Here is a 500,661-nt window from a genome sequence, read left to right on the forward strand (position 1 = left end):
GGAACAGGTGTGGGCCATAAGGTCCCTCGAAACTGCTCCATCTTCAAAAAGATCATGGCTGATCTGGTCTTTTATCTCAATTGCATTTTCCTGCATGATCCCTGTAACTATTGATTCTCCTATAGCCTAACACTATTAATCTTGTTTTTAATTATGTTAAATCTTTTAGCTTCCATATTTCTATGGAGCCAATGATTCCAAGATTTACAGTGATGGACAGGGCTGTGTCCACTGCCTTTTGCAGGTTTTTCTGTTCAAGAGCATTGGTATTTCCATACCAGGCCAAGATGCAACCAGTCAGTATACTCTCCCCCATTCATCTAGAAGTTTGTCGAAGTTTTAGATGACATGTTGAATCTTTGCGAACATCTAAGAAAGTGGAAGTGCTTCTTTATTAAGGAAGAGGAGGTGTCAGAGCTGCTTTCTGACCCTCCCAAGGTAAATGCTAGTCCATCAGACCACAATGGCACTTGCCTTGTCTGTGGATGTATCTGGAGGACTTTGAGCAGATGGTGGAAAGAGATTCGGTGGTATCTTTACAAACCATATTGGATAAAGAGTGAAAAATCTGTTGGGTTTTTGGTGCAGAGCTTAGGCTAATTGTTAACTCCTTTGAAAGACCTTGCTCAGTCACAAGAGGTATAGGGTGCTGTTTCATTCCAAGATGCTCAGAAATTGGTTGGAGATTGAAATTTCAGTTTCCCAGAAGTGAGCCTGCAGAGAGGCCAAATAATTCATCAGACTTTGCTTGTAATCCTCTCAGTGGCTTAAAGTCAAGGATTAGCTTTCTGTATGATCCATTAAAATAATTACCAGAGCTGTCATTTAACAAAAATAGTAGATGTTCCCACAACAACATGCAGCTTCTGCTCAGTATGAGTTAACATAAAGATTTTTCAGTTGGAGACTTTTGGTTAATAGTGAGTTAACTTGGTGCCCATACTATTGCCTTAGACCTTTTCAACTAAAGAAGAAATATTGAGTGACATGACTGGTTATTTAGTTGATCACCCAATTAAACTGAAAGCAGGGAGATTAGTGGATTAGCATCATGTCGGTTGGATTTCATGAAGGAACACCAATTAGAACTTAGAGAAACTTTTATGCAGTAGTTTAAGCATCTCCGGTAGTGAACACTCCATGAACATAAACATCCAGGTTAAAATGATTGTATTTGAAAGCTTCATTTAACCCGTATGATAAAGGCGACTGTGATGAACTGTGCAAATGCTTTGAATTCTTTGACATCCCACAGCTCTTTAATAATAATTGCCAGAAATCAATCATATAACATGTTTTAGCATGACACAATTGAAAGTTGATTTTTTTTTCTAGTGTGACAGACCATTTCAAAGGAGGGGTCTTTCTATAGATCCCCTTTCAAAGACCCCCCCCCCCCCCCCCCACCATTGATGCTACACTAAGCTCTGACCTTGTGATATCCCAAAGCACAGAACCTGATCTCTCAGTTTTTTCCTGATTTCCTCCACCTCTGATCTCCTTCTCCCTGTCCTGTTAAGAAATTTCGGTGTGAAGAACAGTGCTGGAAGCATTGGGGTTATTTCATTTGTTTGGCTGAGTTCTGGATCCTGAGAAGATCTAGGGCGGACAGTATTTCCTACACAGAAATGATAAAAAAAAAACATTAAGCATTAAGACTTTTAAACTTATAGTCAAATATAAAATATTACAGATGAAGAAAACAATTTATTCATGTTAAATCAGCAAGACCTAACATCATCAGCACCTGAGACTATCTTCAAAGGTAAAAAAGTTCATTTATTATCAAAGTATACAACTCTGAAATTCACACACAAAAATGAGAAAGATTGAGCAAAAAACACAGAATATAAAAAACTGTAAGACTGAAAAAAGTCTATAGTCCAAGTCCATATTCAAAACGCAGAAAGTCTGGGTAACATTCTCCGGTCACAGTGGCTGGCCTTTCCCTCTCCAGTAGCAAAGTGATCCCACCAATGATCAAAAGGCAAGCAGCCAGCGCTCACCTTCTGCATTTGCCTCAATGTTTCAATATCCCTCTTTGCTTTAATCAGCGAACAATGGAAGCTTTAATCGGCAAAATGGAGTTGAACATCGGTTTGCATCCTGCAGTCTTCTCAGCACAAGGTTCGCGCACGCTGCCTCTGTCTCTTGGAGTCCTCTTCAAGACTGCGGAATGCTGAAACAACTAAATGATCTCCAAATTGCAAATCACAGGTTCTAGCAGCTTTCAGAATCACATTCAAGACAAAAGACAAACATAAAAGACATAAAAGAAGTGAAATATATGGTTTCATGATCTATCCAGAAGATGTCGACCGAAAGAGTGTGTACTCAGGTGCCACCTGGACCAGAAGAACCTTCCAGAAATTGTCTTTGATAATTTTACAGCATCTCCTTTTCATGTAGAAGTTCAAACATTGAACCTTCTCCTGATTCAGGTGTATGCCAATGAACCCATGGCAAAATTTGGTAAACAATAGTTACCCCAATTCTATTAACCAAAATGGATCAGACGCGCCAATAAGAACACATATGCAAATGAGTTTATTATAAAGATAAATGGATCATGTATATTGTTTTGAAAACAAAATGCAAAGAGAGGTATCACTAACTGGAACTCCAAGAAATTAAACACAATGAACTCCTCCTATACTTTTACCCTGAAGCACTGGGAAAAACAGCAGGGGTATTTCATTGTATTGTTGAGCAAGTAAATGAAAGAATTTCCTGGGCACCTGAAGGTTAATGGGATATCCTAATACTCAGCATACTATGGAATGTCAGAATCTATAGCTCTTCATGGGGGTTAGGGACATAGTCTTTCACACATACTGTACATGGAGGTTACTGAAAATGCACTGATTATATTTTGAAAATCAAAAAAGAGTGACAGATGCTGGAAATCTGAAGTAAAAATTCAGTAGATCATGTGGCATTGGGGGAAAGAGAAACAGTAATAATGTTTCAGTTGAAGATGAAGGAGCTTTGACTTAAAATATTAACTCTGTTTCTCTTTCCACAAATTATGTCTGACCAACTGAGTGTTTCCAGCATTTCCTTTTATGATCTGAAGATACTTTAGCCTGGGTCTGCAGAAAGTAAACTGATAATGAAAATAAAGTGACCTAAGAGGGTCAGCATAATCCAGAATGCTATAGACAAATGGTCTTTTCGCCTTGCTACAATTAATTGACTATCTATATTTCTTTTTGTTTTTGATTTATAAAGGGTGGTAAAGGTGCAGCTGGTTCTATTGGTCCACCTGGCCCACCAGGTCCACGAGTAAGTACCTTTTTTCAGCATCCTGGATACCCCTTTAGGGTGCACATTTTACCAACATACATTTGATCCTAGACATTTGATTGTATCAAATGACCTCATATTGTTTTGTGCAACTGTAATGACAAACATGTTGAGAAGTTTGCATGCAAATTCTATAACACCGCATTATTAAAACATGTTGATATATTTAAAATAAGCTGATATGTGCTGCTGATAGTGGAAAATGAGTTCTAAATCGATGTGTTAAAGTTAACACATTGTATAATATCAATTATTGTAGTCCTTTATTTGTAGGTAATGATTGTGCATTGGGGGTATTTGTGAACAATATTGGAAATTTGAAGTTAGTGAAGATAACTAAAATCAAAGTTTTGATCTTCAACATTATCATTGTTCCATACCAGGTATGGGCAAATGTGATTTAGACCTTTAGCTCATAGTTATATTCCATGCTGGTGCAAAAGAGTTGTGTCGACCGACAAATGATTGGAACTTCACTTAAAGCTTCGGAAGAGAAATGCTAGAGCACTGTATTAGAGAGGTACAAGGTTTAAGATAATACACATCAGGTTTATACCTGTCCTTTATTACCTGTCCAAATTTGTGACACTGTCCTGAAAGGAGAATTCAGCCACATGTGTGCATGTTCACATTTTTCTATGAGGAAGCTTACTGTACAGAGGTTGGCCATGCTATTCCCCTCTGTACAACTATGGCTACACTTGAAACATACTTCATCAATTGTTCTTGGCCCAAGAGAGGCACTATTGAAATAATTTTTTTTCATTTATTTTGCTGACATTTAAAACAAGTTGGATATTTCCAGTTCGTTGCCCAGTAGTTTATAAATTTGATTTGCCATCTGATGGCACATAATATGAAAGGCAGCCCTGGGGCACCATCTGCTGTATTTGAATTTGCACCTCTGGTTTAGAATGCATAGGGTGACATTGCACATAGATGTCAATACAGAGGCCCTGCCCATAAAGGAAGAATTGCTTTGCTGTTGATCTAAACTTCCAATTTCATGAAACTTTGAACCCACTGTCTTAAAAGAAAGGAAGATATATACTGCATACTGCTGCTGGAAGTAAAGGGCGTCCCATCAATGCCTCTATTTAATCCGCACTAACACTGTTTACACAGGAACATAGACTGGCAGCACAGGAGAATGAGCTGAAAGAGTTCACTGTTACGAGGAATTCAAACCATAAAAACAAATTTGTCATGTTAACGTGGACTAAAGAATACAGGAGTCAGAAAGATTGCTTTTCTGCAGAATATTCCTGAAGTATATTCAAACACATTTCAAATTATTTCACCATTGATAACTTAATAAAGTTTTTAAAGCAGGATGAAATTGTTGCAGTAGTTTTATTAATTTGAAGCAACCTAACTGGGAATAAATGAGAATTATTAAGTTCTGCATTCGAGATATCCCTTATTGTGAATGTTAGGTGGTATGTACAGTTCAAATATTTTACTTCATGGCTTCTTTTCCTCACCTTAAATGTGACAGGGTGCCATTGGTGATATTGGTTATCCTGGTCTTCCAGGTCCTGCTGGTCTACGTGGTGCTAAAGGTAACAGGGTAAGAAAGATTTTTTTGTACCAGAGTTGTGTAACAGGTAAAAAAAAACAGAAGCTGCTGCTCGCCATGCAGTAAATTTTGTTTTACCATTGTGAATCATAACTGGACATGGTGAGACACTGATGGAAAAGCTGGCTTAATATATTATTCATCATACAATGCTAAATTTTCACTAGAGGATACTTCGCTTAAAGATGTTTGCAATTGATTTTATGTTCTAAAATTAAGATCTGGTGAAAGTCAATGTGAAGCAATATAGATTAAGAGGCACTTAGACAGGAACATGAACAGACAGGCAATCGAGGGACAGGGATGGTGAGCAGGGAGATGAGATTGGATAGACTAACATCATGGTGGGCCAAAGACCCTGTTCCTGTGCTTGAATGTTCAATGTTCAAAGACCTAATACGGGGCTGAAATTCTTTTTTGTTTTGTTGGTCAGAAGTGAAGAATTTCTGATTTTTTCCCCATAAACTACAAAGTTGAACAAATAGATACTTAAAAATGAAATCACTTGATGTATATCAAATAATCGACGAGCAAATTGCATAAGCAGTAAGGATTCTTATATTTTTCATCACAAGCTTCAAGTCACAATTTAAACTATGGACATCTGAAGCAAAAAAGGGGCTCATTCGGCCTGTTGGATCTTTGCCAGAACAACTAATCCCACACTCTTTTTGTTTTTGCCTTTGCCCTGTATCTTTATCTGTTACAAGTGTCTATCTTCTGTTGCTTGAAAAGGTGCAATTTTCTGTGCAATACTCTAAGGCTGAATGCTCCATGCTAACCAATATCAGAATAAAAAGCTCTTCTAACTTTATATCTTATTCTCAAGTTTAAACTGATACTTTCCTTAAGTATCTAGTCAGACCTTTAATAATATTTTATCAGTTCCTTTGTTTTCTTTACTCCATTAAGAGATTTTGTTTAGGCATTGTGTTTGGCACGGGCATTGTTGGCAACACTGCCTATTTCTGTCCTGTTCAATACTGTGTTTTATATTGGACAAATTATTCTATGTTCTTATGTTCTATTGAAAATAATCTCTTTAAGTATCTCTGAACAACGTTGGTTGGTAACCCCCATTTGATTATAATAAAATTATACCATGCTCCCCTTGCATTCATTACTGCCTTATTGGTGGAGTGTCCAAAACCCTGCGAGATTCCATGGATGATTCTTATCTCATACTAATTGACCAAAATATCTTAGTTCCTTTATGCCCATGATTTTAAAGACAAATTGCTGTTGCCTTTCTTTTAAATGGCTTTAGCTGCTTATATATGTATTTTTACTAAAATATGTCCCAGTTTTTTTTCCTGAGTGCAGATGATTTCCTGTACTAATTGCTCACAGTCCCTATATTTTAAATTAAAGATGATATCCAAATGGAGGAAAATTGATATCTGAGATTGTCCAAAATTTCTCCTTTAAAGTGCCTTATAATACCAAGTAAGATCTCTGGTTAGTTCCTGTTTTAGTACACCTACAGGATTATGCATTGTAGCACTACGCCCAACTAATGTTAAACAAGTAATATATGGTCTTTGATGTTTCAGCACATAACTAACAATGCTTTTCTGTTAGTAAATTATCATGCAGGACCTGCCAGTAACAACTTCAATCTATGGTCTTCTGTTCTCAACTTTTATGAGGGCACCTCTCATTCTCCTCCATTCCAGGGAATTAAGACCATAAGATATAGGAACAGAATTAGGCCATTTGGCCCATCGAGTCTGCTCCGCCATATCATTAAGGCTGATCCAATTTTCCTTTCAGCCCCAATCTCTGCCCTTCTTCCCGGATCCCTTCATGCCCTAACCAATCATGAATCTATCAACCTCTGCCTTAAATATACATAAAGACTTGGCTTCCATAGCTGCTTGTGGCGAAGAATTCCACAGATTCACCACTCTGTGGCTAAAGAAATTTCTCCTCATCTCCATTCTAATTCCTCCCCTCTATTCTGAGGCTGTCTTCTCCTGGTCTTAGACTATCCCACCAAATGAAACATCCTCTCCACATCACTCTATCAAGGCCTTTCACCATTTGATAGATTTCAATGAGGTCACCCCTCATTCTTCCAAATTCAAGTGAATACAGACCAAGACCCATCAAATGCTCTTCATATGACAAGCCATTCAACTCTGGAATAATTTTCATGAGCCTCCATTGAACTCTCTCCAGTTTCAGCACATCCTTTCTAAGATAAGGGGCCAAAACTGCCCACAGTACTCCAAGTGAGGCCTCACCAGTGCTTTATAAAGTCTCAGTATTACACCTTTGTTTTTGTATTCTAGTCCTCTTGAAATGAATGCTAACAATGCATTTGCCTTCCTCAGCATAGACACATCCTGCAAATTAACCTTTAGGGAATCCTGCACAAGGACGACCAAGTCCCTTTGTACTTCAGTTTTTTGTATTTTCTTTCCATTTAGAAAATAGTCAACCTTTTCATTTCTCCTACCAAAGTGCATGACCATCCACTTCCCAACACTGTATTCCATCTGCCATTTCTTTGCCCATTCTTCTAATCTATGTCCTTCTGTAGCCTTTCTACTTCCTCAAAACTACCTGTCTCACCACCTGTCTTCATTTTGTCAGCAGACTTTGCAACAAAGTCATCAATTCCATCATCCAAATCACTGACATATGATGTAGAAAGAATCGATCCCAACATGGACCCCTGTGGAACACCACTAGTCACTGGCAGCCAACCAGAAAAAGGTTCTCTTTATTCCCACTCTTTGCCTCCTGCCAATCAGCCACTGCTTTATCCATGCTAGAATATTTCCTGTAACACCATGGGCTTATAGCTTGTTAAGTAGTCTCATCTGTGGCACCTTGTCAAAGGCCTTTGGAAAATCGAAGTACACAACGTCAACCGATTCTGCTTTGTCTACCCTGCTTGACATTTCTTCAAAGAATTCCAACAGGTTTGTCAGGCAAGATTTTTCCTTGAGGAAATCATGCTGAGTGTGGCCTATATATGTGCCTTCTGAATTGCTTCCAGAAATTCCAGCCATTGCCGCTCGGCTGTCATCCCTGCCAGTGTTCTTTTCCAATCAATTCTGACCAACTCCTCTCACGTCTCTGTAATTACCCTTTACTCCACTGTAATACTGATAGTGGCAGCTTCTTTAGCTTCTCCTTCTCAATTTTCAGAGTGAATTTGATTATATAATAATCAGTTTCCCTTGAGGGTTCTTTTACCTTCAGCTCCCTAATCAATTCTGTTTTATTGTACAACACCCAATCCAGAATGGCCGATCCTTTAGTGGGCTCAAGCATGAGCTGCTCTAAAAAGCCATCTTGTAGGCACTCTAGGAATTCCCCCTCTTGGAATCCGGCATCAACCAGATTTTCCCAATCTACCTTCATATTGAAATTCCCCATGACTATTGTAACGTTGACCTTTTGGCATGCAATTTTTTATTTCCCATTCTAATTTGTAGATCACATCCTTAACTGTTTTGAGGTCTGTTTACAACTCCCATTAGGGTCTTTTCACCCTAGCAGTTCCTTAGCTCTGTCCACGATGATTCCACGCTTTCTGACCCTATGTCACCTCTTTCTAATGATTTCATTTCATTACTTACCAACACAGCAACACCGCCCCCTCTGCCAATCTGCAACTGTCCTACAAGTTCATCTACCTTACATCTTCAGTCCTTTTTGATTTTGTCTACCTTTTTCATTGCAACTCATCCTGAAGACTGCAATTTTGCCCATCAATAGCCACTCCTCACTACACATTACCTCTGTTTGTAAACTAACTACCTCATCTTCAGTATTATCTGCCTTTCTTATGACATTTCTTGCATTGAAATACAGTATATGCAGCTTATGACACTAGTCGCACTATGCTCAACCTTTTCATTCTTAACTTTGTCTGAGGTCTTACCAACCTTTGCCTCCACAACCTTTCCATTAAATGTTCTGGCACTCTGGTTCCCATCCCCCACAACTCTAGTTTATACCCCACCATGCTGCATTAACAAACCTTCCCGCTAGGATATTAGTCCCCCTCCAGTTCAGGTGCAAATCGTCCCTTCTGTACTGGTCCACCTTTCCTCGAAGGGAACCCAATGTTTTAAAAATCTTCTGTCTTCCCTCCTACACCAACTCCTTAGTCACATTATAAACTGTATAATCTTCCTAGTTCTGACCTCACTAGCATGTGGCATGGGTAGCAATTCTGAGATCACAACCCTGGAGGTCCTGCCCTTTAACTTAGCACCTAACTCTCTGAACTCTCTATGCAGGACCTCGTTACTCATCCTACCCATGTCATTGGCACCTATGTGGATCATGGCTTCTGGCTGTTTGCCCTCCCACTTAAGAATAGTGAGGACTCAATCTGAGATATCCTGTACGCTGGCACCTGGGATGCAAAATACCAACTGGGAATCTCATTCTCGCCCACAGAACCTCCTGTCCGTTCCCAACTAACAAAGCCTCTATCACCGCAGTGCCCCTTCTCTGGCCTTTCCCTTCTAAGCCCAGATACCTGACCACTCACTGTGACTTTCCTCTGTTTGGTCTTACGCACCCCCCCACCACCCCAACCCCGACAGTTTTTAAAGTGACATATCTGTTGTTGAGGAGGATGGCCACAGCTGTACTCTGCACTGGCTCCTTAATCCTTATCAGATTCCAAGCTTAACACCAAGTACATAATCATTCTCCCTTTATGAAATCCAGACTGGTAGACAGTTAATTTTCCACTACCTTTCACAAAATAAGAAAGCCTTGCTATCACCATTTTCCGTTACCTTACATACATGTGAAATTAGCAAAATAGGTCTATAGCTGGATTGATATCTGATTGATCCTTACCAGATTTCAACTGAGGGATAACAACTGCAAATTTCCAGGAAGCTGGCAGTTACCCTTCAACCCATATTATATTAATGAATTTCAAAATCAACATAAGTTTCAAACCAATAACCATGTAAACATACTATAACAAGCGTCATCTTTCTTGGGTGATGTCTGACCAGCGTCATTAATAGCCCCTTTAAGTTCAGAGAATGTAGATTTGACATCCAAGCAAGGGCTATAACGTTCTCTTTTTCTCTCAGCAATCGAAGTATTGCTTGCCAAAATTGTTTCTGTATCAGTTCTCTCTTCTTTACTTAAATTGGCTGAACTCTGTACACTGATAAATGCTTTGCTAATAACTCTGTTTTTTTCAGATTAACTACAACTTTTTCCCCACCATACAAAACTGGTAATGTAATAAATTTTCTAACTCCACCCGCTTTCTGTATCATATTCTAAACTTCCCTGACCTGGATCTCTTTCCCAATACTATCACAGTATGTTCTCCAATACATTATTTTTTTGTCCTTCTCACTACTTTTCTAACTAGAGCTCTTTTATATTGTATGAAAGATGAATAGGAGTAACACTGCCTAAGTTCCTAAAAGCTTTATTCCGCTCCTTTCCAGCTCTTTTACATTCATCCATCTATCAGTGAACAATTTTCCTTTTATTATCTCCCAACAATCTGGGAATTGATTCCTTAGTTATTGAGCTGAGTACAGAACACAAGGTTTTATTACTCAACTTGATGTCTTTCAAATCCAAATGATCAGGAAATCTTCTTTCATATAACTCATCAGATACATCCCACTTTGCCTTTTTAAAATTCAATCTGGGAATATGAGAATTTTCCTCTGATGCACATCTATATTCATTTTATAGATAATGGGGAAATGATCACTCCTCTCTTATATACTTACCAGTTACACACCCTTGCTATATCCTCAGATACCACTGTAAGATCTGTAGCAGAAAGAGTGTTGTTAAATAGATTTATCCCTGTACTCCTACCATCATTTAAGCACAGAAATCACTCTCCTTCCAGAAAGTCATCCACCTCCATCCCATTCATACTTCTGTCACTACAACCATACATAGTACTATCATTAAAATCCCCACATCACGTAACCTTATTTTTCCCATTTCCACCCACACTTTCCAATATATCAGGTATTAACCTTTCACAAGGGTTATAAAAATTATTATCCATTCTTTCCCCATATTTCAACCATAATAGATCATAAACAATCCCAATCTCCAAAACTCTATCCCATTTTTGACAAAGGTAGCTACTCCTCCATTACCCATTTTTCAATTACCTCTTACGTCAATATAACCTTGTATCTTAAAACTTAGACAAAATTTTAACCGGGTTTCCTGTGCACGTATAACATCAGGTTTATTTGATAGATATTCAAGAAATTAGCTAATAGGTTTCGAGCATCCCATTGTAAGATTAGAAAGAACATTAACGACCCTACTTTGAAGTCTGAACGTTATTAACTCCACCTTGTAAAACATCATTAATATCCTCTAGAGTTAAGTCTTTTATATATAGATGTTTTTCTGCAGCTTTTAATATCATTTTATTTTTTCTGTTTTACTTTTAGTTCCTGCTGTTCAGTTTACCACATCTGCCATGAAAGTGACAAACTTTAGTTTATCAACAATTGGAGAATCCTTTGTTATACAATCATGTACTTTACACACTCTAAACTATCTCTGTTCTGAATATTAATAGATCCCAATGACACTGTCTTCTGTACTTTCTGCAGAGCCCCTGCATGTGATATGCCAATTTCCACCCGAACACACTGCACTTCCTCAGCTTTCTTGTATACAGGACACACTGCATAAGCAGAGCTATGCTCGCCTCCACAGTTGCCACAATTTAGCCTAACACCTTCTCCACAATTGCCATAATCACGTTCTCCACATCGACCAAACTGCTTTTTACCCTTATACAGGATTTCGACATGACCAAATTTCTGGCACTGAAAACATCACATTGACTTGAGCCATAAAACTCATATAATCTAAATTAACCATATCCAGCAACTTTTTTCCATCAAATTTAATCAACACCAATAAGCTACCTGTTCTACCTTTACCACAAAACTCCTTTAAACGTTTACTGTCCATAACTTATCCCCTGACTAAATTATTTTAACTTGGTTCATGGATACATCTAGAGGCACTCCAGAGGTCGCACCCCAAAGCCACTGTTGTTCAATATAAACCCTTGGTGTTACTTTCCTTCCTCTCACAGCTTTTAACCCCAAAGCTTTCTCACATTGCTTACTATCTTTACAAAATACTAAGAATGCCCCATCTGTTAAAGGTTTTGTGTTTACTGTATCTCTTTTTCAAAACCTTAGTTAGTCTAATTAGATTGATATCAGAAACAGGTCCACTTTCAACACAACATAATCTTAAAGTCTTTCTTCCTTCTTTTATTTAAATCCTACTGCCTTCAACACTGGATGATAAGCCACTACATTCCTTAATCAGCCACTTACTTTTCCGTTTCCCAGAAACCTGCCATTCGCCTTCCTCCATACAACTCCTACCACCCAATACCACCTCCTGTTCACTACTTCCATCTTCTCTGCTGCTTCCTGCCATCTCTACCCCACTTTTCAGTTAGGAAGTAAGCCTGCAGAATCTATATGAAATCTATCTGGCCAAATAGATGAATAAATAGATTTAGTAGATTTGGCCAAATAGATTTCAAATTAGATTCTTGTAAATATGATAGGCTTACTTCAAATAATTGGAGTTATGGCATAATAAAAAAATGAAGGATGTAGGTGAAGATGATAAGGAAACAAATGCTTTGGATTTACGTTATGTTCCTCTGCTCTCTTTGGACATATTGACCTTGTTTAAGCATTCCCCTAAACTATCCTGATTCTGTTTGCTTCCCTTTAAACTCACAGCAACCCCTTACCAACACTCCCTTTAAATTCACTGGGTCCTATTCCCCTTACTACTTTGAAATTCACAGGGGCTCTGGAAAGTTACCAGAGTCCCATATCCTCAACTCCCTTGAAACTCACTGGGGCCCTGTTTCTCAAGCCCTCTTGAAATTCACTACAGCTCCATTTCCACTGTTCTCTTGAAACTAGATCTGGTAATTTTCCCATGATTCATTGAAACTCAGCAGGGCCCTGTCTTAAGTTTACCATGTCCATTTTAAAATTCATTATAATAATGTGTAACATCTGAAAAAAGTGAATTGAAATTCTGTTGGAGTAATAACATTTAATAGTCCAGGAAATCTGCCAGTCTGTCAAAATCTTCAGTGTGCTCTATTAACCTAGTATAGTTCTAATCCACTCTGTGCCAGGTTGATATTTTTAGTGAAACCGGGGGTGACACTTGCTGTGAGCTGATGTTCTTCTGAGTTCAATATGACTTGTTTTTCCTCCTCCTCTCATTGGTCTTGAAGAGTAAGCAAAAGGACTTCTAGTATGAGATGTGCAGGGCACATTAACTACATTATGTGTAATCAATATGAATCTCAAATTTTGACAATGATTCTATCATCCTATAGAATATAGAACAATACAACACAGGAGCAGGACCTTGGCCCGTGATTTTGTCCCAAACTAATTAAGATTAAAGATCAAAAGATTAATTTTATTTGTCACATGTATATCAAAAACTCAAAACATGCAGTGAAATACATAATTTTCGTCAACGACCAGCACAATCCAAGGATGTTCTGGGGACAGCCTGCACATGTTGTGCCAATTTAGAAAGCCCACACTTACTAACCTTAACCTGTACATTCTTGTAGGAGGAATGTAGGAGGAAACTGGAGGAAGCATATGCAGTCATGGGGAGAACATACAAACTCCGACAGATGGTGGCAGGAATTGAACCCAGGTCGCTGGTGCTATAAAGCGTTATGCTAACCACGCCACCATGCTCATGGCATCTAATCCCTTCTGCCCACACGTGGTTCATATCCCTGCAGTCCCTGCGTATTCACATGCTTATCTAGGACCCCTTAAATGGTTCTATCATAACTGCTTCCATTGCCAACCCCGACTGCACAATCCAGACACCCAGCACGCTCATACATCTCCTTTGAACTTTCACCCTCTCACCTTAAATACTTGTCTCTCGTATTAGATATTTTGACCTTGAGAAAACAATACTGACTATCTATTCGAAGAGGTACAGTCGACATTTCGGCCCGAAACATCGACTGTACCTCTTCCTACAGATGCTGCCTGGCCTGCTGCGTTCACCAGCAACTTTGATGTGCGTTGCTTGAATTTCCAGCATCTGCAGAATTCCTCATGTTTACTGACTATCTATTCTATACCTCTCATAATTTTTGTAAACTTCTATCAGGTCTCTCTTCAGCCTCTGCTGCTCGAGAGAAAACAAACCAAGTTTGTCCAATCTCACCTTCTAGAGCATGCATTCTAACTCCATCAATACCCTGGTAAGCCTCTTCTGAATCCTCTCCATAGCCTCAACATTCTTCCTATTGTTGGGTGACCAGAAATATATGTAATACTCTAGATTTGGCTGAACCAGAATTTTATAAAACTTCAACATAACTTTATTACTCTCAAACTTAATGCCTTGACGAATAAAGGCAAGTATGCTAAACAGCCTCTTTATCATCCTCGCAAACACGAGGAATTCTGCAGATGTTGGAAATTCAAGCAACACACATCAAAGTTGCTGGTGACCGCAGCAGGCCAGGCAGCATCTCTAGGAAGAGGTACCGTCGACGTTTCAGGCCAAGACCCTTCGTCAGGACGGAGGGTCTCGGCCCGAAATGTCAACTGTACCTCTTCCTAGAGATGCTGCCTGGCCTGCTGCATTCACCAGCAACTTTGATCTTTATCGTCCTATCGACTTGTATGGCTACCTTCAGACTCATCTTTTGATGAAATAAAGGCATTACATTTTACTTGGTGTTGAAATACTGGATGAAGATGAATAGCAAGATTCTTTTTAAGGATCTATGGCAGCTAACTTCATTGGATGATCCAACAACAGCAGAAGACTATGTAGTGTTCGAAGCTTAAGCATCTGGTGCTCTCTCATGGCTTAACTGTCTGAGAGTTTCCTTTAATTCCTCTTTGCATGTAGGTCTAAAAATTGCCTATTTCAGTTCTATCTATTCATAGGTTTGATTAAATTTTCTCTATCTATTCAATTATTTCTTTATCTTTATCATGTGAGGCTGCCCTAAGCTGAACATTCTCTAAGATGTTCATGTCTTATGTGTTTGTTTTCAGGGGTCTGTCGGCTTACCAGGACCTAAAGGTCAACAAGTAAGTCTTTAATTTACTAGTGCTCTAAAATGAGAATGCATTATGTTTACATTAAGATATATTAAACTGTTATTCTGGTTTTAAAGATGTTTTAAAACAATCCTCTTTCAGGGTGCTCCTGGTGGAGACGGTATTGATGGTCAGAAGGGCATGATGGTAAGAGATGATAGTAATACTTATGATTAAACATATCTGAATAACTTACTATATCTGCTGCAGTCTACTCTTTGTAATGGAACTGTGTGGATCCTCAGAAGGTATAACTTGATGATGTACTTTCTTACTAAGAGCTGCATAGTTCATGTATCTGTATTGCAAGAGCTACTCTGGTTCTGCCTGAAATTAGGATAAAGGTTTGGCAAGTGTAAAGACCTTTCGCTTTAGTGCTGCGCCGCTGTTGTGTGTGGTTTCAAGCTCAACAGCTCCTCTGATGGGTAGAGCTGTGTCTCAATTGGTACATTTAATGTCAGAGATATGTATACATTCTGAGATTCTTTTTCTTCACAAACATACACGAAAACAGAGGAGTGACCCAAAGAATGAATGACCGTTAAGACATTAGAACCCCAAAGCCCCCCCCAGCTCCCCTCAACGCAAAGCCCCCCCAGCTCCCCCATGCAAAGCCCCCCAGACCCCCTTACAAAGCACCCCCAGCTCCTCCACGCAAAGCCCCCCAGCTCCTCCCCCACGCAAAGACCCCAGCTCCCCCCAACACAAAGCCCCCCAGCTCCCCCCCACACAAAGCCCCTCCCTGCTCCCTCCCCACGCAAAGCAGCAGCAAGGCAATGACCTTCCCCCCACCCTCACCAGCACCCTTCACCTAGCACTCAAGCATGCAGCAAAGCATCAATAAAGACAAAGAGTTGCAGTGCCCCAAGACTTGCAGTACCTTCACCTGGTAATTTGACATACCACAGAATGAGTGAGTGAGTGAGTCTCTTTCACTCTGTCTCTTTTTCTCTCTCTCTCGTGTCCCCGTTTCACAGAGAGGGGGGAAACATAATAAGCACCTCGCTGATTTACAATGTTAACCGTCTGTTTTCCAAGCTCGATGCTCAGAGAGTCGGCACCAGAAAGGCGCAGACACTCAAACCACAGCAGCTAAGCCGCTACTCCTGATGTTCCGTGTTCTCCCACGATGCTTCAGTCAGGGGCACCGGCCTAGAATCAACCCATTCCCAGAGCCATGAAAATCTGGAACCCTGAAGGCGTGCTAACATTCCAGGCCATGTCCTTGTGATATCAAAAAGCGGCTGGTCATGAGGCCCTGAGAGCAGATCGCATTCCCACAAAGAACTGAAGTCAGAGTGTAACTCCAGGTCAGGATCTCAAAAGAACCTTGAAAAGGGAAAAAAGAGCTAACAACAATAGAAACTGAGCTGTTTTCAGAGATGTAAGCAAAGGAGTCATAGTTAAGCGCCATCTTGACTTCGCTCCACCTCCAAGGTCTGTCAAAGTGTCTTTCATGAAGCTAAATCATTCCCTGGAGACTCATCTATGGAGTTACATTCATATATTGAAGCCAGGTAGTTTTACCAGAGGTCATAGAGTCATAGTCACAGAGGTACGGCACAAACACAGGACCTTAGGCCCATCTAGTCCATGCCAAAACCATTGAAACTGTTTACTCCCTTTGAGCTGCACCAGGACCATATCCCAACTATCCATGTACCTATTCAAACTTCTCTTAAACATTGAAATCGAGGTTGCATGCACCACTTGTGCTGGCAGCTCATTCCGCACTCTTATGACCTCTGACTGAAAAATTTTCCCCTCATGTTCCCCTTAAACTTCTCACATTTTATCCTTAACTCATAACCTCTGGTTGTCGACCTCCCCAACGTCATTGGAAAAAGCCTGCTTCTATTTACCCTGTCTATATCCCTCATAATTATGTATTCCTCTATCAAATCTCCTCTCAATCTTCTACATTTTGAAGTATACAGTCCCAACCTAGCCAATCTTTCCTTATAACTCAGGTCCTCCAGACCCGGCAACATCCTTGTAAATTTTCTCTGTACTCTTTCGACCTTGTTTACATCTTTCCTGTAGTTGACAGAGTATATTCTGTGTAATTTCATATTGGGTTGTTCTATGTTCCATACTCTGTTCCTGATAACTGCAGTCAGATAATGGTGAGGTTATTAGTTTCAAAAACAGAAAATGCTAGAAAAACTCAGCAAATCAGTCAGCATCTGTGGAAGCAGAAATAATTAACGTTCCTTTGACAGAAATGGGACAGAGTGAAATATGAGTTAATATTTAGTTGGAAAGGAAGTGGGTGAAGGCAGTGTAGAACAGTGGTCCCCAACCTCCGGGCCGCGGACTGATACTGGGCCGCGAAACGTGCAGGGATGCAGCGGTAGCCGGAGCGCACCCAGTACATCTTTAAGAAAAAACTGAAATGAACAAGCTAATTAATTAGGCGCTGCTAAGAAGCCAGTCTTCATTAGAGGAACTGAGGTGGAGAGGGTCAATAACTTTAAATTCTTCAGCATTAAGGTTCGACGTTTCTCTCTCTGAAAAGTGTCAGAGGATCTGTTCTGGGACCAGCACGTAACTGTCATTACAAAGAAAGCACGGCAGCACCTGTACTTTTTTAGAAGTTTGTGTAGATTCAACATGTCACCTCAATCCTGACAGCCCTGTCTTTTCAGCCTGTCTGGGCTGGCGTTTAAATTGACCAAACAATGGAACAGCTAAAGGCTCCAGCGCCCTGGAAAGAGGAGTGAACATTGCAAAGAGCAAGCGAAATCGGCAATCGCCTCTGATCTGGGCCGATATTTACGTGCTGGGTGGCACCTAATTAATTAGCTTGTTTATTTCGGCTTTTTTCTTAAAGATGTGCTGGGTGCGCTCCGGCTACCGCTGCACCGCTGCATGCTTCACGGCCTGGTATCGGTCCACGGTCCGCAGGTTGGGGACCACTGGTGTAGAACATCAAGCTCTCATAGGATGTGTCCAAATGCCTTAAAAAGAGGAATTATCAACATCTTTTTCTGCAGTGTATTTTAATGACATGGCTTGACCACACAACAGAATAAAAAAAAACTGATCCAACGTATTTGGATACAGACAGAAAGAAAGAGTAAGCTGTCTATATTTGGAGATTCAATACTGAGTCTAGAGCTTGAAGTTGTGCAGACAGAGGATGACCAGGATTGGTTGGTGCCAAAGTGCTTGCATGCATGTTGTATTACTTGATGACTCAATGTCTCTATCAGGTATTGTTCCTGAAGCTTGCAGTGGGCCTCAATAAAACATTGTGGTAGGCAGAAAGTTCAAAGTGGGAATGGGTTGGTGTATGAAGCAGCAGACAACCAGAAGCTCAGAATTACTCCTGTGGACAGAATGTAGATAAAAATCTTAAAAAAGAACTTCGGATATTGGATATCTCAATTAAACCATAAGGTGTGAGAAACACTCTGCAGATCAGTCCACATTTCTAGGAAGAGAAACAGAGCTGATATTTCAGGTTGAATACCCTTCATCAGAACTAGGAAGGAAACAAAAGTAACCTGTTAAATTGCGAGGAAGGTGGGGGAATGAGGGGTCTTCTTCTTCTTCTTCTTCTTCTTCTTCTTCTCCTCTGTCTTGTTTTACGGCGGTTGGCACCCAGCTTTGTGGTGCATTACTGCCACAATGAGATGTCTCTGATGGGGTATAGGCATCCGTTAGTCTCATGAGACCATGGATTTGCGCCTTGGAAGGTTTCCGGGGTGCAGGCCTGGGCAAGGTTGTGTGGAAGACCAGCAGTTGCCCATGCTGCAAGTCTCCCCTCTCCACGCCACCGATTTTGTCCAAGGGAAGGGCATTAGGCCCCATACAGCTTGGCACCAGTGTCGTCGCAGAGCAATGTGTGGTTAAGTGCCTTACTCAAGCACACACATGCTGCCTCAGCCAAGGCTCGAACTAGCAACCTTCAAATCACTAGATGAACGCCTTAGCCACTTGGCCATGCGCCAGCACACTCTGATGGGGTAAAACCGAAGTAATCATGGGATAAGCTATAAAAACAAGGTTATCTGGCCAGTGAGTGAATGGGAGCAGTTAGAGGGTGAGAACATAATCTAGGAGTTGTGAAATAAGGGCAGGAAGATTAAGTCCAGCAGGTGAGGCTGAGCATGTACTCCACTCCCACGGTAGACAAAAATGGAGGGGAGAAACTAACTGAGCCAATACCACAAATCAATGACTGATACAGATGCAGAAGTTATTTTGCTTCAAGTTGGAACATTCAATTTTGAGTCCAAAGGTTGCAACATACATAGACCGAAGATGAGGTGCTTTTCGTCAAGTTTGGGTCTCATTGTAATAACAAATGAATTCACTGATTAATGGATTGGAGTGGGAGTGGAGTGGAGAATTAAAGTGGCAGACAACGGGAAGCTCAGAGTCACCGCTGTAGACTCAATGCAGGTGTTGAAATGTGATCATCCAATCTGCATTTTGTTTCTCCAACGTAGAGGAGATCACATCATGAACGTTGACTGCAGAACACTAAATTGGAAGCACTGCAAGTGAATTGCTGCTTCATCTGGAGAAACTAGGTCCCTGGATGGTGGGAACGGAAAAATGAAAGTACAAATGCTGTTTTGCCTGCAGTTGCTAGTGGAAGTGTCATAAGATGGGGATGGTTGGTGGAAATGGAAGAGTGAGCTGGAGGATTATGAAAGGAACGGTCCTTATGAAATGCTGAAAGAGGGAAAGAGGATGAAAATATTTGGGAGGTAGGATCACTGCAGGTGGTGGAAACTGCAAGGAATGATCTTTTGAATGCAGAAGTTGGTGGCTGCAAGGTTAGGACCAGGGGAACTTTATTTTTGTTCTGTTCTGGAAGATGGGACAAGAGCAGAAGCATGGGTTTAAGGGTTTATTTAAAAATGGTTTAGGAGAAACCATAGGGAGAAAGGAGACATTTCAGTAGCCCCTAGATGGAAAATCTCATCATTGGATCAAAAAGGATAGAGATAGAGGAACTGAGAGTATGCAATAAAGTCCTTGCAAAAGGCAGGGTCAAATGAGGAATAATTCCGGATTCAGTGGGGCAAGAGCAGGCTGAAACAATGTGTTTGACTGTTCTAACACAGATCATTGAATTTAAAAGAGCAGTAGAAATAAAGAACAGCTTCAATACCTGAGTGTGGCAATCAAAAACAAACTGTTTTATTCTTCTTCCTACTGTAAATATGTTGTATTAGTTTCTTATGATGTGCTCAAAAATTCAGAAAAAATACTTTAATCCAGGATATAGAATATGTTACAAAAAAGAGTGAGGCAAATGCATTTTGAGGAAAATGTACAAGAATAAAGAATAGGGATATGCAATAGTGTTAGATGAAAAGAGCTCAAAGATAGGAGGTGACGATGTAGAGAAAAACCATTGGCCTTACGAAGCCTGTTCCATAATGTAAACTGCATATAAAATGGTCAAAAGAGTTGTGATGTACTATTTGAATCCAGTATTTAACTTCCCCCTTTAAACTGGTTTTCCGAGGCATTTTTCTACATATTAATGTGTATGTTTTGTAATTATAGCTTTTAGCATATTCAATTGTAAATGAGAATTATGTTTTATTATTTTACTGTATATTTTTATGATTTTCACAGGAAGAAGTATTTTAATGCCATTATGTTGTGTTTTGATTCATTGCCGTGGTGTGGTCTGAGGTTTGTATTTATATAGAGATACAGAGTCTATAAAACGTATTCACCCTCCCTCTTGGAAGTTTTCATGTTTTATTGCTTTACAACATTGAATCACAGTGGATTTAATTTGGCTTTTTTGACACTGATCAACAGAAAAAGACTCTTTTGTGTCAAAGTGAAAACAAATTTCTACAAATTGGAGCATAATTTATTACAATTAGAAACATAGAAACATAAAAAACCTACAGCATAATACAGGCCCTTTGGCCCACAAATCTGTGCCAAACATGTCCTTAACTTAGAAATTACCTGGGGTTACCAATACTCCTCTATTTTTCTAAGCTCCATGTACCTGTCCAGGAGTCTGTTAAAAGACCCTATTGTATTCACCTCCACTACTGTTGCCAGCAGCTCATTCTACACACTCACCACTCTCTGCGTAAAAATCTTCAGACATCTCAGCTCTCCCAGAAGTTCTGGGAGTCTCCCGCATATTAATAGTGGCTCCCTGATGCCCGCAAATTATATACAATATCCTGGAAATTAATTTTTTTGAGAGCGAGCAAGTGAGAGAGCGTGAGAGAGAGCAAGCGCAAGAGCGAGAGTGACCACGAGAGAGAGCGAGCGCGCACGTGAGAGAGAGAGAGAGTGCGCCATGGCAGAGTGTTCCAAAAAAAGAAAATATAAAATTTACATCACTCCAGACTACACTAAAGTGTACCCCTACCTAATAGGGGTCAAAAATAATGACAGTGTTGCTCGCTGCACTGTTTGCAACAGTGACTTTTCTATTGCTCATGGTGGGTTACGACCGTAAAAAAACATGTAGAGGTGAGTTTAACAGGCGTCATTCATTCATTAGCATAGCTAACGTTATTTAAACTAGCTGGTTAGCTGCTAAGGAGCTACTCTATTGCAGACATCCCACCTCTCCCGGAAGTTCTGGGAGTCTCCTGCAAATTGATGGTGCTACCTCCCTGAAAAGAGTTTTTGCAGGGTGGGATGTCTGAAACTTACTCCTGATATCTCCTTTGTACCTACTTCCAAGCACCTTGAAACTGTGCCTTCTTGTGCTGGCCACTTCAGCCCTGGGAAAAAAGCCTCTGACTATCCACACGATCAATGCCTCTCATCATCTTATACACCTCTATCTGATCACTTCTCATCCTCCGTCGCTCCAAGGAGAAAAGGCCGAGTTCACTCAACCTATTCTGATAAGGCATGCTCCCCAATCCAGGGAACATCATTGTAAATCTCCTCTGCACCCTTTCTATGGTTTCCACATCCCTCCTATAGTGAGGCCACCGGAAATGAGCACAGTACTCCAAGTGGGGTCTGACTAGGGTCCTATATAGCTGCAACACTACCTCTCCTAATTTTATTCTTAAGCTCCTTCCTGCTAGCCTTATAATCTTCTAGATCTCTATCATTACCTAGTTTTTTGAACCTTTCATAAGCTCTTCTTTTCTTCTCAACTAGATTTACAACAGCCTTTGTACACCGCGGTTCCTGTACGCTACTATCCTTTCCCTGTCTCATTGGAACATACCTATGCAGAACTCCATGCAAATATCCCCTGAACATTTGCCAGGTTTCTTCTGTATGTTTCTCTGAGAAAATCTGTTTCCAATTTATGCTTCCTAGTTCCTGCCTGATAGCCTCATATTTCCCCTTACTCCAATTAAACACTTTCCTAACTTGTCTGTTCCTATCCCTCTCCAAAGCTATGGTAAAGGAGATAGAATAGCGATCACTATATCCAAAATTCTCTCCCACTGAGAAATCTGACACCTGAGCAAGTTCATTTCCCAATACCAGATCAAGTACAACCTTTCCTCTTGTAGGCTTATCGACATATTATGTCATGAAACCTTCCTGAACCCTGTTATTTCTTCAGTGGTTTGATTGGGGCAAGACTGTGCAAGCGTGTGGATGTCAGCCAGTTTGAACAGCGAGAAGAGTTTAAAAGGAGACAGCTTTATAGAGCGGGCATCAGAGGAGTGGGCGACACAGTAGAAAGAGACAGAGTAGGAAGGCTTTGACTCAACGAGGCTTTGGCAATAATGGGTTGAGACAGGGTAGGTTGTCTGGGTAGAATACAGACAGAGATTATGTGTGTGAGGCCAGTGTTCTGTGCTCAGTGTCATTTGTGGGATGTCCTGGAGACTCCCAGCCTCCTGAACGCCGCATCTGCACCAGATGCATCGAGCTGCAGCTCCTTAGGGACTGCGTTAGGGAATTGGAGACACAGCTCGATGACCTTCATCTGGTCAGGGAGAGTGAGGAGGTGATAGGGAGTAGCTATAGGCAGGTAGTCACACCAGGGCCTGGGAAGACAGTTAAGTGGGTAACAGTCAGGAGAGGGAAGGGCAAGAGCAGATGCTAAAGAGTACTCCAATGGCTGTCCCCCTTAACAATAAGTACTCCTGTTTGAGTACTGTTGGGGGAGACAGCCTACCTGGGGGAAGCAACAGCAGTTGTGCCTCTGGCACAGAGTCTGGCTCTGTGGCTCAGAAGGGTAGGGAAAGGAAGAGGATGGCAGCAGTGATAGGGGACTCTATAGTTAGGGATTCAAACAGGTGATTCTGAGGACACAGGAAAGAAGCATGGATTGTAGTTTGCCTCCCAGCTGCCAGGATCTGGGATGTTTCTGATCGCGTCCACGATATCCTGAAGTGGGAAGGGGAACAGCCAGAGGCTGTGGTACGTATTGGTACCAATGACATAGGTAGGAAAAGGGAGGAGGTCCTGAAAACAGATTACAGGGAGTTAGAAGAAAGGAAGTTGAGAAGCAGGACCACAAAGGTAGTAATTTCGGGATTAATGCCTGTAGCATGTGACAGTGAGTATAGCAGTAGAATGAGGTGGAGGATAAACACCTGGCTGGGGGATTGGGGCAGGGGGCAGGGATTCAGATTTCTGGATCATTGGGATCTCTTTTGGGGCAGGCGCGACCTGTACAAAAAGGACGGGTTGCACTTGAATGAGAGGGGGACCAATATCCTGGAGGAGAAGTTTGCAAAGGCTATTGGGGAGAGTTTAAACTAGAAGTGCTGGGGGTTGGGAACCGAACTGAAGAGACGGAGGAAGAGGTGGTTGGTTCACAAATAGAGAAAGCTTGGAGACAGTGTGAGAGGGAGGATAGACAGGTGATAGAGAAGGGATGTGCTCAGACCGATGGTTTGAGATGTGTCTATTTTAATACAAGGAGTATTATGAACAAAGTGGATGAGCTTAGAGCGTGGATCAGTTACTTGGAATTATGATGTTGTGGCCATTACAGAGACCTGGATAGCTCAGGGGCAGGAATGGTTACTTCAAGTGCCAGGCTTTATATGTTTCAGAAAGGACAGGGAGGGAGGCAAAAGATGTGGGGGCGTGGCACTGTTGTTCTGAGATAGTGTGACGGCCATGGAAAAGGAGGAAGTCATGGAGCGATTGTCTACGGAGTCTCTATGGGTGGAAGTTAGGAACAGGAAGGGGTCAATAACTCTACTGGGTATTTTTTTATAGACCACTCAATAGTAGCAGGGACACCGAGAAGCAGATAGGAAGACAGATTCTGGAAAGGTGTAATAATAACAGGGTTATTGTGGTGGGAGATTTTAATTTCCCAGATATCGATTGGCATGTCCCTAGAGCGAGGGGTTTAGATGGGGTGGAGTTTGTTAGGTGTGTTCAGGAAGGTTATTATTAAACACAAAATAGTCGATTGCATAATTACTCACCCCCTTCAGGTCAGTATTTAGGACATGTACCTTTGGCAGCAATTACAACCTTGAGTCTATGGATAGTTCTCTATCAGCTTTGCACATCTGGATACTGCAATTTTCCCCCATTCTTCTTTACAAAACTGCTCAACCTCTGTCAAATTGCATGGGGATCATGAGTGAACAGCCCTTTTCAAGACCAGCTACAAATCCTCAATTGGATTGAGGTCTGGATTCTGACTTGGCCACTCCAGGACATTAACTTTGTTATTGTTAAGCCATTCCTATGTAGCTTTAGCTTTATGCTTGGGGTCTTTGTCCTGTTGGAAAACAAATCTTCTCCCAAGTTGCAGTTCTCTTACAGACTGCATCAAGTTTTCCTCCAGGATTTTCCTGTATTTTGCTGCATTCACTTTACCCTCCACCTTCACAAGCCTTCCAAAGTCTGCTGTAGTGAAGTATTCCCACAACATGATGCAACCACCACATTGCTTCACGGTAAGGATGGTGTGATTTTGATTACTTGCGGTGTTTGGCTTACACCAAACATAGCGTTTAGTCTAATGGCCAAAAAGCTCAATTTTGGTTTCATCAGACCATGGAACCTTCTTCCAGCTGACTTCAGAGTCTTCCACATGTCTTCTAGCAAACTCTAGCTGAGATTTCGTGAGTTTTTTTAACAGTAGATTTCTCTTTGCCACTCTCCCATAAAGTAATTAATTTAGATCACTTTGTAGAGATCTGTTTTCACTTTGACAAAAAAAAGTCTTTTTCGGTTGATCAGTGTCAAAAAAAGCCAAATTAAATCCACTGTGATTCAGTGTCGTAAAATGATAAAATATGAAAGCTTCCAAGGTGGGGTGAATACTTTTTTTGGTACTGTATAGCATGGAATATGTCCTTCTGGCTGTTCAAGCCACACCACCCAGCACCCTCCAACAATCCTGCATTTAACCCCATCCTGATCATGGGACAATTAACTCTGATCAATAAACTTAATCACCAGAACATCTTTGGACTGTTAACATACTGCGCATTGCTTTTGGAGAAAATGTAACTCATTTGATTCTTCTTTTCTCTCCCTTTCCCTTCCCCGCCCCCCCCCCCAACCTGTCCTTATGATTTACATTTAGGGTGACAGGGGACCACCAGGCCCCAAGGGCTCAGTAAGTATTTTGAGTACTTCTGTTCAATATTATCATTTTGTGAACTTATTTCTAATGTTATAGAAGAATAGACTTTGGGGACATTCGAATGAGGAATTTAAACTGAATAAAGGATTGTATTCAATTTAGATGTAAAATAAAAGCTACTTAAGTAGTTTAAAATGGCTAATAGTTGGGCAGTGGGTGCACTGGAGTTTAAGTTGTACCATAATTGAATGATATTGTTTTGAATATTATTTCTGCTGTTCTGTTATTGTTATTTTTGTATCTTCTCTATCCAGAGTTTGCATGGCACAGTGATGAACGTATGGCTGTGATAGAATAGATTACAGATAAACAAGTGGGGGAATGATATCCATCTAGGTAATGAGAAACTAATCTTTGGAAAATATATGGAAGGAATTCTTAGGGATACTAGGAGTTGTCATTTAATAAGTTGTAGATGAATCAAGAATAGCTAGCATAGTTTTGTGAAGGGAAGTTTGTGAGCATGATTGAATTTTTTGAAACGGTAAAAAGGTTAGAGTAACATGTTGGACATTGCATACATATATTGTCAATCAAAAAATGAAAAAGTTTGTGGTATTTGGAGGAAAGTGACAAGTTGGATCAATTAATAAGCTTAGTTAATTAAAATAAATAATTAAATATTAAATAATTTAAAAACAAATTAGTAATAAGGTTGATTTAGAGACTAGCTCCAAATAGGTTCTAGTAGCTCTGTACCAAGACAGTCTCTCGCTGTGATTTGGTGGACCTGAGGATAGAGAGCCTGAGTGAGAAGCCTGCAGATGCCCAAATAGATACGTAGTTGAGAGAGACGAAGGTAAATTGCAAAAAGAATTCATTTCATGTATTCAACTGCATTTATGTCTTTCTTTCTTTTACACTTGACTAAAGTAAACCTATGCTAGCTTCTGTTCTATGCTACATACATGCTGTGGCCATCCGGAATGGCACTGCCTGTGCCCTGGCTCAGAGTGAACACTCCTGTTCATTCATCACTCCTTATGGAGCATTTACATTATCACTCTTATTTTCAGATCCGGTCCAAAATACTTTTCTGATACCTCAATTCCTCTGCTTTTATCCTATTCACTTCCCTAAATTTTCTCAGTTTTAATTGCTCCCTATTGGCAACTGAGATGTAGGTATTCTAAGTATCTTAAACCTTTTTGACTTTCCACCTGTTTTCAGGAAGATACTACTGAAAATCTATCTCTTTGATCAACATTTTAGATTGCATGTGATCCAAGAAGAGGTAATAAATTAGATACATAATGTTTAGATGGCAGGAAGAAGAGGGTGATGATGAAAGGTGTTTTTTTCTTGAGCTGGAGGCCTGTGACTAATGATGTGCCTTGGGTCAGTCCTGGGTCTATTGTTAATTGTCAACTATATCAATTATTTAGATGAGAATGTACAAGGTATTAAGTTGGCAGGTAACTTTAAAATAGGTGGTGTTTTAGACAGTGAAGATGGTTATCAAAAACTACAGTGGGATTTTGATCATCTGGGTAAGTGGGGTGGGGAATGGTAATGGAGCTTAATTCAGACTAGTGTGAAGTATTTCATTTTGGGAAGACAAATCAGGGTAGGGCTTTAACAGTGACTGGCAGTGGCCTGGGGAGTGTTGTGGGACAGGGAGGCATAGGAGTTCAAGTATATCCTTCCCAGAAAGTGATGTAACAAGTGGAGGGGTTAATGAAGAAGGCCTCTGGCAACTTGCATTCATCAGTCAGGGGACTGAGTATAGGAGTTGGGACATAATGTTGCAGTTGATCAGTTGTGGGTGAGGATGCATTTGGACTATTGTGTCCTATCAGGGAGGAGGCTACTTAGCATCCATTCTAGGATCAATAGACTCAAAAACAGTTATTTTCTCCAAGCACTAAGGCTGACCAACACCTCTACCTACTAACCCACATCTCCACATCTCCCACCACCACTACTTTACCATTTCCTGTCAGTGTCATCTTATGTACAGACACTTCTGTGCCTAGCACCACTTTATGGTCATACAATCAATCAATGTATGTAGCTATCTTATGCATTTACATTTATTGTGGTTTTTTATTATTGTGTTCTTTATGTTATTGTGTTTCTTTTTCTGCTGCATCAAATCTGGATTAACAACTATTATGTGCTTCTTTATACTTATGTACTGAGGATGACATTAAACAATCTTGATCGATTTGGTTACCCTGATATAGGAAAGAGTATGCAGAGAAGGTTTATGGGGATGTTGCCAGGACTCAAAAGGCAGAGTTATAGAGGAAGGTTGAGCAGGCTAGGACTTAATTTTTTGGAGAATTGGTGGAGTTACACAGGAGTCTGTGTTGGAACTGAAAACATTTACTTTATACACTAATGATGTGGGTGAAGAAACTGATGTCATTGTGGTCAAGTTTGCAGATGATATCGAGATAGGTGGTGGAACAGGTAGTGTCACAAAGGCAGGGAGTCTGCCGAGGAATTTAGACAGCTTGAGAGAATAGTTAAAGAAGTGGCAGGTGGAATACAGCAGAGGTAACTGTGGGGTTATGCATTACTGTAGGAAGAATAATAGGTAGATTATTTTCTACATGGGGAGAAAAATTCAGAGCTCAGAGGTACAGAGGGACTTGGGAATACTAGTTCAGGATTCCCTCAAGATTAACTTACAGGTTCAGAAAGCACTGAAGAAGTTGAATGCAGTGTTAGAATTCGTTTTGAGAAGGCTAGAATATAAAAGCAAGGGTGCACTGCTGAGGCTTTATAAAGTGTTGGTCAGACCGCATTTGGAAAATTGTGTGCCATTTTGGGCCACATATCTAATGAAGGAGTTTCTGGTCCAAGAGATGACCTTGAAGAGATTCACATGAATGATCTCAAGAATAAAAGATTTAAAATATGAGTCACATTTGATGTCTCTGGGCCTGTTCTTGATGGAGTTCAGGAGAATGTTGAGGAATTTCATTGAAACCTATTGGATACTGAAAGGCATGAATAGAGTGGATGGGGAAAGGATGTTTCCATAAGTAGGAAAGTCTAGGATATGAAGGTACAGCCTCAGAATAAAGGGACGTCCCTTTAAAACTGAGATGATGAGAAATTTCTTCAGCTGGATGGTGGTGATTCAATGGAGTTTGTTGCCACAAAGGGCTTTGCATGTATTTAAGGCAGAAATTGATATGTTCTCGATTCGTAAAAGGGTTAAGGTTACAGGGTAAAGACAGGAGAGCAGTGTTGAAAAAAAGCATGATTAAATACTGTAGTACATTGTGTACATACATCTACTGATGCTTTTGGACACATCTTCAGTGATGTTTCTGGAATCATCGGGTGTTTCGGGTCTTTCAACATCATACAACCTCCTCCAGGTGACCCAGCCGGGGCTGATCAGACCCCAGCTTGTGTCCAGATGGCTAGCTACTTATAACTCCATGGCTCCCCTCTATTGAGCCACAGCCATCTTGAGGCCCTCTCTGTCACATCGGTGGTACTGCAGATGGCTCTCCTCTTCCTCTTTCCCTCGATGCCCAAAATGCTGAAGACTCTAAACTAAAGAACGGGCTATGAATCCCCTACAACCAACCTCCACTGGGAGACACCTCGCTCTCCATCCAGCCTGCTGACAGATGCTGACCAGTCCTGAGTATTTGGAGAGCTTCCTTTCAAAGGCCTCTTGCAAGTGACCTTCCCATGGGACTGTCAGCTCCAGCAGCACCACTTGCTTAGTAGACTCAGACACTAGGACAATGTCTGGTCGCAGGGTGGTGGCTGCGACATGGCTGGGGAACTTCAGCTGCCGTTCGAGGTCCACCAACAGCTGCCAGTCTCTTGCAGAGGTCAGGATGCCTGCAGATGTTCTTTTGGCGGGTATTGGCTGCTCCCCAGCTCTGACAAAGGCAGTGGTCTGCTTGGAGGGTAGGGACCGCTTCGCCCACTCAACCCCTGCGCTGATGGCTTCAGCGATCGTCTTCGGGACTTGATCGTGCCTCCATTGATACCATCCCTCACCAAGTGCCCTTGCGCAGCCACTGAGGATGTGCTCCAGGGTTCCTCACTTGGAGCACAGCTGAATGAGCTGAATGGCCTAATTCTGGTCCTATATCTTATGATCTTATAGAGTTGTGTATAGCTCAACTAATAAATCCCATCACTGTTGTACCTGCAGCCAGATTAGTTAAATTGGCAATAATTTCTCAGGATTTCCAAAAGATTATATTAACATTATGCAAAAGTGCATTGTAGATTTTTAAAAATCTTTCTAAAGGGATAGATCAGGATGTTGTGCCAACTGCATTTTTTAAAAGTATAAAGGTTGTAGTTGGAAGGAAGTAAACTCTAAGAACCATTAATAGCTCCAAACTTGATTTTCCAGGAATTATTAGAGGCTCTACAGTAAGACTTAATTTCAACACTATGAAGACACACAGGGAAGGTACTAGAGATTTTGGGTAAGGGTGAAACTTGTGTAGCTCTAATCTCTGTTTATTCTGTGATTCTGTTTTTAATTTTCCAGCTTGGTAAAGTTGGTCAGGCTGGGTCCCGTGGCAAAGAAGGTTTCCTTGGATTGCCTGGTACAGAAGGTCCCCAGGGACCAATTGGAGCACAAGGGTTACAAGGAGATCGTGGACCTACGGGATTACCTGGAAAACAGGGTCCTCCTGTATGAGTACACATATGCCTACAACTTTCTATTTTTTCTTGCTCATGATCTCAATTTACCTGTCAACTTCTGAGTTTGATTTTGTAATATTTTTTAATCTTCCTTTTTTAATTAACATTCCTAGGGTAAAGAGCCTACTGACCAGCACATAAGAACTGTGTGTATGAGAGTAATGCAAGGTAACTATTTTGTTATTGTTGCAACTTTACAGTGCAGTTTTTCGAAGTCCATTTCAACCAAAACTTATGGGTGATTTAAAGTCAATGTTTCTTGGGTGAGTGGTTGTGCTTTGGAGAGCGGGGAGTACAATGGAGATAAGAGGAATAAGAAGTGATCTCCTAGAATCATAGAATTATTAAAGCATGGGAGGAGACAATTTGGCCCATCAAATCTTTGCTGGCTACTAGCAAAGCAATTCCATCATAACAACCTAGAAACACATGAGCACAAGAAAGAAGAAAGGAGTAAGCCTGACCCATCATTTAATATGATCATGGCTGATCTACGCTGTGTCATTTCCTCTTCTGTGCCATTTCTCCATATCCCACTGTTCCTTGATGTATTAAGTACTTAACCACCTCCACTTTAAATACTTATAATAATCCAGTTTCCATTATGCCTCTGCCTCCTCTCTCTGCCTTCAGATGTTTCTATGTACCTCAGTTTTAAATAATCAGCTCCGTTTCTAGACTCCCCCAGAAGTGAAAACATCCCCATGTCTACACACTCAAGCCTCCTAGGATCTAATATGTTTGAGTAAGGTCATCCTGATTTTTCTAAGTTCTAAAGAGTACAGATCAAAACTATTTACTCTTTCTTGGTAAGACATATCCCAGGACTTATGCTGGTGTCACTATACCATTTTTTTTTACGTAACGGCGCCTAAGTTGAACAAACTTGCATTGTTTTCTCTGAAGTGGCAAGGACTGCAGTGAACTTCATAGACGTTTATAAAATTGTGAGAGGCATAGATAAGATAGGCAGCCAATATCTTTTTTTTTATCCCTGGGTCGGAGTATCAGAGAGTATGAACCATAGAACCATAGAACCATAGAAACTACAGCACAGAAACAGGCCTTTTGGCCCTTCTTGGCTGTGCCAAACCATTTTCTGCCTAGTCCCACTGACCTGTAAAACGGACCATATCCCTCCATACACCTCCCATCCATGTATCTGTCCAATTTATTCTTAAATGTTAAAAAAGAACCCGCATTTACCACCTCGTCTGGCAGCTCATTCCATATTCCCACCACTCTCTGTGTGAAGAAGCCCCCTGCTAATGTTCCCTTTAAACTTTTCCCCCCTCACCCTTAACCCATGTCCTCTGGTTTTTTTCTCCCCTTGCCTCAGTGGAAAAAGCCTGCTTGCATTCACTCTATCTATACCCATCATAATTTTATATACCTCTATCAAATCTCCCCTCATTCTTCTACGCTCCAGGGAATAAAGTCCTAACCTATTCAACCTTTCTCTGTAACTGAGTTTCTCAAGTCCCGGCAACATCCTTGTAAACCTTCTCTGCACTCTTTCAACCTTATTTATATCCTTCCTGTAATTTGGTGACCAAAACTGAACACAATACTCCAGATTCAGCCTCACCAATGCCTTATACAACCTCATCATAACATTCCAGCTCTTATACTCAATACTTCGATTAATAAAGGCCAATGTACCAAAAGCTCTCTTTACGACCCTATCTACCTGTGATGCTACTTTTAGGGAATTTTATATCTGTATTCCCAGATCCCTCTGTTCTACTGCACTCCTCAGTGCCTTACCATTAACCCTGTATGTTCTACCTTGGTTTGTCCTTCCAACGTGCAATACCTCACACTTGTCAGTATTAAACTCCATCTGCCATTTTTCAGCCCATTTTTTCAGCTGGTCCAAGTCCCTCTGCAGGCTCTGAAACCTTCCTCACTGTCTACTACACCTCCAATCTTTGTATGCCTGGGATAAGATGAAAGAGGGAAAGTTCAAAGATGATGAGTGAGGCAAGTTTTTTTATACAGAGTGGTAGGTATCTGTAATGTGCTGCCAGGTGTGGTGGTAGAAGGAAATACAACAGAAGCATTTAAGATGCTCTTTGATAGGAATATGAAAAAGCAGAGAATAGAGAAATATGGACGTTATGTAGGCAGCTGGGTTAGATGTCATTGGTTTAATTAGCCTGACACAGCATTGTAGGCTGAAGGGCCTGTTCCTGTGCTATGCTATTCTGTTCTGTGTATGCAGTATTCCAGCAGAGGTCTCAGGAACACCATGTACAATTGCAACAAAAATCTCTCCATTTTTAAACTCCAACCCCTTTGCAAAAAAGGCCAAAATGTCATTTGCCTTCTTTACTTGGTGACCTGCCTGCGGGCTTTTTGGACTCGAATGCCTGGATCTCTGTATACTTCACTCACGTGCATTCTCTCTTCATTTAGATAATAATCTGTCTTGATTTTTCGTACCAAAATGCAAAACCTCAAACTTCTCCACACTAAACTCCATTTGCCAGTCGTTTGTCCCCTTAAACTTTCTAGGTCAGATTGCAGGATCACAATATGCCTTTCCACTGATTTTTGTGTCATTGACCAATTTGGGAAGCTTCCGTATTATTCCTTACTCCAGGTGATTAATGGATTAATTGTGGGCAAAGTACTAATACCTGTGGTACTCCATTGTTACGTCTTTCCTGTCCAAAAAGGATCTATTTATTCCAACTCTCTGTTTTCTATAAAATAGCCAGTTGTTAATCCTTTCTAATACACTTCCTCTGATACCATGGCTTTATAATGTATGCACTAGCCACCTTGACACCTTCTCAAAAGCCTTTAAGAAATGTACAACTACATTGTCACGTCTACCAACTCTCCCTGCAACATCCTCAAAGAATTTGATCAAATTTGTCAAAGATGATTTATTTGCCTTTTATAAAAACATGTTGACAACGTTAATTACGTTCAGCTTTCTGAAATGATTAGCTGTAACATTTATATACTATATCATAGCAAGTTTGTGTTGGCAGTAATGAAGGCAAATATGAACATAGAACATAGAATAGTACAGCGCAGTACAGGCCCTTCGGCCCACCATGTTGTGCCGACCCTCAAGCCCTGCCTCCCATATAACCCCCCACCTTAAATTCCTCCATATACCTGTCTAGTAGTCTCTTAAACTTCACTAGTGTATCTGCCTCCACCACTGACTCAGGCAGTGCATTCCACGCACCAACCACTCTCTGAGTAAAAAACCTTCCTCTAATATCCCCCTTGAACTTCCCACCCCTTAACTTAAAGCCATGTCCTCTTGTATTGAGCAGTGGTGCCCTGGGGAAGAGGCGCTGGCTATCCGTTCTATCTATTCCTCTTATTATCTTGTACACCTCTATCATGTCTCCTCTCATCCTCCTTCTCTACAAAGAGTAAAGCCCTAGCTCCCTTAATCTCTGATCATAATGCATACATTCTAAACCAGGCAGCATCCTGGTAAATCTCCTCTGTACCCTTTCCAATGCTTCCACATCTTTCCTATAGTGAGGTGACCAGAACTGGACACAGTACTCCAAGTGAGGCCTAACCGGAGTTTTACAGAGCTGCAACATTACATCGTGACTCTTAAACTCTATCCCTCGACTTATGAAAGCTAACACCCCATAAGCTTTCTTAACTACCCTATCCACCTGTGAGGCAACTTTCAGGGAGCTGTGGACATATACCCCGAGATCCCTCTGCTCCTCCACACTACCAAGTATCCTGCCACTTACTTTGTACTCTGCCTTGGAGTTTGTCCTTCCAAAGTGTACCACCTCACACTTCTCCAGGTTGAACTCCATCTGCCACTTCTCAGCCCACTCCTGCATCCTATCAATGCCTCTCTGCAACCTTTGACAATCCTCTACACTATCTACAACACCACCAACCTTTGTGTCATCTGCAAACTTGCCAACCCCCCCTTCTACCCCCACATTCAGGTCGTTAATAACAATCATGAAAAGTAGAGGTCCCAGAACAGATCCTTGTGGGACACCACTAGTCACAATCCTCCAATCTGAATGTACTCCCTCCACCATCACCCTCTGCCTTCTGCAAGCAGCCAATTCTGAATCCACCTGGCCAAACTTCCCTGGATCCCATGCCTTCTGACTTTCTGAATAAGCCTACCATGTGGAACCTTGTCAAAGGCTTTACTAAAATCCACGTAGATCACATCCACTGCACTACCCTCATCTATATGCCTGGTCACCTCCTCAAAGAACTCTATCAGGCTTGTTAGACATGATCTGCCCTTCACAAAGCCATGCTGACTGTCCCTGATCAGACCATGATTCTCTAAATGCCCATAGATCCTATCTCTAAGAATCTTTTCCAACAGCTTTCCCACCACTCACGTAAGGCACGCTGGTCTGTAATTACCCGAACTATCCCTACGACCTTTTTTGAACAAAGGGACAACATTCGCCTCCCTCCAATCCTCCTGTACCATTCCCATGGACAACGAGGACATAAAGATCCTAGCCAGAGGCTCAGCAATCTCTTCTCTCGCCTTGTGGAGCAGCCTGGGGAATATTCCGTCAGGCCCCGAGGACTTATCTGTCCTAATGTATTTTAACAACTCCGACACCTCCTCTCCCTTAATATCAACATGCTCCAGAACATCAACCTCACTCATATTGTCTTCACCATCATCAAGTTCCCTCTCCTTGGTGAATACTGAAGAGAAGTATTCATTGAGCAGTAATTTCCAGAAGACTAGAATATAAAAGTAGGAATGTAATGCTGAAGCTCTATAAGCTATTGTTCAGACCCCATTTGTATTATTGTTAAGTTTTCAGCCCCATAATCCAAAAAAGCATGTGCTGATATTGCAGTGGGTCCTGAGATGGCTTACAAGAATGATCCTGGGAATGAAAGGGTTAACATATGAAGGACATTTGATGTCAGTCAGACTGTACTCACTGGAGTTTAGAAGAATGAGAGGGATTTCATTGAAAGACCCACTGCAGATAGAGTGGATGTGAAAAGAATGCTTCCATTAGTGGGAGAGTCTAGGACCAGAGGGCACAGCTTCAGTATATAAGGACATCCCTTTAAGAACAGATGAGAAAGAATTTCTTTTGTGAGAGGGAGGTGATTCTCAAGAATTCATTGCCACAAACAGCTGTGGAAGCCAAGTCATTAGATATATTTAAAATGAAGGTTGATAGGTTATTGATTAATAAGGTTGTCAAAGATTATGGGGAGGAGGAAGGAGAATAGGATTGAGGGAAAATAAATCAGCAATGATCAAATGGTGGAGCAGACTCAATGGGCCGAATAGTTTAAATTCTGCAGTTACGTCTTATGGTCTTATATCCTCTTTGACTCAAGCATCTTGCGAATAATAACTGTTATAGGAACTGGCTTTTTGTTCCCTGCCTTCTGCCTTTCTCTTTTTTTCAAACTGGAGTCAGATTGGCAGTCTTTCCTCTGAGAATCTGGTGAGCTGTGAAAAGTTTCAGCCAATGCATCCAATGTCTCTGCAGCAACTTCACAGAACATAGAACGGTTCAGCTCTGGAGAGGCCATTTGGCTTTTGAGTTTGAGCCAAACCTGATGCCAATTTAAATTAAATGTCCTGTTCCTGTATATTATTCATATCCTCCATTCCCTTCATATTCATGTGTGTATCTACAAGCCTCATAAACTCCACCAAATACCTACTTAAACTACAGCCTCTGGTATCCCATTCTAGGCACCAACCACCCTCTGCTAAAAAAAAATCCCCCTCACCTATTTGACAGTTCCAGCCTGGAAAAAAGATTCTGACTGTCTACCTAATCAGTGTTTCTCATGATTTAAAAAATCTTTGTCAGGTCTTCCCTTTATCAGGTGTCCAACCTTTCCTTATAGTGCATACCCTCTAATCCAGGCAGCATATTGGTAAACCTCTTCTGTACCCTTTCCACAATCTTCACACCCTTTCTGTAATGGGACAAACAAAACTGCACAATTAATCCAAATATGATTTGACTAACTTTTTAATTTTATAGTTTCAGCAGGACATCTTACTTTTATACTCAATGTCCTGATGAATGAAAGTAAACATGATACACACCTTTTTCACCACCCTGTCTACTTGCTTGGCCATTTTCAGGGAACTATGGACTTGGATCCCTCTGTGCAACAATGTTGTTAAAGATTTGTGCTATCAATTGTATTCAAATTTCCCCACTCGTCCATATATTTGTTTATTTAGTTTATTCATTGATGTATGTAGTCCAGAGTGCAGACATCCCACCCTGCAAAAACTCATTTCAGGGAGGTAGCACCATCAATTTGCGGGAGAATTCTGGGAGAGGTGGGATGTCTGTAATAGAGTAGCTCCTTAGCAGTTAGCCAGCTAGTTTAAATAACGTTAGCTATGTTAATGAACGAACGACACCTGTTAAACTCACCTCAACATGTCTTTTACAGTCTTAACCCACCATGGGCAATAGAAAAGTCACTGTTGCAAACAGTGCAGCGAGCAACACTGTCACTATTTTTGATCCATATTAGGCAGGGGTACACTTTAGGGTAGTCTGGGGTGACATACTTCTTATATTTTCTTTTTTTGGAACACTCTGCCACTTTGACTTTTATTGGAACTCTCTCGCTCTTGCTCTTGCTCGCGCTGTCTCCCTATCGCGCGCTGTCTCTCTATCGCGCGCTGTCTCGCTCGTGGTCGCTCTCACTCGTGCTTGCTTTCTCGCTCTCTTGTGCTTGCTTTCTTGCTCTTGCTCTCGCTGCTCGCGCTTGCTTTCTCTCTCTCATGCGTGCTCTCTCTCTCGTGGTCGCTCTCACTCGCGCTTGCTCTCTCACACTTGATTTCTCGCTCTCTCGCTCTCTCTCTTGTGGTCGCTCTCTTGCTCTCACTTTCTCTCGTGCTTGCTTTCTCGCTCTCTCTCTCGTGGTCGCTCTCACTCGCGCTTGCTCTCTCACACTTGCTTTCTTGCTCTCTCACTCTCTCTCTCGTGGTCGCTCTCACTCGCGCTTGCTCTCTCACACTTGCTTTCTTGCTTTTTCGCTCTCTCTCGTGCTCTCTCTCTCTCATGGTCGCTCTCACTCGCGCTTGCTCTCTCACACTTGCTTTCTTGCTCTCTCACTCTCTCTCTCGTGGTCGCTCTCACTCGCGCTTGCTCTCTCACACTTGCTTTCTTGCTTTTTCGCTCTCTCTCGCGCGTTCTCTCACGCTCGCTCTCAAAAAATTCAATTTCCGGGACATTGTATATAATTTGCGGGCATCAGGGAGCCACTATTAATATACGGGAGACTCCCGGAACTTCCGGGAGAGGTGGGATGTCTGAGAGTGGGCCCTCCCAGCTCTTCGAGTCATGCCCACCCAGCAATCCCCGACAGCCCCAAACCTAATCATGAGGCAATTTACAATGACCAACTCATCTAACTGGTACCTCTTTGAATAGTGGGAGGAAACCGGAGCACCCGGAGAAAACCCATGCATTCTCTGGGGAGGACGTACAGAGGATGCCGGAAATGAACTCCAAACTGAAATGAATGGAAGGGAATTCTACATTTCTACAACATTTATGTCCTCTAACTGTTTTGCGTTCACCCTCCTGAATGATCTAGTTCTAGAATTGCAAATATCCCTCACAAGAAATTCTCTCTTTACTTTTTCTAGCACATTGTTTTAATATGTTCAACACCTTGATTTAATATGTGTTGCACTTCTGACTGTTGACAAAAACAACATAGAATAGTACAGCACATTACAGGCCCTTCGGCCCACAATGTTGTGCCGACCCTCAAACCTTGCCTCCCATATAACACCCCACCTTAAATTCCTCCATATACCTGTCTAGTCTTGACCCTACATAAGTCTTCGGGAAAGATCTAAGAATCTTACTTTAGAATCTACCCAGCATCCATGCTTCTCTTTAGCTTGTATAATAAGTCAGCAGTCACCAAAAATACAGTTCTATGATGTTAAGCCATATGAATCTCCTGATTTTCCCCACCCTCCATTCTTGAGATGGGGATGCTCACTTCCAGTTTCACCTAAAACTGAGTAACTTGATAGGTGAGCCAGACTCTGTAAGGTTGGGGGATTGTCTTCCTTGGAAAGTTACTAATCATACAAAACCTCATGCATCCTCTTTCAGTAACATGTCTACCATTACTCAAAACGTCTTTTAATTTCAGATTCATTTAATCAAAATGAATTTCCCAGCAGACACAGTGTGCTTTCAGAATTATAACTTGTATCTGTAATGTAAGTGCTGGATTTTTGTGCGGTGATTTAACCACAGTACTATTCTACATGTCATGCAAACAGGGCTAAATCTTTGAGTAGGATTTACATACATTTACTGTTACTATTGGGCATATTGTAGATAGGGATTTTGAAGTGCAAAGGAAATTTATTACAACTATTACAGCCATCAGCATCAAATATGTACTGTACATATCAAGCCCAATCTAGAATCATGATCTCTGTAATGTGCTCTGAACATTTCTATTCTTTTTTTATTCATAGAATATGCAGTTATACAGCAGAAAAGGAAGCCAATTTGTCCGTACCATACATTTTCACCATACTTTGTAGCTTTTTCCTCTTAGCAAATTCCTTTTGAAAGTACCTTTTCATTTGCTTTCTCAATCCTTTCAGATTCTAGATCTCAGCAAAAAAATGTTTGCACCAAATATGTAAAGTTGTGCATCAAGAATGCATAACAAATTAAGTGAAATGCTTCATCTAGTGTAATCAGGTGAACATTTCCATGAGTATGTGACTATCTTTGCAAAGCCTAAAATGGTCTGACCTGGCCTGTTGGGCTCTGGTTGAGCTGAGGTGTGCTGGCCTGCTCAGTACTTTGTCCAGTTCATGAAAATTATATGAGTGTTATTGTATGTATCCTCTGGCTTTACTCCATGTTTGGGCTGTGTAAAAAACCTATTGTTTTCCATTGTTCTACGTGTCTTGGGGTCAAGTCAGGTCAGAATCAGAGTCAGATTTAACTTTCAAACTCAAGCAGACCTCTAATTCTCACTGTATATAAGACCATCAGACATAGAGCAAAATTAGGTCACCTAGCTCATCGAGTCTGCTCTGCCATTCCATCATGGCTGACTTATTATCCCACCGAGCCCCGTTCTCCTGCCCTTCCCCCTGTTACGTTTGACACCCTTAAATATACCTAATGACTTGGCCTCCACAGCTGTCTGTGGCAATCAATTTCACAGGTTCACTGCACTTTGCTCCAACCAGCTTTATAGTGTTGGACTGAAATAAAGGATATTTTGGCAAATGGATCTGCATTTGATAATTACCTAATTAATTTCATTTGAACTCAGAGCTCACAGAGACGTTCATCTATTAGTTTGAATAACACAAGTAAAACTATGGCAATAAAATGACATCTTCAATCAGGCTGAATGCCGCAAGGTGCTCTACAGAGAATGATTGGTCATTGAAGTAACGTAAATTTTAGGATTAAAGTCAGTTATGAGGTTAATTAAATGAACAATAGGTCAATATTTATCCTTTTTCCTGAACAGAATGTTTACAATAGAATTATAAAATTTGTTGTACAACAGGAGCTGGCCAGCCCATTGCATCCAGGCAAGCCGAAATGAACTGAAGCTTTATTCCATTTTTCATAGTCCATTGCCCTGCAGGTTATTGTTCTTCAAGTTACTCACTGCACTATTGAATTTAACTTTTAAATCAATGTTTCTTCTGTGTTCTCTGCTGATGGATGCTGCCTCACTATGTTTATAGCTAACACACTAGTCATCACAATATTTCAGTATTTGAAAATTGTCAATACTTTCACAGTTATTACGTAAATACACTGAGAATTTCAAATGACTCCGAAAGGAATTGCAAATATTTGTTTGAACAGAATGTGAAATTTGCACCTGCAAAGTATAGTCAAGGTGTTGCAGATCAAGGGACATTAGATGAACATTGAAAAAAATAGAGTGTGTGGCTGAGAGTGTTTAAATAAAGAGGGTGGGAAGGAAATTGAATGGGGGAGCAAACACTGACATGATCAATTTATCTGACTGGCTTTCACCAGAGCTTTATGTTCTACATTTCTATCACAGAAAAGGGTTGCACTACTGTAACAAGTATGCAGAGCAAAAATGCATCTTACCTTGTTTTATTGGCATTGTGTAATTTGCTGACCTGCTTTAACCCAACAGAACACTTGGCTCATTTGGCCGCCAGCCTTAGGCGACCTGAATCTGGAATCATGGGTATGCCGGGACGTCCTGGACCACCTGGCCCCCCAGGTCCACCTGGAGACAGTGGCTTCCCTGGACAACCAGGAGCCCGTGGACTCACTGGCCTCAAAGGACCACCTGGCATAATTGGTTATAAAGGACAAAAAGGTAATGGTCAAGCAAAACAGTGTTTCTGCCAAATACTTCCTTTTAAAATACATGGATGATAATAGTTATTTGCACATAAACCATATTGTCAGAAGGTTGTGGATTCAGAAAGGCTGAAAGAGTAATGGAAATTTCAGATCAACTCGTTTAATATTATTGTATACTTATACAGTCCATGTCTTGGTGAATTGCCAGACCTTTCTTATGCAACTGTTTAACAGATACATTGCATGCTTTGTCAGTCAAGTTTGTTCTTAATGTAACCACAGATTTTTGAAGTTTGAATTAACTCGTCTTTATTATGCATTACTTCTCCAAACTTGATAACATCGCCTAAATTTGTTCATTAAAAAAGTTGAATGGTGGCAATAGGGCTGCAACAACAAAATATTATTTTACTTATTCAACTTTAACATTTTTGTTCTGGTAATTTCCCTTCTTGTTCTCTGTCAATGTATAACATGAATTTCTGTGCAGGTGAACAAGGTGATAGGGGTGATAGGGGACTGCCAGGAAGAGGACCCATGGGTTTGCCCGGGCCACAAGGTCTACCAGGTATGAGCAAACAAGGCTAAAATCAGCTGGCCTAATCTTTTTTATTGTTTGCAAACTTTTAAGGATGACTTTTTGTGATTATTATTATTTTGTGTTGTTGCTTAAGCTTGTAAGAATGTATTCATTCCTTACGTAGGAAATGGTCTGTATTACAGTTTTACTGCCATGTTAATTACAACAGATTTATCAAGCTGACCATAAAATATGTATCTGTTTCCTTTGCACATAGTAAATGGTTCATCCAACTTAATCAAATGAACATTCCAGTGGTTGGTTATCTGAGCGAGGCCCAATGAGATCTGACTCTGTCAGGTTTGGGTCAGGTCGGATGTGTATTTGTGTTCAGATCAGGTTGAAAACTACAATAGTGATCCAGCCTATTACTTTATCCAAGTTAGGAAGATTTGCTTAGTATTACTGCATGTGTTCTCTGTCCTTAGCTAATAGCAATATCCTGAAATAGAATTATCTTTGAGCGATAGATATTCAGTACCATTGAGCACACAATTGGTGTGTATTGAAACAACAGATCCTGTTCCTAGAATTTCTTTGGATGTGAACTCCAGATCAGTCCAGAAGATGTTAATAGTGCTCTGCTTGAGGAGGAGGAAGAAGAGAGGGAAAATGTTTGGGGACAGTAATGAGAGCCCCTTCTAATTCCAGTAAGGTAGTTGGATCAAACGGGATATGGATATGGAACCACCCTATTTGTGCATGCAGCAATTCTTGGACAACTTTGAGGCCATATAGGTGTAAGGGCCTACTTTCCCTTGCTGAACATGAGGCAACACAAGTGAAATTCCTTACAACCATGTCTAAGATGTTACAATCCCCTTCTCACACAACTGAAAACTTGACTTCTTTTCTTGTCATCTGCAGACTCCAATTTTCTATAGATTTATAGTTGTTCTTCTGAGACCTCTACTCTAATGCTAGTCCTGCTCAACTGTCCATGAAGACCTGCAGTTCCTGTAATGATCCTCCGAATCTGGGAATATCTTCATCCTCATCAACATATCCATTTGTGCCCTTGTCTCAATTCATCTCCATTCTCTGTTGATTCTTGCCTCCCTTCACTTCACCTTTGGAAGCTGAATTTTTAGCTCAGCCCCATCTCTGTCTACACACAAATTAAAATCTCTACCAACCACCTCTTATGCAAGCAACACTTCCAGTGATTTCCTTAACAATTCCTGCCTGTTTAGACTGCTTTTTCCAATGGCTGTGCCATCTCTTTGAAAGAACTATCTAAATTAGTCCTAGTTCTCTCCATTCATCCAGACTTGGCAAATTTTCCTCAAACAAGTATTTAACCAATTCCTTTTTGAAAGTTGCCATCAGATTTACTCACACCACATTTTTCAGGTAGTGGGTACAAACTAATAACAGTGAACGAAGTGTTTTTTCTACTCATATTGTTTCTGTTCTTTTTTTGATGGTTACAAAAATAATGCTATGTTTAAATTCTGTAGTTAATACTCATCAATCAGATGAGTTACAGTATGGTCTAAATAAATATGCAAAGTTTACACACGTACATACCCTAAAACAGGAATGAGTGACAATACACTACTTATCGGATCACCCTTGAGGCCAGACTCACCCAGAAGGCCTCGTGGCCCTTTGTCTCCCTGAAGAAAAAAAAAACTGTCAAACCTATCCTCAAAATATTGCAATGAAAAGCATCTGTATTTATCATTACAATATGTGTTCGTTCAAATGATCAAAATTCAAAGGTTCATTTATTATCAAAGTATATAACTTGAAATTCATCTTCTCCAGGTAGCCATGAAACCAAGAAAGAAAAGAAAGGCAGCACGATCACTGATCCCCAAAACCCCTGTTACAGCACAAAATACAACCAAAAATGGAGCGGGCGCATCGACCCCCAAATCCCTCCTCCCGCACCAAAAAATGAACAAAACAGAACAGGCACATCAACCCTGAAATCCCTCCTTCCACTCAAAAAAACAAACAAAAACAGAACAGGCACATTGACCCCCCCCCCCAAGTCTCCTTCCCTGCACAAAAATAACAAGAAAGATCGGGTGAAAAGCACAGAATATAAAAACTGTAAGACTGAGAAAAACCTATAGTCCAAGTCCACATCAAAAATGCAGGAAACCTGGGGTAAAGTTCTCTGGGCCCAGCAGTAGACCTTCCCCCCGCCCCACCCCATAGCAGGTCGATCTAAAGACACGCAGCCGGCATCACCCACCGCACTCGCTTGATGCTTCATTTCCCTCCTCACTTTAATTGGCAAACAATAGAAGTTTCAATCAGTGAAATGGAGTCAAACAACAGTCTGCACCTTGTCCTGCAGCCTCCTCGCCACATGTTGCCTCTGTCTCCTGGAATCCTCTTGGGGACTGGAGAGTGCTAAAGCACCCAAATGATCTCCAAGCTTTTGAATGCGCCTTGATGTTTCAATCCCCCTTGTTGCTTTAATCAGCAAACAATAGAATCTTTAATTGGCAAAATGGAGTTGAACATTGAACATCAAAGTTCAAAGTAAACTTATTACCAAAGTACATATATGGCATCATGTACAACCCTGAGATTCATTTTCCTGTGGGTATTCACAGTAATACAAGAAATGAAAGAACTCACCCAACAGAATGGACATATAATCAGCGTGCAAAAAGGAGCCAACAGTGCAAATACAAAAAGAAAAAATATAATAAATAAGCAATAATTATGAAGAACCCGAGATGAATACCCCTTGAGAATTAAGTCCGTAGATTGTGGGAACAGTTCAGTGATTGGGCAGGTGAAGTTGAGTGAAGTTATCCCCTCTGGTTGAAGAGCCTGATGGTTGAAAGGTAATAGCTTTTCCTAAACCTGGTGGTGTGGGTTCTGAGGCTCCTGTACCTCCTTCCTGGAAACAGCAGTGAGAAGAGTGCATGGCCTGGATAGCGGTGGTCCACATACAGTGAAATGCATCGTTTGCGACAAATCAATTCAGCGAGGATTGTGCTGGCACCCACAGTAATTAAATGTACATTGATAGCCTAACCTACCTACCTACACTAATACTCGGCCAATTTCTGACTTGAATCTCTAATTGCCCCCAAATCCACAGCCTTTATGGGAAAGAAATCCAATATTTTTTTTCAGAAATGGTTGAGAAATACTGTAGTTCTGCTTCCATCTCTCTTTAGTTTGCTTTTTCAATCAGTGGGAATAGTTCAGTAGTACTTGGGAAGAAAACATGCTCAAATGGGGTAACAGTATTTAATAAAGATGGATAGTGATAGTCTATTTGTACTTCATATGAGCCACAGGTACTAATAACACCATTGTTTTTCTTCGGTATAGGGGAGCCTGGCAAGAATAGCTTTGGTAGGGGTGGCCGTGATGGTATGAGAGGGCCACCTGGAAAGGCTGGACAGCCTGGTATTCCTGGTCCACCTGGGCGTGCAGGACCTCCTGGCTACTGTGAGTCTTCTGCCTGCACACAAGCTTTGCGAGCACCACCACCAGAAAATGTAAAAGGACCATGAACTATTAAAACTTAACTGTTAAAATGTGGAGAAGGTTACAGAGAAAAAGAGGAGAACTGAAACCTACGTAAGTTTTAATCTGGGAAATGGACTTCAATGTTTCATTTTATAACACTGTTTTATTTTGAAAAATAAATTGTACTTGATAATGTAATTCCAACTGATGGTGCTCCATAAGTAACTAAACCACAATTCTCCATTGGATGAACATTAAAATTAAAAGATGACCAAAAGAAATTGTACTTTTGATAATTTCCTGATACTTCCCTTCCCTGGTGTGTTACGGAGTCCCCATTACTTTCCTATAAATAACTTAAAAGAGAAGATTGTGTTAATTATTACCTCAGAAATAATATTTTCCATTTCACCTTGTAAAATTAAAAAAATACTAAACTTGGAAAGCCAATTGATGAAGTTTTGCCGATGTGTTTGTACTATATTGTATACTAAAGCTATTAACAGGAAATAATAAAGATTTCATTTTGTACAGAAATTGTCAGAGACCATTCATGTTAAAACATGCCACATGGAATCCCTGTGTGCTGTAAATCTCTGTACATGTCTGATTCTGGGATTATTCAAGGAGAATCACTTTTTTTCTTCTTGGGTAACATTATTTAATAGATTGAGTGATGGATATTTCATCCCAGCCACTTTGCTCTAGTGTGCACAAAATTCTTTGATTCCAACTTGTACCTCTGTGCTTTTAGAATCCTTGGTTAAATTGGCATTTTCATGTTGTCAAAAATTATTTCATTTATGGAAACTAGAAAATTAATGCATTTGGAAAAAAGTATGTTATTTATTTTATCACTCTATAGTGATATTGCTTATTATTGTAGAAGAATGTAATAAATGCAAATTTTTTCAGAAAGTGCATGTTTTTCTATGAATGGTCAATTCAATTAGCTAGCAGCCTAATCAGTCAGTACATCCAGACCATTGTTGAGTTTTATTTTCAGACTTTTTTTCTAGAGCAGAGATTTGTAGTGTACACGTCTTTCTGTTCTTTGCAAAAAAAGGAAATTATGAATTAAAAGTATCACACCATTTATTTGCAATAAGTGACTAATTTAAATAGTTATTTGTTGAATGTTTACCTTTATTGTATTTTTATTTGTTATGATGCTCATTTATTAACTGGAAAGGAAGTAATTTTGGACAAATTTGCCTAGAAAGTCATCTGCTCCGTCATGGATTGCTAATACAAATTTGCAAATGTCACCCATGTGAATTCGTGGTGGCACAATCACATAAATGTTTAGAGTGCCTTCTCCTGAAAGAAATAGTACCAGTCCTAAATAAATAACTTTGCATTTAGCATAGGTGTCAGTATTTAGTTGCAGAGGAATGGCCAGGATTGCAAGCTGTCAAGAGACTTCTCCTGCAATGACAGAGACCGAGGCATTCCCCAAACCCAATTTTATTGACCATCACGTTGTGATCTAGAGGACCAGGACAACATCAGAATGGAGGTGTGTGCCATAAAGACCAGGAGGTCATCTGAAATATAATGAGAGGGAGTGGGGAAAAGATAATGGCGGAACTAACTGCAAGGAGTGATAATTCCCAAAATATGCGGCAGTGTTGTGAGAACCAACATGTTCTGATAGATATATCCAAGTAAGAACTTTATCACTGTTCATAGGATCTTAGCCAATTCTGTTCTTACCATAACTAGCTGGTACTATTATAACCAGCTAGTTATGGGAACTACAGTGATAGGGCTGAGGATGACCTAGTTGGTTTACAAACAAAGGAAGTATGCAGTGAGATTGCTAGCAAAGACAGGCTGATTTGCAATAAGTGACTAATTTAAATAGTTATTTGTTGAATGTTTAGGGCAAAATTGCAATCAACGGTATTAGCTGCAATGCCGAAGGAGGACAAAATTGAAAAGAGCGATGAATGCAGGACTGAAGGTGTTATACTTGAATGCATAAATAAGGCAGATGAACTGGTAGCACAGTTACAGATTGGCATGTATGAGGTTCTGGGTGTCACCCAGTTGTGGCTGAAAGAAGATTATAGCTGGGAGCTAATGTCCAAGGATACACATCGTATGGAAAGGACAGGCAGGGAAGCAAAGGGTTTGGGGTGGCTCTGTTGGTAAAAAATGAAATCAAATCCTTAATAAGAGGTGACACAGGATCGGAAGGTATAGAATCGTTATGGATCGAGCTCAGAAACTGCAAAGGTAAAAAAATCCTGATGGGAGTTACATACAGACCTCCGAACAGTAGCAAAAATGTGGGTTACAAATTCCAGCAGGAGATAGAAAATGCACATCAAAAGGCAATGTTACAATTGTCATGGGAACTTTAACATGTAGGTAGATTTGGAAAATCTGGTTGGTGCTGGATCCCAAGAGGGAGAATTTGTAGAATGCTTATGAGATGACTTGTTAGAGCAGCCTGTGGTCGAGCCCACTAGGGGTTCAGTTATCAAAGTTGCTGGTGAACGCAGCAGGCCAGGCAGCATGTCTAGGAAGAGGCACAGTCGACATTTCGGGCTGAGACCCTTCGCCAGGACTAACTGAAAGAAGAGCTGGTAAGAGATTTGAAAGTGGGAGGGGGAGGGGGAGATCCAAAATGATAGGAGAAGACAGGAGGGGGAGGGATGGAGCCAAGAGCTGGACAGTTGATTGGCAAAAGGGATATGAGAGGATCATGGGACAGGAGGCCTAGGGAGAAAGAAAAGGGGGAGGGTGGGGGAAAACCCAGAGGATGGGCAAGGGGTATAGTGAGAGTGACAGAGATAGTCTTCTCCTATCATTTTGGATCTCCCCCTCCCCCTCCCACTTTCAAATCTCTTACCAGCTCTTCTTTCAGTTAGTCCTGGCGAAGGGTCTCAGCCCGAATTGTCGACTGTACCTCTTCCTAGAGATGCTGTCTGGCCTGCTGCATTCATCAGCAAATTTGATGTGTGTGGCTTGAATCTCCAGCATCTACAGATTTCCTCGTGTAGGGGTTCAGTTATTCTTGGATTGGGTGTTTTGCAGTGAACCAGAATTGATTTAGAATGTAAGATAAAGGAACCCTGAAAGACATGTGATCATAATTTGATAGAATTCACCCTGCAATTTGAGAAGGAGAACCTAAGGTCAGATATAGCAGTATTACAGTGGAGTAAAGGGAATTACAGAGGCATGAGAGAGGAGCTGGCCATAATTGATCGGAAGAGAACACTAGCAGGGATGACAGCAGAGTACCAATCGCTGGAATTTCTGGGAGCAATTCGGAAGATGCACAATCGATGTATCTCAAAGAAAAAGTAGCTTCTAAAGGTAGGATGATGAAACTGTGACTGACAGGAAGTCAAAGCCAACATAAAAGCCAAAGAGAGGATGTATAATAGAGCAAAAATGAGGGAAATCAGAGGATTGAGAAGCTTTTAAAAACCAATAGAAGGCCACTAAGTCCTAAAGAAGGAAAAGATGGAATACGAAGGTAAGCCAGCCAATAACATTAAAGAGGATACCAAAAGTTTCTTCAGATACATAAAAAGTAAAAGGGAGGCAAGAGTAGATATTGGACTGCTGGAAAATGATGCTGGAGAGGTAGTAATGAGAGACAAAGAAATAGTGGACAAACTGAATAAGTATTTTGCATCAGTCTTCACTGTGGAAGTCACTAGCAGTATACCAAAAGTTCAAGATGACAGCAGTGGGGTCAGAAGTGCGTGAAGCTGCCATTACTAGGGAGAAGGTGCTTGAGAATCTGAAAGGTCTGAAGAAATTACCTGGACCAGATGGTCTATACCCCAGGATTCTGAAAGAGACAGGCTGATTGCAGAGGCATTAGTAATGATCTCAAAAATCAATGGATTCTGGAATAGTTTCAGAGGACTGGAAAATTGCAAATGTCACTCCACTTTTCAAGAAAGGAGAGTGGCAGAAGCAATGAGATTACAGGCCAATCAGTCTGACCTCAGTGGCTGGGAAGATGTTGGAGTCAATTGTTAAGGATGTAGTTTCGGGGTTCTTGGGGGCACATAATAAAACAGGCCAAAGTCAGCATGGTTTCCTTAAAAGAAAATCTTGCCTGACATATCTCTTGGAATTCTTTGAAGAAATAACAAGCAGGATAGACAAAGGAGGAACAGTGCATGTTGGATTTTCTGATGGTCTTTGACAAAGCGCCACACATGAGGCTGTTTTACAAGTTAAGAGCCCATGGTATTGCAGGAAAGATACTAGCAAGGATAGAGCATTGGCTGATTGGCAGAAGGTGAAGAGTGGGAATAAAGGGAGTCTTTTCTGGTTGGCTGCTGGTGCCTAGTGATTTCCACAGTGGTCTGTGTTGGGACCTCTTCTTGTTATATTATATATCAATGATTTGGATGAAGGAATTGATGGCTTCATGAACAAATCTGCAGGCAATCCAAAGATAGGTGGAGGGGCAGGAAGTACAGAAGAAGCAGAAAGGCTACAGTAGGACTTGGACAGATTGGGAGAATGGGCAAAGAAATGGCAGATAGAATACAGAGTCAGGAAGTATATGGTCATGCACTTTGGTAAAGAAATAAAAGGGTAGACTATTTTCTAAGTGGAGAGAACATTTAAAAATCTGAGGTGAAAGGGATATGGGAGTTCTTATGCAGGATTCCCTAAATGTTAATTAGCAGGTTGAGTCAGTGGTGAGGAAGGCAAATGCAACATTAGCATTCTTTCTGAGAGGGTTAGAATATAAAAACAAGGATCTATTGTTAAAGCTTTCTAAGGTACCAGTGAGGCCCCATTTAGAGTATTCTGAGCAACTTTAGGCCCCTTATCTAAGAAAGGGTGGGCTTTCATTGGAGAAGGTTCAAAGGAGGTTTATGAAAATGATTCTGGGATTGAAAGGTTTATCATATGAGTGTTTGATGGCTTTGGGCCTGTACTCACTGGATCTCACTGAAACCTATTGAATGTTGAAAGGCCTTGACAGTGTAGATTTGGAGAGGATGTTTCCTATGGTGGGGAGTCTAAGACCAGAAAACACAGCTCAGAATAGAGGGACATCCATTTAGAGTGGAGTTGAGGAGGAATTTCTTTAGTCAGAGAGTGGTGAATCTGTGGAATTTGTTGCCACATGGCAGCTGTGGAAGCCAAATCATTGGGTATATTTAAGGCAGAGGTTGATCGATTCTTGATTAGTCAAGGAATGAAAGGATATGAGGAGAAGGCAAGAGATTGGGGCTGAGAGAGAACTGGATCAACCATGATGAAATGGCAGAGCAAATTTGATGGGCTAAGTGGCCTAATGCTGCTCATATATCCTATGGTCTTATAGTCTTATAACATGGTTGCTTTTATTCCTTTCTAGAAATTTATAATTTGAGCTTGAATATGAGTGTCTAGAGCAAATTCAGTCCTCAACTCAGTGGGCTTAATATGCTGATGAAGGGTCTCGGCCTGAAATGTTGACTGTTTACTCTCCTCCATTTATGGCACCCTGACTTGCTGAGCTCCTTCAACTTTTTGTATGCATTGCTAATGGGCAGAATACAAGAGATGATTTGAAGGAGGGAAATCTGAGGAGAACAATGGGAAACTTATCAAGTGCAGAGGGTTTGCAGGAGGATAAAGAAATGTTGGACAGGACAAAAACTGGGAAAGGCAGAAGGTTGAGAATGTTGTGTGGCTGTATTGAATCCATGGCACTATCTCCACTTGGTTAAACAATGTGAATATGAACTACTTCCTTAAAAAAAGCTCAAGCAAAGGTAGGAAACTCTTTTAGTCACTTGGAACTGGAACTCAATGATGGGACTAGATATTGCAATTGGGGAAAAAGGTCAAGTGACATGGTAAGGGATGGCTTAAGACCTTTGACGTTAAATCTGGAGGTAAGAATTCCTATGTGCAAACTGTCGTATGGATGAAGACTGATGAGTAGCTAAAACCTTCAAAGAGAGGCAATCCATTTTCAGTGAGGAAGTATATTGTGTACTATTGACGCCTAAAGCTAGAATGACTAAGAGTTTCACTGCAATAGTGCAAGATCTTTTGTGGCTTCCTGTTTCAGCTTCATCTGGTGTCCTTGTAGTCTTTTTCAGATAACTGATGGTGAAATGATTGTACGATCCAGTAATAACCTGTCAATATACTTAAAATTGCTCAGAAAAATGTTTGGTTGTTCAGTATTTATTCACTTTTAGGGATCAGGGGCTGGCAATTACCAGTAATCAAAATTCTCCTTGACAAAGTGGCATGGAACCACCACAGTCCTTCTTGGTGAGGCTGTATCAAAATCAATACTGGGTAAGAAATTTGAAGAGTTGGTCTCAGCAACAGTGAGAGATTACTGACATATTTCCAAATCAGGATAGACTACAACTTGGAGGGGAACCTGAGGTATTCCCACGGAAATGGTGCCATTGTCCCTCTTGGTATGGAGGTGACGCATTTGGGAGATGCTTTCAGATTAGCAGTGGTGAGTAATTCAAAGGTTTCAAAGTTTCAAAGGTACATTTAATGTCTGAGAAATGTATACAAGAGACATCCTAAAATCCTTTTTCTTTGCAACCATCCACAAAAACAGAGGAATGCCCCCAAAGAGTGAATGTCTATTAAATATTAGAACCCCACAATCCCCCAGCTCCCCCCACCACGTGTAAGCAGCAGCAAAGCAACGATTCTCCCCTCCCCCACCAGCAAAAAAAAAACAACGGCACCCACCACTGAGCACTCAAGCGTGCAGCAAAGACACAGACTCGCAGTTCCCCAAAGACTACTCATTCAACCGATTTCCACATATCACAGGCTCTCTCTTTCCCTAATAAGGGAGAAAGAGGTGTCTCTGTTTCACCAAATTATGGTGAATTTGGCTGAAAATATAGAGTGCCATCAGTGTACGCTCGTGCTGGAGGGAACGGATGTTTAGGTAATGGATGAGAGGTGAAAGGTGGAAAAGGTAAGAGGCTGAAGAAAAAGGAATTTGATAGTCGAGGAAAGTGGACTATGGGAGAAAGGGAAGGAAGAAAATAACCAGGATAGACAGATGACGAGAAGAGAAGAGTTAACAGGGGAGCCTCAGTGGGAAATGGAAGAAGAAGGAAGTGAGAGGAGAAAAATATTACTGGAAGTTAAAGAAATCAATGTTCATGCCATCAGGTTGGCAGCTACTCAGACAAAATATGAGGTGTTGCTCCTCCAACCTGAGAGTGGCCTCATCGTGTCAGTACAGGTGGCAATGGATCGACATGTCAGACTTGGAATGGGGATTGGAATTAAAATGGTTGGCCACCAGGAAATCCTACTTGTAATGGAGGAAGGGTGCTCCACAAAGCGGTTCCCGAGTCTACGTCGGGTCACATCAATGTAGAGGAGGCCGCATCAGGAGCACTGGATACAGTAGACGATCCCAACAGATTCACAGGTGAAGTCGTACCTCATCTGGAAGAACTGTTTGAGGCCCTGAATGGAGCTGAGGGAGGAGGTGAACAGTCAAGTGTAGCATTCTTCTGCTTACAGGGATAAGGGCCAGGAAGGAAATTAGTGGAGGGGGATGAATGGACAAGGGGATAAACAGTGATCCCCGTGGAAAGTGGAAGGGAAGGTAAAGATGTGTCTGGTTGTTGTCACACCTCGCTATCAGGTGTGGGTAAGTATGCCCAACGAGGTTGAAAAAACACAGATGGTAAGCTGCAACAGCACATTAGTGCAAGGAATTTGTTTAGTGCCAGGTTAAAAAAAAGAGCAAAAGCTGCCCAAAAGTTGTGAAGAAAAGAAGTATTTCCAAAGAGACAAATGAAAACAAATATGTACAAAAATTTACAAATATACAGAGGCTTTCTCCATGATACACTTCATTGTTAATGTTGGGAAATGTATGATAATGTATTTTGTTAAAATATTGCAGATATTATCCAAATGGGGAGAAAATTCAAACATCAGAGGTACAGAGGGACTCGGGAGTCCTCGTGCAAGACTTCCAGAAGGTTAAGTCACAGGTTGAGTCAATGGTAAAGGCGGCAAATGCAATGTTGGCATTTATTTCAAGAGGAATAGAATATAAAAACTGAGTATAAAAACATGAAGCTTTATAAGACACTAGTTAAGCCGTATTTGAAGTAGCATCATGGGTTTTAGGCCCCTTATCTCGGAAAGGATGGTTGTCATTGCAGAGAGTCCAGAGGAAGTTCCCAAGGATGATTCTTGAAATGAAAGGGTTAACATAGGAGTGTCTGGCAGCTTTGGGACTGTAGTCACTGGAATTTAGAAGAATGCATAAGGATCTCATTGAAACCTACCGAATGTTGAAAGGACGAGATCAGGTGGCTGTGGAGTGGATGTTTCCGCTGCCGGGGGTATCCTGAACTAGAGGGCACAGCCTCAAAATTGAGGGGTGACCTTTTAGAACAGAAGTAAGGAGGAATTTTTTTTGAGTTAAAGAGTAGTGAATTTGTGGAATGTTCTGCCACAGACTGTGGTGGAGGCCAAGTCTGTGGGTATATTTAGAGCAGAAGTTGATAGATTCCTGATTGGTTGGGGCCTCAGGGAATACGGTGAGAGAACAGGTGTATGGTGTTGAATGGGACCTGGGATCAGCTACGATGAAATGACAGAGTGGATTTAGAAACATAGAAGCGTAGAAAACCTACAGCACAATACAGGCCCTTCGGCCCACAAAGTTGTGCCGAACATGTCCCTACCTTAGAAATTACTCGGCTTACGCATAGCCCTCTATTTTTCTAAGCTCCATGTACCTATCCAAAAGTCTCTTAAAAGACCCATCATATCTGCCTCCACCACCGTTGCAGGCAGCCCATTCCATGTACTCACCACTCTCTGAGTAAAAAACTTACCCCTGACATCTCCTCTGTACCTACTCTCCAGCACCTTAAACCTGTGTCCTCTTGTGGCAACCATTTCAGCCCTGGGAAAAAGCCTCTGACTATCCACATAATCAATGCCTCTCATCATCTTATACACCTCTATCAGGTCACCTCTCATGCTTTGTCACTCCAAGGAGAAAAGGCCGAGCCTACTCAACCTATTCTCATAAGGCATGCTTCCCAATCCAGGCAACATCCTTGTAAGTCTCCTCTGCACCCTTTCTTTCTTTTTCTTTTACCAATCTTTTTATTGATTTTTTAAAAAAAAGTGTGTATACAAACAGAAGGAGAATACCTCTGGTATATATGTCAATAACAGAAGGTAAAATAAACAATATCAGAATCACACATGATGTTGGTCTACAAAGTATAAATTTGATATAGAATGTATAATACAGAAAAGAAAGAATGTAATTCATTCTCCTCTTATCAATTTATGAAGCAAGGAAGAACTACTAGAAATTTTTATTATTTAAGAAAAGAAAAAAAATCACTATTCTAAACAGAAGGGAGAAAAAGGACTGGGCAGTCCATCTTGAGAGAAAAACCAAGAAAAAAAAGAGACTCTCTGATCAAATCCAAGGTTCTGAAAAAATAGCTGGAAGGGAATCAGGACAAAAATCAGATCATATGAAAATATTGAATAAAAGGTCTCCAGATTTCTTCAAATTTAAAGGATGTATCCAGTATCCGACTTCTTATTTTCTCTAGACTTAAACAGGGACATGCTAGAATAAAGCCAATGAAAGGTTGTAGGAGGGTTAGAGTCCTTCCATTTAAGTAAAGTGGCTTTTCTAGCCAATAAGGTTGAAATGGCTATCATCTGCTGAGTGGAAGCAGGAGTATATCCTGCTTCTGATTAAATAATCCCAAATATAGCTGTAAATAAGTTTGGTTGCAAATCCAGATCCAGCACTTTTGAAAAGGTTTTAAAAACATCTTTCCAAAAGTTCTCCAACTTTATGTAAGACCAAAACATGCGAGTTAAAGTGGCCACCTGAGTATCACACCTATCACAAATAGGATTAATATTGGGAAAAATACGGGCTAATTTATCCTTTGACGTATGTGCCCAACGCACTACCCTGAGCTGTATCAAGTAATGACGGGCACAGATAGATGAAGTACTTACCAGATGAAAAATTTTACTCCATTTATTATCTGAAGGTAACTCTTGAAATTCCAATTCCCATGCAGCTTTAATTTTATCGTTAGGTATCATTCGTAAATTCAATAGCCATTTATAAGTTGTAGCTATTAATCCTTTTTGGAGTGGTTTAACCTGGAAGAGGGTATCTACTATATTAGATGGATAAGTGGAGGGATAATTTGGAAGCAAAGTACGTAAAAAAAAAATTCCTAATTTGTAAATATCTAAAAAAATGTACATTGGATAAATCAAATTTATCCACTAGCTGAGTAAAAGGCATTAAACAATCCCCTATAAACATATTTTAAAAAGTTATTATTCCTTTGGTTTTCCAAATTTAAAAAGCCTGATCTAAAATTGATGGTTTAAAAAAAGTTACGATATATTTCACTAGAAAGGACAAAATTATTTAGTACAAAAAATCTGCAAAACTGAAACAAAATTCTTAATGTATGTTTAATAATAGGATTAAGGTCTTGTCTACCAATCTTAGAGAGCAGAAAAGGAAGAGGAGCTCCCAGTAAAGAGGCCAAGGAATACCCCTTCACCGAGTTTTTCTCCAAATCCACCCAGAAAGGACAGTCATATGTCTGAATAATGAATCCAACAGGTAATATATCAAATATTAATTGCCCAGTAGTACAGTCTAAGATTTGGCAAGGCCACACCACCATCCTTTTTTAATTTCTGCAATAAAGGTTTACTCAATCTAGGATTTTTATTGTTCCAAATATAGGATAAAATTTTAGAGTCTGTTCTTTCAAAAAACCATTTAGGAACAAGTGAAGGAACTGCTTGAAATATACAGTATATAAGAATTTCGGTAGAACTACCATCTTAATAGCATTAATTTGACCAATTAATGATAGCATCAAAGGAGCCATTTAGAAAGTATTTGTTGGGTATAATCAAATAATGGAAGAAAATTATATTTATACAGATCTTTAAAATTCTTGGTAACTTGAATACCAAGATAAGCAAATTGATTTTTAGCAATACTAAAAGGTAATTGCTCATACTGATCCAAATGATTATTAATGGGAAATAACTCACTTTTGTATACATTTTTGTATAAATTTAACTTATATCCAGAAGAACTACTGAATTCAGAGAATATGGATAACATAGAAGGAATAGATTTCTTAGGATCTGAAATGTTGACTAACAAGTCGTCTGCATACATCGAAACCTTACGCCTTTTATCCCCTCTCTCGATACCCTGAATACCCTGAATTCCGAACAGCAATAGCAAAGAGGTTCTAGAGCCAAGTTAAATAGCAAAGGACTAAGAGGACAGCCCTGCCGGGTGCCTCTGTATAGTCTAAAATAGGGAGATTTTTGATTGCTAGTTATAACTGCAGCCATAGGAGCTTGACAGATCAATTTGAAGCAGGAAATGAAATCCGGACCAAAATGAAATCTTTCTAAAATTTCAAATAAATAAAACCATTCCACCCTATCAAAGGCTTTCTCTGCGTCAAGGGAAACGACACATTCAGGTTCTTTGGATGGAGAGAAATAAATAATGTTCAATAGTCTCTGAATATTAAAATGTGAATATCTATTCTTGATAAATCCAGTTTGATCATTAGAGATATCTTTAGGTAAAATATTCTCAATCCTATTAGCCAAAATTTTAGAAAGAATTTTAGAATCCACATTTATTGAAGAAATTGGTCTATAAGAGGCACATTCAGATAATTTTTTTCCTTCTTTAGGAATTAGTGTAATTAATGCCTCATAAAAAGTTTTCGGTAGAGTCCCAGAGGATATAGAATCAGTGAAAACTTGACATAAATGAAGTGTAAGTAAAAGTCTTAAAAAATTCCACTGTATATCCATCTGGTCCCAGAGCCTTACCTGACTGAAGAGAGGATACAGCCCTTGTTATTTCCTCGTTTAATAGGCGCATCTAATGTATTATCTTGAGTAGAAATTTTAGGTATATTCAGCTTTTGCAAAAATCTATTCATAGAAGTAGTATTGTCTGAAAAGTCAGATTTATAAAGGTTAGAGTAGAAATCCAGAAATTCCTTATTAATTTCCTGACCATCTGACGTTTCAGTTCTATCAGCTCTTCATATTTTCAAAATCTGTCTTCTAGCCATATCTGCTTTTAATTGACCAGCCAACAATTTGCCTGATTTATCCCCATGCATGTAAAATTGACTTTTAGATTTGAGAAGTTGCTGCTCAATGGGATAGGTCAAAAGCAAATCATGCTGTGTTTGAAGTTCCACCCTTTCCTTATAAAGATCTTCATTAGGTGTTACTGAATAAACTTTATCTATTTCTTTAATCCCGTTAGTAATCACTTTCTTTTTCAATCTTTTTATTAATTTCAAAATATAGAAACAAAACATAGCAATAATACAGATAATATGAGATGTATTGTTACATTTAAAAAAAGAGTAATTGCAAAACCAAATAGTGGAAATTACCAAAACTCCCATACATGTAGAACTGATCACAGATAATATAAAGCAAAAAAAAAGGAAAAAGACAAAAAAAAGAAAAAAAAACCCATCCCAAAAGAAAAAAAAACTAAACTAAACTAAAAGACTTGGGCAAAACTAACAACTTAAAAATGGAAAAGAAGAAAACCTCAGCGTCGACGCCTCCACTCCCCTCCAACAACAGTACAGAGAAATAAAACCAGTTTGGGAATGATCAAATTACATCAAATGAAAATGCTGAATAAATGGCCTCCAAATTTTTTCAAACTCAATAGAAGGGTCATAAACTGCACTTCTAATTTTCTCCAAATTCAGACACACCATAGTTTGTGAAAACCAATGAAATACTATAGGAGGGTTGATCTCTTTCCAATTCAACAAGATGGACCTTCTAGCTATTAAAGTAAGAAATGCAATCATCCTTCGTGATGAAGAGGTTAAATTATTTGAGTCACTATTTGAGCCGTTAGTAATCACTAAAAGTTCCACTTTGGTTTTCCTCCTTAAACCTACTGAGTATGAAATTATCTGTCCCCTGAGAAAAGATTTCATTGTATACCAAATAACGAAATTTGACATTCCCTCAGTTGTATTTAATTCAAAAAATAAAGAAATTTGTTCTTTAATAAAACATACGAAAGCTAAGTCCTGTAATAATGTACTATTAAATCTCCACGGAGAAGATTTAAAAATGTAATCAGGAAATCTAAATGTTACTTTCATAGGTACGTGGTCTGACAATGTGATGACATCATATGTGCAGTCGGCAACAAAAGGCACAATTGTGTGTCCAACAAAAAATAATCAATTCTTGAGTATTTATGATATACATGTGAAAAGAAAGAAAAATCCCTATCTTTAGGATATATAAATCTCCAGATATCAACCAAACCATATTCCAGTAAAAAAGAGTTACTACAAGTCACAGCCTTATTAGGAAGCAACGGATTGGTTGATGACCTATGAATCGAAGGATTTAAATAACAATTGAAATCACCACCCATAATCAACTTGTAGTCATTTAAATTTGGCAGCACAGAAAATAGTTTCTGAAAAAATTCAGGACTATCTATATTAGGTGCATAAATACACACTAGAGCCACCTTTTGACTACATAACAGACCAGTAACAATTAAATATTTTCCAATTGAATCAGTAACAGTATTAAAATGTGTGAAAGGGATTTTAGATTTAATAAAAATAGATACCCCTCTAATTTTAGTGACTGCTAAAGAATGAAATTGATAACCCCTCCAAAATTTAAAAAAGCGATTTTCATCTTCCCTACAAACATGGGTCTCCCGCACAAAAATAGTATCAGCCTGAAGTGTTTCTAATTTCTTAAAGATCTTTTTCCACTTAATAGGTTGGTTCATACTGTTCAAATTCCAAGATATTATATTAATTTTATTAACATCCATATTTAAACTTTAATATAAGATTTTGTAAAGTAAGTTATTGCAGCATAAATCAAATCTACCAGGAAAAACAAAGCATGAACTCAATCAAAGATAAAAAAAATGCAACAATTGACAGAAAAACCTCTCAGGATTGCCCAGTCGGAAAACACCTAATCTAATAACCCCACTCCCTTCCCCCAAGGCCCATTCCACGCACCACTACTCTCTGCGTTAAACACTTACCCCAAACATCTCCTCTGTACCTTCTCCCCAGCACCTTAAACCTGTGTCCTCTTGTGGCAACCATTTTAGCCCTGAGAAAAAGCCTCTGACTACCCACACAATCAATGCCTCTCATCATCTGAGACACCTCTATCAGGTCACCTCTCATCCTCCATCGCTCCAGGAGAAAAGGCAAAGTTCACTCAACCTGTTATAAGGCATGGTCCCCAATCCTGGCAACATCCTTGTAAATCTCCTCTATACCCTTTCTATGGCTTTCACATCCTTCCTGTAGTGAGGCGACCAGAATTGAGCACAGTACTTCAAGTGGGGTCTGACCAGGGTCCTATGTAGCTGCAACATTACCTCTCAGCTCCCAAGCTCAATTCCACAATCAATGAAGGCCAATACACCGTATGCCTTCTTAACCACAGAGTCAACCTGCGCAGCTGCTTTGAGCGTCCTATGGACTCGGACCCCCAGATCCCTCTGATCCTCCACACTGCCAAGAGTCTTACCATTAATACCATATTCTGCCATCATATTTGACTGACCAAAATGAACCACTTCACACTTATTTGGGTTGAGCTCCATCTGCCACTTCTCAGCCCAGTTTTGCATCTTATCAATGTCCCACTGTAACCTCCACACTATCCACAACACCTCCAACCTTTGTGTCATCGACAAACTTACTAACCCATCCCTCCACTTCCTCATCCAGGTCATTTATAAAAATCACAAAGAGTAAGGGTCCCAGAACAGATCCCTGAGGCACACCACTGGTGACTAACCTACATGCAGAATATGACCTGTCTAAAACCACTCTTTGCCTTCTGTGGGCAAGCCAGTTGTGGATCCACAAAGCAATGTCCCCTTGGATCTCATGCCTCCCTACTTTCTCAATAAGCCTTGCATGGGGTACCTTATCAAATGCCTTGCTGAAATTCATATACACTACATCTACAGTTCTTCCTTCATCAATGTGTTTAGTCACATCCTCAAAAAATTCAGTCAGGCTCATAAGGCACGACCTGCCCTTGACAAAGCCATGCTGACTATTCCTAATCATATTATACCTCTCCAAATGTTCACAAATCCTGCCTCTCAGGATCTTCTCCATCAACTTACCAACCGCTGAAGTAAGACTCACTGGTCTATAATTTCCTGGGCTATCTCTACTCTCTTTCTTGAAAGGGAACAACATCCGCAACCCTCCAATCCTCTGGAACCTCTCCTGTCCCCACTGATGATTCAAAGATCATCGCCAGAGGCTCAGCAATCTCCTGCCTCACCTCCCACAGTAGTCTGGGGTACATCTCATCCAGTCCTGGTGACTTATCCAATTTGAATTTGATGGGCTGGATGGCCTATTTTGGTTCCTGTCAAATCCAACCCTCCACACCTCCCAGAAAGGCCAAACTGAGGATTTAAATCTGCCTGTGTAGGGTATGGTGCACCACTCCCATTAACCCAGGCATTATTTCAGGACACCCCAAACTGTCCCTCGGGTCTTTTGGGGCTTTTCACTGTCTACAAACTTATGTAACAGTGTGGGTAAAATTAAATGAAACTGTTTGGAATGCCTTTCTCTAGAATCCTTAATTTTATGAGTTATAAACCAGTAGAACCGATTAACAGAAGGGATTGTTTTGATTCGCCAAGCAAGGAATTGTTTTACTGTTGGGGTGTGTAAGTGGTAAACTCCCAAGAACTGTAGAATGGGAGAGCAAAGTGTGTGAACTACTGGGGACAGAACGAACAGGAGTGGCTAATTGGGCAAAGGGGCAAGGATAGCTGGAGAATTAGCTATTCCAACCTGTTCTGTCATATCAATCCCCCCCAACACTCTTGACCACTAAATGGAAGAAATGTCACAGAGTAATACAGCACAGAAAGAGCCTTTCAGCTCAACTGGTGCATGCTGATCACAACATTCTCCCAACTAGATGGAGTTGCCTGTATTTGGACCATAACCCTCCAAGTTCCTCCTTTCCACATATCTATCCAAATACCATTGGCAAAGATGGTTATGGTTGTTAGGAGTCTGTCATCTCTGCTCTGAGATATCAATGCAGAGATCCACAGGCAGGTGCCAAATTGTAACCATCTTAACCATTTCCTTTGGCAGCTCATTCAAGCTATCCTCTACTCTCTCTGTATTAGTAAGTTAACAAGCAGAACTGCCAGTAACAATTCATAACCTCCTTGGAAAATATAAAGTTACATGATAGCATAACATGATGTGTGGTAGGAAATAGCTTAGACACTCATATAGGTATGTTTGGTTGACTAGCCTGCTTTTCAATTGAAAGTAGATGTGATGTCATATATTAGACCAGGACACAGACTCTAAAGCAATAGACAATTTATTTAAATGGACAGTACACAATTTAATCATGAATTGCATACATAATAAAGTAATAAGAATATAATTTTCTTTCCCTCTGTATATAAGCCAACATTAGTTCACATCATATATCACAAGATCAATTTAAATCCTTTTTTTTCAGATTGGTACAAATGTGAACAGAGAACCTTTTGCTGGCCATAATTCATCTGCACCTGACAAGAGTCTCCAGCAGCATACAATCAGAACAGGGTATATTATTAAAATATTGTGAGGATCTATTGAAAGATAAATCTGGTATTCCCTTTCCAATTACACACAGGCAGGCTAATGCCACACAAAAGGGTATGAAGCATCTTAAATAGATTAATAATTTCAGTGTTTAAACATTTGATTTCAAAAAATTATCACACTTTGCCACAATCCTTTTTTCACTCTATATGCTCTCCTATTCTCTCAGTGGTAATACAGCAGGTAATACAGAAATTCTTTACTAAGGAATGAGCACAAAGCAATTTAATACTTTATTATAATGTGGTACAGAACAAAATAATTCAAATAAAATATTAAAAATTAGAAGATATATAATCATTGAAAATGTCTGTCAAATTACAATAAAATTTAAATAACATTAATTAATTAAAGTGAAGAAATAAGTCAGTAACTAGTTTGCATCAGAGGATCAATTAATATAGTTTTTGGATATAAAATTCCACCTGAGAAGATCCCCATTAGTTCAACTATGTTCTCCACTGTTGCACTGTCTGATATACTGGGGGTCCCGGCACAATCTCCAGTTTTATCCCATGTCACATTCTGAGCATTCTGATAACATCTCAGGCTTCACTTCCCCAGGGATATACTGGTCAAAATCAGTCTGGGTTCTTCATATCTTATTGTTTTCCAATGACCCTTAATCAAGCAACGCCAAGCAAAGAATGATTTTGGGTGAGGTCTGAGGCAGGCTTATTGCTCCACCCTTGTTGAACAGCATCAGGGTCAGATATGAAAAACAACACTCAGGCCAGATATTGGATATTCCTCAACTACCTGTTCTAGTTCCTAGCATCTTCACCAAAGAATGGAGAACTTAGGAAAGAAGACAAAAAAAGGTGCTGAGCAATAAATGAATTAAACAAAACAAGGAGTTATTTGGAGAATTTCCTGTGAAAATGAAGAATTATCAAAATCAGAAAATAAGTCATTTGAATCAACTACTTAATGCTACCAATAATTAATTCAATATACATACATAGATTAAAAACCATTCCTCAAATGAGGTAGGACACTGTGTTTAAAACAGTATATCTATCTGCCATCAACGTGTTCGCTTATACAATCATCTGATGTCATATTGACAAAATCAATTACAAACAAATAATCCAAACAAACAGACCAATATTCTTGTTATAAAGTATTTCAAATATCATCAACCGATACAAAAATGCTTCATATCGTAAGTGTTAAATGCTTTTTTCTCATTGCAATTATAATGCATTGAAACTGAGTTCTAAATATTTTTGAAATGAAATGCATCCAAAAATTTGTATCTTTGTTTCTCAGCAGATGTATAGCATCACAATTTATTCTGCTTTTATGACCAATGACTGAGATGTTGTCATGTTCATAATTGCAGGAAAAAATTATAATTAAAAATTAACAGCAACTATTTTATAGTATTTTCACAAGCGTTTACAAAAGCATTTAACAACCTCAATCTAAAATCACTGTCTTTCAGCAATTAATGTCTGATGAAAGGACATTTTAAAATGACATTATTTTTGCCTTTTATCGAGTAATCTTGTGAAAGGTGCTCTTGATAACACCCAATTAACTGGCAGGAAATTAGCACTGTTTATTTAAACAATACTGAGGAAGTATTGTATTGGATCCACACGCTCGCCACCCAGGAATGGGAGGGAGGAAGAAGGGGATGTTGAATACTATATTCATGGTTCCAATTCAGCCATCAAACTTCAGCAGAAAACCAAAAAATTTATTAAAAAGAAAAACATGAAAGCTGTAAATTGGAACTAAATGTTGTAGAATTTATACATTTATATTCTACTACTTTCTTCTTTATTTTAGAGTAATGTATCAATAATATTTATTTTTCTAACTGTAGAACCTTTCAGTCCCTCCTGCCTATAATATTTCTCTGATAGAGCTTTCCCAATCCCTAACCTTTATATGTATGTCAAAATGCAGTTGTATTGCATAGGTGACTCCACTTTTAACATATTTATGTTTTTGACTTAATTTGTGTATTCTTTCCACATTAGGCTTGCTCCACAATCATGGTGAATTTTATTTTATACAAACGTTTGACCTGTTGTGTACCATGTTTATTTGCAAAAGAAAAAGAAAAATTATGCTTAGAATCCAAGCCAGGTTGGAATGCTCTTCTGATGAGGTACTTCTACTAATAATATACATTAAGTATACTGCTGTACCATTAGTTAAAATACTGGCACCTGTGCACAGCAGCAGATGAAGGTAATTTCTTAACTAACATAGAAGATTTTTTTTCTAAATTACAACATATACATTTCATCAATGAAATTGTTGATATAAAAGAAACAGAAAGTTCAAAGTGTCAAAATATCTAGCATAAATAAATTTGAAGCAATAATCGCAGTAGTGTACATCGTGCATGCAGAACACCAACCAGTCCAGCACTCTAACAGAAAGTAACACTTCCCATGTGTATGAAAATAAAATAGCACTTTTACAATGTATAAAAAATAAGATCTGCCAATTTTAATCACAATTGAATTAAATCAACACATGTATTTAAAAGCTGGCAGTACAAGTTGCTCACAATTAAATTTTGCCATGATTAAATTAAAAATTCAAAATATACACATAGCACCGTTTGGAATAGTATTCGTTCCACACAGTTCATTCGAAAGGTGGCCTTTGCTTCCTGGCCCTAACTGTGCCAGTACATTACATGTTTAATGAGTTGGTTACCAATAATGTTAAAATAAGGACTTCTTGCTATTTTGCCATTTGAAGTATACGCTATTAAAATATAAAGGAAGAATCACAACTACTCACATTGCCACACAGTTTCATTATTATTCTTTTGAGGCTCTTCATTAAAGCCAATCATTCCAAATAAAGGTTGTGAGGTGGCGCTATTCAATAGCCATGCAAAGTATCCAATCAGCAGTAAAATCACATCACTGTGTCATGTGTATTCATAACAACATCAGTAAATTATTTGACTAAATCACATAAAAATTAGAAATTGTTATTCAAGCAGATTAATGAAATAAAACCACACAGGACATTTAGTCCGTAATGCAGTAAACGTAAACATCATGTCTGATGTTTTCATAAAATGGGTTCATCAGTTTAAACTGCCAATTGGAGCCTTTAAGTGGAAGTTATTCATATGTTTTAACAATAATGAAAATTGATCTTTCAGATGATGTGAGCAAATTAATAGAAATTAACAAATTGGTAATAAATTAGCCTTTTTTTCAGAACGTGGGGAAAGAGATGTGTTGTGAGATGAATAGAATGAGTATTTTAAACTACGGGGACTGGAACAATGAACCTAAGGTCTCCTACACAAAGAATCCAAGGAAGCACACAAGATGGGATAGGGATGGATGCTTATCACAGTCATCACATATTTCATAACATTTATTCCTTACTGAAATCCTTACTTGAAAAGAGCTAAAAATCTCCTTATCAATCAAATCGCCACATTATGTGGGAAATATGTATTCAATGTGTTCAAAGACTATTTATGAAATAGAATTGGAGAACAATTCTATCAGCAGATTTGTAAATGTAGAAGACCTACAGCAGCTGGTGTGTCTCATACCCAGCACAACACCTTTTCAACTGAGTTATAAATTCAACTTCGCTTATCAAGCTGTGAATGCATGACTCCATAACTGAATGTGGATCCAGTTGCACAATTTACAGACAGGTGACTACCCATGCAGTTTTTGCAAATAGCAAAAATTGGAACTGGATTCCTCTACTAAATTTTAAAGTGTGTTAACTAACAGTTCAAAACTGCCACACTTGAAATAATTTCTGGTTTAATGCCAGACTTCTATCATGCAGATGGTTATGTAAAACTTGCAGGAAAGAAGCAATCCGTGGCATCACATCTTCCATCACTTCCCGGAGGGCCTCTGATGCCTTGTGGACCTGGTGGGCCTGGAGGACCTGGGATTCCCAATCCTGGCAGACCTGAAACACACAATGCTCACATAATTCTCAGGTGTCTGCACATCAAGCTATTCAAACTGAAACAGCAACTTGAGCAACACACACAAAAAGCTGGAGGAACTCATCAGGCCAGGTATCATCTATGGAAATGAATAAACAGTCGACACTTTGGGTTGAGAATCTTCATCAGAGTTGGAAGGAAAGGGGGAAGAAGCCAGGGGAGGATAAGAAGGTGGGGGTAGAGAAAAGAGTCCAAATTGGCAGGTGACAGGTGAAACCAGGTGAGGGGGAAGGTAGGTGGGTTGGTCGGGGGTGGGGGGGAGATGAAGTGAGAAGCTATGAGGTGACAGGGAGAAAAGGTAAAGGGCTAAAATAGAGAGTTGACCATGGGAGAAAGGACATCAGAGAGAGGTGATAGGCAGGTGAGGGGAATGGATAAGAATGGAGCCAGAATGGGAAATGGAAAAAGAGAGAAGTGGGAAGGGGGAGAAATGACCAGAAGTTAGAGAAGGTGCTCAACAAAACAACTTAGTAACTTGAGTCAAGACTTCAACAGATACAGTTGTGGATCAGTTTGCTGATCACCTAGGAAGTATGAGAGACTATATGGGGTTAGGTTTTGCAATAAAATTAACAATGTTGCCATGATAACACCTGGCACCACTCATGCACAGTTAAGTGGGGGTATCAGGTGGCTGTTGTCTGAGCTGCTTTAGAAGTACTAGGATGATAACTTTGGAGAAGTGACCGCGTGCTGAAAGATGGCATTAAACTGTGTATGTTTTACCTCAACAGGCACGGACATAATGGCTGCATGTAAGATCTCACACTTATATCATATACAAAAATGATAAGGAGGAAGAAGAAAACATGGCAGCCATGGGCAATTGGAAGTCTCTTGAGGAATACTGAGTGTGTAGGAAAGAATTTAGGGAATAAATTAGGAAGACAAAAAGGAGCAATGAAATATCCTTAGCAAGTAAAATTAAGGAGAATCCAAACACATTCTATCAGTAAATCCCGAGCAAGAGCATAACCATGGTAAACATGGATTCCCTTCAGACTAAAGGGGTAATCTGTGGAGACAGGCAATATGACCGAGGTGCTATTTGAGTATTTCTCTTCACTAAGGAGGACATGGAAGTTGGTCAGTTTAGGGAGGGGAACATGGATAATCTGCAGCAGGTCAGTTTTGATAAGAGGAGGTGTTAGGTAATTAAGGCTCCATAAATCCCCACAACCAGTCACAATCTATCCTTGATTGCTATGGGAGGCAAAGTTAACTGTGGCCCTCAAGAGATTTTTGCATTTTTGTTTACTACTGATGAGATTTCAGAAGAGTGGAGAATAACTAATGTTCTTTTATTGAAGAAGGGTAGCAGAGATATACTGTTCCAAACCAATGAGCATTATGTCAATGGTAGGGAAATATAAAATTCTAAGAGGCAAAGTCTAGTACACCACTGTGCCATCACCACCTCCTTCTCCACTCCATTGTGGCAACTTCATGGCCGTATGCTGCTCCCACAGCCTCTCCACTGTTGCACCTGCTCATCTGTCTCTACATAAGGCTGGTTATTATCCCGTGGACTATGCTAGTGTGAAAGGCTCAGATGTTCACTTTTTGATGGTCTGAGTGCAATGAATTGACCTTCTTCAGCAAATCTCTGGACATCTTCTCCATGTTCTCTGTCTTCAATGGTATGATGTGGTCCTGTGCTCAAACTGCCAGATCTTTTGAGAACCTCACTAAGGTGCCTGCTGGGGCTGTCTCCTCCAGGTCTTTGAGACCTTGCTCATGAGCATTCAACCAGAACTACTACTTGTTCTCCTTGGTTAAATAAGACCATAAGACAAAATAGCAGAATTAGGCTAATCAGTCCACCGTGTCTGCTCTGTCATTTGATCATGGTAATTTATGTTTCTTCTCAAGCCCATTTTCCTGCCTTCTCCCTCTAGCCTTTGATGGCCTTACTGATCAGCAACCTGTCAACTTTCATTTTAAATATACTCAGTGATTTGCCCTCCACAGCCACCTGAATTGCACAGATTCACTAGCGTCCATCTAAAGAAATTCCTCCTCATCTTTGTTCTAAAGGGACTTTCCTGTATTCTTAAGCTGTGTCCTCTGGTCCTAGACTCTTCCACTAATGGAAATATCCTCTCTCCATTTACTCTTTCAATACTGGATAGGTTCCAGTGAAATTCCCCCTCATTTGTCTAAAGTCTAGCAAGTACAGGCCCAAAGCTATCAAACACTTCCTCATCTTTCGTCTGAGCAGTCCACACATATAACCCAGACAGGGAAGGAACTTGATCAGATAGTCAATAACCACAAGAAAACTGTACCAATTATAAGAGAAGCAGGACATGATGCCTTCTAACCTCAGTCAAAGGATTTTTTCCAGGGCTGAAATGGCTAACATGAGAGGGCACAGTTTTAAGGTCTTTGGAAGGAGATGTCAGGGGTAAGTTTTTTTACACAGAGAGTGGTGAGTGCATGGAATGGGCTGCCAGCAATGGTGGTGGAGGTGGATACAATAGGGCCTATCGAGACTCTTGATAGGTACATGGAGCTTAGTAAAATAGAGGGCTATGGGTAACCCTAGGTAATTTCTAAAGTAAATACATGTTTGGCACAGCATTGTAGGCTGAAGGGCCTGTATTGTGCTGTGGGTGTTCTATGTTCTAAAGCATATTTCAAGAACCACACACAAAATGCTGGAGGAACTCAGCTGGCCAGGCAGAATCTATGGAAAAGAATACACAGTCAATGTTTCGGGCTGAGACCCTTCATCAGTTTACTTTTTTTCATAGTTGCTGCCTAGCCTGCTGAGTTCATCTAGCATTTTGTGTGTGTTGCTTGGATTTCCAGCATCTGCAGATTTTCTCGTTTGTGATATTTCAAGTACATTTGGCAGGCTGCTGTAGAATATAAAAAAATGCCATTTCATTGCCCTGAAACATTAACTCTGGTCTTTCTTTCCATAGATGCTGCCTGATCTGCTGAGTGTTTGCACCATTTCTCCTTTATTTCAGATTGCAGTACTTTCGGATTGTTCTTTGAAATTATGATTTGCCTTAGACTGGGACTGACCCAGAATAAGAAATTATTATTTCTCTGGGAGTGGGGAAGAGGTGACACCAGTTTGTCCATTTAAACCAGACAGTGAATACGTGGAGAATATGTGACTGCATGGATGTATGTATGGAAGCATTGTTCAGAAATGCCATTCAAATACGTGTCCTCCCTAAATGTCAACAATTTCAGGAGTAGAGAGGTACAGACAACAAAGGTTTAAGGTGCTATTCTGTACCTGGGGGGCCCCGTGGACCGATCTCACCAGGAAGTTCGATGCCAGGTTCGCCTCTTTCACCTTTTTGACCTCTGTAACCTGTCCAGAATAAACACAGAATTTAAGATCAATAGATTGTGTGTATTCCAATGTACATTAAGCACATGTGACTAGGCAACCTTGCTACCCTTGGAGGTTAGGAATAGGTGATCCTTAACTTCTCTTTATACTGCATTTATCTTTGGTTAGAATCTCAGAATCATAGAAAAGCACAGCACTGAAACAGACTTTTTCAGCTGACCTCATCGTATCCTGACTATGCTAATCCTATTTGCTTGCATTAGGCTCATATCCTCTATGCACTTCCTACTGTATGTAAGTGCCTGTCCAAATACCTGTTAAATGTTGTAAAAGGTGTTTAAACATATTTAAATTGTGTTCCTCTTTAGATCAATAAAATACTTTTGCATTTATCCTCTAATAAATAAGAACTTTGCAAATCTATTTGAGGCTCACTGCAGCTTGCTGAATGTGAAGATTGCATTTTTGGTTGGGATCCCATGCAACAGGTCAAGTGTTGGATGACCATTGGAACTGCCTGGGCTCAATTTTTTTTTATTTTAAACAGTTCATTTGTTCCGATTAACCCCTAATCTCTTAAAGAGAAGAGGTGGCTGTATGAATAGTTAAAACAAACCGAAGTTTAGAACAATCATACATGGCTATTAATCATCCAGTGATGTTTAGGACTGATAACTCCTGTCTGATATTGAAGCAACACTTGGTAGGCTGATTGACTCCATAAGAAACTGACGGAAAGACAAAGCTGAAGAGACTTGAATACTGTTAGATTGTTTTGAGATGAGTTCTGTCTCGTTTCTTATGGCACAAGTGTCACTTGATTTGTGATCCTTTCCTCAGTATTGGGCTCTGAGTTCTCCCTCAGTCAGAATCAGAAGAAGATTTAATATCACTAGCATAAGTTGTGAAATCTGTCATTTTGCAGGAGCAGTACATTGCAATGCATAATAAAAAAAATGTAAGTTACAGTAAGTAAATCTATAAAACAAAAGACGTGCAAAAAGAGGGGAAGAAGTGAGGTGATGTATGTGGATTCATTGTCCATTCAGAAATCTGATGGCAGAGGGGAAGCAGCTATGCCTGAAATGTTGACTGTGTCCTCAGGCTCCTATATCTCCTCTTTGATGGTAGGGATGAGAAGAGGGCATGCCCTGGGTGATGGGGGTCCTTAACGATAGATGTCACCTTCTTGAGGCATTGCCTTTTGAGGTGTCCTCAGTGCTGGGGAAGCTAGTGTCTGTGCTGAAGTTAGCTGAGATTACAATTTTATGCAGCTCTTTCCAATCTTGTGCAGTGGGCCCTCCATATCAGTCACAACATGTCTTGCTTTTTTGCATTATTTTTTGTGAGAATTGCTCTAACCATTGCTAATTGGATCTCTTTTATAAATATCCTGCTCTAAAATTTGTTAATCTTTACCGAGTCTTTGATAATTAAACTTTCTTGGCATTTTTTTTTCTCCTGCAGACCTCAGGCTTTGTAAGCCTGTGATAAATCACTGCTGAGCTACAATGGGGAAGAATAAACAGCAGATCAAACTTCTATTTTTTTCCTGCTCCTTTGATCCAGCGACAAAACTGAATGACTTGCAGTTCAATTGACATCAAAATGGTTTACAAGATGTGTACAGATGGCACTTCAGTGGCCACTTCATTAGGTACACATTAATGCAAGTATCTAAACAGCTGATCATGAGGCAGCAACTCAATGCATAAAAGCATGTAGACATGGTCAAGAGGTTCAGTTGTTCAGACCAAACAACAGAACGGAGAAGAAATGTAATCTAAGTGACTTTGACTGTGGAATGATTGTCGGTGCCAGATAGGGTGGTTTGAGTGTTTCAGAAACAGCTAATTTCCTGGGATTTTCATGCATTTCATTCTCTAGAGTTTACAGCTAATAATACAAAGATAAATACAACACCCGGTGAGCATCAGTTCTGTGAGCAGAAACTCCTTGTTAATGAGAGAGGTCAGAGGAGAATGGCTAGATTGGTTCAAGCTGACATGAAGGAGACAGTAACTCAAATAACCATATGTTTCAACAGGGGTGAGCAGAAGAGTATCTCTGAATGCACATCCTTAAGTAGATGGGCTACAGCAGCAGAAGACCATGAACATACACTCAGTGGCCACTCTATTAGGTACGGGATGTACCTTTGTTAGATACATCCTCTACCTAATAAAGTGACCACTCAGTGTCGTGAGCTGAAGGGCCCTGATTCCATGTGGAGTACAGTATGTCTCTATGGCTCTACCTAAGAGGACTGAACAGATTTTCTGCACAGTATTTATGAAATATTGTCTAATTAAAATAATGAGATGCATGTATTCCTTGTTCTGCTGAATTTCCAATTTTATTACATGAGAAATAAGTTCTGCAATACTTAAAATAGAAAACCTTGTCTATAGTCAACATAATTAGGTTTTGCACTGGAATATATCAGTAAGTTCATCATCCAGTTATGCTGAAGGATTGGTGACTCCTTACTGATCTTCAAACAACACTTGTTGCAGAGATTGTGGACTGAATCACTTCATAAGAAACTGACAAGGAGGCAAAGTTGAAAAATTCATTCCATTTACTACAAAAAATCAAAATATGTACAGCAAAGTTTCTGAAGATATGAAAAAATGACCACCTTGAGATATCCAGAATATTCATGATAATTTTTAGAATTTCTTCTTCAGATAAAAATAAATTCTGGTGTCACAAACAGGTAGTATGAATGCTAAAGATCTGGCAAGGATCCCCAACTAGGGGGAAAACAAGTTCTTTTAATAAATGGGACAAACAAATCCCAAGAGGTAGAAATGTAATTCAGGCATCAACACAGCATGCAGTCAGTTATCAAGAGTCTTGAACACTGCTCTTCAGTCTTGGGTTGTCCAGGTGGTGGAGAACAAATGTATTTTCAGTAGTACTGAATTGGAAGATTTGGAGGCCCCATGTGCCACCTAGGCACTAAGGGTTCAGATGACGACGGTGAATTGGAAGATTGGCTTTGTACTAGAGCACTTCCCTGATATAATATTAAAAATGTATCAAGGACTCCTTTCATCATTCTTCCTTTTCATTTTGCCCTTCTTTCCTGAAATTGAAATAGAAATGATTTTTCATGCACAGAGGAGTAGACAGAAAGCGATCATCATTGCAAAATTTAATTTAACATATCATGAAGAAGGGCACAATGTAGAGAAATTGTATTGCATATTTCAAAAATTACTGATGGGGGACTTCTTTTGTATAATTTTAATGCTTGTGGGACATGAGCAGATCAAAGTTCAGATGAGAAATAACCATTGTAGCTTTCATAATATAAACAATTCTTGATGGTTAGAGATTAGAAATTGGAAATCACAACACAAATGGGAATGGTCAGCTTTTCTTATACTGTTGCCTGTAATCCACTCCATAATGTGGAGGAAATATTTTGTTTTGAATAGAGTCACAGAATCAAAGAGTATTACAGCATGAATACAGGCCCTTCAGGCCATCACCCCCATGCTGACCACATTGTCCATCTAGCTAGTCCCAATTTCCTGCATTCTATTCATACCCTCCATGCTCCTCCATTTCATGTCTCTAACTAAGTGCTTCTCAAATGATACAATTGTACCTGCCTCAGCCACTTCCTTTGGCAGCTCATTCCATGTACTCACCACCCTCTGTATGAAACAGCTGTCACTCAGGTTCCTTTTAAATCTTTCTCCTCTCACCCTAGAAATATATTCCCTAGTTTTGACTCCCTTACCCTGGGGAATAGACTGTTATCATCCATCTTATCTATGCGGCTCATAATTTTAAACACTTCTATAAGGTCACCCCTCATTTTCCTTTGTTCCAAGGAGAGAAAGACTTAGCCTGGCCAATAATAACACATGCCCTCTAGTCCTGACAGCATCCTTTTAAACCTTCTCTTCACTGTTTGCAGCTTAACCATGTTTTTTTATATATATAACAGGATGACCAGTACTGTACACAGTACAACTGCACCATAATTCCTGTACTAAATGCCCTGAGTAATTCAGGCCAGCACACTTTATGCCTTTTTTTACCACCCTATCTAAATGTGATGCTGCTTTCAATGAACTATGCACTTGTATTCCTAGTTCCCTCTTTTCCATTGCACTCTCTTGTGCCCTACCATTCAAAATTGAAAGTTCAAAGAACTTTTATTATCTAAGTATCTATACCAGGGGTCCCCAACCTTTTCTGCACCGCGGACCGGTTTAATATTGACAATATTCTTGCAGACCAGCTGACCCGGGGGGGGGGTATGTTCAAGTAGGGTTAAACTCACTTCAACATGTCTTTTACAGTTAGGGTTGCCAACTTTCTCACTCCCAAATAAGGGACAAGAATAGCAGTCAAATCCCGGGACACTTTACCCCTGGAAAGACTACCATGACCATGAAGCCTTGCGCGGGCACCTGTGTGCGCATGCGCGTACGTGCCGAATTTTTTCCCACAAATCGGTTTTGTCTTCATCTTCCCGACTATACCATACATACATTATTTTTACTTTATATAGGCTGTGTATTTATCATATCATTCCTGCTTTTACAATATGTTAGTGTTATTTATTTTCGGTTATATGTGTTATTTGGTATGATTTATTAGGTTATTTTCTGGGTCTGGGAACGCTCAAAAATTTTTCCCATATAAATAATGGTAATTGCTTCTCTGCTTCACACCATTTCGGCACGAACAGTTTCATAGGAACGCTGTACCTTAGCGGGGTAAATACGGGACAAACCAATTTAGCCCAATATACGAGATGTCCCGGCATATACGGGACAGTTGGCAATCCTATGTTCAAGTTCAACAGTGCGTGTCAGGGAATGAGGAAAGGTGCAGCTGACTCATATTGTTTCCTCACAGCCTGGTAGCACATGCTTTGCAGCCCGGTAACGGTCCGCGGCCCAGTGGTTGGGGACCGCTGATCTATATATTATACGACCTTAAGATTTGTCTTCTTACAGGCAGCCACAGAACAAAGAAACCCCAAAAGGACCCATTAAAAAAAAGCATCAAACACCCAATGCACAGAGAGAAAATCATGCCAACAATAAAAGAAGGCAAATAGCATTCAGAAAGACACAAAGCCAGGCATCACTGCAGCTGGAACAGGCCACAGGCCATTGCAGAGCAGAATAAACATCACAGAACAGTAAGCAGAACTGGCTTGCCCATCACCTCTGGTCCTGACACCCTGACTTTTTCAATCTGACCCTGTGCTTAAATCATCCAAACATCAGGTTGTTCCTCACTCTTGGACTTGAACCTCCCACCACAATTCGACCCGTACTCGACCTTTCCAATTCAGCCTGGTGCTTAAACCGATAAGGCATTGAGACTTTCCCCATTTCCGCCTCTACTATGCCTCGCCTTCGCCTCTGCATCCTCCCACCTCCACCTCAACTCACCTAGCCTCATCTGTTAGCAGTGATCATTATTAAAAAATGTTATGAATAAGGTGTTAAGTAGTTTTCTTTGATTTGTATTTTGCTGTTCACAAGTAGTCACTGGCCATTGCCAGCACCATCTTAAATCATACAAGTCCTACTCTGGTTTGACTTTCCAAAATGTATCACCCTACACTTATTTGTATTAAATTCTATTGCCACTCCTCAGTCCACTCCCTAGCTGATCAAGAGCTACAGTAACAGCTCTTAATAGTGTGCCATATGCAAATTTGCTGATCAAGCTGAGAACATTTAGATACAACACACAAAAAATGCTGGAGGAACTCAGCAGGCCAGGCAGCATCTTTGGAAAAAATCACAATTGAAGTTTTGGGCTGTGACCCTTTGGCAGAACTGTACTTTTTTTCCCACAGATGCTGCCTGGCCTGCTGAGTTCCTCCAGCATTTTGTGTGTGCGCTTGGATATCCAGCATCCGCAGGTTTTCTCTTGTTTGTGATTGGGCACATTTACATACAAATATCACTTATATAAATGACAAATAACAAAGGTCCAAACACCAACCCCTGTGGCACACCAGTCACTAGTTTCCAATCTGAGAACCAAACTTCAACCACTTCCATCTGCCTTGTAACTCTGAGCCAATTTTCAATTCACCCTTACCAGTTCTCCTTGGATTCTATGGGATCTAACCTTCCAATCCAGCCTGCCATGCAAGACCTTTTTCAAAAGTCTTGCCAAAGTCCAAATAGACAACATTCACTGTGCTACTGCAATCTACTCTTTTGATTACCTCTTCAAATAACTCTGAAAGATTCCTCAAGCATGACATCCCCCCCACAAAGCCATGCTGACTCCTCTGAATCAGACTCTGTTTACCCAAGTGCCCTCCTGTCGATCCAAGTAGCTTGGGGCAAGAACTGCAAATGACTTTCAACTCAAATAAGTGAGAGGTTTTGCAAATTTGGAAATCAAACCATGGTAGGGCATACAGTGAATAGTCGAACTGTGGAAAATGTTGCAGAACAGAGAGACCCAGTTCACTGTAAATGGTGTCACAAGTAGACAGGGTGGTCAAGAAGGTATTTGCTATCTTGGCTTTCATCAGGCAGAGCATTGAATATATAAGTTGATTAGAGTTTTTTGACAGGGGTTGTTGATTGGAGTACTATGCAGATGCAACAGAAGCATTCCTGCGCAGGTCCAGCGAAGAGCTTTAGAAACCTAGGCTCTATAAAATGAGGTACCATCTAGTGGAGTGGTCATTATGGGAGTGGTGGTTGTTGGAGTAGTCTGAGTCAGAGTAGTAAGGCCCAACAGGGCTTCAGTGAGAACAGGCGGAGGCAAGGAAAGTAGGTAAATTCATTCCTTATTAGTTATTTCTTATTTGTTTTAATAAACGCAAGAGAATAGGGGGGAATGTCTACAGAGCCAGTATTCTGTTCTGGGTGTCAGAGGTGGGATTTCCAGGAGGTTTTCCGTCTCCCCGATGGCCACAACTGCATCGAGATGCAGCTCTTTAGAGAACAAGTTAGGGAACTGGAGCTGTAGCTTGATGACCTTCAACTTGTTAGGAAAAGTGAATCAGTGATACAGGAGCCACAGGAAGGTAGTCACCCCAAAGCTAAAAGAGACAGATACATGGGTGATTGTCAGGAGAGGGAAGGGAGAACATCAGATAGTGGAGAGCACCCCTCTGGCCATCTCCCTCAACAACGAGTACTCCATTTTGAGTATTGTGGGAGGGGGTTGACCTACTGGAGAAAGCAACAGCAGCTGTGCCCCTTGCACTGAGTCTGGCCCTGTGGCTCAAAAGGGTAGGGAACTGAAGAGGATGACAGCAGTGACAGCAGACTCTATAGTCAGTGAGACAGACAGGCAAATCTGTGGACACAAAAAAAGGAAACATGGATGGTAGTTTGCCTCCCAGGTCCAGGGTCGATGATGTTTCTGAAGGCATCCACAATATCCTTTAAAGGGAGGGTGAGCAGCCAGAGGTCACGGTACATATTGCTACCAATGACATAGGTAGAAAAAGGGAGGAGGTCCTGAAAAAAGAATACAGGGAGTTAGGAAGGAAATTGTGAAGCAGGACCTAAAGGGTAGTTATGTCAGGATTACTGTTCATGCCACTTGAGAGTGAGGATCAGAATAGAAATAGAATCAGGTGGCAGATAAATGCGTGGCTGAAAAATTGCAGCAGGGGTCAGAGATTCAGATTTCTGGATAATTGGGACCCCTTCTGGGGCTGTACAAAGGGACAGGTTGCACTTGAATCTGAGTGGGACCAATATTCCCGCGGGCAGATTTACTGGAGCTGTTGGGAGTGGTTTAACCTAATATGGCAGGGGAATAGGAACCAGTATGATAGAGCTGAGGATGAGCCAGCAGGTTTACAAGTAGATGAAGGATGTAGTCATAGTCATAGTCATGCTTTATTAATCCCGGGGGAAATTGGTTTTTGTTACAGTTGCTCCATAAATAATAAATAGTAATAGAACCATAAATCGTTAAATAGTAATATGTAATTATGCCAGTAAATTATGAGATAAATCCAGGACCAGCCTATCGGCTCAGGGTGTCTGACCCTTCAAGGGAGGAGTTGTAAAGTTTGATGGCCGCAGGTAGGAATGACCTCCTATGACGCTCAGTGTTGCATCTTGGTGAAATGAGTCTCCGCTGAATGTACTGCTGTACCCACCCAGTACATTATGTAATGGATGGGAGACATTGTCCAAGATGGCATGCAACTGAGACAGCATCCTCTTTTCAGGCACCACCATGAGAGAGTCCAGTTCTATCCCCACAACATCACTGGCCTTACGAATGAGTTTATTGATTCTGTTGATGTCTGCTACCCTCAGCCTGCTGCCCCAGCACACAATAGCAAACATGATAGCACTGGCCACCACAGACTCGTAGAACATCCTCAGCATCGTCTGGCAGATGTTAAAGGACCTCAGTCTCCTCGGGAAATAGAGAGGGCTCTGACCCTTCTTGTAGCCAGCCTCAGTGTTCTTTGACCAGTCCAGTTTATTGTCAATTCGTATCCCCAGGTATTTGTAATCCTCCACCACATCCACACTGACCCCCTGGATGGAAACAGGGGTCACCGGTACCGTAGCTCTCCTCAGATCTACCACCAGCTCCTTAGTCTTTTTCACATTAAGCTGCAGATAATTCTGCTCACACCATGTGACAAGGTTTCCTACCGTAGCCCTGTACTCAGCCTTTTCTCCCTTGCTGATGCATCCAACTGTGGCAGAGTCATCCGAAAACTTCTGAAGATGACAAGACTCTGTGCAGTAGTTGAAGTCCGAGGTGTAAATGGTGAAGAGAAAGGGAGTCAAGACAGTTCCTTCTGGAGCCCCAGTGCTGCTGATTACTCTGTCAGACACACAGCGTTGCAAGCACACGTACTGTGGTCTGCCAGTCAGGTAATCAAGAATCCATGATACCAGGGAAGCATCCACCTGCATCGCTGTCAGCTTCTCCCTCAGCACAGCAGGGCGGATGGTGTTGAACACACTGGAGAAGTCAAAAAACATGACCCTCACAGTGCTCGCTGGCTTGTCTAGGTGGGCGTAGACAGGGTTCAGCAGAAAGACGATGGCATCCTCAACTCCTAGTTGGGGCTGGTAGGCAAAATGGAGGGGATCTAAGTGTGGCCTGACCATAGGCCGGAGCAGCTCCAGAACAAGTCTCTCCAGGGTCTTCATGATGTGGGAGGTCAATGCCACCGGTCTGTAGTCATTGAGGCCGCTGGGGCGTGGCGTCTTTGGCACAGGGACAAGGCAGGACGTCTTCCACAGTACAGGAACCCCTGGAGCCTCAGGCTCAGGTTGAATACATGGCAAAGTACTCCACATAGCTGAGGGGCACAGGTTTTGAGCACCCTGGTACTGACACCATCCAGTCCTGCAGCCTTGCTTGGGTTGAGACATTTCAGCTGTCTTCTCACCTGTAGAGCTGTGAAGCCCACCGTGGTGGTTTCGTGTGGGGAAGGGGTATAGTCATGAAAGCAGGGTGGGGGACTGTGAGGAGGGGTAGGAGGGGCGAGTGGAATATGTGTTCGTTGGGGGCCGACAACAGATGGCTCATGTGTGGGATGGGCAGGGGCCACAATGTCAAATCTGTTAAAGAACAGGTTAAGTTCATGGGCCCTGTCCACACTGCCTTCCGCTCCTCTGTTGCTAGTTTGCCGGAACCCAGTGATGGTCCTCATCCCCCTCCAGACCTCTCTCATGTTGTTCTGCTGGAGTTTCCACTCAAGCTTCCTCCTGTACCTGTCTTTAGCCTCCCTGATCCTGGCTTTCAGGTCACTCTGTATTGCCCTCAGCTCCTCCCTATTTCCATCTCTAAGCACCCTCTTTTTAGCGTTCTGGATGTCCTTATTGTCCTTTGTCACCCATGGCTTGTTATTTGAATAACAAAGGACAGATCTTGTTGGAATATTGCAGTCCACACAGAATTTGATGTAATCAGTGATGCATTCTGTGAGCCCATCAATATCCTCTCCATGTGGCTCACAGAGTGCCTGCCAGTCTGTCACCTCAAAACAACCCTGTAACATGAATGTAAGGAAAAACAAGCCAATGATAGGGTACGAATGCAGACAGAGCATTGTACCTGTTACGTACCCCGTAACTGGGTTGCCAAACCAGCAGAAATGGACCACTTAGTTGGAGTCTGGATTACTGGAACTAAGAAAGTTTTATTAAAGAAATAAGTAACACAGTACTCTAATAGTAAGGAGATAAATGCAACAGGTTAGCAATGATAAAACACACATGTACACAGAACTAGGATAATAGGATCAATCAAGCTCTATCGCAGTCTAGGGGTAAAATGATCAGTCTCAAGTGACGCAGAGTTCAGTTCAGTTCGCAGTAATCGCTGTTGTGTCGTTAGAGAGAGAGAGAGAGAGAGAGAGAGAGAGAGCGAGCGCGAATGATGATATTCAAATCGGATTCAAACAGACTTTTGATATTCCTCGCAGTTAGCTTTCGGGCGAGCCCTTTGTAATGTCTTCTGAGGTCACCGACTGTGACCCCTCAGTTCCGGATACGCTCATTCTTCTGCGGTGAACCTGGCACCCAGGCAAGGGCAGACACACACACCAGGTTCCCGCCGATTGTACCTTTTCACCCTGTGTGTCTATGGTCGGTCCTGTGACCAGACCTCCAAAACTCCCACCAACTTGTGGGGGGGCACACCGCACTTCCAGGGTCTCGTTATCTCGTGGTGTCGTGGTGTGTTGCTTGCCTTAGCGAACCTGTTCCTTTTATCCCCCTGCTGGGGTACCGCCTGTCCATCAAACTTCAAACAGTTCAGGTTCAAAGCAACCGGTCTGACAATACTCGGAACTGTGTCTCTTTTCGTTAATCTCTCTTGTCTCTCATATTAGCATTTTGAATGTTTCCCCATTGTCTCTCTTATTGGCATCAATCTTCTGATAACTTGGTCTTTTGTCACATACCACAGAGCAAAAATTGAAAAGGGCAAAGAATGCAGAAGAAGCCCTCCTCACCATTGAGCACATCTACAAGGAACGTCGCCACAGGAAAGCAGCATCCATCCATCATCAAGGTCCCCACCATTCTGGCCATGCTTTCTTCTCACAGCTGTCATCAGGAAGGAGGCACAGGAGCCTCAGGACCCACAGCATCAGGTTTGGAACAGTTATTACTCCTCAACCATCAAGCTCTTGAACGCGAGGGAGCAACTTCATTCACCCTAATACTCAACTGTTCCCATAACCTATGGATGGACTCACTTTCAAGGACTCTTCATTTCATGTTCTTGATATTTATTGCTTGTTTACTATTATTATTATTATTATTATTTTCTTTCTGCACTTCCAGTTTGTTACCTTTTTCATATTGGTTGCTTGTCCATCTTCTTGTGTGCAGTTTTTCATTGGTTCTATAAAGAGTCAATGTTTTGGGCCAAGCCCTTCCATCAGGACATCCTAATAAAGGGTCTCCCCCAGAAACTCTTTCTTCCTCTCCATGGATGGTGCCTGACCTGCTCAGTTCCTTCAGCTCTTTCTGTGTGTTACTCTGGATTTCCTGCATCTGCAGAATCTCTTGTGTTTATCTTCTTCCCTTTCCCCTTTCCAGATTTCAGTGCTTGTTCCACAATTCGGATATTGTCTTCCAGAATTTGAATGCATTGATGTTCCTGCACCATTTCTTCTTGCCACTTCTTGAATGTAGGAAAGGTGCTTGAGTTGCCACTGGGTGTTACTTTGAATTTGTTTCTGATTAGCTTAACTTTGAGATTAGTCAGTCTGTCACTTTCAGCTCCAGCCTCACAGATATGGCAATGAGCCTGCTAAAATGCTCATTCTTGGAAAAAAAAAGATTTACTGACTGTTTCTCCTTTACTTCTTGTTTGTCTTCAGTGTTCCAGGTTCATCTCTCTGAAGTACAGAGTTACAGCCTGTTCCTATCCCATTTCATCTTACCATACAACTCTGCAAGGGTCTCTGCAGCCTGAATGTGTACTCTGGTATCATTCCTAGACACCTTTTATAAATGTATGAGCATCATCACCCCAATTCCTACTTACATTCTGTCGGCTTCTCTGTTTACGCATTTAGTATCCATGTGCATAACACTGTGTGCTTGGCATCCCAAGGAGGTACTGCACTTTTATTAGGGTAAAAGATCGAATAATTTGATCAAACATTTTAAGAAGCATCTTAAGAGAGAAAGGAGATGAAAAGTCTGAGAGTCTTTGGAAGGGTGATTACACTAATTGCCTTAACAGCTGAGGGTAAAGACCAAATGCTGAATTCATCACTTATTTCATTCAGTATTCTGAGTATTCTGTCCCTTGTAACTTCTGAACTCTTTCATCTCTATGCCCTTTTGATACCATTTCCATATTACTATTTATCTTAACAACCTGAAGACTCATGGAATAAACTGTACAATCTTTTGTCCCTTATCTGTGTAGTTGATTACTTTCATGGTTAATTTGTGATTTGAAAATTACAAATTTAAAATTATGAATAAATTATGTGTCTAAACTATATACAGTAGTTCTACTAAATTTAGAATATCAAAATACAACTTTCTTGTGTTTAAATTAGATTCTCCATATAAAGCAAGAATTCTCCATGATCAATTTGTTCACAATAATCCCAAGACCTTCATTGCATTCCTCACAACTCTACACTGGAGCTTTGAGAAATGATTTTGCCTTTTGTTGGTCACACACTGTATGCATAACGTGACTTTACTAAATGGAACAGTTTGAAGCAATGAAACTTCATGTAATTATATTAAGTAGTTTTCCATTAATTTGCTTCTGCATTTTTTTCTATCTTTTCTCATTTCTGCCACCAGAGACCTCTGTGCCTTCTGATGGTGGCTTGTAAAATTGTAAAATGAATTTCAAATTATCTGTGATGCAAGTTTTTGCAAGCCAAGGATTACTTTTACTATAAAATATTACAATTCAGAAAGGAATAAGGCCCATGTGTGAATGAAATCATCCTTATTATTTTAGGTAAATCTTGCCTCTGGGTCCTTGTGCTCCAGTCTCTCCTCGAGGACCTGGTAGTCCAGGTAGCCCATCTTTTCCTGGTGGCCCTTGAAAGATTGACTTGGCTTCAGCAGCCAACATTGCAGCAGGGAACTTCAGTTCATAGTGCGCCATTTTCTCTGGAAAGAAAAGTGGAAGAGGACAAAAAATGTGTTATTTAATACTTATCAAAGGTTTCAATTGTAGGTTGACCCTGGCCTGTCATTTAGATTGTGGTTGAACAGTTCCTTAAGTACATCTATCCTTCAAGGTTTTGTAAGCTTTTCTATCAAAATTCATGACCTCACTTTAGGAAAGGTTTTGAGATTTCTACCATTTGTCTTGTGAAGATTACAGAAAATTGCAGGACAATCTTTGAAGGAAAGGCAACTTATTTGGTAATATGGCAAATAGACTGAGAAAAGGACATCGGGCCATTCTGAGAAATTTAGGGGAGGTGGGAAGTTTGACTGAAATGATGGTGGTTGAATATTTTATTTAGATGAACCATGTGGATTTATTCTTGGTGAAGTTAGAGTGCTTATGTTACTATTATTAATCTTCCACCATCCTTCAGGAAGCAAGAAACTCAAATTTTGCTGATGTAGTTTACGAATGCACTTTCTGAATTGGAAAAGCATCTTTGAATCATTTTGAGTTGTCCAATACAAACACTGAAATCACCTGAATAGATTATTGCCTTGTAATCTCTCTGGAGACACACTGTTCTTCAGAAACCTTCCAAAGTCCTTGATTAGATTATTGTTTTCAATCATTGCATGTGTAAGGGGTTCTTCTTTCATGTTACTTGCTAAGGCTAATAAACTGGCTTCTCTGTAGTGTTATAATAAAATGGCTTCTCCATAATGTTAACTGTGGATGTAAGGGGTTCTCTGTAGCAGCATGTTTGGGTTATAATTAGTGATAACGGGACTTATATTCATTTGCTAACCAATTGGGACATATGTTATTCTTTCTTGTGTATCTGAAAACTGTTGTTTGCACAGGATTTGGTCAGAACGCTCCATGGGGAAGAAGAGAGTAGACGCACCCAAAGAGATGCTGTGACCCGGTGAGCAGGGGCTCGGGACCCGACGGAGTTCAGAGGAGATCGAATGGTGGAAAGTGGATATTGCGCGAGCTCCAGTGGCTTATTTGTGCACAGAACTGATAAATTTACTGACTTGGTGCCTTTATTTTATTTTATATTTCGGTTTTCTATTAACCCCATAGTTCAAGTAAGAATTATAAAATCTTAATTATTTAACCGCATCCTGTGTACGGCTTGTCATTATGGGGAACTGATTTGAAACGGGACACATTGCACAGCATTCACACAAATGAGAGTTCTAAGGCTTGGCTGGGCAGGGAGTTATCATGCCACTAGGTAAAGCAAGGGTTACACATGCATGCATTTTTATAGCATTGGCAATGAGATTTGTTTAGCATGCAAACTAGAATCATGAACGTTTACTGAGATGAACTGAACCACAATCAAATTGACAACCATCCTCAAAGTTTAATCAATATTCATTGAGAGACTGCAAGAAACTGGTGCTGCAGTAGAATGTTTTGTTTCAATCACAGTGAATTTCTACAATCAAGCAGAATTAAAGCATCAGAGAAATTTAAAAAATGTTGATAACTGTAAAAGAGTACTGAAAATCTGAAAACTGGAGGAGGGATAACTTTGACAGATAAGCTCCTAACAATCAATGAGAATACTTCTCCATATGGTTGGACTCAAAGCGCTTCCAGTCCCAAGAGGGGAAGAGCAAATTTGAGTAAATCTTCTCTCAAAAGTTTGATCTAAAACAGAAATGGTGAGGAAAATGCTTAATAAAATCATTTACTGAAATCTCTAAGATCGTAGGTACCTGAATTCTACTTATCAAGACAGAATGTTTAAGAGCAACCCAGTCTTAACAACCTTTGTCAAAGTTCAAAGTACATTTATTACCAAAGTATGTGTACTATATACAACCTTGAGATTTGTTTCCTTACAGGCAGCCACCAAACAAAGAAACCAAGTTCAAAAAAAAACCATCAAACACTCAATGTACAAAAAAAAACATCGTTCTAATAATAAAAAGTAAGCAAATAACATTCAGAACTAAAGTTCACAAAAGTGAGTTTACAACCACATAGCTAGTTATCACTGCAGCCAGCCCAGGAGCCTATTAGATGCAGGCCTCAGCGTAGAGATGAGTAAATCTCACCAAGCAGCACGCTGAATACTGAACTGTCACTTGCCTCTGGCCCTGATACCCTGACATTTTCAGGCCCAGCGCTTAAATTGGCCAAACCTTGGTTCATTGTTCATTCTCAGCCCTGCCGCTTCAATACACCTTTGAACCGAGACCCCACCGTCCCAGTTCAGCATGTACCCAACCTTTCCAATCTGGCCTGGTGCTTTAGTCAGTCAAACATCATCTCGTTCCTTGCTCTTGGACATGTGTCCCGATGCCTCAACTCTGCCTCCTCTCACTTCGGATCCGCTGCTTTGAATTGGTTCCAAGTCCACTTCAGCTTGTTTCTAGCTCTCAGGCCTGAGCCCACACACACCATGCCACAGCCATCCTGCACCTTTGAGACTTCAGTTCACAGTGCAAACAAAGAAACACCTTCAAAGTTCAAGAAAATTTATTTGTCAAAGTATATAGTCATCACCATACATTACCCCAAGATTCATTTTCTTGTGGGTATTCACAGCAAACACAAACATAAGAGAATCATTGAAAAACTGCACACAAAGATGGACAATTAATGTGCATAAAACAGCAAATTGTACAAATGCAAAATGAGATGAAACAAAATAATGATAAATAAATAACAAATATTGAGTTGTAAAATCCTTAGAAGTGATTCTATAGGTTGTGGAATTAGTTCAGTGGTGTGGTGAGTGAAAACTAAAATTGCTCGAAGCCTGAATGTTATCTCATGTAGTATGGAAGATTCCAGCTCCAACTGTGCACAGGACTTTACACAGAACTTGGGAGCTCACCCTCAGAGCACTGAAATGAAGACATAGCCCATTTCCACTCATTGTGGATAAGTCTACCATTTAGGATCTATTGGTCATGGATTTTGCTCCTGGTGCTGTACAAACCACTTGATGTCTGGGTGCTGATGTCAAAATGTTGCTGTCCTGATTCTGGAACCACAGATCGGTGGGACTGAGATAGTCACACCCTTCCATGAAGCTTCACATCACTTACCAGTCCAACTTTATAGACAGACTTGGGTAGAAAACATTACAATACAACCTTATGCTGGCATTCAGAAGGTACTCAAAGAAAACATCACTAACAAAAAGATCCTTTAAGGTTCATTGAAGAGGGATCTTGTCACATTGTTTCTATATTGTACTCCTTAGCAATGTTTGTAAGGTTTCATGTAACTGTTGTGTCTTACATTAATAAAATTATTTAGAGTGTATTAATGTGCCCCAGACTCAGATCACTCTGACCTACAAGAGCACAGAACACAAATGTGGGCAGTAGAGTGCTGCAGCCAGTGGGGCTGTGTCAGAGACCATGCTTTAATCCTGACTCTCAGGTTCTCCCTGTCACTGGTTGGCTTCCACCCGATGTTCAAGGTCATGCAGCTTTGTAGTTAATTAGCCATTGTAAATTTTCTCTGGTGTGTAGATGAGTGGTAGAATCTGTGGGTGGTGGGGGAGTTAGTGAGGAGGTGGGGAGGATAAAAAATTGAATAAATGTAGGATTAGTGTAAATGGGTGGCTGTGGAATTGATGGTCCAAACAGCCTGGGTCTATGCTGTGTTTCTCTATGAAGAAAATTATCAAAGCAGAAAGACTTCCAGGCATGATACTAAACTACAATTTTAAAATCATAAATCACCTAAAAAAGGCTGATTAAAATCAAAAATGGGACAAAAAGTACTGTATAAATAGTGAGGAAAATGAAGTTTGGGATAGAATACCTTTCATTTTCTAATGCTTGAAATTCTGGCAGATTATGTGGGTACAATGAGTACCTGTCCTCTTCCACCCTGATATCTTCTTCAGTTGTCCATCGAAATCCAATGATGATGTCCACTCCTTTAATGGTGAGATCTTTGATGACTATACAGCCCTATCCTGGACCCACAAACTCTGTCGTAGGTGGGACATGTACATGTGGTAGTGGTGGTGGTAGTGGTAGCAACCATGGCTGCATTTCTCTTGGTTCTCTTCTGCTGTCTTCTGGTTGTTCTATCCATCTCCAGAATACAAACCCCGCTTCTACACAGCTGTCACCAAGTGGTACGGTCAGCAGCAACATCCTCCAGGTCCTCGGGTCTGATCTTGCACTTCTTTAAAGCATTCTTCATCTGATCCTTATAGCGATTCTTCGGCCCTCCAGCTGGCCGTATAACACTCTGTGGGGCAGCCGACATGGGGGCATCCTTATCACGTGCCCCAGCCACTGCAGCTGGCACTGGGTGATCATGGCCTCAATACTCCTGCAGTTGGTCTTTACAAGTATTTCAGTGTGAGGCACCTGCTCACACCAGGTAATTTCCAGGATGTGCTGGAATGGGAGTATTTGCTCACAGGGTGCGTGTGAGGTGTCTAGTGCAGTAGTGTAGTGGTGCTTGTAGTTAGTGTATGCTGCATGCCGCATAGTGCTCTCTGCTTGCTACTCTCTGCTTACAGCTATTGCCCCTAGCTTGCCTTCTTAATAGAGGGTGAAAAGAGGAGTTGAGTGTGTAAACCTCCTCTTGCCAGTACAGAGCCTCTCCACCACCAAGACTCCTGCAGTGCCTCCTCAGGGCCACACATGGAAACTGGGTATCTTACGGTCCCAGGCTAAACTACAGAGGATCTCGAAGCAGCAGTGGGCCCCAGAGACGTGGCGTGCAGGCCCACCACTGTGTGGACATGCCCTGGCACCCGTCAACCACTGCTCATCCTGATATAAGGCAAGGAGCGAGGACTGGGCATATCAGACTCCAGAAGTACGACTGACTCACCTTTACCCGACATGTATCTTATGGTATTGCATTGTGAATTACAATGGAAATAAACCCACTTGGCTAACTTCCCAATGGAAATCAGTCTCAAGACATCAGAACTAAAATAGGAAAGCAGAAAGTTGCAACTTGCTTGCAAAGTATTTGAGACCAGTAATGGCCATTGTTAGCTACACTCTCAATGAAAATTTGGTGCTCATTGTGTGAGCATTACATACAAAATGCTGGAGGAACTCAACATTTCAGGCAGCACCTATGAAGAGGAATAAAGAGTCAATGTTTCAGGCTGAGACCCTTCATCAGGACAGGAAAGGAAGGGGTAAGAAGCCAGAATAAGAAGGTAGCTGGAAGGAGGTACGTGAAGCCAAGTGAAGGGAAAGGTAGGGGAGGGAGGATGAAGTGAGAAGCTGGGAGGTGATCGGTGTTGAAGATAAAGGGCTAAAGAAAAGGAATCTGATAGGAGAGGAGAGTGGACCATGGGAGAAAGGAAAGGAGAAAGGATACATCCTGTTATCTATCTTCTTCCAGTTTGTACTCCTCCCCCCACTTCCAACCTTCTTTTTCTGGCTTCTCCCCCCTGCTTTCCAGTCCCGGTAAAAGGTCTCAGCCCGAAACTTTAACTCTTCCCATAGAGTCTGCCTGACCTGCCAAGTTCCTGGAGCATTTTGTGTGTTACCTTGGATGTTTAGCATCTGCAGTCTCTTGCACTTAGATCTGCAGAATCTCTTGTGTTTAAGAGTTCTCATGTACTGTTTCTAGTTTTCTCATGAGATAAATCTCATGAGATTTATTGGCCTGTGAAGGGATTCAGCAGAATGATACCAGATCTTGAGGGTTGAAGAATGTCTTGTTGCATGTCATAATCTTGGTTTTTAATTGCCTGCCCTCTAGAAAGATATTGTAAGAAGTCTGAAAATTAATGAAGAATTTAAGAAAGAATAAATATACACATGCAGAGAAACTATTTACCTGAATAGGATTTAGGTAGAAGGATGAATGGAATTTAGATCAAGGAAACACATTTTTACAATCAATCCAACATGGAGAGTAATTTATGTGTATCACTTGATATAAGTATAGATAATCCCTGAGTTATCTAAGCTTCATGTTCCTGAAAACTGTACATCAGCTAATCCCTCCATAAGTCAATAGTATCTACTTTTTACAGTTACTATATCACATCACTCAATGTATATTTTCGTTTTGTGATCTTTTTTCTTTCTTTTCTTTGAATATTCACCTTAGCACTACCCATACTTTTAACTTTTGGAATATCTTCTGCAGCCTATCCTTCGTTTTTTGGATGACTTCCATTTCCTCGATGTGTAGCCACCTGGCTCAGCTTTTGATGTACGTAAGCCGAAGTCTTCCTCTAGGTTTACTCCCCTCAAACTTTCCAGAGAGTATGAGTTTTTCTAGTTCATCTTTCCGCATGATGTGTCCTAGGAATCTGAGTTGTCAAGTTCCTTTTCATAGCATGTAAATAATTGGAGGGCATAGCTTTAAGAAAACTGGATAAAGTTTAAAGGAAAATAGGGCAAGTTTTTTTAAACTTGTTAGGTACCTGGGGAAGTGGTCAAAGCAGACATAACAGCAACACTTAAGAGGCATGTAGTCAGCCACATGAACAGGCAGAGAATTGAGTGATACAGAGCCTGTACAAATAGGATAAGTTAGATTGGCATCACAGTCCATACAGATGTGGTGACCTGAAAGGCCTTTTTCCTGAGCTGTACTATTCGGTGTTTTATATTGTTACATTTGTCTGGCTTGCACTGGAGTTCTTCACAACAAGGATGTGATCTTAATGAGAAGATGGATGGGTGAAAGAGACCTAACTATGGAGGTCACGACTGAGAAGTAATATGCTTTTCATTAAAGGTACCCTATTCCTGTCCAGCCTAGAGCACAGACCTATCCAAGCCACAGAAGTATGCAAATTACCTTTCCAACAATGTCTGTTGTGGTCAGCTCTCTGACTTTGTTCCAACAGCAGTCAGATCCTGACATTATAAATCAAGCTCATGAGAGACAGCCAGCGATCAAGAGAACTTGAAGATTTATGGCAGATGAAATGAGAAACAAACATAAATGATCCACTACGACAGGAACAGAGAATGCTGTAAGTACACTGTTTGTGGAGAGAGAAACATACTGAACATGTCAGGTTGATGATCTTCTATCTAGACTAAGGTAGACAGCAAGATTGTTTTATATTGCAGAGAAGGGGAGGAATGGAGAAAACAGTGTGGGAAACAAAAGAGACTTAAGATGGCGATAACAGGACTGTGAACCTTTCAGACCCATACGAAGGATGTGTGAATAGGAATACGTCCAAGTGGCACCATCGCAAACTTATCCTCATAATTTATTTCAGCCTGTATTGTTCTTAGAATGTAGAACAGGAATAGGAATGGGCCTACAATTTCTATGTCAAACATGATGCCACATTAAGGTAATCCCTTCTGCCTGCAAGTGATCCATATCCCTCTATTCCACTGTATTTATGTGCCTAAAAAGTTTCTTCAACACCGGTATCGTATTAGCTTCACCGACCACATCCAGTGACATGTTCCAGGCACCACCCACACATCCCCATTAAACTTTTCCTCTTTCACCTTAGAGCTATGCTCCCTAGAGTGCAAGATTTCACCCATACATATATATCTTATAATCTTATAAGTATCTTTCACGTCACCTCTCAGCCTCCTACACTCCACAGAAACAAGCTTTTGCAAATTTTGAAGCCTACGACTGCCACATCTGCTCTCAGGGTGAGGATTTTCATTCCAGAATGAAGGCGATGTCCTCCTTTTTCAAAGAAAGGGATTCCCCTTCCTCCATCATCAACTCTGCCCTCAACCACATCTCTTCCATTTCATGCATGTCTGTTCTCACCCTATCCTACCCGGGATAGGGTTCCTCTTGTCCCTACCTACCACCCCACCAGGCATCCAGTAATTCTTCATAACTTCTGCCATCTCCAACGGGATCCCACCACCAAGCACATCTTTCCTTGCCCCCAACTTCCTGCTTTCCACAGAGATCACTCGCTATGCGACTCCCTTATCCATTCATCCCTCCTGCTACTTATCCTTGCAAGCAGAACAAGTACTACACCTGCCCCTACACCACCTCCCTCACTACCATTCAGGGCCCTAAACAGTCCTTCCAGGTGAGGCGACACTCCACCTGTGAGTCTGTTGAGGCCATATACTGTGTCCAGTGCTCCCAGTGTGGTCTCCTGTATATGGGTGAGACCCGATGAAGATTGGAAGACCACTTCACCAAGCTCCTATGCTCTGTCCGCCAGGAAAAGCAGGATCTCCCAGTGGCCCCCCATTGTAATTCCACTTCCCATTCTAATATGTCTATCAATGGCCTCCTTTACTGTTGTGATGAGGCCACACTCAAGTTGGAGGAACAACACCTTATATTCTATCTGGGTAGCCTCCAACCTGATGGCATGAAAATCAATTTCCCAAATTTCCAGTAATGCACCCCCTTCACCATTCCCCATCCCCTTTTCCCTCTCTCACCTTATCTCCTTGCCTACCCATCTCTCGTTCTCCTTCCCCTTCCCTTCTACTGTCTTCCAGGGCATTCTGTCCCCTCTGATTAGATTCCCCTTCCTTTCTCCAGCCCTGTATCCCTTTCAATCAACTTCCCAGCACCTTACTTCAACCCTCCCCCTCCTGGTTTCACCTATCCCCTTGTGTTTCTTCCTCCCCTCCTTTTAACTCTACTCCTTATCTTTTTTTCTCCAGTCCTGCCGAAGGGTCTCAGCCTGAACTGTCAACTGTACTCTTTTCCATAGATGCTGCCTGACCTGCTGAGTTCCTCCAGCATTTTGTGTGTGTTGTTCACAATGGTCTTCATTGAGATTGGCACTGTTGTAGACCTTTTAGTTATCCATCAAAAGATTAACTTTATTTGTCACATGTACATCTAAACACTGAAACGTACAGTGAAATGCATCATTTTGTGCCAATGACCGACAGTCTGAGGACTGTGCAGGGGGGAAGCCTGCAAATGTTGCCATGCTTTTGTCACCAACATGGGATGAGCACAATTCACTAACCCTGGAACATGGGAGTACTCTGGTGAAATGCACACGGTCACAGGAAAAACGTATAAACTCCAGCAGTAGGAATAGTATCATTACTATGATATTATTTGCATCAGAGACACTCTTGGCCTCCACCATAAAGGGAATAAACTTCCCCTTTGTTCTCTCTATCCCTCCTCCACCCACTTCTCTGCAATTTAGAACTTGATTGTTTTGCCTGGTTCTGTTATAAAGCCATTAAAAGGAAATGTTAATACTATTTCGATCCAGTATCATTCTTTTCAATTTCAATCTACTTCTTCCTTACCTTCAAAAATTCTGTGTATCTCCTGTCTTATAAATTTTGATAAATCTTCAAATGAAACTTTGGTGCCCTAATGAAGTAAAGAGAGAATTTAATGAATAAGGTAAATGACAATTAACATAAGTAAATAAAACAAGGTGGAAATAGTGAGATTAAATGACAGCCAGGTAATTAATGAGCTGATTATGAAGATTCGCAATGAGAGTAAAAGACATTTTGATTACACTTTAATCTGAATAAGTGCAAAATGTCGGAACTCTCAAACACAAACCAAAGGATGCAACCACCAAAGTCAATAAGTTAGCTCCATTGTTTTATTGGGTGACAGTGGGTATGAATGTGCCATGTTGGCGCCATTTTCAGATGGCTACTTACATATTTTCTATTGCATTATATGGATCCTGGTGTGAATGATCCTTAGCTTCGTACATGACTTAAATTTTAACTCATCCATTATTGATGCATTTAAATATATTTGAATATATTTGTATTATTCACCAGCTACAGTATATTGACACTTACACAACAAAGTATTGCATTTATAGCATATTTATTTATACATCTTGCATTAATTCCCAGAATACTTAACAGCTTATGAAATGTTTTTGAAGGAAAATTACTGCTATGCGGTAGGAGATGGGACAGCTAATCTGCATACAGCAAGACCCCACAAATACCAATTTGATGGTGATTGTATATGGATTAAATAATTTTGGGTGATTGATGATAAACTTAATGATTTACATTTGGTATCAATAAATCTTTAACATCCAGGTGAGAAAAGAGGACATCACCTCTGCTATCGCATTCAGTGTGTTGCTGGAAATGTCTACTGTATGAAAGTTTCTAGAGTGCAACCTGAACCTGGTAATATAATTAATTTGTAACTTTGGCTTTTCCATATTTATACCATGTTGTTGTACCAGCACTTCACAGAATGACCAGATGTAAAATTAGTCTCTGGAGGTCCTAATTATGAGCGTTGTGCTTGTGGGTGGTTTCCAATGGAGAACCCTTTGACTCCTCTATTGACACCAATCTTGTAACCAGAAGTTGCTACTGGAGCAGCTTCCATAACTATTGCCACCATTATTGTTCAACCTTGCAGTTAATCTCTCTTCAAGAACTTCTGGTGCAAACTAAAAGCTGTTACTACCAAGGACTGATAGAAGTTTGAGATGCTGATTGTTTGAAATCTACATTATGTTAAATGCTGCATTGTGATCTTTTTGCCACAGTATGTGCCATATCTTTCATCTTTAATCATAGAGATTCAATCAAAACAGATGATGCTGAGCCAAAGGAGGATCTAGTATGAGAGCTGATGAAGTTCTTGATCAAAGATATGCCTTTCAGGAGTGTCTGAATGGAGTGGAAGAAAGGAGAGAAAGAAATGTATGATCTGTTTTGTAGCTTCCAACCCAAGTCATTTGCCATCACTCAGCTTAAAAAGAAGGCACTGAGATTCTCACTGTCTCAAAACCTTTCTTTGATTTGCTATTTTAGAATATATTGTGAATGAGGCCAGATTTTCACTCTAAAAGTTGCATAGATATACTCTCAGAAATGAACTTTTGAACTAGGCAACAACACAAAAACATTATGTATAACACTGACAAGACTACTATTGATTATGAAAATATGGTGGTGTCCTCTTTTCCCTACCAGCTCCTGTTGTTAGTTTCATTCAAGCACATAAACACAAATGAAACGACACTGATTTTCAATAATTTGCTTCTTTTCCCAAAAGTTTGGTTATCCTATTATTGCATTCAGTTAAATTCCCAACCACAGAAACATGTACGAGGTTCAACTATTTATCGAACTAGAAGGGCTGAGATGGCCTGTTTCCATGCTGTAATTGTTATATGGTTATTTATCTCTCTTGGTTGAATTCTATAATAATGAATTAACTCCTATATTGCAACAATGTGCTCCAGTCATCTTACTAGGCAGAATTACAATGCTGACATCTAGTGGAAATATACGCCAAAAGCAGAATAAGACAAGAATCAATGCAATATGGACATGTTCCCAAACTAATAAAATAGGGCTCAATGGTACAGCTGATGTTCTTTATCAATTTTCTGGGAGCATTCAGCAGTTGGAAGGACCCCACCCAAGCAGCACTGTTTAAAGGAATCTTCAGATACATTCAGGTTAGTTAATAATTAATTTTAATTGTCTTTTTGATAAACCAGGAGATTTGCAGTCTGCTGATGGCTAGATCTGTGGCATTCAAGACTGATGATCTAGAACTATACAAGAAGTCCAGGTATAACCTATGGAAGGCTATTTTCAGGGTGAAAAAACAATTCTGATTGAAGTTAGAGGTGGAATCAGATACACGTCAGATCTGGCAGGGTTTGCAAGCCATTACTTCCTACATGGTGAAACCTACCATCGTGAATGTCTGTGATGATTCATTCCAGATAAGATCAATGCCTTTTACGTATGCTTTGAAAGGGAGAATAAAACTACACCTGTGTGAATCCCTGCAGCAACTGGTGATCTTGTGACCTCTGTCTCGGAGGCTGACATCATAACATCTTTCAAGAGAGTGAACCCTTGTGAGGCATCAGGCCCTGATAGAGTACCATATAACCATATAACAATTACAGAACGGAAACAGGCCATCTCGGCCCTTCTAATCTGTGCCGAACTCTTACTCTCACTTAATCGCACCAACCTGCACTCAGCCCATAACCCTCCATTGCTTTCCTGTCCATATAGCTATCCAATTTAACTTTAAGTGACAACATCAAACCTGCCTTAACCACTTCTGCTGGAAGTTCATTCCACACAGCTACCACTCTCTGAGTAAAGAAGTTCCCCCTCATGTTACCCCAAACTTTTGCCCCCTAACTCTCAACTTATGTCCTCTTGTTTGAATCTCCCCTACTCTCAATGGAAAAAGCCTATCCACGTCAACTCTATCTATCCCCCTCATAATTTTAAATACCTCTATCAAGTCCCCACTCAACCTTCTACGCTCCAAAGAATAAAGACCCAACTTGTTCAACCTTTCTCTGTAACTTAGGAGATGAAACCCAGGCAACAGTCTAGTAAATCTCCTCTGTACTCTTTCAATTTTATTGACATCTTTCCTATAATTCAGTGACCAGAACTGCACACAATACTCCAAATTTGGCCTTACCAATGCCTTATACAATTTCAACATTACATCCCAACTCCTATACTCAATGCTCTGATTTATAAAGGCCAGCATACCAAAAGCTTTCTTCACCACCCTATCCACATGAGATTCCACCTTCAGGGAACTATGCACCATTATTCCTAGATCCCTCTGTTCTACTGCATTCTTCAATGCCCTACCATTTACCATGTATGTCCTCTTTTGATTAGTCCTACCAAAATGTAGCACCTCACATTTTTCAGCATTAAACTCCATCTGCCATCTTTCAGCCCACTCTTCTAACTGGCCTAAATCTCTCTGCAAGCTTTGAAAACCTACTTCATTATCCATAACACCACCTATCTTAGTATCATCTGCATACTTACTAATCCAATTTACCACCCCATCATCCAGATCATTAATATATACGACAAACAACATTGGACCCAGTACAGATCCCTGAGGCACACCACCAGACACCGTCCTCCAATCTGACACACAGTTATCCACCACTACTCTCTGGCATCTCCCATCCAGCCACTGCTGAACCCATTTTACTACTTCGATATTAATACCTAACAATTGAACCTTCCTAACTAACCTTCCTTGTGGAACCTTGTCAAAGGCCTTACTGAAGTTCATATAGACAACATCCACCGCTTTACCCTCGTCAACTTTCCTAATAACCTTTTCAAAAAATTCAGTAAGATTTGTCAAACATGACTTTCCACGCACAAATCCATGTTGACTGTTCCTAATCAGACCCTGTCTATCCAGATAATTATATATACCATCTCTAAGAATAATTTCCACCAATTTACCCACCACTGTCGTCAAACTCACAGGCTGATAATTGCTAGGTTTACTCTTAGAACCCTTTTTAAATAATGGAACAACATGAGCAATACGCCAGTCCTCCGGCACCATCCCCATTTCTAATGACATTTGAAGTATTTCTGTCAGAGCCCCTGTTATTTCCACACTAACTTCCCTCAAGGTCCTAGGCAATATCCTGTCCGGACCCGGAGACTTATCCACTTTTATATTCCTTAAAAGCCCCAGTACTTCCTCTTCTTTAATCATCATACTTTCTATAACTACCCTTCTTGTTTCCCTTACCTTACACAATTCAACATCCTTCTCCTTAGTGAATACCGAAGAAAAGAAATTGTTCAAAATCTCCCCCATCTCTTTCGGCTTCGCACATAGCCGTCCACTCTGATTCTCTACGGGACCAATTTTATCCCTCACTATCCTTTTGCTATTAATATAACTGTAGAAACCCTTGGGATTTATTTTCACCTTACTTGCTAAAGCAGCCTCATATCTTCTTTTAGCTTTTCTAATTTCTTTCTTAAGATTCTTTTTACATTCTTTATATTCCTCGAGCACCTCATTTAATCCAAGCTGCCTATATTTATTTCAGATCCCTCTCTTTTTCCGAACCAAGTTTCCAATATCCCTTGAAAACCATGGCTCTCTCAAACTTTTAACCTTTCCTTTCAACCTAACAGGAACATAAAGATCCTGTACCCTCAAAATTTCACCTTTAAATGACCTCCATTTCTCTATTACATCCTTCCCATAAAACAATTGTCCCAATCCACTCCTTCTAAATCCTTTCACATCCCCTCAAAGTTAGCCTTTCTCCAATGAAAAATCTCAACCTTGGGTCCAGTCCTATCCTTCTCCATAATTATATTGAAACTAATGGTATTGTGATCACTGGATCTGAAGTGCTCCCCAACACATACCTCCGTCACCTGCCCTATCTCATTCCCTAACAGGAGATCCAACACTGCCCCTTCTCTAGTTGGTACCTCTATGTATTGCTGCAAAAAACTATCTTGCACACATTTTACAAACTCAAAACCATCCAGCCCATTTACAGTATGGGCTTTCCAGTCTATGTGTGGAAAATTTTAATCTCCCACAATCACAACCTTGTGCTTACTACAAATATCTGCTATCTCCTTACAAATTTGCTCCTCCTATTCTTGCTCCCCATTAGGTAGTCTATAATACACCCCAATAAACGTCACTACACTTTTCCTATTCCTCAACTCCAACCAAATAGCTTCCCTCGATGAGTCCTCTAACCTATCCTGTCAAAGCACCGCTGTTATATTTTCTCTGACAAGCAATGCAACACCTCCCCCTCTTGACCCTCCGATTCAATCACACCTGAAGCAGCGAAATCCAGGAATATTTAGTTGCCAATCATACCCCTCCTGCAACCATGTTTCACTAATAGTTACATCATCATATTTCCAGGTATCAGTCCATGCTCTAAACTCATCCATCTTTCTTACAATGCTCCAAGCATTAAAATACCTGGTAGGACATTGAAAACCTGTGTCAACTAACTAGCTGTAGTGTTCAGGGATATCTTCAATCTCTCACTGCTGCAGTTAAAGCTTACAAAAAGACGACAATCATTCCAGTGCCCAAGAGGAGCAGGGGGAGCTGCCTCAACAACTATTGCCCAGTTGCACTCACATCTATTGTAATGAAGTGCTGTGAGAAGTTGGTCATGGCTAAATCAACTCTTGCCTAAGCAAGAGCCTGAACTCACTGCAATTTGCCTATTGCCACTAATAGATCTACAGCAATGCAATCTCACTGGCTCTCTACTCAGCCTCGGATCACATGGACAATAGCAGTATTTACCTTAGATTGCTGATTATTGATTGCAGCTTAGTGTTAAACACAATCATACCCTCAGTTCTAATCAGAAAATTCCAAAACCTGGGCCTCTATACCTTCCTCTGCAACTAGATCCTTGACTTCCTTGTTGGGAGACCACAGTCAGTGCAGATCGAAAATAACATCTCTTCCTCGCTGACAATCAACACTGGCACACCTCAAGGATGCATGATTTACCCACTACTCTACTCTCTCTACAGCCTTGACTGTGTGGTTAGGCACAGCTAAAATGGCATCTATAAATTTGCTGGTGACTCAACTATTGCTGGCAGAAATTCAGATGGTGATGTGGAGGCGTACATGAGCAAGCTAGATCAGCTGGTGGAGCGGTGTCATAGCAACAACCTTGCACTCAACATTAGTAAGACCAAGGAATTAATTGTGGACTTTAGGAAAGGAAATTGAGAGAACACACGCACATTCTCATCAAGGGATCAGCAATGAAAAGGGTAGGTAGTTTTGAGTTTCTGGGGTGTCAACATCTCTGAAAGTCTATCCTGGGTTCAACATGTTGATGCAATTACAAAGGTAGCATATTAGAAGCTATATTTCATTAGGAGTTTGAGGAGACTAAGTATGTCACCAAAGACTCTTGCAAATTTCTACAGGTGTACCGTGGAGAGCTTTCTGACTGGCTGCATCACTGTCTGGTATGGAGGGGTCACTGCACAGGATCGTGAAAAGCTGCAGAAAGTTGTAAACTTAGTCAGCTCCATCATGGGCATGAGCCTCACCAGCATAGAAGACACCTTCAAAAGGCAATGGCTCAAAAAGTTGTTAACCATCATCAAGCATCCCCATCATGCAGTTCATGCCACCTTCTCATTAGTACCATCCAAGAGGAGTAAGAGGTACAGGAACCCAGAGACACACACACTCTAAACTTTTCAGGACAGCTGTTTTCCCTTTGCCATCAGATTTCTGAATGGGCAGAGATTTCTGCAGAAGAAGCTTAAATGAGTTTGACAGAGCAAAAACTGAATAGCAGATAAATTAGTTTCAGAAATTCATAACAGTATTTAGTTAAAAACCTTTATATATTTTTAATAACATATACAAAAATCTGGAGGAACTCAGTAGGTCAGGCAGAATCTAAAGAGAGAAATGAACAGTAGATATTTCACTTGATTTTTCATCAGCACAAGAGAGAAAGTGGGTTGAAGCCAGAATCTGGAGGGAGTGACAGGGTAATCTCCCAAGTTGATGGCCTTCTATCAGTACCTATCACTGGTTCCAGATTTTGCCTTCTGACAAAAATGTTCTGTAATTAATCTGTGACACTGTTCATGGTAACTTAAATTGTGCTGAGTTACAGATCAATTGTCTAGGGAACTCTCAGTGGAGTTAGAGATAGATCAGACCCCACTTTGTTCGTGTACTCAAAACCAACCAGCAGAAATGAAACTGAAGGTAGAATCCAGATGTTTTTCACATCTGGTCTTCAGCTTTATGCCAGTACAAGTGATCTCATGGATCAGCATCAGTTGCCGACTCTTACATCATTTAAGTGTTTGTTGTTTTGCTTTATCTTAATGCTCACAAGTAGTAGCATTTTAAGATATTTTCACTTACAATTATTTTTTTCATGTTTTGAAAAGTATTTTAAATAGTTCTTAGATGTTTCAGACACATTAAAACAGTTCAGATGACTCTGGGAGTAGTGAGTTGCCAAAGTTTGTCATGATTGTGGTGATACAGTTTGGAGCCTACTTGCTGCTGGGAGTCTGTGCCACCTTGCTGGACACCCATTGGGTGAAAGTTGTGGGGGGGAGGTGGGGTTCAGTGTTACTGGCCCCCTCAGTCAGAATCAGGTTTAATATCACTGGCTCATGTCATGAAATTTGTTAACTTAGTAGCAGCAGTACAATGCAATACGTGATAACAAAGTATATATATGTGTATTAAATAATTAGATTAAAAATTGTGTAAAAACAGAAATAATAAAAGTGAGGTAGTGTCCAAAGCTTCAACATCCATTTAAGAATTGAATGGCAGAGGGGAAGAAACTGTTCCTGAATCACTGAGTTTGTGCCTTCAGGCTTCAGTAACTTCTTCCTGACTATAACAATGAGAAGAGGACACGTCCTGGGTATTGGGGGTTCTTAATGATTGATGCCACCTTTCTGAGACACCGCTCCTTAACGATATCTTGGATACTGTGGAGGATAGTAGCCAAGATGGAGATGACTGATTTTACAACTTTCTATAGCTTATTTCAATGCTGTGCAGTAGCAACCCATCCCCCATACCAGACAGTGTTGGAGCCTCCGTGCTCTCCGTGGTACCTCTGTAAAAGTTTTTGAGTGTCTTAAGTGACAAACTATATCTCCTCAAACTCCTAATGAAATATAGCCACTTTCTTGCCTTCTTTATAGCTGCATTGATATGTTGGGACCGGGTTAGATCCTCAAAGATCTTCTCACCTATGTTCCCTCTAAGCTGCACGCGTGTGCACGCGCACACACACGTTTTTCAACCAGCGCACAAAGGAAATTAATGTGTGCACAAAAGGTTAGTTACCTAAAATAATGTAGTAATTAATAATTATACTTACTGAAAATAATCTTTTAGCTAAATGTTTCTGTTAACTAGTTATTGGTTTTTCAAATACCACAATGCACATCACCAATTGATCCATTTCATTTTGCACGAGGCAAAATTAACCAGATAAGAAAGTAGTATCTGGGAGATAATGTTCCGTGGAGTGACAAAGTTAAAGTTTTGCCAAGCCAACAACATGAAGAAAACGTCATAGTAGATACAAGTTCGCTGCTGACTTTTATAAATAGTCTTTGTGTTCATTTAGAAGAAAGGTTTCCTGAAGATTATTGGAAAACATTTTAACTCTGTTTTCTAAGTGTTTATTTTAAGTGTGCTTTTATTGCACATCAAGTGTTTATTCAGATGTTGACCATGCCTTTACTATGCATTAAGTGTCTGTTACTGAGTGCATGGGATTACTATGGTAGTTGGGATGTAACCATTGAATGAAACCTGTGTACTTTTAACCCCTCGAGAAAAACAAATGTAGCCAAGTAAGAGAGATAAGAGTAATTGATTTATTAGCTTAAGTGAAACTTACAGAGATATGCTAATGCTGTTAACCCAGAAGGGGTGCTATAAAGAATGCTGTGTGAAGACATCAACGGGCATTCAGTGGCAGACTTACAGAGCCTAGTCTACTGTCTGTCTCAGCTTTACTTTGCAAATTAAAGTTTAAAATTTCTTGGAGAATCTTCGGTGCTTCCTTGTCATTTATAAAACCACGACAAGTTGAGGTACAAGAATGGTCAGCTTTTGATTTCTCCGCAATTGCAGATTGTGACTTCACATTTGGCGATGAACAAGTTCATGCCTTATGTCCAAGATGTCATGATCTTCTAGCTGAAAATACTATAATAGTTAGACAGTTTAATGATTTCAAATTTTTTCCATGCAAGAAAAAATTAAATCCAAACTGATTTCAACTTTGCTCAAATGGTGGCATTTGTACTTCAAAATGAACCGTTTTGTGACCTTGCACAGTTGATGGACATTGGGGGAACCTTTCTTGCGTCTAGTGCGGACTGTGAGTGAGGCTTTAAACTAATGAATCAACTCAAAAACAAGCTGAGAAACCGTTTAGGTGAATGTCATTTGGATATGTTAATGAGAATCAAAATTGATAGAAGTGTACAAGATAATAAGAGGAATAGGTAGAGTGGATAACCAGTGCCTCTTCCCCAGGGCACCACTGCTCAATACAAGAGGACATGGCTTTAAGGTAAGGGGTGGGAAGTTCAAGGGGGATATTAGAGGAAGGTTTTTTACTCAGAGAGTGGTTGGGGCGTGGAATGCACTGCCTGAGTCAGTGATGGAGGCAGATACACTAGTGAAGTTTAAGAGACTACTAGACAGGTATACGGAGGAATTTAAGGTGGGGGGTTATATGGGAGGCAGGGTTTGAGGGTCGGCACAACATCGTGGGCCAAAGGGCCTGTAATGTGCTGTACTATTCTATGTTCTATGTAAAAGCTATCAATTGGATGGAAGTTCTATTTGTCTAGATAGAGTTTACAAAGAATGGGTAAATGCCAAAGACAGGAGAGAGAAAAAAATAACTGAGTGACTTAAATATGTATGTTATTTTGTTGTTATTCTGTGCAGTTTTATGTCAAATATTTTTTAAATCTACATAAACTGTGCCATGTGTGCATTCAGTGCGCACATACTTTTGTCACAGGAAAAAAATTTGCACAACATAGGGTTTTTGCGCACACCGACTACTAAAAATTAGGGGGAACATTGCTTATCACTCAGGAATTCAAAATTACTCACTCTCTCCACTTCTGATCCCTCTATGAGGATTCATTTGTGTTCCCTCATCCTACCCTTTCTCAAGTCCAGAAACAGCTCTTTGGTCTTACTGACATTGAGTCAGTAAGGTTGTTGCTGCAACACCACTCAACAAGCTGGTATATCTCACTCCTGTACGCCCTCTCATCTCCATCTGAGATTCTACCAACAATGGTTGTATCATCAGCAAATTTATAGATGGTATTTGAGCTATGCCTAGACACAGTCATGGGTATATAGAGAGTAGAGCAGTGGGCTAAGCACACACCCCTGAGGTGCGCCAGCGTTGATCGTCAGTGAGGAGGAGTTATGAATACCAATCCACACAGATTGTGGTCTTCTGGCTAGGAAATTGAATTGAAGAGGGACGTACAGAGGCCCAGGTTCCATAGCTTATCGATCAAGTCTGTAGGAATAATGGTGTTAAATGCTGAGCTATAGTCAATGAGCAGCATCCTGACATACAGTTGAAGTCAGTAGTTTACATACACCTTAGCCAAATACACTTAAACTCAGTTTTTCACAATTCCTGACATTTAACCCTAGAAAACATTTCCTGTCTTAGGTCAGTTAGGATCACTACTTTATTTTAAGAATGTGAAATGTCAGAATAGTAGTAGAGAGAATGATTTATTTCAGCGTATATTTCTTTCATCACTTTCCCAGTGGAACTGAGTCAGGTTTGTAGGCCTCCTTGCTCGCACATGCTTTTTCAGTTCTGCCCACAAATTTTCTATCAGATTGAGGTCAGGGCTTTGTGATGGTCACTCCAATACCTTGACTTTGGTGTCCTTAAGCAATTTTGCCACAACTTTGGAGGTATGCTTGTGGTCATTGTCCATTTGGAAGACCCATTTGCAACCGAGCTTTAACTTCCTGGCTGATGTCTTGAGATGTTGCTTCAATATAGCCACATAATTTTCCTTCCTCATGATGCCAACGATTTTGTGAAGTGCACCAGTCCCTCCTGCAGCAAAGCACCCTCACAACATGATACTGCCACCCCCATGCTTCACGGTTGGGCTGGTGTTCTTCGGCTTGCAAGCCTCACACATTTTCCTCCAAACATAACGATGGTCATTATGGCCAAACAATTCAATTTTTGTTTCATCAGACCAGAAGACATTTCTCCAAAAAGAACACTTGCAAACTGTAGTCTAGCTTTTTCATGGCGGTTTTGGAGCAGTGGCTTCTTCCTTGCTGAGCAGCCTTTCAGGTTATGTCGATATAGGACTCGTTTCACTGTAGCTAGAGATACTTGTCTACCTGTTTCCTCCGGCATCTTCACAACGTACTTTGCTGTTGTTCTGGGATTGATTTGCACTTTATGCGCCAAAGTACGTTCATCTCTAGGAGACAGAATACGTCTCCTTCCTGACGGCTGCGTGGTCCCATGGTGTTTATACTTGCGTACCATTGTTTGTACAGATGAACGTGTTACGTTCAGGCATTTGGAAATTGCTCCCAAGGATGAAACAGGCTTGACATAATTTTCTCACCTCAATCCCATAGAAAATTTGTGGGCAGAACTGAAAAAGCATGTGCGAGCAAGGAGGCCTACAAACCTGACTCAGTTACACCAGTTCTGTCTGGAGGAACGGAACAAAATTCCAGCAACTTACTGTGAGAAGCTTGTGGAAAGCTACCCAAAACATTTGACCCAAGTTACACAACTTAAAGGCAATGCTACCAAATACTAACAAAGTGTATGTAAACTTCTGACCCACTGGGAAAGTGATGAAAGAAATAAAAGATGAAATAAATCATTCTCTCTACTATTATTCTACATTTCGCATTCTTAAAATAAAGTAGTGATCCTAACTGACCTAAGACAGGGAATGTTTTCAGGATTAAATGTCAGGAATTGTGAAAGACTGAGTTTAAATGTATTTGGCTAAGGTGTATGCAAACTTCTGCCTTCAACTGTAGGTGTCTGGAATAAGTCTGGGTGAGAGGATACTGCAAGTAGTGAATCTGGATAGCAGCCCATCTGCCTCTTGCAGCCTCAATGAATATGAATTTATGCATTAATTCAGGACATCTGAAAACACCTTGCAGCCAATGAAATTCATTTGTGATGTAATCACATTTGTAATTAATTTAGATCACATTGCAGGGATCTGTTTTCACTTTGACATGAAAGAATCCTTTTCCGTTGATCAGTGTCAATAAAAAGCCAAATTAAATCCACTGTGATTCAATATTGTAAAACAATAAAACATGAAAACTTCCGGGGGGGGGGGGGGGAATGAATACTTTCTATAGACGCTGTATATGTGCTATATGTGCCTTGTGCTGTGCATGACTGTTGGTAGCATGCTTTGCACCTTGGCCCTGGAGTAACTCTGTTTTGTCTGGCTGAATTCATGGGTATTTATGTATGGTTGAATGACAGTCAAATTTTGAATTTGAAGTAGGCTGAGATGACAAGTGATTTATTACATCATTTCATGGATGTGGCAGGATAGTGTGAATAGTGTTTTCTGCATGGTGCAGAAGGAATGATAGAAAAGTTCAAAGCCAACATTGCTGTAAAAGTTGGAATATTTGTCCCATTTCCTCACCACATTTTCATTTGTTCACTCATAATGAGCTGATCAAAATTGAGGTAATATATATCATAAATATACAACGGCATTTAGATGCTAAAATACCAGAACAGATATGAAAAGAATGGTAATTGATTTGTCTTACTGAAATTTCAGAGAATCCTGGATGACCTGGAGGTCCTGGGGGACCTGTTCTTCCTCGTGGCCCTACAGGGCCAGAAGGTCCCATCGTTCCTTTCTCTCCAGGTGGCCCTGGCAGACCTATCCTTCCTCTTTCACCCTGAGGCCCTCGATCACCCAGTATTCCTGGATCTCCCTATCCAAAAGAGGAACAGAAAGGATCAAGACCAACAAGGACAAAAGGAAGGCCATGACATAACTATGTATTCATTTTAGAAGAGACAAACATTAGAAACCTGTTCTTTGAGAAGAAGCACAAATTTATGAAGAAAAACACACATTAGTAAAAACATGCATAAAAATTCCAAGTATTCCTTTCTCATTTTTATGAATTGTGAACAAGTGATGCAGAGCAATGCCTAAGATCTGAACTACCGCCAGTAAAGCAGAACATTCAATACTTTCTCCTTCATTTCTGCATTTCCTATTCACAAAATGTGGATTTTAACTATCTATCCAAAGTAGCCCTTCTTTACAAGCCTAGACAATGAGTGTATTCAACTGCAGGGGCACCACAGTTTACTTCCATACTGTCCTCATCCAAATTCAACATCTTCCAGCAGGATTGAGTAGCCCTGCCTCTCCATTCTAACAGAACAGGCCCAACCTGCACCATAGCTCATCTTAGCTGCTTATTCCTTGGTGCCTCTTTTAATTCAGCATATTTCTGGTGGTTTTCATTTACTGATTTCTCAAAGTTATGTGTTTGAAATGGCTATATATATTAAGTAAGTTTTTCTTGCTTGTTTAACAAGTATTATTATGCATTGTTATGTTTATTATGGATCATCCTATCTGTAATAACTGATCGATCATAACATAATTTGTGGTATTCTGACTTTAAAACTAGATCAGGCTTGTATGGTATGATTTCTTTTATGAGTTTGTATTTTAAAGCAAGATTTTGATGAATGATGCTTGCTACTTGATTGTGTCTTTGTAAGGAATCAGATAGAGTTAAACTGCTACAGGATCCTGTAATGTATAGGATTGTTTTTGATTTTTCTTCGCATTTTCTACATTTATCATCTTGAATTTGTTGGTCTTTTATGATGTATTTTTGATTTTTTTGTGTGTTAACCACCTGGTCCTGTATTTCCACAAGGAACCTTTCTGTTTCTGGGAAGAGGTCTCCAACACTGAGCTAAGCGCTTGACGCTTCCTTGTCAAAATCTAAGTCTGCTCAGATTGTGGGAATGCCTTCCATGGAGGGTCATGCTCTTCCATTGGTTAACTTTTTCTTCAATAGTGATAATGTCTTAATTTTTTTGGGGTAGTACTCTCATTTAAGTTTAGTGGTGTATATTTCTTATCAGAATTGCATATGCTCATGTGGAGTGCTAAATCTTGTTTTTGTTGATAAAAGCATATGCTTAGAAGTTTTATCTGACTGTTGTGCAGACTTTTAATGTCTATTATTCCTCTGCCCCCTTTTGTCCAAGGAGGTGTTAATCTAAGTGATGCAGCCAGACAATATACTCTCCACCACACATCTATAGAAGTTTGTCAAAATATTAGATGTCATGCCAAATCTTTGCAAACTTCTAAGGAAGTAGAGGAGCTGCCATGCTTTCTTTATAATTGCACTTATGTGCTGGGCACAGGTCAGGTCCTCTGAAATGTTAACACCAATGTATTTAAAATTGCTAACCCTCTCACTTTTGATTCACCAAAGAGGACTGGCTCATAAACCTATGGTTTCCTCCTCCTGAAGTCCATATTCAGCTCCTTGGTCTTGTTGACATTGAGTAAGAGGTTGTTGTTGTGGCACCACTCAGCCAGATTTTCATTCTCCCTCATACATGCTGATTTGTCACCACTTTTGATTTGACCAACAACAGCCGTGTTGTCTACAAACTTAAACATGGCATTGGAGCTGTACTTTGCCACATAGTCATAAGTGTAAAGCGAATAGACTGTAGGTGCTAAGCACTCAGCCTTGTGGTGGACCTGTGCTGATGGAGATTGTGAAGGAGATGTTGTTGCCAATCTGAACTCACTGGGGTCTGCAAGTGGCAAAACCGAGGATCCAACTGCACATGGTGTTATTGAGGTCAAGTTCATGAAGCTTATTGATTAATTTTGAGGGAATACATCAGAATAACTTCACTAATACTGTTCTTCAATATGAAGCTGCATTCACGTGAATTCACTGCATTCACGCATTCACACTTTATGTGTCCTGATGAAGAGTCTTGGCTCGACATGTTGTCTGTTTATTCCTTTACATCAATGTTGCCTGACTTCTAGCATTTTATATGTGCTGCTCTCATCCTAATACTCACTTCAAGAGCATTTTTCTTGCTGGACTGTGGTAATGTAATTCCTTTTCCTCATTGATTTTCCCCTTATTCTTCACTCTCTGAAGGAACTGAACTCACAACTTTTGGACATACAAATATCTAATTCCCTTTCAATCCATCTCCAAGTTTGTATGTGTAAAGCCAGTCAGTAAGTGTCTAAACATGGAACAAAGAAATCTGGATAATTCAGGTATCCATACAGTTTGTATCAAACAGGATGTCAGGCAACAGCAATCGGTGGGCATGTCCTGGCTGAGTTATCCTTATACTAAGAAATATTTCTTCTAATAAGTGACTTACTCGCTCACCCTTGGGTCCACGGTCTCCTGGATTCCCTTGCAAACCCTATAATTTAATAAAGAAAGTAAATTCACAAGACTTAATAAGTGTAAAATACTTTATTGTTAATTGGAGAACTATTGCAGTTCATGCTTGGAACCTGCTAACATTTCAGGGCACGAGGTGGGGTAGCAAAACAAATTAGTAATAATTAAAACCATGATACCTAAACTGTTCTCCTTTAACCTTACCTGTGCACCTGGGAATCCATGCGCCCCAGTTTTCCCCTGCAAAGTAATGAAAAGAAAGCTCATCTTCAAAGTATCTGAACCATGCCAGTAATATTTTAGTGTCACACATTTTCTACAACCTTATTTGCCCTGAACAAGTATCTGTCTATCATTCCCCCATATTTGAGGTAAAAATGGGTGGAAAGTGTAGAGCCAATACCTCTTTCTTTCTCATTAGGAGGGACTATCCAAAAGCTACAGACTTTGATAGCATTTTTCTGTGGGTGATGATTTTCTTCCACTGTCAATTGAAAATCATTTTATCTGGCAAATTGGGGGTCACAGAAACACGCCAACTGGAAGAGCTTGCAGCTGGTGACATTAGTCCTGATGTCAAGTCAAGTCAAATTTATTTATAAAGCACATTTAAAAGCAACCCATGTTGACCAAAGTGCTATACGAACCAAAACACGTAGCTAAAGTCACAAATGCAAGAAACACAGATATAAACAACAAGGCACACAGCTTATAAGCACAAAATAAACAACACATGAGCCTAGGCACAAGCCAAAAATCAGCCACATCAGGAAGATTCAAACGCTAGTGAATAAAGGTAAGTTTTGAGCCTGGACTTAAAAGAGTCAAGGGAGGGGGCAGATCTGACAGGGAGGGGAATGCTGTTCCACAGTTTAGGGGCTACAACAGCAAAGGCGCGGTCACCCCTGAACTTAAATTTAGATCGCGGGACAGCCAGGATGTGATGACGTTCATTTGCTAGAAGCCTCAGCACTGATCCAGCTACAGTCAAATATACACTTAGCAGAAGAAATTGAATTAGGAGTAGATTTGGTATGTCACCTAAGGCTACGTCCACACGAGACCAGATAAATCCGCAACCGAAACTTTTTCTCTTCATTTTGACCCTCCGTCTACACTGAAACAGCATTTTCCTCCCCCGAAAACAGAACTTTTCTAAAACACTCTCCAAAGTGTTTAAAGCTGAAAACACCAGTTGGCCATTGTAGTATGTACGGGGTAATCGGCTAATTATAAAACCGCTGTCATGACATGCTGGAACAAATGGTGGCGGCAGCACGGCATTTCATTGTTTTCTTGAACGCAATCTCCAACACCACAACAATATCTGACAATAGATGTGTAGCAGCCTAATGTAACATTGTATGGAAATACAAGATAACACTGATGCAGACATGTTTTATACATTTAACAAGGTGCTTTATTAATGTATTGCTTGTGCAAACATTCAATATAACAACTACAGCACGGAAACAGGCCATCGCGGCCCTTCTAGTCTGTGCTGAATCCATGTTTATAGTGCTAGAGTGCCTAAGACTTTTACACAGCACAGCAGTGTAGTAATTTTATGTATTACATTGTAATGCTGCCTGCAAAAAAAAACAAATTTCTTGACAGGGTCTGCACCGGTGCCATCCACCCCGGCACTCCTTCACTGCCAACTGCCCCCCAGCCCTGCCACAGTGCTCCACCCTCACCATTCCCAACATCCTTTGCTCCCGCCAGATTTACAAACATGCTCTCCACTCCATGTTGACAACTACAGTACTGTGCAAAAGTCTTAGGTACCCTGGCTATAAATATGTGCGGAAGAGTTTTGCTGTACATTTCTATCAAGCTGCTTCTTACCTCACTTTTGCCTAGCAAATTAGTCCCATCTGCCCTCAGCCCTCGAAACCTCTTCTATCCATGTACTTATCTAGATGGTTTTAAACGTTGCTGCTGTGCCTGTCCCAGCCACTATTTCCTTCAGCTCATTCCAAATACACACCACCCTCTGTGTGAAGAAGCTGCCCCCTAAAGTACCTTTAAAATCTCTCACTTCTGATCTTAATCCTGTACCTTCTTGGTTTTTGCATTCCCCTCCCTAGGGAAAGATCTATGTGTGTTAACCCTGTCTGTGCCCACCATTATCACATCAGGTTGCCCCTCACTTTCAATTATTAAATGAACTCCTCACCCACACAACCTCTCCTCATAACTCGGGCCCCCAGGTCAAGATAACATCCTGGTGAATCTTTTCTGCAGTCTTTATACTTTAATAACATCTTTCCAATAACAGGGTTGAAAGTTTCAAAATGTCCAAAGGTTCATTTATTATGAAAGCAGGTATCAATAGATGCATTTGTCACTTTTGTGCAGCTTAATGTGAAAAAGACTAAGGAGCTGGTGGTAGACCTGAGGAGAGCTAAGGTACCGGTGACCCCTGTTTCCATCCAGGGGGTCAGTGTGGACATGGTGGAGGATTACAAGTACCTGGGGATACGAATTGACAATAAACTGGACTGGTCAAAGAACACTGAGGCTGCCTACAAGAAGGGCCAGAGCCGTCTCTATTTCCTGAGGAGACTGAGGTCCTTTAACATCTTCCAGAAGATGCTGAGGACGTTCTACAAGTCTGTGGTGGCCAGTGCTATCATGTTTGCTGTTGTGTGCTGGGGCAGCAGGCTGAGGGTGGCAGACACCAACAGAATCAACAAACTCATTCGTAAGGCCAGTGATGTGGGGATGGAACTGGACTCTCTCACAGTGGTGTCTGAAAAGAGGATGCTGTCTAAGTTGCATGCCATCTTGGTCAATGTCTCCCATCCACTACATAATGTATTGGGTGGGCACAGGAGTACATTCAGCCAGAGACTCATCCCACCGAGATGCAGCACTGAGCGTCATAGGAAGACATTCCTGCCTGTGGCCATCAAACTTTACAACTCCTCCCTTGGAGGGTCAGACATCCTGAGCCAATAGGCTGGTCCTGGACTTATTTCATAATTTACTGGCATAATTTACATATTACTATTTAATTATTTATGGTTCTATTACTATTTATTATTTATGGAGCAACTGTAACGAAAACCAATTTCCCCCGGGATTAATAAAGTATGACTATGACTATGACTATCTTGCCCAGTAACTCGTTTTATTGCACATGTTAAATACAGCAAAATAATACACAAAGACATGGCAAAAGTAAAGGCAAACAAATGAGGTAACAACAAATTCCACTTTTGCCCAGTAACAAGCCTTATTGCATTTAGTTGTAGCTGTCGTCCCTTTCATCGGCGAAGAGACTACGGCTGTAGGAAATGTTTCTGGACAACTGTGCACCAGGTCTTTTGTTTGGCAATTTCCTTTCAAGTTTTTCTAGTCTGTAACTGGACAAACGCACACCAAGTATACAGTTTCCTCTTCACTTGTTTTCTGTGTGTCCTACACATGCCCAGTAGGAGGAGATTCGCCCAAAAATCCGTTCTAATATGGACATAGGTATTTTCAAAAATGCCTGGTGTGGACGCCTATCATTTTTACGCGAAACTGGTGTTTTCAAAATTATCCGGTCTAGTGTGGACATAGCCTAAGACTCTAGCAAATTTCCACAGATGTACTGTGGAGAACATTCTAAGTGCTTGCATCACTGTCTGGTATGAATGAGCCAATGTACAGGATCAGAAAAAGCTGCAGAGGGTTGTAAACAGATCCATCAGGGGCATTAGCCTCCCCACCACTGAGGACATGCAGAATAGCAACATTCATTGTGAATGACCTCCATCACCCAGAACATGCCCTCTTCTCATTTCTACTACCAGGGAGGAGGTACAAGAGGTACAAGAGCCTGAAGACACATACTCAACATTTCAGGAACAGCTTCTTTCATCTGCCATCAGATTTCTGAATGGTCCATGAACCTCACCTCACATTTTTTGCTCTACTTATTATTTTTATATTTTTATATTTATATTTTTATATTCTGCCACATCTATTACTTTTGCTTTCTTCTGTTCCTTATCCAGTATTATAATGACTCATTGGGGAACCAGTACCTGCCTATCAGTCTGTATTTGGAAGTCCCACATGACCTTAGCTCTGTCATTCTCCACTACCTTCACGGGTGTTTCCCATTTGGACTGGGGAGTGTCCAATCCATACTCAGAGCAGATGTCAGATGTTCCTGTATACAGTTCCTTTATTGTTCATGCTTGGAATGAATATATATGTATACACACATATACACACACACACACACACACACATAAACATACACATACACAGTCACACAGTGGCATGCAAAAGTTTGGACACCTCTGGTCAAAATTTCTGTTACTATGAATAGCAAAGCGAGTAAAAGATGAACTGATTTCCAAAAGGCATAAAGTTAAAAATGACACATTTCTTTAATATTTTAAGCAAGAAAACTTTTTTATTTCCATCTTTTACAGTTTCAAAATAACAAAAAAGGAAAAGGGCCCGAAGCAAAGTTTGGGCACCCTGCATGGTCAGTACTTAGTAACACCCCCTTTGGCAAGTATCCCAACTTGTAAATGTTTTTTGTAGCCAGCTAAGAGTCTTTCAATTCTTGTTTGGAGATTTTTGCCCATTCTTCCTTGCAAAAGGCTTCTAGTTCTGTGAGATTGTTGGGCCGTCTTGCTTGCACTGCTCTTTTGAGGTCTATCCACAGATTCTCGACGATGTTTAGTTCAGGGGATTGTGAGGGCCATGGCAAAACCTTCAGCTTGCGCCTCTTGAGGTAGTCCATTGTGGATTTTGAGGTGTGCTTAGGTTCATTATCCTGTTGTAGAAGCCATCCTCTTTTCATCTTTGGCTTTTTTACAGACGGTGTGATGTTTGCTTCCAGAATTTGCTGGTATTTAATTGAATTCATTCTTCCCTCTATCCGTAAATGTTCCCTGTGCCACTGGTTGCAACACAAGCCCAAAGCATAATCGATCCACCCCCGTGCTTAACAGTTGGAGAGAGGTTCTTTTCATGAAATTCTGCACCCTTTTTTCTCCAAACATACCTTTGCTCACTGCGGCCAAAAAGTTCCATTCAAGAGGTCCAAAGGAGCATCTAAACAAGCCTGATGCATTTTGGAAACAAGTCCTGTGTACTGATGAAGTTAAAAAAGAACTTTTTGGCCGCAATGAGCAAAGGTATGTTTGGAGAAAAAAGGGTGCAGAATTTCAATGATTTGGATAATGTTATTGATGGCCTTGTGGCAAAGTTTGCAGATGATACAAAGATAGGTGGAGGGATAGGTAGTGTTCAGGAAACATTGTGATTGCAGCAGGACTTCAACAAATTGGAAGAATAGGCGAAGAATTAGCAGATAGAATACAGTGTTGGGAAATGTAGGATAATATATTTTGGTAAAAAGAATAATAGTGTGGACTCTTATCTAAATGGGCAGAAGGTTCAAATATAAGAAGTGCAGAGGAACTTAGGAGTCCTTGTGTAAGACTTCCAGAAGGTTAATTTACAAGTTGAGCCTGTGGTGAAGAAGGCAAATGCAATGTTGGCATTTATTTCACGGGGAATAGAATATAAAAGCAAGGAGATAATGTTGAGCCTTTATAAGACACTAGTCAGGTTGCACATGGAATACCATCAACAGTTTTCGGCCCCATATCTCAGAAAGGATGTGCTGGCATTGGAGAGTCCAGGGAGGTTCACGATGATGATTCCAGGAATGAAGGGGTTAACATATGAGGAGAGTTTGGCAGCTTTGGGTGTGTACTCACTGGACTTTAGAAGAATGTAGGCGGATCTTGTTGAAACCTACCAAATGTTGAAAGAACTAGATAAGGTTGATGTGGAGAGGATGTTTCCTATGGTGGGGCGTCCAAATCTGGAGGGCACAGCCTCAAAATTGAGGGGCGATCTTTTAGAACAGTGTAAGGAGGAATTCTTTTAGCCAGAGAGTAGTGAATTTGTGGAAAGCTCTGCCATAAAGTGCAGTGCAGGCCAAGTCCGCGGGTGTATTCAAGTGAGAAGTTGATAGTTTCCTGATCAATCAGGGCATCAAAGGATCTGGCTGGTATATGGAATTGAATGGAATCTGGGATCAGTCATGATGGAATGGCCGAGCAGATTGGATGGCTGACTGGCCTAATTCTGCTCCTATTTCTTATGGTCATATAATAAACCTGATTCCGATTTACAGGATCTTTAGCGCTGGTTTCTTGGGACTGATTAGGAGAGTGTATGATTGAGAGAAATGTATGGAACAGATATTCACAGAAAGTAAGACATCTATATCTGACAATAGTTTTCTGCAGATCAACAAGACCTTTTCTATGGAATAATGGAAGTTTACAGTGTAGAAGGAGACCATTTGGCCAATTGGGTCCATGCTGGCTATATGGAAGAGCAAACCAGCTAGTCCCACTGGGTTGCCCATCCTCTGGGTTTCCCCCCCCGCCCTTATCTTTCTCCCCAGACCTCCTGTCCCATGATCCTCTCATATCCCCTTTGCCAATCACCTGTCCAGCTCTTGGCTCCATCCCTCCCCCTCCTGTCTTCTCCTATCATTTTGGATCTCCCCCTCCCCCTCCCACTTTCAAATCTCTTACTAACTTTTCCTTCAGTTAGTCCTGATGAAGGGTCTCGGCCTGAAACATCGACTGTACCTCTTCCTAGAGATGCTGCCTGGCCTGCTGCTTTCACCAGCAACTTTGATGTGTGTTGCTAGTCCCACTCTCATGGCCTTGTCTTGTTGTTTTTTAAAAATCTTTTTCTCTTTCCAGTCTATTTCCTTCTGAATGTTGAGTCAGAAATATCCACATCCAACCCTGGCACTCCATCCTAAATCCTATCTACCTGGTACTTAAAGCAATTACTTCTTCACATCAGATGTGTGGACAACAATAAACTAGGAGAAAGGGTACAAAGATCAAGTCTTGTTGTTAGAAGAGGCAAGAGGAGAACAAGAAAAGCTTTGACCAACAAGAACCTCTCTAAGATGGGACTGAAACCAACCTCTTCCTCAGGCAAAGCCGCTGATGCTGAACCATAAACTAGATACTAATAACAGTGGTAATTATATTACAGTGGCCTTTATATTCCTGGCAGCTAGTTCTGCCCAGGCAGCAGCACCAAATCTTAACCATATCTCCAGAGCTGCACCACAAACAGAGAGGATTTAATCACATTTTCCTTGCACTGGGCACAAATAATGTGCAGGCACTGTGGCCACCTCCAAAATGACTGCATGCATGGGCCATTGGGGACTTGGCATCAGAACTCGGATCTCTACCAGATTGAAAATTGATAGAGATTAAATCCTTTACAACTGGTCAGGGACAACGCATAGAAAATCAACCTGGTCAACATTTTATACCTGGAGCACTCACATAATATCAAGAGGCAGTCAACTGTGCCTACTGTTGTTAACTTCCTCTGTCTGACCAACAGTTGGTTACTGGAGTACAAGAGCTATCTCTTGAATCTCTCCTCTTAGCCTTTGTCAGGTATCCAAGAACAAAGGCAGCACATATCCACAGCAAGATCCACAGACCACTTGAGATATATTGAAAATCAGTATGTATTCTGAAACAAAGAGCAGGATGCCTGGACAGATCTAAAGCACAATCTTGACGCTTCAGATAGGATCCCTATCTTCATCATTGCTGGCTGGCCTCTCTAGAATTATGAGGACTCATCATGCAAAAGCAGTGAGACAGCCAGAGGGAGAAGCTTTTCAAATATTCCTCCCAAGCACCCTTCACTTCCAGTAAGGAACTTGACCACCATTAGCAACACTCAGTGAATGTAATATTGTCCATACCTACATACAGCAAGTTCAAGCATAGGCTTCGTTTTAAGTAACATTTAGACTACATGAGTTTGTTTGCTGTGCCAATCACTGAAGAATGGAAGTTCTTCATCAAATGGTGTTTTCTATAGCATATAAAAACCTTGTTATTCAGAAAATATACATACTGGGGCTCCAGGTGGTCCTTTTGGTCCAGGAAAGCCAGTTTCTCCCAATGGTCCTCTCTCACCTTTTACTCCCTACAACATTAGACAGAGTAAAGATCAGTCTCCAGTCCTACTTCATAAATAGCAGATGATATACATAGGAATAAACACGAGAATTCAACTCACTGGATCGCCGGTTGAACCTGGAGGTCCCGGTGGGCCTGGAGAACCGGATTTTCCCTTTTTAGAAGGAAGAACAAAAACTGCAATTGTTATTTATATTAAAAACTATTTATTATTCGAAGGAAGTATAATTTTATAAGGTGTGACTTTTAAGGTTATGAACTAAAATGTTTTATGTTTATCTACAATGAATGCTATCAAGTCGTATCACAATGATTAAAGTGGTTTTAGAAACATAGAAACATAGAAAATAGGTGCAGGAGTAGGCCATTCTGCCCTTCGAGCCTGCACCGCCATTTATTATGATCATGGCTGATCATCCAACTCAGAACACCGCCCCAGCCTTCCCTCCATACCCCCTGACCCCCGTAGCCACAAGGGCCATATCTAACTCCCTCTTAAATATAGCCAATGAACTGGCCTCAACTGTTTCCTGTGGCAGAGAATTCCACAGATTCACCACTCTGTGTGAAGAAGTTTTTCCTAATCTCGGTCCTAAAAGGCTTCCCCTCTACCCTCAAACTGTGACCCCTCGTTCTGGACTTCCCCAACATCGGGAACAATCTTCCTGCATCTAGCCTGTCCAATCCCTTTAGGATCTTATACGTTTCAATCAGATCCCCCCTCAATCTTCTAAATTCCAACGAGTACAAGCCCAGTTCATCCAGTCTTTCTTCATATGAAAGTCCTGCCATCCCAGGAATCAATCTGGTGAACCTTCTCTGTACTCCCTCTATGGCAAGGATGTCTTTCCTCAGATTAGGGGACCAAGACTGCACACAATACTCCAGGTGTGGTCTCACCAAGGCCTTGTACAACTGCAGTAGTACCTCCCTGCTCCTGTACTCAAATCCTCTCGCTATAAATGCCAGCATACCATTCGCCTTTTTCACCGCCTGCTGTACCTGCATGCCCACTTTCAATGACTGGTGTATAATGACACCCAGGTCACGTTGCACCTCCCCTTTTCCTAATCGGCCACCATTCAGATAATAATCTGTTTTCCTATTTTTGCCACCAAAGTGGATAACTTCACATTTATCCACATTAAATTGCATCTGCCATGAATTTGCCCACTCACCCAACCTATCCAAGTCACCCTGCATTCTCTTAGCATCCTCCTCACAGCTAACACTGCCACCCAGCTTCGTGTCATCCGCAAACTTGGAGATGCTGCATTTAATTCCCTCATCCAAGTTATTAATATATATTGTAAACAACTGGGGTCCCAGCACTGAGCCTTGCGGTACCCCACTAGTCACCGCCTGCCATTCTGAAAAGGTCCCGTTTATTCCCACTCTTTGCTTCCTGTCTGCTAACCAACTCTCCACCCACACCAATACCTTACCCCCAATACCGTGTGCTTTAAGTTTGCACACTAATCTCCTGTGTGGGACCTTGTCAAAAGTCTCCTGAAAATCCAAATATACCACATCCACTGGTTCTCCCCTATCCACTCTACTAGTTACATCCTCAAAAAATTCTATGAGATTTGTCAGACATGATTTTCCTTTCACCAATCCATGCTGACTTTGTCCGATGATTTCACCGCTTTCCAAATGTGCTGTTATCACATCCTTGATAACTGACTCCAGTAGTTTCCCCACCACCGACGTTAGGCTAACCGGTCTGTAATTCCCCGGTTTCTCTCTCCCTCCTTTTTTAAAAAGTGGAAATCAGGATGATGCAGTGCAGAATGAGACAAATTGAGCACAATTAGCCTCATGAATAAACTGTCAATCAGTTTCAATTTTCTTGCTCCTTCCTTGTAGCCCTCCCTTCTTCCACATGAATCTTTATTAACTTAGGCAGTGGTAACTCATACTTGAGAGGTCACCAGGAGAACTCACTCTTTGTTAAACATAACTCTTCAAGAAATGCACCCATTGCATAGTATTAGCAACACTCAGTGATAGATAATGATAGATAAATATCATGTTGTGTGGTAAGTTTAGCAAAGGGCAACTTTAAAGAAACAAAAATGTCTCAATTCCTTGCAGAAATGTTGAGGACAATTTTTACATAAATTGAAGAAATTTGACGGTGCCTGAACTATCTTCTGATGGATATGGTGCTTGAACAGCTTTTTAAATAGAAAGGAAAATAAACTTCCAATTTTCCAATGGTCATTGAACTTGATGTACAGTGGGAAACATCACACCAAGGCCCCTTAATAAATGCTACATAAACTGATTTACTATTTTGCATTTTGCAAGATATAAATCTTCAATATTATTCAACTCCCCTCAAAATACTCACCTGTGGACCGATGGGTCCTTGGAGACCAGGTGGTCCAGGCATTCCTGGATCGCCCTAGAAGTACATTGCAAAAATATTTTATAAGTGATGCATTAACACCTTACAGGTTGGTATACTACTACCTTATTGCCTTTGTGAAAAAAATGCTGATGAATACCACATTCTAGAGCTGTAATGAACATTTGCAGTGATCTGTTGAGGATGCCTATCACTAACTTCAAAGAACTCAGGGTAAATTGATATCCTAATCAGTAAATCAGAAAGTCATATAAACCCATGGAGTGCTCAGGTTCAATTCTCAATTACACTTTAGCTAATTTTAACTTGACTCTGCCCTTTCTTCCTGGTCCAGTTCCTTCCTTAACAGTCTCCTGGTCCCAACTGGTTCAGCTTCACCATGGCCATATAAATGCTCTGTCTCTACTCCTCATAAGGAGGGGCTGGGAACCTCCACCTCTTCTTGAACATGTTCTCCTCCTGCCTGGCTGAAGTTGTTCATATTTTGAACAACAGCTCTTCATTTCCACTCACGTTCCACAGATCAAAGAAATGGCAATTGACATTTGCATGGAGCCACAGCTACATTTGCTTTGTGTGGCTCCTCAATTTGCTTCAAGGAGACGTTCTGCACAGGTGCTTCTGAAATATTTTATTTGTGGCTTCACCTCCACCATCGTGGATAAAAACTTAACCACATCACATCAATTTCCCATATTTCTGCTTTCACCTCCCTCTCCTTCTGGACAGAGCAAGAACCGAGATTTCCTGATCCTTAATTTTCATCACACCAGCCTCTTCATTCAAGATATCACTCTTTGCAATTTCAACAAGCTACAATAAGGTTCCACTAACAGACAGATATCCCTGTGCCCTCTCCCTCTGAAGCACCTTCAATTACTCCAAAAGACTGAGGTTTGGTAAAATACTGAAAGGCTTTTATTCGCTGTACAATACGACCTCCACAGTGAGTGTCTGCCCCCGGACTGAGGGGGAGGGGCAAGGTGAACACCTTTATACAGGATTCTGTGGGAGGAGCCACAGGGGCAGTCAGCAGAGGGGTGTGTCCAGACAGGTAACCGAGTTACAACATATATACATGGTTTACCACATTCACCCCTCCTTTTTCTTAAAAAGAGTCCCTCGGGGTGAAGTGACTGACAATATTTACAAGAAGTATATTTACAGGTTAAGTCTATCAGGCGGTCGAGTCCGTCGCTGTGATCTACGTAGCACCAGCGGTGATTGCACCGGCGATGGCGGTTGTGCTGGCTCCGGCCTGACTTCAGGTGCCAGCACGTTAGGCGTCGGTAATCCCTTGTGCGTGTGCCCGGTATGGGAGTGTCGTGTGGTGTCTGTATAGGGTTTGGGGTGCACGGTGTCTCATAGGTACATACATTGGTGGGTACGGGGTCAATAGTCACCACGGAGTGTTCAGGGTAGGGGCCCGGAGCTCCTGCGGGCGCCAGGTCGCGGATGGAGACCGTGTCCTCCCGCCCATCAGGTAAAACCACGTAGGCATACTGCGGGTTCGCATGAAGTAAGTGAACCCTCTCGACTATCGGGGAGTATTTATTGCTCCTCGCATGTTTCCGGAGCAGCACTGGCCCCGGGGATGTCAGCCAAGATGGTAGGGTGGTTCCAGTGGTCGATTTTCTGGGAAAAGAAAAGAGCCGCTCATGAGGGGTGGCATTGGTGGCTGTGCATAACAGGGAGCGGATGGAGTGGAGTGCCTCGGGAAGGACCTCCTGCCAGCGGGAGACCGGCAGTCCCTTTGACCTGAGGGCTAAGAGTGTGGCTTTCCACACTGTGCCATTCTCCTTCTCCACCTGTCCATTCCCCCGAGGATTATAGCTCGTGATCCTACTGGTTGCAATTCCCCTAGCCAGCAGGTATTGGTGCAGCTCGTCACTCATAAACGAGGACCCTCTGTCACTGTGGATATAGCATGGGTATCCAAACAGAGTGAAGAGCTTGCACAGGGCTTTTATAACTGACGTGGTAGTGGTGTTGGGGCAGGGGATGGCGAAGGGGAACTGCAAGTACTCGTCAATTACGTTAAGAAAGTACACATTGCGGTCGGTGGAGGGAAGGGGGCCCTTAAAGTCAACACTCAGTCGCTCGAAGGGGTGGGTGGCCTTGATGAGTGGTGCCTTTTCGGGTCGGTAGAAGTGCGGTTTGCACTCTGCGCAGACTTGGCAGTCCCTGGTCATCATCCTGATCTCCTTAAGGGAGTAAGGCAGGTTCCGGGCTTTCACGAAGTGGAAAAGCCGGGTGACTCCCGGGTGGCAAAGGTCTACATGTAGGGAGTATAGCCGGTCGATCTGCGCGCTGGCGCATGTTCCCCGGGATAGGGCATCGGAGGGCTCGTTGAGCTTCCCAGGCCTGTACATGATGTCATAGTTGTAGGTGGAGAGTTCGATTCTCTACCTCAGAATTTTATCATTTTTGATTTTGCTCCGTTACTGATTATTAAACATGGATGCGACTGAGCGCTGGTCAGTTAGCAGCGTGAACCTTTTGCCGGCAAGATAGTGCCTCCAGTGCCTTATAGCTTCCACTATGGCCTGGGCCTCTTTCTCTACCGCAGAGTGCCGAATTTCAGGGCCTTGAAGGGTACGGGAGAAGAACGCCACTGGTCTTACTGCCTTGTTGAGGGTAGCAGCCAGCGCAAAGTCGGAGGCCGCACTCTCTACTTGGAAGGGAATGGCCTCATCCACCACACGCATTTCTGCTTTGGTAATGTCCCCTTTTATGCGGTTGAAGGCCGCGTGGGCCTCGGCAGAGAGGGGGAATGTGGTGGACTTGACCAGGGGGCGGGCCTTGTCTGCATAGTTAGAGACCCATTGGGCGTAATATGAAAAGAAGCCCAGGCACCTTTTGAGGGCTCTGAGGGTATTGGGAAGAGGGAGTTCCAACAAGGGGCGCATACGGTCGGGGTCAGGGCTAATGACTCCATTCTCCACGACACATCCAAGGATAGCAAGTCGGGTGGTCCCAAATACACACTTGTCCTTGTTATAGGTGAGGTTGAAAGATTTGGCCGCTTGGAGAAATTTTTGGAGGTTGTTGTCGTGATCCTGCTGGTCGTGACCGCAGATGGTGATGTTATCCAGATATGGGAATGTGGCCTTCAGTTGGCACTGGTCCACCATCCGGTCCATTGCCCTCTGGAAGACAGATACACCATTCATGACACCAAAGGGGACGCGCAGGAATTGATAAAGCCTGCCATCCGCCTCGAAGGCAGTGTAAGGGTGGTCCTCCCGGCGGATGGGGAGCTGATGGTAAGCGAATTTTAGGTTTATGGTCGAGTACACCTTGTACTGTGCTATCAGATTGACCACATCCGCGATGCGGGGTAGAGGGTAGAGAGGGAGGGGCAAGGCGAACACCTTTATACAGGACTCTGTGGGAGGAGCCACAGGGACAGTCAGCAGAGGGATGTGTCCAGACAGGTAACCGAGTTACAACATATATACATGGTTTACCACACCCTCACTCCCTTTGGAAAACCCTGATTTGTTTTTCCTATCTTCTCCAATCATTCCTCATGTTATAGCATCTTCCTGTGCAATCACAGGAGATGCAACACCAGCCCTTTCACCTTTTCACTAACTTCCAGTTGGAGCAACAATTCATATGCTCTTCTGACAGTTTTGGAGTAAGCACTGGATGTTCGCGATGTGGAATCCTCAGCACAGGGGAAACCAAACTCAGAATAAACGGTTGCATCAAGTAGCAGCAGTGTTCTAGCCATCCAGGCAACCCTTTTGTCTGGCATTTTACTTCAACCTCCCACTCCCTTTGACCTACTTGACTGAGGTCTCCTACACTGTTATAGTGAAGCCCAGTGTAAGCCCTGAGCACTTTGTGGCTTTCCAGGCTCAGAACTGAATTATCCAACTTATGCAACTTGCTCTTTCTTTCAGCCTGTGTCAGGAGTGGCCATTGCTATCAGCCATCCATTCGTGATTTGAGTTTGGTTTCAGTCTTTCACTATGAATATTGTCTTTGCTGCTGAGCAACAAATAATAGAAGGAAGCAGACCATACTTCTAAATGCTACATTAGGCCATAAGGTTTTACTCTATCGGAGATATTCCTTTGTTCCTGTAACTGAAAATTAACTTGTTTTCTCTTTTACCAATTCTGGGAAAAGGTCCTGGATCTGAAAGGTTAACTCTGGTTCTCTTTCCACAAATGCTGCCTTCCAGCCCTTTGCAGTATTTTACATTTGCAGTATCTACAGCTTTGATTTTCACAGCATTACTAGTAGCTGGACAAGAAGAAACTGTAAACACGAGGAACTCTGCAGATGCTGGAATTTCAAGAAACACACATAGAAGTTGCTGGTGAACGCAGCAGGCTGGGCAGCATCTCTAGGAAGAGGTACAGTTGACGTTTCGAGACAAGACCCTTCGTCAGGACTAACTGAAAGAAGAGCCAGTAAGAGATTTGAAAGTGGAGGGGGAGGGAGAGATCCAAAATGATAGGAGGAGATAGGAGGGGGAGGGATGGAGCCAAGAGCTGGACAGTTGATTGGCAAAAGGGATATGAGAGGATCATGGGACAGAAGGCCTAGGGAGAAAGAAAAGGGGGAGGGGAGAAAAACCCAGAGGATGGGCAAGGGATATAGTGAGAGGGTCAGAGGGAGAAAATGGAGAGAGAGAGAAAAAGAATATATATAAATAAATAAATAACGGCTGGGGTACGAGGGGGAGGAGGGGCATTAACGGAAGTTAGAGAAGTCAATGTTCATGCCATCAGGCTGGAGTCTATCCAGACAGAATATAAAGTGTTGTTCCTCCAGCCTGAGTGTGGCTTCATCTTGACAGTAGAGGAGGCCGTGGATAGACATATCAGAGTGGGAATGGGACATGGAATTAAAATGTGTGGCCACTGGGAGATCCTGCTTTCTCTGGCGGACAGAGTGGTGTTGTTCAGCGAAACTGTCTCCTAGTCTGCGCTGGGTCTAGCCAATATATAGAAGGCTGCATCGGGAGCACCGAATGCAGTATATCACCCTAGCCGACTCACAGGTGAAGTGTCGCCTCACCTGGAAGGACTGTCTGGGGCCCTGAATGGTGGTAAGGGAGGAAGTGTAAGGGCATGTGTAGCACTTGTTCTGCTTACAAGGATAAGTGCCGGGAGGGAGATCGGTGGGAAGGGATGGGGGGGATGAATGGACGAGGGAGTTGCGTAGGGAGCGATCCCTGCAGAAAGCAGAGGGCAGGGAGGGAAAGATGTGCTTCGTGGTGGGATCCCGTTGGAGATGGTCGAAGTTACGGAGAATTATATGTTGGACCCAGAAGCTGGTGGGGTGGTAGGTGAGGACCAGGGGAGCACTATTCCTAGTGGGGTGGTGAGAGGATGGGGTGAGAGCAGATGTGCGTGAAATGGGGGAGATGCGTTTGAGAGCAGAGTTGATGGTGGAGGAAGGGAAGCCCCTTTCTTTAAAAAAGGAGGACATCTCCTTCATCCTGTCCCTCTCACTATACTCCTTGCCCATCCTCTGGGCTTCACTCCTCCCCCTTTCTTTCTCCCTAGGCCTCCCGTCCATGATCCTCTCACATCCCTTTGGCCAATCAACTGTCCAGCTCTTGGCTCCATCCCTCCCCCTCCTGTCTTCTCCTATCATTTTGGATCTCCCCCTCCCCCTCCCACTTTCAAATCTCTTACTGGCTCTTCTTTCAGTTAGTCCTGACGAAGGGTCTTGTCCCGAAACGTCCACTGTACCTCTTCCTAGAGATGCTGCCCAGCCTGCTGCGTTCACCAGCAATTTCTATGTGTGTTTCTTGAAATTCCAGCATCTGCAGAGTTCCTCGTGTTTACAGTTTCTTCATGTCCAGCTACTGGTAATGCTGTGAAAATCAAAGCTGTAGATACTGCAAATGTAAAATGAAAACAAAGTGCTGGAAGGCAGCATTTGTGGAAAGAGAACCAGGGTTAACCTTTCAGATCCAGGACCTTTTCCCAGAATTGGTAAAAGAGAAAACAAGTTAATTTTCAGTTACAGGAACAAAGGAATATCTCTGATAGAGTAAAACCTTATGGCCTAATGTAGCATTTAGAAGTATGGTCTGCTTCCTTCTATTATTTGTTGCTCAGCAGCAAAGACAATATTCATAGAGAGAGAGTAAAACCAAACTCAAATCACGAATGGATGGCTGATAGCAATGGCCACTCCTAACACAGGCTGAAAGAAAGAGCAAGTTGCATAAGTTGGATAATTCAGTTCTGAGCCTGGAAAGCCACCAAGTGCTCAGGGCTTACACTGGGCTTCACTATAACAGTGTAGGAGACCTCAGTCAGGTAGGTCAAAGGGAGTGGGAGGTTGAAGTAAAATGCCAGACAAAAAGGTTGCCTGGAAGAAACTGTCCTGTGTTTGGCAATAACTGGGTGCAGATGAGATCATGGTTTCATGTCATCAGAACTAATGAGTTTCCTGATTGTGAAATTGGCAAAATATTATGGTTCATTCCCTGCATTATCAGATAAATTACCAATAGACAGAGAGAGAGAGAGAAAATGGAAGAAAGAAAGTATTGAGAGGAGAGACTGGAGAACGAGATGAGCAAAAGAAAGACAGAGCAAGAACAAAATTAGCTAGAGGGTATATAAGGAAAGAGTAAAAAATGGAAGAAGTAAGAGCAAGATTAGAGTAAGAAAGAGAAAGAGAACAGTGGAAGAGTGAGATTGGAGTGAGACATACCTTTTCTCCTGGGGAGCCTTCCAATCCTGGCAAACCCATTAGACCCATCTCTCCCTATAAGAGGATAACAGCTATTATTTAACTTTTACATGAAATACCAACTCATATCACAACTGATCAACATGTGCACTAAAGGCAGAAAAACATATTTCTATTGACTTTTCAGGTTTCAAATTGATATTTTGCATCTTTAGGAATTACTCTTTATCTATGTATATGATTTCACTAAGGCATTTGATAAGGTTCCCCGTGTGAAGCTCATTCAGAAAGTAATGAGGCATGGGATCTAAAGAGATCTTGCTTTGTGGATCCAGAACTGGTTTGCCAGCAGAAGGCAAAGGGTGGTTGTAGATGGTTTGTATCCTGCGTGGAGGTCGGTGACCAGTGGTGTTCCGCAAGGATCTGTCTTGGGACCCCTCCTCTTTGTGATTTTTATAAATGACCTGGATGAGGAAGTAGAAGGGTGGGTTGAGTAGTTTTCTGATGATACAAAAGTTGGGAGGGTTGTGGGTAGTCTGGAGGGTTGTCAGAGGTTACAGCGGGACATCAATAGGATACAGAATGGGGCTGAGAAGTGGCAGTTGGAGTTCAACCCAGATAAGTGTGAAGTGGTACATTTTGGTAGGTCAAATCTGAAGACAGAATATAATACTAATAGTAAGACTCTTGGCAGTGTGGAGGATCAGTGAGATCTTGGGGTCTGTGTTAATAGGACACACATAGCTGCTGTGCAGGTTGACAGTGTTGTTAAGAAGGCGTATAGTGTGTTGGCCTTCATCTACAGTGGGATTAAGTTCAAGAGCCATGAGGTAATGTTACAGCTATATAAAACATTAGTTAGGCCCTACTTGAAGTACCGTGTTCATTTCTGGTCACCTCATTACAGGAAGGACGTGGATGCTATAGAAAGAGTGCAGAGGAGATTTACAAGGATGTTGCCTGGATTGAAGGACATGAGAATAGGTTAAGTGAACTTGGCCTTTTCTCTTTAGAGCGACGGAGAATGAGAGGTGACCTGATAGAAGTGTATAAGATGATGAGAGGCTTTGATCATGTGGATAGCCAGAGGCTTTTTCCCAGGGCTGAAATGGCTAACACTAGGGGGGATAGTTTTAAAATGCTTGTAAGAAGGTAACAAGGGGATGTCAGGGGTAAGTTTTTCACAGAGAGTGGTGGGTGCGTGGAATGCACTGTCAGCGAAGGTGGTAGAGGTGGATACAATAGGTTCTTTTAAGAGACTCTTAGATAGGTACATGGAGCTTAGAAAAATAGAGGGTTATGCAGTAGGGAAATTGTAGGCAGCCTCAAGAGTAGGTTACATTGTCAGCACAACGTTGTGGGCTGAAGAGCCTGTAATGTGCTGTAGATTTTCTATGTTCTATGTATCTAAAAATAGCTTCAGGATGTTTTCATATCAGAGGGGAACAATTTCAGCTGGATGTTGAAACTGAATGTTTCACTCAGTATGTTAAATGCACAAACAGCAGAACATAACTCTGCTTTTTATTTGTTTTATTTTTCTTTCCGGTATTATAAGGCAAACGAAGTACTGAGAAAAATTTATCCATGCTGGGTTGGACTGTCCAAACTGACCTTAACCTACTACTCATTGGAAAGATGATTCTGCAACTCAATCTGTTTGGTGTTCTTCAATAACCCTGTTGACTTTATATACTGATGAGGTTGATCCCTTGCAAACAAAGTGAAAATTTAAATGTCCATCTCATTATAGCTCTGTCATGAAAGTTGGCATTTTGTATATGGTTATGTCTGCACAATACATATACTTATTCAGCAGCTTCATCCCAAATGGACTCAGTGCCATTCATGGGTCATTGGCTTGCAGAAAAAGTCACATGACTCACCTTTGAACTCACCAATTATACCACAAAAGCATCATTGCCAGAGGTGGTAGAGAGTAGCCTCACTTTTTCCTCTCCCTCCCCAAAAGGAAACACAACTGAGATATGTCACCAGGGTTCCCATATCAACCATCTGTATAGTGGCTACAAACCAAAACCACCTGAGAGACTGGGAGGGATTAATACTGTGTGACATGCTTCCAAATAACTGAGTTCCAAGTCAAAGAGAAGTATGTACGATCCTTTATTACGAAACCAGCAAAGACAAGCAATCAAAAACAGAGACAAAATCCAACCAAACTAGCATAGCAATAGCAAAATTGGAAAAATTTGTGGTCAACAAAACATATCCGTTTTCAGGCTCACCCCTTCTCTAAATGGGGCAGCATGGTGCATAGTGGTTAGCACAATGCTTTACAGTACAAGTAACCTGGGTTCATTTCCGGTTACTGCCTGTAAAGGGTTTGTATATTTTCCCTGTGGCTTTTCTACGGGTGCTCCAGTTTCCTCCCAGAGTCCAAAGGTGTACCAGTTGGTAGGTTATTTGGTCATTGTAAATTGTCCCATGATTAGGCTAAGATTAAATTGGGGAATTTCTGGGTGGCGTGTCTTGAAAGGCCGGAAGGGCCTATTCTGCGCTGTATCTCAATAAAATAAAAATTAAAACTGAACTAACGGCACAATAGCCGAATACACGATTACACTCATTTACCTCTACCTCGCCCAGACCCACATGAAAAATAACCGTAACCCATAATAAAAACATGCAACACAAAACACAAAAGACAGAAAATAGAAACATTGCTCCTACAGTATGAGAGGAAGCAGGAGGTAGAAAATAAAAAAAACTTATAAGATAATAACATTGACTTAAATGTTTGCTGTATATATTTTTATTGCTTTAATTTAGAGACGCAGCATTTTAACAGGTCCTTTGGCCCACTGAGCCCGCAACACCCAATTACACTCGTGATCACGTAATCTACCAACCTGTAGGTGTTTGGAATGTGGCAGGAAACTGCAGCACCCAGAAGAGACCCATGTTGTCATGGGGAGAAGGTTCAAAGTCCTTACAGACAATGATTCTAAGTTCAAAGTTAATTTATTATCAATATACATATATGTCACCAAACACAACCCTGAGATTTGTTTTCTTGTGTGCATACACAGTAAATCGAAGAAACATAATGGAATCAATGAAAGACCACACCCAACAGGACAGACAACCCACCAATGTGCAAAAGATGCAAACTGTGTAATTACAAAAAATGATAATGATAAACAAACAATAACCATCAAGAACAAGAGATGCAGTGTCCTTGAAAGTGAGTCCATAAATTGTGGGAACATTTCAGCGATGGGGCACGCAAAGTTGTGTGAAGTTACCACACTGGTTCAAGTGATGGTTGGGGGTAATAACTGCTCCTGAACCTGGTTTGGGTCCTGAGGCTCCTGTTCCTTCTTCCTGATGGTAGCAGCAAGAAGAGAGCATGGTCTGGGTGGTGGGAGTCAAGTTTTTTATTCCTTTTGCATTTTGCACAATTTGCTGCCTTTTGCACACTGGGTGTTTGTCTGTCCTGTTGGGTCTGATCTTTCATTGATTCTATTATGGGGGTCCTTGATGATGGATGTTGCTGTCCTGCGACAGTACTCTGTGTACATGTGCTCAATGGTGGTGAGGGTCTTACCTGCGAGGGACTGGGCCGTATCCACTACTTTTCGTAGGAGTTTCTTTTCAAGGGCAAATGGTGGAACTGAACCCAGATTGTGGGTACTGTAACAGCGTAACGCTAACAAACTACTGTGCTGTCCACACACACATTTCTCTATCATGTGAGCTGGTACCTACATTTATATCTACAGAATTGCATGTATTAAAGGTGTGAAGGGGGAAAGTTTAAAAGCAGATGTGAGAGGCAATTTTTATTTTACATGTACTGTGGTATGTGTCTGGAACAGACTGCCAGGGGTAGAGGTAGAAGCAGATATGATAGTGGTCTTTAAACTGCTTTTAGCTGAATTTGAAGGGAATGGAAGGATATGAATCATGTGCAGACAGAAGGGGATTGTTTACTTTGGCATTGTGTTTAGAAGATATTGTGGGCTGAGGGGGCCTATTGTTTTGCTGTACTGTTTTACATTCTATAATTCCATAAGACCATAGGACATAAAAACAGAATTAGGCCATTCAGCCCATTGAGTCTGCTCTGCCATTCCATCATGGCTGATCCTGGATCCCACCCAACCCCATACACCTACCTTCTCACAATATTCTTTGATGCCCTGATCAATCAAGAAACTACCAACTTCTGCTTTAAATAAACCCATGGATTTGACCTCCACCACAGTCTGTGGCAGAGCATTCCACAGATTCACAACTCTCTGGCTAAAAAAATTTCCTCATTACCGGAACACACATCAAAGTTGCTGGTGAACGCAGCAGGCCAGGCAGCATCTCTAGGAAGAGGTACAGTCGATGTTTCAGGCCGAGACCCTTCATCAGGACTAACTGAAGGAAGAGTTAGTAAGAGATTTGAAAATGGGAGGGGGAGGGGGAGGGGGAGATCCAAAATGATAGGAGAAGACAGGAGGGGGAGGGATGGAGCCAAGAGCTGGACAGGTGATTGGCAAAGGGGATACGAGAGGATCATAGGACAGGAGGTCCAGGAAGAAAGACAAGGGACGGGGGGGGGAACCCAGAGGATGGGCAAGGAGTATAGTCAGAGGGACAGAGGGAGAAAAAGGAGAGTGAGAGAAAGAATGTGTGTATAAAAATAAATAACACATGGGGTATGAGGGGGAGGTGGGGCATTAGCGGAAGTTAGAGAAGTCGATGTTCATGCCATCAGGTTGGAGGCTACCCAGACGGAATATAAGGTGTTGTTCCTCCAACCTGAGTGTGGCTTCATCTTTAGAGTAGAGGAGGCCGTGGATAGACATGTCAGAATGGGAATGCGATGTGGAATTAAAATGTGTGGCCACTGAGAGATCCTGCTTTCTCTGGCGGACAGAGCGTAGGTGTTCAGCAAAGCAGTCTCCCAGTCTGCGTCGGGTCTCGCCAATATATAGAAGGCCACATCGGGAGCACCGGATGCAGTATATCACCCCAGCCAACTCACAGGTGAAGTGTCGCCTCACCTGGAAGGACTGTTTGGGGTCCTGAATGGTGGTAAGGGAGGAAGTGTAAGGCATGTGTAGCACTTGTTCCGCTTACAAGGATAAGTGCCAGGAAGGAGATCAGTGGGGAGGGATGGGGGGGACGAATGGACAAGGGAGTCGCGTAGGGAGCAATCCCTGCGGAAAGCAGAGAGAGGCGGGGAGGGAAAGATGTGCTTAGTGGTGGGATCCCGTTGGAGGTGGCGGAAGTTACGGAGAATAATATGTTGGACCCAGAGGCTGGTGGGGTGGTAGGTGAGGACCAGGGGAACCCCATTCCTTGTGGGGTGGCAGGAGCATGGAGTGAGAGCAGATGTACGTGAAATGGGGGAGATGCGTTTGAGAGCAGAGTTGATAGTGGAGGAAGGGAAGCCCCTTTCTTTAAAAAAGGAGGACATCTCCCTCGTCCTGAGAGCAGATGTGGCGGAGACGGAGGAATTGTGAGAAGGGGATGGCGTTTTTGCAAGAGACAGGGTGAGAAGAGGAATAGTCCAGATAGCTGTGAGAGTCAGTAGGCTTATAGTAGACATCAGTGGATAAGCTGTCTCCAGAGACAGAGACAGAAAGATCTAGAAAGGGGAGGGAGGTGTCGGAAATGGACCAGGTAAACTTGAGGGCAGGGTGAAAGTTGGAGGCAAAGTTAAGAAAGTCAACGAGCTCAGCATGCGTGCAGGAAGCAGCACCATTGCAGTCGTCGATGTAGTGAAGGAAAAGTGGGGGACAGATACCAGAATAGGCACGGTACATAGATTGTTCCACAAAGCCAACAAAAAGGCAGGCATAGCTAGGACCCATACGGGTGCCCATAGCTACACCTTTAGTTTGGAGGAAGTGGGAGGAGCCAAAGGAGAAATTATTAAGAGTAAGGACTAATTCCGCTAGACGGAGCATAGTGGTGGTAGAGGGGAACTGATTAGGTCTGGAATCCAAAACGAAGCGGAGAGCTTTGAGACCTTCTTGATGGGGGATGGAAGTATATAGGGACTGGACATCCATGGTGAAAATAAAGCGGTGGGGGCCAGGGAACTTAAAATCATCGAAAAGTTTAAGAGCGTGAGAAGTGTCACGAACATAGGTAGGAAGGGATTGAACAAGGTGGAGGTATGCAGAAACGAGTTTGGTGGGGCAGGAGCAAGTTGTGACAATAGGTCTGCCAGGACAGGCAGGTTTGTGGATCTTGGGTAGGAGGTAGAAACGGGAAGTGCGAGGTGTGGGAACTATAAGGTTGGTAGCAGTGGATGGGAGATCCCCTGAGCGGATAAAGTCGATGATGGTGTGGGAGACAATGGCCTGGTGCTCCTTAGTGGGGTCACGATCGAGGAGTAAATAAGAGGAGGTATCCGCGAGTTGTCACTGTGCCTCGGCAAGGTAGAGGTCAGTATGCCAGACTACAACAGCACCCCCCTTATCGGCGGATTTAATAATAAGGTTAGGATTAGTGCGGAGGGAGTGGAGAGCAGAGCGTTCCGAAGGAGTGAGGTTGGAATGGGGACAAGGTGCAGTGAAGTCGAGACGGTTGATGTCTCGTCGGCAGTTAGCGATAAAGAGATCCAGAGCAGGCAGAAGACCAGAGCGGGGTGTCCATGAAGAAGAGGAGGGTTGAAAACGGGAGAAGGGGTCATCGGTGGGGGTGGAAGAGTCCTTGCCGAAGAAGTAGGCTCGGAGACGGAGACGGCAGAAGAAGAGTTCTGCATCGTGGTGAACACGGAACTTGCTGAGGTGTGGGCGAAGGGGAACAAAGGTGAGGCCCTTACTGAGGACAGAGCGTTCTGCCTCCGACAGTTGAAGGTCGGAGAGGATGGTAAAGACCCGGCACGGATGACAGCTGGGATCGGGGCGGGGGGGGAGGCTGGGGGTGTCAATGGAGAGGGGAGGTTTGGGGTGAGAGGAAGATGGAGCTAATGATGGATTCCTCATTACCTCTGTTCTAATAGGTCGCCCCTCAGTTTTGTGGCTATGCCCTCCAGTTCAGGATACCCCCACCAAAGTAAATATCCACCCACATCCACCCTATGCAGTCCTTTCAATATTCGGTAGGTTTCAACAAGATCCTTCCTGCATTCTTCTAAATTCCAGTGAGTACGGGCCCTTCATTCCCAGGCCAGGCAGCATCTATGTAAAAGACTATAGTCAATGTTTTGGGCTGAGGCCCTTTGGCAAGACTGGAGAAAAATAGCTGAGGAGTAGACTTAAAAGGTGGGGAGAGGAGAGAGAGAAACACAAGGTGATAGGTGAAACCTGAAGTGGGGAGGGATGAAGTCAAGAGCTGGGGAGTTGATTGGTGAAAGAGAAACAGGGCTGGAGAAGGGGGAGTCTTGGCGAAGTAGTCTCCCAATCTACATCGGGCCTCACCAATATACAGGAGGGCACACTGGGAGCACGAGAGACAATATATCACCCCAACAGACTCACAGGTGAAGTGTTGCCTCACCTGGAAGGAGTGTTTGGAGTCCTGAATGGTAGTGAGGGAGGAGGTGTAGGGGTAAGTGTAGCACTTGTTCTGCTTGCAAGGATACAAAGATAGCCTTTCTCCTAGTAGGCTCAAGCATAAGCTGCTCTAAAAGGCCATCTTGCGATCCGACACCAACCTGATTTTCCCAATACCCTTGCATATTGAAGTCCCCCACTACAACTGTGACATTACCCTTATTATATGGCTTTTTCCAGCTCCCTTTACAATCTCAACCCCACATCTTAGCTACTATTTAGGGGCCTATATATGATTCCCATAATGGTTTTTTACCCTTGCAGTTTCTAAACTCCACCTACAAAGATTCAACATTCTCCGATCCTATGCCACCTTTTTCTAAAGATGCAATTCCATCTCTTACCAACCACTGCCTATGTCTTCCTATTTGCTCTTTCGATACAAAGTATATCCTTTGATGTTAAGCTCCCAACTATGGCCTTCTTTCAGCCACGACTCAATGATAGCCATAATGTCATACTGACCAATCGTTAATTGTGCCACAAGTTTGTCCACCTTATTCCAAATGCTTCGTGTATTTAAATACAGCAACTTCAGTCCAGCATTCTTCACCCTTTTGAACTTTGCCTCTGTGGTACAATTTAACTCTTTGCCCTGTCTGCATTTGTATCCAATCATTGGCTTGTCCTTCTTTACATTCACATTACATCTGTATTCTACTTGTAAACCTGCTGGCTCATCCTCAGCTTTATCATATTGGTTCCCACCTCCCTGCCACATTAGTTTAAACTACTTCCAACAGCTTTAGCAAACCTGCCTGCAAGGATATTGGTCCCCCTTGGATTCAAGTGCAACACGTCACATCTACCCCAGAGGTCCCAATTATCCAGAAATCTGACTCCCTACCTCCTACTCCTGCTGCATTTATCTGCGATCTCATTCTCTTCCTGTCTTCACTGTCACGACCCTTGAGATCCTGTTTCTTAGCTTCCTAGCTCCCTGTATTCTGATTTCAGGACATCCTCCCTTTTTCTTCCTATGTGATTGGTACCAATATGTACCATGACTTCTGGCAAGATATCGTGGACGTGTTCAGAAACATCGCGGACCCTGGCACCTGGGAGGTAAACTATCATCCGTGTTATTTTTCGCGTCCACAGAATCGCCTGTCTGTTCCCCTAACTACAGAGTCCTCTATTACTGCTGTGATCCACTTCAGTTCCCTACACTTCTGAGCCACAGGGCCAGACTCAGTGCCAGAGGCACGACCGCTGTTGTTTCCCCCTGCTAGGCTCCCTCCCCCCCCCCCAATTTATTTACCCCTCACACCACTTGCTCCATATTAAGCCCTAGATTGAGTTAGAGAGCTGGGAATGGCCAGTATCTCACCTGGCTGGACACCTCCCCCTTCTCCATGCACTGAAAATTCTCAGTGAGCCGCATAGTTGGGGGACGATACCACTCACCCCTGAAAAGGCCAGGAAATTGCACATCCCTGCCACTTGGCGAGCACCAGGCTCTTTCACCAATAGGTGGCCAAGAAAGATAAAATAAAACTTCGACTGATCTGACCACCTTCTGACTTCAAACAAAAGTACATCCACAAGTCAGACATACCAGCCCCTTAATTTAAACACAGGTTTAACGTATTTTTAAGATTACTTTTCCATGTATAAAGTCAAGGTGAATTAATTTCAAATAGCTAATATGCAGCAGATAAGTTATGAACTACTTTAATGTTTTCATACAAGATCAAGGTACTTAGTAGCGGGCTCAGGAAGCAAACCTGAAGACAACCTGCAAGTCTTATGTACAAACATTAACTGAAACCATGGGACAACTGATAAACTGGAGGTTCCTGTTTTCAGCTTCCCAATCACACTGTTGGCCTTGACTGGAAGCAAAATCATTATTTTAGATTTAATTATGTACTCAGAAATTAAAGAATTCATCAATGATATGTTGATAATGAATGTGATAGAGACAGATTAGAGGCTTCACAGGGCAGAGAAAATTAATTAATACATTTGTGCAAATTTCTGACAGGTAATGATAGATTAAGGAGGGGAAATCTGTTTCCATAGACAAATCTGAAAGCAATGGACATTATTGTCAGAGAAATCCAGAGGGAAATGAACAATTTGTTTTAATAGAATGTTTTGTGATTTGGACTGCATTGTCAGCTGGAGAAGTGAAAGCAGTTTCAGTGGCAATTTCTGAAGAGAATTGCATAGACTCTTGATTGTACAAACTTGCAGGGGTAAGAGAGGGTAAGCAACAGCAATTGTTTAAGTCTTCAATAAGCGACAGCATTGTCAGGGTGCACTAGATGGTTGAATTTAATGGAATATGAATTTAAGGCAGAATACGTGACTCCGTATTATAAAGCAGTGCATTACAGAACAAGTTCTTCTGGAAGATCAATTTAGAGATTACAAACCACCTAGGGTTGCCAACTTTCTCACTCCCAAATAAAGGACAAAAGTAGCAGTCAAATACAGGATACTTGTGTTTACCCCGAGAAAGACTACCATGACCATGAAGCCTTGTGCGGGCACCTGTGTGCGCATACGTGTATGTGTCAATTTTTTTCCACAAATCGGTTTTGGCCTAATCTTCCCGATTCTGCTTTTACTATATGTTAGTGTTATTTTAGGTTTTATGTGTTATTTGGTATGATTTGATAGGTTATTTTTTGTGTCTGGGAACGCTCAAAAATTTTTCCCGTGTGAATTAATGGTAATTGCTTCTTCGCTTTACGCCATTTCAGTTTATGAACGGTTTCATAGAAACACTCTACCTTAGCGGGGGAAATATGGGACAAGGGTGGTCCTGTATGGGACAAACCAATTTAGCTCAATATACGGGATGCCCTGGCTGATACAGGACAGTTGGCAACCCTACTACCACCCCACCAGTTGGGAAGCTAAATTTAACTAATTAAATAAATATGAAATCAAGGACAGAAGTCGGTTTCAGTAACCACAGAGCAACTGGATGTTGAAATAAACGAAGTTTTGGAAAAGAAGTCTCTTGCTCTGAGTCAGTGTGCCCTTTAATGTCTCCAGTCCTGCAAGTGTGGTTAATCTTTAACTAACTCCTCACTGTAGGGACAAATTAGGGTGGACAAAGTAAAATCATTATTATTATGAGCAAATAAAGTCAAAACCTAACAGCTGAATTAATGCTCAGCAGCCTGAAGGCCCCTCCCACCTGTCAATGCAACCATTTATACATTAGTTGTTGACTGATTTTTAATGGCTGTTGGTACCATTCCACAAAGTGTTACAGAGTTTCTGCAGCTCTTCAAAGTTACTAATGCCCACAGGGTTTGCTGCGGCAGATGCTTAATTACTTTGTTCTCAGTTCAAGGCTTGTGTACAAACCAGTTGCTCCCAGGCATGGATGCAATAGTCAGCATTCCCTTTGGAATAATACATGATGGAGAGAATGAGCAGAGCGCAGACAGACTGCATCAAGCTGCCCGAGGGGAGGAGCAGGATCTGAGAAGTGATTTCAGTGCAAGGAGTAATTCTACCAGCTGAACATTTGGGAAATAAAGATGTCCTCTTTGAAAGGTGCCATGGTATATCTCACTTTAAAATGTTCAGTTGGCCTGAAGCCTGCTCACTCCGGTGGGAGGCCTGGCCTATTTTAAAGAACAGGCCTAAGCTAATCAGCCCAAAAGGCCAGGTTCCATGTTCACTGATATTAGTAAATGTTCTCTTACAGCACAGAAAAGGGTCATTCAGCCCATCAAGGCTACGTCAGCTCTCACTGCTATCGTACCTATCCCATGCTCCCATTTATTTTCAAGTAACCTATTCTCTCTCATATGCTCATCAACTCTCTCCAATTGATCTAACATTCATCTAAACGTCAAGGGCAACATAAAAGAGCCAATTAATTCAGCAACTAGCACATCATTGGGATGGAGATGTAGTGTGCAGGGGAGGGGGGAAATGGCCCACCTGATGAAACCACAGATTATTACTGCTGAAATTATCAGCACTGCCTGTTGATCTTCTGTGCCCCTCTGTTCAGCCCAGACTTCCATTTTAAGTCTGCCTTCATTCTATTTCTGTTTTTTTTTTCCTGCAGTAACTTCAGTTTTCCAAATGAAGGCCATGGCAAAAATGTCAAATGGAGGTAGGCTGGCCATTCTAAATCCTGCAAGCTCAATTCTTCTCATTTCTCTAGGCAGAAGAACTAAAAATTCAGCACAAGCTTTCTTCATCAGGCCTGTACTTGTAGCACAACTCCAGTCCAGGATATGCGCGCATGATCAGATTAACCCCCCCGCCCCTCAATAGGTCATATTTTAGGATATAATGAGATAGGAATCGATCTCTGTAGTATGCGCAAGATGTGAGATAGTAACGTCACTTGCCATGTTTTCTCCCATTGTATTATGAAATTGAATTTCAAATTCAGTGCCCAAAACCAAGCTGATTGTTTCACATGATACAGAGGACAAATTTCTACATGTAGACTTCCTTATCATAACAGGGAGTCTAGAAATCACGGCACTATCTGGAGAAGAGCAATGGCTCCTTGTCCAACATTCCTCCTTTGGTCATCAACTTAACCACTTACTTTTTGACCAATTTTATAAAATGCCAGAGAAAAACTAATTTTTCAATAGTTTTTTCTATTCAGATTTTGAAGCTGTTTTAAAAATTGTAGGCAGCTGTTTACCTTTGAACCTGGATCTCCTTTTAACCCCTGCAAAAGTAAATCACAAATAATCATGTATAAGCATATAAAATTCCATGCAATTTCTGTTTATAAACCAAAACACCATAAAAACACATTGCACCTTAAAAATAGGCATGCAGGTAAAATAATAGCACAATGGTGCAGCCACTGAAATTGAGTTTGATCCCGACTTCCAGTGCAGTCTGCACATTCTCCCTCGACCTGCATAGGCTTCTCTGAATGCCCTAGTTTCTCCTCACATCCCTAAGATGTGATGCCAACAGGGAAATAAAGAGAGGAATGGAATTGATGGAATTAATCAGAGCGGGCATTGGGTCAATGGGCTAAATGACCAATTTTGATTGTTGTAAAAAAAAATTAAATGAGAAAGATAGGTCACTTTTTCAAATTTCTTCATGAAGATGATGAATTATGTAGATCAGATGTAGTGAGAAAAACTGGGCTTTTAAGAAATTATACAACCTAAATCATATGAGAACTTAAATGGGAATCACACGGAAATCAGGAAGCTAAAAGTGAAACTTTTTGCAAGTAGGATTAAAGAGAATCCCAATTTCATGCATACAGTAAAAACAAAAGGGTAAATAGGGAGAAATAGAAGCACTCAAGGACAAAGAAGGGAATTTATGCTTGGAATCAGTGGAGGTGGGTGAGGTACTTCACTTCAGTATTCAACAAGCAGAAGGAAATGCAGGACAGGGAGAGGGATGGTGATATTATAAGGCCAAGTTGATAGCAATAAGCGTGATGTGTTGAGTCTGCTAAAGAATATTAAGATGGACAGGTCCCCATGGCCTGATGGGACCCATCCCAGGTTATGGACAGAGATATTTGCAACCTCCTTAGCCACAGCTGAGATGGCAGAGGACTGGAAATTAGCCCATGTTAATCCTCTGTTTAAGAAGGGCAATAAGGCCAAGCCTTACATAAAAATTGTAGGGGAAATATTGAAGATTCTTAGATATAGAATCTACTCACAGCTTGAAAAACATAGACTTATTAGTGATAATCAGCAAAAGTGATTATGTTTTTTTGAGGATGTAATAAAGATAACTGAACAGGGAAGGGCAATGGCTACTGTCTATATGAATCTCTGGAAAGCTTTCGATAAGGTAGGCTGATCCAGAAAATTAAAGCATGTGGGATACACAGACACTTGACAGATTGGACTTAAAATTGGGTTATCATAGAAAACAGAGGGTAGTGGTGGAGGCATGTTAATCTGACTAAAGTTCTGTGACCAGTTGTATTCTGCAGGGATTAGCACTAGGACCTCTTGTTTGTAATATATATAAATGACGTGGATGAAAATGTAAGTGGGATGATTATTAAGTTTATAGAGGACACAAAAATTAGTTCAACATGATATAGATCTGCTGGAAGTATGGACGAGGAAATGACAGGTAGAGTTTAATTTGAATAAGTGTGATTTACTGCCCTTTGGGAGTTGAATTGGAAGAGGAGAGTATATTGTAAATGCCAAGACCCTGAGGACCACTGATATACAGAGGGATCATGGTATCCAAGTTCGTAATTCACTGGCAATGCAAGTGGATAGCGTGGTAAAGAAGGCATATAGCATTCCTGTTTTCATCAGTCAGAGCAGTGAGTATAAAAGTTGTGAAGACATGCTGCAGCTGTACAACACTTTAGTTAGGTCACGTTTGGGGTACAGAGTACAGTTCTGTTTGCACCACTACAAGGATGAAATGGAGGCTTTGGACAGGGCACAGAAGTTCACCAGGATATTGCCTAGATTACAGAGTATTAGCTATAAGGAGGGGTTGGACAAGCATGGAGGGGGAGGCATGATATAAGTATATAAAACTATGAGAGCCATAGATAGAGTAAATAGAGTCTTTTACCCAGAGAGGACATGTCTAATACTAGAAATCATTGACTTAAAGTGAGAAGGGGAAAACTTAAAGGTGATATACAAGGGAAATTTTTACACAAACAATGGCAGGTGCCTAGAATTTGCTGCCAGGAAAATTGATGGAAGCAGATTCAATAGCAACATTAACAGGCACATGAACAGGCTGGGAGTGGATCGATCCAGACCATGTGCAGGCAATCAGCATCATTGTCAGTAAAGAGATCCTCAGCCAAAGGGTCTGTTCCTGAGTTGTACTTTCTATGCCCTATTTGACCAAATAGCTCAGCATTATCTAGAAATTGTAGTGAAGAACTGGACAGCTGAATTCTGCTCCTTCTCTGAAGTTGATATGTAACTGGTTTGTTCATGTTAGAAACCAATATCTCCATAACACACATATTTCCTCAATCACTTGCCATAATCTAGAGTTAATATATACTGACCCAGCCTCCAATTTAGATCACCAATAAAGTTTTGCCACATCAGTCAGCCCCAAGTTATTTGTACTGATTTCTACTTGTTTAATTGCTTTTTATTATAAATGATGACGGGACACTCAGGAATAATACTATAGGTTGCTTGCTGCAAGTTTAATTTGAAGCTGGTTTCAATTTCATAGGAAGTAAATGCCAGTTAAAATCTCTTGTCATTCTTACATCATTGAACATGAGAAATACTTACAGGCGGACCTGGTGGACTTGGTAAACCTGGAGCATCCTGTAAAATAACCAGAGGATACGAATGGCGACTTTCAGCCTTTATAATTTCCAGCATTGGTAGCAAATGTAGGAAGATCAAATATGAAAGTAGGGAAAAAGCAAAATGTGGAAAGGAAGGGAGAGAAGCCAGAATAAGAAGGTGGGGGGAGGGAAAGGAATATAAGCTGGCAGGTGCTAGGAGAGGCCAGGTGAGGTGGATGTGTGGGAAGGGAAGGGGGGATGAAGTGAGAAGCTGTGAGGTGACAGGTGGAAAATGTAAAGGGCTGAAGAACGAATCTGATAGGGGGGGAGAGTGGACCATGGGAGAAAGAGGAAGGGCACCAGAGGGAGATAATGGGCAGGTGAGGAGAAGGGAAGGGGTGAGAGGGTAACTAGAATGGGGAATGGAAAAAGAAAGAGGGGGAAGGAGGAGAAATTACAGTAAGATTGAGAAATCACGCCATCAGGTTGGCTACGCAGACAGGATATGAAAGTAGGGAAATGTTGGTTAGAGAAAGAGCTGTAGATCCATTGAGTCCACTGCAGCATCTGCACACATCACTAGAGTCATGTAAGCTCAAGGGAAAGGCAGAAACTAATCACACTCATTAGAACTAGATATAAACTAATGTGGTAACTGTTTCTAAAAGTGCATCTTCAGGGACTCAGCAGTTGGAGGGTGTTGTATGGTAAAGAAAACCAAAGAAAACAGGATAAATGGCATATCACTGAGAAAACAGAAGGATCTGGGGCAGCATGACGACAAATCTCGGAAAGTAGGAAAGCTGGTAGAGGAAGGAGGTTAGAAGACAAATGGAAGAACTGGGAAAAGGGGGAAAAATTAGCTTTAAGTCACAAAGAGGATGGGGAAGGAGACATTAAACAAAGGGATTATCTCTAATGGACTGAGTCCAGGATTACACAGTTGATCCTAATGTCTATGGAGCTGTCTGGTTAATAGGAGAAATGAGAGACTGCATATGCTGGAATCTGGAGCAACAAGAAATTTGCTGAAGGAACACACAGAGTCAAGTAGCATCTGTTTGAGGATTGTTTGATGTTTGGTTGATAGATTAACTGTCTTCACTAATCTATAAACCAGGCGGTTCCATAAGCATCAGGAATGCCTGGGATTCCCTGGCTTCAATGGATCCAAGATATACTGTTCATCATTTATATCCTCTCCTATCCTTTGGGGCCTTTCTCACTTTCCTAGTTCTAAGGAAGAGTCTTGAAACCGAAACATTAATTGATATTGGTTAATTATTATTGTCATATGTACCACGATACTTTGAAAAGCTTGTCTTGCATACTGGTCAAATTATTACACGTGCATTGAACTAGACTAAGATAGCAATGCAGAATAAAATCTAAAAGCTACTGAAAGACTGTAGTGCAGGTATATGATAAAGTGCAAAATTATATTGAGGTAGAATGCCAGGCCAAGAGCCTATCTTATCATTTCTCTGTTTTCATTTCTGTTGGTAATTCTGTTTCTCTTTATACAGGTGATACCTAACTTGCAGAGCGTTTTCAGCATTTGCTGTTTTGTTTAAGTGGTGCAGTGGCACAGGTAGTAGAACTGCTGCTTCACAGCACCAGAAATCAGGGTTGAATCCCAACCTCAGTGCTCTCTGTATGGAGTTTGTGTTTTCTTTCCATGGCCACATGGGTTTACCCTGAGTGCTTTGGTTTTCTTCCGCATCTCAAACCCATACGACTTTCTGGTTTAAGTTGATCATTGTAAATTACTCCTAGGGTGTAGGTCAGTGTTTCATTCTGGGGGTCAATGATGGGAATGTGGGGAGAATAATTAGTGTAAGTGCAGACAGAGACAAGAGCCTGTCTTCCACCATGATTTTGAACATTTGTTGTTTTTTTTAAATTTGTGAATTCATTTTGTATTCTTGGTGAAATCTACCATTTGGTTTTATTTATCAAGATACATGTGAAATTCCTAAATTCTGTGAAGAGCACAGAAGGGTTGGATTGAGCGTGACCTTTGAGCAATAAAGGCCAACAAAAGAGGACATATGGAATTGCAAAAGAAAGTAAAATGATAAACAGGCCATTCATCACTTCAAAGTAATCCATCACTACAGGTACAAATGGACAAAAATAAAGTTTGCAACTACACTCCTTCATTAACAAGGATTACAATACAGAGAGGTTACAGAGGTAAAGTGATTGATGGAAAAATAACCTTTCAAAATGATGAAGCACAACACTTCAGCTTTCTGCATTTGCACTTAATATTGTGAAAAGATATTGATAATTGCATATAAAAGTATACATTTTAAAACTAACAGTCATTACAAACAAAATAATTTAGTTTTATGGATATAGGTGAACATTGTGAATGATTTCTGTAAAGTCTTACCTGTTTTTTATAGATACTGCTCATTCCATTTCCCTCATAGGTAGTGGTGCTCTGAGAAATATGAGAATATAATATCAGACCTAACTCTGTTGCTCATATTCACATGAAGTAACATGAAGTCACTAGCTGTTCTCACAGGGAATGAATTGTTTCATATGGGAAGAAATACCCTTTGGTGTTGTACTTTTCAGTAAGGCACAACTACATATTTCATTACCAATAATTGGCTACTGGGGCAGGTAAGAACGATAAACTAAGAATAGCCTGTAACAAACTGTGGATAATGATGTCGGCGGTCAAAGGCTACAACATGATATACAGCATATGAAAAATTGGGTGAAGTGTGGCAGATGTCATCAGGATGCTGCTTGATAGGATGACTTTAGTTAGGGGGAAACATTTGAATTGGTCGGGATTGTTTTCCCAGAAATAAGGACACTGATGGAAGTATGCCTGATAGAACTATATAAATTATAAAGGGTACAGGTAGGGTAGATAGTCAGAATATTCTTCCAATGATAGGAGTATCAAAAACAAGAGGGCACATGTCCTGATGAAAGGTCATAGCCCAAAACTTCAGCTGATTATTTCCCTCCATAGATGCTGCCCGTCTTGCTGTGTTTCTCCAACCTTTTATGTGTGTTGCTCAAAAACAATAGGACATTATTTTAAGCAGAAAGGAAGGAGTTTTGAGGAGGATTTGAGGAGAAAATTGTTTTACATTGAGAGTGGTTGATATCTGGAACTCAGCACCAGGGAAGGTGGCGGAGTCAGATACAATTATTACATATAAAACACACTCAGAAAGGTGCTTAAATAGGAATGGCAGAGTATAAGATCTAGTGCATGCAGAAGAAATTAGTCCCAAGGGGCAAAATGATCAGCATGGAAATGGTGGCCCAAATGGCCAGTTTTTGTGCTGTACAATATTAAGACCCCATGGTTGTCATGCTATCATTTTACAAGTCAATGAAAAGGTAGTATGATTTGTTTGAAAATGTAGGAATCAAGAATAAACGTAGGAAAGCTGAAAAATCATAACTATAGGATGAATTTCCAAGAACATCCACTGATAGTAGCTCTTATTCAACAAAGTGAATGTAAGTGGGTTCAAGAAGCAATTGGAAAAAATTTAAATTACATGTGTGACCAAGACTTGGAGTTCAACATAATCTATGCAGTGCTTGAGCAACATAGCATATTAGTGGGCCTCTGAAGATTTACTTAATAGTTCTATATAAGGATAAGGATGCTAAATATAGAACCCTTCATATCCATTGTTGACTTACCAGAAGTCCAGGTGGTCCAGGAGGTCCTGGGATTCCTGCTTCCCCTTTGTTACCCTGTGATGTAATATCAACACTTCATTTTAAGAACAGTGTCTTAATTACACCAGAAATTATGGACAAAATTATGAAGACAATCTCATAATGTCAGTAACTTAGGTAAATTATGATCAGCAAAGGTCATTTGCCAATAAAAAAAAGAATGAATTTGATGAAGTTGGCAGGTCTGCCAACATTTGTGGAAACAATAAGAGCCACATTGTGTAAAATGTTCATCCCGAACTGTTGACTCTAAAATCTCTTCTTAGCTTAGATTTCCAGAAGCTAAAGCATTGACTTTCAGAGTAAAATATTTTTAATTGAACAACTCTTTCAGAGAGGCACACCAGGAACAAGGGACACAGCAATCATTATTGTTCAATGAAACAATTAGTCCATTTGCATTAGCTAACTTTAAAAGGAATGCAGATCTACTAAACTCCCTCCTTTACTCTCTGTATACCCATTACTGTGTCTCCACCCACAGCTCCAATCTGCTAATTAATTTTGCTGATGACACTACACTGATTGGCTTAATCTCAAATAATAATGAGGCAGCCTGTAGAGAGGAACTCATCACCCTGACACAGTGGTGTCAAGAAAACAACCTCTCCCTCAACATCGTAAAAACGAAGGAGCTGGTTGTGGACTACAGGAGGAATGCCTATAGACATAAATGGAACTGGGGCCGAGAGGGTGAACAGCTTTAAATTCCTTGGCATAAACATCACTGAGGATCTCACGTGGTCTGTACATAACGGCTGTGTGATGAGAAAGGCACAACAGCTCCTCTTCCACCTCAAGCAGTTGAAGAATTTTGGAAAGGCCCCCCAAATTCTAAAAACTTTCTATAGGGGCATGATTGAGAGCATCCTAACTGGTTGCATCAGTGCTTGGTATGGGAACTGTACTTCCCTCAATCATGAGACTCTGCAGAGAGTGGTGTGGACAGCCCAGCACATCTATAGATGTGAACTTCCCACTACTCAGGACATTTACAAAGACAGGTGTGTAAAAAGGGCCCGAAGGATCATTGTGGATCCGAGTCACCCAACAACAAACTTTTCCAGCTGCTACCATTCAGGAAATGTTACCGCAGCATAAAAGCCAGGACCAACAGGCTCTGGGACAGCTTCTTCCACCAGGCCATCAGACTGTTTAATTCATGCTGACGCAAATGTATTTCTATGTTATACTGACTATCCTGTTGTACATAATATTTATTATAAATTACTATAATTGCACATTGCATATTTGAACGGAGATGTAACGTAAAGATTTTTACTCCTTATGTAAGAATGTAAGTAATAAAGTCAATTCAATTCAGATCTAGAGCCCTCAAGCACATTGACACCAGCATTGTCACAGGAAATCAGCACGCATCATCAGGGACCCCACCCCCATCCAGGTCATTCTCTCTCCTCACTGCTCCCATCAGGAAGAAGGTACAGGACGCTCAGGACTCATACCACCAGGTTCAGGAACAGTTATTAACCCTCAACCACCAGGCTGTTGAACCAAAGAGGATAACTTAACTTGACTTGCCCCATTATTGAACTGTTCCCATAACCTATGGATTCACTTTCATCTTATAACATAAGAACATAAGAAATAGGAGCAGGAGTAGGCCGTCTGGCCAGTCGAGCCTGCTCCGTCATTCAATAAGATCATGGCTGATCTGGCCATGGACTCATCTCCACCTACCTGCCTTTTCCCCTACTATTACAAAAATCTATCCAACCTTGTCTTAAATATATTTACTGAGGTAGCCTCCAGTGCTTCATTGGGCAGAGAATACCACAGATTCACCACTCTCAGGGAAAAGCAGTACTTCTTCATCTCCATCCTAAATTTACTCCCCCGAATCTTGAGGCTAAGTCTCCTAGTTCTAGTCTCACCTACCAGTGGAAGCAACTTTCCTGCTTCTGTCTTATCTATCCCATTCATAATTTCATATATTTCTTGATATTTATTGCCAGCTTATTTATTATTATTTCTTTCTTCCCTTTTTTGTATTTGCACAGTTTGTGTTGTCCTTTGCACACTGGTTGTCCGCCCTTCTTGGTGCTGTCTTCATTGATTCTATTATGGTTATTGGATTTATTGAGTGTTCCCGCAAGAAAATGAGCCTTAGGGTTATACATGGTGACATATGTACTTTGGTAATAAACTTACTTTGAACTTTCAACCTGGAGTGTTAAGTCATCATTTATTGGATATCCTAACCCTGAATTTCAAACTAAAGTGTAGTGTTCCTCTTTTTTAATATATTGAACAACTTGACATTGATGAATACGGCAACAAGAAGCAGCCTAGATTGTTCCAGGCAGCTTTCTAGAACTGAACAAAAGCAAACCTTGACTCTATTTCTCATTAATTCTATAACTCCATCGGCAGCTTGATTCAACTGTACTTAAAGCACATTAAAGTTCTTGTCAAACTTAATCATTACACAATCACAAGTGAGCCTGTGCAAGACATCTACAGGGCACTAACAGATAAATTTCAGCAGTGGCTTTGATTGTCCATCATAATACTGGGAGATCTCTGGCAAAAACATCAGTCTATTTATGCTAGATCATAATGACAACCCTTACAGAAAGAAAGGAAATGCAACATGCATATATACCCTTGAACAATAGGGCTGCATGGCAGCATAGCAGTTAACATAATGTTTTTACAGTACCAGTGTACCAGGTTCAATTCTATGGCTGTCTGTAAGGACTTCGTACATTCTCTCCTTGATTTTCTCCGGGTGCTCAGGTTTCCCCCCACATTCCGAAATGTATAGGTTAGTAGGTTAATTGGTCACATACGTACATATGCGTGGTATGGGCTCGTTGGGCTGGAAAGGCCTGTTACCGTTCTGTACAGTATCTCGAAATGAAATAAAACTAAATAAAAATATGATAACAGGACTGATACTTTTGAGGGTGCATATATCATTGACTTTTGAGGGCATTTATACTTATTGCATTTCAGGGCATATGTACCAGCAATGTCTAAAGAGTTGGAATGGAGACTTGGAAGACATTTCTTTGGTTTCAGTGCAAGTCTGTCCTGAAGAAGGGTCCTGGCCTGAAATGTCAACTCTTTATATTTTTCCATAGATGTTACCTGACATGCTAAGTTCCTCCAGCACTTTGTGTGTATGATGTATATTATTTTGTTCTGCATTTATTGACTGAAAGATTTATCAATTTTATTTTGGGACTTAACCTTTCCAACATTTTTAATTCTAGCAGTGTTCTAGCGTTGAACCTCAACCATTAAGGACATAGCTTCAGAGATTCCAACCCTCCAAGACAAGTGGATCTCCATCAAAGGTTACACCATATGCTTTCATCTCCAAAATTCAGGACTGGCAAATGAGCCTTGCAATTTGCCAGAATGCATTAATCTCAGTCTGAGGTCAGGAGCAGTTGAATAGTTACAGCTTTCGAATCCAAAGGGACTAAATAATGTAAAGTACAGGGAATCTGACCAGCAGAAACAGAGGACACAATTTGCATTTAAAGTGGCTGCAAATTAGAACAATTCTATGGCAGCATTAATTCAATGTGAGAGTGCTAAGTGGATGGAGAGGAGACTGTGGGAAAATTATGAACACAGAAAGTGCTGATTTATTTAAATGGAAATTAGATATTTTGTTAAAATTAATTTTTGGAAATGCAATTTAAGCGTAATATAACATATGACATAAAAATCTACAAGGGAGAGACACGAGTGTCTTTGCCGTGTTTTGGGGTCTGTTAGTAGAGACCGAATGCTAAGACTGATCAGCAATTGTACTATTCTTTCGTCACATGATTGGAGGAGCTGAGAAACCAAACTTGTTCTATTCTGTCTAATGATTCCTGTAACTGTGAGTGAAATGCAACATTTTGCACTTTGAATTGTGCATGACAAATTTCAGGATAAGGGATAGATATGGAGCAACGTTTATCAGTGCACACCAGTCGTACAAAGGATTCTATCATTTGGCGGTCAAATTCCTGTCTCGTTCAGAGAAAAGAACAATTGAGAATTTGGTCAATGAAAATAAAAATGGTGAATGGTCAAAGGCTGAGAGACTTGATTGTAAAAGGGGAAAGAAAACTTACTTTACTGAAGTTCCTCCCTCCAAATGAAATCCCTTCCTATTTAACTGGGTGACTGACAGGAGAAAGAGGGGAAATGCACATCCAGTGCAGAGTACAGCTGTGGCAGTTACCCTCAATAATAGGCATTTAACTTTAGATACTATTGAGGGGAATAACCTACCAGGGGTGAGCCATAGTGACTGGGTCTCTGGCGCTCAGTCTCGTGCTATGGTCAGAAGAGCAGAGAGGTGAAGAGGACTGCAGTATTGATAGAGGATTCCTTAGTCAGAGGAACAAAGGCAAGGTTCTGCAGGCATAACAGACACACACAGATGGAATGTTGCCTCCCTGATGTCAGTATCAGGGATGTCTTGGATCGGGGGCAAGGCATTCTCAAGTGCTAGATGGTTTGGTATATACATTATGGCACCAATGACATAGGCAGGCAAGGTGAGGAGGTCCTGAAGGGAGATTTTAGGGAGCTAGGTGGAAAGCTGAGAAACAGGATCTCCAGGGTAGTAAACTCTGGATTGCTGCCTGTGCCACGTGCCAGTGAGAGTAAAAATAGGACGATTTGCTGGTGAATGTATGGGTGAGGAACTGGTGCAAGGGCAGGTTTTCAGATTTATGGATCGTTGGGATCTCTTCTGGGAAAGGTACAACCTGTACAAAAGGGACAGGTTAGACCTGAACCTGAGGATGTCCATTATCCTTGCGGGCAGATTGTCTGGAGTTGTTCAGGTGGTTTTAAATTAATTTGGTAGGGGGATGGGAACCGGAGTGATAGTGCTGAAAATGAGGTAGTTGTTTTACAAACAGAGGCCATGGGTGTTGAGAGTCTGATGATTGGGGAAAACTGCAGTCAACAGGATGAATTGCAATGTAAGAAGCAGACAAAATTGAAAAAGGAGAACACAGAACCAAAGGTGTTATATTCAAACATACGGAATAAGGTCGATGAACTTGTAGCACAGTTGCAGATTGGCAAGTATGCTGTTGTAGGCATCACTGAAACATGGCTGAAGGAAGATTTTAGCAGGAGCTTAACGTACAAGGATACACATTGTATTGAAAAGACAGGCAGAAAGATAGAGGGGGTGGTGTGGCTCTCTTAGTAAAAAGTGAAATTATATCATTAGAAAGAGGTGACATCAGATTGGAAGGTGGTGAATCGTTGTGGATAGATCTTAGGAATTGCAAGGGTAAGAAGACCCTGATGGGAGTTATATACAGCCCCACAAACAGTAAGAATGTGGTCTACAAGTTACAATGGGAGATAGAAAATGCATGCCAAAAGGGCAATGTTACAGTAGTCATGGGGTACTTCAGTATGCCTATAAACTGGGAATGTCAGGTTGGTGTGGGATTCCAAGAGGAGGAATTTCGAGAATGCTGACGAAATGGCCTTTTCGGGCATCTTGTGATTGAGCCACTAGGGGATCAGCTATTCTGGACTGGGTGTTGTGCAATGAACCGGTACTGATTAGAGGTCAAAAGGTAAAAGAACCATGAGAGGAAAGAGATCATAGTATCATTGAATTTACCCTGAATTTTAAGAAGGAGAAGCTAAAGTCAGATTTATCAGTAATACAGTGGAGTAAAGGGAATTACAGAGGCATGAGAAAGGAGTTGGCTAGAATTGATTGGGAAAGAACACTGGCAAGGATGACGGCAGAGCAGCAATGGGTGGAATTTCTGGCAGCAATTCAGAAGGCAGAGCATATATCCATTCCAAAGAGGAAGAAGTACTCTAAAGGCAAGATGACATAACCATGGGTAACAAGGGAATTCAAAGTCAACATAAAAGAGAGGGCATATCATAGAACAAAAATTAGTGGGAAGTTAGGTGATTGGGAAGCCTTTAAATAGCAACAGAAGGCTACTAAAAAGTTATTAAGAAGGTAAAGATAGAATATGAAAGTAAGCTAGACAATAATATTAAGGAGGATATGAAAAGTTTCTTCAGATACACAAAGTGTAAAAGAGAGGCAAGAGTGGATATCAGACTACTGGAAAACAATGCTGGAGAGGTAGTATTTGAGGAAGAGGAAATAGTGGATTGTCTGAATAAGTATTTTTCATTGGTCTTCACTGTGGAAGACACTAGCTGTATGTTGGAAGTTCCAGGTTTTAGGTTTCATGAAGTATTTGACATTACCATTCTTAGAGAGGAGGGTCTTGAGAAACTGAAAGGTCTTAGGTAGAAAAGTCACCTGGACCAGATGGTGTATTCCCCAGGGTTCTGAAAGAAGTGGCTGAAGGGATTGTGGAGGTATTAGTAATGATCTTTCAAGAATCACTAGATTCTGGAATGATTCTGGAAGACTGGAAAACTGCAAATGTCACACCACTCTTCAAGAAGGAAGACAGACAGAAGAAAAGAAACTATAGGCCAGTTAGTTGGACCTCTATGGTTGGGAAGATGTTGGAGTTGATGTGGTTTTTGGGGTAGATGGAGGCACATGATGAAATAGGCTGCAGTCAGCACAATTTCCTCAAGGGAAAATCTTGGCTGACAAATCCGTTGGAATTCTTTGAAGAAATAACAAGCAGGATAGACAAAGGAGAATTTTCAGAAGTTCTTTGACAGGGTGCCACACATGAGGCTGCTCAACAAATCTCAAGCCCATGATATTACAGGAAACATTCTAGCATGGATAAAGCAGTGGCTGATTGGCAGGAGGAAATTGGTGGGAACACAGGGAACCTTTTCTGGTTGGCTGCTGGTGGAGGGGCAGCCAATTTTGAGGAAATAGGGAGGCTACAGAGGAATTAGACAGATTAGGAGAATGGACAAAGAAGTGGCAGATGGAGTACAGTGTTGGGAAGTATATGGTCATGCACTTTGGTAGAAGAAATAAAAGGGTTGATTATTTTTAAAATGTAGAGAAAATACAAAAATCTGAGGTGCAAAGGGATCTGGGAGTCCTTGTGCAGGATTCCCTAAAGGTTAATTGAAGGTTAAGTCTGTAGTGAGAAAGGTAATGTGATGTTAACATTCATTTCAAGAGGGCGAGAATATAAAAGCAAGGATGTAATGCTGAGAATTTGTAAAGCACTGTTGAGGCCTCACTTGGAGTATTGTATGCATTTTTGAGTCCCTTATCTTAGAAAAGATGTGCTGAAATTGGAGACGGTTCAAGGAGGTTCATGAAAATAATTCCAGGATTAAATGGCTTGTCATATGAAGAGTGTTTGATGGCTCTGGGCCTGAATTAATTGGAATTTAGAAGAATGAATGGTGACCTAAATGAAAGCTATTGAATGATGAAAGGCCTTGATAGAGTGGATGTGGAGAGGATGTTTCTGATGTCGGAAAGTCTAAGAGCAAAGGACACAGCCTCAAAATCGAGCAGCATCCTTTTAGAATGAGATGAGGAGGAATTTCCTTTGCAAGAGTGGTGAATCTGTGGAATTTCTTTTGCCACAGGCAGCTGTGGAGGCCAAGTCTTTATGTATATTTAAGGCAGAAATTGATAGGTTTCTGATTGTTCAGAGCACGAAGGGACACATGGGAAGGCAGGAGATATGGGCTGAGATGACTAATAGATTAGCCATGATGAAATGGCACAGCAGACTCAATGGGCCAATTGGCCTAATTCTGCTTTTATATCTTATGATCTTGTGGTCTATTCTTTGAAGAGAAATCAATTCTGCACTTTATAAAGACCAGTTTGCAAAATCAGTCAGCCAAATTATTAAAGTGTGAGGAAGGTTTTGTGGAATTTCCCATGAAACTAACTAGAAATCCTATATAAATTCCTCATGACTAGAATATGCAATGGAAAAACACATCTCAGGAGAGACTGCAAGGCCCATTCTTTCTGAAGTCTGCTGCACATGCTGAGAAGCTTAGTAATCTCCATGAGGTAAATTTAGGATTTTACAAATAAAGAATATTTATTTCAATGTACCTTTTCTCCCTGAGGTCCAATTGGCCCTGTTGATCCTAGTCTTCCTTTTGAACCCTGATAATAATAAAAAACAAAACATCATTTTAGTTCAGTATTTTGATATTCATGACATTATTGTTTTTTAATGTTCATCCTTCATTTTATTAACCTTTCTATCTCAATCAAGATTTTCTGTAAATTCTTATCCTTCTTCCTATAAGATGTTAAGCTCATGTTAAATCAGTAAACAAAATTGCATCATTGCTCATTCAACCTCACAGCAAATAAACTCAGAATATTTTTAAAGGTGGATGATACTATTGGGAGAGAGTGTGAAGATACAATGACGGAATCTGAGCAGCATTATTATTGAACTCAGTTACAGAGAAAGGTTGAATAGGTTAGGACTTTATTCCCTGGAGGGTAGGAGAATGAGGGGAGATTTGATAGAGATATATAAAATTATGATGGGTATAGACAGAGTGAATGAAAGCAGGCTTTTTCCACTGAGGAAAGGGGAGAAAAAAATCAGAGGACATGGGTTAAGGGTGGGGGGGGGGAATTTAAAGGATACATAAGGGGGGGGGCTTCTTCACACAGAGAGTGGTGGGAGTGTGGTGAGCTGCCAGATGAGGTGGTAAATGTGGGTTCTTTTTTAACATTTAAGAATAAATTGGACAGATACATGGATGGGAGGTGTATGGAGGGATATAGTCCGTGTGCAGGTCAGTGGGACTAGGCAGAAAATGGTTCGGCACAGCCAAGAAGGGCCAAAAGGCCTGTTTCTGTGCTGTAGTTTTTCTATAGTTTCTATGCTGTCAGTGGCAAAGGACTAGTTCCCTCTCAAATGCTTTACAATTGATGAATGGTAAAGCAATAATTGTAGCATTTTCTTTTGGTCCTATTTTTGTTGTTTTGGCTATGTTTTCATTACTAACGAAGAGGGAGTGGAAATAAGCTTTACAACCTAAGAAACTCCTTATAAGTGTTGTACAAATGGCCAAGTTGCAGATGATGGCAAATTTGAAACTGAAAGAGCTGGCCTTGAAGCCATGAAATGAAATGAAAAAAAAAGCATCTAAGTGAGCAAAATAATAGCTGCTTAAATTTAATTCAGCCAAGGTTTTCATATAGGAATAGGGACATGGACATACTTCACAAATTGCACTGAAATAGTTAAGCAAGTACTTGAAAGAGTAGTGAACTCAATATGCAGCAAGTTTGATTGATTCAGTTTCAATTTTTAACAAAGTCTAGAAGGATATATCGAGGGAGATCTCAGAGCGATAATCTTGTATGGGTATTTCAGGTGGCAAAATTTGGATCAATCCAGAATTGAAGATCTGAGGAAGATGTTTTTAACCCAAACGATGACTGGAATCTGCACGGCACTGGTGGAGACAAGTACTTTCAGAACATTTAAAATGTATCTAGCTGAGTGCTTAATTTACCTGCACGTGTAAAGCTATGGATCAAGTACTGGGAATAGTTAAGATAGATATTCAATGGTTAGTATGGGTTTAGTGGGCTGAAGGGCCTGTTTCTGTTCTGTATGATTATGTGACTCAAATATAAATGTTAAACGTGGGAATAAAACAAGCAATACAAGCCCATATCTTTGGAAGGGAATGAAGGCTCGTATCAAAATGTTGATCTTTGTTCAGTGAGTGGGAAGCAGTCATTTGGAATGGAGCTTTGAGCAGCACTCGAAGTGGCAACCTTAGAATTATCTTGGAATCAATTTTATATACTTGTGGGTGCTTCTACTAGTCCTGAAAGGATATAACAAGATCAGCTGAATGTGTATAGTAAGGGTCCATTATATTATTTCTTTTGGGCAGAGAGGGATAAAACTAGTAGGAAAGTACTGAAGCTAACCGAGGCATCGGAGACACAAGAGTACTTCTGTCAATTCGTTATCACTTACCGCAGGTCCCACAGCTCCTTTGGGTCCAGGGAAACCCGGTAAACCCGGCTGTGCCTGAGAATCAGAAACAACATATACATTATATCAGTATGAAGTATGAAGCATCCATTTCAAATAATAACAAGTCACTGAAACACATTGGGTTTGGATTCTTGCAAAAAACAAATGCACATTAAAATGAACAAACAAGAGAAAATCTGGAGATGCTGGAAATCCAAGCAACACACACAAAATGCTGCAGAAACTCAGCAGGCCAGGCAACATCTATGGAAAAGGTATAGTTGACGTTTTGGGCCTGCTGAGTTCCTCCAGCATTTTATGTGTGTTGCTCAGGTTTTCAGAATTTGCAGATCTTCTCGTCTGCATATTAAAATGGGAAGGGAAGGGTAGGGGCATGGGGCTTGAACCATGACAGATTTGTGCTGTTATAGTATGGGTGGGAGCCAAGATGTGGAATGTGGGTTGGAGCAAGATGAGAAGGGTGGAGCTGAGCTGAGGGGAAAGATGGGTGTCAAGTTGTGATGGGAAGGTTGGGGGTTGAGTGGTGATGCAAAGCGAGGGTGCCAGAGTCTGATGGGGTGAGGAATAGGCTATGGTGGAAAGGGAGGGAGGTAAGTTGTTACAGAAGAAATAGAGATTGAAGAAGGAGTCAATCTGAAATTGGGAGGAAAGTCATTGGGTCAGGGGTCTGGTAAACAGATTTGGACAGGAGTTGCATGCAAGAGATTGCCAAAAGAGAAGCCAGTGGGCAGGCTTGTAGAGTAAAGTTTTGATGGCAGGTAGTGAAAATGAGGAAGAGCCATATCAATGAGTTGGGAAAGGATGGAAATATCTATCAGGTTGAAGAGGCTGGTGGTATCTGAGAGAGTATCAGGTAATTACATTAATTTGCAAGTCACCGTCAGCACTGGACTTGTCAGATCTCCACTACACATCGAATGTTAGGCCATGGGGATCCAGGAGGAAAACTTCAGATACTGTTCAACGAGCGGTAAGTCTCTCTTTGCCTTTTAAGATTTTTTGTTCATTTAAGTCAAATTATAAGCTAAACACAAATGTAGCATTTTATTCCATTTGTAGACAGCTGTTTTCTTTGGCTGACTATGAGTATTTTTGAAATTACACTGCTTGTATGCTTGTATTAAAGCTTCTCTTTCCCTGAGACTTTTCTTTCTCTTTACGTGTGAAACTGAAATTAAAGGCCACCAATAAATCCCTCAGATTAACAAAATTAAAAGAAGGACTCTCATTGTGTTGCTGGCAATATAAAGGGGAGTTCATCTTATATACATGAGATGCATAATGCTGGTGATTCATAGTCATAGAAAACCACAGCATAGAAACAGAACTTTTAGCCCATATAGTCTATGCCAAACATTAATCAGCCCAGTCCAATCGACCAGCACCCAGACCATACCCCTGCAGAATATAGAACATAAAACACAGAAAGCCTACAGCACAATACAGGCCCTTTGGCCCACAATGCCTTGCCGGACATGTACTTACTTTAGAAATTACCTAGGGTTACCCATAGCCCTCTTTTTTTTCTAAGCTCCATGTACTTATCCAGAAGTCTCTTGAAAGATCCTATTGTATCCGCCTCCACCAGCGTCACTGGCAACCCATTCCATGCACTCACCACTCTCTGCGTAAAAAAACTTACCCCAGACATCTCCTCTGTACCTACTTCCAAGCACCTTAAAACTGTGCACTCTCGTGTTAGCCATGTCAGCCCTGGGAAAAAGCCTCTGATTATCCACATGATTAATGCCTCTCATCATCCTATACACCTCTGTCAGGTCACCTCTCATCCTCCGCCGCTCCAAGGAGAAAAGGCCGAGTTCACTCAACCTATCCAAATGTACCTATCCAAATTTGTCTTAAATGTTGGAATCAAACCCAACTCCACTGCTTCCACTAGCAGTAGGTTCCACACTCTCACCATTCTGAGTGAAAAAGCTCCCCCTCATGTTCCCCTAAACAGTTCACCTTTCACCCTTAATCCATGACCTCTGGTTGTAGACTCAATCAATCTCAGTGGAAAATGCCTGCTTGCATTTACCTTATCTAGATCCCTCATAATTTTGTATACCTCTATTAAATTTCCCCTCATTCCTCTACGCTCTAGGGAATAAAATCCTAACCTATTCAACCTTTCCCTCTACTCAGGTTCACATGTCCTGGCAACGTCCTTGCAAATTTTCTCTGTATTCTTTCAACCTTATTAATATCTTTTCTGTAGGTAGGTGACCAGAACTGCACACAGATTAGACCTCATTAATGTCTTATACAACATCAACATAGCATCCCAATTCCTGTACTTCATACTTTGATTTATGAATGCCAATGTGCCAAAGCTCATTTATGAGCCTATATACTTATCACAATACTTTTAAGGAAATATGGATCTGTATTCCCAAATCCCTCTGTTCTACCGCACCCCTCAATTCCTTACTGCTTACTGTGTGAGTTCTACCCTGGTTTGTCCTCCCAATGTGTAACACCTCACATTTGTCTGCATTAAATTCCATCAGCCATTTTTCAGACCATTTTTTCCAGCCGGTTCAGATCCTGTTGCTCGCTTTGATAGTTTTTCCTCGCTGTCTATTACACCACCAGTCATGGTATCATCTGCAAATTTGCTGGTCTAGTTTACCACATTATCATCCAGACTGTCAATATAGATGACAAACAACAATGGACCCAACACCAATTCCTGTGCACACCAATTGTCACAGGCCTCCAGTCAGAGAGGCAACTCTACTACCACTCTCTGGCTTCTCCAGCAAAGCCAATGCTGAATCCAATTTACTACCTCATTCTAAATGCTAAGCAACTCAATCTTCTTGACCAACCTCCCATGCAGGACCTTGTCAGATGTCTTGCTAAAGTCTATGGAGACACCTAATGAACGCCTTGCCTTCATTAACTTACCTGGTAACTTCCTTGAAAAACTCTGTAAGTTTGATTAGACACGACCTACCACACACAAACCCATGTTGACTATCACTAATCAGTCCTTGTCTATCCAAATATTTATATATCCAGTCCCTTTGAATACCTTCCAATAACTTTTGCACTCCTGATGTCAGACTCACCAGCCTATAATTTCCCATTTTATTCTTAAAGCTTTTCCTCAAGAGTGGAACAACATTAGCTATTCTCCAATCCTAACCTGTGGCTAAGGACATTTTAAATATCCCTGCTAAGACCCCTGCAATGTCTGCACTAGCCTCCCACATGGTTCAAGGGAACACCTGGTCAGGCCCTGGGGATTTATCCACCCTAATTTGCCTCAAGGCAGCAAATACCTCCTCCTCTAAAATCTGTACATGGTCGATGACATCACTGCTATTTTCCTTCACTTCTATAGACTCTATGGCCAACTCCTGAATAAATACAGATGTGAAAAAATCATTTACGATCTTCCCCATCTCCTTTGGCTCCACACATACATTACTACTCCAATCTTCCAGAGGACCAATTTTGTCCTCTGCAATCCACCTTGGGATTCTCCTTCACCTTGTTTGTTCGCGAAACCTCATGCCCTCTTGATTGCCTTCTTCAGTGTTCTCTTATATTTCTTACACTTCTTCAGTACCTCATATTTTCCTGCCAGCCCAAACCTGATATGTACTTCCTTCTTAACCAGGGCCTCAATATCTCTTCAAAACTAAGGTTCCCTAAACCTTGCCATTTATTCTAACAGGAACATATAAACTCTATATTTTCAATATTTCACTTCTGAAGGCCTCCCACTTACCAAGTACATCCTTGCCAGAAAACAGCCCGTCTCAATTCACATTTGCCAGATCATCAGTGATACCATCAAAACTGGCCTTTCTCTAACTTAGAATCTCAGCCTGAGGACCAGACATATCCTTTTCCATAATTACCTTCAAACTAATGACATAAAGATCACTAGATGCAAAGTCTTCCCCTACACAAACTTCTGTTGTATGCCCTGTCTCATTTCCTAATAGCAGAGCAAATATTGAACACTCTCTCATTGGGACTTCTATGTACTGATTAACAAAACTTTCCTGAACATATGTGACAAACTCTATCCCATCTGTTCCTTTTACAATGTCATTATTGTACCTGCTGATCCATGCCCTAAGCTCATCTGTCTTTCCTACAATATTTCTTGCATTAAAATATACACAACTCACAACACTAGTCTGATTTTTAACAAATACAATATGCTGTAGGAACTCAGCAGGTCAGGCAACATCTATGGAAAGGAATAAATATCCTTTCCATAGATGCTGTCTGACCTGCTGAGTTCTCCAATGGGATCCCACCACATCTTTCCCTCCCCCCTGCTTTCTGCAGGGATCACTCCCGATGTGACTCCCTTGTCCATTTGTCCCTCCCCAGTGATCTCCCTCCTGGCACTTATCCCTGCAAGTGATACACCTGCCTCTTTTCCTTTGCTACCATTCAAGGCTGCAAACAGTTCTTCCTGGTGAGGCGACACTTCACCTGTGAGTCTGTTGGGGTCATATACTGTTTCCAGTGCCTCCCGTATAACGGTGAGATTCGACGGAGGTTGGGAGACCGCTTTGCCGAGCACCTACGCTCTGCCACAAGAAGAAGTGGGATCTCCCAGTTGCCAACCCACTTCCCATTCCCATTCCAATGTCTATCCATGGCCTCCTCTCCTGTTGCAATGAAGTCACACTCAGGTTGGAGGAACAATACCTTACATTCCGTCTGGGTAGCCTCCAACCTGGTGGCATGAACATCGATTTCTCAGACTTCTCATAATGCTCACACCTTGCCGCCCCCTTCACCATTCCCTATCCCCTGATCTCGTTGCCAGCCCATTACCTTTCTCTGGTGCTCCTTTTTTTTCCTTCCATGGCTTTCTCCCTCTCCTATTAGATTCCCCCTTCTCCAGCTCTGTATCTCTTTCATCATAAACTTCCCAGCTCTTTACTTCATCCCTCCCCCTCCCAGTTTCACCTATCACCTTGTGTTTCTACCTCCCCTCCCCCCACCTTTTAAATCTACTCCTCATCGTTTTTTCTCCAGTCCTGCTGAAGGCTTTTGTCCTGAAACATCGACTGTCCTCTTTTCCATAAATGCTGCCTGGCCTGCTGAGTTCCTCCAGCATTTTGTGTGTGTTACTTATTGATTGGGCCAACCAGTGGTGTCGTGGCATTAGCACTGGACTGTGAGTTCGAGTTTGGCCACGTCCCAACATGGGCAACAGCAGTATCTGTGGCAAAGAAAGGCCTGGCAATCTACTTCCGTACCTTGCCACAAAAATCCTATGGACAACTGTACTATCCATAGGGTCACCATGAGTCAACGATGACTCAATGGCGCTCAACAACAACTTCTTGATTATTACTGTTTATTAGAAGTCTGCAATAACCAATTCTCATTACTTTATTATAAGTATTCTGCTTTGTCCATACTGGGAACGAATGTTATTTCACTCTCACAAATATCTGTATGTATCGTCTGCCATCGGAAAATTAGCAGGAATAGGTATGGCAGCGTGGGAATTGGGTTACTTGACTCAGATCCAGAAGGCTGTAATGGTTCAGTGATCCAATTGGTCTGGAATGATAATCCAAAAACAAGAGTTCAAATCCCACTACTGTAGCTGTGAAATTTAATCCAGTTAACTAAATAACTACTTGAGGAAAATAAAGCTAGCATTGACAATCAATATATCAGATTGACATCACAACTCTAGGTCAAAATTGATCAGCAATCACTGATTAGAGTTTAATTCCTATTGCTATCTGTAATGAGTCTGTACATTCCCCCATAACTGCATGGGCTTCTTCTGGGTGCTCTGGTTTCTTCTCACGTTCCAAAGACATATAGGTTAGTAAGTTGTCGGTATGCTATGTTTGCGCTAGAATCATGGTGACACTTGTGAGCTTCCCAGAACAACCCTCAGACTGTGTTGGTCCTTGATGCAAATGACACATTTCACTGTATGTTTCAATTCTTCAATGCTCATGTGCCAAATAAAGCACATTTAATAAAGCTAGTCTTCAACTTAATTGCTTGCGCTTTAGGGATTCTGTCTTTCTTACCCAGTATGGCCTGTATCTGACTCCAGACTCATTAATGAAATAAATTAAAGTCTTGTCAGTGACGTCCATATTTTGTGAAAGAACTGTGCTCTATCATCCAGCTTTGGAGTCAGGAGACACTCACCTCATTCCCTTTCTCTCCAATAGGTCCAGGTAATCCACGCTCACCTTTACTTCCCTTTAAAAACAGAAGTAAGTTTAGAAATGAATCCAACTTCAGCATTTCTAGTGGCATCAAGCTTCTTTTGGAGCTGTCAAGATTGTGTCGGTCAGAATTACCTATTTGATGAAAGTCTCACAAGCGATGTATTGGGACCCAATAGTGAATTACAGCTACTGGACTGGTTTGCAAAATAGGTCAGTATTTTATGTTATCTAATTCTCAATGGTGAACCTTTTCGTTTGATGCACCCAGAGAAATGATTTGGAATATCTGACCTCCAAAGCTTGATTCAAGGCCGGGGTAGCTTCATACCTGGTTGATTTACTTGTTGTGCACATTCTCCAGCATGTTATTCAGAGAAATACTAACTGGCTCCAGTGCAGTGCTTCTGCTTTTCAGATTCTGTTTGATTATAGCACACTGGGACATTAAACAACAGTGGAGGCAAAATATGAATATAAACTGTTGTTAGATGCATGCATTTGCTCATCACCATGTTTTTTGAGGTTGCACCGGAAGAGATCACAGTGAAGAGGAAATTGTATTCCCAGCCAGTGATAAGAGAATGGCAAACTATCAAGTGTCTGAGGAAGGGAGTGACTCATCCAGGAGTCTCACCCCTAAGAACTATCTAGCATGATGAGTGTTTCAATCATTCCTCAAGAGCAACATTGCCCTTCACTTCTTCTCCCTCAGGAATACATAGCAACAGTTCTTCCATCTTCCCTCCAGCCCTCACCACTAGACACTACTCTCCATCACATTCTTTCTCAGTTCAGCTTGACTTTGTGGTGCACCACCTCTTGACTTCACAACAAACACACTCACCTCTGACTTTACAGCAGCTCACCCAAGAAAGAAACAGGAAGCTTGGGTGGGTTTGGAAATGCACTACTCACAACAGCACACAGTCCTGTTTCTGTTACTTGCTGGTGGCAATATTCTAAGCCCAGCTTCCAGTCACATAGCCAGTTTAAAAAGTCAGTGCTTTACTCAGTAGGACTATTATTGGGTGTGAGTTCTAATCTACCCAAATATACAGTAACTGCAAGTGTCCAAATGAAATAATTGATTCTTGTTTGAATACATTTGTGAGAAATCCATAGTGTGTTTTATAGCGATAAACAATTTTTGGAATGTAGTTCCTCATCTGCTTATTTTCTGTCAGGTCTTGTGATAAGTATTTTTTAAAAAATGTCAATACACACAGACATAGTTTTAAAGGTAATTGTCATTGGCATCCATATTGTGTGCCAGTGGGGGGAAAGCCTGTTTTAACATTGAAACTGGAACGTAACAATGTAATTCAAACTGTGAATGTAGTTTGGTCTACACTTAGAGCCAGACTAGATAGCCTCCATCCACATCTGTGGTTGACAAAATTAAACAGCCCCAACCAAAGATATTTGATTATTTTATGGAATCTGAAATGGTAGGAGTGATTCCACTTTGTCACCAATACAAACAGCTGGCTTGCTGTCCAAGAGCTCAAATTTTTTAACGTATCATCCCAGCATGTGAGATAAAAGAGTTGTTTAATTAATTGCATGTTGTCAAGTAGCTCCAACTGTTTTCTCATAGTCCAATTGTAATCAGCTCTGCACTCCAGCATTTCTGGCCTTTTAGGTTTTAATTACCCTGTCCCTGGCAGCTGTGCATTTAACTGCCTCAAATCTAAGATCTGTACCTTCATCCCTAAGTGCCTTTGTGTCAATATCACTTTCACTATTTTCCACTTTAAGGGCTATCTCTTTGGCCAAGCATTTGACTACTTGTCTTAAAATGTGGCTGAATACTAAATTTTAACCAATAACTCCTTGTAAACTGTATAGGATATGTGCAACTGAAATGCACTATAACTAATGTTTATGATGTTCATTATCTTCTCTGCATTGTCCTGTTTTTTTTTCCTGTTAGTTATCAATGTCAAGAAGAGATTGTCATACCCACCTTTTGCCCATCCAGTCCAGGAACTCCAGGTGGGCCTCTTGGTCCTGGGTCACCCTGTATGAAAATAATGCAGGATTTAAACATCAAAATACTATTGGAGACAATGGGATGGATTTTTGGATCCCTGAACTGAAAGGGAATGCAGTTCTGAGGAATGGTGCAATGATCTCTGGCTTGTCCCCTTGCCATATGAGCCCTTTTGGGATTGGAAGATCCCTGAATTTTGCCATTTTTACCCAGTGTAAAGCCAAATAAAATCCCATGAGAAGAAAAGAACCACTTAGTTCAGAATTCAGCTCACATTCAGAATTCTTGTTTTTGTTTGGAAAATGACTTGAAGTGTTTACTTGTTCACTTGCTCACATTCATTAGTCCATGAGACAAGTGTGAATGCTTTTGCATTTTTCTGAACAACACTCAAATATTAATGGTTGTCTATTCCAACCATTAATCACCTGCACATTTTTATTCCCCCCACATTCTCTTTCCTACCTTCTACTACTCAATTACACATTAGAAGCAACTTACACTGGTTATAAAATCTTCAGACCTTTCAAGATGTGGGAGGAACCCTACAGATTAAAATCTCATTTTAATAAAACCATGCTGACTCTATGATCAATCCCTGTCACTGCAAGTAAAAATTAATCTCAGAACAACTTCTTTTTAAATTTCCTTATCATTTCTGACTTACTCACCAACATGTAATTACCTGGCTTACTCCTGCTTTCCTATCATCCTGGACAATTATACAAAATAACAGCAACCACTCCATTAAAAGCTTTACACAGGTTTCATGAACAATTGCTTCAGTTGTCATAATTATACCTCTGGCAGGTGAAGCAACAACACTAAGCTCTGCATTAGCCTTCCTTTGCTCTTTTACCTGCCTGCCATCAAGTCCATTAGTCCCAGGTATCCCGGGCACACCTCGGTCGCCTTTCATTCCAGGTAATCCTGAATAGCCCCCGTGACCACCAGCCAGGCAGCTGCTGCACGCATTCTGTCCATGAAACAAGGAAGTAAGGTCAGTGAGACTGTGTGAGATGATGCAAAGCAAGGGTTCTGTTGTAGCAATATCTTGTCACAATGTTACTCACACTAAGGCAAGTGCTCAAACCTAATAATCTGTAGTGTAGCATGGTAATACTTCTCTGCGTTATGTTCAGCTTGGATTTTTGGTCAGACCATAATATATAGGACCAGAATTATGCCATTTGGCCCATCATTTCTGCGTTGCCATTCAATTATGGCTGATTTTCTTTTAATCTTATTCCCCTGCGACTCCCCGTAACCTTTAACCCCCCCTTTCCCATCAAACTCTGCCTCAAGTACACCCAGCGACTTGAACTCAATTGCCCACTGCAGCAATGAATTCAAAAAAAATCACCACAATCTAGATGAAGAAATTACTTCCCATCTCTGTTTTAAAGGGACGTTCTTTTATTCTGAGGCTGTCCTCAGATCCTAGACTGTTTTACTAATGGAAACACCCTCTCCATGAACACTTTATCGTCATCGTTCAATATCTGACGGATTCCAATGAAATAACCCCTTATCTTTATGAGATCCATTGAGTACAGGCCCAGAGATATTAAATACTCCTCATACAGTATGCTAAGTCCGTCTCTGGGATGGTTCCTGTAAATGTACTCTGGACCCTCTCCAGGGCCAGCACATCCTTCCTTTGATAAGGGACCCAAAATTGCTCATAAGCAATTTTATCCATCCGCTACTTAAAGTGCTGGATCAAATTTGTCCCATTTTAGTCACAGCATGAAAAAGGAATACTGATCATAATTGTGGGATGGCAAATTCTGCTTGGGTAGCAACATGGATAGGAAAGGTATAGACGGAACATGGAGCAAATGCAGGCAAATGGGTCTATCTTAGGTGGAAATCTTGGTCAGCATTGACCAGCTGGGCCAAAGAGTCTGCTTCTATGCTGTACGACTCGAACGAGAAATTGGACCTTGTGGTTTTCCTTTTATCCTATACTATAGCATCATAGGATACTGAACCATGAGTGTAACCTCATAGCTTCAAGCCTTCATGGGCTTCTCGTTTCATATTTCCCCTGCTTATTTTGCTCCTGCCTTTCTTGATGCCTTGGAAACGTATCTGCATCACTCTTTTCTGCAATGGGCTTTTATTACTTCACTGTGGATATCACCATGCACATTTCTACCTAAAGAAACTCGTAGTAGATTTCTGAAACACTACACACCATTTAAGAAATGTCTAAATGAACGCTTGAAACACTTGAGCATAAAAGGCTGAAGACCTGGAAGATGGGGTTAATGACTGATCAGCATTTACCAGTCAAGCTGAAAGTTTCCATACCGTATGATTCTATGACTCGATAACACAATGCCGTAACCAAAACAAAAAAATTCACCAAATACTTAACAATTAGCATATAACCCAGCAGCTATGATAGTGCACTTGTGATAGCTAGGGCCAGAAACATAAATTCCAGGATTACAGATTAAATATGAGAAAAGTTTAAACACATATATTTTGTTAACTAGCTGTCAATCATGTAATTGAACAATTTTAGTAACATCAACCTACTAATATCATCCTAATGCTGCATCAGATTGTCGTGGATAGTTAACGGACACCCGCCCCCCCCCGCCCACACACACCTTTTAGGCAATGCAATTGATAGTCAAACTGCACACTTACCTTCAGTAAAGCACCAATGTCTCCCATCAGAGGCAGTGCAGACTGAAATGAAACAGAACCATACAAAACAGTCAGAATAAAACACAAATGACAGATTGATTATCTGGTCTGTGCTGCACAGAAAATTGGAAAATGTGTAATTTTTTTAATAATTCTACAGTGTAAAAACTTTAAACCATGGAAATTTACAGAGCAGAAAAAGGGTGGTCATATCAACTAAAGAACAACTAAGGCTAATCAATCCCTACCAGCTTTCAGTCCCTAACACTTTATATTTTCATCTACTGTATGTACTTTTTAAAAAAAGCTGTCAACAGCTTTTGCATCTTTCACACTTTCAGAAGCTGACTTTCAAATTTCCACGCAACACACATCAAAGTTGCTGGTGAACGCAGCAGGCCAAGCAGCATCTGTAGGAAGAGGTGCAGTCGACGTTTCAGGCCGAGACCCTTCGTCAGGACTAACTGAAGGAAGAGTGAGTAAGGGATTTGAAAGTTGGAGGGGGAGAGGGAGATCCAAAATGATAGGAGAAGACAGGAGGGGGAGGGATGGAGCCAAGAGCTGGACAGGTGATAGGCAAAAGGGGATACGAGAGGATCATGGGACAGGAGGTCCGGGAAGAAAGACAAGGGGGGGGGACCCAGAGGATGGGCAAGGGGTATATTCAGAGGGACAGAGGGAGAAAAAGGAGAGTGAGAAAAAGAATGTGTGCATAAAAATAAGTAACAGATGGGGTACGAGGGGGAGGTGGGGCATTAGCGGAAGTTAGAGAAGTCGATGTTCATGCCATCGGGTTGGAGGCTACCCAGACAGAATATAAGGTGTTGTTCCTCCAACCTGAGTGTGGTTTCATCTTTACAGTAGAGGAAGCCGTGGATAGACATGTCAGAATGGGAATGGGATGTGGAATTAAAATGTGTGGCCACTGGGAGATCCTGCTTTCTCTGGCGGACAGAGCGTAGGTGTTCAGCAAAGCGGTCTCCCAGTCTGCGTCGGGTCTCGCCAATATATAAAAGGCCACATCGGGAGCACCGGATGCAGTATATCACCCCAGTCGACTCACAGGTGAAGTGTTGCCTCACCTGGAAGGACTGTTTGGGGCCCTGAATGGTGGTAAGGGAGGAAGTGTAAGGGCATGTGTAGCACTTGTTCCGCTTACACGGATAAGTGCCAGGAGGGAGATCAGTGGGGAGGGATGGGGGTGACGAATGGACAAGGGAGTTGTGTAGGGAGCGATCCCTGCGGAATGCAGAGAGAGAGGGGGAGGGAAAGATGTGCTTAGTGGTGGGATCCCGTTGGAGGTGGCGGAAGTTACGGAGGATAATATGTTGGACCCGGAGGCTGGTGGGGTGGTAGGTGAGGACCAGGGGAACCCTATTCCTAGTGGGGTGGCGGGAGGATGGAGTGAGAGCAGATGTACGTGAAATGGGGGAGATGCGTTTAAGAGCAGAGTTGATAGTGGAGGAAGGGAAGCCCCTTTCTTTAAAAAAGGAAGACATCTCCCTCGTCCTAGAATGAAAAGCCTCATTCTGAGAGCAGATGCGGCGGAGACGGAGGAATTGCGAGAAGGGGATGGCGTTTTTGCAAGAGACAGGGTGAGAAGAGGAATAGTCCAGATAGCTGTGAGAGTCAGTAGGCTTATAGTAGACATCAGTGGATAAGCTGTCTCCAGAGACAGAGACAGAAAGATCTAGAAAGGGGAGAGAGCTGTCGGAAATGGACCAGGTAAACTTGAGGGCAGGGTGAAAGTTGGAGGCAAAGTTAATAAAGTCAACGAGTTCTGCATGCGTGCAGGAAGCAGCGCCAATGCAGTCGTCGATGTAGCGAAGGAAAAGTGGGGGACAGATACCAGAATAGGCACGGAACATAGATTGTTCCACAAACCCAACAAAAAGGCAGGCATAGCTAGGACCCATACGGGTGCCCATAGCTACACCTTTAGTTTGGAGGAAGTGGGAGGAGCCAAAGGAGAAATTATTAAGAGTGAGGACTAATTCCGCTAGACGGAGCAGGGTGGTGGTAGAGGGGAACTGATTTGTTTGAATTCAAAAATCCTTTCTCATTCGCACAGTAATCCTTCCACCTTACATCCATATCCCTTATTTACTGGCTTCTTTGAAAAGGAAAATAGATCCAGTTCACCTTGTTCAAGCATTTCGTAATTGTATATAACTTAATTAAATCTTAGTTTTTTGTTTCAAAGAAAACAAATTGAAGCCTCTCTTCATAACTGTCTCATAACATTCTCTACTGCCATCATTCTTGAGATGTGGTAACCAGAAATGATAGAACTAATGATTTTATGGAACAGTTTAAATGTGACCTCCCAGCTCTACACCTGGGCAGACACTTGTTAAGTACTTTAACTTATTCAGTGTTTTATGGGCTGCACTCCAAAATCCCTCTGTTCTGTTGCACTTTACCGTATCCAACCATTTACTGTTTCCTGGCCTTGTTTGTCTTCCCCGAATAATTACTTCACATTTCTCCAGATTGAATTTCTTTTGCCATTTTTCTGCCCATCTAACCAAGTCCTGCTGAAGGGTCTCAGCCCAAAACATCAGCTGTATTCTTTTCCATAGATGCTGCCTGGCCTGCTGGGTTCCTCCAGCATTTTGTGTGTACATGTTACGGATTTCCAGCATTGCCAGATTGTCTCAACTTTGTAACTAGGCCTGTTGATACTTTCTAATAGACTAAAACTTTCCTTCTTGCTGTAAACCTTGAAATTGTGGTCCTTATTTTTATGTCCCAATCATTTACATTTATCATGGAAAGCAAGGGCTCAAATAGTGAGCAAAGTGCAGCCCTAGTATATAAAATCACTAGTTATTAAAATACCACAGCTTTTTCCTCAAGACTTAATTTAGGATTCAGCTTGCCAATTTCCATTGGAACATATGACTTTTACTTTACTGTCCCATCTAGCAGATTGAACTTTGTAAAAAGCCTTATTTGAATCCATACAGAGCATAGTGAAGCTGCTATCCTCATATAACTTCACCCTTCACTGAATTGTCCCTGATTAATCTGAGCCTCCTGGAAATTTGTTACCACTCTGTTCACTTGTGGCTCAGTTTGTGAGTTCAAACTCTATTCCGGAGACTCAAGCACAGAAAATGCAGTCAGGAGTGCTGCTCTCTGATAAGTGCTACTTTTCTGATGAAATATTACGCTGGGGTTTCCTCAGCTCTCTGTGGTAAACATAGCAGGCTTATGTTCTTCAAGGAAGAATAGGGAAGCTCCCCTGGACATTCTTACCAATATATTTTCGTTGATCAACAACATAAAAATAATAGATTATCTGGTCCATTACCCATTCCTGTTTTAAGCGCTTATGTTGGAAATATGGCTTTGTGGTAAAGATTGTTTCAGAATGAAAGCAGCAGATTGTGTAGATGGTTTTAAACAGATCATCTTTTGGATATGAATACTGTCAAATATACTTTAAGATTGATTGTTGGTTTTTTATCATATTTATTTATAACCTGTACCCATAGTTTTTTACTGTTCATATGAAGAGCGTTTGATGGCTCTGGGCCTGTATTCACTTGGATTCACTTGGAATGAGGGGTGACCTCATTGAAACGTATTGAATGGTGAAAGGCCTTGATAAAGTGGATGTGGAGAGGATGTTTCCTATGGTGGGAGAGTCTAACACCAGAGAACACAGCCTCAGAATAGAGCAGCATCCTTTTAGAACGGGGATGAGGAGGAATTTATTTAGCCAGAGAGTCGTGAATCTGTGGAATTCTTTGCCACAGGCAGCTGTGGAGGCCAAGTCTTTATGTATAGTATACTCAAGGCAGAGGTTGATAGATTCTTGGATTGGTCAGGACATGAGGACAGGAAGAGGGCAGGAGATTAGGGCAGAGAGGAAAATTGGATCAGCTATGATGAAATAGTGGAGCAAACTTGATGGGCAAAATGGCCTAATTCTGCTTCTATATCTTATGGTCTTATGCATAGGATAAAGCTATGTAGCTGTGCATACCTTAACTTAATGCTTCTCTTCAACTGTAGCAAAACAAATTCAATGTGTTACATCATTCAGTATAATTTAAGGTACTGTACCTTGGCAATAGTTTACATGACAGCCCACTGATTAGGGTGATATATGCTGCATATCTGTCTACCTGTAAAATCAACTATGCTTCAAAAATATTCTCAAGTGTTTCAGGATATCTGAAGGGCATGCAAAGCAGCATATAAATCATAATCCAATTCAATTGTTATCAGAATACAGCAAATTATAAAAAATGGCACTTTCTGCTCTGACATTGAAAACCACTTAGAATCATAGAACCATAGAAACTACAGCACAGAAACAGGCCCTTTGGCCCTTCTTGGCTGTGCCGAACCATTTTCTGCCTAGTCCCACTGACCTGCACACGGACCATATCCCTCCATACACCTCCCATCCATGTATCTGTCCAATTTATTCTTAAATGTTAAAAAAGAACCCGCATTTACCACCTCGTCTGGCACCTCATTCCATACTCCCATCACTCTCTGTGTGAAGAAGCCCCCCCCTAATGTTCCCTTTAAACTTTTCCCCCCTCACCCTTAACCCATGTCCTCTGGTTTTTTTCTCCCCTTGCCTCAGTGGAAAAAGCCTGCTTGCATTCACTCTATCTATACCCATCATAATTTTATATACCTCTATCAAATCTCCCCTCATTCTTCTATGCTCCAGGGAATAAAGTCCTAACCTATTCAACCTTTCTCTGTAACTGAGTTTCTCAAGTCCCGGCAACATCCTTGCAAACCTTCTCTGCACTCTTTCAACCTTATTTATATCCTTCCTGTAATTTGGTGACCAAAACTGAACACAATACTCCAGATTCGGCCTCACCAATGCCTTATACAACCTCATCATAACATTCCAGCTCTTATACTCAATACTTCGATTAATAAAGGCCAATGAACCAAAAGCTCTCTTTACGACCCTGTCTACCTGTGACGACACTTTTAGGGAATTTTGTATCTGTATTCCCAGATCCCTCTGTTCCACTGCACTCCTCAGTGCCTTACCATTAACCCTGTATGTTCCACGTTGGTTTGTCCTTCCAACGTGCAATACCTCACACTTGTCAGTATTAAACTCCATCTGCCATTTTTCAGCCCATTTTTCCAGCTGGTCCAAGTCCCTCTGCAGGCTCTGAAAACCTTCCTCACTGTCTACTACACCTCCAATCTTTGTATCATCAGCAAACTTGCTGATCCAATTTATCACATTATCATCCAGATCATTGATATAGATGACAAATAACAATGGACTGATCCCTGTGGCACACCACTAGTCACAGGCCTCCACTCAGAGAAGCAATTCTCTACCACCACTCTCTGGCTTCTTCCATCGAGCCAATGTCCAATACAATTTACCACCTCTCCATGTATACCTAGCGACTGAATTTTCCTAACTAACCTCCCATGCGGGACCTTGTCAAAGGCCTTACTGAAGTCCATGTAGACAATATCCACTGCCTTCCCTTCATCCACTTTCCTGGTAACCTCCTTGAAAAACTCCAACAGATTGGTCAAACATGACCTACCACGCACAAAGCCATGTTGACTCTCCCTAATAAGCCTCTGTCTATCCAAATGCTTGTAGATTCTGTCTCTTAGTACTCCCTCCAATAACTTACCTACTACTGACGTTAAACTCACTGGCCTATAATTTCCCGGATTACTTTTCGATCCTTTTTTAAACAACGGAACAACATGAGCCACTCTCCAATCCTCCGGCACTTCAGCCGTAGACAGCGACATTTTAAATATTTCTGCCAGGGCCCCCGCAATTCAACACTAGTCTCCTTCAAGGTCCGAGGGAACACCCTGTCAGGTCCCGGGGATTTATCCACTTTAATTTTCCTCAAGACAGCAAGCACCTCCTCCTTTTCAATCTCTACAGTTTCCATGGTCTCACTACTTGATTCCCTCAATTCCATAGATTTCCTGCCAGCTTCCTTAGTAAATACAGACGCAAAAAACCTATTTAAGATCCCCCCCATTTCCTTTGGTTCCGCACAAAGCCGACCACTCTGATCTTCAAGAGGACCAATTTTATCCCTTACAATCCTTTTGCTCTTAATATACTTGTAAAAGCTCTTTGGATTATCCTTCACTTTGACTGCCAAGGCAACCTCATGTCTTCTTTTTGCCCTCCTGATTTCTTTCTTAAGTATTTTCTTGCACTTCTTATACTCCTCAAGCACGTGATTTACCCCCTGTTTCCTATACATTTCATACAACTCCCTCTTCTTCTTTATCAGAGTTGCAATATCCCTTGAGAACCAAGGTTCCTTATTCCTATTTAATTTGCCTTTAATCCTGACAGGAACATACAAACTCTGCACTCTCAAAATTTCCCCTTTGAAGGCTTCCCACCTACCAATCACATCTTTGCCAGAGAACAATCTGTCCCAATCCATGCTTTTTAGATCCTTTCTCATTTCTTCAAATTTGGCCTTCCTCCAGTTCAGAACCTCAACCCTAGGACCAGATCTATCCTTGTCCATGATCAAATTGAAACTAATGGTGTTATGATCACTGGAACCAAAGTGCTCCCCTACACAGACTTCCGTCACTTGCCCTAATTCGTTTCCTAACAGGAGATCCAATATTGCATCCCCTCTAGTTGGTCCTTCTATATACTGATTTAGAAAACTTTCCTGAACACATCTTACAAACTCTAAGCCATCTAGACCCCTAACAGTATGGGAGTCCCAATCAATGTATGGAAAATTAAAATCCCCTACCACCACAACTTTACGTTTCCTGCAGTTGCCTGCTATCTCTCTGCAGATTTGCTCTTCCAAGTCTCGTTGACTATTGGGTAGTCTGTAATACAATCCCACTAATGTGGCCATACCTTTCCTGTTTCTCAGCTCCACCCATAAAGACTCAGTAGACAAGCCCTCTAATCTGTCCTGCCTGAGCACTGCTGTAATATTTTCCCTAACAAGCAATGCTACTCCCCCACCTTTCATTCCTCTGCCTCGATCACATCTGAAACATCAGAACCCTGGAATATTAAGCTGCCAGTCCTGCCCCTCCTGTAGCCAAGTTTCACTAATTGCTACAACAGCATAATTCCACGTGTCAATCCACGCCCTCAACTCATCCGCCTTCCCCGCAATACTCCTAGCATTGAAATATATACACCTCAGAAGATTTTTACCACCACTCACAACCTTTCTATCAGCGGATTTGCTTAAACTTTCAATATCATTTATTTTCACCCCAGCCACACTGTCAGCTCTGGCACTCTGGTTCATATATTTTGAAAGCCCATTTGATTTTCTAATGTCCATCAAGGAAAGGAATATATGCTATGTGCTTTCCACTGGGATCCATACAGGTCCCATTAATACTTCTTTCTGGCTGAAAACTCTCCTAATGCTGCCTCAAACAACGTCTTGCTCAATTTTGAGGGTTTTTTTTGCAGCAAGTCTGATTGAGCCTTATTATTCTGAGCAAAATTATTTGCCAAAAAAAAATGTCATGAGGTGAAACATCCAGGCAGGCAACTGTATTGGCAAACAACTAGCCAGCTCATTAGTTAGTCTTATTTCCATCCCACTCGAAGTGAAGTGGGTCTCTGCCTTCACTGGTAATATCGGGAACAGGATGTCTAGAAGCGGTAACAATGATTTATTTGTGCTTCTTGTGTCTCAGTTGACGATGTGCCTGGATATAGACAAAGAAGCCATTTGAAATGGCATTATGTTATTCTGTTGCAACAATGTCAGTTCAGGCTGTGTGGTTTGTGAAACTTTAGAATGTGTTATAACGCATCATCATCATCACATTAACCTCTTAAAGACTTTCTCCCTATGTGTGTGGAGGGAACCTCATGGGATCAGGAAAACAATAAAACACATTCTGCATATCTGCATAGAAAGCATTGACTTTTTCCCTTGTGGGTATAACTCAGTTTTACCCAGAGTAACACATGCAAAATGCTGGAGGAACTCAGCAAGCCCGACAGCATCCATGGAAGGGAATAAACAGTTGGCATTTCGTGCTGAGACCATTCATCGGGACACTTATACACATTCTATATCACAGTCCATTAACTTCATAAGAGTAAGACTTATGAAGTTATGGGTGTAAGGCCTTGCATTCAATTCCATGGTGATCCTTACAAGACTGTCCTGCCTTTCAGTATGTTGGACTGTTGGCCATTAATTGCATTGAATGATGACTTACTGGCTCTCCAGGTGGACCAGGTGGCCCTGGTATCCCATTGGTCCCAGGTATGCCCTGTGAAAAAAAGGGGGAGAAGGGGAGGAGAGGAGGAGGGGGGAGGGGGGAGAGGGGAGAGGGGGAGAGAGGGGGAGAGGGGGAGAGGGGGAGAGGGGGAGGAGGGGGAGAGGGGGAGAGGGGGAGAGGGGGAGGAGGGGGAGAGGGAGAGGGAGAGGGAGAGGGAGAGGGAGAGGGAGAGGGAGAGGGAGAGGGATTAGCAAATCAGAAATTGAACTGGATTCCAGTTTATCTCTATGAAGAATTTGTGTGTTGTTTATTACTCACATTAGCACCTGGATGTCCTAAAGAGCCTGGCAAACCCCTTGGACCCTGAATCGATGCAAAATAGAAATCTTTAATCACTACTTTGATCAAGTCATTGTACTGTTCACTAAATAGTTTGACTTGAATTTGGTGGGAGAGTTAGTTTCACATTTGTTACAAACAATGCAAATGATGAGCTGCTCCACAAGTTAAATTAAAGCAACAGGTTTCTGAAATGATAAATGCTACCTTGCTAATTCAGAGCTTGTGTCAGTGCATTTAATTGTAGTGGCTTAACAAAGAGATGAATTGCTCTTCATTTTAAATTTAATGAAAATTAAAAAAATAAAAGGCGACTAAACAAATTTGAAATAATTTCTCCTTATGTAAGGTTTAATTGGGAAATTTTTCTGTCCCTGGTCCAACTTGATGCTCACGCATGTATTCATACTTTATCAATAGTGTAAAAGTCAATGGGTCTTACCTGTAGACCTGGCTCACCAGGAGGACCTCTGGGACCCTATAAGGAGAAAAGGAAGATGAAAAAAAGATGGTAAGTATATTTGACACAATTGATAAGGTTGGAGCCGGGTGGGAAGAAGAGGAGGCTGAAAGTGGACATTCCCAGTTGCATGCTGATTTCCTTCCTTTCCCAATGACCTGTCTGTCTTCTGTCTTCTCCGCTGTCAGGGTGAGGCCCAATGCAAACTGGAATAACAGCATCTCATATTCCACCTGGATAATCGACAACCCACAGTTACGAGCATAGAATTTTCCAATTTTAGTTAATCCTTACCTCCTGTGTTCCCCCTCCCTTTCTGATCCACCTCTGGTCCTTTTTTGTTCCCTTTCCCATTCCAATCCCCAGCCCTTAGAATCTCATCACCCATTTTTTGTCCCCCACCCTTTCCTGGTTCCATCCACTTACTACCCACACATTTTACTCACCCTGGCCTTCCTCAACCATGTCTTGGTTCCATTTGCCTTTCACCTCTCCCCTAATGGTTTCCATTGCCAAGATTCCAGCACTGGTACTAGATTCCACTTATCATTCACCTGCCTCTGTCTCTCAACCCTGCCCCTACACATGCCCTATGGTACCCATCTACCCATTAACCTTCAACCCTCCTTGGTTGATCTGTTCCAACACTCCCCATCTCCTCTTTATATTGGCCATAGTCCCTCTCTGTTTTCAGTCCTGATGCAAGCTCTTGACCACATTTCCTTTTTACCCACAGATGCTACTTGACCTGCTCAGCTTATCCAGCACATTGCGTTTTGCTCCAAGATCCTGTGTGACCTGGAGAATAACTTGGAGGAGATGTCATCCCAATTAAATTGTTACCCATGTCTTTGAAGGTGGCAGTAATTTCAGGGCTGGGAGTGCTGTCAAATTAATCATTGCAAAAAAAATCACTTGATGCAAGTTCTGTAACATTGATATACTTACTGGGGAGCCAGGCCGTCCACTTCCTGATGGTCCTTTCTCACCTTGTGGGCCTTGAAGACCAGGAAATCCACGCTCACCCTAACAACAGAAATCCAGGTTATTCCTCAACAAGTATATATCATGCAGTGAAGCTAGATGGAGCTAATATCCCAGCCTAATCAGAGAGCAGCTTGACTTGCACATGACTATTCCTTATCCAAATTCAAATTCACCCACTGAGAGTTAAGCAAGTCTCCCATGTCGCCTCCACAATTCTGAAAGGCAGAGAATTCTACAAATTCATGACCTTTTGAGAGAAGAAATTTCACCTCTTCTCTGTCCAAACAACCTGAAACCACCACACCTCCACCTTGCTCTCGGTATTCCCCATAATGAGAAACATTCCTCTCAGCGGCTACTCTGTCAAACTTCTCCAAATAAGAATACCTCACTTTCTATATATACATTCCGATGAATTCAATGGATGGAACTTTGGATGCAGAGTACACTGTTTACTGATTTATTTTTATTTAATCTTAATCTGATTAATTCAGTTTAATGCTGACTAACTGAATAGTCTGTGCTTTTACACTCTGATTATGATGTTACATAGCACTCAAATTCATGTTATGGACATTCACCAATAAGGGACATACATAATACAAGTATTTTTATCATGGCTACAGAGATGTGCTTAGAGTTGATTAGAATGCACCTTATGTGACCTTTGTGAATGTCAGTTTCTTAAATTTATTGGATAAAATCTGTTCTGATTTTGTAAGAGGGAATATAGACTGGAGATAAAACACAAAGTGTTGGAAATACTCAGCAAGTTAACCACCAACAATGGAATGGGAGAGTAGGATTAAGGGTCTACTTGGACTTCCGTTTCTTGTTGTTCTGTTGATGTTGTCACTCCAAATCACAGTACACAAAGGGTACAAAAAGATGATTTTCCCACCATATCCATAGCAGCCTTCAGGTATATTGTATACAAATCTGACTTACTAGCACTTGATCCATAACCTTCTATGCCTTGGTGATTCTGGATAAAAAAAAAATTATTCCTTGGATCCCCTGTAGAACTCTTGTCTTAAGATCATGAGACCCTAAGATATAGGAGCAGAATCAGGCCATTGGTCCATTGATTCTGCTCCACCATTCAATCATGGCTGATCCTTTTTTTCCCTCTTCAACCCATTTCCCAACCTTCTTCCTGTAACCTTTGATGCTGTGTCCAATCCATGTCTTGATATCCTCTAGTTTTAGAAATCTCTACTGCAGGGAAACGTAACCTCCTATTTTGCTCCATGTGATTTTGGATACCTCTCTTGAGTCCCCCTCAGCCTCCTCTGCTCCATTAGATAAAGAAACATCCTATACAATCTTTCTTAACCAAAATGCTCCATCCATACAATGTTCTGCTAAATCCTCTCTGGTTGCCCCTCCAATACAAGCACATCCTTTCTAATAGTGTGGCAACTACAGCAATCCAACTATGGCCTAAATAATATTTTATAATATGGCACAGAATCTAGTCATAATGACTGCATGTGGTCTGTGGGGTGAGAGGCCTACAGACCAAACAAGACCTCTTTCAATCTTCGTATGCCTACATTCTGTGTCTGTCCCTTCTTCGCATATGGACAAACAATAAAGATAACTGTTTATCAGCCCACCAAAATCAGTCTAATGAATACAAGGAAGCAAAGTACTTCTGATGCTAAAAATCTTAATTAAAAATAGAAAATGTTGCAAATACTCTGCAGTACAGGCAGTGTCTATAGAGGAAGCAACAGGGTTAATATTTCAGAGCAATTAATCTGTGAAAAAGAATCCAGTGCTTTCTCGGTGCATATGATGAATAAGCTCTCTCAGGCTTCCAGCCAGGTACAAGTATCGATTATAACCAATATTTCGATGACAAACTCTGCCATCTTCTTCAGGGACTTTGCCTAGGCATCTCTAGTCTGGTGGTATTTATACGCACATAGTCCATCCCTCCTGATTAGTTAGTCCTCATCCAAAGAGGTTTCTGCTCTCCCTCCTTGCTTTTTTAGTTCTTACTTAGAGCAAGACCTTGTCTTTGTTAAAATTCTTTTACTCTAGTTTTACTTCCATGGTTTCTGGAAGGATCGCTAGGATCCTGAAGAAATACCAGATTAATACCATCAATAAACCCGTAAGGAATCTTAGCTTATGTGGGTCAAAGGTGACCTGGGACTCAGGTCGGCTGGCGTTTATATGATTCCCTGTGACTGTGGAGCAGCGTATATTGGCCTGATGGGACGCACGATGGAAACCCGCATCAAGGGGAAGTGTATCCCTTTGGGTTACTCAGAAAAATCAGCGGTAGCAGAACATTGCATTTGCAATGACCATTGGATTGATGCTGAATGCACAAAACTACTGCGCTGCACCATTGGCTTTTGAGACCGCCTGGTAAAGGAAGCCATTGAAATAGAATTAGAGGAAAAGAATTTCAACAGAGACGAAGGTCTTGCTCTAAGTAAGAACTGGGAATTCGATGGCAAATAAGGAGGGAGAGAAGAAACCTGATTTGATGAGGACTAACAATTCAGAAGGGACAGACTATACTGGTATAAATATCACCAGACTAGACGTGCCCAGGCATCATCCCTAAAGAAGATGGCAGAGTTTGCCATCAAAACATCAGATATAATCGATACCTGTACCCGGCTGGAAGCCCAAGAAGAGTTTATTCATCAATGACTCTTTATTAGAAATTTGGATTTCTTAGAGATAAGACATGTTTTTAGCTGCAGGCTGATCTTCCTGACTTGCCAGTACATACTTTGTTTAATTACCTCTTCAGAGAGTAAAATTTTTACCAGCAATCCAATGACTTCAGGCAAGTGGTAAATAATTGGTGAAGGAAATGGGATGAAGAAGTCCAGTGTTTTTCCAGGATTCTGCCATGAGCACTGAAGAGCTTTATTATTCTGAGATAATTTTTAGAGTTACTATTTTGTCCTTAGGCTTTAGGCTCCACACATTAGACAATTTATGAACTTCTCTTAAATTGAACAAGCTTCAAAGTTGCCCATTGGTGTACATCTTCTAACCTCCTTTAGGGGAGTGCCTGGCTTTCAATCATCAATGCCCCGCAGTAATGGGACTCAGTGCACCAGCTCAAGTGAGATATCAGAATCAGGTTTAATATCATCCGCATATGTTATGAAATTTGTTAACTTTGCAGCAGCAGTACAATACAATATGTGATAGATGCATAAAAATGAATTACAGTAAGCATATATATGTATATTAAATTGTCAAATTTAAATAAGCAGTGCAAAAACAGAAATTATAAAAAAGTAGTGAGGTAGTGTTCATGGGTTCAATGTCCATTTAGAAATTGGATGCAGAGAGGAAGAACCTGGATTGTTGAATTTATGCCTTCAGCTCCTGTATCTCTTTCCTGATGGTATCAATGAGGAGGAGGCTTCTCCTTATTTGTCAGGTAAATATTGGAAGTGCAATAGTTTGACTGCATGATCTTTATAGAGAAGTTCATTTTAGTACCTTAGGTCCTCGTGATCCTCTTACTCCAGGCGGTCCAATTGGCCCCTGTTGTAAGCAGTAGTCAACAAGTTAATCAAAAAATTATGAAAGGTAGCATCACATTTCTCAGCAAGTACATGCTTTAAGTACTTCTGGTTATGTATCCTTTGCCCACAATGACACAAACCTGTTTTCCATGCAATCCTGTGCCTGGAAGCCCTGGGTCACCTTTGTCTCCTTTTTCTCCAGGACGTCCAACACCACCACCAGAATCTCCCTGCAAATAGTTACCTACATTAGGCTACACAATATTTCTCAAAATTCTATCATTAGGGTTACAAAACTGTAAATAGCATAAAAAAGATGAGCTTAATGGTATCAAGTCCTGGCAAAGGATAGGCATACAGGGCTAGTTTTATATCCTATCTGCCATATTTCCTATGTCTTAAAATTTTCTCCTGTAATGTAATTTCTAATGATGAAGGACTCACTAGCCTCTAGTTACTGTACCTATAAAAAGTGTGCACCTCCCTTGGAAGTTTTCATGTTTTATTGTTTTACAGCATTGAATCACAGTGGATTTGATTTGGCTTTTTTGACACTGATCAACCGAAAAAGAATCTTTTGTGTCAAAGTGAAAACAGATCTCTGTACAGTAATCTAAATGACTTACAAGTATAAAGCACAAAATAATTGATTATATAAGCATTCACCCCCTTTTAGTCAGTATTTAGTGTCAAAATTGGTCCACTCTCCCTCATTACTTCCTTGTTTCTGATATACATAATATAATTTGGGATTCTCCTTAATCTCATTTGCAAAGCATATTTCATGGTCCTATTTTGTTATCCTAATTCCTTTCTTAAGTTACCACCCCACATTTCTCAAGAGACTCCAGTTGCCTATACTTGACATCTGCTTCCTTTTGTTTCCTGATTAAACCTTCAATATCCTTTGTCTTGTTTCTACAGTACTCACGAAATTGTCTCAAAAACTTTCTTGAACAACGCTCAACAAATTCTGCCCCTTTAAGGTCATTGCCTAGTCAATACTGGGAAAGATAAAATACCCCAGTACTATAACTTTACATCTTTCTTCGATCTGTTTATATTTCTGTTCCTATAATTGGCACTGATAATTAAGAGGCCTAGAGTATAACACCAACAACGTGATCACCACACTCTTATTTCGTAGTTCTACTTTTATCATGAGGCTGTGACCCCTGGTTCTGAGATGCTTTATCATACTTCAACACAGTAGTGAATATAGGCCTTATTAGCCCAACCCTTCCTCATCAAGAATCTGCCCAGTAAACTTACATTGCATACCCTTTATTGCCAGAACATCTATCCTCAGTTAAGCAAATGAAAACTGCGTAGAAAACTACAAATGGGGTTCCACTAAATGTCTGTATATTCTTGTATCTCTACTCAAAACCTTCTGCCATGAAGGCCAACCCGTTATTTGATTTCCTAACTGCTTGCTGCACTTGAAGAATTACTTTTAGCAATTGGTGTATAGTGATACCTCAAGTCTTCTTGCATTTCCCATTTCTTTTAAATCTCAAAACCACTAGATTACTACGAAAATTACCACTAGACACTAATGGAAGTTGTAAATCTGATAGCTCAGGTAACTTTCTTTCAGCTGAGGAATGTTACAGCAGAGGTAATTTGTGGCAGTGTTGTATCTTCTGATCAAAACTGAAGCTGCATTGGGAAAGATAATGAGCTTGGGACTAATTAGTCCAATTAGTCCCAAGCTCATTATCTTTCCCAATGCAGTTTCAATTTTCTTCTCTTCAAATATATTTCTTTAATCCTAGAATTCCCTACAGAGGTTTGAGAAGGCCAGTCGCCACCACTTTCTCCAGAGAGATTAGCATCAGACAATAAATAATCACGCAACACAATGAAAAGATAAAGAAAATAAAATTGAGATGATGTACAATAGACAGTGGTGTACAGATCTGCATTCCATTGCTAATAAAAGTTATAATTACCCCTGAAATATTCCTGAACAGAACAATAAAATGAAATGAGATAAAACCTTATCACCCTTTCTGCCCTGTTCTCCTGGTTTGCCTGGTTCTCCTCTCAATCCCTGGGAAATAACAAAGGAGAAAAAAATAGTAAGCAGTCATTAGGCAATCATAATCTAAGTGTCACCGGTTGTGGCTATTTAATATACAGATAATTATTTTTTACATTATCATATAATACTGTTGAATCTTATCATATAATGTATTATCATATAATACATTGAATCTGTTAAAGTCTGCCAAGCTTCTTGTCATCATAATTATAAAGTAGAAAGTATTTTAATGAGGTTATGTTAAATGTCCAGATGCAAAATTAGATGCAAGTACCGTGGCCAGATTTTGTCTTGCGGATTGTGGACTGACACATTTTAAAAATAGTGTTTATTTTTTCTTTATGAGTACATAAAGAACAAACTCATTTCATTTCAGCTATTTTCATAAATGTGTTGAAATCAAACTTTAAACTATGAGATATAAAGATTTTCAAGACATACTTACTGTTTCTCCTTTTAATCCTTTGGGGCCAATAGGACCTGGTAATCCTGGTCGACCCTGTGAAGCAGATAAGATTTAAAATTACAGTGCACAATACAAGAGATCAGGTGAAATATCAAAGTATTGCCAAAGAGGATATGAACATCCACCTTCCAGCCACTCTTAAGATCTGTATGCAACAGTACATCCAAAGTTATAATGTGACTGTGACAAAGTTGTGAACTTTACGTTCTGAAGAATTCTCTCACTGAAATAGCAGCACTAGAATTTTATTTTGCAATGTGAATGAAGCAAGTATGAAAGTCTGTTCCATTAAGACTTTAATAAATTTATGGCATTTTTAACATGACTTGAAAGCTTTATATAAATATTTACTGAACTCTAATTCTATTTTTCATGGTATGCCATGATAGGATACGGATCTGAAATCCACGGATAATTTGCCTAAGACTCTTGATTGTTGGGCTAGTAATGTGAGTCCCAAGTTATCAATATCATTGCTTTATAGCATAGTGGAGGTTTATGCTCTGACACTAGTTGAGCCACAACTGAATGCCTCCTGGAAAGTATAAATTTTCTGATATTCAGTCTGGATTTTTCTCTTATGAATGTAACCAAGAATTTTTGCATCAAATGAATTTTAAATAGCCGGCTGTTCCCATTCACATTGAAGAAAGCTGGGTATTTCACCATTTTACAAAAGAGCTTTGCTCTAGGAACAACCCGAGTGATAGCTTCATTTAGTTACGCACTCTATTGTGCTCCAACAAACTTGAAAATCATGAATCCAAGCGAAGTGAGAAGCATTTCTTTACCAGACAGTGACTAAAACGTGGAATTTGCTACCATGGAGAATAGTTTTGGTGCAAGTTTTAGGGGACACTACATGATGTTCAAGATGGGAAAAGGAAAACAAAGGTTTGTTGAAATCCTTTGAGATTTGTAAATGTCAAGAGATGGGAGAAAGTATATGTGTGCAGCACACTGGCATAAAACAGTGGGTCAATCACATAGAACTATAAATAAAATGTAATTCCATCCAATGAAATGGTAAAGTGTTCCAGGCTTGTGAAATGGTGGTTCGACTTAGATTATTTCATCATCTCTTTTTTTCTGCAAGACTGCTGGGTGGACATCTAATGTTAAATCTTCAATGGGAAGTCTGATATCTCACTATGAAATTATCTTTGGCCAAATACTAGTTTAATGTACAGAAGTTCTCTCAATAAACTGCTGCATCAAATGATCAAACATAGAAATTATGCTGCTAACGTGAGTCAGAAAGCATCTTTTCTATAAGTACCTCCAAGCCTGGTTCTCCATTAAGTCCGGGTAGCCCTGTTTCTCCCATTTCACCCTTAAAGTGTGGATAGGAGTAAAACGTTATCACTTAATGATAGCAATGTAGTAAATTTAAAAAGACAAACAGCTGAAAAGAGGTACAGTCGCTTCACATGGATACTCTACCTTTAAACCAGGACGCCCTTGCATTCCTTTGTCTCCTTTCGGTCCCTGTAAGGAAGCAAACAAGGCTAGTAAGAATGGAATTTATCCCATTTACATGTGCAGTACAAACTCGAGCTTGGGTGGGATTGACTGGGTGCATGATGAATCCATGATCTTCCCTATGTTTAAAATTTTGTTTGCTTCCTTTATCTCAATTAAATACTTTAACAGTGACCATAATGTTGATTATCTCAATTCCTCTACAGCTCTCAATCATCTGATCTATTTCATTCTAAGCCCACCATTCAGTTCCCTCAGGTTCACCTTCGACATTTTACTTTCTAAATTTCCAAATTCCTGAAGTTCTTACAAAATTAAGTCCATACCATTAGCAAACTCATTTATCATATCTTCTACATTCTCATTGAACTCACTAATGTTTAAAACAAACACCAAATTTCAAAGTAAAATTTATTATCAGAGAACATACATGCCACCATATACAACCCTGAGAATCTTTTTTCCTGCGGGCATATTCAGCAAATCTATAGAGTAATAACTGTAAACAGGATCAATGAAAGAGCATTAGCTTAGAAGACAACAAACTTTAAAAATGCAAATATAAATAAATAGCAATAAATAACTAGAGAATGAAATGACAAGATAAAGTGTTCTTAAAGTGAGATCATAGGTTGTGGGAACATCTCAATTGATGAGTGTAGTTATCGTTGTTGTTCAAAAGCCTGACAGCTGAAGGGTAGTTCCTGCTCTTGAGCCTGGTGGTACAAGTCCTGCGGCACTTCTACCTTCTACCTGATGGTAGGAATGAGAAAAGAGCATCACCTGGGTGGTGATGAACTTACGTGATGAATGCTGCTTTCCAATGACAGACTTTTATGTATATGTACTCAATGATTGGGAGGGCTTTATTCATGATGTACTAGGCCGAATTCACCAACTTTTATAGGGTTTCCCATTCAAAGGCATTAGTGTTCCTGTTAGTGTAATACAACCAGTCAATAGACTTTCCACTGCATATCTATAGAAGTTTGTCAAGGTTTTTGACATCATACCAAAACTCTGCAGACTCCTAAAGAAGTAGAGCCACTGTCACGCTTTCTTTGCAATACATTTATATGTTCATTCCAGGAGAGATCCCCTGAGATAGTGATACCCAGGAATTTAAAGTTACTGACCCTCTCCATCTTGATCCTCCAATGAGGACTGACTCATTGACCTCAGACTACCCTCTCCTGAAGTCTATAATCAGTTTGTTGGTCTTGCTGACACTGAGTGAGAGGTTGTTCTTATGACACCACTCAGTCCAATTTTCAATCTCCCTCCTGTATGCTGATTCATCACCACCTTCGATACGACAAACAACAGTGGTGTTATCAGCAACCTGAATATGGTGTTGGAGCTGTAATTAGCCACAGTTATTGGTATAAAGTGAGTAGAGCAGGGGGCTAAGCACACATCCCTGTGATGCATCTACACTGATGGAGATTGTGGAGGAGAAGCTTTTGCCAATCCAAACTGACTGGGGTCTGCAAGTGAGGAAATCTAGGATCTAATTGCTCAAGAGGGTATTTTGGCCCAGGTCTTGGCATTTACTGATTAGTTTTGAGGGGATGATGGTACTAAATTAATAAAGAGCATCCTGATGTATGCATCTTTGCTGTCAAGTTGTTCCAGGGTTGTGTGAAGAGCCAATGAGATGGCATCTGCTGTGGACCTGTTGCTCCGGTAGGCAAATTGGAGTGGATCCAAGTCACCACTCAGACGGGAGCTGATACATTTCGACACAAGCCTTTCAAAACACTTCATCACTGACAGTCATTGAGGCAGGTTACCATGTTCTTCCTGGGCACTCGTACTTGATGCAACTGGGTACCACACATTGCCATAGTGATAGGTTGAAGATATCCGTGAACACACCAGCGAGTTTGTCAACACAGGTCTTCAGTGCTCGGCCAGGTACTCCACCCGTCCGGATGCTTTCCTTGGATTCACCCTCTTGAAGGCAGCCTGCACATCACCTTCAGATACTGAGACCAAAGGATCAGTTGGAGATGTTGGGGTGCATGATGGTTCCTCCATGTTCTGGTAGCCAAAGTGGGCATAGAAAGCACTGAGCTCCTCTGGAAAGAAAGTGCTGCTGTTTAACCCATGTCACTTAATTTAACTTTGTAGGAGGTGATGACATTCAAACCCTGCCACAGCTGTTGAACATCCTTCACTGATTCCAGTCTAGTCCAGAATCTTCACTTCGCCTGTGAGATGGCTTTCTGGAGATCATACTTTCACCTCGTATAAATTTCTTGATCTCCAGACTTAAATGCCTCTGATTTGGCTCTCAGCAAATGTCAGATTTCATGGCTCATCCAGGGCTTCTGATTGGGGAAGACCCTGAATGATTTTGTGAGGACACAGTCATCTACAGCTGTTTTAATAACGTCTTTTACAACCCTGCTGTAGTCATTTAGATCCTCAGATGAGTGTTTGAAGATGGCCCGGTCTACTGACCCAAAAGTAATCCTGTAATCACTCCTCTGCCTCCCACGACCACCTCTTAGTTGTCTTAATCTCTGGACTCTTGCTCTTTAGACTCTGTCTGTATGCAGGTAGTCAGAGTACAGCCAAATGGTCTGATTTGCCAAAATGTGGTCTAGAAGAGGAATGACAGACATTCGTTATCGTAGTGTAGCAGTTGTCTAGTGTGTTAGGACCTCTGGTGCTGCAGGTTATATGCTGGTGATAAATGGGCAGGGTTTTCTTCAAACAGGCCTGGTTGAAGTCACCGACTATAATATGAAATGCGTTGCGATGGGCTGTTTCTTGTCTGTAGATGACATTATGCAGTGTCGCAAGTGCTTTCTTGCAATGGGCCACTAGTCGAATCTTAACTGTGGTCATGAATGAGAACTCCCAAGGCAAATGGAATGATCTACATTTGATCATTTTGTGTTCTAAGTCAGAGGAACAAGAGGTGAACATAACCCCTACATTAGTACACTGAAGAGAACTGACCAAAAAGCAGACACCACCACCTTTTTCCTTACCAGAGTTTGTGGTTCAATCCATTCTGAAAATCATAAAACCTTCTGGTCTGACTGTGCATCTGGCATGTCCACTGACAGCCAAGTCTCAGTACAGCAAATAATTGAAATCTGCCTCATCTGCCTCAGATAAGGCAGCCTTGCCCTAAGAGCATCAATCTTATTTTCCAGTGACCGCACATTCGCCAACAAGATGCTGGGTAGAGGAGGCCTTATTCCTCTGTGTTTCAGCCTGGCTTGGATTCCACCTCTGCTCCCACGTTTTCAGCCATGGCGATGATACTTAAAGGCACCATGCTTAGCCGCTCTGATTTTACTGTTTTTTTAAAAATCTTTTTATTAATTATTTTTGAAAATCAACAACAGAGAAAAGTACATCAAAATAATCAAGACAACATATCCACATGTGGAATAAGAGTTAAACTATCAACCAAGCTGAACAGTATATCAATAATAATAAAAAAAACCAAAATGTTAAGGCTTTTTTTTATAAAAAAAAGAAAGTAAGAATAAAAAGAACCCCTACTAAGTAAAACAGGAAAAAACCCCTAATAACAAAAAAACGGGGGGGAAAACCCATTTGGAGCACAAACCCGGAGCTACACACCATACAAGCTTCCATAAAAAAAAGACATCAATCCGCCAACCAAATCCATATACCCAAGCATCAGAAAAGGACTATCTTTATTAACTCAAATCAAATGATAATAATGGGCAAAAGAACCCCACCTTTTCTCGAAGTCAAATCTAGGATCAAAAGTTCGACTTCTAATTTTTTCCAAACTAAGACACAACATCACCTGAGAGAACCATTGTATCAAAGTGGGAGCAGAGGCAGCTTTCCATTTTAATAAAATAGCCCTTCTAGCCAATGATGTGACAAATGCAATTACGTATTGGTCTGATATAGAAATACCGTAAATATATTGAGGAATTGTACCAAACAAAACTGTCAATTTATTAGGTTGTAAATTGATTTTTTAAAGCTTTAGACTCTATTATTTCATCTTTTGTTTGGAATAATAAAAGACCAAGAATTGGAAAATGTCATTTACAAAAATTAAAAAAGGATGGAGGTCTTACTTTGCCTAATTTAAGAATGTATTATTGGGTAGTTAATATACATTATGCATGTTCTTGGTTATATTGGACTGATAAAAAGGAACGACCATCTTGGGTTGACCTGGAATTGAAAATTGTGAAACAATTTCATTTAACTTAGTTATTAGGAGCTCCTTTACCTGTACAATTAGCCAAAATTTCTATTCTAAATATAAATCCTATGATTAATCAATCATTACGAATCTGGTACCAGTTTCGTAAGTTTTTTAATCTTAAAAAATGTAACCTTTTTAGTTTAATTTATCAAAACTATTTATTTAAACCTTCACTTAGTGATCCTACCTTTTCTCTTTGGAGGAATAAAGGAATTTTTTCCTTTATGGACTTGTTTCAAGGAGGCTAATTCATGTTCTTTGAGAAATTAGTAACTAAATACTCTCTCTCATATTCACATTATTTGCAATATCTTCAGGTCAGACATTTCTTACAAGAATATTTAAGTAATTTTCCATATATTCAAGGCTCTGACCTGTTAGACATTATTTTAAAAATGAACCCTTTAGTGAAAGGTTTTATTGAGAAAATTTACAATTTACTATTAGAACAGGATAATTATCCTTTACTTAAGATTAAGCAAGATTGGGAAAGGGAGCTTAACATGACCTTGATAACAGAGGATTGGTTGCAAATTTTGAAACTGGTTAACTCTTCTTCTATTTGTGCCAGTCATTCTCTAATTCAATTTAAAATTGTACTTCGTTGTTATTTGACAAAGGAGAGATTGTCTAAAATATTCCCTAATGTAAATAGTCAGTGTGATAGATGCAAAACTGAGATAGCTACATTGACACATATGTTTTGGTCGTGTTCTGTATTGAAACAATTTTGGAAATCTATTTTTTCTGATTTTACTGTTGATCGTGAAATCCGAAAATCACTGATGTAATTTTGAAGTCTGTTGTTAAGAGGGAGTTCACATGCTGCAGAGTGCAGCGAAAGTAAGAGGTCCCAGTAGCAATTACTGTGCTCCACAACTGGTCACCGATTTTCAATCAGCAAAACAACCCTCCACTCTCTGTCTTCTAATATCAAGCCAATTTCCAATCTAGCCTGCACAAGATCTCATGGGCTCAAACTATCATGATCAACTTACTACACTGAACCTTGTAAATTGGTAAATTCGTTTATTATTGACACATACACCAAGGTACAGTGAAAAACCTGTCTTGTATACCATACATACAGATCATTTCATTACAACAGTGGATTGAAGTAGTACAAGGTAAAACAATAATAGAGTGCAAAATAAAATATTGCATTTCAAGAGTAAGTGCAGTGTGGGTGAACAATAAGGTGCAGGGCCATAATGGGGTAGATAATGAGGTCAAGAGTCCTTACTAAATGCCTTAAGTAGAGCAAAGTAAGGCTTTACTAAAATTTGATCTTCAATAAGCTCAAAGGCCTTACTAAGATCTATGTAGACAACATTTATTTTACTCTTCTAATCAATAAGTTTAGTAACCTCCCTAAAAAGTTCGATCAAATTTGTGAGACAGGATATATCATGAACAAAGCCATGCTGACTATCCCTAATCAATTCTTGTCTTTTCAAGTGAAGATAAATCCTCTCCTTTCGTAGCTTAATCAGTAGTTTCCCTATCACGAATGTAAGGCTTGCTAACCTGTATGTGTCTGGCTTATCCCTGTGTCCTTGAATAAAGAAACACAGCTACTTTCTTTTCAGCCATCATTTACCTCACCCACAGCTAACGAAGATGCAGAAATCACTTCCAGAACCTACCAAACTCCTTTTTTTTTTTGCCTTCCATAGAAACTGGAGATATATCACATCAGGCCTTGGGGAATTATTCATCTTTATAAACCCAAAGGCATCTAGCATCTTCTCTTTCCTAATGCTAGCATGTTCCAGAACATCATGTCCATCTTGTTGAGTTACCAAGCTATTTCTGACTCTTTTCTTTTGGCTTTGCAAATACCTTCATGTAGATATCAAATTTATTTTCAAAAATCTCTACTGAGTCACATTTTACCAACCTTTCAGACTGAGCTTAAAAATTTTAAATAACTGGCTACATAAACACATTTCCCCCCTCTTTATTCAACCCTAGAATTGCTCAGCATTAAGTCTGGTAATTGATCATCATCCTTTATACTAGCTTTGATCTGGCTAACCATCACAGAGCTCATGGTAAATAGAACTGATAGAAAGATCGACTCTATGTAGTTGATTGCAGAGCTCCATGAGGTTGGTGGCTATTCTGCCTTGTGAAACATGCAACAGACAATCTCTACTATCTTTACAAATGTGCTGGGATTTCTACCTCAAGGTTATTAGCAATGGTTACAATAACTGTTTCCTTGTATGTTTCACTTCTATTGGAGTAATGTGTGCTGTGAGCATCCAGGCACATTTCCCTGCATTCAGTGCAACAGAGAGTAGGACAATTGAAATGGAAAGATCAACAATCTTATAATGAGAATTTTGGAACATATTTTAAATCAGTACAGTTATTGATCATTACAGTAAGCAATTGATTCATCTCCCATTGTTCTGTAGTCGATGAATGACTTGAGAAGTCACTGAATGGGAAATGTCATCAAGTAATTCTTACAAAGAAAGTTGCCACAGATTGAAATATATGGATAGGTATCAGATATTTCTCATTATTTTTATTTGAAGGATATTCTCCAGAAAAGCATGAAAAACTCTCCGGGTTTTCTATAAGGGCACAACATGGAGCTCCAATCGCTGTGGTTTCCATGCCATTGGAATCAATTGGTTGATTTGTGAAGTATTGTGTGCTTCTTAGAATGCAACATCAAGTACACGTTAAACAAATACACGCACAGGCATCTTCGCTCTGTGGGCCACTTCTTCAAGTCTTTCGGCGATCGGGGGAGAGCAACGGGAGCAGGCAATGTGATGGCTGGAAGCTCCTAGTCAAGAATCGGCACGAAAGCGGTGAATACTTGATTCAGTCGCTCAACTTTTGGACAGATGCAGGAAAGTTGTTTGGCAGCAATATTCACATCTGAGCAGCCCTATTCAGGATCCACTCTGCTCACCCCGAACTGGGAAGGGGCTAGAAAAGGTGCCCTAAAAATAGTCTGCTTCACCCCATCCTGTCTGGAAAGCCATGTCCAGAGGGATCACCATCATGCGGTCGAAAAATATCGAGAAGTGAAACTATGAAATTTGGAACCTGGAATATACATACTCAGATGGATAACCCAAACTCAGACCGACCAGAGAGAACTGCCTTTGTTGACCGGGAACTCCAAAAATTCAACTTTGACACTGTTGCTCTGAGTGAGACCCGCAGAGTTGGAGAAGGGCAACTAAAAGAAGAGCAAGGTCAATACACCTTTTTCTGGAAAGGACTTGATCCTGAACAACCGAGGATCCATGGAGTAGGTTTTACCATCCAAAGCAGCCTACTTCAGAAGCTGACAGAGCAACTACTGGGAATCAACGAATGTCTCATGACTCTGCGAATCCAACTTGTCAAGAACCAACACGCTACCATCATCAGTGCCTATACTCCAACTTTGGCCGTTGAAGATGACGTAAAGATGAACTTCTACGCCCAACTTGACCATGTCCTTTCCTCTGTTCCCAACAATGACACGATCATTTTCTTGGGAGACTTCAATGCCAGAGTTGGGAAAGATCATAGGCTCTGGACTGGAATAATAAGAAAGGAAGGAGTTGGCAAGGTCAACGTCAGTGGAACACTCCTCCTCACCAAATGTGCTGAACACAACCTGGTGATTACAAACACCCTATTTCGCCAGAAAAACAGGCACAAAGTCTCCTGGCATCATCCACGTTCCAAACACTGGCACCTCATCAACTACGTCATCGTACGATCTCGGGACCAACAAGATGTACTTATAACAAGAGCTGTTACCGGTGCTGACGAGTGCTGGACAGACCATCTTGTCCGCCATGAGAATGAAGATTTGGCCCAAAAGGAAACACCAACATCAGAACACTATTAAGAAATTTAATGTTGACATCCTTCTAGACATTAGCCATGTACAGAAGTTCCAACAAAATCTTCAAGAACAACTGCCTCAACAAATCCCACCATCTGTAGAAGAACACTGGAATCAATTGAAGAATGCTATCATCACATCCTGCAAAGAAACAATTGGGTTCAAGATGAAAAAACATCAGGATTGGTTTGATGATAACGACAAACTACTCCAACAGCTCATCGACGAAAAGAGAAAAGCTTTCATTACCTTACAAAATGACCGACAATCGGCTACCAAAAGGAAACACTATTAGGAATGCAAGGCTGCAGTCCAGAAGAGCACCCGAAAGCTGAAAAACCAATGGTGGAGGAAGAAAGCTCAGGAAATCCAACAACTAGCAGACGCCAACGATATTCGAGACTTTTTCAACGCAACTAAGGCTATTTTTGGCCCATCCACACATGGTCAAGCTCCTCTCAAAAGCAAAGATGGTTCAATCATCCTGAAGAGCAATGCTGACATCAATTCTAAATGGAGGGAGCACTTTGAAGATCTTCTAAATCAAACTGTCTCATTTGACAGGAATGTGATTAACAACATTCCAAAACAGCCCATTGATGACTTCCTAAGCAAAATACTAACACTTGAAGAAGTCAAGGAAGCCATCAAAACCTTGAAAAACAACAAGGCCGCTGGACTCGACGGAATACCAGTCGAGGTCTACAAAATTGGAGGTAACCCGCTTCATTATCAACTGCATCAACTTCTCATCAAGATCTGGATAAGTAAAGACGTACCAGCAGACTTTAGAGACTCAGCAATCGTTACCATCTACAAAAGGAAAGGCGATCGATCTGAATGTGGAAATTATCGTGGAATTTCCCTGTTAGCAACAGCAGGAAAGATCCTCACCCGCATCATGAACAACCGGCTCAAGCCCTTAGCTGAGAAGATCCTTCCAGAGACACAAGCCGGTTTTAGACCATCACGTGGAGCAATCGACATGATCTTCACAATGCGACAACTACAAGAAAAATGTCGTGAACAACTTCAACCTTTGTACATGGCATTCATTGACCTCACCAGAGCATTTGACTAGGTATCAAGGGAACTCCTATGGGATGTCCTATCCACCTATGGATGCCCTGAAAAGTACATTTGAATCCTGACACTCCTCCACGATGGTATGCTTGCCACAGTCATGGTCATTAACAGTAGCTGTGAGTCTTTTCAAGTTAAATCAGGAGTAAAACAGGGATGTGTGATTGCCCCAACTTTGTTCACCATCTTCATTGCGACAATCATTCACATTATCAAGGATGACCTACCCCCAGGAATCAAAATTGTCTACAGAACAGATGGCAGACTTTTCAATCTTGCCCGTCTCAAATCCAAAACAAAGACATCCACGAGTTCCCTCATCCAGTTCCAATAGGCAGATGACAACAGTGTTGCAGCTCTTTCAGAAAACCACCTACAACAGATTCTGACTGCCTTCAACCGTGCATACACGAAACTTGGACATACCATCAATTCCAAGAAGACTCAGATCATCTATCAACGGTCACCAATTGAGACAACTCGGATAGAACCATCATTTCAACTTGGGGAAACAACCCTGGAAAACGTGGACCACTTTCCGTATCTTGGAAGTCACCTCTCCTCCAATGTCGACCTTAATGACGAGATCCAACATCGTCTTAAATGCGCTGGAACAGCTTTTGGACTTCTCCGAACAAGAGTCTTTCATGATCGTGACATCCGAACAGACAACAAAATGTTAGTGTACAAAGCAGTGGTAATCCCAATGCTCCTGTATGCATCAGAAACCTGGACAACATACCGACAACATCTGAAGGCACTTGAAAAGTTCCATCAATGCTGTCTTCGAAACATCTTAAATATCAGCTGGGAAGATAGAAGAACCAACGTCAGTGTGCTAAATGAAGCAAAAACAAAAAGCATTGAAGCCTACGTCATCAAGAACCAACTAAGATGGAGCGGTCATGTTGTTCGGATGAAAGACGAACATCTGCCGAAACAAATCTTCTACTCCCAGCTTAAAGAAGGCAAACAAAGAGATTCAAAGACGTCTGAAAAGCCAACATGAAGAAATGTAACATCGACATCAACAATTGGGAAACCAATGCCAAGGACAGGTAACTCTGGCAAGCCATCATCCGAGAAGGAACAGCAACTTTCGAAGCCAACAGATGTGCAGAATTAGAAGAAAAGAGAAGAAAATGGAAAGAGAGGCAGCAACAACCAAAGCCTGATCTGCCATCTGGAAACACCTGTCCTGAATGCAGAAGAACTTTCAAAGCCAAGATTGGACTCATAAGCCACTTGAGAGCCCATAAGTAGATCAACAGAATGAAGACCATCATCCTCGACCTCGAGGGATAGCCACGACGACAGCATGGAGTCATTCATATCCATCTGGCAAGGCAGATGAATCCAAAGGCTCCAAGACACATCTAACTGCAGTATCAGCTGAGATTATATGTTCCACTCTGTGAAGTGGAACAAAGAAATTGATCTGAATTTAATCTCTCTTTGCTATTTCTCCAGGCAGTTTCACTCCAACAAAGAAATAAATCTATACAAAGATATTTTAGATCAAATGAAAGTAATTCTGATAAGAGAGTTGCTAAAGTTTTAGTTCTTTGCTACAGAGCTGTGAGTGCAGAGCAACTGATAGACTATGCTGAGGATGCAATATTGCCATGGTTTCAATTCTCCTGGCAGCCTGATACAGCCAGAAACATGAGATCTGTATGGATTCCATGGGGGAGGGATTTATTCCTTAAGGTCAATGAATAGATATCCTTTCAAATACTTGGCATAACTTTATTTCAAAATAGCTAACTCCTGGTAATAATTGCCTTTCCACCTCACATCTGCTTGGGTGGCTTACATACCAACAGCATTATTGGATTAGTGTGTAGAACTGTTATTTTTCCAGTATTTTCCTTGCAGTTTAACTTCCCTATGCTTACTTATAATTTTTATGTAATCATCTTTATACTTGTAATTGTTCAGTAAATTTTCTAGTAATTGTAGTAGAGCTAATTCAGTATTTTTGTAAAAGCATTTTTGCTTTTCTGCACATGAATCTGGCTATTTGACAGGTTAATTGTTAACACTACAAATGCTTTAAACTCCAGTCTGATTATGAGACAACTATGACTTTTTTCTTTGTCTTTGTTTGCTCTTCACTCTTGTAACACTTAATAAAATGGCTGTAACCACAAAGTTTTAAACCATAAGACCAAGGAGTAGAATTAGGCCAATCAGACCAACTCCCTGAGTCTGGTCCACTATTCCATCATGGCTGATTTATTATCAACCCAATTCTCTGCCTTCCTCTTCTTGCTTTATTCTCGACTTGTGAAGAACCTCTGTTCAATGTCACCAAATACAACAGTACAAATACAGAATTTTCCATTTACACCTAATATACTTCTATTCACTGGCAATCTTTCCATTTCTCTTTCAGACTTTAAGCATTGACATATACTTTCGGGCACAGATGATGCTGGCCTGCTAAGTTCTTCTAACTTTCTTTTTAATTTGCTCCAGATACCAGCATCTGCAGCTTCTTTTGTCTTCTAAGTACTGGTACTTCCAATAAAGCTCAATCTTAGGCCTGTATTTGTATTAATCTTTGATATGTGCTCTAGTGGGGTAGTAAAAAGTAAAAACTGACACAAGATTAGTAAAACAGTTTTTCTTTTAAGTTATTTGCACATATATTTTAGGATCAGAAATAAAATAATAATTGAAGACTTAAAGAATCTGAATCAAATCATAGCCATTTACTACAGAATAGGAGGTCTATTCCTTCCATCATGCCTTAGTTAGTTCTAAGCTCAATCAATCCAAAGCTCATGTACACCAAGAGATCACAACTTTTTAAGAAACAAGTGCTGAATATTTATTTAATAAATGGCTTACCTTCTTACATTGAGAGCAGACATACATCTAAGCTATCACCTATATCTGTGTTTCTCATTTCGCGACGAACCTTATGTTGTATCAGTGTCTAAAAATCTACAAAGGCTAGTCTGCAGGAAGAAATACCTGTGTGATTTCTGACTCTTGACTGGTAGTTAGTGGATGCAGAGGGAGGATAAATTGAAGCTTAGGTGTGGCATATTCCATCATTAAAGAGCCATGTGTCAGCTCCCTCTTAAGAATGTCTATATGTGAGAAAGGCTTGCCAGCAGCAGAAGATAGGGTAACAGGAGAGGAGAGTGAAGAGGGAAACCAAAGATGAATGTTACGATGGTATGCTTAATGAATTATGGCTTAGGACTGAACTAACATTTGATAGATTGGGAAATGCATATCGGCATTAATTCAGCATTCATTGCTAGTGTACATGCCTTCTTCTTGGAAAGCAACCTTACTGCATTCCTAAGAAAACACCTCCAAAATATTCACACATTCTCTCTCAAAAAGTTATCAGATAGGAATAAGTTAAACAAACTAAATTTGTGTAACCATTCTTGCTCATCTTTTTTTTTTACTTTTTATAGTAGTAATATTAATATGAAGACTCATATTTTAATAGTCATGTTTCAAGAGATGATATACACATCATGATAGAAAATCTCCCATATTGCTAGAGCAGTTAATGGGGCACTTTTACAGAGTTATTTTCAGGTAAACGCTTCCATCTCCCTTGTAGGTTCAATAAATAAATAAATACATTTGCAGCTACAAATACGATAAAGGAGGCATTATTGTATTATATTTTATATTGATTGAAAGCAGGGTCTTATGTACAAAGATATGAGGCATGAGTTGACAATGGTAGTTTGGGCAACTACATGAAAAAATAGGTAGAATACAGAAACTCCATAGAAATAGTGGAGTAAAATGGATCTAGAGGGAATGAGAAGTGAAGGAAAGTAACATCAGTTAAAAATAGGGCTGGAGAAATTACATGGATTAGAAGGCAATAAATCTCCAAGAACTGGTGATCTGCACAGAGGATTTTGGAATGAGGGGCCAGGACAGACAGTGGATCTACTTGCTGTCATCTTCCACAGATTCAAGAATGGTTCCTACAGACTGGAAGGTAAAAAAGGAAGGGAAAAGAAATTGAAAACTATCGTCCCATGCATACTCTACAAATTAAAGTATGTTTGATTTTCTCATTTGATGAAGGGGCACTGATTTGTAATATTGACCATATTACTCCCTTCACCGTTACTGCCTGACATGTAGTTTCAATTTTTGTATTGAGTTTTCTGTGTCAGTCTTCACTTCAATTACTCAACAGGCCAATTAGAAAACTGCTGGAAGAGCTCAGAGAAGCATCTGTGGAGGCAATGAAATGGTCAACATTTTGAGTTCAGACCCTGCATCAGCTCTGAGAGTGCAGTGAGAAGATAGGCAGTATATAGAAATGAGATATAGGGGTAAGACAAGCTGGAAGGTAATAAGTGGAGGCAGGAGAGGGAGGGTTAGAAATTAGGCAGATGAACTTCATAATTGGCTTTCATAAATTATTGAGCTTAGGAGTTGGGATAAGTTGAAGTTATTTAAGATGCTGGTGAGACCTAATTTGGAGTACTGCATGCAATTCTGGTCACCTGCCTGCAGGAAAGATATCAATAAGATTGAAAGAGTACAACTAAAATTTACAAGAATACAATTATGATTATGAAGATACGCAGTCCTCTTTTATTGTCATTTAGTAATGCATGCATTAAGAAATGATACATTATTTCCTCCAGCGTGATATCACAAAACACAGGACAAACCAAGACTGAAAAAACTGACAAAACCACATAATTATAACATATAGTTACAACAGTGCAACAATACCATAACTTGATGAAGAAGTCTGTGAGCACAGTAAAGTTCAAAGTTTCTCAAATGTCCCACATCTCACGCAGACGGGAGAAGGAAGAAAAACTCTCCCTGCCACGCCGACCACAATCTGACTCTGAGTCATCCGAAAACTTTGAGCTCTGATCAGCTCTCCGACACTGAGTACTGAAGGCCATCTCTGTCCGAACGATTCGACCTCCTTCTTGATCGCCAAAAGCAGGCAAGGTTGGGGACTTTGAGGCCTACCCTCCGAAAGATTCCTGACCACGCAGTAACGACAGCAGCGGACGGGCGTTTCAGAAATTTCTCCAGATGTTCCTCTGTGCTTTCACGTCCATTCTCCATCAAATCAGAATTGTCCACGGCCCCTATTTAACAGATACAATATCATTTTTCACCGGAGGGCTGCACACGCAGGTGCGCTGCCATCTTCCCCTCCTGCCTTGACAGGACTTGAGGACCGAAGCTATAAGGAATGATTGAATAGGTTTGGACTTTATTCCCTGGAGTGTACAAAGATGAAGGGAGATTTGATAGAGCTGTACAAAATTATGAGGGGTATAGATAGAGTAATTGCCAACAGGCCCTTTCAACAGAAATCAGGTGAGAATAGAGCAAGAGGTCATGATCTTATGGTGAAAAGTGAAATATTTAAAGGGAACATGAGGGAGAACTTCTTCACTCGGAGGGTGGTGTGAGTGTGAGATGAGCTGGCTGCAAAAGTGGTGAATATGGGTTTGATTTCAATACTTAAGAAAAGCTTGAATAAGTACATGGATGGTAGAGATATGGAGAGATATGTTCCATATGCAAGTCGATGGAACTAAGCAGAATAATAGATTGACATGGACTAGATGAGCCAAAAGGCCTGTTTTCAGTGATGTAGTGTGTTATGACTCTATGAACCATGTGGGAAAGGGGAGGGGTAGGAAAGATGAAGCAAGGAAGAAGAAAAGATGGACCCAGGCAGATAGGTAGGTAGGTGATGAGACTAGGCAACAACAGAAGTGATGGTGCAGAGAGAGTGAACAAAAGGAGTGAGAACTCAGGTGGGAAATGAACACGGGGTGTGGGATTCCTGAAACGAGAAAAGTCAATGTTCATACCATGGAGTTGTTGGCTATCAATGCAGAAAATGAGGTGTTGTTCTTCTAGTTTGTGTCTGTCCTCAATGTGGAAGTGTGCGAGGCTGAGGACAGAGAAGTAGGTGTGAGAATGAGGAGCAGAAGTGAAATGACATGGAAATGGAGCTAGAGGTGGCCATTGTGGACTACCTCTACAGCTCAGATCAGCAATTCTCCAAATGATGGAGGTGTGTGTTTCATGAAAAACTCTCTGTGGTGCCCTGACGTGGCAGCTTTGTCGTACTCTTGTTCCCTGGAACACCTAACGATCAAGTGCTGACTGTTCTACTTACCAAGAGAGTCTATAGGACCATAAGACCATAATGTATTGGAGCAGAATTAGGCTATTTGACCCATAGAGTCTGCTTCACCATTTCATTGTGGCTGATCTAATTTTCCTCTCAGCTCAATTCCCTGCCTTCTCCCCGTATCCCTTCATGCTCTGACCAGTCAAGAATCTATCAACTTCCATGATCCAGACCGCAGTTTACATACCACCATTGGCTAACTATAATCAGGCACCTGAGATACTGCATGCTTTAGTCACCAAACAAGAATCATTTCACTATGATGGATGCAAATAATAGTCAAGGAATTCAACCAGGCTTGTTTGAAGAAATCTCTGCACAATCACCTTCGGCATATAACCAGTAGCACCAGAGGTCCCAACACACTAGACAACTGCTATAATATGTTAAGGAATGCCTACCGTTCCATGCCCAGACTGCATTTTCTGAAATCTGATCACCTGGCTATCCTTCTCCTACCGGCATCCAGGGGAAAGCAAAAGGGCAAGGCTCCAGAGATAAGGGTAACAAAGGGGTGGCTGTGGGAGGCAAGGGGACAGTTACAGAATTGCTTTGAGTCAGTGGACTGAGTTGTGTTCGGGGACTCATCAGTGGATCTGAATGAATGCACCATGCTTGTCACAGACTTTATAAAAACAGTCAGAGACAAGTGTGCCCCCACAAAAACATACAGTCTTCCCCAACTAGAAGCCCTATATGAACCTTGGCCTCAATATCTCCTTGCACAATTGGATCCTCAATTTCCTCTGTTGCAGACTCCTGTCAGTTTGGATTGGCAACAACATCTCCTCCACATCTCCATCAGCAAACGTGCACCACAAGGCTGTGTGCTTATCACTTTACACTTTACACTACTCACTTTACACGTAAACTGTGTAGATAAGCACAGCTCCAAAGATGCAAAGGTTCAAAGTATACTTATTATCAAAACATGTATACAGAATACAACTCTGAGATTTGCCCTCCTGCGGGCAGCCACAAAACAAAGAAACAGCATGGAACCCTTTCAAGAAAACATCAAACATCCAATGCACAAATAACGAACAAATTGCATAAAATGGCAAAAAGTGAACGAACAACACATGGAATATCAAACATTAGACCAGGAGCCGGTAGTATTCAGTTGAGTTCATTTCAGTCCAGCGCCTCACCGCTAGCCAATGCAGACCACAGGGCCACTCTTTGCCGAAGTACCCCAGCCCACAAACCACTGAAACCAGATTCCAAGAACACATGCAACATGAACCTCCAAGTCCCCCAAAATGAGTCCACAGCCTCATCGATCAATCCTGGTAATGTGGATCCCAAAATTTCTGCACTTTTCTCGGACAGCATCTAGCGAGAAGGATAGGAGGACTGGTCAAACACAGCAAGACAGCCCCAAACACCCGCCTGTCCTCCACTCTCATCGTCATCAACTTGCTTGATGCCTCAATCAGAGGGAAGCAAAGAAATGGATCATGGGCTCGCATACCGTCTCCAGGCCTCCAGGTCTCCAGGCCTCTCGGACACACACTCCATACCAAAGCTCACCAAACTCCCTCAGAGACAGAGTTAGGCCATTTGGTCCACTGAGTCTGCTCAGTTATTCCATCATGGCTGGCTCATTATCCCTCTCACCCCCATCCTCCTGCCTTCTTCCTGTAATCTTTGACACCCTTACTAATTAAGAACCAGTCATCCCCCGCTTTAAAAGTACCCAATGACTTCATCTTCATAGCTGTCTGTAACAATGCACTCCACAGATTCACCACCATCTCGCTAAACAAACTCCTCCTCTCTGTTCTAAAGAGACGTATCTGTATTCTGAGGCTGTGCTCTCTGATCCTAGATTCGCCCAATTATAGGAAACATCCTCTCCATCTCTAGGCTTTTCAACCAGGCAAATTGGATAAATACTTCGAAAAGAAAAATAATTGGTGTGCTCTGTGGAAGCAGGTTTGGGACTTCCTAATACCTCTTTCCAAGAGCTGAAGAGAACACACTGCACTGCATACCCTTCAGCTGTTCTAACTAAGATTAATGTTTACTGCAGATTCACTTCAAAGACAAAATGGATTGATTTCTTTTAAAGAATAAAACATAAACACCGGAGCTCCATGTTTGCCCTTATTGCCCTTCGGTCTAATTTAATCCATTTGAAACAAATAAAAATTGATTTACTTCATGAATACAAAATATGTGATAAGCACCTCCATTGAAAGTGAACTTGTGGCTGCTTGTGTGGCACAATGCATGAACTACTCAGATTTTTTTAAACTACCATATCTCCCTTGGATTAAAAACAAAGAATAAATGATTTTGTCATCTCTTAATTCTCTGCATGCTGCACTTTAGACATTCCCATTAAAACCATATTCCTATTATTTAATGTTAGTAAAATCAATTGCTCAAGATGAAACTTCAGAACAAAGACCCTGTAAATAGCTTAAAATAAGGAATGAACAGGAATATTCTGGCAGGAATATTCCAGTTTATCATTAGAATCAGAATCAGGTTTATTATCGCTGGCATGTGTTGTGAAATTTGTTTACTTAGCAGCAACAGTTCAATGCAATACATGATAATATAGAAAGGAAAAATCAATTAATCAATCGCAGTAAGTATGTATATGTATATCGAATAGATCAAAAACAGTGCAAAAACAGAAATAATATATATGTAAAAAAAGTGAGGTGGTGTTCATGGGTTCAATGTCCATTTAGGATTTGTATGCAGAGGGGTAGAAGCTGTTCCTGAATCGCTGAGTGTGCACCTTCAGGCTTCTATACCTCTTTTCTGATGGTAACAATGAGAAGAGGGCATGTACTGGGTCTTGGGGGTCCTTAATAATGGACGATGCTTCCCTAAGGCACTGTTCCTTGAAGGTGTCTTGGGAACTATGGAGGCTAGTACACAAGATGGAGCTGACTAATTTTATGACTTTCTACACAGTAGCTTCTTTTGGTCCTGTACAGTAGCACTCCCCCACTCCCACCACCAGACAGTGATGCAGCCTGTCAGAATGCTCTCCACAATACATCTATAGAAGTTTTCAAGTGCTTTAGTTGACAAACCAAATCTCTTCAAACTACTAATGAAATAAAGCTGCTGTCTTCCCTTCTTTATAGCTGCATCGATATGTTGGGACCAGGTTAGATCCTCAGTGATACTGACACCCAGGAACTTGAAATTGCTCACTCTCTTCACTTGTCTTGCCCTTCCTGAAGTCCACAATCAGCTCTTTCGTCTTATTGACATTGAGTGCAAGGTCATTGCTGCGACACTACTCAACTAGCTGGTATATCTTGCTTTTGTGCACCTTTTATCTTCATCTGAAATTCTACCAACAATAGTTGTATCATCAGCAAATTTATAGATGGTATTTGAGCTATACCTAGCCACCCAGTCATGGGTATAGAGAGTGTAGAGCAGTGGGCTAAGCACACATCCCTGAGGTACGCCAGAGTGATTGCCAGTGAGGAGGAGATATTATCACCAATCTGCACAGATTGTGGTCTTCCGGATAGGAAGTCAAGGATCCAATTGCAGAGGGAGATTAATCTTGCTTTGTAAGATTAATAAATGCAGATAAGCTCCTGATTGTTATTGGTAACTTAGTGACAGTGGTAAAGTATCTAGCAATTCATTGATATTTGAACTACTAGAAAGTGGCAGATAGTGTGTATGCCCAGTACAGTAGTATGTGTAGGAATTTCCTCAAAGAACTCTGCAATCATTCAGTGATAGCCATTTGCCCATCCTCCACTTTCTTCATCCCACTATTAGTAGCCCTGCCTTTGCCTTCTTATCTCCCTCTCTATTTTCATTTAAACTCTACCTCAAACCACACAACTGGGCATCCACCCTAATGTCTAGTATGATTTGGTATCAACTTCCCTGATTCATGCTCTTGTGAAATACCATTCGATGCTTTACTGGATTGGGCAAGTTTAGAATGTAAGTTGATGAAGTATCTTGCAGAAAATAATGCACACATTTGGCAACGTGGTGCACAATATAAAATGTTTTGGTGATCCATTCTGGATTTTTCATAAGAAAGATAGAGCATTCCATTCACAGCATTACTTTGTGGACATTTGGTCGACTCTGTTCAAATAGAATAAACCAGTCACTTGGGAAACAGAACTCTGCAGGACAACTTCTACTAAAAGCCAGTGTGAGTCAAAGAATGATTTACAGCTCTCGCTATAAAAGTTATTAGCTGGGCAGACTGGTATTTTGCATACAACTATACTTGCAAACAGTTATGATTCAGTAAATTGTACTCCATGGACACTGGGTCCATGTCTTATTATATTAATACTGATATATTAAAAGCCACACTCTACCTGAATGACAGTAGATCTAATGTTCAGCATCTAAATGACTACTTCAGTTCCTCAAAGATGCAATCTTTCTTTCCAAAAACTTGCCTTTTGTGGGAGAGACTTTAAACAAAATAATAGTTTATGTATCTCTGAGTTTGACATGTCATGTTAGGAGTGAAAAATCAGGAGATAGTGCAGAAATTTTGTGCACTGACTGTCACTGGTTGATTAATTTCTTCCTGTGCTTATGACTGGCTCATAGAGTCATAGAGTTATACAGCACGGAAACAGGTCATTCACACCAACTCATCCATGCTGACATAATGACCTACCTGAGTTAGTCCCAATTGCCTCCAAACTGTACCTATCCAGTCTAACTGCCTTTTAAATGTTGTAATTGTACCTGCATCTACCAACTCTTCTGCAACTTGTTCAATGTACCCATCGCTCACATTGCCCCTTTAGTCTTCTTTAAGTCTTCATCATCTCACTTTAAACCTATTCCTGCAACACACATCAAAGTTGCCGGTGAACGCAGCAGGCCAGACAGCATCTCTAGGAAGAGGTACAGTCGACGTTTCGGGCCGAGACCCCTTGTCAGGACTAACTGAAGGAAGAGCTGGTAGGAGATTTGAAAGTGGGAGGGGGAGGGGGAGATCCAAAATGATAGGAGAAGACAGGAGGGGGAGGGATGGAGCCAAGAGCTGGACAGATGATTGGCAAAGGGGATACGAGAGGATCATGGGACAGGAGGCCCAGGGAGAGGGAAAAGGGGGTGGGGGGAAAACCCAGAGGATGGGCAAGGGGTATAGTCAGAGGGACAGAGGGAGAAAAAGGAGAGAGAGAGAGAAAGAATGTGTGTATATAAATAAATAACGGATGGGGTACGAGGGGGCGGTGGGGCACTAGTAGAAGTTAGAGAAGTCAGTGTTCATGCCATCAGGTTGGAGGCTACACAGACGGAATATAAGGTGTTGTTCTTCCAACCTGATTGTGGCTTCAAAAGATGAAGTAGAGTACTATCCACCTATCCAGCTCTTGGCTCCATTCCTCCCCCTCCTGTCTTCTCCTGTCATTTTGGATCTCCCCCACCCCCTCCCACTTTCAAATCTCCTACCAGCTCTTCCTTCAGTTAGTCCTGACGAAGGTTCTTGGCCCGAAACGTCGACTGTACCTCTTCCTAGAGATGCTGCCTGGCCTGCTGCGTTCACCAGCAACTTTGATGTGTGTTGCTTGAATTTCCAGCATCTGCAGAATTCCTCGTGTTAAACCTATTCCTCTAGGACTCCCTTACCCTGGGAAAGAGACTGTGATTATCTGCCTTGTCTATAATTTTATCAACTTCTATAAAATCATCTTCCAGAACCCTTTATTCCAGAAAAAAATAGTTTCTGCCTAGGTTCTCTTTAAAATCGAAGCCATCCATTCCTGGCAATATCCTTCTGAACCTTTTCTTCAAGCTTTCTAGCTTAACCACATCCTTTGTGCAAGGTGGTGAGTGTGATCTCAGCAACATCTTGCAGATCTGTAATGTGACATCCCAGCACTTGTATTCAATATCCCATCCAAAGAACTGCTAAATCTTTCTGTCCTCCAACACTCCCCAGGGCCCTGCTATTCACTATGCATGTCTTGCACTGTATTAACTTCCCAAGTGCATCATGTTACACTTAGCCAAGTTAAATTTCATCTTCCATTTCATTTCCTACACGTCCAGTTGATACTAGATCCTGTTATAAATTTAGATATCCTTCTCCATTGTCCATGACACTACCAATTTTAGTGTCATCTACAATCATACTAACCACGTCATCTACTTCGCACTCAAGTCAATTATATAAATAACGAACAGCAGGAGGCACAGCACCAAACCCTGCGGTAGAACATATTGCCCCCCTGTAATCCAAATTCATGCACCCCTTCCTCTTTAACTTCTGATGTAACATTGTCCTGCATCTTGGAAGCTTTGATCCATAATCTAGCCCTTTCAGTTAGTAAGCAAAGGTTGTGAGAAAGCTTAGAAATAAGAAAACTTACGGCAATTCCATACTGCTGCAAGGAGTATCCTGAAGCCAATCCCTGAAACAAAATACATTCTTTGAGAGCTGTTAATTAAGTTTGTTCAGATTCTTTCAGTATAATTGTTTTCTCCATTCTCCTTTTCTTGCTCTTCTTCCCGTACTTATAGCAATCGACCACCACACCTGTCTCTCCGTTATTTATGTTTTAGTGCTTTCTCCCTGGGCTATATTTATCTACTTCAACATGGTAGTGTATGGTCTTGCCATGCAAAGCTCTTCACAAACATATTGCTTCACTGTACCAGCAACAAAAATATACCTTATTTATATAAGAATATAAATGTTTGGTTTTTGTTCCTTTAAATGAATGCTGCTATCACACATTGTCAATGCTGTTCACATACTGGTCAATAATAATTTCAAGCCACTGCAGAGCACAGAGATATAATCAAGTCTCTTGGACATACTCAGAAATGAGCTGTAAAGACAAGTAAAAAGCTAAGGTTTAATTGTAGAATTCTGTGGTTTGGATTCAGGAAGTCTTCAATGCAATGGATTCTGGTTAATTGGGCCATTGGTTAATCATGGTAGCCGTTCATTTGGGGCAACTTTTAAATAACAAAAACTAATCAAGGAAATTTCTGGGATTCCCTTCATTTATTTGGGATACTATGCCACTTAATTGGGGCAAGGGCAGGAGATTATTGTCAAACGGTTTCTAACTCATGCTAGTCGCATTCACTTGTGCGGAAGGTAGAAACTACACCATGCTTAGAGCAAACTGTTTTTAAATAGCATTAATTGTGTTTGTTTGTCTTCAAAAAGCACTGATTTTTGTCGCTGATAGTTGGCGAGAAATAAGCATTAAGACAATTCAGAACTGTTTTGCTAACTGAAGTTTCAAGTTTGGAGATGCCAGAAACAGCTGGGAGTGAAAATGAAGTGATGTTACTACTTCAATAAGTTAGGAACTACAAAGAATTTGAAGGTATCAACAATCATCTTGAATATGACAATGCAAATGAAGATTTGGAGGATGCAATCGTTGACAGCATTGTGTGAAGGCAGTTTATTATCTGCTATAGATGTCTGTGCTGATTTTGTTCATTTAGAGTCAATCAAAAGAATATGGAGGTGTACACTGTATGAATTCCTCCATTGATAACTATGAGAAACCAATACATAGTTTTATGTAACATTCTTTCTAATTTGTTTTGTATATCAGTTAAATATATAATTTGTTACTCAGTTTATCTTTTCTATGGATTTTAACTATTCCCATGAAACTTCAGCTATTTGGGGCAGCCACTTAACTGGGCCAAAATGTACCAGTCCTGATTAACCAGAATCCACTGTACTACAAGGCTCTAAGGTTAATTTGCTGAGGTTAGATGATTTGCCCACTCAGGTTCTGTCCATGCATTAGAAAGTGCGTTCATCAATAGATACTCAACAAAATGTAATAAATCTCCCTGTGCAAACTGCTTTCCTGAAGCGAACAGTTAAGGGATGGCATAGCATGGAAGAAATCTTTCTTTTAAAAATGCCTGAGGATTCTAGATAAACCAAACCATCATGTCACAATTTAACAAAATAATTTATTGTTCACAGTGCTTGAACTGATGTATTGATATGTTTAATGCAGGATTATTTATTTATTTATTTGCTCAGCATAACAAATCTTTCAATTTCCAGGTACATTAACATTTCTTCCCCTCACAGATATCAGCTATTAGAATGCTTCCATCAAAGTATAGACATCACCACTGCATCCTAAACAAAAGCACTTATTAGTATAGCAGACAGGTTTACATCTACATATTGTAGAAAAGGTTGCCATGTTTTATGAAACCTATTCGTTTTTAAGTGTACCATACATGTTAAAAAGTCCGAAGGAATGAATTCCATGACTAATTTACGCTAACCAGGAAGTCCAGGGGCCTTATCGGCTATCCAACAAAGTAAAATGTTCTTCCTCGCACAAAAAGTCAGGATGTTAAAAAGTTTTTTCTGATGTGCATTAATAATACGACTGCTGGGTAGGCCTAAGAGAAAAGATAATGGGTCCAGTTCAAGCTCCATCTTCAGAACCTTTTCCATTTCACCCAAAATATCACTCCAGTATGCCTTAAGTTTAGGACAAGTCCAAAAGCAATGGGTGAGGGTTCCAATATTACCTTTACATTCAAACCTACATTTGATCAATTGTTCAAAGCTAACTTTACACAGTTATTTGACAAAATCAAACAGGACCTTGAACGATGGAGCACTCTTCCCATTTCTTGGCTTGGCCGAATATCCTTGCTCAAAATGAACATTCTTCCTCGTCTGCTCTACCTAATATGAATGATTCTAGTCATTTTCACCCAACAAACATTTAAAAAAATAAATGGCTGGTTTGGTTCTTTCATTTGGAACAAAAACAGACCCTGTATTAAAATGTCTAAGTTACAGCTTCCTAGTAGTCTAGGGGGTCTGGACTTCCCAGCCATCAAAAATATCAATTAAATTCCTTTTTATCTTATATGGTTGACTGGGTTTGCAGGGACCCCGCTTCAATTTGGCTGGACATTGAAGCTTCACAAACAAAATGCCCTCTTATTAATTTTCTTTTCATCAATAAGATGAAACTAGTTAGGGAATATTGTCACAATCCAGTAACAATTAATACAGTCAGGGCTTGGAGGGCGGTGCGACAAACTGAGGGCAACGCAGCGAAAATATCACCTTTCACTCCAATAACTGGCAGTCCACATTTTCAGCCTGGCATACTGGATCCTAGATTTAAACATTGGATTTCTAAGGGTATTTTCAATCTAGGAGACTTGTTTGATGAAGAAACGATAATGTCTTTTAGTCAAATAGTACAGAAATTCAGTATAACCAGCAAGGATCTTTTTCGTTTCTTTCAGATAAGAGATTATATACGGAAAAAAACATCATTGTTAACTAATTTCTATAGTTCTGACATAGAAAAGAGGGTGTTTAGTTCTAAGGGTGAAGCCTTCATTAGAAGTTTATACAGCACCCTGAGGGAATGTTCTTGTGGAGAGGCTGAGCAGCTGGGAAAGGTTTGGGAGGGAGAGCTGGGAGCAGAAATTACAGCTGAAACTTGGGAAGACATCTGTGATAATGCAAAGAAAATTTCAGTTTGTAATAGAACTAAAGCATTGCAACTCAAAATTCTGCACAGAGCCCATCTGACTCCAGATCGTCTCTCGAAATTTAAGAAGGGGGTTTCTCTAATATGTTCTAAATGTAAAGGTAATGCAGTATTACTGACAATCAGCAGACCATTGCACACAAGAATCACTGAACTAGTAAGGTGACAGCTTCCCTTTGGATGTTTGGCTATAGGTTACATTAGTGAGGGAGAGAAGGTTTCCATCTTCATGCACGCAAGTTCATGCAATCTACCTCGTATGTAATGTACAACCAGACATTCACATGGGCTTCAGACTAGTTGCCAATTAACATCTCCTGGTAAAAAGCAGTGGAAAGAGGTCTCAGTGCGAAGAAGCCATTCTTCTTCTGTGATCTCTTTAAAAGGGATGTCTACTTATTGCAAATTTATTTCTCTGTGACGCTAAAAAGTTATATTTAGCACTTGGTATTCTGGTTTCCTCTTACATAAAAACGTATGCTGCAAATTGCCCTCAGTATAGGTTGGTGACAGGAGAATCAGGAAGAATTGATGAGTATGTGAGATAGTTTAGGTTTTGGAAAATGACAGCAGAGACATCTGAATCCAGCATAGAACCATCCTCAGTCACTGTTCAGCACCAGTCAGTGAGCAGCTGAACAAAATTTCCTTATTAGGGCTTCAGTGTCGAAGAGCAGCACCACAACATGAAAAGCTTTAACTCAACACAAGTTAACAAGGTGCCTGCCATCTTCTATTCCAGTTTCCTTCCATAGGAAACGATGAAAGGTTCAATGAAGGAGCTCCTTTACAACCTTATTGCCATTTACAAGTGATACATTCTGATCGTCATAATTCCTTTTAACACAGAAGTAGGTCCTTCATCTCAACATGTCTATACTGTCTCTCAGAGGATTTGCAGGAGTCCCATTTACTTTCTTATTTTCCTATAACTCTTGCACAAGTTCTCCCCGATTCCCCTGTTAACAACCAACACTAGAGGTAGTTTGCTGTCACCAGTTAACCTTCCAGCATGTATTTGAGTGAGCACCATGAGCACAATCCAAATGGATAACACCTGAAGGCACCATTTTTTTTCCACTGAGCCATCCTGGCACTATGGTAAGAATAGCAGCATCCTATCACTGCAATAAAAGTCTGACCCGGGCACTTGACTTGCAGGCACTGTCCCTTTAAACAATTAAACATTCTTCTGGTATTTTGGGCAGCAATGCTTTCCACTGAAAGATAGTTTAAAATTCCTTCAATATATCCTATGAACAGTATGTGAAAATAAATTACCAGTCCTGGTGGTCCAGGGGGTCCCATCAATCCAGGGTCACCCTGAAAAATAAGACATTAGTGAAAAGTGGTAATCTTTTGCATGGTATTTGGGCAGTGGGGAAGAAGGAATGGAGACATCTTCAATTTGCCCAGTGTAACAGCTGCTTTCTTGTTTTGTACTAAGCTGGCAGCTGCTTCAGCTAGGTTACTCTGATTTATGCTCAGAAGCGTCTCTACGATGTTAGCAACCTTGAAATAAGAGCGGGTCATTCAGCCATTGAGATTGTCTTTGCCAATAAAGCAAGGCATAGCTCAGACTGCTGTAGGCTTTCTACACACCCAAGGGAATTGAAGAATCAGAGAGAAAATCTGCAAGATTAACCCTAGTGAAACTTCATCCCTTCCTCCCCTAGCCCTACCACTCACAATCCACATCAAAACCAAATAATGCTCCATTAATCTGCAGTTTTAAAAAGCAACTCTGTCTAAGAATCTGATTAAAACTTAAAAGAATAATAGAAACAGATGATCAAATACTCTGTGGGAGATGTGCCATTTGTCAGGGCATATTGACAAACTCCTGATTGACATCCTTGGAATTCTTAAGTTGAAGAGAAATTTTGCAGAATTTTATCATCTTGAAGGCTCTATTTGAGATATTAATCCTGACATTTATCTTGTATTGTTTAGAAAATAATCCTATTGGACAGATCATTGAGTAAGAGAGATTCTTAAGATGTCAGCATGGTTTTATGACCATCTTTAAAACTCATCTCATGAATGTTTCAATCAGCATTGCTATGACATCAATTTTCATCCTTATATTCGCATGTCTGACATATCCCGCTGGCCGTTAACAGCATTTGTCTGGGAAGGTGAGGGTCAAGCCAGACTCGATACACTGAGACCAGACATCGGGCGGCTAGGCGGGGCACGTGATTGGAAGATGGTGGCAGACTTAGGCCAGAGGCTCTGCTTCCCAATTGAAATCACGGAAACCAACCTCAGACCAGACCCTGTGCTATGGTCGGCCTCACTCCATCTCATTTACATCATCGAGCTTACAGTGCCCTGGGAAGATGCAGTGGAGGAGGCCTACAAGCGCAAGAAGCTGAGATATGCCGATGCGCAACAATGTGGCTGGAAAGTGAGGGTCCGACTGGTCGAAGTAGGCTGCAGAGGATTTGTAGCCACATCAACATCAAGGCTACTCCGGGAGTTGGGAGTGCGAGGGAAGACACACCGACAAGCAGTCAAAGACCTCTCCAGAGCTGCTGAAAAGAGTAGTCAGTGGCTCTGGATGAAGAGAAAGGGTTCCATCTGGGCCTCCAAGTGAGTGAAAGGCATCTAGGAGGTGAGCCCGGGATGTCAGGATTCACTGATGAACCCTCTGGAGGTGTCGTGGGCCCATTAGTGAAACACTGACAAAAGAGGGCACCCACTTGATAACCCAGAAGATGCCACCACTCACTTGGCCACCCCACAGAGTCTAGGCAGCATGTCTCAGGAGTGCACATAAGGGTTATTAACATCTAGTCCTGCATAACATACCTGCCTGACAGAGGTGCTCTGCAGATCGTGCAGCCAGCAGGTTAGAGTTCAACCATCACAATAAGCTAAACACTTGGCATTTTCATTTCGCTTCCCCTATATATCTCCTGCTCTACCTGTGGTTCTTTTCCTTTCTGCCTGCATAATGTTGTACCTGTGAATGTCACTTCGTACAATGGTAGGACTAGGAGACCACTGCTCATTCCATCCACAGACTTGTGTAAATCGCCTGATAGGAACACTAACAATCTGGAACATCAACCGCAGCTGGTTACGAAGCCAGAGCTTCCTCAACAGATGGCTTGTGCCCTCCACTACAGTTACCTGGCTTTCTGAAGATTACATATGATGAAATACATACCTTTGATCCTTTCTCTCCCTTTTCCCCACCTGGGCCTTGCCCCTAAGAGCAAACAAAATGCAGAAGTTAATGTTAAGCAGTGCAAATATTTTATCACATATAGAGTAATGGTGCAAAGCAATTGAAGGTGTTTGATCAACTCAAAAACTCTTACAGGTTCTCCTTTCACTCCTTTTGTTCCGTCCTTCCCTGAGTGCCCAGGATCTCCTCTGGAACCCTGTAAAACATGGCTATCGGTACTTACAGTTATAGAGTTCACAGAGAAGCACAGCACAGAAACAGAACCTCTGGCCCACTTCATTGATGTTGAAATCATTTAGACTGCCTGCTCTCACCACCCTGCAACGGGACCTAGCCCTCCATACCCCTACTATCGATGTACCTATCCAAACTTCTCTTAAATGTTATAATCAAGCTCAGTTGGACCACTTGTGCTGGCAGCTTATTCCACACTCTCACAACCCTCTGAGTGAAGAAGTTTCCCCTCATGTTCCTCTTTAACTTCTCACCTTTCACCCTTAACCCATGACCTTTGGTTGTAGTCCCACCCAGCCTTAGTGAAAAAGCCTGCTTGCATTTACTCTATCTATACCTCTCATATTTTTGTATACCTCTATCAAATCTCTTCTCAACCTTCTACATTCTAAAGAACACAGTCCTAACGTATTCAATTTTTCCTTATAACTCAGATCCCGCAACATCCTTGTAAATTTTCTCTGTACTCTTTTAACCTTGTTTACATCTTTTCTGTAGGTAGGTGATCAAATACTCCAAATTAGGCCTCACCAACTCCTTATGCAATTCCAACATAACATCCCATCTCCTGCACTCAATACACTGATTTATGAAGGCCAATGTGCCAAGAACTTTCTTTACGACCCTATCTACCTGTGATGCTACTTTCAACGAAATCTGGACCTGTATTCACTGCGCAAGATCTACTCTGATTAGTCCTAATGAAGTGCAAGGTCTCACAATTGTCTGCATTAGATTCCATCAGCCATTTTCCAGCCTATTTTTCCAGCTGATGCAGATCCCTCTGCAAGCCGTTATAGTCTTCCTCACCGTCCACTACACCCCCAATCTTGGCGTCATCCACAAATCTGCTGATGTAGTTACCACATTATCATCCAGATCATTGATATGGATGACAAACAACAAAGGACCCAGCACCAATCCCTGTGGCATACCAGCAGTCACAGGCCTCCAGACAGAGAAGCAACCCTCTACTACCACTCTCTGAGTTCTCCCACAAAGCCAATATCTAATCCAATTTACTACCTGAATGCTGAGTGACTGAAAGTTTGTGACCTCTCTCCCATGTAGGACCTTGTTAAGTGCCTTACTAAAGTACATTTATTGCCTTGCCTTCATCTACTTTCCCGGTCACTTCCTTGAAAAACTCTATCAGATTGATTAGACATTACCTACCACACACGAAGCCATGCTGAGTATCCTAAATCAGTCCATGTCTATCCAAATACTTACATATCTCAGGCTCACTAGTTTATAATTTCCTGGTTTATATTTAGAGCATTTTTAAAACAGCGGAACAGTGGAGCAACAGAACAACATTGTCTAACCGAGTAGATCAAAACAACATTCATCATCAGCATTTATAGTTCTGATAAAGTGTTTTTGAATTGAAATATTCTCTCTTCTCCCCTCTCCCACTGGGCAGAAGATATAAAAGCCTGAAAGCATGTATCTCCCAGCACAAGCACAGCATTTATCCTGCTGTTATCAGACTCTTGTTGGGACTTTTTGTACAATAAGATGGATTCTTTAACTCATTCTCTATGATTATGATCCTGCACTTTATTGCTTACCTGCACTACACTTTCTCTCATAGATTTTACACTTAATTCTACATTGTTGTTCTTATTGCTTTACCTTGTTCTACCTCAATTCACTGTGTAATGAATTGATCTGTATGAACAGTATGCAGGGCAAGCTTTCACTTTATTTTGGTACAGGTGACAATAAAAAATCAATAAAAATACTTAATATTAATCTGTTCCTCTTTCTGCAACTGCTACATAGTCCTGTTTAATATTTCCAGTACAGGTACTTTGTTTTTATTTCCAACTTCAGAAAGTAAACCATTCTGTCATTTCCTCCTATTTGCACTGGGCTTACAACCAAACCGATCATTGTGAGTAACCTGTTACAATGCCAGTCTGCAGCATTGTTGTACAGAAGTTTCCAGGCCAACCTGTCCATTTCTCCTCTTTGCTAATTGACCAGCACAGTGCTGAATAGTATTTGTGCAGAATACAGATGATGTAATGTGAAAAACAATTGGGTAACAATGGTAAATATTCATCTGATAAACTGTCAGCTTACAACTTCAATTGGATATTCAATGGAGATAGATTCATTGTGTCCAGGTGTACTGAAATCTAAATTTCAGCAGACTTTTCTGATTAGCTACTTGCTAGGGAAAAAAAATATTATTTTCTTAAACTTATTTATTTTTATTTAGAGATATAGGCCCTTCCAGACTAGCGAGCTGTGCTGTCCAACAACCCGCCTATTAACCCTAGCTTAATTACAGGACAATATACAACAATCAATTAACCTATTAACGTACATCTTTGGACTGTGGGTGGAAATTGGAGCACCCAGAGGAAACCCACACGGTCATGGGAGAATGTGCAAACTCCTTGGAGACAGTGCCAGAACTGAACTCTGAACTCCAGTACCCTGAGCTGTAATAAAATTGCTCTAGCATCTAAGCTACAGTGGTGTCACTACACCATCATGCCACTAGACCATCGTGCCGCTAGACCATCGTGTCACTACACCATCTACCGCTACACCATCATGCCACTACACCATCGTGTCACTACACCATCGTGCCACTAGACCATCGTGCCGCTAGACCACCGTGCCGCTAGACCATCGTGTCGCTACACCATCTACCGCTACACTATCATGCCACCAGACCATCATGCCACTACACCATCATGCCACTAGACCATCATGCCACTACACCATCATGCCACTAGACCATCGTGCCGCTACACCATCATGTCACTACACCATCGTGCCACTAGACCATCGTGCCACTAGACCATCGTGCCGCTAGACCATCGTGCCGCTAGACCATCATGCCACTACATTATCATGCCACTACACCATCTACCGCTACACCATCTACCGCTACACCATCATGTTGCTACACCATCTACCGCTACACCGTCGTGCCGCTACACCATCGTGCCGCTACACCATCGTGCCGCTACCCTTTCATGCTGCTATGCTATTATGACACTACACTATCTACCGCGACACCTTCATGCCGCGACACTATCATGCTGCTACACTACCATGATAATGATCATATTTATTGCAAACGTATGTTGAACTTTGAGAAAATGACGAATCTGGGCCTTACTGTTTAATACATTTGGTACTAGAATGGGAAAGAAATAGACCAACTAAAGAACCATTCAGTGACTCTCTATTGTGTATAAAAGGGGAAAATGGAAATGGAGAAAAGAGTGTAGAGAAAGTTAGAGGGAAAGAAGCTGAGTGGACCAAGTAAAGCGTGGGAGCCAAACAAATTAGGGCAGAGTCAGAGAAAGGGAGAAAGGGAATGACAAAAAAGAGAGACAGAAAGAAGAAGATACTTTGTAACATTATTTGCTGGCCTGGTAGCTAAAAATTAATTTCTGTAGCTCTTGATCTAATTATTGCAAGTTTGTAGAGGAGTTTTGCAGACTCTTGCCATAGGCCCAGGTACAAAAAAATCAATTTGAAGAGAGTAATGGCTGTTTCTGTGATTTTTAATATTGTTCCTTTCATTGCTCTTCTTACAATTCCATGCATATCCAGGGAACCATATAGTGAGAAGTCATTGTTCAGAGGTTCTCATGAGTCATCTGTCTATATAGTGTGGCAACTGAGGTATGATAACTATGATAGGTGCAGCAAACTGCTCCAGGATTGGAACAGTACATAAGCTTCCGGAGTGCATAGTTCCAAGTCAAATCAAGTTTATTTTCATATGCACAAGTAGATATGAAACTAAAACTTGCAACAGCAAAGGCACATAGTATCATATACACAACATTCACTAACTCGCTATTTCTCTTTTGCATTATTTACTTATTGTAAATGGTGACTTAAAGTTTGTCTTATTTTATGTCTTGCACTGTACTGCTGCCACAAAATGATACATTTCACAACATATGTCAGTGAAAATCCTGATTCTGAAACAAACATAAATTATACAGGAAACAAAATAATTTCAACAAAAGAAACTAGATAAATTGTAGTGCATAAGGGTCAACGTGTTGCTTCACTGGGGTAGTGATTAGGGTTGTGCAGTTTGTTTTAGGATCGAAACGGTTGAAGGGAAGGAGCTGTTCTTGAACTTGTTGATATAGGACTTCAGACTTCTGTACCTCATGCCTGAAGATCGCTGTGAAAAGATGACATGTGTGGATGATGGGAATCTCTAACTACTGATGCTGCTTTCTTGAGGTAACATCTCTTGGAGATACTTTTGATGTGCCCGTGATATACTGAGCAGTCCACTGCTCCTTGAACTTCTTTCATTCCTGCATATTTGAATTGCTGCTTCACGCCATGATGCAACCAGTCAGGATATTTTTAACAGTACCTCTGTAGAAGACTGTCAGAGTGTTTGATGACATGCCAAACCTCCTTAACCTTACAGCAAAGTTACAATAAGGATAGATTGGCAGAGATCAGAAAGAATTTGAGAGTAATATTACATGAAGAATAAGATGTGCTAAAATAATGCAAGAATAAAGTGAACCCATTGAACATAATCAGATTTTAATTCCAGAAGAGTTATGGCATTGCTGTACATTTTGTGTTGTGACATAAGCATGGTGCACAAATTCAGTGTTGCTTAGAAAAACTGAATTTGCCACACTCTTTCAAACAAAGAGGATGTTGCTTTACTCTGCCTTATCACTCCAGAAAACATAGAAAATAGAAATGCACCATCTGTCAAGTTCTTCAGCTATGGTACAAAGTGCAACACAAGGAACGAGACTCTTAACAACCAGGGGGTGGCAGCAAACTGCTGCTCTAGTGACGAGGTGTACCACCTTCCCTGACTCTGGAAATCCATCCATCAAAATACTTATTGAAGCAAATTCCACAAATTCAGGCTGTTACTGAAGATATCGATGTGATAAGAATACTACATAGTAAGGGATACAAATTAGTAGCCATTTTGCTGGGTGCTTCCAGCTGCTGTCTGTTATATCAGCTTATTAACAGGAACCACGCCCAGCTACCTTGATAAGCACAGCTAATGTCATAGAGATAAAAAAAAGAGAGAAATTACACAGCTCATTTTCTTTCGATATAATCTTCTTCCCAGGTAATCCCTTTGGATCCAAAGTAGTTCTAGGAACAGCAAATTCTTGCACAGATGGAACTGGAGTTGTCAGATGAGGTGGGCAGATGGTAGCATGTGATGGGCTTCTTCTGCCACTCACACAGGGCTTCTGTGTGCTCTTAGTATCTGGCCTGAGTACTTCACGGAATGCTCTGTCTCCACCTCGATCAGAAGTGCTCAGGTTCCACTGAGGTGGTTGCACTTCTTCAAGGAAGCTTTAAATTTTTTTTTTCTCTGACAGAAAATCATGTAATCCTACAGCATGGAAACAGACCATTTCCCCAGCACAAATGCATCCCAGCACTTGCTACTCTCTGTATGGGAAAAGGTCCCCTGAGATTCTCTCTAAATCTCTAATTCCTTACTTTATATCTATATCCTACAGTTTTATTCACCTCTGGTAAGGGGAAAAGTTTTCAGTCCTGATGGAGGGTCTTGGCCCGAAACAGCTACTGTTCATTGCCCTCTACACATGCTGCCTGCATCTACAGATTTTTTTGTTTAAAGTACTCTGCAGTCTATCCTATCAAAATCAACAATATTTTTCTCTGTTATCCTCCTCTGCTCCAGAGAGAGTATAACTAACCTCTCTAGTTTCTCTTTATAAGTGAAACACTCTTTCCTCATCCTCCTCACAATCTCTCCTCACCTCAGAGAAGAGCATCTGTTTTGGAAATCAGGCGTGGCGCTGCCCAACATAATTGATGGAAAAACCTATGGTTTTGTTGCTTGGGATGTTGGCTTGGGAGTAGACCCTAATGTTGATTCACTAGCAGTTAGCGTATTCTATTATAGCACCAGCAGTTCGGGTTCAATTCCCACCACTGTCTGTAAGGAGTTTGCACTTTCTCTCCATGACCATATTAGTTCCCTCCAAGTATTCTGAGTTCCTCCCACATTCCAAAAACGTACGGGTTAGGGTTAGTAAGTTGTGGACTTGCTATGTCGACACCAGAAACATGGCATCACTTGCAAGCTGCCCCGCACATCTTTGGACTGTGTTGGTCATCAATGCTAGTAACACATTTCACTGTACATTTTGAAGTACATGTGACAAATAAAGTTAATATTTAATCTACCTTCAATCCCTCATGGCTATGGTCAGGAGTCCCCACCTGCTTCAAAAAAGGGCAACAATTATACCAGCGCCCAAGAAGAGAAGCGTGAGCTGCCTTAATGATTGTTGCCCAGTAGCTCTCATATCTATGGTGATGAAATGCTTTGAGAGGTTGGTCATAGCCTCTCAACGCCTGTATCAGGAGGTACCTGGACCCACTGCAATTTACCTACTGCCACAATAGGTCTACAGTAAACACAATCTCAATGGCTCTCTACACACCCTTGGATCACCTGAACAATACAAACACCTATGTCAGGATGCTGCTTATTGATTATAGCTCAGCATTTCACACCATGATTCCTACAGTCCTGATCAGAAAGCTACAGAACCTAACCTCTGTTTATTCCCTCTGCAACAGGATCCTCAACCTCCAAACTGGAAGACCACAGTCTGCGCAAATTGGAAATAACATTTCCACCTCACTGACAATCAACACTGGTGCACCACAGGGGTGTGTGCTTAGCCCACTACTCTACTCTCTCTACACCTACTACTGAGCGGCAAGACACAGTTTAAATGCAATCTGTAAATTTGGTGATGATACAACCATCGTTGGCAGAATTTCAGATGGTGACAAAAGGGTGTATGTATCAGTTGGTTGAGTGGTGTCACAGTCACAACCTTGCACGTCAGCAAGACCAAAGAGCTGATTGTAGACTTCTGAAAGGGTTGTGAGGAACACAAACCAATCCACATAAAGGGATCAGAAATGCAGAGATTGAGCAATTTCCAGTTCCTGAGTATCAGTCTCTGAGGATCTAATTTGGATGCAACATATTGATGCAGCTATAAAGAAGGCAAGACAGTTACTGTAATTCATTCAGAGAGATTTGAGATTTGGCTTGTCAACTAAAACACTCAAAAACTTGTACAAATGTAGTGTAGAGAGCATACTGACTGGCTGCATCACCATCTGGTATGGGGTGATTACTGTACAAGATCAAAGCAAGTACGTGTAAAATCAGTCAACTCCACCATGGGTACTATCCTCCGCAGTATCCAAGACATCTTCAAGGACAGTGTGCCTTTGGAAGGTGGCATCCATCATTAAGGACCTCTACCACCCAGGCCATGCCCTCGTATTGTTACCATCGGGTAGGAGGTACAGAAGCCTGAAGGCACACACTCCATAATTCAGGAACAGCTTCTTACCCTCTGCCATTCAATTTTTAAATGGATATTGAACTCAAGAACACTATCTCACTACCTTTTAATTTTTTTTTGCACTACTTATTTTAACTTAACTATTTAATGGATATCTATATTGACTAAGTCAAGTTTTTGCTCTATATTTATTTCATGTATTTTATTGTACTGCTGCCGTAAAGTTAACACATTTCACATCATATGCCGGTAATATTAAACCAGAGTCTGATTCAGATTCAGATTCCGATATAACTTTTAATTTTTTTCCAGTAGATTTGGAGAATTTTGTAATTTTTCTATCTAAAAAAAAGCTCCAACCACTGCTCACAATCATGGCCTAGAATTCTAACATTCTTTATACATCATTCAATATCTACTCCTCCACTAGTTATTGGACCGGAGTGAAAGTTGCTGCTGACTTGACAGCCCATGCAGAGCTAAAGCATCATTAAAAATACAATCACCCAGGGAAAATAAACCAGAAATTTCCTATCAAATTCCATGTCCAAAAATGATTCTATTCCATGTTCTGAACTATAGAAACAGCAGAAAATGTTGGACCTTTCATTGTTGGCCTGAAATATTAACCCTGTTCCTCTTTCCATCAAGGCTCCCTGCTGAGTGTCTCTAACATTTCATGTTTTCACTTTAACTTTCAGCACTTGCCATTTCAACACTGTGGATAATTCTATACAGAATCCACCTCCTCACCACCATGCCCATGAAAAACACGAAAAAAGAGCGCTTTGGGATCTCTTCATGTGGTCAAAAGTGCTGTATAAATGCTATTCAATATAATAAGCTCAGGTAACTTCTCGAAGAAACTTATACTCTAATTCCACTTTTGGAAGGCAGTCTTCCCTTAGCTTCACTGATATCAGCAGTGGGAGAATGCTGGAACCCAATATTAAGGATTCCGATATTAAGGAGGAGAAGATGGCAGCGCGGTGGCAGCGCGCGCGGCCACTTCGGTGGTGATGTCTGTTATCTGTCAAGTAGGGGACTGTGCACAATCCTGATTGATGGAGACAGACATGAGAGCATGGAGGAACATCTGGAAAACTTCTGAAATGCCCGCTTCGCTGCCGCTGTTACTGTGTGGTAACCGGAATCTCCAGAGCAGAAGGCCCCGAAATCCTCGGCTTTGCATGTTTCAGCGGCTGGGGCAAGGTCGAAGGTGCTCGGGAGGCTGTATCAGAGAGGCTGGTTGGAAGCTCGAAGTTTTCAGATGGATGGACTCAGTGTCGGCTGTGGTCGGCTGCTTCCAAGGCATCGGCAAGTTGACGGTGCCTGGAGATTTATGGCAGGGAGTTTCTCCCTTTTGCCGCCTGCCTCCCGGGGACTCGGGAGTCGATCGATCTGGGGACTTTTGAAACGTTATTTATCATGCCCATGGTTTGTTCTTCATCTAATTATGGTATTGCTTTGCACTGCTGTAACTATATGTTATAATTATGTGGTTCTGTCAGTGTTAGTCTTTGGTTTGTCCTGTTTTCTGTGATATCACTCCGGAGAAACAATGTATCATTTCTTAATGCATGTATGCATTTCTAAATGACAATAAAAGAGGACTGAGTGTTCTCATAATCTAATAAATAATAGGATTGGGCAAAGTCAGCAAGGCTTGATGCATCTGTTTTTAAGGATGCAACACTCAAAACAGATAAGATGGATGTATTGGGATTTTTAGAATACTTTGGTAATATGGTAGGTGAGAGATTATTAGACAAAATTAGAACTCATGGTACTGAGCCATGAATCACTGGACAGAAAACTGAAGTCATTTTCAGGTTGGGAGGCTGCGACTAGTGCAGGACACAGGACCAGCTATTTACAGTCTATACCATTTATTTAGATGAGTGGATTAGGTGTAGTATATCTAAATTTGTTAATGATACAGAGACAGATTGCAGTGTGGCTGTGTATGCTGAGAAACCTTTTGGAGAAATACATAGGTTAAATGATTAGTTAAGAGCAGATGAAATACTATGTGGATAAATGTGAGATTGTCACTTCATGAAAAGAAATGAATATGTAGCGTGCCCTTTTTAAAAGGTGAGATTGGAAAGTATTAGTGTTCAGAGGGCCCTAGGTTACATGAATCTAGAAAAATAATTAAGGAGGGAAACAGTGTTAGCTGTTATTGCAAGTGAATTTGAGTACAAGGGTAGAGACGTCTAGCTCCAATGATATAGGGCTTTATGAGACCCCACCTGGAATATTGCAAACAGGTCTTATACCCTATCTGTGGAAGAATCTAGAGTAAGACACACACAAAATGCTAGAGGACCTTAGCAAGTCAGGCCACATTTAGGAGGGAGGATAAACAGCCAAAACTTCAGGCCAAGATCCTTCATCAAGAGCTTTGCAGCAAAGATTCAGCAGTTTAGATTAGATTAGATTCAACTTTATTGTCATTGTGCCGAGTAGGGATACAAAGCCAATGAAATGAAGTTAGCATCTGACCAGAAATGCAAAGAATAGTGTTATTTACAAGATAACTGCGAATAAAAAGTAAGTGCTACAGCACACAAATATAAAAGTACTGAGACAGTACAATATGGGTGTAATACTGCTTAGCGCTGTGATGTGAGGTTCAGCAGGGTCACAGCCTCAGGGAAGAAGCTCTTCCTGTGCCTGCTGGTGCAGGAACGGAGGCTCCTGTAGTGCCTACCGGATGGGAGGAGAGTAAAAAGTCCATGTTTAGGGTGAGATGCATCCTTGATAATGCTTTTCGCCCTGCCCAGGCAGTGTTTATGGTAGATGTTCTCAATGGTGGGCAATTAGGTGCCGATAATCCGCTGGGCAGTTTTCACCACACGCTGGAGTGCTTTGTGGTCTGATACGGGACAATTGCCATACCACACTGAGATGCAGTTGGTGAGTATGCTCTCAATGGTACAGTGGTAAAAATCCGTCAGTATCCTGGGACAGAAGTGAGCTTTCTTGATGCTCCGCAGGAAATAAAGGCGCTGTTGCACCTTTTTGGCCAGGATGGAGGAGTTCAGGGACCAGGTGAGATCCTCGGAAATGTGGACACCAAGGAATTTGAAGCTTGATACACGTTCCACTACAGCTCTGTTGATGTAGGTGGGGACGTGAGTGTGGCTCCTAGCATGCCTGAAGTCCACAATGATCTCCTTGGTCTCCTGGGTGTTAAGGGCCAGGTTTGATTCTGGGGCTGGTAGATTTATCTTATGGGGAGAGGTGAAGAAGACCTGGCCTATGCTTTACAGATTTTCAGAAAATGGGAGGTGATTCTATTATAATAAAATAAGTTTTTACCTGGCTTAACAGGTAAATATGGAGATGATGTTTCCCTGGCTGAGATGCTCAAGGCCAGGGTCCACAGAATCAAAATAAGGCTGAAAGTTTCTTTGCCCAGAGGGTGTTGTATCGTTGAAATTCTCTACCCAATGACACTATGCAGAACATTCAACACAAAACTTGATCAATAGATATTGAGGGAATCAAAACTTTAGGGGACTAGTGCAGGAAAAAGACTCAAGATCAACCTTGTTCCTGTGGAAAAGTGGAGCAGGACAGAGGGGCCTAGTGATCTTCCCCTATTCCTTTATGTAACATCTATTATGTTCCTAAGTGAAGTTGCAATAATTTGCACAGGTAACTGTCTACTTCATCTCTTAGTTATTGGACCATATAGACAAATGGTCTGAACTTCATAATGCATTTTCTTACCTTTACCCCCGGGGGTCCAGTTTCTCCCTTTTCTCCTGGCTCTCCCTAAAATTAGGAAACAGGGGGTTAGCCTGGCCATTGACGACAAATATACAAGTGAAATATTTAGATATGCATATAGTTATCTGACCCTAATATGAGGTTGATGATAAATAAAATTTAGTATCACTGTGGAATGGAAACATCAACATAGTGAATCTCAAGATTCTTTACATGTAGTCACCATTCTAATAATCTCATCTTAAAGGGTCAGCATTAAAGTCCTTTGCCAATGAAACTCTTATCTGATTGACACAGAAGCAGAGAAAGAGCTATCTAACTTGTTTCATGCTCTTTTACCACTTCCATTCCCACGGGCCAGGGTTCCAACCACTTCTGCCAGGTGAAACAATTCATATTAGAAGAGGCCATCAATTTGTCATACTAACCCAGTTTTTATCTCCAAAGAAGCTGACCTGCCATGTATTTCTAGTATTCTTGTATATTTTAGATGTCCAGAAACAGCATCGTTCGGTATTTCATGCTTCCTGCTCTTTTTTTTTTCTCTCATCTGTCCACCTTTATCTCCTAACATACAGCTCCTCCGGGCAGATAAACTGCAACTAACAAGCCCTTATGTTCCTCTCACAGCCAATATCATCATCTTTTGTATCATTTAGTCTTTCTTTGTCCCTACCCTAAATACAGATAACCCCTTTGTTCTCTTCATTCCACCTCTCCCCATTCACCCACTGTAACACAAACAAAATGCTGGAGGAACTCAGCAGGTCAGGCAGCATTTATGGAAAGAATACCCTTCACAAGGATTCATACCCAATTCTCTGCAACGTAAACATGTTTGATTTCTAAGCTTTTCCAATTCTGATGAAAGATCATTGACCTGAACCATTAACTCTGTTTATCGCTGTCTGCCTGACTTGTTGTATATTTCCAATACTTTCTACTTCAGATTTCCAACACTTTCCATTTCTTTTTCCTTTTGAATTCTAACCCATTGGATTTTTCTTTACAGACCAGCAATGTGCTGCCATTGAATGCCACTTCATTTGTTGTTCCTACCTTTTCAGAGACATGTTATTCATAGCAATATTTGCTTTTTAAAAATTCTCTTCTCCTTTCTGCTGTATGTATTTTGCCCACTATCTAAACAGTGTCCCTTTGCTAGTAACCCACCTGCTGAGTGCAGCACTTTCTCCCCATTTACTTTACAAAAGTGCTCTCATAATTTTCTGCCATTCCCATTAACCTTCTGTGTACTTGCCGCAGTTTCTTTAACTCTCCTGTGACTGAATCCTCATCAACTCACCGATGTTTGATTTATGACGCTTAAGCATCAGTATGGGTGTCAATTCAGTCCGTGTGTTCTGCCCTCCTGTAGTTTCATGGGGCAAGGTGTGGGGATTTGTGCTGGGCATCAGCTGACTCTCCAGCTCTGTCCCACCTTGGCTCTTTTCCTCTGGCTAAGAGCAAACGTAGGTGTGGCTAAGGGTGCAATTCCAACATTGGGAAATCCCAGTGCACTGTATTACAAGAAGTTTATCGGTAAGTACCCATCTCAAATGAGATCACAATCTGAATACAAAACCAAACCGGGAAACCTGAAATAAAGCTAGAAAATGCTGTAAATCTGCAGCGTCTGTGAAGAGAAACAGAAGCTAATGATGTTTCATCACAATCAGGAATGGATGGAAATAAACAAGATAGTTGTTTGAAATAAAGCTCTTATTTCTTCCTACCAGTCTGAATCCTCACATCAGGTTACCTTTTCTCCAGGACTTCCTAGCAGCCCATCTTTTCCAGGAACTCCATGATCACCCTGTGAGAGAATTAACAGTAAAAGGTGAACCAGTACTATATGGAAATCCTGCATTTGTTGGTGGAGTCAATTCTAGTGCAGAATTAGTCACAACCAACACCTTGACTGCTTTCAGGAAGAGTACAAAATTCCTGTCAGCAATTTCCACATGGATTTTTCTTGAACTCCTGCAGATTAAAATGCTCCATTTTCGCAATATAGCACAGAGTGAGCCCTTCCAGCCACGTCACCCTGGCAACCCCACAGTCCCAAATAACCATAACCTAACCACAGGACAATTTACAATGATCATTAACCTAACCTGGTACGTGTTTGGACTGTGGGAGAAAACTGGAGCACCAGGAGAAAACCCAGGTATTCCATGGGAAGGACACACAGGAACTCCTTCCAGAGCGGCGCCAGAATTGAACTCTGAACTCGAGAATGTCCGGAGCTGTAACAGCGTTGTGCTAACCATTATGCTACCACGGCGCTAACATCAGATGTTGTCTTTTGTTGAACAGCAAGATAATCTTGCCACAAAGATTTCTCACCACTAACATAAAAGACATCTGTCCAATATGATTCCTTTGACCTGCTCACCTTCCAACTATATCACGAGTTGAGAATAAATCAACAAGACCAACACAAGGATTTCCTTGCCAGTGAGAACTTTTCCAATTGGCATTTTGCAGGTGCTTCAACCATTCCAGGGCAGATGATGGGGCAAACTTGGACATTGCACATGACGAGTGTTCATTTTCAGGAGCAGTCAATTTCATTTTTACTGCTAACATAGCCAATTTTGGAGGACAAAATACATCAATGTGACGTTTTTGAAGCCCAGCAATGGGTTTATGTTGGTGGTGGAGAGTAGAGCCAGATTATCTAAAATTGATTAGTTCCCTATACTCTCAGTAAATCTCAGTTTATCCACAATTCTGCTCCCTGGCCCAATCAAGGGAGTATTAATGAGATTTGGTGAAAATATGTTAGGGTCAGAATATTGCAGAGAGTCTAATTATCTTTTAGACAATGTAGCTGGTGTAATTACTATACAGGTGACAGTTGTGATCGGAATGGGGAAGCTAATTGGAAAGACCTTTGTATTTGTCTAACATTTTCTCAACAATGTGTTCTGTCCTTAGAGGCATACATTATTCATAATCTTACTCCATATGTCATACCTCTTTATTCAAGGGAATCTCCCTTCTGTACAACAGAATTGGTAATTCCTGAAACAGAGCTTTTCAAAACAAATAATGTGGATTTATATTTGAGCTATATTACTGCAGAATTTCTGTTTGCTTTATCTCTTGGAGATATTATCCAAAGTTAGCAGAGAGACAGAGAATATAGGACAGTACAGCAGAGGAAAAGGCCCATCTATTTTATGCCAACCAGAATTCCATTAAAGCCAATCTTATTTGCCCTCACATAGCCTATATCCCTCTGTTCTCTCCCTGTTCATTGGCCTTTTTCACTTACTGCCCATTATGCCACTGGCATTTAGGGCAGCAATGAAGGTCCTCCATCTCTGTCAGTACAGAAGGATTCTTCATTGCTGTTTCTGTAATAATTGTTTTTTGACTAGTCAGAGATGTTAGCCCTGAGATGGACTCCCAAACCTGGAGGACGGTGGACCACTCTTAGTCTGGCCTCTACCCTTTGACCCATTTGGCATGGGTGACACTACTCCAGCCAACATAGCTCTCTGGGTCATTGAGGCATGCAAATCTCCAAACCCTATGACAAGGCTGTGGTCCTCTTGGAGGATGCGTCTTTTTTAATACCTCTTAATGTGTGACCATACTTCTTTTCCATCACTTCCCCAGGTATTGTGTTCCAGGCACTTACCAATCTCTTGTGGAAAAAAAATGCCTTGCAGACTTCCTTTTCGCCCTCCCCCAACCTTAAATCTATGCCTTCTGAGCACTTAACATCTGAAATGTTCTTGAATATTTATTTATTTATTGAGATACAGTAGGAAATAGGCCTTCCGGCCCTTCAAGCAGCGCTGCCCAGCAACCCCCGATTAACTTTACCCAAATCACTGGACAATTTAGAATGACCAGTTAACCTGTCAACTGTGGGAGGAAACTTGAGCACCTGCCCCTTGCTCTGAAACTGGATGGAAGCAATACAGACTGCCTCTTCTGTTTTGTCTCCCGTCCCTCTTCTGGAATTTCCTCACAGCTGCTTCATTCTTATTCTCATTATTTTTGCTGGAATTTAGTCCGAGTTACCCATGTAAACTGAATTTCCAATACAGGTTTGTCAATACTACATATCTCAAAGGACAATCTTGACCACTGGGAAATGGGGATGTATGGATATCAGATCTTCAACATGGATCTTTCCTTTTCTGTGGTTCTGGCCACTGGGCTTTCAATGCAATAGCCAGTTTTTTATGTTGCAAATTGAGAACTATTAGTGTAGTCGAACACAAGTCAATTCTACTTGAGGAAAATTAGATGCAGCCTACATCTCCCTTTATTCTGACCCAACCTCTGTACAACATAACAAACCATCAAACTCCACTTCACTGACAAAAACAACTATTTCCAATGAAGCAACAAACAACCTGCTGGAGGAACTCAGAAGGTCAGAGAGCGTCTGTGAGGAAAAGGAACTGTCAATGTTTCAGGTTTACTGTTCCAGACTCCAACACCTATAGTCTCTTATGTCTCTATTTCTACTAATTTAATTCTACTTTGCCTTATTAGAATTCACAGTTTACTGCTGTGAGCTCACATCTTTGGGGACTACCCAAAGCTGTGCCAAATAAATTATCAGCATTATGACAATAGTTCAAAATCTTTAAAAACAACATTCATAGAACACAGAAAACCTACAGCATGATACAGGCCCTTCGGCCTACAATGCTGCACCAAACATGTACTTACTTTAGGAATTACCTAAGGTTACCCATAGCCCTCCATTTTTCTAAGCTCCATGTAGCTATCCAAGAGTCCCTTAAAAGACCATATTGTACCAGCTTACACCACAGTCGCCGGCAGCACATTCCACTCTCTGCGTAAAAAACTTACACTTGCCATCTCCTCTGTACCTACTTCCAAGCACCTTAAAACTATGCCTTCTCGTATGAGCCATTTCAGGCCTGGGAAAAAGCCTCTGACTATCCACATGATCAATGCCTCTCATCATCTTATGCACCTCTATCAGGTCACCTCTCATCCTCTGTCGCTCCAAGGAGAAAAGGCCGAGTTCACTCAACCTATTCTCATAAGGCATGCTCCCCAATCCAGGCAACGTCCATGTAAATCTCCTCTGCACCTTTTCTATTGTTTCCATATCCATCCTGTAGTGAGTTGACCAGAACTGAGCACAGTACTCCAAGTGGGGTCTGACCAGTGTCCTATATAGCTCTAACATTACCTCTCAGCACTTGAACTCAATCTCACAGTTAATGAAGGTCAATACACCGTACGCCTTCTTAACCACACAGTCAACCTGCGCGGCAGCTTTAAGTGTCCTATGGACTAGGACAAGATCCCTCTGATCCCCCACACTGCTTAGAGTCTTACCGTTATTACTATATTCTGCCATCATATTTGACCTACCAAAAGGAACCACCTTACACTTATTTTGGTTGAAATCCATCTGCCACTTCTCAGCCTAGTTTTACATCCTACTGATGTCCTGCTGTAACCTCTGACAGCCCTCCACACGATTCACAACACCTCCAACATTTGTGTCATCAGCAAATTTACTAACCCATCCTTTCACTTCCTCATCCAGATCATTTCTAAAATTAACAAAGAGCAGGGGCCCCAGAACAGATCCCTGAGGCACACCACTGGTCACTGACCTCCATGGAGAATATGACAGGTCTATAACCACTTTTTGCCTGCTGTGGGCAAGCCAATTCTGAATCCACAAAGCAAGGTCCCCTTGGATCCCATGCCTCCTTACTTTCTCAATAAGCCTTGCATGGGGTATCTTATCAAATTCCCAGTGCTTTATTTTGAACAGTCTGTGCCTACAAATCGACAAAAATGTCTGATGCTTTATACAAAAATTCAATCTTGAGGTTTTCTGAGATTTTCTTTTGTTTTAGAAAAGTGGTGCCATCTTGCAATATCATCAGCAGCTAAATATGCTCAGCTTTGCTGCTTGTTTAATCGTCATCAAGAAGGAGTATTCCACCTCAGTGGTCACCAGAAATAGATAAACAGAATCACATAAACTTCATAACCAATTTTATCATTGGTATCTTGGTACAAAACCTGACTTAGTCATTTCTCTCCATGTGCAAGTATCTGTACTATTCTAATTATTTACCACTGACTTTGTCCCTTTCTTGTGAAAATATGAATTACGATTCTCTGGCATTCAATATGATGATGGAGACTCAAGAGTCCTCAGAGGCTGAAACTGGGAGTAGAGACATGCTGCTGGAGAAACTCAATGAGTCAAGCAACATCTGTAGGAGTGAGGGACATGGGGAAGGAATTATTTACATTTCTGGTCAAAATTTCTCTCTTGGCCCCATAATTAATTAAAGTGACGCATTATCACATTCCTTCCATCAGCAGCACCAACTTTACAAGGAAGGAAGGAATCTAACAAATCTGAAATTAATTCACGACTTCAGCAAAGTAAAAGTACCTCAACAATTGGCAGTTTTAACCTGTCACTGTAAATCTGTGCTGAACAGCCAAGAGTAGATGAGACTGGCCTTGAGACTAAGGCACAATTCTTGCTTGTCTTAGTCTGCTATAAAATATATATGTGATATCTAAATATATTGGAATATTAATTGCTGGGAAACATATTCCTTCAAAATAAGTTCAAAAGTAAGATGAAAGATTAACTTTATTTTGTCACATGTATATTGAAATGTTGAAACATACAGTGAAATGCGTTGTTTGTGTCAAATCAGCAAGGATTGTGCTGGACAGCCTACAAGTGTCACCACGCTACTGGCACCAACATAGCATGTCCATAACTCACTAACCCTAACCTGTACATCTTTGGAATGTAGGAGGAAACCCATGAGATTACAGGAAGAACATACAAACTCCTTACAGACAGCAGTGGGAATTGAACCCAAATTGGTAGCTGCTGATGCTGTAACAGCGTTATGCTCACCATTATGTTACCATGCTACCCTTATTATATTCTTCCACCACTGCAGTTACCACAAAATAATATCAGTGTTTGAAAGCATAAGGTTAAACTTACCTTTAACCCTGGTTTACCAGGAATGCCATCTTTTCCAGGTGGACCCTACAAGAGGTATAAGACAGGAAATCAATGCCAACTTGGTATTGTACCAAAATAAAAATTTCGTGCAAGGGTTGTAAGAATAAAGATTTGGGAACTTAGAAACAAACAATAAAATCAACACTTCATTTCCACTCACACATGAAACGGAGGTCAACTCCAGTCTAGGAGTTTACTCTTAACATTTCTATTCATTAACAAACACCGAGGATCAACATATGAATTAATAGCAGTAAGCAATTTGGTCCCTCAAGCCTGTTCTGCCATTCAATGAGTTAATAGTTGACATGGGTGTACTCTCATTATTGCATTGCCTCCTACCCAAATATCTTTTCATCAACTTACACATCAAGATCTATCCAATTCAGCCTTAGCAATATTCAAAAACTCTGCTTCCACTGCCCAGTGCATTGCTTCCAATGCATTCACATCCTTCCTTGAGCCCTGTGCTCACAGCCTTTCAATGGGATCTCACCATTGCCATAAGTAATTGAAGCATAAATTCCTCCTCAACTATATTTTTAACACTATGACCTGGACCTGGTAATGTGAGTCCTGAAGCTTCTGTACCTTCTTCCTGATTGCAGCAGCGAGAAGAGAGCATGACCTGGGTGGTGCGGGTCCCCGATGCTAGATGCTGCTTTCCTTCAACAACGCTCCGTGCAGATGTACTCAATGGTGGGGAAGGCTTTACCCGTGATGGACTGGGCCGTATCTCCTACTTTTAGTAGAATTTTCCATTCAATAGCATTGGTGTTTCCATACCAGGCTGTGATGCAACCAGTTCATATACTCTCCATCACACATCTATAGAAGTTTGTCAAGGTTTTAGATGTCATGCTGAATCTTCGCAAACTCCTAAGGAGGAAGAGGTGCTTCCATGCTTTCTTCATAATTGCACTTACATGCAGGGCCCAGGACAGGTCCTCTGAAATGATAAAACTGAGGAATGTAAAATTGCTAACCTTCTCCACTCCTGATCTTCTGATGAAGACTGGCTCATGGAGCTCTGGTTTCCTTCTCCTGAAGTCAATAATCCGCTTCTTAGTCTTGCTGACATTGAGTAAGAGGATGTTGTTGTGGCGCCACTCAGTCATATTTTCAATCTTGCTCCCATATGTTGATTTGTCATCACCTTTGATGCAGTCTATGACAGTGGTGTCATCACTAAACTTGAAATTGGGATTGGAACTTTACTTAGCAACACAGTCATAAGCGTAAAGTGAGTAGAGCAGGGGGTTAAGCACACAGCCTTGTGTGCACTTGTGCTGATGGAGATTGTGAAGGAGAAACTGTACTGTTGCCAATCCAAAATGACTAAGGTTTGCAACTGAGGAAATTGAGGATCCATTTGCAGAAGGAGGTATTGAAGCTAAGGGCTTGGAGCTTATTGATTAGTTTTGAGGTGACCGGCTCCCACTACTTCTTTTATGCTCTATCCTCCAGTGTGTGAGAGTGAGAGCTAACAGGTGATTTCTTCCCTTTATTGTTTCTCATCTCCACTGAGCTGACGTCCTAATTTCCAGAACTCAGGTTATCCCTCTCTGTTGTGCTAAGACCATCTTTAATTAACAAAGTTATACATTTACCTGTCCTTCCTTAATGTCATACAGTAGTTGTGTAACACCCTACATCAGCCAGAGCTCCATACCAGCCATCAGATCACAGTAATTTATTTCTGTTTGCACTCTCAGTTCATCTGTTTTGAATATTATTGCAATGGATTTGACGGACTCTTTCAAGAGACTTAAAAATGAAGGGCAGAAAGCTTTAAGAAAAATTAATGACCAAGAGGGAGTACCAAAGTGCCATGGATGCTTCCCTTTACTTGTCTTAGGAAATTTAGAATCAATGAAAGAGTGCAGAGAAAATTTACAAGGATGTTGCCAGGACTTGAGGACCGGAGTTAGGTTAGGACTTTATTTTCTGGATTGTAGGAGAACGAGAAGAGATTCTATAGGGGTATACAAAATTATGAGGGGTATAGATAAGGTAATTGCAAGTCAGCTTTTTCCATTGAGGTTAGGTGAGACTAACTCAGAGGATGGTGAAAGAGCGGGAACAAGCTGCCAGTGGAACTGGTGAATGCAGGTTCAATTTCAACATTTAAGAGAAAATTGAAAAAATACATGGATTGGAGTGGGGAGATGAATGGAAAAGTATGGTGCAGAAGCAGGTCCATGGGACAAGGCAGAATAATAGTTCAGCAGTGACTAGATGGGCCAAAGGGCCAGTTTTTGTGCTATAGTTTTCTCTGACTCTATGACTTTATGTTTCACGTTAGCAAAGCTTGCTATGGTAGTTTCATTGTTGGAAGTCATTCCTTATTTTCACAATTGTATAGCTTATATCAATATCTACAACTTAGTCATCACATTCAGAAAAGATTTGATGTAGAAAGAATGTTTTAATTATGCAACTCTTCTTTTTCCACCATATAACCATGTAACAATTACAGCACGGAAACAGGCCATCTCGGCCCTTCTAGTCTGTGCCGAACTCTTACTCTCACCTAGTCGCACCAACCTGCACTCAGCCCATAACCCTCTATTGCTTTCCTGTCCATATAGCTATCCAATTTAACTTTAAATGACAACATCAAACCTGCCTCAACCACTTCTGCTGGAAGCTCGTTCCACACAGCTACCACCCTCTGAGTAAAGAAGTTCCCCCTCATGTTACCCCAAACTTTTGCCTCCTAACTCTCAACTCATGTCCTCTTGTTTGAATCTCCCCTACTCTCAATGGAAAAAGCCTATCCACGTCAACTCTATCTATCCCCCTCATCATTTTAAATACCTCTATCAAGTCCCCCCTCAACCTTCTGCGCTCCACAGAATAAAGACCCAACTTGTTCAACCTTTCTCTGTAACTTGGGTGATGAAACCCAGGTAACATTCTAGTAAACCTTCTCTGTACTCTCTCTATTTTATTGACATCTTTCCTATAATTCGGTGATCAGAACTGTACACAATACTCCAAATTTGGCCTTACCAATGCCTTGTACAATTTTAACATTACATCCCAACTCCTATACTCAATGCTCTGATTTATAAAGGCCAGCATACCAAAAGTTTTCTTCACCACTCTATCCACATGAGATTCCATCTTCAGAGAACTATGCACCATTATTCCTAGATCCCTCTGTTCTACTGCATTCTTCAATGCCCTACCATTTACCATGTATGTCCTCTTTTGATTAGTCCTACCAAGATGTAGCACCTCACATTTATCAGCATTAAACTCCATCTGCCGTCTTTCAGCCCACTCTTCTAACTGGCCTAAATCTCTTTGCAAGCTTTGAAAACCTACTTCATTATCCACAACGCCACCTATCTTAGTATCATCTGCATACTTACTAATCCAATTTACCATCCCATCATCCAGATCATTAATGTATATGACAAACAACATTGGACCCAGTACAGATCCCTGAGGCACACCACTAGTCACCGGCCTCCAATCTGACAAACAGTTATCCACCACTACTCTCTGGCATCTCCCATCCAGCCACTGCTGAATCCATTTTACTACTTCAATACCAACGATTGAACCTTCCTAACTAACCTTCTGTGTGGAACCTTGTCAAAGGGCTTACTGAAGTTCATATAGACAGCATCCACCGCTTTACCCTCGTCAACTTTCCTAGTAACTGCTTCAAAAAATTCAATAAGATTTGTCAAACATGACCTTCCACGTACAAATCCATGTTGACTGTTCCTAATCAGACCCTGTCTATCCAGATAATTATATATACTATCTCTAAGAATACTTTCCATCAATTTACCCACCACTGACGTCAAACTTATAGGCCGATAATTGCTAGGTTTACTCTTAGGACCCTTTTTAAACAATGGAACAACATGAGCAATATGCTAATCCTCCAGCATCATCCCTGTTTCTAATGACATTTGAAATATTTCTGTCAGAGCCCCAGCTATTTCTACACTAACATCCCTCAAGGTCCTAGGGAATATCCTGTCAGGATCCGGAGACTTATCCATTTTTATGTTCCTTAAAAGCACCAGTACTTCCTCTTCTTTAATCATCATAGCTTCCATAACGTCCCTACCTGTTTCGTTTACCTTACACAATTCAATATCCTTCTACTTAGTGAATACCGGAAAAGAAATTGTTCAAAATCTCCCCCATCTCTTTTGGTTCCACACATAGCTGTCTACTCTGATTCTCTGAGGGACCAGTTTTATCCCTCACTATCCTTTTGCTATTAATATAACTGTAGAATCCCTTTGGATTTATTTTCACCTTACTTGCCAAAGCAACCTCGTATCTTCTTTTAGCTTTTCTAATTTCTTTCTTAAGATTCTTTTTACATTCTTTATCTTCCTCCAGCACCTCATTTACTCCATGCTGCCTATATTTATTGTAGATATCTCTCTTTTTCCAAACCAAGTTTCCAATATCCCTTGAAAACCATGGCTCTCTCAAACTTTTAACCTTCCCTTTCAACCTAACAGGATCATAAAGATTCTGTACCCTCAAAATTTCACCTTTAAATGACCTCCATTTCTCTATTACATCCTTCCCATAAAACAAATTGTCCCAATCCACTCCTTCTAAATCATTTCGCATCTCCTCAAAGTTAGCCTTTCTCCAATCAAAAATCTCAACCCTGAGTCCAGACCTATCCTTCTCCATAATTATAGTGAAACTAATGGCATTGTGATCACTGGACCCGAAATGCTCCCCAGCACAAACCTCCGTCACCTGACCTATCTCATTCCCTAACAGGAGATCCAACACTGCCCCTCCTCTAGTTGGTACCTCTATGTATTGCTGCAAAAAAACTATCCTTCCAGACCTCCCAGTATCCTCTTAACCTCATTTCACGAGAGTAGACCACTGCTAGCAGCAAAATATGTCAAAGTTGCGAGTCATCTAAGAATTTCCAAAGGATTAATTACAGGCCTGAGTGTTTAATTATGGATTTGAAAAGCTTACAGGTGCTTATTAAAACCTGCTAGATGTAAACAAAATTTATCTCATCATTTTGCTGGGTTCTAGTGGCAAGACAAGAGGCAGGGCAGTTGGGGGCTTGGCCTGGCTACAGTCCAAAGGCATTACAACCAGATGGCTTACAGTTCCCTGTCATTCCGTCAGCAGTACCTTCACTGTCACTGAATGATTACTCAGCCTTGGTAGACCTCAGATAGTTACACTTACATATTTAAGGATGACTGAATTACCGGTTACCCTCATTTACATCTAAATCAGTGTGTTTGCCTTACTGAGAGGTGCAGAAACAGTTACGAGTGCCTCAGATATTTCTGAAATATGTATTATATCATACAGTTTGTCAAAAAACGGGAACAGTATATCAAGAAAATACCAACCTGAGGCCCTGGCATTCCTGACTTCCCATTGAGACCTGTTTCCCCAGGCAAACCCTAGGGAAGGAAAAAGATGGGCAGAGTTAATTGACTCTTGCCAATCAATAACATGAACATCTTCCTAACAGTTTCAAAGTTCAAAAGTAAATTTAATATCAAAGTACGTATATGTTGCCATATACTACATTTTCTTGCAGGCATTTACAGAACAAAAAAAGACATTGGAATTTTATGAAAACCTATACATAAAGAAAGACTGACAAACAATCAGCATGCAAAAGGCAAACTGAGCAAAAAATATATTGAGAATATGAGTTGTAAAGAGTCCTTGAAAGTGAGTTTGTCAGTTGTAGAATCAGTTCAGAGTTGAGGTGAGTGAAGTGATCCATGCTGGTTCAGGAGCCTGATGGTTGTAGGGTAATAACTGTTCCTAAACCTGGTGGTGTGGGATTTCAGGCTTCTGTAACTTCTGCCTGATAGTCATTGTCAGAAGTGAGCATGGCCTGGGTGGTGGGGTCTTTGACGATGAATACTGCTTTCTTGTGGCAGATGTTATCACAAAACAACTTTAGTATATTAAACTACAAACAGAAACAGTTTGTGACCTGACAGAGACGAAAGCTAAGAGAGGTTTAACTTGGATTACTTACCTGAGGTCCCAGTTTTCCAGACAATCCTTGATTTCCAGGAGGTCCAACAGGACCCTACAGAATGAACAAACCAGACATAGTATGATGAAAACATACATCAATTTTTATTTTGACACCTCACATAGGAACTATAGGTGGACATATTAGTAATATTGTCAAGTTTTTGAAAATAAATAGGTATTATTGCTTATTATTGACTCAGTGGAAAGTAACCTAGCTGTGAAATGAAACTTGGGAATTCAAATGCTTTCTCTCCCCCCACAAAGATAAGAACACACAACTAGCCTGGCCCTTCAATGCAGAGCTGAGGGGGTGCTGTTCTCTCATATTGCCAGATTCCATGCTATTATTTTTGAACATACTGTAAAACATAATACATCGAGCAGGAAAAACAAGTTCTTCAGCTCACCATGTATGTGCTGACCAGACTCCCAATTTAAACTTCCTTCTGCCTGTGTGTGGTCGATATTGCTCCATTACTTGCTTGTTCATGTGCCTGATGAAAAGCCCCTTAAATATTGCCATTGCAACTGCATTCACCACTTCCTCTGTCAGCATATTCCAGGTACATGTCACTTTAAAAAAAAATCTTTTTAAAAGGCAGGACAACCCTTGGGTTGTAGCTGAATTGTATCTATTCACAGGGTATTTCCTTTAGAGCTCTCCCTGTTCGTCCTTGCAGAAATGATTCAATTGCCTATCCAACAATTAATTTCCAGTTTTCACTTTATTTGGTGTCGGAGAAGTCATAGAAACAGGCTCCTCAGCCCATTTAATCCAAGTTGACCAAGCTGCCGAGCTGAGTTAGTCCCATTTGCCTGCATTTAGCCCCATATCCCTTGAAACTTTTCCTGTTCATGTAACTGTTCAATTATCCTTTGAAGATTGTGTATACCACTTCTCTGGAAGCTTGCTCAATAAGGCTGTGACTAGTTATTCACCTTATCTGTGCTCATGATGATTTAAAAAGCTCTATAGAATCACCCCTCAGCCTCCGACACTCCAGCAAGAAAAACCCAGCCTATCCAGCCTCAACATATAACTCAAGCCCCCCGGTCCCAGTAACATTTTTGTGAATCTTTTTTGTAGCCCTTCCAGTTTCGTGCCATCCTTCCTACAGCAAGATGACCAGAACTGCATGCAGTACTCCAGATGATGCTAAGCATGTTACATGATGTCCTTACTCTTGTACACAATATCCTCATCAATGAAGGTAAGCATGCCAAACACCTTATTTACCACCCCATCTACCTGTGTAATCACTCTTAAGGAACCATGTATCTACACCCCTAGGTCTTTCTGTTCTACGATATACTCTAGAGCCCTACCATTTCCGGTGAGAGTCCTACCCTAGTTTGTCTTACCAAAATACAACACCTAACATTTATTTAATATAAATTTTATTTGCCATTCCTTGGTCAACTGGCCCATTTGAAACCCTCAATAACTTTCTTCACTGACCACTGCACACCACAACCTATTAACCAGAGAAAGAAAGGAAAATAGCACAGGAACAAGATGATAAGTTACTTTCTTAATAGATTAACCATCCTATTTAAAGGAGATGAGGATAAACATAATATATGAATAGCTTAAATATTAATATTGAAATATTGCCTGTGATATCATCTACTCAAATACCATTTACATTCACAGCTGGTTGTAATTAAGAGTATGCATTCACTTCTAAATAGAGAAGCGGAACAGTGTGCAAAAAATGTCAGGTTACATTTTGCAGAGCTACTTAAAAATAAATTATTTATAATTAGATGAAAACTTTAGAATTTAATGAACTTATACGACAGAGAAATTTTTTCTTTCTCTACTCATTCCTGAATTTCCAGTATTCTCTTTAATTCAGCTTTCAGCAGCTGCTGTGTTTTGCTTCTCATAACTGTTTCTACACATTTATCTCTAAACTGATCAATTTCTTTCAGACAGGTCAGCTTTAAATATCAAGCCATCGCTCTCAGCTCTCAGCTGCAATTCCATCTGTGTTACAGTCTCTCTTCTTCATCTTATCACAGACATTAGCCTTTATTCTTTTCAACACTGCAACTTAAAATACTTCTTTTTCTTACATTTCACAGTTTTGATGAAAGATTATTGACGGGTTATAGTCAGGGTTATTACGATGTGGGCATACTATGTTGGTGCCGGTAGCAGGGCAACATATTTTCAATTCCCTTCCCCAATTCCACACCAACGTTTCTATCCACAGACTTCTTCACTGCCAGGGTGAGGCCAAGTACAACTAGCAGAACAGCACCTCATACCCCACCTCCCCGGCTAGCCTACAACCCAATGATGTGAACGCTGAATTCTGGTCATTTCTAGTAACCTGATTCCATTCTATCCCTTTCTTTCTTCTTCTGATATACCATATCTCAGCCTTTGATCACTCAGTTTCTTTCCCATCCCATCCCCACCTATTACCCATACCTGCCACCCATTTCCCTCCCCCACTGTTTCCACCTGCTCACCATCCTTCACTTATTTGGTTACACTTCTCACTTTACTTTTTAGCAGATTCCACTTACCACCTCCCAGCCAACTCTGCCACAATCTCTAACTTACCCTCCTTCTGCCTCCATCTGTATCCACTATTGATTGCCAAGTCCTGCTCCAACCCTCCCACTCATATAAAATATTGGCTATCTCTCCTCTGCTCTTACAGTCCGGATGACCCAAATCATTGGCGGTCTACTTCCCTCCATAGATGTTGCCTGATCTGCTGAGTACCTCCAGCACTCATGTTCTATTTATGAACTACCTCTGCATGAGCAACATTTCCTGTGATTCCTGAACTGTTTGCATATGTTAGATTTAATGGTTGACATCTAGTAATGGATGGATAGCTATTTCCTTCAACTAAATATTTGGACTTTCAACTCCATTTTCAATTCCCATCACAAAACGCATTCCCAGTCACTGAAGTCATTATTTTTTTTCTTTTTTCCTGACAGGAATATGAACCCAAACCACTCTCTTTACAACTTTAGGTTCACATCTGATCCAATACTTTATACCATCACTAAGATGTCACATTACTGTACCCAAGATATCAGCCAACACCACCCCTAGTTTAGCTGCTAAAAATGCCTCATGATTTGACTATCTCATCCCAACTAGCCTTCCTCTTTCTTGTAACACACATCAAAGTTGCTGGTGAACGCAGCAGGCCAGACAGCATCTCTAGGAAGAGGTACAGTCGACGTTTCGGGCCGAGACCCTTCGTCAGGACTAACTGAAGGAAGAGTTAGTAAGAGATTTGAAAGTGGGAGGGGGAGGGGGAGATCCAAAATGATAGGAGAAGACAGGAGGGGGAGGGATGGAGCCAAGAGCTGGACAGGTGATTAGCAAAAAGGGTATGAGAGGATCATGGGACAGGAGGCCCAGGGAGAAAGAAAAGGGGGAGGGGGGGGAAGCCCAGAGGATGGGCAAGGGGTATAGTGAGAGGGACAGAGGGAAAAAAAGGATGTGTGTATATAAATAAATAATGGATGGGGTACGAGGGGGAGCTGGGGTATTAGTGGAAGTTTGAAAAGTCAATGTTCATGCCATCAGGTTGGAGGCTAGCCAGACGGAATATAAGGTGTTGTTCCTCCAACTTGAGGGTGGCTTCATCTTTACAGCAGAGGAGGCCATGGATAGACATATCAGAATGGGAATGGGACGTGGAATTAAAATGTGTGGCCACTGGGAGATCTTGCTTTCTCTGGCGGACAGTAGCCTCCAACCTGATGGCATGAACATTGACTTCTCAAACTTCCATTAATGCCCCACCTCCCCCTCGTACCCCATCCGTTATTTATTTATATACACACATTCTTTTTCTCTCTCTCCTTTTTGTCCCTCTCACTATACCCCTTGTCCATCCTCTGGGCTTTTTTCTCCCCTCCTCTTTTCCTTTCTCCCTAGGCCTCCTGTCCCATGATCCTCTCATATCCCTTTTGCTAATCAACTGTCCAGCTCTTGGCTCCATCCCTCCCCCTCCTGTCTTCTCCTATCATTTTGGATCTCCCCCACCCCCTCCCACTTTCAAATCTCTTACTAGCTCTTCTTTCAGTTAGTCTTGACGAAGGGCCTCAGCCCGAAACGTCGACTGTACCTCTTCCTAGAGATGCTTACCTGGCCTGCTGCGTTTACCAGCAACTTTTATGTGTGTTGCTTGAAATTCCAGCATCTGCAGATTTCCTCGTGTTCCTCTTTCTTGTGATTGTTTTTGTTGTTATGTCATTTCCTGGGATGGTGAGACTCCTTTGGTTAAATACTATCATATGTATCTATTCTTTTAAATTGTGCGAGCTTCAAACTTGAGCCCCAGGGACAAACAGAACAAAGTTAACATTAAACAACACACCTTAACAAAGAATAAATGAACTTACAGGTGGTCCAGGGGGTCCTGGCTTTCCAGTAGGGCCTCTTCTACCTCGCTTTCCCTAGAGAGAAACAAATAGCAGGAAGATGAACAAAATCCAAACAAGATGGACTCATGCAGAGGTTCTACCTGAATAATTAGAGTGATCTGTACAGTTCCTGTCACCACTTTACAGAAAAGCAACAACAGCATTAGAAAATTACATTTACCAAGATTTGCCAAGGCTGGAGAATTTTATCAATGAAACAACCTCTTACCTTTATAATCTCCAACCCCACACCTCTGTATTTCTCCGAAATTACATTTTAAATCTTGTCTTTCTAACCTTCTTTGACATGCTCCTTTAAAAAGCTCTTATCACTCATTATATGTGTATACATCAACGCTCACTGTGTGCATGCTTGCGTGTGTGTGTGTGTGTGTGTGTGTGTGTGTGTGCGCGCGTGCGTGTGTGCGCGCACATACGCGCACACCCCAGACAACTAAAACATTGCAATGTAACCTTTGCTGAAAAGATAAAGGGGAAAACTAATTAACTACAGGACAGTTAGCCTGCCTCTGAACATCCCTCGAGAAAGCACAATACTTCAGCTAGAGAGATGAGGATTAATTAAAGAAAGGCAGCAGAAATTTTAAAAAAACAAGACATGCCTGAGATATTTAAGAGTGCTCTGAGAATGCCCTGATGAAGAATTGCAGTTGGTTTATGTAATTCTATGTCACAGTAGAAGCTTCTTAAGTCGCAACATGAATTTGAAAATGGTTAAAGGGCAGAAACAAAGTCACACTAAAGGAACGATGCTTGATGCAGCTTAATATTTCCAATTAATAACTGACCTGGCTTCAAAGTGACTCTGGCCAGAAACAGCTTGACACTTAATCAACTATTACATAGAAATGTTAAACTGTGGATGCACACACACAGATGTCTAGATTCATGCTAGTTCAATATTTGATGATCTAGAAGAGACCTGGGCAGGAAAAAGAAAGGTGTGCCTCTCCTATGGGTGGACTGGGCCCTGTGATTATTGTCATTCTGCAATCCAGAAAAAAACAGTTACACAGATAAAAAATATAGTTGTGAGATGTCAGTAGATAAATTGATGTGATTGGAGTAAAGCAGAAGAGAGATAAAGTAGGCTGATAGAAAGCTTGAGCATTGAAGGCAGATAAATGCTATTGTCTGTTAGTGGATAGTTTGAGGGCCTTCTAATACAAGCAGAGTCATAGAGCACTACAGCACCAAACCAGGTCCTTCGGCCCACTTAGTCTGTGCAAAACTGTTGTTTTGCATCGTCTCATCGACCTGCATCTGGACCATAGCTGTAAATACCCCCCCTCATTCATGTATCTATCCTAATTTCTCTGAAACGTTGAAATCAAACCCACATCCACTACTTCAACTGGCAGTTCATTGCACAGTCACACCACCCTCTTGAGTGAAGAAGTTTTTTCTTAAGTTCCCCTTAAACATTTCACCTTTCACCTTTAAACCATGACTTATAGTTCTAGTCTCACTCATGCTCAGTGGAAAAAGCCTGCTCACAATGTAACTGCATGCTCTAATTCTATACTTTGAACCCAGTCAATGCTGAATACATGGAGAAACATGGAAAGCTGCATAAGGTTTATTCAACTTACAACATTAAGCATCTGCACATACTTTACATTATATATACACCATGCCTTTGCATCAATTAAGCTACTTTCCCAATGTTTTAGAAGAATCATTCATGTATACAGATTGTTTGCATGTTTAACCTGTTTGCAAGCTTTCTAAGTCTCTTGATGGAACTTGAATCATCCACTTTGTTGAGTAATGAACAGAGGAACATACCACCCAGAAGCAGCATTAGCCCACTGAGTCCATCAAGCCTGCCCCCCCCATCAACTAAGGCCTGGCTGCTCTGACTGGAATCTCATCTCCACATTCCTGTCTACTAGCAGTAAACTTTCATCCCTTTGCTCATCAAGTTTTGATCTACTTATTTAAGATGAGAGAGGGTAGTTTCAAGGGAGATGTGAGTGGCAAATATTTTTACAGACAGAGTGGGTACCTGTGGGCACATGGCCAAGTGGGTAAGGTGTTGAACTAGCTACCTGAAGGTCATGAGTTCGAGCCCCAGCCGAGGGAACGTGTTGTGTCATTTAGCAAGGCACTTAATCACACATTGCTCTGCGACGACGCTGGTGTCAAGCTGTATGGGTCCTAATGCCCTTCCCTTGGACAACATTGGTGTCGTGGAGAGGGGAGACTTGCAGCATGGGCAACTGTTGGTCTTCCATACAACCTTGCCCAGGCCTGCGCCCTGGAGAGTGTAGACTTTCCAGGTGCAGATCCATGGTCTCGCAAGACCAACGGTAGGCACCTGAGATACACTGTCTGGAGTGGTGGTACAGGCAGATACACTTGAGACTTCTAAGAGATGTTTAGATAGGTACATGAATGTGAGGAAAATTGAATGATATGGACATTGCGTAGGCAAAGATAAGTTAGGTTGCCCATTTGATTACTAATTTAATTGGATTGCCATGATATTGAGGGCTGAATGGTCTGTTCCTGTTCTGTACTGCTCTATGTTCCGTGTTCTATGTACTGTACTTGAGTCATCTCTTCACTCAATTCAGTATAATTTTTTCTAATCTCTTCCATGTTCTCCACTGGATCAGCCTTGGCATACATTTGTACTCATAGAAACCTTCATGTATATGTCTGGCTGGAATCGATCCGTATTAGTGTATATTTCCGATTTTCCACAAGATACCTTTGTGCATTACGTGTTTCATATTTGATCCTTTGAAGTGCATTTCTGAACATCAGATTTGCTAGGTTGAGTTGACTTATGAACTCTGTCATATTGCTTGTAATTTTTCTTTCCGTAACCAAAGCAGTGATCTTATTTCTATCTCAATTGCTTCTCTTGTTGACTACTAGCAGACAGGAATGTGGAGATGAGATTCCAATCAGAGCAGCCAGGCCTTATTTGATGGGGGAACAGGCTTGATGGACTGAACTACACCCAATTATGTTCCAGGTCTTCAGTACATCAGTAACTCGGAAGCATAAGCTGCTGTGGAATGTATTTGTTCTTCTATAGTCTAATCAAATTCTTTCATTAAATTTGAACAATCCTCTTAAATGCTTCTTGAACAAATCTCACTGATCTCTCTAACAACCCTATTGACGTTGGATGAAATGTGATATCAGCGTGTAGTAATTCCTTTAAGTCTTCACATGGAAATGAACACAACCAAGACTGTTATTCAAAACCAGTTCTTATTGTAAGTCATTGCATGGAAAAACTGTACTATTCTGGAATTGATATCCAATCTGTTACAATACTGAATACAACATGTTTCACCAATATCCATTCTGAGCGATTACAGATGAATGCTAGAATTATAAAACTAAATAATGAATGTATAGTCTTTGGAGATCTTTATCTAGTCCGGATCAATAAATAAAACTTCCAGCTTCACCTCACATTCACAAATTCAAAGTGATGTCCTTTAAAAATTACTGATCTTTGTCCCCATTTAACAAAACTCTGTTATCATGGAGTCATACAACATGGAAATAGGCCCTATCTAAGTAGCTTTAAATGTTGGTAATGTACCTGCCTCAACCACTGCTTCTGGCAGTTCATTCCAAATTCATACTACCCTCCACGTGAAGAAGCTGCCCTATGTCACTTTTATATCTCTCAGCTCTGATCTTAAATCTATCCCCTCTTGTTTTAGCAGTTCCCCCTGAGAAAACAGACTATATGCTCTCACCCTGTATCCTACATCTCATGATCATATGTGCCTCTATCAAGTCACTCCTTCAACCTCCAATGTTCCAGGGAATGAAAGTGTGGTCTACTTCGTAACTCAGGTCCCGAAGACCAGGCAAGATCCTGGTAAATCTTTTCTGCACTACTTCTAGTTGAATAACATATTTCCTACACGAGTGACCATTACTCCAAGTATGGCCTCTGTACTGTCTTACTTAACTGCAATATGAATTCCAAACTCCTAGAATTTTTCCTAAAGTGGGGGAGTCTCGGACCAGAGGACACAGCCTCAGGATACAAGGACATCCCTTTAGGATGGAGATGAGGAGAAATTTCTTTCGCTGGAAGGTGGTGAATCTGTGGAATTCATTACCACAGAAGGTTTTAGAGAAAGAGTCATTAGATGTATTTAAAGTGGATGTTGAAAGGTACTTGATGAGGAAAGGTGTTAAAGGTTAAGGTGAGAAGGCAGGAGAATCGGGTTGAAAGGGATAATAGATCAACCATGATGGAATGGCGGAGCAGAGTCGATGGGCTGAATGGCCTAAATCTGCTTCTATATCTTATGGTCTTAGTGCCCTGATTGATAAAGCCAGCTCATCAGCCTGGGAAGGCAGTCCATCTAAGAGAGGAAAAACTCTGATTTCAAACCTCCGCTGCCTTGCGGCCATACCCCCTCATGGGAAAGGCTTCGGGAGTAAACCCTGAGGACAAATCCAGAGCTGGAGTCCCAAAGGCAGTCCGACATTGCCTTCAACCTTGTTCTGGCAAGCCCTGCGACGACACTGGTGCTAAGCTGTATTGGCCCTTGCCCTTCCCTTGGACAACATCAGTGGCGTGGAGAGGGGAAACTTGCTGCATGGGCAACTGCCGGTCTTCCATACAACCTTGCCCAGGCCTGCGCCCTGGAAACTTCCGGGTGCAGATCTATAGTATTGTGAGACTGACGGATGCCACCACTAAATACATTCTTCATCACTCTATCTAGCTGATGTGCCATTTTCAGTGCTTGTACTCCCAGGTCTCTCCCTGTTCCATATCACTTCCCAGGTCTCTATCCTTCACTATACAAGTCGTTCCCTGATATGATCTCCCAAAATGTAACATCCCATATTTATCTGGATTGAAAGCCATTTCCTCAGTCCACATACCTAGCTGATCAAGGTTCTCCTGTAATTTTTCATAACCTTCTATACTACCTAGAACACAACTGATGTTTGTGTCATCAGCAAACTTTACTTACAATGCCTTGAACCTTCACATCCAAAATGTTTATATAAATTATAAACAACAAAGATTCCAGCACTGACCCCTATGGCATAGAACGAGACACACCACCATGAATTCAATCTGCTATCTCTCCCTTTCAGACTAACTTGCAATTGAGGACCTTATCAAAGGCCTTGCTGAAGTCCATGTAGACTATCCACTTGGTTATTCCCTTGAATAACTTCAATAGTTGTCAGGCACAACTGACTAAGCTCCAAATTAAACCCTCTCTCTCCAAATATTGGTAGATTCTGTCCCTCAGAACCCTCTCTAACAATTTACCCACAACTGATGTCAGATACACCAACCTATAATTTCCTGGCTTGTTTTTGCTACCCTTTTTACATAATGGCATCACATTTACCAGTTTCCAGTCCTCCAGGACCTCACCTGTGACAAGTGGTGAAACAAAAATCTCTGCAAGGGATTTCCTCTCTAGCTTCTCACAGGTTCAAGTGCCTTTGTGTCTTTTCTCCTATCTTTATTGATGTAAATAGAAAATTATCTTTACCTATTTATCTAAATTCTAATATGATAATTTGACAATATATCAGCAATGGCATTTTGTTTCAAATCTCCATATTCAATTTTATCATCATATTGAGATCATAGAACTAATAATGCACAGTATATGTGCAAATTGCTAAGATAATGCCCAAGTTCTAAATACAGCTATTGTCAATACTGTCAACTTAAGATCAAAAATTGGTAACAAAAGTTTCTGGTTTGTATTGCAATAAAAATCTGCTGAAGAGGAATTGGTAATTTGTTTTAAACTTCAAGAGCATTTTCTAATGACCTTCTCACTTTGAGCCTTGTTTCTGTCATTCTTCCTCAATGTATGGAATGCAGACACCATTGTTTTTTCTTGATCATCATCCATTATTATCACTTATTATGACTCCCCTTCCACAATTTGAAGCATAACACACATGCCTTAACTTTACATTGCTGTGAATGAACGAAGTCTCATTGCACTAACCCACCTTATATATTGTATTTGCTGTTCTTTGCCAATTCCATTCTTTTGCGATATCTTCAAATGGCAAGAATCTAGCTGAGGAATGATTTCAGTTCTGCAATATTTTCAAGGTTCCTTGCCTTGACAATTGCTTTCACCTTTTGTTTGATTGCTTACAATCTACAGTATGTGCAGTTACCTTCAGTCAGAGATTAAGCACCATTTTATACAAATGCTTGCTTGCTTGTATGACATTACATTTTTGTAACCATCTGAGCATTCCTTCTACAACGTAATGCTACCTTTCTCAACCTTCTTGCCCTAGAGGAACCCTTGAAATAATTTACAGGTCTCAGGAATCCACTGCGTAAAAATTCTATCTACAGCTCATGGCACATTAATGTGATCAGTAAGTTGCAGATAATAATAATCCAAAAATGATAGTCAATGCTCTTTTGAGTAGAAAATGAATTTTTAGCCCAACTTTCTTGGGAAAAAAAACAGATAGTTAAGCTTAGTAAACCATTCTTGAAATTAATCTCTTTCTATCCCTTTCATAAATTTTAATAACTCATAAGGCAAACAGAATAAATATCTGTTAAATAATTGGCTTAAGCCAAAATGGGATTTATTTTTTCAATAGGTAGGTTCAGTAGACTTAACTTAAAATAAAGGTTGTAAATTGATTTTAATTAATACTATTTACAACGTGAAAATTTATTGACATCGAATAGTAAAGTTACAAAAAACCATAAGCCAAAGCTATATGAATAAAAATATAGTCAAAGACACATTTTTATACAAAACTTTGAAAAAACATTTTCATATTAAGTGACATGATCAGGCTCAAATATAGTCCTAGCATGTGAAACCTATGTTTGTTTTTTGCTGCACAAGTACTCAATTCTGGGTCGAACTTGAGATAAGCACACTTGGATTTCACCTTCAATTGAAATGAGGTGATCTCTATCCTTGGTGTTGATGCCTGTTAAACAAAAAAAAGTTTGCTCACATGTAAAAATTGAAAACTGCAGCAAAACGTTCATTGCTTTCCTATGAATGGCAGGATATTCTTCTTTCAGAGAAAACCAGAACTTGTCCAGAGTCAGGTCAGTAAATTTCATTTTGAGTGCATGATCAGACTGCATCTCATGAAGTTCTTCCTCTTCTCTCAAAGGCTGAGAAGAAGATTCAGAGAAAGGATCCTAGCCCAGTATTACACTTATGTTGAAAGGGAGGAAAAAGACTGTTCAATTTTGTTCTGTAGTTCTTCCAGGTGGTTTTCAATAAGACTCTAGACTTTCTGGTCTTTCCTCAATCTCAAGCCCAAGCAGCAGTGGAAACATTTCAAGATTTCCTTTTGTAATATGATTTTTCCAAAGATTCAGTTTCCTTTTAAATCCAAGAATTTTGTCACTTGATGTCAAAACTTTTTCCAGGGCTTTGCAGAGACTTGTTCAACAGGTTCATATGATGAAAAATGTCTGCCAAATAGGCCAGTTTCTGCAGACATTCTTCATCTCAAGGCACTTAGCAAAACCTGGCATCCTATTTTCTTGAAAGTGTTCCTGGAAATTGCCTTTCAGCTCAAACACCCTGTTGAAAACTCTTCCAATGCTAAGCCACCAGATTTCTGGATGTAGCAGGAGACTGGTGTGCTCTTTATTTGGGTTTTCACACAGTTTTTTAAACACTCTTGAGAGAATTGGTCTTTGTTTAATAGAGTTAGCCATTTTTGTAGCATCATCCAGAACTTTCTTCATTCCATCTCCAAAATTTTTTGGCACAAGCACCTCTCTGTGAAGAAAGCAGTGTGTTGTGACATCATCAGGATTTTCTTTTTTTAACAAGAGAAACAAAACTTCTCATGCAGCCAACCATCGATGGGGCACTATCAATACAGATGCCAACACAGTTCCTCCAAGACAGGCCCTTTGTTTCCGGATATGAAGACAAAACATTAAATATGTCTTCGTCTTTGCTTGTTTCGGGCAGCTCTTTGCAACAGAAAAAATTTTCTTGAATTTCACCATCATTTACAAATCTTACAAATGCTTCAACATGATAATTATTGGTAAAATCTGTTGACTCATCAACCTGGATGGAGAAGCTGGTGTTTTTCAGTTTATCACACGAAACCTCTTCAGTATTATGTGACATGTCATCAGTAAGTCGACTTATCATACTGTTTGAGAGTGGCCATCTTCTTGCTCAAACAAAAACCACGCAAGAGCCCATTCTCAGGCTACTATATATGGACGACTGTGTTCTTCTCACGCGCACAGAGGAGGTGCTACAGACTGCAGTCACTCAGTTCGTCAAGTTTGTAAGGACTTTCAGGTTAACGGTCAGTCTGGAGAAAACAATGATCCTCCATCAGAAGCCCCCTTGTGGCATTTACAATCCACCTCAGACCACCATTGATGACCACCCTCTCTCCACAGTTGAGCAGTTCACCTACCTGGGCAGCATCATCTCCAACGATGCTATAGTAGTAAGGGACGTTGACAATTGATTCGCCAGAGATCACTGTGCCTTTGGACGCCTCCAGAAACATGTATAGAAGAACCACAAAAAATCAGGTGTACAGGGTTGCCGTCATCACAACACTGCTATATGGCTCTGAAGTCTGTGCCTTGTATCGCAAGCAAATCCAGTTGCTTGAGCACATCCATCAGTTCAGCCTCCACTCCATCATGTGTATCAGCTGGCAGGATCGTGTCTCCAACAACAAGGTCCTGGAGAAGGCTCAACTTCCAAACATTGCAGTCAATTTGCTGCTCAGGCTGCTCTGCTGGCTAGGCCACCAGTCTCGCATGGACAACTCCAGGTTACCAAAAGCAGTAGTCTATGGAGCACACTCTCAGGGCAAGAGAGATCGTGGTGCCCCGTGCAAGAGATACAAAGACCAACTTATGTAGGAGCTCTCTGGCAAACATCAAAGTCAACAAGTGGTAGCAACTGGTTGTGACAGAGACAGCTGGAGAACGCTGATCCACTGCACAGCCAAGAATTTTCAGGAATCCAGAAGATCGACTGCCTAAGAGAAGAGGAGGCACAGAAAGGATCCTACCACCCAAATGCCTGCATACCAGCTGTTCCCATTGCTCCAGAGTCTGCAGATCCAGAATTGGCCCGCAGTCACCATCATGCTGTTGCTCCTGAGGACTCTTCTTCGCCCCCCCCCCAATCTTCACAAGCAAAGAACCAGCCATCATCATCAAGCATGAAACCTTTTCAATTTCTTGTACTGCATCTTCTCTGAGCTTGTTACCCGCTATAAATTTACATGCTGGTATTATTAGGTTCTCACCAGCTGCGTGATTTTTTTCTTTTCTGGGTAATAAGTTCTGCTACTAAAAAACTTGCATCCTGGGTCCTTTTACTGACTGTGACTTTATTAACAAAAGCTTTAATCTGTTTGTTTTGAGAAACCAAATACCCGTTTAAAATAAGTTAAGTGTCTCTTCAATTTTGCTGGAACTATTGCTGCATTTGTAAGTTGTTTGCCACAGACTAGGCACAATAGAATTAGACAGCTTGGATCACCAGTTCATGTAAAACCCATTGATAAGTAGCTTTCACTGTAAAGATGGATGTTTTTGTGTCTGTTGTTGCACTAGAGCAGGGAAATGACTCAGGAGATGGTAATTCAAAAATCGCCACATTGGGTCATCAAACATGTCTGTAAAACACAAGGGTTAATAAAATATAAAAATGGGCGAGTCCATTCAATGTTCAGAAAATGCACTATGCTCCTTGTCAGCCTACCATCCTCCCCTCCGTGCAATAAAGTGCTCACCAATTATCAACGGCCTCCCCTATCCCGCGTCAAAAAGTGAAAATTGACTCAGCCAACTAAACACAGTCCTGCTGAGGACTGCCATACTGAACTGAGATATCTTTAGCAAGATTGCTAACAGTTCTGCTCGGTCACTGCGCACCAATGAAAGCGCTAGCATCGCATGTTGTGTGAAGTTCAAAAAACAATGCTTTTTTAATCGCGATCTATTGTGGAACCCCGAGTGACGTCTCGAGTGGAACTCCGCCTGAGGAAACCCTGAAGTAATGGCTTGCTTCCCTGTTATTTGTGGTTATTAGTACGTTATTGTGATTATTCAGACATTAACCTATTTCTTATCCATGGTAGCTTAACAGATATTTGGAGAGGATTTACACTAGTACATTTTTATATGAATACACACCATTATGTGTAGTAACCCTCAAATACTCCTGACTTCCTATCTGCATTCAATTGACCATATGTACATCACTGGAGTAATTTGGTGAAAATTGATTCCTGTCAAATCTGCTCAAAAATCATGTGAAATAGATCATGTATACTGCTCAGGAAGCTGCCTGTTTCAAAGTCACCTGGTAATCGCCACATGTTCAAATACATGTTAAGCTTTATTTTGATAAGTGTTGCATCGTAACTGGACTAAATTCACTAGCACTCCATTTTTGTTACAGTTTATCAATACTCCTTCCTCTGTGGTTTTCAACATACAGTATATTATACAGGTCAAGTTCGGCAACTGGCTTTAAAGAAATATTAAATGTTGCATACCCTGATTTTGAAGCATCCGTACTGAACACCTCATTCCAGTTTAGTATCAATTATCTGTGCCAAATTTTGCTGATTAATTTTGATTGATCAGCATAACGATAACATCAATAGTTGTGTTAGCTAATATTCAAAACATTTCATCTAGTTTAGTCTTCAATACTTCTGAATGTTTTAAGTTCACTGCTCTCTTTGTCAGTAGGATATAGCTGAACTTAATTGGTTATATGTCCTTGCTCATCATTGCACAATCTGCTACCACAATGATACTCTTACAATGCACAAGTTTAATCACATCCTGATCTTGAAGCAACCCTGCTTTCTAGTGTTGTCACTAACAGTGTAAATATCTACACAAAATACTCTGCAGATGCTGGGGTCAAAGCTACACTCGCAACATGCTGGAGGAACTTAGCAGGTTGGGCACGATCTATGGAAACGTTGACTGTTCGTTTCCATGGATACTGCCCAACCTGCTGAGTTCCTCCAGCGTGTTGTTGGTGTAAATGTCTGTTTTGTGACTGCCTGTAAGCAAACAAATCTCAAGATGGTGTAATTTATACATTGATAACAAAAATGCACTTTCAAACTTTGAAATGTCCTATTCACTCAGTTCCATTCTTTACACTAGCTATAGAGGTAAATGACCCCTTCTGTGCAATTTCTTACCGTGTAAACATCCCTCGGAAAATAAATCACATCTTAGAACTCTCCTTGATTCACTAATTTGGAATTACACATGCTTGCTGAAAACATCTGCCTTTCTTTCTGATATTTGTCATTCTAAATTGACTCAAATGCTCTGGGTGATTTGACGACATATACAATAACAATCTGCGCCAATTTCAGTCACTTGCTTTGGATTCTGCTTTGCAGTTGGACGATGAAACCATAAGACATAGAAGCTTTAATGCCCTTACTCATCAAGAATCTACTATCTCTGCTTTAACCATACCCAATAACTTGGCCTCCACAGACATCAGTGGCAATGAATTCCACAGATTCACTACCCTCTAGCTATTGAAACTCCTTCTCATTTCTGTTCTAAATAGATTTTCTCTATTCTGGGGCTGTATCCTCTGGTTGTAGCCCCCCCCCCCACTACAGGATATAAAAGCTTCTCCATGGTCCACTCTATCTATGCCTTTCAATATTCGATAGGTTTCAATGAGTCCTCCCTCATTCTTTTAAACTCCAGTGAGTACGGGCCCTGAGCCATCAAATGCTCCTCATATATTAACTCAAAATTTCTTTCATTCTCAAAATCATTCTTGGGAACCTCCTCTGGACCATCTCCAATGCCATCATTTTGTAGATAAGGGGCCCAAAACTGCTCATAATACTCCAACTGTGGCTTTAGCAATGCCTTTTAAAACCTGAGCATTACATCCTTGCATTTATATTCTAATTCCCTTGAAATGAATACTAACATTGCATTTGCCTTCCCTAACACCAATTAAACCTTTAAGGAATCCTGCACAAGGATTCCCAAGTCCCTTTTCCTGTTTGGAAAATAATTCTCGCCTGCATTGGTGATGCCACGATTGATATGTTATCATACTTTTACTTTGCATTCTTTTTCATTCCACAATCAATTTCTATGGAAATGGCAATTTTTCATGTAAATGTAAATATGTAATTCCAAACATTTCAAATCTTTAATGAAAATTTCTCATTAACTAAACCATAAACTAGCTTAAACCATGTATTTTGAGAAGACACCAAAGTTGTTGTGCAGGCACAGGTCTGTCAATGAGACCATATTCTCATGACAGTCTTACCTGACCTCCAACTCTGCAGAACTGCACGATTTGTGAGAATTTGGACTGAAATTATGCTGTAATTTTTAAAAATTACTTTATTAAATGAAGTATCTTTTGGTTACCAAGACATTAAATGATTTGTTAAAAGAATAGACATTCTGGAACCAAAATTCCTCTATCAATATGACTTCAGATGCAGAAAATCAAAAATAAAAACAGAAAATTCTGGAAACAATCAGCAGGTCAGGCAGCATCTGTAGAGGGAGAAACTATATTAATGTTTTAGATAGAAGATGCTTCAGAGAATTGTGAAAAGAGAAAACAAGTTAGTCTTAAGTTGGAGAACATATGGGAAAGGGAGAGGACAAACAAGTAGATATAACTGTTCTGATGAAGGGACTTGCCCTGAAATGTTGACTCTTTTTCCCCTCCATAGATGCTGCCTGACCTGCTGAGTTCCTACAGAATTTTGTGTGTGTTACTCAGAATTTCTAGCATCTGCAGAATCTTTTGTGTTCAGAATATATCTGAGAGGATGGAGCCGGAATTAATATGGTGACAAACTCTATTTCATAACCTTTAAATGTCTCTTTGTTTTCCAATAGCACTCATTAATCTATCAACAAAATGGCATTATCAACAATTTATCAAGAGAGCAACCCTGGCTCCATACAGTTGTTTCCTTTCTCCTTCACATTCTTTCCCTACTATCTTCACAATTTAAATCTAACCTTCCTTTCTTTCCCAGGGTCAGTGTGTTTTTGACCTAAAATGTTAACTGTTTCTTTTCCATACACTGCCTGACCTGTTGAGTTTTCCAGCACTTTTCTGTTTTACTTAGAAAAAAAATGTTTTGTCTTTATTTATTTAAAGTATTGAACTCACTCACACTTATTAATATATTGCAGCATATGATAACTTTGGTTGTTTTGTTGTTGAAAGAATCACACAGTCTAGAGATGAGCCTACCATGACCCATGCTGACCATTAAATAACCATTTGTACTTATCCAATTTACCAGTATTTGGTCCACAGCCTTTAATGGCAGATGAATTTTAAGTGTTGTGAAAGTACCTGTCTTTACCATTTCCCAGGCAGTACATTAGCAGATTGCAACCATCCACTGGGTGGTAACACTTTTTTCTAATCCCCCTCAAATCTCTTTCTCATCATTCTTACTCGTGCACCAAGTTCCTAGGAGAGCATCCTGACAAGTTGCATCTCCATCTTGTATGGGAGCAGTCTAGCATTGGATCTGAAGTTTCTACAAAGGGCTGTGAAAACAGCTGAGAGGATCATAGGGGTCTCCCTACTGTCTATTACGGACATTTATCTGGAGCACGGAGTACACGGGGCTCTTAGCATCTTTAAGGATCCCATCCAACCATCCAGCATCCTCTTTGACTTTCTACCATCAGGCAAGAGACTACGATGCACAAAAACAAGAACAGTCAGGATGAAAAAATTTCTTCCCCCAGGTCATTAGGCTTTTGAATTCCCGGCCGTATCATATTCTAAGTGTCAGTTAATCTGTTCTGTGCCTTACAATATTTAAATACTAATGCACTTTAATTTGTTATTTATGTGTGATTCACCTGTAGATTTTATCCTTACCTTCATAATTTATTGCTTGTTATGTGCTTTACACCCTGGTTCAAAGAAACGTTCTCATTTCTATATAGATTACGTAAGTTATATACATGTACATGGTTAAATGACAATAAACTTCACTTGACTTGACTTTACACCTATGCCCTCTTCTTTTGATTATCTCCCTTATGGGGGGAAGTTTCTCACTATCAACCCTATCTATGTTCTCATAATTTTATACACCTCTATCAGGTGTTCCCACAGCCTCCTCCACTCTAAGGAAAACAAAAACAGATAATCCAGACTCTCCTTGTAACTGAAACATTCCAGGACTCTGCCAGCTGCCAATAACCATCCTTCAGCATAAAACAGGCCATAAACCCCTGTGTGAAACTGATCAGGCACACAGACACAAGTAGGAATGCTTCAGTACTTTGTCATATCAAATAATAATTTATTTACTGAGTCACTGTAAAATAATACTGTGTATCCTTAAGTTTAGTGTAATTGGAAGAAATAATAATTACAATTGCATAGTTCACAAACAAGTTAATTTTATTTTTATAAGAATAAATACTTGCAGAGGTAGAAACTATCTGAACCAACAAAATTTCAAGATCATTTTGGGTTCAAATTCCTCTCCCGATCCAAAATGAAAGCTCCATAAGGCAGCTTTCCACAGAAACTTAATAACTTCAGGCTCATTTGTACTGGCTCATTTCCAGTGCCCATAAAGAATCAGCTATGCGATTAAAAATACATCAACACTTAACAATCACATCATGAAGGAATAACACTCAGTTGCAGTGTTTTCAGTGCAATATCCCCAAATCAGACTGATTTACAGTAATTGAACAGAACGTGCTGGAAACACTCAGCAACACACACAAAATGGTTGGAGGAAATCAGCAAGTCAGGTAGCATCTATGGAGATGAATAAACAGTTGATGTTCTGGATTGAGATCCTTCATTAGGACTCAGTCTGCATCAGCAGGAAGAAAGTTAAATTTCCCTGAAGCAAATCTTTCTATAGATGTTACCTGAGTGTTTCTAGTGTTTTCTGTTTTTAGTTCAGACTTGCAGCCTCAGCAGTTTTTACTGTTGATTTATCACAATCCTCAGACTAGAATTGGCCCCATACAGATAGCTAGCCATACAGCAAGGCTGAATTGATGATATGTAGATGAATCAAACAAGCAAATGTATCCCAGATGCAGGGTGTTGACCTGAAACATTGACAATTCTTCCATTGCCTCCCCCAATAACTTGCTCAGTTTCTCCAGCAGATTATTTGTTGGTCTAGATTTCAGCATTTACAGTCTCTTGAGTTGCTAAGCAAATATATCCTGCCATCTCCCACATTAATTGTGTCATTGAACAAAGTTAATGATTGGATTAAATCATTAAAGATATAGGAATGGCATTCACATTGGTCACTGAAGCCAGAGAAACATCTTCCTTGTAACTAGCCTATGTAGGCCTAGAAGAACATTCAATGAAATCTCACCTCTTTCTTCTAATCTCAGCAGAGAACTGGCCTGATTTCTTCAAACTCTCCTCCTGTACCCCTCCAAAGTCTATTAACTCACATGCCCCTCCTTAGTGCATTCCTCCTTGGTCTAAATACTCCAGTGCCTCTCCTTGATCACAACAAACCTATATCCTGCATTATTTGTTTACTCTTGTGATACTCCCCGCCCCCTCATAGTCCATTTATTTCTGTCCCCCTCCTTAGTCCATACGCCCGTGTCACTCATCAGTCTATGCATTCCTCCTCCCCTCCATGGCCTTTGCAAACCTTTCTTCTCCTCAATTCAGCCATTCTCTGCCCCTCTACAGTCTATAAACTCTCTTTCCCTATTTGATTCATGCACTCTTGCACCTCTCCATGCTCTTTTCACCTCTGTTCCCTTCCATGTGCTCTACCTTTGTCTATACATTTCTCCACCCCTCCATGGTCAGTTCAAGTTTCCTTCCCTCCTTGATCCATTTCCACCTGTACCCCTCCATGGTCCATGCACCCCTGCACTGTGTCCATGCAGTATTTTGTCTCTCTCATTGAATGTACCTCTGCTCTTCTCGTTGGTCTATATACACACATGTCCCCTTCCATGGTTCATACACTCCTGCCCTCCTCCTTGGCCTATATACTCCTGCGCCCCTTCATCAAAATGAGGATGGCTTATCAAATTTCCTCAAACTCCTAATGAAATATAAACACTGCTGTACATGCTTTGCTACTGTATCAATATGTTCAACCCAAGGTGGATCTTCAGAGCTATTGACACCCAGGAACTTGCATCTGCTCTTCCTTTCCACTGCTGACCCCTTGATGAGGACTTGGTGTGTTCTTCCAACTTTTCCTTCTTGAAAGCCACAATCAATTTCTTGGTCTTAGTGACATTGAATGCAAGACTGTTGTTGCGAGACCACTCTGTCAATCGATCTATCTTACTCCTATATGACTCCTAAACATCATCTGAGATTCTGCCGTCAACATTTGTGTTATCAGTAGCTGTGCCTAGCCACACAGTCATGAGTGTAGATACAGCACAGCAGCAGGCTAAATATGCATCATTGAGGTGTGCCTGCATTGGATTATACACTCCTGTACTCCTCCATGGTCAATATTCTCCAAAACTCCACCATGGCTGATGCATTCCTGTGTGCCTTTTTGGTCCATAGACTCTTGTGTCTTCTAAAGGTCTGCACACTTCTGTGCCTCTTCATAGTCAGCACACTTCTCTGCCCCTTTATACACCGTGGTGTCATAATTTTATACATTTAGGACATATAGTGTGTTAACAAAGCTCAGCCATTTCATATGAGTTGGCAGGTAAAAGCCTTTCTTTATCCCCCAGCAAATTTGTAAATGATTATGTCCTTAGTACGTACATTATTTGTTCCTTAAGTTCAAAAAAAACTACTGGAATGAGAAAGAAACAGATGTTAAACGTGAAGCAGTTTTATATGCTGCATTATATATGAATAAAACAAATGTATTCTGCTGGGAAGATAAAAGCTTGAACATGATACGCACATAAGTGACATTAAGACCACAGTTGCTATTTAGGAGAGCAGTCCAATCTACACATTACTGTGATTAAAGATGAAAGGCCAAACAGGGTGCCACATGGGGGCAGTCATGGATACATATGCTCTACATTTTCCTCATACTAATGCAGCACAAGTACTGGGCATAGTTACTGGCAAAAGGCACTAAGTGCTGCATTTGTCAATCATATCTGACATCTATCCTGACCAATCCAGTCATTTGGAAAAATCTTTTTTTTTTCAGTGTAGCCCAGCAAAACATACTAGGTTTCACTGGGTTATAAAGTAAGATGTCAGGGAGAGCAAGCCAAGATCTCTCATGTCCGGAAGTCAGGAGAATTATTGCAGCATAGAGTATTTAAGTGGCAGATATAAATATGGGCTTGGAATACGGAGACTAAACCTTCTCAAAGAATAAAATGACCTGGTTGCTCAGGAAGTCTGAGGGCCCCTTAATGGAATGGTCGCAGGTTCCTGTCCCAGTAGAGCTTATTACTGAAGCTCACTGATAGCCTCGAACTTGAATAAATCCCTTTATTAGTCTGTAGGATACATCTTGGGATTGTGTTAATTGTATCTGGTCTCAATAAATTACAGGGAGCATTATGTTAACCAATTTCTTAGTGTTCTCTATGTATAATCTTTCAAACAGGCAAAGCCTTTTTTCTGGAAGGCTATATCAAGGAACTGCTGTATTGTCAGAAATGCCATCTTCATTTAGAGTCATTGAGAAGCACAGCACAGAAACAGGCCCTTTGGCCCATCTAGTCCATGCCAAAACCATCTAAACTGCCTATTCCCATCGACCTGCACCAGGACTATAGGTCTCCATATCTCAACTATCCTTGCACCTATCCAAACTTCTCTTAAACATTGTAATCAAGCTCGCATACACTACTTGTGTTGGCAGCTCCTTCCACACTCTCATGACTCTCTGTGAAGAAGTTTCCCCTCATGTTACCCTTAAACTTCTCACTTTTCACCCTTAAGCTATGGTCTCTGGTTGTAGTCCCACTAAACCTCAATGGAAAAGGCCTGCTTACATTTACCCTATCTACACCCCTCATAATTTTGTGTACCTCTAATCTCCTCTCAATCTTCTATGTTCTAAAGAATACAGCCCTAATTTATTCAATCTTGCCTCATAACTCTGGTCTTCCAGACCCGGCAACATCCTTGTAAATTTTCTCTGTACTCTTTCAACCTTGTTCACATCTTTCCTGTAGGTAGGTAACCAAAACTGCACACAATATTCCAAATTAGGCCTCACCTACGTCTCAAACAACTTCAACATAATACCCCATCTCCTGTACTCAGTACATTAATTTATGAAGGCCAATGTGCCAAAAGCCTTCTTTACGATCCCACCTACCTGTGACACTGCTTTCAATGAGTAATGGACTTGCATTCCCAGATCCCTTTGTTTTACCACACTTTTCAGTGCCTTACTACTCACTGTGGAAGACCTACCTGGTTGGTCCTACCGCAGTGCAAAACGTCGTACTTGTCTCTATTAAATGCCATCTGCCATTTTTCAGCCCATTTTCCCAGTTGATGTACATCCCTCTGCTAGCCATGATAGCTTTCTCCATTGTCCACTATACCCCAAATGATGTCAGACTCACCAGCCTATAATTCCCTGATTTATGCTAAGAGCCTTTTTTAAACAGGTGAACAACAATGGCTACCCTCCAATCCTCTGGCACCTTTCTCGTTGCTATCTCTGCTGGAGCCCTGGTAATTTTTGCGCTTGCCTCCCATAGGGTCCGAGGGAATCCCCTGGAGATTTAAGGATTAATGTGGCCAGCATTTACCTCACAATCAATGTCCAGTAAAATCGATAATCTAGTCTTTAAACTCGTGTTTTAGGGGCCTGCCTAGGTGCAGTTGTCTGCTTTGTTTCCTATATCAGAACAGCAGAATCAGTTCAAAAGTATTTTTTTTTGACTGCAAGACATCAGGATGTCCTTAGGTAATGCAAATTATAATAGAAATTAATATATTTTTGATGGACATCAAGGCAGAACAGTGGCAGTTAAAATATTAGTAAAGTAAGTTATACCATTTACTGTCATTTTTGAAATACATGACACTGTTTACTCGATATGCAAACCTCCTACACAGCACATGACCATTTGAAGTGATCTAATTAGTTAATAATGCAGTCAGCTTCAGGCAGGAACTGGGCATCCATTGCCATTAATCATACTGCTTATATTTATTTTTGGTTGGGCAAATGTAGAATTTACTGTGACTGAGGATGAAGCTTTCCAGAAGAAGCTGACAGTCCAAAGAGAAAGCAGGACCTTTTGCAGTGAACTTAAATACTGTTAAATTGATTATATGACCCTACATCGGCAGTTTGTACTCAACCAGCCTACTTCACAGCCATCAAACTCTCTTCCAGCAGCATATAATTAACAACAGTAAAAATGAAAAGCCAGATTCATTATTCCATGTTACCATGGTGCAAGTAAAAAGACATAATGTGCCTTGAAAGATATTTGCATAATTTATCTGCTTCAGTGCATTACCTAATCTCATCAATGCTAAAGCACGATTGTTAATCATATGTTTATCTTTTTTTAAAAAAGTAATGTACAGTACACCCTGTTGACATTACTGGTGTGGGTGGGGATGTAAGAAATTATATCATCTCAATATCATTTGGCCACCTTCACAAATCATTATGTACAACTTTCCTGCTGTTTTTTACTACCAGAACACAATAAGATAATTTAAACATGTAGGAATATGTACTTCAGGCAAATTCTCATGTGGTAGACTCTGTTTACTGTGGGGAAGGGCCACTAGTGTGAAGTGATAGCTCCTCCACCCTCAGTAAATTCAACATATTTATGCTCACCTAAATTTCAGCAAATCATAAACAAAAGAATTTTTAAAAATGCTGTTATTATTGAGCACCACAAAGTGCTGCAGGAACTCAGCAAGTCAAGCAGCATCTATGGAGGGGAATAAATAGTTCACTTTTCAGGCTGAGACTCTTCATCAAGATTGGATAGGAAAGTGGCAGAAACTAGAATAAGAAGATGGAGGAAGAGAAATGAGATCAAGCTGCAAGAACAAAATTCTGTCTAAGGTTTGATGCAAAACCGAATGTTAAGTGTTTTTGGTGTCTTGGCCTTCACTTGTGTTCGATAGAAAGAAGTCAAGTGCCTGATGCATCTTTGCCAGTTTTGGGAGCTTTGTCTTTGGGATCCTATGAGTTGAAGAGAATATTACATTTCTTTTTCCAAGGAGTACTTGAGAACAATCAAGTATTTTATCTTTAATTCTGAGAATCACCTTGACTGACTCTGGTACAGATTACCAGCTTTGGATATCTACTGTTACATGTGTGGATAATGTAGCCCACCAACCAGAGATGGCTTAGTGTGACCACAGAAATCCTGGGGGTGTTGGTCTGAAAGAAGACTTAAGTGTTAATTAAAAGGGGTTTGCTTTCTTGTTAGCCATAGGCAAGATCCCAGAAGATCAAATCATAGGCAAAATCATTGTTAAGAAAGGCAATTGGGATAATCCAGCAAATTACAGGCAAGAGTTCCGTACATCAGTGGGAGGAAAGTATGTAGAAGGTTCTTGGGTGAGGGATTTACCTGCATGTAGTAAAGCAGGGATGTTGAAGAAGTATTTAGACAGGCACAAGAACAAGCAGGGTATAGAGGGATGTGGACTTCGTTCAGGCAATTGGGATTGGTTTAGATTTGCAATATGGTCAGCACAGAGACAGCATGTCCAAAGACCTAAAGACCTGTTGCTGTGCTGTACCGTTCGATATTCTGTGCACCATCATCGGTGCACTGTAACTCATGGTGATCTAATATGGTAATAAAGATGAAGACAGTTGAACAATTGATCATCTTAACTCTATTCCATTGACTTGTTTTGTTTCAAGGTGAAGCTGTGGTGTTGCCAATCAAGAAGTTTGGTGCAATAGACTTTTTTGATTCTCATCTACAATGAAATTGGGTCAGTAATAAATGCGTTGGTGAGGATTGTGGCCTGCATGTCACCATTGAGTGGTGCTTGCTTGTGATATTGACTGACTTTGGAATGAGTCACAAATGAAGGAATGTTGCTCTAATGCCAGAAATTCACCCAGTTCATCCCTGCAGTTCCTGAAAAAAGCAGCAATGTACAAGTGACCTCAGCAATATTGTTTGAAAAGCACACCACAAATTTCATGATTAGTTTTTGAAGTGGCATCAGGTAGTAGGTTGTGCTGGTCTTTAATGATGGAAAATCTGCATAGGTGAATTTCTAAGCATTTGTCTGCTACAGCCACCTTTCACCAAATATGAAAGAGATAAACATTGCATTCAAGACTGATAAAAGTCAAATAAAGAAAAATACTTAGTTCATAGCCTGAAGAGTTACCATGACATCCAGTTCTCCAGTTCTGCATTATGTACAATTGAAAATGAACCCTGAAATGAACTCAGTCTTTCATCAATTAGAACATATTACCAAAACTAAAGGCGTCAAGAGATTGGCATCATTTGAGCAAACAACATCCTAAACTATATCAAAATCCAATGTCTTAGTAAATCATTCATGAATAAATGTTGTATTATCCTGGCCATGTTCAGTGGGTTTGGGAATATATGGATGTATTATAAAGGGTTAATCTTCGTACTAGTCAAATGTCTCCCCACCACTATGGCCTTGAATGTAACAGAATTTTGATTGCTTCTAAGGGAATACAACCATGAGACTACAATATGACTATGGGAAATTAAAGTTAGTTGAACACAGGGATGGGACCAGGTGAAGAGTGATGACAGATGTTGTAAGTTCCATCATGGGCACCAGCCTCCCCAACATCCAGAACACCTTCAAAAGGATATGTCTCAAAAAGGTGCCATCCATCATGAGGGACCCCATCACACAGTACTGTACATGCTCTGTTCGCATTACTACCATCAAGGAGGAGATACATGAGCTTGAAGACATGCACTCAACATTCCAAGAACAGTTTCCTCTCTGCAATCAAATTTCTGAATGCACAATGAACCCATGGACACTGGTTCTCCTTCTATGTAGTATGGTCTTTTAAAATTAATAAATAAATAAATAAACAAACAAACAAACTAATTGATTTGTTAATTAATTAATTAATTTAAAAAGACCATAAGACGTAGAAGCAGAATTAGGCTTTTTGGCCCATCAAGTATGCTCTGCCATTCAATTCTGACTGGTCCTTGTTTCTTCTCCTCAGCCCCACTTCCTGGTCTTCTCCCCTGTAAACCTTTGATGCAGTGGCCAATCAAGAACCTATCAATCTCTGCCTTAAATACACCAAATGACCTGGCCTCCAAAGTTGCTGTGGTAACAAAATCCACAAATTCACCACCCTCTGGCTAAAGAAATTTTTCCACATCTCTGTTTTAAATGGGTGCCCCTCTATCCTAAGGCTGTGCCCTCTTAACCTAGACTTCCCCACCATGGGTAATATCCTTTTCACATCTACCCTTTGTTGGCCTTTCCACATTTGAAATGTTTCAATGAGATCCCCCACATTCCTCTAAATTAAAGGTAGAACATGAACACAAGCTAACTAATAATATGAAAGTGGATGCCAAAGTTTCTTCAGATGCATGAAGTGTAAACTAGAGGTGAGATTGGATAGCGGACAGCTAGAAAACAATGCTGGTGAGGTAGAATGAGGGAAATGAAGTGGTGGCTGAACTGAACAAGTATTTTTGCCTCAGCCTTCACTGCTGAAGACACTAGCAGTATGGTGGAAAGTCCAGCGCTGGGGGTATGAAGTATGTGAAGTTCCCATAACGAGAGAGAAGGTTCTTGGGAAGCTGATAGGTCTGAAGGTCGATAAGTCACCTGGACCAGATGGTGTACACTCCAGAGTTTGAAAAGAGGTGGCTGAAGAGACTGCAGAGGCATTAGTAATGATCGTTCAAGAATCACTAGATTGTGGAATGCCTTTGGAAGTCCAGAAAACTACAAGTGTCACTTCACTCTTCAAGAAGGGAGAGAGGCAGAAGAAAGGAAACTATAGGCCAGTTAGTCTGACCTCAGTAGCTGGAAAGATGCTGATTGTTAAGGATGAGGTCTCAGCTACTTGGAGGCACTTGATAAAACAGGCCATAGTCAGCATGGTTTCCTCAAGGGAAATGGTACACTAGTAAAATTTGAGAGACTACTAGACAGGTATTTGGAGGAATTTAAGGTGGGGGATTATATGGGAGGCAGGGTTTAAGGGTTGGCACAACATTGTGGGCCGAAGGGCCTGTACTGCGCTGTACTATTCTGTGTTCTATGTTCTATTAAATCTATTGGAATTCTTTGAAGACATAACAAGCAGGATTATATAAAGGAGAATCGATTGAGGTTGTGTACTTGGGTTTTCAGAAGACCATTGACAAGGTGCCACACATGAGGCTGCTTAACAAGCTACAAGCCCATGGTATACAGGAAAGATTCTAGCATGGATAAAGCAGTGGCTGATTGGCAGGTAGCTTTGAGGAAGTAGAGAGGCTACAGAGGGACATAGACAGATTAGGAGAATGGGCAAAAAAAAATGGCAGACGGAATACAGTATTTGGTCATGCACTTCAGCAGAAGAAATGAAAGGGTAGACTATTTCCTAAGTGGAAAAAATACAAAAAACTGAGGTTCAAAGAGACTTGGGAGTCCTTGTGCAGGATTCCCTAAAGGTTAATTTGCAGGTTGAGTCTGTGGAGAGGAAGGCACATACTATGTTAGCATTCAAAAAGACTACATTAGTTTATGAGGACACGCAGTCTTCTTTTATTGTCATTTAGTAATGCATGCATTAAGAAATGATACAATTTGTTCCTCCAGAATGATATCACAGAAACACAAGACAAACCAAGACTAAAAAAAAACTAACAAAAACTACATAATTGTAACATATAGTTACAACAGTGCAAAGCAATACTGTAATTTGATGAAGAACAGACCATGACCATGGGATTAGATTATAAATGCAAGGGTATAATGTTGTGACTTTATTAAACACTGGCGAGACCTCACTTGGAGTACTGTGAGCAGTTTTTGGCCCCTTATCTTAGAAAGAATGCACTGAAACTGGAGAGGGTTCAAAGGAGGTTCATCAAAATGATTCCAGGATTGAAAGGCTTGTCATATGAAGAGTGTTTGACGGCTCTGGGCCTGTATTCACTCAATTCAGAAGAATGAGGGGTGACCTATCAAGTGGTGAAAGTCCTTGATAGAGTAGATGTGGAGAGGATGCTTCCTCTGGTGGGAGAATCTAAGACATGAGGACATGGCCTCAAAATAGAGGGACATCCTTTTAAAATGGAGATGAGGTGGAATTTCTTAAGCCAGAGAGGGTTGAATCTGTGGAATTCTTTGCACAGGCAGCTGTGGAGGCCAAGTCTTTATGTACATTTAAGACAGTGTTGATAGATTCTTGATTGGTCAGGGCATGAAGGGAAACGAGGAAAAGGCATGATGACATGGCAGAGCGGACTCAATAGGGCAAATAGTTTAATTCTGGTCCTATATCTTATGGTCTTATGGTCCAAGTAGACAATTGGAATTTCTGTCTTATCAAATGGGTTTAGTGAATCTATTGTTTCAATGAAATAATGGATAAATGTTCAAAATTCATTCAGAACCTTCACGTGCTTGAAATTTAGATGTGAAAAATGTACAATTTTCCATTCATTAATTTTAAGACTGATATAATGCAGGAAGAACCGATTGATTTTCATATCCTTTGACTAGATAGCTAGGTGTTAATCAGATGGACATCAATAACCTGGCAGTTGGTATTTTTTATCAGAATGTGTGAAATGACACTATTTTAATCTTCATTCATTTTCAGTGATAATCCTCTTGCATTTCACAGCTTCTACACCCACTAAATTATATTCAGAGTGTCTATAAAACCATTTATAAAGAAACTGAGATTAATGAAGGCTATTAGATCCCATGCATTTCATATAATACCAACTTTAACTGCAGTTAAAGTGCACAAATCATGAAAACGTAAGAGCGTCAATTATTCAGTAGAAATGAGAACAAGGATCAGGACAACTCCCAGAATAAAGTAGTTAATTTAGGTGGTATCCATCCTGGAGCCAAAACATTCACTCCGAATAATAAACATGGCTGTCATGTGTGCCATCTATATCTTTCTTATATCACTGCATTGCAGGATGGAAATTCTGGAGCTCTTCTCCGAAAAGGAATGAGTTTAAAATTCTGGCTTTGCTCAAATCAGGAGATTGAATCAAAAGGATCAGAATATCAGGAACTGGTTACTTTTGGACAGTTGATTATTGGTAGGTAAATTATATTTTGCGTGGTTAAAGAATGGGAAGCACAAGATGACCTGTGCAGGATTTTCAATTGCATCTCTTTCCAGGCCATTTACAGCTACTATTCTGGTTTCAAAGACTTTGTTTGACTTCTGTTCTTACTCGCATTAATTGTATTTACACAGTTCTTTTGCCATGCAGAAAGATGATCCTGGTCACCTTATAGCATAAAGATTTCCATCCCCATCCAAAAGATAGCTTCTTTCATCTTCCCTATATCCAAAATTATCTTTGTTTTCACTGAAAATCTTCCTTTGATCATAAAATAAAATCAAACATTTTACAGCATATTTGGTAGCATGCACTAGTGCTTAATATGCTCACTGCAGCCTGACCAATTATTCACACAGCTTCTGCCATCATAGCTTTGGGATCCAACACTTGTGCTTCTGCTTTCTTTTATAGCTATCGTTGACTTCCAAAGCTAGTGTATCTGAATACCTAAATCCTTTTGGAACCCTGTTAACTGTTGTGCCTTTTTTGAAGTAAGTCTACTTCAGGTGACTAATATGCTACACCAAACACCGCATAGAAACTGACCAGTGCTTCATTTGGACACTATAAAATCACTTTTGAATTATACATTGTCTGACTGCAGGTTATAAATAACATTGCAGTTCACTGTTAATATAATTTTGTGCCTCTAAGCAATGCTTAGTGAATTTGTAAAAGCTCTGCCCTCCAGAAATCTATCTTAAATTGGGAAATTTCAACGACGTTGGGCAAATTTTGTACATAATTTTTTTTCCTGTTTTCTATTTTTCATGATTTAAGAGTCAAGTCAAGTTTATTGTCATTTCGATCATAAGCTGCTGGTACAGTAGACAGTAAAAACGAAACAACGTTCCCCCAGGACCCTGGTGGTACATGAAACAACACAAAACTACACTAGACTATGTGAGACAGCACAAGGCTACACTAGACGACGTAAAACAACATAAAAACTGCACTAGACTACAGATCTGCACAGGACTACATAAAGTGCACAAAACAGTGCAGGGCAGTACAATAATTAATAAACAAGACAATAGACACAATAGAGGACAAATTACAATATAATAATAAATGATGTAGGTGTCAGTCCGGACTCAGAGTATTGAGGAGTCTGATGGCTTGGGGGAAGAAGCTGTTGCACAGTCTGGTCGTGAGGGCCCGAATGCTTCAGTATCTTTTGCCCAATGGCAGGAGGGAAAAGAGTTTGTGTGAGGGGTGCGTGGGGTCCTTCACAATACTGTTAGCTTTGCGGGTACAGCATATGGTGTACCTGTCTGTAATAGCAGGAAGAGAGACCCCGATGATCTTCTCAGCTGACCTCACTATCTGCTGCAGGATCTTACGATCTGAAACGGTGTAATTCCCGAATCAGACAGTGACGCAGCTGCTTAGGATGATCTCGATACATCCTCTGTAGAATGTGGTGAGGATGGAGGGGTGGGAGATGGACTTTTCTCAGCCTTTGCAGAAAGTAGAGACACTGCTGGCCTTTCTTGGCTATGGAGCTGGTGTTGAGGGACCAGGTGAGATTCTCCACCAGGTGAACACCAAGAAATTTGGTGCTCTTAATGATCTCAACGGAGGAGCCGTCAATGCTCAGCGGAGAGTGGTCGCTTCGTGCTCTCCTGAAGTCAACAACCATCTCTTTCATTTTGTTCACATGCAGAGACAGGTTGTTGGCTCTGCACCAGTTTGTCAGCTGCTGCACCTCCTCTCTGTATGCTGACTCATTATTCTTGCTGATGAGACCCACCACAGTTGTGTCATCGGCAAACTTGATGATGTGATTCGAGCTGTGTATTGCTGCACAGTCGTGGGTCAGCAGAGTGAACAGCAGTGGACTGAGCACACAGCCCTGGGGGGCCCGTGTTCAGTGTGATGGTGTTGGAGATGCTGCTACCAATTCGGACTGACTGAGGTCTCCCAGTCAGGAAGTCTAGGATCCAGCTGCAGAGGGAGGTGTTCAGGCCCTGCAGTTTCAGCTTTCCAATCAGGTGCTGAGGAATGATTGTGTTGAATGCTGAACTGAAGTCTATGAACAGCATTCAAACGTAAGTGTCTTCTTTGTCCAGGTGGAGGGTGGTGGCGATGGTGTGGTCTGTTGAGCGCTTGGGGCAATATGCGAACTGCAGGGGCTCCGGTGAGGGGGGCAGCAGGGTCTTGATGTGCCTCATGACGAGCTTCTCGAAACATTTCCTGATGTCAGAGCAATGGGACGGTAGTCGTTGAGGCAGGACACTGAAGATCTCCTCAGCACGGGGACGATAGTGGGAGTCTTGAAGCATGTTGGAACAATGGCGCTGCTCATTCAGCTCTCGGTGCAGTCTGAAGACTAAAATGCCTATTCCTGCTCCTATTTTTCTATGTCCCCAAGTTCTAGAGTACATTCACTCAAATATAGGTGAATGTGTAGCGATGTGCTACACACAGAGCTAGAAAAAACGACACGCAGTCTGTAAGTTGCACTCAAGACTAGTTTATTCAAACTTCGCGGCACTGGCTTTTACGCAGTTCCGTTCCCGCCCTCTCCAGGCGGAAATGGCATCAGAGGTGCATTACAAAAGTCTCTTCCTGCGCGTGGGCTTTCTCCCCTTGCTAGTGAAGAAGGCAGCCCAGCACCATTTTGGGGCTGGCCTCTCTGCCGAGTTGCGCGCCATTTTGTGAGCCGGTTTGCCTGCGTAGAAAGTGGGTCGCCACATAACCCACCCTAGAACCGGCGATACACCCCCCAATGTCCACGGTCTGGATAAGTCTCTGTTTGGGTGGTCTGCCTCTGCGCCACGGTGCCTAAATCTCGACCGGCTGCGCCAAGTCCACATGGGCCAGTTTGAGTTGGTCCACCATGAAAACCTCCTCTTTCCCCCCAATGTCTAGAATGTACATGGACCTGTTCTTCCTAATCACCTTGAACAGCCTCTCGTACGGCTGCTGTAGCGGTGCCTGGTGTGTGCCCCTTCCGACAAATACAAACTTACAGTTCTGCAGGTCTTTGGGTACGCAGGTCGGGATTTGTCCGCACTGTGAAGCTGGAACAGGGGCCAGGTTGCCGAGCCTTTCGCGTACTCTGTCCAGGACTACTGCGGGTTCTTCCTCTTGCCCCCTTGGGGCTGGTATGAACTCTCCTGGGACGACCGGGGTGTGCCGTACACCAGCTCGGCCGACGAGGTGTGCAGATCCTCTTTGGGCACTGTGCAGATTCCAAGCAGGACCCAGAGAAGCTCGTACACCCAATTAGGCCCTTTCAGGCGGGCCATGAGAGCCGACTTTAAGTCGGTGGAAGCGCTCCAGTAGTCCGCTCGACAGTGGGTGGTAGGCAGTTGTGTGGTGTAATTGTGTTCCCAACAGGCTGGCCACAGCTGACCACAGGCTGGAGGTGAACTGGGCGCCTCTGTCAGAGGTAATGTGGGCCGGTATCCCAAAGCATGCTACCCAGTTTGCAATCAGCGCTTGGGCGCAGGAATCGGCGGTGGTGTCGTTGAGCGGGACCGCCTCTGGCCATGTCGTGAACCGGTCTACCATAGTTAGGAGGTACCACGCTCCTCGCGACACTGGCAGGGGCCCCACGATATCCACATGAATGTGGTCGTACCTCCGGCGGGTGGGTTCGAACTGCTGCGGCGGGGCTTTGGTGTGCCGATGCACCTTGGCTGTTTGGCACTGCGTGCACGTTTTGGCCCATTGGCTGACCTGTTTGCGAAGTCCGTGCCACACGAACTTGCTGGAGACCATCTGGATGGTTGTCCTGATAGATGGGTACGCCAAGCCGTGTATGGAGTTGAAAACTCGCCGCCGCCAGGCTGCCAGGATGATGGGGCGAGGTTGGCTGGTAGCCACATCACACAGGAGGGTCCTCTCACCTGGGCCTACGAGGAAGTCTTGCAGCTGCAAACCCGAGACTGCGGTCCTGTAGCTGGGCATCTTGTTGTCTGCCTGCTGTGCCTCCGCCAGTGCTGCATAGTCCACCCCCTGGGACAGGGCCTAGATAGCTGGTCTGGAGAGTGCATCCACTACAATGTTGTCCTTTTCCAAGACGTGCTGGATGTCCGTCGTGTACTCGGAGATGTAGGACAGATGTTGCTGCTGGCAGGCCGACCAGGGATCGGACACCTTCATGAACACGAAGGTCAACGGTTTATGGTCCATGAACGCGGTGAACGGCCTGCCTTCTAAGAAGTACCTGAAATGCTGGATTGCCAGATATATTGCCAACAGCTCCTGGTCGAAGGCACTGTACTTGAGTTCGGGTGGCCATAGGTGCCTGCTAACGAACGCCAGGGGTTGCCAGCGCCCCTCAATGAGTTGCTGCAGCACCCCACCGACTGCTGTGTTGGATGCGTCCACTGTGAGGGCGTTTGGAACGTCCGTTCTGGGGTGCACCAGCATCACGGCGTCTGCCAAGACTGCCTTGGCTTTAATGAAAGCGGCCGCAGCCTCTTCGTCCCAAGTAATGTCCTTGCCTTTACCCGACATCAGGGTGAATAAAGGGCGCATGATATGGGCTGCTGAGGGGAGGAAGCGGTGGTAGAAGTTCACCATACCAATGAACTCCTGCAGGCCTTTGACTGTGTTGGGCTGGACGAAGTGGCGGATCATGTCTACCTTGGTGGGCAGAGGTGCTGCCCCGTCTTTGGTAATCCTGTGGCCCAGGAAGTCGATGGTGTCCAGTCCGAACTGGCAATTGATCAGGTTGACCGTGAGGCCTAAATCACTCAGGCAGGAGTAGAGTTGGCGGAGGTGGGACAAATGCTCCTGCTGACTACTGCTGGCTATGAGGATGTCGTTCAAATAGATGAACACAAAGTCCAGGTCGCATCCCACCGCGTCCATTAGCTGCTGGAACGTCTGTGCAGCATGCTTCAGGCCGAACGGCATTCGGAGGAATTCAAACAGGCCGAACGAGGTGATGAGTGCTGTTTTGGGGATGTTTTCAGTGTGTACCGGGATTTGATGGTACCCCCGGACGAGGTCTACTTTGGAAAAGATGCTTGCCTCGTGCAGGTTTGCTGCAAAGTCCTGTATGTGCAGCACGGGGTAGTGGTCTGGAGTTGTAGCCTCGTTCATTCTACGGTAGTCACCGCATGGTCTCCAGCCCCCGGCTGCTTTGGGCACCATGTGCAGGGTGGAGGCCCATGGGCTGTCGGACCGCTGTACAATCCCCAATTCCTCTATCCTCTTGAACTCCTCCTTCGCCAGGTGGAGCTTGTCCGGGGGGGAGCCTTCATGCGCGGGCGTGGAGGGGTGGTCCCTGGGTCAGAATATGGTGCTGTACTCTGTGTCTGGGCATGGCTGCCATGAACTGCGGTGCCAGAACTGATGGAAAGTCTGCCAGGATTCTGGTGAATTCGTTGTCAGACAGCGTGATGGAGTCCAGGTGTGGGGCCAGCAACTTGGCTTCACCCAGGGAGAATGTCTGGAAATTCTTGGCATGCACCAGTCTTTTCCCTTGCAAGTAAACCAGCAGGCTGTGAGCTCGCAAGAAGTCCGCCCCAGGAGTGGTTGGGCCACGGCGGCCAGTGTGAAGTCCCACATGAACTGGCTAGCGCCGAACTGCAGCTGCACTGTGCGAATACCATAGGTCCGTATCGTGCTGCTATTTGCGGCCCTCAGTGTGGGTCCCGGCTCCCTGTTGTGGGTGTCATACCCCGTCGAGGGTAAGACGCTGATTTCTGCTCCGGTGTCGACCAAGAAGCGGCGTCCCGCCTGTTTGTCCCAGACGTACAAGAAGCTGTCCTGGTGGCCAGCTGCCATAACCTCCTCATTCCTGCCTCTGGGTTGTGTGCCCTCCATTGCCGGGCCTGGTCTGGCCTGCTGTTGGGCGCATGGCTTGGTAATCTGTCCGACGGACGCCCCGCTCTCCCTCTTGGCTTTCCACAGCACGTCTGCCTGGGCCGCCACCTTCCGGGGGTCACTGAAATCTGCGTCGGCCAGCAGCAGATGTATGTCCTCCGGCAGTTGCTCTAGGAATGCCTGCTCAAACATGAGGCAGGGCTTGTGACCTTCATCCAGGGCCAGCATCTCGTTCATTAATGCTGACGGCGGCTGAAGCACCTTCAATAACTCCAAAAGACTGAAGTTGGATAAAATACTGAAAGGCTTTTATTCGCTGCACAATACGACCTCCATGGTGAGTGCCTGCCCCTGGACTGAGGGGGAGGGGCAAGGCAAAATCACCTTTATACAGGAAACTGTGGGAGGAGCCACAGGGGCAGTCAGCAGAGGGGCGTGTCCAGACAGTTAACCCAGTTACAACATACATATGGTTTACCACAGCAGCCTGTCTCCCAAACCGTCCAGGTTCAGCAAGCAGGCACCTCGCTCACGCCGTGAGAGGCCAAAGGTCCCTATGAGCAGCGCTTTGAATGCTGCATATTTGCCTTCTTCCAGGGGTGACTGTATGAAATCCTCAACCTGGGCGGCTGTCTCCTGGTCAAGGGAGCTCACCACACAATAGTAACGTGTGGAATCTGAAGATATCTGCCGAATCTGGAACTGGGCTTCTGCTTGGTCAAACCACACACGTGGTCGCAGCGTCCAGAAAGTTGGCAGTTTTAGCGAAACTGCGTGAACAGATGAAGAAGAGTCGATCATCTTTGGTCCAAATCCCGTTTGGACCGTCTTGGTCACCAATGTAGCGATGTGCTACACACTGAGGTAGAAATAACGACACGCAGTCTGTAAGTCGCACTCGAGACTAGTTTATTCAAACTTCGCGGCACTGGCTTTTACGCAGTTCTGTTCCCGCCCTCTCCGGGCGGAAATGACGTCAGAGGTGCATTACAAAAGTCTCTTCCCATGCGCGGGCTTTCTCCCTTTGCTGGTGAAGAAGGTGGCCCAGCGCCATTTTGGGGCTGGCCTCTCTGCAGACACGCACGCCATTTTGTGAGCCAGTTCACCTGTGTAGAAAGTGGGTTGCCACAAATGTATTATAATGAGGTAAAAAGGACAGGGATATATCGGAGTGTGTAACTGTTATCATTTGTGTCAAATGGTGGGAATTTTAGAATATTCTTACTTTCTGGGAATGTTAAAACATTTTACAAACAATAAACAAGTTTGAAAAGAGATACTAGAACACATAGCAAAATCCCACCGACAGCAATGAGATAAATGATCAATTAAGTTGTTTACTTTGGTGATTCTGGTTGAGGATCTTTTAATGCCATGGGATCTTTCACATCAAGAGGACATGAGGCATTTCTGACTATATATGGTGTACTTGCAAAACAGTAGCAACCAATTGAGCATAGAAGCAAAAACATATCTTCAGTTATCTAAAGCTCCCAATCTGGAAAACATTCTGTAAATCCTTTGGTCTCTTTCTGCCCCCCTCTACTGCTTTTAAAAAGTTTCTTAAAGCTCAAATCTTGAATCTAAGTCTTAGATCAACTTACCCAATATCTCAATTTTTGCCTTTGAGTCCATTCCTATCTGGTAAGATTTTTGTGAAGTATTTTGTGATGCTATTTTATTCTAAATTGTGATGTAAATGCAAGCTACTGTTATCGCAAACTATTATGTGCAACAATACACCCTAGCAGATGTTAACTTCTTTATGTTTGTATCATGATCCATAATCCATATTTTACAGTGTGAATTACTAGCAAGAAAAATAACACTTAAGTTTGAATAATTTATTTCCATCACAGTCAATCCCTGGCCAAAAAATGTAAGTGTGATAATTCCCAGCTGTTCAGCACAACATCTTGGAAGACTTGATATAATGTTCCTGTCACACATAATTCACCATCTCTTTGGCTCAGCTGAACTTCATGTACGGCCCTCCCCAATTTCAAAGGGGAAATCAGAAGAATAACATGGGATCTATATCAGTTCTGTCTGTTTCCGAAATTGCTGTAACAACATACATTATGAAGAGTTATACCAAGAGAGTTGTTAATTAAAGTAAAATCATGATTGACTCACAATATTTTTCTCTCTTTCTCTGTCTGCCTCTGAGTACCATTCACTTACCCCTGTCTCCCAACTCCACCCCTGCTGCCCTCCCTTACCAGGCTCAACATGTCTGTCATCTTACACTCATCGTAAATCGACAAATCATCTCGGACTCCTGTTTCACCATTGCCCTTCCCCTCTTATACTGGCCATCTCACTTCTCTAACCTCAGTCCAGATGCAGAGCTTTTCTCCCACAGATGCTGCCTGACCTGCTAAGTTCCTCCCGTAGATCGTTGCCCCAGATTCCAGCAACTGCAGTCTCTTGTGTCTCTATCTACCTTGTCTATATTAAGAGGCTAAGTTTATACCACAGATGAAACTCTGTGAACATCCTGGGCATCTCATATTCGGAAGGAAGGAGCAAGTATTTACTGGACACTAGAGGTTAATTATACAACCAGGAGTTCAGATAATAGATAAGTGAAGAAGCTATTTCTGACTGAAGGTCCCAGAAACAGGAAACAGTCTCAAAATTACAGGCAGGTCTTTCAGAATGAAAACAATAATCTGAAAGCAAAATAATGCAGATGTCAGGGATGTGAAATGAAAACAGCAAATGCTGGCAATACTCAAAACATCTGGAGCAATAATGAGGAGAGTTAACATTTCAGATTGGTGACTTTTTAATCAGAATGCACTTTCTTTTGCAGTGTAACGTTTGACCCACTTCCATACACAGAAGATGGGAAAAACTCACTACTCCTAAATGGTAATTGATGCATTTGTTAATTTAAACTCAGAAGTTTTTATTAATCAAACAGACTGAGGAATATTTGGAAAGGTAGATATATATGAAATAAGGTAACTTAGCAGACATGAACAAGTTGCATGATGGAACTGATTTTAATTTCTAAATTGCGTACTCCAATCTTCCCAAATTCCATATTAACTGCTCTTTCTTTGAGTCTCGTTCTTTTGCAAGAATCGATAAGGATTCTATGTGGATTTCTAATCTAGTTCTTGATTAAAGAATCAACTTGCAGATGTTTTATCTAGCCCTCTCTCAATATTTTAACATCTTGTTATCTTCTTCCAGTTTTTTTTCTGTGATAAGAATATCTGCAATGTCATTTCTTTAAAAACAAAATTATCCCTTTTACACATTTTTCAATGTACCTGTCCACTTGAACATAGTGTGTCCAACTGATGTAGGGGCTGCAAGCCAAAAACTGAGTATAGTATTCTAGGTGTTGCTTCAGTATGATCCATAAATTACAACAACATTTTATATTGGTCAAACTCCCTTCAAAGCATTTCTTGCTTAACCACAATTAATAAAAGCTTCATAATTAAGGATCATTTCAACAGATGAGCAAAAAACGACCATCTCCTCTTTCTCTTTTCCACGTTCCTAACCAACCTACTTTCAATGTTCTTAAATTTTCTACTTCCAGTTCCAGTATGTCAAAGCTTACTCTTAATTACGTTAGATATAATTCTCAGATATAATTCCTTATCTTGCTCATCAGAATGTGCCTAATCTTCTTTACCAACTTTAACATTTGTGGCTTGAATTTTGTTTTTCCCTGGGAGAACTCATATCATCAAAAATGCTACAATATTAACATGAAGGTCAGTAGCTAAAAATCAATATTTCAAAACAATTCACAAATGAGCCAGGAGTGATCTGACAAAAATGTTTTTGAATGTAGTGAGTTGTCATCAGGATTGCATTCCCCAAGCTTGGTGGAAACAGATTCGTGGACTTCCTGTCAGATTGCCAGCAGAGTGGGCTCCCTCACCTCCAACCCTCTGACTCTCAATACAGGAGCCCCTCAGGGCTGCGTACTGAGTCCCTTCCTTTACTCCCTGTATACCCATGACTGTATCGCCATCCACAGCTCCAATCTGCTAATTAAATTTGCCGATGACACTACATTGATTGGCCTTATCTCAAACAATAATGAAGTGGCCTACAGGGAAGAAGTCATCTCTCTGACACAGTGGTGTCAAGAAAACAACCTCTCCCTCAGTGTCGCAAAAACAAAGGAGATTGTTGTGGACTACAGGAGGAACGGAGACAGGCTAACTCCTATTGACATCAATAGATCTGGGGTTGAGAGGGTAAACAGCTTTAAGTTCCTTGGCATCTCCATCACTGAGGACCTCACATGGTCTGTATACACCAGCTGTGTGGTGAAAAAGGCACAACAGCGCCTCTTTCACCTCAGACGGTTGAGGAAGTTTGGTATGGGCCCCCAAATCCTAACAACTTTATACAGGGGCACAACTGAGAGCATCATGACTGGCTGTATCACTGCCTGGTATGGGAACTGTACCTCCCTTAATCACAGGACTCTGCAGAGAGTGGTGCAGACAGCCCAACGCATCTGTAGTTGCGAACTTCCCATGATTCAGGACATTTACAAGGACAGGTGCGTAAAAAGGCCCGTAGGATCATTGGGGATCCAAGTCACCCCAACCACAATCTATTCCAGCTGCTACCATCCGGGAAGTGGTATCACAGCACAAAAGTCAGGACCAACAGGCTCTGGGACAGCTTCTTCCACCAGGCCATCAGACTGATGAGCTCATGCTGATTTGAGTGTACTCGATATTACATTGGCTGTTCTATTTATTATAAATTACTATGATTGCACATTGCACATTTAGATGGAAATATAACGTAGAGATTTTTACTCCTCATTTATGTGAATGATGTAAGAAATAAAATCAACTCAATTCAATTCAGATTGCTTGTTAACTTCCCAAAACGTAATTTTGAAGAGTAGCGTATATAGGACCACAGGGGAAAGGGGGAAAATAGGAAAAGGGGGAATAGGGCTAACTGAAAATAAAAACATTAAATAATGTTATAATTTTCAGATCAGGCAGCAACTGGGTGTCTACTCTATCTGTGCAACACACACAAAATGCTGAAAGAGCTCAGCAGGCCAGGAAGCATATATGAAAAAAGAGTACAGTCAACATTTCAGGCTGAAACCCTTCAGCAGGACTGGAGAATAAAGATGAGGAGTAGAGTTAAAAGATGGGGGGAGGAGAGTGTGAAACACAAGGTAATCGGTGAAACCAGGAGGGGGAAGAGTGAAGCAAAGAGCAAGGAAGTTGATTGGTGGAAAGAGATACAAGGGTTGGAGAAGGGGGAATCTAATAAGAGAGGACAGAAGGTCCTGGAAGAAAAAAAAGGGGCGAGGAGCATCAGAGGGAGGCGATGGGCAGGCAAGGAGATAAGGTGAGAGAGGGAAAAGGGGATGGGGAATGCCGAAGTTCGAAAAATTGATGTTCATGCTGTCAAGTTGGAGGTGACCCAAACGGAATATAAGGTGTTGTTCCTCCAACCTGCGTGTGCCCTCATTGTGACAGTAGAGGAGGCCATGTATTGACATATTGGAGTGGGAATGGGAAGTGGAATTTAAATGGGTGGCACTGGGAGATCCCGCTTTTTCTGGCGGACGGAACGTAGGTGCTTGATGAAGTGATCTCCTAATCTATGTCGGGTCTCACTAATATACAGGAGGTCACACCAGTAGCACGGGACACAGTATATCACCCCAACACACCCACAGGTGAAGTGTCGCCTCACCTGGAAGGACAGTTTGGGGCCCTGAATGGTAGTGAGGGAGGTGGTGTAGGGGAGGGTGTAGCACTTGTCCCTGTACACCTCCAGCCCTCACCAGGAAGGCCTCAAAGCTCTCTATTTCTTTCTGGACACCAAACCCAACCAGTTCTCCTCCACCACCACTCTCTTCCATCCAGCGGAACTTGTCCTCACTCTTAATAATTTCTCCTTTGCCTCCTTCCACTTCCTTTAAAGGTGTAGCCATGGGCACTCGCATGAGTCCTAGCTATGTCTGCCTGTTTATCAGCTACATGGAACAGTCTGTGTTCTAGGCCTACACTGGTGGCCGCCTGCCCACTTTTCCTACGCTACATTGATGACTGTATTGGTGCTACTTCCTACATCCATGTGGAGCTCATCAGCTTTGCCTCCAACTTCCACCCTGCCCTCAAATTTACCTGGTTCATTTCAGACATCTCCCTTCCCTTTCTCCCCCTTTTCTGTCTTCCATGGCCTTCTGTCCTCTCCTACTAGATTCCCCTTCTCCAACCCTGTACTGTATCTCTTTCACCAATCAACTTCCCAGCTCTTTGTTTCACCCAACCCCCTCCCGGTTTCACCTATCACCTTGTGTTTCACCCTCCCCTTCCCCCACCTTTTAACTCTACACATCATCCCTTTTTTCTCCAGTCCTGCTGAAGGGTTTCAGCCCGAAACGTCCACTGCACTCTTCCATAGATGCTGCCTGGCCTGCTGAGTTCCTCCAGCATTTTGTGCATGTTGCTTGGATTTCTAGCATTTACTGTATCTATGCCTCTCATAATCACAAGCCTCCATCAGATCTCTCCTGAGCCACCGGAGAAAACAAGTTTTCCCAGCCACTCCTTGTAGCACATGCTCTCTAAAAACATCTCCAAAGTCTCAACATCCTTTCTATAAAGGGAAAACCAGAACTGAATGTAGTACTCCAGATGTGGCCCAACCAGAGTTTTATAAAGATTCAACAAAACTTCCTGATTCAAAGTTAATTCCTCAACTAATAAAGGGAAGTAGGCCACATGCTTTCTTTACTACCCTATCAACCTGTGTGGACACTTTCGGGGAGATATGAACTTGGACCTTAAGATTCCTCTGTATATCAGCACTCTTAAGGGTTCTGCCATTAACCATGTACTGTCTCCTCACATTTGATTTCTAAAAGTGCAGCACTTCAATTTGGCCAGGTTAAATTCCACTTGCCATTTCTCTGCCCATATCTGCAGCTGATCGACATCACACTATATTCTTTGCATCTTCTACACTATCTACATCATAAGCAATCATCATATCAACTGTAAACCAACCACTTACATTTTCATCCATGTTATTTTATGTACATCACGAACAACAGATGTCCCAGTGGATTCCTGCAGAGACCACTAGTCACAGAACTCCAGCCAGAATAATTCCTATCGACTTCTATACTGTCTTCGGTAGGCAAGTTAATTCTGAATACAAACAGCCAAATCACCAAATCATCATATAACACATACTTCTTAATCTTCTGAATAAATATCCCATGAGGGACCTTGACAAACAACTTACTAAAATCCATGTAGACAACATCACAGGTCTATCTTCATCAATCACCTTTGTCATCTCCTTGAAACAAATCACACTTGCAAGACTGACCTGCCCTGTACTCTCCTTAAGAATCCTCTCTGGTAACTTCCCTCCCACTGACATGAGACTCACTGGTCTATAGCTTCCAGAAGTATCCCTATTTCCCTTCTTGAATAATAAAACAACAAGACCTCATCTGTGGCTAAAGAAAACATAAAGATATCAGTCAAGCCCAGTAATCTCATCTCTTGCCTCTCTGGGGTATATCCATCAGGCCCTGGAGATTTATCCACCTTAATGTTTTTTAAGAGATCCAACGCTAACTCCTTTACTGTGAAATGCCCTAAGAAATTTGCAAATACCATCATGTTCTTCATTTTGGCAAGTACTAATGCAAGTACTCATTTAGAACCTCACCCATATCATTCAACCTGAAGAACATATTTCCTCCTTAGTCCTTGAATGATCCTACCCACTCTTTCATCATTCTCTTACTCACGATCCATGCAGAGAATGCCTTAGCATTCTCTTTAATCCTACTTGCCAAAGACTTCTACAGCCCCTCCTGGGTTTCCTAATTACCATTTTGAGTTCTTTCCTGGCATCTTTATAATTCTCAAGGGCTCTTATTTTAGCTTCCTAAACTCCACATGTTTCCTGACGAAGGGTCTCGGCCTGAAACGTTGACTGTACCTCTTCCTAGAGATGCTGCCTGCCCTGCTGCGTTCACCAGCAACTTTGATGTGTGTTGCTCCACATGTTTCCTTCTTCTTTTGATTAACTTCACCTTCTATGTCGATATTCAAGATTCCATTACATTTCCATTCCTGTCCTTTCTTCATACTGGAACATACCTGTCTGTATTCTGTCAGTTGGTCTTTAAATACCTTGTCCAAGTCAGGTGTGGACTTGCCAAAAATCACTGTTATCAAATAACTCTCCCTGGTTCCTGCCTAATCTCTTGCAGCTTGCCCCATTCCAATTTAACACTCTCCTTCAAGGTCTACACTTAATCTTATCAAAAGGTGTATTAAAACCTAAGGAGATGTGATCACTGAAAGATCAGTCACCTGGCCAAGCTCATTACACAACACCATGTCCAGTATGGTCACTCCTCTTGTTTCACTATCTACATATTGATATAAAAAACCCTCCTGAATGGATCTAACAAATTCAATAAAACCCCATCCCATAAAACATTGGAGCAGGGTTAGGGCATTTGGGCCTGTGAGTATGCTCTGCTATTCCATCATGGCTGATTTACTATTCCTCTCAACCCCATCCCCCTGCCCTCTCCCTGTAACCTTACCAATCAGGAAACTATCAATCTTCACTTTAAATATACCCAATATTAGACTTTCAGAGCCGTCAATGGCAATGAATCCCACAGATTCACCAACCTTTTACTAAAGAAATTCCCTCTCATCTCTGTTCCAAAATGATGTCCTTCCATTCTGAGGCTGTGCCTTCTCATCCTAGACTCCTCCACCATATGAAAGATCATCTCCATGTCCACTCTATCTAGACCTTTCAATATCTGATAGGTTTCAATGAGATCCACTCTCTTTCTTATAAACCCTAGTGAGTACAGACCTTGAGCCATCAAATTTTCCTCATATATTAACCCTTTCATTCCCAGACTCATTCTCGTGAACCTCCTCTGGACCCTCTCTAAAGCCACCATATCCTTTTTTAGGTAAGGGGCTCAAAACTGTTCATAATACTGCAAGTACAGTCTGACCAATGCCTTAAAAAGCCTCAGCATTGCATCCTTGATTTTATATTCTAGTCCTCTCAAAATGAATGGTAAAATTGCATTTGCTTTCCTTAATACCAACCCAACCTGCAAGTTAACCTTTAAGCAATCTTGCTCAATGAGTCCCAAATCCCTTTGCACCTCTGATTTCTGAATTTGCTCCCCATTTTCTAAATAGTCTATGCCTTTGTTCTATGCTTTTATCCCTTCTACCATAGTGCATGACCATAGATTTCTTTACACTGCATTCCATCTGCCACTTCTTTGCCTATTTTGTTAATCTGTCTAAGTCCATCTGCAAGCTTCCTGCTTCCTCAACACCATCTGCCCCTCTACCTATATTTGTATTGTCTGCAAACTTGGTCACAAAACCATGAATCCTGTCATCCAAATTACTGACTTATAACGTGATAAGAACTGGTCCCAATACTACTCCTTGGATAAAATTCTGCCCTGTTTAAACTACTTGTATTAACAAGATTACAGTCTATATTAGGGAAATTGAAGATTTCTCTAATCTGTTTGCATTCGTGTTCCTCAATGTCATAGCGGCCACTGGGGGATGGGGGGGGGGGAGTGGGTCCTGTGATATAATCCCATCAGAATGATTTGCATCTGTCTTATTTTTGACAATTCAGTGGACAAGCCCTTCACTATGTCCCTTCTGAGTACAGCTGAGATATTGACCCTGACTAAGACTGTAACATCCCCTATATCCTTTTACCTCTATCTTTTCTAAAGCACTGGAATGCTGGAAAATTAAGCATTTAGACCTGTCCCTCACACAACCAAGTCTCTGGTATTGCCACAGCATCTTAGTCCTGGGTACTCATCCATGCTGTAAATTCCTCAACCACCCCATAAAACTTTTAGCATTAAAATATACATTCTTCAACTCATCCATTCCATTGACATTATTACAACCATTTAAGTATTACCTTCTTTAAGGTTGTCTTCTGCACCTGTGGCTGTTGGCACAAAACACTGAGGTGCCTGATGCTATGGGCAGCATTCCCAAAACAATGCTGGAGAACCCCAGTTGGTTTGGGCTCTGTCAATTGACTCCATGGAGATAAATTCTGAGATTTGCTCCCTTGAATCAGATAATATGCCAGGTCCTAGTGTTTTACAACATCTGCTTTGCAGTACAAGACTAACTTTTATTTCCATAGCCAGAACTATCAGGTTCCTTCTGTTCAAGCAACACACACAATGCTGGAGGAGCTCAGCAGGCCAGGCAGCATCTACAGATTTTCTCGTGATTCTGTTCAAGCCACTGTTTTCTTCTTCTCTGCAAAGAATCCTGTGAACTTGGCATTTACATTCTAGAGCAGGGGCTCCAAACCTGGGGCCCATGGGCCCCTTGGTTAACAGTAGGGGTCTGTGTGTAAAAAGGTTGGGAACTCCTGTTCTAAATGGTGAAACTGGCCCCAAGTGTTCCAAGCAAATTGGTGATTATGATTCAAATGCCTATTAGAACATAGAATATTACCACGCAGTACAGTGCAGGCCCCTTGGGCCCACAGTGTGGTGCCAACCTTATACCTACCCCATGTCAATATAACCCTTCGCTCCTACATAGCCTTGAATGTTTCATCATTCAGGTACCTATCTAAGAGCTTCTTAATGCCCCTAATCTATCTGTTTGGCCACCATTCTTCGCAGGGCCTTCCACACACTCACCACTCTCTGTGTAAAATACTTACCTCTCACATCACCTTATACTTTCTTTGCTTTTCAACTAGTTGGCGTCCATCTGTGTCAAAGGTGATCATCACACAAGCCTGGATAGACGGTATGGAGATCCTGAGATGCCCATTCGTCAAGATCTGCCTCTTGGCCTCAGCAGTGTTGTCCAAAAGAAAGCTAATGAAGCAATACGTTTGGCACCAGCTTGGCTGCAGGAGCTGCTGGAAAGATATTCAATGATGTCCAGCTGTCTTAGGGGCTCCACTCCGGATTTGCTGTCTGGATTTACTCCCGTAGCCTTCGTCTCTCTTGAGACTGCCCACAAGGCAGTGGGGCTATTTACCACAGCTGGGGATCTGTTTCATGAGCACCAGGGCATGTCCACACACTAGTGGGCCTGTGTGCTACATGTGCAGGGGCCAAACCTCCTTCCTGCCCTCTGTAAATTATGCCCCGTCACATTAGCCATTTCCATCCTGAGAGAAAGTCTTTGGCTATCCATTTGATCGATGCCTCTTATTATCTTGAACACCACTATCAATTCACCTCTTATCTTCCTTTGTTCCAGAGAGAAAAAACCAGCTCACTCAATCTATCCTCATAAATCCTGCTCTCTAATTCAGACAGCATTCTGATAAATCTCTTCTGCACTTTCTCTAAACTTTCCACATCCTTTCCATAATGAGGCGACCAAAACTGAACACAATGTGTGATCTTACTGGGGTTTTATAGAGCTGTAACATTATCTCTCAGTTCTTGAACTCAATCCCCTGACTAACAAAGCCAATATACTGTACATCTTTTAAATAACCTTATCAGCTTGTGGGGCAACTTTATTAATCTAGAATTAGTTGGCAAAGAAATCTAGATGTTGTGTAAAAAGAATTATTAACTCTGGTTTTGCTGCTTTTGCAGTAACGACCAAGGTAAAAGTTTCCTACATTGCTTCTACATCTATCCCTTCTAAATGCTAAAATAGCTTGAATATTTCCCTTAACACCATCTATGTGCTAACTGCTGTTTAACCCAAAAGGACAGATGCTGACAACCTTAGCATGTTAGTAGCTGTGTATTAGCACTTAATCCCAGATACCCAGGTCAGATTATTGTCAGATCTCAAAATAAACCCCAGCATGTTTCCAGTCTCAGGTTTGTCAATATCCAAAGTAACATGGCATGTTTCCAATGTCTGCCTGTGCCAGACTGAAACAAATGCATGGCCATTTCCATATCAGATAAGATGGTCACCAGTAAATCCAACCAGAAATTCAAGGGGAATTTCTTCATACAGGGGTGGCTAAAATGTGGAACTTACTATCAAATGAGATGAGGCACCTTAAATGTGATGGGGAGCGGCCTCCATCCATGGCAGATAATTAGATGTGGAAAGGAGGCAAAGCAACTCTACCAAATTGCTGAAGAATGCCATTACTCGATGCCACACAATCTACTTAGGTGTTGTTGGTGGGAACAGACACAGACTTGTTCCATCATATGGTCTCTTTCTGTAATATATACTCCACTGAATTCTACAGTAGTATCTTCCTCAAAGCAATATATCATTATTCTAGGTTTATTCGCTGTCATTGTCCAACAAAATTAGAAACTGCCTTTCTGCTCAGGTCCAGTCACAACCAGTTCTGTATTTACTGAATAAAATATATTGAAGAAAAAAAATTATGTATGTTTTCATTCTACTGCAGTATTGCAATTTTAATCTGAAAAGGTAATTTACTAATTATAATTTTTGTGAATTGCCTAGTAGAAGCATGGGGAGTTACACGTACCCAACAGATTACTGCAGAACACTACATCCACTTCACTGTTTGTTTTTACATCCAATTCATGTTTTTCCACCTGTATTTTTTAAAGGAACTTGCCTTAGCTTTGAGATGGAAACAGATTGAAGTATGTTGTGAACTGCAATTCCTGTGGTGCTGGAGTTAATGAGACTACAAATGCATCAGCTTTGAATGGTTTCGAACATTTAAGAATATTAAGTTATATAACATACACTTGCCCCTTGGCCCACCATGTCCTCTCTGACCTTGGAACAATTCAAGATCAAATCATTAGATAAGGTCTGTGAAAGCCTTACCTGGGAAGATTCTTTCTCACTTCATGTGTTACACCATTTTTAACAGACCCAGAAGCAAAATACATTCATCAAACCAATAGGAGACATCAAATAGGAAATTTGACTTGATCAGTGACTGGCAAGGATTAAAATGTTTTGTGAGTGGATGTTACAGGTTGTGAGCCAGCATTAAGACCTGGAACAGTCCTGATTTAGGATCTCAACCCAAGACATGAACAAGCCCTTTTCCTTCACAATTGATACTCTGATTTCCTGACTCTTTGAGTTCTGCCTGATCTCAGCATCTGCAATGTCTTGTATCTCAAAATGCTTGTGGATGGTTAAGGATAAGAATGGTAACAACTGAGGATCAGAAGGTTTGGATAAAGATTTAGGTATATAACTTGGATTATAGAAGGTTTATTGAGAGATCAACAGTAATTCATGGGGGGGCATATTTACAAAACTAAGTTTCTTTAATGTTGAGGTCTGCATGTGTATGTTGTATGTTGCATGGCAAATTGTAAAGCTGCTGTGTCACAGCTGTGGCAATCTGGGTTCAATTCCAACATCTAATGCTGTTTATGTGAAGTTTGCATGTTCTCCATGTGACCATGTGAGTTTCTTCTGGTTGTTCTGGATTTCTCTCACCCTACCTCATCCCAAAAACCTTTGTGTAGGTGAATTGGTTTAAGATGGCACTGGTGAGGCATATAATGACTTGCTGGTAGCAAACAAAACAAACAAAATGAAAAATAATTATTAATCACAATTTTCCTCAAATATGATCACCGCACTCAATAGCCTGTAACTTCTCTTTCGGAGCTCAGTTGTTGAACCTCTTGTATGACCTGGCATTTTTGTGATGTGAACTGAAGTCTTGAAGGTGCAGGATAGTTGCGGCGTGGCATGAATCAAGGTACCAGGTCCTGGGTCTGACTGTGGGAAATGAGCCAATGTTTGGGCATCGCTAGAGTGGGCTTGGAGGCGATTTAATGCAGCAGAACTGAGGCGAGGCAGAGTCAAGGCAGTAAGGCCCAGTCCCAAGTGTAAGGTAAGGGCCAAAATTTCAACAATTTAAGTACTCGGCGGAATTAGAAAAGTCGGGGATGGGCCAAATTGAAGCAGTGAGGTCTAGGCCCACGAGCCTATTGCAGACATCTCACCTTGCAAAAACCTTTCAGGGAGGTAACACCATCAAGAAAGCATTCTTCTAGGGTGCATCACAACCTGGTACGGAAGTTGTCCTGTCCAAGACCAAAAGAAGCTGCAGAGGATCGTGAACACGGCGCAGCACATCACACAAACCAATCTTCTGTCCTTGGACTCACTTTACACCACATGCTGTCAGAGCAGTGCTGCCAGGATAATCAAGAACACGACCCACCCAGCCAACACACTTTTCGTCCCTCTTCCCTCCAGGAGAAGGCCCAGGAGCTTGAAGACTCCTACGGCCAGATTTGGGAACAGCTTCTTTCCAACTGTGATAAGGCTGCTGAACGGATCCTGACCCGGATCTAGGCCATACCCTCCAAATATCTGGACCTGCCTCTCGGTTTTTTTGCACTACCTTACTTTACATTTTTTAATTTTCTATTTATGATTTATAATTTAAATTTTTAATATTTACAAATTTTTAATATTTTTAATATTTAATAATTGTAATCCAGGCAGCAGAAAGCACAGAATCAAATATCGTTGTGATGATTGTACATTCTAGTATCAATTGTTTGGCAACAATAAAGTATAAAGTATAAAGTAAATTTGCGGGAGACTCCTGGAACTTCCGGGAGAGGTGGGATGTCTGCAATAGAGTAGCTCCTTAGCAGCTGGCCAGCTAGTTTAAATAACATTAGCTGTGCTAATGAACAAATGACACCTGTTAAACTCACCTCAACATGTCTTTTACAGTCTTAACCCACCATGGGCAACAGAAAAATCACTGTTGCAAACAGTGCAGCGAGCAACACAGTCATTATTTTTGAACCCTATTAGGCAGGGGTACACTTTAGTGTAGTCTGGGGTGAAGTACATTTTATATTTTCTTTTTTTGGAACACTCTGCTATGGAACTCACTCTCTCTTTCGCGCTCTCTCTTGCTAGCTCTCAAAAAAATCGATTTCCAGGATATTGTATATAATTTGCAGGCATCAGGGAGCCGCTATCAATATGCGGGAGACTCCCGTAACTTCCGGGAGAGGTGGGATGTCTGCTACTGAAACAGCAGGGGCCAGGTCCAAGAGCGAGGAGTGACCTGAGGTTTGGCTGATTTAATCACTGGGCCAGATTGAAAAGGTCAGGGTGTTGGGGGCCAGAGATGAGGGACGGGCCAGTATACAGCTCGCTGCTCCGCGAGGTTTACTCTGTGCTGAACTAAGGCTGTGTCCAGCAATGAATGGGCTCCTGAATCAACTGCAGTGATAACTGGCTTCATGGCTGTGGACTCACTTTCGTGAACTTCAGTTCTAAATGTTATTTGCTTACTTTTATTGTTTGCACAATTTGTTTTCTTTACCCACATTGGGTGTTTGATAGTCTTTTTCAAATGGGTTTTGTTTTTTGTGGCTGCCTCCAAGGAGACAAATCTCAAGGCTGCTTTGAACTTTGTATATTACCCCTATTGTGAGGGTGAGTGGTAGAATCTGGTATTGGCAAGAATTGCTGGGAATGTGGCGAGAATTAAATGGGATTAATATAGGATTTATGTAAAAATGCGTTTGATGTTTGGCATGGACTCAGTGGGCTGAAGGGCAAGTTTTTGTGCTGTGCCTACATGACTCTAGATATAATAACTCGAACAATCAGCAATTGTCATAAATAAAAAAGCAACTTTAAACAATTTACAAGTATTTATAGCCTTTAGCATTGTAAAACATCTCAAACACACAATATTTGATGATGTGATAGGACAGGAATCTGAAATCTTGACTGAAAAGGAGATTCAGGGAATGGGCATTTAGGGAAGGAATTCTGCACTTAAGTCTCAACAGTTTGAAGTTTGGCCACCTGTACTGAATAATTAATTTGACGACGTCATAGAAATAAGATAGATTCAGGAGGTTACAGGCTGAAGATACAGAGATCATTGATGGCCTTATAAACAAGAATGAGGATGTTAAACTGAGGCAAGACAAAGCCCAAAATAGGTTATCAAACACAGTGTGAATGGGAGCAGGGTGGGTATAGATAGGACAATCATCAGTTTAACACGATAAAAAAAAACTCATAAGGAAAACTATGCCTTTAAACTGTTCTTTTTCTGACCTTCATCCTGGAAGATTCCTACAGCTGCAATCACACTATACTTAAGATAATCAGGTTAACTGAAAAAAATAGCAATTAAAATCTTGTGGGCTAGTTTATTTCAGCAGTTTTGTAGTGTTAAAGCAATTACAGACTCTATTTTCCAGATTATGAAGAAAAAATTTCAGACTAAAATGTTTTCTAAATGTTATTTATCACGTGACGTTCCTAAGGATATTGTATTATGATTACTTTGTCCTAATCTGTCTCCTCTGGTTTTCAAATTGTTGACTCCAAGTCACTCATCCAGTTGCCCTTTCTTTATATGTCACATGTAGACAATTCATTACAGCTGCTATTGTAATTAGCCTTCACTGGGCTAATTTAGTGATCAAAATTTTACATCATTACATCACTTTATTATTCATAGCAGGACACATATTTATGCACATTGCTCCACTGAATACAAGATTACACCAGGACATAGAACATTGCCGCACAGTACAGGCCCTTTGACCCACAATGTTATGCCGACATTTTAACCTACTCTAAGGTCAATCTAACCCTTCCCTCCAATGTAGCCCTGCATTTTTTTTTTTATCATCCATGTGCCTATCTAAGAGTTTCTAAGAATAAAACCTGAAATTATAATAATTTAGGGATTATTATGACCACTCCTGTATTTAGAAGATGCAGTATTTTTTCAAATAATTTGTACACTGCAAACTGAAGCTGTAATTTATGAACCACTCAGATTAAATTTCTGGTACCTTTCCTGATCTGTGGCAGAGTTACTATAAATATATATAAGGAGCTGTCATCACCAGGAGAGCTCAATTTCTGTTTTGGAAATGCTTCACAAGTTGGAGACATTCTCACTAGAATAGGTAATACTATATGATACAAAAGGACAAAAATTGTTTGGTTTCATACAGTACATCAATGATTTTATGATCCTGTACTCTGGTTGGGGAGCTGCTCTCACAGAAAGCATAAATATATAAGTGGTAGTGTCCAGTGGTGCTCCCTGCCATTATTGATTTGTAACTATTTGTTAGTTAATGCAAGCTAATTAATTTTATTCTCATGACTCACAATTATTATTGAACAAATGAAATCTTTATAAAGCAGAGAAAGCTAAGTAAATTTTACACATATTCCGACGGACATGAATCCTGATACAGTCATCCTACACTGTAGCTCATGAAATACGTGCCATGGTCTCAGTGGGCTGACATTCCTGCATCTTTCTATGACCTTATCAAACAATGCTGATTAACCCTGACAGTGATGGAACAAATTAACCAAGTCATTAGTAAAGCATATCAGAATCCAAGACATAAGAGGCACCAGAGATGCTGAATATGTTGGACCTGCTGGTGAAACATAGCGGGTCAGGCAGCATCTGTAATGAAAAAGGAATAGATGATGTCTTGGATAGAGATCCTACAGCAGGGATGAAAATCTAGAGAGTAAATAGTCGGTATAAAGAGGCGAGAAGGAAGGGTTAAGCAGGGGCTGGCAGGTGAGAGGAGTGGATTCAGGGTGCAGTGGCTGATGAGTGATTGAAAGAGGCAGGTAAGAAAACAATTAAAAGAAAGCAGTTGGAGTCGGATGAGGAGAGAGCAGGGCAGGTATAGGGGCACAAGCTCGAAGGTAATAAGTAGAAAAAAAAGGCTGCTGATGCTGGAATCTTCTAAATAAGGAGACGCTCCCACCTCCACCTGGTTCCATTTGCCTATCATCTCCATGCTGACCTGGTTCTACCTATCACCTGTCTAAGGCCACCCTCTCACCTCTTTATACTGGTTGTTGCCCCTGTATGCTCTCAGTCCCAATGCAGACTCACAACTCAAAGCCTCGACTATTCCTTTGCCTCCACAGAATGGGCTAGAGAATCTGACATTATTCTCTGTATGATTTTGGAGATGGGAAAAACATAGAAGTAATCTGGGGAGAAACACTTTCACAGAATGCGTGGTTGGAACCATTGGCTATGTCAAAAGAAGCAGATTTTGAAGAGAATTAGATATATATATCATGGAGAAAAGAAATTGGAAGAGTTGGGGGAAAAAGTCACTGATTGGGATTAAGTGAATTGTTCTTTAAAAGAGTTGAGGTACATTCCATTGCCTGAATAATATGTAGCAGAGATGGTCATATTAAACATAGCAGTATCCTCATATTTCAGTGATTCTACGAAAGAAGCTCATCCTTATTAAACATACCATAAGACCATAAGACAAAGGAGCAGAAGTCAGCCATTCGGCCCATTGAGTCTGCTCCGCCATTTTATCATGAGCTGATCCATTCTCCCATTTAATCCCACTCCCCCGCCTTCTCACCATAACCTTTGATGCCCTGGCTACTCAGATACCTATCAATCTCTGCCTTAAATACACCCAATGACTTGGCCTCCACTGCTGCCCGTGGCAACAAATTCCATAGATTCACCACTCTCTGGCTAAAAAAATGTCTTGGCATCTTTGTTCTGAATGGGCGCCCTTCAATCCTTAAGTCCTGCCCTCTCGTACTAGACTCCCCCACCATGGGAAACAACTTTGCCACATCCACTCTGTCCATGCCTTTCAACATTCAAAATGTTTCTATGAGGTCCCCCCTCATTCTTCTAAACTCCAAGGAGAACAGTCCAAGAGCCGTCAAATATTCCTCATATGTTAACCCTCTCATTCCTGGAATCATTCTAGTGAATCTTCTCTGAATCCTCTCCAATGTCAGCACATCCTTTCTTAAATCAGGAGCCCAAAACTGCACACAGTACTCCAAGTGAGGTCTTACCAGTGCCTTATAGAGCCTCAACATCACATCCCTGTTCCTATACTCTATTCCTCCAGAAATGAATGCCAACATTGCATTCGCCTTCTTCACCGCCAACTCAACCTGGAGGTTAACCTTAAGCGTATCCTGCTCAAGGACTCCCAAATCCCGTTGCATCTCAGAACTTTGAATTCTCTCCCCATTTAAATAATAGTCTGCCTGTTTATTTCTTCTACCAAAGTGCATAACCATACACTTTCCAACATTGTATTTCATTTGCCACTTCTTTGCCCACTCTCCCAATCTATCCAAGTCTCTCTGCAGACTCTCTGTTTCCTCAGCACTACCGGCCCCTCCACCTATCTTTGTATCATCAACAAACTTAGCCACAAAGCCATCTGTTCCATAATCCAAATCGTTGATGTACAACATAAAAGGAAACGGCCCCAACACGGACCCCTGTGAAACACCATCGGTAAACAGCTGCCAACCAGAAAGGGATCTCTTTATTCCCACTCTCTGTTTCCTGCCAATCAACCAATGCTCTATCCACGTATGTAACTTTCTCGTAATTCCATGGGCTCTTATCTTGTTAAGCAGAATCATGTGCAGCACCTTGTCAAAAGCCTCCTGAAAATCCAAATATACAACATCCACTGCATCTCCTTTGTCTAGCCTACTTGTAATTAACTCAAAAAACTGTAATAGGTTTGTCAGGCAGGATTTTCCTTTAAGGAAACCATGCTGAGTTCTGCCTATCTTGTCATATGCCTCCAGGTACTCTGTAACCTCATCCTTGACAATCGACTCCAACAACTTCCCAACCACCGATGTCAAGCTAACAGGTCTATAATTTCCTTTTTGCTTCCTTGCCCCCTTCTTAAATAGCGGACTGACATTTGCAATCTTTCAGTCTTCCGGAACCATGCCAGAATCTATTGACTTTTAAAAGATCATTGCTAATGCCTCCACAATCTCCATAGCTACTTCCTTCAGAACACAAGGGTGCATTCCATCTGGTCTGGGAGATTTAACTACCCTTAGACTATTCAGCTTCCTGAGTACTTTCTCTGTCGTAATTGTGACTGCGCACACTTCTCTTCCCTGACACCCTTGAGTGTCCGGAATACTGCTGATGTCTTCCTCAGTGAAGACTGATGCAAAATGCTTGTTCAGTTCCTCCACCACCTACTTATCTCCTATCTCAAGCATCATTTTCTATCAGTCCTATATCTACTCTCACGTCTTTTACTCTTTATAAACTTGAAAAAGCTTTTCGTATCCTCTTTGATATTATTTGCTAGCTTCCTTTCATAATTCATCTTTTCCCTCTTAATGACCTTCTTAGTTTCCTTTTGTAACCTTTTAAAAACCTCCCAATCCTCTGTCTTCCCACTAATTTTTGCTTCCTTGTATGCCCTCTCCTTTGCTTTAACTTTGGTTTTGACTTCTCTTGTCAGCCACGGTTGCATCCTTCTTCCATTCGAAAATTTCTTCTTTTTTGGAATATGTCTGCCTTGCATCTTCCTCACTTCTCCTATAAACTCCAGCCACTGCTGCTCTGCCGTCCTTCCCGCCAGTGTCCCTTTCCAGTCAACTTTGGCCAGTTCCTCTCTCATGCCCCTGTAATTTCCTTTTCTCCACTGAAATACCGACACATCAGATTTTGGCTTCTCTTTCTCAAATTTCACAGTGAACTCGATCATATTATGCTTACTGCATCCTAAGGATTCCTTCACCTCAATCTCTCTAATCACCTCCAGTTCATTACACAATACCCAATCCAGTACAGCCGATCCCCTAGTGGGCTCAACAACAAGCTGTTCTAAAAAGCCATCTCTCAGACATTCTACAAATTCTCTTTCTTGAGAGCCAGTGCCGACCTGATTTTCCCAATCCACTCGCATGTTAAAATCCCCCACAATTATCATTACACTGCCCTTCTAACAAGCCTTTTCTATTTCCTGTTGTAATTTGTAGTCCACATTACTGCAACTGTTAGGAGGCATGTATATAACTGCCATCACCCCTGCGATTTCTTAGCCCAATTCATAAAGATTCTGCACCTTTCAATCCTATGTCACCTCTTTCTAATGATTTAATATCATTTCTTACCAATAAGGCCACGCCACCCCCTCTGCCGACCTGCTTATCCTTCCGATACACTGTGTATCCTTGGATGTTCAGCTCCCAGAGACATGCATCCTTTAGCCACGTCTTAGTGATGGCCACAATATCATACCTGCCAATCTGTAGCTGTACGACAAGATCATCCATTTTATTGCTTATGCTGCGTGCATTTAAGTGTAACACCTTAAGACCAGTATTTGGTACTTTTTGCTTTGATTGCACTGCAACTTTATTGCACTGCAACTCATCCCAATGGCTGCAAATTTGCCCCATCACCTGCCTGTCCTTCCTGACATCTTTACTGCTCACTATCTTAGATTTATTTGTTTCCCCCTTCCTCTGCTCTATCATTCCGGTTCCCATCCCCCTGCCAAATTAGTTTAAACCCTCCCTAACAGCTCTATTAAACCTCCCTGCCAGGATATTGGTCCCCTTCGGGTTCAGGTGTAACCCGTCCTTTTTGAACAGGTCATACTTCCCCCAGAAGAGATCCCAATGATCCAAGAGTCTGAAGCCCTGCCCCCTGCACCAGTCTCTCAGCCATGCATTCATCTGCCTGATCCTACTATTCTTGCCCTCACTAGCACATAGCACAGGCAGCAATCCTGAGATTACTACCCTGGAGGTCCTGCTTCTCAGCTTCCTTCCTAACTCCCGGAAATCTCTCTTCAGGACCTCCTCTGTTTTCCTATCTATGTCATTGGTACCAACATGTACCAAGGCAGCTGGCTGCTTGCCCTCTCCCTTCAGAATATTCAGAATACGACAATAATAACTGCTGAACTGTGCCAAATGTTTGGTTCCTCTACCTCTCTTTGACGATATCATCTCCAACCCATTACTAATACTGATGTTACAATAATTGCCAGTGTTACACACCGGTGGCAACAAGCAACAAACGAGATCCTACTTGGGAGACAAAGTTTGAAAACCTGCTGGATATTTCCCATCACCTGTCATAACTTTGGTGAAGAATCAAGGGAAATTCCACAGAAACACCATTGAGGTGAGTGATCCAGGACATGATTGATGCACAATACTGTTATTCCATCCACATTGTTAGGACCAGAAGACGTATTTTCACATACGTTACCTCACCAACTGCAATGGTAGCGTTAGATACCGCTCAATGCACCACATCCCCATTACTTGCCCTCCAACAATTATCCATTGCACCAGACCCTCATATACAAACGGACTACTTGAAGCTTCATGCCCTCATATATACACAATCAGCTATTCAGCCACGGTACATACATCATACAAACACAGGGCACAACACCAACATATACCTTTTTTCTTGCACAATAATGTGATATATAGCAGTGCTGAAACCAAAGATGATAGCATCCTCATATTCATCCTACTTCTCTTGAAAACTCAGAGATGTATTGTGGCTTGAAAGAAGTTTACTCCTTTAATGTCCACCATAATCATATGGCCCAATACCTTGATTTGAAAAAGTGTTCTTGGTATTTGCCTCACTTTAAAAAGGATTGAAGATAAAAGCTATCAGGTTCCTTGAACTCAGGACAATCTCTCGTAGTTCCTGACATAACACCCTCTTGAAGTAAGGCTAACTTATTGCTTATGTGCACAAGTACATGTACACACTGATGCAAAGATAAAAGTGTTTGCAACCACATCAAAGGTTATGAAATGCAAACAAGTCGCAAAGCATCATACACTGGTTGACTTGAAGCAAGACTTAGTAGAAATCCACCAGCCACTCACATTCATGTATTTGAAACAGCCCTGATCCTGCATGTGGGTTTTACACATGGTGTTTTCTGCATCACTGGGCTCCAAGATGAAGATGCTAATGTTAAACTAGGAATGCCATGGACAATACACACTGCATATTTCCAAGTGGACACATTAACATCCTTCCTAAGATGATCCACAACTTATAGTGTGTATGCATCAATCTACAAACTGGAGTCAAATCAGTACCCACAACATCCAAATGTTGGAGGAATTGTAAACCTCCCCAGACATTACAAACTACATATTTGTTCCAAACTTTTGACATGAGTAAAGGGTTTGTCAATCTTCTCCATTCATGAAATATGCCACCTTATACTTTAATTCATGCCAAAGATTGACTGCACAGATAATGAAATGCTCTCAGTCTGGTAACAATTCATCATGTGACCTTAAATTGAGTGACAATGATTCTCAGTATAATACCAGACCACATTAGCAGGCTGAGCAATGAAATACAAACTTATGCTCTAAACTCAACGAATGTTATTCAAAGTAAATAACTGTGGCAATACTTCATAACATTGGCAGGTATGATCCATCCTTAACTATTCCTAAATTGACAAGTAATTGGGGTACAACCTGACTGATGGGTCTAAAGCCATATATGGGCTAGACCAGGTAAGAACAATGGATCTCATTCCATGAAGGACATTCATGAAGTGGGTGGATTTACATGACAATCTCTGAGAGTTTATAGTTACTCTTCTAGAGACTAGCTGTCAATTCAGACTTGGTTTATTTCTTGAACTTATATTCCCCAACTATATGGTGTCATTCAAATTCTATCTCAATGAGCTTCTATTCCAGCAACTTAAACATGATGCTAACAGACTGTGTTAATCTACTATACACAATTCAGTCACTTCCAAAATTTCCTCATTTTTAACTGCTGGTACCTTATATTGAAGGATGTGTCCATTCTGTCTTCCAACTTCAACCAAACATAGTAGTTGTTTTTAAAGCTTACTTACCCTTTGGCCTTCTATTCCTGCTTGCCCTGGAAGGCCTTGGGGTCCTTCAAAACCCTATAAGACAAACAGTATTTGTCAAAGTTCTTCTGATTTAACGTCGATAGCATTCCCAATACCCCAGGGTTTCCAGAAATGTAATATTATTCTCCAGAACATACTATGAGTAACTTAAAGGGAAATCATATTATTGAGTATCAAAGTTATAGGAGTTTGGTAAAAATTTGTTTCATTGGTAGGCTCTTGAGAAATGTGAGATCATATGAAGTAACCCTTAGGATTACTTTCAATGTAAATTGGTAGCTCTGTGTCAAGAGTTTACAATGAAATAAACAAACAGAAGGCAGGTGGGTGCAATGATCAAATTTTAATGTAAGCATTATTGTAAATATACTTGCCCTTTCTCCTTGCATTCCTGGAAGGCCTCTGGCACCAGGCTCCCCCTGCAAAAATATTGGTCTTAATAAAAAGTAGTTTTTCAGAGCTAAGATGGAGCTAAAAATCAATGGTAAAGATGATTAAGCAACTATTTTTTTTCAGGTGGGCAAGTCCTGCACAGTGAAGTACAACTTCAAAATTAGATTTAATTCATTAAAGCTACAGCCTAAGACAGTGAACAGCCTACTCTTTTTCCTTAAAATCCAAAAGCAGAGTGTTCCAAGTATTTTCTGATCTTTCAAACTCTTCTTGTGCTCTTTCCCAAAAATACAGACTTACAATTATTTTCACTTTATAATGGTCTTCAAACCAGATATTAGAACCACCTCCTTTATTCAATTTGCTTCTGGCTGATAGACCACTCAGAGACTCCTCAGTGTTTTAAATGCTATAAATCTTCTTTTGTCTAATGTAGAGTAAACCTCACATGACCTCAGAATCCTCCAGCTACTGGAGGCAATAGGGTTGCTAGAATTAGATTCAGTATCCTTGGGGAATTAAAATGGAGAAGCAGTCAGCATTCCACCATTAACCATAACTTGGAGATCTATGATGAGAAAGACACTTATGATCTTGGCAATCGCGGTAACGTAGCAATTGGTATAACGCTACTGCAGTGCAACAATCTGGATTTCAATTTCACCAGTCTTTGTGAGGAGTTTGTGCATTCTCCTGTGACCACATGGATTTCATTCGGGTGGTCTGGTTTCGTCCCGCATTCCAAAGGTGTACAAGTTAGTAGGTTAATTGGTTACAGGAGTGTTCGCGAGCAGCGCAGGCTCATTGGATCAGAATGATGTACCTCTGAATAAATAAAGATAAAATGATCAGCAATGGTGGAAAGTGGACAGTGGGAACTGCCTAACAAATAAAACTGCAGATGCTGAATTCTGAAACAAAAACAGAAATTGTTTCACAGATGCTGTATTCCTGTTTTTGTACAAGTAGTAATTAGCTGTCTATTTAATAGCAATGGAAGGAAAGACCAGAAGGATGTATAACAAGTGTGAATTAGCCACAAATAAAAATGGAAAACTACCTGTAAGTGGTCACTAGACAAAAAATGTTGCGATACACATACCAGGCAAGAACCGCACTGGTCTCAGGACAGTGCTTTCTCTAGTTTTGGTGAATCATTAGATATTTTGAACACTCATTGTATTGCTTTCTTTTATAAAAGAAAGTCTGGTTGATAAGCTAGCAGAGTTATTTTTAATTATCATGGGCTTTGGAGAAACAGACAGAGATAAGATATTTACATTTGTAATTTTATCTAAAATGAGAGACCAAAATGCACTCAGTGGCCACTATATTATATACCCCCTTTACCTTGTGGTCTTCTGCTGCTGTTGCCCATCCACTTCAAGGTTCAGCGTGTTGTGCATTCAGAGATGCTCTTCTGCATGCCACCGTTGTAATAGGTGGTTATTTGAGTTACTGTTGTCTACTTGTCAGATTGAACTAGTTTGGTCATTCTCCTCTGATTTCTTCCAGTAACAAAGCATTTTTGCCCACAGAACTGTCACTCACTAGAAGTTTTTTGCACCATTCTCTGTAACTCTAGAGACAGTTGCACGTGAAAATCCCAGGAGATCAGCAGTTTCTGAGATACTCAAACCACCCCTTTTGGCACCAACAATCAATCCATGGTCAAAGTCAGTTAGATCACATTTCTTCTCCACTCTAATGCTTTTATGCATTGAGTTGCTGCCACATGATTGGTTGATTAGATATTTGCATTAACAAGCAGGTGTACAGGTATATTTAATAAAATGGCCACTGAGAGGATGTAAAGCTGTTTTCAACAAAACAAACTGAAAATTCTGCAGATAGAGGCAGATCGAGAGTGGTGAAAATGTGTATATTACTATGACAAGAAGCCACTGACAATAATAGGATAGACAAATCAAATGGGAAACTAGGTATGCAAATGAAGTTCTAGGACATGCAAAGGTAATGAGAATGAATAAGTGGTGCATGTGAATCATTAACACCAGTCTGGAGCTATTGGGATAAACACATGTGCTGTAACATATATTTCAGACTCAATCTTATATTTATGGAACAGGAAAGACAAAATAAGAAAGTAAACCATGCCAAAAATATTTTAAAAAATTGATTTGATCAGTGTACTCTAACTGTATTAATTACATCCTCACTGTACAGTGATATATAAAGTGCTATGAATCATGGAAAGGCGTTAGCTTCTGGAAATAAATAAAGGAGTGAGCAGCTAGATAATCCTAGATCTGTGCCATTTAATTTGCATCGTAGCAATGCTACCAATAACCAAAGTGTACTATAACCACCTCAGAGGAGTTTTGTTGGTACTTAAGGTTCAGTGCATTGAAGTCACATCATGAATACGTACATTGTTTACAATGTTTTGGCACTGCCTCAGTAATGGAGTTTAAAAAACTATTTGGCAAGTTTTAGTTTCTTGAGCTGGTCACCTCTCTCATTCAGTCTGTTTGTCAGTCTAACTCTGTTCTGTCTCTCGGGATATTGCCCCTGATCTGCTTTCCATAAGTTCTGTCATTATTTATGATTTTTAATTTTCATTTCTCTGTCCATCCTTCCCAAATTAAATAATAGTCTGGATTAAGTGTTACTACTTTTAGCTTCTAAAGCACAGTTTCTTACAGTGGAAATACAGTATCTTGACTCAAACAATGGAAGCATGTTATCTGGATCATGGGTACCTGATTTACTCTCTCAATTAAAGATTAATAAATATGCACAAAAGGAGGAAGAGAATCTTATGCAAAGGGATGTTTGAAAGACCTACTTAATTAATTCTGCTCACCTTAACTCATTGACCTGAAAATTATTTCTTTTTAGACCTCGGCTTTAAAAGTTGTTAAATCTACTGGTCCAATCCTTCATCAGGTACACATGAAATTGTAATACCTCATTGTTTAGGAATACTTGTTTCTCATGTTGCTTTTGGTTCATTTTGACTTATCTTAACGCTTTGTTTTCTGGTTATTGGCACTTCTTAGTTACTATTTCATCTCATTCTCAACTTTGCTCCTAACCTTGTTTGCTGTAAACAGAACATGTGGAGAGTCGTCTCCCCATGTAACTGGAGTCTTTCCCCTTGTCACCACTCTAAGTCATTTATTTTTCTCCGAAGTTTTTGCCACTTTTTTCTTAAGTGTTGTGCTCTGAATCAGCCAAAGCATTTCAACTGAAACCTAACTGCTTTTGATAAAAGATTCGCATTACTTTCCTGTCACTACCATACACAGCAGCTTCTGGTTAATTTTAGTTCAATTAATTGGCTGTCCCAGTTAGCTGAAGTTTCATGGAAATAGTTAAAAAGTTCTAAAAAAGACAAACTACTGTTTAACTGAATAACAAATTATATATTTAAATTAAATACAGAATAAGTTAGAACACTACCAAAACTACTACAGTACTATAAAACTGTATTAGCTCTTAATAGTTATCATCAGAGGAATTTATTCAGTGTGTGTTGATGTATTCTTTTGATGGACTGTAAACGAACAAAACCAGCATAGGGACACCTAATGCAGATATTGGACTGCCTTCAAACAATGCTTTTGATGGTTTTATCCTCCAAATCTCCATATTCATAATATTCCTGATTATTATTGATACATTCAAATTCTTCATGGTTCCTAGCTTGTTGAAGTTGTGAATTTGATTTATTTTCATTTCCAGTCATTTCTGGCTTCTCCAAGCCTGAACACTTGAAACCACAGTGAGCAAAAAGGTTCTAAACTGTCTTACTGTTTATTTGTGACAAAAATCAGTGCTTTTTGAACACAAATATGTAACTATTTAAAAACTGTTCACTCTAAGCATGGTGTAGTGTCTAACAGCCACACATAAGTGCAGGCGGCTGGTGTTATTTAGAAAATGTTCGACAACAGTTTTCTGACCCAATTATGTGGCATAGTATTCCAAATAAGTGAAGGGAATCCCGGCTATTTTCTTGATTTGTTTTTGTTCTTTAAGAGTTGTCCCAAATTAGCAGCTGTTCCGATTAACTGATGGCCCAATTAACTAGATCCATTGTACATCCAAGTACTATTGCTATAGCTTTCCAACCTTCAGTCTTCTGGGTTTGTATCACAGTTCTGTGTGTTCCAATGTCTCCTTTAAGTTGTTTAATTTGTTTTATATAATTCATCCACTCTAGTATCACTTCATAGATCTGTCAGATTTTGTCCAGGCTTGGATATATCACCAGTCTCTTTCTATGCCCTCTTAGAGTCTGTTAACATCCTCTATGCTGCTCACTGCATTTACAGGCCACGTATAAAAATTAGAATAATTCCATATATCCCAATTTTCTCGTTCATACATTTGAAAAAGCACAATGGTTTCAATACCATTTGTTGGAATGTGACATGACTACAATGCACAGCCTTCCAGTGTGTGAAACAACAAACATCCAGTGAAGATCATTTCCCTACAATCCCTTGGTGCTATAGGAAATTGTACGACTCTAACTATAACCTGCCAACAAAATATTGACCACAATAATTGGTTGAGTTGCGAGTAGCAATTCTGAAGTTTATTTTTACTATGCTTGAAATTTGAAATACTACAAATATTCTATGAATTTTAAGACTAATTCTCAGCAGGCATTTCGAAGTTGAATGTCGAGTACTTACTGGTTCGCCCTTTGCTCCTTTAGTCTGTAAATAAAAGGAATTGATTACATTTGAGACAGATATATGTTTATACATTCATATAACAAAGATAATACAGAGAACAAGCCAGAGGTGAGCACTTGGCATGAAAAGAGACAACGCTGGAAACTTTCAGCAGGTCAGACATCATCTACATAAAGAGAATCGGGTGTTGTCTGATCTGCTGAATGCTTCCAGCATTGTCTGTTTTAACATCAATTTCCAGAAACTTTGGATTCTTTTTTAATTGATTTTCATTAGCACTTCTTGTTTGGCTTCTATCTTTTTTTCTTAGAACAAAGGAAACAGATGCTGTTCATTATTCAGAACAGTAATTTTCAACTTCACCCACTTTTGTCCCAATTTACAGATCTATCGAATCAGTTATATTAAAAATAACTTAGCCTTGAATGATCACAATAAATGGGTAGCCACAATCCCCTGTGGTAGAGAAATACAAGCTTGCCCAACTTTTCTCATCTCTGTGGTTACGAAGAAACCTCTTATCTTCTTACAATATTCCTTAATGGAGTGTGGTCAGCCTGAGAGAATAGATTCTAGGTGTCTACCCTATCAAATCTCTCTTTACAGGATAATCTCTCATTACAGAATGAATCACCAAATGTATCACCAACTACAGAGGGGCAAAGACAGAGACTGCTGGAACACTGACAGAAATATTCAACATTTTTCTGACCACACAAAAGATATCAGTTAATTGGAATGCAGGAAATATTAGGAGTTTGTTCAAGAAGGACAGCAGAGATAAACCAGGTGATGACAGATAAATCTACACCATTAGTAGGAGAATCAAAAGGAAAGCATTCTTGTTCATGCAGATATTGTTAACATGGACTTATTAAGGGGAGGGCCTGTCCAACTAATTTAACTGAGCTTTTGGAATCATTCACGTAGTGGAGTTCAGGTACACTACATGGACTTCAATAACCTCTTCGAAAAGGTCCTATGTGGGAATCTCATCCAAAGTATTAAAGCCCATGAGATTTCAAGGTATTTTGGCAAATCACTTTCAAGACAACCTTAGTGATAGAAGACACGGGTTGGTAGTCAAGAGTTATTTCTCTAAATAGAAACAGTTAATGAATGGTATGCGATAAAGATCAGTACTGGTGCTCTGTTTGTATTATTTGTGCATGCAGGAGATATAACTTGTAAGTTCACAGGGCTGCTGGTGGCAAATGATGGCTGATGGTGTTACTAATACTGAAGGTGGCATTCTGCTATGGAACAATATTGAAGATGGCAGACCTATGGCAAATATAATTAAATACTGGAAAATGGTGGGTGGTTGTGATTTGGCAGAGCTAATAATGGTTAGGAGATGCACAAGAAATGGTAAGATCCATAGAGGATTCAAGGATACCTGAAGGCAGTAGCCTTCTTAATCACTTGTCTTCATTAGCTCAGTCACAAAATATGCTCAGTGGCTGTTTTATTAGGTACCTCCTATACCTAATAAAGTAGCTACTGAATGTAAGTTCATGGTCTTCTGTTGCTTGAAGCCACCTACTTCAAGGACTTACATTTTGTGCACTCAGATGTTCTTCTGCGTACCACTGTTGAGGTTGTGGTTGGCATCTATTTGTCTCAAAGGACAATGGGTCCTTCACAATCCTGGGAAGAAGGTAAGGAGATCCTGAGGTGCCCAGTAATCAAGATACCCCTCTCGACCTCAACAGTGTAGGCCAAAGGAAAGCTTATGAGGCAATACGTTTGGCACCAGCTTGGCTACAGGGGCTGCCGGAAGGATGTTCAATGATGTCCAGCCATCTTAGGGGTTCCACTTCAGATTTACTGTCTGGATTTAATCCCGTAGCCTTTGTCTCTCCTGAGGTTGCCCATGAGGCAGTGGGGGTAGTTACCCAGAGCTGGGGATCTGGTCCACTTACCACATATCGGTGGGCCTGCCATGTATGCAGGGGCCAGACTTCCTCCCCATCTTCTATAGTTCAGCCTGAGTCCAAAAGGAGTTCAGTTTCCAAGTGTTTATTTGAGTTACTGTCTTTTTCCTGTCTGCTAGAACCAGTCTGGTCATTCTCCTCTTGATCTCTTACATTAACAAGATATTTTTGGCCATAGAACTGCTGCTCATTGGCTGTTTTCTTCTGTTTTTCACACCGTTCTCTGTAAACTTCAGAAGCTGTTGTGCGTGGAAATCCCAGGAGATCAGCAGTTTTTGAGATACTCAAACCACCCCATCTGGCACCATTAATCATTCCACTGTCAAAATCACTTAGATCACATTTCTTCTCCATTCTGATGTTTGGTCTGAACAAAAATTGAACCTCTTGACCATGTCTATATGCTTTTATGCATTGAGTTGCTGCCACATGATTGGCTGGTTAGATATTTGCATTAACAAACAGGTGGACAGGTGTATATAATAAGGTGGTCACTAAGTGTTAGTAGCAGGAAGATTATGGTTTTAGTATGTAAAACATTCATTAGGCCAAAGCTGAAGTCCTACCTGCAGATCTGACTGCCGCATTATACGAAGGATATGATGGCATTAGAAAGGGTGCTGAGGAGATTATCCTGGATGTGGCATGGAATGAAACATTGCAGCTGATATGATGGGTTTATTTTCATGGAGAAGAAAAGTTTGAGAGAGTCCTGAATGAGGTGTAAATATTATGAGGGTGGCATAGTCAGGGTGGGAGTGAGAAATTTTTTCTGTTCAGCAGAGAGTTTACAACCAGAGGTTAATATAAGGGGGAAAAGATTTAGAAAGGATTTGAGGAACATACTGCCTGAACTGGAGGTTGTTAGAGGTGGGTGCTCACACAATATTTAAGAAACATTTGAAATATATTAACTCAGGCCTGGGTGCTAAGAAATGGCATGATCACGATGAGTCAAAGGATTTAATTCACACTGTATTTACTCCAGTATAGGCAGTCTCCACGTTATGGTCATTTGGGTAAGGGAAATTCACCTATACAAAATTCACAATTCACTACCCCAAAAAAAGAGATAAGGAATAAACTTCACTCTCATTAGGTGGTGGTGGTGGTGGTGGTGGTGGGGGAAATAAATAAATGAACACATAAAACTGAATTCACTTAATATATTTGAGCAATAAAGTTTGGATGTGATTTCTGCATGTTGATTGGATTGGCAGTCATGGCTGACTCCCTCCCTTGGCACATCCTCTTCCTTCTGGTGACATGTGAACAAGTGTCTCAGAGTTCAGCGCTGCTGTGTTATTCATCTGTGAAGTATTTTCTCTGATGTGCTGCATTGTAAGGAGCTGCAGGAGCTATGGCCAGCTCCAGAAAATAATCTCTCAGCCTTTACTCCACTTCCTTTTGCCCAATCCTGAAATCCCATCTTTTTCTCCACTTTCTAAACCCTTTCCTTATCCACGAACCTTGCACTTAGAGAAAATACCTCACAGATGAGGAGCACAACAGCACTGCATTCTGAGACACTTCAGCAGATCTGGTACCATCAATACCTTGTATAATTTCAGCAATATTTCCCTTCTGTTGTACTCCATCCCTTATAACTAAAGGTCAACAAAGCTTTGCCTTCCAAATAACTTCTGTACCTGCATATTAATTTCTTAGATTAATGAGCCAATGCTTCCAAATCTCTCTTGCACAGTACTCATCTGGTACTGTTTAAAAATTATTCGACTGTCATTTCAATCAGATACACAATTCTTTAACATACGATAAAAATCTCATCTGAAAGTTGATTGCAATTGGTATCACTGAACATGCATAATATATTTCTTCAAATTGTAATACGATTGTCCAAATTTATGATGCTCTACTGCTATGGTATTATGATTTGCCTGTATACATATACTCAGTAGCCACTTCATTAGGTGCATCTCTACCCCCACTTTTTAATGCAAATATTTAATCAGCCAATCACGTGGCAGCAGACATGGCAAGGATGTTCATTGTTGTTCAGACCAAACATCAGAATGGGGAAGAAATGTTATCTAATTGACTTTGACTGTGGAATGATTGTTGGTACCAGACCAGGTGATTTGAGTATCTCAGAAACTGTTATCTCCTGGGATTTTCATGCACAACAGTCTCTAGAGTTTACAGAGAATGGTGCAAAGAAACAAAAAAGCTTCCAGTGAGCAGCAGTTCTGTAGGCAAAAACACTTTGTTAATGAAAGAGGTCAGAGGCCAATGTCCAGACTGGTTCAAGCTGACTGGAATTGAAATAACCATACGTTACAACGATGGTGAAAATCTCTGAATGCACAACACATTGAGCTTTGTGGTGGATGGGCTATAGCAGCAGAAGACCATGAACATACAGAAATATACTCAGTGGCCATTTTATTAGGTACATTCTAAACCTGGTAAAGTGGCCACTGGATGTATTTCCTTTAGAAATGGAACAGGACTTGAATGCATAAAGAGGTTTTCATTGGCTAATGTTATGCACTACCTCCCTTGCTTGCTGTGGAAATGTGATAGTGAAGTCATGGCTTGATTCATCCTTGACAGACCCAAAGCTATCTATTTTGAAGGCTTATTTTATATATTGATGGGTCCTTGCACAGTAATAACCAGAGTTCCAGAGGTCCATCTGTGATGGTACTCGCTCCACTGATTATCAGAGTGATATTTGTCTCCATCACTCACCAGGGAGACAATGAACAGGGCACATGAACTGAAGCTTTGGAAATGATCATTTTAAGAGCTGTACCATGGAGGAAGTTCATGGAGCAAAGTTTGTGTCCTTTCAGAATTGGTATTAACATATGCAGGAAGACTCAAATTCATAAACTTGACACACACACACACAATACGTTAGAATATCATTCTTCAAATGAAACCAGCATTGGTCCCTGTGCAAGGCCCTTAAATACACATAACAAATTGTGCATTCAGTCTTTTTTTACTGTTGTCATAGAATACCAGAGTACAGAAAGAGGCCCTTTAGCTCATCCAGTCCATGCTAAACTATTAATCTGCCTACTCCCATTAAACTGCACCTGGACCCAGCCTTCTATACCCATCCCATTGATGTACCTATCCAAATTTCTCTTAAATATTGAAATTGAAATGATATCCACCACTTCCAGAGGCAGCTCATTCCACACTCTCACCATCTTCTGAGTGAAGAAGTACCCTTCATGTTCCACTTAAACATTTCATCTTTCCCCTTTAACCCATAACCTCTGGTTTTAGTCTCACCCAAACCTCAGTGGAAAAAGCCTGCTTGCATATACCCTATCTACGTCCCTCATAATATTGTACATCTCTATCAAATCTTCACTCATTCTCCTGTACTCCTGGCAATATTCTTGTAAATTTGCCCTGCACCCTTTCAATCTTACTGACATCTTTCCTGTAGGCAGATGACCCGAACTGCAAATAGTATTCCTGATTAGGCCTCATCACAACTCCACAACTCCAACATAACATTCCAACTCCTGTACTCAATACTTTGATTTATGAAGGCCAAAGTGCCAAAAGCCTTCTTTATGACACTAATGATGTTACTTTCAAGGAATTATGAACTGCTTTGAATTGGTGGACTGGACAACTTCAGGGATTCATTTTCGAGTCTGAATGCAAATGTCACAGTTGTTACTGACTTCATCAAGAACTGCGTGGATGGGTGTGTGCCTTTGAGAACATATCAGACACAGGACATAGCCACATTAAAAGCCGTGGGTAAACTAGGAGATTCGTAGTCTGCTGAGGGCTAGATCTGTGGCATTCATTACTGGTGATCCAGAACTATACGGGAAGTACAGATACAACCAATGGAAGCCTATCTTATGGGCGAATAAACAATTCTGATTGAAGTTGTTGATGGTATTGGATGCATGTCAGCTCTGGCAGGGTTTGAAGGCCGTTACTTCCTACAAAGCATAATTAACATTGTGAATAGCTGTAATGCTTCACTCTGAGCTCAGATGAGCCTTTATGCATACTCTGAAAGGGAGAATAAAACTACACCTGTGCAAATGCCTGCACCATCCAATGACCCTGTGATTTCCATTTTGTAGGCCAATGTCAGAAGAGTAGGGTGAGCTGCCCCAAGGACTATTACCTAGTTGCCCTCACATCTATTGTGATAAAGTACTTTGAGAGGTTAGTCATGGCTAGAGGCAAGTCCTGCCGAAGCAAAGACCTGAACGCGCTACAACTTGCCTATCACCGCAATAAGTCTACAGTGGATGCAGTCTCACTGGCTCTCCACTGGCCTTGAATCGCCTGGACAATAGCAATACCTACATCAGGCTGCTGTTTATTGATTACATCTCAGGGTTCAACACAATCATACTCTCAGTTCTATTCAACAAGCTCTAAAATGTGGACCTCTGTACCTTCCTCTGCAACTGGACCTTTGACTTCCTGACCAGGAGACATGGTCTGTGCAGATTGGAAATAACATTTCCTCCTTGCTGACAATCATCACTGGCACAACTCAAGGCTGCATGCTGAGGAGGAGTTTATATTTTAATTAAAGTTCCACCCAGAAGTAACTAAGAGTTGGGTAGAACTGTTCAGTATGCTACTTATACCCACAACGTTGTTGATATATCGTTGCAGCCTCAAATCTTTTAATCCTCTGATTTATCAGCTTAATCTACGCTTATTGCTGTGCCTTTGCACAGAGTTTTCTTCCAGTTTCTCCTTGTGGCCTGCTGTTCAGACAGTGCACAGTGCTGCAAATTTGCAGCTCAGTAAGAGTACTGGCAAAATCTTAAAGGAATGCTATATTTGAGCAGTCCAGCTGTCGCAACAGAGGCCTGAGATTGGGGTCAGGGTGAGCTTGCCTGAAAACAGCTTGTGCTTTTCTGGGTAGATTAAGTATCACTGAAGTCTCTGCTACCAGAGAAACGAAAAACTATCAATGCAGAACACCATAGATTATGTTTCTTCTCACTATAGACTCTGGAAGTTGGGAACTTGGTGTCAGGATAAGGAATTGACCACTTTTACTGAGAAGAGAAGAAACTTCTTTACATAGGCACTTGTAGATAGTTATAGTTCTTTGCCCCAGAGCAATATGGATCTTAGTTGTTGAAACTTTCGAGGCAGAGTGATAGAATTTTTTGAATATCAAGGTAATTGGGGATCATCTGCTAAGGTGGATGATCAACAAATATTTTGCAGTGGTAGCACAGGTCCAAGAGTTAAACGATGACTGCATACTTTTCTTCTGTTCCTTAATTCATTGGGGATAAGGGCCTTCCAAAGTCAGTTTGATCCAAAGGGTATTCTGCAAAATGATGCGTTTAGCTCATGTACAATCTGTCATTTGTGAACAAGTAATTTAGCACATATGCTGGCAGAATCACCTTTTAATAAACCCAAAAAGGCACTGTGCAATGCCTTCAATGAATATCTGATGAAACAACAACCTGCAGAAAGCAGAGGCGAATTCATAATTAAAATATAAGTGTAGATTTAAAGTAAAATTAGATTGTATTATCCTAAAAGTATGTGTACTCTAGATCACGTGAAGCTTGGTAGCCAAGAACCCAAAGTAACATGGCAGAATGGCTTTGGGGAGGGATGGAGGGGGTGCAGTTTGGTGATCTCTGAAGTTCTGATTTTATATAGAAAATCCAAACCTATGATCTGTATTCCCTATTATCACTCATTCCCACTAGGAACAGAATCCCTGGTTTCCCAAGTATTTGTCACTGAACAATACAAATACCTATGTTAGGATTCTGTTCATTGACTACAGCTCAGCATTTAATACAAGCATTTCTACAGTTCTGATTGAAAAGCTCCAGAATCTGGGCCTCTGTACCTTCCTCTGCAACAGGATCCTCGACTTATTAACCAGAAAACCACAATCTGGTTGCTTCGGAAATAACATTTCCAGCTCGCTGACAATCAACACTGGCGCACCTCAGGGTTGTGTGCTTAGCCCACTGGTCTACTGCCCCTGCACCCATGACTGTGTGGTTAGGCACAGCTTAATTGCCATCTATAAATTTGCTGATGATACAACTGTCGTTGGCAGAATTTCACGTGGTGTTGACAGGGCGTGCCAGAGCGAGGTAGATCAGCTAGTTTAGTGGTGTTGCAGCAACAACCTTGTACTCAACATCAGTAAGACCAAAGAACGTTGTGGACTTCTGAAAGGATAAGACGAGAAAACACATTCCAGTCCTCACAGGGGGATCAGAAGTGGAAAGAGTAAACAATTTCAAGTTCCTGGGTGTCAATATCTCTGAGGATCTAACCTGGACCCTACATATTGATGCAGCTATAAAGAAGGCATGATAGTGGCTATATTTCACTGGGAGTTTGTCACCTACCTAAAACACACTTACATTTCTACAGTTGTACTATGGAGAGCATTGTAACTGGCTGCATCGCCATCTGGTATCGGGGGGCTACTGCACAGGATCGAAGTAGGCTGCAGAGGGTGGTAAACTTAGCTCCATCATGGGCACTAGTCTCCATAGTATCCAGGTCGTCTTCAAGGACCGATGCTTCAAAAAGGCGGTGTCCTCATTGAGGACTCCCCCATCACCCGGCTCATATCATCAAGAAATAGATACAGAAGTATGAAGGCACACACTTAACAGTTCAGGAACAATTCCTTTTCCTTTGGCATCTGATTTCCGAATGGACACAGAACTCACTACTGTTTTATTTCCATTTTTGCACTACTTATTTAATTTAACTATTTTGTATATATATTTACCGTAATTCACATTTTATTTTTATTATTATTTATTGCATTGTACTGCTGCTGCAAAGTTAACAAATTTCACAACACATGCCGGTGATATTAAACCTGATTGTGAACTTTGCTGTATTTAGCATAGGAGGTCATAACTGACTCTAACATTCAGGTCCAATTTTATCTCTCAGTTTAATTGGGTTAGCTTACCTGATTGCCTGATTGTTATGTGATTATTCCCTTCCGTGACAAAATAATGTAAGGTAAATAGTAGGATTCAAACACATAGGGATCCTTGGGCAAGTATCCACCAACCTATGAAAGCAGTGGGACGGATAGATAAAGTGGTCAAAAGGATATATCGGATACTTCATTTATTTGATTTAGACATGGAATACAAGAGGTCACTTTCGACTAGTATAAAACACTATTGCGAACACAGCTGAACCACTGTGTACAGTTTAGGATTTGGGACACCACACTACAAGAGGGTTTTGACAGCACTGGCAGATGCAGCAGAGAGGATTTGCAAGAATGTTGTTGGGGATGGAAGGTTATAGTTTTGAGAGGAGACTGTTCGGCCGGGATTAAACTTCATTTAACTGAAAGAGACTGAGCAGAGATTTAAAGTATAGAAAATAAAAAAAAACCTCACTAGAATAAACAGCTAGAATTTATTTCCTTTGGCAGACAGTTCGATAATTATGAGGCATTGATTTAAAGTTGAAAGGTTCCAAGAGAGTCAAACAAAACATTTATTATCCAAAAAGTGTCAAGTTTATGGAACTTTGTGCCAGAAAGAGTGTTGAAGTAGAAACCTTTACCATGTTAAAAGGTACCTGGATCAGCTTGGAAGTGTAAAACTATAAACTAAGAGCTGGGAAGTGGGGATGGTCTCTCTATATGGTTTGTAATGCCTAGTACAGGCATTACAAAGTTCATGACAAATACTGGCTGAATGACTTCCAGGTATACAGAAGGCTTCTGATGTGCTGATTACCTAGAAAGCTTGTCAGAACAATATCATACGCTAAAGGAATGTTATCAAATCAAGGTGCAGTTCTCCTTGCTCAAATTATTCAGCAAACCACTTAAATTTCTAGGGTTTCCTTTAAGTCCTTTCAATCAATCCTTCTTTTATTGGCTTTCAAATGGAATCTTTCACTTATTCCTCATTCCATTCTCTTCTCTCTAACTATTTCAGACAAGTCCACACATCAACTCCTTCTTTTCAAAAGATCCTGCATCTTCATGAGGAGACCATTGCAAAAGATACGGCTGCTGAATCTGAAAGTGTCACCAGCTGTCCATGTGCACTCAGTTACTCAGTTACCTAGGTAAGGCAGATCGATCACCTAAAACTAGGGTTAATCTCGTTTTTTTTCTGTTTTAGTTTGAATATTCTGCTGTTACCTTGTGAACTGGGTCAACACCTGAAATTTTCCCAATCCTTCATGCATGATAATTTATTTTTCTGAGTCTGCTTCTCACCTGAGATTACTTTTTCCAGCTTTCCGGGCTGCCTCTTCCTACTCACCACATTTTCTTCAGTTCTTTTTTAGTAGATCCTAATCAAGGTACTTTCCCCCACTAGTATTCTCATCTGTCTTTCTTACTTTCCTTTTCCATCCTTGCCCTTCTTTACCAATAATCTACTGTGTGATCATGTATCTTTGAGGAAATTGCACTTGTATACTGGTCATATTTTCTAGGATATCCCGGAGCATTTCATAACCAATGAAACACTGTGGTGCAATCAGTGTGACATAAATAAATTTTCAAAGAATGAGGATGGGGTCATGAATATCAACGTAATAAACAGAAATTAATCTGTTTCATTGGGAAATAACGAGAATGCTATGAGAAATTCACAAATCTACTCTAATAATGCCTTGGGGCAACCCGGTGTTTTTGAACAGATGGATGATATTCCTATACTCCAGTGAAGAGTCATACGAGATTAACAGTCTTGGACAAAGGCTGAATTCTTACACCTTTGCCTCAGGGGCAAGAAAGCTCTTATCGGTAGTGCTTCTTCTTTTGAGTTCCTGATCTTTTGTTCATTGTATTATCGCCTTATATTAACCTTGTATTAACTCATTTCAATCCTGATTTTTGCCTGGCTTTACACAGGCTGTATTAGGTGTTGGTTTCTCCTACATGGCTGATTCCTTTGCCAGAAAATCTACTTTTGGCTTTCCTGTAAAATATTTTTCAGGCACCAGTTTCTAGACATAAGACCATAAGACCATAAAATATAGGAGCAGAAGTAGGCCATTCGGCCCATCGAGTAGCTCCATCATTCAATCATGGTCGATTCAATTCATCCAAACTCCTCTGCCTTCCCCCCATATCCTTTGATGCCCTGGCTAATCAAGAACCTATCTATCTCTGCCTTAAATGCACCCAATGACTTGGCCTCCAGAGCCCCTTGTGGCAACAAATTCTACAGATTTACCACTCTCTGATTAAAGTAATTTCTCCGCATCTCTGTTCTAAACAGACATCCTTCAATCCTGAAGTCATGCCCTCTTGTCATAGACTCCCCTACCATGGGAAATAACTTTGCAATATCTAATCTGTCCAGGCCTCTTAACATTCGGATTCCTTCATATCAGTTTTCTGCAAAGCTGTCAATATTCTGAGTACTAATAAACAAACTATAGGTAATAAAATGAACCTGTCATGTTCCTTATTCTGTATTTATGTGGCTGAGTCCATGTGATATGGTCCTGCACAGACTTTGCTCAAGTGACCAAGAATGGTACTAATCATTTTCAAGTTGCCATTTGTCTTCCCGAAAAGAATTCAATGATCTCTAACGGTCTACCTCCGAGTCTTGTAACCAAAATTTCAATTGTGTTCATTTCAATATAACAAGTGCAGTTGAACTAACAGTTCAGTAAAATAACCTCTACGACGTATTTCCATCAACCAGTCCACGTATATCACCCGTATCTCAAATACATCTTCCTTTGACCACTGAACATGGGGTTATGCTCTCAATAAGAAACACACCTGGAAATGCTCTCAAATGAAGCTACCAAATACCTACATATAGCTGTTTTGCCAGTTTTAGTCTCTCCCCTGTGCTTGTTCACCATGCTGTAAGATCAGAATCCTAAGTATCTGTTGAATCAGTGATTAAGAGGAACAACAACTGGTAACAGACTAAAATACTCAAATTCAGTACAAACCCTTGCCATTTGGTTGTTTTAGGATTCCTATCTGGGGCAGATAAGTATGACCACACAAATGAATGGTCCTCTCCCTGAGATTGAGTAATGAGGATGACAGTGACGGCCCTGTGAGAGCATTACACCATAATTCTGTCACCTATTGTTGCTCTGATAGAAAAAGATTCTGCATATTAATGCCAGGGAGCTTCAGCCTCACAGGCGCCAATCTCTGAGTTAGCCAATGAAATGCCATCCCTGAAGTCTTGGCCAGCAACAAGATGTTAATCATTTTATTTTAAAACAAAAGTGCACCATAAACATATGTGACTTCAAGGGTTGGAAATTCTATTCCAATATAAAGAATCTGCCTCCTGTTTATCAACAGAAGGCAGTTTCTAATGTAAGTCAATTAATTCCTGGAGTATAGACCAAAGTTAATGACAAATAACTATCAACTTTTAATTTGCTTTAGATATGCTTTGTTCAGCATCTGGGGTTTCTGCTTCCCTTCTTGTCATCAGTGAGGTGACAATCCATTCCTCCCTCTCCCTCTGCAATTTAAAACTATAAAACACAAAAGATTCTGAAAATGCTGGAAATCCAGAGTTAACACAAACAAAAAGTTGGAGAATCTACTGGCTTGGTTACTGAACTGTTCAAACATTTGAAGTGTGATAGGAGAAACTTGTTTTATCTGTCTATAGAATTAAGAATTCTCAAAAAGAGGAAAATCAAATTGAGAATAAATGGGTGGACGTTGGAAATATTTGGTTCAATAAACAAACCAGGAACAATTTTTTTTTTTCCCTTATCCCACCTTCTCAGCTTACTTGCTTGAACCAGGAACTAAAGAAACATTGACCAGACATGAAAAGAGGAGGCTAATCTCAGTTCACACAAATGTGAACAAAAATGAACAAATAAATACACTGACAAAATGTTCCTGTCCCATAGGATCAACGTCTTTTGTCAAACACACTACTCAAGACAGTAATAAAGATTAACTAATAGCTAAAATATAGGATTGCCCAGTATCAGTAATGAGTTTAAACTAACTGATAAAGTCTACCTCTCACAATGAAAGGGATAAGGCCAACAAGCTTAGTTCAGTTAACTCCCATCTATTTTTTCTCTTAACAATGTCCCTGGAAGCAAGCCCAATAATTGAAATTTATTGGAGGGTTATTTTTAAATATGCTGGTTAACACATTCACACTAAATTCCTGTCCATACTATTTTAATGAAGCTATAACCAGTTTAAAATGAATGAGCTAATGACCCTGACAAGTAGTGCAGAAAGGACTTTGACATAACCATGCTAACCAGGACACTAAAAATAACAAAGAAGAAATTTTGACTCACAAGTTGCATTTAAAATCACTTTGTCTGGTTATTTTACTGAGGCCCATTTGTCTGGAATAATTCTATTTGTACCTTCTGTTTACACTGGTTATAAAATAGTTATTCTAGTTTTACTTTTTATAAGCTATATTCCTATAGCCAGTTTCTCTAAAACAATTTCAACATTCTTTATTTTTCCTCGAATTCCAGACAATGCCATGATGGCCACCACTGCAACTTCTTGATCTTCTTTAAACATCCTAAACTAGAAAGCCATGCAGCAGAAAGTGAATTTTGCATTCAAACTATATGGAGTGATAGTAGTAAGTGAACGGTATGCATCATGAAAATCGCATCTTTTTCACCTGAATTAAAATTTATTGTATTTTTACTAGTTGGTTTTATACACAGGGATTAAGGCAAGGCAAGTTCTCTTCATCCAGATCTTGTTGCCAAAACTACAGGATGAACCCACGTCTCAAGGACAAAACTACTTGCAAATAGACTGAATAAGCATTCGGGCATTAAGAAGATTTCTTAATTTTCAGTGAACATATCATTTTCAGAAAATAACATAAAAGGCAAATTGTCTCTCCTACCGAATCATTATCTGAACCATCTAACCCAACCAAAGTTAAGTCTGGATCATAATCAACAGATTTGGAACTAATATCAATCTCTCATTGGCCCAACAAGGATTAATCAAAATGTATTTTTGCAGAATTGCTTCAGCCCTTTCAGAAATAAGATCAGTCAAAGATTGCACAGAAACAGGTTCAACCAGTTCTGTCCTGAATTAGGGTCTAGACAACTTTGGAATTTAATTTCCAAGTTAAACAGGCCCTACAACTTGAAAAGGACACCTATTTTGGCTGCCTAATAACCCATTTCAATTAATTTGACTGAAAGCCATTTATCAGGGTGCATAGAATGGTAATCAAATGAAAGCATTTTAAGATTATTGCAAACTATTTTATCAGGTTAAAAATGATACTATTTCATCTTTCATCCTTGAATATTTTGCTCTGTTACATAGACATTTTATTACAATATTTGAAAACAAATAGTATACACACACACACACACTCACTCATACACATATTCTGGCTTTTATATCTTCTCTGATGTGCCTTTAACGTAAAGTCATTGAGCTGAAGAGGTCCTTTGGTCCAGCTCATCCACGCCAACTACTTACCTCCATTTGTCAGCATTAGGTGCATATTTCTCTACTCAATTCCTGCAAAAATATCCATCTAAAAGCCTTCTAAGTGTTTTAATTGTACATGTCTCTGCTGCTTCTTCTGACAGATTGTTCCACATGACCACCATCCTCTTGGTCAAAACTTGCACCTCAGGTCTCCTTTAAATTTCTCTTCATTCACCTTAAATCTATTCCCTTTAGATTAAGACTCACCCAACCTTGGGAAAAGAAACCATTTACCCCCATCTGTTAAACTATTTACCCAAGAATACAAACAGAGGCTGCCCTGATACAATGTGGCATGGACCTCATGTGCTTCATGTCCTCTTTGTATAATATGTGTGATGGGGTCCTGAATTACCCCTATAAACTGTGCTCGATTACCCCTATGAACTGTGTTTTTGAAAAAAGAGAGAGAGTTATTTAACACCGACATGTTGTTTTGAAAGAGAGAGAGAGAAACGAAGACTAACTGTTGGACTGTCACTTTAAGGCACTGGAAGTAACTTTTGGATTTCTGCTGAGTTGGAGAGAGAGATGGCACCGAGTAGCTCGTAAGTTGCTATGGTGACCGAAGGCGGTGTTATTTGATGGACACTCGATGTTATGATTTCCAGCAGCGTGTTGATACTTCCCAAAGACATTTGTCTGCTTGTGATTTTCTTACACAGAGAGAGGAAGGAGGAGTTATTTGAGTGTCGGTGCTCAGCATGGGAAGATAAAATAGGAGGTCAGATGATAGACCTCAGACACATGCTTTGGACACTGAATGAGCATTGTTGTACCTGCAGAAAAAGTGGGTTTTGGAGGATTGATCAGGCGGATCGATCAGTTGCTCTTGCAGTGAAAAGGGGTTGACTGGTGGGGAGTTGTCTATGTGTCTACCCTCACCTGGGTGATGGCTCCACCACAGAAAACCGGTCCCCTTTGTTGAAGTCACAGTTGGTGACTTTTAAAGGATTTCAGAGGACAATGGGAAGATCGACGGTGTCAGCTCACCTGAAGACTCAAATCTCTCCCTCTGTCTCTCCATCACTATTCAACTCAATAACTATGAACTGAAGAGATGCAGAGGAGCAGATGGGGAGGCAGATTTTGGAAAGGTGCAAACATAACAGGGTTGTTATCATGGGTGACTTTAACTTCCCTAATATTGATTGGCACCTGATTAGTTCCAAGGGTTTAGATGGGGCAGAGTTTGTTAAGTGTGTCCAGGACGGTCTTCTGTCACAGTATGTGGACAGGCCGACCAGGGGGAATGCCATACTAGGTCTAGTACTAGGTAATCTGGGTCAGGTCACAGATCTCTCAGTGGGTGAGCATCTGGGGGACAGTGACCACCGCTCCCTGGCCTTTAGCATTATCATGGAAAAGGATAGAATCAGAGAGGACAGGAAAATTTTTAATTGGGGAAAGGCAAATTATGAGGCTATAAGGCTAGAACTTGCGGGTGTGAATTGGGATGATGTTTTTGCAGAGATATGTACTATGGACATGTGGTCGATGTTTAGCGATCTCTTGCGGGATGTTAGGGATAAATTTGTCCCAGTGAGGAAGATAAAGAATGGTACGGTGAAGGAACCATGGGTGACAAGTGAGGTGGAAAATAGTCAGGTGGAAGAAGGCAGCATACATGAGGATTAGGAAGCAAGGATCAGATGGGTCTATTGAGGAATATAGGCAAGCAAGAAAGGAGCTTAAGAAGGGGCTGAGAAGAGCAAAAAGGGGGCATGAGAAGACCTTGGCGAGTAGGGTAAAGGAAAACCCCAAGGCATTCTTCAATTATGTGAAGAACAAAAGGATGACAGGAGTGAAGGTAGGACCAATTGGAGATAAAAGTGGGAAGATGTGCCTGGAGGCTGTGGAAGTGAGCGAGGTACTCAATGAATACTTCTCTTCAGTATTCACCAATGAGAGGGAACTTGATGATGGTGAGGACAATATGAGTGAGGTTGATGTTCTGGAGCATGTTGATATTAAGGGAGAGGAGGTGTTGGAGTTGTTAGAATACATTAGGACAGATAAGTCCCCGAGGCCTGATGGAATATTCCCCAGGCTGCTCCACGAGGCGAGAGAAGAGATTGCTGAGCCTCTGGCTTGGATCTTTATGTCCTCGTTGTCCACGGGAATGGTACCAGAGGATTAGAGGGAGGTGAATGTTGTCCCCTTGTTCAAAAAAGGTAGTAGGGATAGTCTGGGTAATTATAGACCAGTGAGCCTTACGTCTGTGGTGGGAAAGCTGTAGGAAAAGATTCTTAGAGATAGGATCTATAGGCATTTAGAGAATCATGGTCTGATCAGAGACAGTCAGCATGGCTTTGTGAAGGGCAGATCGTGTCTAACAAGCCTGATAGAGTTCTTTGAGGAGGTGACCAGGCATATAGATGAGGGTAGTGCAGTGGATGTGATCTATATGGATTCTAGTAAGGCATTTGACAAGGTTCCACACGGTAGGCTTATTCAGAAAGTTAGAAGGCATGGGATCCAGGGAAGTTTGGCCAGGTGGATTCAGAATTGGCTTGTCTGCAGAAGGCAGTGGGTGGTGGTGGAGGGAGTACATTCAGATTGGAGGATTGTGACTAGTGGTGTCCCATAAGGATCTGTTCTGGGACCTCAACTTTTCATGATTTTTTTATTAACGACTTGGATGTGGGGGTAGAAGGGTGGGCTGGCAAGTTTGCAGACGACACAAAGGTTGGTGGTGTTGTAGATAGTGTAGAAGATTGTCAAAGATTGCAGAGAGACATTGATAGGATGCAGAAGTGGGCTGAGAAGTGGCAGATGGAGTTCAACCCGGAGAAGTGTGAGGTGGTACACTTTGGAAGGACAAACTCCAAGGCAGAGTACAAAGTAAATGGCAGGATACTTGGTAGTGTGGAGGAGCAGGGGGATCTCAGGGTACATGCCCAGAGATCCCTGAAAGTTGCCTCACAGGTGGATAGGGTAGTTAAGAAAGCTTAAGGGGTGTTAGCTTTCATAAGTCGATGGATAGAGTTTAAGAGTCGTGATGTAATGATGCAGCTCTATAAAACTCTGGTTAGGCCACACTTGGAGTACTGTGTCCAGTTCTGGTCACCTCACTATTGGAAGGATGTGGAAGCATTGGAAAGGGTACAGAGGAGACTCACCGGGATGCTGCCTAGTTTAGAGAGTATACATTATGATCAGAGATTAAGGGAGCTAGGGCTTTACTCTTTGGAGAGAAGGAGGATGAGAGGAGACATGATAGAGGTGTACAAGATAATAAGAGGAATAGATAGAGTGGATAGCCATCGCCTCTTCCGCAGGGCACCACTGCTCAATACAAGAGGACATGGCTTTAAGGTAAGGGGTGGGAAGTTCAAGGGGGATATTAGAGGAAGGTTTTTTTTACTCAGAGAGTGGTTGGTGCGTGGAATGCACTGCCTGAGTCAGTGGTGGAGGCAGATACACTAGTGAAGTTTAAGAGAGTACTAGACAGGTATATGGAGGAATTTAAAGTGAGGGCTTATATGGGAGGCAGGGTTTGAGGGTCGGCACAACATTGTGGGCCGAAGGGCCTGTACTGTGCTGTACTATTCTATGTTCTATGTTCTACGAACTGAACTGAACTTCACGCATCATCATAAGACTGTATCTTTTTACCCCAGACTTAAAGCTTGGTTTTTCATACATATACTTCCACACTTACTGATATACTTACATATATATATATATAATCATTGCTAACCTGTTTGATTTATCTACATTTATATTACTGTATTGCGCAGTTACTAATAAATATTATTAGTTAATAGCAATACTGGATTCCAAAGTGTTTTCCATCTCCGCTGGTTCTTTATTCCTGTCATGGGGTACATGACATATGTAAGTCCATAAGTAAGTATCCAAACACATTATTCATGCTGATGTGTGTGGGGGAGTTAACATTTTCCTGATAGCAGGAAAACTTGCTATTCCTGTGCAAAGGGTACCATGAAATCTTTAACTTCCACTTAAGAAAAATAGGGCAACAATTGAAAACTTAATCAAAGGCCACAATCTCCAAAATGGTTTTAGCATTCCACTGAAAAAGAAGCTTATATAAACATATAATTTAGGAGAAGGTTTAGGTTGCCTTGCTCTCTAACTCTTCTACTCCCTTTCTAATCAAGTACGTATCTACCTCTGCCTTAAAAATATTCAAAGACTCTGACTCCATCAGCTTTGGGGAAAAATGTTCTGAAGACTCATAACGGTCTGCTCCAATGTAATGAAAATTACAATTAGCAACATAAATTGTTTGCTTTTATGAAAAATAAACACCTGCAGGGTCTCAAATTTATTTTTGGAAACTTTAAATATATTTGACTGGAGCCAAAGCTGGAACAGTCCTTGACATAAACACTTAGTTAGTAAGTAATACTTTGACTAGTTTGAGATAAAACATGATTGTGAATTGAATAACAAAAAGTGGTTAATTAATGTGTGCTTTTAACATCACTGCTCTAATTCAACTCCATTCAGCTGTTGCACAAATTACTCCATATTTCAACTCATATAACTACATGCACTGAGTGAACCTATGTTCTTGCCTCGGGAGTCCTTTCATAGGAGACTCCACATTCCTCCAAAAATGCTGGAAACCAAACTATTGATTTAAGATATATGTGTTCCTTGATGAAAATACCACAGGTACTGGATATAATTATTCTGAAATGGAAATAAAACATTGCAGTTGCTGGATATTTATAAATAAAGACAGAAATGCTAGAAAGACAGGATCTCTGATGAAAGAAGCAAAATTAAGATCTCAAGTTGATGACTTTCCATAATTCCTGATGAAAGGTCATTAACTTTCAATAATATATGTTTTTCTCTTTGTAGATGCTGTCTGACATGCTGAATATTTCCAGCATATTTTGCTTTTGTCTCTGAAAGATATTTCATTTTCAGTTTGCATGCTAAGTTGCTGAAAGACAATTGAGCTGATGTTGATAAAATACAAAGAATTATATGCTCATTATAAATGCTTCAGTTTAAAGATGAAGGTCATAACTGAGTGCCAGTTAAAACCAGTACTCGGCAAATGCCGCATTTGACTTCCTGTGCCTTAGCCAGTTCTTTGCTAGACCAAATCAAAACTAATCACCCTCTCAAATTCTGGGGACAATGCTGCATCATCTCATCTTAAAATTCTTATCTATTTTCCCTCAAAATAGATATGATGATCACCACCTTGACGTGTACCTGTCTTGAATCACTGAACATTCCAGTTACTTACGTTCAATCCAGGTGGACCAGGTGGACCCGGTGGACCCATATCACCCTAATAAAAACAGAAGTATCAGTTAGTAATTAACTGGTCAACAGTCAACTCATTGTATCAAGTTTTCCATGCTGCATAATGCCATGAGTAACATAGTTTAAAAAACTGTAAACTAAGGAAGTTGAAAAGAAAGATTCATCTGATCTTTAACTAGTTATGTGAACCACAACACTCCAATAGTGTTTATCTTTCTGTATTTCTTAGAAGTCTATCATCCACATTCAAAATACTTTTATGATTTTAATTAATGATGAAAGAATCCTTAGTACTTTCATGGTACAGTTGAAGGTGGCATTTTCACCTGTCAAAGATAATATATAGTATTTCAACTTAAATCACAAGAGAAACATTGCCTAACTTCCAGGAGAGTGTCTTTATATCCTCATTCTTTTGTGCTGTCCACATCAAAAACCGCTTCTTGAGTACCATGTCAAGCCCTTACAGCTCTAGTGATGCATCATATGAGAACAATGTATGACAAATGTCATCCTTAACATGGTAGAGCAAATGATTCTCTTGAATGGACCACAGTAAAGAAACACTATTGCTTTCAGAAGACTGGCCTAACAGGATCTGTCCTTTTGGAAGGGCTATCACAACTTCAGATTCCTCCCCTTTTGTCTGCCTGAGATTGATTTGCCATTGCTGTTTTTAACGTTATATATCTTAGAATTGTTGTTGTCCTTTTTTATGACGTTCCACTGCATAATGAAGGTAAAGGCACTAGACTTGGACACAATCCGAGTATAATCCTACTAATACATTACAGGCGAGTCATGTTACTCCCATGTACTTATATTCTGTGCATCTGCTCACACAGCTCATTCCGTTTGACTTGCCAATTGGTTTCCACATTGCAGAAATGTTTTCAATGAGTGGACTGTATCACTCTCAAGCTCAGTCATTTGAAACATTATCCCCTTCATTGCATAATCATATTTACTATCTACTAATTTAGAACCTGAATGCAGTGTTTCATACTTCTCAATGTTGAATGTCACTTGCTACTTACTCATCCATCCAAATTTTGCCTCCTTAGGATTTTAATTATCATCAATTAATCTCATTATTCCATGTCACTTAATAGGCAGCTGAATTACTTATAAATGTTTAATAAGTGACTAAAAATAAATCCCCAAGGGACTCCACCTTTTAATTCTATTTGACATGGACATTTCCAATTCTTTTTAATATGGAGGGCTATGGTCCAGGTGCAGGTTGATGGGACTAGCAGATTAATGATTCAGCATGAACCTGATGGGCCGAAGTTCCTCTTTCTGTGCTGTATTGTTTTATGACTCTATCAATCGGATTCTTTAGCCTGGAAGTTACTGGTAATGCTGCATTTGGGATGTTTTAATTTTGTAAATATGAATTCAATTAATTTTGCCCAGGACCTTTCAAGAAAAACATTAAATACATTTCATTAATCTATCACTTTAAGCTTGAGCAGTGTCTAAAATGTAGAAAAGTGAATTTTAACATTCAATGTTAGAGAGCTGAACCAGGCTGCTTATTCACTATCACTGGTTGCACATTAGCAAACAAGCCAAAACTACTGTACTCTATCCAATACATTTGTGAAGAAAAAAACAATTTCTTCCAACTGCTTGTCTTTTGCAGTGGAAGCTTCTAGCTCACAAGAGGGAAAACTTCTAATTATTACTGGCCTCTACTGAAATTTCAGTTGGCACTTACTTTTTCACCTTTTACGCCAGCTGGACCCATGTCACCAGAGTCACCTTTTAAACCCTGTGGGAAGACAAAAGTAAAATGCTCTAATTGGATATCTTACTCAACCATAAACCAGCTGTTTAATAATTATAGCTCTAATCAGTTCAACTTTCAGGCATTTAAAATAAAGGGTTATAAAAATTGTCCAAGCATATTAAGTATTATCAAAAAAGCCAAATATATGTTAGAAAAATCTGTCACTTATTAAATAATATTTCCCATATCTGAAGTGTTTTGCTTTTATTCTTTGCATTTAATGCTGAACTAAAGGAATGTAGTTCCACTTTAGATCATTTATCATATTACTACATCATCATGTGCATGCCAACCAGCTAAAGAAGGGTGCAATGCAAAGATGTGCACACTCCCAAAATACTATCCAATATTCTGTATTGCAGTCACATCTTATCATGAATAGTGGGACATAATTAAATAGCAGACTCCTACAACATCCCGAGCTTTCATGAAGTGGAAGAAGAATGTCAACAACCAAGCTGTAGCATTTGTAAACATTTTCAGTCGGAAGTGGTGTATGGCTGATCTGTCTTGCTTCCTTACAATCTTACCATCACAGTACCTCGTGTCCAGCTAGTTCACCTTGTTTCAAGTGACCATAAGACATGGGAGTAGAACTAGGCCATTCGGCCCATCGGGTCTTCTCTACCATTCCATCATGGCTGATCTATTATCCTCTACAGCCCCATTTGGCATTTGGGTGCACGCCAACTAACTTCTTAGCATGTCTTTGGGATATGTGAGAATGCCGAAGTATTCACAGAGAAAAACACCTTGCATGGTTACTGGGAGAACATATACATTCCATATAGATTTCAGCTGAGGTCAGTATCAAACATGGGGCACCTGGAAGTGAAAGGGAAGCACCTTGACAATTGATTGGATATACTTGCTACACCACTATGACAATATTCTATATGATCAGTAGCCAATAATATTTGTGCATATGTGAATGCAATGCCTATCCATATCAAGAGACTGAATGTCAATGATTGATGAATAGACATTACCATTATCCAGATCCTCCCACCATCAACAATTGTAAACTCAAATGGAACGGTCACGTAACTACAATAGCAAGTAGAAGTTGGGAATCACATGGAAATTATTTCAACTCCTGAAGCCTAGTCCATATACCCCAAAGCATGATGTAATAGTTTCTAATTGGCTGGATGAATGCTGCTCCAACAAGATTCAAGAAGCTTTGACAGAGCCCAGGACAAAGAAACCACTCACCCAACAGCTCATTGAGGTTACTCCAATAGTATTATAACTTCACCAAAGAAAGACAAGGTAGGAGAAAACACTGTCATATACAGGTTTGCATCAAAATCATACATCTTCCTGACTGCAAGGTATATTGCCAGTCCTCCACTGTTACTAGACTATATCTTGGAATCCACTGCCATTAGCATGGTGGGAGTTCATTCACTCAAAGGGATGCAGTGCTTCAAGAATATCATTCATCGCCACCTTTCTTGAGGATAATCAAGGATGGCAACAATGCAGCAAGTGATGCCAAATTCTATTCATTTTTTAAATTTGTCATTTAATCAATGCATGAGATTGCAGTGACTAACTTCCCTCAACAGAAAGGGAATTCCTATTAAGGGAATTTAGTTATTGCAATCCATACATCAATTACATGACAGGCAAAGTGGATGCTATTGTAGTGTGGCATGATGACCTCTACCTTGCTGAGGACAGATGGCAACTCTCAGACACCTCTTACTCACCTCTTGAAAAGGACCCCACTCATTGGGAGGTAGATGTGGTCTACATGGATTTTAGCAAGACATTTGACAAGGTCCCCCACAAGAGACTCATCCAGAAAGTCATGAGGCATGGGATCAGTGGAACCTTGGCTGTTTGGATAAAAAATTGGATTACAGGAAGAAAGCAGAGGGTAGTAGTGGAAAGAAAGTATTCTGCCTGGAGGTCGGTGACTAGTGGAGTGCTGCAAGGATCTGTCCTGGGACCCCTGCTCTTTGTGATTTTTATAAATGACCTGGATGAAGAGGCGGAAGGATGGGTGAGTAAGTTTGGGGATGACACGAAGATTGGAGGAGTTGTGGATGGAGCTGTAGGTTGTCGAAGGTTACAAGAGGATATAGACAGGATGCAGAGTTGGGCAGAAAAGTGGCAGATAGAGTTCAATCCAGATAAGTGTGAGGTGATGCATTTTGGAAGGACAAACCAGAAGGCTGAGCACAGGGTTAATGCTCCGTTACTTAAGAGTGTGGATGAACAGAGGGACATTGGGGTTCAAATCCATACATCCCTCAAGGTCGCTGCACAGGTTGATAGGATAGTTAAGAAGGCCTATGGGATGCTAGGCTTCATTAATAGGGGGATTGAGTTCAAGAGTAGAGAGGTCATGTTGCAACTCTACAAATCTCTGGTGAGACCACACTTAGAGCATTGTGTTCATTTCTGGTCACCTCATTATAGGAAGGATGTGGAAGCTATGGAGAGGGTGTAGAGGAGATTTACCAGGATGTTGCCTGGATTGGAAAACAAGTCTTATGAGGCAAGGTTAATAGAGCTGAGACTTTTCTCTTTGGAGCGTAGAAGGATGAGAGGGGACTTGATAGAGATCTCAGTACTGGGACCCCAGTTGTTTACAATATATATTAATGACTTAGATGAGGGAATTAAATGCAGCAACTTCAAGTTTGCGGATGACACGAAGCTGGGCGGCAGTGTTAGCTGTGAGGAGGATGCTAAGAGGATGCAGGGTGACTTGGATAGGTTAGGTGAGTGGGCAAATTCATGGCAGATGCAATTTAATGTGGATAAATGTGAAGTTATCCACTTTGCTCGCAAAAACAGGAAAACAGATTATTATCTGAATGGTGGCCGATTAGGAAAAGGGGAGGTGCAACGAGACCTGGGTGTCATTATACACCAGTCATTGAAAGTGGGCATGCAGGTACAGCAGGCGTGAAAAAGGCGAATGGTATGCCGGCATTCATAGCAAGAGGATTCGAGTACAGGAGCAGGGAGGTACTACTGCAGTTGTACAAGGCCTTGGTGAGACCACACCTGCAGTATTGTGTGCAGTTTTGGTCCCTTAATCTGAGGAAATACATCCTTGCCATAGAGGGAGTACAAAGAAGGTTCACCAGATTGATTCCTGGGATGGCAGGACTTTCATATGACGAAAGACTGGATCGACTAGGCTTACTCGTTGGAATTTAGAAGATTGAGGGGGATCTGATTGAAGCATATAAAATCCTAAAGGGATTGGACAGGCTAGATGCAGGAAGATTGTTCCCGATGTTGGGGAAGTCCAGAACGAGGGGTCACAATTTGAGGATAAAGGGGAAGCCTTTTAGGACCGAGATTAGGAAAAACTTCTTCACACAGAGAGTGGTGAATCTGTGGAATTCTCTGCCACAGGAAACAGTTGAGGCCAGTTCATTGGCTATATTTAAGAGGGAGTTATATATGGCCCTTGTGGCTAAAGGGATCACGGGGTATGGAGGGGAAGGCTGGTACAGGGTTCTGAGTTGGATGATCAGCCATGATCATACTGAATGGCGGTGCAGGCTCGAAGGGCTGAATGGCCTACTCCTGCACCTATTTTCTATGTTTCTATGCTTCTACAAGATTATGAGAGGCATAGATAGGGTGGATAGCCAGTACCTGTTTCCCAGGGCACGAATAGCAAACACCAGGGGGCATATGTACAAAGTTAAGGGAGGGAAGTTTAGGGGAGACATCAGGGGTAAGGTTTTTAACACAGAGGGTTGTGGGTGCCTGGAATGACTGCCAGGGATGGTGGTGGAAGCTAAAACATTAGGGGTATTTAAGAGCCTCTTGGGCAGGAACATGGATGAAAGAAAAATAGAGGGCTACGGTGTAGTGTGGGTTTAGTACTTTTTTTAAAGAAATATATGGGTGGGCACAACATCAAGGGCCAAAGGGCCTGTACCATGCAGTGGTGTTCTAGTGTTTTAGTGTTCTAGGACCATCACTTGATACTCCATTCCCCATCCACTTGGTTTCACCTATCACCATCTAGCTTGCCCTTCTCCCCCTTCCCCCACCTTCTTATTTTGGCTTAGTCCACCTTCCTTTCCAGTCCCAAAAAAGAGTCTTGGCTTGAAACATTGACAGTTTATTCATTTCCCTAGATGCTGCCTGACCTGCTGTAATTTGTGTGTGCTGGTCAAGATGTGTAAGGAAAAGACATGAGATTTTCCCGATAATCTCTAATGGTATCCGGAGAGAATTGAGTTCAATGCTGTTTTTTTTTGTATTATCAAAATCAAAATGATTAAATGATAATTTTAATTCTGAAGCATTAAGTTAGTAACTATTGCCTTATTATTTAAACTTTATGGTTGAATAATAGCTTTTTATTCTACCTATAATTAATAGTTGGAAAGCAAAAAAGTTACTGCAGCATTCATAGCGGCAGAGGATTGCAGGATAAAAGGAAGTATAAATAATTACAGGTCTTGGAAATAATTACAAGTCAAAATCCAGGCAGAATAAAATATTTTCAAAGGATCCTGAGTCCTTGATCCAGTAAACATCAAAGTTTACTCAGACATAAATTATTCTTTATTTCATTGTACCAGATTTGTGAGAAATGCAGCAGGGCTCTATTTGTTGAGTACCGGGTCAACATTGTGGAGCAGCTAAAGAGCAGCTCCAACAACCAGCGTAGGGTTTTGCACGTTCTCCTTGTGACTACGTGGGTTTCCTCCAGGGGCTCCACTTCCGTGACTCATTCCAAAAAAGGGGTTGTAGGCTAATTAGTCACCATAAATTGCCCTGAGTATAGAGGTGAACAATAGAATATGGGAAGTGGGAGGGGAAAACTGATGGGAATGAGGGGAGAGTAACTGTAGAATTGGTGGTTGTTGATTGAGCTGGACTTGTTGTGCTGAAGGACCCATTTCTGTATCTGTGATTGTATCCTTAGATTTAAGAAGGCAAATATCAGTTATCTGCAGTCTTCATGCCCAATTAGTTCTTGTGTTTTTTTTATTGTGACTTTTACAATAAGCTTGAGTTATAAAGCTTGGCTCCATTGAGGGAATGTTGATAATTCCTATGGAGTAATTGATTTTAATCTCATTGTTGCCAAGGTAAGTATTGTGGAGAGGATATCTATGAGATAGAAATTGGATTTGTCAATTGCTGAGTAACAGAAGAGAGAACAGTACAGCACTGGACAGGCCATTTGTCCCACGACATTGTGCTGATCTTGATGCCAATTTATATGTCCTCCTTCTGTGTATCATCCATATCCCAATCCCCTCCATAGTCATGAAAGGAATACAAAACCTCTTGAACTCCATCAAACTGCCTGATTCCACTACTACTCCTGGTAACCCATTTCAAGCATCTTTCACTGTTTGCATAAAAAATACCTGCTCTTTGCATTGCGTTTAAATTTCCCCTCTCTAACTTTAAAAATATGTCCTCAGGTGTATGATGTTTTTACCATGGGAAAAGGATCTGCTCTGACGAATTGCAGCCCATGTGGCATTGTTGAAAATTTGTCCTGGGCTCTGTACAATACATCAACATGTGCTTGGCTACATGCCATATAGTCTCTTGTCAGCCGAGACATAAAACCTGTAATGTGCTCTCCCAATGCAGTGTTTCTATGGATACCAAACAGCTAGAATATAATTTCCTAAATAATAATGTATTTGTATAATTGAAGAGGCAGTATTGGAATACCAAGATATGGTTTGTGAATATTAATTCCTGTTAAGATTGTGCTCCTTCTTTGACCTTCTTTATACAAGACAATCAAACGGCAGAGCTATTTCTGAATTGTCCCTACAAATGAAAGCTACTGAACACATATCATTAATGTTCATCACACCTGAAACACAGGAGTTTGCATTTGTGACTCTAAACAGCACAGACCTGAAGTAGAACAGGGACCTTAAAAGAAGGAAACAGGCTTATCTGAAAGATCCTTAAAGGCTTAGGTCTTGCCTGCACTATAGTTGCAAAATCTGACACCAAATTCTACGACAGATCCATTTTCAGTGACAGAGCACATTTCTCAGCATTGCTTTCTGCTCTTATTAGGGGTGGAGAGTCACAGGTCCAATCTTCTGCTCAGGTGTCCACCTTGCTATCACAATATCCAGGGGAGTGTCAGAGAAAGGTGCCAGCAACCTGGCTTGACTGCCATCGATTGCAAATTTAAACCCTTAGTATTGTAATCCCTATAGCTCCAACTGAACATCTGTGAGTGAGGCTTTACATTGGGATGGGGTTATAGGTAGATGATAACCCTTTCATTTTATTGCAGATTAATACTACAACTCTATTGAGTGGAAAAACGTTGACTCTTCACTGCAATGAACAATGTGTGGTCATGTCATTCATAAAATAATTCAATTTGGTTTACCCTTTTCCTCAGGAAATATATATCAAATGTCTTAAACTTTTCTCCACTTTCCTGATACAAGCCATACTTTATGTAATCTCGTTGTTGTAGTTGGTCTATTGTTGGATTTTCCAACAGATGTGTATTCTTACAAATATCAGTTCACAATATTAAATAGATAATCTCTAAAAGTTCAAAATGATCGAAGTAAATTTATTATCAAACTACATATATTTCACCAAATACCATCCTGAGATTCACTTTCTTGCGGCCAAATACTCACGAATCTAATTACAATTGTGGCAACCCACTTTCTACACAAGTGAACCGGCTCACAAAACAGCCCGCACGTTGGGAGAGACTTTTGTAATGCACCTCTGACATCATTTCCGCCCAGAGAGGGCTGAAAGGGAACTGCTTAAAAGCCAGTGCCGCAAAGCTTGAATAAACAAGTCACCAGTGCGACTTACAGACTGCGTGTCGTTATTTCTAGCTCTGTGTGTAGCACATCGCTACATTGGTGACCCCGACAGTCCAAACGGGATTTGGACCAAAGATGATCAACTCTTCATCTGTTCACGCAGTTTTGCTAAAACTGCCAACTTTCTGGATGCTGCAACCACGCTTGTGGTTTGACCAAGCAGAAGCCCAGTTCCAGATTCGGCAGATATCTTCAGATTCCACACGTTACTATTACGTGGTGAGCTCCCTTGACCAGGAGACAGCCGCACGGGTTGGAGATTTCATATAGTCACCCCCCGAAGAAGGCAAATATGCAGCATTCAAAGCGCTGCTCTTAGAGACCTTTGGCCTCTCACGGCGTGAGCGAGGTGCCCGCTTGCTGCACCTGGACGGTTTGGGAGACAGGCCGCCGTCAGCATTAATGAACGAGATGCTGGCCCTGGCTGAAGGACACAAGCCCTGCCTCATGTTTGAGCAGGCGTTCCTAGAATAACTGCCCAAGGACATACATCTGCTGCTGGCCGACGCAGATTTCAGTGACCCTCAGAGGGTGGCAGCCCAGTAAGATGTGCTGTGGAAAGCCAGGAGGGAGAGCAGGGCGTCCGTCAGACAGATTACCAAGCCACGCGCCCAACAGCAGGCCAGACCAGGCCCGGCAACGGAGCGCACACAACCCAGAGGAAGGAGTGAGAAGGTGTTTCTACCACCAGCGGTGGGGCACAGAAGCCCGCCGTTGTCGCCCGCCCTGCAAGTTCCCGGGAAACGCCAGGGCCAGCCGCCGCTAATGGCTACAGCGGCTGGCCACCAGGACTGCCTCCTGTACGTCTGGGACAAACAGTCGGGATGCCGCTTCTTGGTCGACACCGGAGTGGAGATCAACATCTTACCCCCGACAGGGTATGACACCCACAACAGGGCAACGGGACCCACCCTGAGGGCCGCAAACAGCAGCACAATTCGGACCTACGACATCTGCACAGTGCAGCTACAGTGCGGTGCCAGCCAGTTCATGTGGGACTTCACACTGGCCGCCGTGGCCCAACCACTCCTGGGGGCGGCCTTCTTGCAAGCTCACAGCCTGCTGGTCGACTTGCAGGGGAAAAGACTGGTCCATGCCAAGACTTCCCAGATATTCTCCCTGGCCAAGTTGCCAGCCCCACACCTGGACTCCATCACGCTGTCTGACAACGAATTCACCAGAATCCTGGTGGACTTTCCATCAGTTCTGGCACTGCAGTTCATGGCAGCCATGCCCAGACACGGAGTACAGCACCATATTCTGACCCAGGGACCACCCCTCCACGCCCGCGCATGAAGGCTCCCCCCCAAGCTCCGCCTGGCGAAGGAGGAGTTCGAGAGGATGGAGGAATTGGGGATCGTACGGCGGTCCGACAGCCCATGGGCCTCCCCCCTGCACATGGTGCCCAAGGCAACGGGGGGGCTGGAGACCATGCGGTGACTACCACAGACTGAACGAGGCTACAACTCCAGATCGCTACCCCGTGCCACACATACAGGACTTTGCAGCAAACCTGAATGGGGCAAGCATCTTTTCCAAAGTAGACCTCGTTCGGGGGTACCATCAGATCCCGGTACACCCTAAAGATATCCCCAAAATAGCGCTCATCACCCTGTTCGGCCTGTTCGAATTCCTCTGAATGCCGTTCGGCCTGAAGAATGCTGCACAGACATTCCAGCTACTAATGGATGCAGTGGGACGTGACCTGGACTTTGCGTTCATCTATCTGGACGACATCCTCATAGCCAGCAGTAGTTGTCAGGAGCATCTGTCCCACCTCCGCCAGCTCTACTCCCGCCTGAGTGATTTTTGCCTCACAATCAACCCAGCCAAATGTCAGTTCGGATTCGACACCATCGACTTCCTGGGCCACAGGATTACCAAAGACGAGGCAACACCTTTGCCCGCCAAGGTAGAAGCCATCCACCACTTCGCCCGGCTCAACACAGTCAAAGGCCTGCAGGAGTTCGTTGGTCTGGTGAACTTCTACCACCGCTTCCTCCCCTCAGCAGCCAGTATCATGCGCCCTTTGTTCACCCTGATGTCGGGTAAAGGCACGGACATTACTTGGGACAAAGAGGCCGCGGCCGCTTTCGTTAAAGCCAAGGAAGCCTTGGCAGATGCCGTGATGCTGGTGCACCCCAGAACGGACGTTCCAACTGCCCTCATAGTGGACGCATCCAACACAGCAGTCGGTGGGGTGCTGCAGCAACTCATCGAGGGGCGCTGGCAACCCCTGGCGTTCGTTAGCAGGCACCTACGGCCACCCGAACTCAAGTACAGTGCCTTTGACCGGGAGCTGTTGGCACTATATCTGGCAATCCGGCATTTCAGGTACGTCTTAGATGGCAGGCCGTTCACGGACCACAAACCGTTGACCTTCGCGTTCACGAAGGTGTCCGATCCCTGATCAGCCCGCCAGCAGCGACATCTGTCCTATATCTCCAAGTACATGACGGACATCCAGCATGTCTTGGGAAAGGACAACGTTGTGGCGGACACACTCTCCAGACCAGCAATCCAGCTATCCTTGTCCCAGGGGGTGGACTATGCAGCACTGGCAGAGGCGCAGCAGGCAGACGACGAGATGCCTAGCTACAGGACCGCAGTCTCGGGTTTGCAGCTGCAAGATTTCCTTGTAGGCCCAGGTGAGATGACCCTCCTGTGTGACGTGGCTACCGGCCAACCTCGCCCGATCGTCCCGGCAGCCTGGCAGCGGCGAGTTTTCAACTCCATACACGCCTTGGTGCACCCATCTATCAGGACAACCGTCCGGTTGGTCTCCAGCAAGTTTGTGTGGCATGGACTTTGCAAACAGGTCAGCCAATGGGCCAAAATGTGCACGCAGTGCCAAACGGCCAAGGTGCAGCGGCACACCAAAGCTCCGCCGCAGCAGTTTGAACCCACCCGCCGGAGGTTCGACCACATTCATATGGATATCGTGGGGCCCCTGCCAGTGTCGCGAGGAGCACGGTACCTCCTAACTATGGTAGACCGGTTCACGAGATGGCCAGAGGTGGTGCCGCTCAACACCACCACCGCCAATTCCTGCGCCCGAGCGCTGATTGCAACCTGGGTAGCACGCTTTGGGATACCGGCCCACATTACCTCTGACAGAGGCGCCCAGTTCACCTCCAGCCTGTGGTCAGCTGTGGCCAGCCTGTTGGGAACACAATTACACCACACAACTGCCTACCACCCACTGTCGAGCGGACTACTGGAGCGCTTCTACCGTCACTTAAAGTTGGCTCTCATGGCCTGCCTGAAAGGGCCTAACTGGGTGGACGAGCTTCCCTGGGTCCTGCTTGGAACCCGCACAGCACCCAAAGAGGATCTGTACACCTCATCAGCCGAGCTGGTGTACGGCACACCCCTGGTCATCCCAGGAGAGTTCATACCAGCCTCAAGAGGGCAAGAGGAAGAACCCGCAGCAGTCCTGGACAGACTACGCGCAAAGCTTGGCAACCTGGCCCCCATACCGACTTCACAGCACGGACAGATTCCGACCTGCGTACCCAAAGACCTGCAGAACTGTAAGTTTGTATTCTTCTGAAGGGGCACACACCGGGCACTGCGACAGCGGCCGTATGAGGGGCCGTTCAAGGTGATTAGTAACAACGGGTCCATGTACGTTCTGGACATTGGGGGGAAAGAGGAGGTTTTCACAGTGGACCGACTCAAACCAGCCCATGTGGACTTGGCGCAGCCGGTCGAGGTTCAGGCACCGCAGCGCAGAGGCAGACCACCCAGACAGAGACTGATCCAGACTGTGGACACTGGGGGTGTATCGCCGGTTCTGGGGGGGGGTTATGTGGCAACCCACTTTCTACACAAGCGAATCGGCTCACAAAATAGCCCGCGCGCGGGGAGAGACTTTTGTAATGCACCTCTGACATCATTTCCGCCCGGAGAGGGCTGGAAGGGAACTGCTTAAAAGCCAGTGCCGCGAAGTTTGAATAAACGAGTTTTGAGTGCGACTTACAGACTGCGTGGCATTATTTCTAGCTCTGTGTGTAGCACATCGCTACACCATAATAATACACTACACCAACAAGGCAGGGCAAGCCAGACAACTAACTGTGCAAAAAAAAAAAACAATAAATATCGAGAACATGAGATGAAGAGTCCTTGAAAGTGAGTCCATAGGTTATGGGAACAGTTCAGTAATGGGGCAAGTGAAGTTGAATGGAAATTATCCCCTCTGGTTCAAGAGTGATAGTTGAGGGATAAATAACTGTTCCTGAAACTGGTTTTTCACCTCTCTCCATGTTGTTAATTAAGTATATTTATAATTCTTCATACAAGTAAAAACAATGACAGATGTGCATAAACTTCCTTTTTCTACAATCTCACAGCAGTTTCTGTAATTGTTAATGAATGTTTATAGTCATAATGTAGAAGGTACAATATGTGATATTCTATGAACATCAAACAAATAATGTTTTTAAACTGTTGGTTTTGACAACTAATATCCAGAACATGAAGAGTAATTCCCCTACATTTCTTTGAATTGTGCAATAAGATCTCTTATAACTACAGTCTCTTAAGGAGGGTAGATGGCAAAGTATTAACAAAGAATGCATAAATGCAAGTGCAGACACCTTTGATAATGCAGCACTTCCACGGCATTGCTGAGTAAAGAGTTATTGTCAATTTATACTATAGCATGGAACTCTCAAATTTCTAGGAGGCACGAACACCAGATTACACTGAAAAGATGAATCACAAGACAAATAAACATTTTGGTGCAAATCTCAAGGTTTGCTGGATCTTGGTGGCCAGTGGTAATATTCAGAAAAAAAAAATAAGAAAATGAAAAAGAACTTACATCTGTTCCAGGTAAACCTCGTGGGCCAACTTCTCCAAGGTCTCCTTTCTCACCCTGATTAACAGAAAGAAATTCAATCACTTAACATGTGTCAAAGCTTCCAAATGTACACAATCCAACACAGAAAACATAGTTTCAATTATTTGCCTGATGTTGGTCAGTTCAGCAAATTAAAAAACCAAGTCAAATGTGACAAATCTTATACTTCCAATTCTTTTTCTGACTTTATCTCCTAAGAAAATGTTTCTACTTACAGAATAATATGTTGTATATGTTGGATATAATATATCAGTTCCCTAAATTTCCCCTAGAAGAGTGGAAAATGCTAATGTAACAATACTCTTTAAGAAAGAAGGGGCATAGAATACAGGCTATAAAAGGCTATTTAGCCAACAGTGAACATTGAGAATTAATAAAATCTATTAGGAAGATAATAAAACATTTGTAAAAATCATAATACAATTAGGCAAAGTCATCGCTATCAAGGGGAAATCATGTTTGATATATTTCTTAGTGAATATAATAGAGTGGTTAAAGAAGAACTAGTAGTAGTACATTTGAATTTCCAGAAGGCATTTAGTAAAGTGCCACATAAAAGAAAAAATCAAGGGGCTGGATTAGACACAGGATTTATTAACAGGAGACAAATAAGTTTTGGACAGTCAATTAGTTCTAATCGGATACATATTTCACCAGATGAATTTGTTCATGATCCAAAGATAGATGGATCAGTGAATTATGAGAAGGTCACAAAGGACCTTCAAACAGATATTTAAGAGTTCTGAGACTGGGTAAGAAATTGGCAGATGGGGTATAACCTGGGAATATGTGAGATTTTCTATTTTTGGAGGAAAAATGAAATTTAAACAGAATTTGAATACAAAATGATTCCTGCAAATTGCATTCTGCTATAGTCATTAGAATAAGAGCGTCTCATTGTACACATTGAACTGGTACACTGCTTCACTGCATTGTGCCCCATGCTTTACATGTTGGACAACCTAGAGACTAAGAGCTTAGATGCACATCCACAGAGTCTGCTGAAACAGGAGGGGGATAACTGTGCACAGCATCACCTGCTGGATCATTGCACTGAGTGCAGGAGGCAAAACAGGTATTGTCTGTTAGTGCAATAACAGAGTCTTTAATTGAGGGGATTCATTTGAAATTTCTCTACCTTTACTTAGTCTTCTAATAAAACAAATAACCCCTTTACTGCAATTCACCAATAAACTCTAGAAGGAGCCCAGATGATACATCATGTTGCTTCCCCTGCAAATTTGCAGGTCGTACTTCACTGCTTATGAAGGGATTAACTTTGCTTCTTATAAATTCTGATAAATGGCAGCTCATTCTATGCAGTCTGATCTCTATGCACAAATCACTTTCTTCAGAGTAACTCTACTCTGCAAGCGTTAGCAATAGTCAAAGTCCCATAACATTTTGCAAACCGTAGTTGAGAGTAACACACGTATTTAATATGTTGATGAATTGGCTGTTAAGAGATGGGGATTACATTAAATTGCTAATATTTCAAGCCATTAGAGCCCACATTTATTCAGCAACAACAATAAATCCCTCCTAAAACTCATACGGAGTAATGATGATCAGTCCAAACCAATAAACAAATGATCATCCCAAGGTAGAGCAAAGGAATCTACAGATGAAGTCTCAGCAGCGGAAGGACATAATAAGTAAAGCAGGAACAGACTATCTGATGCTCTATTGCAAAATGGTATCAGTTATACTTACCATCATTTGATGCTCTGCAGCGTTTTATTGACTAGCATTCCTCAATTGCTAGAAGCAATCAAATGTGACTGCCACCCAGTTTTTCTGACAGGCTTGCAGTTAGTATCCTTCAGATATTACTGCCTATGCATCAGTGGCAGTAGTCACCACACTAGTGTGACTTTTATCTGCGTATGCAAGACAGCAATCCAACAAGCCTGTTTGGTGCTAAAGTAAGATGCAATGTGGTAATGAAATCAATTTCTAAGCAATAATTTTCATATCCCAATAATTCAAAGTTCAAAGTAAATTTATTATCAAGGTACATATATGTCATCATATAAACCCTAAGATTCATTTTCTTGTGGGCAAGAAACATAATAAAATCAATGAAAGACCACACCCAACATAATGGACAAACATCCAATATGCAAAAAACAACAAACTGTGCAAATATAAAAAGAAACAAAAAGAATAATAATAAATAAATAAGCAATAAATATCAAGATGATGAGACGACGAGCCTTTGAAAATGAAGCCATAGGTTGTGGAAACAGTTCAGTGATGAGGCGGGTGAAGTTGAATTAAGTTATCCTCTTTGGTTCAAGAGCCTGATGGCTGAGGGGTAATAATTGTTCTTGAATCTGTGAGAGGGAGGTTGTAAAAGTGAGTTAGGATAAAGGATCTGCCTTTTGATAAAAGCAAACACCATAAAATATTGAAGTCTTACACAGTAAGCCAGAAATCCATGGAAGGATAAAGTGCCCTCAATTCAAATGACTGGGTTCATTCTTAGCCTTTGTGCCATCTGCATAGTATTTTCATATTCCTCTGTGGGTGACTGCAACCACTGGATTTCCACAGGGAGCTCTGGTTTTCACCCAGATAGCAAAGATATTCTTGTTGGTAGGTTGATTGGCCACTGTAACTTACTAAGTCTGTTTGTTGAATGGGGTAGTATCTGGGGTAGTTGACGAAAATGAAAAGAAAATAAAATGCAATATGTGTAAATAGTCCGTCCAGATTGGATGGGCTAACTAGTCCGTTTCCTTGTTGTATAAATCTATGAATGAATCTGTAATGATATCCAGAATTGGAAATAGCTGCTAATAAAGATGAGGACAGAATCAGACTTGAGCAAGATTATTGGTTTGGTGGGAATGGAGTGTTGAGACTTCTTGCCAAAGGCACCTGTTAAGGGATCTGTCTATGCCAGCATTACATCAATACTGCCAGATACAAAAAGAATGGAGAGGAGGGGTAAGGAAAGTGCCCTGGGAGTAGAAAGCAGATGATAATACTGAGCCGCAAAGAATAATCAAGAGAATCATTTCTGCTCTGTCATTTTAATTAGTTTCTTGTTGCTGTGATACAGTATCCATGGCATACTCTCTGCATACTGCTAATACACAAAGCACATTAAGAAATTATTTGTTGGAAATAGATGTTATTCTGGTGACATACAGAACATTCAAGATATCACATCACTTCATTAAACTGAAGTTTTGAGCATAAATTAAATTAAATCCTTGTTCTTGGCAATGATTCATGTCAATTAATCCAGGCAGCCATTCACCCAGCATATGCCATTTATGGTATATAATGATTTTAAAAGCAAAATTGAATTATTACTGCTGCTTTGAAATATAACAATAAAAAATTCAAAAATGCTGACTACAGTTTTGATTTTTGCACATTTGCTCAACCACTGTAACCATACTTTTTGTCCAAGGGGTTCAAAGTAGAGCACTTTAATTTCTCATGCTTAAATATTGGACATACCAACCAATGCTTGGCTTTAGGAATATGATGTTTACTGATGTTGTGCAGTTGCATGCCAACAATCTGGAGCATATTCTATGGAATTTATGTTCTCTTAATAAGGGAAGAAACTATTGAAAGGGTGGTGGTACAAACTACGTACAACCTGCTACAAAGTTACCCTAGGCCTCATGGTAACTTTAATGCAAACACTCTTACTGGCTGGCTTACATGGCTTACCATAGAAACCATAGAAACTACAGCACAGAAACAGGCCCTTTGTCCCTTCTTGGCTGTGCCGAACCATTTTCTGCCTAGTCCCACTGACCTGCACACGGACCATATCCCTCCATACACCTCCCATCCATGTATCTGTCCAATTTATTCTTAAATGTTAAAAAAGAACCCGCATTTACCACCTCATCTGGCAGCTCATTCTATACTCCCACCACTCTCTGTGTGAAGAAGTCCCCCGCTAATGTTCCCTTTAAACTTTTCCCCCCTCACCCTTAACCCATGTCCTCTGGTTTTTTTCTCCCCTTGCCTCAGTGGAAAAAGCCTGCTTGCATTCACTCTATCTATACCCATCATAATTTTATATACCTCTATCAAATCTCCCCTCATTCTTCTACGCTCCAGGGAATAAAGTCCTAACCTATTCAAACTTTCTCTGTAACTGAGTTTCTCAAGTCCTGGCAACATCCTTGTAAACTTTCTCTGCACTCTTTCAACCTTATTTATATCCTTCCTGTAATTTGGTGACCAAAACTGAACACAATACTCCAGATTCGGCCTCACCAATGCCTTATACAACCTCATCATAACATTCCAGCTCTTATACTCAATACTTCGATTAATAAAGGCCAATGTACCAAAAGCTCTCTTTGCAACCCTATCTATCTATGATGACACTTTTAGGGAATTTTGTATCTGTATTCCCAGATCCCTCTGTTCCACTGCACTCCTCAGTGCCTTACCATTAACCCTGTATGTTCTACGTTGGTTTGTCCTTCCAACGTGCAATACCTCACACTTGTCAGTATTAAACTCCATCTGCCATTTTTCAGTCCATTTTTCCAGCTGGTCCAAGTCCCTCTGCAGGCTCTGAAAACCTTCCTCACTGTCTACTACACCTCCAATCTTTGTATCATCAGCAAACTTGCTGATCCAATTTACCACATTATCATCCAGATCATTGATATAGATGACAAATAACAATGGACCCAGCACTGATCCCTGTGGCACACCACTAGTCACAGGCCTCCTCGAAAAACTCCAACAGATTGGTCAAACATGACCTACCACGCACAAAGCCATGTTGACTCTCCCTAATAAGCCCCTGTCTATCCAAATGCTCGTAGATTCTGTCTCTTAGTACTCCCTCCAATAACTTACCTACTACTGACATTAAACTCACCGGCCTATAATTTCCAGGATTACTTTTCGATCCTTTTTTAAACAACGGAACAACATGAGCCATTCTCCAATCCTCCGGCACTTCACCTGTAGACAGCGACATTTTTAATATTTCTGCTAGGGCCCCTGCAATTTCAACACTAGTCTCCTTCAAGGTCCGAGGGAACACTCTGTCAGGTCCCGGGGATTTATCCACTTTAATTTTCCTCAAGACAGCAAGCACCTCCTCCTTTTCAATCTGTACAGTTTCCATGGTCTCACTACTTGATTCCCTCAATTCCATAGATTTCATGCCAGCTTCCTTAGTAAGTACAGATGCAAAAAACCTATTTAAGATCTCCCCCATTTCTTTTGGTTCCGCACAAAGCCGACCACTCTGATCTTCAAGAGGACCAATTTTATCCCTTACAATCCTTTTGCTCTTAATATACTTGTAAAAGCTCTTTAAGTGTCTTTTAAGTATCTTAAAAATTGACAATGATTCAACGTGCTAAGAAAATGTTGGTTGAAGAAGTGAGACAATAGTAGGCAAGCCCATCTCTAATCTGCTCTCCACTTTGTCAGTGTCATACAGTCACCCTCAAGTCTCAACAGGTACATCCAATCCATCCTCCAATACTCCTCGAAGTGAAAACAAACTTTTTATTGCACTGAACTTTTATAGTAACACTCCCAACTTTATGTTCACTTGCTAACCATTTGCGGGGGGAATGAGGTAGAATCTGTCTTTTGATCAGATTTTTTATCACTGACATGAGTCTTAGTCTTTGCTCCATTTTGTTTCATTTAAAGTCAGAGTGTGTGGCTTAATATAAGGGCCGAAGCATTCAATCATCTGTATATCTTTTGTCTGTAGTAATAATAGAATAAATATTTAATTGCCAGCTTCATCAGTACACTTGTACCTAGGTAAGATCTGATGAACTAGAGAACACTGCCTCGGAATAGAGCGGCATCCTTTTCGAACAGAGATGAGATGGAATTTCTTTAGCCAGAGAGTAGTGAATCTGTGAAATTCTTTGCCACGGGCAGCTGTGGAGGCCTTATACCTATGCATATTTAAGGCAGAGGTTGATACATCCTTTATTGGTTGGGGCATGAAGGGATAGGAAGAGAAGGCTGGAGATTGGAGCTGTGAGGAAAATTGGATCAGCCATGATAAAATGCGGAGCAGACTCGATGAGCCAAGTGGCCTAAATCTGATGGTCTTATGGAATTGACATGGCCACTGCTTCTTTAACAAACACCATTGTAAATGGACAGAGCTCATCTTCTGTCTGAAACTTCTTAGTGTGCCATCTGGCAATTTGGCAAATATGTCCACTTACATTAGTACACTGACCATATGCTGAAGGTATTCTACTACCTGTGATGTATTGCTTCTGGAAAAGTGAATGAGAACAAATAAATACAAATCATGACTGTGTATTATCTACTTAAAACCAGCTGCTTCTCTTTAATTGGGTATCTTTTACATGGATGAGAGTTGGGTTTGGAATTGATAATGAAAAAATCCTTAACTTCCACACGACTGACGGCCTTTTCCCAGCTAATTATTCTTTGTTTTTCATTCAAACTTCCACATATTGTTCATTTACACTGGAAAACCTGCTGGCTAGATCTGCACATGTGGAGTCGGGGCCATTCATTATATTGGGAAGAAATTGCACAGGGGAAGGAACGAGGATAAGTAATTCCCTTTTAAAATGTCAGATCATTTCTGGAGGATGACATGTTGGAACACCCTGAGTTGAGCCAGACTGAGCTGTGCTTGCCACTTACAGTGGGCTACTACTGGAAAATTGCACTGGAGAGCTGCTCTGGATAATAGCAGCTTTGAGGGCAGCTGTGCAGTGAGCTTGGGAAGTTTGTCAGTTAACAAAAGAGGTGTTGCTTTTTGTTTAAATAATACCAAATGTTTCAAATACCATTTGAAACAGAAGCAATTTAATCCTGTAATTGATCAAAATTAGTTAGCTTCAGATTCATATGGCACCATTAAAAAACATGTTCATACTTTCACCTCAGGGAAATAGCCACTTATGAATTCATGAAGCAAATAGACAAATAATAGGTGAAAAGGACTGCACACTTGGGGTAGAGGAAGGCAATAAAATCAACGGATCATGACCAAAAAAATTGGTTCATGTGCAGACAAGAAATATCAAGAAAAATGCAAAACATTAAATATAAACAAAACCAGAAAGTGTGTGTTGCAAGTCTCAACATGTGAGAAATAAAGTGGGAGGATTAGAAGTAGCTGCATAATTAATAACACAAACAGAAAAATGTCAGCAAGGAAAGTGTGATGAATAAACATTGCAGCTATAATATTTCCAAGCAATGGAGAATATTACAGAAAGAAGGGGTGCCAATAATGGCAAAGAATGTCCTAGAGAGAAGAGAAAGTTATCCATTCACTACTTAAGACAGGAAGGGAGTTAAAAAGGTTTGTAATTCTTAAATTATGTGCAAAATTTCTTCCTCAAAACTGATGCAAAATAGGGCAGTGAGGTCTAAGGTGGAACAGAGCAAGGGAATAACCTATAAATGGAAGGATATAGAATGCTGAGGGTGAACAAATGCTTCTTGAAGTATGTATCCATGTAACTTTATACTATAAGGTTTAATAACATGGTTTAAAATTCACACTGTCTGATTTCCTTTATTAGCACAGAATAAAAGTGCAGAGAATTAGTTCTGGAACTGTATACCACACTAGTTATGCCAAAGGCTGAGCACTGTGTACAGTTCTGGTCAACATGCTACAGGAAGGATGCTGTCAGGATGGATGGGAAAACTATAGCCATGATGAAAAACTACAGTGGCTCAAATTGCTTTCATTGTTATAGTGGAGGCTCAGCACAGTCACCATAGTGCCTGAGGTAAGAAATAAAAAAAACAAGGAAGCAAAAATTCAAAGTAATTGATAGAAGGAAGGTGTAGAAGGTTTTCTCACCCAGAGAGTGGCAGGGGTCTGAAGTTTACTGTCTGCCTGATCAGAAGAAGCAGAAATACTGAAGTCATTTAAACAGTACTTAGAAATTGACTTGAAGAGCTGAGGTTTAACTGGCATTGACAAGATGGGCCAAATGGCCCCTCTGTGTGCAGTACTTTCTATGAGTCTTGTTTCTACGGGAGAGATTGCTGGTTCAAATTATGAAGCAAAATAGATTACAAAGATGAGCTAATTGTATGTGCAATGAGGTTAAAGGACCAAATAGAAAAGGGATTAATTCAAAAGACAAGAGGAGGGCAGCTTTTAGAAGCACAAGGACCAAGTTAATTAGTGAGTGGAAAGTGGATTTGCCCCATAGAATTACAGATCAATATTTATAAGGACATCGCAGAGATGAAGAAAAAATCAATTAGATAAATTAATTCTACTGATGAACAAAATAGGCTGAAAACTGATATTGATGAAAATGGCACGAGGCTCTACAATTTTGATACAAATGAAAATATTCACAAAGGTGGAATCAGCTGAAGTGAAGGGTAAGCACAGCAGAGGTTTAAGGAGAGAGCTTCAAAAATATAAATCCAGATTTAGTTACTTTAAATCAATTAGATTAAGGTTGAAGAAGACTTACCTTTTCACCAGCAGGACCGGAATCACCTTTATCACCCTTTTGAGGAACACTCCAAGATATGCTCTGAATTAACAAAAGACAATATGGGCATTACATTTTGGTAAAGATGTAAACAGTTCTGTAAGAGAACAGCAGTTGCAAGATGCCTAGATAAAAACAATAGTTCTGTGCACTTATTGAGCAAAGCCAAACCTATTGTGATGCCCAGTGTAACATTTCTTCCTTAACAATGTAGGTTATCTTACTTTAATCTCATTTACTGTTTGTGCCTATTGCATTTTCCATTTTAAACTGTACCAATACTCTGTACTCTGCTGTACTGAACTGCCCTGGGCAAACTTGTGGCCTCACTCTGGTGAATTAACCTCCCCATTAAGCACTGTATTGTGATATGCTACTCTCTGAAACAATACGAAAATGGCTCAGTTCCAGAAATGTGTGACTAAACCAGGGCACGAAGGTTCATGTACTGACCTTCTATAATCTGATATGCCACATAGGCAGTATCCATATAAGATCTTCTGTTCTGTGCTCTTATTGAACACTCTTGTGATTAACTAACTTGATATTTGTTGACTAACATTAAACAATGAATATATTATGCTATCGATATCCTCTATCAGGGGTATATTACATGGAGAAAAATAATCACTTTACTTCCTCTCACTTCACAACCAAGAGAAAAAGAGGAATTATTTTTGTTTGATATACAACCCAGACACCAACCTGCTACGCCCATGGGACATTTAAATTATTCATTCATACTGTACTCATCAACCCATTCTTACAAGATTTCAATGCTCAAGTGTTTCACCTGCACTATCTGGCTTCTAACTTCATTCTTAACCAATATATGGACATAACAGCTGAATAGCTGAATTCTGACTTTTTAAAATCAGAGCAGCTTTCAGCTGAATGATGAATTACAGCATACCAGTAAAACCAAAACTAATTATGTCAACACCACAAAAAAAATAGAATCACCTGACTTCTCAAGCTTAGCCTGCTTATTTGATATGATCATGACATTTTCTATAATGGCTTTAACTGTTTTCTGAGTCAGTTCCCTGATATGTCATGGTTTTTTTTATCTCCACCTTAAACACACCTATTGATCTAACATTCACAATCCACTGGGGGAGCGAGTTCCAGAGACTCATCACATTCTATGAAACAAATTGCACCTCTGTATCTCGCAACTATGTTTACTCAATCAAGACTCTAAAAGAATTGGGGGAGAGGTGGAACGATTCCAACATCTTGCACAGAATATTTAGGGGGAGGCAAACTAGTATCACAGATAAATGCATTGAATTTTGGCGGGACATTAAACTGGAGACCTGCTTTCTCTGCAATGTGGACATACAAGATCACATGTTATTTCTTCCAGGTAAAACAAAACATATAAAATGGTGCATATTACACAATTAAATGTTACACTCTAGTCCTTCCTACATTTATGTCCTCATTGTTTCTAAGTCTCCCAATCAACACTTTCTTTTGGTGTTTCCAGGCCTCATCACTTCCCACAAAAAAAAATTGTAAAATATAGTGAATCACAAATGTGACAAAGAAATTTAAAGAAAATCAGAGCATAATGCCTCAAAGTAAGTTAAACATTCCCAAATAATGGTCTTGTAATACCTTTGGAACAAGACATTAAATTTAGAAAGATAAATATTTATTTTAATTAACTTTAAAAGTGACTGTCACTCCAAAACAAGAAACAACTTAATTGGAATTACTAGAATTCTCCTCATACTTCAATCCCCAAACACCTCCTGCCTTTCTCTTAATTAATCTCTCGGTGATAAGCATCTCATTAAATGTTTCCCACATCCTACCCTAGGGACCAAACATCAATAACTGCCCACTTGACTTGTGACTTGCAAGAACATATGTTTTTATTGGTATTGTCATGTGCAGAACTACACCTGTCACTGGCAAGGGATTTTAAACATTCTTTCCCTTTTGTTTTATTCAAAGAACAGTCAAGTGATGCCTCATACCTCAATGATTCAAGTCCAAATTTACTTCATTTTACAACCGGTTTCTTTATCAAGAAAAAAAAGTTATAAAAATCAACCAAAGCATTAAAATGAATGTACAACCAGTGTTTGCAATCAGATAGGATGTCTTCAGATATTCCAAAGACTGCAGCACCAATTGCAGTGTTTGTGTGCCTTTGTTACAGTCCACTGTTATTAGATTCCTTTGTCTTCAGCCTATTACTTCTTCCATTTATTCCTTTCCTTTCTTCATCACCCCTTCCTCACCTGCCCACCTTCTCCCTCACCTGCTTTCACCTATCAATTATCACCTGTTAGCTTGTACCTCCTTTCCTTGCTCAATCTTCATATTCTGGCTTCTTGCCCTTTCTTTCCCAGTGCTGATGAAGGGTTTTGGCATGAGATGTTGATTGTTTATTCCCCTCCATTGATGCTGCCTGACCTCCAACACTTTGTATGATTTTGTGTGAACTCAGATAGTCTGTTATTAATCTGAGCCTCTGAATTATTGCCCAGTAACACAATCACTACACTATCATACCCACATCATAATATTACTGTAGAACAAAGGCTCACAACCTTTTTGAATACGAGTCACATTTTTACACATGCTACAATCCCCCATAAATGCCCAGTCTTTATAAGAAGCTGAGGATGTCTAGAGGGATTTCCAGAAATTGCTGACATCCTGTGGGGCTACTCAATATCATCATTTACGCAGTATTATTAAAGCCTCATGAGCCATCTGCCCAAAGAATAGGAATCACTGATGTGAAAGATACTGGAAAGAAATGTGCAGTCAGTGTATGCTAGAACAGCAAATGTGAACATTTGTTAACTCTATGTCAGGCATTGAGATGAATGCAGAAATATGAGCTCAGAGCAAACAGTAATTCACACAGGGAATATCAATGTACTTAGGAAACAGAATTTGTGAATCTACAGAAACTTCTCCCAATCAAAACAGAGTACTTTTGTCAGAAATATAGAAAATGCAAAGAAATTGAACAAAAGAACATAGAGGATGCTAGGCTTAAAACATTGCTACCTTATATTGGTATCCCTTCTATTTCTCCCTTTGACAAGCTGAAACTCTTTTATTATTATTTATTTATGGGTTGAGGGCATTTATTGACAGCCACTAATTAGTTTTGAGATGTATTGGTTAGCCTTGAATTCAATAAACCATGTGGTAAAGATTATTTCATGATGTTGTTGAGTGGGGTACTCCAGGACTAAGACTTAATGAACTTGAAGGAAAGATTAGTCATTTCCAAGCCAGGATGGCATGCACCTCTTATCCTCATCTTCCAAAGTATTGTTTTCCTACATGTTGCTGAAGAATCCTTGTCTTATGCATCAATGCATTTTGGAGTTAGTAATGAGCCTTTTGCCCCTTCCACCTATCACCTCCCAGCATATTACTTTATCCCAAACACAAGAAATTCTGCAGATGCTTACTTTACCGCCCTCCCCCATCCCCCCATCACCTTGTCTCACCTATCACCCGCCAGCTTATAATATGCCCCCTCATCTTTCTCCTGATGAAGTGTTTTAGTCCAAAATGTTGACTGTCTCTTCCTCTCCATGTATACTGTCTGACTTGCTGAGTTCTTCCAGCACGTTGTGTGTTGCACAAGATTTCCAGCACCTCGTGTCACAAACTTCAAAACTATTTTTTGCTTACAAATTTGTTGTAAAAAATCTATCTGTAAAAGTTGGATTGTCGCAAGATCACAATTCACCAAAGGCCGAGGGGAAGAAAAAGACTGTTTACTTGGGTTGGTCTATAGGAGATTCCATTTCCATTATTACTCTTGACTATTGACTGGCTTCTTAAATGTTCTGGAAACCATCCAAGTCTAGACTATGAATCTCAATGTTGCCAGTGGTACCAAGAATAAACATAACAATTTCTAATTAGTTGTTTCCCTAATATCATAAGATTCATTTGTTCCTCCAGTACATCTTATTTAAACAGTATGAAAGTGCAAAAGACACTACTATATCCAACAGTTTGCTGAAGTTATTTCGACTGCCTTCCTCTGAAGCTGTTAAGGATCTATATCAAGCAGTTAGCAAGTTCTCGTCCAAGATGACAGTGTAGTAGCCTCACCTTCCGACTCCCACTTCTCGGGTTTGATTGAAGAGATGGCCGCCTCCCAAAGTCCTCTGACGTCACCACAGCTGTATAAAAAACATCCTCTGCTGAGCACTGAGGACACAAAGATTTTATAGTTTAATTATGGAGCAAAGTATCATTATCTTTGTATCAAAGTATCAACATCTTTGCCAGCATAGTTATAATCTTAATGGTTTAAGATTCTGCTAACATTACTCTTCCTTATAATATACTTCTCATCCAATCACTAGCAATATGTCATCATTCAGCCCCAAAAAATAGTGATCAGTTAGGCTAAAGGACCACAACAGCTTCAGTACCTGTGCCTTCGAACCTGTGCTTCATTCAGTATTATAATTCTTTATTGAACACATTGGTTAAGGAGGCCTACAGAACAGTTCATACATACTCCACAATGTCAGGAGAATAATGGAGACACCTGTTTTGTTTTTGCAGTTGAAAGCGTTTCCAGTTTAAATCCACAGTAATGCCAGAGACCATAATCACATTATCCACAAATTCCCACGTTGGGTCAGGCAGAGACCTGGTGGGGAGAATATGGACTGGAGTCCTGAAGCCTGTGCTTAATCTACAATTCCTACACGCCTAGCCTCTCAATGCACTCGCAGGATCACTAGTTACAGTATATATTCGTAGCATGATGGGCCATTAGAGGCAATGGCTGGTGGAAGGAAACTGTATCTTACAAATCACCTGCACTTTCATCCATTCATTCCAAGTAATTTTCCTTCCTGGGAATTGATGTCATTTAGTGTTTAAAGGTGGAACATTATAACTACACTGTAGGTTGGAAACACAGTAATGTTAGTGGAATAAAAACAGAAATTGTCAAAATACTCAGCTGGTCAGGCAGCTAGAGAGAAAGATAATTAATGATTTTTAGGCAGGGTCTTGATCCACATTTCAGGATAAGGAGGAGATGATGCATTGATGGAAACAAATTGGGGAGTGTGAAGGGTGGCTGGATATGACTTAAGCTGATAGGTGAAGACAGAAGGGGAGAGTCGAAGGACAGATTGAACCAGGTGGAGGTAGGAGACAGGAGGGATGAACAATGGGAGTAGGCAGGCAGATAGGACTGTGTGAGAGAGAGCAAGAGAGAGCGAGAATGGACGAACAAACATTGGGGATGGGTTGTTGCCTGAAATTAGAAAAATCAGTGTTCACTATCATTTGGGTTGTAAACTACCCAGGCAGAATGTTTTTTTTTTCTCTTAATCAATGGGGAAGGGCAATAAAATAAAGAACACAATAATAGTATAAAAACACTATAAATATAAATACATAAGATAGTTTATATACATAGATTGATTGTATGTCCATAAAGTGACACGACTCACAGGAATATCTTTACATAAGGTGACTGACAGGAAATGATGAAGTAGTGGGTTAGTGGGTGAAGGTGTTGATTAGCTTTATGCTTGGGGAAAGTGATTGTTTTTGTGTCTGGTGGTCCTGGCATACATGCTACATACTCTCCTCCATGATGGGAGTGGGACAAGCAGTCCATGAGCAAAGTGGGTAGGATCTTTAATGATGTTACTGGCCCTTTTCTGGCACCTTTCTGTACTTACTTCCTTGATGGTTGGTACCTTGGTGATGAGTTGGGTAGTTTGGACTAACTGCTGTAGAATATTCCTGCCTGCACTGTGCAATTACTGTACCATGCAGTGATTCATCTTATTACAATGCTCTCTACTGCTTATCTGTAGAATGATGTGAGTAGTGGTAGTCCAGCTCTCTTCAGAAGCAGAGGTTTTGGTGAGCTTTCCTGATTGTGTAAAGTGTGTTCTGGGACCATGAGAGGTTGTGTGAGAAAGGCACTCCTAGGAGTATTGGGAGTAATGTCAGTTATTCGGCACTATAATTACTTTTATGTGACGCAACAGTAAATCTTCTCAATTCACTTTACCCTCCCCTTTTCAGATTTGAACTCTCACTTTAAAGACTATGACCTTTTACTAGTTAAAAGGAATTTTTTTCCTCATTATTTCTCCCATTCTTTTACCCTCATCATTTCTTTAAATTTCACCTTAAATGTAACATTCTGTTCCTTCAGTTTATATGCATCGTTGTCTTAATTTAAATTGTGATTAAAATGATAATCTGACATTGGACTATAAATTATATAAACACACAAATTAAGAGTAACAATGGCAGATTATTTGAACTTGTGTCTGCTTTTCCATTTAATAAAATGATCTGAAGGTAACCTCAACTCTATTTTGCTGTCTATCAATGGTAATCTTTCACTCACTTGCTTAATAACTATCTATCTGCTGCGGTAGAGAAAAAATATTCAAAGTCTCTGCTTCCACCATCTTTTGAGGAAGACAATTCCAAAAACTCGGTACCCTTTGAGAGAAAAAAAAAAATCACCTTAGCTCTGCTTGAAATAGAAGACCCCTTCATTTCTGGTGAACCCAAGACTTACAGCTAATGAATCAAAAGTAAGCTCTACTTTAATAATCTAGTTTGGAGAAAAAAAAAGTGGCCTACTTACGAGGGCACCCGAAATTTCACAGCAGTTTTCCAGTTCTGCCAGCCGAGGGTTGCAGTAAATCATTATCTCTTGAAGGTCAAACTAAAGATGACGAAAAACAGATTATAGTTACCCTTCCGCATTATGCCTCAGCTGGCTAATTTATCTTCATGGATCCTTCAATGTAATAACAATTAATCCCATACTAATTAACAGATAATACTTGAATATTGCAGTTTTTAACCTATTATAACCAAAAATAACTCACGAAATTGTGCTCAGAACTGTTCTCCATAAACTGTTTTCTTGTACTCATAAAACTACACAGGCAATATATATTTTAAATACAAATCATGCCTTTTAAGTGCAGATGTTGTACATGGCAATAGACCTTTGTGTTCACACAATGGAATTCGCCATGCAATGACATGGCCAGGTAACTTGGGAGTTAAAAGCCTGGTTAAGCAGCAGTGAAAGTGATAATGAATGATTATAAGTGATAACGTGCTAGTATGATTTAGTTACAATTTATTATAGAAAGTGCAAGTTAGTATATTTGCCTTCAGCTTTCTTTCCAATGACTGAAAAAAGTAATAATATTGAAAAAAATACTCCCAAACAAAACCAAAATAAACATCCAATTAATTCAAGTATAAGTGGTATATAATACTATATATACATATATAAATAACTTTATACTTATACATTTATACACACACACACACATTATATATATATCACCTCATCTCTCAGCAAATACTTACATCAACGGGATTCTCATCACTGACACGAAGACCAATTGCAGTTTTCCCATGGACATCAATCTTCTCTAGGTCTTCACTAGGTTTGCTGTCTACCAGTTCACAGTCCTTGTAAAGTGACACCAGCCCAGCCTTCACGTTAATTGCCAGCTTGTGCCACTGCCTGTCAAACAGAGGGAACAATTCCCGCTTCCTGAACATGACATGCATGATATTTCCAGATTGGCTTTTGGCACTGTATTCCACTGTCTTCCGACTTCCGTCAACAATAATGGAGACCTGAAGGGAGAGGAGGATTGTTACACTGAGAATCAACCTTCAAGCCAAGGGAAATAAACTAAGGGGCATATTTACATTCATTGGCTGGGGAGGGAAAATTTCCAACCTTAACTGAATTGAATTTGACTTATTTTAATCTGGGTAAAGAGCCTTTAATTTAGACACACATCAGATGTGCAGACATACAAGTGATCTTCACTTAGTAGAGTAAAAAGAACAGGAAGGAACCACGTCCCATTCCCATTCTGATATGTCTATCCACAGCCTCCTCTACTGTCAAGATGAAGCCACACTCAGGTTGGAGGAACAACACCTCATATCCTGCCTCCAACCTGATGGCATGAACATTGACTTCTCTAACTTCCGTTAATACCCCTCCTCCCCCTTGTACCCCATCCGTTATTTATTTATATACACACATTCTTTTTCTCTCTCTCCTTTTTCTCCCTCTGTCCCTCTCACTATACTCCTTGCCCATCCTCTGGGCTTCACCCCTCCCCCTTTCTTTCTCCCTAGGCCTCCCATACCATTATCCTCTCATATCCCTTTTGCCAATCAACTGTCCAGCTCTTGGCTCCATCCCTCCCCCTCCTGTCTTTTCTTATAATTTTGGATCTCCCTCTCCCCTTCCCACTTTCAAATCTCTTACTAGTTCTTCTTTCAGTTAGTCCTGTTGAAGGGTCTTGGCCTGAAACGTCAACTGTACCTCTTCCTATAGATGCTGCCTGGCTTGCTGCATTTACCAGCAACTTTTATGTGTGTTGCAGGAAGGAATCATTCGAGCCTCCCAGAAATGACCAGGTTGCCAGCCAGAGCAAACTTAAAAACTACAGAATAAGGCATAGAAATCTATACTGACACTTCCACACTGATACCAAGGAAGAATTGTTCTATGGAAAATATTGATTTCAGATGTGATTTTAAACTAAGTATAAAAATGTAGAAAACAAAGATAGAAATATGTCATTGGGGCCCTCATACTTTGCCATTCAATAAGAGTATAGCTGATCTTTAACCTCAGCACTAGTTTCCTGTATTAATCTCATATTATTGAATAATTTAATACCTAAAGATCTTTGAACCTCTGACTTGAATGGCCTCAGTGACTGAACCTCCACAACTCCCTTGGGTGTGGAATTCCTAAGGATTCAGTCCCCTCTGGGTAAAGAAATGTCTTCCATCACTGTCGTGAATGGTTGATTCCTTATGTTGAGACTGTGACTCCTACCAGCTGGGATGGATAAAAAAAAAGACACCTGCATCCACCCTGTCAAGCCGCCAGTGAAATGTATACATTTTTGTGAGATCACCTCTCATTTTTCCAAACTCAAGTGCATCAATTGAATGTGCTTAATTTCTTCTCATGTGACAGATCTGTGATCCTACAAACTGACCTGGAGAATCTCTTCTGCTGCAAATAGATCCTTCCTTAAGTAGGGAAATCACATCTGGAAATAATTATCCAGCAGGGTCGGAACAGGTTGCCATAGAAGAGCAAGATATCCCCACGCTTGTTCTCAAATCCTCTTGCAGTGAAGACCAACATATTATTTGCTATCCTACATGGTCTGTTGAACCCACATATTTACCTTACAATGATACATGAATAAAGACACCCAGTTCTCCTTAAACTACTAAACCTTTCTACCATTCACCATTTTTTAAAAAAGACTTCACATTTCCATGTTTTCTGGCAAAGTTTATTTTTCCGATCATATTTTTCCAATTATATTCTAACTGTAATATCCTTGACCATTCACAGTCTTATCTATATTTTAATATTTCATAGCACATAGCAACATAGAAGGAAGTCATTGTACACAATGAATTCCTACCAACTCTTAGAGCAGTCCCATCAATCCCATATCCCAACCAACTTCACAGTAAACTATTCTCCCACACAGACATGCCCATTAACAAAATGCTGATTCTCCCACAGGCCACCTACACTAGAGATTATTTGCAGTTGCCAATTAATCTAATGACTTTGATACACACTGATATCCCTCTGCTGCCTCTCTGAATTCCTCCCTTACCACCATTCAGGGCCCCAAACAGTCCTTCCAGGTGAGGCAACACTTCACCTGTGAGTCAACTGGGATGATATACTGCGTCCGGTGCTCCCGATGTGGCCTTTTATATATTGGCGAGACCCGAAGCAGACTGGGAGACCGCTTTGCTGAACATCTACGCTCTGTCCACCAGAGAAAGCAGGATCTCTCAGTGGCCACACATTTTAATTCCACATCCCATTCCCATTCTGACATGTCTATCCACGGCCTCCTCTACTGTAAAGATGAAGCCACACTCAGGTTGGAGGAACAACACCTTATGTTCCGTCTGGGTAGCCTCCAACCTGATGGCATGAACATCGACTTCTCTAACTTCCGCTAGGCCCCACCTCCCCCTCGTACCCCATCTGTTACTTATTTTTATGCACACATTCTTTCTCTCACTCTCCTTTTTCTCCCTCTGTCCCTCTGAATATACCCCTTGCCCATCCTCTGGGTCCCCCCCCCTTGTCTTTCTTCCCAGACCTCCTGTCCCATGATCCTCTCGTATCCCCTTTTGCCAATCACCTGTCCAGCTCTTGGCTCCATCCCTCCCCCTCCTGTCTTCTCCTATCATTTTGGATCTCCCCCTCCCCCTCCAACTTTCAAATCCCTTACTCACTCTTCCTTCAGTTAGTCCTGACGAAGGGTCTCGGCCTGAAACGTCGACTGCACCTCTTCCTAGAGATGCTGCCTGGCCTGCTGCGTTCACCAGCAACTTTGATGTGTGTTCTCTGAATTCACCTCCATTTATCCTCCTCACAGGGTTACAATACACACCCAACCATGTTGTTGGTCAGAAAGAATGAAGGTCTACAAGTCAGTGAATTTAAATGAATCAAGGACAGTGGAAGCAGACAGATTAATTGTCTTTGTTCTTGCCGCGTGCTTGGGGATGGAGGCTGCCATTTTGTGAAGACACTCTGTTCTCCATTTTGTGGGCTTGACATGCTGGGCTTGATAAATGCTTTAAAGCAGACACAATGATACTTCAGGTAACCTGCTGGGTGGGACATCATTTCCAAATAAGAAGTTATTTGTGAGATGTTCTTTGGTTGGATATAATATGCAGATTTGTGAATGCTGAGGTTGATGCCTGCCTGGAATGATTCGAGCTCATTGCTGATTGAGAACAAAGAGCCATAAATTATCGACTGTCACTTGATGGGAAGAGGGCAATAAATGGATGCTGGCTTGGAGCAGAGCCAATAACAAGGTGTTAAAAGACAGAGATGTGACCTGTGGCCAATGACACTGGAATGCGATATTTGAATTGATAAGGAATGGATATAAAAGTGGATGATTTGTGTTTGCTGGCAGCAGTAACTTCGACGAAAAACCATCACAGATACAAGTATGAGCAACCCTGTGCGAAACACGTGGCAAGTGAATCCGGACAACGAGGAACACCTGGCCAGTGTAAACCCTTCTGCCCGGGTAATACCTTTGCTGTTCTTTGACTATTCAGGAGAGTCAGGGATACTTAGCGGTTGTGCACACAAGGTATTTAGTGTATAAGTTCCCGTACTTCTTAGTTTAAACAATAAAGGTACTTGTCAGTAAATACAGATCTCTTGGTGTCTCACTGATCATCATTATGAAAAGTATTTCTTTACAACAATGCCATCTTCCGGGGTTTAGATGCCCAAACTCTCCAGAGTATGGATAGCTGGTGCGGCCCCTTTAAGGATTCAGGACCATCCCCCTAATTGGCAGCCAAGTTTTGTGGCCAGGATTTCAATATTTAAGAAGTACCTGAAGAGAAATTCAGTGATCAGTTGTCATTTCTACTTGGATTATTGTCTAGATTCTATTGACTACTGACTGTAACAAATGCACTTCACAAAGTACCTACATGACTGTAAGTCACCTTAGGAAATATGAAATGTGAAAGGCATTAGAAAATTTATTTGATAATGATTACCTAATTTCTGCCGGATAACAATTGAGGACAGGACTGAATTTTTCCCTGTGGACAAATATAACACCACTTTTATATACAAAAACAATCAATTCGATTGGGAGAAGTGCACAGACGCAGTAGCTTGTCATCGCGCAAGGCCACAGAGAAGATTTTAAAAGCAAGTTGTTTCTTTCAGTGGGAGATTTGATTGGAAGAAGTGTGCAGACACAGTAGCTCATCATCGCGCAAGGCCCCTGAGAAGGTTCCAGGATAAAAGGGAGACACTGCCAAGTAGAACGATCATTGGAGTAGCATGAGTCAAGAGTAGTAGGGGTTTGGCGAGGACATGTGAAGTAAGGAGGTAACTTACTTTCATAAATCTTTTTTCCTCTAACAAGAATAGTGGGTATGACTGCAAGGTCAGTTTTCTGCTCTGGGTGGCAGATGTGAGACATCCAGGGGACTTCCAGCCTCCCTGATGGCCACATCTGCACTAGGTGTATTGAGCTGCAGCTCCTTAGAGACCAAGTTAGGAAACTAGAGCTACAGCTCGATGACCTTCGGCTTGTTAGAGAGAGTGAGGAGGTGACCAATAGGAGCTACAGGCGGGCAGTCACACCAGGGCCACAGGAGACAGATAAGTGGGTGACTGTCAGGAGAGGGAAAGAAGAGCATTAGGTAGTGGAGAGCACCCCTGTGGCCATTCCCCTTAACAATTTGTTCGGGGGGGGAACCTACCTGGGGGAAGCAACAGTGGCTGTGCCTCCGGCACTGAGTCTGGCCTTGTGGCTCAGAAGGGTTGGGAATGGGAGAGGATGGCAGCGGTAATAGGGGACCCTCTAGTTAGGGGGACAGATAAGTGATTCTGTGGACATGAGAAAGAAACACGGATGGAAGTTTGCCTCCCGGGTTCCAGGGTCCATGATGTTTCTGAATGCATCCTGAAATGGAAGGGTGAGCAGCCAAAGGCTGTGCTACATATTGGTACCAATAATATAAGGAGAAAAAGGGAGGAGGTCCTGAAAGCAGAATACAGGGAGTTAGGAAGGAAGCCGAGATGCAGGACCTCAAGGATAGTAATCTTGGGTTTGCTGCCTGTACCACACGACAGTGAGGATAGGAATAGAATGAGGTGGCAGATAAATGCGTGGCTGAAGGATTGGAGCAGGGGGCAGGGATTCAGATTTCTGGATAATTGGGACCACTTCTGGGGCAGATGTGACCTGTACAAAAAGGACAGGCTGCAGGGAGGTTTTCTAATACTACTGGGGAGGGTTTAAACTAGATTTGCAGGGAGGTGAGAACCGAACTGAAGAGGCAGAGGATGGGGTAGTTGACAACATGTAGGGAGTTTGTGAGGAAGGATAGGCAGATGATGCAGCAAAGATGCACTCTGCCTGATTGGTTTCAGATGTATCTATTTTAATTCATGGAGTATCATAAACAAGGCAGATGAACTTAAGAGTGTGGATCAATACGTGGAACTATGATGTTATGGCCATTACAGAAACTTGGATGTCTCAGGGGCAGGAACGGCTGCTGGGTATACCAGGCTTTAGACATTTCAAACAGGACAGCGAGGGAGGTAAAGAGGCGGGAGTGTGACATTGCTAATCAGGGACAGTGTCACAGCTGCAGAAAAAGAGGAAATCATGGAGGGGTTATCTACAGAGTCAGTGTAGGTGGAAGTCAGAAACAGAAAGGGGGGGCCATAACTCTACTGGGTGTTTTTATAGACCACCCCCCCCCCCCATAGTAACAGGAACATCGAGAAGCAGATCAGGAAACAGATTCTAGAACAGTTCAATAATAATAGGGTTGTTGTGCTGGGAGATTTTAACTTTCCTAATATTGATTGGCATCTCCCTAGAGCAAGGGGATTAGATGGGGTGGAGTTTGTTAGGTGTGTTCAGGAAGGTTTCCTGATGCAATATGTAGATAAGCCAACTGGAGGAAAGGCTGTACTTCATTTGGTATTGGGAAATGAACCTGGTCATGTGTCAGACCTCTTGATGGGAGAGCATTTTGGAGGTAGTGATCATAACTCTTATCTCCTTTACCAAAGCACTGGAGAGGGATAAGAGCAGACAATTTGGGAAAACATTTAACTGGGGTAGAAGGAAATATGATGCTATTAGGCAGGAGCTTGGGAGCATAAATTGAGAGCCGATGTTCTCAGGGAAATGCATGGCAGAAATGTAGCAAATCTTCAGGGAACATTTCAATGGCATTCTGCAGAGGTATGTTCCATTGAGGCAGGGAAAGGATGGAAGGGTAAAAGAACCATGGTGTACAAAAGATGTGGAAAATCTGATCAAGAAGAAAAGAAAAGCTTACGAAAGATTCAGGAAACTAGGTACTGATAGAGTTCCAGAAAATTACAAGGTTTCCAGGAAGGAGCTTAAGAATTAGGAGAACCAGAAAGGGCCATGAGAAGGCCTTGCTGAGCAGGATTAAGGAAAACTCAAATCATTCTACAAGTACGTGAAGAGCAGGAGTATAAGCCATGTGAGAATAGGACCAATCAGGTGTGATAGTGGAAACGTGGACACGGAGTTAGAGGAGGTAGTGGAGGCATTTAATGAATACTTTACTTCATTATTCACCAGGAAAAAAAGACCTCGGCAATTATGGGGATGACCTTCAGTGGACTGAAACGATTGAGTGTATACACATTAAGAAAGAGGATGTGCTGGAGCTTTTGTAAAGCATTAAGTCAGATAAATCGCTGAGATCAGATGAGATAGAGCTCCATGTACTGTGGGAAGCGAAGGAAGAGACTGCTGAGCCTCTGGTGATGATCTTTGCATCAAAAAGGATGAAGAAGTACCACAGGATCGGAGGGTTGCAAACCTTGTTTACTTGTTCAAGAAAGGGAGTCGAGATAACCCAGGAAATTATAGACCAGTGAGTCTTATTTTGGTTGTGTGCAAGTTTTTGGAGAAGATCCTGAGAGGCAGGATTTATGAGCCTTTGGGGAGACATAATCTGATTAGGGATAGTCAGCATGGCTTTGTCAAGAGCAGGTCATGCCTTATGAACCTGATTGAATTCTTTGAGGATTTAACAAAACACATTGATGAAGGGAGAGCAGTGGGTATAGTGTATATGGATTTTAGTAAGGCATTTTCTAAGGTTTTACATGTAAGACTCATTTAGAAACTAAGGAGACATGGAATCCAAGGAGACTTTGCTTTGTGGATCCAGAACTGGCTTGCCCACAGAAGGCAAATGGTGGTTGTAGATGGTTCTTATCCTGCATGGAAGTTGGTGATCAGTGGTGTTCCGTAGGGATCTGTTCTGGGACCCCTCCTCTTTGTGATTTTTATAAATGACCTGGATGAAGAAGTAGAAGGGTGGGTTAGTAAGTTTGCTGATGACACAAAGGTTGGGGGTGTTGTGGATAGTCTGGAGGGTTGTCAGAGGTTACAACAGGACATCAATAGAATGCAGAACTGGTCTGAGAAGTGGCAGATGGAGTTCAACCCAGATAAGCGTGGTGGTTCATTATGGTAGGTCAAATTTGAAGACACAATATTGTACTAATGGTGAGACTCTTGGCAGTGTGGAGGATCAGAGAGATCTTGGGGTCTGTGTCCATAACACACTCAAAGTTGCAGTGCAGGTTGTCAGTGTTGTTAAGAAGGCGTATAGTGTGTTGGCATTCATCAACCATGGCACTGAGTTCAAAAGCTTTGAGGTAGTGTTACAGCTATACAGGAACTTGGTCAGACCCCACTTGGAATACTGTGTTCAGTTCAAGTCACCTCACTACAGGGAGGATGTGGATACTATAGAAAGAGTGCAGAGGAGCTTTACAAGGACGTTGCCTGGATTGGAAAGTGTGTTTTATGAGAATAGGTTGAGTTAACTTGGCCTTTTCTCCTTGGAGCGACAGAAGATAAAAGGTGACCTGATAGAGGTATATAAGGTGATGAGAGGCATTGATCATGTGGATAGCCAGAGTTTATTTCCCAAGGCTGAAATGGCTAATATGAGGGAGCATTGCTTAAGGTCCTTGGAAGTAGGTACAAGGGGGACATCAGGGGCAAGTTTTTCACAAAGAGAGCGGTGGTTGTATGGAATGCACTGCCGATGACCGTGGTAGAGGCAGGTACCATAGGGTCTTTTAATAGACTCTTGGATAGGTACATGGAGCTTAGAAAAATAGAGGGCTATGTGGTACGATAATTCTAGGCAGTTTTTAGAGTAGGTTACGTAGTCGGCACAACATTGTGACCAAAGGGCCTGTAATCTGCTGTAGATTTCTATGTTCCATGTTCTAATCAACCACTGGGCATCAAAGAGGCAGAATTTCATCCCGGAAAGTTTGGACCTAAAATAATTGCTGAAACTCAGAGAAAAGGAGGACCAAGATGAATAAAGTATGCATGCACATGCATAAATACTTTTTCATTTAGTGCCTATGCTTTATGTTTATGGGACAGCTTTATGAAAAATATTTTTGTAACACTGTACAGATAATGCTGATCCCTTAATAAATTCTCCTTTCATTTTCTTAAACATCTTCCTCCCAGATGCGACACCTTGACACCTATGAAGCCTTTCTACTGCCCTGGACCCCATCAATGGCTGTACAGTGATTTGGGGAAGTATCATGGTCACCACCAATACAATTTCCTTCTAAGACCACATTCTTTCATGTCGCATCCTTTCATTTTTCTTTCGTTTATATAAAGCTCTATTCCCTAGCTACTAATACGTAACACTAAGCTGTACAACAAATGGCACTTTAACCTACAAGTTCCTTCCACAGATGCATGTTTCCAATCGTTTCTAGTTCGATTTCATATTCTGGAATCTGCTGAGTCAAAATTGATGAGAACTCTGCCTACCTGCACATCATCTGACTGATCAGTAATTTTCAACAAATGCCAGATCTCCTTTTTGCTGTTTCTCTTCAGGCGGAACATGGTAATAAAGGAAAATTCTTCTGGTAACCCATTTGGAAAGATCTGCCTGGAACAAATCACAATAAGTTAATCGGCAATTGCTGATAACTCCAAGTAAGCTTGTGTACCCTACACACTTGCATTGGGTGTTCAATGCTGGCTGTGTTTGTTACGTCTAAGTCAATTGAAAATTTTAAAATAGATATTGATCAACTTTTGCTAGTAAAAGATATTCAGGACAATGAAACTTAATTACAGATCAACCTTCACCTAATTGCATGGCAGGAAAGGCTCCAGAGACTAAATTGCTTATTTCTAATACTACATTCTAATGTACACAAAGTCTGTTCAGTGCAGAAAGTTTACATTTTTCTTTTTTTTTGTAATTTTTATTGAAGTTCATCATCAAACAAACATTTCCATAAGATGTATTTTAGATATTCTACATATATATCATATAGTCATATTTGCCAAAAATCTCCACATAATATTTATCTGAAGTATACACTTACAGAAAAGAGAGGAAGAAAGAAAAAGTAAAAGGAGAAAACTATGTACAAGTAGGGAGTGATCTTTTTTTTTAGCAACATATTCATTGATTTACGAGAATAAAATCAGGCCTATGAGATGTTATGTAGTTAAACCATTTTTCCCAGTATGAATCAAATTGTTCCAACTTATGATTAACAGGTGCTGTTATCTTCTCCATTTTGTAAATGTCCATTGTAATTTCCATCCATGCATTTAAAGTTGGCGTCTCCTGTGATAACCATTTCCTGGCAAGAGTCTTTTTACCAGCCACCAGCAATATATTCATTAAACATTTCTCTCTTTTCAACCATTCTTGAGGTATATACCCAAAATATATGGTCTTACTTTCTAAGGGTATTTCACATTTAAAGATGTCTTGTAGGGCATTGTGTATCCCACTCCAGTAGTCTTTGATAAGGGGGCACACATTCAAACAACAAGAAGCATATATACATCTGAAGTAGAATTAGAAATAAATACATTTTCAAATAATGAATAAAAACGGTGTGAAAAGTTCAGGGGCAAAGGAGGACTTCTGCCAGTTTAATGAAAGATAATAGTTTCTGATAAAATTTGCTTTTATAATGGATGGTCCAAATAAATATTTTATGGGTCTGTTTATTTATTTGCTTGTTTTAATGCAGGACACTGAAGGAAGAGTGGGTTGTATCTTGTTGCCCTTGAAGATGTTCACAGGAAAAGCAGCATACAAAAGAAGTTATTTAATAACTGCATTTTTGTTTCCATGAACTGATAATAGAAAATTTAATTTCAAGTGCCATCATATTTTCACATTGAACATATGATATAATTTCAGGAAAAAGGTGCTGGTCAGATAGTAGCTTAGTGTTCTATGTTAGTTTAATTTTCCTTTACACAATAAGATTCTGCAATCATATAATCTAAGTAGAGAACTGTATTCTGTCAACTGTGTTGTTCCCACGATTCTTCCTGTAAGGCCAAGTGGCCCTTTGCAGCTGTGAGAACATGAATCAATCCCTCACTAGTTACATATAAGTCCTTAATGGACCATGATTTAAATAGACTACACAGAAGATACTAATTTTTCATCTTGTATTAGGTTTTTTTGAATTGTTTTTAACAATGTCAACATTTTCCAAAAATCTTCACACAACCTCACACAATTTTCTTTGGGCAAGAGCTGTCTGGCAGCCTCAATTATCTCACAAGCTGAGTTTACACTTTTTATGTTATGAATATTTTATGAAACCCATTCAAATTTCCATCTGATTCTCTGATTGTTGATGACAAAATGTAATGAAGAAGATTTCAATGACGTGAGTACATATAAGCCAGAATCTAAGAATGTGAAAACTAGAAGAATCAATGATAGCTCTGCCACAACGGTTGGCGTTGTACCTCAAGGCAAGTATTTCAGAGGTTCAAAGGTTTATTTAATATTAAAGTATACACCCTGAAATTCTTCAGAAGAGAATGCTGTTCCTCGACTATAGTTCAGCATTCAACACTATAATTCCCTCCAGAATTATGGGGTTGAAGCTCAGGGACCTCAGCCTGCACCTCGCTTTGTGCAACTGGATCCTAAGTTTCCTATTAGTTTGCTGACAGGTGGTAAGGATGGGCTCCCTCACCTCTGCTCCCCTGACGCTAAACACAGGTGCCCCCCAGGGTTGTGTCCTGAGTCCACTCCTCTACTCCCTTTACAGCCACAACTGTGCTGCCACACACAGCTCCAACCTGCTGACCAAATTAGCAGATGACACAACTTTGATCGGCCTTAGCGGTGATGAGACAACCTACAGAGGAGAGGTTAACACCTAGTGGTACCAAGATAACAACCTCTTCCTCAGTGTCTAAAAAACAAAAGAGCTGACTGTGGATTACAAGAGGAATGGAGACAGGCTCACCCCGATCAACATCAATGAGACTGCAGTAGAGAGGATGAGTAGTTTTAAGTTCCTTGATATACACATCACATAAGATCTTACCTGGACTGTACACACAGGCTGTGTGGCAAAAAAAAAAGCAGCATCTCTTCCAGCTCAGGTGACTGAAGAAGTTTGGCATGAGCCCCAAATTATCAAGACTTTTGAGAGCACAGTTGAGAGTATCCTGACGGGCTGTATCACTCCCTGGTATGGGAACTGCACCAACCTTGATTGCTGGGCACTGCAGAGAGTGGTACAGACAGCCCAGTTCATTTGTGGATGTGAACTACCCTCCATTGAGGACATTTACAACAGCAGGTGCGTAAAGAAGGCCTGGAGGATCATGGGGGACACTAGTCATCCCAACTATAAACTGTTTCAGCTGCTTCCATCTGGCAAATGGTACTGCAGCGTTAAATCCAGGACCAACAGGCTATGGGGCAGCTTCTTTCTACAAGCCATTAGACTTAGAAATTGACATGTCTGTACATTACAATGGAATCATAGTGCAAAGATTTTTGCTCCCTCACATTGTGGGATGGATGCAAGTTTTAAATATATTCAAAATTCAAATTCAATTCTCTGGGTAGCCGTGAAACCAAGAAAGAAAAGAAAGGCAGTACAATCATCAACTCCCAAATCCCACCTCCCCGCAGAAAACAAACAAACAAAAAAATGGAACAGGCACATTAACCAGCAAATCCCTCCTCCCACACAAAGAATGAACAAAATGTAGCAGGCACACAGAACCCCCAAATCTTCCCCCCCCACCCCCCCACACACACAAAAAAAACGAGATTGGGTGAAGAAACACAGAACATCAAAACTGTAAGACTATAAGAGTCCATAGTCCAAGTCTACATCCAAAATGCAGAAAAAACCTGGGCTACACTCTCCAAGTGCTCTCTCCTCTCCGGCACAGAGCAGCTGATGAAAAGATAAGCAGCCTGCGCTCAACCTCTGCATCCTGCTTCGATGCTTCAATCTCCCTTATCGCTTTAGTACGCGAACAATGGATAATTGATAAAATGGAGCCAAACATCAACTCACAACCAATCCCGCAGCCTGGCTGCCACGAAGTTCGTGCACGCTGCCTCTGCCTCCTGGAATACTCTCGGAGTCTGGATCACCAAAATGATCTCCAAACTACTGCACTCATTTTAACGCTTCAATTGCCCTCATCGCTTTAATCAGCAAACAATGGAAGCTATAATCAGCGAAATGGGATCAAACAGCAGCTCGTGCACCATCCTGCAGATTTCTCATCAAGAGGTTCACTCACACCCTGCCTCCCAAATCCTCTCAGAGACTGCAGAGCACAGAAGCATCCAAACAATTCCTCAGCAGCAAAACGCAGGCTTCAACAGTTCTAGAGTCATGTTCAAGATGAGAACCAAATGTAAAAGACATAGAAATGAAAAAGGTGGTTCATGATCGAGATGTTGATCACACGAGCATTGTACACAGGCACCATCTTGACAGGAAGTATCCTGTACAAGCGATTCAACCTACCGGTTCACTGCCCAGGAAATGAGAAGAATCATCAATAAAACAGAAGCTACCAAAATGTAGGTAATGTCTACAATGTTTAGTTGGAAAAAAACAGTTCTACCAATTAGCAAGGATGGAAATTTTCTTTGCACTGTGCAGCATCTTAACAGTGTTAATGTGGACTAATCCACAGAAATCCACATTTTGTTAAAGGCATTAATAAACTCACCTTTTGCTCACTAACCTAACTATATAAATATGAAAATCAATAATAGGATTAAGGAAAATGTAAATTCCAAAAAATACATTTGCATTAACTTTCTTTTTGCTTTTTAGAACAGGATGTTAATTGCACAAGTCAAATTATTTGATTCATTTTGCCCAACAACCAACATCATTCAACTACCATTGTTGTAAAGCTAATTTTCTAAGAACCAATGAGTTGCTGTGGAAATGGTTGATACAAAATGCTGAAAGAAGAGGACAGTGGAAGATGTATCTGGCATTATCGGACAGGAGTGCGTTTCGCTCAGCCAGGTCTATGCTTTCGCTAGGGATCAGGAAAGCAAAAAGGGCCTACGTGGGCAAAATACATGGATACTTCTGTGACACAGGTGACACCAGATGGATGTGGCAGGGAATTAAAGCTCTGACAGACTACAAGATCAGGCAGAAAACTGATGACAGCAACGCCTCTCTTCTAGACAGGCTTAACAATTTCTTCGCACGCTTCGAAGCATCAAACACTACAGCAAGGGGGAGAGCCAGTCCCTTTTTACCATCTGACCAGCCAGCTCCAATCATTGATCCAGAGCAAACACAGATTACCCTTGCCAGGGTCAACCCACGAAAAGCAGGAGGTCCCGACAACATCCCTGGACGTGTGCTCAAGGAATGTGCTGATGTATTAGCAGATGTCCTGACAGACATTTTCAACATCTCCCTTAGTCAAGCCATTGTCCCCAGATGCTTCAAAACTTCCACAATCATCCCTGTAGCAAAGAAATCAGTTGTAGCCTGTCTGAATGATTACCCTCCCGTTGCCCTGACCCCCATAGTGATGAAATATTTTGAATGGCTCGTCAAGCTTCGTATCACAGCCAGCCTCCCGTCATCACTAGATCCTCTACAGTTTGCTTATCGTCCAAATTGCTCTACAGAGGATGCAATATCCACCACACTGCACACAGTTCTCTCTCACTTGGACAACAAAGACACTTATGCCAGAATCCTGTACATTGATTTCAGTTCAGCATTCAATACCATCACCCCGCAGAGACTAGTGGAGAAACTGTCGCTGCCTGGCCTTATCACTGCCATGTGTCGCGGGATTCTGGATTTCTTGACAGAGAGACCACAGTCAGTCCGTGTTGGCAGGAACATCTCTGACTCCATCACACTGAGCACTGGATCCCCACAAGGCTGTGTGCTTAGCCCATTGCTGTTTACACTGCTAACACATGACAGTGCAGCCAGATTCAAGGAGAACCTGATCATTAAGTTTGCTGATGATACCACAGTGGTGGGGCTCATCAGCAAAAATGATGAAACAATGTACAGGGAGGAGGTCAAACACCTAGAGAGCCGGTGCAGTGATAACAACTTGATGCTTAATGTCACCAAAACCAAGGAGATGATCGTCGATTTCAGACGGCCTCAGCCGGAGCACACACCCCTCAGCATCAGCGGCTCCACAGTGGAGAGAGTGGAAAACATCAAGTTCCTTGGGGTGCAGATCTCCGACAATCTCACCTGGTCCAGGAACACCACTGGGATTGTGAAACGGGCCCAGCAGAGATTGCACTTTCTGAGGAAGCTTAAACAAGCATCACTCCCCACTAACATCTTAACTACGTTCTACAGAGGCGTGGTTGAGAGTGTGCTGACCTTTTGCATCACAAACTGGTACTCCAGCTGCAGTGCTGTCGACAAAAAAGCCTTGCAGAGGGTGGTTAGGGGGAGCAGAGAAGGTTATTGGGGTCTCCTTACCTTCTGTCCAAGACCTCTTTCAGAGTCGATGCCTCCAGAAGACACGGTACACCATTAAAGACCCCTCACACCCTCTCCATGAACTGTTTGTTCTTCTGCCATCAGGCAAACATTACAGGAGCATCAAAACTAAAACCACAAGGCTATTAAACAGCTTCCTCCCACAGGCAGTCAGACTGCTAAATAGCTGCTCCACCTGACTCTGCTTTGGTCACTTTTAACTTGCACTGGACACTTTAACTTGATTTTAACTGACATGTGGCTGTTGTGTTTTACTATTTATTGTTATGTTTATTATTCAGTGTTACGTTTGTTATGTTATGATTGCACTGCTCCTGGGAAACGCTGTCTCATTCTGCTCTGCAGAGCTGATGTATGGTTAGAATGACAATAAAGTTTTTTGAATCTTTGAATCATCTTGTTGAAGGAGGCAGAAACTGTGGAGGATGATCCATTGAATATGGAGACTGGTGGGGTGGAGGTGAAGACAAATGTAAATCTATACTTGCTCTGACCAGAAGGAGGAGGATTAACAGCAGAAGTTTCAGAAATAGACCCACACCATTGAGGGTACTGTCAACCATAGTGAAGGAGAATCAATGATCAAGGAAAGAAGAAAAGATAGCAAAGGTTTCTTCATCAGAGAAAATCTCTTCATGGAGCCGGAGAAAATGCAAGTGTGCAATGTAATTTTTCAGGAAGCAAGATAGGAGGAGATACAGTCAAGGTAGCTGTGTTAGGTGACCTTGCAAAAGGTAATGGCTGCTCATCTGTCCCAAGATAGAGAAGTCAAGAATGGGAAGAACAGAATCAAATATGGAGCACAGGAAGTGAAAGCATGGTGGAAATTCACAAGAAAGCTGATTAAATTATTGAGCCCTTTTTGAGGAAAGAACGAAACACCAATACAGTCATCAATGCACTGAAAAAGAGATGAAGAAGGTGCCGGAGTGGGATTGAAACAAGAACTATTCCATGTATTACATGAAGTGGCATAATTTAGACATGCAAGTTTCCGTAGCTATACATTTGATTTGTAGATTGTGTGTAGAGTTAAAAGATAACTCAATGTGAAAACAATTTTCGGTTTCAATAGGTTTCAATAGGTACATTATGTCAGAGAAATGTGTATAATATACATCCTGAAATTCTTTTTCTTTGCAAACATCCATGAAAACAGAGGAGTGCCCCAAAGAATGAATGACAGTTAAATGTTAGAGCCTCAAAGCACCTTCCCCCAACTCTTTCCTCCCACGCATAAGCAGCAGCAAAGCAATGACCCCCCTTCTCCACCAGCAAAAAAGCATCGGCACCCTCCACCAAGCACTCAAGCGTGCAGCAAAGCATCGATAAAGACATAGACTTGCAGTACCCCAGTATTCGACATACCACAGGCTCTCTCTCTTTCTCCCTAATAAGGGAAAAAGGGGTGTCCTCATATTACAGCGAGAGGGGAGACATAATAAAACAACTTGCCAATTTATAGTGTTAAAAGTCTGTTGCATCACCTTTTCTGAGCTCTATGCCCAAAGATCTCGGGTCTCTGGGCACATAGCCAGCTCGCTGCTTTCGATCTTCTGTGTACTGCCACAACACACCAGTTTTCCATGGCGGCACCGACCTCGAGTCCACTCGCCTCCAGAGCCATGAAAATCCAGCACCCTGAAGGCAAGCTAGTCTTCCAGGCCACGTCTTTGGTATATCGAAAAGCGGCCAGTCATGAGGCTCTGAGAGCAGATCCCATTCCCGCAAAGAACCGGTCAGTGTGTAACTCCAGGTCAGGGTCTTCAAAAGACCCAGCCAGACAAAAGTAGAAGGTGGTGGTGTATATAAATTTTAGAACAGCCCGGTACAGGTACTGGCTCTTCGGCACAAAATCTTGTATCGAACAGATGAAACCAGCCATTAAAACGCTTAACTTGCCTTGATGAATAAATACAAGCATGTTGATTGCTTTCTTTATTACTCTGTCGACTTGTGTAGCCACTAGAATGGGGCTCTGGACTTGGAACAGAGATACCTCTGTGCATCAAAGCTCTTCAGGGTCCTAGCATTCACGGTGCACTGTCTCATTACATATGCTCTCTCAAATACCTTGCACTGGGCTAGATTAAATTCCATCTGCCATTTCTCTGCTCGCATCTGCAACTGATCTACAGTGACTATAAAAAGTATTCACCCCAGTTGGAAGGTTTCATGTTTTATTGTTTTGCAACATTGAATTACAGTGGATTTAATTTGGCTTTATTTGACATTGATCAACAATGTTGTGGGCATTGCAGAGACTTGGATGGCTCAGGAGCAGGAATGGCTACTTAGAGTGCTAGGCTTCAGATGTTTCAGAGAGGATAGGGAGGGAGGCAAAAGAGGTGGGGCATGGCAGTGTTGATCAGAGATCGTGTCATGGCTGCAGAAGAGGAGGAAGTCATGGAGGGATTGTCTACTCTGTGGGTGGAAGTTTGAAACAGGAAGGGATCAATAACTCGACTGGGTGCGTTTTTATAGACCACCCAATAGTAATAAGGACATTGAGGAGAAGATAGGGAGACAGATTCTGGAACAGTGCAATAATAATAGGGTTGTCATGATGGGAGATTTTTATTTCCCCAATATTGACTGGCATCTCTCTTGAGTAAGGGCTTTAGATGGGGTGGAGTTTGTTAGGTGTTTTCAGGAAGGTTTCTTGACACAATATGCAGATAAGCCTACAAGAGGAGAGGTTGTACTTAATCTGGTATTGGGAAATGAACCTGGTCAGGTGTCAGGTCTCTCAGTGGGAGAGTATTTTGGAGATAGTTATCACAATTCTATCTCCTTTACCATAGCATTGGAGAGGAATAGAAACAGACAAGTTAGGAAAGCGTTTAATTGGAGGAAGGGGAAATATGAAGCTATTAGACAAGAACTTGGAAGCATAAATTGGGAACAGATGTTCTCAGGGAAATTTATGGCAGAAATGTGGCAAATATTCAGGGGATACAGGAACCATGGTGTATAACAGCTGTTGAAAATCTCATCAAGAAGAAAAGAAAAGCCTACGAAAGGTTCAAAAAACTAGGTAATGATACAGATCTAGAAAATTATAAGGCGAGCAGAAAGGAGCTTGAGAATGAAATTAGGAGAGCCAGAACGGGCCATGAGAAGGCCTTGGCGAGCAGGATTAAGGAAAACCCCAAGGCATTCTACAAGTATGTGAAGAGCAAGAGGATAAGGTGAGAGAATAGGACCAATCAAGTGTGACATGAAAAAGTGTGCATGGATCTGGAGGACATAGCAGAGGTACCTAATGAATGCTTTGTTTCAGTTTTCACTACGGAAAGGGATCTTGGCGATTGTAGGGATGACTTACAGCGAAATGAAAAGCTTGAACAAATAGACATTAAGGAAGAGGATTGTTGGAGCTTTTGGAAAGCCTCAAGCTGGATAAGTCACTGGCAACAGATGAGATATACCCTAGGCTACTGTGGGAGGTGAGGGAGGAGATTGCTGAACCTCTAGCAATGATCTTTGCATCATCAATGGAGACAGGAGAGGTTTCAGAGGATTGGAGAGTTGCAGATGTTGTTTAGAGAGTAGACATAGCCCAGAAAATTATAGACCCAGTGAGTCTTACTTCAGCGGTTGGTAAGTTGATGGAGAAGATCTTAACAGGCAGGATTTATGAACATTTGGAGAGGCATAATATGATTACAAATAGTCAGCATGGCTTTGTCAAAGGCAGGTCGTGCCTCACGAGCCTGATTTAATTTTTTGAGGATGCGACTAAACACATTGATGAGAGTAGAGCAGTAGATGCCGTGTATATGGATTTCAGCAAGGTATTTGATAAGGTACCCCATTCAAGAGAAAGTAAGGAGGCATGGGATCCAAGGGGACCTTGGTTTGTGGATCCAGAACTGGCTTGCACACAGAAGGCAAAGGGTGGTTGTAGATGGGTCATATTCTGCATGGAGGTTGGTGACCAGTGGTGTGCCTCAGGGATCTGTTCTGGGACCCTATTTCTTTGTAATTTTTATAAATGACCTGGATGAGGAAGTGGAGGGATGGGTTAGTAAATTTGCTAATGACACAAAGGTTGGGGGTGTTATGGATGGTGTGGAGGGCTGTCAGAGGTTACAACAAGACATCGATAGGATGCAAAACTAGGCTGAGAAGTAGCAGATGGAGTTCAACCCAGATAAGTATGGGGTGGTTCATTTTGGTAGGTCAAATATAATGGCAGAATATAGTATTAATGGGAAGACTCTTGGCAGTGTGGAGGATCAGAGGGATCTTGGGGTCCGTGCCCATAGGACACTCAAAGCTGCTGCGCAGGTTGACTCTGTGGTTAAGAAGGCATACGGTGCATTGGCCTTCATCAACTGTTGGACTGAGTTCAAGAGCTGAGAGGTAATGTTACAGCTATATAGGACCCTGGTCATATCCTACTTGGAGTACTGTGCTCGGTTCTGGTCACCTCACTACAGGAAGGATGTGGAAACTATAGAAAGGTTGTAGAGGAGATTTACAAGGATGTTGCCTGGATTGGGGAGCATGCCTTTCAAGAACAGGTTGACTGAACTTGGCCTTTTCTACTTGGAGAGATGGAGGATGAGAGGTGACCTGATAGAGGTGTATAAAATGATGAGAGGCATTGATAGTGTGGATAGCCAGAGGCTTTTTCCAACAGCTGAAATAGCAATCACAAGAGGGCACAGTTTTAAGGTGCTTGGAAATAGGTACAGAGGGAATGTCAGGGATAAGTGTTTTAAACAGAGAGTGGCGAGTGTGTGGAATGGGCTGCCGGCGTCTCTGGTGGAGGCGGATACAATAGGGTCTTTCAAGAGATTCCTAGATAGGTTCATGGAGCTTAGAAAAATAGAGGGCTATGGTTAACCCTCACAAGTTTCTGAAGTAGATACATGTTCGGCACAGCATTGTGGGCCAAAGGGCCTGTATTATGCTGTAGGTTTTCAATGTTTCTATGTTTTCAACAGAAAAGACTCTTTCATGTCAAAGTGAAAACAAATTTCTACAAATTGGTCTAAATTTATTTACAATTATTGAACACAAAATAATTGTTTGCATAAATTCTCCCCTTTCGAGTCAGTATTTAGTAGAAGCACCTTTGGCAGCAACTACAGCCTTGAGTCTGTGTGGATGGGTCTCTATCAGCTTTGCACATCTGGACACTGCAATTTTTCCCCATTCTTCTTCACAAAACTGCTCAAGTACTGTCAGATTGCAAGCAGATAATGAGTGAACAGCCCTTTTCAAGTCCAGCCACATTCTCTCAATTGGATTGAGGTCCAGACTCCGACTTGGCTATTCTAGGACGTTAACTTTGTTGTTGTTAAGCCATTCCTTTGTAGGTTTGGCCTTTATGGTTAGGGTCATTGTCTTGCTGGAAAACAAATCTTCTCCCAAGTCACGGTTCTCTTGCAGACTGAATCAGGTTTTTCTCCAGGATTTCCCTGTATTTTGCTGCATTTATTTTACCCTCTACCTTCACAAGCCATTGAGGGCCTGCCGCAGTGAAGCATCCCCACAGCACGATGCAGCCACCACCATGCTTCATGGTAGGGATGGTGTGTTTTGATGATGAGCAATGTTTGGCTTATGCCAAACATAGCATTTAGTCTGACGGCCAAAACGTTTAATTTTGGTTTCATCAGACCATAGAACCTTCTTCCAATTGACTTCAGTGTCTCTCACATCCTTCTGGTAAACTCTAACCAAGATTTGATGTGTGTTTTTTTTCAACAATAGCTTTCTCTTTGCCATTCTTGAATAAAGCTGCACTGGTGAAGCATCCGGGCAACAGTTGCATGCACAGCCTCTCCCATCTCAGCCACTGAAGCTTACAATTCCTCAAGAGTTGTCATATGTGTCTTGGTGGCCTCCCTTGTCAGTCCCCTTCTTGCAGTCACTCAGTTTTCGCTCCAGGCAGATTTACAGCTGTGCCATATTCTTTCCATTTCTTGATGATTGACTTAACTGTATTCCAAGGAATATTCAGTGACTTGGAATTTTTCTTGTATCCATCTCCTGACTTGTGCTTTTCAATAACCTTTGCACAGAGTTGCTTGGAGTGTTCTTTTGTCTTTGTGGTGTAGTTTTTGCCAGGATACCAACTCACCTGCAGTTGGATATTTCACATACCTGAGTATTTTTACTGTAATCAATTGAAACACCTTGACTGCACACGGGTGATCACTAATTATGTGATTTCTCAAACCATTTGGCTGCACTAGTGATGATCTGGTGTGTAATATTAACGGGGGTGAATACTCATGCGATCAATTATTTTATGTTTTATATTTGTAATTAATTTAGATCATGTGCTAGAGATCTGTTTTCACTTTGACAGAAAGAGTCTTTTCCTGTTGATCAGTGTCAAAAAAGAGCCAAATTAAATCCACTGTGATTCAATGTTGCAACACAATAAAACATGAAAACTTCCGGGGTGGGGGGGGGGGGTTGTGTGTGAATACATTTATAGGCACTGTATATCCCATTGTAAGCTTTGCCAATACTCTAAACCATCCACAATGCCAACATTCTTTGTATCATCTGTGAACTTACTAACCCATACATCCGTGTTTTCTTCCATTTACATATATCACAAACAGCAGAGGTCCCAGTAAAGATCCCTGTGGAACACCATGAATCATGGACCTTCAGCCAGAATAAATCCCTTCGACTACTAATCTTTGCCAAGTTCTAATGTAAGAAAAGGTCGCGAATGAAGTTAAGGGTTGCACGGTGGCAACATTGTGACAACACCAGTAACCCGAATCTCAATCCTGATCTTGTGGATTTCTTCCAGGTGTTCTGACTTCTTCCTGCATTCCAACGTCATGCAAGTTTGATGGTTAACTTAGCGTATAGGACCTAGTGTACAGGTGAATGGTTGAATCAGGGGGAAAATAAAATGGGATTAGGTATCAATATATGCTTGATAGTTGTGATGACAAACCAAGTTATCAGAAGATTTGTTGGCTTATCAGAAGATTGATGCTGATGAGAGAGATAAGAGAGACAATGGAGAAACATTCAAAATGCTAATAAGAGAGAAGACAGAGATTAACGAGAAAGAAACACACTTCAGAATATTGACAGACCGGTTGCTTTGAACCTGAACTGTTTGAAGTTTGATGGACAGGCGATACCCCAGCAGGGGGATAAAAAGAAGGGGTTCGCTAAGGCACAACACACACCACGAGATCACGAGATAACGAGACCCTGGAAGAGCGGTGTGCCCCCACAAGTTGGTGGGAGTTTGGAGGTCTGGTCGCGGGAACCGACCATAGACGCACAGGGTGAAAGGGTACGATCGGCGGGAACCTGGTGTGTGTGTCCGCCCTTGCCTGGGTGCCAGGTTCACCATGGAAGAACGGTCGTATCCAGAGCGGAGGGGTCACAGTCGGTGACCACAGAAGACATAACAAAGGGTCCGCCCGAGAGCTAACTGCGAAGAACATCAAAGGTCTGCTGAATCAGATTTGAATATCTCTATTTCTCTCTCTCTCTCCAACGGCACAACAGTGATTACTGCGAACTGTACTAAGCTGAACTGAACTCTGCGTCACTTGAGACTGATCATTTTACCCCTGGACTGCGATAGAGCTTGGTTGATTCCTATCACCCTTGTTCTGTGTACATGTGTGTTTTATCATTGCTAACCTGTTGCATTTATATCCTTACGATTAGAGTACTGTGTTACTTATTTCTTTAATAAAACTTTATTAGCTTCTGTTAAACCAGACTCCAACTAAGTGGTCCATTTCTGCTGGTTTAGCAACCCAGTTACGGGGTACGTAACATAGTAAGTAAAGACTTGGTGAGTTCATTGTTTTAGACACTGCTGAAGGGTCTCGGCCCAAAACGTCCACCGTACTCTTTTCCATAGATGCTGCCTGACCTGCTGAGTTCCTCCAGTGTGTTGTGCGTTTTGCTTGGATTTCCAGAATCTTCAGATTTTCTCGTGTTTGTGATTGGCAATTCAACCTTGAGTTTGTTGAGTTTGCCATTTGTGCTTAAGCAGGCAGTATATATCACTGAACACAGAATGCTACTGAAGTATAGAACTATGTGTATTGTCCTTGGTTATGATCAGTGAAAAATATTGTTCTCTGAACACAAACAAGAGAAAACCTGCAGATGCTGGAAATCCAAGTAACACACACAAAATGCTGGAGGAACTCAGCAGGCCAAGCAGTATATATGGAAAAGATTACAGTCAATGTTGCTCTGAACATGCTGTGTAGATATGATGTCCAACTGCAAGCTCTTTGGATGCCCCTCTGACTTCCTTTGCCAAGAGCTGACTCTGCCCTGTCTGCCCTTTGCTTATTTCACACTTCAAGGAAAATGCCTTCTATAGTAGCTATGCCTGGGAGCAACTGGCTTGTGCCTTGAAGTCTGAACAAAACCTTCTATCACCTGCCACACTAGTCCCTGTAGACTTCAGCAACTTCAACAAACTTTGGAAGGTTCCAAACACTTGCCGATTTCAAGCGACGGTTATGCAAGGTCAATCAGCATCAAACCTGCTTAATGATGCTGGTAGAGTTAGTGAGCACCTAATTGGCAGTGCTGGCAATGCATCAGTTCCACAGATTAAATACTCGACCTTCTCTGGAAGACCTGATTTGTTCACATGCGCTTGGCCTCACCAATATGCTGGTGCAACTCACATTGCAAATGTAATCACATTTGGAATCTATTTGGAACCCACAGTGTCCAAAATATTGAAAATAACGCTTTGTGACTAAAATGTGCAGACTTAAATGTAATGCCTTGGTTCCTATTTTTTTACTGTTAGGCTGCTCTGTATTTGATTTTGTGCTGTTCTGTGCAAGCTGCTTGTTTGGGTTACTATTGAAGGTAACAGATAGGAGAATTGTGTGCCATTCAGTTAGGAAGGCCAGATTAAGGGGAGGTTTCTCTGGTGAGGGCCACTAAGGTTGGGCTTGGGGCATTGTTATGGAGATGAGGAGAGAAGATGCTGGAGAGAGGAGAGGTTGTAAGATTCGACCCAGAGGGGGGCTGTGATTCGACCAAGCCCGGGGTGAGATCGAAGGAGGATCGGCGAAGGGGAAACCATGAGCTTCAACTTGTGCACATTAGACTGTTTCATTAAAATGGGACCTTTTCTTATTTTGTTCTTTTGTTACTGACCATACAGTAAAATTAAGAATTATAAAGCTAAATCTTTTAATTGTACGTGGTGTACTGTCTGTTATTTCATGGCGCTTATTTGTAACAGGGTAACAAATCCCGCAGCATCCACACAAATGGGGAATTTTGGGGTGAGCTCGCACCTCAATCTCACACATTTGATAGGGCCGGAGATCGTCTTCCTGAGACTTACGCAGCCGATGGAACCAAAGTGTTTCATAAGCTTGCCAGAAGAATGTGCGACAGTTAAGATGCTTGCTTCACTAAATAATAAGCTTTTTATAACTTGTCTTTCACACTTCAGTAACATAACAACATAAGGAACAGAAGCAGGAGTGTAACAATTGGCCCATCAAGTCTGATCAATCATTTAGTAAATCATAGCTAATCCAGTCCGGCTTTAATATCAAATTCCCATTTTCACTTTCCAGCACAGTGTACCCCCTCATTATGACAGATTGGGTAACGAAAATTCTTTACGAAATTCACAAATTTGGGACACCAAATAAAAATGTGCTCCAATAGAATTTATATAAGAAACAATAGTGAAATAAACACAAAATGTAAAAAATTGCCCATTTCTGTCAAGGGTTTGTGTTACAAGGAATGCAATCTTCCATAACTCAGGGCTGTGCTGCGGTTCAAATATTTTTCAGTCTGTTTTGCATATAGAACATAGAACAGTACAGCAAAAGAACAGGCACCTCAGGCCACAATGTTGTGCCAAACCAAATAAATTAGTCATCAAATGGCCATCTAAACTAATCCCTTATAGCTACACAATACTCATTACCTTCTATTTTCCTCAAATTCATGTGCCTATCTAAATGTTTCTTAAAAATCCTGTATGTATCTGCCTCTCCCACCTTCCCAGACAATGCATTCCAGGTACCCACCACTCTGTGTACAAAGTTTGGCTCTCGCATCTCCTTTGAAATTACCCCTTCACCTTAAATGTACGTCCTCTGGTATTAAACATTAGACCCTGGGGAAAAGATACTTTCTGTCTACTCTAACTCTGCCTCTCATCAACTTATAAACCTCTATCAGATCTCTCTTCAGCCTCCGTCGCTCCAAAGAAAACAACCAACTTTGTCAAAGCTTGCATTTTAACACATGCCCTCTAATCCAGACGGCATCTGGTAAAACTCTTCTGCATCCTTTCCAAAGCCTTGACATTCCTCCTATAATGGAGCAACCAGAACTACATTCTACAACATACCTTCCTGACCTTTGAACTTAATGCTTCAACTAATCAAGCCCAAGCATGCTATATGCCTTCTTAACCACACTTTCAACTAGTGGAGGCACTTTCAGGAAGCTATAATCTTGGGCTCCCTCTGCTTTTCTACGCTGTTAAAGGTCTTTTCCTTAACAGTGTACTGTCTCTTTATATTTGACCTACCAAGATACAACACTTAATATTTGCCTGGACTAAACTCCATCTGCCATTTCTCTGCTCATATTTGTAACCGATCTATATCCCGCTGCATTCTTTGCCATACATTTACACTACCCACAAGACTAACAATCTTTGTATCATCTGTAGACTTACTAACCCACCCATCTACAATTTCATCAAGGTCATCTAGCAGCAGTGGTCCCAGTACGGATCCCTGCAGAACACCACTATTCACAGACAACCAGCCAGAGTAAGTTCCTTCAAACACTACCCTCTGTCTTCTATGGGCAAGCCAGTTCTGAATGTAAACAACCAATTCACCATTGATCCCATGCATCTTAATCTTCTGGAAGAGTTGCCAGTGGGAGATCTTGCCAAATGCCATGTTCCATGTAGACAGCATCCACAGCTCTATGTTCATCAATCACCTGCATCAAAAAAACTCTATCTAGTTAGTAAGACATGACTTGCCCCACACTAAGCATATATTCAATAATTTCTACTTCCACAGCTCTTTGGAACAGAGAACTCCAAAGCATGTAAGAAAATACATTTCTCCTCAATTCTGACCAATTCAGAAGCTTCCTTATTTTGAAAATAAGTCATCTCTTTCTTGATAACCCCATGAGGGATACCATTCTCTGAGCATCAACTCTGAAAATCCCCTTCAATATGTTGTATTGTTTCACCATGATCATTCCTCATTATTCTGAACTGCAAAAGGTACAAGATCAACCTGCTCAGTCTCTTCACACATCACATCAGTCCTTTGGTCCCAAGAATTAAACAAGTAAATCTTCACTGCAATACATCAATAAGCAACATGTACCATAATATCTCTGCTTCTGGTGCTCGGAAATAGCTTTGAAAACTGGGAGGATGAGAATAAAAATGTCCTGAGGTTAGCAATCAACAAAGTCCAAATCCAACAAAGGTTATAAAACCAGCTATTTCTTCAAATAATGTGGGTTTACTCTACTCTAATTTAAATTAGATTAGATTTAACTTTATTGTTATTGTGCCGAGTACAGATACAAAGCCAATAAAATGCATTTAGCATCTGACCAGAAATGCAAAGAATACTGTTATTTACATAATCACTGCGAATAAACAAAAGTGCTACAGCACACAAATATAAAAGTACTGTGACAGTACAGTACGGATGCAACACTGCTTAGTGCTGTGATGAGAGGTTCAGTAGTGTCACAGCCTCAGGGAAGAAGCTCTTCCTGTGCCTGCTGGTGCGGGAGCGGAGGCTCCTGTAGCGCCTACCGGATGGGAGGAGAGTAGGTCCATGGTTAGGGTGAGATGCATCCCTGATAATGCTTTTCGCCCTGCCCAGGCAGCGTTTATGGTAGATGTTTTCAATGGTGGGCAATTGTGCCCTTACCTATTGTGTTAGCCAATGACCAATCCGAAGTTCTTGTCACTTTCTTATTTACATACTCTTCACTCTTGGCTTCATCTGAAAACACAGCTGTTCCCTCATGCATGCTGAGAACAACAGCTTTACCACCCCCCCACCCCCACCACCACCAGCCTTGACTTTTGCCTTCTCTCTAAATTTTCAGAATTCTCACCCAACATCCAAAACTGAATAGGCAGAAATTTCATCCAGATAAATATTGACAACCATCTAAAACTGAACCAGATTGTTTACATGATTATATATGATTATATATCCAAACCTGTTGATTTTTATAGCACAGAACTATGACATTTCAAAGACATAGAATCATAGAGAAGTACAACACAGGAACATGCTCCATTGGCCCACTTTGTACATACTGACCATGAGGCCTTCATCACATTGGCTGACATCACCTTCTACACCTGTGTGTATGCTAAAACATTCATCCATGGCCAAGTTTCCATCCAATCCTGTTCACCCATCATCTCTTTACTAGGACCAGGCTAAAAAATGTTTTAACTTTACCATTTCATCCTTGCTTTGAAATCTCTTAATGGTTTGGTCCCTCTTTATCAGCTTATCTTCTCCAGATGTAAACCCTACAAGTTTCTTCTGCTCCTCCATTCTGGACCCTTGATCAATCCTGATTTACTTCACACTGGTCCCCAGTACCCAAAGCAATATGCACAGGATTTTTTCCTAAACCTCTCCACATCTTTGCTTCTCTTTAAATCTATCTCTCTGGCCTACCTCTGAGAGAGTTATTATTTGCTTAAGTCACTCAGTGTCAATTTTTTAATTGGAAATTTTCTTGATAAACACTTACGATATTTTCTTGTTAAGCACCATATACAGTAGAAGGTTGTTCTTTATGATTAAGACAGGTATCAATTCTCACAAAGGTTAGGCAAAGAATTATTAAGGCCAGGCTGATGCCCTGGATAAGTTAGTCATGCCTTTGTTTCCTTTAACCTATCTGACCTATCATTCTTCGGTGCATTTCAGTGCATGGGTAAACAGTCTTCCAGAATAAAATTTGATAATTATCAAGGACCACTGGACCAACACACACATCTTCAAAATAAATATCATCACCATTTTATTTTTTTAACCTGAGAACTAAAGGAAAATCACTTAGTAAAGGGTATGAATTTTTGAGTAGCTCAAACTGCTTCACTCTTCTAAACATGTATCTCTCAGGTTTTACCCTTCTTAGGGCATAAACTGCTCCCGCATTTTCCTTCTTCAGAACCTTGTGCTCTCTTTGAGGCTCTTGTGCTATTCAATGCCCCTGAGTTACCTGTGTTTAATTGAAAATGCATATTGTAGGCCGTTTTCCAATTCACAATAAAATATTTCCCCAGCAAGTTCATAATTTATATATTTAAGTATTGTAGAGTCTAGTGACTTCAGGATATTGATGACATGTATTCACTACAGTTTTACTTCGTATATTCTGCACTCACCGCACTGTGGCCTACTGCATTCTTCTGTTGTAAACGAAAGATTTCTTGCTTTAATAGCTCCTTCTGTGGACAAGAGGTCACATTTGATCCCCACAGTGGGTCAGTTCATGATTAGCTAAAATTAATTGGGTTAACATCCCGCTCAGACGTACACCTATTAGCAGAGCAAGGAAGTCTTAATTCTCCTGAGTACTACAAAATCTGTTTAAGTCAATGCTCCATTCAGTTTACAACTGTGATCAGAATCTGAATCCATAGCCCTAACTACACTGAGGTCCCACCAACAGCAATATTGCTTGGAAAAGGCACGTGGTTGGGCTGGAGAGAGATGAACGAAGCAGTTACAATACTCTGTGTATGCTTGTTCATAACTTCAGTTTGATCAAAACCTGGTACTGAGATGGTCCCAAAATGAAAATAGAAAATGATAGAAACACTTGGTAAGTCAAACAGTATCTGTGACCCTAGAAAGAGTTCCAACCTATTATATTAACTTTCTTTCTTTCTCCACAGATGTTGTATGATCTGCTGAGTGTTTTCAGCATTTTATATTTTTAATTCAGGTTTCTAGCATATGCAGATATTTCCAACTATAGAGATATTCCTGATGAGAAAGACCAAACATATTTGTAATTAACAATCCTTTACCAACCTTTCTACACCAGCACCACCATAATTTGCATTAGTCGATCCATCTTGGTCTCCAATCTGTCTCAGACATTTTTGTTGCTCCACCACTCTCCTTTTTTGTAACTTAAAATGCTTGTTTCTCATGAAACAATTTTGTTTCTCACTCTACAAATGCTTCCGTGCTGGCTAATAATTCCAGCATTTTATCTTTTTATATTTCAGATATCCTCTGTAATTTTCTGCTTTTCAATGGCACGTTTTTAGATTGTGAACTCCCAGTAAGACACTTACACAACAGGAGTAAATGTCAGGAACTGCAGTCCATGATTAACTGCATTAATATTAATAGCTAGTAATGAGCAGTTGCCTCAACACTTTTTTCTTAAGATGTATCAGGGAACGCAGGAGCTTAATAACTGCTGTTAAGTACTACATAAGGACTGAAATCCCACAGGAACTCCACTAGTTTCTGTTACAACAGAACATCAATCTCTTGTGCTTTTCACATACTTAAAGATATTTTTTTAATTGTCATCCTGCTTCTCAGCTTATTGTTCAACTCTTTGAAAGCTATTCAATTGGTTCAATTCCCCATATTAACCCAGAACCTTGCACATTTCCCATGCTTTTTTCTAGAACTTACTTAATTTACTTTTGCAAGATATGATAAATTCTGCTTCATTTGTTCTTCAGACAACATATCCCAGATTAAATTGGTGCTGTATTGAGAAACTGTTGCACGTCTTTATCTTTGGTTCTTTTGCAAAGAAGGTGCAAGCCAAACAACTCCTTTTTTTTTACATTGTGCTTCTGATAATTGCTCATGCGAGTGCACAGGTTTCCCAATGATTTTAATGCGAAGGCCCAATTTTTAATTATGTCTTTATTCAGCAATACAGCATAGCACAGGCTCTTCCAGTCCAATGAGTCGCATGGCGCAGGAGCCCACCTATTTAACCCCAGCCTAATTGTAGGACAGTTTATAATGACCAATTAACCTACTAACTGGTATATCTTTGGAATGTGAGAGGAAATTGGAGCTTACAGATAGTGTTGGAATTGACCTCAGAACTCTGACACCTCGAACTGTAGTAACATTGTGCTAACAACCATTGTGGCATCCTATTTTGCCTAATTAGTCATTGAAAACATCATAATGTCTGGATGAAATTTACAGGGGTTCTCCTGATACATAGCCAATTGCCTTCAACTGCAAATGCCTCAAATATAGTAACTCATTTGACTTAGGTGTTTTTTTTACAGATGCCCTTGCAAGGGTGATATCTGCTACCAATGGAAGGAGATTTCTCTGAATCTGCTCGAGGAAAGCTATGTTTGAACATCTTTGTTAAATCTCTTTGTGGCTTTGTTTTCAGGAGGAATGCTTTTTTCTTGTCCAACTTTTATGACTGAGTCAAACATTTGGCAATATATGCTTCAATGTCAATTAGTAGAAGATGTGTAGAGAGCAATTATCACTTTATTTACATCTTTTATTGCTTCTTAATGCTCTCTTCCACTGAGTAAGCTAACTTGTGTTAGACTGCTGATCTACAACTCCGTAGTACTGTGAGCAAATATTAATAGCAGGTGTGAATTGCCAAGTAGTATACAACCCAGCAGAAATCAATGAATGCAGAATGCAAAATAGTGTTATAGTTACAGAGAAAGTGCAATGCTGGGAGGCAAAAAAGATGCAAGTTCCACAAGAAGGCAGACTGAGAGATCAATAGTTCATTTTTAGTGTAGAAGAACTCCATCCAAGTGTCTTATAACAGTGGGATAGAAGTTGCCCTACACCTGAGTGGGTTGAGTGGGATCTAGGATCAGCAGAGCAGGATCAATAGGCGGAATGGCCTAATTCTGTTCCTATGTCTTATGGTCTCTACTCTTCCCCATTCTGGCCTATATCTCTTCCCACCTGCCTATCACCTCCCCCTGGACACCCTCTTCTTTACCTTGCTCCTATGGTCCATCTTCTTAGCCGATCAGATTCCTTCCCCTCCAGCTCTTTACCTTTCCTACCCACCCAGCTCACCTATCACTTTCTAGCTGTCCTCCTTCCCCTACCCCTACTTTTTTATTCTGTTGCTTTCCCTCTTCCTTTCCAATCCTGAAGCGTCTTCGCCCAAAACTTAGATTGTTTATTCATTTCCATTGATGCTACCTGACCTGTCGGGTTCCTCCAGCATTTTATGTGTGTTGCTTTAGATTTCCAGCATGTGCTGAATTTCTCATGTTTATGATCTTGAACAATGGATATGGTGCTGCCTTTCAATATTGAATAGTCAAATACTCAAATATCAAAGAATGATAAGGTGGTAAGATAACTTTGGACAGCCAAACAATGCAAAAGTGAAAAGTTATGACTGAATACCATGTAACTCCTATGTTTGATCAAATGTTTTCCAGAGAGTGCCCATCACCTTGGTACCTTTCCTCAATTCTTCCACTTTTGCATCCAACTCTACTGGGGAAATAAAAAGTGCTAGAACCATTTAAATTAACTTCTGGCAATATTACAGATGACTTCTTTTCCTGTCTGGGTTTAAGCGCTGCAAGGGCACTGCAATGTATGAACCCACAGCACCTATAAAAAGTATTCATCCCACTTGGAAGTTTTCATGCTTTATTGTTTTACAACATTGAATCACAGTGGATTAAATTTTGCGTCAAAGTGAAAACAGATCTCTACCATGTGACCTAAATTAATTACAAATATAAAACACAAAATAATTGATTGCATAAGTATTCACCCCCTTTAATATGACACACTAAATCATCACTGGTGCAGCCAATTGGTTTTAGAAGCCACATAAAGAGGACAGGAAAATTTTTAATTGGGAAAGGCAAATTACGAGGCTATAAGGCTAGAACTTGCGGGTGTGAATTGGGATGATGTTTTTGCAGGGAAATGTACTATGGACATGTGGTCAATGTTTAGAGATCTCTTGCAGGATGTACGGGATAAATTTGTCCCAGTGAGGAAGATAAAGAATGGTAGGGTGAAGGAACCATGGGTGACGAGTGAGTTGGAAAATCTAGTCAGGTGGAAGAAGGCAGCATACATGAGGTTTAGGAAGCAAGGATCAGATGGGTCTATTGAGGAATATAGAGAAGCAAGAAAGGAGCTTAAGAAGGGGCTGAGAAGAGCAAGAAGGGGGCATGAGAAGGCCTTAGCGAGTAGGGTAAAGGAAAACCCCAAGGCATTCTTCAATTATGTGAAGAAAAAAGGATGACAGGAGTGAAGGTAGGACCGATTAGAGATAAAGGTGGGAAGATGTGCCTGGAGGCTGTAGAAGTGAGCGAGGTCCTCAATGAATACTTCTCTTCGGTATTCACCAATGAGAGGGAACTTGATGATGGTGAGGACAATATGAGTGAGGTTGATGTTCTGGAGCATGTTGATATTAAGGGAGAGGAGGTGTTGGAGTTGTTAAAATACATTAGGACGGATAAGTCCCTGGGGCCTGACAGAATATTCCCCAGGCTGCTCCACGAGGCGAGAGGAGAGATTGCTGAGCCTCTGGCTAGGATCTTTATGTCCTCGTTGTCCACGGGAATAGTACCGGAGGATTGGAGGGAGGCGAATGTTGTTCCCTTGTTCAAAAAAGGTAGTAGGGATAGTCCGGGTAATTATAGACCAGTGAGTGGTCTGTGGTGGGAAAGCTGTTGGAAAAGATTCTTAGAGATAGGATCCAAAGGCATTTAGAGAATCATGGTCTGATCAGGGACAGTGAGCATGGCTTTGTGAAGGGCAGATCATGTCTAACAAGCCTGATAGAGTTCTTTGAGGAGGTGACCAGGCATATAGATGACGGTAGTGCAGTGGATGTGATCTATATGGATTTTAGTAAGGCATTTGACAAGGTTCCACACGGTAGGCTTATTCAGAAAGTTAGAAGGCATGGGATCCAGGGAAGTTTGGCCAGGTGGATTCAGAATTGGCTTGCCTGAAGAAGGCAGAGGGTGGTGGTGGAGGGAGTACATTCAGATTGGAGGATTATGACTAGTGGTGTCCCACAAGGATCTGTTCTGGGACCTCTACTTTTCATGATTTTTATTAATGACCTGGATGTAGGGGTAGAAGGGTGGGTTGGCAAGTTTGCAGATGACACAAAGGTTGGTGGTGTTGTAGATAGTGTAGAGGATTGTCAAAGATTGCAGAGAGACATTGATAGTATGCAGAAGTAGGCTGAGAAGTGGCAGATGGAGTTCAACCTGGAGAAGTGTGAGGTGGTACACTTTGGAAGGACAAACTCCAAGGCAGAGTACAAAGTAAATGGCAGGATACTTGGTAGAGCGAGGAGCAGAGGGATCTCGGGGTACATGTCCACAGATCCCTGAAAGTTGCCTCACAGGTGGATAGGGTAGTTAAGAAAGCTTATGGGGTGTTAGCTTTCATAAGTCGAGTGATAGAGTTTAAGAGTCACGATGTAATGATGCAGCTCTATAAAACTCTGGTTAGGCCACACTTGGAGTACTGTGTCCAGTTCTGGTCGCCTCACTATAGGAAGGATGTGGAAGCATTGGAAAGGGTACAGAGGAGATTTACCAGGATGCTGCCTGGTTTAGAAAGTATGCATTATGATCAGAGACTAAGGGAGCTAGGGCTTTACTCTTTGGAGAGAAGGAGGATGACAGGAGACATGATAGAGGTGTACAAGATAATAAGAGGAATAGATAGAGTGGATAGCCAGCGCCTCTTCCGCAGGGCACCACTGCTCAATACAAGAGGACATGGCTTTAAGGTAAGGGGTGGGAAGTTCAAGGGGGATATTAGAGGAAGGTTTTTTTACTCAGAGAGTGGTTGGTGCATGGAATGCACTGCCTGAGTCAGTGGTGGAGGCAGATACACTAGTGAAGTTTAAGAGACTACTAGACAGGTATATGGAGGAATCTAAGGTGGGGGCTTATATAGGAGGCAGGGTTTGAGGGTCGGCACAACATTGTGGGCCAAAGGGCCTATACTGTGTGTACTATTCTATGTTCTATAATTTAGAACAGTGATCATCTGCATGCAGTCAGGTGCTTCAACTGATCGTAGTAAAAATACACCTGTATCTGAAAGCTCCAACTGCTGGTGAGTCAGTATCCTGGCAAAAACTACATCATGAAGACAACACTTCAAACAACTCAGCATAAAAGTTATTGAAAGGCACAAGTCTGTAGATAGACACCAGAAAATTTCCAAGTCACTGAATATCCCTTGGTGTACTGTTAAGTCAATCATCAAGAAATGGAAAGAAAATGGCACAGCTGTAAATCTGCTCAGATCAGGCAGTCCTCAAAAACTGAGTGACCGTGCACCAAGGGGACTAGTGAGAGAGATCACCAAGAAATCTATGATGACTCTGGATGAGGTACAAGCTTCAGTGGCTGAGATGGGAGAGACTGCATACAATGATTGCCCAAGTGCTTCACCAGTCGCAGCTTTATGGAAGAGTGGCAAATTGAAAGTCACTGTTGGAAAAAAAAGCTCACATGAAATCTCCACTAGAGTTTGCCAGAAGGCATGTGGGAGACTCTGAAGTCAGCTGGAAGAAGGTTCTAGGATCTGATTAAATCAAAATTGAGCTTCTAGGCCATCAGACTAACGAAGGGTCTCGGCCCAAAACGTCGACTGTACCTCTTCCTAGAGATGCTGCCTGGCCTGCTGCGTTCACCAGCAACTTTGATGTGTGTTGCATCAGACTAAATGCTATGTTTGGAGTAAGCCAAACACCGCACAACATCAAAAACACAGCATCGCAACCATGAAGCATCGTGGTCGCTGCATCATGCTGTGGGGATGCTTCACTGCAGCAGGCCCTGAAAGGCTTGTGAAGGTAGAAGGAAAAACTAATGCCACAAAATACAGGGAAATCCTGGAGGAAAACCTGATGCAGTCTGCAAGAGAACTGCTACTTGGGAAATTTGTTTTCCAGCAAGACAATGACCCCAAGCAAAAAGCCAAAATTACATAGGAATGGTGTAAAAACAACAAAGTTAATGTCTGGCTTGGCCAAGTCAGAGTCCAGACCTCAATCCAATTGAGAATTTCTGGCTGGGCTTGAAAGGGGCTATTCACTCACAACCCCCCTGCAATCTGACAGAGCTTGAGCAGTTTTGTAAAGAATAAGTGAAAACTGTAGTGTCCAGATGTGCAAAGCTGATAGAGACCAAGGCTTTAATTGCTGCCTAAGGTGCATCTACTAAATACTGACTTGAAGGGGGTGAATACCTAAACAATCAATTATTTTGTTTTATATTTGTAATTAATTTAGGTCACTGTAGAGATCTGTTTTCACTTAAACACAAAAGAGTATTTTTCTGTTGATCGGCGTCAAAAAAGCCGATCAACACTTTCAAATCCACTTTCAATGTTGTAAAATATTAAAACATGAAAAAGTCCAAGTGGGGTAAATACTTTTTATAGGCACTATATTTCTTTTAGAGCAATGGACCTCCCACCCACTTTCCAACACTTATTGATCTGTTGTCTGTGTTGTCTATGCACACGCATTGTTCTCTCTCTCTCTCTCACACTGCAATGTGAATACACCAGTTTAAGCCATCATCCACGTGTGTACTTTTTATTTAATATGTATTCAGTTATGCACAGACATAACAAATTGGCCAAGAGTATGAAGCTAAATGTCAAAAAATACACAAACTGCACTGACAGTTACGAGACGAAATAGCAAGAGTTAAACAGCACAAAAATGCCGAAAGACCTTGAGTAACAGTGTAAGACACGCTGGATTTAATGTGAAAGTAATGTGGTGATGGATTCATTCAGGAAAGTTGATGAATTTGATAGCGCTACTGAAGCCTGGAAATCGTATATTGAGAGGGATGAACTGTATTGTAATGTAAACAATGTGGAGGAGCAAAAGAAAGTCCTTATACTTCTTAGCTTAATGGACCCAAGAATATACAGTCTCTCATGCAACCGAGTAACCCCCGCAAAGCCAGCAAGCAAGACGCTCAATGAAATTGTTACAACTTAACGAAATCACTTGAGCCCTAAACCACTGGCAATAGCTGAGAGATTCAAGCTTTTACTAAAGGAACCAGTCAAAAGATGAAAGCATTTCTGAATACTTTGCAGAACTGCGCAAACTTTCCCAGTACTGTGACTTTAGAGACGGACTTTCTGATATATTAAGGGACAGGTTTGTTTACACCATGCAGAGTCAAAGCACTTAAACGAGGTTTCTGTACGAAAGAGACCTAACCTCAGAACAGGCATTGGCCATTGCAATATTGTTAGAGACTGCAGCAAAGCATGCAACAGAACTACAAAACAGAGCAACAGAGATGGTAGAAAGGACAGGCAGGATATGTTGCCTGGATTGGGGAGCATGCCTCATGAGAATAGGTTGAGTGAATAGAGATGGCAGAGGAACTGAATGCGTAATTTGCATCAGTCTTCACAGTGGAAGACATCAGCAGTATACCAGACATTCAAGAGTGTCAGGGAAATGAAGTTTGTGCAGTGAAAATTACAACTGAGAAGGTGCTCAGGAAGCTTAATGGTCTGCGGGTGGATAAATCTCCTGAGCCTGATGGAATGCACCCTCAGGTTCTGAAGGAAGTAGTTGGAGAGATTGCAGAGGCATTAGCAATGATCCTTCAAGAATAGATAGATTCTGGTATTGTACCTGATGACTTAAAAATTGCAAATGTTACCACGCTATTTAAGAAGGGTGGGAGGCATCAGAAAAGAAACTATAGACGCATTAGCCTGACATCAGTGGTTGGGTAGTTACTGTATTATAATCGATTGTATGAGATTACAGAGTACCTGGAGGCACATGACAAGATAGGCCAAAGCCAGCATGGTTTCCTGAAAGGAAAATTCTGCCTGACGAACCTACTGCAATTTTTTGAGGACATTACAAGCAAGATCGACAAAGGAGATGCAGCAGATATGGTGTACTTGGATTTTCAGAAGGCCTTTGACAAGGTGCCACACATGAGGCTGCTTAGCAAGATAACAGCCCATGGAATTACAGGGAAGTTGCTAGCATGGGTGGACCATTGGCTGATCAACAGAAAACAGAGCGGGAATAAATGGATCCTATTCTGGCTGGCTGCCAGTTACCAGCAGAGTTCCACAGGGTTGGTATTGGGACCACTGCTTTTTACAATGTATGTCATTGATTTGGACTATGGGATTAATGGACTTGTGGCTAAATTTACCAATGATGCAAAGATAAGTGGAGGTGGTGGATACAAAGATTGTGCTGAGGACACAGAGAGCCTTCAGAGAGACTTAGATAGTTTAGGGGAATGGGCAAAGAAGTGGCAAATGAAATACAATGTTGGAAAGTGTATGGTGATGCACTTTGGTGGAAGAAATAAACAGGCAGACAATTATTTAGATGGGGAGAGAATTCAAAATGCAGAGATGCAAAGGGACTTGGGAGTCCTTGTGCAGGATACCCTAGAGGTTAACCTCCAGGTTGAGTCAGTGGTGAAGAAGCCGAATACAATGTTGGCATTCATTCTAGAGGTATAGAACATATGAGCAGGGATGTGATGTTGAGGCTCTATCAGGCACTCGTGAGACCACACCTGGAGAATTGTGTGTAGTTTTGGGCTCCTTATTTTAGAAAGGATATACTAACATTGGAGACGGTTCAGAGAAGAGTCACGAGAATGATTTCAGGAATGAAAAGGTTACCATATGAGGAACATCTGGCAGCTCTTGAGCTGTATTCCCTGGAGTTCAGGAGGATGACAGGAGATTTCATAGAAACATACTGAATGTTAAAAGGTCTGAACAGATTAGATATGGCAAAGTTATTTCCCGTGGTAGGGGAATCTAGGACAAGAGGGCATGACTGCAGGATTGAAGGATGTCCATTTAGAACAGTGATGCAGAGAAATTATTTTAGTCAGAGGGTGGTAAATCTGTGGAATTTGTTGCCACGAGCAGCTGTGGAGATCAAGGCATTGGGTGCATTTAAGGCAGAGATAGATAGTTTCTTGATTAGCCAGGACATCAAAAGGTATGGGGAGAAGGCAGAGGAGTGGGGATGACTGGAAGAATTGGATTAGCCCATGATTGAATGACAGAGAAGACTCAATGGGCTGAATGGCCTACTTCTGTTCCTATATCTTATGGTCTTAAAAGGAGGCTTTGTGAAATTCCCAAAATTTTGAGAGTCGTGCAAAAAGCCAAAAAATGTTATTGATGTGGCACCAACAAGAGAAGGGCTAATTTTGATAGGGCTAATCTAGATTTGATAATCTGTAACAACCAGGATAGAATTTTGAGTAAAGAAGTTGTTGAGCCATGAGGAACAAGTTATCATAACTTTGTTAGTCTCAAAGATTTTTAGGAGATAATATCAGTAAAAACCAAAGCCATTAAATTCAATTTCAGAAAGGCAAAGTTTGTGCAGATGTGGCAAAGACTTCAGAAGGTAAACTGGAAGGAACTGCTTGACATTGAGTCAGTTGAGGAACAACGGGGTCAATTGAATGACCTAATAAACGCAATGCATGAAATGTTCATACCCAAGGTTGGGAGAAGCAATAAAAACTCTAGATAAACTATACGGATGAATAAAGATATACAGAAAAAATTATTGAAGAAAAGACAGCTATATAAAGAATACAAAAGTAATGATGTTAACTATAGGGCATATGAAAATATGAGAGCTATAGTCAAGAGGGAAATTCAGATTGCAAAAAGGCAGGTTGAGAATGATATTGATGATAATGCTGATTGACTGACCCCTGGAGATTTTTCCCAATACTTTCGTAGTAAAAGAAAAGTTGAGGAAGAAGTTAAGTGTATTTGGATGTTAAATTACGAGGTGTTAAGTTATGCAGAGAAGGCCATACTCTTAACTGAATGTTAATAAATCTCCAGAGCCAGACAACATATATCTAAGGGTACTTAAAGAGGTCTGTGATTATATATACAAACCCCTGACACGTATTTTTCAAAAGTCAATGAAGACTAGTGAAATCCCTAAGGACTGGAAATGGGCTAACGTCCTGGTATATAAGAATATCCTTGCACTGACCCTGGTAACTATAGACCAGTGAGCTTAATGTGTATCACACATAAGATAATAGAAACAATAATAAAGAATGAGATGGAAAAGCAACTGATAAGAACAGGCATGCTAGTAGAAAGCCAGCATGGATTCAGAAAGGGGAAATCATGTTTTACTAATATGGTGGAGTTCTATGAAGAGGCAACTAAAATCTAAACAAAATCTAGATGTGGGCAGATAAATGGCAGATGAAATTTAATGTAAGGAAATGTAAAATATAGGAAGTAGAAATATTAGATATTAATTTGCAATGGGAGGTCTTGAGTTAGAAAGTGCACAGTATGAGAAGGATTTGGGCATCCTGGTAGACTCATCACTATCAACATTTAGACAGTACACAAAAGCGATCAGGAAGGCTAATAGAAAGTAGGGCCATATAATGCGTTCAGTGGAGTTCAAATCCAGAGGTATTTTCCTTGAGCTGTATAATACGCTTGTGAGGCCACACCTTGAATACTCTGCACAACTTTGGTCTTCATATTTTGTGAAGAATGTGAAGGCACTGGAGAGAGTTCAGAGAAGGGCGACTAGCCTCATTCCAGGTCTGCAAGGTATGAGCTATGAAGAAAGATTGAAAGAATTAAATCTTTTTAGCTCAAGTAGACGTAGAATGAAAGGAGACATGATAGAACTGTTCAAAATCATGAAGGGTATGAGTAAGGTGGATGCCAGCTGCGACTTCAAAATTAATCCATCAACGAGGACATGGGGCCATAGGTGGAGACTGGTTAAGGGGAAATTTCAGACTAACATCAGGAAGCATTTTTTTAATATAAACACACTGAGTTGTGGACACATGGAACAAACTACCGAGTTGTATAGTTGCGAATAGTACCATGGAGACTTTCAAATCTAAACTCGATAATTATTTCAACACACTATGTGAATAGGAAATTCGCAAGCTTTGTTGGGCCAAATAGCCTGTTCTTGTCAAAAACTTTCTAACGTTCTGAATGTCTGCAGCCACCCAAGAGAGAGGCATTGGAGTCGGTGTGCTCTACTGGAGTCACAGGGGCAATGTGATGCAGCATCCAAGCTAGAGTCGATGCTGCCCCCGATCGTTCACGAGGCAGATGATAAACCATATTGTGTTCAGCCTCAGTCTGCTGCGACATTCATGAACTACACATTTTTTGTGTGACTGTATTTACTAATAACTTATATGTGCTTGCTATCTTATATGTATATATATGTGTCTTGTACAGTGTATGATTGCTGGTACCACATTTTTGCACCTTGGCCCCAGAGTAACTTTTTTTTGGCTGTATTCATGGGTCTTTATGTACGGTCAAATGACAATTGAACTTGACAGCTCGTCACAAGACTGGACATTGTTAGGAACTCCCGGTGAAGAAATATCCCATATCAAGAGCTCACACTACACCAGTAATTAAGCTAACTTGGAATATTTATTAGGACTGCCAGTACAGAGTGTGAGTTGAGCCACATGTAGAACACTTTCGGAATGGCAGGTGGTGACCAGTGGGGTACTGCAGGGTTCAGTGCTGGGACCGCAGCTGTTTACAATATACATTAATGATTTAGATGAAGGGATTAAAAGTAACATTAGCAAATTTGCAGATGACACAAAGCTGGGTGGCAGGGTGAAATGTGAGGAGGATGTTATGAGAATGCAGGGTGACTTGGACGGGCTGGGTGAGTGGGCGGATACATGGCAGATGCAGTTTAAAGAGGATAAATGTGAGGTTATCCACTTTGGTGGTAAGAACAGGAAGGCAGATTATTATCTAAATGGAGTCAAGTTAGGAAAAGGGGAAGTACAATGAGATCTAGGTGTTCTTGTACATCAGTCACTGAAAGCAAGCATGCAGGTACAGCAGGCAATGAAGAAAGCTAATGGCATGCTGGCCTTCATAACAAGGGGAATTGAGTATAGGAGCAAAGAGGTCCTTCTGCAGCTGTACAGGGCCCTAGTGAGACCACACCTGGAGTATTGTGTAAAGTTTTGGTCTCCAAATTTGAGGAAGGACCTTCTTGCTATTGAGGGAGTGCAGTGGAGGTTCACAAGGTTAATTCCCGGGATGGCGGGACTGTCATATGTTGAAAGATTGGAGCGACTGGGCTTGTATACACTGGAATTTAGAAGGATGAGAGGGGATCTGATTTAAACATATAAGATTATTAAGGGATTGGACATGCTGGAGGCAGGAAGCATGTTCCCGCTGATGGGTGAGTCCAGAACCGGAGGCCACAGTTTAAGAATAAGGGGTAGGCCATTTAGGACGGAGTTGAGGAAAAACTTTTTCACCCAGAGAGTGGTGGATATGTGGAATGCTCTGTCCCAGAAGGCAGTGGAGGCCAAGTCTCTGGATGTTTTCAAGAAAGAGATGGATAGAGCTCTTAAAGATAGCGGAATCAAAGGTTATGGGGATAAGGGAGGAACTGGCTACTGATTGTGGATGATCAGCCATGAGCACAGTGAATGGTGGCGCTAGCTCAAAGGGCCAAATGGCCTACTCCTGCACCTATTGTCTATTATCATAAATCATATTATTGTCTATACCACAATTTTGACATGATCATAGTAAGAATGTGGAATCCACTACAATAAGGAACAGTTGAGGGTAATAATCATGAATGAGAGATCATTTACAGTAGTTGAAAGAAGGCTCGTGCTTGTCATAAGCATTGGTATAAAGCCGTTGGACCAAGTTTCTGATGGTCTACATAAAAATAGGAAAGGAGTAATATCAGATGGAAGCAAGTAACAGATCATCTGTGTAGCCTGTTCTATGCCATTGCAACACCTTTTAATATTGTTTTGTTATAAATCAGTTAGGATTGGTTATGGTTTCACTCCACTTCAGTTCTATGGATCCCGAGGTGTCTGATGAGGCCAACGTAGGATCTGTAGATGCAAACGGTAGTGCCTGATGGGTGGTTAGTTTGTGAAGTGGAGTGCTTCTTCTACTGCTTATGGAAGTTCCCTGTGTTCGTGATGCATGAACTCAAGATTCTCGGTGCCATCACAGGCGTTCCCTCACCACTTGAGTGATTTTGGATCAATGCTTCCTATTGCACATTAAAAAAGATATATCATGTAGTCTCATCAGCGGGGTTATAAGACAAGAAATCCCCTCAAGGCCTTTCACCATTCAATAGTTACGGAAAAGAAATCTAGGAAAATGACTCTCTGACATATGATGGAATCAAAATCACAGAAGTTATGTTGAATTTGTACCAATCCAGGTTGGATATTATTGTGCATACTTTAAGACCATAAGACCAGAAGATTTAGGAGCAGGATCCTGCCTTCTCCCTGTATCCTTGCGTGCCTTGGCCAATCAAGAATCTATCAACCTCTGTCTTAAATACTGGTCGTCTCACTACAGGAAGGATGTGGAAACCATAGAAAGGGTGTTTAGGAGATTTACAAGGATGTTGCCTGGATTAGGGAGCATGCTTTATGAAAACTGGCTGAGTGAACTCGGCCTTTTCTCCTTGGAGCGACAGAGGATGAGAGGTGACCTGATAGAGGGGTACAAAATGATGAGAGGCATTGATCATGTGGATAGACAGAGGTTTTTTCCCAGGGCTAAAATGCTAAAATGGCTGCCACAACAGGGCACAGGTTTAAGGTGCTGGGCAGTAGATACAGAGGAGATGTCAGGGGTAAGTTTTTTTTTTAAACACAGGGAGTGGTGAGTGCGTGGAATGGACTGCTGGCAACGGTGGTGGAAGCAAATATGATAGGGTCTTTTAAGAGACTTTTGGATAGGTACATGGAGCTTAGAAAAACAGAGGGCTATGGGTAACTCCAGTAATTTCTAAGGTCGGGACATGTTCAGCACAACTTTGTGGGCCGAAGGGCCTGTATCGTGCTGTAGGTTTTCTATGTTTCTATGTAAATATACAGAAAGACCTGGCCTCCACAGCTGCTTGTGGCAAAGAATTCCACAGATTCATCACTCTCTGGCTAAAGAAATTGCTGCTTGTCTCCACTCTAAAAGGACGTCTCTCTATTCTGGGGCTGTGTCCTCTGGTCTTAGATTCTCCCACCATAGGAAACATCCTCTCCACATCCACCCTATCAAGGCCTTTCACCATTCAATAGTTTCAATGAGGTCAGCCCTCATTCTTCTGAATTCTAGCAAGTACAGGCCAAGAATCATCAGATATTTCGACAAACCATTCAATCCTAGAATCAGTGTCGTGAAACTCCTTTGAACACTCTCCAGTTTCAACACATCCTTTCGAAGATAAGGGGCCCAAAACTGCTCACAATACTCCAAGTAATGACTCAGCAGTGCTTCATAAAGCCTTAACATTACATCCTTGCTTTTAGATTCCTGAAATGAATGCTAACATTGCATTTGCCTTCCTTACCACAGACTTAACCTGCAAATTAACTTTTCGGGAACTCTGCACAAGAAGTCCCAAGTCCCTTTGCTCCTCAGTTTTTTCTATTTCCTCTCCATTTAGAAAATAGTCTACCCTTTCTTTCTGCTACCAAAGTGCATGACCATACACTTCCCAACACTATTCCATCTGCCATTTCTTTGCCCATTCTCCTAATATGTCTGTCCTTCTGTAGATTCTTTACTTCCTCAACGCTACATGCCCCTCCACCTATCTTCATATCGTCTGCTAACTTCTCAACAAAGCTCTCAACTCCATTATCCAAATCATTGATATGTATTGTAAATAAAAGCTGTCTCAATGCAGACCCCTGTGGAATATCACTAGACACTGACAGCCAGCCAGAAAAGTCTTGTATTATTCCCACTCTTTTCCTCCTGCCAATCAGCCACCGCTTTATCATGCTAGAATCTTTCCTGTTATTCCCACTGTTAAGCAGCCTCTTGTGTGGCACCTTGTCAAAGGTCTTCTGAAAATCCAAGTACACAACATCCACTGATTCTCTTTTGCCTATCCTGCTTGTTATTTCTTCCAAGAATTCCAGCAGATTTGTCAGGCAAGATTTTCCCTTGAGGAAAGCATACTGACGACAGCATATTTTAGCACGTGCCTCCAAGTACCCTGAGACCTCATTCTTAATCATCAACTCCAATATCTTCCCAACCACTGAGGTCAGACTAACTGGCCTATAGTTTCCTTTTTCCTACATTTCTCCCTTCTTGAAGACAAGAATGACATGTGCAATTTTCCAGTCTTCCTGTACCATTCCTGAATCTGGTGGTTCTTGAAAGATTATTACTAATGCGCTCCATAATCTCTTCAGCCACCTATTTCAGAACTCTGGTAACTTATCTAACTTTAGACCTTTCATTTTCCCAAGAACCTTCTCTCTAGTTATGGTAACTTTACACACTTCATGACCACTGACACCTAGAACTTCCACCATTCTGCTGGTGTCTTCCACAATGAAGACTGATGCAAAATGCTTATTCAGTTCATCTGCCATTTCATTGTCCCCCATTACTACCTCTCGAGCATCATTTTCCAGTGTTCCAATATCTTCTCTCACTTCTGTTTTACACTTTATTCATATGAAGAAACTTTTGGTATCCTCTTTTATATTATTTGCTAGCTTAGTTTCGTATTCCAGCTTTACTTTCTCTTTTCCTTTACCTTTTTGTTTTCATATTGTAAAAAATACTGCACATTGACACACTGAGAAAAAAGTAATATAGCACTGACAAAAATTAATACCTGAACTAAGAGACATGGAAATTCTGAATAGGCAAGAACTCTCATCTCTAAAAATGAAAAGTCATGAATCTGTCAGGGAAAACAGACTGTTTCTCTGGAAATGCGATTCAATAAACGTGTTGAACTAAATGGTCTGATTCTCTGCTATTCATTCAACATAAATTTATTTAATGTGAATAGCCCCAGGATATAAGAATTCTCCATCAAAAATTATAATCTTTATGACTGGAAGTTTGATAGTGGAAAGATGTACCAAGACTTACCTATGTAAATGCAGGCCAGTTACCTATTTGTAGGTCTGACAAAATTTTGAGAAGTCCCTAACCTAGATGGTATGAGGTAAAAAGGAAGTTACCAGTGTGAATGTGCAGCAGCAGCATTTACTGGCAATCTGAGTGCTGAAGACCCCAAGGATCTCTGCTGCGAATTACACAGGAAAGTCACTCAGTATCTCTAAGTCCTCCTGAGCTGATCCTTATTGATAAGTTATTCCTTCTTCCAAATGCCTGCTGTAATTTCAGAATATGTCCCAGGTGTACCTTGTAAGTATGCCCTGGCAGAGCTTCTGGCACAGTTAAGGCACTATGAAATCCCCACTGAGAAATTTTTGCTCTCAACCAAATAAATAAAATAAAAGAGATAAAATAATAAAAATGGCCAACACGGCACTAAGGGTCAAGTGGTTTTATCCTGTGTGTATCATTCTATGACTGTAATATTTTCTGTTGTTTTCCACAAAAGGACTTAAATATCTTCATAATCCAGTCATCAGCATCATAACTAATCAATGAAATGGCAAGTTCTTCCATAATTACAACCCTGAATTTCTGTGGATCTGTTAAGCTGGACCTTCAGTGACCTTAACATGATTTCTAGCAGGAGACTGGGAGAAGCGTTCATGCCACATACAAAGACCTAATTATTCAAAACAACAACCTCTCAGTTGCTGCACTGCTGAAAACATAAATGACATTTCTCCCTGAAAACAATTGCAAGTGCACTTGAAGAGGGTATTTCCTGATAAGCATTCTAAACTGCAATGGTTGGAATGTTTTGAAGCAAATCATTTTGTGTATACATCTGAAGAGACTGATGGTAATTAGACTATTTTCCCATGATACGTGGATGTGTTTGGTTCCCCAGGCCTTCTTGGTCCAGTTGCTCATTGCTTCATGTAACAATCCTTGAGTCTTCTTAATGGCATGTAAAAATAAAACCAAGATCAGTTACACTTGATAGTTTTCACGTGCAGCAGGGTGAGGGATCTTTCTATTCTGGAGGGAAAATCTGGAGGTAAGATCCCAGAAGCAGATTGTGCTTCTGAATCAAAAAATGATCTCTTAAGTTTCCGGGTTTAAATGAAAGAAGCTGCTACCATTGCACGCCTCCAATGTAAGTGTCTAATTTAATATGTACCAGCGGATTCACAGCTAGTTGAATACCGCCCAGACGAAGAAAGATGATCCCCTTTCATTTCCTGAGATTAAGGTGAAGCACATGCAGAGTTCCTAGACACGGTTTCCTTTTCCAGCTGACACATGGTGTCATCTGTCAGGGCTCGCAGCTGCTTGTGGGTTAGTTAGATGTTATAAACTGGCTTTGCAAGAGTCAAAAAATGTGCTTCCTTAGTCAGGGATCATGTGTAAAGTGTGTAAACCAGGAAGGCAGGAGAGCCAACAGCACTTAATGTTTACACACTGGTATATCAGCACCTAAAAAAAAATCTTTTTATATTTATTCAACACATTAAAAGTCCCTTCTTTCTATGCATTAGGCTTAAGCACTGTGCTTGCCGGAAGTATCATTTATGTCTTAGGAGTGGCATTAGGCTCTGCATCACAAGGCTGCAGGTCACCTTCCCTAACTTGGGAAACTGGTGTAGATCTGTTGCCCCCTGAGACCTCTGGTCTCCTCCAAATATGGCCTCTTGTACAGTACATAACCAAAATGACACTCAACTACGCAATGATCTATCAAAGCCGCTGCCTAAACTCTTGCTCAAACCACCCAGAGGAGTTGGAAAAGCTCACTGGGAGGATTGCTGGAGCTTAAAACCCAGGCAGCTGAAAGCATGATTGTCCATAATAGAGTTATGAAGAATCAGATTTTGGGGCAGATAAATAGATAAATTTAAGAAGCTATCAAAATGGAAAAACAAAAGCAAACACAGAGAGAAAATACTCAGGTCTAAATATTCTCACTTCTACAATTCTGCATACTATGAAAGTGAATTTTGTTAAAACTGTGTTTATGCAATAAACTTTTAACTACTTTGTCTGGGTTCTTCTCTGCACAGGATTCACAAATTCTTGCAAGCTGCATACACAGACAATATCAAGTGGCATCATCTGTGCAAAATTTCACTGTGCCCAACGACCCCAATTACTGAAGCAGGTATTAATCAGAGTGGAAATCTGATTTAAATAAGAGATAATCCAAAATGTTTGAACATTTCTCTTCTGCTCTCTTTAACGTTTCATCCTCAGTGCCTTTTCCCATCCTCAATCCCCAACAATGTCCTCATAGCTACTTGGAAATATTTCTGACCTCTTTCCACATCCTTCGACATAGTATCACCACTCAAAATAATCATCCATTTTGTAATTCCCCCAAATGCTACTACTCATTACCTCTGCCCAACAACACCCCTCCTCACTGATGACCTCTCTTGCCCACATCCACATAAAACCTGCTGGCCAGTATACTTGGTTTACAATCTCCAATATCTGTAATATAGAACAGTCACTTTGGAAAGGCTTTGGTAATCACTTCTATGTGTTGGAGTTATTATATTGCACAAATACTTGTGCTCCGTGGTCCAGGCACTTAGATAGACTTTCCAAAGATATGATCAGCTTGCATTCTGCAAGGTTTTTTTCACATACTCTGTTATCACAGATGGAATGCCAGTGATGCCATCTATGAGAAGTCTGGCTACTTCACAAATGTTGCCAGATTTTTTTCTGTCATTTTTCATAAGTATTGTTTGCATGCTGGGATAAATTAGTTTGCTGAAGTGTTGAACACCCAAGCTCAGTACTCTGGATACCCAATCTACAAACTGAACCAAAGTTCAGCAGGTCTCATCAAAACGTAACATTTAATTCTCATATATGTCATATATGCTTACATCTAACCTGTAGACAAGTGTCAAAATGCATGCATTATTTAACAATTAATTTCCATCTTTTTCATCCTCTCAGGTCACACAGAAAGACAAGGTATTCCCAGGCCTCCCCCAATATCCTTAAGAACTAATCCCGGGGGGGGGGGGGGGGGTGGCTTTCTAATTTTCATGAATTCGGTTTGATCTTTATTGCTTATTTATTTATTTATTTATTGATTGATTGATTTATTGATTGTACTTGCACCGTTTGTTGTCCTTTGCACATTGGTTGTTTGTCCGTCCTGTTGGGTGGGGACTTACGACGATTCTACTGTGTTTCCTGGATTTACTGTGTATGCCCACAAGAAAACAAATCTCAGGGATTTATATGGTGACATATATACTTGGATAATAAATTTACTTTGAACTTGAGCGATTTAAAACACTGGTTCAATTACTAGGAATAAAATTGGATAGCAAAGTTTGACATCTACACACACTCAGAATTTCAGAAGTCACTGTTGTGCTGTTCTACTTCTCCAGCGACATTACTGTACTGATATCTCCCCAAGAGGTTCACCAGTGAAATATAACAAAGGCAGCAGTATTCACTTATTCCCACTGAACACCCTAGAAAATACTGCAACTTGTTCAGACAAACAAGCCTGTAAAATTATTGGGAACTGAAGAGAGAAAAAGGAATATAACTGGAAATTAGTTCCTGCTACTGAAATGTTTTGTATCTCACACGTGCAGCATTACTCTTTATTCTACTCTCCTCAGTTCTCATTCATCTCCCTATATTTACAATTTCTCCAGACAGATCAACTGTAAATAACAAGTTTTCACACTCTATGTCAGCAACAAAAACATCTGTGCCATTGTCTTGCCCCCTCCCCAGCCTTTCATAAATATTCTTCTTTCTCTGAAAGCTTAATTTTTAACTTTCACTATTTCTGATGAAAGGGCATCAACGTGAAATCATAGCTCTGTTTCTCTCTTATAGATGATGCCTGACTTGCTGATTGTTCCAGTACTTCTGCCTTTCTAACAAAAAAGTCCTCTCTGGTACTAAATCCTTCATGATTATTCGAGTCATGGAGATACAGCACAGAGATGGGTCCTTTTTACCCATCGAGTCCAGTGACAATAATCACCCTTTTACACCAAGCCTACAATAATCCCATTTTTTATTCTCCCCACATTTAACAACTTTCTCAAGATTTCTTTCACTATTTACATTGGCAAATTAAGCAACCAAACCACCTATCTTTAGGATGAGGGAGGTAGTGAAACACCAGAAGAAACCATTAGTCACAGGGATAACATACAAGTACTGTACAAATAGTACCTGAGGTCAAGATTGAACCCAGGTTTCTGGCTGTGTGAGACAGCAACATTGGTAGCTGAACAATTTGTTGTTGAATCCTAAAAATTGTTTTCCTTGTTTTTTTCTCTGTCTTTTATCTCACTGTTTTACTCTAATCTTTCTTTTTGCTGTTATTTTACTTTACGTATCTAATTTGGTACCAAATTCAGTTCTAATTCTGACTTCCCGACTCAGACTGTGTGCCAAAATATCCATCGCACAATCTGATTAGTCAAAGACTCAGAACATTGTTAAGCTTGTTTGCAAGTGTCCTGGATACCCCCAGAGAGTACTGCATCAAAATGAATTTCTAAACACTACAATTCTCACTTCAAAAAACCATAGAAAGCCTGTGAGCTAATGTAGGTGTGATGAACACGTAACAGTGTCCATAGTGATTCTAGCCAATATAAAATTAAGAGACCAAAAAATGATTCCTACTGTGTTTGTCTAATTGACAGTTTTCTTCCCATTCTGATAAATGGTAAGCGTTGGGAGGTTTTGCTTCTTGTTGACAAACGTGCCAATGAAAATCTCTGCATCAGGTCGAACCCTGAAATATAAACCATAAGTAATTTCCAATCAATACGTTGGATGGATAGGATAAACACAGTACTTGCATATATTTCTCAAAAAACATAATTGAGAGTCATAAAGTTATAGAGACATAAAGCAAACACGGCCTATCTACTCCGTCCTACTAATTGAAATACTTGTTTACCGTGAATACTCTCTGCATTCCCCCACGCTTCCTGTAATGTTGCAACCAGAATCGTATATACTTAAAGTGCTGGAAGTCTCTTTGTCTTCTCCAGCAAAGGCCTGAATTATTCATTATAGAGCCTTGAGCTAATCGGGAGAAGCTAACCTTCCAGCTATGCATCTGGAGTTTGACATGTCGAAACTTCTGGGGTACAGAAAAAAAGATTCCGAACATTAGGTACATATTTGACTTTGATGGGTTATATTAATTTGCCCCTTTTACGGCTCAGTAAAATTCATTCAATCTCATATCAATCTGCAACATTACCTGCCAGCTATCTCCAATCAAACTTGAAAAGCTAAAAGTTAATTTGATCATAGAATTATCGAAACATGTAGCACAAACACTATTCATATTGACCAACCTTGTCCATGCTTACCATGATGCTTATCTATGCTAATCCCATTTGCCTGCATTAGGGTTGTTTCCCTCTTTTGCCTTTCCTATCCAAGTAACTTTTAAACATCGTAATTGAATTTGCCTCAACCACCTCTACTGACAACTTGTTCTAGATATTCATCAATGTCTATGTGGAAAAAATATCCTTCAGATCTCTTTTAAATTAAAATACAAATGGCACTGGAGGTTTGAGATTCTGGCTAATTGTTCTGCACACAGGTATCCATTTTTTGGGATAATCCTGGTTCTATAATTTTCAAGAAGCCACTTAATTCCTTGATTATCTTGTATTGGTAGCCTCATCCCACTCCACCTGTTATGAAGCATCATGGTTAGAGATCTCAGCTGGAAGAGAATAACTGACACCCTTTCCTGATACAGTAAATATGCAACTCCAGATCCACAGCAATACCTTCTGAAATGGTCTAAAAATAAAACCTTTTCCCTTCTTGAACAGCAGACCTTGATGGTGAATGTATGATTTATCCAAGGGTTCCACTGCTTCCTTCTCTCTTTCTGATGCCTGTTGGGCCTCTGACCTCACTCATTCTTGACCTCTGAGCTCCCTATTGCCTGATTCCAGGCCACCTGTCCATCCAATCCCAGATCCCAAATTCATCTTCCTGCAGCAGACACAGCAAAGCAAAACTCTTCATGCCCCTGGATTCAAGCGTGGAATTGCAGTCCATGAGAGATGAAAATTAAATGTAAAATGTAAGTTACTAAGGTAAAACATTTCACAGAGAAACTTTCATACCAGGATTAAATACCTTAAGGAAATATAAAAGAGATTATACTCCATGGCTAACTTATTATCCCCCTCAACCTCATTCTCCTGCCTTCTCCCTGTAACCTTTGATGTCCTTACTAATCAGGAACCTATCAACCTCCGCTTTAAAGATACCCAATTACTTGGCCTCCGCAGCCATCTGCACCAATGAATTCCACAGTTTCACCACCCTCCTGCTGAGGGAATTCCTCCTCATCTCTGTTCTACTGGGACGAGTTTCTATTCTGAGACTGTGCTCTCTGGTCTTAGCCTCTCCTCATATAGGAAACATCCTCTCCACATCAACTCTATCTAGGCTTTTCACTATTCAATAGGTTCAATGAAATCCCCATCATTCTTCTAACCAAAGTCCAGTGAATATAGGCCCAGAGCCTATCTGACTGCTCCGCAAATTAGTAATAATGGTTTTGTAATTTATCTTGGCAGAGCCTTATCTTGACAATTGTTCAGTTAGATCCAAAAACAGATTTAAAAAAAACTCAACCATCAAGTCTTGACCTAGGCACTAATTCTGACAGAATAAAACCACTTCCAAAAAGCTCAACTTTGCAAATTCCTTCTGAGATAACTAGAGTAACAGATACTCAACCTTAGTGCTATAAGGATAACCATGCCATTCTGCTCCAACATACCCCAGTAGAAGGACAGATCCACATGGGATGCAACACATCAGTTGGGAGGGAATACCATTTACTCTAGATTCCATGAAGTCTTATATGGCATCCTCTAACCTATGGACAAGAAAATCTCCTGCTGATTACCACTTAATCATTTCCTGGAATCAAAGCTCCTTCTGACTGAACAACACTTGGAAGAAACATTGAAAGAGACAAGGAGTCAAAATGTATTTTAAGTGGTGGACTTCACTGTCTGTCACCTACAGCTGCTTGATCACACCACCACTGACTGCGCTCCTGACTTCTGCCAGACTGGATCTATGCCAGATAGTGAAAGAGTCAAAGCGAGGAATAATCCTATTTGACTTTGTCCTTAAAAATCTATCTATGGCAGGTGCTGTTGTCTGTGAAGGCACTGGTAGAAGTGACCACAACACAGTCTTTGTGGAAATATTGTCCTGTCATCATGTTTAGTATAGCCTTCGCCATTTTTCACGGCTCTACAGCTCAAAACAGGACATTCATAAGGCATTGTGGACTCTCTACAAAAGCAGAACATGTACACGGCCACAGCCTGGAACTTTACAACCCATCTACTGTGACCCTCACTCTGCTGTCAAAATGAAATCATGCCACCAATTCCGGTTCCATGAGGATTGCAGAGAAAATACAAGGAAAAACACCAGAAATACCAGAGAAGTATATTGTTAACCTTGTGAATTGCAACATATGTGTGTGATAAAACTAGCAGCAGTGATCTACAACCAATAGATCAGATGAAAATTCTCCAGTACTAGAACATTTAGTTTGGTGGCAGACAGTGAAACAGCCAATGGGAAGGAAGAAGAATAGCTATTGGCAAGTATAAATGAATAAACTGTATGAATGAATAAAGTGAATTTCAGAGGTAAGTTAAATGTGCTGCCTGTGGCATCAAGGGAGCACGTGACCAAGTGTGGTATCAAGGATTCCCGGTAAAACTAAAGTCAATGGGCTTCAAGGAGAAAACACAATGAAAGATTGACGTAGCACCCTGCACAAAGGTAGATGGTTGCAGATACTAGTAGTTCATCTTATAATGTGTTTTTGGTTTCTGGTCGCTCTTTTTTTCTTGCCATTTTGTGCAATTTTGATTGGGGCAGATGAACACAGAGCTAGATTAAACTGAACCGAGCTGAACGGAATATGTCTGGACTGGTAGGATGATTTGTGGGCTGGTGTTTTATATTCTGTGTTTTTTGCTTGTTTTTTGCCATTTGCATGATTTGTTCTTTTTTTTGCGTGTTGAGGGTTTGATGTTTTTCTTTGAACAGGTTCCATGGTTTTTATTTCTTTATTTCATGGCTGTGAGAAGACAAATCTCAGGATTGTATACTGCAAACATACTTTGAAACTTTGGTATGAATTATTTCCATCCCAGGGCATCCATGTGGGATTTCTTCAAGGTAATATCCTAGACCCGATTATCTTCTTCCCATCATAAAGTCAGAAGTGGTGTAGTTAATGACTGCACAATGTTCAATTCCTCAGTGAAAGAAGCAGTTCAGGCTAAAAATGCAAGACTACATTAAAGCATGGGCTATCAATAACAAACAATATTCATGTTCTGCAATTGCAAGTAATGGCTATCTCTATCAAGATAAAGTCCATGCACCTTTTCATGGCATTCGATGGTATTACCATTGCTGCGCTGAGTCTCACACCAGCTACATAAAAAGTCACTCAATTGAATCAGTCATATAACTACAATGGGTACAAGAGCAAGTTGGAAGCTGGCTATCCTGCAGCAAATGACTAATCTCAAACACTCATATGATGAAGCAACGTCTGATGAAATATTTTCCATTTTCCTGTATAAGTATAACAGCAACAACACTGAAGAAGCAGAACAGAATCTGTGACCAAAACCCACTTGACTGCTGCTGCATGGGAGCACCATAGCTCATGTATAAAATATACATCAGTTACTCACCCAGTCTACTCTGACCACGGCTCTCAAGCTCACAACCACTACTACACAAAAGAACAAAAGTTATATCCTACCATTTACTCATTTGAACCAGGGTATACTGTAGTCAGTGACTCACCCCCTGATATTGCAGGTCAGAAGCATAATGAAATATCCTCCAATTGTTGAGATGAATTGTTGATATGATTGCAGTTTGAACAATATACAAAATGTTTGATACCACCTGTTCCTAGTTGTACATCTTTCTGACTGGAAATACATTGCCAGTCCTTCCTGTCAGTGAAACTAATTCCAGTACACAGTATCCAACAGCACTTTAAGGATTATTACCGCAACATCATAATATTTGAAGATTTAAAGATAAAGATTAACTTTATTTGTCACATGTACATCAAAACATACAGTGAAATGCACTGTTTGTGTCAAATCAAATTAGCAAGTATTGTGCTTGGTAGCCCAAAAGTGCTGCCATGCTTCCAGCACCAGCATTGCATGCCCACAATTCTCTAACCCTAACCATATATATTTGGAATGTGGAAAGAAACTGGAGCACCTGGAGGAAACCCTTTTCTAACATAGAGAACATTACGCATAGTGGCAGGAGTTGAACCCTGATCATACAACTGGTGCTGCAAAGCACTACAGTAATTCCTACGCTACTGGATAACTCATGAACGTTTTACTATCAGTCTCAAGTGATGTAGATTTATTTAGTGGGAAGCTGCCCATGCATGAAAAGAATAGGTTATACTGTAGATGTGGTGAATGAGAAGGGTCATGTGGAACCAAAAATGTTATACATTCTGTGCAACATTTAGTATTATGGTAGCTTATTTTTTCCTGTTTGAATATTTATTTTACTGAGTATTTTAAGATGTTAAGGACTCCCATGATACAGTCTGCCACCAACTGATTTTCTAATTGCAAAGTTAATTTATTGCTATACTTAAAAACTTCAAAATAAGTTCTCACTCGAAACTGGTGATGCAGGAGGAATAATTGAAATCCATAAGTGATCATAATGTCCAAAATTGGTTAGACTGCAGGTCTACATTCAACGTGGCTTATCTTCAAGGCATGCTGATATTCAGAGTATTAAGTTTCATAAAATAAGTACTTCTTTGCTCTGTGTTGAATTGCAATGCATTTTAATCTAATGGGGAATTCAACATAAAACTAGCAAAAGGAAATCAAAATTTGCCAGGAGAGAGACTACAATTAGACCATAAGACAGAGGAGCAGAATTAGGCCAATCAGCACGTTGAATCTGTTCCACCATTCCATTATTTCTGGTTTACTATTCCTCTCAACCCCATTCTTCTGCCTTCTCCCATTAACCTTTGATGCCATTACCAGTCAAGAACGATCAAACTCCACCATAGATATATCAAATAACATGGCATCCACAGCCGTCTATGGCAACAAATTCCACAGTCTCACCACATTCTGGATGAAGAAACTCCTCCTGATCCCTATTCTAAGGGAAATAAATGCAAAGTTCACTATAAATCTTTGCACCCGTCTGAAAAGTCTGGTTTTACTATTGATTTCTGTTAACATTGTAGTTTTAAGTTCCAATGATGTGAAGTTGACTTCCCGATAATTGAGTAACCAGCTAAAATTGTAGTCAAGGGACACCCACTGTTACCTTGTAATAGGAATTTGAGGTCCCAACTAAAAGCACAGCATGTATGGAGTGTGAGTAAGGGACTTTGGTAAGATAAGAGTGACAATGGCAGAATGAAATGAATTGATTTTAATCATGTGATCTGATAAAACCTGTAGTATGAGGGAGCTGATTGAAACTATTGGCATCCATAGGGACTGCATCTGCAGATTGTAGCTACAGCTAGAGGTACAGTACATCAACTCAAAGTTATGAGCTTGAGGCTGGGATTTGGACTGAGAATTGTAAAACTGTTCAGTCAAAAGGTGCAAGAGCGTGAGGTGGGTAAAGGGATTCAGTTTGCAAGAGCCACAATCCTTGTTTGTTCAGCAGATACAGTAGGAGGTATTTGTAGACTCTGTGGACAAGAGCAGTGACTGAATAGACGATGAGAAAACTGACCACAATGTTGTGCCACTAGGGTCCACTTAAATTGGTCACGGGCAATGGAATGATGTAGTTGGAGATAGAGTAGTGTCTGGTGTAGATACTGTCTCTGCAGCTATGAGAAGAAATCCTGAAGGTTTTGTCATCCATTTGGTGCCAGAATATAGGAGATCTGCTGAAGTTAGAGAGGAACTTGGAGTGGGAGAAGAGGTTTCCTGTTGCTGTAGCCTACATGAGAACCAACAATGTAGAAGGAAGAAAGGTGGTGGTTCTGGTGAAGGAACATGAGCAACTGATCAAATTAAAAGGCAGAAACATTAAAGAAATAGTTCCCGCATTACTAGATTAAAATTAGCTTTATTTGTCACATATACATCAAAACATAAAGTGAAATGTGCTGTTTGCATTAATGACCAACACAATCCAAGGATGTGCTGGGGGCAGTTCACAAGTGTCACCATGCATCTAGCACCAACATAGCATGCTCACAATTTACTGACTTTAACCCATTCATCTTTGGAATATGGGAGGAAACTGGAGCATCTGGAGGATCTGGAGGAAAGCCACACGGTCACAAGGAGTAAGTTCAAACTCCTTACACTCAGCAATGGGTATTGACCCTAGGTCGCTGGCACTGTTATACTACCATGCCACTACTTGAGCCACTTGCAAATTTGGACAGGGCAAAAGGATGAGGGAATGGGTGGCTCATAGATCAATGAGAGAAATTCATGCAGCATTAACATTAATAAAAGGGAAAAGTGTAACTGCTTCACTGGAACAAGCTTCACTTAAACTGTACCAGAACCAATGTCTTGCTGAATGGGGAATTGGTTCTGGTGTGGGTAAATTTAGAAAATTATATGGAAAGGATAGAGCAAAAGTGTACATTAATAAAATGGGTAGTGATAACCCAGAATCATTCAGAAAGCTACAAACCATATAAACATAAAAGTATATCTCCAATTATAGTAAGAGCAGGGAAAATGGCAAAAAATAAAATAGAAGGCTTGTTATCTTAATGCACGCAGCATTCATAATAAGCTTGGTGATTTAATGGCACAAATCGACATAATTGTAACACACTCTTAGCTATTACAGTACATGGTGCAAGCTGACCAAAGCGGAGAAGTAAATATTTTGGGATACAGATAAGCAAAATGAAAAAAGTAGCCTTAATAATATGGAGAAGGGTAAAAAAAAAAATTAAAAAGGATCAGTTTGGATGGAATTAAGAAATAGAAAGAGAAATTAACCATTCATGGGAATTATATTTAGTGGCAAAAGAGTAGTAGCAATGTAGGGCCCTAGTAAAAAAAGAGTACTAGTAATGCAGAGCACTGTATAAATCAGGACATTAGAGAGGCTTGTACAAATGGTAATTAAATGCTTTGAGAGGTTGGCGATGAAACATATTAACTCTTGTCTGAGAAGCCCTCACTTCAAATTGCCTACAGGAGCAACAGGTCCAGTGCAAACGCCACCTCATTGGCTCTTTGCTCAACCCTCTGAACATCTGGACAGCAACGATGCATACATCAGGATGCTCTTTATCAACTACAGCTTGGCATTCAAAACCATCATCCCCTCAAAACTAATCAATAAGCTTTCAGAACTTGGCCTCAATACCTCCTTGAGCAATTGGATTGACAGCAACATCTCCTCCACAACCTTTATCAGCACAGGTGCATCTAAAGACTGTATGCTTGGTCCCCTGTTCTACTCACTTTATATTTATGACTGTGTGCCTAACCACTGCTTCAATACTATATGCAAGTTTGCTAACAACAACACTGCTGTGGGCCAAATCAAAGGTGGTAATGAGTCAGCATAGAGGAGGGCGACAAAGTCTGGCTGTGGTGCCACAACAACAACCTCTCACTCAATATCAGCAAGACCAAGGAGCTGATTATTGACTTCAGGAGGAGGAAATCAGAGTTTCATGAGCTAGTCCTCATCAGGAAGATCAGAGGTGAAGAGGGTCAGCAACTTTAAATTCCTGAGTGTTCTTATTTCGGAGGATCTGTCCGGGCCCTAGCACCTAACTGCAATTATGAAGAAAGTTTGACAGCGCTTCTACTTCCTTAGGAGTTTGTGTAGATTCTGCATGACATCTAAAACCTTGACAAACTTCTTTTGATGTGCAGTGGAGAGTATATTAACTGGCTGCATCACAGCCTGGTATCAACACACCAATGCGCAGGAAAGCAGCACCAATCATCAGGGAGCCCAACCACGAAGGACATGCTCTCTTGTCACTGCTGCCATCAGGAAGAAGATACAGGAGCCTCAGGGATCACACCACAAAGTTCAGGAACAATTATTACTCCTCAGCTGTCAGGCTCTTGAACCAAAGGGTATAACTTTACTGAACTTCACTTGCCTCATCATTGAAATGTTTTCACAACATATGAAATCACTTTCAGGGACTTTTTATCTCAATGTTCTTGATATTTATTGCTTGCTTGCTTGTTTGTTTATTTATTATTATTATTTCAACACAAAGACAAAATGTGATACAATTCCATCTTCCAGAGTCTTACATTGAAGGATTTAACTACATAAAGTATGAGTTAGCTGTGGTAAATTGGGGAACTATATTAAGGTAAAAAAGTAAATAAGAAATAATTGATTTTTACCAAATGTATACATTGGTTACAAGATGTGACAGTGTGCGAGAGAGAGCGAGAGATATAAAATGAAAAAAATATATAGTAAGTTTTAAAGAATTGCAAATAGAATGTGAGAATGTGCAGTGCAATCTTGGGGTGCAAATCTATAGTGACAAACCAAGTCAGGAGGATGGCAGGGAGGGTGTTAAGGAAGGAGTATGGTATGCTTGCTTAGATCAAGCAGGGCATTGAGCATAAATGTCGGGGAGTCATGTTTGAAATTCAAGGATTTATTATCGGCATACGTATACTCTACGTCACGACATATTACCCTGAGATTAATTTTCTTGCAGGCATTCACAGTAAAGACAAAGAAACACAATTGAAAAACTACACACAGATGAAAACTGGCATCTAATATGCAAAAGATGACAAACTGTGCAAATATAAAAAGAAACACAAATAATAATATTTAATAAGTAATAAATAATATTGATAACATGGGCCATAGAGTGCTTCAAGGTGAGTCCATAGGTTGTAGAAACAGTTCAAGGTTGAGGTGAGTGAAGTTATTCATTTTGGTTAAGAGCCCAATGGTTGAGGGATAACTGTTCCTTAACCTGGTGGCGTGGGACCTAAAGACTATTGTACCTTCTTCCCGATGGCAGCAGCTGTATAAAACTTTGGTTAGGTCACTTTGGGAGCATTGTGTGTAGTTTTGGTCATTGCACTACAGGAAGGATGTGGAGGCTTTGTAGAGGATCCAGAAGAGGTTCACTAGGATATTCACAAACAAGAAAAAAATCTGCAGATGCTCGAAATCCGAACAACACGCACAAAATGCTGGAAGAACTCAGCAGGCCAGGCAACATCTATGGAAAAAGTACAGTCGACGTTTTGGCCCGTCAACTAAACTTTTTCCCATAGATGCTGCCTGGCCTGCTGAACTCCTTCGGCATTTTGTGTGCGTCTCTAGAATATTGCCTAGATTACAGAGTATTATCTATAAGGAGAGGTTGGCCAAGCTTGGTTGTTTTTGCAGGAGCATGAGACACTGCAGGGGAAACTTACAGAATTTTATAAAATTATGAGAGGCATTGACAGGGTATATAGTTCAAATCTTTTTCCCAGATTGAAAATGCCAATTACTAGAGGGTATAGCTTTAAATTGAGCGGGTGCAAGTTTAAAGGAGATGTACAAATGTTATTGCATAGACTAATAAGTGCCTGGAATGTGATGCCAGGTGCCTGGTAGTGTTGTCTAAGGGCCACTTAGACAGGCATATAGACATTCATGCAAGAAATGGAAGGATAACGTAAAGACAGGTGAGATTATTTGAATCTGGCACCACAGTCACCACATACGTTGTGGGCAAAAGGACCTTTACCTGTCCAGTACTATTCTTTATTCAAGGTTCTAAAAGTGGTCCACCCATAAGCAGGTAAATCGGTTTATTATTGACACATGTCCCAGTGACCACCGCTCCCTGGCCTTTAGCATTATCATGGAAAAGGATAAAATCAGAGAGGACAGGAAAATTTTTTAATTGGGGAAAGGCAAATTATGAGGCTATAAGGCTAGAACTTGCCGGTGTGAATTGGGATGATGTTTTTGCAGGGAAACGTACTATGGACATGTGGTCGATGTTTAGAGATCTCTTGCAGGATGTTAGGGATAAATTTGTCCCGGTGAGGAAGATAAAAAATGGTAGGGTGAAGGAACCATGGGTGACAAGTGAGGTGGAAAATCTAGTCAGGTGGGAGAAGGCAGCATTCATGAGGTTTAGGAAGCAAGGATCAGATGGACCTATTGAGGAATATAGGGTAGCAAGAAAGGAGCTTAAGAAGGGGCTGAGAAGAGCAAGAAGGGGGCATGAGAAGGCCTTGGCGAGTAGGGTAAAGGAAAACCCCAAGGCATTCTTCAACTATGTGATGAACAGAGGGATGACAGGAGTGAAGGTAGGACCGATTAGAGATAAAGGTGGGAAGATGTGCCTGGAGGCTGTGGAAGTGAGCGAAGTCCTCAATGAATACTTCTCTTCGGTATTCACCAATGACAGGGAACTTGATGACAGTGAGGACAATATGAGTGAGGTTGATGTTCTGGAGCATGTTGATATTAAGGCAGAGGAGGTGCTGGAATTGTTAAAATACATTAGGATGAATAAGTCCCCGGGGCCTGACGGAATATTCCCCAGGCTGCTCCACGAGGCAAGGAAACAGATTGCTGAGCCTCTGGCTAGGATCTTTACGTCCTCGTTGTCCACGATAATGTTACCGGAGGATTGGAAGGAGGCAAATGTTATCCCCTTGTTCAAAAAAAGGTAGTAGGGATAGTCCAGGTAATTATAGTCCAGTGAGCCTTACATCTGTGGTAGGAAAACTGTTGGAAAAGATCCTTAGAGATAGGATCTATGGGCATTTAGAGAATCACGGACTGATCAGGGACAGATAGCATGGCTTTGTGAAGGGCAGATCGTGTCTAACAAGCCTGACAGAGTTCTTTGAGGAGGTGACCAGGCATATAGATGAGGGTAGAGCAGTGGATGTGATCTATATGGAGTTTAGTAAGGCATTTGACAAGGTTCCACACAGTAGGCTTATTCAGAAAGTCAGAAGGCATGGGATCCAGGGAAGTTTGGCCAGGTGGATTCAGAATTGGCTTGCCTGCAGAAGGCAGAGGGTCATGGTGGAGGGAGTACATTTGGACTGGAGGGTTGTGACTAGTGACAAGGATCGGTTCTGGGACCTCTACTTTTTGTGGTTTTATTAACAACCTGGATGTGGAGGTAGAAGAGTGGGTTGGCAAGTTTGCAGACAGCACAAAGGTTGGTGGTGTTGTAGATAGTGTAGGGGATTGTCAAAGATTGCAGAGAGACATTGATAGGATGCAGGAGTGGGCTGAGAAGTGGCAGATGGAGTTCAACCCAGAGAAGTGTGAGGTGGTACACTTTGGAAGGACAAACTCCAAGGCAGAGTACAAAGTAAATGGTAGGATACTTGGTAGTGTGGAGGAGCAGAGGGATCTGGGGGGTACATGTCCACAGATCCCTGAAAGGTGCCTCACAGGTAGATAGGGTAGTTAAGAAAGCTTATAGGGTGTTAGCTTTCATAAGTCAAGGGATAGAGTTTAAGAGTCACGAGGTAATGATGCAGTTCTATAAAACTCTAGTTAGGCCACACTTGTTACTGTGTCCAGTTCTGGTCGCCTCACTATCGAAAGTATGTTGAAGCATTGGAAAGGGTACAGAGGAGATTTACCAGGATGCTGCCTGGTTTAGAGAGTATGCATTATGATCAGAGATTAAGGGAGCTCGGGCTTTACTCTTTGAAGAGAAGGAGGATGAGATGAGACATGATAGAGGTGTACAAGATAATAAGAGGAGTAGATAAGAGTGGATAGCCAGCGCCTCTTCCCCAGGGCACCACTGCTCAATACAAGAGGACATGGCTTTAAGGTAAGGGATGGGAAGTTCAAGGGGGATATTAGAGGAAGCTTTTTTTACTCAGAGAGTGGTTGGTGTGTGGAATGCACTGCCTAAGTCAGTGGTGGACGCAGATACATTAGTGAAATTTAAGAGACTACTAGACAGGTATATGCAGGAATTTAAGTTGGGGGGGGTATATGGGAGGCAGGGTTTGAGGGTCGGCACAACATTGTGGGCCAAAGGGCCTGTATGTGCTATACTATTCTATGTCCCATGTACAGTGAAAAACTTTGTTTTGCAGAACTTTGTATTGCATGCCATCCATACAGATTATTTCATCATATCAGTACATAGAAGCAGCATAAAGAAAAAGCAGTAACATTATAGAAACATAGAAAACCTACAGCACCATACAGGCCCTTCGGCCCACAAAGTTGTGCCGAACATGTCCCTACCTTCGAAATTACTAGGGTTACCCATAGCCCTCTATTTTTCTAAGCTCCATGTACCTATCCAAAAGTTTCTTAAAAGACCCTATTGTATCCAGTTATGCAGAAGAAAGTTGTACAGTAACAGAGAGTGCAGTGCAGGCAGCAAATAAGGTGCAGGGCCATGATAAGGTTGATTTTGAGGTCAAGAGTCCATATGGGGGAGCCAATCAATAGGGTTATAATAGTGAAATAGAAGCTGCCCCTTGAGCCAGGTGGTAGGTGCTTTCATGAATTTATATTTTTTGCCCAATGGGAGAAAGGAGAAGAGAGAATATCACGATTTAGAGGTGTCTTTACTTATGTTGATTGCTTTACGAAGGCAGCGAGAAGTGCAGACAGAATCAATGGAGAAGAGGATGGTTTCTATGATGTACTGAGCTGTGTCCACTATTCTCTGCAGCACTTTGCAGTCATGGGCAGAGTAGAGCAGTTGCTATATCATGCAGTGATGATCAGATGCTTCCGACGGTGAGGGTTATAGGGGACATACCAAATTCCTTCATCCTCCTGAAGTAGAGATGTTGGTGAGCTTTCTCGGTCATAGTATCAATATGGTTGGACCAGGTCAAGATATTGGCAATGCTCATTTTGAGGAACATGAAGCTATTAACCCTCCTGAATTCAAAACCACTGATGTAAACAGGAACATATGCACTGCCCCACACAGGCTCACCCTCCTCCACTCCTGAAGAGGATGATATTAAAGGAAAAGTTTTGGCAAGACACCATTTACTAGGCTTTCTATCTCCCTCCTGTACTCTGGCTCATCATTATTTGAGATTCAGCCCACAATGGTGGTATCATCTGCAAACTTGCAGCTGGAGTTAGAGCATAACCTGGAAATGCAGCTGTCAGTGTACAGGCAGAAGAGGGTGAAGATGGTGTCTTGTGGGGTAGTAGTGTTGAGAATAACTGTGGTGAGGCTGTCGCTGCCTATCTAGTCTGTTGGTCAGGAAATCAAGGATCCAGTTGCAGAAAGACTTGTTAAATACCAGATATTGGAGCTTGGAGATGAATTTGCTTGGAATAGTAATATTAAAAGCCATGCTATAGTCACGGAAAGATCAAAGCCATGGCAGATAGAATATTGTACAGTAAAATTTGAGGTCATTCACTTTGGTATAAGTAACTAAAACATAGTACTTTTTGTTTAAACAGTGAGAGAAGTGTTGGTGTTCAGAAAGACTTGTATATCCTGGTACATGAATCAGAGAAATTTAATGAATAGTTACTGTCAAGAATAAGGAAGATAAATGGCAGCTTCACCGTTTTTGCAAAAATGATTTGAGTACTTACTCCTATTTCCTCTAACACTTCAAAGGTATAAGACATTAACACACAGGCATAGAATTTGGCCACTCAGCCCATTAAGTCTGCTCTGCCATTCCATTATCACTGATTTATTGTCCCTCTCAACCCCATTCTCCTGCCTTCTCCCCATAACCTTTGACACCCTGGACTAATCAAGAACCTATCAAACTCTGCTTTAAATATACTCAATAGTTTGACCTCCACAGGATTCACTGCACTTCGGCTAAAAAAAAATTCCTCCACATCTCTGTTCTAAATAGACGTCCCTCTATTTCAAGGTTGTGCCTAGTCCCGGACTCGCCCACTATAAAAACCATGCTTTCCACATACATTCTGTCTAGGCCTTTCAATATTTGACATGTTTCAATGAGAGCTCTCCCCATTCTTCTAAATTCCAACAAGTACAAGCCCAGAACCATCAAATGCTCCTCATATGTTAACATTTTCATTCCCGTAATCATTCTCGTGAACCTCTTCTGTACCCGCTCCAATGCCAGCACTTCTTTTCTTAGATAAGAATAAGAGATCCAAAACTGCTCACAATACTCCAAGTGCAGTCTGTTAAAGCTTCAACATTACATCTTGCTCTTATATTCCAGCCCTCTCGAAATAAATGCTAACATTACATTTGCCTTTCTTACCACTGACCTAACCTAAAAGTTAAGCTTTGGGGAATCCTTTATGGGGACTCCAAAGTCCCTCTGCACCTTTGATTTTTGAATCTTCTCCCCATTTATAAAATAGTCTACGCCTTTATTTTCTCTACCAAAGTGCATGACCATAAACTTCCCTACACTATATTCCATCTGCCACTTCTTTGCCCATCTCCCAATCTAAGACCTTCTGCAGACTCTCTGCTTCCTCAATACTACCTGCCCCTCCACCTATCTTTGGATTGTCCGCAAAATTGGCCACAAAGCCATCAAGTCTGTCATCCAACTTATCAACGGATAACGTAAAAAGAAACAGTCCCAATACTGACACCTGTGGACCACCACTGGTCACAGGCAGCTAACCAGAAAAGGCCCCCTTAATTCCCACTCTTTGCCTTCTGCCATTCAGCCAATTTTCTCTCCATGCTAGTATCTTTCCTGTAATACCATGGTCTCCTATCTCGTTAAACAGGCTCATGTGAACCTTAAAGGAGGTTCACAAAACTGATTCTGGATTTGGACAATTTGTCGTATGAAGAGATGGCTCTTGCCCTGTATTTATTAGAATTCAGAGGAATGAGGGGTGGCCTAATTGAGAGCTATTGAATGCTGAAAGGCCTTGATAGAATGGACATGGAGAGGATGTTTCCAATGGTGGGAGAGTCTAAGACGAGAGGACAGCCTCAGAATAGAGGGGTGTCCTTTTAGAACAAAGATGAGAAGGAATTTCTGTAGCCAGAGGGAGGTGAATCTGTGGAGTTTGTTGCCTCAGGCAGCTAAGTCTTTATGTATACTTTAGGCAAAGGTTGATAGATTCTTGATTAGTCAGGGCATGAACGGATACAGAGGGGTTGGGAAGCTGGAGTTTGGCGCTAAGAAGGAAAAATGGATCAGCCATGATGAATTGGCAGAGCAGACTCGATGGGCCAAATAGCTTAATTCTGCTCCTATTCATTACGGTCTTAAGTGCAGCACCATATCAAAGGCCTTCTGAAAATCCAAGTACACAACATCCACTGACTCTATGTCTATCCTGACTGTTATTTCCTCAAAGACTTTCAACAGATTTGTCAGATAAGTTTTCCCCTGAAGGGAGCCATGCTGTTACTGGCCTACTTTATCATGTGCCTCCAAGTACCCCTGAAACCTCCTGCTTATTAATGGACTCCTACATCTTTCCAACCATTGAAGTCAGGCTAACTGGCCTATAACTTTCTTTATTCTGCCTCCTACCTTCTTGAAGAGTGGAGTGACATTTGCATTTTTCCAGTCTTCTGAAACCATTCCAGAAGTTAATGATTTTTGAAAAACCATTACTAATACCTCCAATATCTCTTCAGCTGCCTCCTTCAGAACCCTGGGGTGTATTCCATCTGGCCCAGGTGGCTTATCTGCTTTCAGACCTTTCAGCTTCCCAAACACCTTCTCCTCAGTAATAGCAGCTGCACTCACTTCTGCCCCTGACACTCAAATTTCTAGCATACTGCTAGAGTTTTCTACAGTGAAGACCAATGCAAAATACTTACTATGTTCATCTACAATCTCATTGTTCCCCACTACTAGCTTTACAACATCATTTGCCAGTGGTCCAATATCTTGCCTCTCTTGCTTTTTATATCTCTAAAAAACATTTTTGGTATCCTCTTTTCTATCATTTGCTAGTGTACTTTCTCAATTCATCTTTTCTCCCCTTGTGTTTTTTTTAAACGTTGCCTTCTGTTAGTTTTTAAAAGCTTCTCAATCCTCTGACTTCCCACTAATTTTAACTATATTGCCTGCCCTCAGTTTTGCTTTTATGTTGTCCTTGACTTCCCTTGTCAGCGACAATTGACACTTAGAATTCTCTTCAGAATACTTATTCACTTTTGCAATGTAATTATCCTGCACCTTTCAAATTAACCCCAGAGACTCCAGCTATTGTTGTTCTGCTATCATCCCTGGTATCCCTGGTATCCCTTCTAATCAACTTCGGCCACCTCCTCTCTCTCAATAATTTCCTTTACTCCACTATAACACTGATACATCTGACTTTCTTCTTCCTCTCATACTGCAGGGTAAATTCAAATTCAATCACTGTCTTCTAAGTGTTCCTTTACCTTACACTCCCTTATCAAATTTGGTTCAGTACACATTATCCAAGCCAAAATTTCTATTCCTCTAATGGAGTCAAGCACAAGCTGCTCGAAAAAACAATCTCATATGCATTCTACAAATTCCCTCTCTTGGGATCCAGCACCAATCTAATTTTCCCAATCTACCTCCACATTGAAATTCTCCGTGACCATAGTAACAGTGCCTTTATCACAAGCCTCTTCTATCTTCCACTGTAATTTATATCCCACATCCTGGCTGCTGTTCAGAAGCATGTACACTACATAAATTCCATCATGACCTTTTTATGTTTGTAGTTTCTTAACTCTACCCACAAGCATTCTATATCTTCTGAGTCGGTGTCACCTCTTCCTAAGGATTTTATTCCATTTTTTACCAACAAAGCCTGCCACCCCTTCTCCCTACCTGTCTGTCCTTTTGATATAATGTGAATCCTTGGATGTTAAGCTCCCAACTATGATCTTTTCTCAGCCATGACTTAGTGATGCCCATAACACTATACCTGCCAATATCTAACTGCACTACAAGAACATCTGCTTTATTCCATATATTATGCATTCAAATCCTGTATTCATCACCTTTTTCGATTTTGCCCCCATATTGCACTTCAAATCATCACACTAACTGTAATTATGCCCTATCATCTGCCTGTGCTTCCTGACAGTCTCATTACACAATACATCAATTTGTATATCAACTGTCCCATCCTCAGCTCTATCACTCTGGATCCCATCCTCCTGCCAAATTAGCTTAAACCCTTCCCAACAGCTCTAAAAACCTGCCTGCAAGGATATTGCCCCCACACCCCCCCCCACTTGGATTCAGATGTAACTTGTCCTTCTTCCCCAGAAGAGATCGTGATGCTACAGAAATCTGAAACCCTACCCCCGGTATGTGGGTTATTAGGTTAACTGTCACTGTAAATTGTCCTTAGTGGGTAAGTAAGAGGTCAAATCTTGGGGGTAAAGGAAGGATTTGATGAAAGTGTGAGGAGAATAAAAAATGGAAACAATGTAGGATATTGTGATTCTGTTGGCACAGACTCCCAAGAAGAGCCCTACTAGTAGAATTGTGTATAAAGATTGAGGAGTGAATGATGGCAAATTGAGGAGCAGATGATAGGAACAGGTGATAGGAAATGTGGAGTGTGGGAGATTTGGAAAGAAATTAAAAAGATCTGAGGGTGACGAGAATGAGGTTACAATCAGATTGGTCATGAAAGGTTCAGGAAGAAGGGAGTAGAGGAAAATCTGGCAGCTGGGCATTGGTGAGGAGAATTGAGGATGAGGAGACAGAATGTACATCTGAAAAATCTGTAGCTAAATGTCCTGCCATATCCCCCACTCTACATATTGTTGCTAGACCAGCCTGGTTTCATTTAGAATGTAGAATACGCCAGTTGTTGCGATTGTGCTTAAAAATTACATGCGCAGGCCCATCACTCAACTATCAATCACTGGCAAAGAGATGCAAGATATTGTTGAAAATGCTCTCAAGTGACACTCTCTCTCCAATATGTGTTCAATGATGACCATTCTGATTCAGGTTTTGCCTGAATCATTTGACTTTTGATCTCATCACATCCTTGGCCAAACTTGAAGTGCTGAATTCCAAAGGTGAAATGAGAAAAAACTGCCTTTGATATCATGGCACCATTTTGACCAAGTGTAACATTCAAGCTTCCCGTTAAAACTGCAAACAATCTCCACCAATTGGTTGTAACTCAAATGGATAGTTGCAGTTCATAGGCATATATCCAATTTAGCCACACCCTTGCCTGGACAAGAATCTCTTAAGGCACTGTCAAGTCTTTATTTCCATTGTGGTAATTTTAGCTAATGATTGCACAATGTCAATTTTGTTTATAATTATTAAGAAAGAAGCAATCCAGGTGCATATTCAGACATGGGTTACAAACTGGAAAACGACATTTGAGCTACAATCTCAACAAGAAATTCTAAGTACTTCCCTTTGTCATTCATTGGGGAAGAAATCGTCAAATCCCCCAACATCTGAAGAGGTGACCACTGACCAGAAACTCAATTGGATCAGTTGCAAGAGCAGGTGAGAGAGTAGATATCCTGAGTGGCAAGACACATATTCTGAGAGCCCAAAATCTTTCCTCTATCTGTGAGACACAAGTCTGGACTGTTATGGAGTATTCTCAGTTTGCCTGGATCACTACAATTTCAACTACTCTCGGTAAGCTTGACACCATCTAGAACAAAGCAGCTCACTTCATTCCATCACCATCTAACAACCTTAACAATCATTTCCTCTACCATCTGAACATAGTGGCTGCAGTGTCTACCATTTGCCATTATTTGTCTGGGCTGCTACCACTTCCCAAACCAACAATTTCCATCACCTAGAACAAGGCAGCAAGCAAATGACAATAACGCCACCTCTTCTCTTAGTCACTGTCATCCAGACTTGGAAATGTATCATTGTATCTTCATTGTCACCGAGTCTATATCCTCCAGTTTCCTATCCAACGATACCGTGGGAGAACTTGTTCCAGAATTACCGTAGTTCAAGAAAGAGATTCACCAATATTTTTCAAGGACAATTAATATTGACTGTTAATTCTTGTTTTCCAGCAAAGCCCTAACCTAATAAAGAGTGGGTTGGCTGGAAGATAAAATTTGGCAGCAATTTTAACCCCTAAGGAAGGGGTTTCATTGCAAACAATGCAATACAGTTGTGCATTTGCTCTGATGTGGAGAAAATCTGAATCTGGTATAAAACCAACACTGCATCCCAACTTACAGTTTCCTAATGGATATGTTAGGTTAACATCAGCCCCTTATTAGCCACGAGTAGTTTTGGTATATGTTTACACTTTAGTGTTATATGTATTGCTTAATTTGAATTGCCAGATAATTTTCTTTTTGTGTAAAAAGAAATGCACAGAATTGTTAGGAGTAACAGAAATAGAGAAACAAATAAAGTGTTATTTTTCCTAAGGTGAAGCAGTTATTTGAAGGACCCTCAATAATTTGGTATTTACCTGAAAGGTCATGATGCAGTCCCTCTGACTGAATGGTAGGGCATAAGTCATCTGTGAACAAAAGCATAGGAAGAAGTTGTATTAGACTGAAAGTTGTCAGTAACATAAACCTGAGAAAAAGATTTGCATTCCTGGTCCCGTGTCTTAAAATAATCACATCATTAAAAGATTGAACAGAGGCTTAACAATAACCTCCAACCTAAATAAGCATAAAAATCAAGTTAAATAAAGAGTACAGTAAGAAGTGGATGTGGATCTGCCATGATTTAATTGAATGGAGAGAAGACTGGCCATTCAGTTATCTGCTTCTGTTACCACCTGTACGGCTGGCATACAGGTTCTGAAGTTCAACAGGCTTCCAGCAGCTAATTTCTTCAGTTTTTTGAAGTCAATTTCTGCAGGTCAGCTTCTTCACCTCTTCTTGGTAATACTTGAAAAGCTCTTTCTCTCTGCAGGAGTGTCGAAATAGTTATTTTGAGGGGTTGTTTAAAATGAATTAACAACTAGGTCAGCACATCCCAGGGACCATGAACTACAGCTTATAAAGTATCTTCAGCAATTTGGTAAATTTATATGCAACACTTTTAGGATACCCACAGCATTTTATAGCCACCATTTTTGAAATTAGTTCTATTTCAGTGTGCCATCTAAATGGATTATTCATCTGGTGACACGAGGGTGAGTGAGGGGAAGATGTTATGAAAAGAATGTGACAAATAATAGTGTTTCATTCATCAAATCCGCCCTGCTTCGCTAATTTGGTCTCTTCAATCATTTCCCTTAATTCCTTTTCTCCAAAAGTTATGTTGTCTTTTAAAGCTATGTAGTTCAGAGCTTTGCCCCAAACATACAGTCCAATATTCTATTTCTTCGGCTAAAAAAAAATTTAATCCCATCACTAACTTTTTCCTAACCCTTTCATTTGAGCCCTTAATGTGTAAATATTTCCTAGTAGTTTCTTCAAAAATGGACAGGCATATTATGATTTTTCCATTTGTTTTTGTTTCAGTTGTGCACATGGATTCATGCTGTGAATCGTCCCAGAGGAATCCGGTACTCACAGTAATTAATTGCAACCCTACTTAGAAATGCATTTATTGAAGGGATTGTATTACAAATATATTGGAAATCCCTTGATTAACCAAACTATTGACTACTAACAAAAGGACTGCTGAATTTTGCTGTGCAAAGGTTTAAAAGATCTTGATATAAATACAACACATTGACATGCTACAGACAAGCTGATACAGATTTTAATCACAGTTCCTATGATACATTTAAAGTAGGTCAGCAATACCAATTCAACACATCCAGGAGATCCTGCACTTCAGAAGCCAGCTATCCATTTTGTATGGTCATGCTGGCTCCGTGGAACATTCGGTCATTCCTATTTCCCATCTCAATGCCTGCTACCCGTCAAATTTGTTTCCTTCAGATGCTGATCCAGTTTAATTTAGAAACTACTGAATGTTTCCACCTCCACTACCTTTCTGGGGAGTAAGAACAAGATATTTGCCACAGGTTGTATGAAAAGCTTCCACATCTCCTGCCCAGTTTGAAAATCTGTGTTCTATAGTCCCTGCTATTAGTAATGGGAACAGCTTTTCTTTTGTCTGTCTCATCTAAAATTGCCATAATTCTGTACACCTCAATCATATTTTCCCTCAAATTTCTTAGCTCCAAGTAGTACAGTTGCAGCATCTGTAGTCTAATCTTGTAGTTAAATTCCTTCAACCCAAGATACTCTAGTTATCCTACTCTGCACCTGCTGCAGGACTTTCATACCTTTTCTGAAGTGTAGTGACCAGACCTTGTGCTGTACTCCAACTCTAGCCAGCGCTTCTGCCAATGATTCAGCATAATTCCCCTATATTTGAAAAATATCATTTTAGCTGAAGCCTAAGATTCCATAGAGTTTGCTCACTACTCTACCACCTTCAAAGGTCCTGGTCTCCCAGGTTCTCCTGTCCCTGCATACTCTTTAGATCTGTGCCTTTAAGTTTATTTTCGTCTCTCCAACTTTTTCTCCAAACATATTACCTTTCTGACCGTTCTGCTGGTGTACCTATATCCTATCACAGCAGTTCAGTACATACATATGTTTACCACAACTTCAGGTCTGATATTATTGGAAAATTTTGAAGTTTGTGTCAGAAAATGTAGAGGATGCTTGAGCCAAAAACAGAGCAGCATTGACAATTCAGCAGTGGACAATAACTTTATTAATAGATTGCAAAACAACAAGCCAGAAGGGACATAAAACATGACAGAACAGAGACTAAACACAACAGGCAACAAGGTAAACTTTAGGCAGGAGAAGTGAAAGCTAGGAACAACTGGTTGAGGCCGGGTGGTTTGATGAGTGAACAATGACTGTGGATGAGAACGAGAGTTAAATAGGCAGCGGGTGATGAGTTTGAAATGAGCGGCAAGTGACTCCTATTAACTGGGTGGAAACTGGAGGATGCTTGCATTTGCAGGCTTGACAGGACCTCCCCTCTCATGGCCGGTCCCCCATGGCTCAGGATAATCTGGATGGGTCTAGTGGAATTCCTCATTGAGCGACGGATCCAGGATGTAACTGGATGACACCCAACACCTCTCGTCCAGGCCATACTGTTCTCAGTTGATCAGGTACAGCACACCCCGTAAACGGCGATGTGAATTGTTCAACTGACGAACCATGTACACTGGACCATATTCCGTCATCCTTGATTCCAGAGGTGCAGGCTCAGGTGGGTTGGGTGGTCCATGGACAACAGGCTTGAGACAGGACATGTGGAAGGTAGGTGTGATCCTGAGGGATGGTGGCAGCTGGAGACAGTAAGTGAGTTGATGTGATGGGTGATCTTGAAGGGACCAATGAACTGGAGCGAGAACTTGCAGGAGTTGTGCAGAGGGCCAGCCACAGTTCCCAGGCCGGAGTAGACAGGCTGGGCACCAGAGATGGTTGTCAGTTGGTGCAGTTGGCAGCTAGAATGGTCCTTCATGCCCTCAAGCGCTCTGGTAGTGGTGAACCAGGGCCCTGGTTGATGGGACCCTCTTCTCTGTGCAAATAATGGGGTTGGTAGCTATATAGCACTTCATAAGGTGACATATCTGTGGCAGAGGGTCCGGTACTCAAGGTCACAGATGATTGGGGAGAGGATCTAAGAGGATGGAATGATGGACTCAGGTTCAGTCCCTGTTTCAGATGGGTCAAACTATCATAATAGGGCTTCCACCTTGTTTTCTTGGAACTGGGTCAGTAGTAGATGGTGAAATTGAATTGCCTGAAGGAGAGGGCCCAGCAAACCTGATATGGATTGAGTTGAAGGTATGGGTATGAGGTTCTGGTGGTCTGTCCAGATCAGGAAGGGCTTGGTACTTCACATCAGTCAATGTCTCCATTCCTCTAAGGTCCATTTAATAGTGAGTAACTCCCTGTCTCCAGTTCCATAACAGCACTGTGTAGGGATGAATTTGCACAAAAAGAAGGCACAAGGGTGTGACTTCCATCCAGTCCTTGCTGGGAGAGGATAACCCTGGTAGCCCACATCAGATGGACCTACCTCCATCATAAAAGTCCAAAGGGGTTTGGATGGCAGAGAATGGGAGTGGTGGTGAAGCATCTCTTGACCTCCTCAAAAGTATAGTCTATGGCAGCAGACTGGGCTAACAGTGAGGTAAGTGATTTGGTGAGGAAAGTGAGAAGAGTGGCAATTTTGTGGTAGTGCCTGATGAGATTGTGGTAGAAATTGGAAAAGCCCAAGAAGTGCTATAGCTGTTTGAGGCAGCTTGTTTGCGGTCATTCAATGACAGCGTACACTTTCTGCCTTGGAATGAAAGGAAGTAACCCAGGAAGGAAATGACATGAGTGTGGAACTGACATTTTACTAACTTGCAGTACAATTGTTTTTTGAGAAGACGCTGAAGGACTGAACAGACATGACGGTTGTTGACTTGGGGGTTCTTGGAAAAGATAAGGATGTTGTTGAGGTTGTTGAGGTAGGTGAACACCTTTCTGGTGTAGCATGTCTCAGAAGATCTTGTTAATGAAGGCTTGGAAAATGGCTAGACTGTTGGATAGTCCAAAAGGCATTATCAAGTATTCCTCGTGACCAGTCGATGTTATGAATGCCAACTTTCACTCATCTCCCAGTGGTTGTGGATCAGATTGCATGTGCTCTGTAGATCCAGCTTGGTGAAGATTTGGGCCCCATGAAGTGTTTTGAATTAAGGGGAGATGGTTGTGGCTTTTAAGTGATTTTGTTGAGTCCATGGTAGTCAATGCCAGGACAAGGATCTCCATCTTTGAGGAGATAGAAAATACATGCCAAAAGGGCAATGTTACAAAAGTCATGGGGAACTTCAATATAGAGGTAGATTGGGAAAATCAGGTTTGTGCTAGAATACACGAGGGGGAGTTTCTAGAGTGCCTATGATATGGCTTTTTAGAACAGCTCACGGTTGAGCCCACTAAAGGATCAGCTATTCTGGATTGGATGTTATTCATTGAACCAGAATTGATTACAGAGCTTAAGGTAAAGGAACCCTTATGGGAAAATGATTATAATATGATCGAATTCACGCTGAGATTTGAGAAGGAGAAGCTAAAGTCAGATGTATCAGTACCACATTGGAGTAAATGGAATTACAGAGGCATGAGAGAGGAGTTGGCCAGAATTGATTGGAAAAGAACACTGGCAGGGATGACAACAGAGCAGCAATGGCTGTAATTTCTGGAAGCAATATATACATCCCAAAGAGGAAGAAGTATTCTAAAGGGAAGATGACATAATTATTGGCTAACAATAGAAATCAAAACCAACATAAAAGTCAAAGAGAGAGAATATATAGAGCAAAGATTAGTGGGAAGTTAGAGGATTAGGAAGCTTTTAAAAACAAACAGAAGGCAACTAAGAAGTCATTAAGGTAAAGATGGAAATGCAAGTAAGCTAGCCAATAATATTAAAGAGGATACCAAAAGTTTCTTCAGATACATAAAGTGTAAAAGAGAGGCAGGAGTGGATACTGGACCACTTGAAAACAATGCTGAAGAGGCATTAACAGAGGACAAAAAAATAGTAGATGAACTGAATAAGTATTTTGCATCAGTCTTCATTGTGGAAGATATCAGCAGTATGGTGAAAGTTCCAGTTGTCAGGCGGCACGAAGTGTGTGAAATTACCATAACTGCAGAGAAGGTTCTTGGGAAACTGAAAGGTCTGAAGGTAGCTAAGTCACCTGGACCGGATGGTGTAGACCACAGAGTTCTGAAAGAGGTATCTGAAGAGACTGTGGAGGCATTAGTAATGATCTTTCAAGAATCAACAGATTCTGGCATGGTTCCATAAGACCGGAAATTTGCAAATGTCAGTCAACTCTTCAAGAAGGGATAGAGGCAGAAGAAAGGATTCTATAGGCCACTTAGTCTGACCTCAGTGGTTGAGAAGTTGATTATTAAGGTTGAGGTCTCAGGGTACTTAGAGGCACATGATAAAATAGGCCATAATCAGTATGGTTTCAAGGGAAAATCTCGCCTGACAAATCTGTTGGAATTCTTTGAAGAAGTAATGAGCAGGATAGATAAAGGAGAATCAGTTGATGTTGTGTATTTGAATTTTTAGGGCTTGACAAGGGGCCACACAAAAGGCTGCTTGACAAGCTACAAGCCTATAGTATTACAAGGAAGATTCTAGCATAGATAAAGGGAGACTTTTCAGACTGGTTGCCAGCAATTAGTGGTGTTCCACAGGGCTCTGTGCTGGGACCAATTCTTTTTACATTTTATGTCAATGATTTAGATTATGTAATTGATGGCTTTGTTGAAAAGGTTGCAGACGGTATGAAGATAGCTTGGGGGCAGGTAGTTTTGAGGAAGTAGAGAGGCTACAGGAGGACTTGGACAGATTAGGAGAATGGGCAAAGAAATGGCAAATGGAATACAGTGTCGGGAAGTGTATGGTCATGTACAAGATGAAATGAAAGGGTTTACTATTTTCTAAATGGAGGGAATATACAAAAAACTGAGATGCAAAGGGACATAGTGCAGGATTCCCTAAAGGTTAACTTGCAGGTTGAGTCTGTGGTGAGGAAGGCAAATGCAATGCAGGCGTTCACTTCAAGAGGACTAGAATCTAAAAGCAAGGATGTAATGTTGAAACTTTATGAAGCACTGGTGAGGCCTCACTTGGAGTACTGTGAGCAGGTTTTGGCCCCTTATCTTAGAAAGGATGTGCTGAAACTGGAGAGGGTTCAAAGAAGGTTCACAAAAATGATTCTAGGATTGAATGGTTTGTCAAATGAGCAGCGTCTGACGGCTCCTGCATTCACTAGAATTCAGAAGAATGAGGGGTGACCTAATTGAAACCTATCAAATGGTGAAAGATGTGGAGAGAATGTTTCCTATGGTGAGAGAGTCTAAGACCAGAGGACGCAGCCTCAGAATAGAGGAACGTCCTTTTAGAATGGAGATAAGGAGGAATTTCTTTAGCCAGAGGGTGGTGGATCTGTGGAATACTTTGCCGCAGGCAGCCGTGGAGGGGCCAAGACTTTATGTATATTCAAGGTAGAGGTTGATAGATTCTTGATTGGTCAAGGCATGAAGGATACAGGAAGAAGTCAGGAGGTTGAGGCAGGGAGGAAAAGTGGATCAGCCATGATGACATGGTGAAACAGACTTGATGGGCCAAATGGCCTAATCTGCTCCCATATCTTATGGTCTTATTGTCTTATCTTTCTTTTTGACAAAGAATCCTTTACGAGCTGGGAACTAAGATGGGTGAATATAGCCATGCTGTGGCGTTTCAGTAATGTAGTCATTCATGGCTTGGGTCTCGGCGGGTGGGGGGAAGAAGAGACACAGACAGAGACAGATGGCCTTGGAGAGGGGTGGTGTCTGGGATGAGGTTAATTGCACAGTCGTATGGTCTGCGAGGCAGCCAGCTCCTGGTTTTCCTTTTACTTAAGGCAATGGCTAAGTCATGATATTCCTGTCAGAGTTTGGTGAAGTTGAAGGTTCCTCGATCTCCACGTACAGTATTTCTGAAGTTAGCAGGTGATCAGGCAGATGAGTACCCAACTCAGTGGTACACCAGATAACAAGGTGAAGTGAAGGTCATAACTGGAGAGACAGGAGTAACCCAGGATAATAGGAGTGTTTGGTGAATCTATCAGGAGAAATTGGATAGACTTGCGGTGATCTCTGACTCTCATATGCACAGGTGGTGTGCATGCTCTGACTGTCCCAGTCCCCGAGGAATGTCCAGTAATGGTGGGGTGATGGTCCAATGTTGCACAGATAGATTCCAATCCAGAAAGTTGCCTGCTGCACCAGTATCCACCACAGCCTCCTGTGTGTGTAGATCCAATAGAGTGTGGAGGAGAACAGAGAGAGTGAGATCGGTTATAGTGCAAGAATGAGGGGCCTGGGAGATCTTGCCAGATAGGAGACCCCTCATCTCTACTTGAAGGTTCCATCCTTGATGCACTGGTGGAGTGCTGCTCCGCAGTAGGCACACAAGTTGTTTCTCCACCAATGCTTGTGCTCTTGGGGGGGGGGGGGCACGGTGTATGGTTAAGGAAGCTGTCCCTAACTGCCTGGGTTCTTTATGCATTGGTGATGAGGATCCTGCAAACTGAAATAGTTCTGGAACCCAGAACTGAGGGCGTGGTTGGAGAGTCTTTTCCACAAGACAGAGTGCGGAGGGAGGAGAAGATGGCGGCACAACGCAGCGCACGCGGCCTTTCCAAATGAATATCGATATGTGTAACTAGGGGCCGTGCATCAATCCAGATTTGATGGGGACAGCCATGAAGCACAGAGGAACATCTGGAGTAACTTCTGGAATGCCTGCTTCGCTGCCACTGTGCGATCGAGAATCTCCAGAGACGAAGGCCCCAAATCCTCGGCTTTGCGTATCGCCTGTTGCCGGGGCTGGGGTCGAAACACTCGGCAGAGATGGTGCATGGTGCATCGGTATCGGAGAGCTGGTCGGAGGCTCGGAGTTTTTCGGACGGACTTGGACTCGGACTGTGGTCAGCTGCTTCCGGGATGCTGCATCAGCAAGTTGGCGGCGCTGGAGGTTTACCGTCTGCATGAGATGATAGGACTTTCGAGAGACTCTGAGATTTTTACTCTGCCATGGTCTGTTCTTATCAAATTACAGTATTGCTTTGCACTGCTGTAACTATATGTTATAATTATGTGGTTTTTGTTAGTTTTTAAATCAGTTTGTCATGTGTTTTCATGATATCATTCTGGAAAAACATTTTTATCATTTTTTAATGCATGTGTTACTAAATGACAATAAAAGGGGACTGCGTGTCCTCATAATCATAATAATATGTAGATCCAGAGTGATGAAGTTTTTGAGATTGGTGAGGCATCTCCCAGATAGACAGCTCATCTTTCAAGCACTCATGATAATAATGGGCCAGCAACACCTCTGCATTCCAGCCACAGTTCACCATGATGGGCCTGAACTGAGTACCAAGCTTCACTTCCACTTCCCAGATGGTTGAAAACCTGGTGCATATCAGCAGTGAAATCCTCATATTTGTGTCAGATGGGTTCTATATTGTTCCAGTTAGTGATGGCTCAGGTCAGAGCAAGACCAGCCAAGGGGGATGAGGAAGGCGATCTTTGTCTAGTCCATAGAATAGAGTTGGCTGGAGCTCGAAGTGCAAGATGCACTGGCACAGGAAGTTGAGGCATCAGGTTGGGGATCCATCGAAGCATTTGCGAGTGAGATTCCAGGGCCCAGAGGCTGACTGGCACACACCATATTATCATTGGGCATTACTGGGGTCTTAACAGTTTGAAATGCTGTGGTGGCCAGAGAAGACTATGAGATTTATTTATAATATATAATTTAATTTATAAATTCTGTGAGAGCTAGGAGGTTCAGCATTCCTCCAAGACATTTAGGTCTTCCTGCCTAGGCTTCCACCTTTCATTTCCAATCACAAACAACATTACGTTCTGAGTGCAGGATTTAATTAAAAACAATTGCATCAGCTGAGAAGAAGAATCCATAACAGAACTGCTGCATTCTTTTTCTGCAATCACCTGGTAGTTATACACATCTTTTAAAATTTTGTTTCTGACAATTTCAACTTGCCTTTGTTCTGCTGCTTCAATAATGTGTAGTAAAAATGAAGAGATATACTTCTGTATTTCAGACAACAAACTTATTCTTCAATAGCAAATAATCCAAGAAAAGCAATTTATGATCATCCAGCATTCATCTTCACCAGTCTGTCCAATTTACAAGGAATTCACAAGACATTTACGAGTGAATGTAACAGCGTAAAATGCCCCAATAACGTTCACATAGCAGTCAAGATTCAAGATTGTTTAATGTCATTTCCAGCACAGAAATGTAAAAGAAAACAAAATAATAGTTGTTCCCGATCTAATGCAGTGTAAGAATACAGTAACATAAAGAACACCACAATAAAAAAAGAATAAATAGAAATACATTAGATAGCTTATAAACATGGATTGATTGTATGTCCATAAAATGACACTGGGCTGTACATACAATAACTGACAGGAAATGATAAAGCAGTAGTGGTGCGGCATGTGGAGAGGAGGGTTAATAGTTGGATGGGTTATCAGCCTTACTGCTTGGATAAATAACCATTTTTGAGTCTGGTGGTTCTAGCATGGATGCTACATATACTCCTCCCTGATGGGAGTGGGATAAATGGTACATGAGAAAGGTCCAACAGATCCTTCATGATGTTACTGACCCCTTACCAGCACTTCACCATATATATGTCCTTGATGGTGCATAGGTTGATGCTGGTGATACATTGGGCAGTTTTTACTACCCATTGTAGAACTTTCCAGTTTGCCACAATGCAGTTTCCGTACCATGTAGTGAAGCAACATGTTAGGATACTCTCTATTGCGCATCTGTAGAAGGTCGTGAGTATTGATGTGCATAGTTTTTCTCTCTTTTGCCTCCTCAGAAAGGAGAGGCATTGGTGAGCTTGCTTGATTGTGTAGCATGTATTCTGGAACCACGAGAGTGTGTGGGATGTGCACTCCCAATAGTCTGAAACTGCCAGCAGTTTCCACTGCTGTGCAACTGATGTAAAGAGGGCTGTGAGTGTTACAAGTTCTTCTGAAGTCAGAAACCATCTTCGTTGTCTTGTTGACAATGAGGAAGAGGTTATTTACCTGGCACCAGGCCTCGAGCTCTTCCACTTTTTGGTGATAGACCATCTCATTGTGATTGATGACGATGTCTACAACTGACATTCTAATGTCAAATAACTTCTCACGACATTGGGTACGTGACAGAAGATTTGATCAAAGATAGGGCATTTATGAAACATCTTATTTATTTATTTAGTGACATAGTGCAGGGTGGGCTCTTCTGGCTGCGCCACCCCAGCAACCCCTGATAACTTTGATTTAACCCTTACAGAGGACGTCGGGATTAAACTCCGAAGCCCCGAGCTGTAACAGCATCGCGCTAACCACTATAGTACTGTAGCCCCGAGTCCTTGTATCTCTCGATTTCTTTATCGAATACCTGCTGTAGATTAGTTGGCTGCTGTAAATTATTCCTTCATGAAGGTAAGTAGTAAAAGAATTCTGGATATTAGGAACCCTGAAGCTGAGCTTGCTTGGAAGATATCGCCCACATTTTTCATCTGACCACACTCGTGCATTGAAGGCCCTCTCAAATTATTGGTCAAAAATTGTGAATGAAACACTCCGAGTGATTAACCCATCCCTATAGGACAAAGCCTGACCACTTGTTGAAGTGCCCTCACATGCTCACCTATCCAACCCACCCTCATGGCTATAATCTGATATTTGCTTTGTGGAAACTCCTGGGCAGAAAGCCACATGCAAATGAATAGCAGCGACACAAGCTGCGTCAAACAATGAAGTGTTTTATTTAAGGACAATATTCACTTTCATTTGAAACATAAAATTGGTTCTCATTATATTAGCATTTTCCAGAAGCACAAATTATTACTTGTTCACAAGATTTATTTGTCAGTGTGTGTCAATGAAACAACTGCATCTTGTGCATAGACTAAGTCGTCAGTCTACATAAATAACCGTTTGATGAATATTCACTGTCCATTCCATTTATGTTTTTCAAGCTTGGACTGCCACTGTGTGCATTCATACATAAGGGAGTCATCACTCCTGTTAGAGTGAATCCTTTTCAGCTAAACTGAATGGAGAAAGCCCTTTGGACCATCTGATAACACTGCTGATTCATAGTCAAATCCCAATCAAGAGACCTGTGACCTCAGATTGCAAGTATAGACTAGCTTCAAAATGCACTGAACCCAGGCCATGCTTGATAAGTTGAAAGTTGGAAACATACCTTGTTGTGGCTACCCTATACAAGGAACTCTACACATTACATTTATGGAGCCTGATTCAGAGCAACTAATCTAATAAAGCTCTTTCTGCAGATGTTTCACGAAGATGTCTTCCATCATAAAGGACCCTGACCATCCAGGACATGCCCCCTTCTCATCACATCGATCAAGGAGGTGGTACAGGAGCCTGAAGGTGCACAGTCAACATTTTAGGAACAGCTTCTTCCCCTGCACCACAGACTTCTGAAGGGTCCATGAACTCTACTTCACTATCCTTGCTCTCTCTTTTGCACTATGTATACAGTATTGCATTGTTGCAAAACAACAAATTTCATGACATAATAATCATGCTTCTGATTCTGATTTCACTCTTCCCTAATTTTTGATACTTATTATCTCAATTTTTATATCCTATCATCTGATTTTCTTAGTGGTTTTCTTAATCTTTTAACGTGTCTTCCTCTCATATATTTTCCACTTATCATGCAAGTTTTTTTTATTCTGCCCTCTCTTCTGTTCTCTCTATATGTCCTACGTGAGAATTCTTATGAAGGTATGATTAAATTTTATACTGTGCTAGAGTCAGGGGCAGAAATCAATTTGTGTCAGAGTGTCTACACTAAATAGAGTAACAACGTTGAGAATAGGAGCAGAAGCAGACCAATCAATCCTTTGAACCTGCTGCACTATTCAATATGATCATGACATAACATCCAAATTCTGTCCCCTGTTCCAACGTTCTCGCTATGTCACCTGACCTCAAGCCATGAAAATATTACTTAACTCCTTCTGGAATATGTTAAGTTGCTTGGCTTCTTTTAAATGTTGAAAAGGAACCTGCATCCATCACTTCTGCTGGTGGCTCATTCCACACTTTTACCACCCTCTCAGTGAAGTCCTCCTCATGTTCCCCTTAAACACTTCAGCTTTCACCCTTAACCCATGACCTCCAGTTCTAATTTCACCCAACTTCAGTGGGAAAAAAGCCTGTTTGCATTTACCCTATTAATATATTCATAGTTTTGTATACCTTTATCAAACCTCTCCTTTCTCCTACAATACAAGGAATAAAGTCCTAACCTTTTTAACCTCTCCCTATAACTCAGGCCCTCAAGTTCCAGCAAAATCCTTGTAAATTTTCTCTGCACTCTTTCAATCTTATTGATTTCTTTCCTGTAGATAGGTGACCAAAACTGCACCTTCATATCACGATCAAAGTGTTCCAAACTGCACCTACATATCACTATCAATGTGTTCCATACATATTCTCTCCTGCCTGCTCCAAATCATATTTACTGTCTTACATCTTTGTGACTGACATCTACTGAGAATGATAAAAAGTTATCTGATGAACTGAAGCTAACATCTCATGCTTAAGTGCAGTCACCACAAGTAATCTTAACACTGATGTAAAGCTAAAATCCACTGTACGTCATTTGGGAATCAGCTTTGATTCTTAACAGCTCCAAGAATTCTATACCTAGGTTCAATCTTGAAGAAATTAACAGCAAGAATTTACCTTTATTTCTTCCTGAGTAAATAATTTTTTGAAAACTGCACAGATTTTTGCGCTGTGTGTTGAGGACAAGTAACAGGATTGCATAATAATTGTTAGGAACACAGCAGATAAAAAGAACAAACACATTCCAATTGTAGGGTTAGCAAGTCTGTTGGTCATACCTGCTTGATTGTGAGCAAGCTTCCCTTTGATTAAGTGAATCACAACTGTCATCCAAAGGTAGATAATCCAAGTTGTTGTGTGGTTCATTTCTTCTTCAATTCATGTGAGCAAATGTCAAGGTATCTGCAGAGAAACAGAAATCACCGAAGTTTTGAGTACATAGAGCAAGATCCACTCACATACATATGCAAATTCACACAATCATACATACTTGTGTACATACACATAGGAAAAATTCACCAATAAAAAGCTCAAATAATTGTAAGTTCCATGTAAGTTTTCAGTCTGACAAATTTGTTCACATGCATATGAACAGAACATGTGCACATCCATTGCATAAACAAATCTGAATATACATATACACACAATATAAACATATAACATCAAATCTAAAAGAATGGGCAAAGTGTATGCCTTTTTAAATGCAGCTATACTGTCTTTGTTCACCCCTTCAACCAGTTTTCACCAAAAGACACAATAATACCACTGCCATTTGCAAATGCACTTTATCTCACGTTGCTTCTCTGTGGTGATACGTACACTCAGTGCCCACTTTATTAGGTTGGTTTGTTAGGTAACCATGCATTTCAAAAGTCATGTGCAGAGGAGCATCACTGAATGCACTTTGTCAAACTTTGAAGTGAATGGGCTACGGCAGCAGAAGACCATGAACATACACTCAGTGGCTACTTTATCAGGTACCTCCTGTACCTAATAAAGTGGCCACTGAGTGTATATGGTAACTTGTTATGCAGTATAAAATGGGACTTAAAAAGAATACAGGAACTCTGAAGGTCTTGGTCACCTTTCAAACAGGTCAATGTTTTCTTGATACGTTTTGAAATATTACCTATCAGAACGTAAGGTCTTGGGCCTGAAACAGTAACGCTGTTTGTCTTTCTACAGATGCTGCCTGACCTGTTGAGTGTTTCCAGCATCTTATGTTTTTATTTCAGAAGTTATATGGAACTCAATAAGATCTAGCAACACACATCAAAGTTGCTGGTGAACACAGCAGGCCAGGCAGCATCTCTAGGAAGAGGTACAGTCGACATTTCAGGCCGAGACCCTTCGTCAGGACTAACTGAAGGAAGAGTTAGTAAGAGATTTTATGCTGATCTCCAACTATTTCAGTTTATGTAACCCTCGGAGCCTTCAGTCTTTGTTCAATGTGAAAATCACTAAGTTCACCACTAGTGCCAAGCATTTAACAAATTGCTGTTTAACTTGGCCAGTGCCTGCTGCATATTTTATTCAGTGGCTTAACTGGCTTCTTAGCATAATTGCAGTGCTGTGAATAACAAACACCAAGCACAGTCTCCCACTTTTTGGACAGTAGGTCAGTAACCTGCAGAACGAAATATCCCTTGCCACGAGTTGTTCATATTTAGAAGTGTTTGTGGTGCAGCATTACCACTTTATCAGAGACTAACAACAAAAGAAAACACAGACTTGTGAGTAATGTTTCTTATAGGGACGCCTTCTAGGCTTCCCGACTGACAAGATTCAAGGGCTCACTGACCACAATCTTTCACCCTCCAACTTTCATTCAAGCTGGCTGTGGGTGACCCAAATAATCCCACCACATAAAGGAAAGACATTGAGAGATCCAGATACAGCAGGTCAGACACAAGTTATTATAAAGAAGAAAGTCAGACTTCTGTGTCAAATGCCTGCCTGTTCGTTCCATCCTAATCTGGGTTTAAATGTACGCAGGGCTTTGAAACAGATTGCAATGGGCAACAGTGTTTCATTTTTCTGTAATAAAAAGGTTATCTTGACTCAGTGTACTAAAATGTTGAATTAAGTCATCATAAATGTCATTCTATGGTAAAAACAGTATAAATAGAAATACTTAAAATTATAAATATTCATTGATTTGTCACTGTTTAATAGAGGGCAGATATAGAAAATTTAATCATAGCTTTGGACAAAAAAATAGACAGATCTATGAAGTTTATTAGACCTCTGAACTCAACAGAAGCTTTTCTATATTACAGACAAATAGGAATATTTTCTAGAGTTCTGCTTCTCCATTGCTCTCAAACTAGTCTCTAAATCTTGTTGACTTTTGGAATGCAATTTTGGAGTCACAATTCTATAAAATGAATGTTGATTGCTAAAAAAATTCTTTTGGCTTTAGACTAAATCACTGAAGGAATATTACAACTCCTTTAAGGACAACTGAGCTACTTTATGCAGATCAGTCGGTTTGCATTTATAGTCCAATAATGTTTATGGCAACAAGAGGCAGGTGGGATTATTTTTAAATTATACAGATTGTAAATTATGTGTCTGTTCAATCATTCAGAGGTAATGGTGAAAATGTACTATGCACATTATTTTAACAAAACCTACCAGAGACAGCAGGTCGATGTTCATATTTAAAGAAAGATAACCATCTAGGATTTCAGTAAGGCATTTGATAAGGTACCCCATGTAAGGCTTATTGAGAAAGTAATGAGGCATGGGATCCAAGGGGACATTGCTTTGTAGATCCAGAACTGGCTTGCCCACAGAAGGCAAAGAGTGGTTGTAGATAGGTCATATTCTGCATGGAGGTTGCTGACTAGTGGTGTGCCTCAGGGATCTGTTTTGGGACCCCTACTCCTCATAAATTTTATAAATGACCTAGAAGAAGAAGTGGAGTAAATTTGCCAATGATACAAAGATTGGAGGTGTTGTGGATAATGCGGAGGGCTGTCAGAGGTTACAGCGGGACATTGAAAAGATGCAAAACTGGGCTGAGAAGTGGCAGATGGAGTTCAATCCAGGTAAGTGTGAAGTGGTTCATTTTGGTAGGTCAAATATGATGGTAGAATATAGTCTTAATGGTAAGACAATTGGCAGTGTGGAGGATCAGAGGGATCTTAGGGTCCAAGTTCATAGGCCACTCAAAGCTGCTACGCAGATTGACTCTGTGGTTAAGGTGGCACATGGTGCATTGGCCTTCATCAGTCGTGGGATTGAGTTTAGGAGCTGAGTTACAGCTATATAGGACCCTGGTCAGACCCCACTTACAGTACTGTGCTCATTTCTGGTGTCATCACCACAGGGGGGATGTGGAAACCATAGAAAGGGTGCAGAGGAGATTTACAAGGATGTTGCCTGGATTGGGGAGCATGCCTTATGAGAACAGGTTGAGTGAACTCGGCTTTTTCTTCTTGGAGCAACAGAGGATGAGAGGTGACCTGATAGAGGTATATAAGATGATGAGAGACATTGATCATGTGGATAGTCAGAGGCTTTTTCCCAGGGCTGAAATGGCTATCATGAAAGGGCACAGTTTTAAGGTACTTGGAAGTAGGTACGGAGGAGATGTCAGGGGTAGGTTTTTTTTTTGCTTGTTTTTTTTTTAAATACGCAGAGAGTGGTGAGTGCGTGGAATGGGCTGCTGGCAATGGTGGTGGTGGCAGATACAATAGGGTCTTTTAAGAGACTTCTGGATAGGTACATGGAGCTTAGAAAAATAGATGGCTATGGGTAACCCTAGGTAATTTCTAAGGTAAGGGCATGTTCGGCACAGCTTTGTGAGCCGAAGGGCTTGTATTGTGCTGTAGGTTTTCTATGTTTTCTATGTTTCTATGTTTTCTTTGTTTAGCAGCAGGGTTTGGAGTTCATGGGGGTTAATTTCCTAGAATATATACTGCATCTTGATTCTCTGTAACACAAAGCTGCATCATCTTTGCATCTGTTAAAAAATACAAGTTGAAAAAAATAAATTTTGTGCTGATTTATTTGCTTCTTTTCACACATTTTCCAATGGAGTGAACTTCATTCCATATCTCAGTGACTTGTGACTTCAGAAGGGGTGAATTTCTGTAACCTAAATAGCCATAACATGGGTGGGGGTGGGGGGGGGTCACTTGTAATGCAAAATCATGAAGCAGGTGTTCTCTAGCTCTCTGCTTTTCCCATCTTCATTGCATCCTCCTTCCTGCTCTGAAATTAAAGATACTAATAGAATGCTGAGTCTACACAGTTTATAGTTACAGTATTTACCGTCTGTTTAGGACAGCGAACGTAGCTACACTTGCACTCTAATGGTCAGTTTCATGCTGGAAAACTTTGATTATCAAATAAATATTGTTTTGGAAGACAGGAGATTTTATGAAATTGGCTTAAGTTGGATTGATCAGTGAGATATAGTGGAGTAAGTATGATCAGGAAGTAAGAACTAGCATCGAACACTGAGCCTAGAGGGATTGCTGCCACTTACAAAAGCTGAGCCCCTTCCCAGGGACGTGATCAAACCCGTCAGCTTGTCAGAACTGAAGCAAGAGCAGCTGGAACAGTGTTTGCTAATCTGTGTGCTGACCCCACCCTTGACTCTGGACCTGAAACCTGAATTATTTGTAACCTCTCGAACAATGATTCAAAAGACATACATTAATATAGTATTTTTCCCACATCCCAATTTGTTTGAAGTTTTTCTGAAATGCAGTCGCTACTATAATGTTGGTAGTGTGGTAGCTAACTTGCACATAGCATGCTCTCACAGACATCACTAAATAAGTGACTAGATCAATCTTTCATTAACTGTTCAACTCTGGGAAACAGATACTCTCTGTCCACCCTTCTATGCCTCTCATAATCTTGTAAACCTCTATCAGATCTCCCTCAGCCTCTGGCACGCTAGAAGAAGGAAAATATCAGTTTAACCAGCCTCTCCTGCTAGCAAATGCTCTCTAAACCAGGCAGCATCCTGGAAAACCTCTTCTGCACCTTCTACAAAGGCTTAACATCCTTCCTATGGTGAGGTGACCAGAACAGTATGCAATACTCCAGATGTGATCTAACCAGTTTTATAAAGTTGCAACATAGCCTCTTAACTTTTGAACTCATTACCTCGACAAATAAAAGCAAGCATTCCATAAGCCGCCTTAACCACGTTATTGACCTGTGTAGCCACTTTCAAGGAGCAATGAACTTGGATCCCAAGATCTCTCTGCTCAGCAACACTGTTGAGGATCTTGGCCTTAGCAGTGTACTGTCTCCTTGCATTTGCCCTACTGAGGTGTAACACCTCACAATTATCTGGGTTAAACTTTATCTGCCATTTCTCAGCCCATATCTGCATCTGATCTATATTGTGCTGTATTCTTTACCATCTACACATCCACAACTCCACCAATCATGGTATCATCCACAAATTTACTAACCCACACATCTACATTTTTATCCAGGCCATTTATATACATTACAAACAACAGAGGTCCCAGCACAGATCCCCACAGAATTCCACTAACTACAAACTTTCAGCTCAAATTAGTCTCTTCAGCCACTACCCTCTGTCTTGAAACTCAAGCCAATTCTGAAGCCAAACAGCCTATCAGCCGTGGACCCCGTGCATCTTAATTTTCTGGATTAACCTTCCATGAGGGACTTTGTCAAATTGATTACTAAAATGCATGTATACAACAAAGCAGGACCACCTCAGTTTAATGTTTCATCCAAAAGATGGTTGCAGTCACTCTTATGCAGAAATGTTATAAGTTTCACTCATGAAAGGCCTTATTCCAAAGTTTAGAATGTTTCCTTAACTGTGAGTTCCCAACCAGCAATTCATCAGCTTGTTACTTCCACTAATATCCTAATTACTCCTTAATCTTCCAAACTGCTCCGAGTTCCTATAGTCTTTATTTTCTAATATCAACATTGATACTCTAATGCTTTTACTAACATACCCTGCCATACCAGAAAATGCTGATCTCCAGAATACCATTCCCCAAGAAAATATCCTGATACCAACATACTTGTGCACAATGTCATGCTTGTACACCCCCACATGCTGGCAACTTTTTTTAAATCAAACGACCCTGGCACACCAAATTACATTGCTGTATCTGTGTGTAGTGAATTAACAATATTTACTGCTATGCTATTATGCCATGGTGTACCAGTATACCCTCAGCGTAACAGGCGACCAATATCATCCAATTAGTTTATGATTCACCCAATGTGTTCTTCTATAGTCAAGAGTTCAAGTATATCTTGAAGTGCATCACTATTTCCTTCTCTGTCAGTAAGCTTTTGCCATAGTATAACAGACAGAGCCAACAATAGACGGAAATTGGACAGGTTGGCTCAGGTTGGGAGAACAAAATTGGGTGGGAATTATTTGCTTCCGGACTGCAATGCTCAGTCAGTCTATGTATCAACAAACCCTGTACGACTCCATCGCCCCATCCTGGCGAATGCTCTAGCCTCCATTCATCTCTAAATCTCAACGTCGCAATCTGTTCGCGGGGAATTTTGCTCACCTGCTCGCCCAGACACACACCGCTTTAACTTTCTCTGATCCTTCTCACAATTCCCTTCATTTCTTGCTCGCTGTCCCAGGACCCCTGAAGAGGAGGCAAATGAGCACCCTTCGCTCAGTCATGTCCCTCCCTGCGCCCCCCCCCTCCATTAATCGTTCTCACCAGGATCGTCTTCAGTGTATTTTTGTTCTCGCTGTTACTTTTTTAACCTCTTTTTCCATTCTTTCACTTTATCGAGTTTCGTAGTTCTTCCCTTTCTCGCATCTCTCTCCTGACTCAGCGTCCGGCTCGCTTTCAGGGCAGCCTGCTGGCAGATTTCTCAATGAAACTTTTATAACCGAAGGAACGAAAGCTAAGCTTCTGGATACTAACGTCCATAAGGTGTGAATAGGCGCGTTCCTTCACCCGATACCATACTGACAGCCACAGATGCGCTACGAGGAAGAAGCAGGGTAAGATCTGCCAAAGTTTGCCGTCAAATACACGCCTGATATACAACTCCGCAACTTAAAAACATTCTTCGAGCCCAGACCCGCTGTTACGCCGTTGCATCTAGTCCAAAGCCGTTCGTAACAATCTAAACACATCCAGAAATGACGGCGCAGGAGATGCAGAATCTCTCGCAGTTACAAAAAATTTGCAGATAATAATTTTGAAAATAATGCAAATAATACCTGGTACATAAGCAAAGCAAAGATAAACAAAATTGCAATGACAAAGGAAATTCTAACTGCGTGAGAGAATCAACAGCAGAGTATGTAGTGTTATAAATAAAGTCGGATATAGATATGTAGGATAGCTTCAGTAAAATATAACTGCCAGCTCGTGGAAGTGTTTAATTACAGAACTTGTCTTCAGAAACGTGTTTAATAAGCTGCAAAGCATTCTAGTTAGTAAAGCGACAGTTCACATTTTAAAATCTGCCATCTAAATATATAAAGCACAACTTCGTGACAAGACTTCTGCATACATTATGTATCAAACAGAGGCTTTACCTTATGGAAGAATTGTTCAATATGTGAAAAGCACACCAGATGAGCAGTGGGATCGCCGAAGTCGCTGCTCTAGTGCTTAACCGCAATATCTGGGGCCGAGAGCAGCAATTGCCATTGACTGTGACTTGTCCCAAGACGTGTCCTTATTAGTCGAACCGACCAGGCGGTGCCTGCAGACCCTCCCACTCACAACAGCAGCCACCGGACAGGTCGGTCTCAATTAACAACCTCTTCCACTCAGGATGTACGGAGGGAAAGCGGTTGAAGCAAGCACGCAGACATTTTCAGGGCTCAAACGGCGGGGTCGGAGTGGCACAGAGGAGAGAAACTTCAGAACTTCAAAGGACATCCATGACTCTCGAAGACTGCACATAAATTATTAAGTACAGATTAATGCACTAATATAAACCTCATCAGCACCATCACAAATTCCATCCTTTGGTATAGCACCAACTACCAAAAGCGCAGGTTTCACCCATTAATAGCAGCCACCTATCACACATTGCTATAAAGCCCATCCACTACAGCGTAAGTATCATGCACAAATAGTCCATCCGCTACCTACTTGGCCAACTCCATACGCTTGTGGAACTTTACTTCGTGCAATTGATGTGAAATATTAGGTGGTGTTCATGCTCAGGTGGAGCTGCATTGTCAGTGTACACAATTCATTTAAGCTTAACTTGCACCACAGCAAAATATTAAGAAAGGAAGATATGTTGCCATTTATTGTAAGAAGATTTGGTTACAAAAACAATGCTGTCTCACAGCAGTTTAAAAGGGCCCTGGGAGAATGCAGCTAGAGTTTTGTGGAAATACCTATTCTCACACTTCAGGAAGGATACACTTTAGGGGTGGAAATGCAGCAAAGTTCACCAGACTGATTTGTAAAATGGGGAGATTCATCCTATGAATAGAGATCAAGAAGAATGGGATTATACTCTCCCGAATTTACAAATTCAATGACAGTGTCATTGAAAGATACCAAGATTTTTATTGGACTTGAAGGCTATCATCTAAATCAACCCACAAAGGTGACAACAGGGATTTGCTTCCAGATAATCTCAATGTCTTCTATGCTCACTTTGACCATGAAAACATGGAGGAACCATCACGAACTCCCACAGTCCCCAATGATCCTGTGATTTCAGTCTCTAAGGCCAACATGTGAGCAGCCTTCTAGAGGGTGAACATGCAAAATGCATCCAGCCCAGACAGGGTACCTAGCCAAATACTAAAAACCTGGTTGGAGTGTCCATTGAGAACTTGAACCTCTCGCTTCAGCAGTCTGAGGTACCCACCATGTTCACGCAGGTTTCATTTATACCAGTGCCTAAGAAGAATGTGGTAACCTGCCTCAATAACTATTGTTCATTAGCAATTACATTCACAGTGATGGAGTATTTTGAGAGTTTGGTGATGAAACATATCAACTCCTGCCTGGATCCACTCCAATTTGCCTACCAGCTCAACAAGTCCATGGCAGATGCCATCTCACTGGCTCTTCATTCAACTCTGGAACATCTGGATAGCAAAAATGCATACATCAGGATGCTCTTTATCAACAACAGCTCAGCATTCAATACCATCATCTTTCAAAATGAACCAATAAACTTTAAGACCTTGTGCATTTGGATCCTGGATTTTCTCACTTGCAGACCTCAGTCAGTTTGTATTGGCAACAAAATCTTCTCCACGATCTAAATCAGAACAAGTGCACCACAAGGCCATGTGCTTAGCCGCCTATTCTTCTTGCTTTATACTGATGTCTGTGAGGCTAAGCACAGCTTCGATGCTGTATTTGAGTTTGCTGACAACACCACTGTCATAGGTCAAATCAAAGGTAGTGATGAATCAGCATGTAGGAGGGAGATGGAAAATCTGGTTGAATGGCACCACAACAACAACCTCTTACTACATGTCAGCAAGACCAAGGAGCTGATTATTGATTTCAACAGAGGTCCATGAGCCAGTCCTCATTGGAGGATCAGAGACAGAGAGTGTCAGCAAATTTAAATTCCTCGGTGTTATTACCTGCACATTAAGCACAATTACAAAGAAAGCATGACAGCACCTCTGCTTCCTAGGAGTTTGCAAAATTCGGCATGACATCCAAAACTGACTGCATCACAGCCTGATATGAAAACATCAATGCCCTTGAACAGAAAATCTTACAAGCAGTAGTGGATACGGACCCGTCCATCATGGGTAAAGCCCTCCTCACCATTGAGATCTCATACATGAAACAGTTTCAGGAAAGCATCATCCATCATCAGGGACCCCCACCATCTAGGACATGCTCTCTTCTTGCTGCTGCGATCAGTAAGAAAGTACCAGAGCTTTGGGACTCACCCAATCAGGTTCAGGAATAGTTATTACCCTTTCAACCATCAAGCTCTTGAACCAAAAGGGATAACTTCACTCAGCTTCACTTGCCCAGTCGTTAAAACATTCCCTCAACCTTTCTGTCCCCCCCCTCTGCTTTCTGCAGGGATCGTGCACATCTTTCCCTACCCCTCCTTGCTTTCCGCAGGGATTGCTCCCTACGCGACTCCCTTGTCCAGTCGTCCCCGCCATCCCTCTCCACCGATCTCCTTCCTGGCACTAATGCTTGTAAACGGAACAAGTGCTACACATGCCCTTACACTTCCTCCCTTACCACCATTCAGGGCCCCAGACAGTCCTTCCAGGTGAGGCGACACTTCACCTGTGAGTCGGCTGGGGTGATATACTGCGTCCGGTGCTCCCGATGTGGCCTTCTATATATTGGCGAGACCCGACGCAGACTGGGAGATCGTTTCGCTGAACACCTACGCTCTGTCCACCAGAGAAAGCAGGATCTCCCAGTGGCCACACATTTTAATTCCACGTCCCATTCCCATTCTGATTTGTCTATTCACGGCCTCCTCTACTGTAAAGATGAAGCCACACCCAGGTTGGATGAACAACATGTTATATTCCATCTGGGTAGCCTCCAACCTGATGGCATGAACATTGACTTCTCAAACTTCCGCTAATGCCCCTCCTCCCCCTCGTACCCCATCTGTTATTTATTTATATACACACATTCTTTTTCTCTCTCTCCTTTTTCTCCCTCTGTCCCTCTCACTATACCCCTTGCCCATCCTCTAGGCTTTCCCCCCCCCCTCCCTTTTCTTTCTCCCTGGGCCTTCTGTCCCATGATCTTCTCATATCCCTTTTGCCAATCAACTGTCCAGCTCTTGGCTCCATCCCTCCCCCTCCTGTCTTCTCCTATCATTTTGGATCTCCCCCTCCCAAATCTCTTACTAGCTCCTTTCAGTTAGTCCTGATGAAGGGTCTCAGCCCAAAACGTCGATTGTACCTCTTCTTAGAGATGCTGCCTGGCCTGCTGCGTTCACCAGCAACTTTTATGTGTGTTGCACAACCTATGGACTCACTACCAAGGACTTATCATCTCATGTTCTTGATATTTATTGCTTATTTATTTATTATTTCTTTTTGCAGTTGAATAGTTTATTGTCTTTGACTCACTGGTTGAACATCCTATTTGGTGAGGTCTTTCATTGATTCCATTATGGTTATTATTCTAATTTGGGTTTATTGAGTAAGCCTGCAAGAAAATAAATTTCAGGGTAGTATATGATTATCTATATGTACATCAATAATAACATTTATTTGAACTTTGATCTGACAGGGTAGATGCAGGAAAGGTGGGATAGGTAGAGCCTGGACTCACAATTCTAAAATAATCAGTTGCCTATAAAAGACAGGGAAGACAAGAATTTTCTTCACCTGGAGGGTAACAAACCTTTGGAGCTTTTGCACAAATAAATGTGAAAGTTCAGTCAAAGAGTTTTCAAGACACTGATCAATAGATTTTGTAATATTAAAGGAATGAAGGAGCTGCAGAGTTTGTATAGTAGAATTATGCTGGATAAATATATATGCCATAATCTTATCAAATGGAAGACTAGACATGAAGTGCATTTATTTTATTAGTTAGAGGTTGTCACACAAAATGTTTCATAGAGTTTTGGTAGAGGATTAGTTAAAAGGTAGAAAATAGGGTTGTTGCAAAGACAAGGCTAAGGACAAACCCAAGTGCAGGACACAGGCGCAGAGGCAGAGTCGTGAGGCATTAGCACCGCCACAAACAGGAAACTGGTATCCAGGAGAGTCTTTACACAGAGTCAAGCTTTACATAGAGTATTCAGGAAATGATACCAAGCTTAGAACTGCCAGTCCCAAAGAATCAGGAAACAAGGTTCACTCAGAGTCCACCAACAAACTGGCAAAGTATTACTGTGCCGCCCGAGTTTTATCCTATATTTGCTAATGGGAACCAGGTGTGCTGTAATTAGTGGAACTGGGAATGACTGGAAATCAGACGAGGGGATTAAGGCCCAATTAAGGAGGTAATAGCAAAATGGGGAATTGCCAGATGGGACCATGACAAGGGTAGAAATAGGCTGCCTTTTGAAGTTGATGGGCTATTACCAATTGGGTGTCAAGTCTCAGCTACTTGTAGAAAATGTAGGAAACATAATAAGTGAATCAGTATCTATTGAAAAAGTATGTAACTGCTCAGGTCCTACAATAGTTTGTCAGAATTGGAAAAGAGGGCCAACAGGTTATATTAAATTGTAGAGAGAATGGATTGGGATGGATAAGTGTGGTCAAGGTTATATTAGGCACATATTTTGGAGTTTATCTTGATAACAGACTAAATGACGCAGTTACAGAAAGTGAAAATAAACAAAAGCTATTAAATAGGGCAGTTAGAGACACAACTGAAAAAATACAAAAGTTTGAAGTGCAAGCTGTGCTAATGGAGAGAGAAAACCAGAGACAATGTCACAGACAGATGACCTACAGCAAAAGTGGCCAGTTCTGAATCAGACTGAAAAAATGAGTTGTTCATATTTACTACAGAAGGCTGCTATGTGCCCAATTGGAAGATAAGGTTCTATTCCTAAAGTTTATGTTGGTCACCTTAATATTTTCCTGTCCCTCTATGATACCAATACTTGCTTTAGCTGTACTCTTTTTACAGAGAAGTTCATAGTTTTTCAGAAGGGATCCACTAGAAGTGAACAACTTGGACTCTTAGGACAAATACACCTTTGTAGTTGAGTGTTGTCGTAGAAATCAAGAAGATATAGCAATCTGAATTCATTAATGACAATATAAATCATTAACATGAATTTACATATGTAATATTTGATAGTGTGCATGGATTTATTTTCTTTTTAAAGGAAATCTAGTTTAAATGTGAGAGCACCTTTAAGGGCTGAATGTGACATGTGGGATGCCCTTAGTATGTTTTTCTTCTCAGACACGCTGTTAAGTTGCGAGTTAATACCATTTGTGAAGAATGTTCTATTTATAGCTCTATCTTTGTCTAATTGTCTATGTTTGCAGCATCTCGAAGAAATATGTCCCATTAGCACACCATGGTGATTACGTTTCCTTAGAGCTTGCTTTGGTATAAAATTTCAGATTAAACCTTTCTCATTGCACAACAAGCACAATTTTTCTATATCTACACCAGGACTGTAATTGTCACTAGCAAGGCCATCATTCGTATTCCTCCCCCACCCGCCCCCCAATGCCTCCTGAATATAGGATTGTAGATAAGAGTCTACAATTGAGCTATCTGGTCATGTGTCAGTCAGATGGATAAGGACAGCATATTTTCTTCTCTGTAGAATATTAATGAACCAATGAGCTTTTATGACAGCCCAGTAATTTCCTGATTATCATCACCAATACCAACTTTTTATTCCAAATATACTTAATTACCTGAATTTACATTCTTTTACTGCCATGATGGATCTAGCCTGAAGGCTCAGGATCAATTTGCCTCTGGATATTTCTCCAATAATTTAAACACTATTTTTAGAAAGTAAACAACTTTAAGGGCTGAGGTGACCAGTAGTGTGCCTCAAGGATCTGTTCTGGGACCCTTTCTCTTTTGTGATTTTTTTTTATATAAGTGACCTGGATGAGGAAGTGGAGGGATGGATAAGTAAATTTGCTGATGATTTGTTGGGGGTGTTGTGGATAGTGTCGAGGGCTGTCAGAGGTTACAGCGGGACATAGATAGGATGCAAAAGTGGACTGAGAAGTGGCAGATGGAGTTCAACCCAGATAAGTGTGAGGTGGTTCATTTTGGTAGGTCAAATGATGCCAAAATGTAGCATTAATGGTAAGACTCTTGGCAGTGTGGAGGATCAGAAGGATCTTGGTGTCTGAGTCCATAGGACACTCAAAGCTGCTGCACAGATTGACATATTCAGGGCCCCAAACAGTCCTTCCAGGTGAGGCAACACTTCACCTGTGAGTCGACTGGGGTGATATACTGCGTCCGGTGCTCCCGATGTGGCCTTTTATATATTGGCGAGACCCGACGCAGACTGGGAGACTGCTTTGCTGAACATCTACGCTCTGTCCGCCAGAGAAAGCAGGATCTCTCAGTGGCCACACATTTTAATTCCACATCCCATTCCCATTCTGACATGTCTATTCTCTACTGTAAAGATGAAGCCACACTCAAGTTGGAGGAACAACACCTTATATTCCGTCTGGGTAGCCTCCAACCTGATGGCGTGAACATCGACTTCTCTAACTTCCGCTAAGGCCCCACCTCCCCCTCGTACCCATCTGTTACTCATTTTTATGCACACATTCTTTCTCTCACTCTCCTTTTTCTCCCTCTGTCCCTCTGAATATACCTCTTGCCCATCCTCTGGGTCCCCCCACCCCTTGTCTTTCTTCCCGGACCTCCTGTCCCATGATCCTCTCGTATCCCCTTTTGCCTATCACCTGTCCAGCTCTTGGCTCTATCCCTCCCCCTCCAGTCTTCTCCTATCATTTTGGATCTCCCCCTCCCCCTCCAACTTTCAAATCCCTTACTCACTCTTCCTTCAGTTAGTCCTGACGAAGGGTCTCGGCCTGAAACGTCAACTGCACCTCTTCCTACAGATGCTGCTTGGCCTGCTGCGTTCACCAGCAACTTTGATGTGTGTTGCACAGATTGACCGTGTGGTTAAGAAGGCATAAGGTGCATTGGCCTTCATCAACCATGGGATTGTGCTTAAGGGCCGAGAAGTAATGTTGCAGCTATATAGGAATCTGGTCAGACCCCACTTGGAGTATTGTGCTCATTTCTGGTCACCTCACTACAGGAAGGATATGGAAGCCATAGAAAGGGTGCAGAGGAGATTTACAAGGATGTTGCCCGGATTGGGGAGCATGCCCTATGAGAATAGGTTGAGTGAACTTGGTCTTTTCTCCTTGGAGAGATGGAGGATGAGAGGTGACCTGATAGAGGTGTATAAGATAAAGAGAGGCATTGATTGTGTAGATATTCAGAGGCCTTTTCCCATGGCTGAAATGGCTAACATGAGAGGGCACAGTTTTAAAGTGCTTGGAAGTAGGTACAGAGGAAATTCAGGGCTAATAAGAGGAATAGACAGAGTGGATAGCCAGCGCCTCTTCCCCAGGGCACCACTGCTCAATACAAGAGGACATGGCTTTAAGGTAAGGGGTGGGAAGTTCAAGGGGGATATTAGAGGAAGGTTTTTTACTCAGAGAGTGGTTGGTGCGTGAAATGCACTGCCTGAGTCCGCGGTGGAGGCAGATACACTAGTGAAGTTTAAGAGACTACTAGAGAGGTATATGGAGGAATCTAAGGTGGGGGCTTATATGGGAGGCAGGGTTTGAGGGTTGGCACAACATTGTGGGCCGAAGGGCCTGTACTGTGCTGTACTATTCTATGTAGTCTATGTAAGTTTTTTTACGCAGAGGGTGGTGAGTGCATGGAATGGGCTGTCGGCGATGGTGGTGGAGGCAGACGCAATAGGGTCTTTTTAAAGACTCCTGAATAGGTCGTCATCATCATCATCAGGTGCCATGCCTAGTTTGAGCTTTGACTGCCATGGCCCACACACTCCTGTTTCAGGTCAAGTGGATCAAATCATTGCTATTCATTTCCAGTTCTCTGACTGCTGTCTCCATCATCATTTGTCTTTGTCTTCCTTTTGCTTTCTTCCCTTCAATCTTTTCCATAACTACTGTGAATTCTAACTCCTCTTTCCTAATCACATGTCCAATGAAGTTACGTTGCCTTTTCATGATCTCATACATTATTTCTCTTTTTGTGTTTGCTCTGTTCATGACATCCTCGTTAAAGGTGATTTATACTTGTGCGTCAAATGTACGCCATAGGTATGGCGTAGTGGCACATCCTACGCTGTACTCTACGCCAACCCTATGCCGTAACCTAACGCACACCCCTCCCAAAATGTAACTACACGTCGCGGCGACGCAGACCAAAACAACTGTGATTGGTCCGCTTGGTAGCATCGCATTTCCTCCTACGCTGCAGTAGCTTCCCATTGGGCGACTAAAGGGCAGGGAAGGAACTCTGGCTGCAATGCTTTCCATAAAGCTTTACAGACCTCCGAAATTATGGAGGACCCTGTGCTTGATGCCAGTTTGTAGCAAGCTGCTACAGCTTGTTGCCTTCCACCTGAAACTAAAACTCGAATGGTGATTGCCATTCTCTGAGTATACAGTGCGTCCATGATATTCTTTGCATCCTCCTCAAAAACCACATCTCTACTGCTTCAATTCGTTTCCTCATGTTACTAGATACTGTCCAACATTCTGAGCCATATAACATAACTGGATAAACGTAACATTTCAGTAGTCTGAGGCGGGTTGTCATACCTAGTTTAGTATTGGTCAGTATGCTCTTCATTCTCGTAAAGGTGTGTTTTGTCATCCCTATTCTTCTTTTGATGTCCAAGTCACACCTGCCATCTGATGTCACCCAGCTTCCTAAGTAGCAAAAGTTCTGTACTTGTTTTATGTCTGCTCCATTTATTCTCAGCCTGCAGATAGGATTGTCCTTCTTTTTTGGATATCACCATACATTCTGTCTTTTTGCAATTGATAGATAGACCCATTTTTGCACTTTCTTCAACAATTGTATCAATTAAGCTTTGTAGTTCTTCCTCCATACTTGCAATTAACACGGTGTCATCTGCATATCTGAAATTATTGATGTTTTCACCGCCCCCTTTGATTCCCAAGATGTCTCTTGTTTTTTTGTAATATTGTTTCACTGTACACATTAAATAAATCAGGGGAGAAAACGCACCCTTGTCTAACGCCTCTCTTGATTTTCGTAAACTGACTCACTTCTCCATCTATTCTTATAGCGGCAGTTTGTCCCCAGTACAGATTTCTGATTAGGCAGAGGTCTTTCAGATCTAGATCTAGAGTTTTCTGTAATACTTCAAATAACTTATTGTGCTTCACTTTATCAAATGTTTATGTGTAGTCGATAAAACAAACAAATAAAAACAAACCTGAATAGGTACATGGAGCTTAGTAAAATAGAGGGCTATGGGTAACCCTAGGTAATTTTTAAATAAGTACATTTTTGGCACAGCATTGTAGGCCCAATGGCCTGTATTGTGCTCTGTTTTCTATGTTTCTATTTTTCTAAGTATTGCTAACAAGAGAAAATCTGCAGGTGCTGGAAATTCTGTAAGTCCTCCCGAAGGTTTTTGGCCCAAAATGTTGACTGCACTTTTTTCTATAGATGCTGCTGAGTTCTTCCAGCATTTTGTGTGTGTTGTTTAAGTATTGCATCTTACTTCTTTTGAAGAATCTGCTGTATGTACCTTCTTTGTCATTTGGGAAAATTTGGCTTGTCCATGAAGAGTCTCTCGAACTTTTTACAGATTCACCGTAGAAAGTATCTTAAAGATTGCAACTCAGTCTGATACTGCAGCTACTCTATTCTGAACCGATGGAACCTGCAGTAAATAGTAAACACTACTCAGCCTATCACAGACTCGTCACTACATTTCATCCAGGTCATCTTCAGGAACGCTAATGGTATCATCATCAATGCCTGTCACAATGGCCAACCTCTTTTCTTTTTTCTACCTCTTAGGAGAAGATACAAGAGCTTGAAAGCATCGACAACCAGACTTAAGAACAGCTTCTTCCCCGTGATATCAGACGTGTGAACTAATTGCCTCTTTCACATTCCTCTACCACATTCTGATAATCTTGAATCTATGTCTGTTGTTAATTCACTTGTTACTTTAACATTTCTTTTTGCACCGCTTCAGATGGCACTACAATATTTGCTCGATATTGTTGTTTTCATCTGCATCTGTTTTATTGCAATGTGTACTCTGTGATCTTCATGCAAGCAAGGAATTTCATTGTATCTAGTAGATATGATAACAAACTAATCAGAATCTGTAATATATATTTAAAATTGTATTTTTTGTTTCTTTCCTTCCAGTTTTATCTTTTTTTTGTTCTTTCTCTCCCTTTCTCTTCTTGTGGACATTTAATTCAGCTAGTTAAATTTGCTTATTCCTATTCACTCTCTTCCTCCATCCATCCGCTGTCTCTTTCACAAGCTTAATATTTCATTGTCAAAGAGGTGTTCCTTTTTTTTAGGCTCACTGGGTTAAACCATTATTTGGTCACATTTGTAACAAGTTTGAGGGCAAAACAATACCAAAAGCTAACCATTAATAGATGTACCCAATCTTCATATTATGCTATGTGCTTTGTAGCTCACTCCAGCCCAGCTCTGGCAAAATGGCTCGGATGAAGGTAAAGCTGCTAAATTTGCAAATTACGCAAATATTGCTAGTGAAGAAGAGAAAAGGAAGCAACAGAGAGCCAAGGACAAGTTGAGGTTAGAACTGGATCAGCCATTAGCTTACCAAGGGATGGAACACACTCAAGCAGCCCCAATGCTCAACAACTTCTCCTAATTTGTACATTTGTATGTAAGTGTGAATCTGTCTGGCCTCTCATTTTTAGGATCATCTCAGCTAATTTTACAGAGTTTGCTCGGGATACCTATTGTAGTCATATTCTAGCTACCTCTCACCTGTTAATGAAAATATAATTCCATTCTGGCTCCTTCTCATCAGCTAATGGTGTAGACAATCTTGTTTAGAATTGAACTGACTTTATTTCTTACATCATATATATGAGCAAAAATTTTTACGTTACTTCTCCATCTAAATGTGCAATTTATAGTAATTTGTAATAAATAGTATGTACAACAGGATAGTCAATGTAGCATAGAAATACAATTGTATCAGTGTGAATTAATCAGTCTGATGCCTGGTGGAAGAAGTTGTTCCGGAGCCTGTTGGTCCTGGCTTTTATGCCTGAATGGTAGCAGCTGGAATAGTTTGTGGTTGGGGTGACTCAGGTCCCTAATGATCCTTCGGGCCCTTTTTACACACCTGTCTCTGTAAATGTCCTGAATAGTGGGAAGTTCACATCTACAGATGTGCTGAACTTAACCATCTATTTCGACACTGTATTCACATGTAACCTTTATGAAAGCACAACCAATATCTACACTTTATTCATTTAAAACAGCCTTGCTATTGCTATTCTAGCAGTAATAATGAGTTGCGATGAAGGGATATCCTATTCTCACTCCTTAACTGATGGTTGTAGAAAAGCTATGGGTAACTGTACTTCAACAAACTCACTTTTAGACCTGCACTTTCTTGCTTCAGCTTCAGACAAATATTGTACCATAGAGCTCACTATCAAGTAAGGTACATTAACTTATTTAGGATGATAAGTAAATTTGGAAGTGCATAAGTAGTTAGGGAGAGCTTCCTTACACCCCCAAGAGTGTGAGTGTTGGTGGAGAAACAAAATGTGCACCTACTGAAGGGCACCAAACACCAACACATCAAATGCCCACTACTTCCAGGAAAAAAAGGGGTCTCCACGTAGAGATGAGAGACCTCCTATCTGGCAAGCTCTCCCTGGTGACTGGTCCCAGCACCATAGCCCAGGAACATCTTTGTAGCAAAGGTGGATACATCAGGATGCTCTTTATTGACTACAGCTCAGTGTTCAATACTATCGTTCCCTCAAAGTTAATCAATAAGCTTCAAGACAATTGGACATAGAATCCCTTCATTCACTTTATGTAATCCAATGCAAAGGTTTCAAAAATTCCTATCCTTCTAATTTTGTATGTTGGAGCCTGAAAAGCAGAACTTGTCAGCTAGCATGTTAGAATCAGTTGCTTAAGAAGCAATGGCTTATTAATATTGATCTCAAACCGTAGAATATAAAAACGTGTATGATCTTAAATAATATTAAAATCCATGGAACTTTCCAAACGTGAAGGCTGTATTGCTCAGTTAATGAGAAATTTCAAGACAGAGATAAATATATTTCTTGACACTCAAGGAATCAGGTGATGTGGTGTCGGTGGTGATTGCTGGGTGAGAGATTGAGTTTGAGAAACAGGAACTTATTGAATGGCAGAGCAGATGTGCAGTGTCATAAATCCTATTTCAACTTCTATATTCTGTATTTTTAATAATGAAAAATACACCAGATGAGCACAATGTTAAAGAATTACTGCTAGAAATGTGTTTCAGAAGTAGTAAACATGTTATTTAAAATGAAACTGCATATTTAACTCCATCTCTGATATTCAGTTCAATTGAAATCAAAGACACCAAATTTTAGAGTAAAAGCACAATGTAACACTGGAGAGGGCTACCAGTGAGGAAATAATTTCTGTGTATACACTGTTTCATAAATTAACATAAACTGACTGCTTTCTTACGTAGAGTGTGAGGTAGGATTCTTGGAGGCCTGGACACCTGGAACATTGGGATTTTATCTGCGTACTTTGTATCCATTAAGGCACAAATGCAACTAAGATGCAAAAAGTAATAAACTAATACAATATTTACACACATGGATTAACACAGCAATGACCAGTATTTTAAATTGTAATCAACTTTCCTTACCCTAGTTCTGGCATGTTCTGACAGTATTTGTAATGCATTTTGGTTCAGCAGTTCTACACAGTTTTTCTACATTGTTTTAAGTTTTACAAAGCTCTTCCACAGATTTATGTCTTAATTGGTTCCAGCTATCATCGGTTCAGTTCTACGGGGGATGATCTGCCATTGAATCCTGAGTAGTTGAATGTACAAAATGATTTCCATGAATGCTCCAATTATCTACAATCAAGTGTGGTGCACGTAACCTCAGATTACCTGTGGTCACTCTCAATTGGAGATGGTGCTTAAGCCAGAAACAAGGGCAAGCGAAGAAAATCAGATGGAATAAAGAAGCTGTAGGTTCATACAAAGAAGAAAGAAAAGAAAAAACAACATTGATTATTTAACTTCTGCTGGACATGTCTTGTTTACATTGTGACTTTTCTTCCACTGGGAGGTGAATTTTAAATCCACCATTCACCTGCTATAAAGAAGCAGCATTCACCTACCCTCCCTGTTGTGTATGTGGCCTGGTTACATAACAATGCTATTAATAAAAACGCAGAAGATGGGAGCTAAGGTTCTTGATTCTTTACTGGCAGAAATCGAACTTGGCACACACGTACAGATCAATACGCGCCTAATAGCGCATCCAATGACGTGTTACTAAAACATAAAATAGTCCCTTATTATACTGTAGGGGATACAGTACACTCCCTTTTCTCACTCATAAATCCACCAATGATTTAGGTTTTTTTTTCATTGGTTTACAGTCTCCACATTTAGTGATTATTTCACATGCTGCAATAGGAATTTTGCATTAATCATTTGTAAATAAGGCAAGACAAGAAGCATAAGGGATAATGAGCATGAGTCCACCAGATCCAGTGGAGTCTGTTTTTTATTTCTGGGTTCTGTTTTATTTCAGATTTCTTGCAACCAAAGATTTTGTTTTTTGATGAGAGGTAATAAGCCTGGATCCCCAGACTGGGCATCTTTGCTCTGGTTTATTGTATATGCATTCATTCTATAACTGTGAAGTAGTGTTGAATTTAGCTTTGAATTTGTATAAACATTTATAACAAGAAATTCATATGCTCCATTTTTGGAGCATTGTAAACCCATGACCTGGTACTCCTGTGCCAATATAACTCTGCTGGGAAAAAAAAATCATATACTTAAATTGCAATGAATATGTAAAGTGAATTTTTGACACAAAACGTGTCCTTATATGGGAAGCAGCGAAGGTCAAATGGTTTTATATTTGCATTTCAATCAACTGCCAACAGTCAGCAGCCTTAAAGGGATACACTACGGGACAACTCAACAGTCACACAGATGCAATAGTTAACACCAAGGCCAGAGAAGGATTAGAGGGGAGAGAGTGTGCATCATAGTTCCTGGAAATACTTCTCAATGAATTCCATGCCAGGAGGGAGGTGCTGATTGCACCTGGCAAGGGGAACCACAAGGCATCATTGTAAATGGCAAGAGATGGGCCCATTTGATCTTCAGGAGTGGCACCCTGTGCAGTATTGACTAAAGTAAGAAAATAATCTACCACCTCAGCAGATAGGGTAAGCTGAGACTTACAGCACTGCAAACTCCTGCTGAATGAAACTCTCTCCAGCTGGAACGTATCCAAACATACCTTGAGATCACATTAGTAATCTGCAAACCCAATCCTACCTTTCAAAATCATTCACCTGATTTTCCCACATTTAACCACAATTCTAGACCTCTCCTTTAATAACCCATACACCTTGGCCCCATCCCAGCTAATCAATTTATCTATCCTCATCCCACCAGAATGTCTGGAATCTTTTCCTCAATAAACCATCACCTATACCTCAACAATCCACACACCCCATTCAGAATGAACCAGACTGGTTACTGTGATAAATAGAATCTCAGGAGGAAGCTGAGGTGGATCATCTATCTGCTCAGTGTATGGAGCTGAACATGGTTGCAATTCTTCAACTATTCCTTTAGCATTCACACACTGAGTCACACAATATTGTAGATGGAGATGTTTTTGGAGCGTTCTGCTCTGTTTAGATATTGATGACCAGATGATCTGGAATGCAGAATATCATTTTAATCTGATCCATTGTTTAGGAGAGTTCTCAGCTATGCCTTTACAATGTACATTTCTGTGGTTAGCACAAATGTAATGCTGTCTTGCAGCTTCAGTGGATTTGCACTTTACCATTTTTTTGATGCATCTGATTTTTTTTCTAGGATTTTGGCTTGGTTCTATGCTAAAGAGAGGCCATACTGTTACAATTGTGGTGTGTACAATTCTCTGTTGAAAGCCCATTGTGCCTCATGGGTGCCATTTAACATATTTTTGCTGGCAAACAACACAATGGAGGGTGACCTCATGTGTCAAGAGGGGACAATGTCTCTACAAGGACTATGAGGTGGTACTTCTATTAACGCTGTAATGGACAGATGCACCTGGAATAGGTAGACTGGTGAGAATGAGGTTAATGAGGTTTATATCTTGTGCTTGCATATTTACTACTTGTCACAGATGCAGTCCAGCAGCTGTACTCTTCATTACTTGGTGAATTCTACTTGTGGTGTGAAACTAAGCCACTGTTAGTCTTTGGCAATGAAGTTCCCAATCTAGAATATATTCTATGATTGGGTTACTTCTATTACTTCTTTCAAGTGCTACTTGACCTGGAAGAGCAGACTCATCAGCTGAGGAAGAACAGTAGTAATCAGCAAGAGGTTTCCTTGTTCATGTCATGAGATGTCATAGGGCCTGGAGTTACCTTCCTGTACGATGGACCACTGTGCAGTCACCTTTGGTCGGCCTGTCTTGCTCGTGGAATAAGATATACCCATGCATTGTGATGAAGGAATCCGGCACATTGTATGTAACTTAACTAGTGTGTAGGACATCTCCCCGCAATTTAGACACTGGTCTCCAGCTGTTTGTAAGAAGCAATTTTCAGAGTAAGCTAGGCTGGGGTTGATTTGGTGGTGTCCAAATTTGGACTCCTAGTAAATGTCAATGAGCCCATCTGACATTATTTCATCTGTGTTTAAACATAACAATGATGGTATAAATAAGTGCCTTGCTTGGTCACTTCAAAAGGCATTTAAAAGTTAATCACAAGGGCAAGTCTAAAGTCACAACTGGGTAATGACAGACTCTCTGAAGGGCATTGGAGACCCAAATTAGATTTTATGACAATCCAAACTGTCTTCATGGTCATTACTAAGATAAAAGGTATTTTATCCTCTCTCTTCAAATTCCCAATTATGAACTGAATTTAAATTCCGCTGCGACCTTTGGAGGATTTAACTCATATCTCTGAATTTTTAGTTCAGGAATGAAAAAGTGTCATTTATAAGGGAGGTTGTTGCAGATACAGATTTGTTTAGTCCATGGTTGGGCTGATGATGTACCAAAAGATAGAAGGGAGCATGGTGAAGTCCATCTCCCTCACACCCTCCTGTCAAGGGAGGTTATGAGGAGCCAGAGACCAACAATTTCACAACTGAGCTTTCTGCTTTGTGCAAGAATCTGACAGCAACTCCATTCTATAGCGACTAGTGGATTGGATGGCAGCTGTCGTGGAGGTACAGATGGAAACTATTCAAAGTCTAAATCCCTTTATTTAAGATCAACCTGACCTAATTAGAGTTCTGCTCCCATTAACCAGGACCAGCTTGCTGTTCTCCAAGAATAATAAAATGCCACATTTGAGCATTCTGCTGTCCTTCAGGAACAGAGGGATGCCCTTTTGAAGTCTGATGGAAGTAGATTTTCGTCAAGAAGAGCAACACTGCAAAAGGCTGATGGCTGAGATAATGGATGCACCAGCCCGAACTGACACAGGTCTGGAAGATAAAACAAAGGGAGCTCGAAAAATCAGAGCCTCATTATCACAGACCCTTGAAAGAGCTTTTATTGTTGAACTTCCAATACCCGGGGTAGTTCTCATTGCTGAAGATTACCAACAAAGCCGATTTTGCTTTGAATGAAGTAAATTGAGCTTCAGGGATGAACTACATGACCATGAGAAGATTTTGTACATCAGCCATCACTTGGTAGTGGAACACGCTGAAACCCTCTTAATTCATGAAGAGTACTGGTTTTTGCTAGGGGGTTTGGATTGTAATAGAAGTGCACTTGTTGTGGAAACCAGTGATGGTGGTAAGTCTGACTGCTTCCAAAGGCACATTCTCATTGTCTGGAGTATGGCACAAAGATGCAATTTGCAAATTGTAGCAAACTGTGAGATATGACATAGATGCACCTTGTACATTTAGAATAATCCAGAAGATAAGAAATTAAGTGTGTAAATGATTTTAATCTCCATGGGAACATTTTATTCTATTTTTATATATTTCTTACAGTATAGGTGGAAGTTATCATTTCAAAATGTAATTCTGAACAGATTTCCAGTCCCTGCTGCTGAAAAGCATTCACATAGCATGATGCTACCTCCACAACACTTTACAGTAGGGATGGTGTTACCTGACTGATGCACCGTATTAGATTGATGCCACACACGTATGGCCTAGTATTGAGGCCAAAAAATTCCCCTTTAGTTTCATCCGACAACAAGTCTTACTTCCACATCTTTACAGTATCTTCTAACTGACACTTTGCAAAGTCTTTACAGACAAGGGTATGTTTTTTTTTTTAGCCAGGGCTTCTTTCTTGCCACTCCTTCATAAATACCTTTCTTATGCAAGGCCTTAGAGATTGTGGAGCCATGAACTTCAGTTCCTGTTCCAGCTACCGACTTTTGCAGCTCATTCAGAGTAACTATTGGCCTCAGAGTAGTCTCTTTTACAAGTGCCATTCTTCTCTGGCAACTAAGTTGAGAAGGACAGCCTGTATGGCTATGGTTTCATAATTTTTTCACATTTTCACTATGGACTGTACTGAGCTCTGAAGTATTTTCAGTACCTTTGAAAGGGTCTTGTACCCTTCCCCAGATTTGTGCTTCTCTGTTAACATTTCCTTGACTTGCTTTTTGTCTTCATTTTGGTTTGGCCTGTTGAAAATCTACCATTCTGTTGGATCTTACAGAGAGTGGTGGTATTTATTCAGGTGATTCTCCAAATATTCTACATCAACAAATTAGGTGAGTTGGTAAGGTAATATTGAGTATTGCACATGAGGTAAGTTAGCATAGTAATTAGAATGGGGATGAATACTTTTGAAGTCTCACAATTTTGGTTTTTAATTTTTAGTGAATTATTGGAAGGCTTTGGAATTTTTCTTTTGATTTGATATGATGCACCATGTTCTGTAGATTAGCTCAAAAATCCTACTTCAATATATTTTAAGTTTAGAAATAGAGACAGTAAAATGTGAAAATAGTTGTGAGGGCTGAGTACTTTTTCAAGGCACTGTAGATCTTAGTTTGAGGCTGACACAGAACATTCACGTATGTCCTGAACTCCAAACTATGTTAGCAAAATTGAAAAATGGTTTTACCAGAGAAGTAACATCATCAAGTCTGACACTGAAAATAGGTCGGATGCTGTATGTACACAATGACAAATCCGAATGCTCCCGAAATCCACTGCTGAGGAAAAACAGAGGTAGTCCTCCCTTCTCCTGCTACATAGCACATCAGTGGACTCTCCAAACAAATACGTCAGAACTTTGGTGTTGACTCCCTCTAAAAGTGGCTGTTCAAAATTCTAGTGTGGTTGATATGATCCAGAAACAATCACAATTGCAACTTTGTCTGGATTAAGCTGATTTCACATTGCATAGCACTGGGAAAAAAAACTACTGTACTGTCCAGTTTCCAAATATTAATACATTGATACCTGAAACTACACCTTATATTGTGAAGTGCCACACAATTTAACATCCACTTCTCTCCACTCAACCTCCTCATGTTCCCAGTAAATATTGATTCCCTCAGTTGTATTTGAAACAGTGAAGTCTATGTACATTATAAAATGGCAGCAGTTCATTCATTCTAACAGTCCATATCAGTATTATCCACCTTGCAAAGAAGCAGATCATATCAGGAGCTGGTTGCATATCCCTTCAATCCTACGAGCATTAGCTGAGGGGGAAGGAGTATTTCCCTGATATACTGAAGAATATCAATAATACAAACATTATTAATGTAAATTCTCCCTCAAATTCTACACTGAACTAAGCACTTTTCTATTGCAGATTAAATGGTGTTTTCCTTCATCAAAGGCAGCTCCCATAGCAATATAAATAAATCTGTTCTATTTGGTTTTAAACTCTCAATATAACCAAAACAGGCATTGGTTTGTCATCATTCCTTCTGGTGTCGCTCTCCCAAATGAAAATAAGCAGCAGAAAATATTTTTACATTAATGGTACTAAATTTCTAACTCTAGCTTTCTAATATAGTTTGAGGAAAAGGTTTCATCCAAATTGTTTTATAGCCCCTGAAGGATCTCACCAATGGAGTGGAAGATTTCCCCTACACATGCTTAGATTGATGGGTACAAAATCCAGGGAAAATATCAGTTCTAGCCCGAGAAAGATTCTGATGTCTCAGAATAAAAATGTGTTCAAAGGAATTACTGAGAATAGGACATACAAGTCTTATCATAAAAGTAACTTATGGAGGTACATTTACACTTTCAAATTCACTGTCAGCAGAAATACATATGTTCAAACAAAATCAATGCATGTAAAGACAAAAGATTTTGATTGCATTTTGGATTATTTTAATGATAAAATTTGCCCTCAGGTAGAAGTTTTCTTTTTTTTGCCAGCACAAATAAAACAATGATTACATACTGTGATGGCCAAGGTATAATTGGCCATGGAAGTAAGTTATGGTCAGGAAATGCACAGACCTTTTCTCATTAAATTACTCGCAGATCTCATGTAATAGTGCACGTTGCAGTATACCCCAATAGATACTGGTCAGGCAAAGCTACAGGACACTAATTACAATTATGATCATTGGTTCCTCCACTGCTTAGCACCTTGGGCAAAACTGATTTGGCACTGCAGACTTTCAAGAATGAAGGTAAGACCATAAGACATACTTGGAGCAGAATTAGGTCATTTGGACCATCGAGTTCACTCTGCTATTCCATCATGGCTAACTTATTATCCCTCTCAATCCAATTCCCCTGTCTTCTCCCTGTAATCTTTGACACCTTGACTATTCTGCTAATTGGCAATCATGTCTGGCTGTCAACCCAGTATTTACCTCTCTGAGTGGAGTCCAGGAAATTAGCACCCAAGTTCATTGGACTCTTCAAGATTCTCAAGAAAGTAAACCTGGTGGCTTACACCTTGCAGCTCCCCAAGACCCTCAAGATCAATCCCACTTTCCACATTTCCAAATTCAAACCTGTGAACACCAGCCCTTTAGCCTCACCACCATCAGTCCCGCTGCTGCCCAGGTTTATCAATGGAGAACTGGTCTTCACCGTGAGAAAATTCTTAAATTCACAAACTGTTTGGGGTGTTTTGCAGTTCCTCATGGATTGGGAAGGATTCGGACCTCAGGAACAGTGCTGTGTTCCTGAAAGAGACACCTTGGATCCAGCTCTCATCCATAACTACAATCATCACCTCTTCGAGCAGCCAGGACTATCAGGAGTTGGCCATAGGGGAGGGATCCTGTGCACCCAACTGCATCAGCTTCCGGGATTTAGATGCTCTAATTCTCTGGAATATGGAGAGCTGGCGTGGCCCCCTTTAAAGATTCAGAACCGTCCTGCTAATTGGCAATCATCCTTTGGATGCCAAGAATTGAGTATTTAAAGAACACCTGAAGGGAGCCTCAGTGCTCAATCATAATCTCAACCAGTGATATTACCTAGTATTTTGTTGTGCTCAATTCTTGTTCCATTTGTATTCTATGTCTTGATCCTTGCCTCAGATACTCCAGTATTTAGGTCCAAATCATCCTTGTCAAGGACTCTAATTACACCAGAAGTTTAAAGTGTCAATGGTTTGAGGGCTGTTGGCAAACTGAATCCAAAGTTGGTTTGACTATTGGAGCCAGGTATAGTTGCAGATAATTGTTCTGACTAGATGTCTATAAAAAAGTGGTGTGCCACAGGAATTGATACCAGGACGTTTGTTGGTTGTCAGTGAATACAAGGTTTGGATGAGAATGTATGTGGATTGATTACTGAGTTTGCTGATGTCACAAAAATTAGTGGAGTCACAGATAGTAAAGAAGGTTATCTAAGGATGCAGAGAGATGCAGACAAGCTGTGCAGAGTGGTGGCAAAAGGAAATTCATCTAAATAGGTGTGAAGTAACACATTTTGAAATATTAAATACTGACATGGCATGTACATAATGGCAGAGACATTAGGAATATTGATGCACAGGTTCTTAATTTGCTGAAAATGGTGACACAGCTGTCTAAAATAGTGAAAGCATCATTAAAATTCTTGCCTTCATAGGTTGAGGCATTATCAGAGTTGGAATGTCATGATGGTTTGTACAGTTCCAGTCACAAACTACAAGAAGGATATAACAGTATTCGAAAGAGTCTGTAAGAGGTTCACTAAGATGTTGTCTGGAGTGGAGATCTTTTGTTTCAAAGAATTGGATTGGCTAGGCCTGTACTCACTGGAGCATAGGGAGGCTCAGGTGAGCTCAGAGAGGTTTATGAGCACGATGCCTTGATTAAAGAGCATATGGAAGGTTGGATAAACTTGGTTGTTGGAGGTTGAGGGGAGATCTGATAGACTTATAAGATTATGTGACCAATGATAGAGTAGACAGCCAACATCTGTTTTTGCCAGGGTTGAAATCCGAATATCATGGGGTGTAGTCGCGCGGATATGCAACGAGTGAAAGCAACACACTGAGTCGAGCAGGGTCTGGTTGAACTGTTTACTGTTAAAATCCGTGCGCGCTTAAGTGCCCGCTCCCAGCATCCGCCATCCTTTGCGGGGCAGAAGTGACGTCTGCTTCCGGGCCGAGGTCTGCCCTGCACTCAGAGCCCTCTCGGTTGCCGCTGGCTGCGGGCTCACCCGCGACTGCTGGAGCTGGTTCGCTTGCCACGTGGGCGAGCCACTACATGATACTCCCCCCCCCCACCCCGAACCGGTGCCACGAGGTGCAGAGTCCACAGCCTGCACACTGTCAGTTCTTTTAGGTGGCTGGCCTCGTCGTCGTGGGGGCGTCGTCATCAAGATCCAGATGCGCTGGTTTGAGACGGTCAATGGTAAAAGTCTCTTCACGACCGCCAATGTCGAGAATGCAAGTTGTCCCATTATGGCGCACCACCTTGTAGGGTCCTTTGTATGGTCACTGTAGGGGTGGTCTGTGCGTGCCTCGGCGAATGAAAACATACTTGTTGTAGGTCCTTGGGCACGAAAGAGGGTGTTGTTCCGTGATGGGACGTCGGGACTGGGGCAAGTGTTCCAAGCCACTCATGGAGTTAAGTTAGGATCGCCGTAGGTGTGTCCTCCTGGCCACGGGGTGCTGGCACAAACTCACCGGGAACTGTGAGCGGGGCACCTTAAACAAGTTCAGCCGATGATGCCGCCAGGTCCTCCTTGGGTGCTGTGCGGATGCCAAGCAGCACCCAAGGGAATTCGTCAACCCAGTCTGGTCCTCGGAGGCGTGCCATCAGGGCTGACTTCAAGTGCCTGTGGAAACGTTCCACCAGGTCGTTGGACTGCGGGTGGTAAGCAGTCATTCGGTGGAGCTGGGTTTCGAGGAGTTGTGCCAGTGCAGACCACAAAGCCGATATGAACTGCTCACCCCTGTCTGAAGTGACATGGGCTGGGAGTCCGAACCGTGCCACCCAGGTGGTAATCAGGGCTCTGGCGCATGTCTCCATGGCAGTGTCAGCGAGTGGGATAGCTTCCGGCCACCTCGGAACCTGTCCACCATGGTGAACAGGTATCTTGCTCCTTTCGAAACCGGCAGTGGGTCGACAATGTCCACATGGCCATGTTTAAACCTCCTATGTGTTGGCTGGAAGGGCTGCAGTGGGGCCCTCACGTGCCGCTGGACTTCGAAGGTTTGACAGTGCGTGCATGTCCCGGCCCAGTGCCCGACCTGCCGCATTTTTGAGGCCTAACAGCATCCTGAGGAACTCGAACAGGCCAAAGGGGGTAATGAGGGCCGTCTTGGGTACATTGTCCGGGTGGACTGGGATCTGATGATACTCTTGGACCAGGTCAATCTTCGAAAAGATGCGCGTCCCGTGCAGGTTGGCCGTAAAGTCCTGGATGTGTGGTACTGGATAGCGATTGGACGTGGTGGCAACGTTCAGCCTCCTATAGTTGCCGCACGGTCTCCACCCTCCCGTGGATTTGGGCACCACATGGAGTGGGGAGGCCCACAGGCTGTTGGTATGCCGCACAATCCCCACCTCCTCCATCTTCTTGAATTCCTCTTTCGCGAGGTGGAGCTTGTCGGGCAGTAGCCTGCAGGCCTAGGCATGAAGGGGAGGCCCCTGTGTGGGGGTGTGGTGCATCACACCGTGCTTGGGATCTGTTGAGAAAAACTGCGGCGTGATGATAGATGGGAACTCCAATAACACTAGCAAACTCATTGTCGGAATAAGTGACAGAGTCCAGGTGCGGGGCCGGTAACCTGGCCTCACTGAGGGAGAAAGTCTGGAATGTCTTCGCATTAACCAGTCGTCGTCCCTTCAAATCCACGAGCAGGTAGTGCGCGCGGAGGAAGTCCGCACCCAGCAATGGTTGTGATACTGTGGCCGACGTAAATGTCCATGTAAAGCAGCTGGAACCGAATTGTAAAGGGATGGTTCTTGTGCTGTAGGTGCGGATGGTGCTGCTGTTGGCTGCTGTAAGTTCCGGTCCTGTTCTTCTAGTTTGGGTATCATAGCTCGAGTGGGGTAGGACATTGATTTCCGCCCCTGTGTCCACCAGGAATCTATGCCTGGAGTGCTTGTCCCAAACCTAGAGGAGGCTATCACGGTGACCAGCCGCCGTAGCCATCAGCAACGGCTGGTCCTGGTGTTTCCCTGGAACGAGCATGGCGGTTGGCAGTGGCGGGCCCCGGAACCCCACCTTTGTTGATAAAAACACCAAGCCTCAGGAGTGGTGCCGTCCCTTGGTGTGGGTGTTACGTGCTCTGCTGCTGGGGTGTGGGAGGGCTGGACTTTCGGCCGTGCCGCAGCACTAATTTCGATGGTGGTTCTGCCATTTTGTTGGCCGCGCCAAAGCACGTCCGTGCGAGCAACCACCCTGCGTGGGTCTCTGAAGTCTTCATCTGCTAGTAGGAGGCTGATGTCTTCTGGCATTTGCTCCAAGAAGATCTGTTCAACAAGCAGGTAAGGCTTATGGCCATCTGCCAGTGCTAGCACATCGTTCATCAGGGCTGATGGCGTGCCGTCACCCAGGCCATCCCTATGCAGTAACCGCGCGGCCTGCTCGTGGCGGGAGAGGCTAAATGTGCGGATTAGCAGGGCCTTGAGTGCCTCGTACCTGTCTGTTGCCGGGAGCTGATGCAGAAAGTCGATAACGCAGCCTGCTGTCTCCTGGTCGAGGGCGCCCACCATGTAGTACTACCTGGTGGCGTCTGAGACAATTTGCCTGACCTGGAACTGGGCCTCTGCTTGCTCGAACCAGACTAGGGGTTGAGTGGTCCAGAAGGTTGGCAGTTTAAGGGAAACTGCATTCTGCAGAGCCGAGTCATTCATGCTGGGTCCAAATGCCATTGGACCGCCAGGGTCACCAATGTAGTCGTGCTGATACGCAACGAGTGAAAGCAACACACTGAGTCGAGCAGGGTCTGGTTGAACTGTTTACAGTTAAAATCCGTGCGCGCTTAAGTGCCCACTCCCAGCATCCCCCACTCTTTGCGGGGCGGAAGTGACGTCGGCTCTCGGTTGCCACTGGCAGCGGGCTCGCCCGTGACTGCTGAAGCCAGTTCACTTGCCGCGTAGGCGAGCCGCCACAAGGGCATGTATTTAAAATGAGAGATGGTTACTTCAAAGGGGATGTCTGGAGCAGGCTTTTTTTTTAAGTGCTTGAATTGTTTTGCCTGGGGTGGTTGTGGAGACAAATATGATGGGGGCATTGTGGCTCTTAAATAAGCACATGAATATGTAGGAAATGAAAGGATAAAGATATTATGTAAGCAGAAGTGATTAGTTCAGATTGATACTTGATTAATTTAATTAGCTTGGCACTATATTGTGCATTGAAGAGCCTGTGCTGTACTGTCCTACATACTATGCACTGCAACATTATGAGTAACAGAGAGAGTAGATAATAAAACTCTGTTTCCAAGGATGGGGGACTCAAACTAGAATGCTGAGGTTTAAAAATTAAGAAGAGAGGGTTGGTGGAGATGGGTATCAGAGTTGGCATGGATGAGTTGGGCCAAAAGATCTGTTTCTGTACTGTACAGCTCCATGACTCTGTAACCTGGCTCTATTTTGGAAGTCTTGGTTGCAGCAAGAGTGCCCAGTGATGGTTGCTTTGAAGGCAACATGGACCAAGCTCATACAACAATCATCCAAAAGGAATATTCCCCAGGGAATACCATCATCACAAATTGCTTGATGCAGCAATATCATTGGAAGTGTCCAAGTTCATTTTCAGCATAACCTGGAATTAGTAGTCAATAGTTTTCACTGTAATTAAAAACATGAATTTTCCATTGAATAATGCTGGTAAAAGTTAATCATGTGATTAAATTTCTGTCTCCTTGTGTCTGATGTGGCACTGCAGGAATTGGAAAGCAGTGTAAAATGTCAATGGAAAAAATTGAAAACTAGGTAATCCTTCTCTTCAGAGGCAACTGAGGTCACCCTCAAAGTGGACCTCCCACCTGGTGAACTGCCTCTCTCACTTTCCACCTCCGATGTTTGTGCCACCCTGAGCAGGGTGAATGTACAGAAGGCAGCTGGTCCGGATGGAATACCTGGCTGTGTGCTCAGAGTCTGTGCAGGGCAGTGGCCGGGGTTTTCACGAACATTTTTAATCTGTCCCTGGCCCAGGCAGTTGTCTCCACAGCTTCAAGATTGCCACCATCGTGCCAGTGCTGAAGCATTCCACTGCCACGGGCCTGAATGACTTCTACCCAGTTGCACTCACCCCCATCATTGCAAAGTGCTTTGAGAGACTGGTTCTATCACATCTGAAATCCTGTCTGCCCACTACCCTGGACCCCCATCAATTAGCCTATCACACCGACAGGTCAACCGAGGACACCATTTCCACAGCACTTTACTCTGCCCTGACCTACCTGGACAGCCCCAACTCTTACGTCAGAATGCTGTTCATTGACTTTAGTTCCGCATTCAATACTGTGATCCCCTCCAAGCTGATCGCCAAACTTCGCCAGCTTGGTATCAGCTCATCCCTTTGCAATTGGACATTGGACTTTCTGACTAACAGACCCCAATCAGTTAAGTTAGACAACCTCTTCTCCTCCATTCTCACCCTGAATACTGGCAGCCTCAAGGCTGTGTGCTAAGCCCTCTTCTGTACTCCCTTTTCACCTATGACTGTGTTCCTGTACATGGTTCTAACTCCATAATCAAGTTCACAGACGACACCACGGTGGTTGGCCCAATCAGAGGGAATGACGAGACAGCCTACAGGGACGAGGTCCAGCACCTGGCCACTTGGTGTGCCAACAACAACCTGGCCCTTAACACCCAGAAGACCAAGGAGATTATTGTGGACTTCAGGCATGCTAGGAGCCACACTCAAGTCCCCATCTACATCAATGGAGCTGTAGTGGAGCGTGTATCAAGCTTCAAATTCCTTGGTGTCCACATTTCTGAGGATCTCACTTGGTCCCTGAACTCCTCCATCCGGTCAAAAAGGCACAACAGCACCTTTATTTCCTGCGGAGCATCAAGAAAGCGCACCTCTGTCTCAGGATACTGACGGACATTTACCATTGTACCATTGAGAGCATACTCACCAACTGCATCTCAATGTGGTATGGCGATTGTCCCGTATCGGACTGCAAAGTACTCCAGCATGTGGTGAAAACTGCCCAGCAGATTATCGGCACCCAATTGCCCACCATTGAGAACATCTACCATAAACGCTGCCTGGGCAGGGCGAAAAGCATTATCAAGGATGCATCTCACCCTAACCATGGACTTTTTACTCTCCTCCCATCTGGTAGGCGCTACAGGAGCCTCCGTTCTCGCACCAGCAGGCACAGGAAGAGCTTCTTCCCTGAGGTTGTGACCCTGCTGAACCTCACATCACAGCGCTAAGCAGTATTGCATCCATATTGTACTGTCTCAGTACTTCTATATTTGTGTTCTGTAGCACTTACTTTTTATTCACAGTTATTTTGTAAATAACACTATTCTTTGCATTTCTGGTCACATGCTAACTGCATTTCATTGGCTTTGTATCTGCACTTGGCACAATGACAATAAAGTTGAATCTAATCTAATCTTTAAAAAAAACTGAAAAATATTTAGATGGTGCAGTTGGATTGGTGTATAGGCTTGGTATTTCTTCTAGCTCACAAGGGAAATGAGGCCTGAAATTGAATTGTTTTCTTGAAGGCAGTTTTGGAAGTTCTTTTGCTGAGTATATTGTCGACAAGTAAATTTTGGAATGTAAGAAAATCAAAAAGTAAGGAACTAGAGCAAGAAAGATTGTACTAAGTGGTGGAGCAGGCACAAGAGGCCAAGTGGTGCACTACCGCTTCTATTTCAATATAGCTGGTGGTAAGTGAAGAATTCCCGGTAGTTCCTTGGTTCATGATACTGCTTTGTACAACCACTCAGATGGTTACAATGGATTCCAATTGAAAATAATGATAAAACTGGAAAAGCCATTGTAATTCTCAAAGGAATATCTCATTGTTTGGAAAGGACTTGGGGTGAGGGCAATATCTAGAATTAGTATTCTTTGCACGACACTTACAATTTAAAATCAAAAAAGAAAATCAAAACTGTGAACATTTTGGCGATCTGAGGCTACATCCACACCAGACCGGATAAATCCGTAACCAAAGCTTTTTCTCTTCGTTTTGACCTTCCGTCCACACTGAAACGGCATTCCCCCCGCTGCCCCCCCCCCCCCGAAAGCAGAGCTTTTCTAAAACGCTCTCCAGAGTGTTTAAATCTGAAAACGCCAGTTGGGCGTTGTAGTGTGTACGGGGTAACCGGAGGGCTTTAAAAAACCTGTCGTCCCTTTCATCGGTGAAGAGACTATGGCTGCAGGAAATGTTTCCAGGATGACCCCTCTGTGGGAGTGGGGAAGATGTTGGTGGGGCCACCCGGGGGTCTATGTGTCCGTATGTGTAGCTATTGTAGTGACTGTAAGGCTGGTATTGTGGTGGTGAAAAGTACTGGGAGGGAGCCATCATATTCCTCATCATTGCAAATTCCTCTGCAACAGAGTTAGTCAGTTTTTCAACGTTCGTCATCAGCTGGGTCATACTGTCCATAAACTCCCTGTTGGTTGCCTCCATATGCTCCAGTATTTGTTTTTTTTTTAGTTTTAAGTCCTCCTGCACGAGAGCAAACAGCTGTCCATCGTTTGGCAATTTCCTTTTAAGTTTTTCTAGTCTGTAACTGGACAAACGCACACCAAGTATACCGTTTCCTCTTTGCTTGTTTTCTGTGGGTGTGTCCTGCGCATGCCCAGTTATAGAAACATAGAAAATAGGTGCAGGAGTAGGCCATTCGGCCCTTCGAGCCTGCACCTCCATTCAGTATGATCATGGCTGATCATCCAACTCGGAACCCTGAACCAGCCTTCCCTCCATACCCCCTGATCCCTTTAGCCACAAGGGCCATATCTAACTCCCTCTTAAATATAGCCAATGAACTGGCCTCAACTGTTTCCTGTGGCAGAGAATTCCACAGAATCACCACTCTCTGTGTGAAGAAGTTTTTCCTCATCTCAGTCCTAAAAGGCTTCCCCTTTATCCTCAAACTGTGACCCCTCGTTCTGGACTTCCCCAACATCGGGAACAATCTTCCTGCATCTAGCCTGTCCAATCGCTTGAGGATTTTATACGTTTCAATCAGATCCCCCCTCAATCTTCTAAATTCCAACGAGTATAAGCCTACTATAAGTCCTGCCATCCCAGGAATCAAACTGGTGAACCTTCTTTGTACTCCCTCTAAGGCAAGGATGTCTTTCCTCAGATTAGGGGACCAAAACTGCACACAATACTGCAGGTGTGGTCTCACCAAGGCCTTGTACAACTGCAGTAGTACCTCCCTGCTCCTGTACTAGAATCCTCTTGCTATGAATGCCAGCATACCATTCGCCTTTTTCACTGCCTGCTGTACCTGCATGCCCAGTTTCAATGACTGGTGTATAATGACACCCAGGTCTCGTTGCACCTCCCCTTTTCCTAATTGGCCACCATTCAGATAATAATCTGTTTTCCTGTTTTTGCCAGCAAAGTGGATAACTTCACATTTATCCACATTAAATTGCATCTGCCATGAATTTGCCCACTCACCTAACCTATCCAAGTCACCCTGCATCCTCTTAGCATCCTCCTCACAGCTAACACTGCCGCCCAGCTTCGTGTCATCCGCAAACTTGGAGATGCTGCATTTAATTCCCTCATCCAAATCATTTATATTGTAAACAACTGGGGTCACAGCACTGAGCCTTGCGGTACCCCACTAGTCACTGCCTGCCATTCTGAAAAGGTCCCGTTTATTCCCACTCTTTGCTTCCTGTCTGCCAACCAATTCTCTATCCACATCAACACCTTACCCCCAATACCGTGTGCTTTAAGTTTGCACACTAATCTCCTGTGTGGGACCTTGTCAAAAGCCTTTTGAAAATCCAAATATACCACATCCACTGGTTCTCCCCTATCCACTCTACTAGTTACATCCTCAAAAAACTCTATGAGATTCGTCAGACATGATTTTCCTTTTACAAATCCATGCTGACTTTGTCCGATCATTTCACCGCTTTCCAAATGTGCTGTTATCACATCTTTGATAACTGACTCTAGCAGTTTCCCCACCACCGATGTTAGGCTAACCGGTCTATAATTCCCTGGTTTCTCTCTCCCTCCTTTTTTTAAAAAGTGGGGTTATATTAGCCACCCTCCAATCCTCAGGAACTAGTCCAGAATCTAAAGAGTCTTGAAAAATTATCACTAATGCATCCACTATTTCTTGGGCTACTTCCTTAAGCACTCTGGGATGCAGACCATCTGGCCCTGGGGATTTATCTGCCTTTAATCCCTTCAATTTACCTAACACCACTTCCCGACTAACATGTATTTCCCTCAGTTCCTCCATCTCACTGGACCCTCTGTCCCCTACTATTTCCGGAAGATTATTTATGTCCTCCTTAGTGAAGACAGAACCAAAGTAATTATTCAATTGGTCTGCCATGTCCTTGCTCCCCATAATCAATTCACCTGTTTTTGTCTGTAGGGGACCTACATTTATCTTAACCAATCTTTTTCTTTTCACATACCTATAAAAGCTTTTACAGTCAGTTTTTATGTTCCCTGCCAGTTTTCTCTCATAATCCTTTTTCCCCTTCCTAATTAAGCCCTTTGTCCTCTGCTGAACTCTGAATTTCTCCCAGTCCTCAGGTGAGCCACTTTTTCTGGCTAATTTGTATGCTTCTTCTTTGGAATGGATACTATCCCTAAGTTCCCTTGTCAGCCACGGGTGCACTACCTTCCTTGATTTATTCTTTTGCCAAACTGGGATGAACAATTGTTGTAGTTCATTCATGCGATCTTTAAATGCTTGCCATTGCATATCCACCATCAACCCTTTAAGTGTCATTTGCCAGTCTATCTTAGCTAATTCACATCTCATACCTTCAAAGTTACCCTTCTTTAAGTTCAGAACCTTTGTTTCTGAATTAACTATGTCACTCTCCATCTTAATGAAGAATTCCACCATATTATGGTCACTCTTACCCAAGGGGCCTCTCACGACAAGATTGCTAAGAAAACCCTTCCTCATTGCTCAATACGCAATCTAGAATAGCCTGCTCTCTAGTTGGTTCCTCGACATGTTGGAGGAGATTCGCCCAAATACCTGTTTTAATGTGGACGGAGGTATTTTCAAAAACTCCTGGTGTGGACGCCTATTGTTTTTACGCGAAACCGGCGTTTTCAAAATTATCCGGTCTAGTGTGGACGTAGCCTTAGTCTCATGCAGTAAATTTGCCACTTTTAATCAGGATTTCATTAACATTAAACATGTATTCCCTCCAATAACACTACACAACCTGATTTTTCACCTTCAGGGGTGATTTTCAACTTCACTGGTCTGAATGACGTCAGTAAAAATGAGAAATAGAGTTAGTTTCAAAGCTTCAGATCAAGACCTTTCATCACAACCATAGACTCTGTCGTGGAGTCTGTACGCTCTCGTAGGCAGGCTACGTAACAGATTTGGTAATCGTGCTCATGGGTATGCATGTTCCAGCCAAATAGTGTTTCATTGTGGTGTTATTTAATTCCCTTCCTTTGACTTCAGTGTTGTTGACACTTTACCAAAAGCACAGCAATATCAGCATTCACTACTTACCGTTGTCCTGGCTTTGGAAAAGAACACTATTGTTTAGACTGAAGCTGTGAAGGAGTGTTATTTATTTAGTATTAAGCTACTACTGCTGTGTTGTTGTATTGTCATAGTCATAGTCATACTTTATTGATCCCGGGGGAAATTGGTTTTCGTTACAGTTGCACCATAAATAATAAATAGTAATAGAACCATAAATAGTTAAATAGTAATATGTAAATTATGCCAGTAAATTATGAAATAAGTCCAGGACCAGCCTATCGGCTCAGGGTGTCTGACCCTCCAAGGGAGGAGTTGTAAAGTTAGATGGCCACAGGCAGGAATGACTTCCTCTGACGCTCTGTGCTGCATCTCGGAGGAATGAGTCTCTGGTTGAATGTACTCCTGTGCCCACCCAGTACATTATGTAGTGGATGGGAGACATTGACCAAGATGGCATGGCAACTTAGACAGCATCCTCTTTTCAGGCACCACCGTGAGAGAGTCCAGTTCCATCCCTACAACATCACTGGCCTTACGAATGAGTTTGTTGATTCTGTTGGTGTCTGCTACCCTCAGCCTGCTGCCCCAGCACACAACAGCAAACATGATAGCACTCGTAGCACCACAGACTCGTAGAACATCCTCAGCATCGGCCGGCAGATGTTAAAGGACCTCAGGAAATAGAGACCGCTCTGAACTTTATTTTGCAAGTTCTGCTTAACAGCCCTATTGTCCTTGCATTTATTGTTTTTTTTTTTGTTCCTTTATTTCTGCACAGTTCCTATCAAAAGTCAGTGAATTGTTGATTGGCTTCAGTGTTTCTCTTTCTTGGCACTTGGGCCATAACTGCACATCTTTGTCAGCAAGACTTGACCAAAGAAACTGGACCCAGCACAGAGAGAACAATTTACCTTGGTCTGATAATTAACTGGCCAGACAGGAAAGGATTACAGTCAGTTGAAGCTGTGTTGGGAGAAGTGACTCAAGCAGTGCAACAAATACTCTCAGAATGACAGGTCCCATCCAGAACGAAGTTCATGAAGGAGAAACTAAAATTAGTAGTGAATAGCTGTGAAGATCCCTGCTGTACCTGATGACCCTGTGATCTCTGTCTCAGAGTCCAATGTTCTCTCTCTTGCTATCCATCCCATAGGATGATGATGGTTCCTTTCAGTCAGTTAGTGGGGTTTGATATGTGCGTCCTGGAGTGGCTGTACAGGCCGATCCTTGACAGGCACTGCTTGCCACATACTTGGCAGGTGAGGCCTGGAGGGGCAGCGGGGCAGAAGCTCTGTTGTGGTGCTTCCTGTGCCTTTCCTCTGTTGCCTTGTTGCCTTGTTGAGCTTGTTCTCAGCAGTGTCCACACCTTTTCTGATGGCATCCCTCCACCATGAGCAATCTTGAGCCAGACCCTCCCATGTTGATGAGGCAGTGTCAGCTTTCTTGAGGCTCCTGTGCAGAATATCCTTGTACCGTAGTCGCTGGCCTCCTCGTTTTCAGGTACCACTGGACAGCTGGTCGTACAAGATATCCTTGGGCAGTCTTCCGTCAAGCATTCTGACAACATGTCCTGCCCAGCACAGTTGGGCTGACATCACCAAGGTTGAAACTGCTGGCATTCCAGCTTGAGAGAGGAGCTTGGTATTGGAGACCTTGTCTCCCCAGGTGATCTTCATCAGAGAACGTAGGTGACGCTGCTGCAGTTGGTCAAGCTGGCGTAAGTGTCTCTGACATGGGCACCACTTGGTGGCCAACCTGATGTTCTGTGACCAAACTCGATCTTTCAGCTGACCAAAGGCAAAGCAGCCTTTTCTGGTTCTTGACTCAAACTCTACATCCAGAGAAGCTGAGGATGTTATTATGCTGCTCAGGTAGCAAAACTTATTGACAGCATTGAGAAGAGTGTCATCAATCAGGACAGTTGGTTCTTCGTAGCTTGAGCCAGTGGCTGGTTGGTACAAAACTTAAGTCTTTTTCAGGCTACTTGTCAGTCTGAGGCTTTTGGCTGTACTGGCAAAGTGACTGGTGATCTCCTGTAAGTCTTCAAGAGAGTGGGCAACCAGTGCACAGTCATCAACAAACTGTAGCTCAAGCACCACAATGTCCCTGACTTTTGTTTTTGCTCTCCATCTTGCGAGGTTGAGGAGCCCACCATCAGCCCTCATTTGTAGGAAGACCCCTGACTTCAGGTCTGATGTGGTATCTTGAAGAACAGCAGTGAAGAATAGTCCAAACAGAGTAGGAGACAGAACACAACCCTGTTTTATGCCATTGCTGATGGGAAATGGGTCTGACAACTCACCACACATGTTGATGCAGCCTTCCATGCCTTCGTGGAACTTACAGATGATGTTGGTTAGGTGTGGGGGTGGCCACAAAATTTTGGTAGGAGCTTCCACGGGCCATCTCTACCTACAGTGTCAAACACTTTGGTTAGAACAACAAATGTGACATAGAGACTTCTCTGCTGCTCAACACATTTCTCTTGGAGCTGCCTTAGTGAAAAGATCATGTCCACTGTACTACGGCCTGTTTGAAAACCACACTGGCTTTCTGGAAGGATGTTGTCACTGATGTTGGACACTAAGTGTCTAAGGATGATCCTCATGAGGCATTTTCCCGCAACTGACGGAAGAGAGATGCCACGTAATCGTTGTCATCTCTCTTGTCTCCCCTGTTCTTGTAGATGGTCACAATTGATGCATCTTTGAAGTCTTGTGGTAGTTCTACAGCTCCCCGCAACTTTGTGAATGGCTGATGCAGGCATGATGTCAGTGTGTGACCACCATACTGGTAGATTTCGGCTGCGATACCGTCAGGCCCTGGTGCTTTGTTGGGTTTTAGCGGTTTTATGGCTTTGATGTCCTCATGAAGAGTAGGGGGAGTATCTAACTCAAACAGTATGGGTCGAGGGTGTACTCTGCCCAGTGCTTCATCGGTGATGGTTCCCAGTCTGTTCAGCAGCTCGAGGAAGTGTTCTTGCCATCTTTTCATGTGCTCTGACTTCTCAGTGAAGATGGATGAACTGTCCTTGCTCAGGAGTTGTGAGGTGCCTTGTTTTGATGGACCATACACAACCTTGATTGCTTCATAGAAGCTTCTTGAGTCATTACAGTCAGCGAAGGCTTGTAACTCCTTGGCCTTGTTCGCCCACCATTGGTCTTTCATAGCTCTGAGCTGCCCCTGCAAAGTTGATTTTGCACTCAAAAAGGCATGCTTTTGGAACTTGAGTCTGGGTGTCGAAGAAGAGCCAGGTGTGCAGCTGCCTTAGCTCTTGGAAGGTCTTGCACAGATTGGTTGCTCTCATCAAACCAGTCCTCATGCTTGCGCTTGACTTTCCCCAAGGTGTCCTGGGCAGTGCTGCAGACTGTTTCTTTGAAGGCATTCCAGCGCTCAGTAATATCGTCTGGTGGATTCTCAACCAGTCTGCTTATAGCAGTTTCCATAGAGGATTTCAGGGCATCAGCACACCTGCGATGTTTCAATTTGGTGGGTTCAGCTTTTTGGGTGGTTGGCAGCATTCAGTCTGCATGGAGGTTTGATCGATAGGCATAGATCCGACCACAACATTTGATGATCAGTTGAGCACTCAGTTCCACGCTTAACTCTGGTGATACAAACGTCAGAGATGTCTCGTTGTCCGGTGATGTTAGGCAGTCTTTAAAGAGAGTGAACCCTCGAAAAGCAGAAGGTCCCGATGGAGTACCTGGTAAGGCTCTGAAAACCTGTGCCAACCAACTAGCGGGAGTATTCAAGGACATTTTCAACCTCTCACTGCTACAGGTGGACGTTCCCTCTTGCTTCAAAAAGGCAACAATTATACCAGTGCCTAAGAAGAAGAATAATCATCATCATAGCTTGTCACACCAGACAGCCAGCCACTCTAGTGTTGTTTGGTTAATGTTGAGCAGGTCAGTGTCAGCTAAATCAGGTGAAAGTGGGCAGTTGCGCAGAACGTGTTCAATGTTCTGCACCCTTTCGCCACATTCATAGGATTCGCTGGTATTTAAACCCCACTTCACCATATTGTCTCCCGTCCTACAAACTCCCGCTCTTGCTCTGTTGAGAGTGCACCACCACTTTCATCTGTCAAGCAGTGCCCCGTCTGGTAACATTTCTGTGGGGTCTTGCACTGTATTGTTTGGTGGGGTTCTGGCTTCTGTTTTTTGCCAGAGGTCAATCCTGTCTGTTTGGGGGGATGTTCCGTGCGGTAGTTCCTCCACTGCAGCAAAGCTTTTCCTCGATTTTAGGCGGTTGGGAACTGGCACATGATGATGTAGTGGGTGCCGTGGATCCGAGTTCTGTTTATCTTTTTCAATTTTTGTTGTAGTGTGTCTTCGGATCTCTAGGGGAGCAATGCCTGCAAGTCTGTAAATGATGTTAGTGGGTGTGCGGCACAGTGTGCCCGTAATTATTCAGCAGGCTTCGTTAAGCAACGGGTCTATTTTCTTCGTATGGGCTGATCTGCCCCACACAGGTGCACAGTGTTCTGCAGGTGCATAGCAGAGTGCAAGGGCAGTTGACCTAAGTGTGTGAGCATTAGATCCCCATTTCGTGCCTGCTTATTTTTTCAAGAAGAATAATGTGGGCTGCCTTAATGACTATCACCCGGTAGCGCTCACATCAACAGTGATGAAATACTTTGAGAGGTTGGTCATGACTAGACTGAACTCCTGCCTCAGCAAGGACCTGGACCTATTGCAATTTGCCTTTTGCCACAATAGGTCAATGGCAGATGCAATCTCAATGGCTCTCCACACAGCTGTAGACCACCTGGACAACACAAACACCCACATCAAGATGCTGTTCATTGACTATAGCTCAGCATTTAATACCATCATTCCCACATTGAGAAGTTGCAGAACCTGGGCCTCTGGTCCTCACTCTGCAAATGGATCCTTGACTTCCTAACCGGAAGACCACAATCTGTGCAGATTGGTGACAACATATCCTCCTTGCTGACGATCAGCACTGGCGTACCTCGGGTGTGTGCTTAGCCCACAGCTCTACTTTCTATATACACATGACTGTATGGCTAGGCATAGCTCAAATACTATCTATAAATTTACAGACGATACAACTATTGTTGGTAGAATCTCAGGTGGTGATGAGAGGTCATACAGGAGTGGGATATGCCAACTAGTGGAATGGTGCTGCAGCAACAACATGGCATTCAACGTCAGTAGGACGAAAGAGCTGACTGTGGACTTCAGGAAGGATAAGACAAAGGAACACATACCAATCCTCAAAGAGGGATCAGAAGTGGAGAGAGAGAGCAGTTTCAAGTTCCTGAGTGTCAAGATCTCTGAGGATCTAACCTGGTCCCAACATATCGATGTAGTTATAAAGAAGGCAGAACAGCAGCTATACTTTATCAGGAGTTTGAAGAAATTTGGTATGTCAACAAATACACTCAAAAACTTCTATAGTTGTGCTGTGGAGAACATTCTGACAGGCTACATCACTGTCTGATATGAAGGGGCTACTGCACAGGACTGAAAGAAACTGCAGAAGATTGCAAATCAAGTCAGCTCCATCTTGGGTACTGGCCTGCAAAGTACCCAGGACATCTTCAGGGAGTGGTGTCTCAGAAAGGCAGCGTCCATTATTAAGGATCTCCAGCACCCAGGGCATGCCTTTTTCTCACTGTTACCATCAGGTAGGAGGTATAGAAGCCTAAAGGCACACACCCAGGAATTCAGGAACAGCTTCTTCCCCTCTGCCATCAGATGCCTAAATGGACATTGAATCTTTGGACACTACTTCACTTTTTAAAAAAATACTCAGCATTTCTGTTTTTGCACATTTTTAAAATCTATTCAATATACAAATACTGTAATTGATTTATTTATTACTATTATTTTAATTTTATTATTTACTATTATTTTTTCTTCTCCTAGATTATGTATTGCATTGAGCTGCTGCTGCTAAGTTAACAAATTTCACATCAAATACTGGTGGTAATAAAACTGATTCTGATTCTGAGCTGGGTTGGCCAATGTGTCTCGCGTAGTGCAACAACTACTTCAGAACAGCAAGCCCAGTCCCAGCTGGAAGAACAGCTGTCAGCCCTTGCAATGATGATTCTGGTCGAAAGCCAGAATCAGGTGGCAGCCACTACTGCTCTTGCTGTCGTAATTCAGCAACCTTTAGCCATATCAGTCTCACTCCCAGCATCTCCCAGATCCTCCTCAGCGACCTCAGACACTAATGCCCTGTCTCCCATAACTGCATCTGAACCAGAACTGAGTATTCTTCTACCAGGCAGATACTCCGGTGATCTTGACGGCTACAGGAATTTTATTACCCAATGTGAGCTGATTTTCTAAGCCCAGTCAGCTTGGTTCAGTGATGATGCGTGTAAACTAATATATACAGTGAGTATCTTAGACAAACCTCCAACCAGCCTGTTCAATGTTTTAAAGGAACAAGGTTCCCCTGCAGTCCAGTTATTTTAGCATTTTTGTCAAGTTCAAGAGAGTTTTTGAGCTTCCAGTGTGGGGTCAGCAGGTTGCCCACCGACTGTTGGACCTGCGCCAAGGTAGAGGTACAGTAAAGGACTATGCTGTAAAGTTCCACACCCCTGCAGTGGTGACAAGATGGAAAGAGAGATCCCTCATCACGGTCTTCCAGCAGGGACTGAGCACAGGGATCCAGCATGAGATCGCAGTGGGTGATGAGCAAAGAAGCATAGATGACCTGATTAATTTGGCCATTCAAATTGACAACCAGGCAACTGAGTGGCGCAGAGAAAGAATGCCCTGAGCTACCTACTCCTAAGATTGCTGTTTCTCTGGATCCCCTCCCACATCATCTACTACACAGTCCAATGAAGAGCCTATGCAGATGGAATGCATGTACCTTTCTCTGGAGGAACGAGATCAGTGCAGTAGAACAGGTTCATGCTTCAATTGTGACAATTCAGGACACTTCTGGGCTTCATGTCACAAGCACCCAGTAAAAGAGGATACCCAGAAGCAGGAAGGGTTGGTCTCCCTGAAACCATCATCTCCTAATTGTGTAATGCTCTGAGCTTCCTTGTCATGGGGGTCTCAGACCCATGAGCTTCAGGCTTTTATTGACTCTTGAGGCAGTTGGGACCTTATGAATATTTCTCAACCTCAAAAATAGAGAGTTTTGACTCAGCAATTGAGAGAAAATATCAATGTCAAGGCCCTGGATAGTCAGCCTCTGGGTACTGACAAGATCCAGGATTCCACAGAACCTCTTCAACTTGTACTAGAAGACAACCATAGGGAACAGCTCTCTTTCTATCCATCTGGTTGATTTGCCTGAACTGCCACTGCTGCTTAGCCTTCGCTAGTTACCTCAACACAACCCACAAATTGACTGATCTCTAAAAGTGCTCCAAGAGTGGGGACCGGTGTGGCTGTCTACCTGTCTGGGTCCAGCTCAAGCCCCTCTCCTTAAAGCCCCTCCGGTGTCAACTGCTAGTGCAGACTTGTCTGGCATTGTGGTTGATATGATGACCTTGAAGTCTTCAGTAAAAAGGCCACCTCTCTGCCTCCATGCTGGCCACTCAACTGTGTTATTGACCTCTTACCCACTACCAGTCCTCCCTGGGGTTGGCTCATTTCTCTCTTTCATCCAGAAACGGAGGCCATGGAAAAGTACATGGAGGAGACTTTAGCCTTGGGGTTAATCCATCCATCAATCTCGCCAGGTGGGGTGGGCTTGTTTTTTGTGAGCAAGAAGGATGGCAAGTTCTGTCCCTATGTTGATTCTTGGTCCCTATGTTGATTCTTGGCCCCTCAACAACATCACATTGAAGAATTACTATCCTTTTCCTCCTGCTTGCCTCTGCGTTTGAACACCTCCAGGGTATTTTCCAAGATATATATGTTCAATGCTGAAAACCTGCTTCATGTCTGAGAGGGGGCAAGAAGAAGACAGCTTTCAACACCTCCACTGGCCACTATGATTACTTTGTGATGTCCTTTGATTTGGCTAATGTCCCTACTGTTCTTCTGGCCCCAGTCAACAATGTGTTCAGGTACATGTTGAATCAGTTTGTTTTTGTGTATTTGGACAACATTCTATTCTTCTTCCTGCTTTCGCCAGGAACATGTCCAGCATACCTGGAAGATTCTCTGATGGCTCCTCAAGAATATCCCTTACATCAAATCAGAGAAGTGTAAGTTCCACAAGGAACAGATGTTGTTTTTGGGCTACATCTTCACCCCTTCCTGTGCTCAAATGAACCCGCGTAAAGTTCAGGCAGTCAGAGAGTTGCCCAAACCATCTACAGTCAAACAAGTGAGGCACTTCATGGGGTCTGCAAACTTTCATCACTGCTTCCTCAAAAATTTCAGTTTCATCACAGTCCCCATAAATGCACTCACCTAGAAGACCTTTGCAGGGTTCCACTGGATAAGTGACACAGACTAAACATTCTTGGAACTAAAGTGACACCTCAGAACTACCTCAGTGATGCAAAACCCATACCCATCCCATCCATTCATTGTTGAGGTAGATGCATCAGACATTGGCATTGGAGCTGTACTCTCCTAACATCTGCTGTCTCTTATATCTCCCATGTTATTTTTCAGCTTTGTAGTTTCACTGCGTCAGTTATAAACTACTCTTGCTTCATATTCATTTCTGTACATATTTAACTACATTCTGCACTCAATATCTACCTCCAGTGAGTATTTGTCTACTTCCTTCTTGATAGCATGGAGATAGATATGATAGAGGCAAAAAAAAAAGTCTCATCACCCAGGGACATACAGTCATAGCTAGACTTCTCCGAGGACCAACTTCTACACTGGCTCTGCTTCCGCAAGTCTTCACTGAGGTCTGTGACCTCAAATATAGACTCTCACAGATGCCTGCACTGCTGTCACAGTACAAGTCAATGTTAACCTGAGCATTGGATCATTCCAAGCTGCTGCTGTCAATCTAATGCCAAATTTCATGCTCTGGGGTGGCAATTTGGGGGGAGGGGTGCTGCTCTATATAAGTGTACAAAAGGGAAGAAATGCAGGAAGCTGTGAGAATGAAGGAATCACAATTAGTATGTATGAGTGAGGGAACTGGGTGGGGAGACAGAGGAAGGAAGATGGTAACAGAGAATTTAAAGGCTGCAAATGTTCAGAAAATATTTAAGTGCTGAGGAACTCAGCTTCTCATGGGTAACCAGGTCCTGATATATTTTGTGGCACTGATCCGCAGGTCTCTGAGTATTACTCCTTTCAGATACATTATCCTTCTGCCGTCAAATACATCTGCTGGAGCCCGGGGGGTCTACAAGGCTATTGAGCACGGGCAGCATCCCTCCTCGGGTTGCATTTTTCATTGGCCTGGCAAGGTGATTCTCTGAAATTGTGGAACCAATCTCATTTCATCGTGCAGCAGATATTCTAGAAGAGGATTTACCAAGTGAAAAACTTAAAGTGCAGAAAGTGGAAAAAAATTTTTAAAGAAATGCAACTTGATCACATTAATTATCCACTTCAACATTTTTATGATCTATTTGAATAAAAAGTACACTCTGCAATGATATTCACCCTTTGCTCTATATTGCACTGAGCAGAGCATTTTCACTTGCCCATGATCCTGTCATCCTGACTCAGTTCCATTTGCTTTATGTTACTATGAGAACACATTATAGTCCAAAGAAGTCTGTTATGTTCATTTCTTAAAAGGAGCCTTATGGTACTACATATTAGAAACATAAGATGCAATAGCCACTGCTCTACATACCATCCTTACACATCTGGAGAAGAAGGATGCTTATGTGAGAATGCTGTTCTTGGACTACAGTTCAGCATTCAACACCATAGTTCCATCCAGGCTCGACAGGAAGCTCAGAGACCTCGGCCCCTTAAACCTGCCTTGTGCAGCTGGATCCTGGACTTCCTATCAGATCGCCAGCAGGTTGTAAGAGTGGGCTCCTTCACCTCCAACCCTCTGACTCTCAATACAGGAACCCCTCAGGACTGCGTACTGAGTCCCCTCCTTGACTCCCTGTATACCCATGACTGTATCACCACCCACAGCTCCAATCTGCTAATTAAATTTGCCGACGACACTACACTGATTGGTCTTATCTCAAAGAATAACAAGGTGGCCTACAGGGAGGAAGTCATCTCCCTGACACAGTGGTGTCAAGAAAACAACCTCTCCCTCAATGTTGCAAAAACAAAGGAGCTGGTTATGGATTACAGGAGGAATGGAGACGGGCTAACTCCTATTGACATCAATGGATTGGGGGTTGAGAGGGTAAACAGCTTCAAGTTCTTTGGCATCCACATCACTGAGGACCCCTTGTGGTCTGTACACACCAGATGTGTGGTGAAAAAGGCATAACAGCACCTCTTTCATCTCAGGCGGTTAAGGAAGTTTGATATGGGCTCCCAAATCCTAAGAACTTTCTACAGGGGCACAGTTGAGAGCATCCTGACTGGCTGCATCACTACCTGGTATGAGAACTGCATCTCCCTTAATCACAGGACTCTGCAGAGAGTGGTGCAGACAGCCCAGCACATCCATAGTTGTGAACTTCCCATGATTCAGGACATTTACAAGGACAGGTGTGTATAAAAAAAAAAGGGGCCTGTAGGATCATTGGGGACCCAAGTCATCCTAATCACAAACCATTCCAGTTGCTACCATCCGGGAAGTGGTACCACAGCATAAAAGCCAGGACCAACAGGTTCCGGGACAGCTTCTTCCACCAGACCCTCAGACTGATGAACTCACACTGATTTGAGTGTACCCTATATTACATTGACTATTCTATTTATTATAAATTGCTATGATTTCACATTGCACATTTAGATGGAGGTGTAACGTAAAGATTTTTACTCCTCATGTATGTGAAGGAACAAAGTCAACTCAATTCAAGAAGACCAATTGTGGCAACTAGTTACAGTCATAATTATTATCATGTACTACCAATGTGTGACATGTTAGGAAGAGGACTGATACATCTCCTATTTTCTTACACACTTGTAGCTTAGTTAGATCACACTTAAGATTTTACACAATTCTGATCTCTGTATTATAGGTGGTATTTAGAGATAATGGGAAAGGTACAAAGACCTCTACAAGATTAGTCCCAAACTGATATCTTGTAACTATTGGAACAGACTGAATAGGCTGGACTATTTTCTTTCAAATAGAATAGGCTGAGAGATGACTAAATAAATGCTTTTAAAAGTTGCAAAATGATTTGTATGTGAGATTAAATCTAGGGAGCAGAAATAGAAGGCAAGAAATTTAACAGGGAAATCAGGAGAATATTCTTAAACAGGAAAATGGTGAGAATGTAAACATTTCTACATCTGATGTAGGTGAGGTGTATTGAATTAATGCCTTTATAAATAAGCATAGGCCACAGTGGGTTCATGATCAGTTTGACTTTAAACTATACTTTCCTGTATTTGGTCCATATCCCCTAATACTTTAGATACAAAAGAACTATCAATCACAGATATAAGGTTAATGCAACAATAGCAGCTGTTTGCAAATGAAGTGCTCTAAACTTCCACAGCTCCTTTGCATGTAGTAACTTCATTCCTAAAATGCCTGGCTCTAATATTTAGATCAGGTCCAATAAAGTCCTGCAGAACCCCCACCTTGCTGATGTCATTTTTCAATATGCAGCCTAAATCAAATCAACGTTCTTTTCACTTCCAGGGAATCTATAAACCCTATGATTAATTCAGTGTTTTTTTGGAAGATCTATGGTACACTTTCTCCATGAGATACTTACTTTACAGAATAACTGAATAAGTATATTATAAATAAATAAACATAAATAAACCGAAAGAACAGTGGGATATGTCATTGTTTAGAGTAAAGGGGTCGGGTACAACATAGACCAGTTGGTCTGAATGACTGGTTTCTGTATTTTTAAAGTAAGTTATTTTTAAAACCTAAATAAATATATTAGTATAGTAAAATGTTCAGGAAGTATAGAAATTTTACAACACAAAAATGGACCCATCACATATATGCCAACCTTTTTATCCATCCACATTAATATTATTTGCTTACATTAGGTCCATATCTTACTGTGCCTTGCTTTTTGAAGTCCTTGTCTCAGTGTTTCTTGAACATAATTCCAGATTTCAACCACTCACTCTCTGTATAAAAAAAATCTGTCACCTCAAATCTCCTTTACACTACTTAGACCATATGACTATGTCATTGGAGCAGAATTAGGGCATCTTAATCCTATCACCTTAAACACATGCTTTCTTGTTTTTGATACACCCTATCATGCAGAAAAGATTCAGACTACATACACTATCCATGCTTCAGAAATTATATATTTCTATCAGGTCACCACCAAAAGAGGCCCAATCTGTCCAACCTTCCCCCCATGTTGTCTTCAAGGCAGGCAACATCCTGGCTGACCTCCTCTGTATCTTCTCCAAAGCATTCACATTTCTCCTACAGTGTGGTGACCAAAACTGCACACAATACTTCAAGAGTGATTTAATCAGTATTTATAAAGTTGCAACATGACACCCCAACTTTTAAAATGTATCTTCCAGCCTAGGAAGGATTCCTAATTTACAGCATAAATTATTAGATTGGTGGAGCATAAAAATTCCATCTGCCAACATACCACTCAAATTTCCATTTGATCTATGTCCTGCTGTAGTCTAAGACAACCATCCTAATTACTCATGTTGTATTTTCATATAAGGACATGCTGAGGAAATGTTTACTTTCTAAACTTTAGGGCTTTATGTTGATATCAAGGACATCCAAAGCAAGACATGTGCAAAGGGATTGATTCTGCTACATAAATAGGCCCAAACTTCAACCTGAACTAATAGAAGGAAACTGGAAACCACAAGACTGATGAGAAGCATTACTAACACACTGGATCTGATATAAATACTGATAGCTAGATGTATTAGATTGTCTTTCAGTTAAGAACCCTTAACTATTGGATTGTAAATGACCTGACTTGGTCCAACCAAGCAGAGTCCACTGCCAAGAAGGCCCAGCAGTGCCTTTACTTCCTGAGAAAGCTAAAGAAATTTGGCTTGTCTCCTAAAACCCTCACCAATTTTTATAGATGCACCATAGAAAGCATTCTTCTATGGTGCATCACAACCCAATATGGAAGTTATCCTGTCCAAGACCAGAAGAAGCTACAGAAGACCAGGAACACAGCCCAGCACATCACACAAACCAATCTTCTGTCTTGGCAACACACACAAAAGTTGCTGGTGAACGCAGCAGGCCAGGCAGCATCTCCAGGAAGAGGTACAGTCGAAGTTTCGGGTCGAGACCCTTCGTCAGGACTAACTGAAAGAAGAGCTAGTAGGAGATTTGAAAGTGGGAGGGGGAGGGGAGATCCGAAATGATAGGAGAAGACAGGAGGGGGAGGGATGGAGCCAAGAGCTGGACAGTTGATTGGCAAAAGGGATATGAGAGGATCATGGGACAGGAGGCCTAGGGAGAAAGAAAAGGGGGAGGGGGGAAACCCAGAAGATGGGCAAGGGGTATAGTGAGAGGGACAGAGGGAGATAAAGGAAAGAGAGAAAAAGAATGTGTGTGTATAAATAAATACATAACAGATGGGGTACGAGGGGGAGGTGGGGCATTAGCGGAAGTTTGAGAAGTCAATGTTCATGCCATCAGGTTGGAGGCTACCCAGACGGAATATAAGGTGTTGTTCCTCCAACCTGAGTGTGGCTTCATCTTTACAGTAGAGGAGGCCGTGGATAGACATATCAGAATGGGAATGGGATGTGGAATTAAAATGTGTGGCCACTGGGGGATCCTGCTTTCTCTGGCGGACAGAGCGTAGGTGTTCACAAAAACGGTCTCCCAGTCTGCGTCGGGTCTCGCCGATATATAGAAGCCCGCATCGGGAGCACCAGACACAGTATATCACCCCAGCTGACTCACAGGTGAAGTGTCGCCTCACCTGGAAGGACTGTCTGGGGCTCTGAATGGTAGTGAGGGAGGAAGTGTAAGGGCATGTGTAGCACTTGTTCCGCTTACAAGGATAACTGCCAGGAGGGAGATCGGTGGGGAGGGATGGGGGGAACGAGTGGACAAGGGAGTCGCGTAGTGAGTGATCCCTGTGGAAAGCGGGGGGGTGGGGAGGGAACGATATGCTTAGTGGTGGGATCCCATTGGATGTGGCGGAAGTTACGGAGAATTATATGTTGGACCCATAGGCTGGTGGGGTGGTAGGTGAGGACAAGGGGAACCCTATTCCTAGTGGGGTGGCAGGAGGATGGAGGGAGAGCAGATGTGCGTGAAATGGGGGAGATGCGTTTGAGAGCGGAGTTGATGGAGGAGGAAGGGAAGCCCCTTTCTTTAAAAAAAGGAAGACACCTCCTTCATCCTGGAATGAAAAGCTTCATCCTGAGAGCAGATGCGGCGGAGATGGAGGAATTGCGAGAAGGGGATGGCATTTTACACTGCACACTGTCAGAACAGTGCTGCCAGGATATTCAAGGACACAACCCACCCAGCCAACACACTTTTCGTCCCTCTTCCCTCCGGGAGAAGGCTCAGGAGCTTGAAGACTCGTACAGCCAGATTTGGGAACGGCTTCTTTCCAACTGTGATAAGACTGCTGAACGGATCCTGACCCGGATCTGGGCCATACCCTCCAAATATCCGGACCTGCCTCTCAGTTCTTTTGCACTACCTTACTTTCCCTTTTCTATTTTCTATTTATAATTTATAATTTAATTTTTTAATAGTCACTATTGATTTGTACTCCAGGGAGCGGAAAGCGCAGAATCAAATATCACTGTGATGAATGTACGTTCTAGTATCAAATGTTTGGCGACAATAAAGTATAAGTATAAAGTTTAACATTTCACTTGAGATGTGCCACTGCCAGAATACATGACCAATAGATTAAGTTGTAAAAGAGAGTGTTTCAGATTCCCAGGATACTGGAACAGTTTCCAGTGCAAGGGGAATTGAGAGAGAACAAGTTTTCCATAAATTAGTATTGCTTTTGCAGAAAGACTAAATAGGGTAAGGGGCTGAAAGATTTGAACATGAAAATAAAGAAAGTGGATGAGTAGCTGAAGAATAAATTTATGAAAATGTGGAAGGGCAAAGGAGATTTGGACCAATGGGTCAGATTGTAACTCACTTCCCTACTTTCAACAAAGGCAAACATATCATTTCACTTCCAAATCACCTGGTAACATACTGTATTTAACATTCTGTGTTCCCAGTACAAGGAAACACTAATTTCTCTGAACACCAGCATTCATTTATTATTCTGATCTACTATTCTTCTCACTAAAGTAATTGATGTTGCATTCCTACACCATATATCGAACTGCCAATGTTTCATCCATTCGTTTAACCTGTTTATGTTTATTTGTGGACTTTTTATGTCCTCCTCACAACTTCCCCACCTACCTTTAGATGGTAAGAAAGTCTGTGTATAATATTTTGTCAGTCTCTTCATTGGGGTAGTTGTTGATATTTTCAATTTGAACTAATATATTATCAATACCACCATGGAAGTAATTAATTCCAGGGGCAAGGTTACGAGACTTATTTAAAGGTTGGCTTCCAATTTAGTCTTTCCTGTGTACATCTGAGAAGCAGCCACCAAAGTATTGGGTTCCAAGTCAGCCGAGAGAATCTCATGCAGTATCTTAAGCTAATCAAGACAGTAAATACTGTCTTGATTAGCTTAAGGGGATTGGGTACTCCTTATCTGAAATACTTGGGGCCAGAAGTGTTTTGAAATTTGTAATATATAATGAGATAGCTTGGGATTGTCATCATTCCTGACTGTGAATTTATAAGCTACTGATAAGCAGTCTTTGTCTCGCATTTGTTCATCACATATACTGTATGTACTGACACAGCTATTCAGTGTGTTAGATTTTCATCAGCAATAAACTTGGCAAACTCATCAATGAATTTCTCTGCTGCTTCGTGATCAGTAGATAGTTTATCACCATAAATCTTTTAAAAAAATTAAGATTTTCTTAAATTTCTGCAACCAGCCTGTGAATATTCACAATTACCATCAATTTTCAGTTCGTGATAGATCTTTGTTTGTTTCATGATCAGCACACCGTTAAGTATTCACTCCAACGCTGATGGATTCACTCTTTCAATACACGATCGAGATCTTCATTTATTGCTTTGTGCAGTGATTTCTATTTTTCATTAACTTCTGTCCATTACGTATGTGAAGTCACTTCTCAGAACTGTCTGTGGTGTGCAGAGACCTGAACATCCCCTGGGAACCTTCCTAGTGCCTTGTGGAATTTTCCATTTGTGACATCATGTCAGCACTTAAAAAAATTTGAATTTCGAAGGTTTTCGGATTTTGGAATTTCGGATAAGGGGTATTCAACCTGTAAAGTGAGACTGAGTCTGATCACATGGAGATACAGTAATCCTCTAAGGTGAAGTTCTTAAAGAAGATGCAATGTTGAGACTGATGCCAATCAATGCTCTCTCGCATCATTGATTTTATCTCAGTAAATAATTTGTTCTTTTTGTAAGGGACTCTACAAATAGGATGCAAAGTGCCATGAATTCACTTTCTGAAAAGAATTTAAATAACTCTTGGCCCTGTAATATTGTGGGCTGCAAATTATTCTGACATATTTACAGAGAGCAATCAATGCTCAGCCCATTTATCTCACTCTCTGATAGAAGTTTCGTTTCTTGCAAGAACTCAAAGGACAGGTTCAGTGTCAATGACCTTGCATCTCCTGCGCATATAGTTAACTTCTACCCTCTCATGAATTGGAGATAAAACTACGTACCCCCTTCAACAGTATCTTTAAAACCAGGGCACAATATTGCATTTTATTATGACAAATCTAACTGCTATCACATATGTCTGGAGGAATTGTGATCTCTCTACTTTTTGCTAGGGCTTATTTTCATGCTATGGATTATCAGTAAGAACAGCTGTACAAAGCATTTGCCCATCTCAATAGAGTGTGGCCACTTATTGCTCTGCACAACTTTTTCAAAAGTAAAAGCCATTTAATGTTTTTAATGTAAACGTCAACACAAAATATCTTTTGTTTTAGGCCAGATTAGTAACATACTAACAGCTAGATTAAACTAGACAAGCAATAACCTTCTTGGTAAACACATTTTGGTTGGCAGTTGAGCTGAAGGGTCTGCTTTTCATCCTGTAAATCTATGATTCTAACAGTAACAATGGCACTTCTGCAGAGAGTTTACCTTCCAAGTGAGTTTCATTGTATTATCATCATGTTGAAGAAGTTCACCCATGGCTGTTACCAAGCTGCTGGAAGATAATCCCCTTCCGCCCTGGTGGAAGAAGTGTATGTTTTCACTGAATGTACATGATGAACATTTACGACAAAGCTAATTTTTGATCGTTACATTCCATCATCTTGAAAAGTCAGTTTGAAGGCACAGTTATGGGTTCTGACATTCACTAGAACCTAGTGAAAGGAGGAGACATTTCATTTCCTGTAGGATGACGGGACTTTTAAATCCTGCACTGTGCTGCCAGGGTTCTGACAGAAGCTGGAAGGCAATACATGTGAATGTGCTGTGAGCCAGGTTATACCAGTATCTCAAAAGCTGAAAAACTCAAGCCTGCTCCACCATTTAATAAGAGTATGGCTGATGTGATTGATACATCTGCTTTGCATCCCATTTACCTGTGGCAAACATTCACCCCCTTGTTTATCAATAATCAGTCAATCTTGACCTTAAAAACATGCAAAGACTGCATTTGAAGAAGGTGGTTCCAAAGACCCAACATCATCGAGGGAAAACAAGTACCCTATGTACCTTAAATAGGCAACTGATTATTATTAAAATAGTGGGCCCTAGTTCTAGATTATCCTACAAGAAGAAATATTATCTCCACGTCCGCCATGTCAAGACCCTACAGCATTTCAAGTGTTTCAATCAAGTCCCCTAAACTGTAAATACAAACCTAACCTGTTCAGCCTTTCCCTATAAGACCATCTTCCCATTCCAGTTATTATTTTTGTAAACCAGCTCTAATTTGCTTCCAATGCATTAACATCCTTCATTAATAAACAGGAGGCCAATACCCTTCACAATCCTTTGGATGCAGATGCACCAGTACCCTTTATACTTTCCCTACTTTAATACCCCTAGCAATAAATGATGCTATTCTGCTACTTGTTCCAGTTACTTGCTATTCTAGCCGTCTAGCCTTTTACAAATCATCCAGTAATGCAGATCTTTCTCCACCTCAAACATCTGTTTAAAAATATACACTCTTTTCATTTTTTTTTTCTGCCAAAATGGACAATTTCACATTTTCTCACTTAATCCTCAATTTGTTAGATCTTTATCCATATATGCTACATATCCCTATCCCTTGTTGTCCTCATGTCCTCATTACCTACCACTGGAAAATGTAGCAACCATACCTCCAATATTTCCAAAGTTATTTAGATAAATTGTAAAAGTTGATCCACCAAATGGTAGGGCACTGAAGAGTGTGACAGAACAAAGGGGTCTGGGAATACAGATCCATAATTCATTGAAAGTGGTGTCTTGGGTAGACAGGTTTGTAAAGAAAGCTTTTGGCATATTGGCCTTCATAAATCAATGTGTTGAGTACAGCAGATAGGATGTAATGCTGAGGTTGGAAAGACATAGGTAAGGCCTAATTTGGAGTACAGTGTGCAGTTTTGGTCACCTTCTGACAGGAAGGATAGAAACAATGTTGAAACATCACAGAGAAAATTTACAAGGATGTTGCTGGGTCTGGAGGACCTGAGTTATAAGGAAAGACAGAATAGGTTAGAACTGTATTCTTTAGAAAGTATAAAAATTGAGAGGAGATCTGATAGAGGTATACAAAACTATGAGGGATATAGATAGGGTAAATGCAAGCGGACGTTTTCCATTGAGGTTCGGTAGGACTACAACCAGAGATCATGGGTTAAGGGTGAAAGGTGAAAAGTTTAAGGGGAACGTGAGGGGAAACCTTTTCACTCAGAAGGTCATAATAGTGTGGATGGAATGAGCTGCCAGCACAAGTGGTGCATGTGAGCTCAACTTCAAAGTTTCAGAGGAGTCTGGATCGATACATGGATGGTAAGGGTATGGAGGGCTCTGGTTCCAGTGCAACTCAATGGGAATGGGTAGTTAAAATAGTTTTAGCATGGACTAGATGAGCCAAAGGGCCTGTTTTTGTGATGTACTTCTCCATGACTCAGTGACTCACTCCTATCATCCTGCCAGCCAGAATTCTGTTTTCCACTTGCCAGCCAATCTTCTTTCCATGGCCACACATTACTTCCTCTGCCATGAGATTCTATCTTCCACACTTTGGATACAGCAGAAACCACATCAACATTTTGTAATACAATATTGATTCATAAAATCTACATGAAAAGTTAGAATGCTACACATATTGGCAGCGCATTTTTCTTTCATGATCTGTTTGAATTTTAAATTTGAATATATCATGCATTAAGTTACCTCTATTTCTCTCATATGTAGAAGTAGACTGCAATCCAATGTAGAGAGTAAGGGGAGCATAACAGAGATCTGCAGATCATTTTGATGGTTAACGCAAGAGAAAGCCATTCTTATAGTTGAAAAGATATGAATCAAATTCCTGTTTGCTGCAGTTACAGTTCAAAGAAAGTGAATCAGGGTTAAAGTCAGGAGGTCATGAATCAATTTTGTATTTCACAGTGCCTTCTAATTCTTCTCTTTATGTTTATTTTGTTGTTATTAGCACATAAAACAAGAAAGGCACACTTCAAAATCCCGTGGGAAACATTTTCAAGCTGTCAGTTATCACTGTGATCTGTAAAGCTTTAGGCATATTGCTGTAAATAGAATAACTTATTCTAAATCAACTCATAATTTTACACTGTTTCCAAGAGCTGCTAATGACTTTGCTGCTCCTTAAGTATCAAAATAAAATATTTATTAACTGTTACCTCTTGGAGATACAGTACTTCAAATCAACCTGCTGCAAATACTTCACTATTTCAAATCAATATGCATGGAAACATTAAATTTTGATATGGACTACAGTATAATTCCACTTGAGTCAGCATTAACCACAATAACCTAATTAAACTATTGTGCTGCTAATTTTATTTTCATTTACATTGTTTGTCTTTCTCTTCTGCTGGAAATCAAGTAATAACAGTGGCATGCAAAAGTTTGGGCACCCCTGGTCAAAATTTCTGTAAATAGTTAAGTGAGTAGTAGATGAACTGATCTCCAAAAATCATAAAGTTAATGATGAAACATTCTTTTTAACATTTTAAGCAAGATCAGTGTATTGTTTTTGTTTTGTACAATTTTAGAGTGAAAAAAAGGAAAGGACCACCATGCAAAAGTTTAGGCACCCCAAGAGATTTGAGCTCTCTGATAACTTTTGCCAAGGTTTCAGACCTTAATTAGCTTGTTATGGCTATGGCTTGTTCACAATCATCGTTAGGAAAGTCCAGGTTATGCAGATTTCAAAGCTTTATAAATATCCTGACTCCTCAAACCTTGTCCCAACAATCAGCAGCCATGGGCTCCTCTAAGCAGCTGCCTAGCACTCTGAAAATTAAAATAATTGATGCCCATGAAGCAGGAGAAGGCTATAAAAAGAAAGCAAAGCATTTTCCGGTAGCCGTTTCCTCAGTTCGTAATGTAATTAAGAAATGGCAGTTAACAGGAACGATGGAGGTCAAGTTGAGGTCTGGAAGACCAAGAAGACTTTCCAAGAGAACTGCTCATAGGATTGCTAGAAAAGCAAATCAAAATCCCCATTTGACTGCAAACGACCTTCAGGAAGATTTAGCAGACTCTGGAGTGATGGTGCACTGTTCTACTGTGCAGTGACACCTGCACAAATATGACTTTTATGGAAGAGTCATCAGAAGAAAGCCTTTCCTGTGTCCTCACCACAAAATTCAGTGTCAGATGTTTGCAAAGGAACGTCTAAACACGCCTGATGCATTTTGGAAACAAATCCTGTGGACTGTTGAAGTTAAAATAGAACTTTTTGGCCGTGATGAGCAAGGGTATGTTTGGAGAAAAAAGGGTGCAGAATTTCATGAAAAGAACACCTCTCCAACCGTTAAGCATGGGGATGGATCGATCATGCTTTGGGCTTGTGTTGCAGTCAGTGGCACAGGGAACACTTCACTGGTAGAGGGAAGAATGAATTCAATTAAACGCCAGCAAATTCTGGAAGCAAACATCACACCGTCTGTAAAAAAGCTAAAGAGGAAAAGAGCATGGCTTCTACAACAGGATAATGATGCTAAACACACCTCAAAATCCACAATGGACTATCTCAAGAGGCGCAAGCTGCAGGTTTTGCCATGGCCCTCACAGTCCCCCGACCTAAACATCATCGAAAATGTGTGGATAGACCTCAAGAGAGCAGTGCATGCAAGAGGGCCCAAGAATCTCACAGAACTAGAAGCCTTTTGCAAGGAAGAACGGGTAAAAATCCCCCAAACAAGAATTGAAAGACTCTTAGCTGGCTACAGAAAGTGTTTACAAGCTGTGATACTTGCCAAAGGGGGTGTTACTAAGTACTGTACATGCAGGGTGATCAAACTTTTGCTTTGGGCCCTTTTCCTTTTTTGTTATTTTGAAATTGTAAAAGATGGAAATAAAAAAGTAATCTTGCTTAAAATATTAAAGAAATGTGTCATCTTTAACTTTATGCCTTTTGGAAATCAGATCATCTTTGACTCTCTTAGCTATTCACAGTAACAGAAATTTTGACCAGGGGTGCCCAAACATTTTCATAACACTGTATCTAGTAAGAATTCATGAGGTTAGAGATGTCACCATCCACTATGGCATTCATATTACAATGCAAGCGATTCTTCACTTCCTAATCCATGGTCTAAATTTACAACTTTATTACCACAGATTGGCTGAATTTATTTAACTTACATCAAGTAATTTTTCTTATTGCGTTTACTGTATTTTAGGGACAGGCTTTGGATGTTATTTCAATTTTTAATTCTCTACAAAGGCTAGATATCATTCACTCAGCACACGATAACACTTGATAATTTGGAATCTAAATATGTAAACCTTAAGTGATGGCAGTGTAACTCAATAATACAATTTTAATTGAATTCTGTTTTATGCAATTCAGATTTTTAAAGAATTCCACAGCTGCAAAATTTGATTTTCAGTAGGTCTTGCAATAATTTTTATTTTGTATCTGTGAGGTACTATTGAGTCATAACAGTTTGAAAATGGACTCTTCAGCCCACGATATCCACGCAAACCATCAAATATCAACCCATTTTCCAGCACTTGGTCCATAGCTGCCTATGCCCTGACAATTCAAAATTTTGTCTGGATACTTCAATTTTGTGTGACTATTTGACTCTTTTACTCACTCATGCAATACATTCTAGATTTCAAACATTCTCTCAGTGAAAAAGTTCTTCCTTGTATCCTCTCCAAACATATTACACCTTACGTCATTGATCTTTAGTTTCAGACAACTCTGCTGTGGAGAAAAAAGTTTTGTTACAGTGAATTCCGATTAACTGGGGAAGCTGCTAAATTGGGACACTCTTAAAGAACAGAAAGCAATCACAAAAAATAGCCAGGATTCCTTTCATTTATTTGGGACATTCTGCCACTTAATTGGGACAGGATCATCATCATCATCAGGTGCCGTGCCCAATTTGAGCTTTGACTGCCATGGCTCACACACTCCTGTTTCGGGTCAAGTGGATCAATTCATTGGTATTCATTTCCAGTTCTCTGGCTGCTGTCTCCATCATCATTTGTCTTTGTCTTCCTTTTGCTTTCTTCCCTTCAATCTTTCCCATCATTACCGTGCATTTTAACTCCTCTTTCCTAATCACATGTCCAATGAAGTTACATTGTCTTTTCATGATCTCATACATTATTTCTCTTTTTGTGTTTGCTCTGTTCATGACATCCTCGTTAGGTATTCGTTTCGTCCATGATATTCTTTGCATCCTCCTCAAAAACCACATCTCCGCTGCTTCAATTCGTTTCCTCATGTTACTAGATATTGTCCAACATTCTGAGCCATATAACATAGAACACTGAGGCTGTCTACAAGAAGGGTCAGAGCCATCTCTATTTCCTGAGGAGACTGAGGTCCTTTAACACCTGTCGGACGATGCTGAGGATGTTCTACGAATCTGTGGTGGCCAGTGCGATCATGTTTGCTGTTGTGTGCTGGGGCAGCAGGCTGAGGGTAGCAGACACCAACAGAATCAACAAACTCATTCGTAAGGCCAGTGATGTTGTGGGAATGGAACTGGACTCTCTCACGGTGGTGTCTGAAAAGAGGATGCTGTCCAGGTTGCATGCCATCTTGGACAATGTCTCCCATCCACTACATAATGGACTGGTTGGGCACAGGAGTACATTCAGCCAGAGACTCATGCCACCGAGATGCAACACAGAGCGTCATAGGAAGTCATTCCTGCCTGTGGCCGTCAAACTTTACAACTCCTCCCTTGGAGGGTCAGACACCCTGAGCCAATAGGCTGGTCCTGGACTTATTTCCTGGCATAACTTATATATTACAATTTAATTATTTATGGTTGTATCACTATTTAATTATTTAAGGTGCAACTGTAACGAAAACCATTTTCCCTCCGGATCAATAAAGTATGGCTATGACTATGACTATAACTGGATAAATGTAACATTTCAGTATACTCTTCATTCTCGTAAAGGTCTCTTTTGCCATCCCTATTCTTGTTTTGATGTCCATTTTGCACCTGCCATCTGATGTCACCCAGCTTCCTAAGTAGCAAGGGTTCTGAACTTGTTTTATGTCTTCCCCATTTATTCTCAGCCTGCAGATAGGATTCTCCTTCATTTTGGATATCACCATACATCTGTTTTTTTGCAATTGATAGATAGAACCAATTTTGCACTCTCTTCAACAACTATATCAATTAAGTTTCGTAATTCTTGCTCCGTACTTACAATTAACACAGTGTCATCTCCATATCTGAAATTATTGATGTTTTCACTGCCAACTTTGATTCCAAAGATGTCTCTTATTGTTTGCAATATTGTTTCACTGTACACATTAAATAAATCAGGGGAGAAAACACACCCTTGTCTAACGCCGCTCTTGATTTTCGTAAACTGACTCACTTCTCCATCTATTCTTACAGCGGCAGTTTGTTCCCAGTACAGATTTCTGATTAGGCGGAGGTCTTTCGAATCTAGATCTAGAGTTTTCTGAAATATTTCAAATAACTTATTGTGCTTCACTTTATCAAATGCTTTGTGTAGTTGATAAAACAAATAAACAAATCTTTTTGCATTTGAATAGCTCGTTCTGACAGTATCCTTAACATCAATATGGAATTTCTTGTACCTTTGTCTTTCACAAAACCACATTGTTCTTTATCTTTTTCAGCTTGTATCTTACTTTTAGCTTAGTATCTTACTTTTTTTGGGACAAGATACTTTTGCCAAACAGTTTCTAACTAGCATTAGTTGCATGAACTTGTGGGCTGTTAGACACCACGCTGTGCTTCAAGCAAACAATTTTTAAATAATGTCACTTGGTCACTTGCATGTGTTTGTGTTCAGAAAGCAACAATTCGTGTCACTGACAGTTAGCAAGAAATAAGCAGTAAGACAATTCAGAACTATTTTCTTCACTGTGGTATCAAGCATTCAGGCTTGAAGATCCCAGAAATGACCAGGAGTGAAGATGAAATGATTTCACTATTAAATAGGGGCCGTGGACAATTCTGATTTGATGGAGAATGGACGTGAAAGCACAGAGGAACATCTGGAGAAATTTCTGAAACACCCGTTAGCTGCTGTCGTTACTGTGTGGTCGTGAATCTTTCAGAGGGTAGGCCTCAAAATCCCCGGCCTTGCCTGCTTTTGGCGACCGAGAAGGAAGTCGAATCGTTCGGACAGAGATAGCGCTCAGTACTCGGTGTCGGAGAGCTGATCAGAGCTCTAAGTTTTCGGATGACTCGGAGTCGGATTGTGGTTGGCATGGCAGGGAGAGTTTTTCTTCCTTCTCCCGTCTGCGTGAGATGTGAGACATTTGAGAAACTTTGAACTTTATTGTGTTCACGGACTTCTTCACCAAGTTATGGTATTGTTACACCGTTTGTAACTATATGTTATAATTATGTGGTTTTGTCAGTTTTTTCTGTCTTGGTCTGTCCTGTGTTTTGTGATATCACACCAGAGGAAATAATGTATCATTTCTTAATGCATACATTACTAAATGACAATAAAAGAGGACTACATGTCTTCATAATCATCATCATCATCAAGTTAGGAACTATGTAGAATTTGAAGGTACTGACAATCATCTTGAAGGTTACAATGAAAATGAAGATTCGGAGGATGCAAATGCCAACAGCATTGTAGGAAGGCAGTCCATTATCTGCACTAGGTATCTGCGCTGATTTTGTTTTTTTTATAGTCAAAAGAACACAGTGCAGATGAATTCCCCATTGATAAGTATTAGGAACTATAAGACATAATTTTTTAGCATTGTAGAAGTATTGGTAGTTCTACTGTGTTCTGCATTTGATTTAAAAACACAATCTGTGACTCATTTTGTTTCTTTTTCTATCTTTTTACCCACTTCTGTGAAACTTTGGCTTACTGGGACAACCGCTTAATTGGGCCAAAATGTATTGGTCCTAATGTGTCCCAATTGATTGGAATCTACTAGATTTACTCTATCAATACCCCTGATCATTTTTACCCCTCATAATTTAACACTTTCAGCTATACCATAGGCTTTCTTTGTTCCAAAAAACACTTTGTCATAATCTCACTGGCTCTCCATTCAGTCTTGGGCCAGCTGGACAACAGTAATACCTGAGTCAGATTGCTATCTGTTGATTACAGCTCAGCATTCAACACCATCATCCCCTCAGTATTAATCAACAACCATCAAAAGCTGAGCCTCTGTACCTCTCTCTGCAACTGTACCCTTGATTTCCTCATGGGGAGACCCATCAATACAGATTGCAAATAACTCCTTCTTGCTGACAATCAACACAGGTGCACCTCAATTATGTGCGCTTAGTCTACTGCTCTACTCTCTCAATACTCATGACTGTAGCTAGGCGCAGCTAAATCCCCATCTATAAACTCACTGATGTTATTAGCAGAAAGTCAGATGGTGATGAGCAGGTGTACAGGAGTGAGATAGGTCAGCTGGGTGAGTGCTATCACAACAACAATCTTGTACTCAATGTCAGTAGGGTCAAGGAACTGATTGTGGACTTTGGGAAGAGAAAGTCAGAAGAACACGTAACAGTCTTCATTGATAGGCTGGTGCTGGAATGAGCTTTGCTGATAAAGTGAAAGTAAAGCAGGAATATTTAAAACTAAATCCATTATTGATTGCACAATGCTTTAGGTTTCATAAGCGGAATCAAAGGAAGGGGGATCTATTTCTCCTTACGGTATGTGGCTAAATTGAAGAAATTGTCTGAACATTATCAGTTCAGTGATAGGCTTAATGATGTACCGAGATATCATTTAATTTGTGGAATCTTACAAGAAAGCAGTCAAAAATGGCTAGGTAAAGCATAATTTGCATTTAAAAGAGCAGTTTAATCGCAGTACGAATGGAAACAGCAGACAGAAATGCAATTGAGTTGCAGTCAGGACTGAAAGTGAGTGTGAATAAAATTGCGACATCTAAACAGCAACCAGCCTGGCTGAACAAATTGGGTTACCGTTGTGGCAGGAGCTCACATTCTCCAAACCAATGTAGGTTTAAAGGCAAAACTTGCAGAAAATGCAACAAAGCAGGACATATACAAAGAGCATGTTGGGCAGACAAAAATAAATGGACTGCACAGGGAGAAGAAAAAAGATAAAAAGTCAGGTTGCAGTTTCAAAAAGATCACTAATCTGCATGCTGTTGATGAAAAATCTGATAATGATTAGAGTGAAACAGGGCGGGTAGCCTTGAAATTTATGTACAATGTGAAAACTAACAAGAAAAAAGCAATGTGGCTTACACCATAAGTAAATGGAAAATTAATTAAAATGGAATTGGGCACTGGCTAGACTGCTTTACCTATTCCACAAAAAAAGTTTGAATAGCATTTCTAATTTACCGAACTGAAGTCTGCAAATATCCAAATAAGAACTTGTACTGGAGAAAAGATATCTTCTGTGGGAATGACATTCATAGGAGTGAAATACAACCAACAAGCCACATTGGGCTTGTATTGTATGTGATAAAAACAGGAGGGCCTGCATTGTGGGGCCGTGACTGGCTGAGCCAATGACAACATGATTGGAGATCCATCCAATATTTGCATGCCACATCCTCTGCAATAGAGTCAACTGAAAACCAACTCACAAAGGCAATGAATGATGCCATAGGAGTGCTCAGAGATGGCATTGGAAAACTTAAACATATCAGGTAAAATAGTGTTAAATGAAATCACCATATCCAAGTTTTACAAAGCCCATCTGATTCCTTATACGATCTGCATTAAAGTAGTCAGTGAGCTGGATTGCAAGAAAGGCTGAATGAATTCTTTCCAAGGTTGAGTGGAGTCCATGGGCAATGCCACTGGTCCCGGTAGCCAAGAGAAATGGGTTTGTCAGGATCTGTGGTGATTTTAAGGTCACCATCAACCCAGTACTGAAAATAGATCAATACCCTCTGTTCAGGATAGAGGTTATCTTTGCAAATCTTTCCAAAGGAATAGGATTCCAAATGATATAGGTGCAGTCATGTCACATGTTATGAGAGATGGTGGTGAACGTCCCATAATCCTTGCATCACATTCCTTTACCGCTACAGAGAGAAGAATTATGCACAGATTGACAGAGAAACCTGGAATCTGGTTTAGGGTCTAAAAAATTTCTACCAGTACTTGTATGGGAGAGGGTTTACCCTCATTATTGATTATTAGACCCTTTGGCCCTTCGAGTCTGCTCTACCATTTCATCATGTCTGATCCAGTTTCCCTCTCAGCCCCAGTCTCCTGCCTTCTCCCTGCATCCTTTTATGCCCTGATCAATCAAGAATCTGTCAACCTCTTCCTCAAATACACACAAAGGCCCGGCCCCCCACAGCTGCCTATGGCAACAAGTTCCAGAGATTCACCACTCTCTGGCTAAAGAAATTCCTCTTCAACGCCATTTTAAAAGGATGTCCCTCTATTTAGAGGATGTGCCCTCTGGTCTTAGAATCTGCTACCATAGGAAACATTGATATAGGAAACATCCTCTCCACATCCACTCATACCCTTTTACCATTCGATAGGTTTCAATAAGATCACCCCTCATTCTTCTGAATTCTAGTGAATGCGGGCCCAAAGCCATCATTTGACAAACTGTTCAATCCTGGAACTATTTTCTTAAATCTTCTTAGAACCCTCTCCAGTTTTAGCACATCCTTTCTAAGATAAGTGGCCCTAAACTACTCCCAATACTCCAAGTGAGGCCTCACCAGTGTTTTATAAAGCCTCAACATTATATCCTTCCTTTTATATTCTCATCCTCTCAAAATGAGTGCTAACTTTGCTTTTGCCTTCCTCAGCACTGACTCAACCTGCAAATTAAGCTATAGGGAATCCTGTATGAGGACTCCCAAGTCTCTTTGCACCTCACATTTTTGCATTTCCTCTCCATTTGAAAATAGTCTACCTTTTATTTCCTCTGCAAACTTGCATGACCATACACTTCCCAACATTGTATTCTATTTGCCACTTTTTTGCCCATTCGCCTAGTCTGTCTGAGACCTCCTGTAGCCTTTCTACTGCCTCAAAACTACCTGCTCCTCCACCTATCTTTGTATCACCTGCAAACTTTGCAACAGAGCCATCAAATCTGTTGTCCAAATCATTGACATATAACATAAAAAGAAGCGGTCCCCACACAGACCTCTGGGGAACACCACTAATCACTGGCAGCCAACCAGAAAAGACTCGCTTTATTCCCACTCTTTGCCTCCTGCCAATCAGCCACTGCTTTATCCATGCTAGAATATTCCCTGTAACATTATGTACTTTTAACTCGTAAATCATCCTCATCTGCGGCGCTTTGTCAAAGGCCTTCTGAAAATCCAAGTACACAACATCCACCAATCCTCATTTGTCTATCTTGCTTATTAATTCTTCAAAGAATTCCAACAGGTTTGTCAGACAAGATTTTCCCTTGAGAAAACCATGGTGACTACGACATATTTTATCTTGTGCCTCCAAGTACCCCAAAACAATATCTTTAAGAATCAACTCCAACAACTTCTCAACCACTGAGGTCAGACTAACTGGCCTATAATTTTCATTCTTCTACCTCTTTCCCTACTTGAAGGGTGGAGTGACATTTGCAATTTTCCAGTCTTCTGGAACCATTCCAGAATCTAGTGATTCTTGATAGATCATTACTAATTCCTCCTCAATCTCTTCAGCCACTTCTTTCAGATCCTTGGGGTGTACACCATGTGGTCCGGGTGATTTACCTACTTTCAGACCTCTCAGTTTCCCAAAAATCTTTTCCCTAGTAATGGTAACTTCTACTATTACTAATACATTTCATGTTCCTGACACCTGGAACTTCCACCATACTGCCCAGGTCTTCCACGGTGAACAGTGATGCAAAATACTTATTCAGTTTATCCACCGTTTCCTTTTCCCTAATACTACCTTTCTAGCATAATTTTCCAGTGATCTGATATCCACTCTTGCCTCTCTTTTACACTATATATATGGTGTCCTCTTTAACATTATTGGCTAGTCATAGTCATACTTTATTGATCCCGAGGGAAATTAGTTTACTTTCATTTTCCATCTTTACCTTCTTAATGACCTTTTTAGTTGCCTTCTGTTGGTTTTTAAATACTTCCCAATCCTCTAACTTTTGCTCTATTGTATGCCCTCTCTTTGGCTTTTATGTTGGCTTTGAATTCTCTTGTTAGCCATGGTTGTGTCATCTTGTCTTTAAAATACTTCTTCCCCTTTGGGATGCATGTATCCTGTGCCTTCCGAATTGCTTCCAGAAATTCCAGCCATTGTTGCACTACTGTCATCCAGCCAGCGTTCTTTCCCAATCAGTTCTGGTCAACTCCTCTCTCATGCCTCTATAATTCTCTTTACTTTAGTGTAATACTGATACATCTGACTTTAGCTTCTCCTTCTCAAATTTCAGGGAGAATTTGATCATATTATGATCACTTTCCCCTTAGGGTTCTTTTATCTTAAGGTCTTTAATCAACTCCAGTTCATGGCACAACACCCAATCCAGAATAGTTGATCCCCTGGTGGGCTACTTTAAAAAGCTGTCTTGTAGGCATTCTAGAAATTCTACTACTTGGGATTCAGCACCAACCTGATTTTCCCAATCTACCTGCATATTGAAATCCTCTATGACTATTGTTATATTGCCTTTATGCATGCTTTTTCTATCTCCCGTTGTAATTTGTAGACCACAACCTTACTACTGTTTAGGAGTCTGTATACAACTCCCATCAGGGTCATCATCAACCATTAGTATCCATTTTCTATTTACAGAAGGATGTTCCACTAATAGTAGCAGCACGAATGTTGAGATGGGCTCTGTTTCTTGCAGGACACAATTACAAGATGAAATTCAAGAGGAGGACTAATCATGGAAATGTTAATGGATTATTCCGTTCATTCTTGGAAAAGGAAATACCTGAAAAATTTACTGAAGAGGAGACTTCTCTTGAAATATTCCCCTTAATGCAAATTGAAGGACTCCCTATTAAGGCAGAGATGATCCAAAGGGAAACAAGTAAAGACCCAGGTCTACATGACCACCCAAAATGACTCACAGGTGCAGCAGAAACTCCAGTTCTTCCATTTTTACCAGCACTGGGATGAACTTGCCCTTGACGGGGAGGGATTGCCTTTTGTGGACATTGAAAGATTAGCAGATCGAGCAGCTTGCCATGTACTGTTGAGGATGCCAACACATCCAGAAGAAAGGTATTCAGAACTTTCAGCACCACATCAGACCATATTTCACACCTACAAGTCTCACCTGCCAAGAAGAATGACTTCCCTGGTTATACACACACATTAATGACTAGAGCAATATGTTACGTAATTGTTGAGATACATTCTATATTGAATTGAAGTTTATAGTAAAGTAGGAAGCAGTGATGTGTATTTAATATTTCAGTAATATTTGAGTAAAATGATAAATATATGTATTGTTTGATTAAGCATTCTTGATTGTTTACATAATTCATTGGAGGGTTATAAGTAAAAGTACCTAAATGGCATACGTCATTACGCCACTATATCATAAGTGTGCGTTTTACTAAAAGAGAAACTAAGCATACACGAGTATCCCCAGCTCTGCATTTTCTCTTTTGATTAGTTTTTTGAGTGAAAAAAATACATAACACCCTCTTCACCTGGATCCATTGATTGCTTGCCAGCTGGTCCTCCATTAAGTCCCCTCACATCTTTATGCTGACTTTCTACCTTCTTTCCGTCAATCCAGATGAAGGTCATGGTCCAAGATGCAAACTGTTTATTTCTCTCCACAGATGCTGGCTGACTTCCTTAGTTCTTCAACTTTTTGTTTTTATAAAGTTGTGCCATAACCTCCCTTCTCTTATTTTCTCTGACCCAACAAATGTTTGTGATGTCCTTTGGGAGGATTAAGGAGGTTACGATCCATACAATGGATAACAAGACATTATGAGAATTGTAGAATAGAATGACTTCAATGAACAAGTCCAAGGATCTCTGAAGATGCAGCAAAGGTAGATGGCATTTTATAAGTAGTATTTGATGCTATGTGCCAGTATCAGAAATATCAACTGTTTGTTTCCCTCTATAGATGCCCTCTCACCCCTTCAGCTCTGTGTGTTGCTTTGGATCCAATCTACCAAGGCTCTATGGATCCCATGTGCCTTCACCTTCAGATTCAGTCTACCACGAAGGACCTTGTTGAAAGCTTTCCTAACATCCTTATATCTACCATTCACTGTCTTGCCTTCAATTATCTTCATCACCTACTCAAAAAATCAAAAAACTTAATCTTGTTTGTAATACACAAACTTTTCCATACAAAGTCATGCTGATTCATCATCATCAGCATCAGTTGCCATGCCCAGTTTGGGCTTTGACTGCCATGACTCACACATTCCTGTTTCGGGTCAAGTGGATCAATTCATTGGTATTCATTGTAGTTCTCTGGCTGCTGTCTCCATCATCATTTGTCTTTGTCTTCCTCGTGCTTTCTTCCCTTCAATCTTTCCCATAATTACTGTGCATTCTAACTCCTCTTTCCTAATCACATGTCCAATGAAGTTATGTTGCCTTTTCATGATCTCGTATATTATTTCTCTTTTTGTGTTTGCTCTGTTCATGACATCCTCATTAGATATTCGTTTCGTCCATGATATTCTTTGCATCTTCCTCCTGTCTTCTCCTATCATTTTGGATCTCCCCCTCCCCCTCCAACTTTCAAATCCCTTACTCACTCTTCCTTCAGTTAGTCCTGACGAAGGATCTCGGCCTGAAACGTCGACTGCACCTCTTCCTAGAGATGCTGCCTGGCCTACTGCATTCACCAGCAACTTTTATGTGTGTTGCTTGAATTTCCAGCATCTGCAGAATTCCTGTTGTTTGCATAATTTTGTTATTATGTCCCTATGCAGTTCTACCCCTTCCCTAGTTGCTCTTGTTTTTAATGCGTGTATGAAATAGTTTGGGATTGTCTTCAATCCTACTTGCTAAAGATATTTCATAGTCCACATTATCCTCCTGAATCCCAATGGAAGTTTTCTTTTATTTCCTTTATATTCCACAAAGCATCCTATCCAGTTTCAGTTTCCTAAATCTTACATAATGTTTCCTTTTACTTTTGACTAAATTTGCAATATATATTGTCATCTAATGTTCCCTGTATTTCTCCCTTTCAGGAACATATTCGTCTTGAATTCTGACCAGCTGGCCTTTCAATGACTTACAAGTCAGATGTAGACTTTCCTGATAACAGCTGCTTCTAATCTTCTCATTTAGGCCCTCATTCATATACACCGCTCCCTTCATATGCATAGTGGTTAGCACAATGCTATCACAGCTGTAGGTGTTCCAGAGCTCGGAGTTCAATTCCAGCACCATTCAGTAGGGAAACTCTGTACATCCTCCCTGTGGAATGCATGTGGGTTTTCTCTATGGTGCTCCAGTTTGCACCGCAGTCCAAAGATGTAATGGGTAGGATAAATGGTCGTTGTAAGTTATCCAGTGATTAGGTTGGGGTTAATCAGAGTGGTTGGGTTGCTGCGGCAGTGTGGCTCAAAGGGCCAGAAGGGCCTACTCCGTGCCGTAATGCTAAATAAATAAAATAATGGTCCTAAATAAGCCTCATTCTTTCTGTTTACTCTCTTGCCTTTCATTTGCTCATAGAAATGCTTTGGGGTTTTCCTTAATCTTGTCTGTATGTGATACTTAATGCTTTGCTTTCAGTTCTGCATATCTGTCATGTCCTTCTCCATCCTTCAAGATTTTTTGACATCTAGCAGAGTAACCCAAGAGACAGCTAATAATTTTGCAAGGCCAAATAACTAAACAATCTTAGTGAGTGGCAGATACCGGCACTTACACATCTGACAGCTTGGGCCTTATGATCCCAGGGAACACACAGGAACATGCTATATGGGCTGCTGGGACTCAATGATGACTTGCTTCTACTCTGTGAGAAGATTGATGACATCATTGTGAGATCCACATATTGTACCACAGATGGAGCAGGAGATGATTGATGGTACAGGACGGTGGTAGTTTTCATATAGTGCATTCTTTCTATTGTCTATACAGGGCTTCTGT

At 41.3% G+C, this 500,661-nt stretch overlaps 1 protein-coding gene across 2 annotated transcripts; it reads right to left on the reverse strand.

The window, feature by feature from the left end:
• Positions 1–61,065: 61,065 nt before the first annotated feature.
• On the reverse strand, positions 61,066–435,797 carry col19a1 (collagen type XIX alpha 1 chain). 2 transcript variants are annotated; one of them, XM_072250470.1, is made up of 56 exons: positions 435,667–435,797; positions 428,408–428,531; positions 415,388–415,438; positions 395,621–395,732; positions 354,964–355,087; positions 345,878–346,153; positions 345,135–345,215; positions 342,605–342,703; positions 338,480–338,542; positions 329,982–330,035; positions 318,255–318,308; positions 316,512–316,556; positions 296,876–296,899; positions 292,190–292,234; positions 291,795–291,848; positions 236,992–237,045; positions 232,604–232,657; positions 231,957–232,010; positions 226,561–226,605; positions 221,320–221,373; positions 219,558–219,602; positions 208,364–208,426; positions 208,210–208,251; positions 206,316–206,357; positions 201,888–201,929; positions 180,163–180,207; positions 179,999–180,052; positions 178,699–178,752; positions 178,209–178,262; positions 176,347–176,436; positions 176,181–176,225; positions 172,659–172,736; positions 171,693–171,728; positions 171,230–171,274; positions 170,909–170,962; positions 162,695–162,736; positions 160,893–161,009; positions 160,007–160,060; positions 158,018–158,071; positions 151,835–151,888; positions 149,929–149,982; positions 141,897–141,950; positions 140,608–140,658; positions 138,211–138,246; positions 135,633–135,659; positions 123,489–123,542; positions 116,778–116,831; positions 114,522–114,575; positions 114,357–114,428; positions 106,626–106,661; positions 106,396–106,440; positions 103,758–103,928; positions 90,890–90,956; positions 81,533–81,676; positions 68,517–68,594; positions 61,066–65,220 (listed from the first exon to the last, which is right to left on the reverse strand). In XM_072250470.1, the coding sequence occupies exons 2-56, from the start codon at positions 428,493–428,495 to the stop codon at positions 65,096–65,098; spliced, it is 3,663 nt and encodes a 1,220-aa protein (XP_072106571.1). In that variant the 5' UTR covers positions 428,496–428,531; positions 435,667–435,797; the 3' UTR covers positions 61,066–65,095. The 2 variants fall into 2 exon arrangements, with proteins under 2 accessions (XP_072106571.1, XP_072106576.1); XM_072250475.1 differs by lacking the exon at positions 435,667–435,797 and adding an exon at positions 434,834–435,100.
• Positions 435,798–500,661: the final 64,864 nt, after the last annotated feature.

Source organism: Mobula birostris, chromosome 2 (assembly GCF_030028105.1).
Source record: "Mobula birostris isolate sMobBir1 chromosome 2, sMobBir1.hap1, whole genome shotgun sequence".
NCBI classification, from domain to species: domain Eukaryota; kingdom Metazoa; phylum Chordata; class Chondrichthyes; order Myliobatiformes; family Myliobatidae; genus Mobula; species Mobula birostris.

What these genes read in the sequence shown, in the direction of transcription:
- col19a1 (XM_072250470.1), bottom strand. Translation starts at nt 428,495, where the DNA reads ATGAACCACACAACAACTTGGATTATCTACCTTTGGATGACAGTTGTG. An exon ending in GTGATGAGAATCCCGTTGAT is followed by an intron (nt 345,216 to 345,877) that starts GTAAGTATTTGC and finishes CGTCATCTTTAG; the next exon opens with TTTGACCTTCAAGAGATAAT. An exon ending in CTGGACCACCTGGACTTCTG is followed by an intron (nt 140,659 to 141,896) that starts GTAAGTCAACAA and finishes CATATTTCTCAG; the next exon opens with AGCACCACTACCTATGAGGG.